This window comes from Tenrec ecaudatus, chromosome 4 (genome assembly GCF_050624435.1).
Source record: "Tenrec ecaudatus isolate mTenEca1 chromosome 4, mTenEca1.hap1, whole genome shotgun sequence".
Lineage (NCBI taxonomy): Eukaryota > Metazoa > Chordata > Mammalia > Afrosoricida > Tenrecidae > Tenrec > Tenrec ecaudatus.
The window spans coordinates 115,732,929-116,236,725 of NC_134533.1; the positions used below are offsets into that span (position 1 = coordinate 115,732,929).

The 503,797-nt window shown below is 48.0% G+C and overlaps 9 protein-coding genes, 2 non-coding genes and 4 pseudogenes across 13 annotated transcripts; 6 read left to right on the plus strand and 9 right to left on the minus strand.

Moving 5' to 3' along the window:
* Positions 1-44,632: 44,632 nt before the first annotated feature.
* On the minus strand, positions 44,633-69,039 carry BUD13 (BUD13 spliceosome associated protein). Of its 2 annotated transcripts, none has more exons than XM_075546630.1 (10): positions 68,821-69,039; positions 66,691-66,784; positions 61,659-61,743; positions 57,585-58,475; positions 56,115-56,272; positions 53,891-53,996; positions 53,063-53,201; positions 52,600-52,784; positions 52,297-52,378; positions 44,633-45,007 (listed from the first exon to the last, which is right to left on the minus strand). In XM_075546630.1, exons 1-10 carry the CDS (start codon positions 68,961-68,963, stop codon positions 44,914-44,916), a joined length of 1,977 nt encoding a protein of 658 aa, XP_075402745.1. In that variant the 5' UTR covers positions 68,964-69,039; the 3' UTR covers positions 44,633-44,913. The 2 variants fall into 2 exon arrangements, with proteins under 2 accessions (XP_075402745.1, XP_075402746.1); XM_075546631.1 differs by lacking the exon at positions 68,821-69,039 and adding an exon at positions 68,194-68,601.
* Positions 69,040-73,699: 4,660 nt separating this feature from the next.
* Positions 73,700-88,121, minus strand: ZPR1 (ZPR1 zinc finger). Its single transcript, XM_075546632.1, has 14 exons — positions 87,920-88,121; positions 87,614-87,775; positions 87,164-87,254; positions 86,612-86,682; positions 85,782-85,868; positions 85,528-85,650; positions 84,802-84,849; positions 84,559-84,625; positions 84,161-84,231; positions 83,082-83,171; positions 82,201-82,311; positions 81,304-81,390; positions 75,674-75,739; positions 73,700-75,022 (listed from the first exon to the last, which is right to left on the minus strand). Exons 1-14 carry the CDS (start codon positions 88,088-88,090, stop codon positions 74,888-74,890), a joined length of 1,380 nt encoding a protein of 459 aa, XP_075402747.1. The 5' UTR covers positions 88,091-88,121; the 3' UTR covers positions 73,700-74,887.
* Positions 88,122-89,940: 1,819 nt separating this feature from the next.
* On the minus strand, positions 89,941-92,689 carry APOA5 (apolipoprotein A5). Its single transcript, XM_075548773.1, has 4 exons — positions 92,453-92,689; positions 91,817-91,889; positions 91,604-91,715; positions 89,941-91,100 (listed from the first exon to the last, which is right to left on the minus strand). The coding sequence occupies exons 2-4, from the start codon at positions 91,863-91,865 to the stop codon at positions 90,149-90,151; spliced, it is 1,113 nt and encodes a 370-aa protein (XP_075404888.1). The 5' UTR covers positions 91,866-91,889; positions 92,453-92,689; the 3' UTR covers positions 89,941-90,148.
* A 19,385-nt stretch (positions 92,690-112,074) lies between these two features.
* LOC142447804 (U1 spliceosomal RNA) lies at positions 112,075-112,238 on the minus strand. Its single transcript, XR_012784453.1, has one exon. It is a non-coding gene; the product is annotated as a U1 spliceosomal RNA (small nuclear RNA).
* Positions 112,239-122,227: 9,989 nt separating this feature from the next.
* On the plus strand, positions 122,228-122,737 carry LOC142447062 (selenoprotein K-like; annotated as a pseudogene).
* Positions 122,738-129,588: 6,851 nt separating this feature from the next.
* On the minus strand, positions 129,589-131,821 carry APOA4 (apolipoprotein A4). Its single transcript, XM_075548775.1, has 3 exons — positions 131,770-131,821; positions 131,298-131,424; positions 129,589-130,575 (listed from the first exon to the last, which is right to left on the minus strand). Exons 1-3 carry the CDS (start codon positions 131,819-131,821, stop codon positions 129,597-129,599), a joined length of 1,158 nt encoding a protein of 385 aa, XP_075404890.1. The 3' UTR covers positions 129,589-129,596.
* A 5,418-nt stretch (positions 131,822-137,239) lies between these two features.
* On the plus strand, positions 137,240-138,865 carry APOC3 (apolipoprotein C3). Its single transcript, XM_075547827.1, has 3 exons — positions 137,240-137,294; positions 137,462-137,591; positions 138,739-138,865. Exons 1-3 carry the CDS (start codon positions 137,240-137,242, stop codon positions 138,863-138,865), a joined length of 312 nt encoding a protein of 103 aa, XP_075403942.1.
* Positions 138,866-141,639: 2,774 nt separating this feature from the next.
* On the minus strand, positions 141,640-143,054 carry APOA1 (apolipoprotein A1). The gene is made up of 3 exons (XM_075548776.1): positions 143,012-143,054; positions 142,746-142,899; positions 141,640-142,210 (listed from the first exon to the last, which is right to left on the minus strand). Exons 1-3 carry the CDS (start codon positions 143,052-143,054, stop codon positions 141,640-141,642), a joined length of 768 nt encoding a protein of 255 aa, XP_075404891.1.
* Positions 143,055-150,008: 6,954 nt separating this feature from the next.
* Positions 150,009-405,895, minus strand: SIK3 (SIK family kinase 3). Of its 2 annotated transcripts, none has more exons than XM_075546636.1 (25): positions 405,730-405,895; positions 270,855-270,971; positions 265,509-265,572; positions 228,498-228,659; positions 196,963-197,087; positions 196,356-196,479; positions 182,871-182,989; positions 182,272-182,382; positions 181,905-182,045; positions 181,461-181,538; positions 181,240-181,349; positions 179,471-179,624; positions 179,061-179,216; positions 175,042-175,112; positions 172,749-172,892; positions 168,874-169,024; positions 168,067-168,192; positions 167,708-167,793; positions 167,197-167,306; positions 165,900-166,239; positions 164,486-165,324; positions 154,874-155,034; positions 153,780-153,912; positions 152,774-152,848; positions 150,009-152,141 (listed from the first exon to the last, which is right to left on the minus strand). In XM_075546636.1, the coding sequence occupies exons 2-24, from the start codon at positions 270,894-270,896 to the stop codon at positions 152,787-152,789; spliced, it is 3,609 nt and encodes a 1,202-aa protein (XP_075402751.1). In that variant the 5' UTR covers positions 270,897-270,971; positions 405,730-405,895; the 3' UTR covers positions 150,009-152,141; positions 152,774-152,786. The 2 variants fall into 2 exon arrangements, with proteins under 2 accessions (XP_075402751.1, XP_075402750.1); XM_075546635.1 differs by having other exon boundaries at positions 152,774-152,944.
* Positions 243,726-244,189, minus strand: LOC142447065 (coiled-coil-helix-coiled-coil-helix domain-containing protein 2 pseudogene; annotated as a pseudogene).
* LOC142447066 (NEDD8-conjugating enzyme UBE2F-like) lies at positions 330,086-330,643 on the minus strand. The gene is made up of 2 exons (XM_075548777.1): positions 330,524-330,643; positions 330,086-330,445 (listed from the first exon to the last, which is right to left on the minus strand). Exons 1-2 carry the CDS (start codon positions 330,641-330,643, stop codon positions 330,086-330,088), a joined length of 480 nt encoding a protein of 159 aa, XP_075404892.1.
* A 253-nt stretch (positions 405,896-406,148) lies between the features above and the next one.
* Positions 406,149-425,012, plus strand: LOC142446003 (small ribosomal subunit protein eS17 pseudogene; annotated as a pseudogene).
* Positions 425,013-442,297: 17,285 nt separating this feature from the next.
* LOC142447547 (U7 small nuclear RNA) lies at positions 442,298-442,358 on the plus strand. The gene has a single exon (XR_012784233.1). It is a non-coding gene; the product is annotated as a U7 small nuclear RNA (small nuclear RNA).
* A 10,756-nt stretch (positions 442,359-453,114) lies between these two features.
* On the plus strand, positions 453,115-454,468 carry LOC142447067 (serine incorporator 1 pseudogene; annotated as a pseudogene).
* An 11,848-nt stretch (positions 454,469-466,316) lies between these two features.
* PAFAH1B2 (platelet activating factor acetylhydrolase 1b catalytic subunit 2) lies at positions 466,317-497,065 on the plus strand. The gene is made up of 6 exons (XM_075546637.1): positions 466,317-466,503; positions 476,868-476,955; positions 486,113-486,202; positions 487,273-487,389; positions 488,649-488,771; positions 493,879-497,065. Exons 2-6 carry the CDS (start codon positions 476,875-476,877, stop codon positions 494,155-494,157), a joined length of 690 nt encoding a protein of 229 aa, XP_075402752.1. The 5' UTR covers positions 466,317-466,503; positions 476,868-476,874; the 3' UTR covers positions 494,158-497,065.
* Positions 497,066-503,797: the final 6,732 nt, after the last annotated feature.

Sequence of the window (503,797 nt, forward strand, 5' to 3'; positions counted from 1 at the left end):
TGGTTGGTTGGTTGGTTGGTTGGTTGGTTGCTTAGTTGGTTGGTTGGTTGGTTGGTTGGTTGGTTGGTTGGTTGGTTGGTTGGCTGGTTGGTTTAGCTGGCTCTGAGGTAAGGTGGAGGGCCCCTAATGCAAAAACTCAAGATGAGCCACGGCCATAAAAGGTCCCCAAAATCATCAATTCCAGCGAACATCTCTCACCTCACCAAACAGAAGCCGTTCCAGCCATCACCTCAGGGGTGAGTTAATGAAACGTCTACCCAGATGTACCCGGCTAACTTTAAAGTTGATCATTATGTGTGGCCCATGAATGATGTTAGAAGTATCCAAGTGGCCCTTGGCAGAAGAAAGGCTCCCCCACCTTGCTCTAGGAGCAAAGGGTGGCCAGTTCATAGACAGCAGGAACCAGGACGCTCAATCCTACAACCACAGGAAACTGGCGTCGGCCCAAAACCTGAGTGGTTTGCAACCGGGCTTCGAGCCAGTTCTCCCAGTTTAGTCAGGGCCAGCGAGGTGCAATGGGATGGACCTGTGGAATAAGAACTAGGACAGGGAAAATTACGGGTCAGCCCCTGCCAACATCTAAATCTCCCTCTTGGAAAACAGGGGTGGTCGCATGCATGTGTGTGGCACGGGAGGCAGCTCTCTTTCTCCACAGATTTGGAAACAACAGTGTCCCCCTCAAAGATGGACCACTGCACTTCAAAGGGGTACCACTCGCCAGCGTCCTGCCAAAAAGCCAGGCTGCCACATCGGACTCCCACATTGGTGTCATTGTGCCTCTTCCCAGTAATTCCTGTTCTGCTTCACCCAAATTTTAGATATCCAGGTGTGTTCTGATTCCCCTCTGTCAGCCATTCCTGAACAGGTGTGAACTGCTTTGACACTGTGGTTCGGAAGTGATGCTTCCCAGAGCCTCTCTCTCTATGGGAGCCAGTCAACAGCCACCTTGATCCTGGCCTTGTAAACCCCCCGTCCCCCAATACTGCAACGGGGCAGATGCGCAACGCTCACACGCAGTGCCAGACAGACACCCAGGAGAAGCAGGGAAAGCCTGAAGGGGTAGGGGTGGGGGCCAGACAAGAAGAGTTTCTGAAAGCAGAGGGGGAGGCGTGAGGGCAGGCTAGGGAGAGGGCAGTGGGAAGAAAGCAGGAGCCTTTCTCCAACAAAGGGCCTTGAGGAACTACCTTGGTCCTCAGTTGGCTGAGGTTAAAGTGAGGTGAGAAAAGGGCAGCAGCCCCCACCCGTGGCCACCACAACTAAGAAATTATGTAGAGTAATTAATCAAAAGCTAATGAGAAATGTGTTTTCTCTCCCACCCTAGCCCCACATCATATTCTTATTAGCTGAGGTTATTACAATAGTAATCATGCGTGCTCCAGGCGCAAATTGGGTTTTTTGCTCCACTGCCACCGATTTAGAAAGCCATTACTGGCGAGATAAAGCCCCATGGCTCACCCCAGCCTGAGCTGGAGGGGCCCACAGCCGCTTCTCTGCTCTCACAGCCACGTGGCCCTTGTCCAGAGGAATGCGGAGGTCTGGCAGCCACAAGAAGCAATGTCTCTTAAAAACGCAAACTCACTACCATCGAGTCAATGCCAACTTCATGGACAAGGTAGAATTGATCTGTGGGTTTGCAAAACTCTAACTTTATGGGCAGTGAAAGCTTCCTCTTTCCCCTGAGGAGCGGCTGGTAGTTTCAAACTGCTGGCCTTGTGGTTAGTAGCCCAGTGGGTAACCCACCCAATGCAGTGTTTCAGAGGTTCCCCCTAACTGCTGACAAGCTGGTTCCAGCTCAACGTGATGTGTGTCAGCTGGGAACTGTGCCTGCTAGAGTTTTCAGAAGCAGATAGCCAGCCGGGCCTTCCTCTTGAAGTGCTTGTGGGTGAACCTGAAGTTCTAACCTTTCCGTTGGTAGCAGAGCATGATAATCATTTGCGCCAGTCAAGGACCCCTCTTAGTGACCTCGCTCACTGCCTTCAAGTGAACCCGACTCACTGCAGCCCTACAGAACAGTGTAGAACTGCCCCTGTGGGTGTCGGAGGCTGTAAATCTTACCGTTGTTGTTAGATGCCAGCGAGTTGGTTCGAACCCGCAGCAGCCTTGTGCACAACAGTGCACACCAGTGTTCCTGGGCTGAGCCCGTGGTTGCAGCCACTGTGTCACTCCATCTTGCCCAGGTCTTCCTCTTTTCGCCGCCCTTCTACTGTACCAAGCATGATGCCCTTCTCTAGGGACTGCTCTCTCCTGACATGTTCAAAGTGTGTAAGAGGAAGTCTCCCCATCCTTGCCGTTTAAGGAGCACTCCGGTCAGACTTCTTCTAAGACAAATTGATTTGTCCTTTTAGCAGTCCCTGGTCTTTCAATATTCTTCTCCAGCGTCACATAGCAAATCCATCAATTCTTTGGTCTTCCTCACTCAGTGTCCAACCTGCACATGCATATGAGCCCGTTGAAAATAGCTGGATCGGGCTCACCTTAGTCATTAAAATAACATGCTTGCTTTTCAATCTTCTAAGAGGGTCTCGTGCAGCAGATTTACCCAATGGCGTACATCTTTGGATCTCTCGACGGCTGCCTTCAAGAGCTCTGATTGTGGATCCAAATTCTTGATGAGGTCAACATTTCCCCATTTGTCATGTTACCTTTTGGTCCAGTTGTGAGGATTTTGGTTTTCTTTACATTGAGTTACAATCCACACTGAGGGCCACAGTCCTTGATCTTCATCAGCAAGTGTTTCAAGTCCTCCTCCCTCCAGCAAGTAAGGTTGTGTCCTCTGCATTTTGCAGGTTGTTTCTAAGCCATCCTCCAATGCTGATGCCCCATTTTCCTCCCTGTAAGCCAACTTCTCTGATGATTTGTCCGCACACACATTGACTAAGTCTGCTGAGAGGATACAACCTGGTGCACACCTTTCCTGATGGTAAACCCAGCAGTGTGCCCTTGTTCCAGCACATAATTGTCCTTTGATCCATGTACAAGTTCCATTTGAGCACAATTAAGTGTTCTGAAAATCCTATTCTTCTAAAAGTTATCCATAATTTGTTCTGATCTGCACAATCGATTGCCTTGGCCTAGTCAATAAACATCTTTCTGGTACTCTCTTTCAGCCAAGGCCCACCTGACATCAGCAAAGCTATCTGTGCTCTAAATTCTCTTCTGAATCCACCCTGGGCCTCTGGCGGCTCCCTGTTAATGCACTGCTGCAACGGTTGTTGGATGATGGCAGCAAAATTTTACCTGCATGTGCGATCAATGATATTGTTCTACAATTTGAGCTCTCTGTTGGCTCACCTTGCTTTGGAACGGGCACAAGTATGAATCTCTTCCAGTCGGTTGGCCAAATAGCTGTCTTCCAAATACCCTGACATAGATGAGTGCTTTCAGTGCTTCATCGGCGTTTGGAAACATTTCAGGAGGTGTTCCAATCGATGGAGGCTGGTTTTGGACTAATACTCTCAGTGAAGCTTGAACTTCGTCCTTCAGCATTATTGGGTCTTGCTCATCTGCCACCTCCTGAAATGGCGGACGGTCAGCTGGTCCTTTTTGGTGCAGTGAGTCTGTGGATTCTATCATCTTCTTCTGATGCTTCTTGTGTCATTCGATATTCTGCCCCGAGAATCTTTCAGTATTGCAACTCGAGGCGTGCATTTTTTTTTTCTTCGCTTGAGTTCTTTCCGTTTCAGATCTGCTGAGCACGCTCTTCCTTTTTGGTTTTCTAACTGTAGGTCTTCGCACAATTCATCATGAGAGTTGACTTTGACTTCTCAAGCTGCCCTTTAAAGCTTCCTATTCGGCTCTTTCATTTCACCCTTTCTTCCATTTACTTCAGCTTCTCTATAATTAAGGGCAAATTTCAGAGTCCCTTCTGACATTCATTTTGATCTTTTGCTTCCTTCCTGTCTTTTTAAGGACTTTTACTTTCCTCGTGAGTGATATTCTTGATGTCTTCCCACAGCATATCAGGCCTTCTGTCATTAGTGTTCAATGGGTTAAAGCTGATCTTGAGATGTTCTTGAAGTTCAGGTGGGATAGACTCAAGGCTGTATTTTGGCTCCCGTGTTAATCCAGGTTAGCTAGAGAAACAAATCCAGAGACACTCATATGTGTGTAATATAGAACTTTATTGCAAAGAGTAATTGTATATTAAGAAATATTCCGAGAATACAAAAGTATATAAAACAGATAATTCACCATGACCAAGTGGGATTCATACCAGGGATGCAGGGATGGTTCAACATATGAAAGACCATTAGTATCATTCACCACATTGACACAAAAAATTATAAGAACCACATGATAATATCGATAGATGCATAAAAAGCATTTGACAACATCCAACACCAATTCCTGTTTAAGACACTTGAGAAGATAGGAATGGAAGGAAAATTCCTCAAGACAATGCAAGCTATATATGAAAAACCAACAGCCAACGTGGTGGTCAATGGAGAAAAGACTAACACAATCCCACTGAAAAAGGGGACCAGACAAGAATGCCCCTTGTCCCTACATCGTACTGGAGGTTTTAGCTAACAACATAAGGCAAAGAAAAGACCACAAAGGTATTCATTAGGGAAGGAAGAGGTGAAACTATCATTATTTGCAGGTGATATGATTTTATATATGGAAAATCCCAAAAGCTCCACAAGGGGAGTACTGGAAGCAATAGACGAGTTTGGCAGGGTGGCAGGATACAAGATCAACAAACAGAAGTCCATCAGATTGTTATACACATCAGATAAGGCCACAGAAGAGGAGATCAAAAAGGTGGTACCCTTCACAATAGCCAAACACAAATGGAAATATCTAGGGACATATCTGATTAAAAGAACAAAAGATCTATACGGGGGAAAACTACAGAACACTATTACAAGAAACCAAGAGCAACCTCAACAAATGGAAGAATATCCCATGCTCATGGGTTGGAAGACTCAATATAGTCAAGATGTCAGTTCTGCCAAAGGCAGTATATAAGTTTAATGCAGTATATAAGTTTAATGCAATCCTGATACAATTACCATCATCTTTCTTCAAATAAATGGAAAAACTGATTACCAACTTCATATGAAGAGGTAAGAACTAGCAGAGAACTCCTCAAGAAGAAGGACACAGTGGGAGGGCTTGCTTTACCTGACTTTAGCACAGACTATGCAGCCACCGTTGTCAAAACCGCATGGTATTGGTACAATGACAGATACTCAGACCAATGGAAAATAACTGAAAACCCAGAAATAAAAGCATCAGCATACAGACAACTGATCTTTGATAAGGGCCCCAAAAATATCCAATGGGAAATAGATGCCCTCTTCAACAAGTGGTGCTGGAAAAAAATGGATATCTGCCTGCATGCAAATGAAGCAAGACCTTTATCTCACTCCATGCACAAGAATAAACTCAAGGTGGATCACAGAACTTGAGGTAAAACCCCAAACTATTAGGACCATCAATGAGGGAATTGGGACCAACTTGAGAACTTTGGCACAGGGAATACACAGGCTATCAGAAATAGGGAAGGACACACACACAGAGGAGGCATAAATTGACAAATGGGATATACTGGAGATAAAACACCTGTGTACATCACAAGAACTCACCAAGAGAGTAATAAGAGAGTCCATGGACTGGGAGAACATCTTTAGCAATGACACATCAGACAAAGGACTTATTACTAAAAATTTACAATACTCTGCTAGCGTCCAAAAAGAAAAAACTAATTACCCACTGAGGAGGTGGACAAAGGACCTGAACATAAGTTTCAGAGGGGCAGAAATCCGAATGGCCAACAAACATATGAGGAAATGTTCCTGATCTTTAGCCTTAAGAGAAATGCAAATTAAAACAACAATGAGATACCACCTAACACCCTCAAAGACAGTCCAGTTCAAAAAATCAGAAAGCAGCAAGTGTTGGAGGGGCTGTGAGGAGACAGGAACTCTCATCCACTGCTGGTGGATCCGTAGGTATGTACAGCCACTATGGAAATCAATCTGGCAATTTCTAAAGCAGATGGAAATTGAGCTACCATACGACTCAGCAATCCTGCTACTGGGCATACGCCCAGAAGAGGCAAGAAACAAACCATGGCCAGACATCTGTTCTCCAATGTGCATCATGGCACAGTTCACAATTGCAAGGAGTTGTAAACAACCCAAATTTCCATCAACTGATGAGTGGATTAAAAAACTGTGGAACATACTTACAACGGAGTACTACACATCACTAAAAAGCAGTGATGAACGTATGAAGCACATCGCTGCATGGGAAGAACTGGAGGAAACCATGCTAAGTGAAGTAAGCCAAGCACAAAAGGAAAAGTACAACATGAGTCCACTGAGGTAAGCTTAAAAAAATGCAAAAGGGGCATAGGGGAAAAGTTACAGTATACAAACATTCCTGGGGTGAGGACCAGGTAGTATGGTAGGGGCCAGACCAAATACAGGGATATATATGGTAGCCAACTAAATAGGAGGGAGAGAAAGAAAAAAAAAAGAAATGGGTAGTGGAGGAAACAGGGCACTGACCCACCCAAGAAGAGGGTATTTTTTATATCTCCACAGGAAAAGAGGGGCCAGACTTCACCCCAGTGCTCCAAGATGTGAATGCAACATGCCGCCATGGAGTAGGGAACCAGTGGAGAGGTCTGAGGGGCCGGCCCCGATCCCAACTACGTGGATACCTGCCCCTCCCCAAAGAATAACTTATTTCAGATGACAGCACTGAAGCTGCAGCTCAGGGAGAGGGACATGTCTGATCAGAGCACATGGGAGCAAATGAAGGGGGAGGAAGAGAGAGTGGAGCACATCCTGGCCCCCAAGACTTGAGGGTGATATTCCAGCTCAGAGCAGCCAAACCACAGAGACCAGATGGCCAGCCCCCACTATGAGACATGGCATCCCTCACTGACCCATAGCCCTACAGGGGACAACATTGTAAACACAGTGTGGGAATTCCACCCGATCTGATGCCACCACATGGAGGCAAAACACGGAGGCTTTTGAGCAGCAAGGGTAACAGAGCAACGGAGTCTTGAGGGAATACCAAAAATAGACTTTGGGGCCAGGGCTTGGCACCCCATCAGACTGGACCAGAAAACACTCCTAAAGGCCAACAAACAGTCCTTGAATTAACTATAAGCTTTTCTTTTTTGTTGTTGTGTTGTTGTTTTATTTTTTTTGTTTGTTTGGGGTTTTTTGTCATTGGCTTTTTGTTGTTGTTATTGTTGTTTTGTTTTCTTTTGTTGCTTGGTTTTGGTCTGTCTTGTTTTTATTCATGTTATTATATCCGCAGGTCTGTCTAAATAAGACAGGCTGGATGAACAATCTGGAGGAGAAAACAATGGGACTGACAGTTCCAGGGGGACATGGGAGAGGGGGAGATGAGGGGAAAGGAAGTGGTGCTAACAAACCCAGGGACAAGGGAACAACAAGTGATCCAAATCGGTGTTGAGGAGGGTGTAAGAGGCCTGGTAGGATGTGACCAAGAGTAATGTAACTGAGAGGAATTACTGAAACCCAAATGAAGACTGAGCATGACAGTGGGACCAGAGGAAAGTCAAAGGAAATAGAGGAAGAACTAGGAGGCAAAGGGCATTTATAGAGGTCTAAATAAAGGCATGCACATATGTAAATATATTTATATATGAGGATGGGGAAATAGATCTATGTGCATATATTTATAGGTTTAGTATTAAGGTAGCAGATGGACATTGGGCCTCCACTCAAATCCTCCCTCAATGCAAGAATACTTTGTTCTATTAAACCGGCATTCCATGATGCTCACCTTCCAGACATAATCACTGAAGACAAAGCAGGTGCATAAGCAAATGTGGTGAAGAAAGCTGATGCTGTTCAGGCTAGCAAAAGATATAGCGTCTGGGGTCTTAAAGGCTTGGAAGTAAACAAGCGGCCATCTAGCTCAGAAGCAACAAATCCCACATGGAAGAAGCACACCAGACTGTGTGAATTCAAGGTGCCAAAGGGATCCATTATCAGGCATCAAAGAACAAAAAAATCATATCATTGTGTGCTCACCTTCCATGATACGATCGCTGAAAACAAATGGGTGTATAAGCAAATGTGGTGAAAAAAGCTGATGGTGGCTGGCTATCAAAAGATATAGCATCTGGGTTCTTAAAGGCTTGAAAGTAAACAAACGGCCATCTAGCTCAGAAGCAACAAAGCCCACATAGAAGATGCACACCAGCCTGTGTGGTCACGAGGTGTCAAAGGGATCAGGTATCAGGCATCAAAGAACAAAAAATCATATCATTGTGAATGAGGGGAGGGCGGAGTGAGGAACTAAAGCCCATCTGTAGGCGATTGGACATTCCCTTACAGAAGGGTCTCTGGGAGGAGACGATCCAGTCAGAGTGCAGTGTAGCAACAATGAAACATACAACTTTCCACTAGTTCTTAAATGCTTTCCCACTCCCCCACCACTATCATGATCCCAATTCTACCTTGCAAGCCCAACTAGACCAGAGGATGTACAGTGGTACAGATAGGAACTGGAAACACAGGGAATCCAGGATGGATGATCCCTTCAGGACCAGTGGTGAGAGTGGCGATACTGGGAGGGTGAAGGGAGGGTGGGGTAGAAAGGGGGAACTGATTACAAGGATCTCCATATAACCTCCTCCCTGGGGGACGGACAACAGAAAAGTGGGTGAAGGGAGATGTTGGACAGTGTAAGATATGACAAATAATAATTTATAAATTATCAAGGGTTCATGAGGGAGTGGGGAAGGCAGAGAGGGGAAAAAATGAGGAGCTGATGCCAGAGGCTTATGTGGAGAGCAAATGTTTTGAGAATGATCAGGGTAACAAATGTAAAAATGTGCTTTACACAATTGATGTATGTATGGATTGTGATAAGAGTTGTATGAGCCCCCAATAAAATGATAAAAAAATAACTATATATATATTTTTTAAAGAAACTATCTATATGGGATTTTATTGAGAGAAAACTCACTGCAGGCAGTGAGTTCATGATGATGAGGAGGGACAGCTCAGGAGAGAATAGTTACACAACTCGATGAAGGTAACTAATGTACCCTAAATGACACACATAGAAACTACTAGATTGTTGTATACTCTCCTATGTATTTTCTCAACAACAGCAATTACAAATGAAATTTGGGAGCAAAATAAAGCATAAATTTATTTGCTGAATACGAGTCCAAAGTTAAGGTGTGGCTTCAGAAAAATATTCTCATCTGTTTCAGCTTATATCCACTCCCCCACCCCCAATGCCATTACCATTATTCCTACTCAGGAGGGCCCTGTAGGAAAAAGTAGAATTGACACATCAGCTTGCCATAGTTGTGACTCCACATCTTTCTTCCATAGACGAGCCTGTAGGTTCCGACAGCTTGATATTTGATTCTTAGCTGAGCGTTTAACCTCTGTGCTACTAGGGCTCCAGAGTTCAGCTTTCAGTAACCAGCACCCTTGGAGTGCCGGAGCTGACAGATGCATCTGCCACGTATCTCTGTCTCTTCATATGCTGTCTAGTCTGCCCTTCGTGTAACTCAGACATGGTTAGGGTTAGGGCTCACCCTAATCTGGTCTGACCTCATTAATATGATAATAGAAGACTCCCAGGTCGAAATAGTGTTCCAATAGACGTTTTGGGGATCGGGGAATAATTCAATCTGTAACAGGTAGAGACAGCCCTCGTGAAACTAAGCCTAACGCCCGGTTTGACTCTGGGGGTCCAAATTATTCTGTTTTCTCTAAGTCCTTGTGTTCGCAGCCTTCTCCCATCAGATTCTGTCCTCTTGAGAGTGCTGGCTAAAACCTCGGGTTCCCAAACAGAGACACCTGACTGGTGATCAAGAACGATGATGTAGTGTGTGTTTTTTTCATAAAGCTAAATATTTAAAGATGTTCTTCATTCTGAAACTGTCCTTCCTGTGTTGTTTGTTTGTGATTTTGATACTTGACAATTACCCAGAGTGATCTGGGTTACAATACATGGAGTTACACTGCCTCTGCAATATGGGAGCACTGTTTGGTCGTCTAACTAGAATGAGCAGGGGTAGAACCTGCAGGTCAAGTGGTCTTGGTAGCTCCTTCCCCTTTTCTCTTCCTTTGAGTTGCTCTTGTTGTCTCCTGCTAAATTTGAGCTTCCCCTTAGGTTGGGGTCCCGGTGGGGAGGGCATGGCCAAAGGCAGCTCCAGGCTTATGATCTCAAGAGACAAGAAATAGCTGCTTTCTTCCGCAGCACCCTCATAGACAGTGCCAGGGGAGGACCCTGATTGCCCACCTTGAACCTTAAGTCTGCATTCTGAGGCCAGGGCAGAGTTGGCCAAGCTTGAGTCATGAGGGTCACTCCTGAGGCCAAGGCACCACTGACGATCCACTAGAACAGGTGGCCAGGTGTTGTCCTCTAGGACAGGCGTCCTCAAACTACAGCCCGCAGGCCACAGGCGGCCCGCCAAGGACAGTTATCCGATCCGCCAGGTGTTTTTGACCCGTTTGTTTTTTAACTTCAACATAAGATATGTGCACTGTGCGTAGGAATTTGTTCATATTTTTTTTAACTACACTCCGGCCCTCCAACGCATCTGAGGGGCAGAGAACTGGCCCCTGTTTGAAAAGTGTGAGGAACCTGCTCTAGGAAGTAGAGATGTGATCGCTCAGGAAAAAATGCCCGCAAACAAGAGGACAAGGGGTCCGGGACAGAAAAAAAGACCACAGATAGTCATTATACCTGGCCAGATAAAAATCACTCAGTGCTCCTTTCCCTCCCCCCCCCCAAAAAAAAAGTTTGAGAACTACTGGGTCAAACACTGAACCAAAAGAAAATGTCAAAGACCACTGGATACGGTTAAAGTCATGTAAATATTTCCCAGGGTTTATATAGGACCTTAACCAAACCAAATGAGGTATTCATGGTAGGCTCTTAACCTCACTAATAAGGACAATTTTGAAATACCAGAGCCTTCTGCGAACTCAGAACATACTGATGGTTCCTTTGATGCATTCTAGAAAGTTCTGCACTATGCTGAAAACCAAGGTGAAAAACTAGACAAAGAAAAGAATGATACTGAAGGAAGAAGTCCACCTTGCTCCGAAGGCATTAGCACAAAACAAGGTCCCCGGAATTGGCAGAATGCCAATCGAAATGTTTCAACAAGCGGATGAAGCATTGGAAGCACTAACTCTTCTACGCCAGGAAATTTAGGAGACAGCTACCAGGCCAACTGACTGGAAGAGATCCATATGTGGACCCATTCCAGAATGCAAAAATTATAAGACAATGTCACTGATATCACATGCAAGTACAATTTTGCTGAAGATCATTCAACAAAGGTTGCAGCAGGACATTGACAGGGAGCTTTTAGAGGCTCAGACCGGATTCAGAAGAGGACATGGAACAAGGGATATTGTTGATGTCGGAAAGATCTTGGCTGAAAGCAGAGATACTGGGGATAAAGGGGGAAAAAAGGTCACTTGTGTTTTATTGATTATGCAAAGGCATCTGGTTGTGTGGAACATAACAAACTATGCATAGTCGTGAGAAGAATGGAAATTCCAGAACACTTCATTGTGCCCATGTAGAACCTACCCATGGATCCAGAGGCACTTGTGTGAACAAGCAAGGGAATAGTGCATGGCTTAAAATCATGAAAGATGCTCATCAGGCTTGTATCCTTCCACCATACTTAGTCCATGTGTGTGCTAAGAAGCTGGCCTGTGTGAAAAAGAACATGCTACCAGGATTAGAGGAAAGCTATGGAACCGCCTTCAATATGCAGATGATACAACCTTGCTCACTGACAAGGACGAGGACCTGAAGCACCCACTGATGAAGATCCAGGACTGCAGCCTTCAGTGTGGATTAGCACTCAGTGTAAAGAAAACCAAAATCCTCACACCGGAACCAATAGACGACACTATGATACAAGGAGAAAATGTCGAAGGTGTCAAGGATTTTATTTAGCTTGGGTCCACAGACAATGCTCATGGAAACGGCAGTCAAGAGATCAAATGACATATTGCAGTGGACAAATCTGCTTCTCAAGACCTCTTGAAAGTGTGGAAGAGCAAGACTGTCTCTTTGAAGACTAAGGTGAGCCAAACCATGGTGTTTTCTTTTTAAAATAATAATAATTAATGTTTGAAAGTTTTATTGGCACAAAATCCACATATTATATAATCTAATAGTTCAATCATATCATGAAGACTTGCATAATCATCACCACAATCAATTTTAGAACATTTTCTTCTTTTTTGTACTCATTGTGATTAGCTCCCCAGTCCCCCCAACCTCCCCTGCCACACTCCCAAGACATCATTAATCCAATTACCGTCTCGATAGCTTTACCCATCCTGGCTTTCATCTACAGAAAAACATACCCCCAAAAATGCCTAACAACAATGACAAAGTAAAACAGAAAAACCTTAATTGAAAAGAAAATGGAAAATATTGAAAACTTAGAACAAACATAAAATGGGTCAAAGGGGAGACCAAACGGTGTTAAATTTTAATCTAACTACATCTGCATTGATCCACTTTCCAGTAGACAAATTCACAAGTACTCATATGTGTTTAAGAAAGAGATTTGAGTTTAAGAAAGAGCTTGATATACAAGAGCAATTGAATATTGAGAAAACCTCCCAGCCCAGTCCAGATCAAGTCCATAAGTTCTATATTAGTCCATATATCCAATAACAGTCTATAAAGTCCTCTTCAGACTCATGCAACACATGCAATGACACTGAATGCAGGAAGATCACCGGCTAGTGGGTGGAAAGTCTTGTGGATCCAGTGGCGTTGTAAGCATCTCAGCGCTGGCAGGGGCCTCCACGTGGCTCCTCCAGCTCAGGGCACTAGCATAGCTCCATGTGTCTTATCAGCAAGCATGTCTCACGGGAAAACTGAAACCGTTTTTAAATAGGTCAAAAGGGAAATCAAATGATAAGCTATTGCAAGTTTAACCTAACTAAATCTACCACAATCGACTTTACACTGCCCTCTGTCTGATAACAAAGCCATTCACACCCCTCAACCATGGTCCGAGGAGCAAGCCATGGGGTTTTCAGGTGCCCTCTGTGTGCGTGAGAGCTCAACAGTGGCAGACCGTAGGAGAATCAATGCTCTTGTATTACGGTGAAGGAGCCGGAAAGTCCCGTGCACTGCCAGAGAACAAATCTGTCTCGGAAGAAGTGCAGCCAAAATGCTCTTTGGAAGCACAGAGATTGAGACTTTGTCTCACCTACCTGGACTGTTATCAGGCAAGACTAGTCCCTGGAAAAGGACATCAGACTTGGTAAAATAGGTCAGCCAAAAAGAAGACCCTCAAGGAGATGGATTGACACCGTGGCTGGAACAATGGCCTCAACTATGTCAGCGACCGCTAGCAAGGGGCAAGGCCGGCACTGTTTCCTTCTGTTGTGCACAGGGGGCGGGGGGAACCAACCAGACGGCACCTGATGACCACACCCAGTTACAGAGCTGTCAGAGTCAGGTCAGCGGGCAGCCAGTTATCTCGCAATGGGAGTCTCCACGTGCCCAAGGGGACCCGTTTTCATGGAAACTCCGTCAGGAACCTGAAGTACATTTGCAGAAAACTAGGGCCAGGGACATAAAAGGGCTTTCCTGAGCCCCCGGGATCCGCACGCCTTTGTCTGGCCTGTCCAGCGAATTAGTTGGGATGTGAGCAAGACGATCCATCTCTTCAGGGATGGGGGCTTGGCTTGTTTACTCCCTTCTTATTTGGCTGTTTGAACTTCTAGAGAAGTCTCCCAACACGATGAACTGTCCCCATCTGGTGGAAAGAGTCAGGAACTTGAAGCCCAGCCAGGGAGGCTTTGAATTCTGCCTCGACTTCTGACTGACCCTGGGCAACGCTATTTTGCTTCTCTGGTCCTCGGTTGCCTCATCTGTGGAATGGGAACCCATCCTATATCCCCTCAGAAATGGTCCAAGAGCCAGCGGGAGGCGCCGAGACGTTCTTGGGGAGCACCTGCTGTAGGTGCCGGGGGTTGTCCTGTGGCTCGGAGGCCTCCCAGGGAAGGCGGGCAAGAGAAACCTCTGCGCTACAAAGGCGGAGGGCCGACACACTGCAGGGAGGTGTGCACCGAGTGCTGTGGGGCTTGGGAGGGGAGGGGCTGCTTTCAGCTGGCAGGGAGGGAGACGACGGAGTTCGAGAAGGGCTCAGATCTGGCCGGAAAGTATGTGATTTAATGTGGTGATGAGGCAGGCGGTGGTATTCCCTGCAGGAGGGACGGCCCAAACAATACTGAGAAGGGCTTGGCCCCTGACTCTGGAGCAGGCCACCCTTGGGAGGTCCTCCCCTCTGGGCCATCACAGCTTTCTCTTCTCCTGGGTGCAGGTGGCTCGACAGAGAGGAGGGGGGCATCCTCCACAGGACCATCGTGTAAACCCCACGCGCACCCCTTCCTTTATCTGCCTCTGCAGCTCGCTGCTTCCCTGGTTGACTTGGGCTCTAGCCAAACCTCTCCCCAGAGTGAGTCTGTCCCCTCCCAAGAGGGCACACTTAGACTGACCACACAGGCTCGGGGCAGATCATCTGTCCCCTTGGCACCTTCCACCCTTCTTCCTGTGAGGCCTCTCAAGTCTCCAGGTCTCTCGGCTCAGACCTCAAATGGGTCCTGTACCTCCTGGCAGGCAGCCCTGAGCCGTGTGCTTCCGGGATGTAGGAGCACAGCCGCCACCGAAGGTCTGGGAGGGTCTGCTGGAGCGGACACCTGCCAGCGCTATCCCGCTCGGCCCTGCCCAAAGCACCTCGGACTCTTGGCAGAGGAGGAGGCAGGGAAGCTGGGAAGTCCCAGCCTTTGCATGCAAATGAGGCAGCTGCATAATTAATTAACATCAAACAGTTTCATTATGAGATGGAGCTTTGCGGCTGTTTGTCTTAAAAAAAAACCTGAAAAAGCAGAAGAGGCCCGGAGACGGGAGGCTCCGAGGGCCAGGGCCCAGCCTGGCTAGTGATTCTGCCTGCCAGGAATGGCCCAGGACTACCTGGAAGGGAAGCTGCTGTCAGAGCTTGGGCTGGGTTTCCTGGAGGTCATCTTGTCCTTCTCTGTCTCAGTGGGGGGAGGGTAGTTACATAATCTGGTGTCAATTTGAGAGGATGATGAGTGAAGGGGTGGAGTCTGGCCTGTCAATCAAGCTGTAACCAATGAGGCCTCTGTATGGGCATGACCTTCTCTGAGAATTCTGGGAACTCCAGTAGATTTCCTCCTTGGAGGCAGGAAACACTTTTTCTATCTGCTCACTCCCTTGGAAATGCTCCTACTGACAAGACACGTGACACTAAGCTGATAGAGCCCGTGCCCTGGGAACTGGAGGAGCCACGTGGAGATTGCCCCCAGCACTGAGATGCTTCCACCGCGACTGGATCCACAAGACTCTGCACCCACTGGCCTGTGATCGTCCTGCATTCGGCGTCATTGCATGTGTTCAGTGAGTCGGAAGAGGACTGTCGGACTTCTGGGCTTGGACTGGACTGGGTTGGGATGCTTTCTTAGTATACATTTACTCTTTGATATAAAGCTTTCTCTTACGTGTATATATATATATGTGTGTGTTCTGGATTTGTCTCTCTCGTCAACCCAGACTAACACAGGGGGAAAAGCAGGGGAGTGCAGAGAGACAGCCCACAGGTGTGCAGTCGTGGTTGTACAGAGCAGCCCAGGTATCTTGTTAGAAGGCTTTCATTCAGCAATAACTGGGACAGGTAAGTAACATGAGCCTCACTTTATACCCTGAGGTAATTGAGGCACAGAGAGTTTCCGTTAGCTGTTCGAAGTCACACAGCTAGGATGGAATGGAGAGTCGCGGCCAGTCTGCCTACGCTGTTCTCTGCCCTGTAAAGGGGTCCGTGTGAAGCCCCGTGGCTCCGTGGGTGGAGCTGCTAACCCATCCGTCATGAGAGCAAGATGAGGCCTGGGAAAGCCTTGGGAAGAAGTTCTAGTCTGCCCTGCAAGAGCTACTGTGAGCTGACGTCATACAGTGGTGGGTGCGTGAGCTGGGGTGGGGTGGGGAGGAGGGGGTGGGGAGGTGACGGAGATAAAAATGTCCTCCTTTGCTCCGTGTGGGGAAACTGCTGCCCCAAAGTCCCATAGCTGCCCTCCTCTTCCTCACTGGTCCGGCCAGCAGGGACCGACCGGAGTCCTTGGGGAAGCCAGCCAGTACAGGCGCAAAGACCTCATGGCCCCTTCAGGCTTCCTGCCCTCCACCTCTCTACCTGCCCAAGCCACACCCACAAGGGCCCAGGAGCGAGACAAGGTATGACAGGGCAACATCCAATGCAAACTGGCTGTCATGAAGTCGATGCCACCTCAAGGCAGCCTTACAGGGCAGAGTGTTCTACTGCCCCTCTGGGTTTCTGAGACTGTCACTCTTTACAGGTGTAGAGAACCTCATCTTTCTCCGTTGGAGCAGCTGGTGGTTTTGAACTGCTGACCTTGAGATCAGCAGCCCACACTAAAGCACTACACCACTGGGCCTCCTTGGGACTGGGCAGGGAACACCCAAATCCAACCCCATTGCCATTGAGTCAGTTCTAACCTACAGCCACCCTCTAGGACAGAGAACTGCCCCATGGGGTTTCCGGGGCTGGAAAACTACGGGAGCGGACAGCCTCATCCTTCTCCGAAGCAGCTGGTGAGTTTGAACGGCAGGCCTTCACTTAGCCGCTGAGCCCTGAACCATGACGCCACCAGGGGCCCCAGGAGAGGGAGTGGCCTAGACTAGTTCCGGGGTTTCCTGCCTGGCTGCCCAGCTCACCCCTGAGTCTAGACTGCTCATGCTCACTCCATGAGAAGGGGTGGGTGGGTTGAAGCCCAACCCGGAACCTGGAGCTTGGACAGATGGACGGATGGAGCTTGACTGAGGGAACGGCCCAGAAGTGAGCCCAGAGTCTCAGGCTGAACCTGGAGCTGGCTTCCTCTGGATCCTGTGGAGGTCAGGTGGGCCAGAGTGGATGTGTGAACCTGACCCACCTGGGCAGCCACCTGGGACCCCAGACCTGCACAGACCACAGCAACCTGGCCAAATACCCAGCCCTCAGGCAGCCCTAGCCCCTTCCTCTTGTCCCTGGGGCCCGAGACTCCACCTGGGGAGAGAGGGGAATAAAGATGGAGGGAAGGATGGTACCCCAAACCACACCGAGGCCTCCCGCTCAGCCTGCAGGGCTTTGCCTGCTCCCCGACTCCCTCAAGGACCCCTGGTGGCACAGTGGTTACACTTCGGCTGTTAAAACAAGGTGCACAGTTTGAAACCACCAGCAGCTTTGTGGGAGAAACACAGGGCTTTCTACTCCCCTAACGAAACCCACAGGGGCAGTTCCACCCTGTCCTACCAGGTCACTATGAGTTGGCATCACCTGGCTGGCAGTGAGCTTGGTTTGTTTGGGTTCCCGTGGTCTCTGGACAGGGCTGCCCACCTACCCACTGCTGCCCAAAGGGCCTTTCTCAGAGGAGAATGCATATCAGCTAACGACCCTCCTCCTTCTAAAGGGAGAAGGCCACCCACTTAGTGCCAAACAAGTGGGACAAGGCAGCGACCCATCAGCCGGCCCTCCACAGGAGGCGCTGGTACTTCTGTTGGTAGGTCTGGTGGGCAAATGGGGAGGAGCGACCCCATGTCTGAAAGGGATGCTGAACAATAATTGTAGGGAATTTCCAAAACCCCAAACTCACTGCCATCCAGTCAATGCGGCCTCATACTGACCCCCGTGAGTTCACGAGACCGCACTTTACAGGAATAGAAAGCGCAGTCTTTCTCTGAAGAAGCTGCTGGTGGTTTTGAACTGCCAGCCATGAGGATCACATCCCAACACATAACCACTGCACCACCAGGGAGGCCCTCCTAAGGAGAGAATAAAACTGGTTCTGTGTTCCGGGGTAGACACTTTGAATACGTGAGCCACACCATGGACAGAGCACTATGATGCCCTCAGAGGCTGGCCTCACAGGGAACATGGCAGCCCCCAAGGGCCACACCAGAAGGACTCAACGTGGAAGCCTGACTGAATGAACGGGGCCCTATCTCAAAGCATTCCTGTACCCTTGGACTTAGGACAGAAACTCCCTGTTAGGAGAAGCAGCGAAGGATGACCAACACAAGAAAAAAATAATATCCTTGCTCAAACACAACTCTAGTCCTGCCTGCTATCTGCATAGCACTCCTCCTTGCTCGTCCAAGCCCACTGAACAGCCTCGCGATTCTATGGACTCAGCCTTTCAAGAACCCTGCTGCTCCCGTACCCTCCATCCGGCAAGGGCCGTCACAGACTCCCTGCCTTCTCTCAATGGCTGTTCCCCGCCCCCCCCTCCACTCTTCTCCCCCCTCTCTGGGGCTGTTCTCCCTCCCCTTCTGGGGCTGTTCTCCCTCCCCTTCTGGGGCTGTTCTCCCCCCACCCACCCTGTAGGGCTGTTCTCCCCCACTCTGGGCCTCAGCAAACTGCCCCTTTGTCCCCAGTGACGCTCTGAGCTCCAGGAGACCAGACAGTGTGCATCTCAGATCTCCCAGTCCTTGGTTCCAAAGAGCCGGGGCTTTCTGATGAAGGGACTGGGTGGACGGACGTGGGGAAGGATATGTGAAGGATCCCATGAGATTGTAATTTTTTCTCCCTTGGATCAAGAAGGAAGGATCCAGAGTGGGGAAGCCATTTGCCAAGACCATGTAGAATCAGTGCCACGTCTCACCACCCCTGAATGCCCCCAGAAGAGTCCTGGAAACCCCAGGAACAAAGAAAGGCCCGGGGAGGTCTCCGGGATGGGTTCAGAGCTTGTAAGAAAGCGGAGGGTTGGGGGTGCTTCAGTCAAAAGTCGCAGGGTCCTGAGAGGAAAGAACAGTCTCCCTTCAGCAATCAGAACAGGACTAAAAGCGGATCCTGAGGCGAGAGTGGAGGCAGAGTTCTGAGACGGGAGGCACTGGCCTGTGCCGGGAGCTTTCAGCACCCCTCTGCTCATCCCTCAAACTCAGAAACTCAAGCCGTCAAGTTGATGCAGGCTCCTAGGACCCTATAGGACAGGGAGACCCTCCCCTGCAGTGTCTGAGACGGTGGCAATGAGAGCAGCAGAAAGCCTCCACTTTCTCCCGCTGAGCAGAAGGTGGTTTCCAACTGGTGACCTTGCAGCTAGCAGCCCCCATCGAAACCACTGTGCTGCCGGGGCTCCAGGTCCTCACAAGGGGGCAGTCCAGCGTCATGTTCTCAGGGAGAGAAATGTGTGGACACGCAGGCTGGACACTTGGCTAGTGGAGGCCTGAGCTTAAGAGAAATGGGAAATCTGAGGTCCTCAGGGGGAAGAGGAGGCTTGGATCACCGTAGCCTCCTACACCCCCACCTCCCCCCTCTTTCCTTCACAGGCTAGCTCTCCACCTTAGTCCTTCTGGACGTCTTCTTCCCAAGGCTCTGCTTTTGAATGGCAAACACTCACCAGATCCTTCGACTTTTCCCAGGCATGCTCTGGGGAGGAAGGCCCATCTCTCAGGCCCATCTCTCAGGCCCATGGAGACTTGTGGGGACAGAGGGAGGGAGGTCAGATCTTCCATCATCAGCCAACTTGCTCCTGGCCTGGCTCCACTGCTATCTGCATGGGCTCTGGGCTCGCTGGGCTAGGGCCTGGCAGGAGATGGCTGTGCTGTGCCCAGCAGTGTGTGTTGTTAAGGATAGTCACTCAGTGGGAACCCCACTTCCACCGGGATGGGAGTCGGGGGTGGGCAGGTAGGATGCCTGCCTGAGCCAGAGAAGCTCAGCTGCCCGCAGCAGCAAGCAAGCCAGCCCAAGTCAAGTGGTTGGTGGGCACCCCCTGCCAGTTCAAGGTGCAGTGGAAGGCTGGCGTGCTGAGAAAGGCACTTGCTCAGGACTTTGCCTGGGTGCCTCGGGACCCCTACAATAGGGAACCTTGAAGCCGGGTTTCTAAGCACCACCAGCAACTTCTCGGTCTGGTGCATTCTCTCTCTAAACCAGCAGCGGGGTGGCGCTGGGTTAGACCCACCGAGGGGCTTCCTCACCAACGCCCTGGGCCCACACTCCAGGGCATGTTGCAGACCACAGCTGAGAAGAGGACAGTGGGAAGCAGCCACGGTGCTCTGCACAGCACCCAGTCCCCAGAAGGATGGCGGGATGCCCCCCCCCCATCAGCCTTCACCCCTGTCCAGCCTCGGGCAACCCAGAGGACGAGGAGCGGGGTCCCACAGGAGTGGGATGGAGGAGGCAGCCCAGCTGTGCACCCCCTACGCGATCCCCTTCGTCCACCCGAGTTAGTTTATTGTGCCAACGTGGTTAGTAAACACATGTGGGATTAATTGAAGGGCAGAGGGTTAAATGGCTCGGTGAGCCTCACCTTTCTAGTTCTCAGGTCTCTTGCTTTGTGATGGTCGGACCAAGGTGTAGCTGATTTAGCCAGTTCCCTGCTTCAGCTGGCAAGGCTCATTTCCTGCAAGACATCCCTGAGGAGAAGCCACATGGATCTACCCCGATGCAGCCCTGGGTGCTGGAGCAGCCGTGTGGAGACCCCTGCCAGCGCTGAGATGCTCACACATTCACTGACTCGGCTTTCCTCCTGCAGTTGGTGTCATTGCGTCTGTTTTGTGAGATGGAGGAGGACTTTGTGGATTGGTGTTGGACATATGGGTTAATGTTGGACTTGTGGGCTTGGGCAGCACTGGGATGGGATGTTTTCTTGATGCACACTTAACCTTTCTATAAAACTCTCTCTTATACATGAGTTTCTGTGGATTTGTTTCTCTAAAGAACCCAGACTCACACAACCCCCACCCCCTTCCCGGCAGCACGCGCCCATCAGCAGGTGCTCATGAAACCCCCTCGTGAGAGATCAGGATGCCGGAGTCGGCTTCACTGTGGCCTCCCCGGCCCACCGCCTTCGCCTCGCCATCGGACTTATCGCTCGTCACAGGATGTTTACAATAATTTTTAATTTGTGCAATTATTAATCACTTTTCTATCTGCCTCATTTGCATAATAATTAGTCATCTCACTGTTTGGCATGCCAGTGAATGACAGTGTTTTAAATTGAATTAAGATTTTAATATTCCATTTTCCTGCTTTCTACCCCCTCCACACGCTAATCAAAGTTAGATTTGGCAGGCCCTGGGAGGGTGGGGGGGTCCGGCAGCCCCGGACTGGTCCGCCGGAGGGGCACCTCCTGCATAGCCTGGCATGGAGGGCTTCACCTGGCCCTCAGCCATCTGAGAGGGGAGGAGGCGGGTGGTGCAGTGCTAAAGTGCTCAGCTACTGACAGGAAGGTCAGTGGTTCAAGCCCACCGGCCCCTCTCAGTGGACAGTGAGGCCGTCTGCTTCTGCGACGCTCAGCACCTTGATGACCCTCGGAGCCAGTTCCTCTCGGTCCTACCTGGGGCTCTGCCTGGGAGAGTCGGAATTCAGCTGGACAGCAGAGACTGGGGTGGGGGTTGGGGGGTCCGTGAGGTAAGGAATGGGTAAACGCCACTGGGGTGGCGCCAGAAATCCAAAACAGTACTTCCATGTTTCTCCCTAAATAGGTTGCTTGTCGCCCCAGAGAGTGGAAAGCACAGCACCGGGGCTAAGCACTGGGGTTGCTGGTCTGGGCTCACCACTTTGATGGGGAGGCAAGCAGGCAGGCGAGTGGTCTGAAACCCATTGTCCTCCTTCAGATGTACTGAGCTGTAGCCCCTTCCCCGACCCCAACCTGGGCCGGCCCAGTCTCCGGGCTTCACTGGCAAGGGTGGCAGGCAGAGCCGGCCCAGTGGTCTCTCCCAAGGGACAGCTGTGTTCTCTCTCTCTCTCTCTCTCTCTCTCTCTCTCTCTCTCTCTCTCTCTCTCTCTCTCTCTCTCTCTCTGTTAGCCCCCTCTACTAACCACCCAGGAATTCAGCTTCAGCCAAGAGAGGAGGCTGCATCCCAGCCTCCCACTGCTACTGCAGCCTGGCCTCCTATGTTGCCATGACAATCCCGCGGCTACCCTGGATACCCACTGCCGCTCCAGAATTCTCTGCTGGGGCAGGGCGGCTCTCAGCGTTGCAGCTGGTTTGCTGCGCCTCCCCTTCCATCAGCCTGAGTGGGCTGTGGGCACCAGCATGTGCCCTGCAAAGGGAGAGCAGCCCATGCACCCCACCACAGGAGTGGTCATCGCTGAGGGCGGTGGGGGGGGGGGGACTCAAGTCAGCCACCCAGACCGTCCCCAGGCCAAAGTAAGGGCTGGCCCCCAACCTCCAACAGAAATGCCTTCCTCTGCTGAGGACCAAGGTCTGGCGACCCTGCACTGGGGGGCAGGGGAAAGGAAGTCATCCACACGGGTAGGAAGGAAGTGAGTTCTGATTCCCAGAGCTGGAGTTGGGTTGGAGCAGAGCAGTCTAGAAGTTTCTGGGAGGTGGGGGCTTCTTCTCAGGAAGGCACAGCTGGTCCGCATGTCCCACTCACAAATCAGCCCCCAAGGCCATGCAGAGAAGGTGCCAAGCAGCCTTCAGATGTCCCTGGGCTGACCCACGTGTTTTCCGCTGGTCCCTGGGAGGCCCCACCCTCGGGGAACCTCAGGGAGAGGTTGGGCAGCAGGCACCCCCTGCCCACTCTTTGTCTGGAGGGACAGGACTGAGCATTGTAAGGATTCTGGAATGACCCAGTTCAAGCCAGAATCAAAAGGAGACTTTGAGAACCTGGGTCCCAGGGCTTTCTGCTGTCTCCCCAGCAGTCTACAGGGAGTGGGGTGGGGTGGGGGGCTTCTTCCTACATTGCTCAATCAGGTCTGTAAACTCTAGCTTCTGGGGTACCACTGCCGCTCAAGGGAACCCAGCCTGTACTACAACCAGCTCCACCTTCGCCAGCCCTCCCACTGTGCTCTGGGCCCTCTTTCTACACACACACACACTGGGCCCTCTTTCTATACACACACACACACACACACTGGGCCCTCTTTCTACGCACACACACACACACACAAACACCCCCCCCCCTTCGCCAGCCCTCCCACTGAGCTCTGGGCCCTCTTTCTACACACATACGCGCGCACCCGCATAGCCAGTGCAGCAGCAGCCTCTGCTGGCCACCCTCGACTCCAATGGCTCTCCTAGGATGAGCAGAGGACTGGGATCCCCTCGGCGACGCAGGGGAGGCCCTGATTCGCACGGCGTCCTTATTAATAATAGCAGCCCGCCCCCAGTAATCAGGGGTCTCTCTAATCACAGCCACACTCAGGGTCCCAGGGAGGCAAGTGGACAGCAAGCGGCTCTCTGCCCGCGACCAGAGACAAAGCCATCCTTTGCCATCAGAGGGAAAAGGACAGTGGTGTCCTCTGCCCGGGGCAGCACAGGGACATCTTGATAGCCCTGGCTGGGTGGGGCCGAGATCCCCGCAGCAGCAGGCGCAGCACGGCAGGAGTGGCTGCTGTCTTCGTGTGTGTGTGTGTGTGTGTGTGTGTGTGTCCATGGCAGGAGTGACCGCTGTCTTCGTGTGCGTGTGTGTGTGTGTGTGTGTGTCCATGGCAGGAGTGACCGCTGTCTTCGTGTGTGTGTGTGTGTGTGTGTGTGTGTCCATGGCAGGAGTGACTGCTGTCTTCGTGTGTGTGTCCATGGCAGGAGTGGCCGCTGTCTTCATGGTGTCCAGCAGGTGGCAGCACAGAGCGGCCAGCATCCGCCCTGACCACCTCATAAAGGCCTCACCTTGTGCAGCTCAGGGTGTGGCCTGCCCTCAGCCAAGCCTCTCTCTCCAGTCGTCCTTCCAGGGACCCCTAAGTCTGACTCACACAGTCAGTCACTAAGAAACTTCACAAGCAGCCCCCACCCCGAAGAGCATCTGGGTCCACGGGCCTCCTGGTTCCCCAGGGCGTGGTCGGGAATTCCTGAGTGCAAAGGTAGGCTAGGACCCGTGGGCGTTTGGTCTGGTTTTATGGAATGGGCGTGTGGGGTCATCGGATTGGGGGTGTCTAGACACCTTGCTGTGCCCAGAATCGAATGCACTTTCCAAACAGCAGGGCAAAAAGGTCTGGCCTCTTGGGGACTAAGACACCGGCAACACTCCCACACCAAGTGGCCTTGCGAGCTTAGTGGGAGAGGGGAGCCGGGACTGGAGCTGGCACAGGACAGCCCCTTCTTCCCAGGGGAGAGGCATGGGGCCCACCCTACAGGAGACTGGAGGGGCCTGTCCTGCAGGAAGAGCTTTGCCTGGTCGGCCGTGGGCCTCAGTCTCATATGTCCTCGCACCATTTTCCCAGCCTGCTGCTGAGATTCTTCTGAACGGGACTTGATGGCTGGGTCAGGGTAAAGAGGAAAATCAAGGATCACAAACCTCTTGATATTCCCAACGTGCCCTTATTCATCAAACAGATCCAGATGCTGCCAAAGCACCCTCGCTCTCTGCTTACCGGCCGTTTAGAGGAAGCCAGCGAATGTTACTGAGTGTCTAATACAGGCGGGGCTGTGGGCTGCGGGCCAGAGACCGGGGTCTCTGCCCACTGTGAGTCTTAAGTGTGGGACTTATATCGCACAAAGAACCAGAATTCGGGGTACATGCCTGTGGTGAGAGAGCCCGTGGAGGAGGTCTTGCATTCGGCCGTTCTGCCTGTAAACAGAGGCCTGAAACTGTCTCACCAGGAGAAGTAGAGTTTGGGAGCGTGCATGCGGGGAGCAGCGGCTGGGCCAGGTCGGAAGGCGTCTTGTCCTGCCAGGATGCTGAAGATACGGGGCTGCATCCTGCAGACAGGGTTTGCTTCATCCTGGTCCTGCTTCCTCCTGGAGTTGACAGGACTTTCCCACCTTCAGCCCCCGCTGTCAATACTGGGGTAACCACGCTTCACTCCCTATGTTCCCACCAAAGCCACAGGCTCCCTGGGCGGGCTGGCCGGCAGAGTCACAGCGGACACATCTGCTTGGAGAATTCCATGTGCTACTTAACCATTCAGCAGACGGTTGCAGACAAGGCAGTCAATTAGCCCAGGGGATTAAAGACCACAACTAGAGAACCCTGGATGCACGGAGCCCACTCTCCAAGCAGCCACTCCAGGCCCCCCACATTCGCTGATAGCAGCAGCACAGACTTTGCTAGCGCTGGGGGTTCCTCATCTACCAGATGGGGATTGACCTCTCCAGTGCTTGTGAGATGAACGTACAGAGTATCAGGCCCAAAGTCACAGCGTGCTGGCGATTGGGTGAAGAAGGGGATCGTGGTGGCACTGCAGGCTAACCTCAAGATCAGCTGGCTAAACCCACAAGCCACTCTGAGGGAGAAAGAAGAGACTGTCTGCCCCCGCTCGGCTACTGTGTGGCAGACTCAACTATAGACAGCAGTGGGTTTGGGTGGATTTGGTTTTGTTGGATATTTTTACTGGGTCCAGAAGGGGCCCTACTAGAGTAGCAGATTAAGTGTGGGTCACAGGTTCAAATCCACCAGCCATTACACAGAAGAAGGTGACGCTGTCTGCTCCCAGAAAGATTCTTCACTCTGAAGCCCTAAGGAGCAGTTCTACCCTGTTCTGCCGGGTCCCCTGAGTCAGAATCCACTCAATGGCAATAGGTTTGATTTGTGTGTGTGCGTTTGCTTTTTAATTTTTTAGAATTTCAAAATGTTTTATTTGGTGCCATGCCTTGGGTGGGAGCTGGAGATGGGAAGATGATAGGAGATGGTCCCTGGGCACAGGTGCTCACAGTCCATGCTGGAATACGGGAAGTGTTGGCACAGAGTGCCAGGCAAACCTAAGGACGTCTAGCAGGACAAGCAGACCCTGCACTGGGCGCAGTCGCCCCTTGGAGCGTGAGAGGAGAACTTGAGATGGGGCGGTATGGTTTCAGAGCATGCGCGAAGGGGACTTCTAACGACAGTGGGTGCAGGGGGGAATCACTGGTGATGTGCAGTAACCACGCCAGTGAATGCGTCTTCAATGCCCTGATGAAGATGCGGTGCCTAGACTGAAGGAGGGAGGTGCAAGTCCCACCGTACGCTGACAATGGTGCGAGTTAGCTGCTGTCTTTCAAGGAGTGTAAGAAGCTTCAGTGGGTTCATGAAGATAGTGGCAGACTCGAAATCATGCATAAAGGGAATGATGTAGGCTGTTTGACTGTGTTACTCCTTTTGTTTGTTTTTTAATGGTTTCCTGGGTCCAAAATCTAGACAAGGTAAATGTATAGGGACAGTAACTGGATTATTGGTTGCTTGGGGGTATGACAGGGGTGGGGCTAGGGGGCTAATAATATTGAGCACAAGAGTAAAGAGAATGCTCTAAAACTGATTGTGGAGATGACTATAGAGCTCTTCTTGATGTGACTGAACTACTGGATTTTAGAGCTGTGAATTCTATGCCAATAAAACTGGAAAGGATCGTTGAAAGAGTCAGGCAGGTCTAAGAGCTTCCTTCCGATGTCAACCTTCATACCCATGGTGAAAGGTAGGACCAAAATCCAGAGGGCGGGAGTGAATCTCAGATTGTTTCACCCGTTCCTGCTTCCAACCTGCCCCGAGCCTGCAGGATCGCAGGGATTCAGAAATAGGTCTTCTATGCTACATCCACTCCTAACTTATCAAGATGGCTAGATTCCAAAGACCGGACCATGAGGCAAAAAAATCAGCATTGTGTAAAAATGGAGGATGCTTACATCACTGCCAATTACACCACCGGGAATCGTGGCCTGGGCAAGTTGACCCAGCACGGCCAGTGCGACTCTCACCGTGGGCCTGGTCGTTGGTGACCGCCCAGACATGCATTGTTCATACACAAAATAGATGAACAGATTTTTTTACTCTTGTCATAAAGGGGGAAATGTTGGATAATGTCGAAGTAGGTGTATTGAGTTTGTTCTGAGCTCTGAGCCCCACCTTGCTATCACCCTCCAAGGTCAGCTAAGAGCATCCCGTCCTCTGGCCACCTCTCTCCCCGCTGCTCCTGGTCCTCCCTCCTCTTCCTCTGGGTCATCCCCTGGTATGGGTTGTCAGACTTAGCTCTGCTGGCTGGCTTGGGGGTAGAGGGGAGGGAAGAGGCCCTCCAGATGAAGTGTCTGCAGCACAGTTGGGCCTTCTTCATACGAAGATTAATTCCTGACTGTCTTAGCTAGAAATGATTGTCTGCCTCCCTTCTTGCATAAAGATCAATACGCAACTCTCCCGTTGCCTCCTCTTTGCCTGGAGGGACTCATGCCGACATGGGACCAGGCAGGAGGGGGCTGTCTGCTGCTGCACGCCTCAAAATGGAAAACCCGGAGCAGCCACGGAGCCACGGGGAAACTCTCAGGAGTGGGCCCGCACGCTTCAAGAAGGCAGCCAGTGTCCAGCCCAGTGTCCAGCAGGGTCTGGCGCTTCGTGGAAATGTGTGTGCCGGCAGATCCTGGCACTGGGGTGGGTGTGAGAAGTCCATCTCCCTTCGGACCCTTTCCGACCGCCAATCTACAATGGCTATGACTAGTACCAAATTGCCATGGACCCCAAGGGGGCAGCAGCTGCGACTGTGAACCGATAGACAATACTTTTAAATGAATTGGCGTGGGGGACCATGGGGGACACGGGTCCTTTAGGGTCACTTCCAACCCTGAGGTAACGATGTTGTGATTCCAGGTTCTGGAAGAGAAGTGGCTACTGGAAAATGTATACAGCTGACAAGATGTGGTTCAGCACTCTGCCGAGGGACACCGTGGTGTGTGTGTGTGTGTGTGTGTGTGTGTGTGTGTGTGTGTGTATGTGTCCGTTCTTCATGAGTGTCGAGTAGAGGAGGGAAGAGGAAATGATGGACAGCGCCTGGAGGGCGGGTGGATGCACCCACACCTGCACACAGACGTCACACACAATGGAGAGCCATAGTTGAACTTGAGACTGGCAGAGGGATCAAAGCCGTCATCTTGAGGCCCGAGGAAACCGACACTGCTCCCCGCCTTATCCCCTCCCTCATTTGTCATCAAAGCAGCCCCTGTCCTTAGGGACACTGTCTCCCCTCCTCTCCCAAAGGCAATGCAGCGGCTTTCAAATTCAAAGGGGGAAGCCCGAGGCAGCCTGAGACCTCCTCCTCAGAGCCAAAGCACATCCACCACAGAACAGGCGCTTCCTCAGGAGCTGGGGCCAGAAGAGCTCCTGCCAGCATGACCCAGGAAGCCAGGAGGCCAAAGTGCGCCCCCTCAGCCACCTCCGTGAGCTCTGTGACTGTGGGTGAGGGTCCACTAGTCACCACCCTACCCAGGATCATCTTCCTCCTCCTCCCGAGCTGTCCCCAAAGCTCAGGACCTCCTCATCTTCTCTCTGGCGCAGGTGGGTGGTCAGAGGACACGAATGCTTCCTGCCCTGGGCCCTGGTCTTGCTCAGGATGAGGTCCAGCCTCAGTGGCTCAAAGGCAGGCTTCCCTCTGAGTGCTTGTGGCCTGGGCCCAAGCAGCCAACCTCAGCCTCCCTGGAAGCCCGCCCACACGCTCCGTCCTGCAGGCCGCCCACACATCCCATCCTCACCTGCTGCCTGCCGGTCACCAGCCCGTCCTCTCCACCCTTGCCCCACACCTCCGCTGCTGAGTCCGGACCACAAAGAGGCCAGCCCAGAGGGCCAGTCTGCCTCCCTGTACCGGGACCTCAACTCAAATTGGGTTGACGTCACTCCTAGTGGGGGTGACGAGTACCACGAGACTGCCATTGGTGGCTCACTCACTGCCCCTTCCCCAGACACTCCGTCTCTCGCAGGCAGAAGACTCTGCTCCTGTCACTACCCTCCTCCATCCCGAAAATCCAGCCAGCCAGAGATGCAGGCTCCACAAGCCCAGGCAGAGGGCCGAGGACCTAAGCAGCAGGTAAGTAAGATCGGCGGGGGCGGGGGGGGGGCAAGTGTGGAGCCAGATGAGAATGGGAGACGGGCAGACACGCTCTCCAACTGCCCTCGGCTTGACAGAGCTGACACTGTTCACTAATTGCCCACTGCATGCCAGACACTGGCTATGCATTGCACTTCGATCTGCATGGTTGGCAGTTCAAAACCACCAACCACTACAAGGGGAAAAGACTGGGCTTTCTACTCTGGTAAACAGTTACCATCTCAGAAACCCATAGCACTGACTATGGCAGTGAGACATGCCAGACAGAGGCGCCCTACGGGCACTCCCAGGTAAATATTGACTGCTAACTGCAAGGTCAGTAGGTCAAACCCACTAGCCACTCAGAGAGAGAACAATGAGGCTGTATGCTCCCGTAATGATTGACAACCTTGGAAACCCACAGGGGCAGTTCTCCTCTGTCCTAAAAGGTGAACATGAGTTGAAATCCAGCCCATTGGCAGAGGGCTTGGTTTGATAGTTGCAGGTACCATACACCATGCTAGCTGCTCTATTCCAGATCTGCTCAATCACCCAGAAAGGGTGCTCTGTGCTGACTGTACAAACAGAGCATGGCTCCAAGGAGTTAGGGGACTTAAGGGGGCCCCTGTGCCCTCTCACTCTGAGAGACTGACCCCCCACTGCCTGCCCCCACTGCCGTGCCCTGTAACGAGTTGGAAGATGGCCCTTACAAACCGCGATGTGAACCTGGCTTCCTTCCCACAACCGGGAGCAGCAGGGCAGGGCAGCTGTGCAGAAGTCGGAAGGCTGGGAGATAGCCCCTGAAGATATCAAATACCGCCTGGAGGCCCTGCCCAAGACGCCAGCTGGGACCCGACCCCCAGCCCACTTCAACCAGGACTTCAAGCCTCCATGGATCTACAAAGAATGCTTCAAGCTCTGGCAAGTGGGGCCCGTCGCCTACTGTGGGGAGCTTTCCTATTCAGGTGAGACGCAGCCGGGTGGGGCCGAGGTCAACCAAGGGCAATGCGGTATGCTCTGCAGAAAGTGGAATCTAGTGGGTGAAGGGGGACACTGGACAGGTCAAGATATGACAAAATTATAATAATTTATAAATTTCCAAGGGTTCATGAGGGAGGGGGTAGCGGAGAGGGAGGGGAGAAATGAGGACCTGATGCCAGAGGCTTAGGTGGAGAGCAAATGTTTTGAGAATGATGAGGGCAATTAATGTACAAATGTGCTTTACACAATTGATGTATGTGTGGATTGTTATAAGAGTTGTATGAGCCCCTAATAAAACGATTAAAAAACGAAAGCGGAATCTAAACTCTCAGTGCCCAAACACAACCCACCCCATCTTAACCAAGGCCCTCCTTGTCTCCCAGACAGGTCCCAGAAGGAGCCACCAACCCGGCAGGATGCAGAAAGAAGGGAAGGTCCCAGAGCACTCCTTTCAAAAGCCCGGCAGCCAATAGTTGGCTGTAAGGTCAGCCCAGACCCCTCTGGGAGGGTCCCCTACCAACCAGCCCACCCAGACCTCTCTCCTTCCTGCTGTGGCAGGAGTCCCAGGGCTTCCAAGTGGTTCTCCTGTCCAGTCATGGCCAAGGAAGCAGAACTGGAACAGAGTCCAATTTGTGAAATATGGGTGAACCAGAAGAATAACCCGAAAGGAAATAAATATGAGCCAAATACCTCTCCCAGAAAACAAATCTCTCTCTTCAAAAACAAGAGGGCAGGCACCTTACTCAGCAACTTGCTTTCCTGATCACCACAGTCAGAAACAACCACGACCTGCTCGAATCTGTCAGCCACCCACAGTGCTCTGAGTGTGTACCATGCCCCACCGTGCTGCAGAGAATCCAGTCTCCAACAGCTGGCTCCCGCAGGGTGCACGGTGCCTCGACTCATCATTTTGTCATTCGGGGGATCATTCCGGTGCATCTACATTTTAAAACTGTGGGTCGGTTCAGCTTTCTCTTTGTCTGCCGTGACTAAAACCACTTGGGCAGGTTCAGAGCTCTGAGGAGGGGCAACTGGAAGCCCTGAGTGCAGGTTTTCCAAACCCAGCTGATCCGAAGGAGCCAGGAGGCCACGCGCTGAGATTCCGCACCAAAGACTCTCTCGTGCTGGTCTCGGGGAGAGAGTTCTGAATGTCAGTACGGTGGTATTCAGAAATATACTAAGCTCTTTGGGGTCCCCGGTCCCCACTGAAATAGCCCTGGTGGCGCTGTACATTAAGTATCAGGCTGCCAGCTGCAAGGTCAGTGATGCAAACCCACCCACCGCTCCTCAGGAGAAAGGAGTCTATCTGCCCCCACCCAGATTTGTTGTTGTTGTTGTTGTTATGAGGTGCCAGCAAGTTGGTTCCAACCCATAGAGACATTACGCACAACAGAACGCAACCCTGCACGCCCTGTGCTGTCTTCGCCCTTGTTCCCATGCCTGAGCCCGCTGTCGCAGCCACACTGCCAATCCAGCCCCCTGAGGGCCTTCCTCGCCTTCGCTCCCAAGCTCCACAGTCCTGGAAACCCTACAGAGGGTCATCGGCCGCAATGAGCCAGAATCAACTAGATGGCAGTTGGCTTGGTTTGATCTGATTTGTCTTGATACAAAAAAAGGTGGGAAAGGCCCAGAAACAAGAGGCAGGGTCGAGTTGAACCAGCTGTGAAGGAGCCAAGCTTCTCTGTCTTTGATGATGGTCCCGCCACGGCAGGCAGTTTGCACACGTCTCCGCCGCCCCCCCCATGACCACCCGTGACCACCACACATCAGCTTTCCTCCCAGAGTTGACTCTTGTCCAGACAAGGTTCCCAAGTCACACTCAAGATGGGCAAGCAGCAACCAGAGTGTGTCTGCAAGACATGGGGTTGGCCAGTGTCAGAGAGACTTCCCAGTCCCAGTGGGGGCTGGACTTGTCCCGCCTGACCTGGACAGGAGTGGCCAAGGAGTCGAGTGAGTCCCCCTGCACTGTAGGCCAGCTGCAAGGCCGGGAAGGGACAGAGTTCAGAGGGCAGCCCCAACTCAACTCACTGATTCCCAACTGAGTCTCCCAGCCATTTCCCACACCACAGAGCCCAGGGCCACTGTATATGTAGGCTTGGAGCCTCCCAACTGATCCAAAATAGGAGCGAGAACAAACTCCATGGTGCTCATAACTGGACTCAGCCCCTTCCTTCCACATCCTTGGGAGAGAGAAGCCCCAACTGCAGGGCAGGGGCATGCATTGCTGGGCATCTCCAGAGCCCTGGAGAGGACAAAAATCAGCCAGCCCCTGGCCTGTGCCTGTCCTGCCGTCATTAGGATTCAGTGTAGCCCTCTCCATCCCTGACTCACCCGGAGCGGTGCCAAGGCCCAGCTGGGACCCAACCCAAGGCAGGAGTATGTGTGTGTGTCGCAGTGGTGAGCGCGGCTGCAGCCCTCGGCCAGAGCGGCAGGTGGAAGGGTGATTCCATTCCAGCCCAGGAGTGACCAGGGACACAGGCTAGCAGGGAGAACAGCTCTGCTTCGCTGGCACACAAACCTCAGGCTCCCGTTTCCCAGGAGCATTTTCTCCAAGCTAGCGCCATCTAGTGGCCTCAAGCTTGCCCATGCGCTGTCCCTCCCTGGCTGCAGGCTCGCGCCCGGGGGGCCCAGGCTTAGCCTGGTAACTGCGGAAGGAGGACAGCACCAAGAGACTCAGATACATTGGAGTCTGGGTTCCAGAAAAACCATCAAGGCATTGTCACTAGAAAACACACGCGACAGGATTTAGGCAGACACACAAATGAGAGGGGGATGGGACCCTGAACCCTGCTGTCAGCATACCCTGGATAGGCCCACAGCTCTATAGATCCCCATTCCCAGAGAGGCTTTGACTTTATACAGCCAATGTATATACACTGCAGAAAGAAACTGCCCCGGCTGGCAGCCCACCTACTACCAGGTGGCCAGCGGAAGCAGGGAATGGCCCACCTTAGGTGGAGGCCAAACTGCCCATTTTGATAGAGAAACGCTGGCCAGGGTCAGGTGCCCAAGCTCTCTGTCAAGAGGGTTCCAACTGCTGGAGGGTTCCAACTGCTCTCTTAACCCAAGAATCTGTCAGGAGAGGGGGTGAGGGAAAGAGGCCGCTGTCAGGAACCCCAAATCCACCTAGCTTGAGAAGTCCAGAAAGGTTCAAGGCTTTCCCTAACCTTTAACCCCTCACCCAGACATTGACCTCTCCGTGACCAGAGGCCAGGTAAGGATGTTCTTGCCATCTGTCCATCCATTTGTCAGGGAGCAAGCGCTTTAAAAAGCTAGCAACCAAGATGATGGTCATTATCTCCCCAGACAAGAATTTCTCTCTCCCCAGATGCCTTATCCACCTCCTCCCAAGCCCATGGTGACAGCAGTCAAGGCTAAGTGCCCCTTCAGGGCGCTCAGGGCCTGCAAAGACACGCTCCAGAATGCAGCTACCAGCAAGATACTGCACCAGAAGTGGGGCACGCAGCACCCAGGGCACAGCGGAGACATGCACTGCAGAGGCCATGCGAAGCCCCTGGTGAGAGCCACTGGGGTGGGGAGCAGGCCCCAGGCCCTGGGACTCACCACCTCCCATCTCCCTTTGCTCCCGAAACTAGGCTGGGCAGGGAGAAGCACAGGGAAGGGGTCTGAACCCTGGCTTTCCCGCCGGCGAGCAGCTCTGAGTAAAGAAAACTGTCCCTGTCACATAACTGACTTATCCCTCCTTGTAATCGCTTGGCAGACAGAGAGCGCTGAACATAGTGTGCCAAGAGAGGACAACGTCGCTTCCTTTGCCAGTTGACTGCTCTCTGTCCCCCTCCCCATGCTGTGACTTCACAGGCGCCATTTGAGGACCAAGCCACCATCAGGACCTCCTACATGCCCTTGTTTACTGAAAGGGTGATGCTGTCCAAGCCCAAGGCCAACAGCCAGTTGGAGGCAATCACAGTTCCTCTGCTGGGGCCCACACACCCCTCAGGTACCAAGGACACACCGAGTCATTCTGGAGCGCCGACACGGCGGACAGAACGCCAAGAAAGGCAGTGGCAGAGAAGGGGACCAGACTCGCCCATCCTCCCTCTGCCTCTGTTGGCAGGCCAGTCTTGCTGTCCGGAAGCCAGCTCCAAAAGGGTTTGTGCCAACAAGACTCAGAATCAGAAAATGGGAAAAAGACATTGCCCACTTGACCCACAAAAGTCTCCATCCTTCAGGAGGCAACTGAGGGCTCCGGGGAGCCACCTACCTCTCCGGACTCAGCTGTCTCAGGACGTCTCCCAGCTATGCCCCACCCCAACGCCAACTCTCTCTGGTGCGTGCTGAGCCAGAGTCAGTCACCTGTGCAGAGCAGGTGGGGGTGCACTGTGTGCCGGAGGTCAGGGTGTCCAGGAGGCCCGCAAGAAGAGAGAGTGGTGCTCCCCATCACTGACGCCACGACGAAGCCCCCAGACGTCTCGAGTCCGTACCAGCCAGCCCCTACCGTCTCCTTGTGTCTGCTCACTGCATTAAATATTTATTGGTGACAATTCATCTACCGTGAAACTCGGTCTTTTGTCAATGTACGACTTAGTGGTTTTAGGGCATCGTAAGTCCAACCTTGAGAGTGAACAAGAAGCACAGGTTCCCAAACTTTTCAAAATAAGACTCAAACGGGCCTCCCCTGGGCAAGTAAAAGCTTTTGTCCTCTAGCCCGGGGTTGAGACAGAAGAGCCAGTCCTGCACCTTACGACAATTTTAGAAGTTTTTGAGAGTCATATATTTTTACAAGCAAATGAAATCACCTTGTTTACTGAAATAATATCCTTAAATTTTTTCAATTTTCAGAGCCAATTTTCCTTACATACCCAAAAGGCCACATACGGCTTTCATGTCACAGCTTGCTGACCCGTGGTCTAGCCCATGATCCAGGGTCAAGATAGGAATTTGCCTCAGCCGCTCCTCGGGGCCCCCGACTTTGGAGAACACTGACAATAACCAGAAGGCACAAAAAGGAAGGAGACAGAAGGGCCCAAATTTGATGAAAAGGGATGGAAATATTTATTTTTTATTTAGTTATATTTTAATAAATATTTTATTGGAGGCTCTTACAGCTCTTTTAACAATCCATACATCAGTTGTATCAAGCACATTTGTACATAGGTTGCCATAATTTCCACCACATTTTCTTTCTACTTGAGCCAAAAGGGGAAAAAAATTAAATGAAAGTCTTCCTTAAAGAAGATTCTGGTCAAAATTGAGATGAAAGTGCTACCACCTTAGAGGTAGGAGCGTTTGTGGATCTCAGATGAGGGCCGGCAGCCTCTTCTATCATGCGGGGTTGCTTTGGGTGGAAATGAAGTCTGGGGCACACCCATCGCAATAGATCCTGGAGAGACTATGAGAGCTGTTGCTTTCTGAAAGCAGCGGGCCCTGCTTCTTTCCACAGTCCAGAACAGGCATCTCACACACCGCCCTCTCGCGGCCAGCCTAGAACTACACGGTCACCAGGCAGGCGGGCCACGCAGCGGTCTCTGTCCAACACAAAGGCAAACAAGTTGTCAGGGGGGCGGGGTGTAAAATTACCCAGGTACAGAGCTCACCTGGAATGCCATTTCTCTGCTTCACCTCCACATCACTCTGCATTGGAAAACAGAGAATCAATTCTTTTGTGAAGGTAAAAAATAAGAAAAGAAGTGTGGTTGAAGACATCTGAACTCTTGAAAATGATGATGGCAACATATGTATGAAAGTGCTTGACACAATGGATGGATGGATGGATGGATAGATGGATGGATGGATGGTGATGAGCCCCCAATAAAATGATTTTTTTAAAAGATATCTGAAAACCTCTGGGCTTCTCAAAGCCAAGTTGTTCCTTCAAAAAGAAAACCGGGGGGGGGGGACGCCCCTCAAAGGTAGAGTGAAAATCTGAATCTAAACATAAACACAGCCCGGCTCTGGACTCTCAGCCACTTCTGCCCAATGAGGAGGGGCTGCCCTGGCAAAGCTTACCCACGTCTGACCCCGAAGCAGTCATCGCAGTAAGCTCTGTAGGAGGGCCAGTGTCCAGCACCTATAGTCCCTGTGGCTTTTTTTATATAAGCTTTTTAGTTTTGCATAATGTTATATTTATGGGTGGGGGAGGGAAGGGAGAAAAAGAAAAAAAATGAGCTGATACCAAGGGCTCAAGTAGAAAGAAAATGTTTTGAAAATGATGATGGCAACAAATGTACAAATGTGCTTGACACAATGGATGGATGTATGGATTGAGATAACAGCTATACAAGCCCCCAATAGAATGATTTTTTTAAAATTTGTATTTATAAAATAGTATAAAAACAGTAGAGTCCTACAAACTCATAGTGTTCACCAAATTCCTTTACCATCCACATCTGCATAACCACGGTACATTCTACATAACTTGCTGCCGAATGAAGAGCTCAGCATTACCATGAACGAAATGGCAAGCATCGGTCGGATCTCACCATTTTTTATACCAATGCTGTATGACAGGTTTGATTTTATATATACATCTTTGATTTTTCTAATGCCGTGACCTTTAAAGCATGTTTACCAGCAAAGAAGCAAAAGAACCGGTTGTGTGGCTTAGGGGAAGAACACGGGGTTCTAGTCCCAATCCAGTTACCGGCTAAACTTCAGACTTTTTGTTTTCCAGGTTACTATTATTCATTTCCTACTTCATCTTCTCTGTGAGGACACTGGCCAGGAAGAGAGGAGATGCCCTAACCTGTTAGTGACTCCAGCTGATACGCTCTAGTTCAGAAAGGAAGTCTCTTTGGGTTTTAAGATCTACAAATTATTTTAAACCACTGCAATAAGACAGGAAAAATAAATAAAAGGTATCCAGATAAAGAGGAAAAAAGAAGTAAAACTACCTCTATTCACAGATGACAGGCCTACATTGAGAAAATCCCCAAGAGTTTGCAAGAAAGTACTTAGAGCTGATAGAGAACTTTAGCAAAGTTGCAAGGTACAAGGTCAACTAATACGAATCATCTGGGTTCCTATCTATCAGCAATGAGACATCACAAGGGAAATTAGAGCCATGATTCCATTTACAACAGCATCCAAAGGAAAGACCTAGGGACAAATTTCACCAAGACAGACACCTGAAGATTACAAAACAACATTGAAAGACATTCAAGAGGATTTAAGCAAATGCAAAGATGTTGCTGTTGATGGCTAGGAGATTTCATGTTGTTAAGATGTCAGCATTCCCAAAGTGATCTACAGATTCAACACCACCCTCATCAAAATCCCGACAACCTTCTTCACAGAAATGGAAACGCCGACCTTCAACTTCAGATGGAACAGAAAGAGGTCTGAAATAGCTAATGTAGAAAGAGAAGGACAAAGCAGAGGGACCCCTCCCAGATCTTACCGTCCGTAATTCAGAACGTCCAGAGCTGGTTTACCAGGAGACACATAGACTAATGGAGTAGAACTGAGAGTCCAGAGAGAAATCCACACAGCCATTGGCTTTTGAGGCTGTCTGTTTGGTGAGGAAAGACCAGTCTCTTCAATAAATGTTGTTGGGAAAACTAACTTTCTAACTATGCAGAAAAGTGAAACAAGATCCATGCCTCATATCATACCTATGAACAAATTCAAAATCATTAATCTGAAATGAAAAAACTAAAACCTTAAAATTTTGAGAAGTGAAGAGATAGCACTATTGAGCATAGCTTTCAACAATGAATTGTTTAATTTTAAAATAAAATAAAATAAGACGCGGGTATTTTGGATTCTAAAGGGGAAATCTTAACAGATTACTCCAAGGACAAAGTATAATCATGTGGCCTTATTATGACATTTTAAGAACCTTTAGAAACTGCATTGACAAGAACATGGCCCTGTAGGTTGTGACGTGGATTTTTCCCATCATGACAATGCACCTGCTCATGCTCTGGGTGTACCAGGCTATCCTCTAAGATTTCCTTACACCGCCCACCCTACAGCTCTGCTCTTTCCTTGTCAGGCTATTGCCAGGACTCAAGGAACACTGGAAGGAGTATAGACTGAGTCCCTCAAGAAGGCCAAAATTACTGTTGTGAATCGAAGTTGGTCTACATCAAAGAACCCAATGTCACAGACAGATAATAACAACCTAAAGCATTTGAGAAAATATTCGCAAGTCAAGTATCTGGTCAGGAAACTTGCATCTAGAGTATCTAAAGCATCCTTACATTTCAACAAGAAAAACGATAACCCAAAGCATTGAAATAAACCTTCTCCAACACAAAGACGAGATTGTTCTGAAATGTGCGTGTTCTGTTGGGTCACCCTCCTTCAAGATGAGCGTAGTGTGGATTTCCTCCCGTCAGGTAGCTCTCTTCCGGACGTCTTGGCATGGGAGACTGGGTGCTTGTTCTCCAGTGCGTCATCAGCTTCTGTCCTTTCCTGAGCCTTGATTTTGGCTAATGCTTCCAATGGAGCTTGGACTTTTACCCTCAGTGTCATTGGTTCTGGATCCTAAGTGATCTCTTGAAGTGGCTGGATGGCCACCAGTCCAGTCCTGCTTGGTACAGTGACTCTTCTTTCCGAGGTTCCTGCTTGGCTCAGTACCGTGCTCACAGATTCTTTCAATACTGCAACTCGAGTCTCGAGCTTTCCTGCGCTTCTCTCGGTGTGATTTGCTGGGCGCGTTCTTCCTTTGTGGTTTGCTAACGGTAGGTCTCTGTGCACTTCATTATAATAGTTTGTTGCCTTTCTATTCAGCTCTTAACTTCATCATTTCTTCCATTTGCCTTCATTGCTCTACGGTTAAACGCAGGTCTGAGTCTCTTCTCTTGTGACATCCACTTTTGATATTTTCTTTTTTCCCCTGTCGTTGTAATGAGTTTTGCTTTCTTCATGTATGAGGTTCTTGATGATCTCTCCCAGGTCATCAGGTTTTCTGTGATCCATGTGTCAAATCTGTTTGTGAAATATTCTCAAAATTCAGATGGGATTGACTAAATCTGCTCTTGTGACCTTGTCTGAATCTTCTTCAGCTTCAAGCCTGAACTTGCAAGCGAACAATTGATGGTGTGATCCGCAGTCGGCCCCCGGCGTCATTTCAGCCGCAGATATCGAGCTGTTCCACCATCTCTTCTTCCCACAGATGTTATCGATTTGACTTCTGGAGAAGCCCATGTGAACAAGTGCCTTCTGTGCTGTTGAAAAAAGGTATCTGCAATGAAGAAGTTGGCCTTGCAAGACTCCACGTGAGCCCCAGCTTCAATTCCATCACAAAGACCATAGTTTCTGATTACTGTTCCTTCCTCTGTGCTTCTAACTTCCAACTGCCAATAATCACCAATGCCTTTGATTGTATGTTTGGCCAATTTCCGACTGGAGACCCTGGTACAAGTCCTCCTTTTCTTCACCACTAGTTTTCGTGGTGGTCCATAACTTTTAGGCGTAGCTGCACTGACTGGGTTTCCTTGGCTATGAAGAGATATTATCAGTGGTGGAGCGCAGCCAGTTCGCACTGGTGTGGTAGAAGCCGTCCCTAGTTTTTGTTGCATTTGGCGAATGGATTATGAAAATGGCACTTATCGCCAGGTTCTCTCAGGCTGCCCCAGTGTGGAAATCACAAATTCATCTTTGGTCTTTTTTAAAGCTCATCCGTGCAGTCTAAGCACCTGTAATAGTCATTCCATCCAGAGGTATAAAAATTAGATGAAACTTCACTTGTAATATTTATTCATTTCTTTCATAAAGCTCATTATAGTTTTGATTAAATACTACATTTTTATTCCTTTACATTTGTTACTTCAGTAAACAAACACATAATTTAAGGAGAAAAAGTCCCAAACAATCGGAGGGTGACACACTGTCATTCATTTCCGCTTTGTGTCATGCCCTAAACTCCCAAGAAATATTAGGAGGGAATTCTGTAATTCCTGAACCTTCAGCAGAAGTAGCAATGGGGTTTTCCAGGAGGAACATAATATGTTCACGGAAGAGAGGTTGCCTGCTTCTTATCTATCAAACGCAATGGCAATCATCCAAATGGCCTACCTGTCAAGGACTGGGACCCTACTCCCAGAGTGAGAAGATGGTTACGGACAACTCACAGCCACGATGCTCAGAGAAAAGTCAGCAACACGGCAAATGAGGATGCCGACCATGAGGTAGTAGGGAATTATCTTTAAAAACCAGGGTTCTTTAATATTTTTTCATGAATCTTTTTAAATGTTCTTATAACATCATTTAGTGTGTATACCTCTTCTATTGGTTTATGTATTAATTGTATGAAATAAAGTACCTTTGAGTATATCTTTTTTAATACTTAAAATCGTCAGTAGGGCAATGTTAAATTTTTTGAATTCCTCCATTGCATATTATCCTATCACAGACAGCATTGTATTTCAAGGCAGTACGTTAGCAAAGTGCTGTCAGAAATTCATGCTAGAAAATGTGGAATAAAGGATATCACTGATGTCAGATGGATCTTGGCTGAAAGCAGAGAAGAGCAGAAAGATGTTTACTTCTGTTTCATTGACTATGCAAAGCATTTGACTGTGTGGAACGTATCAAACTACAAAGAGAATGGAGAATGGGAATTCCAGAACCTCTCCTTGTACAGGGGGGATACGGCACGGTTTAAAATCAGGCAAGGTGTGCGTCAGGGTTGTATCCTCTCACCATACTATTCAATAATGACCAGCGGGATTAGATGAAGAAGAATGTGGCTTCAGGATTGGAGGAAGGCTGATTTACAATCTTTGATACAACCTGGCTCGTTGAAAGTGAGGAGGACTCGAAGCATTTGCTGATGAAAATCAAAGAGATTGCAGCCTTCAGAAAGGATTACAACTCAATGAAAAGCAGACCCAATTCCTCACAACCGGCCCAGCAGGCAATAGGATAAACAGAGAAACGATTGAACTTGTCCAGGGTTTGCACGTACTTGGATCCACAAGCAATGCTCATGGAAGCCAGTCAAGAGGGCCGACAACGATTTGCAATGATCTCTTTAAAGCCCTGAAAAGCAAAGATGTTACTTTGAGAACAAGGAGCACACGCTCGTCAAGGCATTTGCAATCGCCTCACAGGTATGTGACAGTGGAACACTGAACAGGGAGGACCGAAGGACCACTGTATCTGAATGACGGTGCTGGTGGAGAGTACGGGAAGGACCATGCACTACCAACCTGTCTTGAAAACACAGCCAGAATGCTTCCGGGAAGCAAGGATGGTGAGATCCGTCTCACGTATTTGGGGCATGCTATTAGGAGAGACCAGTCCCTGGAAAGGACATCATGCTTGGTAAAGGCGACAGCCCTGGGCAAAACGTATTGGCGTAGTGGCGGCAACAATGGGCTCAAACAACAAGAATTTGGGGTACGGCACGCGACGGGGCGGTGTTTCGTTCCGCTGCCCATCGGGGCGCTGAGTCGGAATGAACTCGATAGCACCTGCCCTCAGCACGAGGATGCCGCGGTGCTATTCGTGAGGGACATGCACCCCCATCAGGAGGGCCGTCAACGAAGATGACAGCAACACAGCCGGCGTGAAGCCACCGGGACGCTCATGGGCTGCTTTGGGAAGTTGGGTTGGCAGTTCATCCGAAAGTTAAAACATGGGAGCTACTAGAAGACTCATTGAGAGATGAAAACGTCCATTTATAAAAACTCCTCCATGAAGGCTCACAGCACTCGTATAGCCAGAAAACAAACAGCTCAGCGGTCCCCTGATGCATGGATCAAATCCTGGTAGGCCCATGCAGTGGACAACTATTCAACCGTCAAATGGAATGAAGTGCTGACCCCATTAATGAACCTTGGACATGTGTTAAATGAGGCAGACACACAAGGTCACAATGTGTGGTTCCAGATGCACGATGTCCCAGAGGCACATCTAGAGACAGACAGCAGCTGAGTGCTTTCCAAGGCCAGAGACACTGGGGGAAGCAGGGAGAGACTGCAGAACAGGTGCAAGGTTTCTGAGTCCATGGGCAAAGAGAAAGTTTTACAGTTGATCGTGGTGATGGCTGCACAACTCTCTGAACAGACCGAAACCACCGAACTGCACACTTCAAATGGGAACGGCTTGGGATGGTTTATCTCCATAAAGCTGTTTCTGGAGAAAAAAAGTGGAAGGAAAAATACACGTGGATTAAGCCTCTGGTGAATCCCCTCTAAGCACACGCCAAGGACGTCAACAGCCTTGCTATCATGCAGAGTACATTGGAAAGTAAATTATGGCAGATGAGGTCAGGTTAAAACTGAACACTTATTTTTTTAATCGTTTTATTAGGGGCTCATACAACTCTTATACAATCCATACATACACCAATTGTGTCAAGCACGTTTGTACATTCATTGCTCTCATCATTCTCAAAACATTTGCTCCCCACTTAAGCTCATCAGCTCATTAACACCTATCATTTGATCTCCCTTTTGACCCATTTTAAAGTTGTTCTAGATTCCATTTTCTTTCTTTTTGATTGAGGTTTTTCTGTTATTGTTAGGGTTTTTGTTGTTTTAGGGTGTTTTGGGGGGAGGGGTATGTTTTTTTGTATATAAAGTCCAAGATAGGTAAATGTCTAGTGGCAGGAACTGGATTAATGGTTTCTTGAGGGAACAGGGGGAGGTTGGGAGGAAATGGGGAGCTATGAACAAGGATTACCAGAAAGAAGCTAATGGGGGAAGAGAGGGGAAATGGATCACAATGATGTATGTAAAACCCCCTCCCAGGGGGACAGACAACACAAAAGTGGGTGAGACATCAGGCAGTATAAGACATGAAAAAAAGTAATTTATAAATTTCAAGGGTTCATGAGGGAGGGTGGGTTGGAGAGAGGGAAAAATGAGGAGCTGATAGCAAGGGCTCGAGTAAAAAATGTTTTGAGAATGATAGCAACAAATGTGCAAATGTGCTTGACACAATGAATGGATGGATTGTGACAACAGCTGTACAAGCCCCCAATAATTTTTTAACGCAAATGCTCTAAAATTGATTGTGATGATTGTACAATTCTTCTTGACATGATTAAACTACTGAATTGTATGGTCGTAGATTATGTGCCAACAAAACTGTCTAAAAAGAAAAAAAGTGATAGAAAAATAAATAGATAAGCAAACAAACATCTATTATTTCACAAACCTTGTGGGCCTACAATCTGGAAGCGGTTCAGCGGGGTTTCAGGTTAGGCTCTCTCACGAGGTGATCAGGCTGCCATCAGGGCTTCGGTCCCGAGGGCTTCAATGAAGCTGGGGGGTCCCTTCCAAGATGGCTCGGGAAGTGGCGCCGGCCATTGGTGACGCTCCTGCCCACACGAGCTTCTCCGCAGGGTTCCTGAGGGCCCTCATGCCACGGCAGTTGGCTTCCTCCAGAGCAAGAGATCCTCAGTCTCACGAGTCACCCACCTCCGTCCCAGTGCAGGCAGCCAGGCCCCAGGTCACACACTAGCTCCTTCCCTAAGTGTGTCTCTAAGTGTGATTGGTACAGGAAGTTGGAACAGCGCGGGATGGTGTGTGTCCACTATCAGATGGCCAAAGGTTTGCCTTGGTTTATAGTATAGAGGGCCTTAAAAAGTTCGTGGAAAAATGGAATGAAAAGATGATGTAATTTTCCCACAAACACTGTGAAGCTCCCACACACAGCACCTTTCTTGTGAAGGACATCTTCCTATGCACCAAATAAATAATGACACATTTTCAGACACACTAAGCCATCGTTACCCTAACAATAATCATGCTTTGACGTGCCTCGAAAAGTAGTGTTTTGTTACTACAAACTATTGTATGAGCATTGAGTTTTTAATATAACAGGTTTTACAGGGTCTGGTTTGTCACTACAAGTATGTATGTAAGCTGTTCATAACCTGAGGCTGCCCGCACATCTATCCTACTAGACAGTCTGCTCATTTTTAAAATTTTGCTTTATTAATTTTAAAATAATTTTTATTTTACCCAACATTTTACCAAAAATGTTATTTTAAAAAATATTTTTATTGTATTGCTCGTTTATTTTGCTCTTTTTCTTCCTAATTTTCAGTTCTTTTTATATTCAATCCCTTGTCAGTTTTAGCCACTACAAATATTTTTTTTCCTAATTGATACCCTTCTTTAAGTTCATCTACGGAATGCTTTGTCAAAAAGAAACCTTTCGTTTTCAAAGTACAGTCATTCAACAACCTGGTTCCACTCCAAAGACCCAGCTGCTATGTGAAAATGAAGGAGGGTCACATCCCATCAGCGCAGCCAAAGCACTGCCCAGCCAAGTCGATGGTCATCTTAGCCACCACAGCTAATGCTACTCTCACCTCTCACCTTGGCATTCATTGCCTGCAGACATCTTTAAGGTACAAACCGGTACTATGATGGATTTTCTTCACCAGTCGCTAAGCGAGGAGTACGCAGTCCCATGATGAAGTGTGCACTGAAGGTGGGATTAAGAAATCCATCTTCACCCAGAGCCCGTGACGCTGGTGGGTGTTGGACCACAAACCAGAGTCAGTTCAACCCCATCAGCCCTTCCTTGAGAGAAAAGAGACGGGGTTAGAGCCTCAGAACCCCTATACAAGGTTGACTCACTGGCAATGGACATGGATTTCTGATTTGTTGCATCCCCATTCATGGCACAAAGGCATGCTCCTCTTCCCCCTGGTAGTGTTACTATCTTACCTTTTGTGGGGTCTTAAATCCCTCTGGGATTTATTATGTTTTCTATAGTATGAGATATAGACCCAACATTATTTTAGTTCCAAAGTCAATTTTCTGAGCACCTATCTCCCACTAACCTGTGACGCCATCTTTCTCATGCACCAAATCTCTAAAATATCCGTGAGTCTGCCTACACTTAGGTCAGCACTCATTCTTGCTTTCTCAAAGAAGACTCGGTCACTGTGGAAATTTTTATTCACAAACTTCTGCATTTCTGGATGAAGGCAAACCCCCAGGATCCTCAGGGGTACTGTATTAGCTGGGTCTTCCCAGAAAAATACTCAGTTAAGAGAATGTCTTTAAAAAAATAAATGTATGTTTATTAATTAAAAAAAGAAAAATCCTTCCCAAGGATAAGCCCTGGGACACTGAGATCAATGCTTCCTCTGACCGCCAGTTAACAGCAGTGTTAGCACACCCAAGACATACAGGCGTCTCAGTCCACACGGCCAGTCCCTCAGTCTGCTGGGGTCAGTGTGGTCAAAGCTGTGCTGGTCTCTGACAACTGTAACTGCTGGGTATGTGGCTGACCAATGCTACTAGAGCAACCCAGAGTCACGGCCCCCAGTTTGGGGAACGTTACATGTCTTCAACACCCCACTTGTAGGCGAGTTCCTCCACTGCCTTCTTGCTGGCCAGTCTGGCAAAGCGCTTCTGCTCAAACCCATTGGACCTGCAATCAAGAGGCACACGAATCAGTTGGAACCCTGAACTGGCGGCGTTTAGTGAGAAAGAAAAGTTTACAAAACATTGCCAGGAGAAACAAGGCAGTCATGTGAAAATAGTTAATACACATGCAAAAGAACCACAGACAAAAATTCCGTGATTAGTCCTTGTACAAACCCCTTTCCCACAGTAACTTCAACACGATCTTTACCACTGTCTGAAGGGCTCAACGCAATCTCACCAACGGGCACCCCTCACCTACTCTCCATTCATAAAGTGAACACTCACTGACTTGGCAATCGTTCTTGGCACTGTGGGAGGCAGGCACTCTGAATACGGGGGTGCTCTTTGCACAGCCCGGAGGCCAGGACCAGATAGAGGGTGCCCGGCTACCACTACCAACTACTCGGAAAGGATCCCATTAGAAGGTCCTGGATAGAACGGGGCACAAATGTGTAACAAAACTTAGGATCACCCCACCACACCGGGAAAAACACTAAGGGCATGCAAGAGAACAGCAAGGGGAGCAGAGCACCGAAGTCCCCAGGGAATACCAGAAATAGACTTTGGGGCCGAGGTCTGGCACCCCATCAGACTCCACCGGAAAACACACCTAAAGGTCAACAAACAGACCTTGAACTATTTATACTTTTCTTTTTGTTGTTGTTGCTCTGTTTTCTTTTGTTACTTTGTTTTGTTCTGTCTTGTTTTTTGTGCATATTATTATCTCTGCAGGTCTATCTAGATAAGATAGGCAGGATAAACAATCTGGAGGAGACAACAATGGGACCAATGGTTGGGGGGGGGGCGGATGGAGAGGGGGAGGTGGGGGAAAGGAAGTGGGTGTTAACAAACCCAGAGACAAGGGAATAACAAGTAACCCAAAATCGATGGTGAGGAAGGTGTAGGAGGCCTGGTAGGGCTTGATCAAGGGCAATGTAACTGAGAGGAATTACTGAAACCCAATTGAAGGCTGAACATGATAGTGGGACAAGAGGAAAGTAAAAAGAAATAGAGGAAAGAACTAGAGGCAAAGTGCAATTATAGAAGTCTAAGTACAAGAATGTACATATATAAATATATTTACATGAGACAATGGGGAAATACATCTACGTACATATATGTATAGGTTTAGTATTAAGGTAGCAGATGGACATTGGATCTCTACCTCAAGTACTCTCAACGTAAAAACACTTTGTTCTATTAACGTGGCATTCCATGATGCTCACCTTCCCAACATGATCACTTAGACAAAGTGGGTGCACAAGCAAATGTGGTGAAGAAAGCTGATGGTGCCCGGCTATCAAAAGATAAGAGCGTCTGGGGTCTTAAATGCTTGAAGATAAACAAGTGGCCAGCTAGCTGAGAAGCAACAAAGCCCACATGCGAGAAGCACACCAACCTGTGTGATCACCAGGTATCAATAGGAACAGGTATCAGACATCAAAGAACAAAAAAATATATTTTGTGAATGAGGGGGAGTGTGGAGTGGAGACCCAAAGCCCATCTGTAGGCAACTGGACATCCCCTTACAGAAGGGTGGTGGGGAGGAGATGAGCCTGTCAGGGTGCAGTGTAACATCGATTAAACATATCTTTCCTCTAGTTCTTTAATGCTTCCTCCCCCCAACTATCATGATCTCAATTCTACCTTACAAATCAGGTTAGACCAGAGGATGTACACTGGGACAGATCAGAGCTGGAAACACAGGGACAGATAAACCCCTCAGGACCAATAATGAGTAGCTATACCAGTAGGGTAAGGAAAAGGTAGGGGGAGAAAGGGGGAACCAATCACAATGATCTACCTATAACCCCCTGGGGGACGGACAATAGAAAAGTGGGTGAAGGGAGACATCAGTCAGTGTTAGACATGAAAAAATAATAACTTATAAATTATCAAGGGTTTGTGAGGGAGGGAGAGAAGAGGGAGGGGAAAAAATGAGGAGCTGACACCAGGGGCTCAAGCAGAAAGAAAATGTTTTGAAAATGATGATGGCAACAAATGTACAATGGATGTATGCATGGACTGTGATAAGAGTTGTAGGAGCCCCTAATAAATGATTTAAGAAAAAAAGACTGCTTATTGGTTAGGAAGAACCTGGTGGAACTGTCAAGACGATGGCCCTTCGTCACCCTTCAGGTCTGGAACCAAGTAGGGTCCCCAGGCACACTGTGAGCCCACGAGGCATACTGAGCGACGGCTGAGCTGAAGGGAAATGCTTCAACCGACACTCTGCTCTGCAAACCTTCACGAGATTGACAATAAAAAGTGGGGGCGGAAGTGAATCGGACTCAGTGCCTGTCCTGATGGACTCGCACACTAGCAGAGGGCCCTAAGACAGCTACACAAAAACAGACTAGGTGGCAGAAGTCCATGTAGGGCACAGTGGACACAAAACAGGGGTCTTCCCCACCCTGGAGGGGCAGGTAAAAGGCGACGGAAAGAATAGCAAGGATCACTTGAACATGGCCCATAACCTACGTCTGCAGGGACGAGGCGTTCCCTAGAGAGCTGGAGCTGGGAGGACTGAGAAGGGAGGATTTCAGGACCACGCACAGCATGAGCACCAAGAGTAAAAGGCACAGGAATAAGTAGCCGCCATGCTTGGGGGACCCAAAGGCAAACAGAAGAACAACGAAGGGAACAGCATGAGACAAAACTGGAAGGGCAGGGAGAGGCCATCGGAATGAGCTTTCTACGGCCTGGGGAAAGGTTGGACGTCCTCCTGTAGGGTGGGTGAGAGCAGGAGCATGAGTGCCCTTCAAACAGAGGCTGGAAAGGGACTGCAATGGTGCAGCACCAGCCGATGAAGCAACAACAGAGAAGACGGGGGAAGTCCGACTAGATGAACGCCGCGGCCGCCACCAAGGTAAGAGTGCCCAAGAGTTCACAGTAGGGAAGAGGATGAGTGTCGTTTGGGACATGCTGTCTTTGAGGGGCCTCAGGAAGCAGCAGTCAAGAGATCAAACGATGTATCGCATTGGGTAACTGCTGCACAAGACCTCTTAAGTACCAAAAAGCAAGGATGTCATTAATTTTGAAGCGAAGTTAAGATGTTAACTTTGAAGACTAAGGTGAGCCTGACCCAACCCAGGGTACTTTCAGTGGTCTCATATGGATGTGAAAGTTGGACACAATAAAGACGGCTGAAAAAGAGAACTGACGCATTTCACTTATGTTGCTGGCTCAATGTGTCCTAGAAGCAGTACAGGCAGAATGCTCCTTCAAGGTCAGGATGGCGAGTCTTCCCCTCGTGTACTTTGGACATCTTGGCAGGAGAGACCGGTCCCTGCAGAAGGTCATCACGCTTGGTCAAGTAGCGGGACAGCAGAAAAAGAGGAAAACCTGCAACCCAGTGACTGCATCCATGGGCTCAAACTTAAGAACTCTGAGGCTGGCACGGGCCTGGGCAGTGTTCCCTTGTGGAGGACAGAGGGTCACAACAGCAACAGTCTACGTCAGCAGAGACCCACGCGGCCGCTGCACAGACCGCGGTGAGCTGGGAATCCTGTACATACGGGTGGGGCTTTGAGACATCACAAAATAAGACGCAGACCAAGAGAAAGCACACCTAAGGGTCACAGATGGAGTCTTAAGCAAGAGGACGAGGAGCTGACAAAGGGAGCTGACGAGCAAGGCACCAGGAGGGCAAGCTGCCCCGGGTGAACGTCGAGGAAGTAGTGAGTGGGTTTCACATTCTCTTCTATCTACTATGCATTCCCTAGAACATACACTCCTTCAGCCAGCCTATACCGACGGTCCCTGCGCTCACGTCTCATTCAACGCTAACCCCCTTTGTCACCAACCACTTTCCTTGCTGTCAAATCCAGCGAGTAGGTCCTGCCATTGTACGCCACAAACACTTTCCCCTTCCTCCATGGCAACAGCGCCGACGTTCCCCTTCCCTTCAGCCTAAGCTAGCGCCCACCTAGCATTCCTCCTCGCTCGCTGCGCCCATCATCCATGGTATTGCCATGATTCACCTCTAAAATGCAGAGCTGCTTCGAATCCTGCAGAGGCTCCCCTTAGGGTAAAGACCAAGTTCCTCTGAAGGGTTCCAAGGTCTTCCCCGCCTGCCTACACACTTCACACCGTGTGCTGGTCAAGAGCAGTGGCCTGCCGAACACTGCCCACAACACTAAGTTGTTCCCCATCTGCATGACTTTGTACAAAAGGACCAGCTGCCGTAGATCCTCTTCCTCCCTGTCTAAGCTCTCCGCCTCCACTCATGCATCACTTCCTCCAGGAAGTATCCCCTGATCACACTCACCTAAGGCTGATTTATTCTTCCAGGCGCACTGCTGCCAATGGCATGGTCACAAGTTCCAATCCAGCAGTAGCTGAGTTGACAAGAGATGAGGCCTCACAGGCTCAGAAACCCTCCGGAGCAATTCTCTCGGTCCACGCGGGTCAAACAGATGGCAATGAGTTTGGTTTCTCAGCCTGGCCTGGCTCCCAATCCCAATGCCACTGAGCTCACTCCGACTCGGAGCAACTCTATCCAAAACACCCCTCTAGCGTAAAAGTTCCCAAGTGTCACTGAGATCATGTTATTTTAGAGAGAAAGTGAATTCCCAGGCTCAAAGGACTGTCTCTTCTTAATCATTGACGCCCTGGAACCTAGGACAAAGCTGCTTAACATTGCAACATGCATGCTATTACTGAACTGACTGAGGTAACAGGTGTCTGTCTGTCTGTTCTAAGGCCTTCCACAAACTTTCTGAAGGCTCTTCCTATTATTAAACAACACCAGAGATGACTGGCCCACGCAGTCAACTAAAACATCCAAATGAGATGAACAGGAAGCCAAAGAAACTAAGGATGAAAGCAAATGGAATAATACAAAACAAAACACCCCATGGTCATCAGCGTGATGTGCCAAGGCAAATGTATTATTTATTGCCCTTGAGCGACATGCATGATGTGAACTAGAAAAGAGCAGATGAAAACCAGGGCCTCGGCAGGAGCAGGGTCACGCACACCCATGCTCATCACAGCACCGTTCAGCACGGCAAGAAGACGTTAGAGAGCAACCTAAACGGCCATGCGTGGAGGCACGGACAAGCACACCACGATAGACACACCGTGGAGCACCACTCGGTGTTAAATGACAGCAACCAATCATCTGTGAAGCACCTCCTCACATGATGAACCAGCCAATCACAGTGACGACCACTATTATAAAGTCAGGGAGGTCTCTGCACTGAGAAAGACTACCGAGGGTGGGAAGGAAGGGGGGGTGGGCAGTCCCTTAGAAGGTAGACAAGTGTTAGCTTGGATGAAGGTGAAGGCGAGATGCACCGAGAGAGAGGTTGGTGAAAAATGAAGGAGGCAGGCGAAGGCACCTAGAGGTGTGCAAGAGTTAAAGGCAACAGAAACAAGTACTATTCCATTCAGTCCTGTAACGGCGGCCGTCCACGAGTGCCTGCTTGGATAGACATGCAGGCCGCACAGTGTGACCATGAACATACATGGACACTTACCTTTGCTGCAAATACATCCAAGAATGTTGTGGAGCATTGGGGGGGAGGGGACAGCAAACTTAGGAAAACGTCTTAGACATAACCAAATACCTTGAGAGCACATAGTCACCGGGCCTGGGGAGATCAGTTAATACAACTCTTCTTAATCAGACTATGCACCAGCCACTAGGGCCAATGATGTAGGAACGGGAGGGTTCTACCAGCTTCTTCCGTCTGAAATTCACACATGCAATCACGACGCACTGATAATTACTAGTGAGTGGATTAGGAGAGTAGGAAACAAAGAGGAAGGAACAATAGTTGAAAAAGGTGGTCCTATGACAGAAATGGAACTGGCAAGACATTTGGACATGTTGTCAGGAGAGACCACTCCCTGAAAAAAGGACATCACTCTTGGTAAAAGCAGGGGGTCAGCGAAAAAGTCACAGACCCACAATGCGATGGGTTGACACAGTGGCTGCAACCAGGGGCTCACACATAACAACAATCGTGAGGACGGTGCAGGACTGGGCGGGGGCTTGTTCAGTTGTACACAGGGTCGCTCAGAGTCAGCGTGAACTCAACGCCTACCCACCACGACAAACTAAGATATCAGGATGGGACCGGGGAAATGAATAAACCAGGATGTCTTCATGCAAGAGTACTCCACACACAGGGTCGCTGTGGGACCAGGATGTCTTCATGCAAGAGTACTCCACACACAGGGTCGCTGTGGGACCAGGATGTCTTCATGCAAGAGTGCTCCACACACAGGGTCGCTGTGAGTCGGCGGCATCAACTGGGTGGCAGGCAGAGAGTCTTGCAAATGAAGGAATCGGCAGGGCAATGAGGAGCAAAGAGCTGTACAAAGTGACCCTAACCCTAGACAATGGTGCTTTCATTAGAAACGCAGGACAAGGACAAAGGAGCAGCACGTTACTTTCTACCCTAGTAGGTCATGTGTTCCTGTTGGTGAATCGCTCGACTCGACTTGACATCTATACTTGAAATGCGCACAATGGATGGTAGGTGGTGAGTGCAAGGCTTTTCAGAGTGGGAAAACGGGACGTTACAGATCACCGAGAAGGGAAGGTGGAGCTGGATTACAATCAGAGACATCAGCATGAACTCATTTTCCTACATACGTGCAGGTTAGCAGCTAAGGCATGGGAGCAGACAGGGGTACTCTGCGCGCAGAAGGTCTAAACTCACCACTCTGCAATAACAGCACTCTTACCAATCTCCAGTAAAAAAAAACAAAAAAGACCAAGGCTCCTTGGAGAAATGGATGAAACTACGCCTGGGGCAGGGAAGGTACAAGATGAGCCTGCTTGATCAAAAACTAAAAAAGTTCAAAAAATATATAAAAAGGTGGGTGTATTGCAAAGTAATGTCTAATAAGAACTTCCAATGGCCAAAGCTGGACCAATCTGAGCTAAAACCTAAATAACATCCCACTGTGTTACAGCCCCGTTTAAAAGAAATAATATGAACCGAGAGAGACAGGGTAGAGTGGCAAGGAGAAATGGTTGGTGTCAGAATAAGGTTAAGGACGGAGGGTGGAGGCATGCTTGACCTCTTCCTTGTGGCAATCAGCCTTGGACATCAAGGGAGGTCAGATGTGGCCCCACGCCCTTTCCTCGGGGGGGTGGGGGGTAATGCAGAAGGGTTCAGACGATTTGTGGACCTCAAAAATAGATATGATCAAACCGCATACTATTAACCTTGTGATTAGAGTGGAGGATGAGGTAGGATGGGTGATTCAAGAACCATTAAGACAGGTCAGGTCAGGTGAAAAAGAACATAAAATTACAGAAAAGGCTCGGCTTACCTGTCTACTCCATCCCAGCGATATCCAGGCCAGATATTGAATCTGTTGGGAGGCGGCGCTGGGCCACTGTAGCGAGGTCTCACTATGGAGCGAGAGGAGAAAGAAGCCAGTTACCTACACAGTGCAGCTGAGAGCCAGGCAGCACTGGGGAGAAACGCTACACTGAGCTCGCTCTTCAACTGGGCCCAACTCGCAAACACAAGGACGGGACACTCGCACGGCCAGGCCTTCTTTGCACACAGCAGTGTCATCACCGGGTTCATAGGAAAGCACCCCATTGGCTGAGGGCTCCCAGAGCCTCACCTTTCTTATTCTTGTTCTCCTTGGCCTTATTCTTTTTGATGAAGTTGGCCATGGGATCCCCATCTCTTTCTTGCTCTCTCAGCATCCGGTCCAGGTCTTCATCATCAATGTAGCGGGCCAGAGGTTTCTGCATCTCCTTCATTGCATCCTCCAGGTTTTGTTGCTGCTGGCGGCTCTGCGCAAGCCTGGGCAAAAAGGACCAAACGTGCGTGACCTCCTGGTCTATGTCTCCTCACTGCCACTACATTGGAAAATCTCCTCCTTCTAGCAGCTTAAGCCGAATTCCTAGACTAACAACCATCAGGGTGGAATGTATGCATTCTTGAGGGAGGCGATTCCGCACACAGCACTCCCTGCTCCTGAGATCAGCGCTGAAGGCACAACAATGAAGCAGCCAGCCAGGGAGCAGAGAGGCCCACGGGCAGCCACTGCCATCTTCCTTGCCCTTTCCCTGGTCTCTTACCCTTTCCCCCACTGGGCGTATAGCTCATCTCTTTCCGTGTCCTTCTCAGCTTTTCTTTTTTGCTCTAAGCGTTCCAGTTTCAAGTTCCTCTTCCGCCCAGACTTATCTCGAAAAACGGTTTCAGCAAACTGGAATTCAGCTGCAAAGGAAAAAGTACACTTAAGATAAATGCCGGTATCCACAGCAGAACTACTTAGCAGTCAATGAATGCAACCACTTGGGAGTCTGATCCTGACTAATAAAATCACCAGCCAGGCCGCAAGTAGGCCCTAGGAACTTATGGGTACATATTGGCAGTGTTCCTGAGAATTGTTAATTATCAAGAAGCAGATAGGAACTGGAAACACAGGGAATCCAGGAAGAGAGTGGCGATACCGGGAGGGTGGAGTAGAAAGGGGGAACCGATTACAAGGATCTACATATAACCTCCTCCCTGAGGGACTGACAACAGAAAAGTGGGTGAAGGTAGATGCTGAACAGTGTAAGATATGACAATAATAATCATTTATAAATTATCAAGGGTTCATGAGGGAGGGTGGAGTGGGTAGGGAGGGAGTAAAATGAAGAGCTGAAGCCAAGGGCTTAAGTGGAGAGCAAATGTTTTGAGAATGAGGGTAACAAATGTACAAATGTGCTTTACACAATTGATACATGGGTGGATTGTGATAAGAGTTGTATGAGCCCCAATAAAATGATTTTTAAAAAGACAATTATCAAGAAGAAAGCCATTAAAGCATAAAGCCAGAGCTACCGTCTGACAGTGGTGACGCGTTCAGGAACATCAGTAAGTAAGCAAGCCACAGCTGCACGAGTCTTGACTGTGTTTACCTTCAAACCCCAGGGCTGTTTGCTCCTGCTTCTTGAGCTCCTGCTGCTCCCGCTGTATGTCAGTTAGCACCAAGCCAGTTTTGGCCCCAGACAACATGTGGGCAGCCTGGTCAATGAAAACGCAGCAGCCAACATTAATGAGGCAGTAAACATTGGGGAAATACACCATTGTGCTTTCGCCTGATGCTCAGCAATAACCAAACACACACTAGCTCCATAGTCTTCATGACTGGTCACCATTAGAAACCCCAACCACTCAAGGGCACTGCCCTGCAGTCGGTTCCGACTCCTACCGAATCAGTCGGAGATTTTATTCATCAGTCTCCCCCCTCCACCCCACTCCTCACCCAACGCACAGGAAAGAAAATAAAATGTAGAACTTTGTGGGAAACTACGTTTAGAAGGACTTGTGCTGGTGCTGTGGATGACATAGTAGGCTGCTCATCACAAGATCGGAAGCTCAAGGCCCCCAGTCAGAGAAAGGGACGTAAAGACTGCCATCTTAGAAACCCTGTAGAGCCCAGTGGCAGGGGTTTGAATTGGTTTTTTGGGTTTATCAAGTTTAAGAGAAGATAGACATTGAACTGTAATATGTACAAATTGTTGAAATGCCAAAGGTTTCATTGTGCATATTTTTCAGCACAATTTTTTCAGAACAGAGTCAACAGAAATGAAAGCAACAAGATGTTAAATAACAGGAGCGCTAAGTGCCAGTACGTTTGACTTCTCAGCGTGCACACGGCCCACGGGAGAAGTCACCAGCATGTCACCTGAGCAGAAACCTGTATCGAGCGTCACATATAAGCCAGGCCCTTGCAAAGCAAGAAACTCGGACACACCTAAGCTCTTTACACTGTGGCTATCTTTCAGGATAAAAACAATGAAATCAAATGAAAACTTTATACTCGTCTCCACTAGGTATCGAGACGGTAAAGCAACCCACAGATGGGCCGGATGGGCTGCGGACACGATGCGTCGTGCTGCTAACTGCCGGCGAGTCGGTTCTAACTCCCAGCGCCCCTATGCACAGCAGAACCAACGCTGCACGGCCGGTCCCAGTGTCCCTGTCAGCGCACTGTTCTACACAGGAAGTCTTCCGTGAACACAGCAGGGAGCAGGGAGACAGCCCTCGCTCTGGTCCCGGGGGCAGGGGAGCCCACGTTCTGGCCTGGCTGCCAGGCTCCTTCAGGCTACAAAGGAGACAGTAGCTGAGAAGTCTAACAACTCTGTCTGGAGCAGAGGTTCTCAACCGTCCTCGCGCCGCCATCCTTTCATACAGTTCCTCACGTGGTGGTCACCCCCAAACCACAACATGACTTTCACGGCTACTCTAGAACTGTCATTGTGCTACTGTTATGAATCGGGCGACCCCTGTGAAAGGGTCTTTCGATCCCCAAAGGAGTCATGACCCACAGGATGAGAACCGCTGGTCTAGAGAGACACAAGCACATCACAGGCTGTTTCTTAACCAGCTCCTTGAAGTAAGATTCCCACAGGAGTTACTTAGAGATAGTGGGACATAATGATCCAGGATCCGTGTGTGTTTCAGGCTTTATCAGAGATTCACACAAAATTTTAAAAATGCTGCCTTCCTCAAGACAGTGTGATGGTTTCAGTACCTCTCCTTAGGTTCTGGATATAGAGGCCTCCTGCCCAAACCAGCGGTTCCAAGAATCTCCTCATCATCACAAACCGGTCACGCTGCCGGCTTACTTAGGCCCAGGCACTTTGCTAAGATTTATGGGTTTTTGGCTAACAAGTTTCGTCCACGAACTCATTCCATCTCACACCAGCCTCATGAAGCAAGGGTCACACTAAATGAGAGGCCTTCAGTTAGTGTGAGAAAAAAAAAAAGACAACCTTTCAGAAGTCCCCTCGCTCTTTGGCAAATGAAGAAGCGAAAGCTAGAATCCCTAGGGGGTACATACGTCCCACAGCTGGTAAGTGGCAGGATTAGGGTATTAATTTAATTTTGATTTCGGATCAATCTGACATAAGCTCCTGACCCCGGCTTTGCCAACAACAGGCCTTGGGTTATTAAGAAGTTTATCTGGATCAATTAAGTTGGAGTCCTGGAACTCAGCGGACATACTGGAAGGACCCATGGCAGCTTGCTGGGCGGGTTCAGGAAGAAGGAATGGGCTCTTCAGGCCCTTGCCCCACCTTCTGCACTATGAGCCCCGCCACCTCCACCTCAGGCATTGACACGTCAGCGAATTCCCACCTTCTTCCCAGGAGGCTGGCTCCTCCGAGGTGGCGACAGGTCAGAATCAGAAGAGTGCGTCCTCCGTTTCCTTCTTGGTGGCGAGAGGTCAGAATCCGAGCTCTGGTGCGAAGGTCTCTTCCGTGGCGGTGACAGATCTGAGCCAGAATCGGGGTGTCCTGCACCGTGTTGGGGTTTGGGCCAGGAAGGAGAAAGATCTGAATCAGAGGTCTGCCTGCTATCACCTGAGTCTAATGTGTGACTGGGATGTGGTCTCCTGAGCAAAGAGTCGGCATGGCGTTTCCTATGGCTGCGGGGGGGTCCAGAAGCAGGGACGCCCCTTTCACCCCCTTGGAGTAGTCTACAAGCAACAACGTGGGAACTGGTAGTGCTCCAGATCCACTCAGCCCGGTGGAGAACTACCACGAAGCTAACACACGTACGCCCCAACTCTCAAAACCCCAGTGACTAGTAACCATCACAACATACTCACCTACATCACACCTGTCCCGCCTACACAACGGGCATGACCCACTCCGCTCTTGGGGAAGGAGAAATACCGAGAAGACATTCTGATGCCTTCCAATGAAAGGGTCACAAAGGTGCTGGAGTCCAATCATTACAGTTGTATCTCAAGGCAAATACGGAGGGAACCAACTTCTAGATAGACATCCCTCAGCACCTCCAAGAAGCCAACTGGCCACATGGATGAACACTGCTGAACAGAATGTAAACACTCTACCTAAACACCTGTTCCGAACTACTTGATAAACATGTGAAGTTCGATGAGAAAGAGAGAGAATATATGTGTGTGTGTGTGTGTGTGTGTGTGTGGTGTGCATAAAATGTTGATATTTAAAAACTCTGACTCCATGAATCAATTTCTAATTTCGTTTTCTAGGCAACCTCTCTAGGAGTAGTTTAATAGCAGGAAACGCATCTAGAAGCAGATAAGCTGATCCTTCTGCGTGAGCACGATGCGTCACGTACAAGGATGTGCATCACGGCCCTGTAAAGGTAGGGCAGTAACTGAACATCTGGAAGTAACGGAAGCACACAACAGAAGGGAAGGGGTCGCGTAAATGTAGCAAAGGCGCCCTGTGAGGAGGGGTCTGTGTGCCACAGGAAGGTAAGGGTGCAGCGACCGCACAGTCAGGATCAACTACGTACACTATGGGGACAGCGATGGCCTGAGAGGGTTTGTGACTTTTCTGCTTCCCCCCACTTGTCTGCACTCTAAAATCTGGACACGAGCACGGAGCACTCTTACATGGGTGGGATGAAGAAAGCAAAAGATGTATGAAAGCACTCCTCCCTCCCACTGTTTTTTAATGATGCTGTCGGCTTTATTCTCTAGCCTGACCTCTCACCTTTTCCTTAGTCTTTGGGAACATCTTCAAAGAAAGCCCCTTCCCACTTCTAGTCAGCATAAATGCCTTCGGAAGCAAAGAAATGGCTCAAGCCAAAGTTTCGGGAATGAGCCACACTCACCCTTAGAAGCGCGCTTATTTAGAAAATGGGATTTTGCCTGCTTTTTCCGTGGCGGGGAGAGGTCCGAGGCACGCCCACCTTTGTTGCTCTTCGGGGACGATGGGTGCGAAGGGCCCGACCCCTTGCGAGGTGGAGGTGTCTTCCTAGAGACTCTGTCTGGGGCTTGACTGTTTTTGGTTCTGGGTGGTGAATGAGGGGAATTGGAAGACAAACTGGGGGAGTCATGACGAGCCCTTGGCAGGGAAGATGCAGCTGAGGAACTGTGATGACCTCTCCGCAGAGGAGACAGAGCTGGTGAGTCATGACGGGCTTTCCAAGGACAGACAGCTGACGAATTCCGATGTGGCCTCCGGGGTGGGGAAGGATCCGGGGAGTCATGGCGGACCCTCCTGGGAGGAGAAGAATCTGGTGTGTCATGGCGGACCCTCCTTGGGGGAAACGAATCTGGGGAGTCATGGCAGATCCTCCTGGGAGGAGAAGAATCCGGTGTGTCGTGGCGGACCCTCCTGGGCGGGGATGAATCTGGAGAGTCATGGCGGACCCTCCTGGGAGGAGAAGAATCTGGTGTGTCGTGGCGGACCCTCCTGGGCGGGGATGAATCCGGTGTGTCATGGCGGACCCTCCTGGGGGGGAATGAATCTGGTGTGTCGTGGCGGACCCTCCTGGGGGGGAATGAATCTGGTGTGTCGTGGCGGACCCTCCTGGGCGGGGATGAATCCGGTGTGTCATGGCGGACCCTTCTGGGAGGAGAAGAATCTGGTGTGTCGTGGCGGACCCTCCTGGGAGGAGAAGAATCTGGTGTGTCGTGGCGGACCCTCCTGGGTGGGGATGACGCTGGAACACCCTGTGCTCCATGGAAATGCTTCTGTGAGGCTAGGTCTTCACTGTGGCCTGAATACAAACAGCAGAGAGTCAGGTTCCCACCAATGCTCTATCCGCCTCTGGGGCCCTCCCAAAGTTTTCATCTCCAGACTATACAAAAGGCCAAAAGGTCTGCCCAGGCCTTCCGCTTAGGAGCAGCAAACCAGTACTTAAAACAATACATTGTAAAATAATCCCTCAAAAATAAACCCTTTTATTGTCCTACCAAGTCTTAAGTTTAAAAAGCATTTAAAATATATCTTTCACATTAGCCCCTGTAGCGGGTAGGTATCTGTTTTGCAACCAGGAAAAAAAACAGTGTCTGAGGAGCTGAGTGGTTTCTCACGGCAAGTCTCACAGCTACTAAGGTGAAGGGGCTGCCCAGAATGCAAGTCTCCAAACTCCCAATCCACTGTTCTTTCTAAAATCTTACTTGTTCAGAAACTTCTGAATAGCTATCAGGCTTGTGGCTTATATACCCTCCTCTCATCAAAGCAAACTTAATAAACTTGGGCCACATCAGAGACGTGCTGTTAACTATGGAATCCAGGTCTCTGGGCTCCTTCTTCAAGGGGAAAAGGAGCCCTGGCGGCACTGCAGCTTAGACATCGAGCTGCTAGTCCCAAGGTCAGCGGTTCAAATCCTCACCAGGAGAAAGATGCAACCGTCTGCTCCCGGGGAAAGGCTCACTGTGAAGGGTGGCACTCAGGTAGAATCGGCTCCATGGGAGTGGGGTCAGAGCCCGAGTAACGAAGTATTTCTTATTGGTTTGGGTTTTTTCCTTGTCTCCTATGTCTAGCTAACTCATCAGTAGAACAGAACCCAGAGTTAGGTGGGAGTGTTTCTGAGGGTTGTGTCTCCTGGGTCACTGTCCACAGGACTCTGGGGCGCTGCAGCAACAGGGCTGGTTTTATCTCCAACACTGTGGAAAAGACCTGCACACCACGGGGCAGAGCCCAGAGCACCCCATGCCACCTGGACAGAGGAGAATGGCCTCCCAGAAGTATCCACATCGGGGCACTAAGGGATTCTTCATTCAGGTCCCACAGAAGGTACATCGACCTGCCCAGTTCTTTAAAAAGTCTCAAGTGGTGATTTACCAAAGAGGAATGAGCTCTAAGAATCAAAGATGTTAGCAATTTAACTGTTCAGCAAGTAGTAAAGGCACCTCTCTGAGCTAGGTAAAAGAAGTGCCAGGTAAGCAAGACTAGGTCTATGTCCTCAACTTAAAACCCAGTTAAAGAGGCAAACAGATGCCTTGTAGCCAGCGCTCAGTGATTTTAAAAAGTGTGTGTGTGTGTGTGTGTGTGTGTGTGTGTGTGTTGGGGGACGCTGTTAAATTAATAGAACGAGGCGGAGAATGGGCGATAGTGGTGGTGCATTGTAAAATCCAGTATTTATGAGGAAGATTTGTTAGTACACAAAGACAGAGAGTATTGATCCTTGTCTTCATGCTAGGACAGCGGTTCTCAACCTGTGGGTTGCGACCCCTTTGGCGGGGGGTGGTCAAACGACCCTTTCACAGGGGTCGGCCGATTCATCACAGTAGCAAAATTAAAGTGATGAAGTGGCAACAAGAGTACTGTTATGGTTGGGGGTCACATGGGGAACTGTATGAAAGGGCCGCGGTGTGAGGAAGGGTGAGAACCACTGCTCCAGGAGAAGCTCGTGATTCATCGCGACCCCAGGAGGAGAAGGCGCTGCCCGGGCAGGCCTGCCTCACGGTGCTCGTGTGTGCGCTCAGTGTCCACCCACCTCATTGAGGGCCTTCCTCTTTTAGCTAGGCCTCAAAAGAGAGGATAGAGGTTGCCAAAATCTACCAATCTGTTCATCTGAATTGTGCAAATTCCTTCCCAAGTCCTGCCTATATACCAAATGTTCTCCAATTCAGGGTCAGAGAGGGTCAAGCACTGAAAGGCCCCCAAACAAGTCCCCTCCCAGATTTAGGAATGCTGATACTGAAATGTAAGAGAAAGAAGAACCTAAGAACAATTAGTTCTTATGATGTGGTGCTACTCGATACTTGCCCACATGAAGAGATCACTGAAAATAAGGGTGCTTTAGCCAAGTGTCATGAAGAAATCAAATGGCTTCAGAAGGAATAGTGTCTGGCTCTTAAAAGCTTGTCTTAAAACAAGCAGCCATCCAAATGTGTGAGCTTAGTCCGTGTAGAAAAAGCACACAAGCCTGTGTGATCTAAGGACTGTAAACAATAACATTCAAGAGCGGAGGAGGGAACAGTATTAGAGCTAAGTCTGCAGAAAGCTATGGATGACAATGAAAGTCAAAATTCGTTTGCAGGGTGGGTCCCCACATGGACAGCGCTCCGCAGGCTCCCCTCGGACCACTGACCAGGGATGTGACTAGCTTGGCTATCAGACAGAGTGCACTGAAAGGTGGGTTAATGTAAATGACGTCAGGTTAACACTCGAGGCTTCTCATTTGTTCTCCCTGATAAATTTGCTCTAGTTTTTAATATTTTCTTTCAATGGAGGTTTTTGTTTTATTTTGTTGTTGATGTGTTTTTATTTGTGATTGCTGGGGTTTTTGTTGTTTGGTTTGGTTGTTTGTCCTGGTGGGGTGGGGAGGGATGTTTTCCTGTCTGTGAGATAGAGACGGCATCTGGATTCCTGGCTTTCAGGTGATGGCAGGGATACTGGGGTCAGTGGGGAGCTGGGGATGCTAAGCACAAGAAGGAAGAAAAGGTTCCAAAATTGACTGTGGTGGGGATTGCACCGCTCTTTGTAACACGACTAAACCACGGGATTGTCTGATGTATGAATTTTTTATCAATAAAACTGTCCAGAAGAGATAGAGAAAAGGACACCGGGTTATCCCGTCGCATTACCCCTAAACTCCACACTCAAATTCCCTGCCACGGAGTCAATTCTGACTCACAGCATTCCTGTAAGACAGAGCAGAACTGCCTCTGTGCACTTCCAAGGCTGTGCATCTTCACAGGAGCAGAAGTCTCATCTTTCTCTTGCAGAGCAGCTAACAGATTCAAACAGCTGACCTCACGGCTAGCAGCCCAACACATAGCCTACTATGGCACCAAGGTTTCCTTAAGGAAGTCTTAAATGATTTTACTCACAATATTTTTCAGGCACAATGATACTCTCATCAAACGATTTATGCCTTCTGCGGAAATCTATGTAAAAAAGTCCCCCCCATACCTGGGAAATTCAGGTTTCTCCTATTGGTGGGACTCACCTCCTAGAAGCTTCCATTTGGCACTGGTACGAAAGGCCTCCATCTGCTTGACCTCTTCTGGCCGCTCATCCACAAACTCAGCCACCTGGGTGGGGAGGAAACACAGCATCAAGCCGAGGAGCACTGGTGTCTCCAGAGGCTGAAGCTACAACCACTGCCCTTCCTGATGCACAAGGCGCACAGACCCAAAACAGCCATGAAGAAACATGCAGTGGTCCGCTGTGACTTGTGCTCCCACGAAGTACTGGTTGTCACGGGTTAGCTTACTAATGGGCCCTTTCATTACAGACCGTGTGAACTGACCTGATACGCAACCGCCACTTTTAAGCTAAAAATGCCATCGTCCTGATCTCCCCTTTTACATTCAGATCAGAAGTATGGCTGTCACGCCTGTCCCTTGGCCAGGCCTTTGGGTTTCTTTTAAAGCCTTGCTTGCTGTCGTCAGAACAATGAAGTCAGAACCAAGGAAGTCACTGAGCTGTTCACAGAACCTTTACTCAATAAAAACCAGTTAACACCATCCAAACAGCTCTGCAAAGTATCCCGATCAGTTCTCAGCTGATAAGTTCCTCCCTGAAGAGCCTCCCTAACTGGGAATTCATTTTACCCGTCAGTCAAATCTGTGGACATTTAAGAGGTAGCACATGAGCAAGAACCAATGGTGCTGAAGGAAGAAATTTTAAGCCGCATTGAAAGCATCAGCCCCAAACGAGGCTCCCGGAACTGGTGGACTACCCACTGAAATGCTGCAGCAGGCGGATGAAGCACTGGAAGCTCTCATTTGACAGGAAATCTGGAAGACAGCTACTTGGCCAACGGACTGGAAGAGAGCCACATCTGCACGCATCCCACAGAAAGGTGACCCAACAGAATTCTCAAATTATAGAACAATATCATTAATTATCACATGAAAGTAAAATTTTGCTTAAGATCATACAACAGTAGTTGCAGTAGTACACTGGCAGGAAGCTGCCAATTCAAGCCACGTTCAGAAGAGGGCGTGGAACAAGGGATAGCACTGCTGAAGTCAGATGGATCTTGACTGAAAGCAGATTACCAGAAGGATGTTTACTTGTTTTATTGACTATGCCAAAGCATTCGATTGTGGGGACCAGAACAAACTATGGCTAGCCTTGAGAAGAATGGGCATTCCACAACACTCATTGTGCTCGTGCAAAACTTGCACAATGGTGTGAACAGAACAAGAGAAAACCACGTGGTTTAAAATCAGGAAGGCATGTGTCAGGGTTGTATTTTCTCACTATACTTATTCAATCGGTATGCTGAGCAAATCATCAGAGAAGCTAGAGCATATGTAGAAAAATGTAGCCTTGGGATGGGAGGAAAGCTTATTAACCACCTGTGTTATACAGAAGACACGGACTTGCTTGCTGAACAAACCCCAGAACCATGGAGACTGGCTGAGTTAGATGTGGCCAACTCAGTGCATCAGTGAAGGCAGCGGGGAAGTGGAACGCTGAGGGAGTGAGCTGGAAACGGAAGGTGGGAGGAAGAGGCTAGTCTGGCTGCATGCTCATCTGCATCCCCATGGGTTGATGCTAACAGCGACTCTCTTCCCTCCCCACTTGGAAACTTAAGAGGTCAGGTGCTGCTCTCCAGGGCATTTTTTACAAATATGCACTGCTTTTGTAAGAAAAATGTAAGTGTTATAAATGCTAGATTACCTTTGAGTAATTTGTTCTGAATGAATGAAGCTGGCTCCTTGGGACCTCTATTTTCTTTCTCGTTATGTAAAACCATCTTTCAAGTTATCTATCGTAGACGTTGAACAGGGAGCAATGTTAAGTGCACTCATCTGGAATCCATCTTTACGATGTTTTAGTAAATATAACTTAATCAGCAGCTCCCGTTTACCCTGTTCCTCCTGTCTATCTGAACATCTTTTCTTCACACTTTTTATTGTGATTTGAGTGACAATTTACAAGGCAAATTGGTTTCCCATTCAGCAACGCACACATTAGTTTCCCAATGCGATGGTGGCCCCCATGATGTAATAGGTTTCTCCCCACTTCCTCACCATGTCGACGATCCTCTGTCCTCTCGCTTCCTGCTCAGTTGCATCCCTGGACCAATGCTGCCCTTTCCATCTTGAGCGACTGGCTGTTGTCAGGAGTGCTTACTACCTCCTGGTGTTACTGCTCACTGGGGAAGCCTAGCAGCCTGCTCCCAAGGCCAACGGGACAGGACTACCACACCCCATGGTCCATGGCCCGTGGGAGAAAACCGACGGCTCAGCCATGGGCGCTCATGAAGCCATGGCTGGCCTGTCTCTGACATAAACCAACCCTTGCCTCCTGTTTCCTGACGAAAGCTGCAGACAACGGCAGCCACCGCAAACTTACCAGTTACCTCGTGGTCCCCACCTCATGCTCCCCTCCCATCTGTGAGTAACTTGGCTGAGTGTACACCAAACCTGTCACGTGTTGCAGGCTGCATGCAGGAAAAGTATTTGAGCCTGCCCCTAATAAAGTCCTGGGCCCTGGAGCATCTACACTGCAGGGACCCCCACGCCCTAACTTTTGGCTACCCCTTTTGTATATGTTTTCTCCCTGCAGATCATACCTTCTCGAACTCACATGTAAGATAAGAGCAGGGGTCTACATTACCTTGCATTCACCGAGTTCATGTATATCCCCAGGATTATAAGCAATATAAATTACTTGTTCTGAGGGGGAACATGAGGCTCTCTGCTCTGTGAAGACCTGCCGTCTCAGGAACTCAAAGGGCAGTTCTCCTCCCTCCTATGGGGTCCCTGTGAGTTGGAATCAACTCGATGGCAGTGGGTTCCGCTATCTGCTCAGGTTTTTGTCCATCCTCATGGTTCTTAGTCACCTTCACGATTCCACGAAGACACTTACATGCTTCACGAACTCTCCCAACCGGGACCCAGTGTGCTGCCCTCTCTGCTCCAACAGCACTTGGTGCGACGTGAAAAAATAAAGCCAGCCTTCCGCACGCGTTAAAATGACCGCAAATTCAACCTCCCAAGTGAGATCCCTCACCCACTGCTGATGGGGGACTGCAAAACGGTGTAGCCATTGTGGGGAAGTCTGATAACTCCTCCAGCACTGGAACACAGAACCAGCGCACCAAGCCGCTTCCGAGGCTGTGTAAATGTGTGCAGGAGCGGCCGGCCTCTTCTTTCGCCCTGGGACAGGCGGGTATGTTTCAAACACTGACCGAAGTGCCACAAGAGTGGCAATCCCAATCCGCAGGACACACTCAGGAGAAAACAGGAACTCCGACAGAAACCTGGACACCTGTGTCCCCTGATGCACTCTCCACAAGCATCGACAGGTGGAAGCAACCACACCGTCCACCCAGAGATGAGTCCACAAGGCATGTGGACAAGACAGCCATGCAATACAATACTCCCCGGCCATAAAAGGAAATGAAGTCCTGATACACGTCACAGCATGCGAAAACCTTGAAAACACTAGGCTGAGTGACATAAGTCGGCCACAAAAGGACAAACACTGTGTGACCTCACGTATGTGAAACAAGCAAATATATGGAAACCAAAGATTATTAGTTTACCCAACGGGAAGAGAAGGCAAAAAGAGCGATGTTTGCTTAGGAGCATCGAGCTAGTTTTTGTGGTGAAATAAACAGCAAATAGGTGGTGACATGAATCGTGTGTGGTCAGTGTCACTATAGAAGTTACATAATTTCAACTTGATAAACAGGTACAGGAGTGGAGTCTAGCCTGTCAGTCAGTCTGAGATGCCTCCTTGTGAATGTGGCCTTCTCATGAGGATTCTGGGAACTTCTCCTCCCTGTTGAGACACTCAGGAGCTGGAGGAGCCACATGGAGATGCGTTCGCCACCACTGGATCCACAAGGCTTTCCACCCACTGGCCTGTGATCTCCCTGCATTCAGCATCATTGCACATGCAGTGTTAATCTGAAGAGGAATTTACGTACTAGCACTGGGCATATGGGCTAGTATCGGACTATGGACTCGAGCTGGACTGGGCTTGGGTGTTTTCTCAATATCCCATTGCTCTTTGATACAAAGTTCTTTCCCATACACATATGAGTGTCTCTCGATTTGGTTTTCTTGTCAACCGGACTAACAGTCACTGAATGGTGCAAGCAGAAGCTGTTGATTGGGTGGCTGGTTTTTTTCCTGTATATTTTCACAATTCAAAATAAAATCCATTTCCCTCTCAAGGGTCCAACTTCTGAGGCCCAGACGCTGCGTCCATTAAGTTCCACACGTCCAGCGCTTGGGGAAATAGGCGCCATGTCAAGAGCAGCTCAATCACTCAATGCTGCTGCTCCTGGCAGTTGCCACTGTGGGCTCCAACTCAGGGGAAGAAACAAGCAGCTCCCTATCACTGAGCCTGAACACGGCGTGCAGGCTGGGGTCCAGCAAACTGAGCCATCGCTCATTCGAATCATGGTCCTCTCACTGATGGTGAGAAAGTCCTGCCTTTCCCTAAGACTGGGCCCGAGACATCTCTGTAGAGCACATAAGACGGTGGACAGCTCCAGTTCTAACATCACAGGGCTTGCCAAAGAGCAGCAGCTCCAGCCACCAACATTAAGGGTGAGTTCATTAAATGCTTGGCCAGTGTGCCTGAGGATGATGCTATACATAGCAAAACAGGCCTGGGCAGGAAAAAAAGGGTCCCCACTCCTTTTCCCAAAGTGGGCGAGCGATATCGGCCCACGAGGGGCACTGGAATGATCCAGGGGGATTGGCAAAAACAGATACCTACACTTTATTCTGGATTATAGGCTACCGTATGAAAGTTTTTCACTGCAAGGCAAGCACTGAGTAATTTTTTTCTGAAAAGGCGGCAGGAGGCCAAACGAGTTTGGGAACCTTAGTGTGGGAACCTGTGGTACAGAAGCATATGTCAAAGAAGACTAATTTAAACAGCTCTGTGGGAAATGGCCTCCTTTCTGTGCCCTCAACGTTCTCCCACACAACTCTACCCTGCGCTGGGGCAGGTACTGAGAGCCTTGCAGAATTTCAAAATCCTGACCAGCCAGAGATACCTACAACAGGCAGGTCTCCATCATCTTCGTCTTCCTCCTTTTCTGGTTTAGGGGTGGAGATTGTGGCCCAGCTCACATCGTCATCCACGATCCGCATTCTAAATGAGAAACAGAAGAAGGAAAAGGCAAAACCATTCTTGGATAACAGCCTAAGAGCACTTATACCCTGGTTTTCAGGAATAAAGTTCAAAATCCTACAAAACTCCACATGATCCAGTCTTTGCCTAGCAGTCAACTTCCATTCACTCACTGCTGCCCCCTCAGTTCCCGCCTCACTCAAGTCTGAAATGAGGCAACTTTCTGACACCAGTTTTCACATACACAGTCTCTTCCCTCTCTCTCCTCCTCGTTCTTAACCAGGAAGCTCATCCATTCTTCAGGCACTGGCAGAACCTCCTCAGGCAAACCTCTGCCCTAAGAGACCAGACCAAGTACTTAATTCAGAAGATTCATCCCATTTATCACAAAGGAAACTCTTCTAGTCATTGTGTGAACAGTTGCTTAAAGACTTTATCCTCACTAAACTGTAACTCCCCTAGGAATAGGGGCTATGTCTTTCCTGTCCCAGGGGCTTCCTCAGGAAGTTCCTATAGGAACTGGCACAGGAAGTAGGCAGAGTTTGTTACCTCGATGAATTATGAATGACAACAAATTACAACTGCCATCACATGACTACCTGGGAAGTTAATGTGCCCTGTTGCTAAAACAAAGGTGGAAGTCAAAGTTGCCAGATTCTGTCCAGAAGTGTTGAGGAAGAAAGGCCTGGTGATCTACTTGTAAAAACACAACCACAGAAAAACCTACAGAGCACAGTTCTACTTGACACACCTGGGTCACCATGAATAGGAATCGACTATGTGGTAGTTATTTTTTGGAATCACAGCCACCATTGAATATAAGCAATGGTACGATGGGATAAGCTCCTGTGGGCTAACCACACATCAATGTGGTTTAAATCCGCCAGCCACGCAGAGGGAGAAAGATGAAGCTGGCTGCTCCCAAGATGTAGAGTCTTGGGAAGTATATCCCTAGATATGAGTTGTGATGAGTCGGAATCAAGTCGGTGGCAGTGGGATTTTAGTGTGCTTCCCATTTTCAAAATGAGGAAATGGAGACTCAGGGAGAGATTAAGCATCTTGTCCATTAAGCAGCACAGCACAGGGTGGCTCCAAAGCTAAATGACTTCCACTACATCACTCCTCCCATTCAAGCTGAACCCATTCAAGTTGAGAGGGGCTGAGAAGCAGGAGAAAAAGTGTAGGGGGGTAAATGGTTTCGTTCTGTGAACTCTTTTGCCATCCATGGGATGGAAAACTCCTCGTTTATAAAATGGTGATCATTACAATTAGAACTTCATGGTCGTGCTGGGAAGCTCACCAAAAACCAATGCCAAACACACGGTCACCCAGGGAATTCCGACTCACAGTGACCCTGAAAATTAGGAGGCTGTAACTTTATTGGGAAGAGACGGCCTCCAGCTTTCTCCCCAGGGCTTTGGTCCGCTCACCTTGCAGTCAGCGCTAAGTTCGTGTCTGGGTGAAGCACTAGAACATGCTGACACGTGATAAGGACCGTTGGCCAGGGGCTACTGCTTCGGGGTCCCATTAGCAGTAGTGACCTGGGGGCTCCAGGGCAGGGTCAGCGTCAGGGCCCACGGGTGGGGAACGGCCGCAGGCAGGCTCAAGGAGGCCTGGCGGCGTCGTGGGTCACCGGTTCGACACCACGAGCCGCTCCCTGGGAGAAAGACGAGGCTACATCTTGGAAACCCACAGGGGGCAGCTCCACTGTTGTAGACTCGCTGTGAGTCGGAGTGGGGGAGCTGGCAGCGAGCGGAGGGCTGACTCTGGCCCCTAAAACTCCAGGCACCCAGGCCCTGCGTTCGCTCCACCTTCCTCCTAGGACGTGACGTCCATCGCCCGCGGAGGTCGAGAGGCCCCAAAGGCGGGAAAGGAGCAGTCAAAGTGAAAGCCTGGCTTAGACCCTCGGAGACGGAGGGTAACGTGGATCCGGCGGCGGCCCGAGTCGGGCCCTGAGCTTGGGCAGGAGGGGACCGTGCTCCCGAAAGGAGAGGAGGAAGCGCCGGGAGCCTCGGGAGCGGGCGCGCCACAGGCACCGCGCCGCCGGCCCGACTCACCCCTTGCCGCCGGGCCCGCCGGGCTTCGGCCTCTTTTTGCGGCGTTTGCGACCGGACTCGGGGCCCCCGTCGGCCCCGGCATCGGCCCCGGACAAGTAGCGCTTCAGATACTCGGCCTTGGAGAGCGGCGGGGCTGCCGCCATCGCCGCGGCGTAGGCGGGGAGACGGCTCGGCGCGGGGGACAAAGTTACTCGGGAACGCGAACCGGCTGGTAGTGACGTAGGAGGGCGTCTTCTGTGCCGGAAGAGGCGGGGCCGTGACCGGAAGAGGCGGGGCCGGATCGGCTGCCCGGTGGGGCTGCGCTGGGGACGCACTGGCGGACAGAGACAGGTGACCCTTCGCTCTAGGGCCTGGTGGACTTCAGCTGCGAGAACGCTACCGCCTTGCTTCTCTGTCGGTCCATTCCTGCCCCGAACTGCGCAGCACGCGCTGTGCTAGCTTTAAGCTGCCATCAACGCCACACGCGGACTGCCCCCGCAGCTTCAGAAGCATCATAGGGGCGTAATAAAGTGTTTGCGGTGACTGTAGTTACGTTTGAATGATGGGTCCATAACTTCCCAGTTGTAAAACCTGGGCAAGTTAACCAAATGAGGATAATAACAGTATTTAAAACAGAATAATTGAGAGGTCTGAGATCATGTACATGCTTTGGACAATTCCTGGTGCTGAGTTACCAATAGATTGCTTTTACGAATACTGTATCATTGAGTAGTGAGAAATGTGTCCTGGTAAGCATCAAAGTATCATTCAAGAAAGCAAGTAAAAAAACTTTCGATCCAAATTGTTCTTATACGAATCAACCCCACTTTATGGGGACTCTGTATCTGCAGAGTAGAACAGCTCCCAGGGCTGTCAAAGCTTTATCCACCAGAGGCACCTGCACACGCTGCAGCCTTGATTTTTAAAAATGGTATCCTACCCAATTTGTGTCATCGTTTTAAAGTATATTAGTCATGTAGGTATTATTGTCCTTTAAAAACATAGACAAGAAGTATTGATACTAGGGTGCACATTCCTATGTGTGGGTTGATGCCAAGCAAACTACGTTTAAACGTGTCTCTACAATCAGTGGGGTGGCTGCACACAAGTAATTCTCAAAGCAACACTCTTGTCTCATTAAGATGCATTCTTTTTAAAGTCCAATCAAAACTAGTTTCCAGGGAGTTATGCTGGGGCAAGTTAAATTTAAGGCCGGCAGGTCAGCTCAGAAGGTTGTGGAGCACATAATTACATGCCCTAATGTAAGAACAGTTCTTATGACATAACCCTGCTCGATACTGACCCTCATGAAGGGATCGCTGAAAATATGGGTGTTATAGCAAAGTGTGCTGGAGAAATCAAATGATGCCCAGCTATTGGAAAGAATAGTGTCTGAGGTTTTAAAGGCTTGTATTCGAAGTGAGATACCTGCTGAGCGCACACAGAAAAAGCACACCAGTCTACATATCCGAAGGACTGTTCATAGTAAAATTAATTATCAGAGGGGGGAATTATATGGGAGCTTAAATTCTGAGCACCAATTTTCAGAAGGCGATAGAGAATGAAAGTTTCATTCGTCCCTAAGTGGATTAAGCCTCCACTGATTTCCCTATGACCGTAGACCAGGGATAATAATAGTCTTGCCCTCAGAGTACACTGGAAAGTTGATTACTTCCATCCCCCCTGAGACCAGGGAAGGGCATTTTCCCTCAGGGGCTTGCCTGGGTGTGTCCTTGATGGAGATCACTGTGCTGGGCATCACATAGTCAAGAGCCATGACTTCACTGACTTGGGGAGGTCCTTGGACCAATATTGTAAGCTCTTCTGTCTTACATAATACCTATGTCCCAATCATTGACCCGGTCCCATGGTTAACCACATTGTATTGATGTGCTGCCAATAATGTCTATGTGACAGTCTTCTTTGATGGCCTCCATCCCGTTCTTTTTAAATCTATGTATTCTAGCAAACCCTTGGAGACCATTATGACCTCATGCTAATCATCTCCCTCATCCAGATGATATGTTGCTGTAGTGTCTTGTCCTTGTCCTATTTAAGGACTAATTATTTTTAAAATGGTAACATTTGTAAGTTATGGAGGCTCTTTTTTGGAGACTCCAAAGGGTTAATATTGATAGATTTTTCTCAAAGGTACAGGATGATCACAGAGACTTGTTTATAAGTTTTTAGACATTTAAAAACTGCATTGGATCATAAAAAGTCTAGGAAAGTTGCACTGAGAACTTTTTAAAATCACAATGCACCGCATTATTCAAGGGTAGCAAGAACTATCCATAATTATTTTGTTGGGAAGCTTACCCCATCCTACAGGCCTATAGGCCTGATTTTGCCTGTTTAAACTTATTTTTGTTCTCTAAAATAACATGAAAGTAGTCGCTCAGATGCCAGGAACACCATTTAATGTGGCGTAAACTGAAAAATGCAGTCGTTGGGGGAAGGGCTACAGATAATAGAACCACCACCTCCGGAAGTGTATCTATAGATGAGGGCTGTGTCAAGAAAATGATTCCCCGGATTTCTATTTTTGATTACCGGAGGTGTCTGATGTTTTGGTAGCAATATTTTTACTTATTCCTACATAATGGGACAACAAAGCCCAAACCCACTGCCATCAAGTCAATTCATAGCCACGGTCTATGCGGCTTTTACTGCAGCACAGGGCTCCACCCTTCTCCCAAGGATCAGCTGGTGGATTTGAACCTTTGAGCCTCTGACCTTCCAGCTTGCACACTGGGGCTCCTTAGTGGGATACATGTTCAAGCACTGTACTTTGTTGTTCGCTGCCACAGAATCAACTCCAACGCATGGCTACCTATGTACAAAGGGGCTTCAATACTGGTTGGAGAACTTTCCTTTTCCCACGGCCCTTGTGAAGCCTCCTCACGACACAAAACGAAACGCGACTTACGCCGCCTTCCTGAACCCTGGCATGTCCGAGTCCACTGTGCCCATCTTCACGGAGGGGATCCCTTTCTCACTGACCCTCCATCAAGCCTGCCGCCCTTTTGTGGTGAGTGGTCTTTCCAGACGACGTGTCCAAAGTAAGCCGGCCAAGGTCTTGGCATCCTTGTTTCTAAAGAGCTGTCTGGTTGATTTCTAGATTGCTGCTCTGCTACCTAGTTTGTGACCACCTGTCTGTTGAATGGGTGCAACATGGGCCCAGAAAGGAAAGCAAGCTGGCTCTGGAGGGTGTAAAGGTTAGGACATCACTAGCCAGGGGCTCCCACAGGGCTCCCTACGTGGGCTTCCGAGACTGTACGGCTTTATTAGAAAACTCCATCTTGCTCCCTCGGAGCAGCTGGTGATTTCAAACTGCCGACCCTTCAACCCATAACCACTACCCAACCAGGGCTCCTGACACACCACGCATGTACAAAGACATAAACAACCGATCGTGTTAGAAGGCATTTCTCCTCCACCTTGAAGGAGTCCGTTAAAGTCAATGGTTCACCAACTTACTAATTCCCAGCACTTGCCTTGTCACCCCCAGACGTACTCGGTCACCACAGACATCCAACACTGACCTGTGCTCAGGTCTGATGGCTAAATGTGGCTTAGTGAACATGTGTGGAAATATGGGGACGTATGTAGGCTCTAATAGATTAAAAAATCCTGTTTACATTTCAGTCCTGTGGCTGTGAAATTATATCTACACCTCTTCTTAGGCTGGCAGTGACCGGCTGCCTCTGACCTGTGAGCCAGGCCCTTCACGTCCCTTGTTACTCCTTACGGTTCCTGCATGTGCCCAGCAGCCAGGACCAGGAAGGGCTTCTAAGCCTCTACCTCGGTTGGTCACAGACATCACTCATCATTTCTGGGACTGTGGGGTGGGGCAAAGTGCAAGAGATGCAGGCTTCCTGTTTAAGAAACAAACTGCCATCAAGTCAAGTTGTAGCGACCCTATAAGGCAAGTGGAACTGTTCCTGGGTTCCACTCTTTAAGGGAATAAGAACCTCATCTTACCCTCCGGGACCAGCTGGTGGTTTCTAACTGACCTTGGAGCCCAGCTTGTAACCGCCACTCCAGCAGGGCCCCACCGGCTTCCCAACAGGCAGGTGATAGAAGGCGTTCAGAGAGAACTGACGATGAGGGCTGCCAAGGCTGCATCCTGTCAAAAAGCCAGTAGTCCCTTGCCTCGGTCATTCCGATCTCAGACCTGCTCCTGTCCCGCAGGACTCTTATTTCCTTACACACGATTGGGGGTTGGGACCCGCCTCCTGCCGAAGAAACGCACTGCGACGGAGTAACAGCCCAGAATGCCATCCTTTTCCCTCTCAGTGGGGGATGAGACTGGACACGGGCTCGTAATCAAATTCCCAAGCTAGTTGGAAACACACCCATAGATAAGCAATGCCTTGGGGTACCTGCATGAGGAAATCTCATCAAAGTATGGCAGTCTCATAGATTGTGGGAGCAAGTTGCTAACCTTTATCTTTAAATTCTTAAAAACAAACGGGCTCCAAAAAAGTTCACGGGAAAATGTCACGATCTTTCATCCCTTTTTCTGCCCTTTTTGAAGCCCTCTCACATGACAGATAGGTCTGGGGGTCAGTCCGACATGACAGTAAGAAAATGCCACGGCATCGGATGGAGGAAGCTTTCTGAACATCACATCTTTAGAAACAGGGCACTTCAAGAGGAGGAGGGAGTCCAGCTAGGAAGTGCTCGCAGTGAAATCCTCCGGGCAGCAAGGTGGAGCGAAGAGAGGGTTCGCAGATCAATGTGGAGGATACAGGGGAGACCGTTCTCCAGGTGGAAAGCCACTGTGACCTTGGGGAAATAATTTCTACAGCACTGGGAAACATGTATGACTGTCAAGTCATTTAAAAGGAGACAATTCTCTGCAGTTTGCAGCACAAACTTAAGCTTTGAGACAGCATCTTGGTCCACTAGTAGGTCTTTAATGAACAAATTAGCCGCAGCGGCAGCACGGCCATGGGCGAGACTGCCTGGAGTGGATGGCGGGCAGGAGGCTACAGCACACACCACCAGCTGGAGAGTTGAGCCAAGGGCCATGGTGTTCACTGGGTTGTGGATCCCCTACACAACCACCAGCAGCAGCCTTTTCCCTCCTTGGTCGGCCCTCAGCTTCCCCATTTGTATTTGACAGTAGATGATCTATCTCCGCTATCCCTACTGGCACCAATACTCCAGCCTCTCAGCTTTCCCGTTTGAAGTGCCTGCTGCCCGGATTATGTCTTTCCCTACTATTCACCTGGCTCCAGCCGTCACTACCTCTCAGTTTTGCCTAAGGGTCAACTGATTGGTCACTTTCTTATTGAGATCCCTGATCTAGTACTTGAAACCACGGGTATGCAGCTCTGTTGCTGGCCTTACCACGCTCCCCCGGTTTACCACACTCAGTCACGCTGACGACCATCTGCATATGGATTGACTTGCTCATTTCATCCTGAAATTAACACTGTCAACTGGACTCATCATCAGTGGAAGCTCCGTGAAGGCAGGTTTGGTGTGCCTGGCACCCTGTAGGCACGCAAACATTTGCTGAAGGAATAAATGAAATTTCCAATCCCAATCCCAAAGGGCAATGGTCACATTGGTGACATTTTTATTCAGGAGTCTGAATTCTAGCAGCACGGTCTCCAAAGGGCAGCGTGCACACTTGGGCCAGCCCTATTTAGAAAGCCTTCCCTTTAAGAACGTCTTCACCTACCCTGAACTCTCGTGATAAGGTACCTCTCCTATTGAAAGTATTTCAATTGCCTAAAACCAACTCCCAAGCTTCACCTCTGGCCGTGCTTCCTATCTCCCCATGGTCTTGGGTTGGGAGAGGGAGAACAGCAGAGTTGGACTAAGGCAGAGAGCAGTATCACTCAATAAGAAATGTGGTCGCGACTTGCCCACAGTCACGTCTTGGCTTCTTCATGGGATGATTCAAAACTTCCAAAGGAGGTTTGGTGACGTGCAGGTGTCCGCCTCCATCACCAACTCCCTAGAAAGAGTGCCCCGATGTCCGACTCCGACCAGGTCCTCTGCAGCCTCTTAGGATAGTCACAAGTTGCCCGGTGGCATGAGGACGCTGGGAGCTGGCTCACAGTGCCCACTGCTACCGCTGTGTGGCCAGGCCTGTCTCGTAGCCCTCTGTCTTCATGTCATTGAGCCCCAAGTCCTCGTTCTGGTCAAACGAGCGCTTATAGTGCTCCACTTTCATCTCAGGGTCGTCCTCGGGGGCATACACGTTCTGCAGGACCAGGGAGGGACAATCAGTACTCATTCATCCTGCCATCCATCCCTGCCCCAGCAGATTCCACCTCCCACGGCCCCAAGCCTGCAGGAGCTTTCGGCTCGGTGTCCATCCCCTAGGGCCAGGCTGACCTAGTAGGAAGCAACACATGGCCAGGAGTGGGACAGCCCAGTCCCATATGAGCGAGCCGCCTAAAAAGCTTTCTAATGTCTGAGTGTGGAAGGCTCTCACTCATGGTTCTGACCCACACTAGCTGCTCAAGAAATGTTTGCGAAATAGCTGGTCACCAGGGCTGAGGGCCAGTCACCCAGTTGGCTGAGGGTCTCTCGGGCTTTCTATTTAGCCCCTAGCTGCGGACCCCATCCCTCCTCCCTCCAGTCAGATTCTCCAAGTGAACACCGCAGAGCTGGAGACGGGCGCCGAGCCTCAGGAAGAAATAAGTCTAGGAGTATCTTTTTTCTCTCTCTCTTCTTTACACATATTTACAATCCCTCCCACCTTGTCCTGTTCTTTCTGAGGCGACAACTTCGACCAAGAGGTTCCCTGATGAAGGGCAGGCCACAAAGAATTGATGACTCTTTCGGTTTCTCAGGAAATGAAAGATCAGAAAATATCAACCCATGAAGCATCACGGACGACTAATTATACCTGCAAATAGCTGTTTCCTGCTGGGTCATCCATAATAAAGTGGGCCTTCATGTGACCCTGGATCATCTAAAAGGGAAAGAGAGCAGAGTATGTAGATGATAAGGCTCCGGGAGGTAGACGCTACGCCTACCACACGACCACTTCAAATGACACTGCAGAATCCACACATGTCTTCAGAACCGGTGGGAGTCTGCAGCTCCAGAGGTGGAGTAGAATCCCTGGGTGGCACAAATGCCGGGCTGCTGGCCCACAGGTTGGCATTTCAAGCCCATCCAGAGACACCCCAGAGGTAAGACCAGCTCCCAAAGGTCACATCCCAGCCTCCAAAGTCCCACGGAGCCATTGCCCTCTGCACACACAGGGTCGCCATGACCAGAAGTGACTCGACAATCACTCACAACAATAGAGCAGTGGAGGAACAGGGTCTAACGTACGCATTATCTGAAATCTAGTCAAAAAGCAACTCCAAAAGAGGGACCAGACTTCACCCCAGTGCGTCCAGACGTGAATGCAACATACCAGCATGATGCAGAGAACGAGAGAGGTCTGAGGGATCGGCCCCAATCCCAACTACTCGGACACCCCTCCTCCCTCCAGAAGAAGTCACTTCAGAGAACAGCACTGACGCTACAGCTCAGGGAGAGGGACACGTATGATCAGAGCACACAGGAGCAAATGAAGGGGGAGAGAGGGAGGGAGTGAGGAGCACATCCTGGCCCACCAAGCCCAGAGAATGATATTCATGCTCAGAGAGGAGCATAAGGCTGGCCCCACCAAGAGATACAATGTCCCTCACTGACCCATAGCACTTCGGGGACAACACTGGAGACACAGTGTGGTAACTGTGGCTGATCTGACCCCACCACACTGAGGCAAAACACTAAGGGAGTGCAACAGAACAGCAAGGGGAGCAGAGCAAGGAAGTCCTGAGGGAATACTAAAAACAGACTGTGGGGCAGGGTGTGGTGCCCCAACAGCCTCTACTGGAAAACACCCCTCACCAAAAGTCAACAAACAGACCTGGAACTATTTATAGGCTTTTCTTTTTCTGTCGTTTTTTGTTTGTTTGTTGCTGTTTTGTGTACTTTTGCTGCTTTGTTTTGCTCTGTCTTATTTTTGTATATATTATTGTCTCTATATGTCTATCTAGAGAAGACAGGCGAGATAAACAATCCGGAGGAGACAACGGACCCATGGTTCTGAGGGGACATGGGAGGGGGGGGGGAGGTGGGTGTTGACAAACCCAGGGAAAAGGGAACAAGTGATCCAAAATGGATGGCGAGGAGGGTGTAGGAGTCCTGGTAGGGATTGGTCAAGGGCAATGTAAGCGAGAGGAATTACTGAAACCCAAATGAAGGCTGAACATGATGGTGGAACAAGAAGAAAGTAAAAGGAAATAGAGGAAAGAAGAAGGAGGCAAAGGGTACTTACAGAAGTCTAAATACAAGCATGTATATATGTAAATATATTTATACATGACCATGGGGAAATAGATCTATGTATATATATTTATAGGCTTAGTATTAAGGCAGCAGATGGACACTGGGCCTCCACTCAAGTACTCCCTCAATGCAACACTTTGTTCTATTAGCCTGGCATTCCATGATGCTCACCTTCCCGACATGATCGGTGAAGACAGAGCGGGTACATAAGCAAATGTGTTGAAGAAAGCTGATGTGTGCCCAGCTATCGAAAGATAGAGTATCTGGGGTCTAGAGCGCCTGAGGTCTTAAATGCTTGAAGATAATCAAGTGGCCATCTGGCTAAAAAGCAACAAAATCCACATGGAAGAAGCACACCAGCCTGTGTGATCATGAGGTGTCAATGGGATCAGGTATCAGGCATCAAAGACCCAGAACAAAAATATTGTGAGTGAGGGGCAGTTCGAAGTGGAGACCCAAAGGCCTTCTGCAGGCGACCCTTACAGAAGGGTCTTGGGGAGGAGACGAGCCAGACAGGGTGCAGCATAGCACTGTTGAAACATACAACTCTCCTCTAGTTCTTTAATGCTCCCCACAGCCCCACTCTCGTGACCCCAATCCTACCTTACAAATCTGGCTAGATCAGAGCATATACAAGGGTACAGGTAAGAACTGGAAACACGGAATCCAGAGCAGAAAAACCCCTCAGGACCAATACTGAGTAGCGACACCAGGAGGGGAAGGGGGAGGTAGGGGGAGAAAGGAGGAACCAATCACAATGATCTACATATAACCCCCTCCTTGGGGGATGGGTAACAGAAAAGTGGATGAAGGGAGACATCAGTCAGTGTAAGACATGAAAAAATAATAATTTATAAATTATCAAGGGTTCATAACAGAGGAAGGGTGTGGGAGGGAGGGGGGAAAATGAGAAGCTTATACCAAAGGCTCAAGCAGAAACTTTTGAAAATGGTGGCAACAAATGTACAAATGTGCTTGACACAATGGATGGATGTACGGATTGTGATAAGAGTTGTATGAACCCCCAATAAAATGATTTTAAAAAAATACACCAAAAGGTAATTTATTATCTCATTCAGTTAATATTTAAATAAGAATAAAAGAGGTTCACAAAACTAAAAAGAAACAAAGCCATTCCAAACCCAGGATTGATGAACCTAAAGGGACCCTAAGCAGAGTAAGGGTTGTGTGTGTAAGTGTGTGCGTGCGTGTGTGTGTGCGCACGCGCGGTGGTGGTGGTGGTGGTGTAAAAGAGAGCTCATGTCAAGGAGTCCCGGGAGAAGAATGATTGCAAACTGTAGTGGCCATTGTACAATTCTGCTTGACGGACTGATCTGTGGAATGATGTGATGTGTGTAATAACTCCCAGTGAATGATACATTTTAAAAGAGAATAAAAAGCGATTCCTAACTGATGATGTTATTAGTGCAGTCACCTTATACTCTTGGAGAATGATTGGCCATGTCACACTTTCTTGTTTACATGGGGTTTTATTATCTTGCCTTTAGCTTGTTTCTGTTTGTTTGTTGGCTGGTTGGCTTGCTGCTATTGTTGCTGTCGCTGATCTTATGGGGTTTTGGCTTCGTCAGAACGCGACCACCAAAGTGTGCCTCGGTCATGCATACTCCACAGACAAGCAGATGGAGTCTGGGCTCCCGATCCAAGAACAGTTCTGACGACATGGCCCCACTCGATACACACCTTCATGACATGATCACTGAAGAGAAGGGTGGTGCAGAGAGCATAGTGTCCGGCTATCGATCAGAATAGTGCCTGGGTTCTCAAAGGCTTGTATTCAAACAAGCAGCCGTCTAAGCATAGAAGCACACCAGCTTGTGTGATCCAAAGATGACATGACAGTAACAAAGTCCAAATATACGGCAGGGAGAAGGATCAGAGCTAGCAGTGTGAACAGCAATTTGTAGAAGGCTACGGAGGGCAGTGGGAGCCCCTAATCCATCTGCAGAGGATCTGGTCAGGCTGCACTGGCAGATCTCCTCTAGCCACAGACAAGGGTCCCCAGCAGCCTATCACAGAGAGATCACTGTCATCTTGACTATGCTGCACTGAACTGGACACTTGGTCAGCTGGCCTCCCTCTCGACCAGACCTGAATTTGTTCTGGGTACAAGTCTCTCTTGCTTGCTCCATAACAACATCTTCTTCCCTGGCTTTTTAATTATTGATGGTGGTCTTTTCTTTCTTATTATTTGTATTTTTATCTTTATATTACTATTTTATTCTTACTACTTATTTCATTTTTGTTTTATATCGTTTCTGCTGGGTCTTGCAGTTGGTGAAGCTCAGGAGTGGAGGCGGAGAGATGGTAACTGATAGGATTTACAGGGGATGTGGGAGCACAGAGGGAGCTAGGGAAGGTGAGGGGATTCAGGAGTAAACAATAATGCGGGAGGGGGAGGGAGCACTAAAACTGATTGTGATTACACAACTCATTTTAAAGGCGATTTAACCATGGGGGTGGGGTGAGGGAGAAAATGTTCTAAAATCGATTGTGGCAATGGTTATACAATTTTTCTTGATATGATTGAGCTATTGAATTGTATGGTATGTGGATTATGTGCCAATAAAACTGTAAAAAAAAAAAAGCAACTTCAGTGACCACCACCAAAAAATACATGTGTTTATATATGTAAGGTAGGCATATAAAAACACATGAGGGGGCTTCGAACAGTTCATGGAGAAACAAAATTAAAAGGTAATGAAAATTCCCCACATACTCTTTGAAGCCCCGAATGTATATGTATATATGTGACTATATGCACATATTCATATATATGTGTGAATCTCACACATCTCACTTCCATTAAGCCGATGCCGACCCATAGTGGCCCTCGAGCATAGAGCAGAACTGCCCGTGGGTTTCCGAGAGAGACTAACTCTCTAGAGGAGTAGACAGCCTCAGCTTTCTCCTGCAGTGCCTGCTGGCTTTGAGCTGTTGACCTTGAAGTTGGTAGTCGATAGGGGGCACAAATATGGATACATCCTAAGATATAATCCAGTTTGTTTTCTGAGTTTGGAGTGTCTCGGTCAATTGACACAGAGTAGTGGCCAGATCCTTGAAAGCGCGAGTGAAAAGAGGAAACCAACATTCAGAGAAGGACTGTCTCCACATCAGTGCTTCCCAGTGGACAGTACCACCCACTGGGGGCCGCTGGAGTGGTCCACCGGCACTGGAAAAGCAGATGCCAATGTTGCATCCTGCACTGTCAGCTACAGAGTACAGGTTTTAGTTGCCGGGAGGTGCTGAGTACTTTAATTTTTCTGAAAAGGAGGCATTAAGCCAAATAGGCCTAGGAACTCGTGTTCTACATGAGCCTCGGCCTCATCTACTCCAAAACCAGAACTAGACGGTGCCCAGCAACCACGACCGACTGACTGTTCAGATGAGGGCCCGCCATAGGGCACAAAATGTGGAACAGAACTTCCAATTTCTAGGAAACACGGTAGACAGAGTCGGTGGACTGGATGAGATCAGAGGATTCTCAAGACGACTGTCCTGGGGTATTCTCTAACCCTCAAAACAAAACTGGCCTGAAGGTCACTGTGCGCTAACTCAGTATGTATTCCTCTAAAGAGCCGTGTGCGCAAGGATTACGTGAAAACAAAGATGAGAAACTGGCTGAAGAGCAACATTACCAATGTGCACACATTCTGAAGTGTGTAACCAATGGTAATGAACAATTTGTGTGAAATTACCAAACAGGAGCCTAAAGTGCCACGTAGAACCTTCAGCAAAAACGCAATTCTGCTTATAAGAAAAATTATGAGGCATCGTCCAGAATTCTAGTTTACGGTCAAAAAGCATCTCAGCATGAGAGTAAGAACACAAATATATTCTCAGACATCGCGGTCCCCAAAATACTTCTCCCCACTCTCCCTCCTCTCCAGAAGCTCTTGGAGAAGATGCTCCAACAAAATAAGGTAGAAAGCCCAAACAGGGTGGGCAAGGGCATCAGACAGCAGAAGACTCCCGACCGCGGCAGATCCAAGGACGTCGCTGCCGTACAGGACAGAGTAGAACTGCTCCGGGGAGCTTCCAAAAGTAGAAAGCCCCGTCTTTCTCCTGATGATGGGTAAGAGAGATGCTTATAGGGCAGGAAGGGGCAGGGAGCCAGCCTCGGGTTCCCCAGAGCCTGTGACCAGCAGTAGTGAGCAGGTATGCTCTTACCTGGTCCAACTTCTCGCTGAACTCCTGCAGCTTCTGTGCTTGGCCAGGGCTGGAGCTGTCACCCAGTGTGAACGGGTTCTTGGTCACCTGCAATCAATGGCACAAGCTCAGCTTAGAGACAGAGTAAGCAGCCAAATGGTCACCATGCTCTTAGGCCGGTCGATAGCCCGGGGAGGGCCGCAGGTGGGTGCTTACCCAGGCAGGCTGGGTCTCCATTTACCCCACACCACTGTGCTGCTGACCAGGTAGCCAGGGCCACTCGTGCAATCTATGGATCAACTGACCAAGGCAACAAAGGGCTGTCTGAACAACGTCAATTCCCCTTCCTACAACATCGGAGAAATGCAAAGGACACGTTCCACTGACAAAGGCAAAATGGCCAGGAACTGAGAACCGACTAGACACACAGGTTCACCCAGGGGGGACACACACAGATGAGGGGCTGCAAAGTCAAGTCCACTTTCCCACTTTCTGAAGCCCCTCGAGTGTATGTTGGGGAGTTGTGGGTGTTAAAAGGACCCTCGTTGGATATCTATTTAACCCCAAATCACTACACAACCACAAGGTCCCAGAGCTGGGCCCCAGAATTCCCAAGAGAAATTTCCCCTAAACTCATCTTCTCGACACAAAATATTTAGGTCTCTTAATTTAGCTTTAAAGCAAAGACATCTCGTTATCACCCTCAAAAAGAAGGTTCTCCAGGACAGGAAGCGGGAAAGAGGCAGTCCCTGGACGGACACTGCCTAGGGCGTGGCAGGGGAGGGGGGCGGGGGGCTGGGACGCTGAGTGCGAGAAGACGGTGTTCTCAGAGCGGCTGTGGTGATGGCGGCACAAACCTAACAGGACGGAGCGATGGACCGACAGGAGGTGAGGCCGAGCGCACACTCGGGGACTCACCAGCTCCCGGATGTCCTGCAGCAGCCCCTCCAGCGTGGTAAACTTGCCCCCGAGGACAGACATTCCCAGTTCGAACTCCAGCTCCGGGATTTCCACACTGCACGTCTCAGACTGCAGGGACGGGAGGATGAGTGAGGCTTTGAGCCAGGGGCAAGGAAAGCTAACTAGAAGTCCGCGCCAAAACAATACTAGCAAGGGAAAGTTTGGGGACGCAAGTCAGCTGACTCAGATTCTCTGTCTCCCCAGGTTAGAGCTAGAGATGCACTCCTGTCCACCGGAGCCACAAAATGGAACCCAATGAAGGGGGACTGAGTCCCAGCCCCATGCTGCCCTGCCCACCAACAGACACAGGAGAAAGAAGCCCTCACTGCCCCGCAGTGGACGCTCACTCACGGTGGCCCGAGGACAGGGAAGAACTGCCCCTGTGCGTCCCGGAGACTGGAACTCTTTACGGGAATAAAAAGCTCCATCTTTCCCTTGTGGTTCTGAACTGCTGACCTTGCAGGTATCAGCCCAATGTGTAACCCACTATGGCACCTGGGCTCCTCTGGGAGGGCCCCTTTGTAGACACTAGCCACCAAGAAGCTGCAGCGGCATCAAGAACAGTGTTCGGGTCACCTTCGGAAACTAGAATTCCAGCAACAGATGAACCCTGCCCAAGGATGGGCCAACTTCGGGCTGGGGGTGTCACCTCATACCCCCAGAACATTACTTTTTAAAGCAACGCTATGGGGCGTGGGGGGGCTTCAAAACAAGCCCAGGAGAAATGGAATTAAATGGCGATGGACTTGTTGCAGGAACCCTCTGACGTGCCCTGGCGTTGCTCCTAGCTGGACACGCAGGGATCAGAGAGCAGTGTCAGGTTCAAAAGCAGCCATTACCTTGAGGAGGTCTCTGGTCAAGTCAGAAGGGTCTGTCACATGAAGGGTGATCCTGGTGCCCAAGGGCTCCACTGCGCCCCCAGACTTCACCTACACAGAAGGCAGCCATGAGCCGGGGCGGCAGGGAGTGCCAGTGACGCCCTGAGGAGGCTGGGGCTCCGGTCAGGTCGGCCCTTTCCAGGATACAAGAACAGAGGCCCCTATACCAGCGGGCGCATCCATCACCCAAACACAAAAGTGCGGCAGCTGGCCAGGGCTGCGTACAGCAAAGCAGCCTGCCTGAACATACCCCTCAGTGGCCAAGGAGCCTAACATCGACCTTTGACAAACAAAGCTCTGACGCACACGGCTGGGAAGCATCAAATGGGTGGCTCCCCTGCAGAGGGCTGCCGTGGAGAAGGTGGCCAGCTGTGCTTGATTACCCTCCCACCCAAACTCGCGGCGACCCTGCTCAACCCAGGAGGGGAGGGGGGAGAAATAGAACTTGCCGCCATCAAGTCAATGCTGACTCACAGCGACCTGCTGTGGGTTTCAGACAATAACTTCACAAGAGCAGAAATCCGTCTTTCTCCCAAGCAGCTGCTGGTGGTTTCTAACCGCCAACCATGCACCACTGTGCCAGCAGGCCCCAGCAACCCTTTAGGGCAGGGTGGTGCGGCTCCCTGGGGTTCCCAAGACTGTGCGTCTGGACAGGAACAGCCAGCCTCCCCTCCTTTCCCTCGCAGTGGCTTGGTGGGGGGTGGCCCCCCACCACAGGGTCAGCAGACCAGGGCCTACCTGCAGCGCTCGGAGGGGAGGGAATGAAGAACCCTCTCAGGTAGCCTGCCCGCCCTTATTTCCAGACAGCTGTAGCTGGGAGGGAGGTCTTTATCAGGGAGTGGAATCTGCACTCTGGGGAAAGGGTCCAAAAGTCGTTTCTCTCTTCCACGTACTGACCTACGACTTCAGTAAGCTGTGCTGCCTAATCGTTCTTCTCTAGACGGACTCCCTGTTCCTGCTAGGGCTCCTCACCCTATGCTACATCCTAAAAGAAAGCCCCACCCCTCCCATCGTGAAAGCACCCCAACACCAGGACCAACCTCATTGGTGCGGTGCCCACAGTTCTCGCAGTTGGTCGCCATGATGATAACCTCCTTAAAGTGGGGGATTTCTGGAAGACGCAGTGAAGGAAATCGGCTTCCAGGAGAGCAAGACCACCCCCTGCGGAAGAATCAAGCCAGCCCCTCAGTCAACAGCTGCCAGTTCTAGGCCTGCCTGGCACGATGCCGCATAAAGCAGCCCAACAGTCAGTCCTCTGGGCGAGCGCAGTTTCACCAGCGCTGGAAAATTTGCCTCGGACACAAGGAGGGGTCTCGAGAGCATGGTCTCCAAATGCCTTAGCAAAGTCAGCCTTCTTCTCAGCATCAGCCCGGGACGCATGCTCTCTGTCCCATAGGACACCTCCAGGCCCCGGCCATGCTCCGCCGACAAAGGATACGCACTAACTTCATGTTGGTCTGAGCCGGAGCGCTGCATTCCGGGCAGTTCGTGCTGAACTGGAGCACCTGGAACACAGTGTGGGCCCAGGTAAACCTTCCCCAGCAGGGTGCTCAGGCTAAAGACATTCCCCTTGGAACCCAGGCTGGTGGCGAAGGGAGGGCGCCACTGAGCAGCATGGGGCTCAGCCCCACTCCTCTCCCCCTGCTCTGCTCCTCCTTCAACAAAAGCTGGTGTGACTCACTTCATTTCTGAGGTCATCCTCTTCTGGCTTCTCTTCTGGTACCTCAGCCTAAAATAGCAGATGTGAGTCACAGGTTGGCATGTAGGCCTCGGCCTTCCCCACACCCTGCCCCAGAGTGGGAGGAAATGCTGTGTGCTTCGACCACACACCACCTCATATCCGGATGTGCGAGCAGGTGCCAAAGCCCCGGGCAATGGAAGGACAGAGTTCAAGACTGAGTGACAGCCCTGCACCGTCACCCTTCACCACGAGGTGGACTTGACAGCTCCTTAGAAGCCAGCACAGGGAGACCCTTACTACTTTGGACAGGTTACTAGGCGAGGGGCTCTGGTGGGGCAGTGGGCTGCTCACTGCAAGGTCTGGACCTTCCACTCCTGGAAAAAGGTACAGGCTCGGAAACCCACAGGGGCAGCTCTCATCGTGGTGGGTAAAAAGCACAGGGTCAGCAAAAGAACACAGAGAAGGACTCTCACGAAGAGGAGGAATGACACCCGGGCTGCAACAAGGGGCACAGTGAGGACGGCGCAGGACCGGGCAGCCTCCCACTCCATCTGTACATGGGTCACTCTGAATCAGAACCAGGTTGCTGGCACTGGACAAGGCGAGAGGCACAAACACACTGAGAGCCCGCACGGGAGGCGACAGCAGCAAAGGACGTTTCCGCCGACTCTAGGCAATCCAGGGCCAACAGCCTTTCCCACCATTTGGCAGCTTCTACCCACTTACCTGGAGTCCCAGCATCTCCTCCTGCTTTGAAGTCCGGTTATAGTGCGTGATCACCAGGGCATCGTCTCTCTGGGGGGCAAATGGGTTTTCCACAAAGCTGTTCCCTGAGGGATCATCAATGATCTAGCAGGCGAGGGAGGAAAGAGGAGGTACAATTGGAGCTCCGTCTACCAGCAGGTACCACGTGGGAAAATCCCAATTGCAATGGCCCCCCCCTCCCAAATCTCAAGCAACCACAATTCCACACCACTTACCAGAGTGAAAGGGGAGGCCACTTGCTTTAGCTCCTTCAGCTTGACAATGAACTCATCGATTCTTTCAGCTATGGCTTCTTCACTTGCCTGTCATAAACATGGAGGAGACGGGTCAGCCCCGGGGGTCGTCCACCCCCATTCCTGCCATGCCCATGCACTTCCAGGCCCATCTTAGTGCGAAGGGGAACGAGGTGACTCAGACTTCACAATGAGACCTAGAAAACAAGTCTGGTGGAAGAGTGGGGCCGGCAACGGATGTATGTAAGGACTGTGATAAGAGTTGTATGAGCCCCCAACAAAATTATTTAAAACCAGACACAAAAAAAGGGAGTGGTACCAGATGGTCACTTCCTCACAGGCCCCACAGTAAATTAACCACAGCCAAGGGCTCCCAGGCTAACGGGGAGGAGAGAAAACTGAATATACAACTGTAACCCATTATTTTTAGCCTTAAAAAAAAGACACAATAGAAAACCCATAAAGCCTAGATAACCTAAAAAAAAAAAAACACCTCCCTGCCACTGAGTCATTGCCAGCTAGCTCATAGTGACCCTGCAAGAAATCCTGTGGGTTTCAAATGCCGACCCTCAGTTAACAGCATAACCCATAATCACTACGGCACCAAGGCTCCTCAAGGGATTGGAAAAGGCCCTTCAGAGGTAATGTCACCCTGCTCTCTGAGGCTTGATACAGTGAGGAGCAAGGGCCAGTAGGAACAAAGGGTGGCCTCACCACATCCGCAAAGTCGGCACCTCGGCGAGCGGAACGCTCCACTCAGACACACAAGAAATGACCCCTTGAGCTGCTGCCACCAAAGGACCCCCACTCACCCTTCGTGTTGGCTGGTCCTGCTCCAGTCCAGAGATAGCACGGCTGATCAATCCTTCAACGGTGGTCAGAGCTTGCGAACAGAACAAAAGCTGGGTGAGTCGTGGCTCTGTGGCATGTCCCTGAAGGGCCCCAGGTGCTCCACGCGAACACACTCAGGCCCTTGACACCCCTCTCCATAAATGGGGGCGCCAGGCTCAGGCCTTCATTCATCTCTCCTAACAGTGATGCGCACGGCATCGTGTCCATTCTGACTCATCCCAACCCTAGTACAGAGGAGAAGTGCCTCTGGGTTTCTATTTTAGATCCTCACGGGGAGTAGATCGTTCTCCCTCCACACGGCTGGTGAGTTCAAACAGCTGGCCTTGCAGCTGGCAGCCCAGTGTGTACCCAGCCCACTAGGCCACCTGGGCTCTTCACAACAATATGACAACTGGGTAATGTACACACCATGGCTGTACACTCTGCTACCTGAGGCCCAAGGGGCTTTGTAAGCACACGGGACCGATTCCAGGCAAGGGTGAACAGCTCCAATACCCTGAGCTTAAACTTACCTCCCTTCTGGCTGAAAGCTGGAATTTCGAAATCCAGCTCAGGGATCCTAGTGGTAGCGGAGTCCGTCTTCACCACCTCTCTGTTCATGTCCTGGGCAAGGAGGAGCACTTTCAGGGCAGGGCGGTCAGCAGGGCAGCCCCTCCTCGGGGAATAACCACACTGCTTCCTTCCCCTTCTCCTGTAGACCGGGGCCCAGCCGATTCTTCCAATTCACACAATCCCAAGAGTCCAGGTTGGGCCAGGCTGCCCAGGTGATACGAGCATTCAAAGCAACGACTGAACATTTCCTACCCGCTGCCATGTCCAGGATCCCATCTCACCTGCCAAGACTAGCAGCGGCTCCATTTTACAAAAGAGGCCACTGAGGCTTGGAGACAGATTTATAACCAAGTCCCATCCCGCCGCTGGAGCGCTGACCCCGGCCTCCAAGCCCCCTGGGCCCCTCTCACCTCCTGCGCCCTGACCGTCAACGTGTAGCGCACTCCCTGGTCCTGGATCCTGCCTGCCGACTGGATCTCCGTGTTGGTCCAGTTGCAGTGCTCGCAGGAGAAAGAGCTCACGATGATTTCTCTGAAGAAGGGGATCTTGGTGAGCAGGAGGCGCGTCACGCCCTAGGGAAGGACACAGCACAGCACGGAAGGAATCGGTGACGGCCCCGGACACACCGACGCCGTGGACGGCTCGGAGCACCGGCCGCGGCCGCCGGCCCGGGCCCTCCCCGCCGCCGAGCGCTCCCGGCCGCGGCCCCGGCTCACATTGCGGTAACAGTTCATGCACAGGGACTCGATCTCGGTGGGCTGCTGCTCCTCGTCCTCGGCGCTGATGGGTCGGAACAGGTTCCCCGGCGCGGGCGCCCGGGCCGGGGCGGCCGGGGGGGCGATGGCGGTGCCCAGGCGCCCCGGCTCCGCAGCGTCGGCAGCGGACATCGCGGCCACGCGCAGCGCAGACCTCAGCGGCAACTTCCGCCCCTCTCGCTTGGACTTCCTCCTGCGTCATTTCCGCCCTGCATAACCCCGCCCGTTCTTAAAGGGCCCGCGAATTTGTGGCCCCGGTGGGTGGGGAACAGCGTCCAGGAAGATAAGTCTAGTTCTTGGGGACTGCCAGTGCCGCCCTAGCCAATCAATCGTTGCCTCCACCTCAAGTCAGGCGTCACTTCCCCTAGAAGGTCCTCTTAAACCCAGGGCAGATTTCAGTTCCCTTCCATAGCTCCCACCACAGAGGTGCAGAAATGTATCTGCAAGATCCTTGCTGCACAGAGACCCGGGGTCTGTTAGTAGTCAGTACACTTCTAGACCCTTAGTTCTGGACCCTGCTTTGTGTTGGCTCGGGGGGCCCCCCACTCCCTGATACTCCTTCCCACCTCTCAGTCCCTCAATACTCTTCTCCCTTTGTATACTTTCTACTCCTTATTTCTACACACCCCCCACGCACTCCCCAACCTCAAACACAAACCCCTTATTTGTACTCTCAGTCCTCTATCCCACCACTTTCAACCCCAGCTGATGCCCCTTTCCGTTTCCTAACAACAAAAAGCTCTCCCCCTGCCCCTCGCTTTCTTCTTCTTTTTCGGTAAACCTTTCTTTCTCGATCTTTCTCTCCCTGGACTGGGCCCAGACACCAGCGTTGTAAATGGTAGTTCTCCGAGTGGCAGAGGATGTGGCGCGCCTTGTGGACATGCTGCCCAGATTCAGGTGGGGGTTCAGAAGTGCTGGGGCCCCTGCCCATAGGAGCTGAAGAGGACAGGACATTCCAACAGGAAGGGGTAGGGACTGTGTGGTAGTCCTTTCTTCTGTCCTCCCCGTGCGTGCCCCAATTCCAGAGCAGCTGCACACACCCATGAGGGCAGTTTGAAGGTTACAGGCTCAGTCATTCAGAGACCATCTGAGTTGGCACAGCAAGAACAAAGGAGACAAGCCAACTCGGGAGTCTCAGTTCCCCAAGACCACAGGTCCCCTGGTGACGCCTGTGCCATCGCAGTCTGAGTAGGCTAGGAACAATGCCAGTACACAGGAAGGTTCTCTAGCATAACCCTCACCATGCCATCCATGGCTGACAGCTGCAGCTAGCCAAAGAGCCCCAAAGCAGAACCCAGGCAGAGCCAGGTCTCTTGGGCTGACCTGTACAGATGAAGGTCAATGAGATGGCGCAACCAGGCATTGGAGTGGGTGATAGTGTGCCCTGGGCATGCTGGTGAGACCAGTGCTTTCCATCATGACACAAATGAGAGACATGCCAAGCAAGCCAGCTTCTATCATAAGCATCTATTTCATTGGAGTCCAAAGACTCATTCAACTTGGGAGTTAAGCGAGAGGGGCTGTGGGTGGGTAGAACACAAAGTCTGCTCCCCAGAGGGCTTAAAAAGCCCCCACAGTTTGGAGAGCTCAATCAGGACGTTTACAGGCAAAAAGCTCTGTGAGGAATTTTGGATTCTGCCCCCTCCTGTCATAACCCCAAACCCCCATCATTCCTACCCACCAACCTCGGGGCCAGCAGGAACTCGCACACACGTCAGTCTCCTCTTCTCCCCTCCCCTTCCCTCCCCTCCTCTCCTTTTCACATTTTCTGCCTTTCTCCCTTCTATTGCCCCAGCAACAGAAGCTGGCAAGGCAGCTGTGGGAAGGAAGCGCTCCTCCCTGCAGACCATCAGAAGCAGGGGCCTCAAGTTGACCAGAAATGATTGGCGCCAAGCACAGGGCTGACGCAGCATGCACTTCCAGTACAATCAGAAGGGATGCACAGTGCCCTGTCCCCTCCCTCCACCCTTGGCTGGAGCGACTCTTGAGGATCCCCAAATGACCACGGGGAGCCGGTTCGTGTAACCTGGTGAGTGTAATGCATCCGGATTGGGGGGTGGGGTTGCCCCAAGAGGCTGGCTGCACTGCTGTGGGCGGTCCTCTACCCTCTGCCCCACGGGCCATGGTCAGGATTGCGCACACTAGAGGCCCAGACTGGGCGCGGGGTGTGGGGCCTGGACAAGCCAACCCTCAGGCTTCCCCAAGACGGCTAGGGTCCTGGCCGTGGAGGCTGTGGTTGATGTCTTCCCACAGGTTGTCGAGGCGGGTCTGCAGCTTGCCCAGGGCCTTGCCTCGGTCCGCTTGTTGGAACTCGGGCGCGAAGGCGCTGTGGCTGGGCGGGGGCGGCGCCAGTTGCTGCTGCATCTCCTCCGTCTCGCGGTCGATGGCCCGCGTGAAGGCGGCGATCTGCAGGAACGTGTCGTGGCGGAACGCCTGCAGCCGCTGCCGGACCTCCTCGGAGAGCGCCTGCGGGTCGGGGGCGGCGCCCTCCTCGGCCCCCTCGGCGCCTGCGCGGACGTAGGCGCTGAGCTCGTCCCGCAGCTGGTCCAGGTTCTGCTGGATGCGCGCGTGCAGCGTCTTGGCCTGGCGCGTGAGCTTGCGCGAGAGGCCCTGCACGCAGCGGCTCAGGCGCGCGGGGCTGACGGGCGCGTGGGGCGCCACGCTGCGGTGCAGCTCCTGCACGTGGTGCCCGATGCCCGCCACCAGGCGCTGGGCGTAAGGGTGGAAGAGCTCCTTCACCCGGCCCGTGGTGTGCGCCACGCGGCTCTGCAGCTCCTGCAGCAGGGCCCGCGCCTCGCGCACGCCGCCCAGCACCTGCGTCTTGGTGCCCTCCCCGACCAGGCGCAGCTGCTCCTGCAGGTCCTGCGCGCGCAGGGCCACCTGGTCCAGCAGCTCCTCCGTGTAGGGCGTCAGCTGCTGCCGCAGCCCGGCCAGATTCCAGCCCACGTGCTCGTGCACCTCGGCCATGTAGGGCTCCAGGCGGTCCCTCACCACGGCCAGCTCAGCCTGCAGCTGCTGCCGCATGGCCTCGGGGTCCTCTGGGAGGCCGGGAGGCTCCCGCCCCTGCCCGCTCAAGGGGCCCAGCTTATCCAGCAGCTTGTCCATGTTGCTGAGGTCGCCCTCAAGGCCATCTTTCAGACTCCTAGAGGAGGGGATAGACATCCAGGTCATTGGATGACTAACCTCTAAGACCAGAACCATCTCCTTTGCCTCGGAGACACTGCACACGTATCCCCTGGGGGCCACCAAGACTCTAAGGCTGCAGACTGAGGACGCGGGGGTCCTGTTCCTAAGCCCAGGCTAGCCAGGACGCCCCGCTTCACAGAGAGGACGTCTCACCTGCTGATACACATCAACCACCACACCGCCCAAGAAAGCACCATAGAGGCACCCCCACTCACACAACCTCTGTTCTGGGGCCACAGAAGCGCCTTCTGCCTGATCCCAGGACTCACACCCCAGTGTAGGGTAAGGCAGTGACAGTCCTGGCGGGTACAGAGCGCTGCAGATCCCAAGCTGGCCAGGATCAGTGAGCACACTCCGCCAGACCTTGGTCAGTGACGGCTATAGAAGTTGAGGAATCAGAGGCGACTTATCATCTCTCGGCCCCCTTCGCCCACAGCCCTTGCCCTCCTGGCCACTCACGTGGGTGCCCTTGCCAGCTTCTGTTGCTGGACCTGCTCCATCTTGCCTTTGTCCCTGCTGCTCTGGCTGAAGTAATCCCAGAAACCTTTCTGTGCCTGTGTGGCAGAAGACACTGTAGAGAGATGGGGTGATTAAGGGCCAAGCTCTTCCCCTCAGGCATACAGCCCCTCTGTCCAGCCTGCACCCCACCAGAGGCCAGGTTTGGGGACCCACCTGAGAAGAGGGTCAGCACCCCGAACAGAACGGCAGCCCTGCTCGCCATCGTCCGCTCCGCAAAGAAGGAGACCTGGTTGAGGGGAGGTACACAACCAGGGTTGTCTGTCATGGTGCATGGCCTCCCTCAGAACCCTGCCAACCCTTCTTTGGGGCCCGAGAAGGAAGGGGTGTCTCGCTAGGAGGTGGGGGGAGGAGGACCTCCCCCTGCGCCATCCTCATCCCAGCCTCGTGATGTGTGTGAATGGGGAGGGAGCTCAAAACCGCTTTATAAAAGTCCTCCCCCACCACCCTGCACAAGGCCCGGGAGAGCCCCTGAAACCCCTCCTGTCACCCTCCCTCATCGTCCAACCTGCCCTTGAACGGTTGGGGAAACTGAGGCATACCAAGAGGGGGGGGGAAGGCAACGCTGCCAACGAGCTCCAGGATGTCCTCGCGTCTTCCTTCCACGTCCAGCCTTCGGCTGAGCACTCTCCCCCCACCCTCCTGCCCGGCTACTCCCTGGCTCCAGTCTGGGCGCCCAGAGCAGACAATCGGCTTTATACTCCAGGGCCTGGAGCCTGGCAACAACTCTCTGAGTAAACACCACGTGGCGGGTCAAAGAAGATGACCTCGGTTGCCCCCATGCTCGCTCACCTGCTGCCTTTTCCACCGGCACCCAGAGGGTTAACAGTATTCTGGTGTCAGGGGGCTGCCCCAGTAGAGGGACTTCCGGAAAGTTTTACTGGGAGTGGACTTGCCCTCCAGACCCCATGCCCTTCAACCTTTCCACGGGCCTGTTGGCTGGCCCAGCACATTGAGACAAGCCTGTTTGTCCACTGAGGGCCCCTGTCTTACTCAACTGCCCTGAGTCACCGCACCCAAGACAGGCATGGCCAGAACTGGGCAGCCTGTGACTGAGGACTGGATGAACCAGCACTGCTACGGTCTGGATCCTCCCCCAACCTGCTGGGTGAAATGCTTCTGGGTCTGGATCCTCCCCCAACCTGCTGGGTGAAATGCTTCTGGGCCCAGCAAGGGGAGGAAGGGGAGGAAAGGGAGGCGGAGAGGAGGGGGTGAGAGACTTCTGAGCCTGAGGAGGTGGAGCAGGAGCAGGGTGCTTGCTGTGGTGAAAGTTGGACTCCCCTCAGGAGGTCTCTAATGAGGGGAAGTAAAAGCGCCTCGCTCTCTGTAGGATGACATGCCCACTTCAGATACGTATGCACATGCATTGCTAGCTCCTGATGCTCGCTCCTCCGTGTTTCCTGGTTCCGTCCTCCGCCCTCACAGATCGAGTTGTTTCGCCCCGGATTGCATCCATGGCCACCTCCCGCGGTCCTCTCTGCACAGGCCTGGCCATCCAATCCTTTATCTGCTGTAGCTCATCCTAACCCAATTCCAGTCGCACCTCCTGAGGAAAAATAATCCTGACTTTGCTTGACCTCACTGCCTCTTTCCGGCTCCTGGCTCCTTTGTTTATGCCATTGCCTTTACTTGAAAGATCTGATCCCCTAGAGCAGTGGTTCTCAACCTTCCTAAAGCCGCAGCCCTTTAATACAGTTCCTGGTGTTGTGGTAACCCCAACCTTAAAATTATTTTTGTTTCTACATCATAACTGTAATTTTGCTACTGTTACGAGTTGGGCGATCCCTGTGAAAGGGTCATTTGACCCCCTAAGGGGGTCTCGACCCACAGGTTGAGAACCGCTGCGCTAATGGATGTGTGAGGAGCCCTGGTGGTGCAGTGGCTCCTTGTTGGGCTGTTAACTGCACAGTCAGCAGTTCGAAACCAGCAGCTTCTCTGAGGAGAAAGAGCTTTCTACTCCCAGAAAGGAGTACAATCTCAGAACTCACAGGGGCAGTTCTACCCAGTCCTGTAGGGTCGCTGTGGGTCAGCAGAGACTTGACTCAATGGCAGTGACTTTGAGTTTCATGAATATCATTTGAATCAGACATGTTTTATATTGACTAGAATCCAGTTCAGCTACCAAGAGACCAAAAATGCAAAGAGGAAAGAAAAAGAAGGCAGAATGTAATTTAAGCAAAACAAAATCTTATTTTCCTCTCCTGCGTGGTTAAGTGTCATCGAGTCGGTTCCGACCTAGAGAGAGCGACTGGGTGCACAACAGCGCCCGGTCCTGCCCCGTGATCACAACTGTTCCTGCGCCTGAGCCCATCGCTGCCACTGCTGTGTCACTGCAGCCACTGAGCGCCTTCCTTTCCGCTGCCCCTCCACGTGACCTAAGCATGACGCCCCTCCTCAGGCACCGGTCTCTCCTGAAAACATGTCCCAGGTCTTGCTATCCTTGCCTCTAAGCGACACTCTCTGGTGTTCTTCTTGCAAGACGGATCGGTTGGTCGTTTGTGCAGCCCATGGTACTTTCAATATCCTTCTCCCACACACAAGTCAAACTCCTGGCTTGTTCTTTAGCCTTCCTTATGCAGTGTCTAATTCCCAGGCATTTGAGACGATTGAAAATACCCTGGCTTGGGGGAGGCACACTATAGCCCTCAAAGTAACATCTTCGCTTTCCAACACGAAAGAGGTCTTCTTGCAGCAGATTTACCCAACGCAACACGCCTTTGGATCTCCTGACCGCTGCTTTCACGGACATTGATTGTGGATCCAAGCAAGACATAATCCTCATAATCCTTGACAACGTCTATCTTTTCTCAGTTTATTATGATGTTACCTACTGATCCACTTGTGGTTCTTGCCACGGAATCATCGTCCACACTGCAGGCTGCAATCCTTGATCTTCATCAGCAAATACTTCCAGTCCTCCTCACTTCAGCAAGCAAGTTATCTGCATATTCAACATTGTTAATAAACCTTCCTCAGCTCCTGATGCCACATTCTTCATAGGCTCCAGCTTCTCCGATGATGTGCTCAGCACACAGATTAGATAAGCTTGGTGGGAGAAGATGCAACCCTGCCACACGCCTTTCCTGATTTTAAGCCGCGCAGTATGTCCTTGTCCTGTTTACCCCGCTGTTTCTTGATGCATGTGCAGGTTCTGCATGAGCACAATGAAGTATTCTGGAATCCCCTTTTTCTCAAGGCCATCATAGTCTGTTATGATCCATACGGTCGAGTGGCTTGGCAAAGTTGGTAAAGCACAAGTAAACATCTTTCTGGTATTTTCTGCTTTCAGCGAAGATCCATCTGTTACCAGCAACGATACACCTTTTCCCATATCCTCTTCTGAATCCAACCTGAACCTCTGCCCGCTCCCTGTCAGTGTACTGCTGCAACGATTGTTGGATGGTCTTCAGCAAACTTGACTCGATGTGATATCAGTGGTGTGGTCTCTTGTCTCTGCTGTAACCATCGCTTCTGTCCTGTTGCACTCTCAGCCTCAACCAGCCACTGAGGTCCACTTGTTTGATTCCCTGACCGCCACTGCGATCCGCACAGTCCATGGGCACTGACTGTGGAGCCGGGTAAAATCAAATTCATAACTTTACTCAAAACTTTACCCTTAAAAAAAATCATTTTATTGGGGGCTCTTACAGCGCTTAGAACAATCCACTGTGTCAAGCACATGTGTACATGTATTGCCATCATCTTTTTCAAAACATTTTCTTTCTACTTGAGCCCTTGGTATCAGCTCCTCTTTTTTAAAAGGATCATTTTCTTGGGGGCTCAGACAGCTCTTCTCACAATCCATCCATCCATCCATTGTGTCAAACACGTCAGTACATTTGTTGCCCTCATCATTCTCAAAACATTTTCTTTCTACTTGAGCCCTTGGTATCAGCTCCTCGTTTTTCCCCTCTCTCCCCGACCCTCCGACCCTCATGAGCCTTTGATAAATTATAAATTGTTATTATTTTCATATCTTACACCATGTTACACATGTCTTCCTTCATCATGTTTCTGGGTGGGGAGGGTTATACATTGATCATTGCCGTCGGTTCCCCCTTTCTCCCCGCACCCCCCCCCCACCCTCCTGGTATCGCTGCTCCCATTGGACAGCTTTACTCTTTGCTCAGTTGTGAGTGATGTTCTCATTGGTAGAGCCGTGAGGACTTTTGTGGTCTTCATATTGCAGCATAAGCCCTACTAAGGCGGTAGCCTTTGATCTTTATCAGTAAGTAGGGAGGTCTTCTTCACATCCAAAGCAGGCTGTGTCATCTGCTTATCAAAGGCTGTTCACGAGTCTTTCTCTAATTCTGATGCCCCCTTCTTCTTCATGGAGTCTAGTTTCTCAGCTTATATGCACAGCCTACAGGTGAGATGTGTCGGGGAAAAGATACCACCCTGCCCCAGCTCCCCCGGATTTGGAACTGCTCAGTGTCCCCTTGTTTGTTTGAAAGACTGCCACTAGTGCCGGGGCTTCGCATGTGCACAAAGATGTGTTCTAGAATTCTCCTTCTTGTTAATGTTATCCACCATCTGCTATGATCCACACAGTCCAATGCCTTTGTATTACTGATAAAATGCAGGTGAACGTATTTCTGGTATTCTCTGCGTTTGGGCAAGAACTATCTGACATCAGAATTGACACCTCTCAATCCATGTCCTCTTCTGGATCTGGTACTTCCCTGTTGGGGTAACTGCTGCAATTATTTTTGAATTATCTTGAGAAAAGTTTTACTTGCGTGTGATGTTAACTATATTGTTCAATCATTTCTGCATCCTATTGGATCACTGACACCCCCCCCCTGCATTTTAATTGTGCATTCGGTGAGGCTTTACCTCTCAGATCATCATTTTTGCATTCACCAACTTAGATTCCTTTTCGAGCCTCCCAATAGCTTGCCCTGTTTTCTCTCTCCCCCTTTCCCCGTCTCCCTGCTGTATCATATAATCTTCCTCTTCGCCCAACGTAACACCTGCCTACTAGCCTGTTGCTTCTCTTTCCTCCCTCTCCTCTCACCCCCAACAACCATCGAAGTCTGTTTCTGTTATGTGAACATCTTTTTCTTGATTTAAAACATCACAACAGTGGTCCCATATAGTACTGTCCTTTTGTGATGCACTAACTTCCCTCACCATACTGTCCTGCAAATCCATCCATGTCACGAGGTGTTTCCATTTCAATCTCTTTAATAACGTGTAGTTTTCCTTATGCACCAAAGTTTATTTATCCATTCCTCCACCAGTGGGCATGGCGGTTGTTTCCATCTTGTTGCTATTGTGAATAATGCTGCAATGAACGGGGGTGAGCAAATACAAGGGGGTACCCCCCAAAACCTGGAATTCCCCTCCCCACCCCAAAGCTATGTATTTAATTTTTTTCCCAAAACAACCTTTTTTTCACAGGACTCTCCATTACTTAAGTCATTGGTCAAACCTGCGATTCCATTCTTGGAAACAGTTTTGAAACTCATCTGTTTGGACGGCTGACAGCACCTCCCTTATTTCTTCCTTCCTTCCCTTCTTCTATGTCATCAAATCGCTGTCCTTTCCTGTCCTTCTTCATTTTCAGAGACAAAAAGAAGCTGCAGGGAGCAAAGTCAGGTGAGTAAGGTGTGTGGGACAAGAGAGGCACGCTGTGTTTTTTCAAAAACTGGCGCACTGCGATGATTGTTTGAGCAGGTGCATTGTCGTGGTGGCAAAACCAGTCTGCCACAAATCAGGCCTTTTTTGTCTCACACTGTTATGCAATCTTTTCAGAACCTCTAAATAGAAAGCCCATACATGGACTTTATTATTATTGTTCCTATTTGATTGAATGTGTTTATGAAGAATGGGTGTTCGCTTCTGTCAGATGCCTTTTCTGCATCAAATGGTTTCATTGTGTCATTTTTTTCTTTTGTTTTGCTTATTGGATGAATTGATTGTTTTCCTAATGCTTAACCATCTTTGCACACCTGAGATGATCCCCATTTGCCTGGAATTAGTATCAGGGTTATGTTTGCTTCACAAAATGAATTTGGGGCCTTGCCATCCTTTTCTGTATTCTGGAATAATTTGAATAGAATCGATGTCAACTCTTTTCTGAATGTTTGGTAGAATTCCCCAGTAGATCACCTTTCTTTGGAATGGACATAAAGATCTCTTCTAGTCAGCTGATTTCTTGGCAAAGACTACTGAGCACGTTCAGTGTTATATCTTTTTGTTAAAGCATCGCAATTGAAATTGTGTCCATTCCTAGAGTCTTGGTTTTCACCAATGCCTTCAATGCAGCTTGGACTTCTTCCTTCATTCTAGTTGGCTCTTGATCTTATGCTACCTCCTGACACGGTCAGCACTGACCAGTTGTTTGGGGTACAGTGATTCGGTGTATTCCTTCCATCTTCTTTGATGCTTCCTTCATGATTCAATATTTCCCCCATCAAGCTTTTCAATCGTGCAACGGGAGGCTTGTACTTTTTCTTTCTTTTGTTCTTTCAACTTGAGACTGTGTTTTTCCTTTGATTTTCTAACTCCAGGTCTTTGAACATTTTATTATAATATTTTACTTTGTCTTCTCAAGCGACCCTTTGAAATTTTCTGTGTAGCCATTTTTAGATTAATAATACCTTGGGGTTATGGTATTAGAAGTTGGAGGAAATGAGACGCTAATAATAATTGGTACAAGAATGAAGAAAACGTAGGGCCGGCCCCACCACCAGACACAGCATTCCCTCACTGACCCATAGCGTAACTGGGAACAGCACTGGAGGCCCTGTGGGGAAAGTGTGCCATGTCTGTCCCCTGCACAGCAGGGTGAAACTCAAAGGGAAAGTAACAGGACATCAAGGGGAGCAAAGTAACCCAGTCCCCAAGGAATCCTGAAAATAGACTTCTGATTTGGGGAACAGGACTTGGCACCTCTTTAGACTTAATTGAAAAACATGCATATGAGTCAACAGGCAGACCTGGAACTATCTCTTTTTTTTTTAATTTTCTTTCTTGTTTTGTTTGCTGTGTTTGTTTTTCTTTCACCCTATGTTTATCTATATAAGAAAGGCAAGACAAATAATCCTGAAGAGAAAACAATGGGACCAGCCATTCTGGGGTGAGGGGGACATGTGAGAGGATGGGGTGGGGAGCTAACAAACTCAGGAATTAGGGAACAATAAGAGATCTAAAATTGATGCATAGAAGGGTGCATAATGTCTGGTGGGGTTTAATCAAGTGCAGTGTATCTGAGAGAAATTACTGTGAGCTGAATGGAGGGTGTGCATAATAGTGGGCTAGGAGGAAGGTGAAAGGAAATACAGGGAAAAAATAGGAGACAAAGACTATTTATAGAGGTATAGTTATAGGCATGTATATATGTAAATATACTAATTTATAATGAAAGGGCTAGAGACCAATGTACATATATTTATATGTTAAGTATTAAGATAGCAGTCAGACTTTGGACCTCTACTCAAGAAACTTGGTTCTAATAATCTGGCACTTTTTGATACTCACCTTCCCAACATGATTGCTGAAGACAAAATAGTGCAGAAGAAAATGTGGTGAAGAGAGAAGATGGTGCCCAGCTATCAAAAGATATAGCATCTGGGGTCTTAAAGGCTTGAGGTTAAACAAGCAGTCATCCAGCAGGGAAGCCAATAAGCCCACATGAAAGAAGCACACCAACCTGTGTGATCATGAGGTGTTGATCAGGTATCACGTATCAAAAGATCCAAAACAAACAACTATATTGATGTGAACCAGGGGGGTTGGAGTGGAGACCCAAAGCCCATCTGTAGACAATTGGACACCTGCCCCCAAACAGAAGGGTTATAAGGAAGGGACGATTCAGTGAAGGTGCAGTATAGCACTGATGAAACACACATCATTCCTCTAGTTCCTGAATGCTTCCTCCCCCCACTACCATGACCCAGTTCTACCTTACAAATCTGGCTAGACCGGAGAACACACATTGGTACAGATAAGAGCTCTCAACACATGGAATTCAGGACAGATAAACCCCTCAGGAACAAGAGTGGGAGTAGTGATATCATGAGGGTAGTGGGATGGTTAGGGAGGTAGAAAGGGGAACCCATCACAGGTTGGCTATATAGAGTTGGATATATAGGGTTGGCTGTATAGGGTTGGATATATAGGATATATAACACCCCAAAGGGGATGAATAACAGAAGTGTGGGTGAAGGGAGACAGTGAAAGGTGTAAGATACGAAATAATAATAACAATATATAATTGATCAAGGATTCAAGAGAATAGGAAGGTAGGGGAGGGAGGGATGAGAAAAAAGAGGAGCTTATACCAAGGGCTTAAGTAGAAAATGTTTTGGTTTTGGAAACGATGATGGCAACAGCTGTACAAATATGCTTGATACAATTGATGTATGGAATGTTATAAGAACTGTCAGAGCCCCGAATAAAATGATTTTTAAATGAAGAAAACATTCTAAAATTAATTGTGGTGTGATTATCCAACTATTTTTAATGTATTTAAGCAGTTAAATTGCATGGCTTAATTGTATGTTTTTTAAATGTGAATTATATACCAATAAAACTTTAAAGGAAGGATTATGAATAAATGAAAAATAACAAATCGACAACTCATTTATCAGCAGTGTATCTTCAAAAGACTAAAGATATATTAATATCTTTAATTATACTCATGTAACTAAAACAATATACTCAGGTAGATTATGTATTGGTGAAAAATACAGAATATTCCATGAACTGCCTGAAAACAAGCAAATCTCTTTTGGAAGAAATTCAGCACATAGTTCTTGAAGCAAAGACTTCGCCTCCTGTGCTTTGGACACATGATCAGGAAGGAATGGTCCCTGGAGAAAGGCGTCATGTTTGGTAAAGTCGAAGGTCAACAGAAAGAAGAAGTCCTTCCATGAGACTGGCTGACACCTTGGTTACGGCAATGGGCTCAAGCACAGCCTGACGGCACTGTGGGCCGGTGCAGGACCAGAGGGCGTGTCCTCCAGCTGGACATGGGGTCACTGCGATCGGAACAGACTTGACAGCACCACTGTCCAAAAGTTAGAAGTTAGGTCAGAGGAAAGACTAGACCCTCACTGAAACCAACTACGAAAGATCCCAAACGGACCCAGAAAGAAAAAGTGCAATTCTAGGAGGCCTGGGGACCATTAAACGTGGTAGATATTTCTCACTGGACAAGGAAGGAGAGAGCCCCCTAGGGGTCTCTGAGACTGTAACTCAGCGCTCTCAACCTGTGGGTTGGGACTCCTTTGGGGGTTGAAAGACCCTTTCACAGGGGTCACCAGATTCATCACAGTAGCAAAATGACAGTGATGACGTAGCAACGAAAATCAGTTTATGGTTGGGGGTCACCACAACATGAGGAAATGTATGAAAGGGTCGCAGCATTAGGAAGGTCGAGAACCACTGCTGTCACTCTTTATGGGAGTAGAAAGCCCTGCCTTTCTCCCTTGGAGAGGCTGGTGGTTTTGAACTGCTGACCTGGTGGTTCGCAGCCCAACATGTAACCACTATGCCACCAAGTCTCCTGGAAAATGTTTAGATGCATCTGAAAAGCATGGAGTAATTTTATTTATCTATCTTATGTATGTAATACATAGTTAAACTGTATGTTTAAATATATAAACTGCATGTTTAAATAGACATATTTAAAGCTAATTATGAAATTAGCAAAAACAAACAAACAAAAAAGAAATTAGCTTTATAGTTAAAAATTGGTCAAATGTGGGCAAGTAAATGTAATTTGGTTTAACATAGAATATATTTGCATGTAGTTTAGCCTGTCAATACCTAGACATGGTTCAAACCAAACTTAACACCATTGAGTCAATTCTAACTCATAAGAACTGCCCCTGAGGGTTTCTGAGACTGAAAATCTTTATGGAGACAGAAAGCCTCATATTTCTCTGAGGAGCAGCTGATGCATTTGAACTACCAACCTTGTGGTTAACAGCCCATTGTGTATGCCGCTAGAACCCAGTCTAGACATGACAGGGAGTCAGGATATATTGATGGAAGGACTACTTTGGAGGAGCATTAAAAGCAATGTAGACCTAAAATATTAAACCAAAGTCGCATAGAAAACAGGAAAGGAGAGATCAAAGCCTTTACATTATTCAAGAGAAAGACAGAGAAATTGATTACCCTTAGACTTTGTTAGATCAAACAAGAATGTTAAATTTTTAAGGGTAACTAACCCATTAAAAGGCTCAAACCAGTGCATGGGAAAGGAGACCAAAGAACATGAGAGTAGAAAGGACGTGGGTTGGCGGCACGCATTAGCCCCTGCTCTCTTCTGAAATCTCATGAAAGTGGCAGTAAGGGGCGGGGGGAGGCATTAAAGTGTACTTTTTAAAATACACAAACCCACAAGGGGAAGAGCAGACGAGACCAAAGCAACAGGAGCCGCCGGCCTGCCCGCTGCCGGCCGATGGTCACTGTGCCACCCAGGATCCATCCTTCACTGAGTTGCACACGCGGAAATTACTGAGATGGCATGTGTGTGTTATGTGGATTTTTACATTATAAAAGATTTTTCCACGTGAAAACAATAGCAGAAAGAGTAGTTGGAAGGGCAGTGCTTTTGTGAAATTTTCCACACAACAAAATATTCTGCCACCTCCTATTCTGTGGCTTGGGCAATTTAACTGCGGTGGCTAAGGCTTCAGTGGACGTAGGCATCTGCAAGAAGGATGAGCTGGTGCCTGGCCAGAGGAAGTGGTCCAGACTCCCCAGGATGCATATCCTCCTGCCAGCCACATGGAACCAGCCTCAATGAGCTAAGCGGCTGGAAGCAGCCACTGGTTCCGAGGACAGGCAGCTCCAAGAGGGGCAGTGGGGAAAACCCAGGGGCACGGTGTCCTCCATGAAAGCCAGATTCCAGACGCTGAAGCTCCCCCAAGAGTTTGTTGCAGAGAGCAGTAGGGACATTGGAAGAGAAGAGAATGTTGGGCCAGGATGCCAGCATCGAGAATGGAGAAGGCGCCTTTGCCGCTGAGGCTCACGTGCTGGTCTAAAGGAGAAGAGATGGGAGACGTGGTGGAGTTGGAATAGAGGTGAATGTCGCAGGAAGCGTATTCAAAGCCTCCGTGACAGCAGCCAGTGGCACTGAGGCAGTTAGCTTTCCGGCTTGGGATACCTCAGTCCCTGCCTCACGGCGCTGGGAGGAAAAGGGAAGTTTCAGGTATGACAGTCTCAAAAAGTAGATGCTGATTCTGGAAAGCATACCAGGCCACGTAAAAACCATGCAGGAGTTCGCGACTGAACATGAAAACAAACAGGAGCACAAAACCACCTTGCTGAACCAAGAAATCCCAGGGACCAGGACAGGGCCTGAGAAGGAGCTCAGGCCGAGCAGGAGAGATTCCACCCTCTACCTGCCAAGCACCCCTGAAAGAGAGGGGCGGCCTGCCCTCGGCCTGCTTTCACCCCCATTAGCTGGGGAAGCGTGGTCGTGGCTGACCTTGTTGGCGGAGTTTCGGCACACCTGTGTGATGTCAGGGCCTAGGTTGAGGCTAGGCTTGGTTTCACCTGCGCTTAAATGGTCGTAGTCTGCGCATGCTCAGTTTGGCTCTTTCCTCGGGTGTCTAATTAGTGTGCCTGATTTCTTTCCAACTCCTTTGTTGTGGTCCTATGCAGGCATTGGGGAGACAACTCCCCCCTCAACCCCCCTTAGTCCCTATTCTGGCTACCTAGCCGGGCCAACAAGGCTAGGACTTCACGGGGAAGACCATTTACTTTTTGCCAGGCATCTACCAGGCCCTGAAGAGTCAGAGTCTAGTAGAATCTCAACCCTAATTAGAGAAACTAAGTGCCCTGAAACCCCTAACTCGATGACACTGTGATAAGCAAGGTGTCCAAGGTGATAGATAGCAAAGGACGGGCGAAAGGGCATTTTAAAGAGAAGGGGCTATCTGAGCAAGAGCTCTCAGGCGGGAAAGGGGTTAAGTGGGAGATGCAGGCTCAGTCCACCCCCTATCTGTCCATTGGTCCTATGGTGGTGGCTGCCTGTTGCTTCGATGCTGGAAGCTAGGCTACCAGCGTTTCAAATACCACAAAGATCACCTATAATGGACTGCTTCCGTCATCCGTTCCAGATGAAGACAGACCACAAAGAGAGACTGATCTACTTCTGAGAGTTAGCCAATGAAAACCAAGACACACAAGATAACATTGCCGGCCTGGTTTGCTTTGGGCATATCATCAGCAGAGATGAATTTCTTGGAGCAAGTTACCCTATCTGGTGTCTTAGAGACCAGGTGAGTGTGAGCGAGGCTGTCAGAGGAGTGGAATTGCATGTGCTGGTGATTGGGGGGAAACTGCAGGGGCATGCAGCAGGTGGTTTTTCTAAGCATAGTTGGAGTCAAGTAGACAGCTGACAATCAGCTATCACCTGTCTGTCTGCCTTTCCAGCTAGCTGGCTGTCCCAGGTAGATCAGTCAATAAATTACTTGTTTTAACTTACTAATCTATAATGAACAGTTTCGTTTGTTTTTAATAGCATGACTGATACATGTGAAACTGTTCACTACAGATTAGTAACTAAAAAACAAGTAAACCCATGCTTACCTTGTATACTGGTTACTCGTCCCTATCGGGGATTGGAAACTTGAAAAAAATAATTCGATTCTATAGGAAGGTGCTATGGGGTTGGGAGAGACCCTGAAGCCAGCCATAGCTCAAAGCAGAATCTTTGATGTGGGGTGTGTGTGTGTGTGTGTGTGTGTGTGCGTGTGTAGGGGGGGATGTGAACTTGTTCACTATTGATAAATAAGGAAGCACTACAAATGGAAGTTGTCAAGGATTTCCTCTTGCTTGGATCCACAATCAGAGCTCATGGCAGCAGCAGTCGAGAGATCAAGGGACCCATTGCATTGGGTAAATCTGCTGCACAAGATCTCTTTAAAGTGTTGAACAGCAAAGATACCACTTTGAGGACCGTGGGGCACCGGACCCAAGCCAGGGTATTTTCAGTGACCTCATAAGCGTGTGAAAATCGGACATTGAATAAGGAAGACGGAAGAAGAATTGATGCCTTTGGATGATGGTGACAGTGAAGAATGTTGAAATTGTCATGGACTTCCAAAAGAGCAAAGATATCTTTCTTGGAAGAAGTACAGCCAGGATGCTCTCTAGAAGCAAGGGGGGGGGGATGCTTTATCCCACAGCCTTGGGCCGTGTTATCGGAAGAGTGCCCGGAAGAGGCGTCATGCTTGCTAAACTCGTTGTTGTGGTGGTGGAGGTGGTGGTGGTGTGCCACTGAGTTGGCTTCCACCCACAGAGACCCTGTGCGCATCAGCGTGACACACTGCCGGGCGTTGCCCCGTCCTCACCACTGTGCCTGTACTTGAGCCCAGTCATGGTGTCAGTCCATCTCCTTGAAGGCCCTCCGCTCCTTCCCTGCCCTTCTATTTTACCAGACATGATGTCCTTCTCTGGGACTGGTCTCCCCTGGAAACATATCCACAGTCTGTAAGACGAAGTGTCGCCATCTTTGCCTGTTAGGAGCACTCTGGCCGCACTTCCGAGGCAAATCTGTTTGTCCTTGTGGCAGTCCGTGGCACTTTCAATACCCTTCTGCAGCACCCCAATGCAAATGCATCCATTCTTGTTCGGTCTCCCTTATTCAATGTCCAACTTTCCCATCCACATGAGACTACTGGAAATACCAGGGCTTGGGTCGGGTTGCCTTAATCCTCAAAGGAACATCCTTGCTTTTCAGTACTCTAAAGAAGTCTCGGGCCCCAGAGCTCTCTAATGCAACTTGTCTTGTGATCCTTGATTAGTATTTCCATGAGTGTCGATTGTGGCGCGAAGCCAAATGAAATCCTTCACAACTCCAACCATTACTCCATCTGTCATGCTGCTACCTGTTGGTTCAGTTGTGAGGATTTGGGTTTTCTTTACATTGCATTGTGGTCCACGCTGCAGGCTGCAATCTTTGCTTTGTATCAGCAAGTGCTTCAAGTCCTCCTCACATTCAGCAAGCAAGGTGTCACTTCTGCATAACAAAGGTCGTTAATAAACCTCCCTCCAATCCCATGCCACATTCGTCTCCATATAATCCAGGGTCTCTTATGATTTGCGCGTACAGACTGAATACGTGTGGTGAGCGGATATGCCACTGCCGTGTCTTTCCTGATTCTAAACCAGGCAGCAATCCCTTGTTTATTTGCACAACTGCACTTTGATCCATCCACTGCATTATCCACTTTTATTTACAGAGACAAGAAGGCACAGAGAGATTAGGTAACTTGCCCAAGGTTGTGACCTGGGTCAATCCCAGGGATGTCGGGCTTCAGAGTCCACGCTCAATGCACTATCTCAGGCTCAGACACTAGGAGAGAACATTGCTACAAAGGACAAACCACCACAAAGAGCCTCCCCACGTCTCACTGGTTGAAGCTGGAGGCCTTCTGTGCCCAGTGGAGAGCCAGATCCACTTACTCTCACCCAAGGGCTTTCTATTTGATGGCAACGGGGGCTGCTAAAATACAGAGAAGCCAGGGAACTGGTGTGACTGGATTGGGGCCCAGGAGCAGTAGTTCAGAATCAGCCAGGGGAAAGCAAGCCAAGCCTAGGAGCAGAGGCTAAGGCATAATGGAGAATGGAGTCCATCTCTCCCGCCCGTGTAGGATCTGCCATTCCAATGCTGCCTCCATCCTCCTCCTCTTCTGGCCTCTGCAGAGGTGGGACCAGCTCCAGCGGTAGCCAGGACACAGGGTCCTTAGGCTTGTCATATGTTATTTACTTTCTGTAGCCCAAAGATCATCACATCGGAGAAATGCCCCCAGCTGGATGTTTGTGTCCGAACTATCTGCAGGTGGTGCAAGAGCTGGGGGGGGGGGGGGCAGTGACGTGGACGCTGCTACCATGCTCTGTACTGAGCACAGGCTGAGTCAACACAGCAATGACATGCCAAGAAGATAAATATTTTAGTTGTCTGAGGTTTACAGATACACACTCTGCCTCATTACCCAAAACTTGATGTTTTGGCAATCAAAGACAATATGAGAAAACAGAGACAGAGAAGAAAGGGGCGGGGGGAGGTGGGGGAGACCATATCTCAGGACCAGAAAAAAGGAAAGCCATCGCAGGACATGCTGCTCAAGGAAGCACCAGCCCTGAAACACCGCCACAGGAGCAGTAAGGGGTGGCAAGGTGACCCCCATTGATCCTCACATTGGCTCTGGGCTCCTGGGAGGCCCTGCAGAGCCCAGGCAGTTGTGTTATCAGTCGGTTATGTAATTGTCCTCATCAGAAAGAAGGAAGCACAGCAGACTCCCGGAGAAAATATGCTTTCTCGAACATCAAATTGCAAAATAAATAACTCTGTGAGTCTTTGTACAGAGGGCCTTTGGATTTAAAAGCCACTAAATAGAGGACTTTTTACAAAAGATCAAGGTAAAGTATTCAAAATACCTTGGCTTTGATGACTTGACAACATTGATTAATAGAATTAAGGTAGACCATTGTGCATCATTAAAATGTTAACAAAAATTCAGTAGCTGTTTTATCCTATTAAAGAAGATAACACAGAACTAACTAAACTGATAAGCAAAAAGAAAAACAATCCCCCATAATTCCACCACCAACACTTTTATATTGTTCCATATTTTCATCTAGGCATATATTTACATGGATTTTTTAAAATGTATTTTTATGAGAATAAGCTTTTCAATAACCGATTTGTCATTTGAAGGTTATATCAACACATATCAATACTGTGCATACATATTTATGTCAATAAATGTTCACTCATAACATAATGGATATTGATACAGACATACCATGACTTATTCAAAGAGCCCTGGTGGTGTGGTGGTTCTGCATTGGGTTGAGATCTGCATGGTCAGCAGTTCTAAACCACCAGCAACTCCTTGAGAAAAAGGCTGAGTTTCTACTCCTGTAAGCAGTTACAAGCTCGGAAGCCCGCAGGGGTCGCTGTGAGTCAGCATGGACTGGATGGCAGCGAGAGATCATGTATTTACCGATTTCCTCTCGCACACTGCCTTCTTCATCGGCAGACATTACTGGATCGAGCATCTTTATAGTTAAATGCGGTCATTCCGACATTTCCCTGAAGATAAAATCTTAAATGGAAGAACATTTCCTAGATAGGCACATCCCTGGTCATACAACTCTGCGCAATAACCCCACCCCGGGAAGTTGGACTCTGGCTTAGGCAGCAGATCAATGAGTGGACCACAGGTCCTTCTGTGGACTTCCAGATAAACACAGCTGATTCAATATATAGACTTACTTATATCGACTTCTGAAACCTCCCCGGAACTAGAGAATTTGAGAAAACAGCAACAACATGGAGACCCACAGGGATAGAGAGAATAGAAGAAAAGATGAGAACGTTTTGGAAGCCAGAAAGCAGACAGACGGGCTGTCATGCATTTGACAGGCCTGAGAATGCTGATCTGAAGCTGCCAGTGGGAAGAGATGAGATCCAGCATGATTTACTCACTTTGAATTCTCAAAGGCTAAACTGCTAGCCCATGCTGCACGTACGGGTGAATTAGCAAGAAAGAAAGAGAACAAGTCACAGCCACCGAGTCCATTCCGACTCATGATGACGCTATAGGACAGAGTAGAGCTGCCCCTGTGGGTCTCTAAGACCGGTACTCTTTAAGGGAGCAGAAAGCCTCATCTTTCTCCCTCAGAGTGGCTGGTGGTTTCAAACTGCTGGCTTTGTGGTTCGCAGCCCAGTACGTAACCACTACACCAGCAAGGCATAGAAATAGCCTCCTCCCCGACCCCCCAAGAGAAGTGGATCAGTGGGGAGAAGATGGGGCAACAGCAGGGTTGACTCCTGGTCTCACTCTGGCCTGCACCCATGGACCTCCTCCCGTACAAAGTTCATAGGAACGTTTATTATCACTTTTAGTCATAGAATACCATGTGATAAATATAGCCCAAAGTTGCTTGCATGTAATATTTCTTAGATTATATACCTCCTAAAAGCAAAATTGATTTGTAAAATGTTTCTATATTGAGATACAATATTAGTCACATTTTTTAAAAGAAAAGAAATAGCCTTCCCATTCTCTGGGCACTTTATTACCACCCGCCAGAAATGTGTGTGTGTGTGTGTGTGTGTGTGTGTGTGCCCACGCACATGAGAAGCAGTTTCAAAGAGTTCAAAGAAAAATCTTATTAGCCTTTCATTCCATTTTCCACGAACTTATTGAAGCTCCCTTCTACAAATCCATAATACCGACTGCAATGTACAGTGGATTGGACAGCAGCAGTGAAAGCGGAGAGTGCGATGAAGTAAAAAAGACTGGTTTTGAAGACTTTAGAAGAAGTTCGAGCCTTAGCACCCCTCTCTCCCTGGCAGGAGATTGAAGGTTCATTTTCCGAAAAAAGGTCTAGGGTAGGTGGTGTCATGCCTTGAAATCCAAACTCCAAAATCACTGCCATCAAGCCAATGCCAAACTCCCAGTGACATAAGACAGTAGAAATGCTCCTTCGAGGTTCCAGGACTGTAATTGTTTACAGCAGAAGAAAGCCCTGAATTTCTCCGTCAGAGCGGCTGGTAGTTTTGAACTGTTCACCTTATAGTTAGTAGCCCAATGCGTAACCACCATGCCAATGGGGCACCTCCATCCCAGTGGGAGGAAAACAGGAGGTGGCATCGATGCTCTTTTCCTCTGAGCAACTCCGCACTAACCATCCTATGTATCCACCTTATAAAGCACATCCATTTTCCTGTGGTTATAAGAGCAAAGACCACGAACTTTAAGTTAGCAATTCCTCATAAAGAAACATGAGCAAGTGACTTTTGTCTGCCACCATTATCCCTAGAAGAAATGTTAGCCAGTAGGTCTCTTGAAAAGGAGCCTTGTGGCATCGTAGATAACTTATTGGGAAGCTAACCACAAGGTAGCTGGTTCAGACCCACCAGCTGCTCCTTGGGAGCAAGATGAAGCAGTCTGCTCCCATAAAGATCTTGTGTTAGTCTGGGTAGACTAGAGAAACAATTCCACAGACACTCATAGGTGTATTGAGAGGTGGAACGGAGGTGTGGAACAGAGATCGAATTTAGCCAGGAATGTAAAGTTGAGAAAGATTTTGTTGAGGCAGGGAAAGAACTCCTGGTAGGGAAGGGAGAGCAGAGAAAAGGACAGGGGCATTTTGAGCCCTGGGCGGGTTCCGTGACCCATCGAGTTAGGTCAGGGAAGTCACGCCTGGTACTGGGCAGCAGGACATATATAGGGTATGAGCTTAAAGTCATATGGGCCAGTAAGGGGAAGGGAGGTTCTCTGTGCTGCGGTTGCAAGTTTGGGGTTAGGAGATGACCTGTCAGTAAATTATTTTGTTCTCAGCAAACTTGCTTCCTAGAACACCAGGGAGAGGAAGCTGTGTTCTTGCAGGGAAGGTAAGCTTTGTGAAACGCTGGAGGCAGGTGCTTTGAAGTTCAGCCAGGCCATTTGTCTTCTCAAGAAGCTGGTACAAGGGGCTGCCTGGTCCGGACCCGGCCCAAACATGTATAAGAAAGAGCTTTATAAACAAGAGTAATTGAATATTAAGAAAACATCCCCAGCCCAGTCCAGATCAAGTCCACAAATTTGATATTAGCCTGTATGTCCAATACCAATCTATAAAGTCCTCTTCAGACTCAGAAGACACATGCAATGATGCTGAATGCAGGAAGATCAGAGGCCAGTGGGTCGAAAGACCTGTGGATCCAGTGGGGGTGGAAACATCTCCGCTCAGACAGGGGTCACCACATGTCTCCTCCAGCTCCAGAGCTCTAGCTTAGCACATGTGTCTTGTTAGCAGGAATGTCTCCCAGGGAGTGAGTGTGTCCCGCCTCCAACGAGCTATTTATCTCCTTAAAGCCCCCAAATGAGGTCATCAAGCTGCGGCCTAATTGACAGGCTAAACTCCACCCCTTCACTCTGAAGTCTCAGTTTGACACAAGATTGCATAACTACCACAAATGTTAATACGTTGTTATTATTGTAGAATATATCTAACAAGATTAGCCATTTTAAGTATGTCGAACTTTACAATTCTGTGACATTAATTATCCTCACCAACACCACTCTTTTAAAAGAGCTGTTCAAAGATGCAATGAATTGTTCTGGGAGGTAGGAAGTTGCTGCTTGTGGAGGTATTAATTCACTCAGCAGTTGAGTGATGATCATGTGCTAGCTAGGCTCTGAGCATTGGCTCCGGTTGTATAACAAGCCTCTTTCAAAACTCAGTGACTTGGCATGATGAACATTTTCTAATCTCTCATAGCTCTGGGGGTCAGAAATCCTGCAGGGATTTGGCTGTGTGATTCTGGTTGGAATCTTTTTGAAGCTGCCATCAAGATGTTACCTGGGGAGAATGTTCCACGGCATGACAATGGGTCTCTGCTTGCCCTGGTGGCATAGTGGTTACACCTTAGGCTGCTACACACCAGGTCAGTAGTTCAAATCCACCAGCTGCGTCTTAGGAGAAAGACTTGGCTTTTTACTCCCGTAAAGAGTTACAGCCTCGGAAATGCACAGGGGCAGTTCTACCCTGTCCTATTGGGTCGCTGTGTGTCAGATTGAGGGCAGTGAGCTGTGGAGCAACCGAGGATGAAATAGTGTCAAGAACAGAAGGAAGATACGGAATTTGTGGCTAATTGCTGCCTCTTTTGCCATGACACACGAAGAACTAGCTATTTATTGCCCAGGAACCTTTACAAAACATTTTGATCAAAGATTCTATTGAAGCATCCCGATCAAAAGAGCACGCTGCCCAAGTTACGTATTGCAGTCTCAATGGAAGTTTTATAATACTGCTCAGAGGCAAACTGATTGGATGAGAAGACACCTGGAAGGGCCAGAAAACTCAGAGAGCCTTCTTTTATTTGTCTATTTGTAATTGAAACGCTAGGTCCTGCTATCTTGTTAGTCAATCATCCTGAGACTGACCTGAGACTTAAGGAAGCGCATTGTTCTGTCTGCTTGCTCATGGTCTGCTTGCATCCCATGGTTATGCTACACCCTGAGTTCATTTAAGACACTGCCTGGGACACCCCGGCGTGTAAGTTCCGAAGAAACAGCTATCTAGTCTCTATGTGTTCTCTTTCCAAACAGGAGTTAGTAAATTGGCTGGATGTTCCAGGATGCAAACCCGTATTAGCGGTCCCAGGGGGACATGCAGAACAGAGCTGCTAATTCTCATGGACTTCAAACTGTCTTGAGCAATGGAGGGTCGATAAGCCCATTTATCTTTAAACCTAAAGCCAACAATAAATATCCCCTGAAGTTTTCTAAGTTTAGCTTAACTAGTAAAAACAAAACAAAAGCTACCTTGAGCATCATGCTCTTTTAAAAATCATTTCATTGGGGGCTTGTACAGCACCTACCCATCCACCCATCCACTGTGTCAAGCGCATTTTCACATTGTTGCCATCATCATTTTCTTTCTTTTTTAAGGGGAGAGAGCAAACGCAGTCCCCCACTGCCACAAACTATGCAGTGGCGTTCCCCACATTTGGGGAAATCGCAGGGGTCAGCACATCCGGAGTGCAATGGATAAACCTCACCCTGGGAAAACCCCCTTCATGATCAAGGTGTCTCCTCTGCCAGGTAAGTGTAGCCATCATCATTTTCAAGACATTTTCTTTCTACTTGAGCCCTGGATATCAGCTCATTTCCCTGCCCCCTGCCCCCTTCCTCCCTCATGAACCCTAGATAATTTTTTTAATCATGTCTTTTACTGACCGATGTCTCTCATCACCCACTTTTCTGTTGTCCACCCCCCTAGGAGAGGGTTATATGTAGATCATTGTGATCAGTTTCCTCTTTCTCCCCCCACCTTCCCCTTCCTCTTCTGGTATGGCATGGCTACTCTCATTATTGGTCCTGTGGGGTTTATCTGTCCTGGATTCCCTGTGTTTCTACCTCTTATCTGTACCAGTGTACATGCTCTGGTCTAGCTGGATTTTTAAGGTAGAATTAGGGTCATGATAGTGGGGGGAGGAAGCATTTAAGAACTAGAGGAAAGTTGTATGTTTCATTGTTGCTACATTGCACCCTGAATGGCTCATCTCTTCCTTGTGACCCTTCTGTAAGGGGATGTCCTATTGTCTACAGATGGGCTTTGGGTCTCCATTCCGCACTCCCTCTCATTCACAGTGATATGATGTTTTGTTTGCATTATGCCTATATATATATATATATCAGATTGACAATAACAACTTGAAAGTTTAGATAGCAGTGAGTTTGTGTTATTGGGGGAAGAGCAACTCAGAAAGGGACATGGAAATTGTTGCACAATGCAGCTAAGGCGGTCAGTGTCATTAAGTGGTGCCTCTGGAAACTGCTGGATTGTTCTATGCCTTGCTGTGTGTATGCTCAACAGCAGCAGTAGATACATATGTAACCCAACAATGCTGCCTGGGAGCTGCAGTCTCCCGAGGCGCGCTCCTGGCACTGGTAGGTGGGCATTGGCTGTGCGGGAAGGGCCAGGGCGATTTGCGTGTCCTTACAGCATGGCAGCTGTCTTCCTTCTGAGTGAGTAATCCAAGGGAAAGAAAGTTGGCAGCTACAAGGTCCTTTATGACCTCGCCTTGGGGGTCCTATCTCTTCCACAGGGTCCTATTGATCATGCCAACAAACCAGCTATCATCAAGCCCAGTCTGACTCATGGGGCCTCGTGTGTCCAAGGGCAACTGTGCTCCAATGGATTTTGATGGCTGGTGCTTTGGGAAGTAGATCACCAGGACTTTCTTCCGAGGCACCTTCCCATGGCCTTGAATCTCCCACCTTTCAGTGAGCAGGTGAACTACCCAGGGACTCCGTGTGATCACGCAGGTCAGCTCTTGTCGATATGAGAGACAGGGATCCCGGACGTTGGCCTTCACACTCAATCTACGTACAACAAGGGGCAAACACGCGAGGCACCTGATCTCAGAGGGTTTTTTGCCTGGGCTTGTAATCAGATGTGAGCGATGACGACAAAGGGACGGCACAGGAGTCCAGGTGGTCCCCTGCCATCTGAATTCCCTGCGGCTTTCTTAGTCTTCAGTTACTAGATCACACGCCACCCTCTCAGACCCACAGCTCGGGTCCCGCCCTCATCTCACAGGGGCACGCATGGGTCTCGCCTGGGATTCCTCTCTTGCCAGCTGCTTCGTGCCCCCACCCATGCGCTCACAAGAGACCCTCGTGATCTTGTTTCTCTCCCAGAACCGCTGGAGCACAGGGTGTCCTGAGAGACCAGCTGGGGAACATGACGTCCTTGTGTGGGAGCTGCCTTTGATTCTGCTGGAACGATGCCTGAACAGCAGCAAGGCCCTATGGGTACAAAAAGGAGGCTAGGTCCTCTGACCAGAGACCTCAGGGGCAGTGACCCCTTGGATGTTCTTGGATGATGTCTGACCTTTGAACTTTGGAGTGGGGGGGGGAGAGGTGGGGCTAGTGTCCCCGACTGTCCACACTGACATTGGCTTATACTTTTTCAGGCCACCAACCCATCTCACGGAGAAGCCTTTTATCTCCAGGTCACCCGAAGAGTCAGAGGTAGCCCAGAGGCTCAGGCCTGGAATGGTGCTGGCTTCTGGGGACATCGCTGGACCATGCCGCACGGGCTGTGGTGGAATACAGAGCACGCTCTTCCCGGGCATGCTCCAAGGACCAAGTGCACAGTTATCCTGAATCTGCTGCATGATGCACGGTGGTCCGGTGGCCAAGACCAGATCCTAGAGAAGCTCTGGCGAATATTGATGTCTTTTCTGGTTTTAAAAGGAACCAGAGAACTTGATCTGAAAATCCACACGCTGCACATGTCTGCAGTAGAACACGCAGCCCCGTCTCCAGAGATGAACCTGGGGTGAGGAAGGAGGTAGGGAAGTTGGTTGCCCGGGCTTTCAGATGGCTTTCTTGTGTGTAAGACGGCTGTGGGGATTTAATGAAGACGGGGTACAGTCCACGTGGCCTGTTTGTAGTGGACATCCTCCCTCTTCCCCGAGGGGGTTCCTCGTCATCACGTGGGCCAGCCTAGAGGCTCTATCGCTGGACAGTAGCAGCATGGCCTGTGTTCTCCAGTGTCAGTTTGAGGATTAAGAGTGAAGGGTGGAGTCGAGCCAGTCAATGAGGCCTCTGTGTGGGCATGGCCTTCTCCTGAGGATTCTGGGAACTCCTGGGTTTCCTCCTTGGAGGCGGAAGACACACCTCTCTCTCTCTCTCTCCTGACTCCCGGAGAGATGCTCTACTGACAAGACACATGGCACTAGGCTGACAGATCCCATGCCCTGGGAACTGGAGGAGCCACGTGGAAACCCCTGCCAGCGCTGAGATGCTCCTACCATACTGGATCCACAAGACTCTGCACCCCCTGGCCTGTGATCTTCCTGCATTCAGCATCATTGCATGTTTTTCCTGAGTCTGAAGAGGACTTTAAGGATTGGTATTGGACTTATGGACTTGATCTGAGCTGGGCTGGGATATTTTCTCAATATTCAGCTGCTCTTGTATATAAAGCTCTTCCCTATACACATATGAGTGTGTATGAATTTGTTTTTCTAGTCGACCCAGACTGACACTCTCCTCTACTCCTGGGTCAGCTCTCTCGCCCTTTGAACTGTCTTATCCTCATCAATGGCGTCTCAAATGTCACAGTTTGCTGTGAGGACTATGAGCCAACATACTTCGCCTACACTAAAAGGTTATGTGGTGTGGAACATACATAACAAGACATTTGCATTTCAACTTTTTTTTAACAATCCGGTGACATGACATTTACCACGTTATGGAATCATGACTTTCTGCTTCCTAACATTTCCCTCATCCTTCCCAGAGACATTGCCCCCCTGAAGCAATACTGCCCCTCACCTGACCCTGGTAGCCACTAATAACCTTTGGTTTCTATGCATTTGCCTACTTTAAATACGTGGTGCCAGTGGGATCAGCCACTCTTCCCACACCATATTGTCGTGTGTTTTCAGTAACGGTTTTCATGGTTTGGGTTCCCGTGCGACCATTTCTACCCAAGCCGTGTGGTGATGCTGCTGTTTACTTTCTTCACAACCGTCAACCTGCTCCTTGTTTCCACTCTGGCAGGTCCTCTTCTGCTAATCGAGTTTCCCTGTCCCCTTCCATGCTCATTTCTATTTTAAAGTAAATGTTGGCCACTTCCTTTCCCCCACCTGGTGTTAACAAACCCAAGGACAAGGAAACAACAAGTGATCAAAAATCAGTGGCAAGGAGGGTGTAGGAGGTCTGGTAGGGCTTTATTAAGGACCATGTAACCGAGAGAAATTACTGAAACCCAAATGAAGGCTGAGCATGATAGTGGGACAAGAGGAAAGTAAAAGGAAATAGAGGAAAGAACTAGGAGGCAAAGGGAACTTGTAGAGGTCTAAATACAGGCATGAACATATGTAAATATATTTATATATGCTGATGGGGAAATATATCTATGTGCATCTATTTATAGGTTTAGTACTAAGGTAGTGGATGGACATTGGGTCTCCACTCAAGTACTCCCTCAATGCAAGAACACTTTCTGCTATTAAACTGTTATTTCACGATGCTCACCTTTCTGACATGATCACTAAAGACGAATGGGTGCATAAGCAAAGGTGGTGAAGAAAGCTGATGGTACCCAGCTATCAAAAGATATAGTGTCTGGGGTCTTAAAGGCTTGAAGGTAAACAAGTAGCTATCTGGCTCAGAAGCAACAAAGCCCACATGAAAGAAGCACACCAGCCCGCGGGATCAGGTATCAGACATCAAAGAACAAAAAAATCATATCATTGTGAATGAGGGAGAGTGCAGAGTGGGGACCCAAAGCCCATCTGTAGGCAACTGGACATCCCCTTACAGAAGGGTCTCATGGAGGAGACAAGCCTGTCAGGGTGCAATGTAGCAACGATGAAACATACAACTTTTCGCTAGTTTCTAAATGCTTCCTCCCCCCTACTATTATGATCCCAATTCTACCTTACAAACCTGGCTAGACCAGAGGATATACATTGGTTCAGATAGGAACTGGAAACATAGGGAATCCAGGACAGATGATCCCTTCAGGACCACTGGTGAGAGTGGCCATACCAGAAAGATGAGGGAGAAAGGGGGAACTGATTACAAGGATCTACATGTAACCTCCTCCCTCGGGGATGGACAAAGAAAAGTGGGTGAAGGGAAATATTGGATAGTGTAGGATAGGACAAAATAATAAATTATAGATCATCAAGGTTCATGAGGGAGGGAGCGGGGAGGAAGGGATAAAATGAGGAGCTGATACCAAGGGCTCAAGTAGAAAGCAAATGTTTTGAGAATGATGATGGCAACAAATGTACAAATGCGCTTGACACAGTGGATGTATGCATGGATTGTGTTAAGAGTTGGTCGAACAGTCTAAAAAAAAATTAAAAAAATAAAATAAAAAAGAGTTGGTCGAGCCCCCAATAAAATGATTTAATAAAAGAAAAGTAAATATTGGCCTTTGGGTTTGGTATTTGTAAAGGGAGCACAGGACTTGTGTTCGGCTGGGTTTTCAGAGAAACGGTGCCAGTAAAACTCATCCAAGACAGAACTTTGTATCAAGAAAGCAGGCCCAACCCAGTCCGACTCACGTCCTGGTCCGGTGCTAGCCAGCACCCCATGCAGACTCGCTGAGCTGCTGGCTCGTGAAGCTGGTGGAGATTACAGGCCACTGAGTACACAGTCAGGTGGACCCAAGGTCCAAGGAACATGGCCTGATGTGCACAGCTCGCAGGGAGGGCAGACCACATGACCTGCCAACCCCGGCCCTAGAGCCAGATGCAGACTGCAAGCAAGCAGGGAGGGAAGAGAGGTGAGAGAGACCAGCTCTCCTCCACGTCTCTCTTATTAAAGGGCCATACCGCGAAGGCGGTCTCATCGGTCTATGACCTGACTCCACTCCTACCTCCCCCAGGTGTGGCAAGTCAGTGCAAAAGCAAACGCTCACCGCACTCAGGGTCACAGTCAAGACTGTGAGCCAGTCTGCTGGGTAGCTGTAAGGCGACGTCAGGGGCGAGTTTTAATTCAAGTTTTGAGGAATACTCTGGGATTAGGGGAGTCTTTCAGTTCCAACCAGTCCAGAAGCCTGCTTGTTTTGTGCACAGGAATTGGAACTTTTGCCTCTCCCCTCAGGTGGGGCCCATCCACTGGGACTGTCATTAGAATAGTTGGGGTGGGGGGGGGCGAGTAACTGGGCTTCCCGAGTGCTCTGTTCTCAAAGTAGACGAGGCTGTGGCTCGTGTGGACCAGTCTCCCACCATGTGCCACAGGGGCTGCACTTTTTCCTGAATGAGGGGCTTTCCCGGCCAGGTGGGTGCTGAGTTCTCACCCTTATTTGACCTACTGCCCCTTTTCAGAAAAAAAAAGATTTCTCCGTGCCTCCCACCCCAGGCCAGGAAAAAATGTGCATATGCTAGCCCATACACCAGGACACAATGGAGACACCGGCTTTTGCAGCCCCCCCCTTAGATCCTTCCAGTGCCCCCCAGGGGGCAGTATCCCCACTTTGGAAAATACTGATGTCAGCTGTCAGTCACGTCCGTTAGTTTCTTTTGTGAGTCTTTGCTTTGAGACACGCGAAGCCCAATAGTTGTTGTATCTTAGATGGCTACTCCCCAGGCATCACTCACCAAACTAGAATATAGAACATAACTGTCTTAGGTGTATTATATTCCTTGGGAGCGCTGGTGGCATAGTGGTTAAGCCCTGGGGTGTTAACTTATAGAGTCAGCAGTTCGAGCCCACCCGCTCCTCCGCAGGAGAAAGACAAGGTTTTCTACTTCCATGAAGAGTTACAGTCTCAGAAATCCTCCCGGGCAGTTCTATCCAGCCTTGTAGGGGAGCCATGAGTCAGAATTGACTAGACAGTAAGTTTGGTTTTTATTGCATCAAATGCCTGAGGTATTCCACAAGACTATGGTCCTAATTATTACACCTAGAAATCCAGTCATTTTAGAAGCATGCTAACTGGGCCCTCTCTGTGCTTATATCAATATGTGTACATACAGCCAGCTTGATATATGTACATATACCCATATGTATGCACACACATACTCATACATGTTTATATATGCAAGTAAATTTTTGGTTGCTTTGTTTTAAAATCATATACCATAGCGATGATCAACCTACCCTTTTGCTATTTACTTTACTTTATTATTGATCGGGAGTCAATACACACATCATAGCATCCCATAGTTCAATCACGTCAAGCTGGACTGCTGCCACAGCCAGTTTCCAAACACTCTCTTTCTTCCTGGGCTCCTTGGCAGCGTCTCCTTTTACCCTGCCCCGCCCCCACTGCCCTCCCACCCGAACCCTTGTGCTGTCCCTGTGTGTTGTGGGTTTCATTCACCGAAAAACAGAAAGATAACGTAACACAACTTCAAGAGGGCGACCCCAATGACATAACACCCCTGAGATAAACCCTAATACGAACAAACAAAACAAAGTACAGAAAATGTTGAAAAATCAGATCAGGTGCAGCATGCATCAGACGGGGGAAGATCCTTTTTTCTTGCGTACACTTTGTGACATTGTGTGGTTTCACCAAGTTGTGTACCCTTCGCCCCCCTCCGGCGTTGCCTCGGGATCCCATGTTGTGTGTCTGACGTACCTCGCACGGCATGATGTTTTCTGAGCTCAGCACGTGGTGGCACTTTGCACAGCTTCCTTTTTCCTGACGGCTGAATAATCATCTCCCACGGTCTGTATCAGGCTGAGTCAAAGGCATTACGGCAAAATCATAGAAAGCTCTATTTTTAAACTACTATCATGGGAAATGATTGTTCCTGAATATCGACAAGTATATGCCACCTGGTCTATACACTCTGAAGGCAGTGTTTCCACCTCATGCGCCCTTCTGGAAGAAGTTGGCTCTCTCCACCAACACTATGTGGAATTCACATGGCTAGCATTCAAAGGTCTTTGAACGTGGGGATCAACAAGAAGTGCAGGGGCAAGAGCAGGGATATAGGGATGAGCCTTCCCAAGGAAATTCCCGCAGGACACCCCTTACTCCCCCTGGAGAACGAGCAGGTACATTGTTGTGATGGCAGCGGGGAAATCCTCAACACAAACTTCCTGCTCTTCTTCTCACTTGTGCAGTTTTAAAGTTTCTTTAAAAGTCTTCCTAATTAGTCCTGGGTCATGCTGTGCCGCTGTTCAAAAAAGCCCATCAAGATTACCCCTTTGGAGCCCTAAAACAAACCCAAACTGCCATCACGTGGTTCCGCCTGATGCTCGCCCTCAGGAAGAGATCACCGAAGAGACGGGCACTGTAGCAAAGTGTGGGGAGGAAACCAGACGGGGCCCAGCTACCAGAAAGAATAGCATCTGGGCTCTTACAAGCATGTCTTCAAACAAGCAGCCATCTAAGTGAGGCATCAACTAAGTCCACGTGGAAGAAGCACACCAGCCTGTGCGATCCAAAGGTTGTAAATAATAAAACACAAATGCAAAGGAAGAAATGGTATCAGAGCTTAAATTGTACACTCAGTTTTCAGAAAGCTGTGGATGACGGGGGAAGCCCCAAGTCCACGTTCAGCGTCCCCACATGGATCAAGTATCCGACAAAACCCCGTGGACCATGGCCATGGTATTATGAAGACCCTTGCTATCAGACAGAGAGCAGTGTAAACTCTATTATCATAGATGGAGTTAGCGTAAAATGTAATACCTTATCATTTGATCTCCCTTTTAATCCATTTTGAGGCCATTTCAAAAATGATGATGGCAACATATGTACAAATGTGCTTGTTGCAATTGATGCATGGATTGTTATAAGAGCTGTAAGATGCCCCAATAAAATGATTAATTAACAATAAATAAAGTCATTTCAGTTTTTAATATTGTCTGCTTTCTCTTTGAGATCCTTTTAACAGTTTTATTGGCACATAATTTACATAGCATACACTTCAGTGGGGTAATTGTTCAATCATACCAAGACTTGTACAATCATTACCATATCAATTTTAGAACATCCCTTCCCCCGCCCCCACGGTTAAACCGCCTTTAAAATGAGTTGTTCAAACACTCGCTCCCCACTCCTGAAATCTCCCTTCCCCCCTTTCACCCACTCCCCCTCTGATCGCCTGTCAATCCCTCTATCAGTTATTATCGCTATGCATCTACTCCTCTTGTGAGTCACAAACTGAGAAACCCAACAGACGTGATAAAAACCAATTTCAAACTAAGGTGTTAAGGATAAAACAATAATAATCTAAAGACCAAAACACAAATAATGAATAAGAAAGAAAAGACCCTTATCAACATCCCAAAAGCCAGGGAAGGAATGTCTGTCATGGAACAAGTAAGAGATACTTGCACCCAGAACCAACTCCGGTCAGTTCTACAGGGAGGTCATCTGGCCAAGTATCGAGTTCGATCCAGCACAGTCAAGATTACAATGGTCTCTGTCTGGAGACTCGTGCCTGTTGCTACAGGGGATCTTCCAGAGGCTCAGTCGGACCAGGTACTCTGCAGATGGGTTTTGGGCTCCCACTGTCCTCCGTAGCCTTCTACAAACTGGGTGTTCATGATTTTAGCTCTGATACTTTTTCCCTCACCCATATGAAAATTTTTTAATTGTCATCTTTGGATCACACAAATTGGTGTGCTTCTTCTGTGTGGACATAGTCAACTCCTCGATTAGATGGCTGCTTGGTTGAACACAAGCCTTTAAGATCCCAGACACTGGTCTTAAAGGCTTGAAGGTGAACAAGCGGCCATCTAGCTCAGAAGCAAAAAAGCCCACATGGAAGAAGCACACCAGCCAGTGCGATCACGAGGTGCCAAGGGACCAGGTATAAGGCATCATGCAAAAGAAAAAAAAAGATATATGTGTGTGTATGTATATATATGTGTGTGTGTGTGTATGTATGTGTATATGTATATATATGTATATATATATATACCATATTAAATGAAGGGGGAAGTGCAGAGTGGAGACACAAGGCCCAAGTGTTGGCCAATGGAGATCCCTTCATAGAGGGGTTTAGGAGAGGAGATGGGTTAATTAGGGTGCGAGGTAGTACCGATGAAGAACACAACTTTCCCCCAGATCCTGGATGCTTCCTCCCCCCAACTACCATGATCCGAATTCTACCTTGCAGGGCTGGATAAGGCAGAGGTTGTACACTGGTGCAAATGGGAGCTGGAGGCACAGGGAATCCAGGGTGGATGATACCTTCAGGACCAAGGGTGTGAGGGGCGATGCTGGGAGAGTGGAGGATGAGTGGGTTGGAAAGGGGGAACTGATTACAAGGATCCACATGTGACCTCTTCCCTGGGAGAGGGACAGCAGAGAAGGGGGGGAAGGGAGACTCCGGATAGGGCAAGATATGACAAAATAACAATCTATAAATTATCACGGGCACATGAGGGAGGGGGGAAAGGGGAGGGAGGGGAAAAAAAGAGGACCTGATGCAAAGGGCTTAAGTGGAGAGCAAATGCTTTGAGAATGATTGGGGCAGGGAATGTATGGATGTGCTTTATACAATTGATGTATGTATATGTATGGATTGTGATAAGAGTTGTATGAGTCCCTAATAAAATGTAAAAAAATAAAAGAGGAGAAAAAATGATTAGGGCAGAGGAGCCAAGATGGTTTACATCTCGAACGGACAAGTGTTGGATAGCCGGAGTCAGTCTCCATGGAGATTATCTTTGTTAACAGATTTCTTCTGGGGAATTGCAGAGTTTGTGATTCTGTTTTTCAAAACTCTGTTTCAGCAAGATGTGAAGAAACGAGGCTATAGAAGTTCATCTGATTCTAGATATGATGATGGAAGAGGGCCGCCTGGAAACCCTCCCCGAAGAATGGGTCGCATTAATCATCTGCATGGCCCCAGCCCTCCTCCAATGGCTGGAGGATGAGGAAGGTAAACGTCTGCTCTAAGCAGCAGACAACTGGACATATGCATTCACAGCAGAAGGAAACCATCAAGAAGTGGAAGGCTGCCCACATAGAGTGGACAAGCAGATGAATGTATATGTTCCCACAAGGATTGCTCTGTGTCCCCCACAGACGAATGAGGTCGTGCTGGGAATTCCCTCTGCAGGGATCTGGCGTGGCTGACATGCAGTTCTATAAATGCACATTGTGGTCTCATCAAAAAAAAAAATGATTAGGGCAAAGACTGTACAGATGTGCTTTATACAATTGACGTATGTATACGTATGGACTGTGATAAGAGTTGTATGAGCCCCTAATAAATTGTTAAAAAAAAAAAAAAAAAGATCCCAGACACTATTCTGACTGACAGCCGGGCACCATCTGCTTTCTTCACCACACATTACTGTAGCCCCCTTACCCTCCTTCAGTGATCTCTTCATGAGGGGAGTATCAATCCGGGCCATGTTATCAGAATGAAGTGTTCTCGAATTGGGGGTAGAGTTAAGTAGGAGCCCAGACTCTGTTTGTCCGTGGGGCTTTCCATAACTCTAACTGCTTGACCGTGGGTCTTACTCTGGCCTTCGTAATAGGACAAAATCACAATCTATAATATCAACTGCATCAATAGCAGCCATAAGCCAATCAGCAATCAAACAAGCGGAACATGACCACCCAACAAGAAAAGATAAGTAAATCACAGAAAAATCAAGCTACAAGCAGGAAAGCAAAACCCCGTATAGACAAAGAAGTACAGCATTGTCAATCACCGCCCTGGGGTATATGTCTATTGCACTGTTAACATCATCAATTTTCTCAAGGACCCAGCACTTCAGACACCATCGCTATGAGGAGTCTATGCGAGTGCAGATCCACCTTGACCCGAAATCCACGGGTTTGTGTCATACGCAGTTCAATCTCTCATTCGATTGGACTCCGTTGACCCTAAGTATGAGGGTTGATTCCAATGGAGTCTTCCTGGGCCAATTCCCCCAGGTGTGTAGACCCCTGTTCAATGGATTCCAGCCTGTGGAGTCACTGCAGGGTGGGCACTGCACTACACATGTGGTGGTCTTGGGTCCCCTTCCACCAGACACCCACCGAGCTGTGGGTTCCCCCTAAGGTCCCACAACCACGACTTCCACAGTCCTGGGGCGGCCACTCTCTGCTCCTTCTCTCATTCAAGGACACCAGCCTTCAGTCCAATGATTGAGATTTTTCTATGTTTTTCTAGTCCTTTTTGTTAGGGCTTTTGTTTATTTTTGTTTGCTTCCTGTCTGTGTTTTGAATGATTTTCTTTATATGTAATCCAGGATAGATAGATCTATAGAAATTGAATAAGAGCATGTCAGATGAGGATGGGTGAAATGGGGAGATAACAACAATGTGTATGAGAAAAAATGGTCTGAAATTGATTGTGGTGATTGTTGTCCAGATAGTCTAATATGATCCAATGGTTAAATGGTACGAAATGTGAATTATATGCCAATACAATGTTTTCAATTGCCACAGCTTTCTTAGTGACTTCTCTGCCTTGCATTTAAGTGGCCCAGAAGGTCCCTTGGAAGCCACTGTTTTGATTGAACTTGATCTCTAGATAGACAACACACCCGTGCTTGCTCAAAGTGAGGAAGGGTTGAAGCACTTGATGAAGATCAGGATTGCAGCCTTCAGTGTGGACTACAACTCAATGTAAAGAAAAATTTTCATAACTGGGTCATTAGGTAAAATCATGATAAATGAAGGGAAGGGGGAAATTAAGTTGTTCAAGATTCTGTCTTGCTTGTATCCACAATCAATACTTACAGAAGCAAACAGCCAAGAGATCAAAGGATTCTGTTGTATCTGGTAAATCGGTACAAGATCCCTTTAGTGTGGAAGAGCACCTCCATCTTGCCTCAGTACAGGAACGGTTTGTTCTAATAACGAGGCACTGTGTGACACTCACCTTCCTGACTCGACCGCTGAAGACAGAATGGTGCATAAGTAAATATGGTGAAGAAAGCTGGTGGTGCCCAACCAGCATCTGAAGTCTTAAAGACTTGTAATTAAACAAGTGGCCATCTAGCATGGAAGCAACAAAGTCCACATGGAAGAAGTACACCAGCCTGTGTGATCATGAGGTGTCGGCAGGAAGAAGTATCAGATGCTCAGCAACCAACTTGATGTGAAGGGGTATGGATGTGATAGAGACCCAAAACTCATCTGCAAAGTAATTGGACAGTCCCTCTCAGAAGGGCCACATGCAACAAATGATGAATCCAGGGTGCAGTATGACACTGATGAACCATATAAATATCCTCTAATTACTCAATATTTCCTCACCTTACTATTAAGGGATTTATTTGTTGTACCTCATTAATCATGTTAGATTCGTGTATGCTCATTTGTAGATGCAAGATTGTTCAGTTCATGAAAGTGAAGATAGGTAACCCTTCGGAAACAGTAACAGGAGTAATGGTCCCCTGAAGGTACAGGAAGAGGAGGTTGGTAAGGGATATGGGGAGCTGATAGCATTGATGATTGTATAACTCCTCTCGTGGGGACTGAACAACAGAATTGAGAATTGTATGTGAGAATTGGATTGTGTAAGATAGGTCAATAAAAGTATTATAGAATAAATAAATAAAGTGTCTAAGAGCAAAGATGTTCCTTTGAGGACTACAATGTACCTGACCCAAGCCATGGTATTTCAATGGGCTCATATGGATGTCAAAGTTGGACATGGACAAAGGAAGTCCAAAGAAGAAATGATGCCTTTGAATTGTGGTGGTGCTGGCGAAAAATAGTGAAAGCGCCACGGGCAGCCAGAAGAACAAATAAATCTGTCTTGGAAGAAATCCAGCCAGATGCTCCTTAGAGGCAAGGATGGCTAGAGTTTGTCTCCCATCTTTTGGACATGTGATTAGGAGAGGCCAGTCCCTGGGAAAGGGCATCATGCTTGCTAGTGTGGAGGGGCAGTAAAAAAGGGGGGAAGTTTCTGGAAAAGAAGAATTGATACAGTGGCTCAAACATAAGAACTATTCGGAGGCTTGCTTGGGACTGGGCAATGCTTTGTTTGCTTATAGATAGGGTATCTATGAGTTGGGACTGACTTGGCATCTAACAACCATTCTGGATGGTGCTGGGAAATCCAAGCCCCATCCCCAGGCGTGATTCGTTACACAAAACAGTATTGATTAGCTTCGATCTTGCTTCAGACCGATGAAAACCCAGCTATCTGAGCTAGCTGATCTTTTCACGAACCTTCTGGCATCCATCGCAGGGCAAGCTGATGGAAGCTCAGCTCTTCGCGTGCGGTTGAACATGCTGACCCACCTGAGAGCCCCACTCTGAGAGCACGCCGACGGCAGGGCTGTCTGCCTTTCTTCCACTCGTTTCCAGCACCGCGCCCCGTTCCTTCCTTTGGTGGGGCTGGTTTTCTAATCTATGTGGGATCAACCTGTTGCAAAGCTGCATCGATTTAGGAAAATGTCCACTTGAGTTTGGTTTAAATTTTAGATGAGCCCTGACCTCAAAATGTTTCTTTAAAAAAAAAAAATAAAATAAAATGTTTTTTTTCTGGTGGCACAGAAAGCGCCCCCCCCCCCTTTGTTTTGAAGGTGCTCTTTCTAAAGTAAGTGTGTGACTGAGACATGTCTGCGGCCGTGCACAGATCCCAAACCATATTTGGAACAGCCCCCTCCGTGTATGAATTGGAACCCTGGTAGCAATACAATTTGGCTCACCCTCAGATGTTCCACGGGGTGATTTTCGGTTGGTGGACTCTGGGGTAGGTTCCACCTTTTTTGGCTCTTGTGAACATCAGTGTGCGGGTTTCTGTGTGAGCGACTGCTGTTAAGTCTTTGGAGTACAGACATAGCAGTGGAATTACTGGGTCATATGGTCGCGTTTCTTACTAGGACTGTGTAGCCCACAATAGCCTGGACTTAACCATCTCACCGGCCTCAGTGGTCCCCGATTACCTCTCTGCCAGAACCCTGCCAACAAAATGTCTTGGACAAGTTTTCCTAAATAAACAGAATCCTTAAACCAAATTAGAGTATCTCTTGAACACGGGACCTGATGAGACATCTGAGACCAGTTGTCAGAGACTCTAAGCTGCTTATTCATACTGAGAAACAAATGTGTGGCCATTTTCTGACTCCCCTAACCGTCCAGTGAACTTAGCTGCTCAGGAATTCCTTTGGCTTGAAACAAGATCCTGAGGAACCCAGGGGCCACTGACATACTAAGCCCACATACTGACTTAGGACTAAACTAGATCAATTCTGACTCACACAGACCCCGTAGGTCAGGGAAGAACTGTCCCTGTGGGTTTTCAAGGCAGTTCCCACCTTGAAATCTTTCTTTAATAAATCACTTTATTGGGACCTCTTATGGCTCTTATAACAATCGATACATCAATTTTATCAAGCACATGTGAACATATGTTGTCATCATTATTTTCAACACATTTTCTTTCTACTTGAGCCCTTGCTGTCAGCTATCAGCTCCTCTTTGCCCCCCTCACGAATCCTTGAAAGAATATAAATTATTATTGTTTTTATATCTAACACCGTCCACTGTCTCCCTTTCCTCACGTTGCTGTTGTCCGTCCCCCTGGAAGGGGGGTGTACATCGATCCTTGCAATCAGCTCCCCCTTTCTTCCCTCACTTTCCCTCTACCCTCATGGCATTGCTACTTCCATCACTGTTCCTGGTGGGGGTGGTATCTGTCCTGGATTCCATGTGTCCAGAGCTCTTGTCAGTACCAGCGTACATGTTCTGGTCTAACCGGGTTTGTAAGGTGGAACTGAGGTCATGATAGTGGGGGGGTGGGATGGAGGGAGCATTAAATAACGAGAAAAATGTGTGTTTCATCGGTGCTATCCTGCACTCTGGCTGATTCATGCCTTCCTTGTGCTGCCTTGAAATCTTTATGGAAACAGAAAGCCTCATCTTTCTCCCATGGAGTGACTGGTAAGTTCGAACAGCTGACTTTATGGTTAGCAGCCCGAGTTGTAACCCACTAGGCCACCAGGGCTCCCTTAGAACCAGCCCTAATGCAGACCAGTGCCTCAGACAAGCCTAGGACCACCTGGAACAGCTCAGGGATGAGACAGGGCTTCCTCCGAGGCACAAAGCAATACAAGCCTCCACAACAGAGAAGGCAGGTTCTTAACTGCTGGCAGGTTACAGAAACCTACTCTGGATAATATAAGCAGGAAATGAATTTAAGGAATTGATGTTCTTAGGGCATTCTGGAAGTTTCCTGGAAAGCTGGAGTCACTGGTTTGGAAAATAGGAGAGAATGCGCGAGAACCATGACACCAAAGCAGACTGGTGAGGACACCCTGCTGCCACTGCCCCCCCCTCCCCTGGACACTGGTCCCACTCCAGGCACCAGCAGCCGGGGTGCTCCTGCCCACCCCAGGGAGGATTGCCCACTGTGCTGTTTATTTCGGCGGGCTCCCGATTCAGAGCCGGGCACCTGTGTGTGGATTGGCCATGTCACGTCCTAGAGGGAAAGGAGGCTGGAAGACAAGAGGCCGGCATCGGTTATAGGAGGCAGCTTCTGACTCACATCAAGACTCAGACGTGAGAAATTCCTAAGAGAGCAAAGGACGTTCAGGCGCTGGGCAGCCAAAAGAGAAGCCACTCCCAGGTGGCCATTCAGGACACTGGAGGCCAGGCGAGGCATCTTGTACAGGAAAGGGGCATTCTTCACCGGGAGCGCCTGGGACTCCGGCAGGACCCCCAGGAAAGCCTTGGTGACCCAAGCCCAGAGTCCTACCAGGTCCCATGCTCTGGGAAAGATGGAGGCTCTCCGGGGTCCTAGAGGCAGTCCTCAACCGGGCGGTCCTCAGATGAGATCGAAGAACCCTTTAGAAACCTGTTCAGGCTCTTCCCCCATTTTCCATTTAGTGCCTCCTTCCTTTTGCCCCTCCTAAAGCCAACCAGGAAGCTTCACAGTGCGTGCTGGGCTTGTCGCAGTGCTTCCTAGGTAGGGTGCTGCCCATCAGTGGATCAGATATGGAGTAGGAAACAGTAGCCTTGCAGACCTGGGATTTGGGAGTGAGAAGGTGTCAGGTTGGGGAGATCCAGGGGTCTGCCTTTGGCTGCCTCTGATGAGCCTCATGCAATAGCACGTGACTGGGAGTTGGGGGTAGGGTTCCTAATATAAGGAGGTTGTGTGTGTGTGGGGGGGGTCACATCGATTGGGCATCTGTTGTATGATACCGGCCTCACCCGCCCTGCGTGTCCGATCCTGTGCTAAGTGCAGGGCACCTATTGCCCCTCAACCCTCCCAACCCACGAGGACTGTTGCTATGACTACTGTCTAAAGGAGGCTAAGGATGGGTCCCAGATCATGGGCTGGTAGTCAGTGGAAATGAAATGTAAAATCCAGGAAGGCCTGGGTCCAACATTGCCTTCTCACCAGGCAGGGCACCCACGCTGGCTCCAGGGCTCAGAACAGAACAGCGATGCTCAGTGAGCCCCTTGGAAGGGAGGAGAGGAGAAAGGCCCGGAACACTAGCCAGGGGCTTCCCCTGGGATATTCCAAAGGGCCTGGGTGTCAGAATAGGACTGGGCTCCAGCGGCTTGTCAGTGATCTCCAGGCCTTTCTTCTAAGGCACCTCAGGGCGACTCAAATTGCCACCATTTTGGTTAGCACCTCCACTGTTTGTATCCCCCCCACCCCCCGGCCTCCCGGTTGTGTGTTTAGTCTTTGGACACCTTCTTCCACAGTCCCTTTAGAGTACACATCACACAGTGTTGCCCAGCACACCCTGTCCTCATCCTGCTGCAGTCACCTCCCTGGTCCTCGGTGATCACCAAGGTGCCATCTGCCCGCTCCCTGCTAAGGGTTGCCAAGGGTCAAGTTTCGACGTCCAGCCCAGGCCCAGCAACAAGGAGTCCCACTGCCACCAGACTGGGCTAGTTTTTCAGCACAGCTTTATTGAGGTACCATCACATCCCACTGGACAGGTGTCCTCCAGCACATACCAGGTCTGCTTTGGGACAGACAGACAGAAGAGGGGCCTGGCTGGGCAGGTGGGAGGTGCCCAGGAGAGGGGGTCCCAGGGGCGGCTCAGCTCTCTAGCGGGGCAGGAGCCTGCTCCAGCCCCGGGACGGGGAGAGCAGCCTGCTCCTCCTGTTTTTTTTCTTCCTGGAGGGTGCTGAAGAAGGAGTTGACCTTGTCCCTCAGGTCCTTCTCCAGGAAGGTCAAGTGGCCTTCCATGTCTCCGGCGTAAGGGCCCAACTTCTGCCTGAGCTCCTCCATCTGCTGCACCAGGGCTTTGTTGAAGGTCTCGCCGTAGGGCCCCACTGTGCGTCGGAACTCGTCCACCTGCTGGTCCAGCTGGCGGCTCAGCTCGGCCAGCGACTTCTGCAGCTCCTCCGTGTTGCCCTGAAGCTTGCCACGTACTTCCTCGGCCATGGGCCCCAGCCTGTGGCGCAGCTCCTCGGCCTGGGCGTCGATCTTGGTCTTGAGCTCCTCCGCATTCTTCTTCATCTGGAAGGCGAGGCCCTCCAGCTGGTGGTTGAGCTTTTCCTGGACGCCCTGGGCGTAGGGGGCCAGGCTGTGGCGGAGCTCCTCCATGTTCTGGTCGATTTTGGCCTTGATCTCCTTCGAGTAGGGGGAGAGGCGCTCCTTGAGGTCTTCCACGTTCTGGTCGATCTTGGTCTTGAGCTCGTCCGCAAAGGGGGTCAGGGAGGCCTGCAGGTTGCCCATGTTTTCCTGCAGCACTGTCTCCATGCGCCGGGCCAAGGGGACCAGCTGGCTCCTCAGGTGCTCGGTCTGCGTGGTGACCTGGGTGCGCAGCCGCTCACCGTAGGGCTCCAGGCGCTGCTGTAGCTCCCTCACGTTGTCGCCGATCTTCTGGCTCACTTCATTGGCGTGGGGCAGCAGCCTGGCCCGCAGCTCCTCCAACTCCTTCCGAATCTCTTCTTTCAGCTTCTCCGAGTCCTGGGTCAGGCGCTCATGCAGCTCCGTGGCGAAGGGCACGAGCTTCTTTTGCAGGTCAGTGGCATAGTTGTTCATGTCCCCAAGTCTGTCCTGGAAGAGGGTGCTGCCGGGAATGGGTACAACGAGGGGGACCCTGTTACACTTGGCCTCTCATGAAAGGACCTAGCCCCCTTATCCACCACCCACCCAGGGCGAACCTGCCATGGACACCTTTCTCCTGGGGCCCTTGCTGGGCGGAGAGGGAGGGGTGGTAAGAAGTCACGACGTGAGAGACAGATAAGAAAACCTAGGATCGTTCACTAGAATTGTCTCCCTGGATCTCCCCCAGAGTCGAGGGTCAGGTGACCTGGAGCGGCACCGTTCCCTTGCCCTGCTGTGATGCACAGGGGTGGGACGGAGGTCTTTCCCAGCTCAGGCAGGCTGCGACGCAGGCTCACATCCTGTAGGAGAGTGCTATGTGGTGCCATCTGGGTGCCTCCCAGGGGGGCCAGGGAGACAAGGTACTGATCTCCTTGCATGTTCCCACACGCAGAGGCTCCCCAAGAACCCCCAGTACCCTTCCCCCAGATCCTGCCGTCCTTCTGGTGTGAATTGGAGCCCAGATCACGTGGCATCCCCCTTCCACCCTTTCTGTGTCCTCAAGGTTAGGACGGGACCCTGTGTCCCACTATTCAATCGTTCAGCCCCACCTCCCTGTTTCCAAATGAAGATCCTTGGCTTAGAGACCCCAGGGTCTCTGATTAGGGGTTGGGAGTAGGTTTTCCCACTCAGGTCTCCTCCCTCGAAAATGCATGGCATAGCTTCTAGACAGTCTGTCCATCTTACTTGATCTGCTGTGTAAGCTCAGACTTCTGGAGCTGTTCCACAGCCTCCTTGGCATTGCTGCTCAGCTGGCTGAAGTAGTCCCACACCACTTTGGCCACCTGGTCGGGGCTGACCTCTGCCTCGGTGCCTGCGCAGGGAAGAGAACACACAGTTCCTGAGGCCCCGCTCCTGGAGACACACACCCGGAGCTGCACATTGAATGGCGGTGGGGGGGTGGGATGGGGGTGCGGCTCACCACTCCCTTCTGTGCCCTTTGCTCGTTGGAAGCCACAGCGGCAGGTGAAACGGGTTCCCTGCTCCTGGGGATGGCTCAGCTCTCAGGGGAGCCACTGGGCCATGAGGCAGCACCCACCCCCACCCCCCGGTTTCCAGCTGGGGCTCCCCACCCTCTGCCCTTGGTCCCCGGCTCTCCACCCTCTTCAACTTGATGCAACAGCTAGCTCCTCTCCACCCAAGGACAGCTGCTACTCACTGGTGACAGCCACCAGGGCCACCAGGGCCAGGACCATAGGCTTCAGAAACATCCTGGGGCTCTTCTCTGGGCTTGAGTGTCCCTGTGTCCGCTGGGTCTCTCCTGAGATCCAACGCAGCTGCAGGAGAGGTTCCCAGGTAGCTCGCCTGGGCTGCTGCTCCAACTGACCGAAGCTCAGAGTCGGCCAGACATTTAAACCCCACTAGGCTGCAGCCTGCCCCGCCCCCGCCCCAGGGCAACTCCACGCTGGAAGGTGACATATTCCCAGGAGACCTCTTGGACTTTAGCGATCTGAGGATGACGTGGAAGCAGACAGCCGACCGGGGCTCAGGAGGCTGTCAGGAGAAGCTGTTCTGGGCTTGAGCCCCACCCAGTATAGAAGGGGAGAGGCAAGAGCTACTGAAGAAGCAAGACCCAGGGAAACTCCTGGACCAGGACCCTGCTGGCAGCCCTAAACCTGTGCCAGGCTCAGAGAACAAAGTCCATGTCTCTTCTGCTGCCCAGTAGCAGAGCCCCCACCCCACACTGGCCACCAACCCTGACTCCATCTTCAGAGCTCCACCCCCGGCACTGGGACCACCCAGGGCTGCAGAAGTGTGGAGAGTCACGGTCTAGGTCTCTGGTCACACGAGGGGGCCCTTGAGAGCCTTCAGGTAGGTGGGTGGGGTGTAAGTATGCCCCATGCCCCTCCCTCACTGCCAAGCTGTGGGTCTAGTCACTCAATCCTATAGGTCTCAATGCCTCTTCTGAAAAACAATATGAGGGAGGAGGGGTGCTTATTGGGCACGCTCAGTGAGATTGTTAGATCTATTGAATGAGATATTAAAAACAAACAAGCACCTCACTGCCATCCAGTCGAGGCTGACTCATAGTAACCCTACGTCCCGTCACCCTGAGCTGGCAGCCAGACACGCATCCTGGGCAGGAGGAGCCAGGTGGGCAGAGGGAGAGGGCCTGAAGCACTCCAGGGTCCTGTCCCTGGGGCGAGGGGGTCAGCGTGATGATGTCTTCCAGCTCGACATCTAGTCTTATCTCCAAATGAAGTCACACACACCATCACCAGTGCCATCAGGGACCCAGGAAAGCCTGAGTGCCCCCTTGCACTGCTGGCTCCTCTCTGTGCACACATCGACCCACGTGTAGGCGGGCTCCCAGCCAGTTGTAAAATTTTGCTAGCCCGAGGTTGCCGTTTCTACGTTTCCTGGTGACTCATGGGATTGAACAGCAACAAAAAGGCCTCCTGGTGCTGGTACCCCTGTGCAGGGGCCCCGGCAGGTGGGACACACACTGCGCCTGGTCCTCTCCATCTCCACCTGCAGCTGGTAGGAGTTTGGCCTCTGGAATGTCACTTCCTGGGGTGCATCTCTGTTCGGATCAGGCAAAGAGCGACCACAGGTCTCACGTCAGGGTGGGAACACCTTGATGAAGGCTCCGTGGGATCATCTGTGTGATGCTGGGGAGGGATGTACAACCAGGCCCAACCCAGTCCACTGCCAGGGACCTACACAGGATTTCCCAGGCTGACAATCTGTATGCAAAACAGATTGCCTCATCTTTCTCCTGAGAAGCAGCTGGTGCATTTGAACCACCGACCTTGCAGTTACTAGTCCAACGCTTACCAGACAGCCCCACCAGGACTCATAGTACTTAAAACTCTCACTGCCACTGAGTCGATGCTGACTCATAGTGACCCTATAGGACAGGGTAGAACTGCCCCTGTGAGTTTCCAAGACTGGAACCCTTTAGAGCAGTGGTTCTCCACCTGTGGGTCGCGACCTTTTCACAGGTATCACCGATTCATACCAGTAGCAAAATTAGTTATGAAGTAGCAACAAAAATAATTTTATGATTGGGGGGGGGTCACCACAATATGAGGAACTGTATTAAAGGGTCACACCATTAGGAAGGTTGGGAACCACTGCTCTAGAGGAATAGAAATCCTCATCTTTCTCTCACAGAGCAGCTGGTGGTTTCTAAGTGCTGACCTTGAGGTTAGCAGCCCAATGCATAACCACTACACCACCAGGGCTCCTCGGGCTCATAGTAAGTGCGATGTCAGACATGTTTCACTTTGGAAATGTTTCTCTCCTTGTGGAACCTCTAGCTCCTGGCTCAGCCTTCACAGGGGTGCACAGTGCCCGTGCCCAGACAACCCCCGCCCCCACAGCCCTCCCTGCTGGGCCAGAGACGGGGAGGGGATGAGTCACAAAAAACACCTGAGCTACAGTTTGACCTCTTGGACTTGGAGTCTGAGCAGCAGGAGGTGCAGTATGTGGCAGGTTCAAGGTGCCCTGACTCCTCACCTGGGAGTGTCTGCGCTGACTGGAGTCTGCCTGGGGTGTCTGCCAGGATGTGCACAGGTTCACACAAGTGTGCCAAAGTTTTCTCTGCTGGTGGACTCAGGGGTGAGGGGCGGCAGAGGACCTATGTGCACGCTCAGGTGCACCGCCCTGGGAGGGCGTGCCCCCTGCCCCCTCGGTTATTTCCAGCAGTCTCTGATCGGTGTGTTTGGTATTGGTCTGTCAGTGGGCTTTTGTTGGGGGAGGAAAGAGAATGAGGCACTCTCCCGTGAGGCCCCTGTACTTCCTGCAGGACCTGGCCTCAGGGACCAGGGGTGTCCACGGTCAATAGACACAAAGGGCCCCCATGATCCTGGGCCTGTCACTGCCCCTTCTCTGAGTCTCAGTTTTCTTGTTTGCACATCATCAGACAGACCTCATGGTGGGGGTGGGGGGTTGATTCAACCTCGAAGTTACCCTGGGGATCATCCCAGCGGCCAGTGTCCACAGGGAACAGGACAGGTCACAATGAGACACATTCTCACCTCGGAAGGGTCCTCCTTCCGCTGGTTAAGAGGACACTCCTGCTGTAAGGGAGGGAATGGGTGTGGGTGAGAAACCAGAAGGAAGGTCTGGCATTAAAGCTGTGGGTAAGTCAGGGCCTTCGGCTTGCAGGCCCGAGCCAGGGGCTAAGGGGAGCCAGGTTGGCATCAGGAGCATGACTCAGACAAGCTCACTTACTAAGCCTCGCCTGGAGGCGAGCAAAGCAAAAGCCAGCCCAACCCCAGGGGGCCATTTTGGGTTCCAGCTGGCAAAGCCCCCTTCTTGGCCACCTCCCACCCACCCCCAACCCCCACCTCCAACCCTCCTCCACTACTTCCAGAGCCTGTGTTTTCTTTCCATCCCGTGATCAAAGTCCACTCTCAGAAGAGATGTAAAACAGATTCACTAGGAAGTCTGACTGGCTGGGACGTCTGTGGGAGTCCCATCGCTAAGATTCGTTGGTAGCAGTTCAAAAACTTGAAGTCTGCATTCTGACTGTCTGCTGTTGGAAAACTCTGTTCACCTGCAAGTCCCAGGACTTACAAAACGGAGCTAGTAATGTGCTGCGCCAGACCCTGCCCACTTTAACAGAAAGCAAAGGCCTAAGCCGAAGGAGTGAATCTCTGATGGAAGGATTCCAAGTCTCAGCCATGGAGCACAGATTCTTGAGGGTGTGCCGGCACAGGACCTTAGACTGCAGTCGGTCACTTCACCTGGAGAAAAGGCCACCTGTCTAGAGCCCTGCTTCTGGCCTGGGGGCTCGTTGTGCGTTCAGACCACCCTGTGTGGGGAAAGGCAAGGTCTTTGGGAGGAGGAGCGAGATTTCCCGAGTTGGAACACGACTCCCTTTGCTGCCCCCCACAGCTCCGTGAGACTGGTGTCCTCGCCCGAGTGACACAGGAGAAAACGGAGGCTCTGGCATGTTAGATCACCAGTCCAGGCTTAGGTAACTAAGAGCCGAAGGCATCATTAAAGCCTTGGACCCGTGACTCTGAAGTCCCAGCATGCACAGAACAACGCCCTTGAAACTGCCACGGGGTTACAGCTGGCAGTGTGGACCAGGAGACCTCACCCCACAGGAAGAGAGCCTTGCCTGGACAGCGGGCTGGAGCTACTAATCCTCTGCCATGCTCGGTCCACCAGACCAGCTGTGCCACAGCCTCTGCTCCTCCAGCTGCCACCTGGCCAGGGAGGTATGAGGGCCACTGTCTGAGCTAAAAGCCTGAGGCCAGAGGTTGAGGGACACTGGGAGCTGGGAGCCAGGCCCCAGCCATGAGCTCCCGTCCTGCTCTCGGATGTTTATCAGTGGGTCCAGAGGGCAAGGTGAGGAGGAGGGGAGGGGGACACAAAGGCCTTGACTCAGAATGGCTTTTGCCCTTCTCTTACCAACACCTGCTCTCAGGTCGAGCTGGGGGAGGCTCCTGGGTAAGCAGTCCTGGGGACCAAAGGTCAGGGAAGGGCTATGAGAGGGAAGGGCCAACCCTTCCTCACACATGACCTCACTCTCTGCACCCCCCTGCTCACCCACCCAGACCTGTCGAGAAGGGGACGGTTGCTCCTGAGTCTGAAGAAGCCCCTCCTCCACGCCATTCCCTCCCATCCAGGCTGTCTTCAGAGCTTGGTGATGGAGAGGGATTGAGGTGGGGGAGAATGGACGGACCTGAAAATTCAAGTGTGAAGCACTGCCATGGACTCAGAGGCCCCCAGTTCACTCCCTGAGTCCCTCTCCAATCATGCCAGCCTTTCCCCAGGAGTGCTGCTACTAGGTGTCCCGGATCCAATAACCCTGAATTCCTGGGTCCATCTGGCTGCAGGGGTAGCAGAAGAGTGGTGTGGGCAGCCACATCTCCCTAGATTGCCCAATTCTTCCCAGCAGGCCTGGCTGCCACTGGCCACCCTACCTCAGGCCTTGGTCTGGACTGGTCAGCAGGCGACCTTTGGTCAGCTCACTGGGTTCTCTGTGCCCACCGCCCTGGGGACAATATAAGACAGGGAAAAACCCTCTGGTCTGCCTTCTCTGCTCATCCCAAGAAGCAGCAGATCCAGGTAAACGCTCCTGAGGAGGAGGAGGGAAGGGGAGAGAAGGAGGAAGAGGGTATCAGGATGGGGAGGGGCGGAGGAAGGCCCCTGCCGAGCCCAGCAACAAAGGCTGGAGGGGGATTTTCTAGAGTCAAAAGGCAAAAGTGCTTGATGAGGGTCTCCTGATGTACAGTGGGGGGGGGGGTTCAGGGGAGGGGGCGACACAGAGCAGAGTGGTGGCTGAGCTGGAACTAGGGCCCAGAGCTATCTCCTGACTCTGCCCTTTCCCCTCAGCCTGTGTCTCAGGAACATGAAAAGGGGCGAGGAGGGACAGAAATCTACCCAAAGTCACATAGTACGCTAGTGACAGAGCCCAGATGTGTCATCTCAAGTCCCACTCTGGTGGGCTTTTTGCTCTATCCCACTCCCATCCTTCTCCTGAAGCCCCCTGAGAGCCCCCTGCCTCCCCCCATTAGCAGGGGAGCAGGCCCCTCTCCTGTGACCACCCAGCTCCAGTCCTGCTGTGGCGTTGATGCCACCTCTCCAGGCCGGGGCCCAGTGGTGACAGTGGTTGAGGGGATGGCTGGGGCACCCCTCACAAGACTCCTCTCTGCAGGGACAGAGGTGCCATGCAGCTCCGGGTCATCCTCGTCGCTGCCCTCCTGGCGCTCCTGGCCACTGCCTGTAAGCACTTGGTGGGGACTGGGCTGGAGGTGGGTGGCAGCAGTCAACTGCCTAGAAGCCCCCCAGAGGGTGGCTCACAGCCCCAGGGCCCCGATGCATGGCCGGCAGGAGTGGAGGACTTGCCTGGAAGGCCCCGTCCACTCAGTTCAGCCCCTACCCTCATACAGGGGCTGCTGAGCCCGAGCCCGAGGATGCCTCCCTCCTGGAAGTCATGCAGGACTACGTGGACCAAGCCAAGAAGACCGCCCAGAACGCACTGACCAGCGTGCAGGATTCTACGGTGGCCCAGCAGGCCAAGTAAGCCCGCGGGCCCTCCCTCCCCCAGCCTCAGACCAGCTCCTGCCTGCCCTGCAGACACCAGCCCCAGACAAGGAGCACGGGCCCTGACGGCGGACCTGCGCTCTCTCTCACCCAGGGGAGGCCGTCTGCTCCAGAATGGGGTCCCACTCACAGGGTGACAGGAGCAGAGGGGACAGATGACTGAGGTGGGGGTGCTCCATTCCTTCTGGCCCCCTTCCCGGTGTGGCCCGCTCTTGCCCCTCCTAACGCAGGCTGTTGGTGCCCTTGCGTCCTCTTTCACTTTCTGAGAGACTGGCCAGAGGGCCCCCGTCTGGAGGCCCCACTCAGCACAGTTTCTGCCCAGGAGGGTGTTTCTCTGCCTTGTTCTCCGCCTCGGGAGTCCCTGGGGGGAGACAATGGCTCCCATGCTCAGTTGCTAAGTACACGTTCCCCTTCCTGCCTTGCGAGAACGGCCTGGCCACCTACACCCAACAAACCGTCCGGTCACAACCCTCCGGAGCAAGCCTCTGCTCTGGCGCCCAGGCACTGTGAGTCAGGCCAACTGGCCGGTGACTGGCCAGCCCTGGGGCCAGTGCGGATCAAAGTCTGCCCTTTGCCCCCCACCCTACTCCTGGGCCTGCTTATGCGCCCTGCCCCCTCCCAAAGGCCTGCCCCCACCTCCACTCGGCAGTCACCTCCCTAGCACGTGGTCAAACATCCACGATCCTCAGAACAGACCGTGGCATGGGTACCTGTGTCCCCATTTTGCAGATGAGGACCTCGAGACCCAGGAGGGTTACGTGTCCTGCCCCAGATCACACAGCTATGCAAGTAGTCATTCTGAGATTTCCCCTAAAGAGAGGCTGCCTCCCACTGCCCCCGCAGGCACAACTCCAGGGGTCGCCACTCACACAGATATTGCCACGCAGCATGACAGTCTACCCCAGCTGGCCTCAGGTCGTGGGGCACGAGGGTGTGAACCGACCTGGAGGAACACATGGGTTAGAATCATAGTAGGGCCCTCTGCTTCTGCCCCATAACCACTTCCAGCGCCTTTGGTAAGAGATCTCAGGGGTGTTGCCAGACGCAGGGGGAGGTGGTAGGGGTCCCATGGTTGCCTCTCACACCTACCTCGGTTGCTTCCTCTCATTGCCTTACCCTCCAGGGACTGGGTGAGCGATGGCTTCAGCTCTCTGAAAAACTACTGGAGCACTTTTAAGGACAAGTTCTCCGGCTTCTGGGACTCCACCTCCGAAGCCGAACCAACTCCCAACCCATCCCATCCCTTCTGAGACCTCATCACCCCAAGTCCACCAGTCCTACTGGCTCCCTTGGGTGCTCCAGCCTCCAGGACAGCTCTCGGAGGCTGCTTGAAAGGGACACCCCGCCTTGGGTCTGGTCTGCCCTTACCTTTGTCCCAATAAAGCCGGACAAGAAGCTGCCTTGAGTAGTGCACCACGTACGCTTGGGGAGGGGTGTGCATCAGGCTGGCGTGTGGGTGGTGGGCCCTGCGATGTCAGCTTGGGCAGGCCTGCGTCCTCCACAACTCTAGTAGCTGGGTGGTCTCTGAGCCCAGGTGTCTTCACCTGTAAGGTAGAAATCACCCCTACCTGCCCTGACGGGTTTGTGTGGCAAGGCAAGTGGAACAGCAGTCTGGGAAATACTGGGATAAGTTGCCCAGTGCTACATAGCCTGGCTCAGGTACGTGCTTTCCGGGCCCTGCGTCGGGCATTAAGATTTCAACATTAGAGATGCGCTTGTGTGTGTGATTTGTGATATCTGGACCACCTGCCCCTAGCAGCCACTCTTGAGGGGCGGGGAGCAGGCTGGGGTTGGAGTGGGAGTAAGACGCAGTGAGGCTTAGTGGTGGTTCCACAGCAAACACCGGCCTCAGCATCTTCTCTGTAGGCCCCTCCGTGTCCCCTGAAGCAGGTTTGTTGTGAGAATGTGCTCAGAGGCGTTTGGCATCAGAGTCGGCGTGTGATAGGACATGGTAAGTGGCTGCCATTGTGGTCCTAGGTTAAGCTCATTGTCTCCTCGAGTCCAGGATTGGCCTGGTGGTGGTGGCGGGCAGGGATCCTGGGAAACAAGAGGGCACAACAGAGACTGATGTGTCCCCACCGTCCACCAGATGGTCATGTCAGAGAGTGACTATATAAGCAGGCTTTCACACTTTCAGATGAAGAAACTGAGGCTAGAGCCCTGCAGTGCCAGGCAGACCAGAAAGGGGGGGGGCTGCTTAGTAACTGCGGCCCTCACAGAGGTTGGTGGCAGTGGCACATTCTGCCCCACCCACCTCCCACTCAGAGACTCTATTCTTTCTTTGGAAACTTACCTGGGCTTCTCTACTGACCCACCTAGAATCAAGATGTCAGTGCCTCACACTGAGAGCTGTCTCACCCAAATCTGAGTGTGGCACCTACTGTGGTGATGGATGGTTGGGAAAGAAAAAACCCTCTCCTGTATCCAGGGGGCTGTTGAACTACACTGGGTTAAAAGAGCGGTAGATTATCCAGGAGAAGGTGCTCACTGCCCTCCAGCAGATGTCGACTCATAGGACAGGGTAGAACTGCCCCTGTGGGTCTGAGGCTGTAACTGCTTCCCCACCCCAACCCGTCCCCAACAGTTTCATGGGCACATAATCTGCATATCATACAATAGAGTAGTCCAATCATATCAAGGGGAACTGCACAATCACCACCACCTCTATCTTAGAGCAACCCCCCACCCCGCCCCAAGGTTAAATTGCCTTCAATCGGTTCTAGAGCTCCTCCCCTGCTCCCAGAGACGAGGACTCTTCATGGGAGTAGCAAGCCCCATGATTCCCCCACGCATGGGAGGGGAGTTTTGAACTGTTGACCACGTGTACCAACTAATCCAGCAGGGCTCTTGCTCCTCTTCTCCTCTAGCTGCCATTGGGTTGAGGCTGACTCAGAGTGACCTGGGGGGGGGTGGGGTTCCAAGGCTGTAACTGTTTACGGGAGTAGAAAGCCCAGTCTTTCTCCCGAGGAGCTGCTGGTGGTTTGAACTGGCCACCACAAGGATCGTAGCCCAACGAGTAACCACTGCACCACCAGGAATCCTAGGGTCCCTGCTAAGGGCAGAAGGCCCCGGGAGAGGGCAGGGCTAGCCTCATTAATGCTCACCCCCGAGAAGCACATGGGGGCATGGGCATGCGTGTGAGTACGGGCAGACTGTGTGTGCGGCGGTGGGCAGAGAGAGAGAGAGAGAGAGAGAGAGAGAGAGAGAGAGCGAGCAAGCGCGTCAGCCTGGTCGCACACCTCCCTTTGAAAACGTAATCATGGTCCTTGGAGTCAGACAGCCCACAGAGTAGCAAGGTCCACCTTCAGCCTCCAGGAGGGACGGTGACATCTCCAGGCTTCCTCGGCCCCATTTGTAAACTGGTCTGACGACAACCTCCCCCAGGACCGTGATGGGTGTGAACGTATCTTCCCAGGGAAACCCGCTGACTGCCTACAAGAAGTGCCCGGCGGCAACGAGGGCAGGCGGGGGCGATGGCTGCCCCGTTTCTGGGTTGGTGGGCATGTGAGACATGGGGCGCTACTGCGCTGAAAAGGCAACGAAAGTGCTTGCCCAATTCGCCAAGGAAGTGGGCACGAGCTTCCAGCTCTTGCTCTGACCCTGCCCACTCCTTCAAGTCCCAGAGCACTCAGGGCCAGAGCACTGGGAGGGGCCCTGCCATCTGAACATGAACGTGCCCACGGGTCCACCTCTGGGGTCTGGAAACCCACTTCTCCCAACAGAGCAACTCTCCTCCCGTCAGGGCACACTCCAGTTCTGTGGTCTCTCCAATTGGGAGTCCTCCTTAGAAAAGGGTCGCTGCTTTATTCCTATGTGCACACACACACACACACACACACACACAAATCGATACCAGAGGAAGTCCCTACGGCCTACCCCCTAAGTCAGAGTCCCACCTGGGACCCCAGGTCCCACTGAAAATCTCCCAAAAGAAAGCCACTGCTTCCCGAGGTGATAACGTTTTTATTCTAAGAACCCAATGCTGGCCAGCGGCAGCCGACCACACACGTGGGCAGCGGGCACCTCACTGGGCTTCCAGCTTCTTGGTGACCTCATCAAATAGGGTCTGGAGGGTGTGCTTGAAGTTGTCGAATGTGGGCTGGAGGCTCTTGCCGAAGTCCTCCAGCGCGGGCTTGGCCTGGCTGCTGATGGCTCTCAGGTGCTCTTGGGCCTTGGCGGGGTACTCGGCCAGGCTGCTGCTCTTGAGTTCCTCGAGCTGGCTGGCCAGCCGCTGGCGCAGTTCCTGGCTGTAGGGGCCCAGCTTCGAGCGCAGCGAGTCCACGTGGGTGCGCAAGCGGTCGCGCACTTCCTCGCCCAAGGGCACCAGCTGCTTGTGAAGCTCCAGCAGCTTCTGGTGCACGGGTGCCACCTTATGCAGGTACAGGTCTACCTCCTCCTGCCACTTCTTCTGGAATTCATCCAGGTAGGGCTGCACCTTCTTCTTCACCTCACTCAGGTCATGGTTCATCCTCTGCTGCAGCTGGGCGGTGTCCTTTTCCAGGGTGTCCCAGAGTTGCTGGGACACAGGGCTCAGCTGTTCTTGGAGTTTGCCGACGCTACTGCTCAAGCTATCCAAGTTGTCCAGGAGTTTCAGGCTGAAGGGGGAGGGAGGGGCTGAGCGATGGCCACCCTCCGCTACCCAGAGCACAAGCTTCAGGGCCCCCGCTTACCTGTGGGCAGGCCTGGGCGATTGATAGCTGTGGGCCACACTTCCTGTGTAATTTTTCCCAGACACTACCTTTTACCTTGTGCCTTCGTCACCCCCCGTGGAGTGGCACTGACATCCAGCTAGCAAGAGACAGAGCTGGGCTGGTGCCAGCCTTGCCTTGCCTGCCCTCACAGCTGGCCCCTTTTAGCCTTCGGAGCGCTTTCCTTCCTTCCAAGGACAGCCACCGTGGTGGGGCTGTGGACCCTGCCTGGATGGCCCTGGTTCTGCTCCTTGCCGGGAGGCTCTGAGCAAGCTGGGGGTCCCACTCCAGTTTCACCATTGAGGCTTTGGTGGGGAAACGGCTCAGAAAAGTAGCAGGTGAGGACTTGGCCAGCCTGGCGACATCTTCCTATGGATGTCTTTGTCCACTGCCCACCCCAGGACCGACCCTCCCTGTCCCAGGCCCCAGGCTGAGTCCTTACTTGAGCTGTTTTCCCAGGGCGGAGGCTTCCAGCTGGCTCACATAGTCTCTGCCACTATCTTTGACCGTGTCCAGGTAGATATTGACCATATCCTTCACTTGGTCCCACGACGTCTGGGGTTCATCTTGCTGCCAGAAATGCCGAGCCTGGCTCCCTGCAGGCAGGAGGCAAGAGCGGGTCAAGCCTCCGGGTGGGGCGGGGCGAGGGCCAGAAGGAATAGAGAGAAGGGTCCCTGGGGGCTCGCTCCTGGATTCAGGGCTACCTACCTGTCAGGAAGAGCACAGCCAACGCCAGCACCACGGCTTTCATTTTGAAGGGTCACCTGGAGGTTAAGAGGGGAAGACCTCGTTCGGGTAGCCAGCCCCCTCCCTACGGGTCGTATCCAGCCCCCAGTGCCCACCACACCTCCAGGGGCTAGAGATGCGGGGGGAGTGCGGGGGGGGGGCGGGTTGAGGACAGGGCAGCAGCCCTTACCTTGCGCTCTCAGAAGTCTCGGAACCTCTGTGTGGGCAGCTCTCCCCTGGACCTATTTATGTCCCCAGGCGGGGGCAGGGCTAGGAGTGAGGCTGATAAGCTCAGCCTGGGCCTTGTTTCGGCTCACTGGTCGGGCGATGTGGAACCCAGGGTTCAAGGATCAGCTCTGTGCCCCCGGGGCTGGGCAAACAGGAAGCTGCGCGTCCGAAGGGCCAGAGGTCAAGGGTTCAGGTGGGAGCAGGACAGCAGTGGTAGCAGACTTGTGGGTGTCCAGGGTTGGGGTCAGCAGCACCCCTTCCCTGCCCCGTGGGGTGTGCCCGCCATTGTCCATTTGTCAGCACAGCAGGGAGGTGAGGCTGGGAGTCCGAAGTCAGGAGATTTCCTCCCCTCCCTTTGCATTCCACGACCACTGTCTTACCCCAGCAGAACCCCTTCCTTCCCTCCCCTGCAAAGGCACGGATCCTCCCGCCAACATCATCTCACGTCTAGTGGCTCTCCATCTTCCTGATGCCACGGCGCCCCTTTCATGCAGTTCCTCATGTTGTGGGGACCCCCAACCATAACATTATTTTCATTGCTACTTCATCACTGTCATTTTGCTACTGTGATGAATCGGACGACCTCTGCGAAAGGGTCATTAGAGCCCCAAAGGGGTCGAGACCCACAGGTTGAGAGCGGCTGTCTAACCGAGCCCTGCATCCTCTCTCCAGCCCATGCGCAGACCTCCCAAGACCATAAACCTGGGGGAGCGTGGGGCTGCGGCAGTTGCATGGGGAAGAGAAGGGGTGAGGGGTGGAGGCTCAGTGGGTCCCAGGCATTGAGCCTGCAGGGATCGCCAGCATTTCAAAATGAGTTCTACGGACCAACGGGAAAGTTACCAACTTTTAACTTTGTCGTGTAGAAAAAGAATAGCCACTTGGCATGAGGGGACAACTGCCTTCGATAGGGTTTTTAACGCTGGTTTGGGTGCCTTAAGCCGATGGATCACCAGACCTTTCCTCTGAGGTGTCTCTGGGGGGAGGTGAACCTCCAACTTTTCAGTTAGTAGCTGAGCGTGGTAACTGTACAACGAACAAAAATCCCTTACGCTCCACTGTGATCCAAAAAGGAAAGACTTTTTACCACCAGAAAGGTTGGGGAGCTTCATGGCTGCATAAAGAACTCTCCCTTGACATTGAGCGCCTCTCTGGTGCTCAGGCTGCTGTTCCCTTTTCACACACGGGGAAGCGTGAGGGACAATCCAAGAGGGCCTTGCTGCTCATTTCCTTTTGCCTCTGACTTGCTGGGGACTCGAGCCGATGAGGTGATGTCTCTGTTTCCTACCTGGGAAGTGGGGACAAGAAAGGTCCTCCAGCCAAGTGGCTGAGACCCTGAGTGTGTAGTGCCTAACGGTTCTGTCGGGAGGTCCAGGACCGCCAACACCAGGTCACGGCCTGGATCTGAAGCACAGACCCAGTCTAAGCTGGGGCTGGTTCTCATGACACCATGGGCTCCGCATCCACCATTGAATAAAGTGATTATTTGGAGAGAGTGGAAAGAATTTGCAGGACATTATCCAGGATCCTGAGGTCTCTGGACTAAGAACCCAAGCAGAAATGAACGTCTATGGATTGAGGAAACTCCCTGCTGTTAGACCAGCCTGCTAGGCCGTGGGATGTCTGGCCTCTGGGCCCCTCCCATTCTAGCCAGCCTCCTGGCTTTGGTCTCGGAGAAGGTACCTTTGGAACCAGACCACCTTAGGTAGGAATCCCAGCTCTGCCACGCAATAGCTGCTTGAGCTTGGGCAAGTTGCCTAACCTTCCTGTGCCTCTGTTCTGTAGCTATTAACTGAAGATCATGAGCAGAACATGTCATCTGCTACAGGTAAGGATTACATGTGTGGCAGACAAAAAAGATGCCCACCCCCTATTCCCTGGAGCCTGTGCTTGTATCATCTGACAGGGTAGCAGGGCCTGGCCAAGGATGAGTGAATTCAGGCTCTTCGCCTGCACCAACAGCGGGGTTATCACGAGGGCCCCCACGGAAGCAGAGTTCAGAGGGAGGTGATGCTGAGAGGGGGGCATGAGCCCTGCCTGTGGGTGGCTTCTAGAAGCTGGGGCAAGGAAGGAGATGGGCTCTCCCTTAATGCCTCCAGAAGAAACGCAGCTCTGCAGGAACCTCGACTTAACCCCTGAGCTGGACTATGGAACTCTGGACTTCTAGAACCGTAAGAAAGCAAGTGTTTGTTGTTTTAGGCACACAGCTTTGTGGTGATTGGTTGCCGCCGCAACAGGGAACTAATACGACATGTGGATTTCTGAACTGTTGGGATACCTGGCTGGGGGTGGGACAGTGAGTCCATTCTGACTCATCGCAATCCTGGGTGGCAGTGTGAAGCTGCCCCATGGGGGTTTTCTTGGCAGTCACTGTTACAGAGGTTCGCCAAGTTGTTCTCCCCGACCCACTGGGTGGGTTTGAACTGCCAGTCTTTCGATTAAGAGCCAAGAGTTTAACTGTGACACCACCAGGGCTCAGTAGGAGGGGACCTAGCACTTCACAAACAATCACTATTCTGTCCTGGAATCTGGGCTCCTGGCGCTCCTTCGTTTGTTCCCCTAAATACACATTGTCAATTAGAGTTTGTCTGTCTCGGCAGCCCACAGGGGCAGTGCTGCTCTGTCCCATGGGGTCCCTATGAGTCAGAATCAATTTGATGGCAGTGAGGGGTCTCCATGTGATGCAGTCAAGCACTGGTCCTCAACCTTCCTAACGCCGCGACCCTTTCAGACTGTGCCTCATGTGGTGGTGACCCCAACCATAACATTATTTTCACTGTTACTTCACAACTGGCATTTTGCCCGTTATGAATCATAATGTGACTATCTGATATGCCAGATGTATTAGGTGACCCCTTTGAAAGGCTTTTTGACCCCCAAAGGGGTTGCAGCCCACAGGCTGAGAGCGGCTGCACTAACGATCCTTGAAGATCAAGGCTTACAGCCTTCGGTATGGGTTACAGAAGATCGAAATCCTCACACCTGGACCAACAGGTATGACCCTGACAAGTGGAGAAGAGGTCGAGGTGTTGGGGATTTCGGCTTGTTGGACACCCCCATCCATACTAATCGGAGCAGCCATGGAGAGAGAGAGAGAGAGAGAGAGAGAGAGAGAGAGAGAGAGAGAGAGAGAGAGAGAGAGAGAGAGAGAGAGCGCGCCACAGCGGCATGGCGCTGGGTGAGCCAGCGGCTCAAGACTTCTTTGAAGTGTTGACAAGCAAAGAGGTTACTCTGAGGACTAAGGAGACAAGTCATGAAATTTTCCATCACCTCATCTGCATGTGAAAGCTGGACATTGAATAAGGAAGACTAAAGAAGAATCGATGTGTTTAAATCACGGTGGTGGCAAAGAACACTGAAAGTACCACAGGCTGCTAAAAGGGCAAACACATCTGTCTTGGAAGAAGTACAGCCAGAATGCTCCTTAGAGGCAAGGGTGGGGAGACAGGGTCCCAGGTACTTTGGACTGTTGCCAGGAGAGCCCAGTCCCCGGAGAAGGGCATCATGCTTGGTAGAGGGGCAGTGACAAAGAGGAAGGTCCTCGGTCAGGTGGACGAGCGGACACAGAGGCTGCAACGATGAAATCCAGCATCAGAGGCATGGTGAAGGGACATCATGAGAGGACAGTAAAGGGGCAGCAACACAGGGGAAAGACCCTCGAGGAGCTAGCGTGACCTGGGGCTGCAGTAGTAGGTTCAGAACTCGCAAGTGTGAGGAGGCACAAGACTGGGGGGGGGGGGTCCTTCTGTCGTCCACAGGGCAGCTAGGAGTCAGAGCCAACATTCACATCGTCCGCTAGGGGCACAGTGGTTATGCACTGGCCTGAGAGCCAGAAGGTCCACAGTTTGAAACCGCCGGCAGCTCCACGGGCAGAAAGACGGAGCTTTCTACTTCCATTTTTAGGGTGGCTTTCTCAGAAACCCACAGGGGCAGGTCTACACTGTCGTACGGGGTTGCTTATGAGCCAGTGTCGACTTGATGGCAGTTGAGTTTTGGGGTTTTTTTGGTGCCAAGAGCACTTTGACACTTGGCTGGCAGGCCAGATACTGTCAGTGATATTTTGCTTTGAGAACTGAGAACTGCATTTGTATATGGCGCTTGGCTTCTACTTCTTTGTGGTGGTCGGCTGGCTGCGGGGCCCAACGCACATGCCCTCGGTATCAGTCTCGGGCACTGGTTCTCGACCTTCCTCGTGCCGCGACCCTTTCATAGAGCTCGTATGGTGGGGACCCCAACCTTTGGAAATGTGTTTTCCGATGGTCTTTGGTGACTCCTGTGAGAGGGGCCGTTTGAGCCCCAGGTTATCGTTTGACCCCCAAGGGGGTCACGGCCCACAGGTTGAGAACCACTGGTCTAGGGGCTCCGATCTTCCTGGCTCAGGGATTCCTGGGCAGTGGCATTGGTAAGAGGAGAGCACCTGAGCAAACAGGAAGATTCCATCTGGAATCCAGTCACTGACGTGGCTGTTCCATGGTGGTGTCGTGGTCACACAATGGACTGGGATCCACATGGTCGGCAGGTTGAAACCACCAACAGCTCCTGGAGACAAAGACCGGGCTTTCTACTCTTGTCAGCAGAGATAGCCTCGGACATGCACAGGGGCTCACTGTGGGTCAGCACTGACCCAATGGCAGGGAGACCTAATCCCTTTGCTACCAGTAGTTTGGAAAGGAAGGAAGTCTTTCTGGACAGGGGCTTATGAAAAAAACAAAGCAGCAGCAAACTCACAATGACAAGTGGTACTCATCCATGATGGTCAGTCAGTGCGGGGGGTACTGAGTGCCCACTGAATGGACTAGGCACTGAGGGTGTGCAGGGCCCACCAACAACACAGACCATTATTCCCATCATCCTTCCCAGTGCTGAGGGGCTGTTTCTGAATTAGGCCAAGTGACTAGCCCTAGGTCCCTGGCAGATGTGGGAGCTCCGGGCAGCCCCCGTAGGAGGTGATAGTTCCCAGGATGAGGAGACACTCATTGGGGTCAATACAGTGCTCCTTCACACGGTTTGTTGTAAGGCTGGCTGTCCAGTCAGTCCAATCTGGGAGGACTCTGCCCTCCACTAGACCTGGCACATAGAACACACACAACAGTACTTGCCCACGAGTGACACTGGCCCACTGAAGAGAGGGTCACCAGGGCATGGGAAGGAACGGGCACTCTGTCCTGTACCCCAGGCCCCTTGCAGAACAGAGCACTGGGAGGTCTGGTGCCTGGCACCCACTGAGATACTTGGCCCTCAGGGACAGAGGTTCTGACTGAGCAATGTAGAGAGTCCCCTCCCCAACCCCATTTTACCTATTTAGTTATTTGTTTTTGATCCTTTTAGTGACAAAAGAAAATAAAACCAAACCCTAAAACAAAACAAAACACATTGCTATTGAGTACATTTCAATTCAAAGGGCCCAGTTGAACTGCCCCTGTGGATTTCTGAGACGAACTGTTTACCGGAATAGAAAGCCTCATCTTTCTCCCGAGAGGCGGCTGGTGGTTTTGAATTGCTGACCCTGTGGCCAGCAGCCCACCATGTCACCACGACCTCACCAGGGCTCCTTGCTTTAGGTGACAGGCGCCTCAGTAATCATGTACACTCACTGTCATCGTGATTCAGACTCAGCAACCCCATGGGACAGCGCTTCCCGGGCGGGACATCTCTATGGCAGACAGCCTCATTGGGCTTCCTCAGAGCACCTGGTGGGTTTGAACTGTGGACCTTGCAGTTAGCAGACCAACGTTTCAGCCAGTGTGTCGCCAGGGCTCCTTACGTAGCCTCCCGGGAGAAGAGAGATGATGCTCTCCTGCCCTCTGGCCCAGGAGGCAAAGATGCAGACAGAATTCTTCTGTGCCAGCACCCCAGTTGAGCTTCCCGGGGGCCACACCAGCCCACGGCCTTCTCCATCCTGGGGGCTGGGCTTGGTAAGAAAAAAGTCAGGAGGAAGACAAGAGTGAGGATCTGGGGGGAGGGCTTGTGCCTCCAGATCTCAGAGCTCTTCCGGTCACTGTGCCTGCTTCCCTGACAGGGTCACCGGCCTCTCACGGGAGAGCGTGCCTGGATGAACTCAGGATGTCTCAACGGCCCACTCTCTAGGCCCCACAGGCTTGGCTGATGGAAGTTCCCTCATCTTACACATCTTTCTACCAACGCAGCCACGGTGTCCACCCCCCTGCAATTTGTCTTCAAGGACTTCCTGCCGTCAGCGAACTCCTGGCTGGGAATTTTACTCGGGCTTGTGGAAAACGGAGGGCGCAATGGCCGAAAAGCACTTTGTCATCTTAACGTTTCTGTGGCCTTCGGGTCTCTGGGAGGACACGGGACAGTGCTCAAGGGCTCAGCCTGGGCCAAGTCTGGCCCGTCCCACAACTCCCCTTCAGAAGTCCCTTCCTCCTGGAATAGGTTTCCGCAGCCTCGGCAAACAGAAAGGCTCCTTCTGAGGGGCAGCGTCCGGGCCGCGTGCCAGGGGCACAGTGTGAGGTCACCCTCGAGCCGAGACAGTGGCTCTCAGAGCCCTGCATCCCTCCGCTTGCAAGCGGGCTCACTAGCTCAGGAGGCCTCTCCAGCCACGTCTCTGACCTCCCTCCCACCCGGCTTCTCCCAGCTAGACTCCAAACCGCGTGGCCAACCAGAGCAGAAGCAGGTTTTTGTTTGCACGATCTCCATCTCATGACCATTGCCCCCACACCCCCCAAACCTAGCTACTGATCTGCATGTGCCCCGCAGAAAAAGGACGGGAGGTCTTACTGCAGTATAGGTCTGGAGATCTCTTTAATCCTTTTTTAGTTCAACATCAATGAGAAAGGAAAGAAAATACTTCTGACATTTTTCAAATAACAGAAATAGTGAAGTATATTCATATACATTCAACATATACTGCGCTTACTTGTTACTACAATACAAAGCAATGGTTTCTTTTAAAAGTGTAGTCTGCAAGATGGCACGTTAATAGGCTCCCTGCCTGTCATCTGGGCAGCTGCTGCCAGGTGGCAATCTGCTCTTCCACAAATACAGTACCATGTAAACAGGACGGGCAGAGCGGGGCAGAGCCAGGTGGGTAGGCTGAAGGGGTGGGGGCAGAGTTGGACACAGCCCAGAGCGATCAGACAAAAGCTGTTTGGGGTTTTCTTGGAAACCCCCTGCTGCTGAGTAATTAGTTGGTGGTCCCACCAAGCGGAGGGGAGGCTGGGGCCTGTAGAAACAGGGCTCCATCCCGCGGAGGGCTCTGGCACTGCAGACATCCACGGGAGCCTCATGGGTCCAGGAACTGAGCTGCCAGGAGCCGTGGAGAAGAACCAGCTGCCTGGGATCCTGCCAGGCACGCAGGAAGGCATGCTGGGTACCCGCTTCCTTCTGTGCAAATTCGGAGGGGGGAGGGGGCTGCTGCGGGGCAGGAAGAGACTAGGAAGGGGTGAGGGACCTGTTACTCTTTCAGGGGAAAGGGTCAAGAGTCAGAACATTTACATCTCTTTCTTGCTTTGAGACTGAGAAAGGGCTCAGCCAGGCCCTCGCTCAGCCCCTGGCCAGCAGAGAAGACTTTGGTTTCTAACAGTGAAGAAAAACAAAACTAATGGCACAAACAATAGCTATTGTATATGCACAGGGGTGGGGGGGGGGGAGAGGGACAAGACCACTACATTTGTCACTGGCACAAGGAAAAACCGTTCACAATTACAATGTCTAAATAAAATACTTTTGAGCAGAAGGTGCAAGTCACAATTCAAATAGAACAGAATCTGGTTAAACTTTTCTCTCAAACAAAAATCCCTTTTGTCTTTATTAATAATCATAATAATAACAATAATATCAACATTTATCTAAAACAATTCCTACATGATCCAGAATAAAGATAGGGCAGAGGCTGCCCAGGGGAAGGCGTTGCAGGGGAGGGGAAGCTAGGAGAGGCAGGACCCAAGACACCTATCTCTTCTGGCCCAGGACAAAGAGGCTCAGGGGGAGAAAGCCCAGATATTTACATATAAAAGGAGAAACGGTCTGCTTTTTTAATAGCAGACTTTTATAAAGGGAGCATTGAAGTGCACCCCGATTGGATGTTCAGACCATGGGGAGAGCCAACAGGGTGAAAAAGGCAACCAACTTTTGCGGTTATGAGAGGGGGGCTGGGTTAGGCTCCGAGAGGGCTCGATGGAGCCTTGCCCATTGGTAACCCATCAGCGGCAGGCCACTCGGCCTCTCCGCTCAAGCTGTGGTGGGATCTTGGCTGGGCCAGACGCGTTTCTGGGTAGCCCAGCAGCAGACCCTTCCTGGGTTCTACGCTTGGGGTTCCTTTGACTCTGTCCTCCAAGTGCCAGGGGCCACCACCCCGCCCTTCCCCTCCCTTCCCTGAGCCACTGTCAGCCCCTGGGGTCTGCTCCCTGGAGCAGAGGGCGAAGCAGGTGGATGGAGGGTGTTCTGTGAAGGCAAGCTGGGGGTGGGGGTGGGGGTGGCTCAGGGACCTCTGGCTTTGCTCGCTGGCTGGTCTCAAATAGAGGGAGGAGGAGGGAGGGGTGGAGGAATGGTAGAAGGCAGCCAGGGAAGGGGGACACAGGAGAGGGCAAGGAAGAGAGGGAGGGAGGAGGGAAGAGAAGAAGGAGAAAGAGGGGAGGCAGGAAAGAAAACAAACGACCTCCCAGAGAAAGCACAGGGGGAACCGCAGCCCCTCGAAACCCGTGAGAAGCCCACCCAACTGAAAATACACCAAATGCTCCTACACGGATGTCCTGTTTATTTCCTTGATGACGTGATCATACAAACAAGACCCCCTCAGAGCCCCGAGCCCAGCACGCCGAGCCACCCAGTGCAAGGGCAAGAGCCACGGGATGCTGGGTGCCGAGAAACACAAGGGCGATACTGTCTGAGAAAAGGGACTGCTTCACTCCCAGGCTGTGCACAGAACCTGCAACAGAGCAGACGGGGAGAGGGACTCGTTTGAAAGCGAATCACTCACAGAGCCCATGGAAAAGTTACAACCCCACGCCCCTTCGGTATTTTAAGAGGTTTCCCACAGTGAGGGTCAGACAGGGACTTGCCAGATGGCCAAGGCCTTTCTGACAAAGGTTTTTTTCAAGGGCAGAACCAGGAACATCTACTGTCTTACCTTAGGCAAACGTGGGTATTACTCCGGCCAGACCCTTTGCTGCCTCTGGTCTTTCTCTCCTGTCTGCCCTGCCTCCAACAGGCTTCCCTTGCTGCTGCACAGCCACCAGAAAGGGGCTTTCTTGCTGGGGTTCGTCATTCAGGACCAAGTTTAAGGACTACCTCGATTCTTTATTCCCCTGACTGCAGGTCACCTCTGACCTCCGAAACTGTAGCTCACTTACTGTCCCGTGCGGGCCCCTATGGCTTGTGTCACAATGAAGCCAGAGACTGTCTGGCAAGTCTTCTGCAGCCCCCCCCCCCCACTGAAAAAGAAGGACCCAGAAAACAGACCAGGCTAGTACATCGCTTAGCGAAAACCAGAAGGCCGTGCATGGAAGATGGGCACGGCGGGAGGGGGCACTGGCCTCGCTCAGCCAGGGTGATACTCACTCTCCGTTTCCTGTCACACGCCTGCCTGTTCCATGCTGAAGGAGACCTCAGGGTGCTTGTAGCTGAGCAGGATGTCTGTAATACACGTAGACGGATAGCAAGAGGAGTTTAGATGCTGGCTGCCACCAGTCAGGTCTGGGTGCTCGTGACCTTCCAGACTCTCCCTACATTCTGCAAGACCAAAAGGGAACGTGTCAGGTTGGCAGGGAGCTACACGGGGCAGTGGGCGGTGGGGGGACGAGAAGAGAGGCAGCCGGAGTGAGCTGACTCCCTGCCCTCTATTGTCCATGGATGGCCGGGGGGTCCATGATCACTCCCCGAGTCTCCTCTAAGTGCTGCTTTGCTTGTCCTCCATTGTCCTTTAACCTCCCCCACTCTCAAGTTCAGTCAACGAGGGTGAAGACGATGGCTACACTGCCAACAGACACCGGGTACGCGACACCTTCTGTTCCCGACTGCGAAGAACTGGGCATGCGCTAAGCCAGTTAACTTCCCTGGCATGATCTACTAGGTCCTCATTTCTGGAACTAAACAGATGAGGATCTTGGGCTTGGAAAGGTTACTTATGAGCCTTGCCTACAGAACAGGGCTTCCTCTGGACCTGCCCAGCCTGCGCCCTAGGCTTTATCTGCTAAGACACCCTCCCCTCCCTCTACTGGGTCCAAGGAGAGGCAGGAAGTTTCTCATGACCACACACTGCTCTCCAGCTTGGAATCAGAAACACGGTCATAAAGGAGGTTATCTTAACCGAGAACTGCAAACAGAAACGGAGCCCTCGGTTCCCAGCCAGAGCCCTGCTCTGCTCTGTATGCCACGAACTCTGGGAAGAGAAGGGCGCAAGGACTCCCTGTCCAGAACCCACGGGAGGATGCTGGGGCTCTGGCTCTCCATCAACTCTTTGGCAGAGGTGGGGCAGAAGTGGTATGGTGTCAATCACCACGGTGAAGGGAAGACACCCCCTCTTCCAGGAACTTCTCTGGGGAGCCCCAAGCACAAGGCCCCTTACCTTCATTGTCCTCGTCCTGAAACTGCTGGCTCCCCATGAGCGAGGACTGGCTGAGAACTGCGTCTGACATCCGCGCGGAACTAAGCGCTTTCCCAGCTACCAGACTCATTCCTGGCAGGTTATCCAGCTGCACCTGCAGAAAGCAATCAGGAGAGGACATAAGGTCGCCAGACACGGGACCCTTAGAGCCGGATGCTTCTCCCTGGAGCGATGGGGGAGGGGAGTCTGCAAAAGCAGATACCTCCACTTTATCCTGGATTACGGGCTCTGGCATACGACGTTCCTAATTGCCAGGGGGGCACTGGATAATTTTTTTTTCCTGATAAGGAGGTGGTAGTCTCAATAAGTTGGAGAACCTATATTCTAGATGATTCTAGGAACAGGGCATTTAGATCATCGATCCCAAGCAGTACGGCCAGATGGCCTTCCTCTGCAGCCCCTTCTGCTGCAGGGAAGACAGTGAGGACCCACTCAGGCTTTGACTTGGGAGGAAAGGGGGGTGTGGTGGATTATGTCCCCTGACCCCCACAGGTCCTCCTGAAACCAGGTTTCTGACCCCATCCCCCTCATCACCAGGGGCTGCTGTAGACGGGCATGGTCCAATAGGACCCTGCGCACGAAGGAAATGCATTCTCTGCCCTGCCCAGTGCGGCAGCCACTAGCCTGAAATGCGACAGACAGGCGTGAATGAGGAACCACATTCTTAGTTAATGAGCTGTGCTCCATTTAAATTTGAGAAGCCACGAGTGGCTAGCTGCTGCCCTGTGTCCATACTGTGGCCCCAGTGTGTCTAGGAAAAGCAAGGGGAGCTGAGCCAGACCTGCCCGTTGTTTGAATAAGTTCAAGAAGCCGCCAGAAAAGTGACCAACAGCCCAAGGAGGTGTTTTCCATTCGCTGGAGCACATGACAACCCTTCTTATTTTCCAGTCTAAATTCCAGTCTATCGATTCCCGTCGGTTAAGGCAACTCAGGGAGCTGGACTCAGGCCGAGACGAGCGGCGGCGTGGATGCTGGGTCCTGTGTCTAGGGTTTGGGTCCGTAGAACCCCTGCAGCCTGGGGACTAGGGGTGGGGAGGGGGCAGATGCCAACGTACATAAGCATCATCGCTGCCCTGGATCGTGTGGTGTCTCTGCAGGGTCCGGGACCGGTGGTGCTCGCCGCCTGAGGGCCGTGCTGGGTACCCAAGCCCATTGTGATCTGGCAGCTCCATGGCCTGTCCTGGAGAACTTCTGTCCATCTGGCCTATGACAGACTCTGCGGAGACAGAGCAAAGCAGGCTCAGCAGACCCACCTTCTCCCAACACTGGTGGCGCTCATCAAAGAATGTCTTGCAAGGACGAGGCCCACTATGTGTCCCAAATGCTCGTCCTCCAACGGGCTCGTGATGGTGCTCAGAGGACTGGCCTGCTAAGCCCTAAACCCACAGCAACTATGAGCTTCTTTACGAGGGGCTCACACCCTAACAGAAAAGCCCCACGTGCTCAGGGTCAGCCGGGTCCCACGGGACCTTCCTACTCTTCTTCACTTCCTTGCTGACCTGCGAGTGCCGAGATGCCCGCTGGGAGCATGACCCCCATTCTATGGCTGCCCCAGGAAGCGGTTCCTGAATTTCCAAGACCCTCTCCTCTGTTCACTTCTGTAACGGTGCCCCCAACACTTCCTAGGGCCGCTCTGCTGTCTGCAAACAAGCACGCCATCCCGGCCCTCTCCTTCCACACTGACCTTACACTCTGGCCATCTCTCTCCTTTTCACAGCCTCCACAATGCAAAGAACGATTAACACATTATTTTTTAATAAGCCACAGATCCACAGCCCCAACTGTTTACAACAGATCTAGCCAGCATCTCACACGTCAACAAGGCCAACTGCCCCACGGCCAGCTCCCACATCCTCTGGCTGTGAGCTCTCGGGGTTCCTGCTGACCCCTTACCCTCCCCCTCTCCCAGGCATGCCTGGATGCCTGCCCGTCCAAATCAAGTCCTCTCAATGGTTACTTTCTTTATGAAACCACCCCAGCTCCCAGATAGAAACAAGTGTTTTCTTCCCTTAAACTACACACTTAAGTCTTTTCTTTTTTCCCCTTTTTAGCTTAGACACCATCCGTGGTTCCATACTCAATTATGTATTGGTCTCAATAATGCCTAGGAGACCGGGTTCCTGGAGGAACCGTATCTTAATACACCCCTGTAAGTCGTCAGTACTCCAGAAAGACCAAAGATGGTCACAAAAGAACATTGAGGCTCCACCTGCGGGGATAGGAGCCTCCGGGCAACACCCTTTGCTCTAGTCACTTCACAGCTTGGGGCTCGAGCCTGAGGTCGCCTGGCTGGGTTTCCAAGGAAAGCTCGTTGGCCATCATTGGACTGATTTCTTGAAGAACTGACTCCCGGCAAAACTAATTTTAAAAATTCTTAATAGGAAATAGCCCTAACCATAACTTGCCACTCAGAGATCTATTTGAACAAAGAAAGTAAAATGTCCTGAAGCTGGATGGTTGGGTAAAGCCTTTCCAGGCTGTATACTCAGAGGACCACATCCCTGCTTTTAAATCCATCAGGGTAAGCCCTGGGACCGGGATGAGGGGCAGAGGTATGGTTGGGAGAGAGCTACTGGACAGGCATGCTGCTGCTAATGTCAGACGTTGTAGAGGAAACTGTGTGTGTGTGCTGGTTCAACTACTAAAGGTGAAGGCAAGTGAGAAATACTGTCAGAATTCTCCAGGCAGCAGAGGTCCAAGGATCCACCAGAAACCAACTGTTGTGCTACTGATAACTGAAAGTCGGCAGAGAGAAGAATCCAGAGGAGATCCCACAGCAGGAGGAGCACCCCCTCGTACCGGCCCAGCCACGGTCCTCTCCGAGGCGCAGCCCACATGCTGGCACCAGGGTCAAGCACAACCCACTGGCAGGAAGTGGAGCCACACTGGCTCTGGGGAGCGAGGGAATGTCTGCTTTGCCACCATGCAGCAAGATCATTCTTTGTTTGCACCCCCCCTTCCCAAAGGGGCCTTGTCCAATGCCCCTTTCCTTTCTCTGACATCTTCCCTCTGTTTCATCTATCCACTCAGTTTTTTGGGGTGACGGCTTGGGAAACCAAATGCACTGCCACTGAGTCTACGCCGACTCATGGGAACCCCACGGACTGAGTAAAGCTGCCCCTGCGGGGATTTGGACACTTGAACTCCTGACAGGAGTGGAGACGCTCCTCTTTTTCCCATGGAGCAGCTGGGTGGGTTGAACCGCTGACCTTGCAGTTAGCAAGCTAACTCGTTAACTACTATGCCATCAAAGTTCCTTGAGGGATGGAGGGGGATATGAACCTGAGCAGTCCCACCTTCTTTCTCCGGCCAAGGACAGTCACAGGGTCCTGGTCAAACCCCAGGAACGGGCACAGGTACAAATGCAGGCAGCCCTGGCCTTTGGTCCTGGAGTCCCGTGGGTCCCACACTGGACTTTGAGCTGCAAGGCCAGCAGTTTGAAGCCACCAGCTGCTCCTCAAAAGAAGGATGAAGCGTTCCGTCCTCCCCCACCCCCCCCCGATTTAGTCTGGAAACCCACAGGGCCCCCCTTTCTACTCTGTCCTCTGGGGCCGCTGTGGGGGGGAGTGACCTGGTTTGCTTTTTTGCCATTTGGTGTTTCCTGTTTGGCCCACCTCTGCTAGGGCCTCACTGGGTCAGAAATGTCAGTTACTTCTTCCCAACCACCCCGCCCCGCCACACCCCACTTTTACCCTGGTTTTTGTTCCTGAGAATGGGGCTTCTCCAGACCAAAATACCAACTCTCTTCTTGGCACTGCTGTTAAAAAGTCATGCGAGAAAAAGGATGCTAAATCCTCCCCCCTCAAAAAAATCCTACAATTTAGGGACCACCTAAGGAGGTCGACTCTGACTTACATGGTCGCTATGAAGGGGGTCAACTTGATGACAGCAGGTGGTCTTTAAAAGGCCACATGCAGTTCTCTCCCCTCCCACCTGCACTCCAGCTCCCAGGACGGACGGACTGGCTGGTCCCATACTTGATAGTGGTAAGACGGTTCCATAATCCAGCAGGGGTCCCCAGACAACCGCAGACCACCTGGCCCCAGAAGGACATTCCCTACTACCAGACACAAAAGCCACAAGGATCCTCGTCCCTCACGTTCTCGGGGCTGGTGACTACAGCTTGCAGCCGAATGCGACACCACGTGGTCACCTGGCCAATCCTATGGTGTGCCCTCAGGGTCCCAAGCCTACAGCCTGGCCCTCGCTAGACTGCAGTGGGGGCACAAGCTCTGGGTTACACAGACGTCGGCTTGATCCTCGCCTTGCTCCTTCCTGAGGAGTGGGATGTGCCATGGACCCAGGTTCTCTGGGTCTCTTTCTCTGTAAATGGGGCCACATAGGGCTTAATAGTACAAAGCACACATTGAAGATGTCCCTATGCTCGTTTCCCATCAGAAAACCAAGAGTGGTCCTGGCCGTCCAGACACACGCTGCCCTTCTATCTATGACCCCCTCCCAGGGGATGGACGATGGGAAAGTGGGTGAAGGAAGACATTGGTCAGTGTAAGACATGAAAACATAATTTATAAATTATCAAGAGTTCTTGAGGAAGGCAGGGCGGGGAGGGGGAAATGAGGAGCTGATACCAAGGGCTCAAGTTGAAAGCAAATGTTTTGAGAATGATGAGGGCAACAAATGTACTAAGGTGCTTGACGCAATGGATGGATGGATGGACTGTGGTTAAGAGTTGTACGAGCCCCCAATAAAATGATTTAAAAAACCAAACCAACCTAAACGGTAGGTCCTTATCATTAACAAAGGACCCCTGGGAGTGCGGCGTTACGTGTTGGGCTGAGATCCATCTGCAAGGCCAGCAATTTGAAACCACCAGCCGCAGCCACTCCTCTGGAGAAAGACGGACTTTCTACCCTGATAGGAGTTAGTCTCAGAAACTCACAGTGGCATTTCTACCTGTGGACCCGATGGCAGTCAGTCGAGTTTTTTGGTGCTGTTTGATAACTGACGAGGGACTCACACGTTATGATGGTCAGGGAGCCCCTGACTCCTCTGTGTAGAAGCATTTGTGAGAGCTACTCCACGAGACAGCTGGCTAGCGGAGGGTTCTCAGCAGGCTGACTAGCCCACCGACAGAGAGGCAGGAGGTCCAGGTGCAAACCTGGTGCATCCTCTGTGCCAAGTCAACAGCCGGAGGGCCTGTGCAGCTCATGCCAGTCAGGTCCTTCAGTCGTGGGAGGAAAGGGAGTCCCGAGTGCAGCAGGCTTGGGTCTTTCCCAAAGTCAAGCTGAGAGCGGACTGAGGGCAGCTGATCCCGGTCACGCCAGGGAAAGAAGAGGCACACACGGACACGGTGCACACCTCCTGCCTGCCAGGAAACCGGGGCAGCTTGCACAACGCTGCTGGGTCTGTCAATGTTGACTCGCCCTTGTTTACTGGGCTTAAGGGAGCATAGGAGAAATGGCCTGTGTGCCCCTTAAGGGTGCTGAGAGCGGGACCCTGCCAGGCTCTCTGGAAGAGCTGGAGTGCACTCTTACGCCAGAGCTGGCAGCCCAGAGGAGAGATGGTTTTGTTGTTGTTTGCAAATGACTAATGTGGCGCAGTGGTTACACACTGGGCTGCAACCTGAAAGGCCAGGAGTTCAAAACCACCGCTGCTCCATAGGAGCCCAAAGAGGCTTTTCAATATCTTTCAACACTCACGGCTTTGGAAACTCATGGGGGCAGGCTCATCCTGACCCGGAGCCGGCACTGTGCTATAATTCCATTTGGAGGGGGTGTCTCTGCTATGCTAATAGACAGGATTGAGAGGGGTCTGTATTTTGAGTCTCTACCATAGTGGAAAGTGTGGAACAAGTCCCTGCTGTTTTGTTCCCTTGGAAATACGGTCTAACCAAAGCCACCCCTCTGTAGGAGCCATCCTGAAAGCCGAGAGAGAAGTCCTGGGGCCATCCAGGGCAAAGAGCAGCTCCCTGGCCATCTCTGCCTATAGGGGCAGAGGCTGCGGCACAGAGACCACGGGGCAGGGCACAGGCGCACGGGTTCCTCCCAAGCCAAACCTCTTTCAGGGCATCTCTTGGTATGGGGTGCCTTCCTTCCCCCCAAAGGGTCTGGGTAAAATACCGGCGTCTACCGGGCCAGTGCAACGTAGAGCAGACAACTGTTCAGAAGCTGATGGACAGGCGCTTTGGGGGCTCCCAAGCGGTGGTCTTGATAGACTTTCTGGAAGGACGCCAGACAACCACAGGGCTGAGGGCGCAGGCGCTTTCAGATGGCAGAGAGCCGCGCTGCGGAGCAAGAGGCTTGGGAAGTTGCACCCAGAATGGTAAGGTCATTGCGATCCCCCTGATCTTAAAGCACCTCTTCTTCCAAAGACAGCAAGGGCCATCCGATGAGAAATCCGTTGGGAAACCTCACCCAGCTGACCCTGCAAGCCTGGATCGTGCCCTGCAGACGTCCTCAATCTCAAAAAACACGAAGAAAGCACATGAAGGGAGTGCTTGGTGATACGAAAACTACGCTGTTATCTATGGTACAAACTGCAGGGTGCAGACTCTTCAGGGGGGGATGGGAACACCACTTGGGAAGGTATCCACTCAGGTGGAGGAGGTGTCTGGGGAAAAAAACTTGAATCGCTTCCCATTTGGTATTTCTGTTGAATAGGGGTTTCTGGGGCAATACATTTTTTACGTACCGTCACAAAAATCACAACCCGAACAGGCGTCAGAAAGAGGGACAGTAAGCGGCCCTCAAGCAAGCAGAGCCATGTCTGCGGCGGATAAAAGAGCCGCAGTGTAGACGAGGCAGAGAGAAGGAGGCAGGTGCTGCCCACAGCGACTCGCAGGCACACAGGGCAGGAACCAGGACGACAGCTTCAGAAAACCCTACGCAAGGCCAGAAGGAAAAGTCTTCCCAGAGAGGGCGCCGGCAAGACAGGGAGTGAGGCTAGCGAGACACGGTGGTTTTGAACGGAATCCCTTAAAGATATGCTGACTGCCCGGCTACTCCAGCAGCCAGAAGAGATGCTTGGGGGTGAGGGGGCGGGGGGGATGGCAGTGCTGATGATGGGTATGAGAGGGTAGGGAGGCGAGGGGATTTGTCCCAAGAAGTGTGCATACAGCTGAGGTGAAGGCCTCAGTGTGCCCGGGGCTGCGGGGTTGCTGTGGGGGAAAGGGTGCAGGGTGGCACTCTTCCTGTACGGGGTGGCTGGATTCAGATGAGACTCTGTATTCTGGAACATTCTGCCCTAAGCTTCCATTAAGTCCTTCACATAGTCTCCATTTGAAGCAAATGAAGCTGTGGGTTGGAAGCGGGGCGAGTAACCTCCAGGTCAGGGGATCAAACCTATTAGCCACTCTGCAGGGGCAAGCCGAGGCACTGCCTCCCTGAAGACTGATAGTCTCGCAAACCCCACAGAGTGGACTTGACTTGATGGCAGTGGGTCTGGTTTGGCTTTGGGAAGCCCCTTTGGTCCCCGGCAAACACCCCTGAAACACTCTCACCCCACCACATCTTCCTGAAGGGGCCCTGGGGTCCCATGGGTAAAGGTTGGCAGTTTGAACCAGTGGGCGGCTCTGAGGGAAACGGAAGCTGGCCATCTGCTCCCATGCAGGGTACAGCCTCAGAAGGCTGTGGGTCACCATCAGGTGGGATCGATTTAGTGGCACATGTAACATGTTCTTCATGTTCCTTCCCCTACAGCACGGCTCTCCACACATGAAGAACCGGCTCCAAGGCTCGTGCTGTTAGAAACCTACCCAATTCCTCGGGTCTGAACTATGTGCTGCCTCCCCTGGGGCTCCCACATCCGCGGGCCAACCACATCCCACCCTCCTTTTTGGTGGTATGATGTAGACCAGCTAGTCTGCCAAAGGAGGCCCCGCTGATAGGTGTGGGGTGTTAGGGGACGAGGCGTGTTAGGGGACGAGGGCAGGTTCAGGGTCTCTAGTCTTTCTGTGCATGGGTTTCCCTGATGAAAACAGTGAGCAGAGATTAGAGACCATAATGTTCGAAGAAAGAAAGCCGTATCAAACGACATTCGGGGGGGGGGGGGTAATGCCCTCTGCTTCACGGAGGTGTGGATGGGAAACTAACTGTTCCCTCCACCTTGGCTCTTTCCCCAGTCTGACCCAAGGCCTTGCACACACGGCATCTACTCTCATGAACAGAGCATTTCTCCGGCTCAACTGCCAGTGGGGAACTTGCTGTTGGCCTCGGGGAGGCTACTTCATTTCCCTGGGCTGAAATCGTCTCACTGGGCTGTTGTGAAATGAGCTTATGATTGAATGGATTTCCATTTGGGGTCAGGTACCGGGACAGGATTACAGAAAGGTCCGTTACTCCCCTTATTTCTAGTTCCCTCTACAGCTGGGGTCCTCAAACTTTTTTAACAGGGGGCCAGTTCACTGTTCCTCAGACCTGTTGGAGGGCTGGACTATAATTTTAAAAAAACTATGAACAAATTCCTATGCACACTGCACATATCTTATATTGAAGTAAAAAACAAAATGGGGCAAAAACACCCGGCGGGCTGTATAAATGTCCTCGGCGGGCCGCACGTGGCCCGCGGTCCGTCGTTGGAGACGCCTGCTCTATCGTGTGTCAACCTGCCGAAAGCGCTCATTTCCCACAGCATCAACGACTGTGACAACCCGCCTCTGGGGCTGCTGCCCATGCTGCTAAGTCCTTACGCAAGTCCTCCTCGGGGAAGGGGTTTGCTGCAACTTCTATCCTGATCTTGGTTCTGCCCCAGAAGGTGTAATGGGTCCACGCAGGTGTACCCCAAACGTGCCCCCATCTCAGCATCTCCAGATGTCAGCGATGCCGCACTATGACCTGGTTCTGAGACCGCCCGCCAACCTCATGCATTTGGGGTGTCCCTGCTGGAAAAAGCACTGTGTGTGACTGATGCGGACCTCCTAGGAACTGCACAGTGCCGACCTGCTCAAAAGACAAACTCTCAAAGGCTTCTTCGTGAAACACCACCTCCCTGCTACCAGCGCCTAAGGAGCACAGCTTGGAATCGCTCTCCTTCACAGCTGTGCTTTTGAGTAAGGTCTCCAATCCTGCATCTGTGCTGCAGGATCTACTTTCCCTGAGGAATTCCATTTTATGTGCTTGACATTAAAGGACAGGGAAGCAGGTGTGGGAAGCTCCAGGATGGGATGGATATGCCCCGATTTGAATTTTCTTGATGGTAACAGCCCACAGTGCAAGACCTACTGATGGTGAATCGGGTACCATCCTTGGCTTTGTCTGGGATGAACGCCATGATGCTGGCGGAGTAGCATTTCCTGAGTACAACGCCCTGAAGGTGATTCCCATCCTCCCCATCCCAATGAAAATGAACGTGCTAATTAATTATTAAGGTTTACAGAATGACACAGGACTCCCTGTGATGTTCCAATGTCCAGAACTGACCTCACTGACAAAATGAGCAGCATGGTAACATCGCCTCACATTTCTGTTGTGCGTTTCAGGTTACCCAGATGGTTTAACTTTCTCTGTCATGTGAACACACATGCACACGCGCACACACGCACACACACGAGGAGGCTTCAAAAAGTTCATGAGTCAAGGAAGGAACGAGTCAATCTGGGTGCAGTATAGCACCGATGGAACGCACAATAGTCCTCTGGTTCTTTGATGCTCCCCTCCACCCCCCCCCCCCCCATTATCATGACCTCGATTCTACCTTACGAATCTGGCTAGACCGGAGCATCTACACTGGTACAGATATGAGCTCTCGACACACAGAATCCAGGACAGATAACCCCTCAGGAACAGTAATGGGAGTAGCGATACCAGGAGGGTAAGGGAAAGGTCGGGGAGAAGGGGAGGAGAGGGGGAACCGATTGCAATGATCACCATATAACCTCCCTCCCTCCCCGCACCTCCCAGGGGGACGAACAACAGAAACGTGAGTGAAGGGAGACAGCAGACAGTGTAAGATATGAAAACAACAATTATTTATAATTTATCAAGGGTTCACGAGGGTGGGATGGGGAGAGGGGGAAAAAGAACTGATATCGAGAGTTCGAGAAATAAAATGCTTTGAAAATGATGGCAACGAAAAAAAGGCAATGATGGCACCGTCCGTACAAATGTGACTGATACAACTGAAGTATGAGTGCTGCAAGAGCTGTAAGAGCCCCCAACAAAATGGTCAAAAAAGAAAAAAGACAAGTGCACGCACACACACAGTTCATGGGAAAATCCATTATCATTTCATTCCGTGTCTCCACGCACTCTCTGAAGCCCCGTGTGCATGTTTTGATCCTCCCAAGCCCTCGGCCAAGGACCACATTGTTTCTTCACCGGTGAAGTACAGGAGGGGCAGAGTGCTTGACCTGAGTTAGGGTGCTGGGGCCCTTGGCCCACCTCCTCAACGGTAACTCACATCCCTGACTTTCTTCTGCTGAGAAGGGGAGGCAGGAAACCCTGGTGTGAACACGAGAAGACGATTGATCTTTTGGGCTCTACCAGCGTGGCCCTAACACTCCATCACGATCCTCCTCTTCTGAAAATCAACCGCTTCCCCACCCGCCCCAGCTTCTGACACGCTTCTCTCCCGCGGGAGCCTGAGCGTCTTCTCAGGAAGTCTTGCTCCTGAGGCAGAGCGCGTGCTGGCTGAGAAAAAGACCAGGTGGCGGGATCAATGAAGTGGGGAGGACCGGCCCGGGGCTTTAACCATGGAGGGTGGGCTCTTACCTCGGCTGGGAACCTTATTTCTACTGAACGCAGTGGTCGGCTGGTGTCGGTACGGATGCAGGCCCAGCTCCTGTGCATGGCTCACAGATCCTAGCAAAGATTCAGGGTCCCCAGGGCCACCGGTACTCAAGAGCAGGGGGCTGTCCTGGCAAGCTTTGGTCAGTGCATTTGCACTCTTACTGTCCAGAAAGCTCTCCTTGGGCCCCTCGCATGCGCAGTCCTCCTCCATGCGCTCTGGGTGCCCGTGGGCCGGCGTGTGCGAGGAGACCTGAGAGACACACTCTTGTGCCCTGACTTGTAGAAGGTGCTGGGGGCTGGTGTGGTGGTGGTGGTGGTAGGAGTCAGCGTTTTGGTAAGGTGACGCCTGGTGCTCTGCCATGCTCTGTCCCCCAATACTGGACGCCAGGCTCCCAGCGTCGCCGTGGCTCAGGTGCCTGAACAGTTCCTGCTGCTGCTGCTGCTGCTGCCTTTTAATGAGCTGCGCAAACTCCGCCGGGGGCAGCCGAATGTCCGAGTGGCCGGTGAGCGAGTGCCGGGGAGAGAGCAGTCCTTGAAGGATGTGTGGTACCTGCTGGTGTCTGGTGTAGTCTGGCGGCGTGGGGGACAGGAGGGCCTGCTGTAGTGCGGACGTGGTGTAGTGCGGCGGTGGCTGATGTGCACTGGGCGGGAAGGTGGGGAACTGGTCAAGGGGAGGGACTTTCAGGGCAGGAGCTGCAGGGAAGCCCACTCCTGCTGTAGGGTTGTAGCTGCCGGGGGCAGCCCGGCTCTGGTCCGAGAACAGCTGGGGGTGGAGCTGCGCCTGGTCGTAGTTAGCAGGGGAGAATCGACTCACAGTCAAGCTGCGGAAACAAAAGGGGGTGAGTTCCGGGCCCCCCTGGAGCTGGTGTGCTAGAGTCCCCCTGGGAATAGCCATGGCTCTTCCTTAGTGGGGTGTGCCTGTTGGCACAGAGCGGAACGGGGAGACGGGGCCGTCTCACCACCCCTGGACACCCCCCTGGACACCTATCCCAGGCACTCACTTCCCGGAGACGGGAGCACTGTGCGCCTCACGCGCCCAGCGGCACTGCTCTATGTCCAAACCTCGCTGGCAGGATTAGGAAGCACGAGGTTCTCAGAGGAGCGACAGGGAGGCAAAGACACGACCGTCATCGGCAACGGGACAGTGGCATTGTCACAAGCTCCTCTAACAGGGCGGAGCGTCTTTGCTTTCTCCTCCTCTGTCTCCTGAGCAGCTTTCTCCTGGGTCAACGAACAGGTCACGAGAGCACCACCCCCCCTGCCCCCACCCAAGCCCACCTCCCTGGTTTTATAAAGGCCGGGACCCAACACAGTCCAGCCCGGCTCCTCCTCTCCCGCCCCTGCCCTCTCTCGCTGCCGGGGGCTTCCCTGACCGGCTGAGTGCAGGCAGCCTTACCTATGGGCCTCTGCACTGTCGGCGCTCAGCTGCTTGGACAGGGGCCGGTGCCCGTAGCCGAGGCTGGCCATCAGGTTGTTACGATGCTGCATCTGAATCTGGCTGGCATTGGGAGAGATGGCAAGGCCCCTCCCGGATGTGCTGGCAGCTGTCCCTGGCACGCTGCTGAGCATGTCCACGGGCTCCTGGACTTGGATGGTCACCTGCTGGGACTGGGTGGGCGGTGGTAGGCTCAAGCAGGTGAGTGCCACGTTGGGAGGAGGAGAGCAGCTCTCGGGCTGCCGTTGGAAGAGCGCGCTGCGGGAGGGCAGGCCTTGGAACTGGGAGGGAGGTGCAGCACCTGGAGAGAAAGAGACCTGGCGTGACAGACGCCCGCCCGGGTGTCTGGATCGAACGGGAGCGGGTCAGGGTATGCAAGACTGCTGCCTGGGCTCCCTGGGAGAACTCGTTAGAACAATGGCTCCCGGGTCCTGCCCGCAAAAGCCAAGGTCAGCAGGTCGGGATGGGGGCTCCAAGGACTTGCCTTGCTCCTACGCTCCTTTGAGAAGCCGATCTGTTGGTTGTCCTGTGAACAGCTCTGCTCGAGGGCAATGCTTCCTAAACGCTACTGGGCCAACAAATGGCCTAGGGCTTGTATGTGAATGGCAGATCCCCACCCCATCGACAGGGAGTCTACCTTTGCTGCAGACTCGGTTGGTCGGGGAGCGTGGAGTCGGAAGGGCCTAGAGGCCAATTCAGACAGCTTGCAAGGACAATCAGGGTTGCCCAGCAAGGGATCTGTGTTGTGCAGTGTCACTTAGAAATTGCCCACTTTGGGAGCAGCTACACCCTCAAAGTCCTGCCCTCTGAAGACACCCACCAATCAGAGCACACTCATCTGCACTTCCGTCTACACACCCACAAGAGAAGGGCCCACACGCATGCCGACTAGCCGAGTGGATGCGAGGTGATAAGGAAATCAGGGTAGAATGTTAACTTTAGTAAGGGAGGGCAGAATTGTCAAAAACCTGAGGAAGAGTTACCTTCCCTGGGAACTAAGCTCGTGCCAGACTTCCAAGTGCTTCCCGCGTCCCTACTCCTGAAACTGACCTCAGCCTTAGTTCACCGGTGACAAAACCGAGGCACACCGCCACCTTGGCCGTGAGCTGAGTTTGCAGGCAGAGGAGCTGGCAGCACCAGGATTCACTCTGGGGGCTGGCTCTCGAGGCCACACTGTGAGGCAGGTGTGTCCTGCCTTGGACATCCATGGTTTGTGGAGCGGAGGTCTGGACCGTGACAGGCAAGCCTGTCCACTCACCGTGAGACTGGATCATGGCGCTGCTCATCGGGGGAGGGCTGTTACTGGGCTGCCTGAAGAGATGGTTGTTGGGATGGCTGGGAGGTGGGCTTGAAGGCTGAATCCTTAACCTTGAACATAACACAACCAGTGAGTGGCATTAACCTCCCATTTCTGCCTCAGGATACACATCCACCAACCATCCACCACAGTCTACCTAGAGTCAGCCTACATCTTGTCTACCAGACGGCCAGGCAAAGGCGACGTTCCGTGTCTCACCATCTGGCCTGGCCGCCCACCTGGGTTAGACCCCCATCACTGTGTAGAGGGGCTATGAGACTCAAGTGGCAAGAGGGGGCCGCATCTCAGGGAGGCAGCGGCGATCTAAATCACTGCCTCCCCTTGCAGACAGTCTCCTAAGACGAAGGCGAAAGTCAGTCCACGTCTCCTAACGAGTCAGGCCGCGGACACCCCGGGAGAGAGACAGCGGCTTAGGCATTGATAAAGAAAAAGAACACAAGCGGTTCATTACCTCTGCAGCTGGTGGGTGAGGAGCGCTGGCTGATTTTCACAGGCGGCTTGCAGAGGTGGGGAAGGCTGAGGAGGGCAGATCGACTCCTGAAACGTGGGGGGAAGGCACAAGTAACCGTGAGCGTGGAGATGGACCAGGGCTATTCTTGGGCAGGGAAGAAACAGAAAGAGCTATCTGCGGCTGAGATCTCTCTACTTTCTGCTGTCCATCACAAGGTGTGGTGGCGCCTCTACCCCAGCGGGCCCACCGTGAACATCACTCAACCGCACTTTGCCCTGACAGGACTCCTCCAGAATCCACAGGCACACCAGCCGGAAAGCAAGCTCCAAAGTTGGAGAAAGCCAAGGGAGAAGGCCTACTTGGATTTGTTGCTGGAGGATTTGGTGGTGCTGCTCCTGCTGGTACAGCATATGCTGCTGCTGGGTCTTCTCCAGGGTCCGCTCATCAATCTGCCCCCCGTACATCTTCTGCAGCTGCTCACACTCCTGAAGGGAAAGCAGTTGATACAGAGGGGATGCCGCCAGCTCCACCCCACGCAGGGCTCTCAGCAGATGCAGATCTGCCCGAAGGCCTCACGGGCAGAAAGAACCACCAAAGGAGAACCGTATCCTCGATGCGCAATCAACCCCTTGACTCAGGTCACTTGTGTGCTAGGGAGAGTCATACTCTGCTTTGTGTGCAGGCATGGGGACCACCAAGGATGTGCACAAGCGGAAGCGTCCAGTGTGAAATCTGTGTCACTTGAAGCTTCGCTGAGTCATTCAGGAAGGCAAAAGGCCAATGGCCTGCCACAGAAGCCTGAAGGTGGGCTTCCTGGCCCTGGGAGCAGCATCGTGGAGCTGCTGGAGAATCCCAGGTGGGAAGTGTGCAGAGCAGGCAAAGCAACACCAGCTGACTTAGCAGCCCTTCCCTGGTGCTTCCCATGGACACCCGAGCCCTCAAAGCCCTCTGCAGGAGACACGCCCAGTCCCATCCGAGGGCAGCACGTGCCATCCCGAGGAGAGCTGTGCGTAACCAGTGAGGAAAGACCATTAGAACGCAAGCCCTTTGCAACTGCATGGCTGCCGACGCGGAGCGGGTGGAAAGGTTACCCACCCCAGGCCTCCTGCATTACTGGCCTCTGCTACTCATGCGTCTTCAGAGATGCCTGCCATCTCTGCCATTACCTGCTGCAACTGTTTGATGCTGCTGCTGTTGCCCATTTTTTCCAGGTGAGCTTTGAAGGCCTGGATGCTTGCAGCCCCATCTGAGAAGCGGCGCACAGGGGAGAAGCGCTCCGTGGGGAGGTGCAGGGTATTGGAGTCCTTGTAGGTAGAGCTGAATACATGGGAAGAGAAGGTTAGGGGCGAGGACGCAGGGGCTCTGATCACATCACACAGGGACTGCTGGTCCAGAGAAACACAGACGCCGGCTGCCGTGCACATCCTGCATGGTATGCCACCGCCAAAGGCCAGCTGCTTCTCTGCCCTGCATCTCTCCACTGAGCTCCAGGGGCACTCCTTCCATTCCCACTTACCTTCCGGCGGCTCTGTTTCCGAGCCCGCTGAGGTCCTGGGATCGAGTGTGGCCGGTTCTTACAATATTCTATGACCCCAGAGAGAGACTCATAGCGACCCCCTGTGGGTTTCCGAGACTGTCCCTGGTGACTGGAGTGGAAAGCCCAGTCTTTCTCCAGCGGAGCTGCTGGTGGTTTCGAGCTGCCGACCGTGCAGATCGCAGGCCAATAGGTAACCACTATGCCACCAGGGTTCCTTAGAGAAGAGCTTCTAAATACACCCCCAAGCCCCACTACCCCCACCGGGCTGAGTGGTATACCTCTCCCTTTTACAGCCATCTCTCCACCTAGTGCCATGACTGTAGGTAAGCCCCAGTTTCTTCCTGAGCAGTAGTCTGTGGTTGTGTTGAAAGACAGGCAGGCAGTGGGGCTGGGGCTGGGGCACATCTGCTCTCGAGATCAGAAGCAAGCATATTCTTCCATGTTCTCAAGAGCATGGGCACAGAGCTGATCAACCCGAGGCTACCTACTGTGGGAAGTCACCTCTCAAAGCAGCTGCATCTCCTCCAGCCTCCCAGGGAAAGGGTCACGTGGATTACCTTCAACCCCACTGCACCACCAGAGCCCAGCCAGTATCTTAGCGGGGAAAGAACGGCCTACTGATAAGGGCTGCCTAAGACAACATCGGGGGTCAAAAGCTAACACCTGCACTTAGGATCTAATCAGAAAGGCAGGCTCCTGGGGTAAACAGATAACAGAGTGCGGAGGCAGCACCTGACAGCTGATGGAAAGGACCCAGGGTCCATGCCCAGGGCAGAGAGAACATTCTACTGCGCCGGGGGCAAAGTGAGTCCTCACCTGGACCTTTATTTATTTTGGATGGAAGCAAAAACAATTGTTTTTGGTTTTTTAAGGATATGTTAACAACAAAGTTTAAACCTGCTCTGAGAGGCGAGGGAGGGACCCAGAGGAACTGGATGGCTGTGCAGAGGTGTCAGGGGGCAGAAAGGCCTTTCTCTTGCGTGTCTAGTACTTGCTCCTCCAAAGATGGACTGGCATGACCGTGCAACTCTGGGGGTACCCCAAACCACATGACTTGGGAACCAATCCAGAAACAGTGGCCAGGAGAGCTGCTTGGAGGAGCAGGCTCCTGAATAGTTTGCATTGGTTTTCTACGTCAGGCTTTTGCAGTTCAAGCAAGCAAATACTATTTTCACCTAGAATGTGACCCCTCCCTTTCACTGTTTTTGGGTTGGGTTTTTTTTTTTTTTTTTTTTTTTTGCGTGATGGACACTTTTCTGATCCACTCAGAACACTGTGCTCCCCCGGAAGTGCACTGAAGCCCTCCTCTCCCAGCCAAGGAAGCACTCCTGGCCCGGGGGTTCCAGGACTTTGTCGGCTCCGCTCAGTGCAACCCATTAACTCCAGAGGAGCTGAACCGCCATCTTGAGCCACCGCTCCTGGGGCAGCACCGATGGTGTCGGCTGTGGGACTGTCCTTAGCAACCACGTCCAATCTCAGGGCAGCCCCTGGGAGGCTGCCGTTCCCACGATACTTGTCAACCAGGAATCTGGTGCAAGATGGTGAACTCCACCCTGCTTTAGTACCACGTTAATACATCAAATGCAATTTTGAAATGGATCGTCTTCCCGGATCAGCAAAGTTGATCTGAACATCTCTTCTTTTTCCGTGTTTGGACGTCATGACACCTCAGAAGAAGAGCTGGAAGGGCCTTTTCGTGCCCCAAATAAAGGGAGCTCAAGAGCCCATCCTGGCCAGACAGCTTCACTTTACGGCCTTGGAGAACTGTCTTTGGTTTTCTCCCAAAGGCTACCCTCACTTTCTCCCGTTGCCCTATTGTGTACAGTGACACTCCACGCCCCCCACCCCCACCAAGACACGTTGAGGCGTACAATAGCCCTTGCACAACCTCCTGCTCATGAAGCATTCTGTTTCTTTTTATGCCACTGGTTTGGGTCCAGGAAACTCTGGAAACACTTTTAGCACGAGTGTTCACCAGGGAACAGACAGCGGACACGGATCCAGCAGGACCTGCTGGCGGGGCGGAAACCACACCAACACAGCTGTGGGTCCGTGTGGCCTTCCCTAAGCAGCACCGGTCAACAGGTCAGAGGGTCTGCGACCAAGGCGACTGAAGAGGCATGCTGATCTGCTCGTTTCCCAGAATAAGAATACCTCCTAACGAACACGTAGGATTGAATGAGGACACGCACAGGGCTTCAACTACACACTTCACTCCGACAAGGGCTGAGAACGCAAGTGTTCCACTGTGGGTGAGGAGACATGGAAACGAGGGGAGACAAGGCACAGCGCTGCGGAGAAATCTCGGGAAAACAGAGCAGCTCTCCAGTACATCCCCTAAAGTCCCCTCTGATACGCACCCATAATCCAGGTCCCAAGAGACTGTCGTCAGAGACAGCAGTGTCGCTCTGCACGAGCCAGGGTCTCAGACCATTCTCGCTAAGTTACCGGCAAGTCTATCTCCCTCCCCTCAGAGTTCCAGCCTGGCACCGACGAGGCCTGGCCTGCTCAGGGTACCTCTGTCTCTTCTGACTGCCTGGTGGGTGGCTAAGCCCCAGCCCCACAGTATGCGGTGGCTGCACGAGATCACCCAGGAAACAGAGTTATCAGCGGGATTCCCTGTGAACAGCTTGCTCTGCAGCTTTCCTAAGTGTGGGTGCTCTCCACAGGCCTGTCCCACCCCACAAAACAGAGACCAGCCTACGACAAGCTCTGCACACTGGCCGTGGCACTGACGCTGTGTCCCGTCCCGTCGGCTGGCCAGGAGTTTCCGGATGGACACAGCTCTGACGTTCAGTCACGGAGGCATTCTGGGAAGGGAGCCAGCTTCAGCTAACAAAGTGGCAGGCCCGCTGTTTCCAGGTCCAGCAGGGTTCCATTTACGACGCTTTCTTGGTCAGGAAGGTTGGTAAGTTCGCTTGCGTGTCTTCAAGAGGATGGATTACAAATAGAATCAAGACTGGCAAGAAGATGTGGCCACGGAAATCCCGCAAGAGCGACTTCTCAAGCACGCAACTCAAGAGATGCAGTCCCTCTGCGCCACCATCCACCAGGCGCTCTGCCTCCACCCCAGCCCGGCCGCCCAAGGGCACTGCGCTAGGAAATGCAAGTTCTTTTGCGGGCACTGGGCTATTAAAGATGGAGCTCACTGATATGGCTATAAATCTACCTATTTTCCAGGTGGCTTTCCAAGAGCTTCACCTGCTCTCAAGTTTCAAGTCCAATTTCATCTATGAGTCAACCTCTGAAGTCACGACAAGCAACTGCAGACAGTAAACCGGATAAGGATTGAGAGAGAAGGATGTCGTGTGGCCCCAGGGCCCAGGAGAAAACCTTTGCCCTGTGCCTGGCTTAGTGCAAGGAGCTAGTTGCATTAGAAGGACATTCAAGATGACAGGGGACTTCCCTTTGAAGCCGGGATGCTAGTCACCGTCTGAAAGACCAATCAGAAGGGCGCTGTCCGATGAGCCTCAGGGGGCTGACGCAGCTCACGTGGCTACTCACCGATGCTGATCAGGTACCAGGTGAGGAGGCCAGACCCGGGGGCGGAAAGGCTGCTGTCCTAGTTGCCGTTGTAGGTCCGGTGGGATCTCAGCTGTAGGGTTGGTCATGGCCAGTGTATGTCTTTTGGACCTATTTGCCAAGTACCTGCAACAAGCAGGAGCACATTTCACAGTGAAAATGACGGATGGGGATGTTCCTCAGCAAGACGCACTAGAAGCTCATCCAAGGCGCTCAGCAGGAAGTCACGCCGGAGCTTCGAGAGGGCTCACTGTGCGCAGACCCCTGGCAGGATGGAAGTGAAACGTCTCTGACTGGCCGACAAAAGTCGGCTTCGCACTGCGGTGGCTGAGTCCTGAACTCAGGGTAGCCGCTGACGGGAAGAAAGAAGACCGGTCTAGCTCATCAAGATAAGAGGATCAGGGCTCCCTACGCCAGCCCATCCACCAAAAGAGCATTTCAGCTTGTCAAGTCCATGGCTCGCGCTCTCCCAAAGTTCCAAAATACAAGCGATTCCCCAAGTCAGAGGCAACGGGCCATGGAGAACCGTTCCTGGAGATGAACCAAGAGAGATTCAAGACTGTATATGCCTCTGGATCCCAGGTTCTGAGCACTTCCCCTCTGCCCGTCACTGTTTTCAAGGCCCTCCCATGTGGGATAGATAAGGGAGTCCCCAAACCAGCAGTCGCCCCCTGCCCCGGGACTTAACTCAATCACCCGCGAAGGAAAATGGACGCTGTCCCAGGAAAACCCACATTCTCTAGAGGATGAAGAAATGAGACCACAGGAAGTGGTTCGAATGGTTGCTTTTGGGACAAAAACGGGCAAGGAAACTTTAGTGGAGTTTCAAGAGGTGACAAGGTGCCCTAGCGGATGGGTTTTATTCTACTGCTCCCTCGTCCCCCTTTGGTGCGTGATGCCTTCCACTTGCCATTGGAGGGCGTGGAGTAAAGAAGCCGGGCTCTGAGCCCTCACATTACAAGCGAGGGGCACCTTAGCCTTGAGGTGCCGATCTCAGGAAGGTGGACGGGGAAGATCAAGGCAAGGAAGAGAACACAATGCTGCCCACTGATGGGTCAACGGCAGTGAATTTCCTAATCTCTCAGGTCCCGGATCTACAGGACCCCACAGGACCCATTTGAAACCTTATCGTGTTTTTCTGCTTGCCAACAAGCAACACGGCATCAACAACAACAAAAGAAGTCACCAGAATGTCCTTCTCCGGCTAAGGTGCAGCAGGAGCTGGCCCATCTACCACTGCCGTCTCTGCCTCTTACACAGCACCTCGCTCACACAGAGCTCCAGGCAGAAGACCGCACTGGCCGGGACTGCTCAGCGCTGAGGAAATGGTCTCGTATTCTTATTTTTAACTACTTCGCCCAGTTAAGCTACAAACAGGTAACAGACGGTGATTGGTGGTATGTAAACTTGCATTCGGTCAGTATTATTTGATAAAGACATCCAAAGTTTCCCAAGAGCCCATGAAAACCATTTTATTTCAACTTCCCTCAAGGGAGAACATAAAATCTTTAAGAACACCTGTATTTCTGGGAAAATACATGCTGAATTCTGGTCAACCCCCTCCCCAGAAAATAAAAGCCAACTCCCCCAGGGGGCATGCATGGGGCTGAGCACCACAGCTCAGGGACTGCGGGCGTGAACCGACGGGAGAGCACGCCTGCGCCACTGCTGTTCTCTGCACGTCAGGCATCAAGGTTCTGCAAACAATGGACACTCGCGTCTACTCCTGGACCACATCCCATGTTCGTTGGTTTTTATTTTTCCTCCCCCCAAAATAGCTTTGTTGGTACAAGGGGGAGGAAGAAACACAGAAGCACACAACACACAATAACAAGAGGTATTCATTCTCCCGGAAAGGAAGAGTCCATGCCAGAGGCCCGTGGCCAGACTAGCTAGGATCACGGTCATCCCACATCTCCAGTTCCTTTCAGGAAGCAGTTCTCGCAGGCAGGGGCAGGCTTGGGGCCTTTAGAACACTATCAGAGTCGCAATAGGAAGGCAGGGGCACGGGAGGAAGGAGGGAGGAGGGAGAAAGTTCTTATGGTTATTGCTGGCACTTAGGGGGTTTCCAGTGGCGCTTATAGAAATGGCATTTTCTGGGTAGTCTTCGGTGTACTTCCATGTGGGGAGGCACATGCCCTCTGGCTCGAGCAAAGAGACCACACACATGTCGCAGCTGCGCCGTACCACCGCCTTGGGCAGAGGTGACCGCTCGCTGGTTGCAGGGGGAGCCTGCCCAAGGACGTTCTGCAAGGCCTGCCAGATGTCACATTACCTCTGCACAGCTTCCTGGTCGGGCTCCCCATCCGAGCTCTCCTCGTCCACAGGGGTCACTGCTGGCACTGCCTGGAGAGAGACAGGAAGCAAAAGCTCAAGGTGGCGGCCGATTTGATTCAGCAAACGCCACCAGTGTCAGACGCCAGTGTGGACCAGGCCCTCCTGCTCTTTGGCTCGCAAAATGTGCCTCAGGCCTTTGGGGCACGCCTCCGTGACTCCACTGCCCCTCTTTTCCCTGGTCACGTTTGCGCAGACTGCTTCCTCTTAGCCATTTTCACCGTTTCATTGAGCAATCCAACAAGCAGCTGAATGTCGACTCTGGTCCAGGGTCAAATGTGAATTTGCAGAGACTCTCTGCCTTCATGTCTACAGTCCCCTGGAGGGCAGGGGTTCCCTAGGGAAGAGCAGGCCCTCTGGCACTGACAGAGTGCTTGGGGGTTGAGGGTGTCCTTGTGCAGAAGCAAGCAGCCAACCTGGGACCTGAAGGATGAACAGGGGCCGGCCAAGGAAACAGGGAAAAGGTTCTCATGTGCAAAGCTGAGAGGAGAGAAGAGGCGTGTGGGTGTCTGAGGACCAGAAAATCAGCAGGGGAGACTTTCTCCCAGAACGTCTCAGAGCGGAGTTGCTCCAGAGTCCAAAAAGGCATCATGGCTTTTAAACAAGACACATACTAGGGATTCTCAAAAAGTTCGTGGAAATATGGAATTCAAAGACAGTAGGATTTTTCCACAAACTGATTTGAAGCTCCCTCACCTCCACCCCCCTCCCCAAATAAACATTTCAAGGAAAATTTAGAGCAGGACATAGAGATGTTTAACTGGAGGCCAATGCTCCAGACACACTTGCTTCCCACGAGAAGCCCTAGGGGCAACGAGCGTTCTCTGGGCCCGCAGGAGGGGGCTCTGCGTGGGGGCTGGCCGGCTGTGTACCTCTGTTCACAGACTCGCACCCCAGCACAATGCAGCAGATTACAGAACACGAAAGCATTACAGGAAAGCAGAAGAATTACAGAAGAGCATTTAAAAAATGATGATCATTATAAAACAGAGCAAAACCTCTTTATTTTTTAATGGTGGTGGTGGGGGTGTGTGCATGTGTGTGTGTGTGTGTGTGTGCGTGTGCATGCGTGTGTGTGTTTTCCATTGTTGGCACGTCTCTGGGGGTTCCAGGTCCTTCACTGCTGTTCTGGGAGGGCAGAGCACACAGGCCTAGGCAGGAAGTGGCTAGAATTGAGGCCAGAGAGGAACACTACAGCCGGTTATAAACGGCCTTGAATAGCACATTAAGAAGTTTATTTTGAGGGAGGGTGAATCACTAAAGGATTTCAAATGGGGACATGATGTTACACGATTTATTTTAGAACGCTGGTGCCCTTCAGTTGCAGTGTGGAAAGGGCCCGCGACGAGGCTCAGGGGCTAAGATTGGCAGCAAGGAGCCAGCAGCGAGGAGGCCACCCTGTTAATCTGGGCAGAGGCTGACAGCAGCCTGAGAGACGCTTAACAGGAGCAGCGGGGGTGGGGAGAAGGAAGAGGGTGACCGCAGGTGACTGCACAGGCGGTGGCTAAGTGACTTGCAATACGGAGTAGGGGACAAGGAGGTTGAAGTTAAGCCCCAACCAGGAGAATGCCAGCGACAGTCACATGCACCTCAGGAGTTTGGGGAGGAGTGCAGGCGGCTCGGCATCGTGACACGTGTGTTTGAGGACATGTTGAATTATAATTGCCAGTCCTCATGGGATCCCCAACCATGTCTGTTCAGGAGGCAGTCATATAATCTGATGCATGAAACTCAAAAATTCTGGACTGGAGAACCAGACGGTAACAGAACTAAGGGAGTGGACGAGCACACCCGGAAGAAAAGGAAAGGGAGATGAGAACCTAAAGCGCTCGGTTGCGCCAACTTCAAGGAGCGGGCAGAGTGTGAGCCTCACAAAGAGAGGCCGGGTGTGGTGACGGCCTCACAGAAGCAGAGGACGGAGACACTTCCCGGAGAAAAGTGGTCGTCAAGGACCAATCAGAGAGTCGGGAGGGCCAAATGATAGACTCAAAACGTCCAGGGGAGTTATCAATCTCAGCTTCTTGGAGACACGGGTAAAATCCGTTTCAATGGGCAGAGCATGTCACCCCACCTCCCATAAATCTGGTCCTGATCCTCCTTAGCCCTTCCCTGCAACCTCGGCCGCCTCATACGTTTGTGCTGTTCAGTGTGGCACTTGGTCGTCGATACTATTTCACTGTGATGCAAATACTTCACTCTGTTTTCCCAGGTTGTAAGCTCAGTGGGGCCAAGAGCATGTATCTAATTCTTCTGTCTTCTAGGGAGCAGTGTAACTGACAGGGTGGCCCGGGGGCCATGCCAGTCCACAAACTGGTTTGTTACCAACCTGTGCTAAGTAGAGCAAACCAAACATGTGCTTTTACAAACTTAGACAGAAATTTTAACAGAGCAATTTTGTCTGTTAGATTTCTGAATAAAACATTTATCCTTGCTCTTGACAAGTTTTTCCATTTTCATTTTTCTAATTACTTACTTCTTTATAAAATGTTTACTCCACGATGGGATGAAGGAAAAAACAAAACAAAATCAGTCCTCTATCACAGCAGCCGTTAAGAGATCAAAGGATACGTTGCAGTAGGTAAATCTGCTGCGCAAGACCTCTCTAGGGTGTGGAAAAGCAAGGGTGCTGCTGTGAGGACTGACGTGTGCCTGACCCAAGCCAGGGTGTTTCCATCATCTCATCAGCCCGTGACCGTTGGACCCTGAATAAAGGAGACCGGAGGATGGATGCGTGTGAATGAATGGTGGTGCTGGAGAAGCATACTGGGCTGCTCAAACGACAAAGGACAAAACAATCTGTCTTGGAAGAAGAATGCGTTCCTAAGAGGAAAAGATGGCGAGATTTCGTCTTAGGTACTTCCCGTGCGTTGTCCGGAGAGACCAGTGGCCTGGAGAAGGACAGCATGCCGGGCAAAGCCGAGTGGCGGGGAGAAAGAGGAAGGCCCTCGGGAGATGCAGGGACACCACGGCTGTAACCATGGGCTCAAGCCCAGGAACAACTGGGAGGGTGGCCCACGACCTGGCACTGAATCATTCCGTGTGCACGGGGTCGGGGCACCTGGCAACAGTGTCACGGGTGGTCTGGGAGATCATTTTTAGGTTGGAAAAGACCTAATGAGAGCCATGGACATAATCAATACCCGGTTTTACATACTGAGATCGAATGAGTGCAGGGATAAATGAATGGGCTTGCCTGTGATAGGAAAACAGTCAGGGATAAACGGGAAAGATCTTTGAAGGCGGCCATTTGAACACACACGAGGCCGTCGAAGGAGGAGCTGGGAGACCCATCCGCGCAGGGATTCTAGGTCATACCAAAAGGGCGAGCAATGTCGATCCAAGGAGTTGAGGAGGAGGTCCCCTCCTCAGGGAGAGGCAGCGAAAAGGCAGCTTGCTCACAGAGCCGCTCTACTCCACTGCCTTCTAGCAGGAAAAAACGGTACGAGAACGCTTTGGGGCAGGCTGCGGCTGGCCTGCCTAGCAGCTGACAGGAACGTGCCTGTCCGTAACTAGGGAGACTCTCCAGGCGTAGGGCGCAGTACAGAAACTATCTGGATAACCAAGGGGTTGGCCAAAGATTGAGTCTGACGAGCACAACAACATACTGAAGGTCATTCACTGAGAATTATATATGCCAAAACGGGTGAGACTGCCCCTGCAGGGCGCTGGGAAAAGTGGTGGTGGTGGGGCCCTGCAAGAACAGATACCTACACTTTATCTTGGATTATGGGCTATATAGTACAAAGGATTTTTAATTGCCAGAGGAGCACTGAGAAATTTTTCTTTCTGGAAGGTGGGGAGTAGGCCAATATGTTTGGGAACCTATGAATTTCTTTTGAACCTAGGAATCTGAGAGAAAGGAAATTCAGATATTTTAAGTTGGAGACTCCCCAGATTCCTACATCTTAACCCCCACCCTCCTTATGGCAAAGTAAGCAGGCCTGTGTTACCACTACTCACGGGTGTCATGGTGACGAGCGGGGAAGGTCCCCGTGGGCGCTTCAGCAGCTGTTGGGCATGCAACTGAATGTTAGCGCCTCCGTCGGATGCCCTTCGGCCAAGGGGGCCCATTCCATTCAGCAGCTGGAGGGCAGGTGGCTGCAACAAGGACTGCTCCTGCTCGGGGCAGATTGGGAAGGTTAGATTAATGAGGGTGGGGAGTGGGGAGATAGCTATAGTCTAATCTGCAGAAACTAGGGGATCTAGCAAAATCTCCCACCCGCACCCCTTTTCACACAAGCTGCTTTACAAGAGAAAGTCTCTTTTCTAAGGAGACCCGCAACTCGTGGGGAAGACCTTGTGAAACCTCTCAGAGGAAGGGCAAGTTTGGCTCTTCTGGGGAGAGCCCTTGCCCGTAGCCAGGTCAGTACCTTGTACTCAAGTTGCCCAGTTGGCTGCAAATTCTGCATGGGCAACAGGTTGTGCATGAAGTTCATGTTTGGAGGCACCTGCAGGAACGGGGCCTGCAGATTGACCCCAGGAAAGCCAGGGAGGAGCTTCTGCAGGTCTTCCATCACTTCCGTGCTGGCAGGAAACAGGACGAGGAGAAGTACCATTAGGACGAGTCCCCAAAAGTGCTCACATACAAACGGACAAACGGACACCGCTAGAGCTGACGCGCAGCTTACTCGTGTACGGATTTGGAAGTTTCCTGCTACGCCTGTCATGGTCCTCTAGGTTCCCAGGACACAGTAGAAACCTCAGACGTGGGAGTTTACTTCCTGTCACGTTATGCTTTAGGGCTAGGAAGGGCTTGCCTGACGTGACCCTTCCCGTAAAACCAAGAGCTCCGAGTTAAGAGGAAAGACCAGCCACCGGCCCGCCCAGGTCTGCAAGGCTTGGAGGTGAACTAGCCAGTTGCTGGAGGACCCAGGCCACCCGCCCAAACAATGGTCACCCAAAGTGCGATTCCCCTTGTCAGAGGTGACGGACTGCCGAGTCCTGCATATGCAGGGCTGGCTGTCGGGCGACAACAGTGAGTTTTACTGCCTACTTCACCCAGGGGTTCTTTCCACTGGCGAGGGCCACAGGACTCCGACCCCCTGCACTGACACGGGCTGCAGGGGGCACGGAGTTCCCTGTGGGCAGAGAAGCAGACACGTAGAGAAAGGAAGGCAGTTTGGGACATTCCCTCGGGAAAAGAGATGCCAAGAAAACCAGCTCTGGCCCTGGCTGGGCTTTCCAGAGACCTCCGGACCACAACCTCCTTTTCCCTGCTCTACAAAGAAAACAGCCCCCAAAGAGGCCAGAGACTTCCAGCACTGGAAGTCTCTGTTGTAGGGCAAAGACGGAGAGCTGGCCGTCAGCACAGACAGGCCAGGACGGGAGGAACCATGGATGGTCTCCTCCTGTGGCATGGCCACGGGGAACAGCCTAAAGGGCTGCTTGGGGGAAAGCCTTTGGGGAATGGGTACCTGTCAGTGGTTTGGGGACCTTGTCCAGTTCATTTCATTGTTAGTTGTCTACATACGTACATCCATGACATCGTGTCATTGGTCCTCACCTACCTCCCTAAGTCTGAAATCAGAACATCTATGAAACAAGTGACGACTTCTCTAAAACCAAGTACATTTCAAGGAGTCCTTTGTGGTGACTGCGATCTGAGGACCCCTCTCCATGGGCGAGGAGGCCATTGTGATGTTCTCAGGGTGTGCGGGCATCTTGGCCATGAAGATGGCTAATGGCCCAGCAAGCACCCTTCCGTGCTGCACTCAAATCACGTCTGATCGCCCACGGGCTCCTTCATGGCCTCCGAAAGGATGCTAACTCAGAGCGACCCCACAAGCAGGGAAGAACTGCCCCTGTGGGTTCCCGAGGCTGTAACTCTTTACAGGAGGGGAAAGTCTCGCCTTGCTCCCGAGAGGCGGCTAGTGGCTTGGAAGTGCTCTCCCTGCACGGTTAACTGATCGGCTGACCTTGGGGTTAGCAACTCAGGGCATAACCACTGTGCCTCCAGGGCTCCCGATGGGTCTACCAGGGACCCTGAATCTGGCTCAGCTCTTGTCCTGGGCCCTGGGTCAGAGCTCCTCCGCGGGAGACAGTGGCGCAGGGGAGCAGGCCACTGTAGCTACAACGTGAAGTGGGGCGGCTATTCCTTGCCTGGGTGGTGTTCACCCAGGGTGGTGGGCCCGGTACTCACCGTGGGTCTGCCACACCCACTGTGTGCCGCCTCATTGACAAATAGCGGACCAGTGCTTCAGGGGACGGCTCTTCACTCTCATCACTATCCAAGTTCACCGTCCCATCGGCCTGAGGGGAGGGGGGAGGGCAAGAAAGCACGATCTAATCAGAAGGGGCAGGAAGAAGGGCGCCAGAGGCAAGGGGGCTCCCCAGCTGACAGCGATCAGCGGTTCTACTTGCCTCCACGATCTGGTTCTCTGGGTTGATGAGCTGCACCTGGGGAACACTCATGTTGACCGCGGTCCCCGCCTGCTCCGCCTGCACAGCAGCACACAGACACACAGACACACACACACACCTCAAGCACGAGAAGGAATCGATGCGTGCTGAAGGCTACATTCCCACCCCGGCCTCCCTGGTTGGCTACATTCCCACCCCGGCCTCCCTGGTTCCTCTACCCTTCAAAGAAACTACCAGGAGAGACTCTTCAGAGACGTCAGGGCTTCCAAAGATTTGCTTTCTTAACACAAAACGCAACCTGGTTATCCGTGCCAGTGCCTGGAAGTGCTCCTTCCAAGGAAGGTGCAGCTTGGCTTGCTCTCTAATAAAGGAAGCCAGGAGGGCCGGGAGGGACAGAGGGACAGAGGGACAGAAGGGCAGGATATCCTCTTGGCGTCACTTTACCTGGAGATTGACTTGTGTTTGAAAGGCCATGGTGCGGGGCAGGCTGGGTGCTCCAACCCGCAACGTCTTGTGTCTCCTGTGACGATCACACAGCAGACTGTAGATGGCGCTATAGTGGTCGTAGGCATCTGACCTCAAGGACTGCGAGGGGGAGCAGGGGAAGGAGAGAGCCGCCTGGTCAAATGGCATGCAGCTGACCAAAACCCTTCCCGCGACACAACCGCAGGACCAGAGCACCTTCCTTCCTCCTTTCCAGGGCCCAAGGAAAGATGAACAGGAAGAAAGCAAAAAGAGCCGAGTTTCCAAAAAGAACAAAAATGGGAACAGAAGGAGGGTCTGTTACATTTCACTTGATTCTCCACTCTACCTGGAGGGTCCGCTCTTTGTCCAGCCCCATGTCCTCCATGGCCCCGAGGACGTCCTCATTCAGGGGCTCTGTCTGTCTTTCTTCTTTCAGCTCCTGGCATTCAGCTATCAACTGTAAAACACAAAAAGCAAGCTGTCAAACCTCCCTCTCACCATATTAACGGGGTAAGACCTATGTAATGGTCAAGCTACTCGATGCCTGGTCAGATTGTCATCTCATTCAGAGCACAGGAATGTCTGGCCTCAAACAAAATGTGAACAAGGCAGTATTGAATGTATTCCACAAGATCTTTGCTTCCCGCGTGCCTTCAGGTACCTGAAGTCGCTAGAAAGGTTTCAGTAAAGGTGCGACACGGGGAGCCGTGACTCTGAGCTCATTCGGGAGAAGGAATCCCCATGGGGTGAGCGGCAGAGCGTGGGCTGCACTGCGCCCCGAGCCAGGAAGGGGCTATGATGTGGGAGACTAATGACCGGGAAATCGTGTCACTCTTTCTGCAATCAGCTCAGCTGACTTTGCACTTCTCCCGGCCCGCCTTCTCCCGATGATGCGTCAGTGTGTCCCCACCACCCATCACTGCAGGCGACACACAACCGGCTCACCCTTTCAAAGTTGGGGTCGGCGTCCCCGAGCTTCATCCACTTGTGCTTGCAGATCTGCTCCATGGAGAGGCGCCTGCTGGGGTCCAACACCAGCATGTGGCGGATCAAGTGCTCGCATTCTGCAACACACACACGCACAGCCGCCTTCAGGCCCGGGGGAGCGGGCGCCGAGGGTGCTGGCAATTTAGGAGCAGGTGGGCTTTCAAGACCCTTCCCTGTGCTTTGGTTTCTCCTGCTCCTTGACCCTACCTCATAGCTCACTCCAGAGGGGGACTGGGACAAGGCAGATGAAGGAAATGCCAATCTGGCCCCGGACAGTGCCTCTACTGTCAGCCTGACCGGAAAACGCTGGGCACCCATCCATGGACTTCCTTCATTCCTAGGAGACGTGGCCTCAAGGAGCGCAGCTATGAAGAGCTGAATGTCCTCTGAAGCGATTCAGTTTCTTATAAGGGTCTCGAAATGTTGGATTCTAGCGTCCTATAGGAATCATTGAGCGTACACTAATTGCTTTTGGCTTAGGTATGCGAAAAACAAAACTAAACTCATTGCCAGCAAGTCCCTGGCGACTCATCCGGTTTCTTCTAGGACAGGGTAGGCAGACCTGACCCTGTGAGCGTCTGAGACTGTAATTGTTTACAGGCAGAGAAAGCCCCCTGGTTCTCCCGAGCAGTGGCTGGTGGTTTCAAACTGCCAACCTTGGGGTTAGGAGCCCAACGCATAACCACGTGGCCACCAGGGATCCAGGTATGCAACAGCTCTCTTCGAAGTCCAGGGAACCTGACGTTGCTGAAGGGACGAGGCGTAAGGGAGCGAAGGGCACAGCCACAGGCCCTCCCTACTGCACGCACTTAGGCTGGGTCCCAGCAGTGTATGAACAGGCGCGGGCGCCCTGCACCGGGCTGGGGGTGACCCAGAGCCGCAGCCAGCAGTTTTCTATGGGGCTCGTTACATGTACACTGCACCCAGACCAAGGTCAAATCTGCTTCAAAATCACCCTCTCTTGCAGAGTTTTCTCGTCTGCAAACTGGGAGTGAGTGCTGAGGGTACTGCGGAGTGGAGGCTGTGATGATGAAAACAGACACCCGCTGAGCACTCCACCAACCTCCACACCGCAAACCGACGGGGAGGCCCTACCAACACTTTCCGGTGACACAGGCTGAAAGCCAAGTCCTGAGAAATCTGAAGACCTGTCCTAGGTGACATCCTAAACGAGCTGGATTTTAAACCAGACAGTCTTACTCTCCAGCTGGTCCTGATGCCACAGCCCTATGCTGCCTCTGCACTGTGGAGAGGCTGTGGAGGGGCTACCACCCCAGGCCGCTGATTCAACATCGCCCTCCGGGACACCACCATCTCATGCTTCGTCTCCGAACGGGTCTGTGTTTCCTTTCTTGCCCCATTACCACCATCTCTTCTCCAGAGAGCAGCAAAAGGGGTTTTTTAGAAGACAAATCTGAGTATATCGCTGCCTTGCCTATAACTCTCCTCTGCTTTACCTTACATCTTAGGGAAGACTCCAAAGCCCTGTGCTCACAAGGCCCCGGCCTACGTCTCTGCCTCGTCTCCTGTGCTCACTGAGTCCCAGCCACACGGGCATTCTTTCCAGGCTTGGAGCACGCTCACTGCACGCCACCTCACGGTTTCCTTTAGCTGACGGCTGTCCTTAGACCTCACCCAGCTGCTTCCTGTCATCGGGGCGGAACTTAGATGCCACTGCTTTAAGGAGCCCTACCCCAATTATCTAATCCAATGTAGACCCCCAAGTCATCCTCTACTACACTATATTGCCATTTACAACAGAAAGCTCTTATTAAAATTGGGTCTTCAGGGCACCAAGGCGGAGCCCTGCCATGGCAGCACCTGTATTGATTACAAATATCTCCAACACACGTGTGGGCCTTCATTTAGAAAGCTGCCAGAGACCCCTGTGTTGGGGAAGGCTTGGGTCAAGTCCAAAAGTTGTGAAGTTGTTCCTAAGGCCTCTAGATGGCACTCTTCTGTCTTCCTTGGGTTTCCGGGTGGAACTTGGGGCACTGACTGGCCGGCTGTCAGGAGTCCTGAAACTCACACCCTCAGCAGCATGGCAGGCAGTTACAGCCTTGCTTTTCAACAGAGATTGTTTTCAAAGCCAGTTCTTTAAAATAAATAACAAAGTAAAATAAACCAACACCATCATAATAAGTTGTTCAGATTAAAGAACCTATCTTGTTTAAGTTTGGGACCCTACAACTGTTACTCAGTCATTCTTACATTATTGGGAAAATCCCCAGGAAAATGTACACAAGCATTTACACACACACACACACACACACACACACACACTCTCTCTCTCTCTCTCTCTCTCTCTCTCTCTCTCTCTCTCTCTCTCTCTCTCTCTCTCTCTCTCTGGCGCCCTTGCATGAAGACCAAGGAACCCAAGAATGCCCTTGCTCTATGGTTCTTCTCGAGGCCGACAGGCTCCAGGTGAAACCCTGGCTATAGTGTCAAAACCCAAAGGATGGAGAAGAGCCTGCGGGCCCTGCAGGCCCAGCATGCAAAGGACCACAGATCTAAACCTTCTCGTGCACAAGAGATGGTCAAATATGCACAGCCAGCTGAGTATCACCATCATACATGCTTCCTTCCCAAGGGCCTCGTACCCCAAACGCCCTGCTATTGAGCTGTTCCCACTCACCGCCCCTGTGGGCCTCACACTCCTAACTCCTTAGGAGAATGCAATGCAACGTTTGGTCTTTGTCGCATGGAGTGGCTGGTGGTTTCGAGCTGCTAATCTCATGCCCACCCTGTAACCACTACCCCGCGGGACACCCCAAGGGTCCTTCCTGTAGTTCACGAAATGACGTCAGAACCATCAGAACACACCAGTCACATGACACATGGGAAGAGGCCGAAGAGGAGCAAATGAAGGCTTTAACCCTAACAACGACAGGACAGCGCGCTGACGTGAGTGGAAAGAAGAAACGGCCTTGGATCCAAGGGTACAGTTCTCCAGAAGCCAAGGACTTGACTTTCGTGTCTAAAGTGAGCCCATCACTTGCTCCCACCCCAAAGACAGCACCTTGGACATGGGATAAAACCGAAGTGTCTGGGAGCCATGGCGGGAATACGCTGCTCTGCTCGGCCGAGTCAGAGGTCTGCTCTCATCTGCTCCTTGTAGACACCAAGCCCTCTCTGAACAGAAACCCCGAGGCTCCTGAAATGATTTGTCAGCTCAAGGATGCGCACGCAGCCCTGCCCTGGCGCGCTGACAGCCGTTTGGAGGCACTGTGCAGACCCTGCTGCCCTGGGAGGCAGGGTCCTAACATGGGGAGTAACCTGAGGTTGCCAGTGTGGTTCCATCTAAGACAGCGGTTCTCAACCTGTGGATCGAGACCCCTTTGGGGTCGAACGACCCTTTCACGGCGGCCGCCTAAGACCATCGGAAAACACATAAATATTTCATAATATATAGTCACATATTGTTTTGTGATTAACCACTATGCTTTAATGATGTTTAATTTGTAACAATGAAAATACATCCTGCATATCAGATATTTACATGATGATTCATAACAGTAGCAAAATTAGTGATGAAGTAGCAATGAAAATAATGTTATGGTTGCGGGTCACCACCACATGAGGAACTGTATGAAAGGGTCACGGCATTAGGAAGGTTGACAACCGCTGATTAAGACATGAGATAATATACTTATCCTTTTGGGAGGGGCCTGGGGTGGGGTGATCCTTGATAACAAACAGTTCTCTCTAAGATATTGAAAGTTACTTGACCTGAGGAAAGGGGGAGATCAAGAGAAAATAAATCAACAACAACTCAGTTACCCAAAGACGTTGTAGAGTGGCTGAAGGAAGAATGATGGCTGGATGGGAACTTTGAAAACATGGCACCTGAAGGCAGGTGGAAGGAGCAGAGGCTGACTTGGGGGGGGGGGTGCTGGGCAGGAAGGCTCCCACTGATGCTCTTCGTGTATCTGAAGAGCTTTCACAGAGAAGCCAGCTAGCTGTGTGCTCTGCTGCCCCGAAGGCCTACAGTTGGGACCACTATAAATCCAAAACAACCAAGCTCACTGCCATCGAGTGAATGCTGATTCATGACAACCCTACCTATGGGACAGGGCACAGAACTGCGAATTTCTGAGAGTCTAACAGTTCACAGGAGAAGAAAGCCCCATCTTTCTCCTGAGGAGCAGCTGGTGGTTTTGAACTGCGGATTTTGCAGTTAGTCGCCAGGGCTCCCCGCAATACTGAGTGTGTTTAAAGTTAATTCCAAACAGCTCTTCCAGTGAACGGCGCCCTGGTGATGCTGTTGTGTAGGCAAGGTCAGCGGTCCTTACCCACCAGCCGCTCTGGAGAGGGAAGAAGAGCCAATCTGCTCCCACAAAGATTTACAGTCTCGGAAACATGTGGTTGCTATGAGGCAGAATCAACTTGGTGGCTCTGGGGGACAGTTTTAGGCATAGAACAGAGAGGAAGGAGGGAGCTGGTCCGGCACAATTTAACAAATCAAGATGAGGCTGACAAGGAAAGCTCTAGGTTGGGGGAGGAGGGGAGGAAAGGGGAACCGATCTCAATGATCGACACCTAACCCAATCCCCGCCCACAGCGGTCTCTGTATGATAGGAAAACAATAATAATGTATGATTATCAAGGGATCACAAGGGCGGGAGGGGGGAGGGGGAAAAAAGCTTCTCTTAGAAATCAGTGAACGGGCCTGAGACGCTCCTTTTGTGTTTTAACAGCTTGCCGCCCTGAGACAGCCTTGGCTGGGGTGTTTGAATTATTAGAAAAGCAACGCCTATTTCTTAAGTGTGCGCATTTTCACCTCTTCCTCTAGGTGGTCTTTATTCTACCAGAATTAAGATTCAGAGATTTGATGGTGGCTGAGTCCCAACCCTGCTACATCGCCACCCGAGAAGCTGCTCATTTCACAGGTCACGTATACAAAAAGCCACATATACGACCCGACTGTTTTCCTGAGTTTTAATAGCCATCAATATTGCAGCTCAGTGTGAAAAAAAAACCCCAAACCCTCGCAACTGGACCAAGAGATGCCATCAAGACAAACGGAGACAAGATTGACATGGCCAAGGATGTATGTCGTCTTGTTTGGGCTCACAAGAAGATACATCATGCTTAAGGAATCATCAGCAGCAAAGAAACCATATGGCGCATTGCATTAGGCCAGTGGCTCTCAACCTTCCTAATGCCGCGACCCTTTAATACAGTTCCTCATGCTGTGGTGGCCCCCCAACCATAAAATCATTTTCGTTGCTACTTCATCATGGACATTTTGCTACTGTTATGAATCGGGTGACCCCTGTGAAAGGGTCGTTCAACCTCCAAAGGGGTCGCAACCCATAGGTTGAGAACCGCCGCGTTAGGCAAATCTGCTGCACAAGACCTCTTAAAGTGCTGAAGAGCAAGGAGGACCCGACCCACGCCATAACACGCAATGAGCACGGCTGAAGAAGGATCCATGCATTTGATGGTGCTACTGGCAAAGGACAGTCAAAGGACCAGGGCACTGCTGGAAGGAAAGCAAATTGCTCCTGAGAGGCAGGGACGGTGAAGCTTTGTCTCACGTTATTTGGACATGCTGTCAGGAGAAACCAGTCTCTGGAGAAGGACGTCATGCTTGGGGAGGTGAATGGGCAGCAAAAGGGAGGCAGGCCCTGCACGACACAGACTGACACAGTGGCTTCAGCAGAGGGTGCAATAACCACTGTGAGGCTGGGGCAGGGCCGGGCAGTCTTCCGTTCTGTCATGCATCGGGTGGCCATCAGTTGGAACCCACTTGAGGGCACTGAACACTAAAAGTGCCCATCACCGCACCAGAACAAGCTCTGGTTCAGCTTTGCCCCGGGCCCAATACTGGGCAGCCAGGTACGAATTCCTTCTCCATAAACAGAAGGACAAGGATAACGAGCCCAGGCTCTCTTCATACTTGGGGTAACTTCCCAAATACATTATTTTAGGATCGAGAACGGAAATACAGTCAAAAGGCAGACTAGCAGCGTTGAAGTCTCAGCTCTGCCACTTGCTGGCTCTGTGGTCTGGGTGTACTAGTGAACCTCAACGCTCTGGTCTTTCGGATGCTAACAAGAGCCCACCTCAGTAGTAAGCCAATGCACACAGAGCTTGGTGTGCAGACTCTTCAATACATATCAGCTATTATGGGAGTCTCTGGATTCCTTTTACTTAGAAATTCCTTTTATTTTTTCTAGAAAGCAGGATATAGAAAGTTGTCACTGTCCAGTAAGCATTGGGCATCTAATGTCTTGAGGTCAGTGTTTGCACCCCCGGGAGAAAGTCGAGGCTGTCTGCTCCTACAAAAGACGTATCAGCCTCGGAAACGCTATAGTGAGTCACACTGTACGTTGGAATCAATTCAATGGGATTTTTAAAAAAATCTAAACGAGATAGGAGCCAGTTAGCTAAAAAACTACCCCAAAGTTACTGGTACTATAAGGCAGTACCGAGGCCTTTTGTTGGCAAAGCCAGTGATCCAATTTCCCACTGGTTCTCCGACTGTATTAGGTAAAGCCAAGTGGATGAGGAGGCCTGCTTCCCTCTGAAGTAGATGGGGCCTCCTCCCTGCCCTCACTCGTGGTCTCTGCATTCACCTACTCAAAAGCAGCCCCCAGATCGCAGCCTGTGCTGTGGGTAGTTGCAGGCAGAAGCGAACTCTTGTGAGGCCGCTGAGCCTCTTCCTACGTAGAGACCAAGGGCAGAGCAACTTCAATCCCCGGCTGACTCATGCTCTCTAACCAAAGTGCTTTCAGCCAAGAAGGAAGCGGCGCGGCGCTCCGGAAGCAAGCCCAGCAGGGCAGAGGTGCTCCCTCTAAGTTGGAGCTCTCTGGCAGGAGCTGCAGGGTCCATCCTCCACCAGGACCATTATGCAAGACCATGCACTGCACGCCCACTGATAAAATGCTTATGCAGTATTACAATTAATTAAGGCACAATGAAGTCTAATCGATAAGAACTCATAAATATTGTCCACCAGAGATCTCAATGCACGCTCCATCGCTGCACTTCTTTTTCACTGTAAATTAATTTCCCTCAGTTAAATCAATGTCCAGGCTTACTCTAGTTGCTAGCAGGGGGCGTCGTCAGGGAATAAGCCAAACTGGGCTTTGGGAAGTCCGTGTTCTCACGGATTGGGGTTTTTTGTTTGACATACAGTGAGCGAATGAGCTTGGTGCTCAGTAAGTCAGCTGTTGCCTTTGCTCGGTGGGAGGGGGCCTCGGAGGAAGCATCTGCCAACACACGTGGTCAGTTCCCACCCTCTGCAGCGGCGCAGTCACCCACAGCGCGTCTCAGCCTTTAATCCCTCCGTGATGCAGGCTCCCGTTTCACCTCACTGCTCTCGGGGATGCTCTGGGAAGCTTAATCCAAGAGCAGTGGGCTGGACCATGCTACGTTACACTCCGTCCACTCCAGAGCAGATCGAAGCCGCCTTTTTAAAGCAGAAGTCACTGGTCCTGGCCATCTGCATAGTAACCCATATAAGAGAAGTTCAGAAAAACCAATGGGCTTGCGGAGTAAATCACAGTTCAGACCGTCAGTGAGTTACCTGTTCCTGTAAGACTCAAAACAGGTCTGATGTAAGTAAGGCTCCATAGCTCAGTATGGTGACAATTCAACTTTTCATTAAAAACAAACAACACAAGTACTGCCTGCTCATGTTGAACAGAGCATTGTCAAGTCATTGGAAGAGTCTGGAATGCTGAAAACTGGATATCAAGGAGCCTGCATTCTAGGCGTCAGAGAAGGAAGAGCTATCGTGAGAAAACTGGGCGTCATAAAACTGATTCAACTTAATAAAAAACAAATGGACAAAAAACCCTCCTGTAAATTTTGTGAATGCCACTGGGAGGATGTCTCCATACTCCTCTCAGAACACCCAGGGGAGGAATTCGGGACCAAGCACACAAGAAAGCGCCCAGAAGCAGGCGCGGTTGTGAAGACACCTCATTCCACACATTACTGACAATGCAGAGGCGCTTCCGATTCTCGCCCTCGCTGCATCCACTGGGACAGCAGCGCCTCCGCACAGCTGCGAGCATGCTGGAATTCCGCGAGGCCAAGGGAAAACGAAGCTAGACCATGGGGTCTTTCTCACGGGGACTCAGAAAACTACCCCAGCTCTGCTGGACTTTCTAAATCTCTCTGACAGACCAACGGACAAACTCAGCTCAAGTCGATGACAATGGCCCGAAGAGAGAAAAACTCTGCTTTGAAAGGCTTTCGCTCACCCTTCCGTGGTCGTGACAGCAGGCCCGACAGGCAAGGGCGTTGACAGCTCTTGCTTCCAAGTAGAAAATGATTTCTAGCTCTAGTGAGGTGTGTCTGTGCCCGGGTACTGGAGAGGTCAACAGAAAAAGGGGCAGGGCCCAGCTCTCGATTCATCGAGAGAGCCCCCAAGGAGGTGTGAGCCAGATGCACTCATCTTCCCTCGGGCCGTGTGCTTTCGCGGCTTCCCCAGACGGCCTTGGGAATGCCGCCTGGCAGAGCACACTGCTAAGGCACATTAAAAACAAAACGAGACTCATTGCCATCGAATCGATGCTGGACCCACAGCGGCCCTGTGAGTTTGCCAAGACTAACTCTCTACGAGAAGAAAGCCCTGCCTTTCTCCCACCTCTGGAGTGGATGGTGGTCTTGAACTGCTGACCCTGCAGTTAGCAGTCCAACTCGTACCCACTACGCGACCAGGCATGCATGTGTCCCTGGAAAGAGGCAAGATCACACTGGCAAGAGATCAATTGTCTACTCATTTCCTAGAAGGGTTTGTTTCTCATTTCCTGTACTTGATCTTACAAACACTTTATTCCTACTTAGGGAAATCACTTGTCTGGGATTAGCGTGCCCTCGTGTCAGATGATCACGTCAGCTTTCCCTGGGCCTCTGACCTTCCATCTAGCTGATGTCAGTGATACACGGATTAGTTCTTCCTAAGCCACTGAGATGCTTTCTGGTTTCTTTCTAAAGGCCAGTGCGGCTGACAGCCCCGTGAGCTATTTCCCAGGTCCACTGTCTGACGCCAGCGCTGGATATGGTGAGAGGTGGAGGGGACGCCCAGGCGGCTCAGGAGAAAGGCTGTGGAGCTGGGGGAGCAGAGGAAGTGGCTCGCTGATGTCGCCCTTTCTTTGCAGCACTGCGGTCGGTGCAGCAGAATAAGCACTGAATTGGAATGTCTGACGGAGTCATTTACGACCTGTGTGTGTTTAGGGAACCCATCAACTCAATTCTCTAACCGTCAGCTTCCCCCTCTGATTTTAAACTGAATGGCGAAATAATGATCCCAGAGTACAGTTATAAAGTTCAAATCCAATCTGGCTTAAGAAAGTATTTTGTAAATGTGAAAGCCTGAAACCAGAAATGGCTGTTACTGACATTCTTATTTGAACATGTGCCCACCATCTGGGGTGACTTTCTGGGCATTTTCCTCCCTTATAGTTTACTTTATTTTTTGTTGTTGTTGCTATTCTATTTTTCTTTCAAGTCATTTTGTTAGGAGCTAATCCAGACATCATCCCACTCCATGCTTCAATCATGTCAAGCAGTGTCGTACAATCGCTCCCACAATCCGTTTCAAACCATTTCCTTCCTTCTTGCACTCCTGGATATCAGCTCAGTAACCAGCCCCCCCACCCCGAGTTGTAACCCCCAGGAACCCTTATTCTAGCTGTTGTCTATGGATTCATCCAGCCCGCCAAGTTTCAGATACCAAAAAATACGTAACAGAGAATCAAGAAAAGCTACCAACAACGACCAAGCACAACAGTGGTAACCCCAACATGGAAAAAAAAAAACCCACGGAAACTATTCAAAACCAGATCAAGTACAAAGTGTATCAACAGGGAGGTCAGAGGACAAAGTCTTCACCGTTCGAGTCAGATCCATGATTTTAATCTAAGATCGTCGACTCTTCAGTACGCTCTGTCTGATCACCACGTTATTCTCATCGCTCACTGATGGTCGGAGGGAAACCCCCGGAGACTGACTCCCCGTGTAGATCCTGCACATGCACTTTGAGCTTCCACGGTCATTCCTAGTCTTCTCACACAACTAAAGCTCCGAGACTGTTCCCTCCTTAGGATTGGGATTATATCATTTACAGTCCTTGGATCACGGACGTTGGTGTGCTTTTTCCATGTGGGCTTAGTTGAAGGCCCACTGAAATGGCTGCTTGCAGGGCCAGCATTTTCACAAACCGACGGTTCATTCAAGGAGCCACAGTGGGCTCGATGGTGGGCTGCGAATCACAAGGTCAGCTGTTCAAACCCATCAGCTGTTCCACAACAGAACAATAAGGCATTCTACCCCGTAAAGATATACCATATCAGAAGCCCACAGGAGCAAGCCAGCTCTGTCTTGCAGGGTCCCTGTGACTCGGAATGAACTTGAGGGCAGAGGGTTGCCATCTGGTCTTCCTTCAGGCACTGCCCCAAGCTGTGTGATGACCAGCACCGAACAACAACAAAAGCTTCGACAGCCAAGTGACAGTCGCAAGTGGAGAAATATTTTAAAATATTATTATTTTAAGCCAGGATTGGTGAAGCGCTTTGAAGAAATTAAAGCAGAATCGGGAAAGAGCATGGCAAGAGTCCATCAGCAAAGGCCCGAGAGCCAGGCAAACAGTCAATAGTTAGGGAAACAGGAATCGGTGAGTTGTATCCCCAGAAAAATGTGACTACTAGCCGTGTCATTTCAGAAGGTGGCTACAGTAATTAAATGAGCTAATGCATGGCCCAGCTACTAACTAAAGGCCATGGGTTTGAATCCACTTGCCACTCCGCGGGAGGAAGATGGGCCAGACTGCTCTGGAAATGGTGTAGGACTGGACGCCCAACAGAGCAAATCCACTCAGCCCCAGGGGGCCAGCGTCGGAATGGACTTGACAGCAACGGTGTCTGTCTCTGGACTATTTGTACGGCGCTTTGACCGGTGCCTGGTCTATGTAGGAGCTCTGGAGTCTGACCGATGCCTAATCATCTGTCTTTCCACCCTCATCCGGGAACTGGCCACCAAGCTCTCTCCTCTGGATTATCCACGGGCGAGTGTCCAGCCGGTGAACCCGAGCCTGCTTTCAACACGGCAGTCAGAGAAACCCTCTTCATATTGATGTTCCTGTCACATAGCTCCAATTTTTGTGTAAGGTCTGAAAAACTTACAACATTTCAAAAACAAACCCAAAGGTTAGATCATGTCATTTCTCTTCCAAAACCTTCTAATCCTGGGCATGGCATTCGGAGTTAAAACTGGCGTCTCTGTCATCACTGACCAGGCCTCCAGGCTCAGCTCCCACTTGCCTGTGACATTACTCACCCTGCAGTGCACTGCAGCTCCTCCCCCCCACCCCCACGCCAAGCTTGTCCCCTCCCTCGTGCCTCAGCACGTGCTGTCCCCTCTGCTTAGAAGGCTCATCCTGAAACAGCTGCTGGCGCACACCCTTACCTTTCTCTTTTTTAATCACTTTATTGGGGGCTCATAAAATTCTTAAAACAATCCATCCATACATCAATTGTATAAAGCACACTTGTACATTTGTTACCCTCATTCTCAAAACACGTGCTCTTCATATAAGCCCCTGGCATCAGCTCCTCATTTTCCCCCCTCCCTGCCCACTCCCTCACAAGCCCTTGATAATTTATAAATTATTTTGTCATATCTTACACTGTCCGACGTCTCCCTTCACCCGCTTTCCTGTTGTCTGTCCCCCAGGGAGGAGGTTATATGTAGATCCCTGTAATCGGTTACCCCTTTCTACCCCACCCTCCCTCCACCCTCCCAGTATCTCCACTCTCACCACTGGTCGTGAAGGGATCATCTGTCCTGGATTCCCTGTGTTTCCAGTTCCTGTCTGTACCAGTGTATGTCCTCTAGTCTAGCCAGGTTTTTAAGGTAGAATTGGGATCATGATAGTGGGACGGGGAGAAAGCATTTAGGAACTAGAGGAAAGTTGTATGTTTCATCATTACACTGCACCCTGACTGGCTTGTCTCCTCCTGAGACCCTTCTGTGAGGGGATGTCCAATTGACTACAGATGAACTTTGGGTCTCCACTCCACACTCCCCTTCATTCACAATGATATGATTTTTTGTTCGGTGATGCCTGATACCTGATCCCTTTGACACCTCATGACCACACAGGCTGGTGTGCTTCGTCCATGTGGGCTTTGTAGCTTCCAAGCTAGATGGCCACTTGTTTACCTTCAAGTCTTTAAGACCCTAGCCATTCTATCTTTTGATAGCCGGGCTCCATCAGCTTTCTTCACCACATGTGCTTATGCACCCATTTGTCTTCAGCGATCGTATAGGGGAGGTGAGCACACAATGATATGATTTTTTGTTCTTTGATGCCTGATAACTTGATCCCTTTGGCACCTTGTGATCACACAGGCTGGTGTGCTTCTTCCATGTGGGCTCTGCTGCTTCTGAGCTAGATGGCCACTTGTTTACCTTCAAGTCTTTAAGACACCACATGCTATATCTTTGGATAGCCGGGCTCCATCAGCTTTCTTTACCACATTTGCTTATGCACCTGCTCTGTCTTCAGCAATTGGCACATTCTTACCTTATGACTTCTGTGATGATGCCACATTCTCAGCAAAGAGGGTCCTCAACATTCCTTGTGAAATACCTTCCCAGCCACCATCCTGACCCCTTCCTCTTTGTTTTTCGCACAGCACTTACCAGACACTAATATGCTGTGAATTTTAGGGAGTCTGAAAGTTTAGTCTTTGTTTCACCGGTTTATTTCAAACTGCAATGCGCATTTGCATACGCTTTGCTGCCACCCTGGTGCATACACACTATGTGCGTCCTCTGTAAAATGGACACGGGTCACTAAGCAGGACTTGCGTGTACATTGCTTTCTGCACCACGCAGACGTGTGCATTCCACATGCTGCAGGCACGGGGCAACTGGTCTCTGTTTTCAGTGTGAACTTCTTCCAAAAGCTACTTATCCTATCGCTCGCTCATCTAAAAAATGTCTCTGTTTGGTGGTTCTTAAATTGAGCCTACGGGGTAAGTGTCATTGAAGTCGGAGATAAAGTTGTAACCGGTCTTGAAAAGGCTGCTTTATCCTTGGCATCGAAAACCTCACCTTGGTGGGGGCAGCGCGTGAAAATGATGCCCTGCAGAAGGGGCAGGAGACGAGGAAGCAATGTGGGGCCGGAGTGAAGCAGCAACCCTGACTGCCCTGTTGCTCTGGGCCGGGCCAGGGGAACCCTACAGCCCTTACCTAGCGCATCCTTACGGCACCTGGTCTCACACAGCCCTCGGTCAGTGACGTTCAGAAAGTTGTCTGCACTCAGCCCTACCACAGGAAGGCGGTCTGAAGTCAAGACCCGCCTGTCTTCCCCACACTTCTGCCTCCGGGGGGTGAGGGGGCAGTCACACAGAGGAGCCCAGAGAGGTGGTTAGACTTCATCACTAAATTCCCAGGCACCGTGGCATGCTGGCTCCCCCTTACCTGTGGACATGAAAAACGGGATGCGGAACTTGCCGCTCAGCACCCGGGCCCGCAGATTTTGCAGCGTGCTCCCATCGAATGGCAGGGCTCCACACACCAGCACGTACAGGACGACGCCCAGGCTCTGGGTCCCAAACAGACAGGACGGACGGTTAGTTGCACCCCAGGAAACAAAGGAGGCCAAGAGAACAAGGACATGAAGGTGGTGGTGAGCCCCGTCCAGCGGATGGACCCGATTTTTATCTCCCTTTTTATCAACAATGAGAAACAAACAGGAGCTGGTCAAGACCCACCCTCCTCCGAATATGCACCCCTCCTTTTTGGCTCAGAGACCTAGGCTGTGGGTAACGCACCCTAGCTCTCTCTCAGTGGTCGCCCTCTGGGGAGAAGGGGGGGCCAGCAACAAGCAGCCTCGACTTGTGGCAGGGCAGCCTTGCCCGCTGGCCAGGGTTCTCATGTGCTGCCGAGGAGCGCAAAAGCTGCAGGCGGCAAGACTGCACCAGCACCTGTGACACGACCCCAATTCACAGGCAGCACTGGGAGCCCTCGTTAGGGGGCGTCCCTGGGCCACTTGGGGTCACTCGTGCGATGGTCCGCAGCTACTCACCCAGATGTCTACCTTGGGCCCATCGTACTCCTTTCCTTCAAAGAGCTCAGGGGCGGCATAGGGGGGGCTGCCGCACCAGGTCTTCAGCAGCTGCCCGGGGGTGAAGTGGTTACTGAAGCCAAAATCTGGGAAGGCAAAGGAACATGCTCGCGTTATTTTCTCCGGCAAACACGAGTCTCCATCTCCAAAGTGAAGTTGAAATGCCAGTCACGAGAAAGAGGACATTTAGCAATCAGCTCGCCACCCAGAGATACAGAGGAGCTGGAACGGGAAAGGTGCCTGGGACACAACGTCACAAACGCGACTGCTTCCCAGACCCCAAGCAGCACTGCGAGGCGGCCTCTCCCTACAAGCCTGCCCTCGAAACAGACAACACGCAATTACTTACAAACGGAGCCAAGAATGCTTACATTTTAACTTGGATTCTCTCCTCCAATCTCTTCAAGTGGACCTCGCGCCCACTGCTCTAAGGGAGAGTACCCTGTAGGACGGGCTAGAACCGCCCGCGGTTTCTAAGACGCTAACTCTCCTGAGGTTCAAACTACAGGGTTTGCAGTTAGCAGCCCAACGAGGCACTGCAGCATCAGGGCTAGTTGGGAGGGCGAGGCAGCCCTCGGGGTGTTGCTAAGGGGCTTCCAGCCAAAAGAGGTGTACAGTTCAAGTCCACTTAGCTGCACCTCGGTAAGGCCTACTTCGGAGAAGGCACCCCCGAGCCCTGTTCAGCCCATTCTACTCCAACTGCCAAGGACTAGCCAGGAATCGGGGTGGACACAATAGCAAGCGGAACCAGTGCAGGGTGGGAAGGAGTACGAAGAAATGGCGCAAGGGCGGCAAGCCGAAGGATAGAGTGCTGATAGAGAAATCCTTTGATCTGAGAAGATATTAAAAAAAACTCTATTGCCATTAGGTACTTCTGACTCATTGTGACCCTAGAGAGGATTTTTGAGACTGTACATTTTTACACAAGCAGACGGCCTTTCTCCCAGGTGGGTTTGAACTGCTGGCCTTGCAGTTAGCATCCAACGCTGACCGGGGGCACAGGTTAAAAATCCCTCACCCCTCCACAGAAAGTCCCTCTTATCTGGGCACACAGGCCCCCATGGATCTAGGCACCTGGAGATGCTATCTACGCTCTAAAGCTTTCCCCTTCTTGGCCTAGTTTTCGATCTCCTGTGGACAACTCTGCCTCTCTTGCTGCTTGCTTCTCTCCTGTCTACCTTCTACACAAGATGTCTTCTACTAAGCCATTTCCTAATTTTGCCTGCTTTTTCTTGCTCTATTTTCTCACGGCTAATTCTTCTGGTCCCACAACTTCCAACATCACTTGTTTAAGGATTATCAACGCCCCCCCCCCACCAATTTACATTTCCGGCCGTGGCCCTCCTCTTAACCTCCGGACATACATTCCCACCACATGACTGCCTGGGAAGGAACATGTGACCTTCCTGGGGTCCCGTCTTCACACGTGGTCTCACCGTCCCGGTTAGGACAGCAACTACAATCCATCTCAGATTCTGGCCCCACCCCGTGCTGCCCACAGGTGACAATAACAGTGGTACCCTGTCTACCCTGAGCCCGCATCCTCCTTTCTCTTCTGCCCATCATCCGGGTCATACTTTTTAAATTTTAATCGTTTTATTAGGGGCTCATACAACTCCTATCACAATCCATACATACATCAATTGTGTAAAGCACATTTGTACATTTGTTGCCCTCGTCATTTTCAAAACATTTGCTCTCCACCCAAGCCCCTGGCATCAGCTCCTCATTTTTTCCCCTCCCTCCCCACGCCCCTCTCCCTCATGAACCCTTGATAATTTATAAATTATTATTTTGTCATATCTTGCTGTCTGATGTCTCCCTTCCCCCACTTTTCTGTTGTCCGTCCCCCAGGAAGGAGGTCACATGTAGATCCTTGTAATAGGTTCCCCCTTTCCAACCAACCCTCCCTATTCCCTCCAGGCATCACCACTCACACCACTGGTCCTGAGGGGATCATCCGCCCTGGATTCCCTGTGTTTCCAGTTCCCATCTGTACCAGTGTACATCCTCTGGTCTAGCCAGACTTGCAAGGTAGGATTCGGACCGGGACTGCTGCCGTGGATGGCCACCTAGTCTGCTTCATTCCTCCCTAAGCACCCGCTCACAGCACACGAGTGGTGCACACATCCGACCGCGTTCCCTGCTTGCTCACAAACACGTGCAGTCTCCCTTCTGCACACAGAGCAGCCTCGATCTCGTGGTGTTCTACCTACGGTCCTTCATAACCAGGGCAGAATTAAAGCCCAAGGGGCCCCTTGTTGCTGCTGCTGGTGCCGTCCGTCAGTGGGCTCTGACTCATCATGAGCCTGTCTGAGTACAACAGAACACACACTGCCCGGTCAATCGTCGTTCCGGCTGCGCCCACTGTTGCAGCTGCGGTGCCAGTCATCAATCGCATCGAGAGCCTTCCTCTTTTTCGCTGCCCCTGCGCTTTGCTAAGCATGCGGTCCTTCTCCAGAAACTGGTCTCTCTTGACAGCATGTCCAAAGGACGTCCGGCAGGTGAGGTCCCGCTATCTTTGCCTCTAGGAACCATTCCAGCTGGACTGCTGCCACAGGCAATCCTAGGTACTCTCCTGAGTCTTCCCAATACATAGTTCCAACGCATCGAGTGTTCTTCAGCTTCCCTTAGTCAACGTCCAACTTTCCCATGCATCTGAGGCGACCGAAATACCACGGCGTGGGTCAGGTGCACCTAGTTCCCAAAGTAGCAAAGTAACAGCCTGGCTTGTCAATTCTTTAAAGAGGTCGTGTGCAGCCGATTTACCTAACGCAAGGCATCGTATGATCTCTCGACTGCTGCGTTCACGAGGACTGACTGTGGATCCCAGCAAGACGACATCCCTGACAGCTTCAAGCTTTTTTCTGTTTATCTTGACGTTGCCTGTTGGTCCAGTTGTGAGAATTCTGGTTTTCATTACATTGAGTTATAATCCACACCGAAGGCTGTAGTCCTTCATCTTTATGAGCAACTGTTCAAGTCCTCCTCACTCTCAACCAGCAAGGTTGTGTCCTCTGCATATCAAATGCTGTTCCTAAGCCTTCCTCCAATTCAATTACCAGATTCTTTGTCACATAATCCAGCTTCTCTGATACTCTGTGGAGCCTTCCTCTTCTTACTCATGTATGTCAACAGCACACATGCGTTATATAGATGCATGGATTGTACACAGGTTTGACATTTGTGGTAGTTACATAAGCTGTTGTCAATCTGAGACTATTAAGAGTGAATGGGTGGAGGTTAGCCTGTCAATCAGGTCACAGCTTGATGACCTTATTTGGAGGTGCTAAGGAGAAAAATGGCTTGCTGGAGGCAGGACAGACTCCCTGCAAGACATGCTTGAGCCCTGGAGCTAAAGGATCCATGTGGAGCTCACCCGCTACCAGCACTGAGATGCCTTTACTGCTTCTGGATCCACAAGGCTTTCCAACCACTGGCCTGTGATCTTCCTGCATTCAGCATCATTGCAAAGTTTCGTGAGTCTGAAGAGGAATTTATAGATTGGTATCGGACATATGGGCTAATATCAGACTTATGGACTTGATAGAAACTGGGCTGGGATGTTTTCTCAGTATTCAATTGCTCTTGTATATAGTTCTCTCTTATACATATGAGTATCCAAGAATTTGTCTCCCTAGCTACCCAGACTAACACAACATTTCTATATATGCATTAATAATGTGCTATAAGTGTATCCACAAACATAGTAGGCACAAAGGAGGCAAAGTTATGAAAACTTGTTAGCACCAAACACCTTGAGGGAATAAGTTGCTGGACTTGGGACCATAGTCTCAGAACTAAGACACCAAGGTCAACTAGCACAACATAGTCTACAGAGACCATGTTCTACATCCCACTTTGATGAGTAGGGAGTGGGGTCTTAAAAGATTTTTTGAGCAGATAACTAAGGTACAAGTATTGGTGTCTCCTCTCTGGAGAGTGAAGAAAATCAACGACGCACGGAAATAATTAGTCCAAAGGACTAAGTGACCACAAGAACCCCAGACTCCAAGAGTCTGAGATCAGATCTAGATGGTGCCCAACTCCCACTACCAGTAGCTCTGAAAGGTCTCACATAATAGGACTTCCTGGGCAGGGTAGTAGAAAAATGTAAAACAAAAGTGTGCGTAAGGAACCACTGAAGACAAAGCGGGCGAATAAGCAAAATGTGGTGAAGAAAGCTGATGGTGCCCGGCTATCAAAAGATATAGCATCTGGGGTCTTAAAGTTTTGAAGGTAAACAAGTGGCCATCTAGCTCAGAAGCAACAAAGGCCACATGGAAGAAGCACACCAGCCTGTGCGATCACAAGGTGTCAAAGGGAGCAGGTATTACGCATCATGAGAACAAAAACTCTTATCATTGTAAATGACGGGGTGGGAGTGCGGAGTGGAGACCCAAAGCTCATTTGTTGGCCCCTGGAGATCCCTTTACAGAGGGGTTTCAGGGAGGAGATGAGCCAGTCAGGGTGCGATGCAGCAACGATGAAACATACAACTTTCCTCTAGTTCCTAAATGCTTCCTCTTCCCCCACTCTCTCCCCACTATCATGAACCCAATTCTACCTTGCAAGTCTGGCTAGACCAGAGGATGGACACCGGTACATATAGGAACCGGAAACACAGGGAATCCAGGGTGGATGATCCCTTCAGGACCAGTGGTGTGAGTGGGGATACTGGGAGCATAGAGGGAGGGTGGGTTGAAAAGGGGGAACCGATTACAAGGATCTACATGTGACCTCCTCCCTGGGGGATGGACAACAGAAAAGTGGGTAAAGGGAGACGTCAGACAGGGCAAGATATGACAAAATAAAAATTTATAAATTATCAAGGGTTCATGAGGGAGGGGGGAGCAGGGAGGGAGGGGAAAAATGAGCTGATGCCAGGGGCTTAAGTGGAGAGCAAATGTTTTGAGAATGATGAGGGCAATGAATGTACCAATGTGCTTTACACAATTGATGTATGTATGGATTGTGATAAGAGTTGTATGAGCCCCTAATAAAACGATTAAAAGAAAAGTGTGGGGTGGTGGTGAAGAGCAGCCTTCCTGGTCTGATAAAAACTGACAAATAAATTCCCTCAAGACTTAGGGCCCGTACAGCAGCCTCAGGCGAGGAAGTGAACGTCCTCCCACGGCTCTGCTATCACCCTAAGGACAGTCCAATGAGGTGAGCAATAACCACTGGGCGGTACTCATTCCTTAGAGTCATCAGCACAGGAGGTCAAAGGGGCAGCAGATGCCCTGGGACAAACTGCGACAGCAAGAAGGGAGAGGAAAGGAGGCGAAGTGGAAAACCATCTCTGCACACACAGGACAAGTGGGAAGAGTACTGTTACACTTTGGGGATTGCAATCAGTAGCTCAAATCAGAATGTCTATGGATTATTGAATGAACAACTAATTTGCTCTGTAAATTTTCACCCACATCATAATAAAAAGTTTAATAGGTGTGCGCATGTGTGTGTATATCTTGAAGGAAAAAATTTCAATGATTTTATCACAATTAAGTTGTGAACAATATCTACTGGCATACTTTAAAAAGGTAATGAATTGAGTCTTTCCTGGATCATTGTTGTATGCTGAGGTTTTTCAAATCTCTGTAAGGATAAAACTGAGCATTCAGTGAGCAGTTTGTGAGAATGAAACTTAGGAGTGTATATAACGTAATCTCAACAGACACGATATATTTGATCTTCTACTCTAAAATGCCTAAACCAAACAAGTCTTCCTGAATCTGCAAGCGTAGCTCTCTCGTACAGAGCACATCGCTGCACTCTCCAGACGAGTTTGCGTTTCAGGTCGTCAGGACCAGCCTGCACTGATTTCTTGATACCTCATTGGACAGATTCATACTGTTTATGAAGGAAAATATATTTAAAAGACCGTCATGCACTTTTTGCCCTGCTTTCTGTGCAGCAGGCTGATGTACCAACGGTGGTGAAGCACGTCGTTAGGTGAGGCTGGGCTCTGGCACGCAGTACATCTGGAGCACGCTGTCACTTATTGCTCCCTGGTGCTTCTGCCACGGCGAACTGTATAGTAATCGGGGTTGTTGCTTTCGGAATCTTCTCTTCAATTGTGCAAATACCCAGTTAAAGACGGCTAGAGACCTGTGCATGTCTTTAGATGGACTTCAGAATCACGGAGCACTTGCCTTGTCTCTGAAAATACAACAACCTCTCACTCCACATCACCAACATAAACACATACTCTAGTGTTTGCATGTTGTTTGTGCCATTTTCAGCTTCCCTGTTGGTGTCTCCTTTTTGTGTCAGGTCTTGAACAATAAATATATATTTAATCATTTTATTGAGGGCTCATACAGCTCTCATCACAATCCATACATACATCCATTGTGTCAAGCACATTTGTACATTCATTACCCTCATCATTCTCAAAACATTTGCTCTCCACGTAAGCCCCTGGCATCAGCTCCTCATTTTTCCCTATCCCCAGCCCCGTTCCCCCCTTGGGCAATATTTTCTAACACAACTAAAATCTAAGTGTAGGATTCCTCCAGGATTGAATCCATGATAATATGCACTTCCCGAAATGGATGAGAAAGACATTTTAATACTCAATCATTGCCTAAATATGTTTTAGGAGTTGCTCACTGGAGAGTCTTTCTCTGCCATCAAGTGGATTCTGACTCACAGAGACCTCACAGGACAGAGTAGAGCTGGCCCTGTGGGTTTCCAAGACTGTAACTCTTCATGGGAGTTACATCTTTAAGTCTCATCTTTCTCACATGGAGTAGCTGGTGGTTCTGAACTGCTGACCTTGCTGTTAGCAGTCCACCAAGTAACCCACTAAATCATCCGGCTATCTGCTCCTGTCCACTGGTAAGTAGAAGTGGTTTAAAATATAGATATATAGATATATATATATATATAGATAGATAGATAGATAGATAGATAGATTGATTGATTGACGGAGCACTGGCAGGGGTAGAAATCAACAGCTTCCAGACAACAGTCTACTGTGCCTCACCTTTAAGATCGAGAGAATGCCCAGCATGTGACATGGCGATGGCATGCTCATTGTTCGGTGCCCTCACGACCCCGTGCTCGTTTTCTTTCCAGCCAGCACATTCTCATGCCTCGGCGTTCACAGCAATGTCAGTTTCTGTGTCCCAGCCCCCCACCCCCACTCAATTGCATTCCCTTCCACTGCACTGCTTATACTTCTGTGTCCTAGCTGCCTGACATTGATGAGTCTTTCCTTTGGACAACTGGTGAGCTGATGCTCTAAGCCAGCGATTCTCAACCTGTGGGTAGTGACCCCTTTGGAGGTCAAATGACCCTTTAACCGGGGTCACCTAAGACCATCAGAAAACACATTATTTCCAATGGTCTTAGGAACTGAGATACCCGCTCCTCTATCCGTCTCCAGGGGGTCCGCCCACATGCAGATGTGCCCACATGCAAGTATCCTGTATGATACACCATGCTTCAAGACACAATTTCATTCGTCATTGGAAATAAATATTTCACAATATATAATTACATATTGTTTTTGTGATGAATCACTATGCTTTAATTATGTTCAAGTTGGAACAGTGAAAATACATTCCGCAAATCAGATATTTACATGACGATTCATAACAGTAGCAAAATTACAGTCATGAAGTAGCAATGAAAATAATGTTGTGGCTGGGGGGGTCACCACAACACGAGGAACTGTATGAAAGAGTCACAGGGTTAGGAAGGTTGAGAACCACTGTCCTAAGCACATGCTGACTTTGCTTATTGGGAATCCATCCCTGTTTAAAACCACATCCCACTGTGCCTTTCCAAAGCACCCCTGGTCATTCTAAGATTACTAGACTATTTATCTCCTCTGTTCATGTGCCTTTCTTATGAGAATTCCTCTCTCTGCCCCACCCTTGCCTTTCCACCTTGAAATGCTCCTCATCTTCAAGGTCCAGATCAAAACTACTTCCTGTCTAAAGCCTTAAGTGATTTCCCCCTCAAAGCACCTGCCAGTGGCTTGCTCCTCTCCGTGTTTACCCCTCTACACCCTAGTCACCCATGGGCCTTCTCTTTGATTTTATTACCCATTAACTCTCCCATCACTTTGTAAGTGGGAGGAATATAATTTCTCCCAATTCCCAACAGTGTTTATAAACGTAAGTAGGGACTCATGGAAGAGTCAGAAAATTAAAATGCTATCAAACTAGCGGATGAACCTCTCCTCACCTTCTGACTTCTGGAGCCATGGTTCATATTGTCAGTGGCTGCAGGCCAGGTACTAGCGCCGATGCCTTCTAAGGTGTGAAACTGTGTGGTCACGAGATGACTGGAGGTCAGGGTCAACAATCGCACTTGGTGAGAAATGCATATTCTCAATCATCAAAGGAAATAAAGGCCTCTTCTCCAAAGTCTTCAAGGAGCTCTGGTTAAGTTAGTGGATTATGGGTTGGGCTGCTAACCACAGGTGCACAGTTGAAGTCCACCAGCCGCTCTGCTAGAGAAAGGCGAGGCTTTCTGCCCCCACAGAGACTGGAAACCTCCGACACCCTCCGGGTCAGGTTCACTCTGTCCTATAGGGTCACTGTGAGTTGGAATCAGGTTGGTTAAGTTTTCATGGGCCCCCAATAAGAGTTCTCTACCTTCTCAGTAGTTCCCCATGACTCTGTATTTATCTTAAATTTTAGTTGTTTGTAAATATCTAATATACTCTTCGAACTCTTGGAAAACACGTACCTACTCTTTCTTTTTCTAGTTCCCTAACAACACCTAGCTCCTACGAAACCTCCTTTATCTCAGACTCGCTCCTATTAACCAACACAATATTGCACCTCAGGGTGCACTTAGTAAATGTTGATTATAAATAAAACTACATTTGAAGTTACACCAAGTAAGTACAATTTTTGAACTACACGAGTTTTTATGGCAAATTAAGTCTGCACACACAGAATCCTGTAAAACATAATTTTTGTCAGAGAGTAGGACTGGAGACATTGGCAAAAATTGGAACAAATGGAACTCCTAAGAGCAGATGACTCTGGATAGGCTATAGGAAGAAGGCCCTGTGGCTTAGGTGGGGTTCACCTATCAGATCAGCATCGTGGCGTGCGACAACTTCAGTAACTCATCCAACCTCCCAAAGCTTGCCCTTCCCCCTCCCGTCTTTGCCCTCCATCTCCTTCTTTTGGGACATTGTCTTTCCCTTCATCCAAGTTAACACCTGTCTATCCTCTGATCACCTCCCCTTCTCTTCCTTCCCCGCCCTCCCCTGGTAATCATCAGTCTTGCCTTTTACTTTGAAAACCCTTTTCGTGATTTTGTCTGGGGGGGAGGAGGTGACAGGGTCCCCTGAAATACTTGTCCTTTTGTGACTAACTTCACTCAGCATAATGCCCTCGGGACCCATCCATGCTGTGAGGGGGCTGGCTGCCTAGTGTCCACCCATTCTTCCACTTCCCATAGTCCTGCTACAATACGGGTGTGCATATATTCGACCTTGTTACACTCCACATTCCTTACGGTTCATATCAAGTGGAGGGATTGCTGGGTCACATGGTATTTCTATTTCCAGTTGTTGAGTAAGCACTGTGCCACTTTTCACGGCAGTGGTACTGTTTGGCAACCCCACCAGCAGTGCAATGAGGTTTCCAGCTTCTCGGAATCTCTACCAGCATTTATTTTAGGTTTTGCTGGGCTTTGTAATCAATGCCAGTAGGAGGTGCTCTCTCATTGCTGTTCTGATTGGCTAGTGACACAAGCACCTTTTCACATGAGTTGGCTGCCTTTAGAGTACTGCCTGTTCATGTCTTCTGCCCACTTTTAAATTGGATTATTCATCTTTTTCTTGTTGAAGGGATTTCTGTAGATTGGAGGGATGAGTCCCTTGTCTGATATGTCACTGCCAATTTCCCCCTCAGTCTGAGTCCTCTTTTTACTCTTTTGGTGAAGTCTATTGATACATGTGTCTTGTTTCAGGGGGTATCAGGCCTTGATTTTGCCTGTGTGTGTGTGTGTGTGTGTTCTGGCGGGTGTCATTATGTTTACTAGGATGTTTAAGCCACATATTGGGGTCCCTAAGCTTGTCCTTTGCTTCTGTCATTGAAGACTATGATCGTTCTAAAGTTTACATTTAGGTCTTTAATCCACCTTGGGCATGTTTTTACGGAGTGTGGTCTGGGTTCGGTATCATTGTTCTGCAAATGTACATCCAATTTTGCAGCACCACTTGTGGGGGAGACTCTCTTTCCCCATGAGGTGTTTCCATCCTTGGTCAAAATCAGTTGTCTGTAGGTGGGTGGATTTATTTCTGGGTGCTTTATTGATACATGTTCATTGGTCTATATATCTAAACTCGCACAATCTTAGTTTTCTTTTTTAAATTAGCTTTTAAAGACCATGTCTGGGTCCTTTTCTATAAAGTGGCCTTCCTCTTTTCAGGGGCAAAGGACAAATGATTTTGTTATAACCGATGGGCTATGACATTTGTGCGATTGGACTGCGACAACCAGAAATGAGAATTATAAAGTTTTCGTTTGTCTGTATTTTGAATTGAGAGTGTAACATGTCAATCAATGAATTTCCAACATTTGGTTTAAGATTTTTCTCTAAAAAAAAAAAAAAAGATTTTTCCCCCCCCTAATAAGCAGTTTAAAATAGGTAGGAGAGTGTTCATTCTGAGCCACATATACTCTATCTACGATTGGTTACTTAGCTGTTCATTTATTCTACTGGGAATGTAGAAGGCATAAACTTGGTGGCAGGAGCTTGTTTATTTAAATTATCAGATTTGGCAATCTTTCCAAATTAAACAATATCCGAGGGAACCAGCTTCAGAGACACTGTCTACTAGGCATTTGTCTGAGAAATGTGTGAGAAGGAAGGGCGTGATTAGGGTCTGACAGCTAAAGAGGCAGGTGGGGGGGTGGGTGAGTATCCGGTTCACAGCATGTGTATAGCAATCAGCTGGCATCAACACCTAGACTCAACGACCAACAGTAAGAGTCAACAACAGAAAGCCCACCTATTGGCTCCGATTTCCTGTACAGAACACATAAATACCCTCTGACCCTGTAAGCTTCTCCCCTGTACACCAGTCCATGTATTGTTTTTACTCCTACGTCGAAGACATTGCACGTTCACGCCAAATCCGCTGCTCCCTGCCCGCATGCCACATTTTCTTTCATTAAAGCTAGCTCCCCTAATGAATGGCCTACAGTATTCCGATCCATTTAACAAATTTAACGTGCCTCCCCCGCTCAACACACACATCATTTACAAGACATTGACAGCTTCATGCGAGCATATTGCCCTCGAGACTGGCTGGCTCCTTCCCAGTGTTTGACATTAATCTTCAATATTAGTGCACATCTCCTCAGTTAAAATTATGGCTAGTTCAGTGACATTCGGTTACAGCATAATTTGTTTTCTGAGACTTTAAATGATGTGTGTGCCAGTAACCACCATTTATGAAAATGTGCTAAACCTATCATTTATTTTCAAAGTCCAGGTCTTCCCAATCAATATTTCCGAGGAAGAATAACCTGGGTGTGGGAAACATCTTTGTTGCTTTAGTCGCTTGTCTTTGGGCAGACTTTTTGCTACACTCTAAGAAAATGGGAGGGGACTGAAAAACAATAGCGGCGGTTCGGTGTGGTTTGTGAGAAAGAGAAACACAGGCATATGGGGTAAAAGTAGAGAGGGATGGGGTCTGATGAGGAACAGACAGGCACGGAAGAGACTTACTAAAATGCTCCAGTGTTCAGTTACCTACATGTAGACAACTGAAAAGAAAAGAGAAAAAAAGATGACCCAACTTGCAAGGGAAATCTTCACAGCCAATGTCAGTAACTGAGGGGAGAGAGGGCAGGAGAACTTCGCTGGCTGGGATCAGACGTGGCCCCAAAGCAGGAGTGGAAAGCTTGGACACCCGAAGTTTGATGAGCTGCCAGAACCAAGAGCGGTCTTTCCACTCAACTGAGTCTTCTCCTTTGGGCTACGGCGCTGCTCTGGGTCATAACGTCTTTCATTAATTCCCGGAGCTTAATACCCACAGAGGAGCCTGGGTGATAACAGTTGGTTAACAACCAACTGCCAACCACACGGTCAGCAGTTTGAAACCACCAGCCACACCACGGGAGAAAGACAAGGCTTTTTACTCCTATAAAAAATAATCATTTTGGAAACCTAAACCCAGGGCCAGTTCTACCTTGTCCTCTGGGGTTCCTATGAGACAGAGTTCACTCGGTGGCTGTCGTATTATCCTTCACGTCATATTCCCTTAAAAAAGGTGCTCCATTTTCTTCATTCATGAGAATGTAAGCCCCCTCCATTGGGTACAGGAACATGCTAGCGCCTAGGAAAGAACCAAAGGATGTAAAAGAGATGTTCCGTGGGAAAGGCCCAGGAGGAAGTGGAAGAGGCTCGGGATGGCCAGGATCTGGAGAGGAAGAGGTGGAGAGGGGAAAGGGTATTCCGGGTGCTGGTGGGGGAGTGCAGAAGCAAAGGTACCTCACTTGAAATGAACTTGCCAACAATGTTCGGAGACAATAACTAAGCTGTAAACTATGAGTTCTTAGGGGTGTGCGATAAGAAATCCGATGGCAAAGGAGCATCCGGATGATGCCACCCAGCTGGAAGTGACAGGACGAGAACCGCCGACCCGTGGGCACAGTTTTTCTTTCCTTCCTTCTTCCTCCCATGCTCACAGTTCGTGAGACTCGAGACACACAGAATTTGAGTAGGAATTAATGACCACCTTTGGTCATAACACATCCTGACTGTTGCCCCACTCTTGGCCTGACTTTACCTGTCCCCACACCTCCACTGGCACGGCTGCATTGCAGCAGCACGCAGTTTGTTGCATGGCGGTGCTGTGCATGCTGCTATGACAATGGATGGAAGCTATGCCATCAGGGCTTCAAATGCCAATAGGGCCACCTGTGGGGCAGCTTTCGGTAGAGCTTCCAGGACGGGACACAAGGAAGGAAAGCCACCTCGGAAAATTAGCCAATGAAAGTTGTACGGATCAAAATAGACTGCCACTACATTCACCTACTTTGGACATGTCACCAGGAGGAATTAATGGCTGGACGAAGATGGCACCATGTATGGTGAAGAAGAGAGCCAACAAGGGCACGAGAAGCCCTCCGTGAGCTGGGTTTTGGTGGCCCAGTAGCCATGACGCTGGACTCAAACACACCAGCCATGACCAGGAGGAGGCAGGGCCGCCACATCTGCGTGGCTCGGGAATTTTAAGGTCACCCAGAACCAAGTGACTCAGTAACAGCTAACATCAACAGGCGAGATTGCTAAGAGGGCAGAAATTGGGAACTAGGTCCTAAAATTAATCGCACTGAAGTTTGTGTTGAAAACCACCATAAGCATGTATGAAGGCTTTCTATTTGAGGGGGCTTCAAAAAGTTTGTGGAAAACTAGAAATAAAAGAAAATGGCATTTTCCCACAAACCTTTTGAAACCAGCGGGATGAGCTTAGGGCTGTTTACGGAAAGGTCAGTGGATCAGGCCCACCGGCCACTCGGAGGAGCGAGAGAAGGCCACGTGATCCCCTAACGACCTACAGCCTCAGAAACCCACAAGGAGTAGTTCCACTCTGTCGTGTAAGGATGCCACGAGCCAGAAGGAACCCAATGCCGCTGGGTCAGTTAAATACGATTTTAAAAGAGAAATAAGTATCTGACTGACATGTACAATCACTCTCATGCAACAGAGAGTAGTCTGAATGATAAGCTGTTCACATCATTAAAATATTTTTACATTCGTGAAATAACTTTCAACATAATCATTAATAAGAGACAAATACAGCATATATGATAGGTCATTTCAATTTCATTTTTGTCTATAATGCCCATCAAAGCAAAGCTGTCAATAAAGAGCAATACTACAGAGATAGAGAGTTCTTCTCTCAGCCTTCAGTACGTCTAACTGACGGCAAACAGTCTGGACAAGCGACGAACTCAGAAAATATGATGCCCAAGAAAAGAGAAGGGAAAAACAAAAACAAACAAGAAAACCTGGAGAGCTAAACACACAGACTCAAAGTTGGATAACTTCAAAGCTGATTACAATTTCGGCACAACTATCAGATAAAAGCCCAAAACCAAACTGACGGCCATCACGTGGCTGCACGGGGTTTCCGAGCCTGTACATTTTATAGGACTAAAGAGCCTCCTCCTCCTTCTCCAGCAGAGTGGCTGGTCTGAACCACTAACCTTGTGCTTGCAGCCCAACACCTAGCCCACAGTCCTCCCAGGGCTCCTAAAATACTTTTCATTTCCCCTAACTTTGTTTCCTCTCTGATTATAACCTTTTCAGCAACCAAATTCCATATGCACTAAGCCAGGGAACAGACCCCATAACCGTGTTCCCCTAAAGCACACGGGGGCATGCCGGTTCTGCCCCTGCACTGGTCAGGGAGAACCGGGAGGTTCTAACTGTCAAGGTCCTGGGCTGGGGTAAGTTCAAGTTGAAGTCCACCCACTGGGGGAATTTAACAGAAAGGCACAGAAGGACCATGATTCCAATGTAAGTGGAAAGAAGTCAATAAGACAGAAGCTTAGAGACAAGGTGAGATAAAATTCCTAGTGCGTATTCAGAGGAGCCCTGACGGCGGGCTTCAAGTTAGTATCAGCCTACAAACCGCAAGGTCGGTGACTCACCCCAGCAGTCGCCCCTTGGGAAATAAAAATGAGCTGAAATTGACGTGATGGCCGTGGGTTTGGGTTTTTTGTTTTAATTCAAGGGATTAAGTTAAAATACTGCAGTTCTGAACTGGGGGTGGGGGAGGGGCGTGCTGGTGCGCTTCCATGCCTAGGGCTCAGACAGCTGGGTTGAACACAAACGCCCATCTCACAAGCAGCAGAATCTAGTGCAGATTGCCAGCGTTAAAAAGCGGCTGCTGGGAATATTTCACAATAAAAACTATTTTTCAACCTTTAAAAAAATAGCAAAAATGAGTTACTGTGCCCTTCTGACAACAGAGGTGGCAGATTAGGTATTCCGCGCGATATTTACTCGCCACACACATTTAAAAGGGTGAGTACATGGGCGAAATGTTTAATACACAAGGGAAAATACACACGTTTATGTTTATAAAAGATATATTTAAATACAAATATACATAAAACACACACATATGCACAAAATATAAAACGCCTATCTTACAAACATACAGAATGTATATCTTTAATGTATGTTATCAGGATATCATACTGAAATGGATAAACCTACACTGATTCAAATTACGGAAAGCACACACTGGGGGAGAACCTTCGACAAGCTTCTTTGTTGCTGTTGTTTAAATGTTCTCTGCTGCTGAGTCGATTCCGACTCCTGAGTGGCCCTACACGACAGAGAAGCCCCGCACAGGGTTCCATCGGCGGTGGCCTCGGTAGAAGAGGCTGCCACAGAGCTTGGGGTGGGGTCTGAGCCTTCTGACAAGCCGCTGAGTGCTTAACCTCTGTGCTGCCAGTGTCCCATGTTTCCTAGTGTGCTTTTACTACTCTACAGCGAACATTTTTATTTTATACGGAAAGACAGTGAAACATCAACTTGGAGAGAAAAAACGGAACCACTGAGCAGTTACTGTTGAAAAAAAAATTCAAAGGCACAAAGCTACCCCTAAAGATACTTCAGGTCCCTTACTGATGACGCTCTGACACATATGCGAGACGGATGACCGGCAGATCCAGAAGCGGAAAGACGAGTGCTCGGAAGGGTTACGGAGGAGCAGAGCGAAACACAGAGGAAACGGGTTAGGAAGGATGCTCAGAGCCACAAAGCGAGAGACCACTTGGGTGGAGTTCTCGCTTGATGTGGTCTCCGGGTCACTTCTTTCTCCCTCCTAAGAGGGTCTTAGGGCCATTGTGAAGGCTCTCCTCCAGTCGGCAACACCCTGTTGGTTAGCATTGAAGTGCAGCTAAGATGCAACTCCCCCCTTTCTGTTCATGCAGCAGCAGCAGGCTCTAATCTGGACCATATGTCTGTCTCCCAGGGATGGTTTAAATACCAGGCTCTACTATCAATTTGGGAACGTGAAATTCTTTGTTGTAGGCAGAAAGGGAGCCTCAGGCTGCCCTGGGTGGTGAAACTAGATCCCTAGAAGTAAACACATCGCCAACAGCAAATGTGTCTCCAGATGAAGACAAAGAGGGCAGGGCGTGTGGCAGCAATCGGAAGATCAGGACAACTGCAAAACTGCGACAGGAACTTTCCCCATCAGTCCGCCGCCTCACAGTCATGTCCTGGACGGCCTGTCTGGCGGACCACGCACGCGGGATCAATCCAGAGCAGATGCAGACGGATTGGGCCCGGGCTTCGGATGGCGCCCGCGTCTGCAGTGTCCGCTAAGGCAACTGTCCAGATGCGCCGAGCTCCTGAAAAGAAGCCCGGGCGTCTCTTCCTGGCTGTGCAAGCGAAGAGGGCGGGGCCGAGGAAAACGTGAAGGGGGAAATATTACTTCTAAATAAACAACTGGACTAGAAAGCACCATGACAACACCCTCCCTAGTTTAAAACATGGACGCTCCTGAGGACCTACCACCCAAGTCTGCACTTTTTAAAATGGAGACTTGGAGACCATGACCAGGAACAAAAATAACGCTGGTCCTTCAGTTTCTCAGTGGCCTGGAAAGGGAGCGAGGCGGAAGCAAACTGTCAGGGGTCGTGCTAGGAATGAACCAAAGGACCAGAGCCTCACAGCGGAGTGCAAACAGGAGACTGCGAGCCGGACTGCCGCCATGCAGCACGACACATAGGAAACTAGCTCTGCCTTTCCTATACATGATATTACTGCTCCAGAAATCATGGGAACCAAACGTTTTCTTTGGAATTGAACAGAACAAGAGTCCAGTGTGTGGGTCTCAGGATGGTGGCAGTGGTGGAAGGCAGACTTCAGAGTTCCCAGGAGTGCGTGAGTTCACGCTAGAAAACTGCTCATGGGAAGTTCTCCGTGTTTAGCAATCACTCCAACCCCTGGCTCAACTTCCTGCCTCGGAGCGAATGGAGAAGTAATGCCAAAAGCTACCGACTCACAGCCTGCCCGTACATCCGGGAGAGGAAATTCCATCATGAGAGGAAAACAAACGTCAACCAGGTCATCCAGGAGGCCAAGGGTCGGCTGACAGAGCTGAAGAAACTCGGGAAGGCCAGATTTGGAGGGAAGCGTGGGTAATGTGTGTGAGATTGAAAAACTACAGGCACCTTTTGGGAAAGGCACATGGAGATGTATTATCATGGCATTTTGTTGCAGCTGTGTGCCCCCCCGCCCCCCCCACCGTGAGTGCGTTGTGGATGTTTCTGTGTCTCTTCAGCTCTTTTTATAAGATATAAGAGCTCATGAAACAGTTATCAGATTTGGGATGCACTCTATGCTGATATGGCCTCCTTATCAAGAAACAAAGCACTTATTTTCAAATCTGGTGATAGTTACAGATACGGGGGGGGGGTTGGGGGGGGGTCGGATTTCTGCTGTTTTTCCAGGAGGCCTGGAATTCAGTCTGGAACAGGTAGAAACAGCCACAACAAAAAACAAGCAAGAAAATAACCTCTTCATTTAAAGATGAAAAACACAATTCAAATGAGATCAGCTATCTAAAAAGTAACCAAACTAAAATGTGATTTGTACATAGGAAGACAGTGAGAGTAAGAGGGTCTCCAAATATTGGAGGGGCCACTAACACTTTCCCGGGATAAAAGGCACAGGACAAAGTCCCTGACCTCACAAAGCAGTTTATTCCACGGGGACACATGGAACAATGACATCTTAGAACTTACAGCCATCATTTAAGTTTTAAGCGAAGTTCGGGAGGCTCCGGTCTAAAGCAGAGCAGGAGACCTCTCCTGGACAAGACTAGTACACGAGAGTTCAGGGACTCTTAATCTGGTCAAGAAAACCACGGTTACCCTTGGGCCGGGAGTAAAGACAGCCAGAACTTATTTGTATAGTTACTTAGTATTTACCCCAATTTTTTGAATCACAAATCCCTCTCGTGTATGATCTTAAAACTCCTGAAGACGTTTCCAGCGTCGTGTTGTCATTTTCTTACAGTGTATGACAAAAATATGACGTCAAGCAAAATATCTTCTCTCCCTTTGGCACACTAAAAAAAACCTGATTTATTCCAAAATGAAAGCAGGAACACAGAAAGAAACCTAGACACCAATGTTCCTTGCAGCGCTTTTGCAATAAATAGCCGAAAAGTGGAAACAACCCAAATGCCCCCCCACAAGAGCCTGGGCAAACAAATGTGCACGTACACGCTGGGGTCTGGCTCGGCCGTGACGGAAGGCCTGACACGTGACGCCACCTGGACGAATCTCTGAATATGATGCTACACGAAGTCAGGCGGTCAGTCAAAGGACAAATACTTCATGGTCTCACTTGTGTGGAGTAAGTAAATACAGAGAAACCAAAAGATGATCAGTGGTCCCGTGCGTGGGAGGGGCAAAGAGGAAGCGGCAGCTGCTGGGAAGGGTGCTGATGCTAACAGTGGTAGACGAGGCGTTTGAGCATTTTGGGTGGTTTGGGTAAAAGTTCACAGAGCACATTAGTTTCCCACTCAGGGGTGTATCCACAGTCTGCTCTGGGACATCAGCTGGGATCCCCCACTCTAACACCACTCCTCCCATTTCCTCCCGGCTTCCCAGTTTCCACTGAGCCTTCATTCCGGCTCCTCGCTGCCTTCTGAAGTTTCGTTTGGGCCAAGTGCTACCCTGTTGGTCTTTGATGCTTTGGCTGACTGTCGAGAAGCACAGTCCTCGAGGTGCTGGAAAGCGAGCTCTGGGGATGGGCTCCGGTCTGGGTGTGAAGGCTGCCTAAGCGCTAGTGGAGCAGCGGTCCTGGTGGTTAAACATTCGACTGTGAACCAGAAGGGGGTGGGCTAAACTCACCAAGGCGCCTCAGGAGAAAGAGGAGGCTGTCTGCTCCCATAAAGATTTGCAAAGTCGTGGAAACTCGATTCAGGGTCACTATGAATTAGAAGCCACTCAGTGGCAGTGGGAAGGGCTATCTATCAACGTGGGTTTCACCAGCCTCTATCGGACCCGTAAGCCCTGTTGTTTAGTGATTTTGAATTTTGCTCTGCACGGTTGGTGGCAGTCAGGCACCGTCTAGTGCTTCCGGTCTCGAGCGAGTGGAGTCTGGCTCCCATGAGCCACTGGTCCTTCGGTCCTTGAGCTTTTGATTTTCGTCACAATCCTTTGCTTTGGACTAGGAGAGGCCAAGAGTTGCATCTTTGATGTCCCTTTACCAGCTTTTAAGACCCTGATCGCTACGCCGTGGTCGAATGCCTGATAAAAGGACAGCTGGAAGCTGACCGCCTGAAGAAGGGACAGATGCCACTGAGCCACATGGGCAGAAACCAGGGAACTGGCAGATGTTTTGTCGTGTATATTCTTGCCGCAATTTTAAAATCTATTTAAAAATTCATTATGGATATTATTTAGAACACATTCCGTTTTCCTCATTTTATAAGAGATTCAGATTTACTTAACGTAATTTACAGTATAAAAAGTTCAAATGTATAATGATTGGCATTTGTATGGTAAGTAACTACTTCAGTTGAGAGACACACTGAAAGACAGAGTCACACGCATGCTCCTTAGCTCCCTGACACCAGGTTTCTTCCCGCAGTGGATATTCGGTGACTCAAACGGTCCGTTTGCAGAAGAGGGGATCGCCTACATCACCCCTCTGTAAGCAGTCCTCAGGTGACAGCGCTCTGTTTCTAAGCCGGTCCTCCAGTCAGGTTTGCATGTAAATGGGCACAGTTAAGTACGGTTTGTATTTACCGTTACTTAGTCAAACGTTCACCTTAGTACATACTGTGACTTTCTGTGCATGAAAATACTAAAGAGGAGCCGATACCAAGGGCTCGAGCAGAAAGCAAATGTTTTGAGAGTTATGAGGGCAACAAATGTCCAAATGTGCTTGACACACAATGGATGGATGAATAGATTGTGAGAAGACTTGCATGAGCCCCCAATAAAATATTTTAAATATATACATATATAAATGAAATACTTCCAGAGATACTAGAACACCTCTAACATAATAATACATACACTAATTACAATAATTTTTTTACATATGCTTCAAAGCAACACTGGGTTTTTTCAAACCCTTGTATTTATCTTGAATTTCTAATGTAATTGGCTTCTGTGTTAGTGTGGATAGACTAGAGAAACAAATCCATAGAAACTTATTTATGTTTAGGAAAAAGGCTTATATCCAAGAGCAATTGAATATTGAGAAAACAACCCAACCCAGTCCAGTCCAAGTCCATAAATCCGATATTAGCCCATTTGCCCGATACCAATCTATAAAGTCCTCTTCAGACTCATGAAACACATGCAATGATGCCGACTGCAGGACCATCACAGGCCAGTGAGTTCAAAGTCAGTGGAGGTAGAAGCATCTCAGCACTGGCTGGGGTTTCCATGTGGCTCCTCCAGTTCCCAAGGCTGCATCAGGGTAGGTCCATGTGGCTGCTCTTCAGGGACGTCTCGCAGGAAGTATGCCAAGAGACTCTGTCCTGCCTTCAAGGGGGAAATCCAGGAGTTCCCAGAATTCTCAGGAGAAGACCATGTCCACACAGAGGCTTCATTGGATATGATCCGATTGACTGACTAGACTCCACCCCTTTACTCTTACTCTTCTCAAGTCCCAATTGACACCAGATTATGTAACTACCACGCCTTGTAACTACAGGTGGGATGCAAGTAAAAGGTGGTAGCTCAGGGATTGTCCATATTTACTGATTTCTGAAACATGTCACTCACTCTCAATTTTCACAACACTGAGAATCCCTGAGGATTCAGGAATTATTGGCTGGGAGACGACCCTGTACATGGTAAACTATTTGGGGTGCTAAATTAAGAGTGGGAGGGGAGAAAGAACTCAGATATAAGGGCTTTTGAAAAGGCTAGTTGAACACAATTCTTTTTGCTTAGAATTCTGTGTTCGCCGGTATCAAGCTGAGTCTTTCTCTTAGTCTGATGCAAGGGAGCAGGTATGAAGATTATACTCCTTCTTATGAAGGCAAGAGAACTGATGAAAGTGTGCTGTTTCAGGACTTAAAAGAAACGAGAACCAGATTCTGAACCACGGGGACTTTTAGTAATATCCTGTCACCTAAGAGGAAAACTGCTTAAGAAATCAGTCTCAGTTTTATTTCCCTCCCTCTTAAAAATGGTGTAAAAACACAGGTAACATCATATTTGCTAACTTAACACTGTATATGTGGTTACACTCTTTTGGGCATCTCCTCTCACTGACTGCTTCTACTGCACATCCGAGTCCCTGAGAGGGCGGCTCGGCTGGTTTGAGTCCATCATTCCATGACCCTTTCTTTCATGCACTTCCTCATGGTGTAGTGACCCCCCAGCCATAACATTAGTTTCGTTGCTACTTCATCCCTGTCATTTTGCTACTGTGATGAATTGCGTGACCCCTGTGAAAGGGTCGGTCATCCCCCCAAAGGGGTCGCGACCCCCAGGTTGAGAACCGCTGCTCTAGCAGAAAGGCCTGGAGATGAAACCCGATGGAGACAGTGCTACTGGGGGCGGTAGGCACAGGTGTGGGAGCAATGGCACTGGTTCCCAGTTACACGGTGTACTAAAGCCTCCACCCTCCCTGCCTGCCTGCTGCTTCCCTCTCCTTTTCGATGCCCAGCCTCCAACTCCCTCTTTTTCCAATTATCCCCCAGATAAGATACCTGCAATTAACTTATTTTTACAATTAGCGCATGCTTCTCAAACTGACACGGCCCCTCCAGGATAAATGCTGCAGCGTGCCAAGAGCCATCTAAAACCAGAATACATCTTGCTGCAGCTTCACTTCTGGCAATTAGTCATTTTAGCATTACAGCAGGCATGGGATGGAACATCTGAACACAGAATACACATGCATTTTAAAGACCATGTGGTTAAAGGGCCAATTCAGACTTCGTAATCAATCTCCCATTCACGAACACTCTAGAGTTCACCCTCTGTGGGAAAGGCTGAGCGGCACTGCTTCTGTGCTGGCCGTGTAGCTATGCAGAACCATGTTCTTGATCCTGGCTGCTACTGTTAGGTGCCTCCAGGTGCATTCCAGCGCACAGCAGCCTGCCGGGCGCTGCTCCTTCCCCACAAGCATCGCTATGTTTCGGTCCATTGTTGAAGTCATTGTGTCCGTTCGCCTGACTGAGGGTCATCCTCTTGCTGTGGACACTCTACTTCACCAAGCACGGTGTTCTGCTCCAAGCACTGGATCCTTCTGGGCGCATGCCCAACGCATGTGAAACGAAGTCTCACCATCCTCGTTTATAAGGATAGACTCCTTCCAAGGCAGATCTGCCCATTCTTTTGGAAGTCGATGGTATATTTCATATTCTTCACCACTGTGGTAGTTACATGATCTGCTGTCAATCTGAGAGTGAAGGGGTGGAGTCTAACCTGTCAATCAGGTCGCAGCTTGATGACCTCACCTGGAGGCGCCATGGAGATAAAATTGCTCACTGGAAGCGGGACACATGCTCACTCCACCCCACCCCCACATGACTGACAACGAGCCGGATGGAGCTATGCTGATGCAGCCAGAGCTGGGAGCTGGAGGAGCCATGTGGACACCCACGCCAGTGCTGACATGCTTCTACCGCCACTGGATCCACAAGACTTCCCACCCACTGGCCTGTGAGCTTCCTGCATTTGGCATCATTGCATGGCTGCATGAGTCTAAAGAGGGATTTATGGACTATAAAATTTGTTCCTCTAGTTCACCTTGACTAACACAACCCATGATTCAAATGCATCAATTCTATTCAGTTTGGACAATGCAACTGCTTTTCAAGCCCAATGAGAGTCCACATATAACTGCCTTTTGAAATCAGGTACAAAAAAGTTCCTTTGTAGAGCTCCAATCTTAAGAAGAGGATTCAGAAGATGCGTGTGTGTGTTTCCAACACACATTAACTGGTGTGATGGGGAACCTTCTTGAGCACCAGCCATCAAGTCTCGGTACAAACACGTGTGGAGGCACTACAGAACACCGTGAGGATGGCACAGACCTGGGCAGTGTCCCCTTCTGTTGTGCACAGGGACACTGTGAGGCAGAGCTGACGCAATGGCATCTAGCAACCTCATGATGACTGGACATCGGGAAGTCCCACGGCTTCTCTGGGCCTCCATCCAATGACCTGTGGACCGTGTTCATAGCCAAGACAATCTGGGATTGTTAGGATGAGCATTACACGACTGTGTTCTGTGACCAGGAGGGACAGTCTCAATCACCACACTGTGGAATGGTTTTCAGAGACCCAAGATTTCCGACTCCAGCCCTCTCCTCCACACCATACAATGGAATCTGGTGTATTTTATACTGCGAGTGAACGGTCAAGGGATTTAGGAAATGTTTTAATTTCTCATTTTAAAATATAGCACCGTGTGTGGATCTCACTGACCAGGGTAAAAACCACCCCCACCCCCACCCCCTCCACACACCTTAAGCCCCTGCATTCTAAAAAGCCTTGCCCACACAGGGCACGCTCTGGAGCTGTACTTCAGGTCTTCGTTGTCGACTGTCTTCACTGCCAACAAAAACACCACGGGAGGGAAACTGTCTCAGGGAGGCCTTTGGGGAGTTGACATTTAAAGAGAAAAGTTTCCAACTTCCTTAGGTTAAAAAAGAAAAGTTTCCACAATTATCCAAACATTCTCATCATGTCCAAGTATTTGAAAGAGTTTTTCTGCAGGGAGTTTGCCAGTCCCACTTGGGCTCCCTTCCGGGGCGCTGTTACTTAACCAGAGCCTGTGCTACAGAACCTCAGGAGGCAAGGATTAAAATTACTTTCAAATCGACCGTATCAATCACTACAAGGAAACATAAACTAGACAGTTCTGCTTTCCTCTAATAGTTTAATATAACCCAGCCAGCAGAAAGTTTGATTTCTTGATTTCCAAATAGCTTCCACTGTTCCTTCCTCCTGGCCCCAAGCCTTGAAGGGTTATTCAGCCCTAAAATGCCATCGTGTGTGTGTGTGTGTGTGTGTGTGTGTTGTCCTTTTTCAGGTCTACTACCACCACCCTCATGTAGACTTTTACCATGTCACAGTCTTTGAACTGACTTTCTTATTCCATTCTCTTACCTTCACGATTTTCCTATTTTCTCCTTATTCACTCTAAATTGGATGAAGCCTGGTATTCAAATAACATCATAATCGAGTACAAATGCCTACACCCCGGCCTTCTGAGACACGGCTTCCTACCTTGCACCTGCCCTCAGGAAGGCTGCCTTACACACTATTATGTAAACGGGCCGCACGCTTCCCTACTGGGGCTCATTTTTCCCCCACCCGGTTTCCTACTGAAATAACCGAAGCAGAAAATGTGCGGATCTTCACCATGTCCGCAAGGAGCTGAGGGACCGGGCCTTCCCATTCGCCCCTTCAGTCCCATCCATGTGCGCCTTCCTTGGCGCCCTCAAAGATGTACGGCAAATCCGCCTGTCTCCGACGCAAACCACGACCTCCCGCCAGGATCCAGGCTCTCTGTGAAAGGCACAGCTCCTCCTTTGGCCTTTTCTTGAAAAGCCAACTCAAAACATCTCTGCCTGAGATGGGCTTTCTTGTCCGTCCTGGTTAAAGACAGTATGGCTTCCACAAGTCATTCTTTCATATGATCCAAGTTTCTCTTTCTCAAACCCCTCAACCCCGATCGGAAGGCTCGGCCCCAGGAACTGCTTCATCTGCTTCGGCATCCCCAGCGCCTGGCTCCGCGTGTGCGCCTCGCAGGGCCTCCAGCCTGCGGACTGCTGGACCCTTCAGACTTCCCCATGCCTACCCACCGACCCACGTCTATGACTCATCTCAAAAGGCACGTCTCCTGTAAGGTTTGTATGTCATCACTGCTGCCTCAATCCCGATCAAAGTAGGTACTGGACACATACAGCACAGGTACGCGCTGGGAGTGAGGCAAGAAAAGCAGGATGTAGTTCCAGTGCCCGTGGCATTTGCTGCCTAGGGGACGTTCCAAAATGACGCAGTTTCTTCAGTCTGTGAGCTCCGCTGCGGCATGCCTTGAAGCCTCCCTGGTACAGTATCAACTCTCACCGACAGCGGTCGGACCCGCGTCGGTCACGCAGGCAGGGGTGCCGAGAGCGCCAGGCTGCTCTTCCCCGTGCTTCACCGGCTCCCTCTCGGGTGCTGGCCCCGCTCTTGCCTCTTGCTGCTGCTGTCGCGTCCCCTCCTGAGAGATGAGACCCCAGAAACCTTATTTGTTCCCCAACAGTGGACTCTCCGTGGGAAGGATATGCCCGTGGTCAATCTTTAGAAGAAGTTCATCGTGGTGGAAAAATTAAATGTGTTAAAAGGTGCAAAGATTTTATGTTTCCTAAATAAGTTATATTTACTTGCCAAATATGAAGAAACATGTGAAAATGCTTTGCAAAATATTTTATTAAAAATAATTTTGGTGTTCTTTTACTGGGCTGTTAGCGTCTAACTGCAGAGTTTTAAGGGCCCTTTGCACATTGAGACACAAGTCCTTCCTGAGATAGGTATTTTCCACACGCGCTCTCCAGCGTGTGACTTGTCTTTTCATTTTCTTTGTAGTGAAGTTTCTCATTTTAAAGAAGTCCATCTAATCAAAAATCTTTTTTTTTTCCCTTTCATGGATCACCACCTAGATTTCTTCCTCTTCTGCAAGTTTTAGCATGACATTTTACTTCTAGTTTATAAACACTTCTGAGTTGATTTTGTGGAGGGCACCAGGGCTGTCCAGATTCTGTTCCAGTCCTCGTTGTTAAAAGACAGTCTGGACGCGGCTGAATTGCTTCGCTGCCCTGTCAAGGACCGGCTGACTGTACTTGTGTGGACCTATTTCTGGGCTCTCTTGTCTGTTCCATTGATCTACTTGTCTGTGGTTCTGCCAACACCACACTGCCTTCTTGAAGCCAGGTCGGGTCAATCCTCCATCCTCATTCTTCTTTGTATTGTGTAAATTATTCTGGGTCCTTTACCTTTCCATAGAAACTCAGAATTCATTTCTGACCTACCACAAAGTAACTTGTTGGGATGTTGATTGAGACTGTGGAATCTGCAGATGTTGGAAAGAGATGACATTTGAATAATGCTGAGTCACCCTATGAACAGAGACGCTCTCTCTGTTTATTTAGATCTCCTCAGATTTATTTTGCCGGCGTTTAGAGTTTTCCTCATAAAAACCTTATACTAAATAATACTATGCTTTTTATCTCAAATTCTAATTATTCAATTATAGGAAAACAATTGGCTTTTTGCATATTAGCCTTGTACCCGAAACTTTTTAGAATCGCTAACTGGTTTCATGGTTTTATTTTGGTGTCGGGGGTCAATTACTTGGGAATTTCTACATGGGCATGACCACCACCTGTGAACGAGGAAGAAAGTGGAGGCTGTAAGTCCCACAGAGAGCGGGTTCCCAGGAGCAGGAATCGACTGGAAGGCAGTGAGAGTGTTTACGTAAGTTAACAAAGAGTTGTATTTGTCACTTTTGCTTTCATTGCCTTTTCCTGTCAGATTGCAGTAGGCAGACCCTCCGAGTTGGCGTGGTGAGAAAGGCATCTTGCCTTGTTCAGACTGGGGGGAATCATCATCTGGCTTAGGCACTGACGCTCCCTGGAGGGTTGGAATAAATGGTCTTGATAAGTTGAGGAATTTCCCCGTGTACAGTCTTTTCTAATGGCCCGTAAGCTCCTTGATCCCCACGACAAATTATTTAGTTCTAGACGGTTTTTTTTTAGAGTGGGTATTTGGAGATTTAAACTACCTACCTTATTTTATTATAAAGCTACAATAATCAAGACTGTGGGTTTGGCATGAAGGAGACAAATCGATCAACAGAATGGAAGAGCCAGCTCAGAAACAGACTCAGACAGTTGTAGCCAGCTGGGCTCTGAAAAGCGGCGCAGGGCCTCCTGGCGAACGAAGCCCACTCTCTTCGGAGCTCTGTCAACGACGACTTCCATCACCGTCGCACCAACCACCAGCGCGTCTGAGGAAGGAGAGATGCCCAAGCGGTGGCACTCGGAATGCAGAGCAGCCCCCACAGCTGGGGCGGGATAGTTGTTCAGAATGACCGGCTGGGAGTTCTCATCTCTCAGGCAGGTGAGATTTTAGGAAGCTAAGACCAGGGGCCGTTCTAGACTGTTTGGAAGACACTGAATCCTCCGTTCGGGATTACTAATGATCATGATAGCAACATGTATGCATATTCCTTAATTTTCTAGAAAACGCAGATTTGCTAATGCCATTAAGAGGAAGAGATTTTGTTGTTCTTTTTCTAAATTTGGAAATAAAATAAGGTTATTCAACCTAGACTTCATTCTCTCTAGATCTAGAAGCAGAACAAGAACAGGAATTAAAAGTACAAAATATAAGCACGTGAGATGGTGTTCACTGAACCTTGTAAAACATGGAAGTGGACTTTATTCTTTACGCCCAGGGAAAACATACGTAGTTTTCTCCCAGAACGCCGCCACGGGCTTTTAAACTAGCTAGTTCTTACAGTCTCAGATATAAGATATAGTTTGCTTCACATTAATTCATATAAAGTAAAAAGAGATCCAGCTTGAGTATTCCCAGGACAACTCAGTCGTCTTTCACATATACGCCAGGATGTGTAGGGGTTTTCCTTCATTAAAACCATAAAGCGGTTAGGGTGAGGGTTAGGGAAAAAACAAACAAACCCATAAAGCATGAATTTCTTAGTTTTCCTACTATTAATCTTGATCAATTCCATTTAATAACGCATATGATGATTTTAAAGACAAGCTGCTTAAAGGATGACTAGCATTTTGTAAATAAAATAAACCCTTGTCTCGCACACGCATGATTTCTTTCATGTATACTGGTCTCTTCTGATTGAGATTTCTCATAATCCATCAAAAGAGACCATTGAAACAGTCTGAACGTTACTTTTAGCTTCTAGAATATGAAGCTGACTTCACTGCCTACCTGACCCTATCCTGTCAGAATCCTCCAAAGTACTTGTCTACACTCAGTCCTGTGCTCTGCCCGCTGGAACGAAGCCTTCTCCCACTGGCCCCTGACGTTCAAAAGAAGACCTGGCAGGCGAAGCGGAGAATTCGAACGCATTTATTTGCAAGAAAGCAAGCTCAGGCAATAATTAAGAAACGGAGTAAGGACTGCACACGAGACAAAGAAGGCACAAGCAACGATAACTGCAAACTAGAGGTGCTCAATTAGCCTAACTCTGTTTAACTCTTCAAACAAGTACAACATTCCAGAATTTGTGCTAACGAACTTAAAGAAATCAAGGAATACGTGTTAACACACAGAGGACCCAAGACTCACTGCAACAGAAATTCCTGCTAGGTGTTCTGGGGCCCATCTAGGGCTCATCGGGACCCCGTGGCAGAGAAGATGTGGCTGGAATCTCTCCTGGCACACACGGCCACATCTTTCTCCTGGCGAGCTGCCAGGGTTCCCGTGCCAGGCCTTCGGGTGGCCGATTGCTTAACCACTGTGTCACTAGGGCTCCTTGCCAGCACCCACAGGGATCGGGCATGACACCTCAGCAGAGCCTCATTGCGACGACCTGCATTTGTTTTAACTGTCAATGAGGAAAGGCATTTGAAAATCTCTGTGCCCAAACAGTGCGTCAGCAAGTTCCCAAGTCCCAGCGGCGATGGCCACTGCTTTGAAGAGTGACTTCCCAGTGTAATAGTACAGAGACGTTTCCCTGAAAGCCGTTCTAGGTCCAAAGTCAGGAGCCAAAACTGCACGTCTACGTTGACTCGATTTTGACTTGGGTGGCTCCGTGGGGTTTTCAATGACCGTGGCCATTGGGAAGAAGAGCACCAGGCCTTTCTCACCAACAACCTCTGGGAGAGCTGAACCCCCAGCCTTTTGGTTAGCAATTAAATGCTGAGCCATTTGTGCCGCTTAGGGACTCCTAAATGGGGGCCAGTGAGGGGGTAGTAATAGTCTGCTGGCACAGTTGTTGCCAACGGGGTTGCTAACCACGAGGTCAGCCGTCCGAAACCATCAGCAGCTCTTCGGACTGTCTTCTCCCATGAAGAGTTGCCGTCTCAGACACCCACAGGGGGAGTTCCACCCTGTCCGAGCGGGTGTCCATGAGCCACCACCAACTGTTTGTATGCTAATCCTAAGACATCTGTGACAGGCTGAACGATGCCTTCAGAAGACAGTCATATCCTGGTTCTTGGGACCCGTGACTAACCTTACATGGCTAGGCATGATTAAATGAGGATCGATCCAACGTGCTCACTCACGTGTCCTTACAAGAGCGAGGCAGGAGGATCAAGATAAGGGCTCAAGCAGAAAGTGTTTTGGGAAAGATGATGTACAAATATGCCGGATACAATTGATGTCTGGAATGTGGTAAGAGTGTAAGAGCAGCTGATAAAATTATTACTTTAAAAAGAGTAAGGAGTGAGACACGTGGCAAAGGAATTGAGAGACAATGAAGGCAGAGTTTCCCAAACGGGGGGGACTGCCCCCTGGAGGAGGGGGGGGGGGGCACAGGAATGATTGAGAGCGGCTGCCAAGCCGATACCCCAAACACCAACTTCGCTGCCATTCCTGGCGACCTTAAAGGACGGAGTTGAACTGCTCGGTGGGTTTCTGAGATGGTAACTCTTTATAGGAGTAGAGAGCCTCCCCTTTCTCCCTCAGAGCAGCTGGTGGTTTCAAACTGCTGACCTTGAGGTAAGCAGACCAACTTGTAACCATTATGCCAGCAGTACACCTACAGCAAATATCTACATTTTAACCCGGGTTATGGGCTACAATACAAGAGCATTTTTAATTGCTAGGCGCCGATAAGTAATTTTTTTTTCTGTAAAGGAGGGGAGTAGGCCAAATATATTTGGGACCCTACGCGCTGGATGCTGACAATAAGAAGGGGATACATTATGCCCCCAGAGCCGCGGAGGGCACCAGCCCAGCACGCAGCTTGATTTGAGCGCTGTAAACTCACCTCAGGCTTCTGACCTTCAGAATTATATGAGAATAAATTTGTATTGATTTAAGCCATTAAGTCTGAAGTAATTTGTTATGTGGAAATAGGAAATTAATACTCTGATGCTTTTAAGGATTGCAAAGTGGCAGTGGTTGTACTATCATGGATTTAAATGAAGCTACAACAGATAATTACAAAAGGCAGTCGGGGGATGCAATCGCCAGGCTCCACGTGACGACTATCAGCTAGCGAGCTTTGGAGACAATAAAACTGACCTAAGGACGAAGGAAAAACATGATTTTGTGGAAGATAAAGGAAGCATTTGGTTCTTGTCTACTGGACCAGAGCACAAATGCCGGACCCAGGGAGCTTCCAAACTTGTGAACATTCTACACCGGAGTCAGCCACTGGCCTGACTTAGATACATAGAAAGCTAGGTGCCATTCCCAGATGATAAACAGTAAACAAGCTTCGCTGCAGAAGCAAAACAGGTGTACCACCAGCCCATAAGAGTACACAGTTCAGCCTGTCCCTTACTGGCCCTCCCTGCCATCTAGTCAGTGCTAGCTCAGAGTGGCCCTCTCTGGGTTTCCGAGACGGAAACTGCTTACAGGAGTAGAAAGCCAGGACTATCTCTCTCAATGCTGCTGGAGGTTTCGATCTGCTGACCATGCGGGCAGCAGCCCAATTCGTAACCACTACACCACCAGGGCTGCCACCCAGTAGTATAATATAAATGAGGACTCTCAGCTCCCGTCCTATCCAGGAGGAAAATCTTCACAACTTTGTTTTCACTTGGCTTTTGAGGGGAATTATCTTTTTCCTACACTTGTTCCCAATATGGAAAACCTACCCTTACTGGGGAGAGGGGCGGGCACGCAATTGAATGCTGGAAACCACTGGGAAAACAACAGGCTAATTTTAATATCTGTACAGTTTCTGTCCAAGTGCAGTCACTGTCTTCTATCAGGAGCTGTAGCTTGTTCTGCTTAGGCAAACCATGGATAATTTAGACTAAACTGCAGCAGGAGCAGGTTCAGGCAGTAAAAATTAGCTTTAGGCTTTGTCAGATAAGCAGACGAGTGAAATTTGGGGGAGACAAGAGAGTCGCAATGCTGTGCACCTACGTAAGATCCATTCTAAGTCACCGCCGCCTCTAGCGTATGAATGGCCCGAGTCAGCAGTGACGGAAACCAGCCTTCTCAGCTCACGTCGTTACACGGGCGGGCTTTTCCGGCAGTTCTTCTTTCCCCGGTATTTTATTCCGGTTTCTTTAGAAGAGACAGGTCTGGGTAACACAATAACAGGCGTCTAGGTATCCTCCTTCCCCCTCTTTTCTCCCTAGCCGCGTTCCAGCTAACACTCCGTGAAAAATAACATAAACATCTATTGGAAAGTTTACCAGTTTCCGGGCCACAAAAAATAATTCTAAAGGTTCCTAAATTTTGCAAAAGCCTTTCTGAATCAGTGGAGACAAACAATCTTTACTTTAAGACGCCTGAAAGGAAAGCTCCTTTTGTCCCTGCTTCACAAGCTCAGCGCACGTCTCACCTGCTATTTTGATATTCAGGTTGGCGTCCAGAAGCAAGTTTTCTGCTTTTAGATCACGGTGAACAATGCTCCGACAATGACAAAAATAGACAGCTGTGACGATCTGCTTGAACTTCCGACGGGCCTCCTTCTCTGCCATTCTGCCGTGGGCCACCAGGTGGTCTGCGTCAAAAAAGAACAAGTCTCATTTTGGGTACCAGGGTAATGTCAACTGGGAAACATCGGGTGCGATGCCTTGCTTCCCACCAACGGAAGAAAACAAACAAAAAGAAAGCAAACCCACCCTGGCCATGCCCAAGTCAAAACAGTCCACATACACGCACACACACACACACACACACACACACACACACACAGACGAGGAGACGTATCGGCAATACTTCCAGTGCTCACGTGTGAGTCAAGATGCAAGGTCAGAGTCAGCAGCATTTCAGGAAAGAACAGATAAGAATTTGTCATTGCCAAGGGGGACGACTACGCTATATAGGACTCTGTGTTATGTTAACCTTACTTCCATCTTCTCAGTTCTACAATTTAAAGATGAAAACTTACTTATTTAACCGCTACTCCATAGACTGTATGAATATTTTGCTTGCATCTTTAGATCTATATTTATTACTCTCACCTAATCTTTTTGAGAACTATTTTTTTTGCTGCTGACATAAAAGAGAAAACCACAAAAATGTTTACCTCTGTTTCACTCATTTTGAAAAAGCATCTGGATGTATACATCATAACAAATTATGGAAAACATTGAGAAAAATGGGAATTCCAGAACCCTCAAATATACCCGTGGTGCACAGACCCGAGCTGCCGTTCACACAGAATAAATAGAATAAGAGGCTAGAGTGTACCATAAAATCCGCAAACACCAAGGCTGCATCCTTCACCAGACGAATGCAATGTGGACACAGAGCAGATAATCTGGACTATGTCAAGAAGAACACTCCACCAGGATCGGGGGATGGCTCATTCACATCCTCAGATATGCAGATAACGCAATCTTGCTTGTTGAAAACCAAGAGATCTCGAAGCACTTGCCAATGTAGATTAGAGTCTACAGCTTCAGTATAGATTACAATTCACAGGACAGAAACCCCAAATCCTCACAGCTAGACCAACAGACAACATCAGGCCACATGGAGCAAAGACTGAAGTTGTCAACATTTTCATTTTGCTTGGTTTCCCCAATGCCCATAGTAGCAGTAGTCAAGAAAGCCAACTATGGAAGGCACTGGGCAAATCTGCTGCCAAAGACGAACGAGCATATGTGTCACCGTGAGGACCCAGGCGCACATGACCCAAGCCATGTGTTTTCAATAGTCTCACATTCGTGCAAAAGCTGGACGATGACTACAGCGGACGGAAGAAGGGTTGAGGCCGATGAATTAAGAGCACTGAGTATTCTGTGAACGACCAGAGGAGCAAACCAATCTGTCTTGGAGTGAGTGCGACTGGAACGCACTTAGAAGGGAAGATGGCGAGACTTAGTCTCGTGGGCTTTGGAAATGCATGTCAGCAGGAGGAACCGGTCCCTGGAGAAGGGCATCATGCTCAGTCACATAGAGCACGGGAGCAAAAGAGGGAGGCTCCAATGCACTGCACTGAGGCAGCGGCTGCACCGTGAGCTCACACGCAGACACTATGGTGAGGGTGGCACCCTGGAGCCCCGGACAGAGTTCTGTTCTGCTGTTCACTGTGAGTCAGAACTTGACACCAGCTAACAGTAAAACATGGGAAGTTCCACAGATTACATCAATTAAAACATCAAATGAAGCTGCTCCCAAGTAAAACCATTTCTTGATCATGTTGCTTACTGTTGCTGCTAATTCCCACATATCAAAAGAATTCACATGTGGTAAACTCTGTAATAAATAAGCAATCTTCTACAGTTAAAAATCATTTGATGGGCCTACAGTCAACGATCAGAGCCTGAAGCACTTTGCTCCAACGTGGCGTCATGACACATACTCTCGACAGTTGCTAGAGAATGTTAGCTAGGCTAGTCAGCTCCGTTGGACATGTCCAGGTCTTATCAACACTTCAGCCAAGGATCAGTCGAGCAAAGGACAAAACTGTCATCAGAAGCATCCTGAGATGGTAGAAAAGTGTGTGTGTGTGGGGGGGGGGAGAATCAGACACTATAGATGTCTTATTAGTTTAAAAGCAAGAGCTTCAGTGCTACAACCTCCTTACGTTAGAGACACCTGCACCTCCCTCCTCCCAGAACTCGGCAGGTATATCTATTTTTCCTTCCAAAAAAAGAAGTCTACGGTGAAGTCCCTTTTTCCCAGTAACGACTGCCAAGACTGAGAGCCTCGGGCAGGCCATGGGAGGAGGGAAGTGGAGTCAGGGAGCTAGCTGGAGATCCACCTGCCTGGCAGAGTCTGCAAAACTCAAAGTGCATGCTGACCACAAAGAAGACTGATGCATGCCCCCCTGAACCACACACAAGATCTTGGGAGCATTTCTCTCAAAACATCATCGTTGTTATAGTCAAGACTGGCACCCCGGAAACTGTATTTGTACGGAGACAATAAGAGGTCTTCAGGTTAGAAGTCTCCAAGGACAGGAGGTGAGAGGCAGTGAGCATGGAGATCCCAGCCTGGGGCGTTCAGACTTCTGGGGGGATCTGTCACCTCATGTTACACAACACAAAGCCCCTAACTAGGGTCAGTGACTCCACACAAGCTGTTCAGGAGCTGGGAACCCATCTAACGTGAACGCTATGTTTTATTTTTAAGATGCCATTCTCTAAGAGCTCCAGCTCCTTGACCTTGCAGTTCTCTTAACCCAAGGCCTAATTATTCTAATAATATGTTCTAGTTACTAAACTTTGCCTAATTAAAGAGCTTTGAAGAGACAGCTATTCTTGAGAAATGTAAAAATAAACCCTTATGAAGGTTTACCATCAGAAGCTCATTTGGCCAAGCCACCCATTAATTAAAATGCCCAAGAGACATTTGTCTGGCAGTAAATACTAATTACCAGAACACATCAAAGCACTTTTTAAATGCGACAGAATGATTAATTTTGTGATTTCCAAAATAAGTGATTTTCTTTTATTAAAAGAGCTTTTTATATTTTCTAAGTACCTCATTTTCCTGAACTGATTGGAACGTTATCAAAATTGTTACACAGTCCAGGAGCTGGTGGAATGCAGCCTCGTTCTGTTTGATCTCTACGACACATTGGTTGGCCTTGGACAATTCACTGCCAAGAAGCCTGCCTCTTGGCTTACTACAGGGACGTCAACGCAGGCCGTGGCCAAGGAAAGGACTGCACATTTGAGACCAAGCTTGGAGCACACGTGACAGGACTTGAACTTTCAGAGACTTTTTTGGATCATAAGATTTCCCGGGATTCTAGAGTGCTGGGAGGAAATGATCTTCTAGGGGTGTGTTGTCATTACATGGTGCTGGGTACAAGCTATTCGTGATGGCAGAGAAAGTGGTCAAAATCAGACGGAACTAATTCGCCAGAACTGCCTGCAGTATCCCTCAAGTTATGGGCATATAAAAAGAGATATACAACTCACTCTTTGAAAACATTCTTTAAAAGACGTGAGCGGCAGACATGAGACACTCTGGCTGAGCCACAGGTGTCTCACATCCAAGCTCCCCCACTGTAGCGTGTCCTGCTGCGCTCCTCTCAAGATCATCTGAAGGCTCAAAGTCATTCCCATCCCAGCCAGGGCCCCCTCCCCTAGTGGGGCTCCGCCTATCCACCGACCGGGCTAGTTTGCTTTCCAGCAGCGGTCTTAGGGGTCTGGTGGGTGTGCCAGGAAGCCAGCAGCCTGCAGCGGTTTTCAGTCCCCTCTGAAAATCGCCTTTCAGCTGCCCACAGCCAACAAATGGCTGCTTTATGCTCCTGTGTGCCTTCCAGGCAGGCAACAAAAAATCTTCCAGCTCCACACGGAAGGGGACATTGGTGAGGACCTCTGTGCAGGGCCCATGCCTGGGCTTAACACGGAGGCAACCGCCTTTTCATGCACACTGCGGCGCTTTCAGCAGGCGACCCTGCAAGACGGCATCTGAACCCTCTCCAAATTTCCAGTCAAATACATTGTTAGGATGCACCCCATGCACAAGGAAGTCTTCAGAGGGTTGTTGGACTTCTTTCCCGTCGTTGTTCAGTGAGCTAGCACCCCTAAGCACAGGGCCAGAGAAGCCATGGGTACCCTCCATCCCTACCACCCAGTACCCTGGCTTCCTATATTCCCGGGTCTCCTCTGGGTCCCTCTGGACTCTCTACAATTCTCAATTAGACACCTGCTGTGGAAACCCCCTTTCACCATCGGTTAAGTACTTACCTATTTAGATTGCTACAGCTCCTGGGAAGTGATGAACTTTCTGGGTTGCTTTATTCCCTTTACAACAACGCCACCCCAGCCATCCCCATGGTGACAGGGATGGCAGATTCTCAGCCTGGGGGAAACCGTTCTCCTGTTTCTACAAGGAGTCTAAGTTCTCCTTTTTGCTTTCCAATGTCCATCATCTCTTAGCATTGGACTTCTTTTCAATCTTTTTAAAAACCGTTCTTCCTCACAAAATAAAATCAAGTAGTCACAGAGAGACTTGGGTGCCCGCTGAGACAGCATGATGTGAAGGGAAGGGAATGAAATGAACCCTGACGTTTCCAAAGTACTGGCACACCAGCCAGTCGGGCTTGCTTCAGAATGCAGTTTGCAATTTGCCCCAATCTGGCTTAGAAGAACGATCTTGTGGTCCATTTAGGTCCTAACCTTTCAAAGACAAAAATACACACAAGCCAGTTGTCGCTTCCCCAGACCAGCTTTACTGGGAACGTCAGAGGCCTGTCGCTAGAGGGACGACAGGGTGGGGAGCCAGTGGGTCTTAAATAAGCCTCTCTCCCGCTGCAAACACAGTGTCTCCGTTTGTCTGCTGGACCTGCAACTTACAGCTGATTGAAAACGCTAGATGGAAACGAACGTGCGCTGGCAGGAGGCCAGGCGACAGGGCAGAACTTTCCATTCCTCCTGAGGAAGAAAGGGCCCGGCTAGAACGGAGCGGGCGGGACGGGGCAGAGAAAGGTGGCATATTTGTACTCCTCTTAGGTGGTTACCTAAAAACAGTTCTGCCAACCCCATGCTAACCACAGCAAGGAGGGCTGTGCCTGCCACTGGGGGCTATCATTTCTTCTTCCCACACCATGGAAACGACTTCCTGTTTAGCAAACAACTGCGCCTTTCCAAAGGAGCCAAGGGCAAGGCCAAGATCAGTCAGCAGCCTGCGAGCAGGTTCACAGGAGGAACTCAAGGCAGCATCTCATTGTCCTCCCCGCAGGCAGGGAGGGGAAGGGGTCTGTTATGCTGCTGTCCTTGCCGAGGTGCCAGCTGCCTCACCCGCAGCTTCGTCACTTGCTGCTGCTTAGCAGCCCCTTTCTTCCTTTCTGTCCCACTGGAGACTGCGGCGTCATCTCTCCCCTCCACTACCAGCCACATCCGATGACTCTACTCTCAAAATTCAACACTGCTCACCTTCTCTCTCGTCTGCTCGAGCCAGTGAGGCATCCTCTGTCCCTCTCTGTTCCTCGCTCTCCAGTTGTCAAGCTGATTGTGACTTAGGTGACCCCAAATCAGGGCAGAACTGTGCTCAGTGGGGTTTCCAGCAGCTTTTCAGAGGTTGACGGTTAGGCTTTTCTTCTGGGGGGGCGGTGTGGGGGGGAAACAAGCCCCCTGTCCAGCAGGTCACTGCTGGTACGCCCCAGGGACTCCAGACTAGTTACAACAGCCTCCTCGTGATCACCACCGAGCCATCTGATGGCGGTGCTGCAGGAGACGATTAGACATACCAGGAACTGCTCAAAGGGCAAACCGATGGGTTGGAAGAAGGATGGCCACAGCGCTCCTCCGAGGCAAGGTGGGAAAGTAAGACTCCGTCTCACGGTCTGGACGTGTGGCCAGGAGAAGCAGTCCCTAGGAGGAGAAGGGAGGGATTCGAGGAGATGGATCGGCTGTGGCTGCGTAATGGCGTCAAGCACAAGAACATGGTGAGGACGGCACAGCCCAGCAGAAAGTCCTTGCCGGCCCTTAGCAACAGCCACGCAGAGATCTGACTTCTGTCTATTCCTGAAAAAGCAGCCGGGAAAACTTTTCTCTTTCTTTTTTTTTTTTTCCAAGCAATTATAGATCCACAGAAGTAACAGGAATGGCCCAGAGATGTTGTGTGTATCCCTCATTCCGCTTCCTTCCGGGAGACCTAAGGACAGTACAGTTGCAAAGCTCCCATGCCCACACATGCCCCTTCTGCTGCCCTGTGCCTGTCGCAGCCACGCCAAAGCACCAGGCAACCACTAATCTGCTGTCTCTTCTTTACTTCTGTGACTTTGTCATTTTAAGGCCGTGACATAAATAAAGTCATACAGGTGACCATTTGAGATTGTTTCTTGTCGTTCCTTTGTTCTTGGTTTATCCTGAAGACCCACCCAGGTTGTTACACGTTCCAACTGTTTGCTCCTTTCCATTGCTGAGTCACACTGCCTGGCACACATGGATGGCAGTTTTATCCACCCATATACCCACTGAAGGGCATTCTGGATGCGTCTGGCTTTGGGCTCATAGTACTATAAGCTGCTATGAACAATTGTGTACAGGTGTCTGGGCGGACCTAAGTTTGCAGTTCTCTGCAGCCAAGGTAGAGAGCAAGGAACTCTGGTGGCGTTAGGGTCACACGTTGGGCTGCTGACCGAGGCCGGCAAGTTCAAAGGCACCGGCTGCTCCTCAGGAGAAAGACAGGGCTTTCTAGTCCTGTAACACTTAGTCTTGGAAACTCCCAGGGCAGTTCTACCTTGCCCTACAGGGTCTCTACGAGTCGGAATCGACTGAATGGCAGTGAAGGTGTTTGGGTTTGGGTTAAGGTACAGGAGCCTACTGGGGGCTGTGAGTAAGCACAGCCTTGAGGTTAGCGATTCAAATCCACAAGCTGCTCCAGGTGTCGAATCTAGAGGGCTTGGTGTGTGTGTGTGTGGGGGGGGTTGTTTTGTTCTTATCTTTAACTGCTTTTCAATCAGACATCACCCCTTGTCAGTTCTAGGCTCAACTCCTCCAGTTGATTCCATGCATGGCATTTACAACAATATCACTTTGTTCAACAAGGACTTCCTGGACCCCCTTATCATTATTGTCTCCCCCTGGTGAGTAAATGGCCTGAGGTCACATCTGATCTCAGCTGAAGAGAATCCTGCTCCACCCAAGCCTAAAGCAGAATGCCTCAGAGAGGGACAGGCCTGCCTCCAACCTCTGTCTGTCTTTTTTTAAAATCATCTTATTTGGGGCTCGTACAACTCTTATCCCAATCCATCGATCCATCCATTGCATAAAGCACACTTGTACATTCGTGGCCATCATCATTCTCAAAACATTTTCTTTCCACTTGAGCCCTTGATATCAGCTCCTCATTCTTTCCCCTCCCTCATGAGCCCTTGGTAATTTATCAATTATTATTTTTTCATGTCTTGCACTGACCAATGTCTCCTTTTACCCACTTTTCTGTAGTCCGTCCCCCTGGGAGGGGGTTATATGTAGATCATTGTGATTGGTTCCCCCTTTCACTCCCCACCTTTCCCTTCCCCTCCTGGTATCACTACTCTCATTATTGGTCCTGAGGGGTTCATCTGTCCTGGGTTCCTTGTGTTTCCAGCTCTTCTCTATACCTATGTCCATGCTCTGGTCTAGTCAGATTTGTAAGGTACAATGGGGGTCATGATAGTGGGAGAACGGAAACATTAAAGAACTAGAGGAAAGCTGTATGTTTCACTGGTGCTATACTGCACCCTGACTGGCTCATCTCCTCCCTACAGCCCTTCTGTAAGAAGGGGATGTCCAGTTGCCTACAGATGGGCTTTGGGTCTCCACTCCACACTCCCCCTCATTCACAATGATACGACTTTTTGTTCTGGGTCTTTGATACCTGGTAACTGATTCTATCGACACCTCGTGACCACACAGGCTGGTGTGCTTCCTCCATGTGGGTTTTGTTGCTTCTCGGTTAGAATGGCAGCTTGTTTATCTGCAAGCCTTTAAGACCCCAGACCCTCTATCTTTTGATAACCAGGCACCATCAGCTTTCTTTACCACATTTGCTTCTGTACCTGATTTGTCTTCAGTGATCATGTCGGGAAGGTAAGAATCATGGAATGCCAGGTTAATAGAACAAAGTGTTCTTGGGTTAAAGGGAGTACTTGAGTAGAGGTCCAATGTTCATCTGCTACCTTAATACTAAACATATAAATATATGTACATAGATCTATTTCCCCATGGTCATATATATATATATATATATTTACATATGTACATGCCTGTGTTTAAACCTCTATAAATACCCTTTGCCTTTTACTTCATTCCTCTATTTTCTTTTACTTTCCTCTTGTCCCACAGCATGTTCAGCCTTCATTTGAATTTCAGCAATTCCTCTCAGTTACATTGCCCTTGATCAAGCCCCACCTGGCCTCCTACACCCTCCTCGCCACCTCCATCTTTCTTATACTCTATTCTGGTACCAACTGTTCCTCCCAAGCACTCTACTTTTCTGCTAGGTTTGCTAACTTGTTGCAATGGTCACACAGAACTTACATTAGAAACTCGCAGCTGTGGGGGGTCATTAGGGAAGTTACTAGGCTACCACCGTCAAGATAATGAACAGTAAGTATGATACAGCGACTGGCCCAGCCCACTCAGCCAGCAGCCAAGTCTCTCTTTGAATCTCAGCCTTTCAGCGTGGTCCCTTGGCTTATGCTCTAAGGGCCAGGAAGCCCTGCTGCTGCCCCACCTCAAGTCTCTGGGTGCCGCCCCTCTGCTCCGTCTCAGGATGGCTTTCTGTTCTGCCCCTTGGTCTCCATGCCGGGGCCTCTGGGGGCTCTGGTTTTAGCCCCGCCACGGTAGGCAGGGGTTTCCAGGTACTCCGCGGGCGGTTCTTCTTCCTTGGTAGTCCCAGGATTTCTCTCCTTCTGCTTCTCAAATGACCCAATCGTGTGCCCAGTCACCCTCTGTTTCACGCCTGATTTGCATGGTCCTGCCCAGTCACTGGGCGGGGTGCTACCAAAAGGATGAAGTCGCCTTCACTACACCGGGAATTCTCTGTCAGTTTCCCCTCCCCCTTGGTCATTAACTAACAGACTTTACATTCTACTCGTTGAGTTTAGGCATTGTCCGTCTACCCCACTACCAGATACGCTCTATTAGGGTAGGGCCTTTTGCCCATTTTTCACTACTGGATCCTCAAAGAACACAGAAAAACTGGCTTGACTCCTATCTGGTATCTTAAAACTACTTTCTGGTGCTTGGGGTTTATTAAATACTATTGCTCACCTCAGTAGACTTGAGTCTTTCCACCACAATCCAGAGTCATGCTCATGTTTACCAATGAACTGCCATGGAGTCCATTCCAACTCACAATGACCGTAAGGGATGGAGCAGAACTGCCCCCATGGACTTCACAGCCTGTAAATCTCTAGGGGAGTGGAAAGCCTTATTTTTCTCCTGCTAAGCAAGCAGCTGGCAGCCTTGAACCACTGACCTTGCTGTTTGTAGCCCAACTCGCATAGTAGGGCTCCCAAAGGTGGCTATACTGGCATTGAAACAAAAAGCGTAATTCAAGGCGGCTGTTAAATGTTTGTGGAAAAATGAAAAGATAATACAATTTTCCCATGAACTTTTTGAAGCTCCTCATCGTTTTCCGGTCTCTGCTGAAGTTTGCTTTTTAGGGTTTTCAGAAAGCACAGTCTCTGTGGACTCGCTTGGAAGCCAAACATCTGACCCACAGGTCTTCCTCGTTTTTTCCTGTCTCTGTACCTCGTAGGAAAGAGGGCTCTCCATCAAGCAGACGCATATGAATTACAGATTAACTCAAGAAATAATGTTCAAAAGGTCAGAAACTCATGCAAGCCTTTTAAAAAACTCTATTTAGTCACTAACGAAGCTTGTAAATAAAATCTTTTTACGTTGATTGACTTAAAAACAAAACTACACTATACTTTTGATTCCAAGTCTACATCCACATCGATGTGTAAAGTTCAGTTCTGATGGCTTCTTTCAAAACAAACAAAACAAAGACACCTTCTACATTGCGCACAAGTCCACGCTGCTTGTGAACAGAAAAGGCCCTTTCAGGACGGCTACTCAGACGTTCCTGGTGCCTACACGTTTCTCCTCCTACACCAACGCACGGGCAAGGCTCCTCGGTGAGTCGGAGGGGGGCCTGTCGGTGCCACATCAAGGCAGGCACCTGCGTATTTGATGATGGGTCCAAATGTTGCGATCCCATGTCTAAGCAGTCATCTAAAGAAAGCAGCCCGTCGCCTCTTTGAAAAGGCACCGTCTGTGACAGGAGAAGCCATGCCTTCCTCGGGCCACGCTAGCTCTCCTTTCAGTCGGAAAGTCGCATGTCCCGGGAGGCTAGCAATATAATTCTGCAAATATCAGTCATCCCCCCAAATCCAAGAAAACCTTTACAGGTACACAAATGTCACTCTAACGGCAATCACGTGTCAATTGCGCTATGTGGCCATTAAAAGAAAAGCAGTATAGCTTCATGGGTTTGTATAAAAATTCAAAGCGTAATCACGTCAGCCTGGGTTTTCTGTTGTTAAAAGCCAGTGGGGTTTTCACCTCCAGGTGAAGTGACATGTGGAGGTAGTTCGTAGCCACGATGGTTTCGCAGTGAATTCTGCATGTGCGCTGCTGTCCAACACAGCTGAGTGCGGGATCCACAAAGGCAGGCTGTGCACAGGATGCAGACCCGGTGTGACCCGAACTCGCCAGGCCCATCTGTCTCTGACTAAGCCCTTCAAGAGCTCCGCGAGGTAGCCGGAGCGGAGCCCACCCCTCATTCCCCCACTCGACATTTATTCCAACCCTTCTGCTCACGAGGTTCCTTCACCCCAAAATGTTCTCCATCTCTAACGAAGCCTTTTTCAAAGTCCAGTTCTTCCATCTCTCCAATAGAAGGAAATGCCCTTCCTCCCCGTCTCCTGGGACACAGCGCACGTTCTTCTGCCTGGCAATTCTAACTATTCATACTGGTCTAACTAATGGCATTGCTTACAGCTGGGGACATTCACAATCAATTGCTTCTCATGCCCTCACACCTTCTGTGTTAGACAGGGTTGGTTCTCTAGAGAGACAAAACCAGATTGCTAATAATTATATATATATATACACAAAGATAGATTGATATATAACACAAGAAATAAACAGTTAATTCAATTATAAAGCAGTACAAATGGCTCAGTGAAACTCACTCCCTTGAGACAGTTGTGAGACACTGGCAGTCCTTCAAGTCTTGAGGGCCGCCAGGTAGTCCTCTGTAGAGAAATTCAGGTTATCTGGGCACAGGCAGCAAACAGCAAGGCAGGTCACCAACAGTCAGCCAGGTCCCCCACAGTCAGTCCCCAACTCAAGAGATGTAAATTCCAATTGTGTGGCGAAGCAGGTTTTGAAGGAACCTCAAATTACAGCGACACAGTCCACAGGCTAGGCGTCCCACAGGTAATGTAGCTTGCAAATTGAGGCACAGAATAAGCAAGGCAGCTGCACACTGGTCCGATGATCAAAGAGAGAGAGACAAGAAAGGCGAGGCTCACCGAGCCATTTATCTTCCTGTCCTTCAATTAATCCCACATGTGTTTATTGGCCAGGGTGGTACAATAAACTAAGCATCTCAACCCACCCCTTGCCAACTTGGCACCTGTACACAATTTTTTAGCCATATATAATTATATAATTTCTGTACATTGATGAAATCACACTTATAATTATCATCAATCATCTATCATACAGAGTCCAATTGTATCTGACATATCATACCTGAACAAAGATATGCAATAAGCACATAAAAAGAAAATTCATTGAAATTACAAACCTTGCTTTTGCAATTGATCTCGTGGTCGTAACTGATAGGTAGAACTACCTTCTTCTACTACCCATTCTGTATTACCTTTGCCCTCACCAAGCACCTCAGCCTGGTGGGGTGGTTTTTGCCTGGTGGGGTGACCCAGACCTTCATTCCTGAGGGGTCTGGGTCATTATGAGTCCTGTTAGGATTGGGTTGCTGCAACTTACCATTTACTTTAATAACAGGGCATGGTAACACTAAGAGTTGGCCTATGGGATCTCCTGGATTCCAGACACATTCTTCTTTACCTCCATTATGTAGCACCAGTCAAATTTCTCCTTGGTAATCAGGATCAATCACACCACTTAGTACAGTGACACCCTTCCTGACCTGTGGATCCAAAGAAATGAGAAGCCTAAAGTAGCCAGGGGGCATTCTCAGCTGCCAGTTCAGTGGAATCGGTGCTGTGTTTCTGGGTGGGAGAGTTCCTTTCTTCGGGACCAGGACCTCCAGGTCCGAGGAACACAGGGTTGCTGGGACAGGAAGCAAAAATGCTGCAAGTGGACCACTAGGAGTAATAGTGAGTGGTGCCACTCCAGCTTCCACCCCTTGGTTCCTGGACCCATGAATTCTGGCTATTGGAGACACAGCACCATATATTGGCCGCTGGTTTAGAGCGTGTACAGCCTCCTGGAGAACATTGCCCCAGCCTCGCACATTGTTGCCACCTAGTTGGCGCCATAATTGTGTCTTTAGGAGCGCATTCCATCGTTCTATCAAGCCGGCAGCGTCAGGATGATGAGGAACATGGTACGACCAGTGGATTCCATGGGAATGGGGCCCATTGCCGCACTGTATTTGCTGTAAAGTGAGTTCCTTGATCTGAAGCAATGCTGTGTGGGAAGCCATGCCGGTGGATGAGGCATTCTGTAAGTCCACGAATAGTAGTTTTGGCAGAAGCATCACGTGCAGGAAAGGCAAATCCATATCCAGAGCAGGTGTCTATTCCAGTAAGAACAAAACGCTGTCCCCTCCATGATGGAAGTGGTCCTATGTAATCAAGCTGCCACCAAATTGCTGGCTGATCTCCCTGAGGAATGGTCCCATATCTTGGACTCAGTGTTGGCTTTTGCTGCTGGCAAATGGGGCACTCAGCAGTGGCAGTGGCCAAGTCAGTCTTGGCGAGTGGAAGTCAATGTTGCTGTGCCCATGTATAACCTCAATGCACTTTGTTCATGTGCCCACTGGGTGATAACAGGAGTGGCAGAGGAAAGAGGAGGACCATTCTCTACAGTGTGTCCTCTTATCTACTTGAAGGTTAAATTCTTCCTCTTCAGAGGTAATCCTTTGGTGAGCATTCACATGAGATACAATTACCTTTACTTTCTGGGCCCATTCAGAGAGGTCTATCCACATACCTCTTCCCCACACCTCCTTGTCACCAATTTTCCAATCATGGTCCTTCCAATTCCCTGACCATCCAGCCAAGCCATTAACCATAGCCCATGAATCAGTATACAGTCTCACATCTGGTCATTTTTCCTTATATGCAAACTGAACAGCCAGGTGCACTGCTCGAAGTTCTGTCCATTGGGAAGATGTCCCTTCACCACTGTCCTTTAGGGAGATCCCAGAAAGGGGCTGTAGTGCTGCTGCTGTCCACTTACGAGTGGCACCTGCATATTCTCCAGACTTCTGCTTGTACGTATTTGAAAACTGGAGCAGATATTTATGAGTATAGAGCGCTTCTTCTTGGGTTATCATCTCAACCTCACCTTTAGGAGCTTTCTGAGACTTAATTTTAGTGACAGGTCTCGCGGAAATAAAGCAACATCTTGTAAGGCATCTCCCTCAGGCAATGCTACTGCTGCAGCCCCACTTGGCATATCAACTTGAATAGTTTGGCTAATCTGCTCAGGTGTGGATTGTGGATTAATACTTTCAGCTGGGAGGGGTGGATCTATTGACTGGGTGGGTGAATTGTTTCTAAGGGCTCAGTATCCTCCTCTTCTGGATCATCAGCCCATCTGTTCCCATCCCATGTTTCAGGGTCCCAACTTTTCCCTATCAATGCCCTTACTTTGTTATCAGACACTGCTCTAGATCTGCAATTCAGCTGCTGCTGTAATTCAGCCACTCATATAATGAGACTCTGGACCTAGTTCTCAGCCATGTCCGATCTTTTACCAGAGGAGAGAAGGCTCTCCTTTGTAGCACAGACGGAAGCTTTCAAATCTGTTAGTCTGCCCCTGAGGCGCACTTCTGAGGCTCTGAGACCATCCCTCTCCTTAATCACACTTTCCGTTGTAAGAAGGACCAGCCAACCAGCTTCCTTATACTTGTCATCCTGGCAAAACTCCTGGAAAATATCAAACATACATCACTCAGAGCCTCTCCTTTAACCAGCACCCCATCTATCAGTGGTGCTACTGTAGGTACTATCTTTGCTATCTCACACCATGCACTAGTAAGAGTAGCAGACTTAGCCATGCTTTGGGGTGTTGAAGTAGCATTATTAGTGCTGCTAAGACTAATCAGGACGGAGAACCAATTTAAGAAGCCCATATTTATGATTTTATTTCTCTAGAAGCACTCCTGCTACAAAACGTGTTAGACAGGGTTCTCTAGAGAGACAAAACCAGATTGTTAATAATTATATATATACAGATAGATAGATATATAACACAGGAAAGAAACAGTTAAATTATAAAGCAGTACAAATGGCTCAGTGCAACTCACTCCCTTGAGACAGTGGTGAGACACTGGCAGTCCGATGATCAAAGAGCAAGAGACAAGAAAAGCGAGGCTTGCCGAGCCATTTCTCTCTCCATCCTTCAATTAATCCCACATGTGTTTATCGGCCAGGCTGGCACAGTAAACAAACTACCTCACCTTCTGAACTCCAAAATCATGTTTCCAAATGCCAACGGACACCTTCATCAAAGTGTCACAGATGTCTACAGTCAACACAGACCAACTGGTTTCCTAAGCTTCTCCTCCTACAAGTACCCACCCCCAGCCTCGTTGCCTATGAAAGACACTTAGGAGTCCACCTTGAACTTCTCTTTCCTCTCCACTCCAACCACCAATCACTTACAAAATGCAGTTTGCCACTTATATTTCAACAGTATGCTTGTTTTTTGCTTATTTTTTTTATTTTGTGGAAGAAAATAATGTTATTTTCATTAATTCAAATAATTACACCATAAGAGCTAGAATTAGGGAACCACACTTCCATGGCGCTTCTGAAAGAAAGTGATTAATGATGGAGAAGAGGCTGAACTTTTACACGTTACATGGCCACTATCAGTTATCGATGCATTCTAAATTAACTTGGTCGTGAGAGATATTTCCCAGTTCTTCAATGTGAATGTGATCAGGCCAATCCGTGTGCCAGTTCGCACTGCTTCAGCACCTCACTGAAACCCTCGCAGAGTTGGAGGTCGCCCTGGTTCCGGACACCCCCCAAAAACTTCTTCATCTCATAGTGGCAAGGGCCACACTGTTGCCACGGCAGGTACACCGACTGGGCCCCCCAAGGCTCCCGGTACAGGATGTCAGGCCTGGCAGGCTCAGCGCTGCTTCCCCCACTGAAGCCTCTGGTGATGGCAGGGCCCAGCGTGTGCCCAACAGCAGACCCCACCGTCATACTGGCTGCTGTGGTCATCTGGCCCTCAGACTGGGCTGTCGGGGAGCACAGAAGCGGTGAGCCGACCACAATTGGTGGGACTACAGCTGGTGATGGGCAGCTGGGGCTGGCCTGGGGGCAGCTCTCATCGGAGGGGCCTGGCTGGCCAGAGTGGCCACACGGGAGGTAGCGCTCCGGCTTCCACGCGGCATTGTAACTACACGACGAGGCACCTTCTCAATGAGGAAAACGCAGAGGGCAGTATCGAACAACTGGTTTCTGCGCCAACAGAGAGTAGACAGTGCTTGCTTTTTGTTTCATGCTTCCTCTCAGCTAGGCCATGTGATTGCTCACCTGAACTGCTTACTAGCCCCAGTCTCATCTTCTCTTCTCCCCCAAATACTTTTTGCAAGGTCACAAATCACCTTTCTGAAATATCTCTTTGACCAGTCATTCCTCTACTTCTAATGTATTTTATTTTCAGACTCGAACTTTTTTATTGTATGTACCAATAGTTGGCATTGTTTCTTCTATGGATAATCCATTCAAATATCACTTGATGAAGCCGATAGACCTTCACCTACTGACGGCACCTATTGAGGCCGTATTTCCAGATCTGACCATGCCAGTTTCAGCTGCGCGTGGCTCCAGTAGAGCTGCTGGTGACCCATCTTGTTTCCAGGCCCTCTCCAAGACAAAGGTCTCTACCTCCAATTTTACTAAAATCCCGTTGCCTGAAATATGCAGTTCTAACTCCTAAGCACAGTGCACTGTACTGTTTTGCCGCTGTGTTAGAGATACTGCTTCTGCCTAGAATGCCTATTTGCTCTTCTTGACAACCCCTTCCCCTACATCTCATCCACCATCCCGCTCCCCCGCCAACTTGCCTCTGCCTGAATTCAAGTGTATACTTTAAAACCCAACTCAAAGATCATTTCTCGGAACTTTCCCCTAATTGATTCACGTACCCTTAGAGAATTGTTCCATAATTTGTACTTATTGGCATTCATTTTGTAAATCCACCGCTCATCTTTCAGCCGGCTGTACTGAGGTGGTCTCGGTGCTGCTGCAACGGCTATTTCTAACACCAGCAGGGTCACCCCGGTGGACAGGTTTCAGTGAAGCTTTGAGAAGAAACAGGGCACTTCTGAAAAGTTGAGTGCAGGAGGATGACTCCCTCAGGTCAGAAGGCAGTGAGACCACGACTGATGAGGAGATGCCACCTCAAAGTACAGCTGGCTTTGAGGATGTGGACAAAGTCAAGCTTTAGGGGCGGTTACGTCCCGATGTGGTCTGATTCCAAACGAGAAATGGTAGCTGGGAACACCCACTAATAACCGGAAAGTGGAATGTACCAAGTATGAACTTAGGAAAACTGGGAGGTATCAAAAAAAAAACAACAATGAGTGCATGAGACTGATATCACAGGCACTGGTTAGTAGAAATACGCTGGTATTGGCTGGCTTTAATCAGGTGATTATATGGTTCACTATGCTGGGAACTACAAATTAACAAAGAACAGCATCACCATTCATCATCAAAACAACAACAAAAACCAGTTCAGCTCTCTCTCAGGTCCTCCCTTCCAAGGTGACAAAAAAAGGAGAAACACATAGTGTGCCCAATAGTGCTGCAGCCAAGTGCAGCCCATTTGCTGCACGAGCTGCACCTACGGCGTGCCCGAAGACCAGGCCACGGGGCAGTCCCGATGGAGAACACAATGGAGGCCTCGTGCATTGGGAGTTCTTTCCTGAACCGAGTGCCTTCAGGGCACATGTGCTCCCTGAGCTGCACATGGCAATCATTAGTGTGCCAGCTGTGCCACCGGCGGCAAGGGCTTAGGAACCATTCACCTGCAGCCCAGAAAGCCCCAACACCACGACCCTGATTTCAGCCTCCAGGTGCTGCCCTACAACCCCCGCCAAAGCCCAGTAAAGATTTTAAACTACAGAAAAACCTGAAGGAAAACAGAATGGAAATCCTACTTAAAAAAAATAAATAGAACATTCAAGATCTATCCTGTCGTTTTATATGCCAAAGTCAATACAGCCATCGTACCAAAGGAAGTATCGAACACTAAAGTCAAAGATGAAAATGTGTGCAGTGGAAACTGATCAGACACGCAGGCAAGAAGCATGGTATTTACTGGAGCACGGAAAAGAACGATGGAAACAAAGAAGGCGACTGGTCGTAGCAAATACGCCCTGGATGACAGAAATGAGGCCTGCGATCACAGAAGATGAGCGTTTCGAGTAGTCCTCAAAAAGTGGAATTGAAACCCCTCTTAGAATTCTGACGTTGCGGGGGCTTAAAGGCTTGAAGGTAAACAAGCAGCCACCTTGCTGAGGAGCAACAAAGCCCACTTGGAAGAAGCACACCAGCCTGTGCGATCACCAGATGTCGAAGGGATCAAGTATCAGGCATCAAAGAATAAAAAATCAGATCATTGTGAATGAGGGGAAGTGCAGAGTGGGGACCCAAAGCCCAACTGTAGGCAACTGGACATGCCCTTACATAGGGGTCACGAGGAGAAGATGAGCCAGTCAGGGTGCAGTGTAGCAACGATGAAACATACAACTTTCCTCTAGTTCCTAAATGCTTCCTCCCTCCCGCCCCCATCATGATTCCAATTCTACCTTACAAATCTGGCTGGACCAGAGGATGCACACTGGCACAGATAGGAACTGGAAACACAGGGAATTCAGGGCGGATGATCCCTTCAGGACCAGTGGTGAGAGTGGCAATACTGGGAGGGTGAAGGGAGGGTGGGATGGAAAGGGGGAACCAATTAACCTCCTTCCTGTGGGATGGACAACAGAAAAGTGGGTGAAGGGAGACATTGGACAGTGTAAGATATGACAAAATAATAATTTATAAATTATCAAGGGTTCATGAGGGAGGGGGGAGCAGGGAGGGAGAGGGTAAAATAAGGAAATGATGACAAGGGCTTAAGTGGAGAGCAAATATTTTGAGAATGATGAGGGCAACGAATGTATAAATGTGCTTCACACAACTGATATATGTATGGATTGTGATAAGAATTGAGTCCCCAATAAAGTGATTTTAAAAAAAGAATTCTGGAAGACAACCCACTTACTCAATGCTATTGCCTTTACTCAACAAAACTACATTTAGGAACCTTGAAAGCTGGAAGACGCAGAAAATCAGTCAATGACATCAGTGGAAAGAGATGATGGAGTAGCCCAACATCTGTGGCCAACAGCAGAACCTGTCACCTGTGATCCACATGCAGGCGCAGGGTGAAGCTGAAGAAAACAGAAAGCAGGCCACAAGCCACCACCCTCAGCGTAACCCTTCACCTACCCCGCCTCAATGGGCACCTTTGACACAGTGAACACTAATGACGGAAGACCAAACGAGTTGTGGGGTGACATCCAGGAGATCACACCATAAGAAATGACCGAAATGGAAGCCAAAAGAGATTCTGAAACTTGCTAAGAAGCCCAGAATCGCTCAAGCGAACGGCTGACATAATGAAGTTGAAGAGCTGCGTGAACACTTCAAGCGGCAATGCAAGCAGGCCAAGGAAAGGATCACTGTGCGCCCAGAGGTAGAGCCAGCCGCACCATACGAGAAGTGCACACGTGGCATTTATCACGCTGAATGAACCCAGGGGGGAAGCGGGTTTCAGGTTGCACTAATGAGATGCTGGGGTAGAGTACTGAATGACGCAGGATGCGCCGACAGAAGATGGAAGGGATATGCAGAGTCGTGGCATCAGAAAGTCCTAACTGCACAGAAGACACTGGCAAAACACAAGATTCCAGAATCGATGGACTATCAAGGGAGATGTGGCAAAGCCGATGGATGGGTCTACCGATCTATGCCAAGAAACGCGGAAGCCAACTCTCTGGCCCACTGGTGGGAAGAGATCCATATCTGTGCTCACTGCAAAGAACGGTGACATACGAGGGGGCAGCAATGATTGAGCAAGAACATTATCACAAAAATGCCAAATTTTGCTGCAGGTATTTTAAAAAATAACTGCAGTAGTACCTCCATAAGGAACTGATATAAACTCAAGCTGGATTCAAAAGAGGATGTGAAGTGCAGGATCCCATTACTGATTCAGATGGGTCTTGGCTGGAAGCAGAGAGTGCCAGGAACATCGCTGGCTGTGTTTGCTGATTGTGCAAAGGCGTTTGTCTGTGTGGATGGTTTCAAACAGGGAAAACACTGTAAAAAAATGGAAATCTCAGAACACTGAACTGTGCTCATGCTAAGCCTTTATCTATAGACCAAGAGGCAGTTGTTGGAACAGAACGAGGGGATACGACATAGTTTAAAATCAGAAAATGTATCTTCCCACCACAGGTATTCATTCATCTGTATGCTGAGCCAACTGTCGGAGACACTGGACTACGGTAAGAAGAAGGCAGCATCAGGACTGGAGGAAGGAAGCCTCCTTCACAGCGTGTGATGCACGAATGACGCAGCCTTGCTTACTGGAAGCCATGAGGGCCTGGAGCAGTTACGAAAGAAATCAGGGTGGGTGACACATCAGCACAAAGAAAACAGCAATCACACAACAGGATCCATAGCCACATCCAAAAAACGGAGAAAAGACTGAAGTTGCTGAATAGTTCATGTGACTTGAATCTATACGATCAATGCTCTTGGGAGCAGCGCGTAAGAAACCAAATGGCACATTGCACTGGGCAAATCTGCTACCAAAGCCCCCTGCACAGCAGGCGTGCCAAACTCCATTACAACACGGGCCATTCGGTGCAGCAGGCAAGAGTCATGCGGGCCACATCACACTCACAGATTTTGTTAAATTTCTGTTTGAAGTGAGGGTTTGGGAATATGGATAGGATAATTGAAACACTATGTAATTGCTTTTATTTAAACATTTATTTTATTTAATGTATTTATAAAACTAAAATTATTCTTTTTTACCCGAAACACGCCAGCACTTTCCTCCTGTTAGTTTTCACTTACCTCTTACGTTGACCTGAAATATAACAAAGTAACTGATAAAAAACACAAAATGTTGGACAGCTGACAAACGTGATGCACAATGGTAATAGCTTCCCTCCCAAAGTGTGACCTAGTGCTGTCGCTAGGTACGATCTTAACAGTGCAGCCCAGAGTGCTCTTTCTAACCTTTTCCCTGTTGGGATCTGTTTTACATGACGTGACACTGAGAGTGGCAGATATATCGCTTCCAAACGTCACCGGAACCGAGTCAGCGTGTTGATACGCGTGCACAGGCCCCCGGAAGAGGCACTGGGCCACATGCATACTCGTCTTCAGTAGTTAAAGGGTTAACGAGGGAATTGTGTGTACAGTATTGCCGCGATCTCCCCTAAGCGCTATTTTCTTCATAACAATATTTTCTATTTTCATTTTATTTCAGAGCATAGCAGGCCACAAAAATATCACCCCAGGGGGCTGCATGCGGCCCGCCAGTTTGAGACCCCTGCTTTAAAGTGTTGCTTTGAACTCTAAGGTACCCCTGGACCAAGCGGCTGCGGTATCTGCAATCACCCATATGCATGAAAACACCTGGAGATCATGAATATGGAAGACTGAACTCTGTGCATTTGAATGACGGTGTTGGCAAAGAATACTGGATATGCCTAAGGGCTGAATTGCTTGAGAGCGAGGCCTGGGCCATGTGAAGTATTTGGTCAGAGAGACAGGAGCACATCCGATGACACCACAGGCTGTGACCTACGAGAGCCAAAGCGTGGGACATTTTTACAGGACACAACCCAGTTTCTTCCGCAAATAAATAGCATGGGGAAAGTGTGTGTCTGAAGGATTCAAAATGGAGGGAGAGAGGTTGTGGAAGGTAATAAAATCGCTAAGACATCTATCAATAACATGTTTTGTGTGCGCGCGCGCACGTTGCTGGGCTGTGATTTGAAAAGACTACCGAAAGACGCTGCGAAACTAAACTTGCACTGGCGATCGGACGGTCGCAAGAAACCACCTTTACTCTCGCTGGGCGTCAGAATGCTATTGTGGACTTCCGTTTCAGGCTGGACTGAAAGCCGAACTGTTTGCCTCCAGAAGACGGCGGCCAGTGCAGGGCTGTGACAGAGGGAGGCAGCACGAAGCGTGAGCTCCACGCTTACCCAAACCGCAGGCGGGGAAGGGTCCGAGCACGGAGCAGCCGCTAGGGGAAAGGAAGCAAACGGATGAGCGCGTGGGGCTGCCGAGGCAGCTGGGGTTTGTGGGGCAGTCCGGCAGGGAATGTAGAGGTAGGGGCGCAGCATCAAGAATAACACAGACATTCCATTCATATTCTTGGCCAACGCTCAAATCGCACAGGTGCAAAGTGAGGCTCTAGGATGCGCCAGTGGCTGGAATTTGCCTCCTCTCCCTAAAATGCGTGCTGTGAATGTTTACTTGTGTGGCAGTGGGGATATCCCGTCTGAGAATGAGTTTTTAGCACGGGTGTGTCTGCTTTGAGCCAGCCTTAAGCGTAGGGCGTGTCTTCGACCAAGCACAGAAATAAAAGGAGTAGCAGGACCTGCTGGGACGGAGGGAGGCGAGATGGATGCCACGGCACATGGAGATCTCCACGAATCAGACGACGGGGAGTTGTGAGGATAAGGACCTTCCCACAGAGCTAACAGAGGGAGAAGCCTTCACCTAGAACTGAAGCCCTGCATTCAAACTAAACTGTGAGGAGCAACCCTGGTGGTGTAGTGGTTACTCATTGGGCTGTAGTCTCCATGGTTGGCAGTTCAAAACCACCAGCAGCTCCAAGGGAGAAAGACTGGGTTCTCCACTCCCATGTGGTTTGCTTCGTTCTGACCCACTGCAGCCCTCTGGACAAAAGAATGGTCCTGCACCTGAGCCTATCGTTAGAACGACTGCATTAGTTCATCTCATTGACGGTTCTCTTGTTCCCTGGCCCTACACCTTACTGTCCTCCTCCAAGGACTGATCCCTACTACGACATGCCTAGAGTATGTGAGATGGAGTTTTGCTTCTGGCTGTTATTTCTTCCAACACAGATTTGTTCCTTCTTCTGGTAGTCCACTCAATAGTCGTCGCCAACACCATAATCCAGGTGCATCAATTCTTCTCCCGTCCTCCTTACTCACTGTCTAGCTTACCATCCATCTGACGCACAACCAAGACAAATTCACTGCCATCAAGTCGATTCTGATTCACAGCGACTCTATAGGCAGAGTGGAACTGCCCCTGTGGGTTTCTGAAGCTGTAAATCTGCAGGAGAGCAGAAAGCCTCATCTTTCTCCTACGGAGAGGCTGCTGGGTTTTAACTACTGACCTTATGTGCCACCAAGGCTCTATATAAGGGAACTGAAAATACCATTAATTGGGCCAGGTGCACTTTAGTTCCCAGACTGTTATCTTTGTTCCTTAACACTTTAAAGAGGTCCTTTGTAGAAGATTGGCCCAAAGAAAATCATTTGGTTTCCTGAGTACTCTTCCATGGGCATTTATTGTGGATCCAAGTAAAATGCAATTCTAACAACTTCAATCTTTTCTCCATTTATTATGATGTCATTTATTGGTCCTGTTGTGAAGATTTCTGGGGTTTTTTTTTTACACATTTATGTATAATCCATACTGAAGGCTATAGTCTTTGATCAGTAAATGATTAAAATATTGCTGGCTTTCAGCAAGTAAGGTTTTATCGCCCTCCAACCCTGATTCTATATTCTTCTTTATATAGTCCAAAGAAAGGTGATACAAGAGACTGTGGAAGTTATCAACAACATTATCATCTGAAAGAAAAGACGGGTTTCCTACTCCTGTACAGAGTTACAGTCTTGGAAACGCACAGGGGCAGCTCTGCCCTGTCCTGTAGGGTCGCCGTACGGCCGCCTCGACTCAGTGGCAGAAAGTAACAGTAGCAGCATCGCATGAAGTAAGAGAGGGGGTGCTGGGTGTGCATCCGGGTTGTATCCTTTCACCATGCTATTCAGTGTGTAGACGGAGCGAGTGATTTTTAAGTGGACTGTATGAAGAACTCCACATCAGGAGGAGGCTTACTTACTAACAACCAGCCACCCAGATAACACAAACCTGCTTGCTGCGAAGCACGGAGGGGCTCACAGGCTTGCCTCCGGAAGGGGTGCGATGCCGACTTCTTGGCATGTGTGAGTGGGTCCTTCTAGCCCCGCAGGCTCTTGTCGAAACGTTTCAGTGGACAGTCCATCAGTTCCTGGAGCCTGACCTTCGGCCAACGCCTGCTGTGCAGTTAGGGCTTCTTCCTTCAAAAGCACTGGTTCTTGCTCACATGCTACGCCTTGAAACGGGTCAATATTTATCAACTTATTAGGTGCAGGAGCTGGGTACTGCTCCCACCTTCTTTTCACGCTCTCCACACCATTCCCTATGTTATCCAGAGAAGCCTTCACTGCGGCCACTTGAGGCCTAAGTGTGTCCTTCGGGTCTTCCGACGCCAGAAAGGCCAGTGTTCTTCCCTTTGGGCTTTCCAACTTCAGGTTACATTTCATGCTACGCTCCTTGTCTCCGTGGGCTGCCCTTTGAAGTTTCTCAACAGCTTTTTGATTTCATTACTTCTTCTGGTCTCTTTAGTTTCTCTTTATTCCAGAGAACGTTACAGAGCCTCTTCTCCGATAAGAAAGAAGTTTTAAAATCGTACTCATGATACCATTCTCAAAGTGACCAATCCTGAGTCTAACTGTTAAATATGTTCAATAAACCTGTCATTTCAGATATTTAGAATAGGTACGAGTAATCTATACACATTTTAGAGATTATAATTATATAAAATATATTCCACCTTTTTACTTTTCTGCACATTCATTTTGATCGTTTCAGAGGACCAGCTGAAAACAACTCCTGGGAAAATGACAGCTGAACAGAAATTCTCAAGGTTGCGCAGAGCTCAGGAGTTTCTGGAGCTCAGACTCAAGTTCAAAGGAGAGAAAGGATGGATCTTCTGAGCACTCAGCTGCGACCATGAATCCTAAACCCTGACAGTCAGGACTATACCAGAAGAGTAAGGATAAAGCTGACCCAGAACCATCCTAATAAAGCCTAAAACTCAAGGTCATCTACCTAGCATCTGACTATCAGAAAAAAGGAGCCCTAGTGATGCTGTTCGGTAAGCATTGGACTGCCAATTGCAGGGCTGCAGGTTCAAGCCCACCCAGTATCTCTGAGAGAGAAAGATGAGGCTGTCTACTCCCATAAATATTTATAGCCCCAGGGACCTTATATAAGGTCATTGTAAGCCAGTCAACTTAATGCCAATGCTGTTTGGTTTTGCTTTTTAAATCAGAACAAACTCAAGTTTGAAGAAGACATAATAATCCAGTCAGTACAACACTGTCCTTACTATCTAAAACACAATGAAAAATTACTAGTCATGGCAAAAAGCAGAAACTGGCCCAAAATCAAGAGACAAAAAAAATTTTTTTAAGCAGACGGGTCAGTGGTTATTCGGGTATTAGGATCAGCAAGAAGGACTTCAAAACCACTATGATTAGTCTGTAAAGAAAACATAGCAAATGATGTATGAAAAAGTAAAGAGGAACTATTTTAAATTATAATATCTAATATGTATACAAATTACTAATATATTCTAAGTACCAGAAATTTAGTAATAAGATGGATTCAACAGCTGGACCTAGTCACCTTGAGAATAGTACTATGGTTAAGGTTTTTTAAATTCTTACTTATTAGAGAAAATGCTAAGTACTAATGAATGAAATCATGTACTTGTTTAAAATGCTTCCTTTTTTAAAAAGTTGGGAGGAAAGATGAAACAAAAACAGCAAAATACAGATAAGTAGCAAAACTGCGTGGTAAGAGCATCTTGATTCGTTGTACTGGTCACTTTCCTCTTCTGCAGGTTGAAGATGTCAATAATGAAAAGTTTTAAGGACTAGAGTCCCTCTCTCGCAGATACACACATACATAAAATCATACAGAAAATGTCTTTAGGACATCAATCAGAGTTAGTTTAAAGGCACATTGAAAATATAATGGATTGATTCTAAATATGAGATATTAAAAATTCTCATTTCGTCAATTATTTCTAAGTATTGTGCTGGTAATTTTTAAAATCATTTTATTGGGGGCTCATACAGATCTTATCACAATATATACATGCATCCATGTGTCAAGCACATTTGTACATTTGTTGCCATTAACATTTTCTTTCCACTTGAGCCCTTGGTATCAGCTCATTTTTCCCCTCCCTCCCTTCCTCCCTCCCTCATGAACCCTTGATAATTTATAAATTATTATTTTCCCATGTCTTACACTGACCAATGTCTCCCTTCACCCACTTTTCTGTTGCCCGTCCCTCTGGGAGGGGGTTATATATAGATCATTGTGATCGGTTCCCCCCTCTCCCCCCACCATCCCCTTCCCCTCCTGGCATCACTATTCCCATTACTGGTCCTGAGGGGTTTCTCTGTCCTGGATCCCCTGTGTTTCCAGCTCTGATCTGTACCTGTGTGCATGCTCTGGTCTTGCTGCATTTGTAGAACTGGGATGATAGTGGGAGTGGGGGGGGGGGAAGCATTTAGGAACTAGAGGAAAGTTGTATGTTTCCTCGTTGCTCCCCTGCACCCTGACTGGCTCGTCTCCTCCCTGAGACCCTTCTGGGAGGGGATGTCCAGTTGCCTACAGATGGCCTTTGGGTCTCCACTCTGCACTGCCCCTCCTTCACATTGATGTGACTTTTTTGTCCTGGGTCTTTGGTGCCTGATTGTGCTGATTATTTTTTATTTCATCACCTTCCTACCGAAACTGCACTTTGCAAAGAGGGTTTTAAAAATAACTGGCAAAAACCATGGTTAAAAATTAATAAAGGAAATAGGCAATAATACTCCTGGGGGCCTGTGTCTATTTGGTGAGAGGAAACGATGTGGCTTCCCTGGGCCATGTACCAACTCTGAAGGGATGGATGCTCAGAGACAGCGAGGGCAGGCTCCAAACCGGCCGTCCCTTAGCAGCCAGGATGGGGTGCACTCAGACACTTGGGCAGGCTGCAGGTGGAGGATGTGAAGACCACAGTGGGCACTACAAAGTAAAAGCAAAACGGAGAGCAGTGGACAGGAAGTGAATTGGGGCAGGGACTAGAGGTAGTGGTCTGGATTTAGTGTGACCCAATGAAGCTCAGCAACAGTTACCTGTTGATCTCAGAAAGGCCTTAGGAAATAGCTGGCTGAGTGAGGAAGTGGTTTAGTGGGAAAACAAGTGTTCTGGTGACAAGGATGCACCGACTGTTGAGAGGGTTACATAGGAAAACATGCTAAACCAATAGAAACAACTTTGCGCTTTGTGTGTTCAAGAAATATGCGAGCTTTCTCCAAACCTAAAAAAAAAATGAGGCTGCAAGATGAATGACACGTGTGAGACACTGAACACAGCCTCTGGAAGACCAGGGTTATGCAGTTCGGCCCCAGCTCCCTGTCCCAGCAGTCAAGCTGCAAGTACCCCACAGGGTAAACACAGGACTTCAGGAGGTGGTCCAGGCTTGCACACATGTGCACACCACGAGAAAACGCAGGTTTGTTTTTAATTCTAAGACACTGAAAATGTTCCTAATAAATCATTTACACTTCAATAGACTCCAATTAAATTAGTCATTTATTTTAATTGCTCATGAGTCCTGCCTGGAATTCAGGAAACCTTTCTGGATAAAGTGCTAGATTTATGACTTTAGGATCACCAACAGGAAGTCTGAGAATGCATAACTGAATAAACTGTACCTAAACATTTAAAGCTGTGGGTCTGGTGGTTTACATAACTAACCAGATGCTCAGTTATGTTTATGAAAGGAAATAGGTCCGTAATTGTCCTGGCTAACCCTTCATAATACATGTTGACCATATGCAATAAGCATCTCAGTAAGTTGAGCGAGTACTAAATGCTCCTTTAGCATTATTCAAGTTTATTCTCGTCCTCATTTTCTAAACATAACTTTACCCATAAAGTTAAACGGTACTTCTCCTCCAGGTCAAAAATTCATTTAGCGAAATTTTTGGGGCTTAAGGGAAAATTCTTAATTTTTCTTGGAAAGATAATTCTTAGTTTTCTTTCATTGTGTCACACAAATATACCTCGAAACCCCCCAAAACATAAGCCAATGCCATAGTCAATTCAGACTCATGAAGACCTCAGAGCAGCGGTTCTCAGCCTTCCTCATGCCGTGACCCTTTCATACAGCTCCTCATGTGGTGGTGACCCCAACCATAAAATTATTTTCCTTGCTTCTTCATCACTGTCATTTTGCTACTGTTGTGAATCGGGGGACCCCTGTGAAAGGTTCGTTTGACCCCCAAAGGGGTCATGACCCACAGGTTAAGAACCACTGCCCCAGAGGGTCTCTGAGACGGCCTCATCTTTCCCCCACAGTGGCCAGCAGGTTCGAGCCACCACCTTTTACAGTTAGCATCCCTGTACTTAACCCACCGCACCACCAGGGATCCTGGCTGTGGCCTAAGGGAGTAACGTTACTGGGTGCTTATTTGTTAGACACAGAGAGAGCTCAGTGATACTCTTCCATCACGTCGTCTTTCAGCACGGGTCTACCCAGCGTAAGTACAGAAGGGACCCAAAACAGGCAAATCCTTTTACACTCCTGACCCTGAATTTTTAGGGAGGGAAGCCAGTAAACTAGTGAATGAATATGTCAGCTGGGGACAAACCCCCAAAGGAGAAATAAAGCCAGGAAGGGGACAGGAGAGTGAACAGCGGAAGGGGCAGAGCTTTGGGTTTCGTAGCGAGCAAAGCCTCCTCTAAGGCAGCCCCAAGGAAATGAAGAAAGTAGCTGTGAGGCTGGATCTCTGGGCGAGGAGAAGTCGGTGAGAAGAACGAACTGTCCGAAGGGCTGAAAGTGGAAACAGGTCGACGAGCACACCGAGTAAGCAAGATGTTGATGTGAAAAGGGGGACGGGTACTAAGAGCTGCAGTGGGAGAGGTCGCCAGGGACCTGATCAGACAGAGCCATCCTAAGACCTTTAGACTTATTTGTCCCAAGGACAGGATCCCAGTGGAAGAAGCTGGCTGCTAAGAGTTTACTTGTACTTCACATGAAGTGCTGTCACTGCAGCGGGGAGACGGGAGCTTCGGGAAGACTGGTGTGAAGGCGCGGCAGCTACCCTGTGAGGAGACCGTGGCTTCCAGCCCTGGGGAGCGCTGGGGGGGGGGGGGTGAATGAGCACACTCCACACGCACGCTCAAGGTACGCTCAAGGTACAATCATGAAAACCGACTGAAGGGTGTGGGATGAGGTAGGAGAGAAAAAAGGAAATCAAACCTGATTATCTAAATTATCTACCGCAGTTGTTCTGTTTGAGCAGCTGGGGAAGTTGTTATTACTGAGCTTGGGGAAACTGAGGCAAAGGGAAAGTTGTGAAAGGACATCAAAGATTCGGTGTTGCAAATGTGAAGACTGAGGTGCTTATGAGATGGCCCCGGAGGTGTCAAGTAAACAGATAAATCTATGTTCAGGGAGAGACCAGTGCTGGAGCCAACGGCTGAAATGGACCACAGAAAATGAACTACGAACTATGGCAAAGCTAGCCTGCTGTTGACCAAAGTACCAGGAATAGCATAATTTAAGTTTCAGTTTGTTAAAAATCCAAAATGTAATAGCCCTCTCCCTTGTAGTAAAAATACTTTTTAAGCTAAACAGCAGGGGTGTCCTGACTCAGGAAAGAGGCTCGCAAGGCCGTTAAGATAAGCAGCCAGGCAGGAAGCATCCCCATTCAGAGGCCTCAGGGCCGTGATCTGGGGAGGCCAGGCAGGGCAGCATCGCCCTAATTTAGATAAGGCCACATAAAGCTTTATGGCAGTCCTTTTCAACCTTCCTAACACCACGACCCTTTAATACAATTCCTTGTGTTGTGGTGACCACCCCCCCAACCACAAAATTATTTTCGTTGCTACTTCATAACTGTCATTTTGCTACTGTGATGAATCGGGCGAGCTCTGTGAAGGGGTCACTGGACCCCCAAAAGGGGTCATGACCCACAGATTGAGAACCTCTGCGTTAGGGGATGGTGGTCTAATGGCCCCTGAAAAAAGTAGGAATAGCTCATTTACCAATGACCATCCGTTTGGAAACCCGCCTTCTTAGAATGCCAGTCGTACGCCGTGATCAGGGTAAAACCCCGCCTGTCACACAGTTCAAGGTATACATGTAACTGACTTGGCTTTCACGGGGCTTTTGGAAGCCATTGGGGGGAGCAAACTCCACTGTTTCCTTCTGACGGTGTTTGCAGAAAGAAACTTAGGGCTCCTTGAAATCAACCCCAACAGCGGCTAGAAAAGCGATAAGCATCCAGTGCTTCCCGGAATCAAGGGGAGTCTAGGCTGCCCAGTCCAGTGTCAGGAACAGAGCCCTGGTGGCATGGCGGCTTCCAAGTCAGGCTGCTAACCACAAGGCCACCGTCGGGTGAGTCATAGTTGCCTCCCCGGTAGTCGGTTCTGAGACCACAGTAAGCTGTGTGCTCGCCCACAGCACGTTCACTTTAAACGTCATCCCGGCAGAAAACACCACCACCAAGGAAAGCATCCGCCCACGCTGGCTCCTTAGGAGAAGCGCCACGGAGCCAGGAAGCACTGCAGGAACTTGTTCTGGAGATCAGAACCCGATGACGCCGTGGGAGCAACTGGTACTCCACACCAGGGACCTTCAATGTGTGCATATGCACACAGATGTGTACCACTCATTCTACAGCAGAGCATCCACGGTTTGCAGTGCACACTTTATTCTGATTTACATGAGCTTAATTCTGTGATATACAGAAACACGACTCCTATACAGATCGGTTTCTCTTTCTTTTTATGGATTGTTGTTACATATATTACCCATATCAATAGTGCAAATCTAGCGGTATAGTGTTATAATTGTTCCTTTACCATCTCTGTTACAGTAGATTTGCTCCCACCCACTTCTTTGAGCCGCCATCAACAAATCCATTGCAGATATATTTCTCTGTTGCACAGGCTCAACACTATTTTAAATACATACCATTTTATGCAAATGCTCTTAAAAGCACTTGAGAAGAAAAATCCACTTCAATTACCTTGTATATTTATACTTATTGTTATTAGAATTGTTGTCTGGAACCTCTTGTTTTCAGTTTAAAGGACTTCTTTTGAATATTTCTTGTAAGTTGGGTCTCCTAACAACATAGCCTCTCAGTTTTTGCCTTCAGTGATGAAAGCTATCTTTGCTGAATCTGGGATTGTCATGCTAAAGAGAGTCTTTTCCTTGAAAAATGTGATCCAGTCTCCTCCTGGCCTCCATTGTCTCTGAGAGGTGAGCTGAGCATCTCCCTGAGGGCTGGCTCCTTTGAGAGGGAGGACTGGCTGTCCCCCTCTTGCTGCTTTCAAGACTTCCAGGTTTTTAATGTAACTGCTTGCTGACCTCTGGGAGCTCTTTCACTTGGTCGAGCTTTCTGAATGTGTCATTCATTTTTTTTAATTATTAAATGTTGCAAGCTATCAGCCATTCGTTCTTTCTTTCAGTATCGCTGGGCTACTTTCTGAATCTGTCAAAAGAAAACCCTGAGTAATGAGTCATTCAGCATGCAGAGTCTGGTGAAGGAGAACACTGCAAACGGGAAGTCTGCTCTCTGAGGGGAGAAGCTCCTCCCCATGCAACTTTGATCAGTTTACAACCAGCGCGAACAGGAGACTTTCCAAAATGGAAATTCAACACGATGCTGGGCATTCGCCTCATCAGCAGAACTTTATCAAGCTGGTGTGTCTGCATTCTAGCTGTAGCTAGCTGGGGCTTATCACATTCTTTAGAATTGGGTATTTTCTCACTCTGCTATTTTAAAGTTCTTAGGATAACCTGATCCAGGACTCTTTATTCTGAGTTTTTAAGTTTCTAAGAAGGGTTACCATTTTTATCAATTTTTCTGGAAAGGGCTAAGTCTTTATCACAAACTTCTGGTAAGGGGTCAGACAGCCAGCAAGCGATTACCAAACGTCCTTAGTGTGCTTGTTTCTTTCTCTCTGGTGCCCTCTCCTCCTCCATGAGCAGTCCCTCGCGGGCCACTGTGCTAACGGGCTCCCATATCTTTCGGAGGCATTCTTAAGTTTTCATGACTCTTTTAAATCTCTCTTCTTTCGCTTACATATTAATTTACCTTCCTGTTTGCTCCCTGCTTCTCTTACCAGTTCAGATCTACTGCTGAGCCCCTCCTGTGATTTTTTTCCCACTTATTATACTTCTCAACTCCAAAATGTCCATTGTTGTCATCATTTCTCTCTCTTGATGCCACACTATGATCAAGCTTTACTTCTTTAATCACGGCTTCCTTTAGTCTGTGATCCTGTTTATTACACGGGCTGCTTTCATGTCCATCTCTGATCAAATTCGACACCTGGTCTCTCTCACAGGTAATTTCTGTTGCCTTCTTTTTAATCCAAGTGGGTGAACCATACGCTACTTTTCTGTAGTACCACTTCTATAATTTCGTGTGTAAAATTTGACATTTTAGATAACATACAAGAGTGCTTCAAAGGCGGCAGGTGTCAAATGTGCTTGACACACTAGGGGAATGCATGGATTGTGATAAGATATGCAAGAGCCTCCAATAAGAGTATTTTTTTAAAAAGAAGAAAGAAAACAATTTGGAGCATCCTCAAAAGTTAAACACAGAATTGTCATACAATCCAGCAATTCCATTCCTAGGAATATACCCCAAAGAACTGAAAGCAGGAACATAAAACAGACACCTGTGTACCAATGTTCATTTGCAGGTCTACTTACAAAAGCCATAAGATGGCAACCACCTACATGTCAAGTGGCTGGATAAGCAAAAGGTGGTATCTCGTGGACAGGGAGTGTTACTTCGTCATAAGGAGAAACAGTGTGCTGACAAGTTCTGCACCATGGGCGAACCTTGAAATCATTCTGCTGAGTGAAGGGACAAGTTTGGTATGCACCCATTTGCATGAAATATCTAGAATAGACAAAGGCACCGAAGCAAAAAGTCGACTAGAGGTTAGCAGGGCTTGAGAGGAGGCGAGATAGAGTTATTGCCTAAGGGGAATAGAGTTTCTGTTTGGAGTGATTAATATTGTCTCTTTTTACCCTTAGTGAATGTGAACTCATATGCACTATATTTTCTGATGTATCTGAATTACTTTGTAATCATTATAAATTGATTGTTTAATCAAGAAAAACCAGTGTGTGTGTGTGTGTGTGTGTGTGTGTGTGTGTGTGTGTGTGTGGTGGGGGGGGGAATAGAGCTTCAAGAAGTGTCTGTAAAATGGGAATTAAAAGATAAAAGAGACTGTAACTTAGACGCACTTACTCCCTTTTTGGGGTTAGCCTCACGCCCTACCTGCCTTGTTCCTCACTCTATCCTCTATAAGAGTTTTATAACTCTATATTGCTCAAAAGCAGATATATAGTATGTGATCACATATCACAGACTCACACACTAATTTGACCTATGCTCGCTTTTCAGACAACAATTATTCAGCATCCCTGACAGTTAAAAACTTTTGTATTATAAACTTTTATTTTTATCTGTGAACCCAGGACAAAGGGCAGGTATCTGTTTCACAGGCTCTGCCCAGGCCCAGGACCATTCCAGCGCCCCCAGGGGCAGTATCCCTCACTTTGGGAATCAGGGTGCAGGGCTGTCCGGACAATTTTGCCTGGAAAATCATTAGGACATCAAGGAGACAGACGCCTGACTTTCATGAAGGTTAGCCTTCTGGTTGTAGCTGATGGTGAGCGAGGGCACTTGCAGCTTGCTTTCACCTTGTGGCCTGAACGATGGTAAGTACTAAGAAGAACCCTGACTCCAGCGTCAAAGCATATAAGCCACGGGCTCTGATGGCCAGTGGCACTCCATCAAGGCAGCCTGTGTAGCTGGCGGTTCCCCCGCATATTTCATCAGCTTCTCCTGTAACTAACTTGGAGTTCAGTACATTGGTCTGCTGTTCCAGGGCCACGCCCTTAGTCACAGAGGCTTTTTGAAGCCGCTCCGACGGTAGCAGCTCTGGGTAAGGGTGCCTTCTGGTTGGATTACCTTACTGAGATCCAGCGCTCCCCTATCCTTACCCAGAGCAGGGTTCTCTCTTAGGGAGGCACAGCTTTGGGTTTGCCAGTCACCCTGGAATGACAGTGGTTCACGTAGAACACTCTTCCTTTCTTCCCCAGAACATAGCCAGCTCTTGAGTTCCTAATTGTCAACTGACTGGTCTACTGTTTTCATCAAAGTTCTGTGGCCTGAATTATACTAAAAATGAATCCAGTCCTTTTAGTGACTGGTGTATGGGGTCGGTGTTATATTTTGACCGGAGGCAGTAAGAGCTCTTCCAGTGTCTGATGGTTTGGTTCTCTCATACAAAGTGATCAGCCTATAGTTTCACCTGTAACTGAATATTCTCTGAATTGCCTTTAACCACAACTTCACTGTTCTTAAAAGTGAGTTGGAGACCCGCACTCAGTCACCGCCATGGAGTCAATTCTGACTCACAGTGACCCTGCCGAGCGGAGGAGGGCGTCAATCGCCACAGGAGCGTCAATCGCCACAGGAGCAGAAAGCCTCAGCTTTCTCCTGCAGAGCTGGGGGTGGGTTTGAACTGCTGCCTTGTGGCTAGCAGCCTACTCACTAAGCTACCAGGACTCATAAAACAGCACTCACCTTTGCAAATGAAGTCATTTTTTTTTTAAGCTAGAGATTAGGAGCTACCAGTTTTATGGCAAATTCTCTAGCCAGAGCTCTGGGGTAGGGTGGGGACCATGGCAAGTTTATCGCTATTTGACAACCTTGTCCTAGGAGCTAAGCAATGGATGAAAAGGGGCAAAGTGGGTCTTCTAAGCTTGTTGCTCCTGGCGTGGAATCCCTGCCTCCAACGGTGGCAGTGGTAGCAGGACTCCAGTACTGAGTGTGGCGAGCCCACACTTCTCGTGGGGGCTGGGGGGGAAGAAGGCAATCTGTATGTAGATAGGGGCAGGGTGAGAAACGGGGACGTCCTCTCCTTCTTGGGAAGAAACCTTTCAACTGTGTTCTGCCTTCAGGAGTCTGAAGTGCTACCCTGGAAAAGGAGGCACGGGATGAAGCCATCTGAGTTCAAAGGTCAAGGGCGCCTGGCTTTCTTAGCCGTTTTCATAGAGGCTCTGGAGTGCATGTGTCTCCGTTGGCTAGTCACCCTTGGGGTACTTTCCAGAGGATTGGCATGGGGGGTGGGGGCGATCCCGTTCACCAGTTACACTGGCACGCGCTCTACCCTTCCGCATGCTGCGAGCCGCTTCCTACTGACTCTTCCCAGGTGATCTCATTAAGCTCCACAGGTGGAAGCCGTACTTTTACAGACTAAGAAACCCAGTCTGGCCAGAATCATTTCCAAATGTCTTTCAGGTAAATAGGCAAACAGGTGGCAGACAGCCATTTGAACGCCTAAAGCATTCTTTCATCTTGGATGAGCCAGCCGGCAGTGAGTATGGTTAGTTTGGTGGTGGTGGTGCTTTGGATTTCATCTTTTATAGATGCCCCTTTCGAGGTGTTCTTGAGAATGAGCGTGTATGCGATACCTGTTTCCCTGTGCGGTCAGGAGCATTTCTTTCGTGTCACACACGATTCATCAGAAGTACTAGGCTACACTCTCTCAGAGGACAAGCACATGGGATTGCTCTCGGTCCAGCTCTTTAAAAACTCTTCTTTCTCTCAAGAACAGGCTAGGTTAATCAGATCATGTTGGTTTCTTTGATGATTAAACACTAGTGACAAGCTCACTTTTCTCCCAGTCACAAGACATAACACAGACAAAAGGTAGCTCAAGCATTTGATAAATCATTGTGCTTTACAGAGCAAAGCTTATTTTTAGAAGTTGTTCACATAATTCAGATTGTCTATCTGCTTTGGGGTGAATGTGTATTTGAATGATGGCAGTTCCAGTCTAACATCTAAGGAGCCCTGGTGGTGTAGTGGTTCCATGCTGTGTTGCTAACCACAAGGTCAGCAGTTCAAAACGACCAGCTGCTCCTGGGTAGAAAGAGGAGGGTTTCCACTCCCATAAAGCCTTACAGTCTGGGAAACCCACAGGAGCAGCTCCACCCTGTCCTGCTGGCTCGCTCCAAGTTGGAATTGAGTCCATGGCAAGGAATTTTGTTTTGTTTTTAATCCTAGCATCTGCCTGGCAGGTCCAGCCAGAGTTTAGTCCTCCAGTGGCAAATGTTCCCTACCGAATCGGTGAACCACATTTACCAGTTCATGAATTCCCATATAGCCAAGCCCCCCAGAAAGACGCCTCCAGGCCCCTCCAGAAGGTATGCACATGGCCACCTACATTACTGCTCTCACCTATACATATTTTGAAATGTCCAAATGCGAGCTCAATAGAGGCACAAGCAGTTTAGCATTCAACTACTGACCAAAAATTGGAGGTTCCAACCTGCCCAGAGGCACGTCAGCAGAAGGGCCGAGATCTGCTTTGGATCGGAATCAATCATGGGAGACTGGTCTGTAGAGCTTTGGTTGGTTAGTTTTTTAGCTTTGATTTTTCTCTTCCCAGCATTTTTATTGGCACACAGTTCACCCATGATACAATTCAACAATTCCGTCACATCATGAAGAGTTGTACAATCTCCACCAGGGTCGGGTTTTGTTTGGCTCACAGTACGAAGTTTATTTTTATGACAGTTTCTTTCTCTAGAACATGAGCTCAGAGGTGGGAAAGCCATTAGCATATACACAGCACACACCCTAAAGCAGTGGTTCTCAACCAGTGGGTCGAGACCCCTTTGGGGGGTCAAACAACCTTTTCACAGCTGTCGTCCGATTCATCACAGTAGCAAAATTACAGTTATGAAGTTGCAACGAAAATAATTTTATGGTTGGGGGGGGGGGTCACCACAACATGAGGAACTGGATTAAGGGTCCCAGCCTTAGGAAGGTTGAGAACCACTGTCCTAAAGGATTACTACAGCTTCTTAAATTCAGTATCCGTCTCCAAACTTTGCGATAGTTGGATTTCTTTAAAATAGCACCTTCCTCACATTCTGATCACAATTTTCATTCCATCCTCCTTGGCTTAGCAACAGAAGGCACACGATTGCTGGGAGAGGTTTTCCAAGCCTTGCCATCACAACCGGCCAGTCGATGATTTCTCAGAGGATTCCACTTTGAAAATGATGAATACTTATGAAAATTTCTTACCCTCCCAACTTCAACCACAACAAGACCCCCATCCAATAAAATAGTTGCCAAATATGAAGGGCGGCTTCTGGGAAAGTCAAGAGAAGGCCTCACATTCGTGAGCAGGCTGTGACACCTGGCAACCTCCAGCAGCCCCGCCGGCACTAGGGAAGCCCCTCCCTGCTCAGAAGGGATCGTTAATCCCGACTTTCAACCCCTGATTCCTTTGCTAAGGAAGCAGGAAGGGGGTGGAGAGATTGTCCTAGGTGAACGAAAACCAAATTTTAAAAATGATTTTGTTGATAAAAGTGATAGCGCTGAAGGGCAGTGTCCAGTGACAGCTGTCCCCACAGCCAAGGCACTGAGCAGCCATCTTGACGTCACCACGGTGTGTGCTGTTAAAGAAGGCAATGAATGTACTTACCAAATATCTCCCCGCCGCTAGCATATTCCGTCACCAGATAAATCATCCGATCTGTCTCCATGACCTGGGGCAAAGACAGGAAAGTGACAGACAGTGACATAGATGACAGGCTGAGGTCACAGGAAGAGAAACGAGTGGCTCCTCCGTTATCCTGCCGATGGCAGTGAGCAGGATTCTTTAAACTCACTGTCGTCAGGTGGATGCCGACGCAAAGGGTCCCTACAGGACAGGGTAGAACTGCCTGGGTTTCCGGCTGCCATCTGGACCAGAGGGCTCGCCACATTCTTCTCCCACGCAGCACACGGCGGGGAGCGGCTCAGAGCTGACCCCCTACACCACCACGGCTCCTGCACTGCTTACAGGAGAACTTACACTGTGCGGTGGGAGCGGGAGAGACTCACAGATTTTAATAAACATCGTTAAGGGAAGAAAAGTGGGCAATAGGTAATAATAGGAAATTGAAAATATTAAGTACTTGAGAGACAGAGCGAATGAGTTGGTTCATAATGTCTCTGCGATTACAGAAACCCCATAACACTGAGAAGCAAAGAAGTGGCCAAGAGCCCAAACCTAAAGTTCACCGGCCACAGCAATTATCTGAACCTCAAAATACCGCCTCCCTCACAAACAAACCCCCCAAAAACCCATTAGGAGAATAATAGAAATAACGAATTAAACAGAAATCATGACTATTTTTTTATTTTATGAATGACAATTCTTCTATCCACTGCCCAATTATTTAAAACTGGGAACAATAATTTTAAATACCTAAAACATAAATCATTAATTTTCATTTTGGCATGCTCCCTACTTCGTGTGGTCTCTGGTTTGCTTTGTTTGTTGGTCCCTGTACTCTTTTTTGTAATACGCCGTCTTTCCTTTTATCGTGACTCTTTCCTGACACTGTACTTAAAAGTAATACATGTTCATTATAAACATTTTAAATAGCTGAGTGTGGGTAAGTAAGAAGACAGCTCCAGGTTTTCCTCTTTCCAACATTTTCTAGCTTATATTGTATATTTCTTTATAGCCATGTTGTAAAATACAAATATAATAAGAACTGCGTATATAATTTAAAATTTTGAAATTGAACTCGAATCATCTATTTATTCCAATTTATCAAAAATGTCACACTTTCACTGATTTTGCTAAATGTGCATGGCTTCATTTTTCAATTCAAATAAAATTCAAATAAAAATTATTCAGTTACTCTAGCCACATTTCAGTATGCTGCTCGTGGTGAGCAAGCGGGACAATACATGCGCTTCTGGATTGTCACTGTACTTTACAATGTACCTTTGTTTGTTTGTGTCTCCTCCTTATTCTTCGACATCTTTACACAAAGGTACTAGAGAATAGTATTGTGTATTATCACAGACCTGTCTCATACGTTAACGTCCTCATACTGAGCACTTCATCGTATGTCTGCATGTTACTTTTTCAATATAATAAAAAGGTGGTTTCCGGTTTTTGTTTGTTTATGGGATACACTTGAGTATAAGCCGAGTTTTTCACCGCATTTTAAATGCAGTTTTGGTGGTAGGTGCCTCGGCTAATATTCAGGTTGGCTTAAACTCTAGTATATACAGTACTTGTTTGTCTGAAACCTTTTGTTTGTCGTATGGATTTCTAATAAGGCACTCTTTGTATGTTGATCTATTACCACAAAAAGACAGCTCTAAATATACTTGTGGAAATTTGGAGAAAATTAAATTTTTAAAAATCACTTTCATATATATACTTTTGTCTCCCAGGCCCTTTATTGACCACAAGTGTTTTTTTTTCATTATTAAACTTTGAAAGAGTGCAGAAGCGGTTTTTTCTGAAACATATTCACTCTTCCTAACCCGGACTCCAGCAAATGCCCTAAAAACTGCCTTGGAAAGGTGTACAGGTGGTCCTGCGAGCTCTTCACCTTGGCAGTGCAGGGTCTCCCGTGAGCAATATCAACCCCCCCCACCAAGCAAAGTGAACGCTTCCCGGAGGGCACTGCTCAAAAGCAGGAAACCTTGGGCAAGACAGATACACTTGGTGAATCCAGCTGTAAGGTCAATACTTACAAGTTAACCCTCCTGAGAGAGGTCAGCTTAAGCCCTACAATTAATGTAAAGGTTGTTTTCCCTCCTTAAGGTGAGGTCAAGCAGTTTGCTCAGCTGGTCGGACAGGGAGATAGTCGAGTCTGCACATACAGGCCTCTGGGTAATTGCAGGGAGCTTTCCCAGGTTTGCTTGATGCCAGAGAAGGGCCTGAAAGCTGCAACCACCTGTAACTACGCCTGCTTTCTTGTCAGAAAATCCAGGTGGCGAGAGCATGCCCGCCGTGTCACCGTGTCTAGTGCGTGCTTTCTCCAGCCACGTTCCTGGCACAACGTGAGAAGCGCCCCAAAGCTCCACCTCTCCCGAAATAGCTCTAGCGAGCACCAGCCAGCTACAGCAAGAGCCTCCTCTCCCACCGGACCTGAAGGCCTAGCCATCCAATTCACTGCTTTTGCAGTGAGTCTGGAGAACCACAAAATGGCTCAAGGAGCATTTTAGCTGAACCTCTCTCCGCATGCATGTGTCCATTGGTCTGGCAGTCCGGCTTATAGTCAGTGTCTTTCACACGCACCGATCCTGGCTCAGGCTCCCTCGTCCACTGTCCTACCTTTGCAAGTACACAGGAGATGGAGAACATCATGACTTGGTGCATCTTTATCTTCAGTGACATCGTCCTTTTTAACACTGTAACGAGGCTCACAGGGCAGCTGACTGGCCCAGTGTAGTATGTACACTGTGTGTCTTTTATATGAGTGAGGTCATGCATTCTCTGTCCTCTAGTGACTGGCTTATTTCACACGGCGTAATGTCTTCTAGCTCCACCCACATTGTAGCTTGTTCCAAGACTGCATTTCTCTTACTGGCTGAATAGTATTCCGATGTATTGGATGTACCACATTTGGTTTATCCATTCCACTGCCGATGGGCATACGGATGTGTTCATGTTGGGCTACTGTGTTGTAATAAACACTAGTGTACACGTCTCTTTTTGAGACGCTGCTTGCAAGTCTTTTTAGGAGATGCCTAGCAGTGGGTTTGCTGGCACAGGGCAGTTCTACTTTTAGGTTTTTGGGGTCTCACCACACTGTACCATTTTGCATCTTCACCAGAAATGGATACAGGTTCTAATTTCACCACATTCTTGGCAATAAACAAGGGAGTACACACCCCACCACCACTAAAACACCTGGAATTGTGCTGGTGGATCAGAGCTTTCATAGTGTGTATTATTTTTCCTTAAGGTGAGCATCCAACAACTTGCTCTGAGTTAGTGCACCCAGTGGCATCGCCTGGGAAGGTTCTCTCTGGTCACAGTGAATTTTTTCATAAAAGTAGTTTCACTGAAACCTTGTTTTTTTGTGTGTGATAGTCGATTTAAGAGAACTGCATGCAGCTGTGACATTTTTTTCTGCTCAGGAAAAATGCCGCAGAGACTGTTGTGATGTAGAACACAGCCTACAAGGGCAGCACTACGGGAAAAAACTTAAGTGTATGAGGAGTTTTTGTCACTTCAAAAAAGGTGAAGTGTCACTTGATGACAAACCTCATTCTGGATGTCCATCAACTTCCCAAACGAAAGAAAACGTTGACTCATAGCACATTGGGAGTTCATTCGACCAGGCCAAACTGTTAATCAAGCTTTCTATTTAGAGGTTCTGAAAAGATTGCTTAACAGTGTATGACAAAAAAGACCTGATGTGTGGCAGACAGGGACTGGTTTTGCCACCACGACAATGCACCTGCTCCTGCAGCCATCTCAGCGTGCCAGTTTTGGGCTAAAAACGGGATGCCTCTCTTGCCCCCTGCACCTTACTCACCTGACCTGCCCCGTGAGACTTCTTGTTTCCATGATGCAGAGGGCATGAAAGGACAGTGACTTGACATGTGGAAGAGGCGAGGAAAGAACAAGGGAGGTGCTGTCCGCCATCCAAACAGATGGGTTTGAAACATGTTTCTAAGAAGGGAATCGCAGGTTTGACCAATGTATTGAGTGTAATGGAGAGTACTTTGAAGGTGATATGGTTGCTTTGTAAAAAAAAAAAAATTAAATACATAGCTTTTGGGGGACGGGGTGGGGGGGTTACAGGGTTTTTGGGGGAGTGTCCCCTAGAATGTTCACTTTGTCTTTGTTTTGAAAACTTATTAGCCATACCAGAGGGAATGATCTGGTATCTGTTTTTTAATTTGACCCTCCGTGAGGGCTCATGATGCTGAGCATCATCTTATATGTCTTCTTCAGTAAGCTGTCTACTCAAATCCTTTGCCCGTTTTATGACTAATGTGTGGTCAGTTTTACATAACTTTGCCTATTAGATTCTTGTTGGGCATACGGTCTCCAAAGAGATGACGCCAGTCAGTAGTGTGTCTTTTTCACTCTTTTGGTTGAGAATGGCATGCTTTGCAGTGTTAGCTAGCCCTCTGTTCACAGCTAGGCCTGGTGGCACTGCCCCTCCTGCTCTTCTCACAGTGTTGCAGTTTTGGCTTGCACATTTAAGGTTCTTAAGCCATTTTTTATTTGTTTATGGTGTGGCTCCTGTTTCATTTTTTTGCATGTACAAATCCAATTTTCCCAGCACCGTTTATTACAGATTCTTCCTTCCACATCAAATGAATGGGCTTAGAACTCACTCCCTCCCACAGAGTCAATACTGACTCATAGCGACCCTATTAGGGCAGGGAAGAATGGCCCCTGTGAGGTTCCAACACTGTTACTATTTATAGGAGTTGAAAGGACTGTCTTTTTCATGCGGAGCCACTGATGGTTTCGAACTGCCAACCTGGCAGATAGCAGTCCGACAGGTAACCACTACACCGCCCGGGCTCTCGGACTTAGCACAACTTGTCCAAAACCATTTCAACATACGCTGTCCTTCTTTTCCATGCTTCCTAGGTTATTGAGTATTTTGGAATATATATATATATATATATTGCAACATGAAGCTTGGACTTTCCTTAGTTCTGTTAACTTGCGAGATACCAGGTGCATTCTTCTCTCGAGGTTTTCTACCTGTAGGTCTTTGCACATTTCACTACAATGCTTTACCTTCTCTTCTCAAATCGCCCTTTGAAAAGTTCTGTACCGGTCTTTGACCTCATCATTTCTTCAATTTGCTTTAGGTACTTGATGTTCAAGAACAAGTTTAAGAGTGGCCGATCAGGAGGTAACCAAGGGGAACACAGAATACCAGGTAGGGAGGTGGGGAACAGAGGATGGGCAAGCCGTAGGCTGAACAACGATGACAAAACGCTACAGCTGCTTACACCCCCACCTTTTTCACAGGTCCGTCTGCGCTCTCTGTGCTGCTCTTACCTGGTAGAGCCTGATGATGTGCGGGTGGCAAAGCAGCTTCATAATTTGAACTTCCCGGAAAATCTTCTTCAGGTTTTCTTCATCCAGCTGGGTCTTGTCTATGATCTTGATAGCAACCTGGTGACAGAAGAGGAGACGTAGCTCTGAAGCCGTACGTGACAGTAGGTGGGTTGTGCTTACTGAACACATTCACGAGATTATAGGATTATGGCAGAGGTGTTATTTAACTGCAACTGTTAGGCATAGAATATCGTTGTGTTGTTCACTTATCGACTATTATGTTTAAATGAGGCTTTGGCACATTTTCACATTGTATGCATTTTAGTTTTATCCTATTAGGTACAGATATGATTTTATTATTATTTGTTTATTTGAAGAGTATCTATGGCTAAAGAGTTGTGTGAAGATGTCAAAATGATAAGGGGTGGCCTGTGGTAGTTACATCATCTGTGTCAATTTGAGGATTCGGAGGAAGGGGTGGAGTCTAGCCTGTCAATCAGGTCACAGCTTGATGACCTCATTTTGGTGGCGTTAAGGAGATAAATAGCTCACTGGAAGCGAGACAGAGGCTGGTGGAGCCAGACCTCTGGAGCCAGAGAAGCCACATGGAGACCCTTGCCAGCTCTGGATCCACAAGACTTTGTACCCACTGGCCTGTGATCGTTGTGCATTCGGGGCCACTGCATGTGTTTCCTGAGTCTGAAGAGGACTTAAAATAGATTGGCATTGGACATATGGGCTAATAACAGACTTATGAACTTGATCTGGACTGGGCTGGGATGCTTTCTCAATATTCAACTGCTCTTGTATATAAAGCTCTTTCTTATGCACCTATGAGTATCTATGGATTTGTTTCTGTAGTCTACCCCAACTGACACAGCGTATGAAAACTCATTTACAGGGAAGATAAACCAATACACACGCTGCCAGTATTTTCTGTGCAGACTGTCGAAGAGGAAAGTGAATTTACTCTTTTTTTTTTAAGGTAGAAAATTGATTCTTAGCAGATAGGGTCTCAAAGAAACAGACCCCAAATGTTTCTGGGTCTGTGGCCATTTCTTAAAGTGACTCAGTGAGTGAAACAGCATGACACAACACTTCATTCCCCTACAGACGTGACTACAGTCTGGATCAACTCAAGCTCCCGAGTAGACCAGGGTACACAACGGTGAAGGTGGCGGCTGCAGCAGCAGCGATTACCAAATACCACCATGTGTCTCCTACATACCGGACATAATTCTCAGTGCTTCGCAAGTGCTGATTCGTTTCAACTTCAAAGCAGCCCCACGTTACTACTCACTCTGCAGTAGCACTCAGCAACTTGGGACCAGGAAGCAAGTCACTGATCCAAGGCAGTATGTGGCCGACCTAGGGCGAAAGCTCAGGCAACCTGGTCCTGCAGAACCAAATTCTTAGCAATAGTGCTACTGAATTCTGCAGAGCTCTCTGTACTACACATTCACTGCTTCCACACAAAACGTATTTCTCTTACTTGCCCAACCCAGTATTAGTCGATGTCCAATAGCTCATGTAGTTCAACACAGAATGCGAGACAATGGGGGTGGGGGGGCGGGAAGAAGGACAATGGAACTTTTCTTTTTAATCGACTAAATCTAAGCTCACTCACTCTCTTTTCTCAGTGAAATACTGGAAACATCTGTGTTGTCCCCAAATCTCTCTCCATCGCAGTTTCAATTCCTCAATTGGTATGTATGCAATAAACATTAGGCAGATGAGAGACTCCTGTGGAAGCACCGGAACTAAGCAGACCCTAAAGCAGGTCCTCACACTGACCCCAGAGCCGACCGTCAGTCACCTCGTTCTCCCCCAATAGCGCAGGTTCAAACCGCCAGGCTCTCGGGGAGCAGGTGAGTGCATGAACATGGCTCCCCCATGGCTCCCCCCAGGCAAATGCTCTTGCTCCACGAAATTTGCCACCTGACTCATAGCAAACACCACACACACACACACACACACACACACACACACACACACACACACATACACACACACACACACTGCTAATTCTTAAAATTCCATTGTTCTATCCATAGCCTGGCCAGGAAAGGAAAACATTTACTGAGGAAAAAAGAAAAGAAAGAATAAACGGGGAAAGCAACATTTCAACACTAACAGTGTTGGCCCACAGCAGCCTGCTGCAAGGTCAGCAGTTCAAATCCCCGCCACCCCGGGAGGCAGGTGAAGAGTTTTCGTCCCTGCGAAAGAGTTACAACCTGGGAAGCCCACAGGGGCAGTCCCACTCTGCCCTCCAGGGTGGCTGTGCATTGGCATCAACCCGATGGCACTGAGTTTGTTTTGGTATTAAAGTATCTAAAGAAAGAAAGACTAATTAATTACGACAGACGACTAATTAATCACGACTTCTAATTAATCACGACAGACGATGGGCACAAGGACGAGAAGTGACTTTGTTTCAGGAGTTTCGATGCGGACTCCTGAGAGAAAGTACAGGGAGGCGAAGGTCAGCTTGATTTTAAACACTGGTTAATTACTCAGCCGCTAGCCAGAGGGGCAGGGTGTCAAGCCACCAGCTGCTCCGTGGGGAACGCCGGGGGCGGCTGACCGCTCCTATGGAGCGTTATTATTTCCAGGGACACAGCGCAGGGCAGTTCGGCTCTGTCATCTATCTCTATCTATCTCTAACGCTGCCATGTGCACACATCGACTCGGTGGCCATAGGTGGGCGTGTGTGTTTGTGTGTGTGTGCGTTTCCATAATGGAGTGTGATGGCATGAGCTGGGTGCGATGGCTCAAACTGTAAAACTATATCAATATGGCCGTATCCCAAAAGAATTCACAATCCAGGAAAGAAAAGATGCATGAAACAGAAAGCATAACATGTAAGTGCAATTAACATAGCTCTGTATAAGGTTTAAGCGGGCATTAGTGTTTGGTGGGAAAATCCTGGCCTTCCGTGTGGGACCCAGGTTCCACTCCTCGCCAGTGCCAATGTGCCGTGTGCCGCTACCACTCAGCTAGCTCTGCAGGGGCTGCATGTGGCTCGGATGCTGCTCAGCTTTCAGTGGAGCTCCCAGACTACGATAACCCGGGGTCCACGCAGCCTCTCCCAGGTGCCCGGAAAAACCAGCCAATGAAGACCCAAGGGATCACAGGGGCCCACTCCCCATCTCACCAGAAGAGACCACGAAGGTGGCCTAACTGGAGAATGGAAAGTGGGGAGGTGAGAATTTTATGAGGAGAAGAGTAGGCTTGTTAACAAATCTCGGGTTCTTGCTCGCCTGTAAAAAGCCTTGAACCATATGCCCCTTGACCACGGCTAGCTTCCCTCCTTGTCTTCCTTCCTGTGCCAGATCACACACAAGCTGCTAACGCGGGCAACACATCTGGCCACGGCTCCAGCCTCTCAGCAGCTCCCGAAGCAAAACAAACCGTGGTGCACAACATCCCTTCATGGGACAATACCCACTTCCCACTAGTAGTTATCAATAAAACCTGGCACGTGAATGCGGCATTCTGGTCGCCCTGGCGGACATGTGCCTACAGCACAGCTTCCTGGAAACAGGTTGCAGGTGTGCCTAGAACGACGTGGAGGTGCGCTGCGTCACCGCCAGCCTCCAACAGCCTCATTTGTTTGCCCCGGGGAAGTGATGATCAGCTTGTGTGTGTGGCTGATGGGCAAAGTTCACGAAGCACCACCAGGACTTATTCATCTAAATAACACGGTATCAGTGGTCTGAAGATTTCCGACTGAAATACCTTCCTCGGTCCAAGAGCTGAAACAAAACAAACTCATAGTGGGCCTATGCCCATGCCGTATAAATTAATAGCTGGTACAGAGTAACTGAAGGGTACTGGGGGCAAGGTTTGCAAAGAGACCTGGTGGCACAGTTAAGCATCGGAGTGCCAAGAGAAAGGCTAACAGTTCAAACCCCCAAGTTGCCCCATGGCAGACAGATGAGGCCATCTGCACGCTCAGAAACCCTTTGGGGCAGTTCTAAGTCTATGGACTAGGCTTGCTCAATCAGAACGGATTCCACACAAGAGGGGCATGGATGTCGGGGAATAGTTTCCCCGTCAAGGGAACACACGATGTCTTTTGCTCCTGTTGGGTACTAGGTCTCACTGTAACTGGAGAGCCGTACAGTGGCATCCCTGACTCGCAGTGATTCACCCTGAATCTCACTTGCATGCTGAGAAAGTCAGAAAGGTAGAGAGAAAACCAACCTAATGAGGACAAATCGGTTATTAAGATCTTAAAACAAAGACTAAATTTCAGGAACCATATATCTGATAATAGTCTAATATCAGATATATATGCAAATATATACACATATATTTGAAAACTTCTACAACTTTGCAAAAAGACAGCACTGTAGTCTAAATATAGGCAAAGAACTTGAGTCAGCATTTGACCAAAGAGGGCATTCAAATGGCCACAAGCATAGGAAAACATTCTTAGTCATTCCCAAAGGGGGCGGGGCAACAAGAAAGCCACTGCCTCCGCTGTCCTGTAGGAAGGAGCAGGACGGCCCATAGGGTCTCCAGGGACGTGGATCTTTACAGAAAGCAGCCAACGGTTGCATTGGTCTCCTTCAGAGCAGCCAATGGATTCCACCAGCCAGCATGTGAGTGCTTTAACCACCGCGCCACCAGGCGCCAATATTTCTGGGCCTCAAACCCAAAGGGGCGGTTCCACTCTGCTCTATAAGAGACTTTGTTTCTGAATCCAACGGATGGCAGTGAGTTTGATGTGGACTATGGAGTAATGATCGTCATGTGAAACCTGTACGAAGAGCAAGAGGCAGTCGGGTGAACAGAACCAGGCGATAGTGCGGGGCTCGAAATAGGGAAAGGTGGGCATCAGGGTTCTATCCTCTCACCAAACTTATTCCATCTACATGCTAAGCAAAAGTACCCTGCGAGACTGGACGACGCGAAGAACTGGGCTTCAGGGTCAGAAGAAGGGGCACTGATGACCTGCAGGTGACTGACCCAGCTAGCTGTGCTGAAAGTGAGAGGAAGGAAGAAGCCCTTACTGACGAGGAGCCACGCCTACAGCCTCAGGAGAGACTCCACCTTAAAATCTCAAAGCCCCCAGTAAGAGGATCAATGGGAAAAGGCTGCAATTTTCAATGATTTCATTTTACTTGGATCTGCAATCAGCACCCATGAAAGCAATCAAAAACCCAAATGATGTGCTACACTGGACAAATCTGCAGCCAAAGATGTCTTGAAGGTGTTTTTGTCTGTCTGTTTTTTTTTAAAGGAAAGATGTCATTCTGTAAAGTAAGGCTTGCCTGCTTTGAACAATACAATTTTTAGTCACCTCAAAGGCATGCAAAAGCTAGAAAATAAGTTAGGAGGGCCAGCGAAGGATTGATGCTGGCTTGAATTTTGATGTTGGCAATGAAGACTGAAAATACCATGGACGGCCAGAAAAATGAACAAACCTGTCTAGGAGGCAGGGGAGCCAGAAGGCTCCTCTGCGTGAAAATGGTGAGACTCCAGCTCAAGTACTTAGGCTATGTTATCAGAGGAACCGTCCTTGAAGAAAGGTATTGTGTTAGAAAAGGAGGGGGAGGGAAATAGTGACTCTACAGGTCAGAGTAGAATTGCCTCTGAGATTTTCTGAGCCTGTATAGAAAGCCCTGTCTTGTACCCACTCCCACCCCCACCCCCTGCGCGAGCGGCTGACCTTGCAGTTAGCACCCCAATGCATGCTCATGATACCACCAGGGCTGCGTAGAGTCAAGGGAAGGGTCAGTGAAAACGCAGCAGACCCTCAGGAGATGGGCTGGCAGGGCAACTGCGACCCTGGGTTTAGCCTTAGCTGTTTTAAAGACAGCGCAGGCCGGGCAGAGTTCCCTTTTGGTGTCCCCAGGGTCAGTGTGACTCGAAGCCAATCAAATGTATCAAGTTCTTATCATCTCACCACATTGAAGGCGAAGATTTGCCTAGAGGCTGAATATAGTGGACTCTGTACGCTACGCAGATCCACCTGACTCCCAGTGAGTTACCATGAGCACGTGGCCTCATTTTCCTGTGCCTCCCCATCTACAGGACGACGGCAACAGAAATGTCCTTCAAGAGCTGCTGGGAATTAACTAAATCACGGTTTGCAATGTGCTTAGTATGATATCTGGCATATGGTCAATATGCAATGTACATTAATAACACTACAATTATGATTTTTATTACATATTCATTATGCATGTATATATTTAAGACTTCACTAATATATATTTTAATATATTTATATATTTTATATATACATATTTTTAGTGAAGTCTTAAATTTTGGGCATTCGCTGGCAAGGATTAGATTTGCTCCACCAAGCAACATGATCCTGAGTCAGAAATGCATGAATTTCTAACTCAGATGCTGAGTTGGGGGCCACAAAATAAAAGCAGCTAACAATTTGTGGGCAGCATTCAGAATCAACCGTCTGCTGCCAGTTGATGTGGGAAGAACATGGAAGGAAGTGAGCCAGGGGTGGAGGGGGGTGGGGAGCATTCCATTCAGGAAAGTCACCAGGAACCACAGGATGGAACCACAGCAAGACTTGACCCTGGGGACCCTGCCCCAGAGCAAGAGCTCTGCTCCTTCACAGTTGGTCAGGCTCCCCCTGCCACCTCTACTAAGTAGCTGACACTGGAGAGAGGGGCACTTCATGGTACATGGCTAAGGTGATCAGATTTTAACATTGGTAAAGCGGGACACTATTGACCCGGGGTGGGAGTGGGGGGGGGGGTTGGTTCTTGATCAAAAGTTTGGTCTACATGGAGCAACAAAAACTTTCATAGAACATAAAAATGGTATTGTAATATTTTTAATGTCGACATAAGTACTATTTACAAATATAATACATTAAGAATTATGTATAGTATTATTTTATTCTTTGGCATATTTTTCATTTGAGTGAATTTTTTTAGTAGATTGCTGTCGTTATTTAAAGGGTCATGAAAATTTTCACAAGAATTTGTTAAATTATATTCCACACATAAAATGGCTTTCAAAGTCTCAACACTTCATTGTGATTTTTCTGATGTCCACACTTTATTTACTGTAGAAAAAATGCATTCAGTCGCAGCATTAGTTCCTGGTAAGGACAGTGCATATTCCACAATTTTTAGTGCATTATTGTATGGAACATGGTTTGTTTCAAAATGATGAAATAGCTCTAACTATTTGTTCTCTATTGTGATTTTTGCTGGTGCCCAAGATTTAACCTTTTCCTTATCAATATATATATATATATTTTCATAATGATACCTCATTAAAAAGATCATTTTTGGAAATAATACTATATGGGAAATTTTGAGTAATATGATTGAATGATTTTTGCACATCATTCCAATTAAGTTCTTGTAACCCAATGAAAATGTTCAAGATCATTGTAATGTACCGTCCACTCTTCTAAATAATCTATGCAGTTACTATAGAACTTTTTAACGTGATTCATGATATCTGCATGATTTATTGCACCTTGTTCTTCTAGCTGGCTTATACTATTACAGAGAGTTAACGGAAGAAAATTATTTTCTAACCACTCTTTACACTGAAATTTTAAATTATTAACTTCATTTGCTACTTCGATTACCGAAATTTTTCACCTTCAATAAGTTTTATAGCATTTTGAAAAAGAGCGCTTGATTGTGTACAAACTCTAGCCAAAGTTTTGAAGATTCTTTTTCAAAAAACTCTTCTAAAATTCTAGGACACTGATCCTGTGATAGAAAGTAGGATTTCAAAGGATCACATATTTTCAAAATTCTTTCAACAGCTGGCAAAAGGGCTAACCAGCGCGTTTAACTGTATCCAACTATTTTCTGATATTCGACTTCCATAGTTTCACAAAATTCTTTAAGCATTTCAACGTGCAGTGTACATATAGAAATAAGAATATATTTTAATAACAATATTTTCCACATCTACGGGCAACGAATCAGCAGCTGTTGGAATGGCGTTATGTATTATGTATATCCCCTTCCTGTTTTCCTGCCATTCCCTAGCTTGTCGTGCATTCTTCCCAAAAATCGGGACTTTTTTAAAACGCCGCGGGATACAGGACAAATTGGTAAAAATCGGGACTGCCCCACCAAAAGCGGGTCTGGTCACCTTATACATGGCCAAAGGCATTGATGGCTGATAAGCCAAAAAACCAAACTCACTGCCATCACGTCGATGCCGACTCATGGCGACCCTAATAAGCACTGGGTACAACTGAGACTGTAACACATAATAGGAGTAGAAAGCCCACGCCTTTCTCCTTTGGAGGCGGGAGGTTTCAAACTACTGACCTTGCTGTTACCAGGCTTTCCTTAACAACCAGGCAGCCAGGGCTTAACAAGGCTCCCGAAAAGTCAGCCCGGCCCCTTAGCTGCAGGAGAGCAGAGGGTTCTATTTGAAAAGTTGATCCTATCCAGGCTGCTGGTGGTGGTGCTCGATACTACAGAGGCAGTTCTGGCTCATAGCTCCCCAATGTGACAAAGTCGAACTGGCCCAGTGGGTTTCCAAAGCTGGAGTCTTAACCTGGTGCCAGGTCTAGCTAGCTCTTACCACGGAGCCTCTGGATGGGTTCGAACCAACAAACTTGGTTCAGCTGCGAGTTTAACCAATGAACCACCAGTGTCCACAGCAAATGATAAAAGGTAGGGAAGTAAGAGCCAAACTCTCCAAGAACAGGATTGCTAACTTGAGACAGAAAGCTTACCAGGCGCATACTTGCACTTCCATGAGAATGGATGTGTTCTTTATTAAAGGACAAAGAAGGAACCGACCAGTAAGTACTTTACATTTGCCTGCTCTGACAAGACTCGCTTAGCCTGCAGGGAGCGTGATCCTGTTACCTGACTCTCCCGGATTAATTAAACATAGCATTAAGATTATATCAAATATGCTAAGTAGATACAGATTGTGGAAGTCCTCAAGAATTGCTCCACTCAAGATATTTCCATTCAATAAACCTTTCTTTTTTAATTGGGATGTGGGAAGGGAAAAAATGCAATTGAGATCACATCCAAAATTAAAGTCACCGTGTTTTACTATTCATTCTGAAAGAGGAAAATAGCCATTTCCCTCTTTAAATTCTCTCCCTTCCCAAAACTGTGGTTCCCTTCACTCGTACTCATTGTAGCAAGCACAGTAATGCTTACAGGGGATGATGGGGGGGGGGGGCACGCGGCGGGTTTCTTCACAACAAGCCATAGTTCACTTTCATATCCTGACACCACGCTCAGAGGCAAGGCAGGCTGGCAATGAAAGCCAATGAGCCAAGGCAAAGGTCCAGTACCAAGACACAAACAAACCCCTTCGTCCCTCGCCTGTCCCTCAGAACTCTGTAGTTACGGCTCATGAGGGCGATGCAAAGACCCAACGGGGTGAAGTTCCTCCAGAAAGGGAGCAACATGTGTGAACCGTGTGTGCCCAGGCGCCCACAAGGCTGCTGCTGTGCTTGGGCGCGTCCGCTCGGTTCCGGTGCTACGTTTAGGTGTATGGACCTCAGTACCACTGAACGAAACACGGCTAGGGTGCTGCGTCACCCGCACACCAGTGCATGTGTTTGATAACACCGTGACAGCCATTAGCTGTATTCACCTCGCCAAGAATCTTCTCGCGTTTAATCATTCCTCTCCAGTATCTCAAACCAAATGCATTGATTTTTCCTCTTCACGTTCACGTTAAGCTGTTACAAATACCATGGCTTGGGTCAGGCACACACTTGTCCTCAAGGCAATGGCTTTGATTTTGAACCCTCTAAGGAGGTCTCTTGGAAGGAGCTCTGATGGTTACGACCCGGTTGCTAACTGCAGCATCAGCGGTTGAAAACCACCAGCTGCTCCCAGGGTTGTAAAGAGTTACAGTCTCAGAAACTCGCTGGGGCTACGCTGTCCTGCAGGGTCCCTGTGGCAGCATGGGCTTCATGGCAGCATGGGCTTGGGTGGTGGTGGCTGTCGGTGCTTGCTTGTAGCAGTTTAATACAACATCTGACCCCTTGACCGCTGCTCTCCTGAGCAGGGATTGTGGATCCAAGTCAAACGAAATCCTTGACAAACTCAGCATGTCCTCCAACAATGACGAGACTCATCAGACTAGGAGTGGGATTTCCCCCTAGCTTATGTTGCGGTGCAATCCACACTGAAGGCTGTAGGGTGTTTTGGTTGCTGTTTTGCTTTTCCTTTAAGTTTTATTGGCATCTGTTTCACATGTCGTACAATTTAATCTTCCAGTCTCATGAATGAGATCTGTGCGATCATCCCCACAATCCACTTCAGAACGTTTCCTTTCCGCACTCACTGTGAGCCCCCAGTTCCCCTCCTTCCTCCCTGCCATTCCCCTGTCCAGTGACTGTCTACATCCATCCGTCCATCCTGGATTTCATATTAGAAACTGCACAAAACACAACCAGGAGGCACACAAACCAATAAACAAAGCTAAACACCAGTGACTAGACAAAGCTCACTCAGAGGGAAAGAAGAAAATATTAAAACTGCACATGCCATAATCAACTTTATGAGCAGCTGCCACCTTGTGAGGAAGCACAGGCCACAGGAAGAGCTCACGTGTCGTTATTCTGAGCAACGGCATTAGGTAAGCTCTTAGGTGACAGCCATTTGGAGTTACTAACTCCAAATACACGAGCATAAGAATCAAGTTCCCAGACTCAAACCACAGCAACTGCAACCAAGTGGCACAGAGGCAAGTGATTCCCACCCAGCCCTTATTTTGCACATCCATGTCCCAGGCAGTAAACCACCGACAGTCATTGGAATAGTGCCTTAAAGCCTAAGACAGACAAGCATAGCCACAGGGTGCCAGGAAATGCTGTGTGCCAGGCTGATATGCTTGACCTTGAAGAGGCTGCGTGGCATACAAATACTCAGAAGAGTCGCAGAGGAGTTGTATGGTAAGCCGTCCAGGCCGCAGAAGCTGTAGGTTTAGATCTTCATCAGCAAGCACTTCAAGTCCTTGCTTTCAGCCACCAAGGTTGTACCATCTGCTAATCACAGATTGTTACGGCGTCTTCCTCCAAGCCTGATGCTGTGTTCTTCTTGTTGTAGTCCAGTTTCTCATATTATCTGGTCAACACACAGACTAAGTACAGTAAAGGGACACAATCTTGACACTCATCCTTCCTGATCCCAAATCACTCAGTATCCCTGCTCTGTTCGAACAACTTGGTCTACCGTATGAGTTCTGCATGAGCACAATTACAAGAATTCCCATTCTTCACAATGTGATCCATAATTGGGTGGGTATGAGCCACAGTCACATAAGAACACAAGTAAGTCTCTTTCTGGTCTTTCTCTGCTTGCAGCCATAACACGCCTCATGCCTGACCTCTTCTGGACCGGCCTTACATTTCTGACAGCTCCCATTAAAGTGTTATTGCAAACATTTAAAAATTATCTTCAGCAAAATTTTATTTTACGTGTGATGTTAATGATATTGTTAAATATTTTCTGCATTTTGTAGGATCGTCATTCTTTGGTGCAGGCACAAATCGGATCTCTTCTAGTTTGTTGGCTTTTTGCCAGCAGCCAATCCCCATCTTACTATGTTCTTACGTACAAGGACCCCATGCTACACCAGCCTCCAGTCGTTCCTACTCCTGGCCTGCGGCCACAGCCACCAGGCCTTCTGTTACTCTGCTGCTCTTTACCAAGCATGATGTCCTTTATCAGAAGCGTCCCAGTATCCTGGGTGGGTCAAAAATACCTCGTATTAAAAAAAAAATACCTCGTATTTACATAGCTCTACCCTGTCATTTGGTTCAAGTCACGAAGACCATGTCTAGCAGTGCAGTATCAAGTCATTCACCACACTGAAGGCTACCTCCTGGCTCTTCTAGCCAGTGCCCATGTCTTACTTGAATGACTCTCTCTCACACACACACCTCTCTCTCTCTCTCTCTCTCTCTCTCTCTCTCTCTCTCTCTCTCTCTCTCACTCACACACACACACACCTCTCTCTCTCTCTCTCACACACACACACACACCTCTCTCTCTCTCTCTCTCTCTCTCTCTCTCTCTCTCTCACACACACACACACACACACACCCCTCTTTCACAGTCACACCATCTAACAAGTACAGCTCTTTTAAAAATCATTTTATTGGGGGCTCTTACAGCCCTTATCACAATCCATACCTTCATCCATGGGCCAAGCACATTTGTACATCTGTTGCCATCATCATTCTCAAAACAATTTCTTTCTACTTGAGCCCTTGGTATCAGCTCATTTCTTTTCCCTCCCTCCCCCACACCCCTTCCTTCATGAACCCTTGATAATTTATAAATTATTATTTTTTCATGTCTTACACTGACCAATGTCTCCCTTCACCCATTTTTCTGCTGTCATTGTGTATCTCATTGTGATCAGGTCTCCCTTTCTCCCCCACTTTACCCTTACCCTCCTGGTATTGCTCCTCTCATTTTTGGTCCTGAGGGGGTTATCTGTCCTTGAGTCCCTGTGTTTCCAGCTCTTGTCTGTACCCGTGCAAGTACAATTCCTACTATCACAATCAACACTCACAACTGAATCATATACACCTATCAAAATCTTCCCCCACTCTCTTTCGCAAATCTATCGGGAAGAGGAAACTCGTCAGTGGGAACTCCCCTTTGTTTTCCTCATTTTGGGACTAAGCAAACCTAGGCTACCCACTGCTTGCCTTGCTGCCTCCATTTTAGATAGCCAATTTCTAAAGCTCCCCTCCCTTACAAACCAGTACTCTGTGACAGGCACGTTTCTTGTCAAAAAATCTTCTGTTCCAGTTGGAACTTTGAACATCTGCATCCATGAGCAAAGTCCAATGGAGAGCAAGTCATCACACTGCAGCAATTTACACAAGCTCACAATGTCAGACATCTTCCTCTTCATCTGAGCTGCTCAGGTCTGGTCAGCTCATTCCAGCCATCCAAGCTGGCTGGAGGGCCACATACCTCCCTGTACTTCAGAGATCAGCCAGCCCTTTCTCTCATCCCTAGCTTCAGTGGGCCAAGTCAGCAAGTGCCAAAGGAATATTTCCAAATTCAGCCTGTCTCTTCATAGGAGCAGTACTTTCGCCTTATCCTCCGAGATTACCCAGGTCTTTCTGCCCACGAGCCTCTGGGTAGCCTCCTTTCAGTTAGAATGTATTACACATTTGTACCACCCAAGGACTCTAATTCCAGGGGGGGGGGATGTTAGTTCCCATTAATTCTGACTCATGGCGACCCCATGTGTGCTGGTGGGTTTGAACGGGCAGCCTTAAAGCTAGTGGACCACTTATGTTAGGGAGCTATTTTAAAAGAGTACCCTGGAGCCCTGAAGAGAGGGCAGAAGGGGCATACTCGTCAGAGAGGGAGGGAGAGAGAGAGAGAGAGAGATGCTTTGAATAGAGAGTAGGAAAACAAAAGCAAATTGGCATCGAGTCCGAGCAGCTCTAGAGGGCTTCTAAGACTGTAAATCTTTACCGAGCAAACAGCTTCATCTCTGTCACTCAGAATGATGCCAAGTGTGCCGTTAATGGTCCATCACTTAACCAAAAGTGAGTTGGGCAAAAAAATAGAAAGATGGAAAAGAAAAAGGGTAAGCACTAATCTAATAGTTTAAAGTGTCCACCAAAGATATCTGAGAGTGATATATCATAATTGTTATGAAAACTCTTGAAATTAAAAAAAAAATTAAAGTCATAGTGAGAAATTTAGTTTTAAAAAGATAAAATTTTAGTCCCAGAAAAGAAAAATTAGACATGTGGGACAAGAACTTGGCAATGGCCTGCATGTGAGGTTAGGGGGAGACAGAAAGCTGAATGAATTTCAAGATGACTTCTCTTAATGAAGTACATGCTAGTCCTTCTTGGCGTGCCAGATCGTAGGTAAAAATAACCCAGCCTCACAGAAGGATATGCTCGTCCCAAGAACAGCATTTGTCAGGGAGCCTGCTACTGCTACACACATTTAGAAGTAACACCTGGAATACTTCAAAACCTCTCAAAGCACCAATCCAGAGCGGGAGCTAAACTCAACTAGCAGGTACAATATTTGTCGCTCCCCTGCAGAGGTTTACCAAACCGCGTGCCTAGCTCCAAGAACATTACCTGGGCGGTGCTGCTCCTGGTGAACAGTCGGCAGCCATTCATATTTAAGTTGTTTTAGATTACATTAATGGACCCTAATAACAAGGCCTGCAGGAAGTCGAGTAAACCAAGGAACACGGTAAGCAGTTAAACGGCTATCCTGAATTTATCATCTTGTTACAGCTCTCAATTATTAGATAATAAAGACTAAGGATAAACAGGAAGTAATCACCCTGTCCTCCCCAGTTCCAAATTGGATTAGTCACGCAGCATCTTTAGATGGCAGTACTGTGAAGAAGCAGTTTGTCAACAGGAGGATCTTCATGAACCGGTGCTAATGGCCCGGGGTTGTCTGCCCTTGGGCAGCCTGGAGGGAAGGAGCCAGCCCTCAGCCATCAGGAGCGCTGCACCAACTCTTTCTGATGGGCTTTCCCACGGACAGGTGCTAAACAGATAATGCCCCTTTCGGGGTCCCATCAGAACAGAAACGCTCTCTGTGGTAGTTTGTTTTGCATTTATTCAGGCTCAATACATTTTTATATATTCAATAATCAAGTTTTAAAATGAAAATATTTTATTTTCTTCTTTCAATTTTTTCTTTTAAAAATCACTTTATTGGGGGCTCAGACAACTATCACAATCCATTCATCCATCCATTGTGTCAAGCACATTTGTACTCTTGTTGCCATCGTCATTCTCAGAACATTTGTTTTCTACTTGAGCCCTTGGTACCAGCTCCTCATTTTCCCCTCCCTCCCTGCTCCCCTCCCCCATGAACCCTTGATGAAAAGATTTTATTTTCATGAGTAGTGTTTGTGTTTGTTAGTTGAATAATGGAGTTTTGAAAATATTTAAGTGTTTTAAAAGTAGTTTTGAATACTTTTATTGGCATGACCCACATATCATAAATTCACCAGTTCAATCACATCAAGAGTAGTAGACAGCTAACTTAAGAACGTTTTCTTTATTCTTGTACTCTTCATTGTTAGTCCCCATGCCCTGTCATACCCCCAAGGAACCGTTAATCCCGCCACTATCTCTATAGACTTACCTATCCTAGACATCATATACTGAATTAAAAACCAAAACTAACATTAGCAAAGTAAAGCAGATAAAAGCCTCAGTAGAAATATTAAAACCACTCCCTGAAACTTTTAATTAAACAAACAATGACTACCATGGAGTCAATTCTGACTCATCGCACCCTAGAGGACATAGCAGAACTGCGTGTGTAGGTTTCTGAGACTGTAGATTTTTATGGGACTAGGAAGCCCCATCTTCCTCCCACAGGGTTAGTGGTGGTTCTGAACTCCTGACTTCTTTGTTGGCAGCCCACAGTATAACCCACTACGCTACCACAGTTTCTATTTTTTTTTAACATTTTATTAGGGACTCATACAACTCTTATCACAATCCATACATATACATACATCAATTGTATAAAGCACACCCCGTACATTCTTTGCCCTAATCATTTTCAAAGCATTTGCTCTCCACTTAAGCCCTTTGCATCAAGTCCTCTTTTTTCTCCTCCCTTCCCGCTCTCCCCTCCCTCATGAGCCCTTGGTAATTTATAAATTATTATTTTGTCATATCTTGCCCTATCCGGCATCTCCCTTCATCCCCTTCTCTGCCGTCTGTCCCCCAGGGAGGAGGTCACATGTAGATCCTTATAATCGGTTCCCCCTTTCCAACCCACTCACCCTCTACTCTCCCAGTATCACCCCTCACACCCCTGGTCCTGAAGGTATCATCCACCCTGGATTCCCTGTGCCTCCAGCTCCTATATGCACCAGTGTACAACCTCTGCTCTATCCAGTCCTGCAAGGTAGAATTCGGATCATGGTAGCTGGGGGGGGGGGGGAGGAAGCATTTAGGAACTGGAGGAAAGCTGTCTTCTTCATCCGTGCTACGTCACACCCTGACTGACTCACCTCCTCCCCTAGACCCCTCTGTGAGGGGATCTCCAGTGGCCAACAAATGGACTTTGGGTCTCCACTCTGCACTTCCCCCTTCATTCACTATGGTAAGGTTTTGTTTTTGTTTTTTTGGATGATGCCTTATACCTGATTCCTTTGACACCTCATGATCGCACAACAGGCTGGTGTGCTTCTTCCATGTGGGCTTTGTTGCTTCTGAGCTAGATGGCCGCTTGTTCACCTTCAAGCCTTTAAGACCCCAGACACTATCTCTTTTGATAGCCGGGCACCATCAGCTTTCTTCGCCACATTTGCTTATGCACCTGTTTGTCCTCAGCGATCATATCATGGAGGTGTGCACCTAATGATATGATGATTTGTTCTTTGATGCCTGATAACTGATCCCTTCGGAACCACGTAGTCACACAGGCTGGTGTGTTCTTCCATGTGGACTTTGTTGCTTCTGAGCTAGATGGCCGCTTGTTTATCTTCAAGCCTTTAAGACCCCAGACGCTATCTCTTTTGATAGCCAGGCACCATCAGCTTTCTTCACCACATTTACTTGTTCACCTGCTTTGGTTTCAGCAGTTGTGTCAGGAGGGTGAGCATCATAGAATACCAATTTAATAGGAGAAAGTATTCATGCATTGAGGGAGTGCTTGAGTAGAGGCCCAAGGTCCTTCCGCCACCTTAATATTAAACCTACAAATGTAGACACATAGATCTATTTCCCCATCCTCATATATATATTTGCATGTACATGTCTTTGTCTAGATCACTATAAATGTCCTTTGCTTCCTAGCTCTTTCCTCTATTTCCCTTGAATTTCCTCCTGCCCCACTATCATGCTCCGTCCCCACCTGGGTTACAGCTATACCTCTTCACTACGTTACCTTACCCTTGATCATTCCCTACCAGGCCTGCCACACCCACCTTACCACCAATTTGGATCTCATGTTGTTCCCTTGTCCCTAGGTTAGTTAACACCACTTCCTTACCCCCCACCTCCCCCTATCCCAAGTCGCCCCGGAACTGTTGGTCCCATTGTTTTTCCTCCAGATAGTTCATCCAGCCTGTCTTATTTAGACAGACCTGTGGAGATAATAGCATGCACAGAAATACGACAGAGGAAAACAAAGCAACAGTATACAGTGAAACAACGACAACAAAGAACAAAACAAAACATCAAGAAAGAAAAGCTTGTAGTTAGTTCAAGGATCATTTGTTGGCCTTTAGGAGTGTTTTCCAGTCCAGTCTGTTGGGGCACCACGCCCTGGCCCCAAAGTCCACCTTCAGCATTCCCTGGGGACCTTGCCACTCCATTCCCTTGCTGTTCCGCTGCACTCCCCCAGTGCTTTGCCTCGGTGTGGTGAAATCAGGTCAGGTGTAATTCCCACACTGTGTCTCCGCTACCAAAGTTTCTTACTGTAGTAGCCCCATTAAGGATCAAGACAAAGACAAAGGTGCATTAAGTATGTGTTTAATCTAACATTTAACAACAGTATTCGGGAGGAGCAGGGAGGGAGGGGGAAAAATGAGGAGCTGATACCAAGGGCTCAAGTAAAAATCCTTGAGAATGATGAGGGCAACAAATGTACAAATGTGCTTAACACAATGGATGGATGGATTGTGATAAGAGGTATAGGGAGGTTGGGTTGGAAAGGGGAACCGATTTCAAGGCTCTACAATGCGACATCCTCCCTGGGGGACGGACAACAGAAAAGTGGGTGAAGGGAGATGTGGGACAGAGCAAGATATGACAAAATAACAATGTATAAATTACAAAGGGCACATGAGGGAGGGGGAGCGGGGAGGGAGGGAAAAAAAAAAGAGGACCTGACGCAGGGGGCTTAAGTGGAGAGCAAATGATTTGAGAATGATTGGGGCAGGGAATGTATGGATGTGCTTTATACAATTGATGTATGTATATGTATGGATTGTGATAAGAGTTGTATGAGTCCCTAAAAAATGATTTTTAAAGAAAGAAAAGCCAGGTAAATAAAACCCATTTGAAAACTCCCTGAAAAAAAGAAATCACATGACAGCCCAAAGCACTCGCCATGGAATCAGGATGCCAGAGCGTATTTCCCAGTTACGTTTCTACGACAATGTCTGTCTTCGGCTCGCTCAATAAAGGCGTGGCTGTCCTGAGTCTTGAGACAGGGTTTCTGGCACAAAGTTCTCCCTGCACCATTTCCCAATGGGGAATCCAAGGATATGGGGTTTTGCTTTTATTATTATTGTAAAATATGTTTTAGCTATAAGGTTTGTTTTCCTCACATAAATGAGAATCAGTGTGAATCCTGACTAATCCAAACCTCAAGGTTCACAGTGCTATGTAAAGTAGGGCCAGATGAAGGTAAGCAGAAAGATGCACTTGCCATATTTGAGGAAACGGAGAATGAGTATGTGTTATTTAAATCAAACAGCAAATTAGTTTATTAAACTAAAGCATAATAGGAAAGCCTTTGCACTGCTATTGATATTTCCAGTCTAGGTACAGACGAAGTCTCCTACTGTAAACACTTTGTTGTCAGGTGCCAATGAGTCGATTCGACGTCACAGTGACCCGGATGAGCAACAGAGGGAAACGTAGCTGTCCTGCTCAGCCTCACGCCTGCGGCTCTGTCTGAGCCCGTGCTTGCAGCCCCTAGGGCAATCCATCTCACGGACGGCTTTCTCCCTTTTGTGTGGTTAAACCAGTAACGCTAAATAATCAGTAATAGTGAGATTTCCTTTCCATTCCACTTACAGAAGAAAGAATGGTAGACTAAATTAAATGGAATGCGATTCCGGCTGCAATTAAGCCAGACTAATTAAATCACAAATTACAACTGAACTAGGGAGAAGCCAACATAGAACGAAAACTCCAAGTCTAATAATGTTGCACAAGTTACCCACACTTCACGAGTTTCCATTTATAAGAATAGCCTTAGATGAGATGTTCCGCTGTCAATTTTAGTGGTATTTTTTCCTTTCTAGTTTAGACCAGTTAATTCCAATATGTCAAACATAAGCATACTCAGAATAGGTAAACTATATTGGCCGTGTAGGCAGTCCGAACACACTACTGATAAAGGACAACAAAACAAGAGCCTTCGTGTCTCCTGACCTACTGTGCAGTCCCGGTAATAAAAACTGCCTGTTCCTGGTACAATGAGAGTCGCATAGACCGGTGGAAGTAAGTCTTCACAAAGGGCCAAACTCCATTTTCAGTGAGGGAGGAACAGCCTCTTTTAAACTGAGTATCCATATAAAGAAAAAAATGAATCCGGGTCCAGAGCTCACATCATGTATAGACATAAGCCCAAAATGGTCTGAAGACTTAACTGTTCTAGTTAACACTGCCAAGTTCACGGAGGATAACAGAGGGCCTCATCGTCAGCAAAAAAAAAAGTCTATCAAAGCAAAACATGAAGACATGACAGACGCTGGACTAGATAACTAGACCATCCTAGAAATTTAAAACGTATATGCTCAACAAAAGATTTTACCAAAAGAGTAAAATTGAAAACCTACAGAAGAGGGAAAAAAAATATTTAGCAAAGACATACGTAATCTTTAAAATAGACAGAAAGCTTCAACATCGCAACAACGAAAAAGCAAATAACCCAGGGCAAAAGGCATGAACAGACATTTGACCAAAGAGCGCGTTCAGATCGCCAACAAACACATGAAAAGCTCTTCTCTGCCACTGCCATTCCAGAGATGCAAGCCAACAATGAGATGCCAGCGCAGGCCTGCAGAAACGGGCAGGGACTGTCGCAAACAAAGAGGAGACAAGTGAGAGTGAGACTGTGGGGGGCTTGGAACCCTTGTCCGTCCCAGTGAGGTTGGAAGACGGCACAGGCGCGCCCTCAAAACGCTACAAACAGCGACCCTTCCTCACTCGTGAGCCACAATCCCTGCTGGCTGTCCCACAGACGGGGCAGGGGCACATCAAGCCCGCGCACGCCACGCTCCTAACCAGCACTGTTCCCACAGCGGGAGGCTGGAAGCGAGCGACGCACCCATGCAGGATGGACAGAGCGTGGGGTGCGCGCGCACACTGGAATATGCAACTATAAAGAATCACGGGGGAATTATAAAATATCTTATCCACGTGCATGAATCTGGAGAACATTATGCTAGGGAAACGAGTCCATCACAAAACGACACATACTGTGTGGCCGCGTGATTCTACAATGTCAAGAAGAGCTATGCGCATAAAAAGAAAAGTTCTTTGAGGGTCCCAAGGGATAGGAGGAAGTGGGGCGTGTGTGTGCTATCTTCTACATTGACCGTCTGGTGGTGGAAAAGGTGACGTCTCGACGTCTCTGTTGTCTGATCTTGCCGCACCAACCACGGCACCCACTGAGTCTGCTCAGCGTTGCCTTTTCAGTCAGCACTGTTCAAACGGAATCAGCTGAGATGCTGACCGTGCCGTGGGCTATCAGTTCAACCGTCCGTCAGCAGTCCTCGTCAGTGAAGCCAGGGACAAGCTTCGCTCCTTCCTGGCAAATTACCAAGGATGGTCAGCTGCTGTGGGCTTCATCTTCAACGTCCTCCTGTCCTTTCTGAAAATGAGTCCTCCATTTGCAAACTGCTGGTTTCTTTGGGCACAGTCTCCACAAACTTTCCATAAAGCATCAACAATTTCACCCTTCTTTTGCCATAAATCTGATGAGTGTTGCCGCTTCCATTTTAGCTCTAACGGGGGCTCTTTTCCGACTGGTCATCTCCTTCTCACTCCTCACACTAGATCCTGTCAGACACATTCGCAGGAGTTTATTCTGGTGCAACATGCTTTTTTTTAAAAAGCTCATGCCTTTCATACTATGCTGTTACCATGACCCTTTGTATATTCAGGACCAAAATGGATTCCAGCAGGAAAATATTTTATAATCTTACATTTTTTCACTACTGAATTTTTAAAATCCCACAGTTTTGTGAACCTAATAATAGCAAGTCACAATTAAGGCTTTGCCTTCCACTTCCCTTTATACTGTAGTGCTGCGCGGGACACCCTGATGAACAGTTATGAAATCCTTTGGTTTAATAACACCTATCAACTTGGTTAGGTTCCAAAGACCAGGTCATTATGTAAAACTTGGCATTATAGTAAAGGGAAGAATTTCTTTTCTCGGATTTCAGAACATCCGTTTGTCCAATTTTTTCTTCCTTTTTTAAAAAAGAAAGTCTGCTCCTAGACACACTAACAGTTGGGATTGGCTGGAGCCCTCCTTGCTTCAACGAGCACAATTACGGCGGCCTCTTCTGCAGAGGGTGATGCGGAGCCATAACATAACCACAGGGGATGACTCCTTCAAAGCATTACTCCAAACGACCGACCTACTAGGATCAGGGTAGATGTTTAGGGCCCAACTACTTCTTAAAAAGAAAGCCAGAGGTCTATCTAAAATCAGATCATTAAAAGTGAAAACAAATAATGAGGTCCGGTGCCTATTTTTCTCAAAGGCATCGTGCCCCTGGGAGATGGCTAGACTTTTGGATCAGCACACCTGCAAAGACTCCATGTGCATCAGCACAGACATGGACTTCTCATGGAGGGGACAGGAACAAACTGGATTAGGCTCTTCAAAGAAGAATACATATAGGAAGTCCTGGTCCTTACCTCCCCAAAGTTCTACATTTTACGCCCCCCCCCCAAAAAAAGGATAAAGAAAGTTATGATTTCTTTGTCCTCAGACTCCTCCAAAGTAGGTCAGGTCTGTGTATAATTTCTGGGTTTCACATTCCTTCAGAAGAGGAAAAGATGCCGACAAAGAAGGATTTTTAACAAACAGCAGACCCTAGCAAGGAGTAGAGGCAAAAGGCTACCTCTCCTGGGAGCACGTTTGCAGACAGGCATTTGTGGTTGCTGCGGCAGGCTACGGAGTTGATTCCACCTCTCGGCAGCCCTCTGTACAGCAGACGCGACAGTGCCCTTGTGTGTGACGCCAATTGTCGCAGCACTGTCACGTCATCCCATCGAAGGTCTTCCTTTTGGCTGCCCCTCTGCTTGACCAAGTCTGGCGCCCTTTCCTGACCACACGCGCCAAGTCCGTGAGATGAGGTCTGGCTGTCCCTGCTTCGAACGAGCACTCTGGCCGGACTTCCTCTACGACAGGCTTGCTCTGTTGGCAGTCTGTGGTACTTTCAGTGTTCTTCACCGGCACATAATTCAAATGCACCAATTCTTCGGTCTTCTTATTCGATGTCGACTTTCACGTGCTTGAAAGTACCAGGGCTTGGGTCAGGTGTACCTTAGTCCTCAAAGTATGAGCCACTTTGCTTTTCAACACTTTAAAAGAGACCGCTAGGAGGTCTAATACCTCATTCTAAAGCTATAGGAACCGCTGAACTTGAACTTGTAGCTGGACCATCCTTGTTTCATCTTATTTCTAGATTATGCCCCCTACTTAACAAGGCTAGTGATAAGAAAACATCAAAATATTTTTATTGAGGATTTTTGTGCAAGAACATAGACCAAAGAGATTAGTGAAGAACTAATATCTAGTTCTATTTTTTCTAGTTCTATAATCTCTAGAACTAGTATTTGCACTTCATTCATTGACAGGGGGGTGTACAATGGTACAATCACTGTGGAAAGAGCTTGTTTGTTCCGTGAAAAGTTAAACACAGATTAGGTTTGATGTCACCCATGTAGTAACTCGAGATGTCACTACACACACACACACACACACACACACACACACCAGTCCACAAAGAATCCTGAGTATTTATTCGCTTTCCCTGTAATTCCAGAATCGTTCTGAATTGCTTAATGTATTTCTTGGATTACAGGAACACTAACAACAAAACTCTTGTAAAATCCACATCGAATTACAACACTATGGGTTGTAATATTATTAACTTTTTCCTTTCCCCTTTTATTCCTTTAATTACTAATTCATTCCCCAAAATGTTATTGGTATCGCTTCACAAATACGAATTGTCACAATAGTATCGTTAAATGCCAGACAATTTTACAAAGTCAGCGGACAGTAACAACATCGACAATAACAACCACAAAAGCACCAGTTCGTAGACCAGGCTGGCGCAGGCCTGTGATCGGAGGCATCAGTGGCCTGGGTGATAAAGGCAGCGTGACTGGAGCACGTCGGGACGTGCTGAGAGTAAATCAGCCTGGTTCCAGCCTCACAGGGCTACTGTACAGACTGGACTCACAAACAATGCTTTTGCTGCTGTAACTGACAAAAGTCAAAAACAAAACAGCAACAACAGAAAAGAACAAAGTCGCCAAGTTGCAGACATCCTATAAGGCGAGTGGAGCAGCCCCATGGGGTCCCCAGGCGGTAATCTTTACACATGCTGCCGCCTCTTTCTCCCATGGGGCGGGCGGTTTGTGGGTTCGAACCACTGATCTTTCAGTAAGCGGCTAAGAGCTTAACCACTGGGCCACCGGGGCTTCTTTATAACTAGCTACCGAAATGCTTTCATTAAAAAGCAACACATTTCCGATGAAACACTGCGCAACAATTGTATAAACAATCCCTTTGACGGTGTTGCGCACATCACCCTAGTGAAGTCACTGAGCACCATCCGACCCAGCCACACAGTGCTCGGTGTGCATGCACTGACAGCAAGAGCACGGCAGAAACCCGTCCAGCGGCCAAGAGGCAGGAACGGCATGGACGCCCGCTGGCCGATGACTGGGTAAGCAAGTGTGGTTTGCACATCTACACAGAAGGGCTTATTATGGGCCATAAAAATAAATGACCCCACTCGGACCACAACATGGATGGACCTTGAAAACGTCACACGGAATAAGTCCCACAAATCCCCAGCTCACTGTTGCCTTGCCTTTCAGCTCCATGTGGTCCTGTGCACTGATGGGAGAAAAAGACGAGGGTCTACCCCTTAAAGGGTGACAATCTCAGACGCCCACAGGGGCAGCCAGGAGCCAGGATTGCCTCCCCGGCACTCAGTTGTGGGGTACATTTACATGTAGTCCACTGAAAGTATTTATCTCAATTTCCTTTAACTTCCTGGCAGCGGGGTTGTGCTCTGTGTGATCTCTTGGGGCTTACTTTTTAACGAAATAATACACAACTAAGGCTCCCTCGGGTGGTTACACATCACTGTAGTACATTGCTTTCATTAAAAGTACTTGTGAAATGAATTTGAAAGCTGAACTAGCTGGTTTGTTTCCTTTTTAAAGAACGCCGTTTTTATTTAAAAGGAAGACAGCTGAGACAGTGGCTCGAACGATGGGTGACCTATTTGAAAGACGTAAGTGAAATTCATTTGGCATTCTCAATCCTTTAAGAGTGTCAGGGGCCCAAAGACCCAAGTCTGGAACCTGTGCATCAGTCGCATGGGGCGGGCTTCTCGTTCTAGCCCTACGTCCAGGTTCCCCCTCTCCTCTCTCTGAACTAGGTTCCGATCTATACTTTCAGCCAAGTTTTCAGCCGACAGGGGTTTCAGCCTCACCGACAGTGGGCAGTAGGAATTCTGGTTGCAAATCCACACAAGGGCACACTTGTGCTTCCGTCGTTCCACGGGGACGATGCCCTGCACAGGCGGGTCTGTTTACACGGGCATCGTCTTCCTCGCTTGTCCACAGAGGCCGTCAGCCCTCCGGGGTCCCAGTTTTATGGAGTGCCTTCAGTATAGGCCCTCATTGATCTTTGGGCACTACTCTCTCTTGTCCCTGCTACTTTGCTTCAATCCGGTCCCGAGACCTGGGCACAAACATCAACTATGCCACGTTATCTGTCTCAAGAAGCCAGGCTTCCCTTACATGAATGCCAGCATTTCAGATTCAGGCCAACATACGTGCACGATGTGTGTTTACCTAGGTACATGCTACACAGAGTGACACATACTCCCTTCCTGTGCTTTATGGTTGTTTTCTTAAAGGAGTATCTCTGTTGCTAATCTACTACAGTGCAGCAAAAGAAATTATTTATCACTCATCATAGGCTACTGTATTGTATAAGGATTGGTCTTTTTCTAAAATCAATACTTTTTAAAAAGCAGTTTTATTTTAAAAAGGTAATTATATTATTCATGGAGAAATTGCTTAGAAAATAATCTTTTATGTGTGTTATGTACCAAAGTTTATTTATACATCTTTCTCATTAGATTTCCATTATTTAGATGGTATTTATTCACTGTATTAGGGTCCCTCAAGTGTGTCCTTATCTATAGTTCATAGAAAATAATCCTAACGCACTGCCTAGAAAACAGATCTGAAGGCGCTTATAGGTTTTCAAAAGCACCAACTTGTCCTCCAGGTCCTCCGCGCTTTTAAACCCTACCCTGCGGTGCCTAGTTCAGGTGTGATTTGGGGCGGTACCTTAACCCACGCTAATTCAGGACATTTCACTGGTTTAAAGGAAAAGGGAAGAGGAAACAGACAACAAAGTACTTGTGGGCTCATGAAGCTAGCACCTTCTACAACAAAAATCCAAACTCACTGCCCCCCAGTCTCTTCCGATTCAGAACAGCCCTGAAGGGCAGGGTGGGGCTGCCCCCGGGGAGTTTCCCAGACTGGCCCTCATCTTTCTCCCACATGCCTTAGGAAAAGTGATCCATTTAAGTTCTCTATGGCAAAATGGAAATAAAACTCAAAAAGCAGAATTGTCTTTAATTAAGTGTATTTCATACTTACATGCATTTCTTTGGAAACCAACCCTCCTACTGTAATTTTTAAAATTAACTTATGCAGCGTTTATGGCTCAAAAGCAGCAGCAACAGTAGTCATTGATGAAAGAAGGAAACAAGTTTTAAGTGACTGGAGTAAGAATCCTCTTTAAGTGTGAGCTCTTTTCACCATCACGAGGAAAGCGATGGCTGCAAGTAGCACATTCCCAGAGAGAGGACGGCCAAGCTCTTGCATCCCAAAGGAGAAGCGGCGATTCTAGCTGTCAGTCGGCGCTGGCAGGCGGCTCAGCGGCAAAGCCACTAGGCAGACCGCTTTCTGTTCTTCATCTGGTGTAACATGACCTTTCCAGCACAGCCTGCTAACCAGCACCGCGGTACAGGAGGCGAAAATCCACATGGAAGCAAATTCCAAAATGCAATGTGCCCTCCCTATAGGCAGCTTGTTATTCTCCATCCCACTTTGCTCCCCCCCCTCTGGGTCCTAACGGAACTTGGCAGGCGTTGGGGCTTGCTATGTATACACGCTGGGGCCCAGATTAGAGAGCAAAGTGTGCACTTGGCACTGGCAGAACATGGTTGCTTTCGGCACTGACTTCGATTTTCTAACTTCAGAGGATGACGGTCTCATCCATGTGCCCAAGGCTGCTGAAGTTAAACAAGAAAAGGAAGAAGGGGCAAGAGACACACGTGTCCCACACATGCCAACTCAGGCTGCCCCGTCTGCCGGGGTCATCCTTGCCCTCACACCAGCCAGATGCCAAGGGCATTATGCAATCTGCGGTCTCCTCTTCTCCCTGAACAAAGTGATGGCTTTGGATCCAAGACGCAGATAGCTTTCCTGTGAGACAGACTCCCAGCCTTGGAGCTCTGCATATAGAGGCCAAAGTACCAGTTACCAGACTCCCCAGGAGGGGCTACAAAAGGCTCTTTTCATCCATTGGCAATCTTTCCTGCTAGCAAGGCCTCAAAAATGTCTTTGAGAAGAGTTCTGGGCGAACGAAGCGAGTCTGCAACAGGATGGCTATTGTGTGCTCGTTCGCGCGCGCCCCCTGCGCCCCCGTTGGTAGCGGTCATCTGCACTGCCGCTCCCCTCCTCGACAGGTCTTCCCCTGGCCTTCAAATCGAGGGTAAAGGCAGAGAGCGCAGTGCATGGGGCACACTGAGCCAAAGGAGAGGGCACCGAGCTCAAAGGGCTGAACCTAGGAGAGAGAGGCGTTCGGCCTGAACGCTAAGAGCCCTGATGTGTGCAGAGTCGAGGGCAGAGTCGTGGGCTACCGGTGGAGGGAACGTACATGGGATGCACAGTGCCACAGGGAAGAGGTCAGCTAATGTGTACGCATGTCAATAAATGGCAGCCTGCAAGTTCGTTGATCTTACGAGTTGAGATCACCCTTCTAAATTAATAAAGTGCTCGTTTGTTCATCTGGACACTAGAATTCAGAGGCTCAACATCACTCATTCTCCTTGTGGCTAGTAAACTTCTTTGGCCTCTTTTATAAATGGCTTAGGAGGATAACGAACGCCGTTAAATAAATAGAACCATTATGAATTCAAAGGGCCTGCTTACAAAAGCGAAGAGCATACTTGTTTGAACCTCAATCCAGAATTTCAGGCATGCTGGCTTCAGGGAGGTCAAAAAAATAGCTTACCATTTTGGACGTGTCTAACTGTAAGGGCAAGTGGCCAGCCCGGGTTTCTCCTGGACTGTGGGGTCATAATAATTCCTGGCTGGAGGAGAAAGCTTCTACATACGCTCCCATGACAGTGAGCATCTCGGAACGCACGGGGCAGCCCTGCCCTGTCTCCTACGGTCGTGAGGAGTCAGAACGAAGTCCCGCGGGGGCAGCGAGAGAGACGTGAGTTTTACAGTCCACTTTCCCTCCTTTCTCTAACAAACCATTTTAAAATCACATTCTAAATGTCTGACTTGCCGTGTCACGTGGGCCCCCGGAATGCCATCAGGGGAGTAGAGAAAGCCTGGGCAGGGGCTAAAAGTGTGAGATTGGGACTCACTCAGCTTTTTAGCTGCCCACCAACTACTTCTGTGAGTTTGTGGTAAGGGGTAAAACACAGAGGGCTCAGAAGAGAGGCTGCCACGGAGCAAGCACATGGCTCTCAGACAGCAGGATCTTCTTAGTTATGACTACTTAGCAGTATTTCCAATACGAATTCTACTACAGTTCTACCAGCACAGATCAGCCCCCTCTCACAAGTCCTGGGAATTCTCTTTCTTCAAGTCCTCTAGTCATCCTCAGTTAAAGTGTCAACACGCAAACTAGACATGAAAACACCCTCACCTCCCGTCGTGGTCTCTCCACAAGCTCGAGCACTCGAGCTTCCCGGCCCGCTGTCACCTGATAACCTGCTGGACCTCTCCCCCACCCTCTGGCTTATGCCAGGGTCCAGTAAAGGTTAGTCACCAGCTATCTTCCTGCCCCCATCCCCGTCCTCCTCAAACAAAAAGAAGAGCAATTTCCAAAATACCTGCATGTGACAGAACACTGAGTCTTTAATTTCAGGTGGGCAATTCCCAACACTCCTGAGCTTATGGAGAGTTTTTGTGGATTAATCTCATCTTCGTGCTCAAAACCCATTAGCTGCCACGAAGGTCAAGTTCTCAAAACATAACCACTGGTCTGACCCCAGCCAGTCCTGCAGTACACCCCTCAGCCTTGGCTCTGGCTTCAATCTCCGGAATCCTTTAGAATTTGAACTCATCCGGCCATTTCAATTTGTCCAAACAAATTCCTGGTGAACATCGTGACAGACACTCAGGTAACTAGGTGTAAAAGAAACAGTTCACAAAGATAGCCTGTTATTAAAGTATGTTATTCAGTTAGCACTGAATAAATATATCCTCTCCCCTTTTTTTCTCGTTCCCATTGTGATTATGGCTGGGTTTGTCTTGTTTTCTGACTGTACATGTCAACACTGGGTATATTCTTAGCACTAAACAATTACATTTTCTGCCTCGCTATACCGAGGAGAAATCAATATAAAAAATAATCATCAAAAATACTGCCCAAACTCCCAGTGGCCTCTCTTGGCATATGCAGAGGCAGGGAAAGAAGACATGTGTGCCAGAAAGACGCCTTAACACACATAACCTGCCTTAAGGAGACTCGCCAAATGAACGATGCTGTAGGAAAATTTTGAGATGCAAATATTTATAAAAGCTAAGGTTTAGATAAAAGCCATCTATTTTTAGGAGGAAAATATGCAGTAACGCTAACACAGCAACCAAGGAAAGTGTAGGGCAAGGAGAGATATCAGCAAACCCCGTCAATCAGTGTCAGAAACCGGGCTTTTGAGTGTTAGTTTTCAAAACGCTAAGGACTCACTCTTGACCAGATGTTAGAGAATCACTGAATGGGGCTGCGTTAAAACGCACACAGATACATGCGCACCAAGTTAAAAACCTGGTTGTCTTCAAAGCACTGACCTATAGTTGGGGTTATATAATCCCCACAAACTTCCTAAAGTATGTTAAGGGCTTGATTTCTACACAGAACCATAAAGCTACAGAACGAGAAAGGTTCTTGGAAGGATCCTCTTTAAGGAATCCCCTTGTTTCACAAGTTCTAAAAGACATTGTGCCGGGGTGGGGGCAGTAAGTGACAGCTACAGGGCATCGACTCAGAATCAGCTTGGTGACATAGATACAGCACACAGGCGGGGAACCCTGGTGGTGTAGTGGTCACTCGTGGGCTGATACAGCACACGGTGTGCAGTTAGGACCCACAGCCACTCCGAGGGAGGAAAGGTTTAGTCTCAAGACACCCACCGTGGCTGTCTTACACAGCGGGGCCTTATGAGTCCAAACTGACTCGATGGCACTGAGTTTGGTTTGGGGAGCATACAAGAATTCAATTAACTTTTGAGTGCAACAATATTAATTGGTAAAAACAAAAACGGTAAGGATAATTTTTTTTTAATTCACAATAGTCAAAAACTATCAGAAGACTTGGCGGAAGGCTGGGGGGAGAGCCAGTGGGGTGTTACAGAAATGCGTGAAACTTTTATGGAGGAAAACCCAAAACTTAACTGAAGGTCGGACAGAGCTATGCCATGCCTCACTGGAAAGCAGCACTCTATTAAGAAGACCTGTTTTACCCCCTTGCCTCTAAATCATTTACACTGCCGTCGTCTCTCTTCCGAATTAGATTACAGTAAATTCTTAGGTCGCGAATGACGGAGGAAGGAGAACATGGCGAAAATACGAAGTCAGAAAAAGAGACCACTTTAGCCCAGCCATTCATGTCTTAAATGCAGGTTTCTAGTCTGCATCATACGGACAGCCACACCGTCCTCCTACTGGCTCCCTTACCTCCCGCACTTACAAGCTCCTTCACGTGAGAGGTACTGCCATTCAATTCTCTACACCTGCCTCTAAGTGCCAAGTGACCCAGGGAAACAACACAGGCAGACCAGAATCGAATTTCATCCCGCAACTTTGTAGCTCCCCTTACACTTGCTTCTTTCAGGTTTGGACAGCTTGGGAATCAAATAGCAGTCCACCACCAGGAAAAGGAGCAGGACTGCTGGATGCACAACACACACACACACTTTTAAATTGGGGGGTGGGGCAGACAACAAAGTCAGCCCTGTGAGACATGCAATCCCACGGAGAGAGAAATGCCCAAAGATACACTGTCAGTAAGACCCTTAAAAAGCTGGAAGTCACAAAGGCAACAACGAAACCTAAGAGCAGCCCAAATTCGTTTCCCTTAGTATTTAAAAGGCAAAGAATAAGGAGGAGGGAGGGTGCACTGTCTTCATTTATAAAATACTGGACGATTTCGCCTCATTTCTAATAGCGCCTGCAATGGCTATGCAGAACTCACAGATAAATTCATCATCATTGGGCTTATTAGGGATGTGAACAAGTTGTAAGGTCAGTGAGAAATGATCAGGATAGTTGCTTATCAGGTCAGGTCATATTACAAAATGTCAGGGCTGCTAATAAGTGCCAAAAGGAGCATACCACTCTGCTGTCAGCCTCCGCCTGAAGGCGTTCAGTTCAAGCGCTGTCCACTCACTAGTCAGCAAAACTCTCTGAATTAAGTGTCCAGAGGCACCCCACTTCAGTCAGCCTCAGCCCAAAGACATGCAGCTCCAGTTCCAGGAATCTGCAAATCCAACTTCCCCAATTCAGTGCCCAGAAGAACCCCACTTCGCAAGCCAGCCTCCTGTCTAAAGCACTCAGCTTGACTTGCTCCATGGGTTGGGAAGTCCATCATGCTGTTACAGGCTCTGGCTCCTGGTTCGGCTGCTGCGCCTCTGATGGTACAGCTGTCTTCTGGATCCAGGAGGTTCCCTGCAGAGGGGTCTCCAGTCCAGAGCATGCGCTCCACTCCTGGGTCTAGCTGGTGATGAGATGCCCCCATCTTTGCAGGGGGCTCATTTTATACCCTGCGGGATGTCACTCCCATGACTCCTGTTGCGATTACTAACAGGTGACTCTTATCAATAGCTTACACACACACACCACCACCACCACCACCCCACCTTCTTACTAGACCCATGCAGGGAAAGGCGGGCAGTTAAGAGGCTTTGGCCAGAAGAGTCACGTTAAATAATTCACTGCCCCTGCATAGGGAAAATCACTAACCAGAGAAGAGTCACACATCAATTAACCCGGGAGAAGGAAAGACAAGGTATATAATAAAGTCAGCACAAGACATAGAAGGCAAAAGAAGACAGCATGTAAGAGCAGAAGGAACAGTCCTCAACCAAAATCCAAATCCACTGCCATGGAGCCAATTCTACCTCGTAGTAGGGCTTTGGAGACTGTTAATCTCTATGGGAGCAATAGACTCCTCTTTCCCCTGAGGGGCAGGTGGTGGTTTTGAACTGCTAACAGTTAGCAATCCAACATTTATCCCACAGTGTGACCAGAGTTACTTAAAAGGGAAAAGCATGAACTACAAATACACATTAATTATGTAAGCTTCCTGACAGCGATACAGTATGGTATTTACTATATATCTCTGCAGTGGTCTTGCCTGGCCAATCACTAGTGAATCTGCGCAGAGTCCACAATTCATAGGCGAGAATTTTCTTGACTAAGATTAGTCTAAAGAAACCTCAAAGAACTTCCCTGGTCAAAGAATGAACCTTGTCCTTTGAGAAACTAGAACGAATATATGCCCAAATGGGACCCAAAGATTAGAAGGCAAACCCAAGCTGGGTGCAGCCTATATACATGGATAAATAAAACAAGTCTTCAAGCGTATAGCCTACTTACCGCCTTCGAACACTACTGCAAAATCTGAAAGTGAAAACACTCATTTCACTTAGGCTCTCGTTTCTTCTACACAAGACTATGTGCCTAAAGACAAATTGGGAGACTCTCTTTCCCTGGCTCCCATTTGTCAGCATTACTCTTCCCTAGGGCCTTCTCCTCAGTCCTCTGATCAACCACCCCCCCACACCCGACAGTAATAACTTGCACATGGGTATCTTCAGGCCCTCCTCACCTCGACTTCAGTCATCGCAGGGTCTTTCCAACAGCCACCTTCCACCCATCTCCTACATGCTCTTCGCATACCTTAAATTCAGCCCTGCCAGAATGAAACCGATTACATTTTCCCTCCTCCTAGCACCCAAAAGCACTGTTCAGATAAACCAAGAATTTCAAATTAATTTACCTACCCAAGGCACCTCCTAAAAGCATTTTTTGCTCACATCAAATCAGTTTCATCAAATAATAACTGCTACTAATTATCAGATCCGCATCAGCCCAATCCTCAAAACAGTTCTTTGAATAGTCATTCTTCTTTTTTTAAATCATTTTATTGGGAGCTCGTACAACTCTGATCACAATTCATACATCCATCCATTGTGTCCAGCACTTTTGTACATTTGTTTCCCTCATCATTCTCAAAACATTTGCTTTCCACTTGAGCCCCTGGTATCAGCTCATTTTTCCCCTCCCTCTCCCTCCCCCTCCCCCATGAACTCTTGATAATTTATAAACTATTTTGTCATATTGTATACCATCCGATGTCTCCTTTCACCCATTTCTCTGCTGTCTGTCCCCGAGGGAGGGGGTTATATGTAGATCCTTGTAATCTGTTCCCCTTTTCTCCCTCACCTTCCCTCCACCCTCCCAGTATTGCCACTCTCACCACTGGTCCTGGAGGTTCATCTGTCCTGGATTCCCGGTGTTTCCAGTTCCTATCTGTACCAATGTACATCCTCCGGTGCAGCCGGATTTGTAAGGTAGACTTGGGATCGTGATAGTGGGGGTTGGAAGCATTCAAGAACCAGAGGAAAGTTGTATGTTTCATCGTTGCTACCGTGCACCCAGACTGGCTCCTCTCCTCTGAATCGTCATTCTTGATGACAGTTTTACAATGAAGCCAAGCACAGTTCAAGATTTCTCCTAAATCAAAGAGACTGCTAGTAAGTGTGAGAGCGGGTGGCCAATATGAGGTACCGATTCTCCACCCCCAAAGAACACTGCTTCTCAGGGGTTCAAAGCCACCAGCAGGAGGAATGATCTGGCAACTTGCTCTATACAGATTTCAACCTGCTGAGCAGTGCTACTGTCCTGAAGGGCTGCTGAGAATCAGCAAAGTTTTGATGGCAGCGAGTTCAGAGATGGCGCCCAACTGCAGCTGCGTCAGAGAACGCTTTCGAAAAACCGAAGGGAAAGAACCAAGTCATTTCATTCAATCGCTCCGTTACGTCTCATTATTTACCCATCTCAGTCATGATTTTACCTTCTTGGAGATGCAAATATGACCTAAGAGATCGAATCAAGAAGTATTGGGTGGTTCTGTTAGACCTCTTGGGTGAGAAAGACCGCAATCCTGGGCTTTGCGCGAGAAAGAATTCATGCCAAAGCCTGGTTTCTAACCCAAGTGGGTTTGTTAATAAAGGATAGAAGCCATTTCAGGAGTAACAATAAACTGGACACAAGTCAGAGAGAGCGAGCCCATGGCACAGCTGCACCGGACCAAGACAGCACTGAACTGTGTAGGAGCTGCTGGTCTTCAAGTTTCTGGCTTTTTCAGGGACCCGTTGGAAGGCATGGTCGACGGTACTGTTTGACCCCATTGGCTGAATTAAGTCCACCTGACCTGGATGCGGTCCCACCATGTGTGCTGGCTTCCTGTCTCAAAGACCTGAATGTGGGCATGCCCTCCAGCCTTAAGCACCTTCCTGAAATGGGGGAGGGAGGCTTTGGCATGTAGAGGGACAACCCCAGTGCGGCCTCTAGCTCCCTACAGTTCTTATCTAGAGCTTGAGTGAAAAAAAGTCAAAAGTGTCTCACAATCTGCCTCTAACCACTCTTGAATTACATTTCCCAGTATTCCCCAAATCTCCACATTTGGGGTATTCACTGTTGTACAAAACTTGGACTTCCTTGAATACATAATTCCTATTTGATCTCCTAAAACCAGATTTAAGTTTTTATTAACCCTTGCCTAACTTTGTCAGACAAAATTATGTCCCAATTCTTAGGATTGACTGTCAAGTGGGGGGTGGGGGGCACATGTCCAGTCCACAGGCCATGTAATTTTTTTAAAACATTTTATTAGGGGCTCATACAACTCTTATCACAATCCATACATACATCAATTGTGTAAAGCACATCTGTACATTCTTTGCCCTCATCATTTTCAAAGCATTTGCTCTCCATTTGAGTCCTTGGCATCAGGTCCTCTTATTTTTCCCCTCCCTCCCCGCTCCCTCCTCCCTCATGAGTCCTTGATCATTTATAAATTATTATTAATTTTTATGGTCTGTGAGAAATACTATAAATATCCAAATGACCCTTGGCAGAAAAAAACACAGGTTCCCCACCCCTGGTCTAATCCCCACCATAGTAATTGGGGCGCATTCCTCTCTGATTTAGGTGGTAGATGACAGCCTCTGGCCAGGCTATTGGCTGGCAGTGCAGTGAAGCGGAGTCAAGACTGGGATTCCAAAACTATCCTGAGGGGCCCAGTAGATGGGGGAGTCTTCAAATGTGAGCAATAGCTAAGTTACGGAACCTTGCTTGTTTTCCTCCGACACAGCAGCGCGAGCACTCTCTATAGACATCACAGACGTAATGTTTCACAGGGAAATCACAGCACAGGCCTGTGGACCCTGAACTAACTACACACGCCATTTTCAGGATTTTTCCCTCCATGACACCTGACCTCCCTGAAATAGCCTAATTCCGGAATGGTTAGCTGAACCAGAAAACATTTTCTTTATTACTGTTTAACTTTGCTTTTTAAAAAATAGACATAATCGAATAAATTTAGTTTTTCATGGGTGAAATGCTGTTGGCTCCTCAAAGTGATTCCTTTCTTTCCCTAGCCTTTGAATACGTTCTGGAAAGGCCTCGGGAGCTGGGAGGCAGGGAAGGAGGCAGTTCCTTAGCAAGCTCCTAAAACAACAACGGAGGGGGAAAAAATCCTGATTCGGAGGGGGAAAAATCCTGATTCTAAAGACCCAAGGCAGCACGCATGGAGGGAAGAGGGGCTGGAAAGACGTCAGCAGGGTGCTGGGAGAGGCCAGGTTGCCTAAGAAACCAAACAGTGAAGACTAAGAGGAAAATCATTAGCTGGAAACCTCTGGAACGCTTTCACAGGAGCACATCCCTGGTCCTGCGAGAGGTGCAGCAAAGAGAGAGGCCCATTGTGGAGAAAGACAAAGGGAGCCGGCACAGCAGAGGCCTTTTCTAAGCTTCAGTCCCAGTCCCTCAGCTAGAAGGAGGGAGATGGAAATAGCAGTCCGTGATGAATCTCTTGACAGCTGAAACTCAAAATACACACGTGTGTATTTAAAGACATGTCTTTACAATAGCAGTAATACAACACATCATGCAACTGGGTTCCAAGGTGTGCAGGATATATCAGTTAATTGACCTAATAACTTAGTGTAGTGCTTCTGTTCCACCTATTTATTTGCATAGTGCTTGGAATCTTAAAATTTTGCAGGTGGCCAGACAAAGGTCAGCTGGGCTCTATGTGCCAGGATCCACAGGAGAGTCCGAAACAGGGCGGCACGGATGGCTCTCTGGGAACAACTGCCTTCCTTGCACTGAGACCAGTCACCGAGCCTGGCTGCTGGCTGAATGAACCCTGAAATATTCTCAAACCAAAAATCTTCTCTGAGTCTTCGTAAAACTCAACAGTAATTTTGCTTCACTAGTCAAGGCTGTGTTGTGCTCTTTGAAGAACATGGGAGAGTGGAGGGCCGGTGGGATGGAAAGGGGGAACCGATGGCAAGGATCTACATATAACCTCCTCCCTGGGGGATAGACAGCCAGAAGAGTGGGTGAAGGGAGACGTCGGACAGTGTAAGATATGACCAAATAATAATTTATAAATTATCAAGAGTTCGTGAGGGAGGGGGAAGAAATGAGGAGTTGATGCCAGGGGCTTGAGTGGAGGGCAAGTGTTTTGAGAATGAGGGTAACAAATGTACAAATGTGCTTTATACAATTGATGTATGTATGGATTGTGATAAGAGTTGTATGAGCTTCCAATAAAATGATTAAAAAAGAAGAAAACGTGGGATCGAACTGGGATCAACAACAAGAAAGACGGCAGGTAAGAGCCACCAATAAAAGTATTTAATTCTAATAAAAGAAAGAAAGCTGGCACAGGGACCTTAGAAAGTAGTGGACTTAGATTAGTGGATGAGAAGCAACTCAGAAAAGAAGGTCAGTGTCCACAGTCAATGCCACTCAATTGTTCTCGGAGAAACTGCTGCAGTGGCGTGTGTCTTTCTACGTTCTCAACAACAAGCACACAAACATATGTAAGCAATTTTACATTACAGGGGGAAGACCACTGTGGGACACCTAAGCGCTGTTTCTAATACGATCTTGGTAAAGATGCCCAGTAAACCATAAACATGTGTGAAATCAGTCACCTCTCTTCTCCAGTCTCGTAAACAGTGAGTCTAAGTTGCTGTGATTTGTCACCCGGTAGAAGGCAGAACAAGAAAAGAAAGTGGGGCGCATCTTTAAGTAACCAGCAGTCACTGGCTTTGAAGTGAGTCTGAAATAGACCAAATTATTTTCAGCCTCCAAAACTGATCTTTGGTCTAAGGCCACGTAGTACATAAGCATAGACTAAAATAATGGACCCGTCTTTTGGTTTCAATAGATAATGGAAGACAAAACAGTAACATTTTAGAGGGCAGCATAAGGCCCTGGGTTCTGAAGCCACACTACTGCTAAAAACCTAATTAGGAAAGTTACTTGCCTGGGCTTGACGTTCCTCACCTATTAACTGGGGATATTAATATTATCTCAATGGTTGTAGAAATAAATATATGATTAAAGTTAGGTACTATTACATCTGTCTATATTACACAGTGATAGATATGATAGCATCTATATGATTCAACTAGACACTATTATATCTACACGTCTATAGATTAGTATAAATTATAGATGTAATAGTATTTAACTTTAACTATATATGATTCAATATCATCTGTATAATCACATAGATAGATATTCACACACACAAAGTCGTGAGATTTAAAGGATGCTTAAAGGGCAAGTGCTTGGTAAGAAGTCAGTTAACGATCAATTACCTGCTTTTTGAAATCCCAGACTCAATTTCCTCATCCTGATCAAGGCTATATATATATATGGTGAGGTGTTCCCTACAGAAGCAGAGTCAGACTAAACATCCTAAAACTTACTCTTTTCAAAGTATGCCACGCACCCGTGCTTAGTCACACCAAACTCAAATTCATGGATCTAGCTTTCAAGAGCGTCTCACCCCTGACCCTGAGTGACCTCCACAATCACTGCTCCCAAAATAACCTACAGGGCCCACCGGGCTTCTCACCACATCACTGCTCCCCCGTGCCGGGCGCCTCTGCCCGACCCTCGCTGCACGTCCAGACACTGTTCGGATTCTCTGGGAAGATCCCAACATTTTGATCCCCTGGTGATCACCCCAGATCGCTCAACACCCCAGCTCCGGAAGATGCACCCTCTTATCGTTCTCTAATTGTTCTTGCTAGTCTAGCTCTGCAAGACCACAGTTTCCCTCAGGGCAGGGGCTCGTCCTCCCTGAAATCATGCAGCGTAGTCAGCGGGGAGAACGAGCGGGCTTCTACTCTGGTGAAGGGCGACAGTCTCACAAACACACGGGGCAGTTCTGCCCTTTCCTACAGGGTCACCACATGGTGGGTTTGGGGTGTGATTTTTTTTTAATAGTAAAAAAATGAGAGAAAGCTGTGCACTTAGATAAAGCCTTCCACATACTTCTTTCCAAAGTAAAAGAAACAAAATTTTATTCAATGATTCAATAGTAAAGTCTTTAATAACATATTACAGTCAATCAACTACTTTTGAAAGTTCTTCACCCCACCCCACCCACCCACCCCCCAATTGGGAACCTTGGTAGTGCAGTGGTTATGAGTTGGGCTTTGATCCCCACAGTCGGCAGTTCAAAACCACCAGCAGCTCCAAGGGAGAAAGACTGGGCTTTCTACTCCTGTAAATGGTTACAGTCTCTGAAACCCACAGGGGGGCCACTGTGAGTCACTGACTGAGGCAGTTAAGTTTGGGGGTTTTGGGTTCGCCCTCTTAGTAACATCCAGATATTCAGCATGAATATACCCAGGGGAAGGAAACCACATTTTTCGTAAATACAGTAGCTGCAACTTATACAAACATCTCCAAATCTAGGGACAGGAGAAGGGGCAGGCCCAGCACGCTGTAAAAGATGGGATTTCTCTTCCTCATCTGTGTCCTCCCACACTTCACGTATCTTCACTCCTTATCACGGTTTTCCCCATCTGTTCAGTTGACGTAACAACCTAGTTTATTTGCTTGGTCTCCCTCTGTGGTCAATTAAAAGCCCCCCGCCTATTTAACTTTTTTTTTTAATGCTGAGAAGATATAGTTTGTGACAGTGGTGCCTCATTAATGTTCCAAAGCACTGCCCCACAGGGTACTATATATAATAATCCAAAATCAGCTCTTCGGAACTCCGGGCAAGAACGGTAAGGGCTGACAGCTGCTCGTAGAAAATCTCCACTGGCCTAGGAAGGATGTTTCATACATCGGCAGCAGCCGGTTTAGAAATCTCAAATTGGCCATAATGAGAGGCAAGGTCTTTAGCCGTACACAGAGATAAGGAAATGAAATGGCAGGGCAAAGGTCTGGCTTACACCATTTCCTCTGTAAACGTCCAGGCATTCTGACTCGGAAGCCCTAGGCAGGCCTGCCACACAGAGGTCTTGGGGATCTAGTCTTCTACTTTTTCTGTCTCCACTCCAGGAGAATACTGACCAGTACAGGGCTCTACCCGCAGGGCACATCAACGTAACTCACCTTACGTAAAAAGCTCTTGGCTTGGACTTCAAAGCTTTCTGAAGATAAACACTCACAAACAGGGGAACCAAACTTATCCAGAGTTTGGTCACATAGCTAAACATGTTGAAATAGTTCCAGAGTCCAGCGTTTTCAATGTTTTCAGACCTCTTAGGTTCCTTTAAACTTCCAAAGCCTCCGGTTTCTTTGCATGAAGCCACATATGTTTGTACTTCATTGATGTTCCTGAGTTGCCTTAATTAGCATTCTCTACTTCCTATATCTGGGTTTTAATATCCACTGAGATGGCTGCACAGAAACTCAAGACAAGATTCATGAGTAAAGGGTTCTTGAAGGAAGTTAACAAGTTGTAAGGTCCGTGAGAGATGCACCGGATACTTGTTTACCAAGACACGTTACAAAGTTTCAGGTCTGCTAATAAAAGTCCAGAGGGGCACACCACTCTGCTTTAACCCTCAGCCGGAGGGCATTCAGCTCAATCTTGCGGGTCAGCAAACCCAGTTTCTGAATTTCCCAGAAGCACCTTCTTCAGTCAACCTCCGCCCTAAAGCACTCATGTTCCACTTTCAGGGATCAGTGAGTGCAGCTTCCCCAATCCAGTGCTCAGGGGTGCCCCACTCCACAAAAGCTCTCCGTTGGTTGGGATGTCCGCCACACTGTTCCGTGCTCTGGCTCCTGCTTCTGCTGCTGCTCCTCTGATGCTATCTCCATCTTCTGGATCCAGGAGGTTTATTGCACAGGGATCTTGGGTCCTGGCTCTGAGTAATGAGATCCCTCCTCCAGCTTCTCAGAGGGCTCATTTTATACCAAGCAGCATGCCACACCAGAGAATCTTGTTCACAACTGCCCACAGGTGTTTATCTTATTAATGTGTTCCCCCGCCGTCCTACCAGACCCAGGGTGGGCAAGGTCCTCTGGTGGGAGTTAGAGGCTTTGGCTAGAAGAATCACATTAAAGATTTTGCTGCCCCTGCAGTTCCAAGATGTCAAAGTCCATGACGGACTCTTAATTTGTAACTTCAAGTCCTCTAAACCACCCTGCAATTGTTTAAATCTGGGTCCCACTGAGCTCGGGGCAGATCAACAATGGAAGGGAATTTACAATCTCCAAGTGTGAGCTAGTCAACCCAGAGGCACACACCGGTTTCCTTCTCAGCCAGCTGAAGTTCACCCATGGCTGTCAGATCAGTTAGTCACTAATCTGGGGAGATAGAGGAGTCAGACGGATTGGATCTGTATGCTTTTAGTGGAAAGAAACTTAGTTTGCTTTTTAATGTTATAAAAAAATAGTATTGATGTATTTTTTCAACATTTAATTGGCATGTAATTCACATATAAAATTCAACAGTTCCATCACATCAAGGAGAGTTGCACAATCATTACAATTGTTTTGAGAACATTTTCTTCAGTCGTGTACCCATCGTTATTGGCTCCCCACTTCTCCCATCTCCCCTGCCATACCCCCAAGGGACCATTAATCCAGTTACAATCTCTACAGATTTACCTATCCTGCATTCATAAACACAAAAAAATTTGGAAGAAAAAAAACAAAACTAGCAAGGATAACAAAGTAAAGCAGATAAAAACCTCAATAGAAAAGAAAGTAGAAAAATGTTAAAAACTAGAAACATGTACAGGGATCCTAAGGGTAATCAATGACAGGGTGCTAAGTTTTAACCTAACAGCATCTGCAATAGTCCACTTTAGTGGATAATTTCTTGATCTGAAGAAGCTAATCAGTAAATTGCTCAATTTTCTGACCTAGCAATGTGACATTTTTAATATAAATCCTATTTCCCTACTTCAAGGTCTTCCCCCAAATCCCACTAACTGGTCTTGGCACTAAAGTATAGCAACCAATAATCATTTTCACCATCAAGTTATGTACAAGGGGAGGGGAGGGAAGAGGACTCCAAAAAGTCTATGGGGATAATAAATGAGATTAAAACATCTTGAAATTTTTCCATGAATATTTTAAAGCCCCATCATATCATCAGCCTGCTTATGAATTCACGGCATACAACTCTTCTGAAAAACCATTCCATGAAAGCAGAGGACCTGGTCGCTCTTTAGCTATTTAAAACAAGGATGACATATAGAAAACTTAGGAAAATACATATTAAAATAAAGAACACGAATGACTCATCTTACCAATCATGGAACGCATTAATTAACATGTTAATTTGTAACCTGACTCCGGGTCTTCCACCTCAGCTCTGCCAGGGTCACCTGAATTACCTATACCGGCTGCCCCACATGTCTTTTAATGTACCCACAATCCTTTTCCACGATTATGTGCCTACGTATATTTTTGCTCACAAAAATAAAACCATGCTGAACATGCATACCATTATAGAATATGAAGTTCTGTCACACACTGCTTACCTTTTAATGTCTTTGAATCATTTTCTATATCATTATAAGATGCCATAATTCAAAACTAATCTCCGAGAAGTGGATGGGGAAGGTTAATCCTTTTCCCCCTAGCTTAAATAATGTCTCAATAAATATTCTTATGCCTACATTCTTGTGATTCCCTTATAATTATTTATATAAGATAAATCCTTAAAAATGACTGCTACTAAATTATTTTCCACCTGCCAATTGCATACCTATGCCACACCACCACAAATTAGGGTCATTGTAATGGACATTTATTTGATTGGAAGTGATACATACATAAGGCAAGTATAATTACATTAGATGTGTGTACGATACCATTGTGGTTTGTTGGGGTTATTTGCAAATATTTTCTATTGAGTTAGCTCAAATGTCTCTTGTCCATTTTAGCAGGCTTGCATAGAAGGGAGATGCAAAACATGAAATAACACTATTCTGCTACACCATGTTGGCAACTACATCCTCAATCTTAATGTCGGGCAAGTTAACGTCTCCATTTGAATGCTCCAGTCTTGCAGGTATGCACATGAGAGCTGAGACAACACCTTGAGTAAGAAGCCCTATCTGAAATTAGTTGCACACTGTTAAAGAGATTGTAGGCGAATCAATCCACGTGAGATTTGCTTGTTTTTAACTACTTTCTTAGACATCCCTTTGAAAAGCTTAAGTGCATTTTATTGCATCGTTCTGTCAAGAAGCCAAGAAATAATCAATTGAGGGTGGGAGGGATCCAACCCCCCTTGAATGTTGTCACAGTGCTCAAACATTAATGCTGAACCATCACATTAAAATGATGTATCTTACAGAAGTACTAGCCGATCCCATTAATTCAGCTGGCTCACCTCTTGTCACCCAAGCCCACCTGAAAGGCAAGGCAGCATTCGTCCTACTCCCTCCGACACTGCCAGGGCCTGTTCCCAGTGATTACCTGGTCTTTAATGAATGCGCTTACAAAGGCTATGACTGTACGCACTGATGCCAGCGTAGCTGGAGGGGAGGAAACGAGCCCACTGGGATCATTAGTTATTGACACCAGATTACAGTAACATTGGGAGATGACAACAGGTTGCTTAGCAGCAATTTTCCAGATGCATTCATATGACAAGAACAGGCAGTAATCTTCACAGAGAATCCCAGCCTCAATCTATTCATAAAGCAGCACTCGCTGATCTCTCGGCAAAGGAGCTCCACTAAAGAAGTAGAGCTCCTTGGCGAACAGTCCTCAGAACTAGGAACTAGAATATGGGGGTGTTTTTCTTTCTCTGGAACCACTGAACGGGACAGATGGGAAAGAGCTTAACTAGCCAACAGCTGGCGGTTCAAACCTGCCTAGTGGCATCCTTCACGGGACATCTTTGTTTCCGCACACTCTCTCAGGCCTGCACAGCGTCTGCCTTCCTGAGTGCTTCCTCCCTGGGTGTTGGCTATGTCCTTCAGGGTCGCTACCAATCAGAATTGACTCGCTGGCAGTGCAGCGAGTTTGGTTTGGGTTTATGTTTAATTCCCTTAGCCTCACTTTGCTTAGTCCATTTTCTTGCTCTCAACATCCCAGTCCCACCAAACTATTCATAGTTCCCTAGGTGCTATGGAATAGACAGTGGGCGTGCTAACTGCCAAGGTTGGCAGTTCAAACCCACCAGCCACTCTGTGGAAGAAAGATGAGGCTGTCTGCTCCTGTGAAGCTTTACGGTCTCGGAAACCCTATGCAAGCTTACTATGAGTTGGAATCAACTAGATGGCAGTGGGTCTGGTTTTCTCTCCTCTAGTCGCTTTCAGCTGCTATTTCCTCAGCAGAAGCAAGGTCTTTCTAGTACTCCAACAACACCCTGTACATTTTGCACAACTTCCCCAGACTGATTTCGACCTGTGCTTTCTGAAGAAGGCTTTCTTGCCCACCCCGTCGATGGATTAAGGTTCTCAACCTCTAGTCAGAGCTTCTGTGGCATGCTGCTTGACAGCTGAAAGGTACCGTGTAGGTTTCTGTATCAAAGTTACCAGCTTAACAAAGTCAAACAAACATTCACACTTTGATTCTGACATGTGCATTCCTGTTGTCGTTGGTAAACTGCCCCCTGTCACAGAGTCGATTCTGACGATAATTGGTTTCCCAGCCTGTGCATGTTCACAGGAGCTGGCTGGGTCTTCCTCCTCCTGTTGTCTTGGGCAGTGACTGTCATCTTTAGTTATCATTTTATATTGTTTCTTTGTTCAGGATACTTAAAACCGTTTCAAAGTCACAGGAATATTACAAGATTGGAACCAACAGTTCCCCCATAGCACTCGCGCGGGGCCTGGCTTACATGACAGTGGTGAGGAGGAGGCGTGGAGCCAATCAAGGATCATGTATTGCATCCACTTGTCATTGCGCTCGAGCGCAGTGGTTCTCAGCCTGTGGGTCGCGACCCCTTTGGGAATCAAACGAGCCTTTCACAGGGGTCACCCTATTCATAACAGTAGCAAAATGACAGTGATGAAGTAGCAACGACGTGAGGAACTGTATTAAAGGGCACTGCTCTATGTCTTCCAAATGGAAAGGCTATCTAACCTGCTCTGGAGAGCAGAGGAGATGCCACAATAGACTTCTTGCTTCGGTGCGGGGAAACAGCCTGGCTGTGGCCCAGCAGTATTCCCCAAGCACGGTGTATTGCCGGCATTATAACAGAGCACCCAGATTTAAGACAAATGATCTAGGAACCTCATCCAAACCCAGCTGGTGAAAGCCGTATGGACCATGACCCTCTGATCCACAGCTCATCATGAGGATGGCACAGACCAGGCATCCTTTGTTCCACTGTACAAGGGGGTCACCAGGAGTGAGTCATGGGCTGAGTCAAGGCCAATAACAATAGCAAGATATGCTGTCACAAACACCCTTTTATGTCACTGGTGGTATTGGTGGTTCTCAAATCAATTCTGACTCATGGCGACCCCATGTGATAGCACTTACAAGCTGTAATTGTTTGCTCCTTGCCCAGTCTCCCACTAGGCTGTACATTCTCTGAAGGGAGTCACTGTTAGCTTGTTTACGTTAGTAACCCAATGTGAATCTCTACATGACAGCAACTTACACATTTCTCAACTGATCAATAAAGGGCATGTACCCTTTTTGTAGCCCCGGTTCAATATCCCTGATTCAGATCATTATTTCTTGCGTGAATGATTACAGTGTTACCCCCAATAAATTTTACATCCCACATTTGCTCCAACTTCCACAATGCCACACGAATCCACCAGAGCAGCCTTGACTCGAGCACCCTACCAGACTGGAGGCACGCCGCCATTATCCCAGGAGCAAATTCCAAGCATCGGACACAGACTCCTTTTCTGCCTGGACTCAGTGCTGTCCTGTCTCCGGGCCCCACTACTTCCCCACACTCTTAATGTGCTTTCGCCTTATAAACCCATCTGCAGCTCCCTGAACTCCACCATGATTTTTCAGCCTTGGTATTGACCTTCCCTAGGTTAAAAGTTCACTAGTAGCGTAACATCTAGACAACTCTGGACTAGACTGACCTTAAACCCAAACACTGCAGTAAAGCGGAGGTCTCCCAAGGAGGCTTGGGGCTAGCACCCGCTGCGGGGCATTTGCCCGGCCAGAAGCCCCTCTCTACAAACGTGCGTTCCTCTTACCACGGTCCACTCCAGGAACAGCCCTGCTCCAACACGCTTTGTCCCTCTGAGCCCATTCCTGGGGGCCCGACGGGGAGGAGAGAACATTTCACAATGTTGGTTTCATAATAAATACACTTTCACCTAAAACAGTATCAAGCACCCACTCTCAATAGAATGCAGTGCTTGTCAGGGGCAGCTCTTGCACAGAGAACATGTAGGAAGAAGGCTTGTCATCTGACAACGTCTACCAGGTAGGCATTACGCAAGTATCAGAAATAGCGAGCAGAAAGTAACAGTCACTGGCACCAGAAAGTGGGTATCCCTACGTGACCTGCACTGTGAAAGGAGGTGGAAGCAGGGGTTTCCGGGTCCACTTGAACATGCTGGCAGTCCTGACAGGTAGCCGGGACGCAACTGGGCGAGCACTGGTTTGTCAGCAGGGAAAGCAGTCCGTGTTCTGCCCGAAGCCTGCACGTGGCTTGTCAAGTAAAAGCTGCTTCGTTGCAAATGAGGTGGGCGGGAGAGGAAGAGAAGCCAGAGCATCATTTCCTTTCTGATGTTACTGATTCTGGGTACATGCAGTCTTTTCGTGTGAGGAGAGAGAGGAGAGATTTACGATGACGTTACTGAGTTGATACCATTCAGATGCACAGGCTTTGTAAACAAGTGGCGAATCTAACACCAGTGTCCATCTAACACGGTGTCCGAGGAGGAATCCAGGAAAGTGAAAACATGGAAGGCAGGCTGGAGTCAGGCAGAACTGATTTGGAATTCAAGCTCCACTACTTACTAGTTTTACACTTTGGCCCATTTGGCCCATTACATAACCTCTTTCTGCACAACTTCTTCTAATGTAAATGGGGACAACAAAGGATCTATCTAGCTCATAGGGCCATTCCCTGGATTTAATAATATATTCAAAGCCATGCCCGGCACTCAGTAAGAATTCTGTAAACACAGGCTATTATTACTGATGTGATTTCGGTTTTGCTACTTTAGCGAGTCTGTTGGCTTTAGGGAAAGTCAAGCTGAGAATTAAAAACCAGAACCACCTACTTATTGATAAACTGAAATACAAATGAGGCAAAGCATTGCTTAAGAATACACTTCAGCAAGAAGAATAAAGCACAAAGAATTAGGCTAAGTATTATTTAAGTAGCAGAATGTCAGCATATTACACATGTCAAAAGTCCACCCCAAACACTATTCCATCACCATGTCCATGTACGAGAAACTGACAGGATGCAATTCAATTACCCTCCTCCTCACTTCAGAGCAACCCCAGGACGGCAGCGAGGGACCCATTATCATGCGAGCTGACATTGTACGTTTACAAGCACAGCAAAAGCCACTGCCCCGTCATTCTGTACACTCTTGGCAAACGCTAAGTGAAAGCTACGCTGGCTGTGATGCCACCTTGACTAGACCCGGATTCTCGGTGGTTTGCCGTGATGGACAGATACTGTCATCCTCCTTTTTTGCATAATGACTCGATCTTTGGAACCTAATCTGGTTGATGAGTGAGGGTGGATGTAGTTTAATTAAGATTGAAGCTTGTCCTTGGTTAAGATTTGAGAGGGAAATTCATTTCAGGAATCAACCTTTAGGGACATATGTGGATAAAATTATTTGGACTACACAAGAAGTCTGAGAACTGCTGGGTAAATGCACTACTGGTGACAGGAGGGTGGCAGGGAGGAAAGATGGGAGAAGTGGCACAGAGACACTGTTTCTGTGACAGTTCTACTGGGACCTACCTCCTTACCATACAAGTCCATAGCTCAGGCCTATCAAGAGCAGTTGCATAGTCACGGTCACAATCCGTTTAGAACATGCTCTTCTTTCTTGTGCTCCTTGTTATTAGCTCTTCATTCCCCTCCAGGCTCCCCTGCCAGACCCCCAAGAAACCATTAATCCGGTTACTGTCACTACAGATTCACACAGCCTCGATTTCACATACTGAAAACAAAAAACAATGAGAAAAAAAAGCTAACAACAGCAAAATTAAATAGAGCAAACCCTCAAAGAAAGCAGAAAATATTAAACACCAGAACAACTTTTAAATGGGGCCAAAGGAAGATCAAATAGTAAGATGTTAAATTTTAACCTAACTTCCTCTGCCATAATCCACTTTCCAAGGCACTCTGCATGACAGCAAGGTTATGCATGTCCCTGGTCTATGTTCAGACAGGTTTCACAGGAGACTTAATCCACATGGATTTCCTTCACCTTTTTTTTTAACTGATACAACTTTTAAATGGCTCAAAAAGGGAATCAAGTAAGATGTTTCATTTTAACCTAACTATATCTTCTGTTGGAAGCCCTGGTGGTACAGTCATTACGTGTTGGGCTACGATCCGCATGGTCGGCAGTTCAAAACAACCACCAGCAGCTCCTCAGGAGAAAGCTGCACTTTCTACTCCCATAAAAAGTTACAGTCTTGGAAACCCACAGGGGTCAACTGTGAGTCAGCCTTGACTCAATGGCAGTAAGTTTGTTTTTGTCTTAAATTGTCTCTACAATACATGTCTGATAACAAAAGCTATCTACACCCCGACTTAGGTTAGAGAAGATTCACCTGAGGCTTAATCTATGTGTGGACCCTGCAAATGAATTTTGGGTTTCCACTCTCGTGCATAGCCTTCTGAAAATCATGTGTTCACAAACACAAACACTCTGAAGGCCTGACTCATCACTTTCCTTCTACCCTTACAGGCATCACCACTCTGCCACTTGTGGCCCTGGGGTGGGATATGCATCGCAGGGTCCCCCCTAGTGGCCAGGTGTCAGCAGAGCTTGCAGACTAAGAGAAAGGAGCAACGGCTTGGCAATCTCTTTCCAAAAGCAGCCAGTGTGAATCAAAACTCTGTCTAACATAGTGCCAGAAGAGAAGTCCCCGTAGCGTGGAAATCACTCAAGACAAGCAGGGCCGTCATGAACTCACACATACCAACCATCAAGAAGATGGCACTAAAAACCCACTCACTGCCACCGAGTTCCTTCACTCACAGTGGCCCTGGGCACAGAGCCCCGCAGTACTTGGCTCCCTTGTGCAGGGGGGCTGACCGGGAGCCAGAGTGGAGTCAATGACAACTAACAACAACGACAATCTTGAAGGGAGCAGCCACGTAGTCACGGGAATATTTCCTCCCCTTTGTCAAAAGGCTAACTCCACCCAACTCTAGTGAGACTCCTCCTACCTCCTCTCCTCATTCCACCTACGACCAATTCTAGCATCTTCTACTAGGCAGTGAGAAGGGAAAGGATAAAGGCTACGTGATGAGAGGTCCTTAAATGAAAGCTTTCTATTGAAGGCTTTATGTCACTTGACCCCTGGAAGCCATATTAGAAACATCTAGTCCAGCGGCCTCAATTTATTGGTAAGGAAACTGTAAGATGTGCCCGTCTCATTCAGCTGGTTAATGGCAGAGCTAGAACCCCAAATGGCTAACTCCCTGTCCAGTGTTTTTCTTACTGAGTATCTGAACTCTGTTTTCATTATGCCATCATCATACCCATTAGCTGGGAACAGAACTGACAGGATGCAATTTAACATCAATGTCCTCTTCTCCTATTTACCCAGAATATAAAATTAAAGGACAATGTTCAAGAAATGTTTAACTTAGGGACATTATCTCCTTTAACCTTCACAACAGCCTTACTCCAAACAAACAAACAAGAAACTTCACTGCCAATGAGTCCATTCCAATTCACAGCAAGCCTCAAGGTCAGAGTACCATTGCCTCTGTGGGTTTCCAAGGCTGTAAATCTCTTTGGGACCAGAAAGGCTCATCTGTCTTCCACAGAGCTGGTGGTTTGGGACTGCTGACCTTGTGGTTAGCAGCCTAACTCATAAACCATTCTGCCAGCAGGGCACGGAAAAGAAAATGAAGGCACACTGACACAGCCAAGTCATTGGGCTGGTAAATGACAGAGCCAGTGTCCGCGCTCGCTCAGAGCTTACGCGTCGGCAGCTAGTGGGGTTGAACCATGCTGACCTTGGGTTAGCAGTCCAGTGCATAAACCCACTACCCCACCGGGGCTCCGGGCAATAACCGAAAGATATGATCATCAACACCCACAAATTTCCCCTCTCCCAAAGACAGTATATTGGAGTCTCTATTCTGATCTCTTAAGAGAGTTCTATGCAGACCTAATCCTGCCAAACCTCCCAAACACGTCTATATCTGCTTTGGACAGAGCTGCAACAAACCCCTAAGGAAGATGTGCCTTATTTAAAAACAAAACACTCCTATCGCCCACACTTTCTGGTACTTGGCTCTCTAGTTCTCCTTCCTTCAAGGATGGGTGTCCGCTAGCCAATACAAAGACTGGAGAAGGCTGCAGCAATAAACAAGGTCATCTGGAAATCCCGAGCCGCCACCACCCCCTAAAATGGTGTCCAGTTCCTGAAATCCTCCCAGAAAGACATTTCAAGGAGGCTCAGGGCCTGTGGTCCCGCTGAACAAACTCTCCTTCCAAGGCGGTAATTTTCAGCAGGGCAGCCACGGCTGAGGTCGCGCGAAGGAACGCAGCCCTGCGCACAGTCAGCCCCGGAGCCCACAGGGGGGTCTCCGAGAGCTAGAGTGGTGGGCACGCTCCGTAACGGAGGTGGGTTTCAAATTTAAAATAGCCTCTTGGAAAAAAGGAGAAAAAATAAGAACCTAATTAGAAGGCCAGGCTCATGAGCAAGAGTCTATGTTGAGAATGATCGCCATCCCCATACCCTATGAACATGTGTTCTACTGAAACAACGGACTATCCAGCTTTCCAGTTCCAGTAAGTCCAGGCCCTTGACATCCCATCCCCCTGGAAGACACGCCCAGCTTCTGAGAAGAGGTGAAATCTCGGTCCACATAAGATAACAGGAGGCGGGTGGATGATACCTTCAGGACCAAGGGTGTGAGGGGCGATGCTGGGAGAGTGGAGGGTGAGTGGGTTGGAAAGGGGGAACTGATTACAAGGATCCACAAGTGACCTCCTCCCTGGGAGAGGGACGGCAGAGAAGTCGGGGAAGGGAGACTCCGGATAGGGCAAGATATGACAAAATAACGATGTATAAATTACCAAGGACACATGAGGGAGGGGAGAGTGGGGAGGGAGGGGAAAAAAAAGAGGACCTGATGCAAAGGGCTTAAGTGGAGAGCAAATGCTTTGAGAATGATTGGGGCAGGGAATGTATGGATGTGCTTTATACAATTGATGTATGTATATGTATGGATTGTGATAAGAGTTGTATGAGTCCCTAATAAAATGTTTTTTAAAAAAAGGAAAAAATCACCTCAATTATGAAAAAAGAAAGCTATAAATGGGTACCACCTAAAAATGGGATGCACATGGAAAATAAACGTATGTAGAAATACTGAAAGAAAAAAAAGCTAACGGGAGGCATCTCAGGAGCAGGAGCTGACTGAAAGGAGTTGGAAACACCTCCTTAATTCAGGAAGGACAACTGGAAGCTGGAGATAAAAATGAGACAGTTCTCCAATTTTATCACTTTCTTTTATGTAGAAAGTTGGCTGTCCTACAGGAACCAAACCACAGATGATTTCTAAGAGGTCATCTAGTCCCCGCTATGCCCAAAACCATCCTGACCAACACGCCTGAGAATTATTTCAAAGAACACCACACACACAAAAAGGCTATCTACATGATGAGATTATAAACAGAATGAACCATGCTTTCTTTGAACATATTTTCCAAGATCTCTTACAAAGCTGTGCTCTTAGGGAATGTTAGGTGTCTCTTAGGGAATGTTAGGTGTTTCCCCAAAGTGCTAGCTTTTTATTTTCTCGCCAGTTCTCCACCAGTGATTCTCAATGACACGACTGGTCCTCAAACAATGAGTGCCAGTGTGTCACCTGGACTAGTTCTCTGCAGCTTTTTCATTAGTGTATCTAAATATTATCATGAGCGCTGACGTGAATAATTTAGAGCCAGTCAAAATATTAAGAAACACTGCCAATATTACGAGAATGGGAAAAGTAGGCACTGTGTGGTTCTCAATAAGTCCTAAATAACTCAGGACCAGTAAGAACTCTGTGAGGGCTACCCCGCCAATGATTCTGGTCTCTCAAGCAATGGCTGCTCCACTGGGCACTCAGCTGTCTACAGACTCAGCGGAGAGACAGATACTGATTTTGAAGTCAGGCCCCCTTGGGCTTGCATCCAACCATTCTCTCAATTGATGCACAGCTTTAGAATAGGGATAATGACATTGACTTGACAGGCTGGCTGAGGATGTAATAAAGAAGATGACTGGCCTTTGACCCTGGTTCCTAAAAGGAAGATTCTAAATCTGTGTAATAAAGAGCTTGGTTAGAGCTGGAGGACGGGCTATTAACAATAACACAGGCACAAAGCGCAAAAGACAACAAATAAAGGAGCCCTCATAAAGATGCAAAAGGTAGGTTCATCAAAAAAGAAAAAACCTTTACCCAAAAAGGGGACAGCCAAACTCCAACTAGGAGACTGTCGTTGGAAACCACATACCCAGTAACAATCTAATCACAGAAACAACATGAGGGAAATTTCCACTATCTTTTCATTCCATTTTCCCACAACCTTTGAAGCAACCCCCTCCAACACACACACACACACACACACACGCGCGCGCGCGCGCGCGCACAATGGAATCCGACTCAGACGAAACAAAGTCAGGATATATGCCACAGATGATGGAACTTAAAGACATTGTGCTGAGTGAAACAATTCAGTCACAAAAGGGCAGGTGTCAAATGACCTCACTTACATACATGACAACAAGAACAGGTAAATGTATGGAGACCAAGATGCACCAGATACCAGGTACTGAGGGAGGGCCAAGGGCGTTGCTGCTTATGAAATCATGAGTTCTGGTTTATAGTGACGAAAGCATCATGTTGATTAAGAGTAGGGTTGTGGGCAAAGAATGTGCGGATGTGCTTTATACAGTTGATGTATGTATATGTATGGATTGTGATAAGAGCTGTATGAGCCCCTAATAAAATGAAAAAAAAAGAAGCAAGGATAAAAAAGAGTAGGGTTGCAGTTGATTAATGTTATTGCTGTCAATAAATTACACACTACCAAAAAGTTGAAAATATGCCCCCTCCCAAAAAAAGAAAAACTTAGCTGCTTTTGTCCTCGATTCCTGGAAAGTAACCTTTAAACTCCAATCCACTGGGAGAGTCAAGTGAGCAGTTCTCAATCTGTGGGTCGAGACCCGTTTGGGGTCAAACAACCCTGTCACAGGGGTCACCCGATGCATCACAGCATAATGACAGTTATGAAGTAGCAACGGAAATCATTTTATGGTTGGAGCTCACAACAACACGAGGAACTGTATGAAAGGGTCACGGCATTAGGAAGGTGGAGAACCACTGCAAAAGGGTTTCCAAAGCCGTCAACCTTTACAGGAGCAAATAGCCTCCACTTTCTCCCAGTGAGTGGTTGGTGGATTTGAACTACTGACCCCATGCTTAGCAGCCCAACACTAGCCCAACAAGCACAGCAAAGGATCCTTGCTAAGTGATTAAGAGTATTGTTCTGACTCAAGCCCACCAGCTTGAATAGCATATGTTACAGAAAGGCTCAGGGTGGGAGCTGGTCAGACCAGAAAGACCAATCATGTAGTGACACTGTTAGAACTTGGAGGCAGGTAAAACCAGCCCTCAAGAGAGAGGAGGTTGGCTGAAGAGTGAAGTTCAATCCCATTGCCAATGATTCAATTCTTGACTCCTTAATGAAACCCTAATACAAACTCTGGATGCTGAAGTTCTGCTACACTTTCCCCATTTGGTAGTATTCCTCTTACTGCCACATGGAAATGTGTCTTAAAGGTGCCATGGCCTGACTCCACTGGAGACAGGCCATAGACACAATCCACATGGGACTCTCCAGGCCTCCCCCTACACATCTCTCCCTTTGGCCGACTCTGACTTAGACTCATTTCTGTAATAAAACTGTGGTTGTGCATTTGGCACTTTCCTGTGAGTTCTGGGTCGGATGTGAGGGATCTGATGTTTGCACAGTCTTATGTACCCTCAGCCTAACTCTGGGGAGTTGATGGCAGAAGTCAACACAGCAGGAGTAACTTTAAAAGCCGCACCCACTTGCCAACAAGTCACTACTGATCCAGCTCCCGATAGGGCAGAAGAGAACAGCTCCTTTGGGCTTCAGAGACTCTATGGGGGCAGTCAGCCTCGTGTTTCTCCTTTGGAATGGCTGGTGACCTTGAGATGAGCAGCCCAGTGCTTAGCTCACTAGACCACCAGCAAACTAAAAAAAAAAAGATCATTGCCATCAAGTTAATTGTGACTCATAGTGGTTCTCTCGGGCAGAGAACTGCCCCTGCGGGTTTCCAAGGCTGTAAATCTTTACTAGAGCATAAAGCCTCAGAGTGGCTGGTAGTCTCGAACTGCTGACCTTGTACTTAACAGCGGAACATGTAACCCCCTATGCCACTGGGGGTAAGGGGAGCAAAACCCAAACTCACTGCCTTCAAGTCAGTTCCATCGCATAGAGGCCCTACAGGACAGGATTTGTTTCCGAGGCTCTAACTCTTTATGGGAGTAGAGAGCCTCTCTTTCTCTTGGGGAGCCCCTGGTGGTTCTAAACTGTTGGCCCTGTGGTTTAGTAGCCCCAGGCATAACCAGAGTGCCCACAAATAAAAGGCTGTAGCCCAGGATCTGGCACACACTAAAAGCCGTACTTCCCTTCTTTTGTTACTGTTGTTCTTATCTTTTTGCTGCTCTGGATGATCTAGAGGATCACAAATCCCCCAAACACTAGATACTTAGAAGCAGTAAGTCAAAGATGACCTCAAAACAAGTCAGGATATCTGACCCGTTACACACGGCAACAAAGTAACCATGTTGGTTTTTTTTAAACGCAGAGGACAATGAGTTAGAGTACAGAACTCTTGCCGGTTGCTGACACATCTGATCACACAGCACCTGTAAAGATCTACAGGAATCATCCCCAGACCTTCCAGCAGGACATGAAACTACCTGAAATGTTTTAAGGTTAGTAAACATTAGTAAAGATGCAGTCTACTTCTTTACTGCTTTGGTCTCCAAGGTCAAAGTTAAAGATCTTGCCAACATCACCTGAAATGGGGAGATGGTTACAGTGAGAGCATGAGGATACAATGGCTTGGTAGGTGCTGATGCTGTTTCCAAATAAGGGCCTTGAGCACTACCCACTTACGCAGTGGCTGAGTAAGAAAAAGACAGTCAGCATTCCACACGCTTCCTTTCCGCTCCTATGAAAACGGCAGCTTTCACAGATGAGCCCTTGTCCTCGATTCATGGTGTAACGTAGCATTCATTAGCTTTTCACTAAACAACAGAATCCACTGCTTTGAATGTGGTCCTAACAAGGCCACCAACAAGTGAACAACCAATTAACTCACTGAGAGAAAGAGCTCCCTGAGAGAAAGAGTTCCCAGGGCTTCATCCTCAATTAGCTTCGACCCCAGTCAAAACCACACCCAACTCACTACCGTAGACTCACAGTGACCCCCCCCCCCAGGGTTTCTGAGATGGTAACTGTCTGTGGGAGAAGAAAGCCCAGTCTCTCTTCCTCTCTTCCTGCTGGTGGTTCCAAACTGCCAAACATGGAATGCAGCCCAACACATAACCACTACACCGCCAGGGCTCCTTCCCTTTGGGCCACGCTCTATTCTAGTAATAGCTCCCTGTGTAAAGCAAAGGAAAACAATAAACCTGTACACTCGAGTACAAGCAGAGTACTTTCAGCACATTGTGTGTGTGTGTGAGTATGGTAAAACTTGGTACCTCGGCTGATACTGGAGTATGTACAGTATTTGGTGAACTAGACATCTGAGATGCATCTTCACATTAACCCAGGTGGCATTCTCTTCACCAAATCAATCTCCCATTCCTCAGCGCTTCAAATCAACAACCCTGAATTACAATGTGTGTGTGTACATGCACCCCCACACTTACATGTACCGGTGCACACTCAACCACAGTGCTTGTGTGATCAAGGGTCTTGGGCACCGCTGCATCTTTACACCCAGCACTAAAGGGTCACAACAACATCATGGTCGATGACAATAACTGGATGCAGAGAAGTCATACATTCCTAGGAATTGACATTGGATATATCGCAAGCCTATAGAGGGTACATTCACTCTAAAGTTATTTAGTTGTCTTCATTTTAAAAGGTACACTGGCTTCCTTCCATTAATACTTTAATAACAAATACATCACCTTTGAAAACATTATCGAGAGGTATTTGGCACAGAAAATTCACTTCTAAAATGGGGTGGATCTACTCAACTACTCCCTCAATGCAAGAACACTTTGTTCTAATAACCTGGCATTCCGTGATGCTCACCTTTCCGGCACACAATTGCTGAAGACAAAGTGGGTACATAAGCAAAGGTGGTAAAGAAAGCTAATGGTGTCCCGCTATAAAAAAATATAGCATCTGGGATCATAAATGCTTGAAGATAAACAAGCGGTCATCTGGCTCAGAAGCAACAGAATCTACATGGAAGAAGCACACCAACCTGTGTGATCATGAGGTATCAATGGGATCAGGCATCAAGCATCAAAGACCCAGAACAAAATATCCTATCAAAGTGAATGAGGGGGAGTGCAGAATGGAAACCCAAAACCCATCTGTAGACAATTGACATCCTCTTACAGAAGGGTCATGGGAGGAAACAAGCCAGTCAGGGTGCAGTATAGCACCAATGAAACATACAACTCTCCTCTAGTTCTTTAATGCTTCCCCCCTCACCACCACCCCACCACTATCATGACCCCAACTCTACCTTACAAATCCAGCTAGACCAGAGCATGCACACTGGTACAGAAAAGAGCTGGAAACACAGGGTATCCAGGACAATATAACCCCCTCAGGACCAATAATGAGAATAGCAATAGCAGGAGGGGAAGTGGGGGGAAATAAAAGGGGAACCAATCACAATGATCCACATATAAACCCCCTCCCAGGGGGAGAGAGAACAGAAAAGTGGATGGAGGGAGACATCAGTCAGTGTAAGACATGAAAAAATAATAACAATTTATAAATTAGCAAGGGTTCATGAGGGAGGATGGGAAAAAATGAGTTGATACCAAGGGCTCAAGTAGGAAGCAAATGTTTTGAGAATGATGATGGCAACATATGTACAAATGTGCTTGACACAATGGATGCATGTATGGATTGTTATAAGAACTGTACAAATCTCCAATAGAGTGATTTTTTAAAAAGAAATAATTGGGGGGGGGACAGGAAGATCCATAAAACTATAACTTTGAAGAAAAGTTTTGAGATACAATCAGACATTTTAGTTTTAGTCAAAAATAAATAATGTGTTCCTTAAGTTTAAATTACTGTCAAAGGAAAATTAACAAACATTTTATTTTAAGCCCTCTTCTAAGTTCCTCAGTGAATTCTCATAAGAACTCTAAAAAAATAGGTAATATATTATCCCATTTTATACATCAGGAAGCTGAGGCTTAGAAATATTAAGTGATTTGCCTGATATCACTCTGGAATTTTAACCTAGGATTTTCAGATGCCAAGCTCTATGTACATTCCAGTCTAACCATGCAAACTGACAGATACATTAATTAAAAAAACAAGAGAGAAAAAGCAAAACTCTCAACCCACTTTTTAAAAATAGCTCAAATTCTCTATCGTGAATAGCTGAGACACTCAGGCACACAGAGTACTTCTGTTTTGGGGGTAGGGGAAGCTTCAAACCTGGAATTGGAATATAATGGGATTTTCCTGTGAACTTTATTAAAGGCTCTCAAATTTGATTTAAAGCCTTTCCTACAGTAAGAGAAATGTGGGTCGAGAAAGGGGGGACTGATCACAAGGATCTACATATAATCCCCTCCCTGGGAGACAGACAATAGGAAAGTGGGTGAAGGGAGACATTGGTCAGTGTAAGACATAAAAAAAATAATAATTTATAAATTATTAAGCATTCATTAGGGAGGGAAGGTAAGAGTGGGAGGGGGAAATGAGGAGCTGATACCAAGGGCTCAAGTAGAAAGCAAATATTTTGAGAATGATGATGGTAACAAATGTACAAATGTGCTTGACACAATGGATGGATGGATGGATTGTGAGAAGCGTTGTACAAGCCGACAATAAAATGATTCCAAGAAAGAGTTGTACAAGCCCCCAACAAAATGATTTTTAAAAATAAATAAAGCCTTTCCTACAAAAAAAATGACACCGTGGTTGTTTTAATTACTATGTACACGTGAATATAAGCGGATCCAAATTTCAGCCAAGGCACCTAATTTTACCACAAAAACTGCATTTAAAATGTGCTGAAAAACTCGGCTTACACACGAATATATATGGTAATATATGTATGCCAACTTCCAGAGTAACTACTAAATCCTGTTGGCAAGGAGATTAAGTCTATATGAGCAGAATATGAAAGGACAACACTTGAAATATGTTTGATTAAACAAATGAGGGGGAAAAACCAGCAAATAGTTACGGCTTCTGAACCAGAGAACTACATTTCAAATAGTCTTCTATTTGGTAAGATACTTTCTTGGATCATACTGTCAGTTTGCAATTATGTATATCAAAAGTACAGACCCCCAAACCCACTGCCACTGTGGAAATTGTGACTCCCAGCCACCCACATCCAAGACGATCCATCTTTCCAGGCGCAGGTAACCTCCCCTTCCCTTCCTCCTAGGGAGCGACAGGTGGGTTTGAATAGACAACCTTGCAGTTAGCAACCCAACGCATAACTCACAGTGCCACCAGATCCTTGAAGTACAGAAGGCGGCCCAGAAATAAATGATTACATATTTAGGCCAACCAAAGGTAGACAGATAAAAGATATTTGTTGCTATTCTGGTATTTTTTAAAACATTTTATTAGGGCTCATACAACTCTTATCACAATCCGTACATATACACACATCAATTGTATAAAGCACATCTGTACATTCTTTGCCCTAATCATTTTCAAAGCATTTGCTCTCCACTTAAGCCCTTTGCATCAGGTCCTCTTTTTTTTTCCCTCCCTCCCCGCTCCCCCCTCCCTCATGAGCCCTTGACAATTTATAGATTATTATTTTGTCATATCTTGCCCTATCCAGTGTCTCCCTTCACCCCCTTCTCTGTTGTCCGTCCCCCAGGGAGGAGGTCACATGTAGATCCTTGTAATCAGTTCCCCTTTTCCAACCCACTCACCCTCTACCCTCCCAGTATCGCCCCTCATACCCCTGGTCCTGAAGGTATCATCCACCCTGGATTCCCTGTGCCTCCAGCTCCCATTTGCACCAGTGTACAACCTCTGCCCTATCTAGTCCTGCAAGGTAGAATTCGGATCATGGTAGTTAGGGGGAGGAAGCATCCAGGATCTGGGGGAAAGCTGTATTCTTCATCGGTACTACATCGCACCCTGACTGACTCATCTCCTCCCCTAGACCCCTCTGTGAGGGGATCTCCATTGGCCAACAAATGGGCTTTGGGTCTCCACTCTGCACTTCCCCCTTCATTCACTATGGTATTTTTTTTTTATGATGCCTTATACCTGATCCCTTGGCACCTCGTGATCGCACAGACTGGTGTGCTTCCATGTGGGCTTTGTTGCTTCTGAGCTAGATGGCCGTTTGTTGACCTTCAAGCCTTTAAGACCCCAGACACTATCTCTCTTGATAGCCGGGCACCATCAGCTTTCTTCGCCACATTTGCATCATGGAGGTGCGCAGCCAATGATATGATGTTTTTGTTCTTTGATGCCTGGTAACTGATCCCTTCGGGACCACTCGATCACACAGGCTGTATTCTGGTATTCTTTTTTTTTTTTCCCAAAATATACTTACATTAAATAAAAAACAAACCAATGCATCTCAGGAAGGTAGACAGTAAATGACTCTGCATTTCTGGGGAGGCTGGCAACCCCTGGGCAGGGTCCCAGCACACGAGAGGGAGGGCTAGGAGTCTTCGCATCCAAGCAGAGTCTGGGCAGCAGGCTCCTGCTGACACTCTGCGGGTCACATGGTCCACATCATTAGCATCACCGACACAGGGCGGTTTGCTGGGGAGGGGCCAGCAAGCTCTAGCCACTGTGAGTTCAGTGAAACTTGGCAGGAATTCCACCAGCAGCCTGTGCGGGGCAGGTTCAAACCAAACCCACGTTAAGAAGGAAAGCAGACAATTCTTCAGAACCCAAGGCACATTCCTTGCTGATTTTACACCGCGTTCTCCAGCTAACTTGGGCAGGTGGAAGCTGTTCTTCAGACCAGTGTGTCACGGGCTGGTCCAGCTCGGTGGGACAGAGGGACCGTGATGGGGACAGAGGGCAGTGCACAATCCCGGCCCTGCAGGCATCCTGTATCATCTGGCATACCGCTTAATGTAGTCTTCCACTTTATTCCGGAAGTCTTTCTTGTCCTGCAGATGATGTTCTGCAGCTTCAATATTCAGTGGATCATCAAAATTCAAAAGATCAGTAAATAAGGAGTTTAATCCCCAAACAACATCCTTCAGCATCCTCGTGGGAGCCCAGCCAGTGCCGTCAATCGAATGTTCTTGCAGTAAACTCAGACAGATGTCCCCCGTCTCTGTGATGTTGGGGTGCCAGGTTCTGGTCAAGCACTTCACCTTGGGGGGCACCATGTTGTAGGCATCAGGAACTTCAGTTTCAAATTGAAATTTTCCACCCTGGTAGTAACCCTCATCTGGGGTCACGGTTAGCTGGAAGCAGTGGAGCTTGTTGGGATCAGGAAAGTGCACCTTACAGGTCCAAGGTACGCTTGCTTCACACTCTGCAACCTCTTTGACGAGCAGCTTGTCTCTCACAGACCCCCTCCACGTGGAATCGGAGGCGGTGGCTGCGGAACGGGACCCTTTGAGACCGTCATCCCGCTTCCGTTTGCTCGCCAGAGTGAGCATCGCTGCTCTTCCCCCTGGGCTCCCTGAGAGCGGCGAGGCGCCCGGGAGCCAACGCCATGCCCGGCCTATTCTGGTATTCTTAAGAAACTATGTAGGATACATAAAGTCAAGAATCTATTATTCAAAATGCATATAATATTCACAAATATCACAAGTCCCAAATGTTTTACTAACCATAAACCTAAATATACTTATTAACATACTCTAACATCTGTCTCCTATTATCTGTACCAAACCATCATGCCTTACAAATGCTGGAGATTCCTAATGAACAATTAACGCCACATCATCTTCCTAAAAATTTTCTTTCTGAATATACATTTACATTCACATCAGTGTCCCATTATGCCTCAAAAACATGGTCTTCAGCTACTTGGTCTTAATGCTGAAATGTTTGCCTACTGTTCAACTCCTGCAACATATTTACCAAGCTCGCAAAACGACACTGCCCTCCAAAAGCCTATGTACTGATGATGCATTTGGGCTGGGGGTAGGGAACGAAGATGCTAAAGTCATACTTAGGACAACAGCTGTTGTCCAATGCTGGCTGCCCAGAGGAAAGGCCACAGCAACACCCAAGAGTGAGGGGAGAGCTTCTCCCACCGGCCCCGTCCACAGTGAGGCTGCTTCAGACAAGCGCCCGCCCGCTCCGCCTTGCTCACAATGGGCTCCGCTCAGCAGCCCTTGTTCCTCGCAGGTCCTTCCTCGGTCAACAGGTGAGAGAGGGAGGCAGGGAAGCGGTGCAGATGCAGTGCCCCAGCATTCGGACTGGGCTCCTCCTCCTGCCTCTGTTCCACTGTTGGGATCCTGCTGAAGGTGGAAGAGTCCTTCTCTTACAAGACAGGGGGCTGGGAAGAGAAGTCTAACTGGCTCGTGACTCTGACAGGTGTACCCTAAGTGAAGCGAGCTGCCCAACCGGAGCAGACAAGAAGGCAAGGTTGCTTGTAGGGCCTACTCAGGATTCAACCATGCAAGTCCCCACTTTTCACCACCCAAAACCTGAGGGCTGTGCACACTGTGCCACCGGGGTGGTCTCCGCTTACTGTGGGGCTCTGCTACATTGGCTTGGATAGTCGGGGCATGCCAGCCATGTCCTCGCTCCCAGTTTCCCAAGGCCAGTGTGCTCCTTAACTTTCCCTCTACATCCGTACCTGCTGTTGCTACGGAGGAAGCCCAGAGCCAAGGACCCCACCGTGTGACAAGAGCATCCGATGGGAAGAGTGCTGTGAATGGGGATGGCAACCTGTGTCATAAAACAACATGTGTGCACATTCCTGAAGAGAAAACCTGTCAAATTTCACCCAAACCACAATAAAAAGTTCAAAAGAGATCATCAAATGAGTCAGCCAAAACATGATTACTACATTCTTTTTTAGAGAGGAAAATAGAGATAGGTACATGTGTAGCTTTCTATTCAGAAACACAATTATACACCACATTTTAAATAGTTACTGTATTGAAGATAAAAAATAGCATTTCAATGGAGAAACACTGGCTAGATGAAATGCAATATGTCCACCCCCAACCCACCCCCTCGTTTCCAAATGAAAGCTACGAGCATTCTGTCTGAGACAGCCGACATGTACGAACAGAACACTACCACTGCCCACTGTCATCCGGAGCTCTGGTCGGACAGTGGGCCACACACTGAGCTGCTAAGGACAGCCGTTCCAACTCGCCTGTGGAAGACAGAAGAGGCTGGCTACTCCTGTAAGGATGTAAAGTGTCGGAGACCCAGAAGAGACAGCTCTGCCCTGTCCAACAGGGTCGCTCTGAGTTGGGTGGGCTTGATGGTAGTGAATTGTGCCCACTACCATTGAGTCCATTCAAACTCTCTGACATCAGGTGGGGACAAAACTGAACTGTCCCTTAAAAAAAAAAAACTGAACTGTCCCTTAAGTTCCCACGGCTGTAATCTTTATGGGAGCAGACTGCCACATCTTTCTCCTGCATTGTGGCTGGTGGGTTTGAACCACAAACCTTTTGGTTAACAAACAGCAAAGCACTTAACCTCTGCGCCACCAGTATGCCTCCTGCCAACAGATCAATCCGGCTAAACCACCCTGGGCCCAACACAGGAGGGGAGTAAAGGGCAAGGTAGAGAAGGATTACCTAAGCACATACTGTAAGTAATTAATGGCTTTGCTACATTGTTAACTCCATGAGATGATTTGGGGTGAGTCATTGTTTGGTACCATCCAAAAAAAGAATTCCTGCCCATTGCTACATACATATGATATATAGAAAGTATACATTCCATAAGTGATTATTTTTATGGAAATCAAAGAGAACAATTTCTTGATTGTTCTGGAACTAGAACTAGAAATCCTATTGAGAATGGTGGTGTGCAGAAAAAAATTCAACACCATTTATCAGTCAAATTTTAGAACTGAGAGAAGCTGCTTGCGATTCACGGAGAATTCATTCACGTATAAAATTCTCTGAGGTATAGCTGAACTATAATAAAATAAGGTTCCCGGTTTAGTATCCTGGCTGTCAAAATAATTTTATTCTATTTATCTCTTAAATATATATGTTTGTAATGTTCTCATGGGCCAGATGGCATCATCATACTAGACTACAGAGCAGCGGTTCTCAACCTTCTGAATGCCACAACCCTTGTGGTGACCCCAACATCATTTTCATTGCTACTTCATCACTGGAATTTTGCTACTGTTATGAATTGGGTGACCCCTGTGAAAGGCCGCTCATCCTCATAGGGGTCGCGACCCACAGGTTGAGAACCGCTGCATAGAGGCTAACCTAAAGTCAATGGCCTCTGTGTAGGTCTATAAAAGAGTTCCTTCTTTGTATTTAATGTAAATTTTAGCAGTGTTATTGGCATATAACTCACATTTCATACAGTTTGATAATTTAGACATATTAAAAAGAGTTGCGCAATCATTCCTACAATCAATTTTAGAACATTTTCTTTCTTCTACTCCCCATTCTTCTCAGCCACCTCCCGCACCATAATCCCAAGGACCTATTAATCCATGTACGGTCTAGCCTGGATTTCTTACAGAGAAAAAAAAATACAAAAACAAAAAAACCAATAGGAACAAACAAAAAACCTCAGTTGAAAAGAAGAGAAAATACTAAAACTAGATGAAATGTAAGATGGGTCGAATGGGAGAACAGATGATGAGGTGTTAAATTTTAACCTGACTACATCTGGGTTAAGTTAAAACAACATCTCCACTCCCCGATACACTCACTGTCTGACAGCAAGGCTACGGGTACCCTTGGTCAATGGTCAGAGGGGAGTCACCAGAGACTTAGCCCAGGGGGACCCTGAAAATGGACTGAGGCTCTTGCTACCATTCATAGCCTTCTGCAAACTGAGCATGCGGAATTTAAGCCCTAACACTATTTCCTTCTCCAGCCTTGGATTTTATCATTGACAATCCTTGGATCCCACCAGTTGGTATGTTTCTTCTGTGTGGACTTAGCTGTCACCTCATTTAGATGGCTGCTTGTTTTAAGACAAATCTTTAAGACCTCAGACGATATTTTTTCTCACAGTCAGGCACCATCTGATTGCTTCACCACACTGGCCCCTTACCCTGGGTGCTCTTTTCCTACGGGCAGGTACCGAGTAGGGCCCTGTCGTAGGAACAAAGTTTCTTAGGTCAGGGCTACTGTGAAGTGAGAAGAATCATACTACAAAACCTTACCAATAACTGGCTTTTCCAAAACTATTTCAATCTTACGTTTTAAGACCTCCTCCATACTCCATCCTCAAACAACTCTCTCATTATCGACTATCTTAAAAAACGTTCCAATGATGCTCAACTGATTCATCTGCTGTCTCTAAAAATGACTTGTACTTTGCCTGTTTTCATCTTTGCTTACACTGTTCCATCTAGAATCCCTTCCCCATTTTTCTCCCCACATATTAACAGAATCCTGTTCTTGGCTCAATCCTACCTCATCCTGGTCGCTTTCCTTCTCTAACTCTATAGACCCAAGGTTCCCTGTCCTCCCTCATAAAAACTCCTTTTGGTCAACCCATGCAGCATAACAATCATGGCTACAGAAATCACAATTCCTCTGAGCTTTTTAAAAGGTCAAAAGGGTTTCACTGCTATCGATTGCTTACCAGTTTGAGAAACCGAAATCAAGAACCAGTGATCAGACCAATCCCTTATTTCACACAAAAATTAAAATGTAAACCCAGAAAGGGATAAGAGTTTGCCTAAAGTCATATGTGCAATGTCACAGCCAGGTCTCTAGGACGGAAGAAAAGTCTCTGGGCTCTCACTCACAGCGCCCTCTGTCCTACCCAGTGGTCGGTCCTGCAGCGTCTTCACAAGGAACCCACTGTTGCAGGCCCGGTGTCCATCGATCTGGCTTTTGACTGACCCTTTACTTTACCAGGTAAAGCGACCTCGTCCAGAGCCCTCTTGATCATCGATTCGAGATGTCTGGCACAAAGTGTCACCGCCCTCCAGTCTAAGCAGCACTCCGGCTCTGCTTCTTTCAGGATAGATGGGTTTGTTTGCTCTTCCGGCGGTCCAGGTCTAATCATCAGCACTGAAACGCACACGCTTCCATTCTTTTCCGGCTTCCTCCTTCATTGCTCAGCTGCCACACGCCTATGAGGCCTTGGAAAACACCGTGGCTCGGGCCAGGCACACCTTGGTCCCCAAGGTGGCATCTCACGGAGACGCTTCCCAACACGAGACTTTGCTTCTGTGGCAGTGATCATTGATCCATGGATCCAACTAAAATGGAAAGACTTACTCACCAACTCTATGGCATTACCTAATTCATACCTAGTGACTAATGACTTCAATTATTAAGAAATATAAATGTTAAAGGCACATTGGTGAGACTTTAAAAAGAGCATTAAAGGCTGTATGTCGCAAGCAAGGGGGGAAGCAATAATCACATAGGAAATGTCACTATATTAAAATTAAAAGCTTGGGGGAGGGCAGGGGGCGAGGGGAAAAAGAAAAAACAGAAAATTAAAAGCTTATTTAATTTTACAAACTTAAAAAAGGCACTGTCAATAGGAAAACACTTAACCACAGAGAAGAAAGGGTCATCGGCAGCCAGTACAGCCCCCAAAGGGGCTCCTACACAATGTATACAGAACTCCCTTAAATATATAAGAACAATCAGAAGTCCCATAGAAAAACCTGCAAGAGGTTTTTGAAAATGCTAACTCAGCAAAGGCCTGGGACATAGAAATTGCTCAGAAATATATGGGGGGAAACATTTATGGGCCAAATACCATTGAGTTGATGTGGCAGGCCTTGAGAGAAATCATAGTCCCAGTGAGTTTGAAAAGTTCCACTTGAAGCCAAAGTCAGTTCCTAGTGGAGTCTATCATAATCCTGGTGGAAAATGGGCTGGTCCTTTCACAGCTAAAAACACGTTAGCATCCTAAGTCCCTACATATGAGAAAATGCACTGCCTCTTGGCTACCTGGTCTTGAACAAATGACTAAACCTCTCCAAGTCGCTTTCCTCTTCTGCCAAGCTGAAACCAGGGCACTAGGAGCGGGAATCCACTTGATGGCAGTGGGTGTGGTTGGTTTGGGACCTTAATAGCTTTTCATAAAGTTCAAATAAACAGTATTTTATAAAAAGCAGCTTGCGAGCGGTAAAGCACTAAGTGCGCATTATGATTACTAAACCACTCCATACTATCAGATTAGAGAGAGGTAAATCTAGGGGGGAAATAATATGAAGTTATGAGTGCTTTACATCCTAGCTTCTCTTTTGGATGTGGGAAGAGATAATGGTCCTGAGTTGGAATAAAATCGGTAAGGGTAAGTAAGAGGGAAAATGTATGAGGTCCCACATCTGATACTAAAACTCACTGCCATCAAGTCGATTCTGACACATAGCAGTCCTGTAGGATAGAGGAGAACTGCCCCTGTGGGGTTCGGAGACATTAACTCTTTGTGGCAGCAGAAAGCCTCAGTTTTCTCCCACAGAGCGGCTGGTGTTTTCAACCTGCTGACCTTGTGGCTAGCAGCCCTGTGCGTCCCATACTCCTCCACCAAAGCTAAACAACACACTGTTCAGAAATTCTAACCAAAATGATAATTCCAAGAGAGAACACTGCTCTCCACATGCCACTGACCTTATTCCAAATTGCATGACCTTTGGGGGCAGAAACTAATCATATTCAACTCTATAAAAAGCTTTAGTCAGCGGTTCTCAACCTGTGGGTCACGACCACTTTGGGGGTCAAACAACCCTTTCACAGAGGTCGCCTGATTCATAACAGTAGCAAAAGTACAGTGAGGACATAGCAATGAAAATAATGTTATGGTGGGGGGTCCCCACCACATGAGGAACTGTATGAAAGGGTCACGGCACTAGAAAGGTTGAGAACCACTGCTTTAGGTGAACATATGGAAATAAGAAGAGAAGCCCCCTCCCAGCCCAATCAACCCGCAGTCTACCACCAACAGGCGCATGTTGCTGGGAAGGAGGCAAGAAGCGAAGACATGCTATGGACATGCTACACAGAGACCAGCAGTTCGGAATTAGAAAAAGACTGACTGATGGCACCATCTCAAAGGAAATGGGTACTACTACTACCCACTGCCATCGAGTTGACTCTGACTCACAGTGACCCTATGGGCCAGGGCGGAACTATGCTCTGAGTTCACAGGGCAGTAAGCTTGACGGGCACAGCCAATCTCATCCTTGTCCCAGGGAGTGGCTGGTGGGCCCAAACTGCTCCCCAGGTGTTTAACACTGCACCACGGAGGCTCAGCTAACGGACAACGGAAATGGATGCATCACAGCATTTCAGCGCTGGAATATGCCTATCACAGAAAGCCTTCTTTTCACGATGAAGGAAGTCGGGATACAGAGTAGAACTCATCCCCTGAAATCACAGGGAGGAAACAGCAAGCAGGTTTATAAGTCAATAATCCAAAGCCAAGTCCCATCATCAAAACTTAACTTTGAACATTTTAATTTAGTCATTCATAACAACAGAGCTCATTAGAAACGGAATCGCCTTCCCCTCTCCCAATATTTAGAATCATTAGTCAACCTTTCTCAACAGCTGTAAAATGTTGATTTCATTTTTGGATTTCTTGCGTCAAATTCTCATTCATTCTGATTTGGGGCAACATAATAAAGTTGACATTACAGCAGCCAATAGCAATCCCTGCAGTTACAAGACTTTCGAAGTATTGGTGAAAGATACTGGAAACAGCAATTCCCAAGTCAACAGGCTAACGATTTTACAGCTCTGAGGGGAAACTGGGCGACCGGATCAAGCAACCTCATGGCCTTTTCTTGTCTGGCTCTCACTAGCCTCCAAGTGTCTTCTCACAGTTCAAGAGGTGAGAAGTCCAAGCTCAGGGCCCTGAAGTCCTCTCCTTCTAGGTCTTTCTTCCTCGCTCTCTCCCTCTCCCTCCCCTGCTCCCTCTCTCCCTCTTTTCTCTCCATCCACATCCTCAGTTTCTGGACACCTTGAAGATCTCCTTGCCGCTATCTATCCACACCCTCCTGAATATTCTTAAAGTTGCCCAACAAGTGGTCAAATGGGGGGGGGGGAGAAGGGGTGCAAAGCTAATTGCGCTGTGAAACTACAGATATATCGCCTATCAACTTATTTTTGAGGAAAAGAAAGATGATGAAATGAGACAGATTGTGCTAATTTACACTTCATGCTTTGCGCTGATCTAAAGCAGTAATTAATGGTGAATAATAAACACTGAGGTCATGAAGGAATGCTTAGGTGCCACAAAAACACATGACTAAACACACAGAAAAGGTTAAAAATAAATAACTCTGAATTTCCTGAGCCATATTCTAAAAAAAATTTAATCCCCTGAAAATCCTTTAAAAAATGGAAGGAGACCAGCTATTTCGAATCTAAGTGGCATCCAGTTCTCCAGTGGGCACACACGAAACCCAATTAAGCAAGAGCCTCCTATGCCGTGCGCAATTTCAGAAGCCTCGGAACTGCAGTGCAGTGGCCTTATGGAAGGCCCAGTGACGCAAATCCCCTCTCCCTTGACACCAGGCAGGGCTGGAGGAGGAAGCCCGCAGCAATTTCACATTACCTTCCCATGCTTCTGCATGCATTCATTTGTATCAGTTTGCTGCGACCTTGCTCTCCAGGGACATATATTAGCAGTACCAGACACATAATTTCTATTAACCTGAAACGATCCTACTAATAGGATTTGAGGCTTAGCAGAGTGAAGGACTGATCCTTGTTTCTTAAATATGGAAGTAACTTTAAATGCATATGGATAACAATGGGCCACAAAATAAACTAATTTTCTGCCCCAATATACTCTAATAAAAAAGAGATTTTATTCAGAGGGATTTGCTGGTACCAGAGTCATAAGGTAGGGGGGGGCTATATACTATTTCTACTCGAAAAGCAGTGATATTTGAAGTAATGTCTTCAAATATCTTGAAATCTTCCCCCAAAGAAAAACTTCCAGCTCAGAAACTACAAGAGAAAGGAGTCCAAGTGGAACAGTGGTTCTCGGGCTCAGCTGCTGACTGAAAGGTTGGTGGTTCACGGCCACCAGCTGCTCTGTGGGAGGATGATGTGGTTGTCTGCTTCTGTAAAGATTCACAGCCTTGGAAACACCAATGGGCCCGTTCTATTCTATTCTAGAGGGTCTCGATGAGTCAGCATCAACTTGACAACAAAGGGCTTGGTTTGGGGTTTTAAAATAGAAATAAACAAAAAGAAGCAACAACACAAGCTCCCAAATATCAGGGGGTTGATTTAGTGAGCCAGATAAAATGGTTACATATTCTTTTGTTCAAAGTTAAGTGGGGCGGCCAGTGTGGAGGGCTCCCACAAAGCACGTGACCCTGAGAAGAGCCTGAGCCATCCATCCATGGTCATTGGCCCTTAAGAATGAATTGGCCCCAAAAGAAAAATGGACATACAAATCAGGCTGGGAAGGAGAGGTCCTTATCAACGTCAACTACATGGTACAAATGTGCTCAATCTCTTTGGTAAGACCACATCTATCTATCCCCGCCCTCCTTAATATTCTTAGGGTTGCCCAACAAGTGGTCAAATGGAGGGGTGGGGGGCGAAGGGGTGCAAAGCTAATTGAGCTGTAAAACTATAGATATATATACAGTTATATATGTGTGTGTGTGTGTGTGTATATATATATATATATATATATATATATATATATATATATATATATATATATCCCCCAACCCTTTACACAGACAGACTTTCCAAACATTAACCCACACCCACAGCAGGCTGGTGGCGTCGGTGGTATTCTACAAACAGGTAGGTGTATCTTGGGGCTCTAAAAAGTGGGGCCCGGCTCTCGGAGGGGTCAATGCCCTTCCAGGCTTCTACGTGGTCTATAGACTCCTCCACAGCACCACAAGGTGCCTCTGGGAACAGCCTCCGGAGAGGAGAGAAAGCCGAAGGCCACACAGCTGCTTTGCTTACGTCTCTCTCTGTCAACCATTATCAGCAAGTCCATGAATTCAGGAGCACCTTCCGCTTATGAGAATGTAAACATTAATGTTAAAACCCTTAGTTTTAAAGTAAATCACATTGTATTTAAAAATACATTACTTCCTATTGTTGCTCTGAAAACAACGGTCTGGTGACTGTGCTTGGGAATGTGAAAGTCTTTGTGTGTGCTGTACCAGGGGAATGACTACAAGGGTGCACAGGGAACTATCTGGGGTACGAGAAATGCCCTTTGCCTCGATTGAAGGAAGGAGCCCTGGTGACGCAGTGGGTTATGGGTTGGGCTGCTGAACACGGGGTCAGCCGTTCAAAACTAACAGCTACTCCACGGGAGAAAGACGAGGCATTCTGCTCCCATAAAGAAGTAGTCTTGGAAACCCACAGGGGCAGTTCTACTCTGTTCTGTGGAGTCACTAAAGGTCAGAATCAACTCGATGGCTGTGAGTTTGATTTGGTTTTTGGTTTTGTCGGAAACACAAGTGACATGCAAGATTCCTAAGGGGAGGCTTGAGTGCATGTTCACTTTGTTAAACACCTTCGGTACAACTCCAAAGTCAGGCCTTCTATGAGCAGTCGTTAAAAAAGCAGCCGCCGCAGCAGCACTCGCGACTGTGTAGACAGAATCACCTGTGTTCATCTTGCACGTTCTACCTCTTTTTTCCCTAAAGACCAGTAAATCGGGTCTCTTTGTTGATGTTGTGTGCTCCAGGGTCAATTCTGACTCACTGTGACCCTACTGAACAGAACAGAACTGCCCCACAGATCTCCAAGACTGAGCCGACTGCCTCATCCTTCTCCCCGGGAACAGTTAGTAGGTTTGAACCACAAACGTTTCAGTTAGCACTTTATTATTCAAGCCTAAAGGCTATGCTGGAAGATAAATTACACTTCAATAGTGCCCTGTTAACTCTCACAGGGGACTCAAACTTTTTAAGCAGGGGGCCAGTTCACTGTCCCTCAGACCCGTTGGAGGGCCAGACTATAGTTAAAAAAAAACCATGAACAAATTCCTATGCACACTGCACATATCTTATTTTGAAGTAAAAAAACAAAACGGGCAAAAACACTGGGCGGCTGGATAAACGTGGCCCGTGGGCCAGCCTTAGTTTGAGGACCCGTCTTTTCCAAAGCCTGTGATACTGCCCCCTGGAGGACACTGAAACCATCCCAAACCCAGACACACACTGCCATCAAAATCGATTCCCACTCCACTGCCCCTGTGGGTTTCCCAGACTGTAACTCTTCACCAGGAGTAGAAAACCTAGTCTTCCTCCCAGATTGGGAAGGGGGCAGGGTAGGGGTGGGGGTGGACCACACCACCCTGGGGCTACAAAAGCAGATACCTACCCTTTACCCTGGCTATAGTACCAAAGTTTCCAATCGCCGGAAAGGGGGTGAAGGTGGGAGTAGGGGCTGAGCAATTATTTTCTAAAAATGGGCAATAGGCTACATAAACTGGGAACCTCTGCTTTAAAGTGATGCGAGGTTACAATGTCAATAAACATCCCCCCTCAACCCGTCACACTACCACACACACACACACACACACCACCCCCCGTTAGAAACCATCTGACGCAGCGCTTTTCAAACATCCCCCGGCTGGTACTGGAACCCCCAAACAGAGCGTCCAAGTACCACTGTAGCACTGCACCGACAGGGAGCTGCTGGATTCCGAAGAGGACGGAAGAGGGTATCACCGCTGTTGTCAGAAGGGTCCTGGTGGAAAGCAGAGAGCATCAGAGAGTGGTTTAAGAGTGTTCTACTGACTGTGGCAGTGAGTTGGATTTGAGTTTTAGATGGTCGGCAAGTCCAAGAGTGGGAATTCCAAAACATGTAGTCGTCAGCAGTTCGAAACCACCAGCCCCTCAGTGGGAGACAGACATGACTGTCTGTTCTCGTAAGCGTCCCGGAAACCCACAGGGCCAATTCTACTCTGTCCTGCAGGGTCGCGAGGAGGGCAGTGAGTCTGGTTTGTTGGTTTAGTTGCACCCACACAGAGCTGTGCATAGATCCTTCACACAAAACATGGGAATACTGCGTGTGTCCTTTCACTAAGCGCATTTGATCTGTATGCGGGGCGAAAGCGATGTGAACAAGGGCACAGTGTCAGAACCGGAAGAAAGCTCATTACCTGAGGCCACAAGAGGCCTTGAATCGTTTACTGGGGAAGATGAAGGGCTACCGCCTTCAGCTGAATGCCACTTCGACGGAAAGCTGGATTAATAAGAAAGACCACGACAAAAAGAGAGGTGGTTGGCGCTGTCAAGGATTTCATTTTAGATTCACACTCGACGCCCACCGAAGGAGCAGTCAGGAACTCCAACACTGGGCAGCAGAAGGCCAAGGTGTCAGAAAGCCAAGCAGCCACGTGTACCATCCAGGTTCATCTGCACACACGTGTATGGGCGACGCTAAGCCACGGCGAACAATTTCTCAACATTGGGGTTTATAATAACCATTCCTAAAAGGAAAAAAAATCAAACCGAGAACAGTGCCAAGCAAGAACAAACCCTGCAAACTGACAGGAAATAAATATGAACCTAAGCAATTTATTATCTATACAAGCTCTATGAGGAGCATGCACATAAAGGACACACGAGTCCATCCTACGACAGGCGGTACTGGGAATGTGCACAAGGTACTTAGCAAGCCAGTCTGACCCTTCGGGGCAGCTAAGAGCCTGTGGTCGATGTTCATGATGCAGCTGAGCACGAACCTGAAGGGGCTACTCACCGATCAGCCCCCAACCATGATATTTAACAGTTAGAAATGCCCCCAAACAATCCACGGACGAGCCTCCAGGTCAGATTTAAATACATATAATAGGAAAGGGCTTCAAAAAGGGTGGGGAATAATGAAATTAAAATATAATAGATTTTTCCCATGAATTTTTTGAAGGCCCAGCACATGTTAATAAAGACTGAACCGGCCCAGTCCTACAAGGACAATACGGGCTGGGTCCTGTCACAATGTTTCCATGTTCTAGTGTCTACAGCCACTGAGCCCCCACCCCAGTCATCCATCTGTGAAAGGAGGCGTCGCTGTTTCACCTGCCTAACGGTGAGGAGAAAACAGTGAAATCAGGAGACTTGATGGAAGAAGAGGAGAAAATTAAAGCCTAAGGGTGGCTTATTCAATAAGCCAGGTAAGCACAGGTTTACTTGTGCTTACTTACCAATCTACTCAACAGTTTCACAAATGTGAAAAACACATGAAATTGTTCACTACAGATTGGTAAGTAAGCACAAGCAAACCTGTGCTTACCTTGCTAACTAGGCACCCCATCCCTGTCAGGGCCTATAAATTTGGAAAGAGATTTTGATTCTGTAGTAAGTGCTGTGGGATTGGGAGGGGGACATGCCATCCACACCTAGAATCACCGATGTGGTGAAAAATGTGAAACTACTTGCCAGAGGTTAGTAAGTAAGCACAAGTAAATCTGTGCTTATCTTGCTTGTTGGGTACTCTGATTAAATGATTAACGCCAGAGATGTCATTAAAATGGAATATGAGTGAAATACACATTAGTCCAAAAAATTTTAAGGCCAATGGAAACCTGATTCTCACAGAAAACTTTGAAAATACTACCAATGTGATTTTTTTTCAAAATGTAAGGATTTCTTTTGAAAAGCTGTTTTAAAGCTGATGCATATTCATGAGGTGATTCATTTGGTAGGCACATACAGTCAACCAGCTCCACTGAAAAAGTTACAGCTTTAAATGCTCCATCTACCTGAGAGATTATAAGACCGTTTCTTAAGAACACATTACTCATGGCTGCTCTAGCTGTACATTTCTGTACAGAAAACATGGAAAACAGGGCTGACAAGTAGTACACAAGTGTGTCCCGGGCAATATTTAGAAAAGGCGCACCACATTAAAAAGAAAAATCACATGAGACAGCTGGCGTCTGTGCGTTTCATCGCCCTGGAAACTTCACATCATAAACCAGCGGCATGTGGACTGCTTTCCGGAAGGCTGTTTTCTAAAACTGACTGACTCATCCTGATCCATGTTCAGTGTCTGAACATGTGATAAGACAATGCAGCAGGAAAGCAATGAGCCCATAATACAACCAGAGTACAGCAGACCAGGGAAGCTGATCTTATAATTGAGGGTAAGTCCACCCGAAGGTCTAATTGCAGAGCACCTGTATTCTCCTTACTCTGAGGAGAGAAGGCAGCACACACGTGCAGTCGGCTCTGTGTTTCTGACAACAACGTAACTAAAAGTTGTCCCTTACTGCTTAAAAGTTACAGCCATTAGTAACATTACCGCCCCCACCTGTTTTGAAAAAGAAGTAAAATTCAGGGAAGAAAGAATTTGCTTAAAATCATGAGCACTAAAAAATTTTTTTAAGAATTAAAAACATATTTAAGCACTAAGAAACGACAGGACTCAAACTCAATTTGACTCCAAATTCTGCAATTTTCCTTAAAGTTGAGCCTTTACTCTGTCTTGACCCTGTTGTGTACTCACTCCCACTTTCACTCTTCATCCATGAATGCACCTTCTTTAAGCATGTCATCTATGGCAGCCACCCCCTCCCGCCCTGGAGAAACAAAAACAGCCCGCCTTTAGCTGGTAAAGGGAGCGCACTGCAATCTGGCACGGTGGTCAATGTCAAGGAGTGAACTGTAGCTGGCTAGGCCACGATTCTCAGAAGCCTGGCAATCATCTGTTTAAAGTGGCAGTTATGTAATAACGCAATCTGATGGAATCACCCTCCATTGGTAAGGTGCTCTAAACCCTGGCTTCGATGAGATAATGACTCAAAATTAGGTTTTATCAATTAGGATTGTTGTGTGTTATGCTAATGAGACAAGACTAGAGTGGGGTGCAGCACCATGCCTCAGGTCACAGGACCGAGGGGAGTTTCATGAGATCAAGAGGGTGAGGAAGGGGCACAGGAGGGACCTGTGACTACCAAACACTAAGAGCCAGAAGTTCGCTGGACCTGGGGTGCATGTAGTGAGAAGCTCCGAGACACAGGGACAGATGGATGCTACAAAACATGGGGGTTCCCCAAGGCTCACTGCACCCATAGAAGTAGAACGGAGGCAAGGGCCTGTCTACCGAACGCGTGGAAAAGCCTCCCCTGGAGCCAGTAGCCTGAAGCCCACGAAGTTTCTCCTGGTGATTGTTACCTAAATCCAGGAAGATGAAAGCCATGCGGGGGCTTCAAAAGGGCTCATGAGAAAATGGTTTTAAAATATAATAGAAATTGTCCAGGAACCCCGACATACCTGGCAGGTGGATAGACAGGGAAGGAGGGAGCACGTAGGCAAAAAATTAGCCAGGGCAAAGGCCCATGTTCGTGTGTGTACACACAGCAAAGCCTGATCACGAGAACTGCGTGAGCCACACTGGCTGGTCCCAGGTGCAGCCGGAGAACAGAGCCAGATCACGGCCAAGGTCTTGAACGCGGCCGTGAAGGAAGGTGAGCAACTGTGCTCAAGTTTGTGCTTTTTAAAGATCGTTATGGTTTTAGTGTGGAGGATGAAACTGAAGAACAGAGCCCCAAAATAAGCACGCCAGTTGAGACACCACTGCAGTAGTACCCAAAAAACCCACAGTGAGCCCAAAATAAGGCAGTGAGAAGAGGAATGAGGGGGAGGTAACAAATTAGAGAGTAATTTTAGAAGTGGAATCTTAAAATTTGGTGACTGACAAGGAGTGGTAAGATTCAAGGAAAAATCTAGGCTGACTCCCAGCTGTTAGGCTCATAAAATTGGGTGGGTAGCAGGCCAAACACAACGAAAAAGTCACAAATAACTGCCGATAAATTAAATGCTTGTGACCACTTAAAAATTAAATACTTATGTTCATGAAGAGATTTTACCAAGAGGAAAAAGCCCTACAGACTGAGAAAAGCCCTTTGACAAAGACATATCTGATCCAGGTCTAATCTCTAAATATAAGAAGTAATGTGACAACCCAACCCCAGAAAGGCAAGCAGGAGGTCGCTGGTGGGGGCGGCTGCTGGTGGCCTCAAGAGCCCGCCTCACCGACCACGACCACGCGGCAAAGGGAGCGCTGCTGCCCAGTGGGGTGGAGCCGCAGCCGCACAGGGGGCGCCTGGAGCTGCTGCTCACTGCCAGGTCAGCAGTTCGAAACCACCAGCTGCTCCGGGGGAGAAAGATGGGCTTTCGGCTTGCACAGTTACAATCCTGGAACACCCACGCGGCAGTTCAACCCTGTCCTGTCGGTTCACTAGAAGTTGGTATCCACTCATGTGGGGGGCGTCTGGCTCTCTCTCTGTTCGCAAGCCCCCCCCTTGGGCTAGGCTTCCCGCCCTCCGTGTCTGTGCTGGGCCGTGCGCACGGGGACAGTCCCCCGGTTCCGAATGCGCACGCGCGCGTGGCTCCCTGCGTCGGGGTCCCCACCTCCGCGGGCAGTGGCCTGGGTCGGCCTTCAGCTGCTGCTGGGCGGCGGGGTGGGGCACAGGTAGACGGTCGCTAGGGGACGCGGCCGCACAGCCTGAGTGCGGGTCAGTGAGGGCGCAGCCTGGACAAGGGCCCGCCGGAGTCGACATGGAAAGGGTGCCGCAGGGCCATAAGGCAGCTGGCGCCACGGGCCCAGACAACAGGAATGGGCCACCGCCAGCGTGGCCGCGGGCGCTGGCCCAGGGCGCTAGATGACCTGGCGCAGCATACCTGGCCATTAAAACCTGCCCTTACCCTCAAGGGGGAAAAGGGGCAATCCAGACAAGAGGCAAGATAGAGGACAGTTCACCAGAGGACATTCAGGCAGCCGACATACACGTGGAGGCGCTGAAAAGTTCCTGGGGAGACGGAACTCAAACAATAATGAAATTTTTCCAGGAATTTTTTTAAAAGATGCTTTTAAGATTGTTAGCTATTTAAGGCATACAAATCAAAACTACAAGGAGATGCCATCTCACCCTGCAAAAAAAAAAAAGGCAATGACCAAAACACGGCCAACAACAAATGTTGACAAAGGTGTGGAAGAATCGACTCTCATTCATTGCTGAGGGGACTGTAAACGGTACAGTTACGGAAAACTGTAAAACTCCCTCACTGACCAAGTCAATGGTGACTCACAGCGACCTCTGTGGGGTTCCTAGACTATCATAGTTTACGGGAGTGGAAAACCCAGTTTTTCTCCAGAAGAGCAGCTGCTGGTGGTTTTGAACTGCCGACTACACAGAAGTAACCTCTACCCTACCAGGGCTCCATTGGAAAACTAAGGTGCTTCCTAAAAAAAGCTAGAAATAGAAAACAAACATAGGATCTAGCAATCCTACTTCGAATTATACATCCTTCAGGAACAGGAGCTGTGGCCAACACTTCTTCGGCGCCCATGTTCACGACAGCATTATCCACAATGGTGAAAGCATGGAAACCCCTAATAAACGGTGGGACAGACACAAGGGTACGCCACATAGTGATAAATAAGAGCAAATCTGGGAAGCATATAATAACACGGATGAATTTGGAGGATCTTATGTAGAATGAATATTTTTAATTATGTGATGGTTACCATGGATGGGCGGGGGAGGGAGAGACAATTACTAAGCAGAGAGAAGCTACTTGTTCATATAATGGTGATGGGAAAAACAATGTACAACACGGGGAAGCTAGCACAACACGGTCAAGGCAAAGGAAGGCACGGAGGGGAGGTGAGAAGAAACAGCGACGTAACGCCAACCATCTGGCAGCCATAACATTAATAAACAGTAGCTCCTGAGTGGACCCATAAGTAGTACATATGGTAAGAGAAGTGGGGAGTGTAAGGAAGCACGCCCATCTGTCGATGTAGGTTGGTTAGGGCTATTTCTACATATAATTGTAGGTGCTGCATGTATTCCTATATTACTGTCGATAATAGGGCACACAAGGGGCATAGGCATAGAAAGTTCTTGACCATCACCCAGCACCTAGGCTCAAAGGTAAAGGGCCATAGACTTGAGGCAGATCAATTTGCATAGCATAATTCATAAAGACCTTGTTCTATATCCTACCTCTGGGGCTTGTAGGCAGCAATCTAAAATATAACAGTTGATCTGTTCCCATGTGGTGCTACGGGGAATGAAGAGAGAAATTAATACAAAGGACTGATGGGCAGCATGCACCTCAGCCCACATGGCCTGAACACCAGTGGAAGGGGATGGTGTCCACCATCCCTTCTGGTTCCTCTGACAAGGATCACAACAGAGGGTCTGGGCAGAGCTGGGGGTAAATGTGGAACAAAAGCATCAAATTCATAAAAGTGACTTACTGACAATAAACTGGATGAACCCCAAGTCTACAGCCCTAAGAGACCCTTCCCACCTGGAACTGAGACACTCCCACCACTCCCAGAGACTAACTTTCATCCAAGTCACAGGTCCCAAAATATAAACAATAACATGTTACTTGAAACAATCAATTACAGGAGATCAAAAGGATAGCATTTACCCAAAAGCAAAGCGGAGAGGGCGGAAAGGGGGAGAAAACGAAGATGAAAGGCACCAGGCAACTCAGGACAGACCTGGGGAAGTGCAAACGCTGTGTGGGGAATGCAGCCAAGGCCAACGCCAACCAGCATCCTGTGCACAAGCCATTGAATGGGAAGCAACAGCGCAACACGGCTGTTTAAAGAAGAAGAAACCAAAGCTCCTTAACGGTGACCAAGGCCGAGGGTGGGAAGGCGAGGCTTTTGTTTGGAGGGCATCCGCTCGCACGACTGCGGGTGGAGCACTTTAGGAAAGACCTGGGCAAACAGTGACGCCGGCCGCATGAGAACCGCCGTCCACGCAGTGAGCTGTAAAGACGTGAGTGCCTGGGCCCATCCCGTTTTACCACAATGCAAATAAATGAATGAAAATTAAAACAATAATAACAAGAGGACATGAACAGGCTGGAGGTCGATGTTATGCTGAGCAATATAGATCCATCACAAGAGGGAAATATTGTATGTTAGACCCTATTATAAAGAGTCAAGCAGAGATTGGGGGGAGGGGGGGAGAGCAAGTCCAAAAGTATTGCTGCAAAAGAACACTTTATTACACAAAAGTATCAAAACATGAAACTACTGTTTCTCAATCTACCTTCCATCTCACTGAGTACTCTTCTAAGGTGGTGTTTCTGTCTCCACTCTTTCCCCTGAAGAACCCTGCAGAGCAAAACGGCTGCTTCTGCAGCCTGGGAAGGATGCAAACATTCCTTTGAAATGTTCTTTGAGTTTGGGGACCAAAAAGACGTGTGAAGGGACAAGATGGGGCTGGAGAAGGGGTGGGGTAAGGCTTCCCAACAAAATCCTTACAGGACAACACCCCCCGCTACCCTATAAGAAAGAGCAGGCGCGTTGCCATCATGGGGGAAGCACCTCAGCCCAGTGTTCCTGCCTCTTTCTCATCAACGCAGTTTTCCATGTTCTTCCACATAAGCCCCTGTGTCCTTTGAGACAGCCCTTCTGGAAAGAAAACAGTGACAAAAAGCCAGTCACCGTGACCTGAGCTGACACCTCTGCTTCGAATGTAATCAGTCTCCCAGCCCCTCTGTGTTGAATGGTCTGTAAGTTTGAAGACACCTGAATGCTACTCAAGAAAAAAGGAAAATGAGGAGCTGAATCCAGGAACCCAAGCAGAAAGCGAATTTTGAGAGTGATGAGGGCAACGAATGTATAGGGGTGCTTTACACAATGGATGTATGTATGGATTGTGATAAGAGTTGTATGAGCCTCAATAAAAATGATTTTTTTTAAAAAAGACAGGAAACTAAGTAGATGTCAGAAGGGAAAAAAAGAGAAAGAAAACACCAACTCGCAGCCATCAAGTCGAATGGGACTCACAGCAGCCCCATAGGGCAGGGTCCCTATGCCCTGTGCCCTGTGGGTTTCTGAGACGGTAACTCTTTGCAGGAGTGGAAAGCCTCGTCTTTCTCCTACAGAAAGACTAGGGGCTTCAAACCACTGATCTTGCAAGCGGCAGCCTAATGCATAATCACTAGGCCACCAGAGCTCCTTGAATGAGGCTCAGAGAAATTTACTACTGAGAAGCTTGCGGGACCATCTCAGTCAACTGGCACCACAGATTGGATAAAGTTATGCTTGGTTCCCTAGTTTGCAAAGTAGTCTTGGGTCTTAAAACCATTAGAACAGCCTTCTTGGGGACCCCTATTGGTTCCTGCTTGCCTGGAGCGAAAGAGAACGAAGGAAACCAAAGGCCCAAAGAAGAAAGCCGTCCATCCGCGGGACTAACAGTCCATCCAAATGACAAGTCTCTGCCAACCTGACACGCGAAGAACTAGATGGTGCCTTGGGATCACTCCTGACAGGAATATAAGAACCAGAATGGGAGAAAAGTGAAGTCCAAAATTCAAATTCCTAAAAAACGGCCAGTCGTAACTAGTCAGACCGAAACTAGATAAACTCCTAAGATACCCTTTGAACTTCGAAGAGATGCTATTCTTGGATGTCAGAATATTTCAACCAAATAACAGAGTGGCTATGAAACAAGAGTGCCATGTGTCAGGGCTGTCCTCTCCTAAGCAATCAACTAGACAAGACTAATGGCCACAAGGCAAACATGCAAGGGCAAGGAAGGGAAGGGAAATCATGAAGATGCTGGCACACTGAGGACAGGCTAATATCACAGAACGATTTGTACAAAAACTTAGTAAATGGGAACCTAAAATGTGTGTATTTTTAAAGTCTGGGTCGGTCGGTACCGGTGCCATCAGTGGAGACGTAGAAGGTGTTCTGTAAAACGCTGAACTGGCAGAAACTGTGGTAGATGGAGGAGGCTTCAAAAATTCATGGGAAATTTGAATGAAAAACTAACAGAATTTTCCCCACAAACATTTTATACAATGTCGACTAGTTGAGCAAGATACAATTGGGGGGACATTGAACCCCGTTTATTAAAAGTGTTGTTACTGAGCCCATGGTGCCAATTACTGGGCCGACCCATCTTCATTGAGAGTCTTCCTCTTTCTCGGTGACCCTCTTCCAGGGACTGGTCCCTCCAGGGACTCGTATCCAGAGAATGTGACATAAAGTCTCTCCATCTCAATTCTAAGGAGTACTCTGGCTCTACTACCACTTCTTCATTTTCTTTCTAACAAACAGAAATGTATTATCTCACAGTTACGAACTCCAGAAATCTGAATTCACAATGCCAGCTTCAGGGAAAGATTTCTTCCGTCAGCTCTCGGGGAATGCCCCTGTCGTCAACCTTCTCGTGGATCTGGGAATCTCTCAGCACAAGGACCCTGGGCCCCAGGGACAGAATCCACTCCGAGCTCTTCTCTATTGGTGGTAAGAGAGCCCTCCTTTGCTGCAACCTGAAATGCCAGCAGTTCAAGATCAGCAGCCTCTCCAAGGGAGAAAGACCAGGTTTTTTATCCCATAGAATATTACAACCCCAGGAACCCACTGAGGCAGCTCTACCCTGCCCTACGGGGCCATTGTGAGTCAGCAGTCACTGGATGGCAAGGAGTTTGCTTTGTTTGTTTCATATATCCTAAAAGAATTTGGATAAAACCTGATCCTGCAGATTGCATCCTGCCTCATTAACATAACTGCCTCTAAACATGCCTCATGAACATCATACAGGGGAATACTTACAAGCAGGTAGGATGAGCACACCGTATCGCAAACAGAAGATAATTACATTAAGACTGAGGCTCATGCCCAGCCACCCTGACCCATTTCTGGTGAATACAACTCAATCCTCAACAGCCCCACTTGACCACTGATGGACCAAGTCAAGCAAGAGTTTGATTTCAATACTTGTTTTTTTTTTTATAAACTGTCCCCACAGTTAACTACCGTGAATCATTTTTCCCTTTTATTTTTTTTTTGATTTTTTTTTCCCTTTTATAAAATATTTCATGGCAATTGAAACTAAGTTGAAGGGTGCAGTTATTTTCTCCCTGAACAAAAATAATCACTCAAGTTCAGTATTAACCGAGGGCCTAGTCATCCCCCAGAGCTCTGGTTGACTCTGCTGAAAAGGAAAGGAAAAAAAACAAAACAAACAAACACACGCACACACAAAAGACGATCCGTGGGTCTGGAACGTGACAAGATTCTTAATGTTCTCATGGAATGTTCCACAGGATCTCTTTGTCATTAGAGTAGAAAAACTTCCCAAGAAAAGGCCAGGGCTCCGGAGTCACAGTGTAGGGATATAATCATGTATTAACAACAGCCTTCAAAGGTAGCTGACATTAACAAAAGTCAACTACAAAAGATGTCGCAGAGCAAAACACGATGAAGTGCCACATGACTCAGAGCCCATCAAAGGCAGGCATGATCACCACGGGCCAGAATAAGCTAAGAAGAGGCTGAGGAGCAAGTCGTGAGGCGAAGCCAGTGTGGTGGTGGCGGCACTTCGAAAGGAGAGTTCCCCAAGGCCATGCCCTTGGACTGCCTAACTGCTGAAGGAGGCGACGTGTGAAGGGCGCCTTTCATCCGCATATGAGTAAGTATGGAGTAAGAAATGCCACAGAACTAGCTACATGCTTCTGCCACACCCCCAAAACAAAGCCACCTACTGCTGGGAAAACCGAACCTCAGTGACTCAGCTGAGGACCAGCTGCACATGAAAGCTCTGGTTAAACAAAACAACAACTACCTTTGACTGTCTGCCTCCTGTGTAAGTAGGGTAATTAATTGCCTTAGATAAAGAGCCGTCTTCTAAGGCAGAAATCATCAGAGAGATGACAATCACGACGAAGGGGAAAACACGTGCACAAACACAGCTTTACCACAGAGCCAGCGATTCAAATGCTCACACTGGTTTCCCTGCCAAGAGACAAGTCAATTCCTAGGCTAAACACCTTGCCTCTGTTTTCACGTGGGTTTTTAAATGCTGACTGAATCAAGAAATCATTCTGCCTTAGAAGCACCGACGAGGCTTACGATCTCTGTCTCGCTGGGTGTCCCAGGCAGACGCCTGGAACGGTTTTGTCTCATTCTTGAATCAAAAGACAGCGGAAGCCTCCGTCAGATTTACTTAGAGCAGATATGTGAATTTAAACTCACATTTTTTTCAGAGCAGAAACATCCCGCCTGGGCACTCTTGCTTACAGAAGGACCTGTCTTGGCCTCAAGACAACCTTTTCCCCTTCCATGCACAATCTTCCTGTTCTCAACCTCACTGAACCTCCACAATGAAGCCCCACTGAAGGAAACTGCATAGAATGCCAAGACTCAGCTACACGAACGTATCCTCTAGACTGAGTCATTCTAGAGCCTTGACTTGCAAGGCCCATACCTTGGCTGGTGATCTCCTCTTTCTTCTGGCAGGTGAGTCAAAGGGAAGACTGTTAAGCATCCCTAACATTCAAGCAGGGTCTCTCAGAAAGAATCTCCTCCGAGCTGTTGAGACTGCTACCATTTTCAACAGGGTTGAAAAGAGGAATCTGAGTCTTGGAGGAATAGTTTTTGTATTTTGGTTTTAACATCATTATTGTGCTTTATTTTAAAACTAAAAAGATATCCATTGTCTTCATGTTGTTCATGTACACACACATACACACACACAAGCTCGACAATAGGAATACATTCAGAACAAATCCTACAATTAACCCAGCTCAAGACAAACTTGCTACTGTACTAAAATTTGATGTTTATAGGACATATATGATAAAATTTGCACATGAATCTTACCATACATGATAAATGAACAGGTTTTCTGTTCTCTGATAATTATATATTTAGTTTAAAAATAAAACGATTTTGTGCTTTTTACATATCATAGAAGACACTAAGGCCTGAGATTTCAATGAGGAAAAACACTGAAAATCACTGATCTCAATACAAAGTGGAAATGACTAAATAAAAAAGACTGGAACTCGCTGCACTGGGCTCTTCTTGCTCTAATGGCCATGTGTTTGTCATAAAAGAATAAATTGAGTTGGCTACCATCTTCCCCAAATTTGAAGATGTTTAGTCCTGTGAAGTAGGGAAGAAATTCTTTTTTTATTTATTCAGTTATTTATCTATTTATTGATAAAAATAGAACCACTGAATGCTTTGGCTACCAAAAGCCTGAATGAAGTCCAAAGGGCATCCGTTCTTTGAAAGGAGATAATTTTACATCCAGTACAGTTTTACCCTGAGTACAAGCTGCTGAGCTGCCTGTCACATGTTTGAACACTTGATATGGATTAGACACTGTGCAATGGAGCCCCGGTGGCATAGCAGTCACAAGTTAGGCTAAGATCTGCAAAATCAGCAGTTCGAAACCACCAGCTGCTCCTCGGGAGAACGATGAGACTTTCTACTCCCACAGTTACGGGCTTGGCACTCCACAGGGGCAGCTCTGCCCTGCCCTCTAGGCTCATGGGGAGTTGGACTGGGCGGCGCCATAGCAATGAGTCTGGTGAGCTTAGGTACGAGGTCATGCACCTTGAATGATTAGCTGACTTCATCCTCACTGAGGACAGTCACAAAGTAGCTACTATTATTTCACAGAGTAGAAAACTGAGGCTTAGAAAAATTAGGAAATTTGAACAGTATCAATGCTAATAAATGAAGAAGCCAAAAACCCATCTGCCTAACTCCAAAACCTAGACTCACCACTATTTCCAACTAGTGAAGGATCCATTTCAAGCCTATCAATGAGCCTACATGATTACACACGTGTACAACAGCCTGTAACTCCTACACAATCATCTCATCACACCCACAACCACCTGACCTCAACTCTAACAGTTGGGAAGGCATTTCAGAACTGATTCCGTAGCTAGATAAGTACTGGCCTGAACAGGAAAGTACTTTACCCTCACAACCTTGAGCTATCACTGATGGCCTCTCCCCCAAGTATTGTTTTCTCATTCATTCATTCACTCCAATACCCACTGAGCACCTCACACAGTGGTTCCCATTGCCTTCAACTGGACCCCACTTCACAGTGGCCCTCCAGGGCAGAGGAGAGCTGATCCAGAGGGTCTCCAAGTCTGCCATCTTTACACAGCTTCAATGGAGGACAGCTGGTGGATTTGCATCACTGACCTGGTACACTTAACCACTCACTATGACACCAGGGATCCATCAACAGCCAAAAGCCCCAAAATGACTGCCATCAAGTCAGCTCCACCTCACAGTGACCCTGCAGACGAGTTCTGAGGTTATACTCAACTGGGGCACACACTCCTCTTTCGCCCACAGATTGACGGGTGGGTTTGTAGCTCTTGCTCATTATGCCGGACAATGCCACCAAGGCCCCTTCTGGCCGACCCAAACAAAACTCACTGCCATCCATTCTGACTCAGAGTGACCCTACGCGACAGAGAACTACCTTCATGGGTTTCCATGACTTTTTTTAAAAATCGTTTTTTTGGGGGCTTATACAACTCTCATTACAATCTATACATACATCAACGGTGTAAAGCACATTTGTACATTCGTTGCCCTCATCATTCTTAAAATATTTGCCCTCCTCTTAAGGCCCTGGCACCAGCTCATTTTCCCCCCTCCCTCCCTGCTCCCTGCTCCCCTCATGAACCCTTGATAATTTATAAATTATTATGTTGTCATTTACACTGTCCGATGTCCCCCTTCACCCACTTTTCTGTTGTCTGACCTCCAGAGAGGAGGATATATGTAGATCATTGTAATATGTTCCCCCTTTCCACCCCACCCTCTGATATCTCCACTCTCCCCACTGGTCCTGAAGGGATCATCTGTCCTGGATTCCCTGTGTTTCCAGTTCCTATCTGTACCAGTGTACATCCTCTGGTCCAGCTGAATTTGTAAGGTAGAATTGGGAGCATGATAGTGTGGGGTGGGGTTGGGGGGGAGGGTGGACAGGGACTATAACTCTTTACAGGCGTTGAAAGCCTCATCTTTTTCCAGAAGGGCAGCTGGTGGTTTCAAACTACTCACCTTATGGGTAGCAAGCAGCCTGATGCAAAACCCATAAGTAAAAGAGTGAAGGAAAGATTACTTCTCGTCAGTTCAGCTCTCAAGGACCTGAGCTACACCTTACAGGCAATAGAACTATGGCAGGGGAGATGAATGTAGAGAAGATATCCCAAGCACAGAGTGTAATCAGAGAGTACTAAAGAAACTGAGTTCATAGAAAGAAAGGAAAAAGAAAGTAATTGTCAAGGCAGAGGGCTGCATACATTTGGAAAAGTCAGTTTAAGAATCGGGTCCAAATTATTATTATTTTTTAAATGAAGGTTCACATAAGGAGTTCAGGTGAAGGTCAGATTATAATATAAAATGTTAAGTATTAAAAATAATAAATAAATAAATGTAAAGTATTATGAATATTTCAAGTATAATACATATATGGATACGAGAGGGCAGAACATTCTTCCCAGTGGGTGAAAAAAGTAAAGTAACAGAAAAGAACTTGGTGAACCAAGTCAGTGGAACTGCAGAGCGCCAGGCTTTATTAGGAACAATTACGTGGAACCGTTTTCCTCAAACAGCGAGGCCGGCCACCCAAGGTTGACAAAGGTTGCGTTTCCCGGCCACCCTCTGTCCTTTCGGAGTTCACATGGCACGCTGGGAGAAGGCCTAAATAAAGACAAGAACTAATTTGTTTACCCTATCAATTCCCAAATGTACTAAATAAACGAGGTCTTTAATCCGAGAGCATCTATTTAAATAAAAGCAGCATTAACGTTCTCCAGGCGCAGTCTGGGAAACTCGGGATTAAGTACCTGGGAAAAAAATCAGGAAATATCTTAGCACCCTACAGTGATTTTTTCCAAGGTAACAGACTCCTCTGAAAGTCTCCTTTTTCTTGTTTTATCCTAAGTAGCACGTAAACCAACTGAGTCCCACGAATGATCGCCATATCGTCTACCTTGCGAATGCCAATCGGAGCGGAATTCACTTGCTCGTTGTCTTGCCAAGAGGCCCACGAATTTCATGGGCAGATGTCTTCTCCTTTACTAACCAGAAAACGGACGGGTTTATTTATTCTGACTGCGTTTTTTCTGACTTTTTGAAACCTCTCCAAGTCCATGTTATTCTTCCACTCGTGTGATCCCCCCCTTTGCTGGCCCAGTTTTGTTCTGTGTATTCATGTCCTCTTTATGTCTCCCAGCTGTCTGTTCAAATTACCATCTTGAGTCTGTGAACTGCCACTATGACTGCTAATAAGTGACACTGGGATGGCAGGCGAAAGGCTTGTGGCACACGCGCTGCGCTTCCCCAATTCGGAGCCCAAGTAGACAATAACTCACCCAAGCCCTTTTTTCCCACTAAAACCACAGCGCGCTCAGGGACTCCTGCCGTCTCCTGGCACTGAAGCCCATTTGTGTGGCCCCAGTTATATTCGTTGAGAGTCTACTGGCTGAAAGGTATTAGCAAGCACAACTTAACACACGGGGCGGAAAGGAATCGCGCTGAGCTTGAAAGCCAGAGTGGTGTCTCTGCATGTATCGGTTTGTGAAAGTCACACAACATGGGCCTCTACCAGTGTGTGCACAGGGACCCTGGTGCCCCCCGAGTTATCAAACTTCAGGATGGATGAAAACAATGAGATCACATTTAAAGAGAGCCTTGGAATGGTCCCCTTCTAAGAGGCTGCGTTTCTCCAGGCTGACCCCCGAGGACTTTCGGGAAGCATCGCGTGGTGATTTTCTCACAGCCTCCATGTCATCTAAATGGCAGCCAGGGTCCTAGCTAACGCGCTACAGGAACAAGCCCCTCTCAAAATGATGATCTCTCTCTCCGTTCAGTTAACAAGGGACAGTGCAGCAGTACAGAGGAAGACACAGGGCTCATTCGATAATGGCGCCTAACGAAGCTAATTAAGAGTTGAAAAGTTGTTTATTTAGTAGCCGCCAAATTCTATAAGGAAAACAACTGTTGGTGCAATTATGCAGTTTTGTATCTCATTAGCTACCATAGAGCAAGATTATGTATTGTGCAACAACGCTATTTGTTGAACCAACAAAATCTGAAACTACTGTCACAAAGTTGTGTGTATATATTCCCTTAGAACGATAAGCCTTTTTTCCCTTGTAAAACCAAGATATGCCCACAAGAGTCCCCTAGTCTCTATTCAAATTGCAAATCATTCACTTGATCAGTTTCCTTAGCCTGTGATCTTGGCAAAGCACAGCAACTTGTGATTCAGCAAAGGCCTCCACCCCCCCCACCCCACCCCAGGTTGTCATGAACCACCTAGAGACCAAGAGCTAGAGAAATTCAGTGACTAAAACAAAATGATGAAGAAAGGAAACAGCGATCTCTAAATTGCAATTTAATTCTTCTACTTCTTTCATTTCAACATTAAAATTAACATTGGTCATGGAACAAACTTGGCACCGTGGGGTAGGCATTGGGTTGCTAACCAAAAGGCTGGAGGTTCAATCCCACCAGCTGCTCTGCAAGAAAAAGATGAGGCTATCTGCTGCTGATACAGTGATGAAGTAGCAACGAAAATAATTTTATGGTTTGGGGTCACCACAACATGAGGAATGGTATGAAAGGGTCACGGCATGAAGAAGGTTGAGAACCACTGCTCTATGGGGTCACTATGGGGCAACAAATCACTGACAGTGGGTTTGGGGAGTTTTTTATAATATGAAAATAGTAAGTAATTAGTCCCCAGGACCTCAGTCTGGGTGTTCTGAATCGTCTCTCCATTGAATGAGGTCTAAATAAAATAAAGCAATACAGTGGTAGTTAGGTTTTGTGTCAATGTGGCTGGGCCAGGATCCTCATTAATTTGGTGGTGTGGCCTACGGTATGTAATAGCAAGCAGCTGTGACATGGAAAGGGGGGGTGTAATCCCTTCCTCGGGTCACAGCCTGATGATGTCTCCATTTGGCTGTGGAGAAAAGGGGGTGTGGGGGGGGAAGGGGTGGCTGTGTGGGTGGGTGCCCTCCTGTCCTTCCCTTCTGCTTCCTGTTGGTCTGGATCCTACATCTGGCTTCTTGGGACTTGGTCGAGAGGCCTGCCATGTTGCCAGTCAGCCCTGGGAGCTGTTGGTGGCCTGTCATGTTGCCAGTCAGCCCTGGGAGCTATTGGTGGCCTGCCATGTTGCCTACCAACTCTGGACTTACTGGGCTCAGCCTCCACTAACCTGCTTCCTGGTTCATCAGCTCCAGCAGCTTTGTGCGCCAGGAAGGGCCTCCAGCTCAGCATCTGACCCACAGGCTTGAGCTAGACTGGGCTTGCCCACTGTTTTAAAATCATTTTACTGGGGGCTCATACAACTCACAATCAATCCATCCAAGCTCATAATCCATCCATTGTGTCAAGCACATTTGTACATTTGTTCCCATCATCATTCTCAAAACATTTGCTTTCTACTTGATTCCTTGGTATCAGCTATTCATTTTCCCCTCCCTCCCTCATGAACCCTTGATAATTTATAAATTAATATTATTCTGTCATGGCTTATACTATCTAACATCTCCCTTCACCCACTTTTCTGTTGTCTGTCCCCCAGGGAGGGGTTATATGTAGATCCTTATAATCGGTTCCCCCTTTCCACCCCACCTTCCCTCTACCCTCCCAGTATCGCCACTCTCACCACTGGTCCTGAAGGGATCATCTGTCCTGGATTCCCTGTGTTTCCAGTTCCTATCTGTACAGTGTACATCCTCTGGTCTAGCCAGATTTGTAAGGTAGAATTGGAATCATGATAGTGGGGGAGGGGGTGAGGAAGCATTTAGAAACTAGAGGAAAGTTAAATGTTTCATCGTTTCTACCCTGCACCCTGACTGGCTCGTCTCCTCCCACGATCCTTTGTAAGGGGATGCCCAAGTGTCTACAGATGGGCTTTGGGTCCCCACTCTGCACTGCCCCTCATTCTCAATGATATGATTTTTCTTTTCTTTTATGCCTGATACCTGACCCCTTCAACACCTCAAGATCACGCTTCTTCCATGGGGGCTTTGTTGCTTCTGAGCTCAATACCCGCTTGTTTACCTTCAAGCCTTTAGGACCCAACACTATATATTTTGGTAGCTGGGCACCATCAGCTTTCTTCACCACATTTGCTATGCCCCCCTCTTTGTCTTCAGCGATCGTGTAGGGAAAGTTAGCATCATGGAATGCCAGTTTAATAGAACAAAGTATTCTTGCATTGAGGGAGTACTTGAGTGGAGTGGGCTTGCCAACTTTTGTGGCAGTATGGGGCACTCTTTCCATAGCCATTCTGATGGATTTCTCTCACCTTCTTGGTAAAAAGAAATAAGATCAGAGGAAATCAGAAAGACCTGTGTTATAAGCACAATTCTCCAATCACCTCCTGTGTAAACCTGAATCTCGATATCTTCATCATAGTTTTTGTCAATGACCAAAGGCATGCCAAACCTGTCTTTAAAACCGATCTATTTCCCATTTATCTTCAAAACTTAACTATAGCAATCATATTCTTTGTATATAATGAATATAAAACCTCAGAAGATAAAAGACTTCCAGATTACAACTTCCATATACTTGTGTTTACTCTTTTGTTGTTGCTTATTTTTACTTTCTAACCATTTTTTTTGTTGGGGGGATAAGGTGAAAAACTTCTTTAAATTCTTCTGAAATCGTAATTAGAAAAAAACTATCCATTTCAGTCATGCCAGCAGACGTGTGCCACTTTCATTCCTCTCATGGCAAAGCACAGCACTCGCATGGCGATAGTCCCGTTCCTCTTTAGACCAGATGACGCTGCCCAGTGAGGATGCCTTAATGATGACTCATTCAGACAAGCCATGACATACTACAGACAAAAAGTCAGCTGCTGACTTAGCGCCCGTAAGGTACAAACACAATAAAGTCTGCCAGCAAACAGTATTTCCCTCTTCACCATCGAAAACACCAAGGTTGTCACGCGCAAGACATGCTGCTTCACCCCTTATTTGTGACCTCCATCAAGATTTTTAAACTTCTATATCACATTAAGTCTCTATGCAAACAAATCAAATGAGCCAATAAATAAGGCTAATAAATAATTACCAATGACAATGGCAAAGCATGTAAGGATCTACGTCATTATCTTTCTTGGCCCCCAAACTAGAGACTACATTCCAATGCAAACACAGGAAATGAAGAGTAGGGATAAGAGGTAAGGAGGTAAGCGTTGTAAGTATTTGTAGATGCTAAAGCTAAATACCTGTAGATGTTAAGCCACAGTAAGACTATTTTGTAACCTTCAAGATTCTTAGCCTCTAAAGGTACAAAACAGACACAGAGGCCATATTCCAAAAACGGCTGAGCGAGAATTCACCAGTATATAACCAAATATCTGCTGACTGGCAGGGAAACTCTCGGTCCTCCAGCCAGGGCACTGGCGAGAATGAGAGCTTCCCGTGGCCTCGCTCCCCTCCACGACAGCTGTGGGTGTTCTTGTCCTACCAGAGGCCGGTCCCGCAGCATAAGTCTCATAAGCACCTAGGAAAGCCACCGCCGTTCAGCTGCCAAAGAGTTCCACATCTGCTCCAGAAAGAGCCCACGAGGGTCACGACGAGAGTGAACAGCTAACTGTTGGCCTGGTTTCCACCGCTGGCTTAAAGACCAAAGCCTGGGGTTGTCTTTCATCCATACTTTGTTTTAATGTTCCGATAAAATAGTGCAAAACATGTCTTCCACCAGAGGCACTGGCATGGCATTAAAATTGGAATAAAAGTGGGAAATTTATTATTATTACTATTTAAAAGGGCAGTGGTGAGATCCACAGCACAGAAAACAGCTTGGTTAGTAGACTGCACTGATCACACCTCAGGTAAACAATAAGTAGGAAGCTGATCTTCTCCACGACATTATATTAGTAAGCAAGCAGCCCGCTCCACTACTTTGCATCTATTCCTTAAAGTTCCTTCTAAAATTAATGCACTCCAAGTTTTAACTCAGTTGATGAATTTCCAATGTCAGAGCTAGAAGATCATGGAGTTTAAAACTTTTCTTTCTCCTTTTTTTTTTTTAAATGAAGAAACTTAAGAGTTCCATCAAGGAACCTAGGGTTGCCCGACTCCCAGTCTTGTGCTCCTGGGGACCACAGGACCAGACAGAAAGCACATTACTCATCAGTGGTTGATACAGTGGGGACGTTTCCTGTCTGTCATTGTAAATATGCAACCCCTCTCTGTTCTGCACATTGAAGGCAAGTGTGGTCGCGGAGCACAGATGAGCTAAGTCACTATTCAAGGGTCATTTTTAGCCAGCATGACGCAACACGGAGGTCAGTGCCTGTGGAAAGTAAGCAGCAAACAACGGGCCACAAAAGAAGGCTTCATTAGGGGGCACTGAGCTTTGGTTGAGAATGGTGAAAGGATTCAGAAAGTGTACTGAGAATGATTGTACGGCAATAATTAACATCATGCCACAGAAGCATACATGTACAAATTACTGAGTTGGCACATATTTTGTCACATGCATTTTTATCTGTTTTGTTTTTTAAGAAAGGCTTTATTTAAGTCAAATCATGTGTCTCTCCCCACTTAACTATGCACCTCTGAAGCTTCTTGGGGGCAGAAATGATTTCTTCTTGATTTTCACTGTCCTAGAAAACATGGTTAAAAAACTTCTTCGTTTTTAAATAAGGTAAACATAGCTCTTCAAAATGCTTTGTTTATAGGCCTAAAAATTGGTGTCTGTCTGTGTGTGTCTGTGTGTGTGTTGGGGGGCGTTTATAAAACTTACTTCACTGAATATTTTTAAACTAGCATATAAAAAATTTTTACCAATAGTCTAAACCATTATAAAGGCTACTAACTTGCCTTTATATGGTCATATACCTGAACCTAAATTCACCATCTAAAAAAAGCTGCTTGCTTACACTTAAAAACACCCAGTGACATCTAACACAAAGCAAACGACAGCCACCGTTCTAAAACTGCAAGAATCGAAGACTCTGCATTTCCTATATGAAATGTTACATCGTAATTTTCATTCCTTGAAATTCCATTTCTACTTCCACGGTATTTTATTTTAGTGTCATTTCTTTTAACATACTTTTCTGTGAGCAAAAAAAAAAAAAAAAAGTCTCTTCCCTAAATGTTTTTTGTGAGTTAGTGAAACTTGACCGCACATACCATCAAGTTGTCTGTTCACAAGTCGTACACATCTTGTTTCAGGTCGTTGACCATCACCCCACCAGGTCCCCCCACTCATCCCTCCTCCTCCCCAGGCGCCCCGCTTCCCTTCCTCCCTCTTTCCCAACCCTCTCAACTCTGACCTGGAGGAACTGTTGCCCCTTAGGATCTCTAGTGAAGGGTTATTCTCGCCGAGGTGGGTTCCATTCCGGACCGGAAGGGTGACTAAAGGACCACAGTGCAGGGGGCCCACCAATCTCTTCCTACCACTAAGGCTGGTCTCTCTGATGAGCACACATAAAGAACTCCTTTTTATTTATCTAAAGTAGTTCCTTTTTATTGAGCTATTGCTACAATAATGATTGTACACATTGATAAAACAGTAGCTACGTGACATCATTAATAACTAAGCAGAAAAAGGAGCTTCTTTTTGTAGAAATGCATCGTCTTATAAAAGGAAGTGCCACTTGAGCGTTTCAACTGTCTCTCTGCTGACAACCTAAAAGAGTTCATGCCTCAAATAAAATGTGGCACGGTGAGATTCAAGGTGGGTAAAAGGTCTGGCTTTCTTTCCTCAACCTTCCGAAAAGCCAGGGCTAACAGGGGTCAGGGAAGGAGAACCAACAGGACACCATTGGTGTCTTCAGAAGATGAATTTTAAACAAGAGTGTAAACGAATGTTGAGAATCTGGAAAGTGGTGCCTTAAAATTATCCAAGTTGCTACCGAAGAGCAACAATTTTGAGAACGGAGCAGACCCAGGGAGAGCTCTGTTCTGCCGAGTCAGAGCCGAGTGGACAGTCCCTGACAGCAGCAGGAGCATCCCTGGTGGCGTCTCTACACTGAAGACCCCTGTGCTTAGAGTGCCCGCTTAGTCCACAGTCGGACGCAATAAAGTTCACTGAGTTAAAATGGCTTGTTGCTTTACATGCAGTCCTTAAAATACGTACGGAAAACCGTTAACCACTGAAACCATCACGGGTGCCCTGTTTCTTCTAGTCAAATGACTGTTTGCTGTAAGAATTAAGTGATACTAATAAACATAAACAATGACAATCGTACATGGCAGTAAAACTTTTTATTAATATAAGTAGGATTAGGAAAATCTCATTTCTCCCCACTTCCTATACATGTATATAAACAAATTTGAAGTCCTATCCAGATACAGTAAATTTACTTCTAAGGCATGCCTATGACTCGGGCTGCCAGAGAATCATCGATTAGGATGACAATCTATCGTCTCTTGGTGCTATTATGACGTTTACATCACATACAGGTTAATCTGAGAAAGAAAAATCTGACTTTTTTATGTAACTATGAAACAAATCATTTGGGGAAATCACATTATGGCACAGAGCTGAAAGCCTGGATTGACTTAGCTTTTAAAAGTTAATAACAATACATTTAATTCTATAGATACAAGTTCTATTAGAAATGTTCTTGTAACAACTTATTATGAGGCAGACTTCTCATAATAGTCACTAATCAAAATCTGTGAGGTACATACATACACACCTATACCTACACCCACATACACACATACATATACACATGCATATACATATACACACATATACACATACATATATGACAGAATACCAGAAACCTTAGGTGTGAGATTTAATACCAGAAGACTGGCTTCCATGAAAAGTGTCCTGTGATTTCTGTGCTAACAGTTTGACTTGGAATCTGAAAACTACAAACTCATTGCTATCGAGTCAATGCTAACTTATAGACTGTAACTGTTTACGGGAATAGAAAGCCCAGTCTTTCTCCCTCAGGACTGGTGCTGGTATCAAACTGCCAACCATGCGGATCGGATCACAGCCAAATGTGTAACCAATACACCACCCAGGCTCCTCTTGGAATCGAAGAGAAAAAATATATATATATATATGTTAACACCGTCAATTTTCCAGGCTCTCCCCTAAATGCTTGGTTTTAGAGAATCCCTTCTGAGGCTTGGAGTGTCGAGGCATTTCTCCAGGGCTGTTGACACACCTGACCTGTGCCGTCAGCTGAGCTGCTCTCCATGCTCTACGTGCGTCTTTATCTGATCTGCTGCTCCCTTTTGTCAATGGAGTTCACAGAGCACTTACACAGCCAACACTGACCAAGGTACTGCCTCCTCCCGCTAGCCTTGTGCCTCACTTGGAGCTCAGAATGTGAGAGACGTTTTCTGCATGTTCCCCTTGTGCCCAGGCAAACAGATGCTCATCTCTAGAATCACATCCAATTTTATAGAGGCAAGCAAGCCCCAAACTCTCAGCCTCCCAGTCAGTTCTAACTCACGGCCAGCCCATAGGACAGCATAGAACTGCCCTGTAACTCTTTATCGAGTAGAGCGTCTTCTCAGTCTGCTGCAATACAGACAGGCAACAAAGGCATAAATATTATTTTAGATCTAATCAAATGCCATAAAACTCTCGCTTTTGAAGTGCACAATTCAAAAAGAATGTTTGGGCTCTGGTAGCAATCGTACCTTCTACTTGATGTGATCGAAATATGGAATGGTTTAGGTATTCAATCCCAAGTAACAGATAAAAAACATAAAACAAAGTGTACAATTCAGTGCGTTCTAGCATATTGACAGAAGGCAACTGTGGGTGCTTTCTAATTCCAGAACACCCCATCACTGCAAAGGAAGGCCCCTGCCAGCAGCAGCACCTCCTCCTGTTTCCTGCCCCCCCCCCCCCCGCCCCGGGCAACCAGCACATCTCGTTTCTAGCTCTGGGTTTGCCTTTTGTAGCTATTTCATCTAAGTGGAATTACACAACCCGTGGCCTTTGTCATCAGCTCCTCTGACGACACGTTTTCAAGCTTCATGTGTACTGCAGCACTTTCCGTCAGTATTTCATCCTTCTTTAGTGCCGAATAATGTCTCATTACCTCCATTTTGTTTGTTTAAGTTGAGGGATATTTGGATGGTTTCTACTTTTAGATCATGATGAGTAATGCTGCTATGAACATTTACATGTAAGTCTTTGCGCGACTCTATGTTTTCAATTCTCTTGGGCATATGTCTAAAAGAGGTACTGCTGGTGCTCTTTGTGTGAAATTATTTCTCCAAACTGGCTGCATTATATTAAAGTTCTCACCGGGAAGATGTGAGAATTGCCATTTGATGACAAATAATTTTATTTCCCAAAATAATTTCCTTTGCAGAACCTAGGTGTCCATCCACAGAAGTACGATGAGCAAAACGTGGCGCATTCATCCAATAGGATAGCGGCAGCAGGGCCCACAGCGCCAAGGCCACCCGCGGCCCTCCAGACACGCAAGGGCCAAGTACCAGGGGAAAGAGGGTGCGGGCCTGCAGAATTCCAGCGCCAATACGGAAGTGCTACGGGACAACGGGGACATCAATAAACATCGGCAAGGCCATGCAGGGCCAGCGGGAACTTGCAAAAGAGATCACAATTGCTAATGCAAAACCTACTGTAGCGTATGGAGAATTTGCAGAGAATGAGCCTATGGCGGAATCAGGAGAATCAAAACCGGAGGAACCAGGGTGTGTGAGACATCAGTGGACCCGAAGCAGTCCCCCTATCACGTGTTCCCACTGTGGAAACCAAGGAGGAAGAGCAGAGAGACATCATAAAGGGACTGGCGACCTGGGTGGGATCCTTGCACGTGATCCAGCCCCCAGGCTAAGCCCCCGACGCTGGGGGCTTGGGCGCTCAGATGGAATCTCGGTCCGCATGGCACGGTCTGCACCTGGCCTCCGGGAAGCTTTCAGCGGTGGTGTTTTTATAACGCTGGATTTCTAGCACATGAACTGCATTTTCAAATCTAAAAAATAAATGGGGAGTTTGGAGGGAGATGAAGTTCTGGTGTGTGGTAATGGGTGAACGTTGTAAGAATGCTGAACAAAAATAACTAACACTCAAAATACCGTTGTCTGACACCACATGAAATGCCTAGGAAGGGCCAAGGAGGAGGGGCAGTTTACTAGCGCTTACCAGGCGTTGATGGAGGGTGAAATGTGGAGTTATTACGTAAGTTTTTGCTGGGAGGGGTAAGAGCACTTGAAAATGAAGGGACAGAGCCACAACATGAAAAATGTGATTGATTTCACTGAGTTACGCTGAAAAGATTTCTACCTTTTATAAATAAACTCCTTTTTAAACGGTCTTAACTAGGTAATTTTTTTTTCTTTTTAACTAGGTAATTTTATGAACACGCATTTACCCTGTTTAGTCAACTGAGCAGACGCGTTAGGAGAAAACATCAATGGTGAGACAATAAAATATACAGACCGGCTTAGCAAACACCCTGAAACGGTGTTGACTAAGCAGTCCCCTGTGGAAACTGCGCCTCGACAGTACGTCCCCTCAGGGCAGGTTGTGGCAGAGGACATCATGCTCCTCCTGCTGAGATCCAGACACCACCCCAGCCACCATCAGCATCCAGAGTCTGTTTTAGAGTCCTGGGTTCAAATGACAGCTGGTCACTTTCACAAATGGAAAACCCCCTGAAGAAAGCGATTCTTGTGTTTAACCACTGAGAACAGTCTTCAAAATTGACTTTTCAAATGGATCTTTTCCTACCGTGGTAGCAGAAGACACCATTAGGAGAAGCAGGAGGAGATGAGTGCGGGGCTTTCTGTACTATTTTTGCAAAGTCTTGTGAGTCTATTATTGTGTCAAAATTTAGAGCTCAAAAAAATGGTGATGAGAGGCAGAATTTCAAAAGAAAAATAGGAAGCTGAAAAGGAAATATTCAGCTAGGTTACGAACAGCTGTTTTCAGTGCGGCCATGGTTTCATTCATTGTACAGGAAAGTCCCAGAGCTACGGCAGGGATTTTGCTTACAGTTTGCTCTCTTCAAATTTGCCTTATCAAGGCTTATCTAACAAACCGGGCCTCATTCACACTTCAGTCCATGACGTGTCTGCTGCCCATAAATCCAGCAGCACATCTGAGACAGACCGAAAATGAAACTTTAGAGTCTTGAGTTCTAGCTCCGTCCTCTTGATGTTGTGGAATCCCCACAGGGAGTTTCCAGTTTGTGACTCATTAGTGATTACAGTTTATGAACGGTCAGCTGGAGAATCCTCGTCTTCTCCACGCCTGTCATCTGGGCAGCGAAGCAGCAGTCCACAGTTCCCGGCCATGTGGGTGCCTTTGCAGCTCCTTTGCTGGGGTATCAGGAGGTTCCTTATCATCGCACCACACTCTTCTTGTTCCTTTCAGCAGCGCAGAGCACCGCACCGCTGGTGAAAGCACTCCCAGCCAGAAAGGAGCAGGTTAAAGACTTTTAAAATATATAATTCACATTATTAGAATTCTAGTTCGCATGAAAGATTTGTTCCTAGGGTGGAGAAGTATGGATTTTGAAATTATGAAATAATAATTAAAACCATCCAATTGTAACACTGTTAAAAAAAGAATTATAACTCAAATAGGCCAAAAAGTTCATTCCAGGCTAGTGGGAGATAAGGTTTAAAAAAAAAAGGAAGCCCCAGCCAAACTGCAGGGAGTCTGGAATATCTGACTATAAAGGTTGGAACTAACCCTGTATGCATAGTACACGACCCTGGAGAGCTGAGTAAGACTTCCCCTTGGGAGTCTCCAAGACTAACTCTTCATAGAAGTAAAAAGCCTCATTTTTCTCCTGCAGAGCAGCTGGGGGGGGCTTTGGATTGCCGACTTTGCACTTAGCATCCCAACTCATAACCCACTACGCCATCAAGACTTCCGGTTCTGGGTAGAACCGGGCAAAAAGAGAATCAAATTCTGAGACAAGGAGGAACCGTAACAATAGTGGCAGTAGCTGGACTTAGTTGAGCTCTTACATATAAAGTTGTTGTTAGGCGAGGTCAAGTAGATTTCCAACTTTAAAAGACCTGGCCCTGAGCTGACAGAGAAATGATTCCCCAGGTTATCATCTTTGTGGGAGCAGATCTCCACTGGCAACGATAGGGGGGTTCACACTGCCAATGTTTCAGTTAGCAGCCAACCACTTAACCATCGTACCACCCAGGGCTCCTTAAAAGAGGGAGGAGGGCACACCAAAATACGCCACAGGGTGGGTTTAGGCAGCTGGCACTCAATTTGCTGACCCCTGTTCAGGCCATGGTGGAACAGACTCAGCTCCTCACCATTGTGGAACCAGACTAACTGGGTTAAAATCAAGGGACCTTAGCAACTCAGTTACCATCTGTACCTTGATTCCCTTACTTGTAAAGTGGAGTAATGGAAGGGATCAAAAGCCTTGCTATAAAGGGACAAGTACATATATTAATTTAACACCCTTAGCTGTACGGAAAACGTGGAATCAGTACGGCAGATTTGCTGGAAGATGTAACAGTGAAGGAAGAACTTTTTCATGAACAACACAAAAGCACAAAGAAAAGGCAAAGGAGTGGGATCAGGAGAGTGTGCATGAATGACCAGAGGCCAGGTTCCATCCCGACTGTTGGTGGGACGATCAAATAATTTGGAGAACAGCCTGACAACTTTCACTGAAAGGTCAAATGTCACCCCTTTTGCTCTTTTCTCCTGTCCTTAAAGTTTGCTGAACATACGAAGGGGCCTCAAACGTTGGTATGGGGGAAAAATGGGATTAAAACAAACTTTTTGAATCCCCTTCCTACATATCCAAGAAAGTAGATAGCAATGAGCAGTGGGAAGTTTCCCACCGTTGGTAAAAATGAAGTGTTGGTAAAATCAAAGACCTGGAAATCACCCAGAAGTTCATCAACAGAAGGAAGGATAAAATGCAACAATGTGCCGCTGTATGGTCAAATCTCAGGTTTAAATGAAAACTATAAAGATGTGCTGAAATGAAAAGATTAGTACACATTCATGTTATCTTGACTCTCTTTATTTTGAGACAATTGTAGATTTACATGCAGTTATGAGAAATAATACAGAGGAGTCCCCGGTACCCTTGACCCAGTTTCTCCAAGGGTCCTGTCTTGTAAAACTAAAGTACAATATCACCCGATGGTAATTTTTTTAAATCTTAGAATATGATACACGTGAGGATTAATCAAAAAGCATTGCTACAAAATCATACAGAGAGCTTTACTAAACTATCAAAATGTACAGCTGTTGTTTCTCGAGAGATCTTCCATCTACTTCTACACAGTCGTGAAGGCGAGGTGTCCATCTCTCAAACCTAGCCCAGGGCCTCCTGAGCGGTTTCATTCACACCACGTCAAACTGGGGGTTAGCTGATCCTGGAGCGTCTCAAACTGGGCTCCTCTGAAGTGTCCTTTGAGTTTGGGGAACAAAAAAAGTATCCGAAGGCTTGACATGCGGGCTGGAGGGCGGAATGCAGTAAGGTTTTACAGGAAAAGTCTAGTAGGACAAGCTTGCTGCCTCCGAGAATGCGCAGATACACGGTAGTGATGGAAAGAAAGTCTTCGGCACAACTTTGCTGGCCTTTCCTTCCCAGTGTAGTCTCCCATTTTAGTAAAACTCTTCATGATAACTCCCTGTGGTTGTCCTATAGCCTGTGAGAAAACTTAGCAAAATCACGCCTCTGGAAACCCACCCCCCTCCACGGGGGTTCTACATACACGTCAGCTTCCCGAATGGATGAACATGTCCACTCGCAGTGCATTTGGAGTTCGTTCCACCAGGTCAGACCGTTCACCAAGCTGTCCAGTTAGAGGTTCTGAACAGACTGCCTAACAGTGCGACAAAGAAGGCCTGATTGGGGGGACTGGTTTTGCCACCACGACAATGCACCTGGCTCAGGCAGCCCTCTCAGTGTGCCAGTTTGGGGCAAAAAACAGCATGCCTCTCTTGCCCCACACACCTTACTCGCCTGACCTCTCTGTGTGCGACTTTTCCCCACAATCGCAGAGGGACGTGACAGGACAGCGATTTGACGAAGTAGAGGAGGTGAAGAAAAAACAAGGGAGGTGCTGTCCGCCATCCTAACAGGTAAGTCACAGATTTGACCAGTGTATTAAGTGTAATAGCGAGTACTTTGAAGGTGATAGGTTTTGTTTTTTTTAAAAAAAAAGTAAATACATAGTTGTTTTTAAAAAAATCTGGTTTGAGGGGGTGCCCCCTCGTATATAACCTTCTGAGCTGACGTCCATGCCTTGAATTTCAGTAGCCCATCAAAGATACTTCCAAAGTCACTGTTTTGATTGGACTTCTTGGGGGGGGGGGGGGCTTTTTCTTGAAGGCACTGTAATGAAACTCCAGCAAAGTGCATTCCTGAGACCTTGTCTGCAGCCATCCACTGATCACCGACACGGCCCACCATGCCGATTTGACGGAACCTGTGCATGTAGAACAGTGCCTCTGGCAGACTGCTTTTGACTTATTCTCATTAGAAATATGAACACTACCCCCAAGATCCCACACCCAATGATCAAACTGCAGTAGAGCAGACTAATGCTGTCTCTAGGAGGACACGGGGCCTGACCGACTACATGCAAAGCCCAGCTTTGCCACCAACCGACGGCCGTGTTCTGACCAAGTGCCTTCCCGTTCTCTGCTTGTTTCCTCATCTATAACGTGGGCTAATTTCACCAACAGTGCCTCTTTAGCCCCCCCCCCCATCGGGTTGCTGTAAGCACCTGTGTCCTCCATGTCCGGTGCTGGGACGCACGCCTGGTGCGCCCAGCTAAACAGTGAACTCTGGCTCTCCCTCTTGCGCAGCGTGTCGTCGTTGCTGCTGTTACTTGATGCCACTGAGTGAGCGTCCCTGGCAGAGAGCTGCCCGGGGTGTCAGGTGATTGTCTACATGGGAGCAAATCATCAGGGGACGCTAGTCTACCTTCAGGCACATGGACCATCAGCAAAGCTTCCTGGAGGGAGTGACCTACAGGCCCAGGCTAGAGGGCACGTAAACTAAACGCACGGAGGACAGCTGTTTGCGCAGACCCTGGTGCACGCCGAGGCGGCACAGTGAGGGTCTGAGAGAGGACTGGCGACGTCGGAGCAACAAGAGAACAGAGAGAGTGAGGGTGTGGGCCTGGAGGAGGAGGAGGAGGAGGAGGAGGAGGAGGAGGAGGAGGAGGAGGAGGAGGAGGAGGAGGAGGAGGAAGAGGAAGAGGAAGAAGAGGAGAAGGAAGAGAAGGAGGAGGAGAAGGAGGGAGCCCCCAAACCAGACCCACTCCCTCCTCCGAGTGCCCCCAGAAAGCACTTTCGAGTCTATAAAGTATTACCGGAGCAGATAGTCTATCTCCTAAAAAGCGGTTGGTGGATTTGAACTGTTGCCCTTGCGGTCAGCAGCCCAAAGCCTAATGTTCTGTGGCCCCCAGGCTCCTAGGAGAACTAGAAAGGGCATGTTGAATTTAAGAATGTTGTTATCTAAGTCGTGACAAGTATTTCTGCAAGAAGTAGCATGACGGAGAAGGCCAGTGAGGAAGAGAAAGATCCGTGACGGATGGACGGGCTGACAGCATCAAAGGGAACTTGTGAGGATGACGCCGAGCAGCGGGTGTTTTGTGCAGCTGTGTTTAAGGTCGCTGTGGGTCAGGGTCAAATCCACAGTGCCCATCAACAGCAAGTGACCGTGCGCAGCAGACGGCTGCAGCGCGTCTTGGTTTTGTTAAAGTGCCTTCAAAAACGGAAACTGGGGGGTGGGAGTGGGGGGGTTCCTAATCCAAACAGTGGTGCCTGAAGTGCTTTGTTGGGCAAGCTAATTTGAGAAGGCTATGGGAGTTTGGGGATTTTTTTGTTTTTGAAGAACCTGTTGCTAAAGGACGGAGTCGGCAGTGACGGAGGCTGGCATGCCTGAACCTCAGGAAAATATGGGAAGTTCTAAAAAGGAGGGTCCCTGTGCCGCTGGGAGAAGAGTGGGGATTATCTGTCACTGTTTCAGCCCAAACCAGAAACCAGGTTGACTTGGAAACTCTGAAGTTGATACTGTAAGCGTAAGAAGAAAACGGTGGCGTACGCTACCTCCAACGTGCTTCAAAAGCCCTGTGAAAATCAGTCAGACCCGAAACGCTGCGGCAGAAAGCAGGCTCTGCAATGATCACAGTAAACAAGTGTCTATACTAGCTACATCTCTCCTGCGGTTACCCGAGAGCCAACACGGAAGCACCGCATTCCACTGCTCATTTAAAGGGGGGTGCCTCAGACCTGGCCCCCCATCTGAAGAGCCTTACTTACCACCTTCTCCAGTGAGAACATCGCTACCGCTTAAGCTGAAAAGGAATTTCTACTCCAAGGGATCTGACTGCATTTTGGATTTCTAACACACCAAATCTTAAATTCTGTTATATTTCTAGCATTTTGATGAACATTTTCGGCCCCTTTATCAACTGTGAGGAAGGGACATGAGATCACTGGGAATGAGAAGACCAAAGAGAACCAAGAGCAAGTGGAGGAGGAGGCTAGGGCTCATGAATTTATGGTGGAATAAAATTAACACGAGTAAATCATTTCTTCCTGCCGAAGAACAAGAACACAGAAAGTGGGCCGCACTGTCAGTGTGCAGCGGGAGAGCTCCGCGGCATGCGGGCATGAACAGCAAAGGTGCCGAGGGCTGAGAGTGCCCGTGACTCATTCACAGTGACCCACTCTGGTCTCCACGGGGGACAACGGGGTGCCAGCAGGGTGCCTCAAGGTGAGAGACAGGGAAGATTTAAGGGGCTGGAGAGCTCTCCCCGGACAAAGATCAGGTCCAGCAGATGGCAGAACTGAGAAGGCAGCACACATTTCAAAATCGAGGGTTTCTCAGGAGGAAGTGTAAGGGGCATGGGAATGGATTGCTAAAGGACAAATGGAGCGACGGATGGCGGAAACAAGGAGATACAGCCATTAAGAGAGAAGGCCACCAGACATGGCGTTAACATGGCCCCTACAGGTCCTGGGATGACGGAGAGAAGACAGTCAGGAGAAGCTATTTACAAGGATTGGGAATTCCATCTCAACTCCATTCTTAAATGTAACACCATAAGAACTGTGCTTCAAGAGCTCACTGATGACAATTCTTACAAAGAAAACGAAAAGTAGCCAAATACACCATATATGTAAGGAGAAAATGACAAACTACTATTCAAGGTCATAAAAGAACATCCAAATTGACAAGAAAATTACAGTGTTGCTAGACAGATTCAATGTGGAAAAGATGTCAGTTCTCCCATCTAATCTATAAACTGTATGGAGTTTCAGTAACAGGCCCTGGAATCCATGTTAAGAGTGGGATAGATATATGGATTGTTATAAGAGCTGTAAAAGCCCCCAATAAAATGATTTATTAAGTTTTTTTTAATGGGATGGACAAAAGTTTAACCTGGGAAAAGTAAATACGTAACAGTTCATAAAAGATGAAAGCATACTTTAAATTTGCAGAATTGAAAACATGTACCACAGATACACAAATAATAAATATGTTAACAAGATCATTTCAATTAAGTTGAAAAACTATAACTGGTCATCTACAGTTTCAAAAAAAAGAAATCCTTATCTCGCATGATAATGAGAGCATCTTCTAAGTGGATTAAAGACCTAATCAAAGCAGAGACAAAAGAAGTAGAAGGGAATGTGCTGCCGTTGCTGCTGTTGGTGGCTGCTGCCAAGTCCATTTTGGAAGTGGTGGCCTGAGATCACAGGCGGAGACTGCCTCGAATCTTTCGAGAACAGCTTGCCACATCAATCTCCCATGGTGCCACTGGGTGCGTTTAAACGGCCAATCTTCCCGTTAGGAGCCTAGCACTTACCAAACTTATGGAATAGTTAAAATGTGAAGGCACACTAGTACATTCTTAGGCACAACATAAAACCCAGAAACAATACTGAAATTTTGTAAACAAGAAACCCTATGTATGATGAAAAGTTAAAATGATATGCTGGGGCAATATATGTGTGTGTGTGTGTATACTCAATAAAGAATTAATAACTATACTGTAAGCTCTTAAAATAATAATCTTCTGGTAAACATGAAAGGCACTCTGGTGCTCCAGTGGCTACGCACTTGGCTGTGAACAAAAGGTCTATAGCTGGAACACCCCAGTCAGTGACGCCAAGGAAGAAAGATGTGCCAGCCTGCCTCTGTAAAGACCACAGACTGACACTGGTCAAAATCACAGAGAACAACAAATGCAGGTGAGACTGTGGGGAGATGCGATCTCGCATACATCCCTGGTGGGATTGTTGAATATACAGGCACTATGAAAACGGTTCAAGGCTTCCTTGAAAAGCTAGGGATAGAAATACCAGCGATCTCACTCGTAGGTATTACATATACTAGAGAAATTAGAGCAGGGACCAGAAAGACAGGTGCACACCCATGCTCATCCCAGCATCATTCACAAATCACTGATGAGTCCATCGATGGATGAACAGAAGAGCCATGGTGCACACATACCCCAGAGCGACACACAATAAAGGATATGGTGAACTCATGAAACAACTCGCACCATGGACGAGTCTAGAGAACATGCCGTTGAGTAACGTAAGTCAAGCACAAAAGGACAAACATGACATAGATCGCTACAACAAAAATCCAGAATGCTCAGAAAGACCCATTCTTTAATGGCTACCAGGGGAGGGGAGAGGTTCGAGGAGAGACTCACTAATTAGACAGTAGATTTAAGAGTCAATTCCGGTACAGAGAAAGGCAATGAACACACCATATGGGGGAAGCTAACACAAGGCAAAGGAAGCTGTTAAGAGGTGCGCAGAATAAGGGACAATTTCAGTAAGAGCAATCAGTACACACTCCTGCACTAGCACTAAGGAATGACAAGAGTTTCTGAGTCGATGCATGGGTACATATGTATGCTAAACAGATGAGGGCGGTTGTACAGGCATATGTATAGGAACATATATGTATAGGAACAGTGATGGATACTTCTACATACATACTTGGAAATGTTACGTGTATATTCCCATCTGTAACAGAACATCATGGGGCACAGTTATTGAAAACGTTTCTACATCAGGATGGAACTACTGCACCTGGAGACAAAGGACCATCCCCTCAAGGGCTTCTAGGTCAAACTAATGTGCTCCCTCCTGGCGTGGGGTCTCTTCCCGCCTGCAACACAGGAGAATGAAGAAAAGCAACCGCTCCAGCAAACAGTCACTCCAAAGGACTACTGGCCCACACGGAGCACCGCCTCCTCTGCACTGAGACCAGAAGAACCAAATGGTGTCCAGTTACTTACTGCCTAGTGGCCATTCGAACCAAAACCACAGTAAGAAGCCCCAGTTGGAAAGGGCTACAAAAATTCAACAACAAAATTTAGCCAAAAGGCAGAGGCAAATTGTTTTTCAGAGCAGACTTATTGGTTGGAAAGAATCTAGGAAGAACTCCGTCGACCACTGCCCTGAGAAAGCTTTCTAGCCTGAAACTGAAGACAAGCCTGGAGGCCACCTTCCAGTCAGTAATGGGCAGGACTGCCAGACAGACAGAACAACCAGGCAGCAAGCAGTCCGACACTTGCCCCGAACTAACGATGAGGTGGCAGGGAGCAGGAATGGAAACAGAGAGCCCAGGGAGGAACAGGGAGATGCAGACACACTGAAGAAACCACACCCCACGCCATGTGACAATCTGTGTAAGAACAACTGATTGAGAACAGCTCATTTGCTTTGTAAACTTTCACCTAGAACACAATTAAGAGAAATATATATATTTTTAATTACAGCTTTGGCAACGCGAGAGGACAGTTCTACTTTGTCTTAAGGGACGGCTATGTGCTGGAATCAACACAGCAGTCTACCACGAATAATAAAATAATCATTTAAAAGCTAACAAAAAATCCAGGGGGTTAATAAAGTAGGTTTATATATTTACAAGCAGAGAGGCAGGGTAACAAAAGCCAGTCTGAAAAAAAAACCCAACACTCCCCAGCACGCATGAGAAAAGGTGCAGCGAGCCGCAGAGGGCACCACACTGCTAGCTCCGGAGTAAACCTGGGACGAGGTCACACACTTGCATTTTTTTTCTTGATCAACTTTATGTCTAAATAACCTGAACATGTTCTTGCCAAAGGGAAGACACTGAGTAGCAATACCAGCTTAAAAGGCTACTATCTTCAGGGGGAACCACAAGTTTTCTTTTGACAATTACTGAAACACAAAATACGGAGGGACTCACTAGCTTCTGCCTTTTCACCAGGTGACTTGCGCTAATTTCAGTGGGCACTGTGGGGGTGTTCTTTCTGTGGCAGGCTTCCACGTTACAACAGGCTCGGCCTTTCGAGGGTTTTGCTGTGTCATGTCTTTGGGAAATAGTCTCCTTATCAAAACTGTCTACGAATTCTTTAAGTTAAACTTTTAATCTTCCTCAAGCAAGCCATTATACTCCATTTGCTATGGCCCACTGGTGGGGAGGGGGAGTGCCAACATAATTCCAAAACTGACCTGTGTGACCCAGACAGGAAATTAAACAGCATAACACAAAACACTGGCCCCAAAGGGGCCAACATGTCCAAAATATGCCCAAGAGCGACAAGCAGCAACCAGAAGAGTAACGGCAAGGAACTACAGCAACTTCACATTTATTTCCTTTCAGTTCCGGAACCTTTCTCAGCTATTCAGTAGGAGAGAAGGAGCGGGTTAGCAGCTGTCATACCTGATGAAACGCAAGCTTCACCCCCTAATTGGTGGGGGTGGGAAGTGTGCACACCCTCAAGAAGACTGCCAACCAGAGGGTCACATACACAACAGGAAAACCTGGTGCTGTTTCACTCTCAAAAAAAACAAAACCTACGAAGCACACCTCCTTGCCATGGCGTTGAATCCGATCCACGCGACCACAGAGGACAGGGCAGAGCATCCCTGGGGGGCCAAACAGTAGAGTCTCCTCTTACACCACCATTAACTCCGCCACCATTGTAACTCTCCCCATCGATGTGGAAACTACTGGCAGCGAATGACTGAGAACTGACATTTCACCCTGCCCGGATTCACATGGATACTCATGGAAGCAGCAGTCAGGAAACCAGAGGACACACTGCACAACATCCCTTTAACGTGTTGAAGAGCAAGGTTCTCAGTGAAGACTCAGGTGAGCCTAATTCAAGCCAGGGCATTTTCAATCATCTCCTATGATGTGAACGCTGGACTCTGAATAAGGAAGACCAAAGAAGAATGGATGCTTCGCATTATGCTGCTGGTGAGGAACGCAGAAAGTACCATGGACTGACAAGGGAACAAACATCTGGCTTGGAAGGAGCTCTGCCAGAATCCAAGGATGGCGAGATTCTGCCTCATTTACTTTGGACATGCTCTCTGGAAAGACCAGGACCCGGAAAAGGGCACCTGCTTGGTAAGTACACTAGCTAACTTCATCACGGGTCAATGTTTCTGGCGGCAGAACGATCTGAGAAAAGGGTGTCTACAGGAATATGGTATTAAGAATTCATACACCAAAAAATAACCATATTTTTAAAAGAAGAAGAAATATTCATAGAGCTGTGTATCCGGAGCAAAGAGCCTCAGAACTAGAGTCAAGATCCTTCAACATTCATCTTTAAACCAAACCACAGAAATTAACAGTGTTTTCTTTGATCACGGTGTTCTGTTTAAAAATGGTATATATGAGATTTAAAGCACAAACAGGGGAGGGGGTTATAAAGCATACACGGAAACTTCTAAACAAACTCCACCACTCCCATGGAGTTGATCGCGACTCTGGGACCCAACAGTGTAGGACTGCTCCCTAGGGCTTCGAGGCTGCACATCCACACGGAAGCCGGCTGCCACATGTTTCTCCTGACAAGTGACTGATGGGTTTGAATCACAAATCTCCAGGTTATCAGCCAAGGGTTTTAACTACTGCACGACCAGGGAACCTTATGGGCAATTTAAAACCCAAACCAAACTCACTCCCACCAAGTCCATTTCAAGTCACTGCTACCCTCGAGAGCAGGGGTCCTCAAACTACGGCCCGCGGGCCACATATGGTCCACCGAGGACATTTATCCCGCCCGTGTGTTTTTGCCCTGTTTGGTTTTTTTTACTTCAAAATAAGATATGTGCAGTGTGCATAGGAACTTGTTCATAGTTGGTTTTTTTTAAAACTATAAGTTTGGCCCTCCAACGGTCTGAGGGACAGTGAACTGGCCCCCTGTTTAAAACCTTTGAGGACTCTGCTCTATAGGGTGGCCACGGCTTTATCTTGGCAATCTCATCATTCTCCCAAGGAGAAGCTCCTGGGCTTGAACCCCCAACCTTACCGTGAGCACTGCAATGCTTACCCCACAGCTCCACCAGGGCTCCTGATCAGAAGCTTAGGGGATGCCAAACCTAAGTCCACAGTGGTCAAACAAAACGGGGGGAAATAGCAAGAATGGTGACACAGGGCAAAGAAGGAAAGCCTGAATTTTGAATTTTTACTAAGAGCTATTTAAAACAGCAAAATAAAAAATCTAGAATAATCATACTAAATAATTCATCATATTAATGAGGGTTTTTTTCAACAGAAAATCAAACAACCCACTAACTCTTGGCAATCATCTATGAAAATTCACTGTATTTCGCTTCAAAGCATACAACGCTACGTTGCTATAAGACAAAAATCTCTGTAGGAAGGAGTTCAGCAAAACTGATGTGGCGGCCATGACTGTAAACGACTGTGATTCGACACATCCAGCACATTTCTTCACTGTTTCCAAATTTTAAAGGTAATCTTTATCGCTTGCCTGTAATGAAGTTTATTCCCTGAGTTAAGATGCACTTGTGCATCTTAGATTCCAGGGAATCTGGCCTTGGCTAGAGTATACAATTCCTCTTTCAAACCTTCTTAGATGTGGGTACTACCCACCCACATACATTCTTTTATTAAAGCCTGATGCTTACTACACAAGACACTGCAGCTGCACCAGGTGCTTGAAGAGGTCAGTTATGGATCATTTTTAATTGTTTGAGTTGTGGGTAAAAGGCAAAAACTTCTTATATATGATACCAAAAGCATAATCCATAAAAGAACAAGTGGATAAATTGGAATTCATTAAAATAAAAAAACCTAGCTCTTCAAAAGGCACTTAGAAGGATAAAGAGCAAAGTTATGGATTGGAAGAAACCATTGCAAAGCATTTACCTGGTGTAAAGAACTTGCATCTAAAACATAAAAATTTCAAAAGATCGGGGCGGGGCGGGGCCCCAAAGATTTGAATGAACACTTCATCTAAAAAGATAAGCGGCTGGCAGAATAAGCGCATGCAGACTGCTCCGTGTCGCTAGTGACGGAAACGCATGTGGAAAGCAGCCCTGTAAGACACCGCTGCACACCTACTAAAAGGGCCACGCCTAACCAGGTGACGACTGTGAACATGGTGGAGAGGCCGGGAGCCACGGGAATGCTCAGAGACTGTGAGAGTACACACAAAACGAACAGCCACTTTAAAAGACATTCTGGTTGTTTCTTAGAAAGTTAAACATACACCTACCAACCATATGAGCCAGCCACTCCATTGTGACATATTTACCCCAGAGAAATGAAAACATGCATCCACACAAATTTTTCTTTTTTTTTTTTTTTACATTTTATTAGGGGCTCATACAAGTCTTATCACAATCCATACATACATCAATTGTATAAAGGACATCCGTACATTCTTTGCCCTAATCATTTTCAAAGCATTTGCTCTCCACTTAAGCCCTTTACATCAGGTCCTCTTCCCCCCTCTCCCTCCCCACTACCCCCTCCCTCATGAGCCCTCGATAATTTATAGATTGTTATTTTGTCATATCTTGCCCTATCCGGAGTCTCCTTTTACCGGCTTCTCTGTTGTCCGTCCCCCAGGGAGGAGGTCACATGTGGATCCTTGTAATCGGTTCCCCCTTTCCAAGCCACTCACCCTCCACTCTTGCAGCCTCGCCCCTCACACCCCTGGTCCACACAAATTTTTCGTAGCAGTTGCATTCCGGAGCAATTCTAATGTCCATCAACGAGAGAATGGACACACGGATCCTAACACAGACCATGTAACACTATTCTGATCCACCATCTCAGCATGAAAAGCGACAAGCCTGTGCAGCAGACAACAGTCATGTTTGCATTCTAAACAGAGGACGCTGGTGAAGGAAGCATCCACTTCCACTCATATAGATGGGAATTGCCACTGACACGAAATTCTATACAAGGCAAAACTGGTGCACAGTGAGAGCATTCTGGGAGTGGATGAGGTGAGAATGGAAACCTCTGAAAGGCTAGAGCAATGAGCCAGTCAGGGTGCAGTATAGCACTGACGAAACATACAACTTTCCTCTAGTTCTCAGGACCAATAATGAGTAGCGATACCAGGAGGGGAAGGGAGAGGTAGCAGGAGAAAGGGTGAACCCATCACAATGGTCTACATAGAACCCCCTACCAGGGGGTCGGACAACAAAAAAGTGGGTCAGTGTAAGACATGAAAAAAAAATTAATTGTGAAGGGTTCATGAGGGAGAGGGGAGGGGGAAATGAGCTGATACCAAGGGCTCAAGTAGAAAGAAAATGCTTTGAAAATGATGATGGCAACATATGTACGAATTTGCTTGACACAATGGATGGATAGACTGTGATAAGAGTTGTAGAAGCCCCAAGGGAAATGATTTTTTTTAAAGAAAAAAAGGAAGGCCAGAACAAAAATGCTCTGGATCCTGATTGTGATAGCAGTTAAGAAGTATATGAATTTGTCAAACTTAAAATTGGGTAGTTTTATTTATTTCAAAGTCTACCACAATCAAGTTGATTACAAATATTAAAATGTTATGTGGGGTATGCAAAAAATTCATCAAACGATCATGTTACTACCTAAGATGTTTGTAGCTCCTTTTTTCTGCTTTTAAGTGTTTTGTCAGAATAAGTTGGGAAGACTGGGCCTTTTATCAATGGCTGGAGGCGGGAGGAAACAGGATACGCAGTAACAGGCAGAAGCCTGAGCTGGGGTAACCAGCACTGCACTGGACAGATATGCTAACAACAATGAAACAAGCCCCGTCTCACAACCAGCCAGCACAGGGAAAAAAGGAAGTGATAAGCTATCACGGGCTGAAAAATAACTTGCTAGAGCCACCCAACAGAGTAATAAAAATGCTTATTTCCAGGAAGTCAGTGGGGTGAAAAAAAAACAGGAAATGCTTCTCAGAGAAAGAGAAAAGCAGTATTATGAAAAATACATTACCTATCATATAAACCATTTGATTAGAAGGTACTCAGTGTCTGATCAGGACCCAGATCTGCCATTGACTCATTCACACTTCAAGGTCATTAACACTGAAAACCTCAAACCCTCTGCTTTTTTTTTTTTAATAAAAATATGAATACCAGTCCCTGAATAGCCCTTTTGGGGGCAGGCATAAATAATTTATGTAAAAAATAATTTAAAGGTTACTTAATGTTTATATGCAAGACCACATTTTAAAGCATTAAGAACAAAGGTATCACTCTGAGAACTAAGGTGGGCCAGAGCCACGCCATGATATTTTCAGTAGCCTCGTATACACATGAAAGCGGGAAGGAAGGAAACTGTGGAAGAATTGGTGCGTTAGAACGACGGTGTTTGTGGAGAACACTGAATGTGCCACAGACTGCCAGAAGAACAAACAAGTCTTTTTTGGAAGACATACAACCAGAATGCTCCTTAGAAGTTAGGATGGAGAGATTTCATCTCACATCCTGTAGACATGCTATCAGCAGAGACCAGTCCCTGGAAAAGGGGACTCATGCTTGGAAAATAGAGGGTCAGTAAAACACAGAAGAGCGTCCTCAACAAGATGGTTTGACACAGTGGCTAACAATGGCCTCCGACAAGACGATGCGCCGACTTGCAGACGTTTGGTCAGTGTGCTGTGTGCTGCAGTCTCGCGAGCTAGAAGAGACTCAAAGGGACCTAACAGCAATAAAAACAACACGTCTGCATCTAAAAACCCACAGGTATACCCTCCACCCCACAGCATGGGACTAAGAATACACTGTCAAAGCGAATTGAAGAATACTTCGTCTGGCTTAGATTTTCAAAACTGCCTTCCTGCTGTCTGGAAGATCGAGCCCAAATTCCTCTGCCAGGAGAATCCGTGTCCTTTATGCGTGGCTCTCGTTTCATTTTCCAAAACCTCTTCCATTACTCACCAATCAAATGCCATCTGCGCGCCTCTAAACATAGCAGCATGCCTCCCTGAAAAGGTGTCCCTGGTGCTGCCATCAGCTACCCAGCCCCTCGCTTGGTGTGAAAGTGATCCCAGAGCCCAGAGGCTAAGAGAAACGTCGTATCTCATCCCTAATCCAAAACCTTCTCTCCTTTCTCTTCATTTCTAACACGTAGCCAGAGCTTAGTACAAAATAGGGCATCTAATTTTAAATCATAACTATGTTTTCTTCTTAAAAACTTTATTTCTTACCCAAAAAACAACTTATTTCTTTGCTAGTATGAGAGGAGTCAGGGTGGGTCGTATGGCTTCACCCTGTTGGGAAGACAGCAAGGCTCTGGGTGGCCTCCATTCACAGACATTTCCACTTGGGAGGGGATGGGAATCTGAACTACATTCCAATCTGGAAATATCACCAAGAATCTATGGCTTTCCTTGTCTCCTCTGGAGTTAAGTTGAAAGAAGGTCGAGAAATAGGTTTGATAGTTCTGCATGTTAAGTAACTGGATTTCTGGGTGTGTGTGTGTGTGTGTGTGTGTGTGTGTGTGTGTGTGTGTGTGTGTGTGTGTGTGTTTGATATATACCTACCCCTAACCACCTGCTTCCTCTCTCTGGCAGATCCCCGGCAGCTTACCATGTCTCCATATATGCCTCAAATTATATTTCTAAAAGCAATGTTGCTCTGGTTTGGTTTCAATATGGCCACAATACCATTAACCCAACTGAAAGGTTAATAATTCCTTATTATAGCCAACTCAATAAAATCAACGCAATGGCTCCCAACCACTACATTAGTGGTCACGGGGGCAGACCAGCAGGTCTCTCCTCCCTGGGAGCTGGCGGGTTGAGTTCAAACCAACGACCTTATGATTTACAACTGAGTGCTTAAGCATTGTGGCACCAGGACTCCTCGAACTACACCATAGTTGTGGGTCATTTAAGCCCAAATGATTCCTGCCCAAGCTAAGATGCCAACATTAGGTTAGCTCTACTGCTTGACCATGAAAGTACAACCTCTTCACTGAGAAATCATGTCAGAGGGGGCTAGAAAACGTGGGCAAAACTGGAATTAACCTGATGCAAGGGGCTTAAGTGGAGAGCAAATGCCTTGAGAATGATTGGGGCAGGGAATGTATGGATGTGCTTTATACAAATTGATGTATGTATATGTATGGATGGTGATAAGAGTTGTATGAGTCCCTAATAAAATGTAAAAAAAGAAAAGAGGAGAAAAAAATGATTAGGACAAAGACTGTACAGATGTGCTTTATACAATTGATGTATGTATATGTATGAACTGTGATAAGAATTGTATGAGCCCCAATAAATTGTTAAAAAAATAAAATAAAATGCAAATGGAAAAAAAAACTGGAATTAAAAGGTACCGACATCTTTCCACACACTTCTTGAAGCCCTCTCATAGATACAGGTAGTGAATAAGTAAGATGGTTTTCATTCATTTCCTGCCTAGATTAAAAGAGGTCGATCGCGGTGGTTAGGCAAGCAACCGGGAGGGATAAAAACGATCGCCCCACTACCCTTAAATCCAAGAAATGATCACAGGGCCACTTCAGACATTCGGCAGAGCAGGCTGAATCAAAACTTCTTGTTACCTAGTTTACTCCAGCTCAGTGCTGTGGAAGACATGAAATAACAAGAGCGTTTCTCCTGGTAAAGAACCTAAGCCCCTCATTGCTAGACAAGCACACTCAAGCAAGTAGGCCACACGCTCTGAGACGCTCCCAGAAAGAGCTCCACCGGGTAAAGCAGAGGCAGGCAGTGTTGAAGCAGGGAAGCAATGGCAGGGAGCGCTTCAAAGAACTCTCAAAACTGAAACTGAAAAATAAAACATTGCTTAATTTAAAGTCAGGTAGGAGGGAGCACTGAATGGACACTCGGAAGATTGGGCAAGATGGAAACAGACAGAACGAGGACAGATTGTAAATAAACCCTTGAGGACAGAGACCGTGCCTCCCCTAGTGTGCCACTGGGTCCCAGTGCCTAGCCCGGGGCCTGGGATGGCAACCACTGGCAACACATCTCCGTATCGATTGCTGAAAGTTCGAAGCCAACAGCCAGTCCACGGAAGAAGGGTGTGGCTTCCGCAAAGATTTACAGTCTTCAAACACCTATGGGGCCACTTTAGTCCTTCCTATAGGGTCACTCTGAGGCAGAACTGACTGGCAACAGGTTTGGGTTTGGGGTTTTAATCCCTAAATATTCAAACAAACCAACCAACGGCCATAGGGCCGATCACAGCTCACAGGGACGCTATACATTCAGGGTTTCTGAAAAAGCGTAAATCTTTCAAAGCAGCCAGCTTCATCTTTCTCCTGAGGAGCAGCTGGTGGGTTCGAACAGCCAACCTTGTGATTAGCAGGTATAAAAATCATAGGACTTTAATCCTAAGAAATAACTTGAACTATTCACGAAGATGACAGCATAGCTGAGAACTTACTTCCTGGACCCCAGTCCCATAATTACCATTACCCCTCCTAAAACAAGCTCTGTTCCAGACCATGATCTCATGCCATCAAATGACAAACGTTGCTAATTCATTCCTTCTAGTCAAACTCCCTGGCTTGCGAATTATGTGTCTCTTTGTTCTGCAAGTCCACATTCGATGTTTATTTATACCTCTTAACACTTAATGTCTCTGGGGTTCTGCTGCAAGCCTCAGGAAAGCCCTCAGAAGGGTTCTTTAACACCTTAGCCATGACATGCCAGGAATCCCTTCCAAGGTTAATCTCTCGAAACCCCACACTGAGTACAGCCGCTTAATCACGGCTCCGATTCTTAACTACTGGACGGCAACACTGCGGACCATCTCTCTACGGGTCGCTGCTAGTGGGTGGCACTGAGTTGATCCCAACTCACAGAAACTCCAGAGGACAGAGCAGAACCGCCCAGAGGATTCGCTAGGTTATCAGCGTTACAGGCAGCTAGATGACCAGGTCTTTTCTGCCGTGATCTGCTGCTGGGCTCAATCGGCCAGCCTATTGTTTAGCAGCTCAGCACATCACCACTGCACCAACGGGGTCCCTTTCCCCTTCCTTGGGGAAGGGGAACTTAGGTTCATTTTGTGCAGTCCACTAGGAAGGTTTCCCTTCCGATCCGTGCAGAACAACTCTTGTGACAAGAGGGAGGTCACGCTTACCGTGGCAACCTTCTCCCAAAGCTCCATTGAAAAAACACCGCCCTAATCCACGGCTTTCACCCCATTGGAAGGACAACCCCAAACAGTGGCTCCTGCAACCGCCATTCTTTTTTTTCTTTTTGTTTTTTTTTTTAGTTAGTTCAAGGATTGTTTGTTGGCCTTTAGGAGTGTTTTCCAGTCCAGTCTGTTGGGCACCACGCCCTGGCCCCAAAGTCCACCTTCAGCATTCCCTGGGGACCTCGCCGCTCCATTCCCTTGCTGTTCTGTTGCACCACGTTAGTGTTTTGCCTTGGTGTGATGGGATCAGATCGTGCGGAATTCCCACACTGTGTCTCCGCTGCTGTCCCAGGTAGGGCTATGGGTCAGTGAGGGACGTCATGTCTTATAGTGGGGCTGGCCATGTGGTGCTCTCTGTCGACTGGCTGCTCTAATCGGGAACATCATCCTCACGGCCTGGTGGGCCAAGATGTGCCTCACTCTCTCCTCCTTCCCCTTCCTCTGCTCCCCTGTGCTCCGATCAGATATGTCCCTCTCCTGGAGCTGCAGATTCAATGACGTCCTTTAAAATAAATTCTTCTGTGGAGGGGCAAGTGTCCACTTAGTAGGTGGGATTGGGGCCAGCCCCCCTGACCGCTCCAGCAACCTCCATCCTTGCTCTCCTGTGGCAAGCAACCTCTTCTGCGTCGTCTGTGAAGCGGCACTTGGTGGACCTGGAGCTTCATCCTCCGAATGTTCCTTTCACATTAAACCCTGCTGCTCCCTTTCTGGCACACGGCTCCCAGCCCTCAATGGGATACATACGGGTTACTTGAGGGCTAGTCCACAAAAGCTTTCTAATGGAGAAATCTCCCCATTCGCAGATTTCTGCGGAGGCCCCCTTTGGCTATGCTCTGCTTCCAAGAGCTATTGGCTTTTGCTGGAGCAAATCTTCAGTCACACCAGAAGCCAGCACCTCACAGAGCTAACAGACGGGTGTTTTGCAAGAAGCATAAATCTCACGAGAAGCCAATCAGCATGAGATAGTATCTACTAACATGCTGCTTCCTGGGGTGCTGGCCCAGTTACCTGCCCAAGACCTCCCAGTGAAGACAGCCCTGAGGACTACCAGGCGGGACCAGAGAGAAGTTTTCCATTTTCCACTGTCAGAAAACTTGCACAAGGAAGAATCCATGGAAGCCCGTTAGTTCTGCCACACAAAACCTCTTTCTTCTAGAGTTATTTTCAGAGGTACTTAATTCTAGGGGGAGGCGAAGAGGGCCACACAAACCCTGTGGAGTGTTTTTCTACTTGAATGATTTGAAAATCTCTGGGTAGGGTTTTTTTTTCCCCCTTTCTTTCTTTATCCCCAAGCTCTGGAAAGGTTGACAAAAACCTATTACCTTTTCAAAAAGAAAAAAGAGTAGTCATCTGAAAATAACACTTACAAGCGAGCAGCTATTTAGAATTAGCAGGACTGTATTAAAACCGTCTAGAACATTGGTTCTCAACCTGCGGGTTGCGACACCTTTGGGGGCTGAACGATCCTTTCACAGGGGCCACCCGATTCATCACAGTAGCAAATTGACAGTGATGAAGTAGCAACGAAAGTAATGCTATGGTTGGGGGTCAGCACAGCACGAGGGACCGTATGAAAGGGTCGCGGCACGAGGAGGCTGAGCATCACTGCTCTGGAACAAGGTTCCAATCAGAAAGCAAGCCGTTTCCTCGTGAGCCCGGTGTTTCAGACTTCCCTGGCTGTCAGACTTCTCCACTTTACACTAACACTCACACGCCCCTACAGTCAGTTCCTCAATGAGAAGGAAGACCACGGAAAATGCCCTATTTCCGGGTATAAAATGTCTAATATCTTACAAGGAAAAGAGGAGACTACATTAAAGGAAAATAAAGTGATTACTCAACATTCTCTAAATTTCACGGAATGAATCCGGTTACGACTGAGTGCCACCAGAGGGAAACTCATCCTGCAGGCGGTGGGAAGTCAATGGTCACTTTTAGGCAGTTCTCTTCTCCACCAACCATTCTGCAGGCTGGGTGCCAAAGCAATGCCTTTCTGCCGCCTGCCATGTGCCCAGGTACTCCCTCTGTGTCCTGCATGACAAGGATGGGAGGGAAACCGCTTCCCTATGGATGCCCAAATTACTGAGGAGGAGGAGGAGAAAAAGCACTTAAGAGATCAAACTAGAAGTGGGCATTTTTAAACCTAACAAGTATTTTCAACAAGTAACATCCCAAAATCGTTTCAACTTTGCAAGCCGGCCTCAGAATGTTAGTTAGTAAACTGAAAAAGCAGCTCCTGGGTTGCAACAATGAAATCCTATGGAGGAAGATTTCAATACTCCCCCAGACTGTGGAATGTTATAGTGAGGAGTAGGTGAGGCTGCCCACTTGGTAAGTGCTGAGCTGTGTTTGCCCATAAAAAAGGTATGCTCCCATCCTAACCCCCACCCCACTGTGAGAACAATCTCATGTAGGAAGAAGCAAAGTCTTTGTCTTAGTGCGGGTTGACTAGAGAAACAAACCCAGAGACACTCATATGTGTGTAAGAGAGAACTTTAGATCAAGAAAGTAAGTATGCATCAATAAAACATCCCAGCCCAGTCCAGATCAAGTCCATAAGTTCGATAGTAGCCCGTAAGTCCAATATTAGCCCATGCATTCCTCTTCAGACTCACGCAGCACATGCAATGATGCTAAATGCAGGAAGATCACTGGCTGTGAGTGGAAAGTCCTGTGGATCCAGTGGCAGTAGACCCATCTCCAGGGCTCTGGCTGCCACCAGTGTGGCTCCGTGTAGCTTGTCAACAGGAATGGCAAGCAGAGAGAGAGAGCAGCCTGCCTCCTCTGATGGCAGAATCAAGAGAGGAAGTCCCAAAATCCTCATAAGAAGTCCAGAGCCACCAGGAGGAATCACCAGGCTGTGACCTGATTGACCTGCTAGACTCCACTCCTCCATTCGTATTTATCAAGTTGACATGAAATTGTGTAACTTACCGCACAGTCTGTGAAGATGCAATGAAGTGAAGGTCAGATTAATTACAGACGACCCTCATCCAACGGCTCTTGTCCTAAAAAGAAACTCTGGACACAAAGACACGTGCACATGGAAATGAAGAACACTATGTGAAGCAAGAGGCTAAAATCGGAGCCCAGGAATGCCAAAGACTGCCAGCAACCACCAGCGGTTGGAGAGAGCTCTGGGGCAGACTTTCCTTGTGAGTATCCAGAAGGCACCGCCCGTGCAGACACCTTGATTTGGGGTTTTCTGGTCTCCAGGGCTGAGGGAGAATGAGTCTCTGTTGTGTGAAGCCGCCCAGTTTGAGGTCATTTATTACAAGAGTCCAAGGAAATGAATCCACTAGAAGCAGCACAAAGTTGTAACACTTAAAGCTGTACAGAATCAAAAGCAAGTCAAGATGGTCCAATCTATGAATCAGAAAATAACTCAAAGACATAACCAGGTTATCTGTGAAGCTTTGTTCATGATACGGTAGCTTTTAAAATCAGGCAGGAAGAGATGTCTTAATCAATAAAATGTGCTGAGACGCCTATCTATAAACCCCTCCCAGGGGGATGAACAACAGACAAGGGGGTGAAGGGAGACATCGGGCAGTGCAAGACATGAAAAATAATAATTTATAAATTGTCAAAGGTTCACGGGGGAGGGAAAGCAAGGGGGGAGGGGAAAAATAAGAAGCTAATATCAAGGACTCAAATAGAAAGAAAAGACTTTGAAAACGATGATGATAACATATGTACAAAAGTGCTTAAGACAATGGATGTATGTTTGGATTGTGATAAGAGTTGTACGAGGCCCCAATAAAATTATTTTTAAAATAAATAAAATAAATAAAAGTAAAAAATGTACAGAGACAACAGGTTAAACATCTGGAGACAAGTAAAACTAGAATCATTCACAGAGGGCCTATCTTGAGACTGGCAAGCACTGTCCTAAGCATTAAAACTAAAAACAAACAAAAGAAGACAATCGACTGCCTCGTGGTGCTGGCAGGCAAGTGAGGTAAGAAAACCATTCATAAAGAATCACAAACATAAATGTAAACTTCCAACTCCAAAGAAATTCCACAACCGGTCCCTACCGCAGCCTATACACCAAAATGTACGGATCAAAGATTTAAATGTAAAAGCAAGCCCAGGAAAGTAGAAAGAAGAAAACATGGGTAAATAGTTTTTAAGATTACAATGGAAAAAGCATCCAAGAATGTTATTAAGGAAAGGAAACACAAACACACACACGTATAACTACCTATATAGAAATGCTTACATTTTATAAACGAAGTAATATACACACAAAGTCAAAAAGGCATACTGAGAAAAATATCTGCATGTGTAAGGTAGTGCTTCAAACAGTTATGGGAATTGAAATTAGGAGATCATAGAATTGTTCCATGGACTTTTTGAAGCTCCCTTGTATATCTGGAGCCCTGGTGGCACAGCTGGTTAAGCATTGGGCTGAAAACCACAAGGCTGATGGTTCAAACCCACCAGCCACTCAGGAAAAAAAGAAATTAGTCTGCCCACATACAGTTTATGAGTCGTCTGCCCTCAAAAGCAAGTCCAACTCTCTCCGACAGGGTTCCTGTGAGTCAGAATCAACCCATGGTACTGAGTTTGGGTTTCGAGCAAAGTTCTATTATCTTTTCATTCTAGTTTTCCTTGAACTTTTTGAAGCCCTTTCGTGTACATATGCAAGTATAGGGAAGAGTAACTCATTTTACAAATACTCATAGGCATTCGCGAAAGCAAGCCAAAGAGCACAACATAAAGTAAACAGAAGATGTGGACAATCACAAGGAAAAACAGAAATCCCAAATAAACACATTAAACAGGGCTCACATGGCTAAGAGCTACATGGGAAACTGCCAGGCCTTTTCATCGCCTGCCATTACTGACTCCCTGAATAGAGAGCCAATTGCTAATGCTCAGGACAGGAAAGGCACTGCCGCTTGGCTGCACTCACGCTGGGTGATTCAGCACGGCCTTTCCAGGAGGGCAATTTGGCAACCTTGTGGAAATTGTAGTACTCGTGCTCCGTGGCCCCAATATCCCACTTCTAGTAAACGCTTCTCAAAATAACTGAGAAAAATGACGGACCAAACTTCAAAAAAAAAAATCCTAGCACATGACAGAAAAGAAGAGAAAACTTGTGGAAGCTTACTCTAAGTTGGGCATAATACAATTGCTGTATTTTTAGAAATTAAAGAACGCCTTTAAATGAAAGACTTAGGCACGAGCCTTTAGTAAAAAACGCAACAGCGAGCAACTGCAAGAGTAACACTCGAATGAATGCACGTGTGCAGAAAGACAACGACACGGACATGCTAACTGGCACATGCCTGTACTATTTGCTTTAAGACTAGAACAAACCCAAAAATCTATCAACAGGGCACTGCTTAAGGAAATGAGGAGCCTGGCGTAAAGTGAAATACGCTGCAGCATTAAAAAGACTGCCAGGGGGCAAGGTGGACTGACCCCAAGGAGGAACCAAGGCGCAGTAAGCACCATAACGTGTCCATAGGAAGGGAAAGATAAGTGGTTGTAAACTGTTTACAATGTTTTCTCTGCAGAGGGAACTTTCACTTTCTAGACCACATACTTTGTAACGTCTACAAGACATACATGCAGAGTCTTTCGAAGCGTCAATTCTGACTCAGAGCGATCCCATAGGAGAGAGAAACTCTGCCTCTGTGAGTTTCCGAAACCCTAATTCTATCGGAGTAGAAAGCCCCATCTACAGTCTTAGAGACGAGAAAATGTCCTTGGACGAGGAAAGCTATACCAGAGTGGGAAGCTGATAGAGGCATTCACAACAGAACAGCGCTTCATAATCAGAACGCTAAAAATTAAGAAACCCAGACCCTCGAAATTTAAATTTTTTTTAAAAAGCAAGAAAAGCAAGAAAAAGTTTGTGCTGTAAATGACATCATCAGAGAAGTGAAAAAGACAACTGAGACAATGTATTTGTAAATCACCTATCAGATAAGAAACTTATTTCTAGATACCCAAAGAACTCTTCGAATTCAACAATAAAAAGACCAAAAACCCAAATAAAAACCAGACAAAGGCTCTGGGAGGTAGCCATCGATCCAAAACCAAACGGTCAGTTCAGACACGTGACTACCCACGTGCTCCACAGAGTTTTCAATAACTGACTTTGGAGAAGCAGATCCCCAAGGCCTGTCTTCAGAGATACCTCAAGGCGGACTCAAATTTCGAACCTTTTGGTTAGCTGCCAGCATGCTAACTAACCATATGTACCATCCAGAGATTCCACTAGAGCAGCGGTTCTCAGCCTAGGGGTTGAACAACCCTTTCACAGGGACCGCCCAATTCATCACAGTAGCAAAATGACAGTGATGAAGTAGCAATGAAAGTAACTTTTTTTTTTCTCAGCACAGCATGAGAAACTGTATGAAAGGGTCAGGGCATGAGGAAGGTTGAGAATCACTGCTCTAGAGTCAAGAAAATTAACCAGAAAGACAATAACTAGTGTGGTTGAGGATGTGAAGAAATGTGAACCTTTAGCTAGTGCTAGTGGGAATGCAAAATGGTGCGGTTGCTTTGGGAAAGACTTTTATATCAGCTCCTCCGAAGAGTAGCCATGGAGTTAGCATCTGACCCCAGCAATTCTATCCCTGGGTAAACACCCAAAAGAAAGGAAAACATGCATTCAACCTAAAAGCATGTACAGAAACGCTCACGAGGCTGTTGCCCTTGAGTCCGTCCAACTCATTGACAGCCGCCCTGCCACATTGTCTGTCCCGTCCCATCCTCACAAGCGCTGCCAGGCTGGCGCACCATTTGTGGAAAAAAACGGCATCTTCCACAGTTAATGTATTTTGGTCCTTTGTCAAGTTGTCTCTGGGGACATGGATTGAATTCTGGGTTCTCTATTCTTTTGACTACTGTGGCTGTGTAATAGGATTTGAGGTGGAGAAGTGAGGAACCCCCTACTTTGTTGTTCTTCTTTAAGTAGTACTTTGCTTCTCCTGGAACGCTTTCCTTTTAATATAAAATCGGCAACTAATATATCCATTCCTTTAAAGAGTGATGGTGGGATCTGGGTCAGCAGTGCGTTGAAGTTACAGATTGCTTTGCATAGTACTGACATCTTCACAGCGTTAAGCCTTCCTATCCATGAGCATCTTTCATCTTCTCGTGATGCTGTCTGCATCATTCAGTAGTTTGCCCATAGAATCCTGCAATGTCACACACAACCAGAGGAGTGGATTGTTCTCCTTAGTTTTTGCTGCTTAAGGAGAGGCTTCAGTGGTCTTCTCTTTGGGTTTGCAACTCCAGATCCCTGCACTTTCCACCATAACACTTTATATTCTTGAGCCACCTTCTGAAATCATTTGAATGGAAGAAATGACAAATGTTCATACCACAATCCACTGGCAATATTCCAAATAGTCAGTATGTGGACACAACCCATGAGCCTATCAACTCATGAGTATAAGCCAATGAAATCCATACAATGGAATATTAATGGGCCACAGAAAGCAATAAAGTACTGATTCATACTATATCACAGATGAACCCTGAAAACAGACTAAATAAAATATGCCAGATACAAAAATGTATTGTATGAGTATTATATCAAATATTCTGAATATATCAAATATTCAGAATAGGGTAAGCTACAGATACTGATCAGGGCTGGTGGAGTGAAGTTGAGGAAATATGGCGAGCAACTGCATTGATGGGGAATTAAAATGTTCTAAACTTGATTGTGGTTAATTGTACAATTCTGAAAATATATTTTAAAGACATGGAACTGGGTGAATTTTGCAAAATGTAAATTATAACTCAATAAAGTTGATAATAAATAAATAAGATTCTGGAGATCCTATGAAGTTAGGTGATTTTCCCAAAGTCACACTGGCAGCTTGTCAACTGCAACCGTTCTGCACCACTACTGCTAGTGGTACACAATGGTACAACCAGTGTGGGAAACTGTATGACATGTCCTTACAAAGCCGGGAACAGAAATGCCCCGTGATGCAGCCATGCCACCACTCAGAACATGTCCTACACAAACACAAGGCGTGACACCGATCGATGTGCGCCCACCCAGGTTCCTTGCTACACCATTCACAATAGCCCAAAGGTGGAAACAACCTCAATGCCCACCAACTGAAGACGGGATCGACGGATGTTGGTATGCACACAGAGTGGACCACCACGCAATGTGAAAGAGTAACAGCGAATCTTATTTATCATTTTAAATGAACCTACTTCCAGCCAACCTACCTGCTAAATTAATCAAGGCTTCTCTCTCTCTCTCTCTCTCTCTCTCTCTCTCTCTCTCTCTCTCTCTCTCTCTCTCTCTCGCTCTCTCTCGCTTTCTCTCTCGCTCTCTCATTTAAAAAAAAAACAACCTAATGAATGCCCTCACATGTACACTGGCCCGAATTAATAACTACTCTTCCTCTTGGTCTGTTTCCATACAGTAAGTTACATACTTACCAAGAATTGTTTTTCCCCCAAACCTTTCTATAGCGGTTGCTCTTGCTATTATACTTCTGTGATTTAATTAAATAACATGTAGTTGGATGAAAGTTTAGGAAGAAAAGAAATAGATGTATCTAGAAAAACTAAATTAAATGTTTGAAAAGATTTGACAAAATCAAATTAGGTGTGGTTGAGACAAGCATAACCCATTTGGGAGGAATCATAAAAATCAAGATGAATTTTGAACTCCTATTGCTTTACAAGTGCCAATTCTCACTCCACTTCAAAAAAGCAAAGCAAAACTGGGAATCATAGCTGATGAATTATGGGTGTGTCTAATGCAAACAAGATGAGAGAACTCCAATCAGGGCACATATAGATGAAGAAAGGGCTTGGCGCTACATCAAAAGGTTACGGGAAGAGATTCTTACACAAGCAAGTTGGGAAGCAAAAGAGAGGGAAGGGAAACCTAAACAGTAAAACAGCGAAACCCTGGCGACGCCTCAGTCACAGGAATGTATGGACTTAGTGTAGACCCTGATTCAAACAAAGTAAGTTGCTCGGAAAAGAGAAATAATACATAGCATGCACGAGATGATCAGGGAAATGCTAACACTGATTTGCTATTTAATGATATCAAGGAATTATTGCTAGCTTTGTTAGGTGGGACAATGGCACTGTGACTATATTTCTTGGAAGAAAAAAAAAACTCCTCTTTAGAGACACAGGCCAAAATATTTGTGGATGAAACTCTATGACTCTGGGATTTGCTTCAAAGTAAGCCTGGGAGGAAGGGAAAGTGAGAAGGGACATACTCGAGGGGGGTTTGAAACACGAAATTCAATGGTCTCTTCATTCCACGTCTCCACAAACGTCTTGAAGCCTTCTAGTGGTGACTGTTTAAAGTCAGCGGAAAGGCCAAAGGGGTTCATTCCACTCTTCTTTCTACTTTGAACTTTTCCTTAAAAAGCAACTTTACAATATTAGTGGACGAGTACAGTTTTTATAAGAAGATGAAATTGTCAGAGTCCATAAGTATCATGATTTCTGATTTCCTATTTTATCCCTTGATTAAGCAAGTCATAACCCCAACTACTGCACAAGAAACAACTATTGTCTCTTGGAAATGAAAGGGCTTATCATCAGATGGTCAAAGTAGAGATCATTCAGGAAAAAAATGATAATGGTAAAACCTAAAATACAATAATAACATATGGTCATTGACTCTTGAAAATATCTTAAGTAACACATCAGGTGCAGTGCATGCAGGAGATGCAAACACAAAAGAACTACTGTGTTACTAAATCCACTCACATAGCTATCTCCCTTATAATCTTCTAGTATCTTTCCGCCATTACAAGTTGGGAAAGGCAATTTACAACTTTCATTAATCTCTGAAATTCTCAGTCAGGTTTGCCAAAGTACAGTCACATCAAAAATCAAAGGCGAGAGTCATTAGAGGTCAATTCTCATAACCTTTCGTCCAACTTTAAGCAAGGTTTGGGTCCCCTTGTAGAAGATCAAGCAAAAGCAATGACTTGCTTTAAGAATTAAACAACTGAAAGGTGGCATTTACATTTGTTCTTTTCTCTCTTCCTCCAGATCTGCTTCAGGGAGAGGAGCAGGCAGCTGCTACACCCTTCGTGAGTTAGCCTGTATCAATCCCCATCCATACACATCCAGAGGTGCAGCAGGCACTTAAAAGCCCTGTGCTCCCGTGCCAAGAAAGAGGAAGGGCAGAGAGATAAGATCGGGAGTGCCAGGGAGGCTGTGAGACGTGATGTCTCAGCCGCTGCTGGGGAGGCTAAGCCTGACACAGCCCTTCTGGAAGGCAATGTGGCAACACGTGGCTCCAGTGTCTTAGAAACATGTGTCCCCGCTGGCCTAGGAATTTCACTGCTCCAAATCTACACTGAGCAGAAATTCAGAAACGTATCGAATTTCGTGCACAAAAAGAGCTATCACAGCAAACTGGTAGCATGAGGAACCGGACATCTTACATTGTAGAAACGGGTCCAAAGTAGCACAGTTCATTAGAAATGATGTCTGCGTATGGTTTCTAAGGAAGATACAAGGTTTCTAATGATTAAAATATGAACAAAATAGGATAGCCATATGATCGCAATGAGGTAAAAAAATGTAGGTAAAATTAAATGTTTGCATCTTAACAACTGTTGCCTCTGGGTGGCAGAATTAGGGATGTTTTGTTTGTTTCCTTCAACCTTTTTATAATTTTCTGAAGTTTCCAAAATTTTTACCACAAGCACAAATTACTTTGATAAGTATATATACGGCAAGGTGACAAAGAGCTAGCAATAGGCAACCAACCGGGTTGAGGTCAAGGAGCGACGCCTCATCCCACTCCTCATCCTTCTCGCTCTACCAGGTGGACGCACGCGCTAAATGGATGGGAAACATGTCTGCTGAACTTTAAAACTACGTCCTTCCTTAACTTCGTGAAGGCTCATCCAGCAGCTTTATACTAACTGGTGGAATTTTACTGGGACTAGCAAATGAAGCCATTGGACACTCGGTCACTCAAATCGTTGAGGCTTCTCAAAGCCATTGCCGAAGGCACTTCTTCGGCAACTATTTACTATTATTGCTCATTGTGAGGTGCCAGTGAGTCAGTTCTAACCCACGGCAAACCCATGGGCAGAAGAACAAAACACTGCCCGACTCTGTGCCACGCTGCCCACCGATGCAGCCACGGTGTCAGCCCATAATTATTTATTACACTAGAACAAATGCCCACAAGAATAGACAGAATTCTCACCTCTGGATGGTATCAGTCATCACCAGCTGGGATGAGGACACCGTGATGCCAGCGAGGAACCAAACGGCTCCTCATTAGGAGGGGTGAGGACGCACCGGATGGGGAAGGAAGAGGTGTGGTTTGGGGACCAGAAGCTAGAGCCACATAAAGAAAGCCCTAGCTAAGGGGACCTCTTGGCCCTTTACCTTGTGTGGTCACAGTGCGTCTCCTGATGACTAGTTTTCTTCGTGGGCTGTAAGATGGTAAATCCCCTGGAAACTGGAAGAGACCTGGTTAAGTGAGGGGCCTGCCTACAGTAGATCAGCGGGACAGAACAAAGGTTAGAGACTCGTACCCTATAGGAGTGAGCGAGATAACTCTGTCAGGGACACTATGTTTAAGATCGTGGCATTTTGTTTTTGTTTCCTTCCACTTTGACCTCCTTAGTGTTTTCAAAGTTTTGTGTGCGTGTGGCTGGTTGTTGTTTTGGGGTTTTCTGTTTGTTTATTTGATGTTGTTGTCAACACCTCAGTCATGCCAAGGGGTCCCGGGAGATGGAGAATAGCGGTGTTTGAGTAGGGGCTTGAGAGGCAAAGCAGTAACCCCCTAGAAACTTCTCCTAAGTGGCAGAGGTGGCAGGGTGAACGAATGCCCAAGGACAGGAGAAATGCAGCTCTTGGGTACTTATCTTCCACCCCCCTTGGAAACTTGCCTCTTGCTCTAACATCACACTTTTAGAGTTTGTCTAAATCTCTTAGATTGTAATTGGTAGGTGCATGTTTTTTCCAACAGGAAAGCAAGTATCTGGGGAGGAAGGGTAAAGTTTTCCGTGATGAGAGGAGTCCAGGTGGTGGTGACTCATGGAATGCCAGCTCCCCCACTAGGTGGCAGCTATAGGACGCTGGGCACAAGGGGGACAGGGGAGAGTTGGAGGGAGTCGGGAATCTAAGGGATCATTGGTCTCAATGGCTTTAACCGTGCTATAAAACCTGAGAGTCTATATTCTGCTATGTCCTCTGGAAAAGAAAGAATTGAAATAGAACATCTCTAGTCTTCTAAAAGCCTTGGTATCCCTGTGGTTACACACTGGGCTGCTACCTGCCAGGTCAGCAGTTTGAAACTACCAGCTGGTCTCACGGCTTTCTATTCCCCGGAAAGAGTGACAGTCTCAGAACTCACAGGGCCACTTCCACCCTGTGCTACAGGATCACTATGAGTCACCATCGACGGCAGTGAGAGGTCTACTTAATGGTGACCTAGGTGCGACTCTGGGAGACCCTCCCCATCTGGGGCAAAGAAGAGGAAGAACATGAAGGATGCACAGGAAAACCCACCCAGAGTATAAGGAGCCGTGACCTGCACTAAGAGAACTAGATGGTCCCCGGCCAGCACGCCCTACGGCTCTGATAGGGACAGTGATAGGCAGCCCTGGGTCTGATGGCAGAAAAAACGTGGCACAAAGGCCACAGTCTTCCTTACCAGTGGAACCCAGGCTCAGCTTTCAGCCAATAAATGGACAGCACAATAAGGCGAACCCCACCACTAAGGAGGTGCCTGTTCTTCAGAGGAGGGCAGAGGGGCAGTTTTGCCCAGGGGTAATGCTGAGAAGGCGGGGAGGGGTCGGAAGGAGGGGGAGTGGAAGCTGGAAACACAGGGAGGAAGTAGGAGGAGTGAGGTGATGTTGTGAGGGAAGACAGCAATGTCGGGAAACAAAATGTGTGTGAATCGGGGACTAGAAATTCAATGTGTTCTGGAAACTTTTGTGCAAATCACCATTAAAAAACTGTTGACTAATAAAATTGAACATGACCCCAGTCTCAAGAAATGCTTTGAAAAGGCTCTTGCCCTGATCTACAAAATAACTCACCTGCTTCTTAAAATGCGCACCAGGCTGTGTTGGTGCACTGCTCTGTAACCCGGTGAGGTCCAACGACAATTCCCCTAAAATGGTCCAAGAGACCTATATAATCAAGCCAATGTCCCTTCTGATCGCATTCCTCATTATCCTCCCGCTCTCCCATTCCTTAAGCTATAAACATAATGACCTTGGAGCTTATCTTTGGATGTGAACCAAGCTCATTCTCACCCTCAAGGCCTTTGCCCTTGCCATTCCTTGTGCATGGAATGCTCTCTCTGCCAAACCATCCCAGGCTAGTTTTTCAGGTCTCAGCTCAAGTATCGTCATGGAAAACCTTTCCCCAGCACGCCATCTGAAGCAGCACTGTCCTCAGACTCCCCAGCACCTTCCCCCGTGTTTCCTCCGGTGCATGTGTCACTACTACACAAAGTCATGGGTTGGCCTGCTCCTCGTCTGCCTCTTCCCACTAGCATGTCAGCTCCAGGAAGGCAGGAGCAGTTTGCCCTTGTCCCTGGGGGCCAGAGTCTAGGACAGAACCCAAAGGAGCACTCAGTAAACATGGGCTGGTGGGTTGGTTGGTGGGTTGGTTGGTGGGTTGGTTGGTTGGTGGGTTGGTTGGTGGGTGGGTTGGTTGGTGGGTGGGTTGGTTGGTGGGTTGGTGGGTGGGTGGGTTGGTTGGTTGGTGGGTTGGTTGGTGGGTTGGTTGGTGGGTTGGTTGGTTGGTGGGTTGGTTGGTGGGTGGGTTGGTTGGTGGGTGGGTTGGTTGGTGGGTTGGTGGGTGGGTGGGTTGGTTGGTTGGTGGGTTGGTTGGTGGGTTGGTGGGTTGGTTGGTGGGTGGGTTGGTTGGTGGGTGGGTGGGTTGGTTGGTTGGTGGGTTGGTTGGTGGGTTGGTTGGTGGGTGGGTGGGTTGGTTGGTGGGTTGGTTGATTGGTTGGTTGATTGGCTGGTTGGTCGGACAGACAGGCGGTTGGATGGGGAAACGGCACAAAGCATCTGAGGGCTTTTGTTTTGTTTTGACAGTTAGCGAGTTTCTGAGGAGTAGAGTCTTTTTCTCTTCACTACATCCGTTTTGCTCCCTCTGATGCCGTGAAGCCAAACGCATTAGGCAGACTGCGGTCCGGAAAACAGAAGGAGCGCCTCTGGCACAGAGTTTGCTAGTCCGGGCACCTCTGGCTTGAGCCAGATCTATGGCTTTCTAGGGAGCTGGCACCGAAGTCAGGCTGTGAAAATCAACAGTTTTCATGTGGAAAGTGGAAGACGGGTGCTTAGATTCTGGAGAGACCGGTCCCGCTCAGTCAGTCGGCGCTCTTCACCAAGTGTCCACAACACTAGTAACCTGGCACAACGCTACCCTTGTCCTTCCACGGTCACTTTAGCTTAGCCAGGGAGGGGACCATCTTCCTCAAACGTATGTACGGTCATGTTGTTTGCATTTTTTGTTACATAATTCTGTGTCTCCTATGGAGCAGTGAATTTTGCCTTCAGCTTTCTAATGAGCCCAAGGATTATCTCATCTGCTTCATCCAACAGTTCCTTGGAGGTGAAAGTGATGCTATTAACCCACTTTGAGTTGTTCTCTGGAAAATGAGTTCACACTAAACCACAGAGAGTACTGCTGTGTCCTGGGGTGGTCCAGATTTGCAATAGGGTTGGGGCAAAGAGTATGTCTCTGTGTAATCATTAAGAATCCCGACGGTGGCCCTGCTCAAGTAGCACTCTCTCCACCCAAGTGTAAATGTGTTCTTCATCTTCTAGGAACATTACTTCACAGTCTCCACCAAGCTTGAGGGGATCCTGGCGGGAAACCCCAACAAACTCTGGTCCATCGCCAAATGTGACCAAGATTGCTTACGAAGACACGATGAACCCTCAGGGAAGCCCCAAGGGAAAACGAGTGTCAGGCATGGTTTTCATGAGGCAAGTCTCACTACTAATTAAAAGGGGGTGGGGGATGTTTAAGCAATAAGAAATGTTTTAAGCCAATTTATGAAATCAGCCCAGGAGAATTAAACCCAACTGTCTTGAAGAAGCATCTGAAAGAGTAGCAAACTGTCCTTCACCCTGAAAGAAGACATTTACCTATATAAAACTGACGGCCAACACATCCACGAACTGTGTTCTCAAGGGAGACTGTCTCTCTCCAGCTGAGTTTCTACAGCGCCTGATGCTGATGACGATGAGAGTGGAACCAGGTAACACTTATTACAGGCTCATTATTGCCAGACTCTATTCTTAGAGCTGTACATGTAGTATTTTATTTCATCTCCTTAACGTCCAATCTTGTGAAACAAGTACTACATGCTGTCATACCATTTTACAAGTCAGGAAAGCCAAGCACAGAGAGAAGTTATGATTGCCCGTCTGTCAAGTTGTAAAGGATTTAAACCAAGGCAGTATTACCCATGTCTCAAGTTCTGTCGCATGCCAGTCAATACCAGGCGAGTGCTATCTACTTGGTAAGGACCCTTGATGAGACAGTGAGTTTTGTCGGGCTGTGAACTGCAAGGGGCAGAAGAGGCTCTCTGCTCCTGGACAGATGGGCAGTTCCGGACGCCCTGAAAGGCAGGTATGGTCTGTCCTACAAGGCTACTCTGAGTCCAAATCCATTCCATCGCAGTGATTTTACATATTCGCTGAAGCACAGTTAAAAGTTTTTGGCCAATGGCTTTTAAAGTCACACTCACTTGAACAACAACCAAAAAAGCACCCAAAATATATCGACTCTTTACTCACTGAATTTGTTCCCATTCCTCCAAAGTTGCATCAATTCCAACACATACTGGCCCTATAGGACAGGGTCGAACTGTTCCTGTGGGTTTCTAAGACTCTTTGCAGGACTCTATTCCGACTCAGAGTGACTCTACAGAGCAGGGTAGAACTGCCCTGTGCGTTTCCAAGCCTGCAACTTTTTACAGGGGCAGAAAGCCTCATCTTTCTCCCATGGAGCAGCTGGTGGTTTCGAACAGCTGACCTTGTGGCTAGTAGCCCAACACGTAACCTACTATGCTATCAGGGTCCCTGTTGTTAGCTGGCATCAAGGGCAGACCTGCTCCCTAGGGTTGGCAAGATCTCCAAGTCTGGATTTGAACCACCAACCTCCTGGCTGCTCGATGGGGGGTCCGTGCCCCTCAACACACGCACACACAGACGCCATTCATCCAACTAGTAAAGGTATGATTTAGCCACTAGCAACAATCTACAGGAATTCATCCTTTTCATCAACACTGTGTCCTGCCACCAGAACGCAGTCAGACAATCTCAGGCGCCTCCAAAACCAGAAAACAAAAATGTAAGTGTTTTTTCAAAGGTAGGAGAAAGACAGCCCAGGCGAGCTGCTGACCAAAGTGAGTATTCTCTCTGGTTCAGTCCTGCAGTGGTGCTCCGGGCACTGCAGTGCGGCCCCTGCTATGTCGTCAAGTCACCCAGGGCCCCGCTCGACGGGGCCTGAGAGTTCGCAGAGCTGGGCCCAGGGCCGGCTTCACCACGCAGCCTTGGCTGAAGTGCAGTGACTCCGTCTATAAACCAAGTTTACTTTAGCCCCTCTGTCCTCGGAATGGGTAGTGTGGGTAGGAAATGGAGGCCATAAATCTCTCTCTGATGTGCAGAAAACACCTATTAGGGAGCCTCACTCTGTGCGAACAAGTACCATCTGAATTACCGGCGTGATTGATCTAGATGGTGACAGAAAAAGATACACCATCTAGTACCTGCACTCACTGCCAACGAGCCCCTTCTGACTCAGGGCGACCCTCCAGGGCGGACGACGAGAAATGAACCGCCCCTGAGTTTCCCAGACCCTAACTCTTTAAGGGAGCAGAAAGCCCCCCTACTACCTCCCCTAGGAATCTACAGGGGGCGAAAGCAAAGCCGTCTGCCTCTGACAGACAGACCAAACCAAAATAAAGCTGACATTCTGGAAGGAGGTGGGGTGGGGGCGGGGGGGAGGGAGGGGGGGCTCACATCTTTCTTCGGTTCCAAGTGCCCTGACTGCAGAAGTAAGAAAAACACGGCAGTGCTGGGGAGAGAAAAAGCTATGTACCTGAGGCAATGAGGCAGCAGCGGCTGCAACTTCTCCTACCTAGGCAAGCTTCCCCACCATTACATAACCCAATCCTGGCCTCCATAGGTCATCGCCCTGTGTGTCCCACAGCTGCTGGGCACATCTAAGCTGTCAGCGCCCGAGCACCCCTTCCACGGTGGGCTCAGACGGGCGTGGAGCAGGCCAAAAGACGCTCCCGGGAGGCCTGGAGCGCATGACAACTCCTTGTGAACTAAGCTGCACTGATGTCGTCATATGAATTTAAGCAGGGGAGGGAAATAGGGCGCGTGTAACTGAACCTAGGAAATTGCACACAGCTCCAGCCGAAACACGAACGAACGCTGGTGTGGTCCCCTCAGACACGCAACTCATTGCCCAACTCCTTTCGGCCTCATTCACGACGGGATCTTTCCGGCCGTCGGTAGGAATTGCATAACCAACGGCACACACCACAGATGATCAAAGATCAAAACCAACACACGCAGCGACACCCATCTCTAAACACGCTGCGGTGAGAAGGCTGCAGCCGCCACGGGGAGCAAAGCCTCGGAGAAACACGCCAGAGAGGGAAAGGGGGGAATTAGAAAGCGGGCAGGCCGGCCATAATTAGCCACTGGCTTTGCTGACTACTGAGGACAGCAATGCCTCTTTTATATAGAAAGCCAAGAATCAACTGTTAGCAATTACATTTACAAAAACATTCAACCCTGCCTGTGACCGATTTTTATCAATATTTTGGTGTATCCAAGGGCTGGGAGACACATCATTCTTTAAATCACAGATACCATAAGCCAAGCAACCAATTAAGTTCAAGGAGCCGGTTCCCGGGAGGTTGGGGCAAGCTAAGCCATGGATCACAATGTGATTACTTAGAGAAGAGGTGAGGGCGGGTACAGGGGGAGGAAACACCAAAACAAGGAACCGAGGCACGACCAGGCGATTTGTGAAGGCAAGTTTAGCTCGGCTGACAGTGGAGGACCAAGAGGCTCATCGGGGAGGGGAGGCCCTAGACTCTACTCCCCTGGGGCTGGTCTCCCCTGCGCTGGGGTCTGAGTAACAGCGGGCCCTTGGGCTCTGCGGTGCCTTGGCACTCTGACCTGCAGCCTTCAGGCCCGCGGATAAAAACTGCCAGCGAGGCTGGAGGGAGCCCTCCAGAGGAAGTGAAACTGACCGATCAATTCTCCACAGCCACCCACTCTGCCACTCTGCTACGAGGGCCCAGAGGTAGTCTCTGACAGACGGGGGAGGGAGGAGCCGGGGAACTTCAGGTTCATCTGGAAAGAAGACTGAAGAGAAGTCCCTGGCTTCTGAAAACAAACTGCTGAGCAGCAACCAGAGCGAAAACAAGGTAGCTGATAATAACCAGAGGCTGCAGGCCCAGGAGGGGAGGGGAACTGACTGATGTGGCTTCGCTGGGATCTTCTTCATGAATGAGGTTCAGGGGAAACACGAAAGTGGAGTTTTAAATGTAAGGGACGGCCACATCCCAAGTATTCCGCCCAACGAGCTATGGACCAAAGAAAGAGACTGGGACTAAACGTGAGCTCTGGGGAGTCCAAACCCATTCTCCAGAGTCCCTCAAAAATGAATCAAGTACACACACACACACACACACTCACGGCTTCCTAATTGACCTTGGCCAATTTCCCTACTACAGCTCCTGCAATCCCTTGGGAACCAAAGGGGCCAACAGCGCGTTGGCCGGCTGCACCCCGGGGACTGGCTTTCTCCCGGACCTCCCCGGCTTCAATGCACCCCGGAAAGCCCCCCTGCGGGTCGGGCTCCCACAGCCCACAACTCCAGACCCAACCCCTACGGGGGGAATGGGCAACCAGCCCACCCAAAACTGTGACCCGGGGCCCATCGCGCCCTTCCTGCGGACGGACGGCAAAGGCATTCCCCGGCCGCCGCCTCGGCTCCACTGCCCCCTCCACTGCGGGCTCCCTCGCCCAGCGCCCGTGCCCACCACGGCTCAGCGTCCGACGGTCAGCGGCTGGCCGGGGCTCCCTGTCGCAGGGTGCCCCGCACCCTCTGCACGCCCCTAGGCGGCTGTCCCGGGCATCGCTGCCCCCCGGTGCCCCCGTCCGCCCTGTCTGCTCATCTTCCTGGTCCACGTTTCGCATGCCCGTGCCCTCATTCCGTTCCCATGGCTTCATCGCGGCTTCCCGGGCCGCCTGGCTCGCCGCCCGCTGGCTCCCCGCGAGTTTCGAGCGCCTGCCCTGCAGCCCCCCGTCCGCGAGCCGGCACACTGCCCCGACTCGCCCCCTGGGCGCCCGGAGCGCCGGCCCGTGCCCGCCGTGCCCGCCGGCAGCAGACAGCCCCCGCCGTGCCCCGGAGCCCGCGCCCGCGCCCGGCCGCCCGCCCTCCGACGGGCCGCGCTGCAGCGCCCCGCGCCCTACCTTGGCCTTGGTGACGAGGTGCGTGGCCCGCTTGACCACCGCGAAGTTGCCCTTGCCGATGGTGCGGTCGATCTCGTAGTAGCCGATGCGGGCGGGCAGCGGCCCTCGGGAGGCCGGGGCTGCGGGGCGCGGCGGGCCGGCCGCCGGGGGCACCGGGGCGGGCGCGGCCGGGGCCCCCGGGGCGGGCGGAGGCAGCAGGCGGCCCGCCGGCCCCGCTCCCCCGACTCCCGCGCCGGCAGCCCCGCCGGCCCCGCTCGCCGCCGCCGCCGCCGCCGCCATCTTGTAGTGCAGTGAAGCCTCCGGGGCCGCGGGGAGCCGGCCGGGGGGAGGGGGCACGGGGGGGCGGGAAAAGCGGGGAGGGGGGCGGGAGCACGTCACTCCGGGGGGCGGAGCGCCCGAGCCGCCCGGCGCCCGGCGCCATGGCAACCGCGGGTCACGTGGTGACGCGCGTCACTGCCGAGAGCCATAGCAACCGTGACCTCACCGGCGAGCTCGACCTTCCCCGCGTGGGCCCCGGTCCCCGAGGCGCTGGATCCCGGGGGCCCCGCGCTGGGGATGCGGCAGCTCCGGTCCCCAGCCTCGGAGCCCAGGGCTGCGGGGTGCTGGGCCCCAGAGCCCCCTAGGTGTCCCTGGTGTCGCCGACTGGACCCCTGGGGGACCTGCGCCCCCGGAGCCGTCACCCACCACCCACCCGCTGAAACGAAAGTGCGTCCTCGCCCTGGGCGCCACCAGCCCTTTCCCCCGCGTCGCCCTGCGGCTGCCAAGGCAGGACTAGCTGCAGCGCCGGAGTTCCTGTAGCCAAGTTGGTAGCAGCAAGGCTGGGGAATTCTTAGGGCACAATCCCTTCCTCTGAACCAAACCCAGCTCACCCGGAACAATCCTTGGACTTGTTCCCCAATACAGGGAGACGGGGAAAGGGGATTTACGCGTTCAAGGGCTGAGAAACCAGCCCAAACAGGCACGCCAGTCATTGGGTGGGCGAGAGGCAGGGAAAGGTACGTCATTTTCCTTCCTGCCACCCCCACCCCACCTTCACCACCACCCCCAATTATAGAGCGAAATGCCTGTCCCAGTGCCTGCGCACCGTTTCCGCTGCGTGGATACCCCTGAAGAAGGTGGGAGGGGGGCGTTGTCCACGGGGGGGGGGGGGAGCCACGTCATGTGGAAGAACAGTTCGTTAGGCAAAGTAAATTAGAGAATCGATTCCATCCTTCCTAGTGACTTTCAAGGTCATTAAAGGTGACCAGATTCATAATTCTGACAGTAATCCTCACATCCCTCTTTTTCTCCTCTAGGTTAGCAGGCATCACATGCCCTTCTGGGCCCTAGCTCCCCTGACTTCCCCCTCCGTCTGCCCCCCCACCCTCCCTCCTGTTATTAAATAGATGGATTTAACCGCTTTGGATAGTGGGGGGCTGGGGGGCTGGGTTGGCACTCACAAGATTCTCTTGTCAGGCTGAGGGAGCAGAGAAAACTGAATGTTAGTGAGAAATGTCTCCCTTCCCTCTTGTCTGGCTCTATCCACATCCATGTCTCGCAATAGACTGAGCTCCCCAGTGACCGTCTGCATCGTCAGGTCACTGCCTATGGATGTCAGCTGGGGAGGCTCACAGTGAGAGGACAGAGCAGGGGTTTTTCTCACTGACCAAGGGGCAGTTCCCAGCAACCTGATGCCCCACCTGACTGTCAGCCATGGCTGGGACAGAGGGGGTCCTCCCATGATTGTCTCACATCAATCCCCTGTTGGCTGTTCCAAATTGCCAACACAATTAACACTAATTGGCTCCTTCACTGGCAAATAAGGACAACCAACGATGAGCTCAATCCCAGATCTACGATGGGGTACAGCTCGCCTCTCAACCACGTTATGACCCCCCACACCTGCCCCTACCAGAGACTACACCCTAACTTCAGTGCTGTGCCCCAGTTTTATCGCAACATCTTTGCGTTGGCTGAAAGGCTAGGAAAGAGCTTGCGCTCTGGAGACTGCTGCCGCGGCCCGTGGAGGCCATGCTCACGGCTGACCCTCCAACCTCCTGTGTACCCACAGCACATCCAGGATCACAACTTTTGCCGTTCTCAGGAGAGAGAGACAAAAAAGTCTCCTGGGAAAGCTAGAAATGGGGCATTGGTTTGATTTCCAAAGAGACACTGACGTCTTGTAACACAGTCAGATTCCGTGCGTTCTGCTGGGTGCCCGGCTGCTCGTGTCCTTCACCTATGGCTGAGGACAATGGTGGTGTGTCTGAATGAGATTTGCTTGCGTCAAGCCTGGACTGGCTGAAAGAGCCCTCTTTTGTGGGAAGAACACCCCTACCAGGCTCTCCTTACAACTCAAGCAATGCTGCCATCAGTATCAGGTCAGTTTAGCAGCGGTTCTCGACCTGTGAGTGTCGACCCCTTTGGGGGTCGAACAACGCTTTCCCAGGGGTCGCTCGATTCATAACAATAGCAAAGAGTTAGGTTTAGGATTGGTGTAGGGTTAAGATTAAGGTTTGCCATAGGATTAGGGGTGCAGTTAGAGTTATGGTCATTGATTGGGGTAGAATTAGTGCTATATTGTGGTTAGGGTTCGGGATAAGGTTAGACTTGGTAGCAACGAAAATGATTTTATGGGTGGGGGGGTGGTCACCACAACATGAGGAACGGTAGTAAAGGGTCAAGGCATTAGGAAGGTTGAGAACCGCTGTCCTAAAGATTGAGAGCCATCAGGACTTTGGGGATGGCCCAGCCCCTCACTTGACATTGGCCCACCCTGTTACCAATCGGAAAAGAATCGTTACCAATTTACAAAAGAAGCATTTTTCAGAAGTTGCATATGCAAAAACACCTCTTCTGTTCCCAAATGAGGAAATGTTCAAACCAAGCTCACTCCCATGGAGCCCGTGCTGACTCGCCCGGGATGCATCTGCCCCTGGGGGTCTCCAGCATGGAGATCTTCCTGGGAACTACACCTGGACCGCCTCATCACACTCCCTCCAGGCAGCTTGTGCTTTTTGAACTGCAGGCCTTGCGCTTAGCAGTCCAAAGGCAGACCACCACGTCACCCGGGCTCCTTTCATGGGTTGTGAATTCAGCCAGACAGGGCTCCGGCGGGTACCGTGCCTCCTGAACGCTCCAAGTGCCCTGCTTCCCGGGTGAGCTTTGTTCAGACTTCACTCTGGGATGCTGCCTCAGCTGTGTGGCTTTTGCCCTTCCTCCCCCTTGTAGCCCAGATCGACCCAGTCATGACCAAATGCTCCCCCTGGCTACGGAAAAGCAAGTCTGAACAGCCAAAGACAACCTGAGAGTATTCTGCTGAAAAATGTCCTGGGGAGAGGGCTTAAGAGAAGCCAAATAAACTTTTGGTCCAGAGTTTCCCCTTCAGTTAATCCACATTTTCCTGAAATCAATCCTGTACATTACGTAACATGAAACAGGAATGTCGCGTGGAGTGGATGATGACAGAACACTGGGGAGCGGCTCATGGGGACGGGTGAACAGGATGAGGAACGTAACTGGTGCCCAGCACTGCGCAAGAGAACATTGTTGAAGTGGCGCGTGTTTGCACTACGTGCGTGTTTGCCACGTTTTAAAAAGAGAGAGAGAGAAGAGGGGGACATACCCTTACTACTGGACACATGCTTCCGGATATGGCTTAAGTAGTCCGTTGTCTATTTAAAGTGAAGGATAGAGTTAGGGTAAAAGGACTCGGATTTGTGTGGAGTTAGGATGAAGGTTGGCCATAGGATTAGGGTTAGGGTTACGGTCATTGATTGGGGTAGAATTAGTGCTATGGTATCATTAGGCCTGGGGATAAGGTTAGACTTAGGGCAAATGCTGGGGGTAGGGTTAGAGCAAACGCTAGAGTTCCTTTACTGTTATATGGTGCCTTTAAATATTTTCTTGTTCTCTGGGTGAAAGTTTTCAGAGCAAATTTGGTTGTCGTTCAACCATCTATACCAGCAGTTCTCAACCCGTGGGTCGTGACCCCTTTGGGTCACCCAATTCATAACAGTTGAAAAATTACAGTTATGAAATAGCAATGAAATTCTTTTATGGTTGGGGTCACCGCAACATGAGGAACTGCCTTAAAGGGTCGTGGCATTAGGAAGGTGGGAACCACTGGTCTGTACATTGTTCTGTGACATTGTTTTGGTCCCCACAATGTGACATCGCTCTTCTCTCTCTTTGCCATTTCCCTCTATCCTTCTTCCCTGTCCCTTCCTGCCATGGGAGCCTTACCGTAGGCCAAGCTGCCCCACTGGTCTTGTGTGGATGATTGTTACAAATGTGCTCACACCTCTTTAGGGCTGTCTCTCTTTTGGAAATCCAGTGGTGCAGAATCGCCCCTGTGGGTTTCTGAGAGTGGAGGGCCTCTTTCTCCCATGGAGTGGCCGGCGCTTTCTAACAGGTGACCTTGTGGTCAGCAGCCCAATGGCGATATTTTTCCTGTAGACTAATAATGTGACTCTGTTATTATTTTAAATCGACATTTTCCTAACCTTTAGTTTTATGAGGAACATTAATGGGAAAATGCATCTAATATAGAAAAAAAATATTCATCCAGGGCAACATTTTTTTCATGAAAGTTTATGCCCCCTAAGGATCGTTGGTGGCACAGGGGGTACAGCCCCTGGCTGCTAATCTGCAGATGAGTGGTTCTAAGTCACCAGCCAGTCGGTGGAAGAATGACATGCCCACCTGTTTCCATACTTACAGCCTTGGAACCCCGAGGGGCATTTCCCCGGCCTACAGTGTGGTGAAGAGTTGGAATCACTAGCCAGCCATGGGCTATGAGTACACCTGGTTGCCCTGAGATCCAGTCGAGGATGTCTATCTTAATACACCTTGGTCGATTTGCTTATTAATTGCCTTTTTGTCCTAAAGGAAAAGTGTAGTTCTCTGCAAGTATTAATTAAGGAACTGGCATGTTTGGATTCTTTTCTTTCCCTGGAATATAGGCCTGTCCCTAAAATCTTAGGAAGTCACAACATTTCACAGAAAATAAAGGTGGAATATATATATATATATATATATATATATATATATATATATCCCTGCTTTTAAAGCTACAGAACCACCTCTTTCCACTTTTCTCGCCAGCTTCTCATCTCTCCTAGACTTAAAAACAATTTTTAAAACTTGCAATAACGCCTCTCCTGCGCCGCACCTGCCCTGGGAATTGCCTCTCCGTTTTGAGTGAGTCCCCTCTAGGAGCCAGGCTCCTGTTGGAAGACCCGGCACACTCCCCAGCTGTTTCCTCAAGGTGAGATTGGGCTTTCTGCTGGTCGCTCCAGCTGCTGGCCCAGGAAATGTAGACCATTGGGACTGGTTCCTGTAGGTAGCAGACCTACCTTTATTTGCTCGAATTCCACTACAATTGCCCCATGAAATTGGAAAATCCATCTTCCACCTCCAGGCCAAAAGGAATCTCCCGGGTCTTCAGAGCCCCCTGCTGGCCACCAGCCGGAACGACAGGACTCTCCCTTCCCGGGCTTGCTAGTTAGTTCAGCTGCAGGCAGTTGAAACCCACAAGCTGGAGCCCACGTAGGAGCTGACTCCAGGACGACGCGGGGTTTCTTCATGGTCAAATAGGAAGTACAGTGGGCTAAGGTCCCAGGGGTGCTTCAGGGTTAGCCGACACCAAAGTTACCCCCAGAGTCCTCCAGACAATTTTAAAAACTATTTTTAAAGACAAACTTCATCTGGAATGTCTTTTATTCGTAAAAATAATCACACGCTTTTGGCATGTTTTCGGAGAAAAGCTGACTCCATGTGGAAAAGGATCACGGATTATTCAGTTAGACCTGGGCGTTTAGTGACTATTTCTACTCGTGGTTCGTCTGCTGGAGCCGTGGCTTACAGGCAGTGGTGGGATTCACACCTAAGTTTGTGTTGAGTTTGGCAAACCGGTTGTTAAAAAGGCACTGTAACCAGCGTTCTCTCGAAGGTGGACAAATGGACAGCCACCCAATGTGGCAATTAAAAATTTACATTTCGACTCTTTTTTAACATTCACCTGCAAAACCGTGTAGTCTAAGTACCTGCAGTAGCGCTCATTCTGTCCATGTGTATTAAAAAATAGAGCTTTGCTTGCAATTTTAATTCATTGACTTCATAAAACTCGTTATACTTTTGATGAAAGTACATTTTTATTCCTTTACACTTGTTACTTCGGTAAACAAACAGAACATAAAGAGAAAAAATGCCAAACAGCCAGAGGGTTGTTTGACACATTCATTTCAGCTTTGAATGAGTTATGCCAATTCCTGAAACTGTCCAGAGCTACAAATATTGTTGGAACAATGGCTGTAAGTTCAGCAGAAGCAGAAAGATTTTTCAATGAACATAATCTATGCAGAGAAGTCACCTATTGCTAACATATCAAACACCATGACTACTCTATACTTGGCCTGCCTCTAAAGCAGCAGTTCTCAACCTGCGGGTCTCGACCCCTTTGGTCTTGCCTGATTCCTAACAATAGCAAAATGACAGTGATGAAGTAGCAACGGAAATAATGTTATGGTCGTGGGTCACCATGACATGAGGAACTGTATGAAAGGGTGGCAGCGTTAGGAAGGTTGAGAGCCACTGCTCTAAAAGAATGGACTCCTACTCCTGCCATGAGAAGATGGTGAAGGATACATCACACAGCTGGTGAGGCTTAGGTAAAAGCAGAGGACACCAATCCAAAAGGCAATATGGAAAGATCTTAAATAGCAGTTTTATTGTTTTTGTCAGGTATGCTTTTATACTCCGTTAATCTTTTAAAAACTCTTATAATCTATTATTGTTCTTATTTAAGCGCTAACTTATAGAATTGGGAACTACCTTTCTGCATATATATTTTTAGGCTGAAGACGGTCGTTAGGGCAGTAGGCCAACTGTGAAATTACTTTGAACACTGGTTACCTGTTGGGCAGCCCACCTCCAGGTGGTGATTCGAACCCACCAGCAATCCTGCCAGAAAGATGGCCCTTTCTACTCCAGGAAAGATTTGTAGACTTCAGTGTGGAATTCACCTCCATGCAAAGAAATCCTCACAACGGGACCACTAGGTGACATCATGATAAAAGGAGAAAAAAGATTGACGTTCTCAAGGATTTTGTCTGACTTGGATCCACAATCCAAGTTCATGGGAGCAGCAGTCAAAGAGATCAGACACATTGCATTGGGGAACTCGGCTCACAAGACCCCTCAAATGTACTGAAAAGCAAAGACATTACTTCGAAGACTAAGGTGCACCTGAGCCAAGCCATGGTATTTCTCAATCGCCTCATTTGCATGTGGAAGTTCGACATGAATAAGGAAGACTGAAGAAGAAGCCACACGTGTGAATTGTGGTGCTGGCAAAGACTATAGAAAGTACCCTGGACTTCCAACAGAGCGAACACATCTGTCTTGGAAGAAGTACAGCCAGAATGCTCCTTAGAGGCAAGGGTGGCGAGATTTCTTCTCCCGGAGAGACCACTCCTTGGACATCATGCTTGGAAAGAGGAGGTCCTGGGCAAGATGGATGGACACAGTGGCTGCAACAGTGGGCTCATACATGGGAACCCTGGTGAGGATGGGCAGGGCCAAGCAGATCACTCTCTCACTGGAAACTCACAGGCCAGCTCCACTCTGTTCTATTGGGTCTTGATGAGTCAGAACAGACTAGATGAGGTGAGTTTTGGTTTGAGTCTGTCTTTAAACTTGTTTCCTTTTGTGGAAAAACACACCTCCCTCATGGGGTTGCTGCAAGAATTAACCGTTAGAAAGGTAGAGATACAAATCCCAGCCAAGTTCATTGCCATCCAGCAGACTCTGCCTCACGACACCCCCCCCCCCTCCGCCCCGAGGTAGGGTTTCCATGGCTGTAAGTCGTCCACGGGAACAGATGGCGCATCTTTCGCCCAAGGAGGAACTGGTTGGTGGGTTTGAACCTGCTGCTTAGCCTTGTGATAGCAGCCCAGTGCCTACCTTCTGTGCCACCAACGCTCCTTAAACACAGATAGCCTGGCCTCGATTAGGGTCAGAGGAGCCCTGGTGGCATGGTGGTTACTCTTTGGGCTGCGAAGCTCACGGTCAGCAGTTAGAAGTCCCAGGTGCCCCTTGGGAGAAAGATGAGGTTTTCTACTCCAGTAAAGAGTTACAATCTCAAAAAGGGTCAGTGCCCCCTGTCCTATAGGGTCGCTAGGAGTCAGAATGGGCTCGATGGCAGTTAGTGACGAGCCAAGAGCAGAGTCAGGTGCATGGTGTCCATTGCACAGTGTCCCTTTCCTCCTTCCACACGCCACTATCAAGCACAGTAGCACGAGGCCTTTCAAAAAACTAAGACTCATTGCGAACAGAAATGCCAAAATAGGAGCAGAACTACCCCCTGTGGGCTTCGGAGCTACATCTACAGGAGTAGCAGCCTCATCTTTTTCCCACAGAGCAGGTGGCTCTGCCACTCTGCCACCAGGGCTCCTGAGAATAGAAATAAGGCTGTGGAAATAGATGAAAGGGAGACAGTGTTAGGTTTAAAGACAGTTTTGTTAGTTCGTTTAGTTGAAGCAAGCCAATACAGTCAGTATTGGGGAGTTAGATTTGTTGGTGTTTAGGATGCAAAATAATCCCACTCACACAACTGCCTAGAGTTGTAATTACCCGCATTTTATAGATGGTCAAGTTACTTGACTTATGTGACGATTGGCTCCCAACAGTAAATGGAGAATTGGAGAAGCAAAACCAGGGTTGTCGATCTCCAAACTGGTTGTTTGTTTGCATTTTCCAGAGAATAGCAGTGCCTGTGGTCTGTTACAAACAAACAAACAAACATGGGGAACCGATTACAATCACCAACATATACCCCCTCCCAGGGGGATGGGCAACAGAAAAGTGGGTGGATGGAGACATCGGTCAGTGTAAGACATGAAAAAATAATAACTTATAAATTATCAAGGGTTTGTGAGGGAGGAAGGATGGGGGAGGAAGGGGAAAATGAGGAGCTGATACCAAGGGCTCAAGTAGAAAGAAAATGTTTTGAAAATGATGATGGCAACAAATGTACAAATGTGCTTAACACAATGGATGAATGGATGGATTGTGATAAGAATTGTATGAGCCCCCAATAAAATGATTTAAAAAGGAAAACAAATTAAGTATTCAAACAACAACAATCTGATGGTGATGATTTTTTCTTCTAAAATTTATTCAAATAAATATTGTGTTATTCTGGGTAGACTAGACAAAAAAAATCATAGACACTTAAATGTGTATAAGACAGAGATTTATATAAAGAGTAATTGTATATAAAGAAAACATCCCATACCTTCTTTTATTAAATTGGAACTCTATGATGCTCACTCTCCCGACACAACGGCTGGAGCCAGAAGGGGCGCCTCTCCTCAAGAGGGAGAAACTGGAATCTCGCCCCAAAGAGGAGCCTGGCGGTGACCCTCATGAGGCAGCAATGGGCAGAGCTTCCCAAAGACAAAGAAGCAGCTCCCCATGAAGGGGGAGCCTGCCAGCAGTGGCCCTGAGGAGGCGGCTGCAAGCAGCAAGAGCAACAGCACTAAGAAAAAGGAGAAAAAATTAAAAACAGCCCAGGGAGATTAACCCTCTCAATAAATAAATAAACCCACAAACAAAACAGAAGCTGTATACGTTTCCAAGCTTTCTGCAGAATGCAAAAGTTTCTAGGAGCATGATGATGGCAACAAAGATACAAATGTGCTTGACACAATGGATGGAGGCGAATCCAACTCCACCCCAGGATGACTCCTATGAGGCAGGGGTCAGAGGAGCCTCCACCCTCCACCCTTGTTTACCCTGTTCTGATATCAACTGTCTACCGCGACACTCCACTTCACCGCGGGTTCGATCATCCATCCCAATGGCCACACAGAACCCATTGTGAATGCTCGCCATTATGGGGGTTTATTAGGGAAGTTAGGTTACCCCAAGTCAGGATCAGAAAGCATTAAGGGTATAGTCCTTTTGTCTACAGTGCCTCTTCTTAGCCATGGCGACAGGCATGTCTCTTTCTTTTCCTTAGCCTCTTAGCCATGTGGTCCCTTGACCTGTGTCGAGTGTTACAAAGCTCTGTTAACACTGAGGAGTGTCCAAGGAGCACACCACTCTGCAAGCCAGCCTCCCACCTGAAGACACCCACCTTTACTTGTTAAGTCCAGCCCACCGCTCTATCTTGTGGTCTCGGTGCTGCTTCTCTGCTCTGTCTCATAGACTTGGTGCTGTGGCCTCTGCGGCCTCTGCTGCCTCCCCCATTTCAGACAGAGGTTTTGCACAATTGTGTACAATGGACTTAATGATTGGAGGACTTTTCTCTTCCTGCTTCTGAGATGGCCCACTTTTATACCCACCAGAGTGGCAAAACTGACCAATCCCAAGTTAGAGTCTTCTACGCCTTGTTTGCATACTCTCAGTCACTGGGTAGGAGTTACAAAGACTATAGAGAGAAGAGCCACACCAAGCAACTTTCTCTTCACCACAGTTCTGAGTTTGAATCAACTCGAAGGAAGTGGTTAGATCTACTCTACATCCAGCATAGACTCCTGTGCCTTGCCACATACGTGCTCAGTAAGTACTTCTGAAATACATGAAGTCTCCCCCATCAAATTGTGATTTCCTTGAGGGCGGGTACTGTGTTATACGTCATTCCTACATGCCCAGCGTCTCTGACAGTGCTGACAAATTGTAGCCCTCAGTTTACATTGGCAAAACTATATAAAATACAGAGAAAAGGAATTGTTGAATACTTAAGGAATTGTTGTCCTTAAGTGCATATTTTCCCTTCTAAGGGAAGGCAAGGCTGGAGCTCTGGGGTGAGCCTCCAAAGTCTAACTTTTTACTTGCAGAAACTATGTGGGGAGGAAGAAAGTCCTGGAAACCTACTTCCAAAAGCAAAGCCATTAACACTCCTTGAAGTGTTCTGTGGAGCTCAGGTCTACTCTAACACACGTGGGATTGCCATTCGTTGGAATCGGCTGGACAGCGACAGAAACTCAGTGTCCTCTAAGCAATAACCTTCATTGTCTCATCCTTCCTCCTCCTGTTAACCACTAACAAACATTTTTCTCTGCATATCTTCTTGCTGGATGATGTTTTGTATTAGTGAGCTCATACAATGTGTGTTCATTTGTCCCTAACTTCAGTCATCCAACATATTGTTTTCAAGGTTTATCGATGTGGTAACATGTATCCGAACTGTATTTCTCTTCATGATTGAATAAAATTCTGTTTGTATGTATCACGTGTGGCACCATCAAGATCTATTAATAGACACATATGTTGCTCTTACCTTTTGGTTATTGTCAGCACTGCTGTGGTGACTACTGGTGTCCAAGTGCATGCTCCGAAATGCAAGACATAAAAGGTACATGCAAAGCTCAAAATCCTTCTGGGGAAGGCAGGGGAGAATTGAAGAAAACAGGGTGAAAGCTTCAGGACCTTGTTTCAGGTAAAGAATTCTGGGACATGACACCAAAAGTGTGACTCACAAGAGGGAAAAATTGGGAGACTGGGCTTCGTTAAAATTTCAAACTTTGGTGTATCCAGGGACATCATCAAGAAAATTAAGAAACAGCCCACGAAAAAGACTATTTGGATACCAAGTATCAGATAAGGGATTCATGGCAGCCCTATAAGGAATAGCGTATGAAGGGTTCTCAGGCACTGTTGGGTAAGTGATGCACTGCTAACTGCAAGGTTGTAGGTTCGAAGCAACCACTGACTCCACAGGAACAGCTCAGGTGCTCTGCCCATGTCGAGATTGACAGCCTCAGAAGCCCTGGAAGGAGTTTCTGTGAGTCAGAATTGACTTACTGGCAGTGAGTAGAGTGGGTGGGTATAAGTCAACAGCAAAAATATGGACCAGAACTCAAAATCATAAAAAAGACTAACCTTACTGGTTGACTAAAGACCGATGGGAGCCCAAGACTAAGACGCTTGGTTCCTCTTCAGGGGTGGAACTGAACTCACCTCTGTGCTAGACTAACCCACCATTGAAGAGCAGCCTTTACCCAAGGTCAAAGTTCAGAGGGCGAGGAAAGATGGAAGACTGGAAACAGGGAACTTAAGGAGGAAGTGTGATAAGCAATCTTCCTGAGGGAATCGCAATAGATAACAAAATACTTGCAGCTCCTTGCATATAAGATTCCCGGCCTGCTGTCAACCTTTACCCAATTCACAATCAAACGTTTTTAAAAAGCTAAACAGCTCAAACGTTTTTAAAAAGCTAAACAGATATCTTTCTAAAGAAGAACTGCAAAGATGCTCCATGTCATTTGAAGTCAGAGAAATGCACGTTGAGGCCGTAATGAGAGACTACTTCATGCCCATTAGGCTAGCGATTCTTAGACAGACAGAAAATAGTAAGTAAGTACTGAGGGGCATGTGGAGGCACAGGACCGCTCGTGCACTGCTGATGGGAAAGCAAAAGGGAGCCACTAGTATGGGTAACAGGTGGGCCGTTAAAAAATAACAATACACACGGCATTACCGTGGTGTGGTTGCTCAGGCTGATGCTGTCGTTGTTAGCACCCTCAAGTCAGTCCCCACTCACAGTGGTCTGTGTACAGCAGAGCGAGACTCTGCCCGGTCCCGAGCCATCCTCACACTCGTTCCTATGTTTGGGCCCATAGTATCCCGTGGCTGGGTCATATGGTCATGCAAAGCAAAGCAGAAGCATTGCCAGGTGACCCAGTCATTCCATGCCCACGCCCAGACCAAAAGCATGGAAAACAATGCTTCTAACAGACACGCTTACACCAGTGTTCAGTGCAGCCTGGCTCCAAGAGTCCAAAGCTGGCACGGCCCCAAGTGTCTATCATCCACTGAGTGGACACGTATCATGAAGTGCTCATCATCTATAAAGCAGACTGATGTCCTGATATATGACACCATCGGGATGAACTTTGGGCGCATTCAATCAGTCAATCAGTGGCTACCATCAGTTAACTGGGACGCCAGGTGGCCCGTGGGGACCTGAAGGAGCTGTTGCCCGCTCTGCGGCATCCGCCTAAATGCTGGCACACTCCAGTCTGTAGCTGTGGTGCTTGGGTCGCTTTCTCTCACCACGGGTCTCCCACACCTCCGTCGGTCCCCTGGTTCACCAGCCAGGATGTCCTCCTCGAGCCACGGATTTCTTGCATGTCCAACGCAAGACAGGCACAGCGCGGTCGGCTGTGGCCCACAGGTGTTCCAAGGCCACCGCTCAGTAGCAGATCACCTGATCATCCCCCCCACCCCTAGACTTAGTCCGAAGGTCTACTAGCACCTGTTCCCCACGGGTGACCCTGCTGCTGTCTGAAACCTCGGTGACAAAGCTTCCAGACTCAGACTATGCACCCCACTGCGGTATGACACGTGGACAGGGGTGGGGGGGGGTGTTACAAACAATATGCTTAGTGAAATTAAGTCAGGCACAAGAGGTCAAGTATTTACTATGTGATTTCACGGCATGAAATAACGTTTAAAGACAAATCCACTGAGATACAAGATGGCCAATGGTTACCAGGGGGTCAAGGGAGGGGGAAATAAAGAGAAAAACAATGTCTTTCCGCTCCCACCCAGCAATTGCATTTGAACGAGACCTCTCAAAGGTACCAAACTCACTCCACAGCCAATGATTTAATGAGTCCTACACCTGATCCCACTTACTGCTGGGAAACCAGCAGTCCTGGTGGGGAGTCTCCGAGGACACCTTCCTGCTTATAAACAGCTCAGCTGCTGCGTGGCGGGAGCCATGTCTGCTTATTTCTTGTCTGTCCCTTGTTGGTAGACCTCAAGGGTGGCCCACTGCAGTCTCATTTTGGAAGTGGCCTCTTGGGCTGAACTATTTTCAGCTGTGTGTTTGCCGTGCCTGGTTGATTGGGGCACGGCGGTGGGGTGGAAGTTGAGCGTGTATGGGGCTAGACCTCCTGTCTCACCTCCGGAGAGATTCCGCTACAAGACCAACGATTCTGCGCTCCCTGACAGACTTTCGGGGAAATGACAAATGACATCGCCTTCCGGAGGAGTTTAAAGTGTGAGCTGGGGGAAGTGCTAGAAACGGCGTTCTTCCGTTTGCTTCATCATCCTTGGTGGGGCCAAACTAGCCAAGCCACGGGCACTGCTCAGCGGGTTTTCTTTAGAAGCAAGTGCAGGGCTGTGCATAGCGCATCAGAAGCAAAGACGTGAAGCAAAACATGAACACATCCCACGCGACTTCAAGTTGCATTAGCCAGCAAACCATGAACACTTCCCTACATGGTGGAAGGGAACTAGAGTCACCGAAGTACATGCCCTCTCTCCAGACTGCAGCATGTGCACAGGTACAGCTAAGAGATAAGAGCTCAGGACGCCAGGAATCCAGGAACAGGAATGGGAGTAGCGATACCCCGAGGGCTGGGGGAAGGGGGCAGGAGAGAAGGGGAGGGAGGGGGAACCGATCTTGATGATCCACAGGTCACCACACACCCCTGCCCCCAGGGGGATGCACAACAGAAACCATGGGGGAAGGGAGACAGTGGTCGGTGTATGATAAGAAAATAATGATAATTTATCAAGAGGTCCTGAGGGGACAAGGGGGGATAAGAGGAGCTCATACCAAGGGCTCAAATAGAAAGTAAATGTTTAGAAAATACTGATGGCAACACATGTCAAAATATGCTTGATGCAATTGACATATGAATTGTTGTAAGAGTTAATTTAAGAGCCCCCAGTACAATGGTTTTTTAATAAAAAATAATGGTTTTAAATAAAATAATAATGACTTTTATTTTAAATGATTTTTAATTTAAAATAATGCTTTTTAATTAAAACAATAATGATTTTTAATAAAAATAATAAGTAAATGGCCTATGTCTAAAAAGTTGGTCTTAAATTAAAAAGAAAAACTTACGAAGACAATTTTGTGCAGTAGTTAGTTCTGTAGCCAAAGGTTTGTTTCCCAGGGAAAGGACCTGGGTGTATTTGGGAGGTGGTACAGTAGGATAAACAGTGGACTATGACCCACAAGGCGAGTGATTCAAACCCACCAGCCACTCCAAGAGAGGAAGGTGGACTCTCTGCTCCCAGAAAGATTCAGAGTCTGGGAAACTCTCAGGAGTTTGCTGCCAACTCAGAGTCTGCTGACAAGGGCTGAAGACCGACTCTCACCCTGAACCTCTCAGTGTGACCTTGTGCAGCTAGGGTTCTCTCCCCTGCCAAACGAGGCAAATAATCAACAAGTAGGGTTGCTGCAAAGACTAGATGAAATAATGTTTGCAGAAGTGTCCTGAAAACGATCAAAGAGTGCGGACAAACCTCGGAGCCCCTGTGGGTCCCATTCCAGACGTGGACAAGAAAGCACCCACTGTCATGAAACAAGTCACACACACTTTCTGGTCTCCCGGTGGGCCCTGTCCTGTCGTCCAGCCAGTGTGCAACAGCATGATGAAGTCCTTTGAAATAGGGTGGGGGGAAAAAAAAAGAAATAGGGTGGGGATGAGCAAAATGTGACAGCCACAGAGACACGACGTGAGCACACGGCGCGGGAACACACAGCACCCATAGCTAGACTCGCTCCACGCGGGGCCGCTGCAGGCCTTCAGTTCGTACCACCAGGCACAGCAGAAAGAAGGTGAACTCTGCAGGGGGCGCACAATCAGGTGAGGGAAGCCTGCAGTCAGCCCATTGTGCTACTGGATGCTAGGACAGATAGCTCTGGGCGAGATTGGTGTGACAGATAAAGGGGGAGGGGGCCACTAGCTAGCATTCCTATAAAGTAAGTGAGACTTGTGACTGTGGTTCACTACTGTTGAGTGGCCTCCCTCCGGGCTCAAGGTGACCTTTGCACAATGGAACAAAATGGTACCCTGGACAGCCCCTGCCAGTCACATAATCTGTGCTGGATCGGTCGCGGTGACACCAGGAGGTCAGCAGGCTTTTCTTCCTGGTGCCTCTGAGTCTGGAAGAGCCTGGTCAGCATCCTAGGAGAGCACAGTCCAGTGGGGACACTGCAGGGGTGGGGGTGGGGGACTGGGCCTGGGGTGCACTGGCCAGGAAACAAACCCGGGCCTCCCTCATAAAAAGCAAGATTTATACCACAAAGCCACCAAAGCCTCCAATGAGGCTTACGGAAAAAAAAAAAAAAAAAACAAACCCTTGAGGATAATCTAGCCGTCCACGAGAGTGGATCCCCAATCTCCTCTTGTCTGTTGTGGAGGGCTCAGCTAGGAGCCGGGGTGTCATGGCTTCAAGGAAGCCCTGGGGGACTCTAGGTGGTGAGCTAATTCCTTAAATATATAAATCACCTGCCTACATAGACGTGTGTGTGTGTATGCAGACAGAAATGTGTATGTATACATGCAGAGAAAAACATTTTTAAGCACATGCTTCAAACCGTTTGTGGGGTTTCACATGTTTTTCACCCTATCCATTGTGCTGAAGCCCATGTGAAACTGTCCACTACAGCTTAATAAGTAAGCACAAGTAAGTCTGCACTTACCCTGCGTACTGAGGACATGGTCCCGGAGAGGGATTGTAAATGTGCAGATTTTGATTCTGTAGGAAGGTGCTGTGTGGCTGGAAGAGCAATAGATGCCAGCCAGGCCTCGAAGCAGAATATCTGACAAGGTGAAATGTGAAACTACTCTACAGATTAGGAAGTAAGCACAAGTCAGCCGTGCTTACCTTGCTTAGAGACTAACCCAACACTGCATCTTTGCTATTTGTCTATCTATACCCAGAGTAGCTGCTGTCTTTAATTTTCCTAAAGAAAGACCTCTTGGTGTTCTGCCTGGTCCCAGGGGATCAAAGAAACTTCAACTCTTCCCTAGTGAGTAGGATTTTCCAGGGTCCCTGATGCCACCCCGGAAAAGGTGGTAGCTGGGGATCCAATAAATTGAGTTCATGCATAACCCTTGCCCACAGATTTCCTGCAAAGATGGTTACAGGGTTGCTCAGGGAACCTGTAGCGGTAAACCTCAAATGGTGTGGTGGTTGTCATAGGCAATACGCCGTCTTCCCTGCCAACAACACAGGTGCTCTCAGCTCATCCCTTAATACATTGGAGATGAGGCTTGGGAGCAGGGCGAAAAGATGATTATCTCTAAACTTAAGTTCTCCTTGAAAATGACTACTCCGTGAACCGGAAGTCTCATCTCCTTTAGTATGGGAAACAGAAAAGTTATTCCCCACATTGTCCCCCATAATATATGCCAGATCTAAGGCTCTGACTGCTGAAAAGTTATCTAGAGCAATCAGACCCTGTAGTCTGTCCCACCCTAGGTGGGGGCTGCTCCCTTCTGATAAGGATAGTGGATTGTTCCCCTGAAGAAGAGGCCAAAGATATCTAAGGTCAAGCCCGCTCAGGGAGGACCAAGATTAGGTTGCCATCTTGACTCTACAGCCCACCCACCTTGTTACATGTATGCCTTCCTGTCACGTGTGTGCCCCTACTGCCTCCCCTACCTATTGTGTGTACACCCCTAGCCCCTCTCCCTCCTGCTACACATATGCCTATTGTACAACCCCTTCCTGATACGATGTGGTCACCTGTAATTAGGGGGGGCTTGCACGCCCCCTGAGTTGTAGGTAAACCTTGGCTGGAAATCCATCCCCGCTCTCTCCATGGATCTGGCTGCTGAAGCCATGCTGTCTGGGAGGGGAGCACTTGCCTGCTTTGCCTTGTCGGATGGCTTTAATTTTACCCCTCCATTACACAACCGCCCCTTGACCCACTCAATTGTGGGGGCCGGTACCCCACCCTTTAGGGCTCCCTGCGTTGGGAAGGTGTCTTCAGGGAGAGACAAGAGCACATCATTTAGCGCATGCCATTGAGTGGACTCCGACTCACATCACACCTAAAAGACAGAGAACATCCCCACAGGGTTTCTAAGCTTCTGAAGCTTTGATGACAGCCGAACACCCCATAAGAACAGCGGATTCAAGGAACAGAAGCCGATTATTCAAGGAGCACTGGCTTCCTTGTGTTCACAGTGAATGGTCTCACAGGAGTTCCACCACAGCTGCGGTGAAGAACATGTACCATCGTTCAGTACCCATTCGTAAGTAAGCACAAGGAGGTCCCTGCTTACCATGTTTACCTGGTCCTCTGTCCCTGTCAACTTGACTTTGATTCTGTAGACAGGGGTTGGGGGTTTGGGAGAGACCCAGATGCCCCAGCATGCCTAGGAGCAGAATCTTGGATGTGGTGAACCGATGCGAAATTCACTACAAGTCAGCCCACTTCTGCCCTACTTATTGGGCAATCCCACATTGTGCCCACATTTTTCTCCCACAAGCAGCTGGTGGGTTTGTAAGGTCTCTCTCCGGGCTAGAGTTACACCTCGGTCCTTGGCTCCTCATGAGAAAGAATTCACGCCGAAGCCTGGCTCGTGATCCAAGTGGGTTTAATGAGAGTTAGAAGTTTCAGGTTTTACGCGGCACCCATAGGATTCCTCCCGACCGTGCAGCCTGGCAGAGACTGCTCGGGGTCACGCAAAGATCTCTCTCCCAAGTTCTCCTCCAAAGACTGTCTCAAGTTTTTTCTCAAGTTCTCTCCCCAGTTCCTCCTCCCTCCCACCTTGCTCCTGCCTTTTCAAGGATTCCAGGGGGAGGCGTGGTGGACGACCCCAGATCGAACTCATTGGCTGGATTGAATTCACCTGGCCCAGATGGGCCGATCCAGGTTTAATGCCCACCCATGCCCACCGTGGGAAAACCTAGGCCTTTGAGCATGTGCGGTGCGCCGCCCTTTGTTCTCGTGCTGGGCTCTCTTGGGCATGCGTCAATGGACATTCCATCCCTGCCTATCTGCCTAACAGGTTCCCCTCATCCACTTCTTGGTGAGCAACCAAGCACTTTAATCATTGTGTCACCAGGATTCCCTAGCTCAAACAAGCAAACAAAAAACGCTCTCTTTTATCAGGGACCCACACAGTGCCGAGTTCACACCAAAACGGAGAAGAAGGTGGCCCCGGTCATCCATGAGAAGTACTGCACACGCCAGACAACCTCCGCACAAACCTGTGCCATTCCTCCCAGCAAGACGCACCACAACAGCATTGCGGGCTGTGTCGCACCCTTGATGAAGCGGGTCCAGAGAGGACCCGCGCAGCAGGTGGCTTCCTCACACTGCGGGAAGAGGAGAGAGAAAGGAGTGATCACTACATTCCTCACGTCTCAGCACAGGCTCTGGGGATCATGGAAGTGGACCCAGACACTCAGGAAATGTTGAAGCTCTTGGACTTTGGCCGTCTGTCTAACCTGCAGGCACTCAGCCCACAGTTGGAATGAATTTTAAAACGCCGCTTTGTGGTAGTTGCATAATTTCATGTCAACTTGCTAAATAAGTGTAGGGGTGGAGTTGAGTCGGTCAATCAGGTCACAGCCTGATGATCCGTCCTTGTGGGTGTGGCCTAATCATGAGCATTCCAGGAACTTATTTGCTTTCTCCCTGGAAGTGGGTCTCTCTCTCTCTCTCTCTCTCTCTCTCTCTCTCTCTCTCTCTCTCTCTCTCTCTCTCTCTCTCTCTCTCTCTCTCTCTCTCTCTCTCTCTCTCTCTCATCTTCCTGTTGCCAAGCCACATGGAGCCACCCTGATGGCATCCAGAGTTCTGGAAATGCATCCACCACCTTTGAATCTACAAGACTTTGCATCCACCAGCCTGTGATCTTCCTGCATCATTGCATGTGGCTGCGTGAGTCTGAAGAGTGATTTATGGACTAGTATCAGACATGGGCTAATATCAGACTAATGGGCTTGATCTGGATAGGGCTGGGATGTTTTATTAATAAACAATTATAACTGATAGAAAATGCTCTCAAAGACACATATGAGTGTCTCTGGATTTGTTTCTCGAGTCAATCTGGTCTAACACACACGTGGAGCCATTTGAATGTTTTCCATTATGCTGTAAAATTGTCACTAAACCTGGGACACCAATAAAATAACAGCAACCAGATCCACTGCCATCGAGTTGATTATGACTCATAGTGACCCTATAGGACAGAACACCTATAAACCCTGTGGGTTTCAGAGACTGAAAATCTTTATCCAAGCAGACAGCCTCATTTTCCTACCTCACATCAGCTGGTGGTTTTGAACTGCTGACCTTCCAGCTAGCAGCCCACCGAGTAAGCCACAAGGCCACCAGGGCTCCTGGCTACATGATAGAGATATCGGATTCAACTTTCAGGATACAAGTTCTCAGGTTTCTAAGCCTCCTCCTACATGAAGGTTACCCAAGAAAAACGTAAATCAGTAGCTACACATTAATCTTAAGGCACCTGCTGGCACAATGGTTAAATGCTTGGCAGGAATCACAAGGTCAATGTTTGAAGCCCACCAGCAGCACAGCAAGGAGGAAAATATGGAATCTGTAAAGATTTCAGCCTCGGACACCCTCGGGGCCGTTTCTCCTACTATAGGTCCTCTGGGGGGACTGGATCAGACAGCACGCTCCACCATCCCATTATCTTTAGTGTTGATACCGACTCTCTGGGGAGTTGGCCCCTCATTCTGGCTCTTGAGTCTGAGTGCAGGGGTACAGAGAACAATAGCCTGGTTTACCCTTATTCCCACCCCTGGGGACCGGGGCAGCGGCGAGGGAGGGATTGGCCTACAAGTGACTGACTTAGCTTGAAACTGCGGCGCCTGTACCCAAACCCAAAACCCACTGCTGTTGGGTTGATGGCAATGTGTAGGACTTGCTGAAGACGGAATTGGCAGAAAGCTAGGACATTCATGAAGAGAAGAAAATGGAAGGCTTCTCCCCACCCCCACCCAGTTAGAGGTCAGTTTGCTGTTCCACTGATAAACTCTTTACCCCCCAAGATGCCATCCTTATCGGTCACTGTTGAGCTCGGGGGTATTGCTTAATGCATCCTGGCCAAGGCCAAGGACACAGCTTTGTGTAGGCCTCAACCTTCTCCACCTTCCTAATGCCATGACTCTTTAATCCAGTTCCTCATGTGGTGGTGACCCCCAACCATAAAATTATTTTAGTTGCTACTTCATCACTGTCATTTTGCTACTGTTATGCATCGGGCGACCCCTGTGAAAGGGCCATTTGACCCCCAAGGGGGTCGCGACCCTCAGGTTGAGAACCTCTGTTGTAGGCTCTCCCAGTGCATTCAGAATGTCGAGTGCACCCTCAATGTTACTCCTCCCTCTTTCACTTCCCCACCCCTGCTCTTCAGCCATTACCCAAGATTCTGTGGGCTTTGTGATAAACTGAGATAGAATTCATTCACATATCACAAAAGCCACCCTTTAAAAGCGTAAAATTGTCCTATGGGGGGAAAGAGGTCAAATTCCAACATGTTCTATAGAGACCCTTTGTTAAGCTTGAACAGGACCAAGATAGATCATCTGGATGAGGTTGTCGCTCAGCACGAGACTGCAGCGCGGTGGACAGTCAAGGGCCCAGATACAAATTCCAGCGGAAGCTGGAGAAAATGAACACAAGTCTAACAGCCGAAGTCTGATTAGAGTACGTCCCTCTGAATGAATCTCAGTCCAGATGAGCTGTGGGGTGACATCGAGGACATCGTGAAGAAAGCACAAAGCCTGAAAGAAAGAACAGCCCCAAATGGATGGCAGAAAAAACGCTAAAACTTGCTCTTATCTCATATGGAAGAAATAATCACGGACAAGAGCTGAACAGACGACTTCGAAGCATAGCTTGAGAAGGCAAAGTATATTAGAACAAAGTGTGCACACTTCAGGGTCCTGTTGCAGGGCATACACAGACTACCAAATGTTATCAAGGAAGCACACACAGCGGAAGACAAAATAGACGACCTATTAAAAATAAGCCACTTATGCACATCAAAAGATTTCATCAAAAGAGTAAACCGAGAGCCCATGAATTGGGCAGGGGGGTGGGGGAGGGGGGAATCTTTAGCAATGACACAACAGACGAGGGACTAATGACTAAAATCTATAGAATTCTGCAAGACCTCAAAAAGAAAGAAACAAATAATCCAATCAACAGGGGGCAAGGAACATGAATAGACAATTCACAAAGGACAACACTCAATGGCCAATAATATAAGGAAACACTCACATTCACTGGCCATCTGGGAGATGCAGTTCAAAGCAACACCCACAATGATAGCTCATTCAAGGAAACACGGAGGACAACAGACTCTAGCGTGGTAGCGGAGAGATTCAAGTTCTGCTGGTGAGACTGTAAATTCGCACAAGCACTGTGGAAAGCGATGTGGGGCTACCTAAAACAAAAGGCAACAGAAATCCCATACGACCCAGCCCCCCCCCCAAAGAAACAAGAGACAAAACACACACAAACAGACATGTGCTCTCCCATGTTCACTGCACCACACACAGTTCACAAACGCAAGAAGCTGGAAACCCCCCAATGCCGGTCCATAGAGGAATGGATAAAGAAACTCTGGTGCACACACACAATGGAAGCTTTGCATCCCTTAAAATACAGCAAAGAAACCACGGAACGCCTCATGACATGGATGGAAAAGAAAACCATTATGTTGAGTGATGTGGGTCGATCCCAAAAGGAGAAATATTGCATGCATACACCCCTATAAGGACAAACACCGAGATAAAGGCACCCTTCTGCTCTCAGGTCATGTAATCTTCTAATCCAGGCTCCTAAGCAATGTGGTGGTAGCCTGCATAGTGTCCATGAACCATGTAGCACCCCTTCTCTATGTACATCTTAAAAGCCACTTTGACAGCGAAGACCTCACCTCAGCGGGGGTTGGATTTTCAAGGTGCTGGGAGCGGGAGAAGACCACTCAGCTGCTGCCACAGAAAGGTGTGCTAAGGCATCTCAATCAACAGACACGCCTACCAGAGTGATAAGCAAACCTTACTGGAAATCCAAGCCAAGGTTGGGGGGGGGGAAGGACAGGGAAGGTGATTACCTTTCTGTTGGTGGGCATATTAGACGGCATTCTCTAAAGAAACAAGACCAGGACACTTAGGATTTTATAGATATTTATATAGCTAAACAGCATAAGAAATTAACGGCTAATTATGGTAGTCTGTAGAGCAGTACAAATGACTTAATGCAACTCACTTCCGTGAGACAACTAATACACTGACAGTCCTTCAAGTCATAAGGGCCACCAATGCAAGTCAAGGAAGCAGACAGCTGAGTCCTCTGTAGAACAATTCAGACAATCCGGCCACAGGCAGCAAACAGCAAGGCAGGTCACCAACAGTCAGCCAGATGACAGGGTCCGACAGTCCCCAGCTCAAGCGATGTCTACTCCAGTAGCGTGGTGAAGCAGGTGTTCAAGGAACCTCAAACTACAGCAACACAGTTCATAGGTTGGGTGTCCCACATGCAGTGTAGCTCTCAAGCTGAGGCAGAGAACCAGCAAAGGCAGGTGCACACTGGTCCTATCATCAAAGAACAAGAGACAAGAAAGGTGAAGGCTCACCGAGCCATTTATATCTGTGCCCTTCAACTAAACTGACCTTCAATTAATCCCACATGTGTTCATTGGCCAGGTTGGCCCAATAAACCTACCTATCACAGCAGGTCAATGGGGGAGAGTACTCTCCTGTCAGGAAAAATACTTACGTCAGCTTAACAATACTTACATCAAACCCAAAGGGAGACCGTGCCCTGTGTTATGTTCCCAATTACAGGACTCATGGTGGCGTAGTAGTTGTGCTGCATTGGGCTACTACCTGGAAGATCAGCAGTTCGAAACTCCCAGCTGCTCTTTCACCAGCTGTTCTTGGGGAGAAAGACAAGACTTTCTACTCCCACAAAGAGTTACAGGCATGGAAACCCACAGGGGCAATCCCACCCGGTGCTATAGGGTCACTGTGGTCTGCATCGACTCAATGGCAGTTTGTGTTTGGTTGGTTGTGTTTTTTTTGTGTTCCTGATTGGATACTTTTGACCTAGTATCTATTCCAGCTTCAGTAAACCAGGCTGCCGTGTGCTATATATTACTGGAACTTTAGACTCTGTTCTGTTGAGGTGTACAACATCCTTCACGGACCAAACCAGAGGGACTCAATGTGGAAACCCCACTCAGTGACAGCTTTACCTCAGACTCACCAGGCCTTGAACTTAAGGCTGACACTCAGACACCTGCTACCCCTGGGTCACTGAACTGAACTTTGGTTCAGATCTCTTGCCTTGAGGGTGCCTCATGAATGGTGGCAGGGACTGCCATATATTTCCTAACTGATGCCCTCCTTGCTTTATTATGGCATGTGTTAATCAGGTAGGCATGGTTCTGCCGCTGTCTATTAAAATTATTAAAATGAGTCCTATGAAAAGTTTTGCCCTATCACCAACCCCCATCGTTTGCATAAATAGGGTCCAGTCAAAAATGTGCAATGACCTAGAGTAAGAAACACTAAAAGGAAGAACATGCACTACACTGTTCAAGTTGAAAAAATTCAAACCACAGCTGAAATACGTAGGATTCTATGACGCCAATATTGAACAATGCAGGAAGCACATAAACATGGAAGGAACACACAGAGTGAAAACAAAAAATAATTGGTGACATTCAAACATTTCAGAGGGTACCATACGCTCAAGAGACAATGACATGGAAGGAGGAAGTCCAAGCTGCAGTAAACATATTGGTGAGATGCAAGTGTCCAGGAAGGGATGGAATACCAGCTACTGTATTTCCACAAACATACAGCGCTGGGGCTACACTCACTCTTCTTTGCCCAGAAATGTGGAAGCCAGCTGCCTGGCCAAGTGACTGGAAGAGAGCCATCCTATGCCAATGCCAAAGAAAAGTGATCCGTCTAAGTGCAGAAATCATCGAGCAATATCATTCATGTTACACACATAAGTAAAATTTTAAGATAACCTGAAAACAGCTGCAGCAGTACATTGACAGGGAGCTGCCAGAAACTCAAACCAGATTCATAAGAGGATGTGAAATGAAGGACATTATTGCTGATGTATTTTGCTGAAGGCAGAGGATATCTGAAAGGCGTTTATCTGTGTCTTATTGACCATGCAAGGGCATTTGACTACGTGGATCATAACAAATTATGAATGAAATGGAAAGAGAATGGACATAAACATAAGTGGTGATTATGCATGTGGACCTCGTTGTAAAGGACGGAAATTCCAGAACACTTCATTCTATTCATGCAGAACCTGTGCATAGATCAAGAGGCAGCTTTTCAAACAGAATACAGACACTGAGCGGTTTCCCATCAAGGAAGGTGTGCATGAAGGTCACATTACTCACCATATCTATTCAGTCTGTAAACTGAGCACATAATCTGAGAGCTAGACTATAGGAAGACGATGTGGCATCTGGGTGGAAGGGAAACTCATTAGCAATTTGTGGTATGCAGATGACAGTCTGGTTTGCTGAAAGTGCTGGGGACTGACACGGAGCACTTTCGGATGAAGGTCCAAGACGACCATCTTCAGCATAAAGTCTTTAACATCAAGAAAACAAAAATTTCCCACAACTGGATAAATGGAGGAAAGGTTAGTTGTGAAAGATTTTATTTTTAACTGAGCTATTGAATGATGTGATGTCTGGTTTATGTCCTAATAAAATGGTTTGAATAAAAAAAATATTTTACTGACTCCATAATCAACACCCATGGAAGCAGCAGTCAAGAAATCAAATAAAGGGGGAAAAAAAGAAATCAAATGAGTAAGAGCCACCAATAAAGTATCTTTATTTTTAAAAAAGAGAAATAAATAAATAAAATGAAGCATTCTATTGTGGGGTAGGGGAATCTACTACAAACAATCTCTTTCAAGTGTTACAGAGAGAAGTCCTCACTTCGAGGCCCAAGATGTGCCTGCCCCAAGGTATACCTGTCCCAAGCCATAGCATTTTTATTTACTTAGTTTCTCTTTTTCAGACATGCAGACCATGATTTAGGTTTGATGAACGAAGACTCTGGAAGGTTTTGTTTTTATTTTTTATTCTTTGGTTTCTAAAGAAACACGCTGTATACACAACCCATCTCAAGAAATGAAATCAACAACAATATTCTGTTAACCCCTCCATATAGCTGGTTTTCCCCACCACCACCCCATCCTCCCTCCCTCCCTCTTCAATGTCCTATTCCCCCCCTGCCCACTTCCCATCCCTGTCCCTGGACTCCTCTTATGTATCAAAGTCTTGTCTTTTGGTGTATAAACCATGTTTTGTTTTCTTTCTTTAAAAAAACATAATAATGGTGTTATTACATTCGTATCATTATAAGATGGAGTTTGCTAAGCGTGATGTTCTCCAGTTTTGTTCATGTTTTGCGGTGTCTAAGAGAGTTGTTGTTTGTATTGATGCATAATATTTCATTGTGTGGATGCACCAGAATTTGCTATCCATTCCTCTATAAAGGGGTGTTTGGTTGTTTCCACATATGTTTGCTATTATGGAAAGTGCTTCAATAAGCATAGGTGCATATATGTTTGTTCATGTTGTAGTCTTTATTTCTTTAGGGCATATACCTATTAGAGACTGTTGGATCATAAGGTTTTAAATTCATTTCTCATGGCATGGAAAGCTGGACAATTGTGGGGTCCGGCCCCACAGACTAACGTGTCCCTAGGAGTGGCTGCGCAATTAAGGGAGAAAAAGATGACAAGAAATGGGGTCGGGGGTCACCTTTCCCAAAGTCAGGATCAGGAGGAGACCGAATGTATTTTCCAATGGGTTTATATACTTTGGGGGCATACCAGGCCCATCGATCACATAGCAGGTGGGCAGTGTCTTACCTTTAGATGTCCCTGAGCTCACTGGGGGATTAACCCAAGCCCAGTATCAGGAGGGAGAGCATCAGAAGGGAGGCAACTAACCTTTGAGCAGGGAGGACAGTAGAACTTGTTTCCCTCAGAGATAGATAGCCTTCGGTCGCATGGAGAGCAGCCAAGTGCTTGTAAGAGGCATCTTCAAAGTAGCATGTTTTTACATTTATTTTTAAAAATCATTTTATTAGGGGCTCATGCAACTCTTATCACAATCCATACATACATCAATTGTGTAAAGCACATTTGTACATTCATTGCCATCATCATTCTCAAAACATTTGCTCTCCACTTAAGCCCCTGGCTGAATCAGCTCCTCATTTTTCCCCTCCATCCCAACTACTCCCTCCCTCATGAACCCTTGCTAATTTATAAATTATTATTTTGTCATATCTTACACTGTCCGACGTCTCCCTTCACCTACTTTTCTGTTGTCCGTCCCCCAGGGAGGAGATGATGTGTAGATCCTTGTAATTGGTTCCCCCTCTCTACCCCACCCTCCCTCTACCCTCTTGGTATCTCCACTCTCACCACTGGTCCTAAATGGATCATCCACCCTATCTCTACCAATGTACATCCTCTGGTCTAGCCAGATTTGTAAGGTAGAATTGGGATCATGATAGTGGGGGAGGAGGTATGAGGAAGCATTTAGAAACTAGAGGAAAGTTTTTTTTTTGTTTTGTTTTTTTAATTTTTTTATTTTAACAATTTATTGGGGCTGATACAATTCTTTTCACAGTTCATACATATACATACATCAATTGTATAAAGCACATCTGTACAGTCTTTGCCCTAATCATTTTTTTCTCTTTTCTTCTTTTACATTTTATTAGGGACTCAAACAACTCCTACCACAATCCACACATACACATACATCAATTGCACAAAGCACATCCATACATTCCCTGCCCCAATCACTCCCAAGGCATTTGCTCTCCACCCAAGCCCCTTGCATCAGGTCCTCTTTTATTCCCCCCTCCCTCCCCACTCCCCCCTCCCCCATATGCCCTTGGTAATTTATACAACGCTATTTTGTCACATCCTGCCCCATCCGGAGTCTCCCCTCCCCCCTTCTCTGCTGTCCCTCTCCCAGGGAAGAGGTCACATGTGGATCCTTGCAATCAGTTCCCCCTTTCTAACCCACTCACCCTCCACTCTCCCAGCATCGTCCCTCACACCCTTGGTCCCGAAGGTATCATCCACCCTGGATTCCCTGTACCTCCAACCCTCATATGTACCAGTGCACAGCCTCTGTCCTATCCAGCCCTGCAAGGTAGAATTCGGATCATGGTAGTTGGTGGGAGGAAGCATCCAGGATCTGGGGGAAAGCTGTGTTCTTCATCGATACTACCTCACACCCTAATTAACCCATCTCCTCTCCTAAGCCCCTCTATGAGGGGATCTCCATTGGCCGACACTTGGGCCTTGGGTCTCCACTCTGCACTTCCCCCTTCATCCAATATGATATATATATATATACATATATACACATACATATATACATATACACATATATACACATACATACACACACTTATATCTTTTTTTTTTGCATGATGCCTTATACCTGGTCCCTTGGGCACCTCGTGATCGCACTGGCCGGTGTGCTTCTTCCATGTGGGCTTATTTGCTTCTGAGCTAGATGGCCGCTTGTTCACCTTCAAGCCTTTAAGACCCCAGACACTATCTCTTTTGATAGCCGGGCACCATCAGCTTTCTTCACCACATTTGCTTATGCACCCATTTGTCTTCAGCGATCCTATCATGGAGGTGTGCAGTCAATGATATGATTTTTTGTTCTTTGATGCCTGGTAACTGATCCCTTTGGGACCACTCGCTCACTCAGGCTGGTGTGTTCTTCCATGTGGACTTTGTTGCTTCTGAGCTAGATGGCCGCTTGTTTATCTTCAAGCCTTTAAGACCCCAGTCACTATCTCTTTTGATAGCCGGGCACCATCAGCTTTCTTCACCACATTTACTTGTTCACCCACTTTGGCTCCAGCCGTTGTGTTGGGAGAGTGAGCATCATAGAGTTCCAATTCAATAAAAGAAGGTATTCATGCATTGAGGGAGTGTTTGAGTAGAGGCCTAAGGTCCTTCCGCCACCTTAATACTTGACCTATAAATATAGACACATAGATCTATTTCCCCATCCTCCTATATATATTTGCATGTACATGTCTTTGTCTAGACCTCCATGAATGCCCTTTGACTCCTAGCTCTTCCCTCTAGAGGAAAGTTTTATGTATCATCGTTGCTACATTGCACCCTGACTGGCTCATCTCCTCCCCGTGACCCTTCCATAAGGGAGTGTAGTTTGGGTCTTCACTCCGCACCCCACCTCATACACAAAGATGTGTTATTTTGTTCTGATGATGCCTGATACCTGATCCCTTTGACACTTCATGATCTCACAGGCTGGTGTGCTTCTTCCATGTGGGCTTTGTTGCTTCTCAGTTAGATGGCTGATTGTTTCTTCCAAGCCTTTAAGACCCCAGATGCTATATATTTTGATAGCCAAGCACCATCAGCTTTCTTCACCACATTTACTTATGCACCCTCTTTGTCTTCAGCAATTGTGTCAGGAAGGTGAGCATCATGGAATGCAAGTTTAATAGAACAAAGTATTCTTGCATTTAGGGAGTACTGGAGTGGAGGCCCAATGTCCGTCTGCTACCTTAATACTAAATCTATACATATATGCACATAGATCTAGTTCCACTTCCTCACATATAAATATATTTACATATGTACATGCCTTTATTTAGACCTGTATAAATACCCTTTGCCTCCTGGCTCTTTCCTCTATTTCCTTTGATTTTCCTCTTGTCCCATTATCATGTTCAGCCTTAATTTGGGTTTCAGTAATTCCTCTCAGTTACATTACCCTTGGTCATGCCCTACCAGGCCTCCTACACCCTCCTCACCACCAATTTGGATCACTTGTTGTTCCCTTTTCCCTGGGTTTGTTAATACCACTTCCTTCCCCCCCCCCACTAGCCTCTCTCCCATGTCCCCCAGAACTGTCGGTTCTGTTGTTTTGTCCTCCAGATTGTTCATCCAGCTTATCTTATTTAGACAGACCTGTGGAGATAGTAACATGCACAAAAACTAGACAGAGCAAAACCAAGCAACAAAATAAAACAAAACAACAGCTACAGCAAGCCAATGACAAAAAAAACAAAACACAACAATAAGAAAGAAAAGCTTATCGTTAGTTCAGGCACTGTTCGTTGGCCTTTAGGAGTATTTTCCAGTCGAGTCTGATAGGGGACCAAGCCCTGGTCCCAAAGTCTATTTTTAGTATTCCCTGGGGACTTCACTGCTCTGTTCCCCTTGCTGTTCTGTTCGACGCCCTTAGTGTTTTACCTCAGTGAGGTGGGGTCAGATTGGGCAGAATTCCCACACTGTGTCTCCAGTGTTGTCCCCTGTTGGACTATGGATCAGTGAGTGATGGATGTCATGTCTCTTAGTCGGGCCAGCCATGCGGACTTCTCTGTGGATTGGCTGCTCTCTGAGCGGAAATATCGTCCTCAAGGCTTGGTGGGCCAGGATGTGCTCCACTATCTCTTCCCCCTTCATTTGCTCCCGTGTGCTCGGATCAGACATGTCCCTCTCCCTGAGCTGCATATTCAGTGCTGTCCTTTGAAATAACTTCTTCTGGGGGGAGGGTCAGGTGTCAACGTAGTTGGAATTGGGGCTGGCCCCTCAGACCTCTCCACTGGTTCCCTACTCCATGCCAGCATAAAGTAACATTATTATGGGGGAGGGGCATTGTGGGGATGAGTTTTTCATCCTGGAGAATGTGACTGGGACTCATCTCTATTCTTACAAATGTAAAAACCTTTCTGCACCAGAGACCCTCCAGGTCCTCCGTGTTTCACAGACAATGACCAAAGAAGACCCAAGAGAAAACAATGGCTTTGAATTATGGCGTTGGCAAAGAATTTTGCATATCCCATGAACTGCCAGAAGAACTAGCCAAGTTGTTTAAAAGGTCAGTCCGAATATGCCTCAGAAGCAAGATTGACAAAACTTGTTATCAGGAAAGACTGAGTCTGCAGTAAATGATATCAAACTTGGTAGAGTGTCAACAGAAAAAAAAACAAAGACCATCAAGAAGATAGATTAACACAGCGGCTGCAACAATGGGTTTAAACCCAGGAAAGACTGTGAGGCCGGCAGGGCCCGGGGAATGTTTTCCTCTATTGATGAGTCAGAACTGACTGATGACCACTATCGCCGCCAGCACCGTGGGTCTATCATTAATTTTACTGCGACAAGACTGGTTTGATGCCGATCAAGGATTGCAGCCCTCAGTATGGATTACAACTCAATGGCAGGAAGACAAAAGCCTCACATCTGAGCCAACAGGTGATATAATAATAAAAAATGAAGAAAAGGTTGAGGTTGTCAAGCATATTGTCTTATGTGGATCCACAATCAATGCTCCTGGAAGCAGCAGTGAAGAGATCAAAACACCTTGCGTTGGGTAAATCTGCTACATAAGACCTTGTTGGAGTATTGAAAAGCCGAGATGTTACTTTGAGGACAATCCCCAAGCCATGGTGTTTTCAATGGCCTCCTATGCATGAGAAAGTTAGACATTGAATAAGCAGGACCAAAGAAGAATCGATGTGTTTGAAATGTGGTGTTAGAGAGTAATTTGGAAAGTACATGGCCTGCTAAAAGGACAAGCCAATCTGTCTTCTAAGAGGCAGATTGTCTAAGAGGCAATCTGTCTTCTAAGAGGCAGGAAGACTTGGTCTTATATGTTTTGGACACGTTGTCAGGAGAGCCTCGTCTCTGAAGAAACACAGCATGCTTGGCACAGTAGAGGAGCAGTGCTCTAGAGGAGACTCTCAATGACACGCACTGACCCAGAGGCTGCCATCTTGGGTCAAGCACTGGCCTGGGCGGGGCTTCGCTCTGTTGTGGATAGGGTCGCTATGGGTCCAATCTGACTCCGTGGCACCTAACAACAACCAGGCAGATTTGGTGACTGGAGCTATAGCACAGGTTGGGGGGGGAAGGGGAAACTGATAGCAGTGATGGTAAAATAACACCCCCTTGAGGGGAACAAATACCAGGATTGTAGGTGAAGGGATAGAAGGGGTGGTGTAAGACATGTGTAAATAGCAATACATAATATATCAAGGGTTCACGAGGATGGTAGGGCGGGGGAGGGAGGGTAAAAAGAGGAACTGATATCAAGGGGTTCAAGAAAGATGATGTTTTGAAATTGTTGATGGCAATATTTGTATATATCTGCTTAATATAATGGATGCATGGACTGCTATAATGTATGTAAGAGGCCCCAGTGAAATTATTTATTAAAAAAAATATGGTTTTAGCCCAGAAGTGTGAGTTCTCCTCTTTTGTTATTCCCTTTGACATTGTTTTAGTTATTGGAAGTTTCTTGTCATTCCATATACACTTCAGGATTGGGTTTTCCATTTCTGTAAAGGAGGCTCTTAGAATCTTGATTCAGTTGGCCAATATTTTGTGGCGGTTTCGCATCCATATTCATAAGGGATATTGGCATGTGGTTTTCTTTTCCGGTGGTGTCTTTATCGGGCTTTCAGATCAAGCTTACTGTGGCTGCAGAGAATGAGTTATGGCGTAGATAGCTTCCTCCTCTTTCTGTTGGAAGTTTCACCAGCATTGGTGTCGATTCTTCTCTAAAGGTTAGGTCGATTTGTATTTTTTCAAGCAAAGCCATCTGGTCCAGGACTTTTGTCGTTGCTGACATCCACAGAGTCTTCAATTTGCTGCTTCTCCTGAGGCAGATCACCACGCCTTTCTTCTGCACCACCTCTAGACCACTACGCTCTCAAGTCAAAAGCCCAGTACTTAATTGTGCCACTGAGGAGTGTTACAGGAAAAACAACAAAAAACCCAAAACCTCAAGGCCATCAAGCAGATGTGGACTCACAGTGACCCTGAAGGAAAGGGTATAACTGCCCCCCACCCCCACCCCCACCCGAGCCCGTGACTTTCCGAGATTGTAACTCTTTTCTGGAGTAGAAAGTGCGGTCTTTCTCCCTCCAAGCAGCTGATGGATTTGAGCCCAACAAGTAACCACTGCACCAGCAGGGGGCGTTGGAAGGCAATAAACACGATGGGGAGTTGTGTAGGTACAGCAGGACAAGGGGTTCAGTAGCATGAGGGTGGTGACTGGCAACACTTCATGGAGGACGTAACACAGAACGAACAAAAATTTGAAGAACAAAAACTGGAAGAAAATGCTGAGGAAAGGGGACAAGAGTTAAGCTTGGGTGATTTAGGAAAGAAAGAGAGTGGTTGGAGCAATTGCTCTTTGAGGAGGTGACAGAATGGAATTTATTACACAAGTAGAGTGGCTGCCTTCTTTTTTTTCTTTAAGCATTTTATTGGGGGCTCAAACCATTTTTATCACAATGCATACGTACATCCATAGTGTCAAGCACATTTGTACATTTGTTGCCATCATCATTCTCAAAATATTTGCTTTCTACTTGAGCCCTTAATATCAGTTCCTCATTTTCCCCCTCTCTCCCCACTCCCCCCTCCCTCATGAACACTTCATGCTTCATACATTATTATTATTTTGTCATATCTTACACTGTCCATCATCTTTCCCTGACCTTTTCTCTGCTGTCCACCCCCCAGGGAGGAGGCTATATGTAGATTCTTGTAATAGGTTCCCCCTTTCTACCCCACATTCCCTCCACCCTCCAGGCATCGCCAGTCTCACCACTGGTCCTGAAGGAGTCATCTGTCCTGGATTCCCTGTGTTTCCAGTTCCTATCTGTATCAATGTATATCCCCTGGTCTAGTCAGATTTTTAAGGTAGAATTAGGATCATGATAGTGGGGAGGTGGGAGGAAGCATTTAAAAACTAGAGGAAAGTTACATGTTTCATCGTTGCTACCCTGCACCCTGGCTGGCTCATCTCCTCCCCACAACCTATCAGTAAGGAGGTGTCCTGTTGTCTACTGATGGGCTTTGAGTCTCCACTCTGCACTCACCCACATTTACAATGATATGATTTTTTGTTCTGATGATGCCTGATACCTGATCTCTCCGACACCTCGTAGTCACACAGGCTGATGTGCTTCTTCCATGTGGGCTTCGATGCTTTTGAGCTAGATGGCTACTTGTTGATCGGCAAGCCTTTAAAACCCCAGATGCTATATCTTTTGATAGCCAGGCACCATCAGCTTTCTTTACCACATTTGCTTATGCACACATTTATCTTCAGCAATCGTGTCAGGAAGGTGTGCATCATGGAATGCCAATTTAATAGAACAACGTGTTCTTACATTGAGTAAGTACTTGAGTGGAGGTCTAATGTCCATCTACTGCCTTAATACTAAACCTATAAATATATGCATGTAGTTCTATTTCCCCACCATCCTATATAAATATATTTACATATGTACATGCCAGTATTTAGACCTCTATAAATACCCTTTGCCTCCTAGTTCTTTCCTCTATTTCCTTTTACTTTCCTCTTGTCCCACTATCATACTCAGCCTCTATTTGGGTTTCAGCAATTTCTCTCGGTTACATTACCCTTGCTGAATCCCTACCAGGCCTCTCACACCCTCCTTGCCACTGATTGTGGATCACTTGTTGCTCCTCTCTCCCTGGGTTGGTCAGCACCACCTCCTTACCCCGCCTCCCCCTCTCCCAAGTCCCCCCAGAACTGTTGTTTTCTCCTCCTGACAGCTCATCCAGCCTATCTTATCTAGATAGATCTGTAGAGATAATAATATGCACCAAAAAAAAAACAAGGCATAGCAAGACAATGTGATGAATGAGAACACAGCGATGACAACAAAAAAGAAAACCAATGACCCTTAAAAGAAAAGAAAAAATTTAAAAAGAAAGAAAAACCTGTAAATAGATCAAGGTCTGATTTTTGAACTCTAGGCGTGTCCTCCAGTTAAGACCTAAGGGGTGCCACACTCTGACCCCAAAGTCTATCCTTTACACTCCCTGGGGAGCTCCCTGCTCTGCTCCCCCAGTTGCTCTGCCTCATGCCTTTAGTGTTTTGCCTTGCTGTTTCAAGGTCAGTCTGGGCCAGTGTTGTCTCCCGTAGGGCCATGGATCAGCGAGGGATGTTGTGTCTCATAGTGGGATCAGCCATGTGGTCCACTCTGTGCATTGGCTGTTCAGAGCGGGGATATTGTCCTCCAGGCCTGGTGGGTCAGGATGTGCTCCACTCTCTCTTCCTCCCCCTTCATTTGCTCAAGTGTGCTCTAATCAGACATGTCCCTCTCCCCAAGCTGCAGCTTCAGTGCTGTCCTCTGAAGTGAATTCTTCTGGGGGAGGGGCAGTTGTCCACGTAGCTGGTATGGGGGCTGAGCCCTCAGGCCCCTCCACTGGCTCTCCTCTTCTTGCCAGCACGCTGTATTCACATCCCGGAACACTGGATTTAGGTCTGGTCCCTCTTTCCCTGTGGAGACACAAACAATACCCTCCCCTTGGGTGGATCAGTGCCCTATTCCCCCGCCACACATCTCTCTTTTTTTTTTCTTTCCTCCCCACCCCTCCTCTTTAGTTGACTAATATATGTACCCCTGGATTTGGTCTGGCCCCTGCCATACTACCTGGACCTCACCCCTGGAGTGTTTGTATACAGTAGCTTTTCCCCTGCGGAGAGGCTGACTTCTGAGCAAACACAGCTCGCGTGCCTATGATCACAGATGGGAACATGGGTCGATGTGCCAGACCTCGGTGCAAGTCCTCCTCTGATGCTTCCATTTTCACGGTAAAGTAGAGGGCAAGGTGGTGGTGTGGGAGTGCAGATGGAGGAGGAGATAGTATGAGGAATGAAAGAATCTATAGAAGCTAGACGAGTGCGTGGATTAGGGGAGTAAAACACGCCTACTGGGCGGCACGCAGAGTCCATCTGAAGGGCACAGCCTTGACTTTAGAGTGGGTCAGCCAGCCTGGAGCTTCTGCTTCACTCACTTTCAGTGGCTAGAGCAAGCGAAGAGCTGCAGGCACCAAGGTGGTGGTTTGCTCAAGGAAATATGGTGAATCCAGAAGGAGGCAGGAGAACCGAGACTCTATACAGCAGTGTGTATAAAATGATTGATCAAAGTGATTGATTGTGGAATTTAAGCTGGCAAGGAGGGAAGAGAGGACCTCAGGGAGTGAGGTGGGGGAATGGGAAGGTGGTAGACTCAGTAGTTAGGAGGCTCTGGAGAATGAAAAAGTGTCAGCTAGTTGTCGGAGCGTTACGTTCATGAGAAAATTGGAGTTGGTAAAATATGATGGAAAGAGGGCTGTTGATATTGTTTTTAAACATTTTAATAGTGTGGATTAAGTTGAGTATCGATTGCTATTGAGTCAGTTCTGTCTCAGCAACTCTGTGCACGAGGGAACAAAACAAAACCCTGTCCAGAGCTGGGCATGCTCACAGTGCCCGTCGGTTTGAGCCCATTGTTGTGCAGTCGTCCCTGTGCCAGTCCATTGTGTTGAGACTCTCCCCTTTTCACTGCCACTCTGCTTTTCCCAGCCCGGAGTCCTTTTCCAGCGTGGAAGGCAACACTGAATGAGGAGACAAGGTGACGAACCGGAAAGTCGGGGTGTTGAAAGTCACCCACATGCAGTGATAGAATCAGCCAGTCTGCATCCGTTCAGCGAAGCAGTGGTTAAAATGACACTTAAAATCAGGGTTCTCTCAGAGTTGGGCAGCTGGGCAGTCACCCACTGTGGAAATCACAGATTTACATTTTATCACAACTTGTTCCATGATCTAGTTTGTGAACCTCTGTCATTAGTCTTATGTAAGTACTAACTGTATGTCATCATGAACTACCTTTTGGTGTGTGTGTGTGTATGTATATATATATGTCATTAGGGCAGTGAACTGGTTGTTAACTTATTTAAAATCAGTGCTACAGCTCTTTTAGAATTTGTCTAGCAGGTTTTCTGGTTTTCCCGGAAAACCCACACACACCAGTAAAACAGCTATTTAACAAAAAAAAAACACAACTTATTTAAAATCCCACTACTGGCTACATGCATATCGACATTATCAAGCACGAAGACAGAGAGAGGTTGACCTAGTGGCTGCAGCAATGGGCGCAAAGAGAACAATGATTGTGAGTTTGTGCAGGAGCAGGCCATGTTTCACCCTGTTGTACACAGGGCTGCAAGGAGTCAGAAAGGAGCCCAGGTGGTGAAGTGGGTTACACTTTGGGCTACTAACCACAAAGCCAGCAGTTCAAATCTACCAGCTGCTCTGCAGGAGACAAATGAAGCTTCCTGTTCATGTAAACAGTTCAGAAACGCAAAAGGTTAGCTCTGCTCTGCCCAAAAGGCTTGTTGTGAGTCAGTGAGTGTGAGTCAGAATCAAGTCCAGAGTACCCAACAACAACAACAACAGCAACAGCAAGAGAGAAGTCGTTCTGGATGAGACAGTAAGAGACATGGCTCAGTAAATTTCTAGTTCCTTTCATGCCCTTTCATGGCCAGTTTTATGGTTTTCTTAATGTGTAAGTTTGCTTGATTTATTCAAGGGATTATAGGTTTTATAGGTATTATGATTTTTAATTGCACTTTGTAATTAATTATTGCTGTATATTGGTCTTGTATATACGGCCATCTCAGAAGTTCTATCATTAATATATATTCTAATTGTAGTAGTTAAAAGGTGTTCTTGCAGTGGGTGGCGTGCCCAGCTTCTAGTCAGCAGGTTGTTGGTTTGAATCCCCTGGCTGTTCTGAGAAGAAAGATAGGCACTTGCTTTCCTAAAGGTCACAGCCTCAGAGACCATATGTGGTAGTTCCACTCTACCTTAGGGTCGCTGATGAAAATCAGCTCATTAACCCGAAGTTTGGTCTTTGTCATGTCTTCTGGGGAAATTGACTTGCTTTTGTTGTTTTTTATTGTTGCATTGCCTAAGACTTTCAAGCCCTACTTGTCTGTCAGTTTGTCATATGGTGTGGCCTGTGTGTTGCTGTGAGGCTGGGAGCTATCCCACCAGTATTCCAAATACCACCAGGGTCACCCATGGTGAACAGGGTTCAACAGAGCTCACAGATGTGAGACAGGGGTAGACTGTCCTCTGCTGAGGCTTAAGCTACCGAAAACCGTATGAATAGCACTGGAACATGGTCAGCTGGAATGCCGAAAGATGAGCCCCCCAGGTGGGCAGGCACTCAAAATACGACCTAGGAAGAGCTGCCTCCTCAAAGTAGAGTTGACCATAGCGACGCGGATGGAGCAAGGCCTTCAGGAGCTGCGTTTACTCCTGGTGCTCAACTCAAAAGGAGAAGAAACGTTGCGAACATCCAGGGTGGAACATGCAGACATCGTGACTGGTACGTGGAATGTATGAAACATGAATTCAGGAAAACTGGAAAGTTGTCTAAAAAGGAGTGGAGTGAATGAAGATGACTATCTAGGCATCAGTGAGCTACAAGGAGCTGACCTTTTCCATTTTGAGTCAGAGAATCCTAAGGTTCACTCTGACAGGAGTGACAAATTCAAGAGAAATGTCACCACATTCATCATCCAAAAGAACATTTCAAGATCTATCTTGCGGAACAGGGCTGTCGGTAATAAGACCGTCCCTATGCCCTACCCGGAAGTCCACGTAGCACAAAGATTATTCAAATTTACACAACAATGACTGAAGCTAGTGAGGAAAAAATTGAAGCATTCTGCAAATTTCTACAGTCAGGAATGGATCAAACAGGCAATGAGGAGCCATTGATAATTAATGATGATTGGAATGCCAAAGTTGGAAACCAAGAGGTAGGCTCCGTAGCTGGAAGACGTGGTCTTGTTATTTTTAGAGGGAAAGGTGCCACCCATGAGGGTGAAGTGTACACAGCTTGAGAAAAGTGCCCGCTATCACTAAGAGACACAGAAGGAAAAAAGAAACGTTTGGTGATTGTTATGGCATGCATTGTTTTAAACAACAGCAAACCCAACTGAAAAGATACTTGCAGGCATTTGTGTATGTATAGACTCACTACCATCGAGTTGACTCCAACTGAGATATTGAAGATTTCTGAGGCTCTGCATATGTATGTAAGTAGATCGTCTCACATTTCTACCCTCGAGCAGCTGGCAGGTTTGAACTGCCAACTTGGCAGTTAGTCTAACAGTCTTACCTAACAACCCTCCCAGGCCTTCTGGCTGTTGTTTTTGTTGGGTGTCACCGAGTCAGCTGCTACTCATGGTGACCCTATGTGCAACTGATCGAAACACTGGCCAATCATGAGCCAGCCTCACAATTTGTACTATGTTTGAATCCATTGCTGCAGACACTAGGTCAGTTTCTCTCACCATTTGCTCCCTCTTTTCATCGACCCTCTACTTTACCAAGCACGAAGACCTTTTCTAGTCTGGTCTGGTCTCCCCTGCAATGCAGGTGAGTGGAAGTCTCGCCAACTTGCCTCGAAGGAGCATTTGGCTGTACTTCTTCCAACACAGCTTTCTTTGTTCTTCTGGGAGGGCTTCTTAGGTACGTAGATGTGTGTGTAAATAGGCCACTACCGAGGAGTCAATTCTGACTCATGGCAACCCGACAGGGCACAGTAGAATGCCCCTTTGGGCTTCCAAGGCGGTGAATCTTTATGGGAGCAGAAAGCCTCATCTACCTCCTAGGGAGCAGCAGGTGGGTTTAACTAAGGATCTTGCGGTTACCAACCCAACATGCAAGTCATTCATGCCACCAGGGCTCTTGTGGTTTTATAGGTGTCTGCATATGTATATGTATCCTTGTGACTGTAGCCACATATATTCATACATATGGCAAAATTGCAAAGGGGCCACAGTTAGGATACTTCTTAAATGTCCAAACACCTCATAGGATTGCATTTCTGACTTTCAAGAATTAGGACCATAGCCTCATGGGACAACTTGGGCAACTGGGAAAATACAGTTCATAAAGTTGCGTTCACATTCTAGCTTAGTGAGTAGTGTAGGAGTCTTAAAAGCATACAGGCAAGCTTTGGTACATATATGTATAATGCATATATGTATAATACATACTATGGAAATTTATGCATCAATAAAAATAATGACAAAGCTCTTAAATACTGCAAGGCATGACAAAACTAGAGAACTGTGATAGGTAGGTTTATTGTGCCAACTTGGCCAATTGGAACATGTGGGATTAATCAGGTTGCAGTTTGATTGGAGGGCCGAGAGATAAAAGGCCTATCCCTCTCTTTCTCTTGCTCTTTGGTGATCAGACCAGAGTGTGGCTGCTTTAGTTAGTTCTCTGCCTCAACTTGTGTGCTACACTACCTGTGGGACAGCCAACCCGTGGATTGTGTTGCTAGAACTTGAGGTTCCTTCAAGACCTGCTTTGCCACCCTGCTGGTGTGTACATCACTTGAGCTTGAGGCTGGTGGTGCCTGTCTTCTTGCATTGTTTGAGTTTGATATCCCATCCGGACTTGCTTCATTAAGCTCTTGAGCTGCTGACTATTGGTGACCAACCCTGATGTTTGCTGCCTGTAGGCGGACTCTGTCTGCATTGCCCAAGGGAAGATTCAGCCGTGTGCTTCCTTGACTCTGGACCCAGCAGCCCTCCTGAGTTGAAGGACTTCCAGTACATTAACTGTTTCATGGAAGAGAGTTGAACTGAGAGCCCTCTGTACTGCTGTGTGGACTATGTTATATTCCTTCATGCTGTATTATATATATATATATATATATATATATATATATATATATATATATATATATATATATATATATATAAAATCATATGTGTCCTGGTTTTGTTTCTCTAGAGAACCCTGCCTAACACAAGAACATTATGCTTAGCAAGCTCAGTCAAACTTACTAAGATAAATATTTAATGTCACCATTGTTATAAAAACCAAAAAGAAATGTGGTTTATACACCAATAGACATGACTACGAGGAGGCCAAGGACAGGGGCAGGAACAGGGATTGGGGTGGGGAATGAATAAATAAGCCAAATATATGGAGGGGTTTTTTTTAATATGAAGGGTTTAATAGGATATTGTTGTCAGTTTCATTTCTTGAGATGGGTTGTGTAAATACATATAATATGTTTCTTCAAAAACAAACCAAAAAGAACTCCCTGCAGATTCCTTATCCCTCTAACCTAAATAGTGATTCGATTGGCATAAAAAAAAAAAGAGAGACAAAGTGAAATGGAAATGGACTTGGAGTCTTTAGTGACAAACAAGTTCATCTGAAAAAAACAAAACACTTGCAACAACCATCTACAACACAACTTTTGTTCTCTACTCCTCTGGAGCAAACAAGAAAGAAGGAAGCCAGAGACTAACAGGAGAGGCCAGTCTACAGGATTCACACTCTACAGCAGTGGTTCTCCACCTTCCTGATGCGGCGGCCCTTGAATACAGTTCCTCATGTTGTGGTAACTCCCAACCATGAAATTATTTTCGTTGCTACTTCATCACTGTAATTTTGCTACTGTTATGAATTGGGCGACCCCTGTGAAAGGGTCGTTCGACCCCCAAAGGGGTCATGACCCACAGGTTGAGAATCGCTGCTCTACATGAATCATCGTCTCATCGACCCTGAGACCAGAAGAATTAGATGGCTCCTGGCTACCACTGTTGACTATTCTAATTAAGGCTACCATAGCTGAACCCTAATAGAATGGGAGAAAAATGGGAAACAGACTCTCAAACCCCTAAAAACAAACAGAAAACTCTAACCTGCTGGCATACGTGAATCTGGAGGATTCCTTGAGACTGTCACTCTGAGCTACTCTTCAAACCTTGAATGGAAATGAACCCCGGGTCACCTTGAAACTGGATGACTGATCCAAACATAATGAATGTCACCTGTAATGCTCCTTTAGGAAATCATTGACATGAGACCAAATAGCCAATGATGACTTTGAACACAGATGATGCAGGGCCAGTGAGTTATTTAATGAGGCTCTTCTAGCTAAAGTCTCTGACTTCCACAAAATAACCTTTTCCTGCATGAGTCTGGGTAACAAGGTTGTGGTAGTTACATAATCTCTTGTCAATTTGAGAGTTAAGGGTGAAGGGGTGGAGTTTAGTCTGTCACTCAGGTCACAGCTTCATGACCTCATTTGGAGCACCAAGGAAATAAATAGCTCCCTACAGGCAGACACATGCTTACTCCCAGTGAGACATTAAGCTGATGCAGCCAGAGCCAGGAGCTGGAGGAGCCATGTGGAGAGCCACGCCAGTGCTGAGATGCTTCTACCGCCACTGGATCCACAAGACTTCCCACCCACTGGCCTGTGATCTTCCTGCATTTGCTGTCATTGCATGTGTTTCGTGAGTCTGAAGGGGAATTTATAGATTGGTATCAGACATATGGGCAAATAATGGACTGGACTTGATCTGGACTGGGCTGGGATGTTTTCTCAATATTTAAATGATCTTGTATGTAAAGCTCTTTCTTATACACGTATGAGTCTCCCTGGGTTTGTTTCTTTAGTCTACCCAGACTAACACAAAGGTGGAGGAAGATACCAATAGGATTTACCTATGAATAATTTTGAACAGGCCTCATTGGCAAGCCATCCTACTGGGTATAAAATGATCCCTATGAGAAGCATGAAGAGGCGATCTCACTACCAGCAAGATCCAGGAGCGGAATGTGTCCTCTGGACCCCAAGATTGTGCACCGTGAACCTCTGGATCCAGAAGACAGCTGTGACATCAGAGGAGCGGCAGCCCAACCAGGAGCCAGAGCATGAAATATATGGTGGATTTCTCAGCCCACAAAACCAATAAATCTGAGTGCTTTGGGGCAAGAGGCTGGCTTGGGGTATAGGGTGCCCCTAGGCACTTAATTGGGGGAACTGTAAGGGTTGACCTACGGAGGTAGAGCTGAGTGCATTCAGGTTGAGGCTTACTCTATACTTAATTCAGGGGGCTGAGTTTGCTGACCCACAGAGGCGGAGCTTGTCTGGGAGTGCTCTGTAGCCATTGTGATGGATTATAGAGCCTAGATTTTAAAAGGTGGAGAATACTGTTTGAGACAGCACCTCAGAGGTGAATGTAAGGGGACAGGGAAACTAGAGTCTCCAGACTAGAAATTACGAGAATGTTCACAATCGTAAGAAAGTAATCAACATCCATGAACAACTTGTGTAGACAATGCTGAAGGAGAACTTAAACTATTTAAATCTTCACTGAGAACACTGTAAAATATTATTTGTTTTAAATCATAGCCTAGGAATGCATATGGGAGAAATCTACTCTGTCACGTAGAGCCAGTATGAGTCAGTGTCACCTGGACAGTACAAAGCAACAATAGCATCAACAATATAAAAGTATCTTGTGAGGATAGACTAACACAATTGTAAGACTGTGTGCATACAGACATAATATGTCTAATACATATATGTGCATGAGTAGTCATATAGGACCGCATGGTCTTAGGACCATTCACGAAGTCATTCATCAGTGCAAGGGTGAGTCAGGGACTGTGTGATTCCAGCCCCGTCCCCCTTCTAGTTGTCTAGGTGATTCTCTGACAGCAGTCACCTCTTGTCATCCGGTTGTTGTTTGTGATGGGTAAGCACTGGGCTGCTAGCAGGTAAACACTGTTACCAAACCCTCCTGCAGACACGGGGATGGAAGAGCAGCTGCGCGGATAGACATGCAGGCTGAAAGGCATGCGGGGGTGGGGGGGGAGAGTAAGAATATATATACCTGACAGGACATTTGTACATGGATATTTAACTTTGCTACCATTCTGGTCAGGAGTGTGGTGGCATAGACAAGGGAGATTCATGATGAAAATGTCTTACACATAACTGAACTCCCTGAAGAAATGTGTCACTGAGCCTGATGGCTCAGGACCATGGTCTTGAACAGGCACCAAGTAAAATGGGCATATCATAGTCCACAAAAGCAAAGTCTGCCTTTCTACCGCACCTTTCCTCCACCCTCCAGGCATTGCCACTCTCAACACTGGTCCTGAAGGGGTCATTTGTCCTGGATTCCCTGTGTTTCCAGTTGCTATCTGTACCAGTGTACATCCTCTGGTCTAGCCAGATTTGTAAGGTAGAATATCTGTACATGCCAGTATTTAGACCTCTATAAATACCCTTTGTCACCTAGTTCTTTCCTCTATTTCCTTTTACTTTCCTCTTCTCCCACTATCATGCTCAGCCTTCATTTGGGTTTCAGCAATTTCTCTCGGTTACATTACCCTTGCTGAATCCCTAACAGGCCTCTCACACCCTCCTTGCCACTAATTTTGAACCAGTTGTTTCTCCCCTATCCCTGGGTTGATCAACACCACCTCCTTACCCCCGCCTCCTCCTCTCCCATGTCCCCCGGAACCATTGGTCCGGTTGTTTTCTCCTCCAGACAGTTCATCCAGCCTATCTTATCTAGATAGTTCTGTAGAGATAATAATATGCACCAAAAATCAAGGCACTCACTCAGATAAATCTCTTAGAGCAGTGGTTCTCAACCTTCCTAATGCCATGACCCTTTCATACAGTTCCTCAGATTGGGTGACCCCAGCCATAAAATTGTTTCCATTGCTACTTCATAACTGTAATTTTGCTACAGTTATAAATCATCATATAAATATCTGGTATGCAGGATGTATTTTCATTGTTACAAATTGAACATAATGAAAGCGGAGTGATTACCACAAAACAATATGTAATTATTTGTTGTAAAATATTTATTTCTAATGACATATAAATGGAATTTTGTCTTGGGAAAAAAAACAAGGCATAACAAGACAGGTGATGAATAAGATTACAGAGATGACAACAAGAAAGAAAACCAATGACCCATAAAAGAATAAATTAATTACAAGAAAAAATTTTTAAAAGAAAGAAAAACCTGTAAATAGATCAAGGTCTGATTTTTGACCTCTAGGCGTGTCCTCCAGTCAAGTCCGATGGGGTACCACGCTCTGGCCCCAGAGTCTACCCTTTGTACTCCCTGCTCTGCTCCCCCAGTTGCTCTGCCTTATGCCTTTAGTGGTTTGCTTCGGTGTTGCGAGGTCAGTCCGGGCAAGTCCCAACACTGAGTCTCCAGTGTTGTCCCCCATAGGGCCCTAGGCCAGCGAGGATGGCATATCTCATAGTGGGATCAGCCATATGGTCCACTCTGTGCATTGGCTGTTCGGACTGATTACAATAATGTACATATAACTTCCTCCCTGGGGGATGGACAACAGAAAAATGGGTGAAGGGAGACATAGGACAGTGTAAGATATGAAAAAATAATAATAATTTATGAATTATGAAGGGTTCATGAGGGAGGGGGAGGGGAAGGGGAAAATTTAGCTGATGCCAGGGGCTTAAGTGGAGATCAAATGTTTTGAGAATGATGATGGCACCCAATGTACAAATATGCTTGACACAATGGATGGATGGATGGATTGTGATAGGAGTTGTACAAACCCCCAATGAAATGATTTTTTTATTTTTATTTATTTATTTTTTTATTTTAACAATTTATTGGGGCTGATACAATTCTTTTCACAGTTCATACATATACATACATCAATTGTATAAAGCACATCTGTACAGTCTTTGCCCTAATCATTTTTTTCTCTTTTCTTCTTTTACATTTTATTAGGGACTCAAACAACTCTTACCACAATCCATACATATACATACATCAATTGTATAAAGCACATCCATACATTCCCTGCCCCAATCATTCTCAAGGCATTTGCTCTCCACGAAATGATTTTTTTAAAAGCAATGTCTGCATCCTACTTTGCTGAGTAGCAACTGGGTCTTAATAACGTCTGCCGGGCCATCTCAGGTACAACCCTTAGTCTCGCCTTGCTATGAGAAAGGAAGAGTGAGGAAAGTCAAGGACACCTGAATGCAGTTCCTTCCGTAGGCACTCGATGGTGCCCACTCACTGCTCCCAATGGCTCTGAAAGGAGGTAGATCAGAAGATCTTGGCTAGAGTCAAGGCAAGATATGGAACAAACTCAAATTCATTAAAAAAGACCAAGCTACTGGCCAGACAGAGACTAATGAAACCCGTGAGACAGAGTCTGCAGCTGAATTCACTCTGATGGCAGCATCTAGAGCAGTGGTTCCCAACCTTCCTCATGCCGCGACCCTTTCATACAGTTCCTCATGTTGTGGTGACCCCAACCATAACATTATTTTTGTTGCTATTTCATCACTGTCATTTTGCTACTGTTATGAATTGGGCGACCCCTGTGAAAGGGTCATTTGACCCCCCCAAAGGGGTCGCGACCCACAGGTTGAGAACCGCTGGTCTATAGGGTAACAGCGACACTGGTGAGGTATGCACACCTTGGAATGATTGGTCACTTGGCATCCGAGAGGCAAAACTTGCCCAACGATGAGGTCTGGAAGGGTGAGGAAGGGAGGAATGGGAACAGAAACATGGGAAGGGAGTGGAATGGGTGTTGCTGCGTTGAGGAGCGTGCAACTGATGAGATGAAATGGAATGTGCATTAACAACCAAACCAGACCTGTACTTAAAGAAAGTTCTCATGAAAACAACAAATGCTGGCAATTGGAACGCTCATACACGGCGGGTTGGACTATGAAATGGAGCAGCCACTGGAAAACAGTGCATTAAAAATTGGAAATGGAAACACTATTTGATCCAGCAAGATCATTTCCCCAAAAAACCCAAACAGCACCTCACAGCCATGGAGTTGCTTCCGATCCACAGCGACCCTCTAGGACAAAGCAGAACTTCCCTGAGGGTTTCTGAGACCATCTCTCTGCAGGAGCAGAAAGCCCCATCTTTCTCCCAAGGAGAGACGGATGAGTTTGAAGAACCAGAATGGTAGTTAGCAGCCCAGTGCATAGACACTGTGTCCCTGAGCTCCACACCAATCTCCCTCCGAGCTGTCTGTCATCGAGCAGCCAGAACGGGGAAACGGAAAGATCTACCACACACATGTTCCTCATGCGTTGTTTACGATAGTAAAGTGACAGAACCCACCGAAATGCCCATCAACGGGTGATGGATAAACTATGGTACACGCCATGGAATCTCTACAACGTTACAGAACACCTTCTACTGCAGATAAACCTAAGTGCAATACGTCCATCATCAAAGTACAGACATGGTATAGGATCACTGTGAGAAAAAGTCATGGAAATATTTATACTCAGAAAGAAACATTATTATTTCTTTATTCCAAATATTTTGCTTTAAACTTTTCTGAAAATGGTACTTTTTCTTGGTCTCTTTACAGGAAAGTGGAAATAATTAAGTAATATTTCATTATTCGGTAATGATCATAATTCTAAAATTATGATAACTAATATCTAATCATAGAAGTATTTAACAGTTATTAGTTAATAAGTATTCATTGATGAGGAGTCATTATTAAGAAAAAGATAGAGGGAAAAAAAGAAAGAAAAAGAGAGGGATTCTCGGAGACCTCAAGACAATTTTCTTATGGATGTCAATGATGTATTTACTTAAAGATAAATTTATCAAATATGTAGATCTCTACACTGAATGCCACAAAATAGCACTGATAGAAATTCTGCCACGGTTCAGACAGAATTGACATGAGAGCAACTGGATTTGTGTTTCTTTTATTTGTTGTTTTTCATTTTGCTTTGCTTTGTACTTCACGTTATAAGTAATTTATTTACCACATGAAGCCTCTAAAAATAAATAGTTGCTTGAATATTCCCCTAAAAAATAAATTAAAGAGTTTGAAAATAACGGTATAGTTTCCATTTTGTCGGGGTCCAGTGATGGATGGCAGCATGGAGATGGGAGGCGTGCTGCGGCGGTGCTCTGTGGCGAGCTGGATACCATGTCTGTGTGGCAGTGCCCCATGTTTTCTGTGCCAATGCCGCCCCAGTGGAAACAAGTCCACAGTAACTACATTGAGCTATGCACTTTCTTGCTTGTTGGAGTATTGTAGCTTGTGTAATGCTGATACCAGGAATGGAAGAACAATTGAATAAGAGTCCTGGATTTTGTGAGAATGAGAAAGGGACCGTCCCTTGTAATCGTCTGCTTGGCTGTAAAGCTGTGTACCGCTGATGCTGTGGCTTGGCTTTGTCCCACCTGCTCCTCTCTTTACTGATGATCACCGTGAAGAGCAGCAGTGATCGCAGGGCTGCAGAGCATAATGGATTCTGGTTCTTTAAATCTGCTGCGGCAATAGCGATTATTATTGGGGCATTCTTTATTCCAGAAGGAACTTTCACAACTGTGGGGTTCTGTGTGGGCATGGCTGCTGCCTTCTGCTCCATCCTCATACAGCTGGTCTTACTTCTTGACCTCGCTCATTCCTGGAATGAATCCTGGGTTGGGAAAATGGACGAAGGGAACTCCAGGTGCTGGTATGCAGCTTTGTTGTCAGCCACAGCTCTGAACGACCTGCTGTCTTTGGTTGCTATGGTCCTGTTCTTTGTACACTGCACTCATCCGGACAGTTGTTCAGAGACTAAGGCGTTCATCAGTGTGGACATGCTCGTCTGCACTGGTGCTTCTGTGATGTCTATACTGCCCCAAATCCAAGAATCACAACCAAGAGCTGGTTTGTTGCAGTCTTCAGTAATTACAGAGTACACAATGTATCTGACATGGTCTGCAATAACCAATGGACCAGAAACAAACTGCAATCCAAGTCTGCTAAGCATCACTGGGTACAACACAACCAGCGCCGCTCCAAAGGATGGACAGTCTGTCCAGTGGTGGCATGTTCACGGAATCATAGGGTTAATCCTATTTTTATTGTGTGTGTTTTATTCAAGCATCCACACTTCAAACAATAGCCCGGTGAATAAAGTGACTCTAACAAGTGATGAGTCAGCATGAATAGAAGATGGTAGAACCAGAAGGATGGCTCACTGGAGGATGGAGATGACCTTCACCGAGCTGTAGATACCGAAAGGGACGGTGTCACGTACAGCGACTCCTTCTTCCACTCGTGCTTTTCCTGGCCTCCCTCTATGTCAGGATGACCCTGACTGGTACAGGTATGAGCCTTCTCGTGAGATGAAAGGTCAGTGGACAGCTGTCTGGGTGAAAATCTCTTCCAGTTGGATTGGCGTCGTGCTCTATGTTTGGACACTCATGGCGCCGCTGGTTCTGACAAATCGTGATTTTGACTGAACTGGGCCTTCTGGCATGAAAGTCCTACTTGTATCATTGCTTATTTGAAATTGACAGTATCCCCCAATTTTGTAAAGTGTGTGTGTGTGTGTGTGTGTGTGTGTGTGCGCACGCACGCGCGCGCGTGGGTCTACGTAAGTGTGCATCATCCACTTCCCATTGACTTCATCGCTGGTCTAGCATGAATTAAGTTGTACAATTTGCCATTTTATGATTTTCTGGTCAAGGCCTTTGATAACTCTGCTTTTGTGATTGCAGGGAAGGGTATTATGAATATAGTAGCGAGTCAGGACAATATCAGAGGAAATATAAGACTGCCTTTTCAAATTTTGATGCCTTATAAGAGACAGTAAAGAACTTGGCTATTATAAAAATGTATAACCAAAGCACATCAAGACCAACTGTGTGAAGAATTTTGTCATGTTTTCCACCCAGGGTAGAAGTTAAGGAATTTAGGAATTTACACAAGTCAGGAATGTTTGATAAAGAGCAACGTAGGTTATATATAGGACACTCTTCGAAGGAAGACTGACAATAGTTGGTATTAAATTGAATAACCAGTTAGATTGTAATCTTCCTTGAGTAGGGCTGGCCTTCCTTCATGCCTACACAGCTTTGTCTTAGGCACTATAAACACATGTGAAAGAGTGGGTTTGCTGAAGAATTCAAGGTTTTGAAATGGACAATTATAGGCTAGGAAAGAAGTTCATTAAAAAGATGAAATTAGTGTTGAAAAAGAGGTGATAAACTTCGCAGGGTAAGAAGAAACAAATACTGGGATTCAGAAGGTCCTTGGCAAAATTGAGTCCAATTCTCATTTTCAACACGGGGAATAAAAAGAAAACAACCCTGATACACAGATTTAAATAGCTCACACAACTAATTAGTGACTAAGCTGGGAAATTTTGAGTTTTCCCAAAATGGCTAGCATTCATTTGGGCGTTCAAAAATAATTTATATTCATAATACATGCATATTAGGTTTCTTATTTCATCAGTGGTGGGTAATTCTCATAATTGGGGTTACTGGTAGTCAGCTAGTAGTCTGCCCAGAGGCAGGCCAACCGAATAAGGGAATGCTGTAGAATCAACTGCTGCTTATACAGTGTGCAGTCATGACTTGTTTAAAATGCTTTTGTGTTTGCTGCAATGAAATGTATAGATTATAATCTTTCAGCCTGAAAATCAAGCAGTATGATGATTAACTTAGAAATGCTTAATTATGTGTACGTGTCATTAGTCTTAATGAAGCACTGAAAATCTACATATGCCTCTTTGGAAATATTTATTAATATAAGTGGAATACAGTTCAACCTAATTCCCCAACCTTGTTCTGTATGTTATTATTGTGTTCCATGATTTTGAATGACTGTGGTCTATCTATAAATAAATGAATTCGAAGTAAAAAAAAAAAAGAAAAGAATGGTATAACTGTTCATGACTCAGGAGACCCAATGTTGCCAAGTTGTCAATTAACAAACAACCTATAGATTCCATGCAATCCCAATAAAAATTTCTAAAGGTTTCTTTGTAGGAATTGATAGGCTGAAACTAAAATGTATATGCAAATACAAAGTCTCTAAAGCAGTGGTTCTCAACCTTCCTAATGCCGGGACCCTTTCATGCAGTTCCTCATGCTGTGGTGACCCCCCCAACTATAACATCATTTTCTTTGCTACTTCATCACTGTCATTTTGCTACTGTTAGGAGTCAGATGACCCCTGTGAAAGGGTCGTTCACCCCCCAAAAGGGTCATGACCCACAGGTTCAGAACCGCTGTTCTAAAGTAACCAGACAAAGTTTGAGATGCTCGAGCTAGCCAAGACACACCACACACCGGGGAGGCGGGGAGAGGGATGAGGACGGTACATGAGGGGCTCGCTAGGAACAAATTGAATCAGAACATGTATGAAACGTCAGATATAAAAGCATGACCTGCTCTGTAAACCTTCACCTCTACAAAAGGGTCACAAGGAGGAGACAAGCCAGTCAGGGTGCAACATAGCACTGATGAGACATTCAGCTTTCCTCTAGTTCTCTAATGCTTCCTTCCCCCCACTATGATGATGTAAATTCTACCCTACAAATCTGGCTAGATGAGGGGCCGACCCCAATCCCAACTACATAGACACCTGCCCCTCCCCCCAGAAGAATTCACTTCAGAGGACATCACTGAAGCTGCAGCTCAGGGAGAGGGGCATGTCTGATCAGAGCATACAGGAGCAAATGAAGGGGGAGGAAGAGAGAGTGGAGCACATCCTGGTCCATCAAGCCTTGAGGACGATATTCCCACTCAGAGCAGCCAATCCGCAGAGAAGACCAAATGGCTGGCCTCCCTATGAGACACGACATCCCCCACTGACCCATAGCCCTACAGGGAACAACACTGGAGACTCAGTGTGGGAATTCCGCCCAATCTGATCCCATCACACCGAGGCAAAACACTAAGGGCGTCAAACAGAACAGCAAGGGAAACATAGCAACAAAGTCCCCAGGGTACACCAAAAATAGACTTTGGGGCCAGGGGGTAGCACCCCATCAGACTCCACTGGAAAACACTCCTAAAGGCCAACAACTAGTCCTTGAACTAACTACAGGCTTTTCTTTTTTGTTGTTTGTTTTTTGTAATTGGCTTTTCGTTGTTGTCTTGTTTTCTATTGTTGCTTGGTTTTCCTCTGTCTTGTTTTTGTGCATGTTATTATCTCCACAGGTCTGTCTAAATAAGATAGGCTGGATGAACAATCTGGAGGAGAAAACAACAGAACTGACAGTTCTGGGGGGGCTTGGGAGAGAGGGGAGTGGGGGGGAAAGGACATGGGGTTAACAAACCGAGGGACAGGGAACAACAAGTGATCCAAATCAGTGGTGAGGAGGCAGTAGGAGGCCTGGTAGGGCATGATCCAGGGAAATGTAACTGAGAGGAATTACTGAAATCCCAATGAAGGTTGAACTGATAATGGGACAAGAGGAAAGCAATAGGAAATGGAGGAAAGAGCTAGGAGGCAAAGGACATCTATAGAGGTCTAAATAAAGGCATGTACATATGTAAATATATATATGGGTGTGTGTATAAATATATCTATGTGCACATATTTATAGGTTTATTATTAAGGTAGCAGATGGACATTGGGCCTCCACTCAAGTACTCCCTCAATGCAAGAATACTGTGTTCTATTAAACTGGCATTCCATGATGCTCATCTTCCTGACATGATTGGTGGGTGCATAAGCAAATGTGGTGAAGAAAGCTGATGGTGCCCGGCTATCAAAAGATATAGCATCTAGGGTCTTAAAGGCTTGAAGGTAAACAAGCGGCCATCTAGCTGAGAAGCAACAAAGCCCACATGGAAGAAGCACACCAGCCTGTGTGCTAATGAGGTGTCTAATGGATCAGGTATCAGCATCAAAGAACAAAAAATCATATAATTTTGAATGAGGGGGAGTGCGGAGTGGGAACCAAAGCCCATCTGTAGGCAACTGGACATCCCCTTACAGAAGGGTCGCGTGGAGGAGACGAGCCAGTCAGGGTGCAGTGTAGCAACAATGAGACATACAACTTTCCTCTAGTTCCTAAATGCTTCTCTCCCCGTCCACTATCAAGATCCCAATTCTACTTGACAAATCTGGTTAGTCCAGAGCATGTACACAAGTACAGATAAGAGCTGGAAACACAGAGAATCCAGGACAGATAAATCCCTAGGGACCAATCATTAGAATAGAGATACTAGGAGGGTAAGGCAAAGGTGGGGGGAGAAAGTGGGAACTGACTACAAGGATTGACATATAACCCCCTCCCAGGGGGACAAACAACAGAAAAGTGGGTGAAGGGAGACAGCGGACGATGTAAGACATGAAAATAATAATTTATAATTTATCAAGGGTTCATGAGGGAGGGAGGGTAGAGGAGAGAGGGAAAAAATGAGGAGCTGATATCAAGGGCTCAAGTAGAATGAAAATGATGATGGCAACATATGTGCTAATGTACTTGACACAATGGGTGGATGTATGGATTGTGATAAGAGCTGTAAAAGCCCCCAACTAAATTATTATTTTTGTTTTGTTTTGTTTTTTTCCCAACTAAATTATTTAATAAAAAAAACTTAAACCTCATATACAAAAATAATAGAAAATAAAGCAAATGTAGGAGGAATGACCTGATATATAAATTTTCTATTTAGTTATAATAATTCAGGCTATTTGGTATTGGCATACAGAGAGACATTGGAGATCAACGGAAAAGAATTTTCTGCGACCAGAAATGACTCATGCAGATACGTGTATACGGTCAATGGTCTTTTAAAAGAGGGGGAAGAGAATTCAATCAAGAAAATACAGTCTTTTCAATAAATAGTGCTGGAACAATGGGCAGGCAACTAGCTGGAAAAACAAAAACAAGAAAACAACCAACCAAAACACACAAACAAATTTACCTTAAAGCGGATCATAAACCAAAATGTAAAAGCTAAAATTATAAAATTTCTAGAAGAAAACGCAGGAGAACCTGAAGTAGACTGATATTTCTCTATATTTTAGGTTACAAAGAGGCATCACCCATAAAGGAAGAGGAAGAAGTTAGACTCTACGAAACTTAAAAACTCTTGGTCTTCAAGTAAAACTGTTAAGAAAACGTTTGAATCACATATGTTTGATTAAGGAATTGTATCCAAAACATAGATATTTTACCACTCAGTAAAGACAACCTACCTGTAAAAAAAAACAAACCAAGAGTTAGGCAGGCCAAAGGCATTTCACAGAGAAGATATGTAAATGACCCAAAAGCACATGAAAAGATGCTGAATAGTATCAGTTATCAGGGAAATGCAATTAAAACCACAACTCGATGTTGCTGTGTGCCCGACAACGTGACTACCATCAAAATGAACTGCATTCCCAAGTGTCCTCAAGGATCCCCAGCAACAGGAACGCCCCCGACCGCTGGGAGAAGAGCGAAGTGATAGGCTACTTTGGAAACAGTTGGGCGGTTCTCTGTACAGTGAAGCATGCATTTGCCATGAGGCTCAGCAATTTCATTCTAAGTGTTTACCCAAGAGGCATAAAGACACATGGCAAAACAAAACAAATACCCCACCACCACCACATGTCCACAGGGAGACTTGTAGATGAACTTTGTTTCTTTTTCATTGTAGTTTGGGTGCAAGTTTTCTGTTCAACGATTTATACACGTTTCTTCACATTGGTTGCATGCCCTCAGCACTTGTCCCTGCTGCTTCCCCGCGTTCCTATTTCCACTTGTTCCTGCCTTCTGAGCTGCGTTTTGGGCAAATGCAGGTGTTTTTTTTTTTTTGTCTCATATGGTATACTGTACTAAGGATTATATTCCTCTCTGGTGTTATTTCTTGCTGTATACTGTTTGGGTGAAAGTTGATCCCTAGAGCTGGGTGGCAGGCTTAAAGGGTGTCAGGGTATAGTTTGAGGGGTGTTACTAATCTCTATCAGACTAGTTAAAAAAAGACCCCCAAAATTCTTTGAGAATCCTTCTTTCTCTCCCCTAGTAATGACCACACATCATCAAGGATGATTTACTAAATAATTCCTATCGAATAATTCAATGTTACTGAATTATTTCCAATTCCAAAATCTAGTCTTCTTCAAGACTTTGAATTTCCTTCTACATCTTTTCCCTTCCTCCCTGTCCAGGACTTTCTATTGTGATGCCCATTGGAGCAGACAAGTACCATCTCCTTCTTCTGGTGCCTGAGTAGTAAAAGTTGGGGTTCACTTGGTCCATCCGTCCTTGCACCTGAACTTTCATCTCAACTGTACTCATACTAGCTCAAGCAAGAAAGAATCCTAAAGCTCTTAATTTGGGAGGACTGTGAGATTGTGTTTCATATTCATCAAGAATCTCCATGAAATGAAAGACCACTCAGCAGAAAAACAAATTAAAAATGCGTTATTGATGCAACAACAAAATGGATGAATCTCAAAAACGCCCCACTGAGCAAGAGAAACCAGAACCAAAACTATACCTATTATATTTCTCCAACCACAGGAAATGCAGAAAAGGTAAAACTAAAGTCACAGAACACCGATGAGTGATTGGTCGTGAGGCCTGAGATGTGGCTGGCCCAAATCATGTTATCTCCAATTGGCTCACATGGAAAAAGGCATCAACAAAGAGAAGACTGTCCGTGAGATGGCGTGACACAGTGACACAGTGACAGTGGTGGTGACACTGGGCTCAAACATAAGAAGGCACAGGACAAGTCAGTGTTTCTTGTTATGGTACATAGGGTTGATAGGTTGCTAACAGCAAGGTCAGCAGTTTGAAACCACCAGCGGCGCCGTGGGAAGAGGGCAGGCCTTTCTACTGTGAAGAGTTAGAGTTCCGGAAAGTCACAGGGGAATTCAACCTTGTCCTAGAGGATTGCTGTGAATTGGCACCGACTCGATGGCAGTGAGAGTTTAGCGAGAGTTGATAGGAATCTTAATCAACTCTATAGCATCTAACAAATACAACAACAATACATATATGTGGTTTTTTAAATAGGATAAATGAACTATTGTCAACGTGGAAACAAAATTGTTGGTGTAATAGGTTCTTTACTACCTGTCTAGTCTTAAAAGGGTTTTGGTTGATAGAGGCCGTCAAGTCAGTTCCAACTCATAGGGACCAGGAGGAAACAGGGCCTGGGCCTGGGCCACGCTCACAATTTTGGTTACGTTTGAACCCACAGTTGCAGCCATGGTGTCAATCCATCTTGTTGAGGGCCTTCCTCTTTCTAGCTGCCGCATTACTTTATCAAGCAAGATGTCCTTTTCCAGGGACTGGTTTCTCCTGATACCATGACCAAAGTACATGAGGTGAGTGTTCTCTAGCCTTGCTTCTAAGGAGCATTCTGGCTGTATTTCTTCTGAACAGACTTTTTTTCTTCTTCTTTTGACAATCCATAGTACTTTTCATGTTCTTCACTAGCGCCATCAATTTCCCTTCAATCTTCCTTATTCCGTGTCCAGCGTTCACCTGCCTGTGAGGCAATGGAGAACACCCTGGCTTGCGTCAGGTGCGCCTCACTCCTCACAGCACCATCAGTGCTTTTCAATACTCGAAAGCAGCGGTTCTCAACCTGTGAGTCACGACCCGTTTGGGGGTGGGGGTGTCAAATGACCCTTTCACAGGGGTTGCCCGATTCATAACAGTGGCAAAATTACAGGTCTAAAGTAGCAATTAAAATAATTTGATGGTTGGGGGTGCTCACCACCAACTGTATGAAAGGACTAAGGGCTACGACTTTAGGAAGGTTGAGGACCACAGCTTGGAAGGGCTCTTGTGCAGCCGATTCACCCGATGCAATTTTTCATTTCCTCTTTTGACTGCTGCTTCCACAAGCATTGATTGTGGATGCAGGCGAGACACAAATCCTTGACAACATGATTCTTTTCTCCATTTATCTCGATGTTACCTATTGATCCAATTGTGAGGATTTTGGTTTTCTTTATATTAAATTGTAATTCAGATTCAGGCAAATTGAAATGACTGTATTCGTTTGTAGTGGATTTTTTTTTCTGTTGAAACATGTATTAATGTTGTTTAGCAGTAATCAAAACTCTGAAAGTGTTTGTTTAATCATCTGACCTCGTGTTATACCCGCTGAATTCACATCTCTTTCATCCCCAGTCCATGTAGGTTTCCCCGCCCCACCCTCTGGTTTTCATGCCTGAAATGCCAAACTCAAACACCAACCTTACTGCCATCAGGTACGTTCTGACTCAGAGCTGCTCCCTTGGGTTTCCAAGACTGCAAATCTTTAACAGAGCGGCTGGCGAGTTGGAACCACCGACTGGCCCTTAGCAGCCAGCAATGTGTTGTTGGAGGTGGCGGTGGCTGCCATCCATTCGGCCCCTAACTCTTGGCAACCCCATGCACAATATTCTATTTTATTCTAAAATGCTTCCTGATTCTATGCCATCAGTCGTGGATAAGGAAACCAGAGGGTTTCATTGGTTGGTTTTTATAAGCTGACCAGCAGACCTTTCTTCCTAGCACTAGTCTGGAAGCTGGACTAACAGTTGTTCAGTGTGACAGCAACACACAAGTCTCCAACGACTGATGGTCTGTGGCTGCACTTGAGCTACATTGTTTGGGATTTAAACTCAGTCTCTTGAGCCCAAACCAAACCAAACTCCCTGCAATCAAGTCAATTCTTACTCATACCAACTCTACAGGGCAGAGTTGCTGTTTTTAATTAATCATTTTATTGGGGGCTCTTACAAATCTTATGAAATCATTCCATTGTATGAAGCACACTTGTACGTATGTTGCCATCAACATTTCCTAAGCATTTTCTTTCTACTTGACCCCTTGGTATCAGCTCCTCTTCCTGCCTCCTCCCACCCTCATGAATCCTTGATCAATTATATATTATTGTTGTTATTTTCCCTCTTACACTGTGAGACTATAACTCTTCACAGGAGTAGAAAGTCCCATCTGTCTCCCTTGGAGAGGCTGGTGGTTTTGAACTGCTAACCTGGTGGTAAGCAGCCTGGTTTGTAACCACTATGCCACCAAGGTTCCTTGTCTCCCCAGTGGAAGGTAAGAATTTTATCAGTAAACCACCAGTAATCAGAAGAAATCTGAATTACAGATCCCTTGGGTGGTATTTTTCAACAGCCCATTCATCTCATATTCACAGCCTTCGTAGCACAATGATTCTCTATGTCCAAGGTTTATATTTGATCACATTTATGCTCGTCTATTTGCAGATTCCAGTCAGTCCATAGATGTTTCATGGTTTTTAATACTTTTTCTCTTTAGGTTGGTACTTAACCTCGAGGAACCAGGATAAAGGATCTGGGAGAATTCATGAGACCCACTATTATTGAGCTTAGGGACAATGGTGAGGCTGGCACAGGACCGGGCAGCTTTTGTGCTGTTGGGCATATGAATCAGAGCCGACTAGATGGCACCTAACACCAACAACTGTCCCTAATGGAAGGGCAATCCCAAGGGCAAACTATCAAGGGATTGTTTTCAGTTAGTTCATTTCCTGGTCAGAAATGAGCCATTTTTGTGTATTAACTGGATGGAGACAACAGACTGTGGGCTGGGGAGGGGGAAGAGGGAGGGGCTTGTTTGTGGGAAGTGAGAGGCGATAGGATCAGTGCATGGAGTGCAAGTCGCCAGAGTTATGCTCACACATGCAGCCCAGGGGAAGGGTGGAAGTTGAGAGATAGAAAGGCCCTTCGCCATCCATTATCTGGTCCAGCCCTTGTCTCTTCAAGACTAAGAAACAAAGGCTCAGGGGGAAGAAGCACTAGAACTGATTGTGATTACACAACTGTGAAAAGGGGGGGAAATGTTCTAAAGTTGATTGTGGTAATGATGTTCAATTCTTCTTAATATGATTGAGTATTGAATTGTACGATATGTGGATTATGTGTCAATTAAACTAAATACAGAGAGAGAGAGAGAACAAAAGCTTGAGGAAGTGAAATAAACAGCAGCCCTAAAATAAGAAACTAGGGCAAAGTAAAGCCTGGTCTAGGGCCTTTCTGCAATACAACTTTCCTTTAAAAAATAAAATAAAAACAAAAGGAATTGTTTAGAATGCCAACACGAATTGAGGAGACAAGCTCTTAAAGAATCTCAGAGTTCAGTGACATTGAGATTTTGCTCAAACACACAAAAAAATTGTACAACTGTAAAGGCGCTGAGCTATTTGCCGAGGCTGGTTTCACAGGCCTAAGAGTGCGTGCCTGGGAGCCCCAGGGCTGGAGTGGTTGTACACTGGGCTGCTAATCTCAAAGTCAACAGTTCAAAACTACTAGCTGCTCCCTGGAAGAAAGACGGAGGGATATCTACTCACAAACAGTTACCGGTAGTCTCGGAAACTAAGGGAGGCAGTTCTACTTTGTTCTATAGGGTCGCTATGAGTTCACATGGGATGGCAGCGAGTTTGGAGTTTTAGTTAAGAGACTCCCTGAGGAGCTCTGGTAAGAGTGGGTTGTACATCATCGGGTTGCTAACTGCAGTGGCAGCAGTTCAGATCCACCTGTCACTCCTTGGGAGAAACATGAGGCTTTCTGCTCCTGTAAAGATTGACAGCCTCGGAAAGCCACAGTGGGCAGTTCTGCCCTGTCCTGGAGGGTCCCAATGCGTGGGAATCGACTCCTTGGCAGTGAGTTCGGTTTTTGGAGCTAAGCATCCCCGCGTGGTGCAAATGGTCGGTCATAGTAGCTCAACTAGTTTTCATCTCTTTTAACTTTTTGTTGTGAAGTGGGTGAAGGAGTACAGAGCAAATCAGCTTCCCATTTCGCAATTTACACACCTGTCGTTTGTGTCATTAGTCGACACCCCCACAGGGTCGCATCTCTCATCCTACTTATACCATGTCTCACCTCACAGTGTTCAGCCGTTAACTGACACATGGCAGGTTCGATCCACTCAGAGGGTCCTTGGAAGAAAAGAAACTAAAAATAAAAAGAGCAGCCCTTGAAATGCATAGGGCATTGTGGACTGCTGTGAGTAAGAACTGACTCAACAGAAAGGATTTCTTGTTTTGTTTTTAAAAAGGTTTCCTAGAGGCACACCTCCTCCCGGGTTTATGTTTCTTAAAAGGCTGGTAACAAGGAAGCAGAATGGGGAGGCCATGTAAGGATTCAACAGTATTTCATTCGTGTCTGCTTTGGATCACACACCCACAGAACAAAGTCCCATGCAGCAGGGCCGAGCATGTGAGAAACAAGCAGTGCATTAAAGTGTGTTGCGTGTTGACACTGGCAAGTGCAGACTCCGGTGGGTTTATCTCTGGCGAACAGCCCCTGACGTTTCTCTTCCGCTCTCATGTGTATTTGTTGGCTGCTCCTTATACGATCATTTGAGTCCCCCAAACACTAATTCTTTTCAATAAAACACTTAAAACAACATTTACTGTCCACCTACTGGTGTGTCATGTATCGTGTGAGGATCTGCAAGCGACTTCCAAGGTAATTTAGCAATGTAAAATCGTTTTCTGTGATGAAATTATTTTGGACCATATACACCTGAGAGAATACACATTTAGGAACATTTGATAACAGATGTGATCTGAGAAGTATTGTTGTGTATCCTAAAACCTTAGGCTCCTAGGATTTTACCGTAATCCTAGTTTTGTGAGCAAAATCAAAATGCCTTGATCCAGTTTTCCAGCTGAGGAAGGTTGTGCTTCCCCTGCTTGGGAAGGCCTTTGATCTTTTCTTAAAGGGCCAGCCCCGGTCTGGCTTTGCCCCCGTTTTATATGGGGGTCGCTAAAGATGTAAATCCGCCGCAGTTTCCCCCACGCTGCTTTGCAGCTCCTGCAGTTATCCGTCATTTAGTACGTACAATCTTTTCCATTCTGACTTCATGTTAATATCTTTCCTTCGACGGGATGGATCTTTAAGGACAATCCCCCCAGGAGTCCGAGGTGGTGACCCCCCTCTAGTAATTGTAGGGGCTGGTTTATTAACCTTGGGGGAGTTCTGCCCTCCCCCTTTGGGCGATCGGGGTCGTCCACGGGGTGGGGAAGGAAGCCAGGTGGGCTGGATGGCCAGGGAAGGGCGTCAGAGTGAGGTCACGGTCTACATGGTCCCGAAGGCCATGGCCGCCCAGCAGGGACATTAGCGCAGGGTCGAGGGGTGCAGCTGCAGGAAAGATGAAGGCCGAGCCAAATCCCGCAGACGACTTGCAAAGCAGAGGGCAGGATGGAGAACAAAGCGGGGACCCCGCGGGGCGGGGCGGGGCGGGACACCTGGGCGTCCGCCGGCGGCTCCCGCAGAGGGGCAGGGCGCAGCGCCCGGGGCCACGCACAGGCCGGCGGCGTGGGGGCGGGACTTCCGGGGGCCGGCTGCCGGAGTGGCAGGGGAACCGGAAGTGGAGGCGCTGCTGCTGGTGCTGGGGCCGGAGGAGGGACGCGTCGGAGCGGGGCCGCCGGGACTGAGCGAGCGAGGGAGCGAGCGACAGACGCGCCACCCGCCGACGCCGCAGCCGCTTGGGGCCCGCACGGACCCTTCACCTGAGAGAGTGCATCCAGAGTCGCCAGGAGCCGGTGACTTCGAGGTGAGGCCGCGATTTGTTATTGTGAGAAGCCCGCCGTCTCCCCTCCCCCACTGCCCCGCGCCCCTCCCCCCGCGCCACCACTTCCCCGCCGGGCCCTTGGGGGTCTCCCGCGCGCGCCTTCTCCGCCGCTCGCCGTCCGGGTAGAGCCATTTCCCCCGCACCCCGCTCCCAGACCTGTCGGCTTCCCGCTGCCGCCAGCCCGTTCTTCAGCCCCGCCTTTCCCCGTTGAGGATGGTGGCGGCGGGGCCGACCTCCCTTCCCGTACACACCCCCTGGAGGAGGCCTCCCCGCACCCCCAGCTCCCAGCGCCCCTTGGCCGCTTGTTCGCGCCTGCCCGTACCATTTGTGGCAGTTCTCCTCGTCTCGGGCTCAGCTGTTGCCTCAGTTCCTGAGGTTGCATCTCTGACCCATCTCGCCCTTTTCCCGCGGGGCCATTAACGTGGGCCCTGACCAGTCCCTCGGCTCATTTTTAACCAGGCACTTTTTCCTCCCTCTTTCGTGGAAAAATTTCAACTCTTGTGCAACTTCTCCGTTTCCTCCTCCAACGTATTCAAAAGACCCCCCTAGACTGTCATGACTCAGAAGCGATTGTTTCCTAGGGGACCGTCCAGTCCAGCACCCCATTTTAGAGACAGGTCGGCGATTTACCTTACCCCAGGTCATGCAGCTGTTTGTTAACCAGCTGGTAGGTAGGTTTTTTTAGGTGCCTTACTCCCGCTTCACGGCAGTGCCTTCTGGTTTATACATTTGATTGATCGCAGGCATGAAGACTGCCTGCTCCTTACATCAGCTTTCCAAAGCAGGACTTCCAGAGTTTATGTACAGCAATACTCTCTTTAAAGGAGACAGGGAAGTCCACCTGGGGACTCATTTGGTCAGCTTTAAATATGAGGAATTTGGGTGATAGGTAAAGGTGTAGACAAAGATGAAAGGAAACAGGACTAGCATTTGAATATCCCTGAGACTGGGATGGTGGCCTGGTAGGGTGCGCATTGGGCCAGCAGGGCAGGCTGGGAATTTCAAACCCACGAGCAGCTCTATGGAAGAAAAATGAGTCTGCCCCAAAGATGTACAATCCTAGAAACGCAAAGGATCGATCGAAGAGTACCCTGTCCTATTGGGTCAGTAGGAGACCTAGAGCCAACTTTGTGTCTTTTAACTTCTTCTCCTGGTTGCATAGAGGTTCCCTCTGTGTAGATCAGCCTAGCCGGGGCATAGCAAATGACTGTGTGTTAATTTCTTGGCCTGCGCATTGGATAATAAATTATGGATGTGCTGAATTCAGGATGAAGCGCCGCCTTCCTTTTCAGATTAACCTTGCCAACTCCCTGTGACAATGAAGTGCAGTCCCCCCTTCCCCCCCAAACTGTCTCCTGGTTCAAAAGAAATAAACATCCCTAGGGTTAGGGTTAAAGAAATAGAAAAAAAATTAAAAAGAAAGAAACATCCCACTCAGTTTGAGATTTTGTAACTCTTTTGTTTAAAAATGGCCCTCTACGATACTGGAATTGGCATCGAGGAATTCTGGTTCTTTACTGTTAAAATACTGGTATTATACTGTTAAGGCCCATGTAGAGAACATGGAGACAGTAGGGACCCTGGGAATGAAACCTCTGGAGTAGGTTGTTCCATATGTGCGGTTTGTGTTGTCTGTCAGAAGGTAATGATTTGCTCCACCGTGCAATGACTGTGAATCAGTAAGGTAGACGGGAGTCACATCTCTCTGTGGGTTCCTGCTTAAAAAAATCACCGATTACAGTGTTCTCCATTCTGAAGACCTCTCTGTTTTACTATTGCCTTCTACCTGGGGCAGGGCACCCAAAAGTTGCCCAGCTTTTTATGGCCTGCCACAGTCTGAGAGGCGTTCCTTGAGCGGCTAACCGGAAGGAAGCTCGGCAGTTTGAAACTACCAGCGGCCCCATGGGAAAGATGAAATTTTTCACTCCTGTACAGAATTCAGAGTCTGGGAAGCCCACAGGAGCAGTTCTCCCTGTCCTGTAGGGTTCCTGTGAGTCGAATCAACTCAGTGGCAGTATGTGAGTGAGCACAGTCTGAGGATCCCTGGTGGTGTATTAGGTTACATGTTGGGCTGCTAACTACAAGGTCAGCAGTTGAAGACCACCAGCCACTCTGCAGCAGACAGATGAGGGTTTATGCCTCAGTAAAGATTGACAGCCTTGGAAACCCACAGGGGCAGTTCTCCCTTTCTTATAAGGTTGCTGTGACTTCGAAGTGAAGTGACTTGATGGCCATGAGTTTGAACACAGCCTGCTCGCTAGGTAGCAGTTCTTGACTCGGTCTTTTTTTCTCTCCCTGACTCTTCATTTTTATTGTAAAGAATATGTAGTCTCCAGGTGGCACAGTGGTTACACTTTGGGCTGCTAACGGGTAGGTTAGCAATTCAAAACCACCACCTACCTGCTTTGTGGAGAAAATGAGGCTTTCTACCCCCACAGTTGCAGTCTCAGACACTCACATAGGCAGCTCTGCCCTGTCTTACAGGTGTGCTGTGAGATGACACTGACGGGGAAGCAGGGAGTTTTGAGGAATTGTGCATTTCCATCCTGATTCTTAGGGCTTGCATGTGCTTGTGGCTCAGTTATCCTTTCCCTTCTATTTGAAAATGTTACCAACGCACAGGCATCAGTAAAACTATGAAAGCTACTTTGTATTGTAAGGTTTTTCATTTGGCAAAATCGGACAAAACTCAAGTGTCTGAGGCACAAAGAAACAAGCTTTCACTCAGCTTCTTTGCTCTTCTGGAGGTGGGGGTGGGGGTAGTATTCACCCACTGCCGTGGAGTCCATTTGGGACTCCGAGCAGCCCTGGAGAGGATTTCGGAGGTGGGACATCTTTCCAGGAGCAGAGAGCCGCATCCTTGTCCCACGCACGGAATGGCTGGTAGGCGGGGGGTTTGACTAAGCAGCCCATTGCTTATCTGACAGCACCACCAGGGTTTATAGTTAAGGGGGCTAGGAGACCAGATAATTGGGAATATTTTTCCATCTCCCAATCATACCTGCCCTGTAACCTCAAATACATGATACTTTGTTCCCCAATTTCCGTGTCCAAATAATTTTTGTTGTTTTTCCTATGAAGAGATTTAGGACCAAGGTTGAAGGGTTCTGCTCAGGAAATAGGTTTTCATAGAAAATAGAAGCAAATCAACTTGCTAAGTTCAGATGTATCACTTTCACAAACCCAAAGGCAAACTGACAGCCACTAATTTGAACTGGAGCCGTAGACTTTATTTAGGTTTTCCCAGGTTATCGAGCTATAGAGGAGCAGTGACGCCAGGAAGCAGCTGGCCGGCTTGAACGGCTGCCCTTGAAATTGGCAGCCCAATGTTTTTCCACCAGGACTCCTTATGGTCCCATGCAAGCTTTTCTATATAAAAGCCTAATGCCCTCTGCTGAAGAGTACGTATGCATTGAATATTCAGTGGAAGATTTGGGGAGAAGTAAATAGGGTTTAGAAGTGAGTTTAGCCTGAGTTCATATCCAAGCTCTCCTACTCATGAAGGGCATCCCTTAAGTCTCTGAACTTCAGTTTTATTTAATAACAAAAAAACTAAAACAATGTCTTGTAAGCAACCAGTTCTTAGTGAATGTGTATTGCGGTGATTATTTTAGATCAGTTTATTTGTTGGTTGAGTTCTGAAAATCTGTGTCTGTAAGTTGATCATAGAGCTAAGAAAACTCCACTGCTGGCAAGTAGATCGTGACTAAATGGCCCCAGAGGGAAGAATGGGTTTTCTGAGGCTGTAAATCTACAGAAGCCAACTGCCTGTCTGTCTTTTGGGGAGCCACTGGGCAGTTTGTTTTGCCAGCCTTTCAGTTAGTAGCTGGGTGCTAACCCCATTGCACAGCAGGGCTCCTGAAGATCTGAAGAAATCCTAAACGAACATTAATCTAGACAGTGGAGTATATGCACCAGGGAATGTAAAAGACAATCCATTGGAACACCAGGGTAAGTAAAAAAGTACTGCTGTCTGGTTTCAGTTCTTACATGCCGTGGTTTTAAAAAATGATTTAAAAACTCGTCTCTGTGATCAGTGGGTGCCTGCAGTAATCAATTCACTTGTCTCATTATGGGAGTTGACCGTCTCACTCCCTCAGAGCAGCTGATGAGCTTGAACCACTGAACTTGTGGTTAGCAACTCAGTGTCTAACCCGCAGTGCCACCAAGGTTCCTTTTTATCAGACAAGAGCACACCATGTACAATGTCTCAGGAGGTAGTTTCTCAATAGAGATCAAGAAGAGGCCAAGTGATTGAAGAACAGGAAAGCATAAGAGGGTGAGTCAAGAAGGCTCGCTATTGACCCATAGAAAACTCCATGAAACAAATATTAAATTGTGTTGCTATTGTTTCTCAGTCTGTCTTCTCTCGAGGTCTGTCATTTCTGATGGCAGTGTTTTCATCTCTAACCTTTCTCCCCAAAGAATTCTGCACTCTTCAATTTATACCACGTCCAAAGGGCAGTCTTGACTCCTTAAGGCACTCAAGTTGTGCTCCTTTGAAATTTTCTTTGCGTTTGGAGAGCAAAAAGCAGTCTGAAGGGGCAAGGTTGGGGCTGGAGGGTGGTGGGATAGGGTAAGGTTTCCCAGTGAAATGCTCACAGGACAGTGCTTACTACTCTGGATGAATGAACAGGTGCGTGGTCAGGATGTGGGGGAAATTCCTTGGCACAATATTCCTAGGATCTTTCTCACCAATGTAGTTTTCAAATATCTTTAAATTTTGAACTACTGTGACCTTGACCATATCTACCAAGATTATCCCTTTAGCGTAAGGTGACCAGATTTTAACATTGGTAAAGCGGGACACTAGTGGGACACCATTGATACAACTTATATCCTGGCAAAATAGCCACATGGCAGCCGAGAACTGTATACCCTAGCTTGTCGTGCATTCTTTCCAAAAATCGGGACTTTAAAAAAAAATGTTAAAAATTGGGACGTCTGGTCACCTTACTCTAGAGCCCTCTTAAAATAGTCTCCCCAGCTTTCTGGGTTGTTCTCTGCTGTGAATTTGGCCCAGTCGATTCCTCTCAGAAACCACTGTTTGGATTGGATCGTTCGTTTTATTTTTTGAAGGCACCCCAAGGAAACTAACAAATGTATTGCTGAGAGTCCTTGTCTGCTAACATCCACTGATCGCTGAGACAGGTTTAAATGCTTTTTGTCTAGTATAAATCCATGCGTGTGTGAACTTGAACCCTGGTGGTCATATGTTTTGTGTATACCTTAGTGTACACTCACACACACACTCACACTCACATTCTGTGCTGGATAGGTTTTGAAATGTCCTTTTTGACCATGCGTGCAACGCCATTCCTCTTCAGTGTGTCATTCCCAACATAGTAAAGCATACCATCTTCTAACTAAAAATTACCAATACCAGCCCATTTCAGCTCACTAACACCTAGAGTATTGATGTTTATGTGTCCTGTTTCATTTTTAACTTCCACTTTTCTAGATGGTTACTTCATATGTCCCATGCTCCAATTCTTGGTGGATGTACGAATGAGCTCTTCTCCTTTTGGGACGTACCCCATCCGCAAACGAAGTATAGTCCTGAAGGCTGTACTCCCCCAGGCTTTACTCCTTCCCACGCATTGTAGTCGACTCTGAGAAGGCAGCTCTTAAATCATATTTTGAGTCCCTTCCTTCTTGAGGAGGTTGGTGGCATAGTGGTGATGGGTTGGGCTGCTAATCACAAGGTCAGCAGTTCCAAACCACCAGCCACTCCTTAGGAGGAAGATGGGGCTTTCTACTTCCATAAAGAGTTACAGTCAGGCAGTTCTACCCTGTCCTGTAGGGTCGCTATGAATTGGCATAGACTCAGTGGCAGAGTCTGATTTTTTGGTTCCAACCTAAGGGACCTTCCTTCTGCCACTCTCTCTGACCATGCTCTGCGTCTCTGCATTAGGTTTTCAGTAACTGAGTGTTTCAGACCTTACACAGAGGATTTCCATTAGCTTATTCCTTGAAGTAGACAGCCTTCATTCGATGTCTGTGTTTAGCCTGGAAGCTCTGCTGAAACCTGTTCACTTTGGGTGACCCTGCTGGTACTTGAAGAGCCCCCGTTGATACCAAAATTACAAGTACCCAAGCCCTTATCTCAAATGTCATGGTGTTTGCATCTAACCCACACAGTCCTCCTGTATACTTTAAATCACCTTGAGGTTACTCTTCATACCTCATGCAATGTAATGCTATCTGAATTACACTTTACAGATCCAGCTTAGCCTTGGAGGGATTACTTTGACCACTTACATTTCCCCTCCCACCACTATTTACTCTCTGCTGAGAGTGCGAGCGAGCCAGCCCTGGTGATTCGAATACCAGCGACCTGGACTCCCCAGCTGCTCGAGGGGATAAAGATGGGGTAATCTGCTCTGTCAGGATTCCATCCTTACATCCTCCGGAGCAGTCCTCCTCTGCTATGGAATTGCTATGACCTGCAACCTGAGAGTCAGAATTCCTTGTGGTAATGAGTTGGATTTGGGTGGCACTTGGTTAAGCATTTTTGGCTGGTGGTTAGGGTTTACCGCACTGTGCTTGTGAAGACACTTGTGGAAATCTGCTTCTAAAAGCCCCGGTCTTGACAACCCTCTGGATCAGATCTGTTCTGTGCGCCTGAGCTCCCCATGAGCTGCTTGCTGTCGACGCCACAGCAGCGAAGGGCGACGGCAGGGTTTTATTTCAGACCGAGTGTTATTTAGGGTTGGCCTTACTGGTGTGGGCAATCGGTTACTAGTCTTCAATAATTTCTCGTGAGTGAAGACATGCTTCCATGTCTAGGACCGGCTGTTTCCGGATTCTGAAAAACTACCACCTCGACAGCCCCTGTGCTTTGCATGCCTTGTAAATACGTACTGAAGATATGTCACTGAGTCCCTTTCCTGAGAAAGCTGAGCTGTGTTTGACATTGGCTGGGAAGGGAAAATAGATTGCCCACAAAGAGTATGTCTTCCTTTTTTCTGTAAGTGACTATGAGGATACTAGCAGATTGGCATAAATGCAAGTCTTTCCTTTTTCATTTCTCTCACACCACCTCCATTGGACTGCTAACCACACAGTCGGTCGTTCAAACCTACTATTGGTTCCATGGGAGGAAAAGGACACTCTGCTCCTATGAAAATCCACAGTCCAAGAGACCCTATACAGGGCCACTATGAGTTGGAATTGAATTGACCCAGTAGCTGTGGGTTTGGTGTTTTGGTTTTACTATCAGCTGCAAAAGCCAGCATCTCTCTCCCTGACGCTAACCACCTGAAGCTAGGTCAGAGCTCACAAGTTAAGTATGTCCTTCCAGTTGACAGTCAGGAGGCTTCCAAGAACACCTCTCAATTCTGATCAGCTCTAGGTTTAAAGTTTAGGAGTATCTTCACCCGGGTCACAGGCCACTTAACTGCAGCCCTGTTGGCACTTCGTACTTTCTTTAAACCCAACTCAGTGCTATCGAGTGAATTCTCATCTTGGGAGATCACATAGGATAGAGTAGAACCGCTCCCCGGGGATTTGAAGATGTAAGTCTTTTTGTGGACAGGTGGCTCCATCTTTCTCCCTTGGAGCAGCCCAAAGCAAACTAGAGAGCCCATTCGGTCATTGTGTCCAGTAGTGACACTATGGAACAACTCACAGACCACTCTCGACGTACAATGCCGGCTTTATTTTAAAGGAAGTGCATCGTGTGAGGTCTGGGAAGTGCCCAAAGTGAAGACAGCTTGGTCCAAAGGAACCTCAGCATCCTCCGGAGAGCAGGTGTGTCGTGCAAACTCTAGCTCCTCTTCCTTGTTACTGGCTCTTAGCAGGTGATCATGAGTAGGCCCTAAGAACTGAGGGTTTGTTGTTGTCAGGTGCCGATGGGTCATCCCTTTGTACAACAAACAAACAATGCCAGCCTGGTCCGGTGCCACCCTCACAATTGTTCTTATCTTTGAGCCCATTGTTGCCACCATTGGGCCTGTCAATCCATCTGGTCAAGGACCTCGCTCTTTTTCAGGGCCCCCTCTCCAGGGACTGCTCTCTCCTGACAGCATGTCCAAAGAACATGAGACAAAGTCTCACCATCCTTGCCCCTAAGGAGCATTCTGGCTGTACTTCTTCCAAGACAGAGTTGTTCTTTTGGCAGTTCACAATACTTCAGTATTCTTCTCCAGTACCGTCGTTGAAATGCATCACATCTTCTTCAGTCTTCCTTATTCAGTGTCCAGCTTTCACGTGCATATGAAGTGATTGAAAACACCATGGCTTGTGGAAAGACCGCATTTTGGAGGTAAAATTAACATAAGCCCCACCCCACCCCAAACACCAGAATTTTCTCTTCTCATCGTCTTTTGCATCTGTGAAATGCCTTCTCATGTCTGTAGTGTATGCTCCAGAATTGCTCAAAAATAGTCTGGATTTTGTATTTGTTTTCTGGGAGATCAGCCCCTCTAACTTTCCTGGATTTCATTCAGTTCGTCCGCACTCTCAGATGCTATATTTAGTTAGGTTCGTTGCTACTAAAATTTTCTTAGTGGAGACATGTCAAAAATGAAAACACTCAGGAAGCATTTGTCCAAAACCAGTGCCAGGATCTATGGCTACTTTTATTATATCCCATAGGGTCTCTATGAGTCAGAATAGACTCCAAGGCAGTGGGTTTGGTTTGGTTTGGTTTGGTTTGTTTTAGGGGCTGGGTGGTGGGTGGGTTTTGATGGTATAGTTCTGTTATGTTTAGAAATCAGTGGTGTCTACTGCCATTGAGTACATGCCGACTCATAATGATCCCATAGGGCAGGGTAGTACTGCCCTTGTGGGTTTCCGAGACTAACTTCTCCCACCCTTTGCTACATAATTCTGAAGTAATTCCAGCATCCTTAGAAGCTCTGATGTAAGTTTCATTGTACTGTAGGTGTCACTTGACACTTAGCACACATATAGTGAGTAGCCTTGGCAGTGTAGTGGGTTACGAATTGGGCTGCTAGCCACAAGGTCAGCAGTTTGAAACCACCAGCCACTCTGAGGGAGAAAAATGAGGCTTTCTACTCCTGTAAAGAGTTAAAACTTAGAAAACCATGGGACACTTCTGCTCTGTCCTAAAGGGTCGCTTTGAGTCAGAATTGACTGTGTGGCAGTGAGTTTGAGGGGTTTTTTGAATACACGTAATCATGAAAAATTACTAGAGGTGCAAAACATACTCTTTTTTGTTGACATTTTCGAATGCTCGGTTTATTCACTGCAAACACATCAAACCATCTAAAAATAAGTCAAATTACTAAGGATAAAAGGATTGGGGCAAGTGTGAGCATAAGGGCATAACAACAGCACTCTTCACACACATCACTCTAGCATCACAGTCCCAACAAGCATTGCCTTCATCGGTGTGCTCACCCCAGGTAGAATTGGGAAGAGCAGGAGTTGATGTCTCCTAGGTTCCTAGTTCTTTAAAAAGTCAGTGTCTGTCTCTCCCCAGGTTTACATGGACAACTTGGCTGGTTCTTTGACGTATTCACTGTCCCAGTCAAGTATTTTTTTTTTTTAAATCATTTTACTAGGGGCTCATACAACTCTTAACACAATCCATACATGCATCAATTGTGTAAACCACATTTGTACATTTGTTGCCCTCATCATTCTCAAAACATTAGCTCTCCACTTAAGCCCCTGGCATCAGGTCTCATTTTTTTCTCTCCCTCCCTGCTCACCCCTCCCTCATGAACCCTTGATAATTTATAAATTATTATTTTGTCATATCTTGCCCTGTCCGACGTCTCCCTTCACCCACTTTTCCGTTGTCCATCCCCCAGGGAGGGGGGGTCACATGTAGATCCTTGTAATCCAGTCTCCCTTTCCAACCCACCCTCCCTCTACGTGCTGAGTATCGCCACTCACACCATGGGTCCTGAAGGGATCTTCCACCCTGGATTCCCTGCGTTTCTAGTTCCTTTCTGTACCAGTGTCCATCCTCTGGTCTAGCCAGACTTGCATGGTAGAATTGGGATCATGATGGGGGCGGGGAGAGGAAACATTTAGGAGCTAGAGGAAAGTTGTATTTTTCGTCGTTGCTACATCGCACCCTGTCTGGCTTGTCTCTTCCTGCAAAACATATTCTTGAACCAGATGTTTTTAATTCAGTGCATTGTTTGTAAATGATATTCAGAACTATCTTGAAGTTAGTGCTGATAGATATTTGTGTGATACTTAAGAGTCTTGGGACTCTTCCCTACTGTAAATGAACTCTAGTTTTAACTTCTAGGAAAAGCCATGGTGAAACTGAAATGATTATTTTAAAGCGGATGTGTAATATGTAAGTCATAACAAATAAGCACCCCATTAATGACTGAACCATGACGTAAGCTTTCTTTTCCCAGGTGTAGAATGAGCCAAGGAGATTCAAACCCAGCAGCTATCCCACATGCAGCCGAAGATATTCAAGGAGATGACAGATGGATGTCTCAGGTAAAGGACACGCAGGTGGATGAGTTGTGAGAAGTGAGGCCGTCCTCACCAACGTTGCAAGCAGGTCTTTTAAACAGAACCTATTACTGCCAATAAAAATCCAACATTGGAAATGCCCTGCCTATTCATCAGTCTGATGTCAGAACTGAACAATATTTTCAAAGCCTGGTATTGCTCTTAATATCTAAAAAGGTTACTGATTCCGCCTCCAAGCTTTTCCATTAGAGGGTAAATTCAACATTTTACAAATATTACAAAAATTGTCAAAGGACATATTACTTTACCTAAGTCCACTGATTGCTAGTGTTGTGCCACATTTGCCTAATTGCCTTGCGTGTGCATGCGTACGTGCGTGCGAACCTCAGAAGAAGGGCTGGTGATCTAGTGAAAAACCAGCCAGTGGAACACCCTGTGGAGCACAGTCTATTCCAACACACGTGCGGATCGGGAGTTGGAACTGACTTGATGGCATATACCTGGTATATACCAACATTGTGGAGGGTTCTGAGCCGTTTGAAAGTAAGTTCCCTCCATCACTCCCCTTTACCTTTATTTATTTGAATTCACTGTGGATCGGATGGAGGTAGAACTAGTCCATTCAATAATTCATACACAGTTTGTTTAATCTCATTGATTGTAATCTCTACAATGTAGTATCACTTACCTCACTTCCTCCCTGTGTGTCCTGTTTTCATTCCTTCCTTTCTAACCCTTCTGAACTTTGACCTTGGGTCAGTGCTACCCTTTTGATCTCCCATGGTTCAGTATTCGAAGACATAGGTTCCCAAACTTATTTGGCCCACTGTACCTTCAAAAATAAATTTACCCAGCATCCCCCTGGCAATTAAAAACGTTTGTACTTTCACCCATAATCCAAGATAAAGTGTAAGTATCTGCTTTTGCAGCCCCCCTAGATCATTAGGGGGTGGGATGGTTAGTCTCACTCACTTGGAAAGGACTATTCTATGGTGTGTGTACCTCCCTATAGACTTCTTTATTGTTTGGCTGAACAGAGAGCTGTGGAAGGTGACCTTAAGGGGCATAACTTCTGAGATTCCATCACCCTATCCAGCCAGTAAGCCAGTCTGTTTTATGATTTTGAGGTTTGTTTATTTTATTAAATATTTTTTAGTTATATTAATCATACAACTCTTATCACAAGCCACCATACATCCATTGTGTAAAGCACATTTGTACATTCCTTGCCCTCATCATTCTCAAAACATTTGCTCTCCACTTAGCCCCTGGCATTAGCTCCTCATTTTTTCTCTTCCCTCCCCCCTTCCCCATCCCTCATGAACCCTTGATAATTTATAAATTATTATTTTGTCATATCTTGCACTGTCTGACGTCTCCCTTCACCCACTTTTCTGTTGTCCGTCCCCCAGAAAGGAGGTTATATGTAGATCCCTGTAATTGGTTCCCCCTTTCCACGCCACCTTCCCTCCAACCTCCTGGTATTGCCACTCTCACCACTGGTCCTGAAGGGATCATCCATCCTTGATTCTCTGTGTTTCCAGTTCCTATCTGTACCAGTGTACATCCTCCGGTCTAGTCAGATTTGTAAGGTATAACTGGGGTCATGATAGTGGATGGAGAGGAAGCATTTAGGAACTAGAGGAAAGTTGTATGTTTCATTGTTGCTACACTGCACCCTAATTAGCTTGTCCCTCCCCATGATCCTTCTGTATGGGGATATACAGTGGCCTACAGATGGGCTTTGGGTCCCTGCTCTGCGCTCCGCCTCATTCATAATGATAGATTTTTTTTGTTCTTTGTTGCCTGGTAACTCATCCCTTCTACACCTTGTGATCACACAGGCTGGTGTGCTTCTTCCATGTGGGCTTTGTTTCTTCTGAGCTAGATGGCCGCTTGTTTACCTTCAAGCCTTTAAGACCCCAGACGCTGTATCTTTTGCTAGCCGGGCACCATCAGCTTTCTTCACCACATTTGCTTATGCGCCCATTTGTCTTCAGCGATCTTATCAGGGAGGTGAGCACACAATTATATGATTTTTTTGTTCCTTGATGCCTGATAATTGATCCCTTCGCACATCATGATCATGCAGGCTGGTGCGCTTTTTCCATTTGGGCTTTGTTGCTTCTAAGCTAGATGGCCGCTTGTTAACCTTCAAGCCTTTAAGATCCCAGATCTATATCTTTTGATAGCTGGGCACCATCAGCTTTCTTCACCACATTTTGCTTATTCATCCACTTTGTTATCAGTGATTGTGTTGGAAAGGTGAGCATCATAGAATGACAGTTTAATAGAACAAAGTGTTCTTGCATTGAGGGAGTACTTGAGTGGAGGCCCAATGTCCATCTGCTACCTTAATACTAAACTTATAAATATATACATATAGATCTATTTCCCCATCCACATATATAAATATATTTACATGTGTACATGCCTTTATTTAGACCTCTATAAATGCCCTTTGTCTCCTAGCTCTTTCCTCTATTTCCTTTGACTTTCCTCTTGTCCCACTATCATGTTCAGTCTTCATTTGGGTTTCAGTAATTTATCTCGGCTACATTACCCTTGATCACACCCTACCAGGCCTCCTCTTGATATGGATCACTTGTTGTTCCCTTGTCCCTGGGTTTGTTAATATCACTACCTTTCCCCTTACCTCCCTCTCTCCCATGTCCCCCTGAACTGTCGGTCCCATTGTTTTCTCCTCCAGATTGTTCATCCAGCCTCTTATTTAGACAGACCGGGAGGTTTTTTTTTATTGTGAAATATTTATTTTTAGTTACAAATAAATGAAATTTTGTCTTGAAGCATGGTGTAACATGAGTAACAGTCTTTATGCCGGCCGGTGGTACTCGTATGTGGGCGTCTCTGCATGTAGGTGGACCCTCCTACAGATGGATAGAGAGGAGCTGTGTCTCAGTTCCTAAGACATTGGAAATGCGTGTTTTCTGATGGTCTTAGGCAACCTTTGTGAAAGGGTTTTTTGACCTCCAGGTTGAGAACCACTGTATTTTTTTTTTTAATCTCACTGGGGGCTTGTACAACACTCATCACCATCCATGCATCAGTTGAATCAGGCATGTTTGTACATATGTTGCCCTCATTCTCTTTTTTTGTTGTTGAGAATATGCACAGCATAACATCCACCAATTCAACAGTTTCTACATGTTCAATTCAATGCTTCTGATCCGTATCTACTCGAGTGTAAGCCGACCCAAATATCAGCCGAGGCCCCTAGGTTTACCACAAAAACTATAAAAAATGTGCTGGAAAACTCGGCTTATACTCGAATGTGTACGGTCTGTATTGTTTGAATTGTGTAAGCTTTCTCACCCACCTCTTCTGAGCCTCTCCTCCAGGTACATGAGTTCACTGCTCCCATAAAGTGTTGGTCTCATCTTTCCAAGTGCTCTTGTAGATAGTTCTTAAGAGAGCATAATGCTCATGGCAGGGACATTTTCTTTTTTATGACAGGCATTTTTAGCTGGTTAACCGAGACTAATCTTTACTGAACCACTCTGCCACCAGAGATTTTTCCATGGCGGGAACCCACTGACACCGAGGCATTTCCAGCTCAACCCTGTGGGGGGTTTCCACAGCTGTCAATCTTTATAGGGACCAGCAGCTTCATCTTCCTCCTGCAGAGTGGCTGATGGGTTTGACTCCACAGGAGGGAATAACAAGTAAATACAACCTGCTGTCCTGCGTGGGTTGTGGGAACAGACAGACGAGCATTGGTTTAGGAAGTATTTCTCAGTGTTGGCTTCGTGGTTTTGATTGATGTACCATCTTTATATAAGATGACAACTCATGGGAGGAAGCTGGGCAACAGGACCTGCAAAGTGCTAGAAAGTTAGATGAACGGTTGTTTTTCAGGAGGTGAAAGGCACAGATACTGTGTCTACCACCACCTCAGGAATTTAATCAGTGAAGTCTAGAACACGGCAGATTACAGAGGTCAAATATAACCCTATTTTGCCAGATGTGGGGGGGTCGGAGCTGGGAGGGCAGTGAGGAATTAAGAGAGTTGAACATGTTTTGCCTTTTAAGAATTATAGAAACAAATTGGATCCAGGTTTAAAAAAAACATTTAAATTTGGGGAAATTTAAATACTTGCATGTTTAACTGATGATATTAAAGGATTACTGTAAAAAATTGTCATGAAATTGCCATGTGGTTTTACGTATGTATTTAAGACATTTCAAGATCTGCTTCTTGAAATATAGATGAAGTGACTTGCCTGCAGTGTGCATCTGATTAGCCTGGCAGGGGGCAGGGCAGGCAGTTGAGACTGGGACTGACATACACCTGTCCAGAAGTTAAATGTTTGTGACAGCTTGGGGTTCGTTGTGTTACTCTCTGTACTTGTATGTGTTTGACATGCTCCATGAGTCTCTTTTTTGCCACACGGAGGCAAAGCCCTGGGGGAGTGCAGCAGAACAGCAAGGGAATGGAGTGGCAAGGTCCCCAGGGAATGCAGAAGGTGGACTTTGGGGCCAGGGTGTGGTGCCCCAACAGACTGGACTGGAAAACACTCCTAAAGGCCAACAAACGATCCTTGAACTAATTACCAAAAAAAAAAAAAGAGAGAGAGAGAGAGAAAGTCTTGTTTTTTTAGATAAAAAGGTTATATTTACAAGTTTTATTATTAACAAACAATGCAAATCATAATAAGATAAGTGAATATTAACCAAAAAAGGAAGGCTCACCCCCAGACTAAGGGAACATATGCAGTGCATATTATACTGCTAAACAGACAGAAAAACCAAACCCAGCTGCCGCCGAGTGCACCCCATTGGTAGCAGCGTCCCAGCACCGAGGAGAAACGCCCCCGGCTCTCCGAAGCTGTGGGACTTTGTAGAAGCAGACCACCACGTCTTTCTCTTGCTCTGTTGCTACTGCTCACCTTTTCTTTCTTTTTCCATTTTCAGAACATTTTCTATTTGTGCTCATTTTTGTCAACTCCCCGTTTTCCCCCATCCTCCCCTGCCAGGCCTGGGCAGCCATCCATCCAGTCACTGTCTTGTAGACCCACCTGTCCTGGGTTGCATACACCATCATACAAAACAAAACCGCTTACCTTTTTGTTAGCTGCTGAACGTTTTACCTGCCGTGTTACTAGGGCTCCTGCATCTTGCAGGTACAGTACCAATATCTCTGTTATGGCTCCTAAGAATGTCCTCAAGATACCACTAGGTAAGCTTCTCCATTAGACAGTCCCACTGACAAGCATAACGGAAGGCATTTTAACTTTTTGTTTCCAAACAATATTAATGCAGGGAGTGGGAGGGGAAAGGAAGGAGGGAGAGAGATGCTGATACCCAGTGTATGTACACGCTCAGTGAAACAAGTTCTAGCTCTCTGCTGGAGATGATGTAGATTGGCACGTGGTTTCCTTGTTAAAAATGTGGGAGTGTAGCCACGGTTCACCAAAGTTTAACTGAATCCTGACCTGATATTCCCAACATAGGAAAATTAAAATACAGGTAGGTTTCTTGATGAGCATAGGAAAATTAAAATACAGGTAGCGCTCTTGAGCATATGATGTTTTGGAGCACGAGTTAACAGGAGGCTACTAGCAAGCCCACCAACACGAGGAGGGGGAGAGCACAGGGCAGGGGCATGGGTGGGCTCAGTAGAAGGTTGCATGGACAGCCTTTCCTTTTGTGGACGTGAGATGTGTGCAGCGAGAAGGAAGAATGCTTCCAGTATGATGCTACTCACTGCTGCTGAGTCGACCACAGAATAGAATTGCTGCCTCCTGAGGTTGTCTTGGTTGGAGCAGATTGCCAGGCCTTTCTCATGTGGCATTGCCAACCTTATGAAGAGTGGTGGAGGACCTGAGTTAGATGCAGATGTCTTGGCTGAGTTGAGTACCCACTGGCAGTCAGCCACTAGGCCCCTTCTTAGAACTTGAATCTTCACAATCCACAACAGTTGCTGTCAGATGAGAAACTAAGACTCTGCTTTTTTGCTCCTAAGACCACTGAACTAGTAAGTGGACAAGCTAACACTTGAACATGGGTTTTTCTGTCCTTAAGAAAGGGTAGGGGCATGTGAAAAACAGATAAGAAATTATGGAAAAATAATGGTGGGTTAAGATGCTAGGGTTATGGGAGTTTTGATTTTGTCTTCACTGTTTCCCCAAACTTGCTACAGTGCGAGTTTTGTACTTTAAGAGAAAATGTAAAGTTCTAGAAATTTTAGCCAAGCTTAAGTTCTGTAGCATCCAATAAACATGAGCTATTTGAGGGCGGTGGGGGTAGGGTAAAATGTTCTAAAATCAATTGTGGTAATCATCTTACACTTATTCCGGTATGATTGAGCAAATGAACTACTGAATTATGTGAGGGTTAGGTGCCCCCCAAAATGTACTAGAAACCATGAGCTATTTTATTAGTGTTGAAAAGTCATGAGAGCTGTTGTGTAGCAAGTTAGTATGTATGTAAAAGCACCTATTCTGCAGCCAAATTTTTATTTTTGCTCATCTTAGCTTTTGGTTTAAAAATTCTTACTGAAACAATAGTAATAAAACTTTAGTTTTGTTTGTGTGCACAAAATGGAAACAAAAAGTATTCCTTGTCTTACCACACAGAGAGAGAAATTGTTTGGATAAATTGTCAGATTGTTTCCAAACATATTTTTGTCTTTTTCCACTTTTACATAGGACCATTTGCCATTGTATCAGTTCTGACTTATGTCAACACAGGTGTGCCAGAGTGGGACTGTGCATTCCATGGAGGTTTCTCCTTCTTTGCTGTTTATTATGATTTCCTTTTATTACAAATACGCACAACAGAATATACACCAATTCAGCAATCCCTCTACATGCAGTTCATTGACACTGGTTTTGGTCTTTCAGTTGGCCTCCAGCATCACCCTTCTTTTCCGAATCGCTCATTCCCTGTTCATGAAGGCACTGTTCCCAAAGTTTCCTACCAAACTTTTAGGTTACTTTTATCAGTGTGAACCCATTATCTCTTTAAAAAGCACACTGTTCAAAGCAGTCATTGTGTGCTAGCAAAGCTCAACTGCTTGCTTTAAGACTCAAGGGAATATTTTTGTATTAAATTTAAAGGTGAGCAGGGAAACAGTTTGGGGGTTTGTTCAGCCTTCATTGCTCCAGAAAGTCTGGATTCCATGAGAATTTTCCATTGTGTCCCCTCCATTCCCCCCCATCCCCAACTGATTCTTTTGTAGAATCTTTGCTCAAAATGTTGAGCCAGTCACCTTTCATTTCTTCTAGTCTCATGGCAGAGGAGGCAATGGTTCATGGAGGCAGTTGGCCATAGATTCCATGTTCTGTTCCTGGTTCTCCTCCTTCCTCTGCTGCTCCAGATGATTGGAGACCAAAAGTATCTTGGATAGTTGCTTGCGAACTTTAAAAACTTAAAGACACTGTGCAGTGAATTAGGAGGTGGAAATAAACATATCAGACGAGTTAAATGGGCTATCTTATGAAACCATGACCCTAAACTTCCAAACCAAGAACCCAAGTCCCATAAGGGTTTGATTGTACCTAAGGGGCCTTTGTTTAGGGACAATTGTAACTCTATCATATAACTTATTGATAGCAATTACATTAATCAGTTGGGCTTTTTTTATCACTGTGGACCAAAACTCTGGATTCCATCATCAATATTCCCCCTTAACAACCCTCTCTTGCCCCTGATAATGAGTAAATTCTGGTCTCTGTACATTGGAAGAGCGTTTTGAGTCTTGAAGGCTTGAAGTCAAAACAAGTGGCCATCTAGCAGGGAAGCAACAAAGCCCACATGGGTGAATCACACCAGCCTGTGTCTGTGATCATGAGGTGTTGGCAGGATCAGGTATCAGGCATCAGAAGACGCAAAACAAACAATCATATCTATGCAAAAGAGGGGATCAGAGTGGAGATCCAAAGCCTATTTGTAGACACAATTGGACATCCCCTTACAGAAGGGTCACAAGGAAGGGAGGAGCCAGTCAGGGTGCAGTATAGCACCAATGAAACATACAACACTCCTCTAGTTCTTTAATGCTTCCTCCCTGCCACTACCATGACCCAGTTCTTCCTTACAAATCCAGCTAGACCGGAGCATGTGCACTGGTACAGTTAAGAGCTCTCAACATGCAGAATCCAGGACAGACTAACCCCTCAGGAACAATACTGGGAGTAGCAATTCCATGAGGGTAATGGGAAGGTGAGGGGCCAAGGGGGAACCAATCTCAATGATTGATGTATAACACCACCACGCCCTCCAAGGGGACCAACAACAGAGACAGCAGATGGTGTATATGAAAATGATAATTATGTTTTATCAGGGTCATGAGGGTGGGGGAGAGAAAAAAGTGATACCAAGGGCTCAAGTAGAAAGAAATACAATTGATGTATGGATTGTTATGAGATATAAGAGCCCCCAATAAAATGATTTATAAATATAGATGTATAAGAAAGTGGGGGAAACTGATCAATAAGGAATGATGTGTCTGGTGCCTCTATGGTTGCCATTGCTTATATCCTTTGACTTGTCTGGAAAGGTTTGAGTCCTTACTTACCGTGTCTCATGTCTAAGATTCGACAGTCACAGTCCATATTAAAAAATTCCAATAAAATATGTGGATCTTGCTGGGATACTTAAAAAAAAAAGCTATACATCTCTTGGGACAATTGGGGGGGGGATTTAGACTGAGTATTGATGTTGCTAGGATTATTGTTCAATTTCTTAAGTGACTTTATAAAATGTCTGAACTCTGAGGGAAATGCATTCGGAAATCTTTGGAGGTGGAACATCAAGACAATTTGCATCACATGTTTCAGTAAACAGACAGTCAATAGGGAAAACTAGAGGTGCTTAGTTTACAGGTGTTCCTTCATTGTATCAGTCTTCGGCTTTTCGATTGATCGGAAAGTTTCATACTGAGACTTGGGGACAAGGGTAAAATGATGTTTGTTTTAAAAGGTGTCTATTGGAATATCGGTAGAATTCTGGTGTGGGTGCATCTCTTAGGGTGATCTGTAGGGGGAGAGAGGGTAGAAAGCTCTAGCAGTTGATTGCAGATCTGAAGGGATGAGGCAAAACCACAGCAAAGGAGAAGATTGACAGGCGGGTCACAGGTTGGACCACTCACTTTCTAGGTCAGGAAATCTCACCCGGAAAGCAATGCCTGCTTCTCATGTTCTTTTCTTCCCCAAACCAGCACAACAGATTTGTCCTGGACTGTAAAGACAAGGAGCCTGAGGTCCTGTTTGTGGGCGACTCCATGGTGCAGCTAATGCAGCAATATGAGGTAAAGCGGGAGAGGGCTGTGGTTCCTGGCTTCTATTGCAGACTCGTTAAGCACTAACGCTTCTGTTCTGAGCTGAGCCTACAGACTTAGTTTGGACTCTTGAGAGAGCTCTAGTTCAGAGCAGTAAGAGAGAGCAGTCCCCTTATCTCCAGGGAGTCTTTGTGCCACCATGGGTGGGGCGACAAAAGGAGTTTTATTTATTGATTTTTAATAAGTCATTTATTGGGGGCTTGTACCACTCAACACCATCCATCCATCCATCCATCCATCCATCGTGTCAAGCACTTTTGTACATTTGTTACCATCATCATTTTCAGAACATTTTCTACTTGAGCTCTTGGTATCAGCTTTTCCTTGCCCCACCCCCACCCCCCATGAACCCTTGGTAAATCTATAAATTATTATTATTTTTTCATGTCTTACACTGACCGGTGTCTCCTTTCACCCACTCTTCTGTTGCCCGTATCCCTGGGAGGGGGCTATATGTAGATATGTAGATAGGAGTTTTATTTTAGCAAGCAGTGTTTACCAGTAAACTCTTACTTATCTGACGTTTTATTTGTCCTTGTCATCATGATTTCTAAATGATCATTTGCATTTTCACTTTTTAAAAGTGTTTTTGTGATGAGCTTCTAAACTCTTGTATTTGTTTTGGTTAGGCATTCTTCCGAGGGAAATTTAACAAACAAAGATAGCTGTATTTCTTTGGGGCTCCCAGCACTCTATGCTTCTCCATCTCATGGTTCTCATTTACCCTGCTTCTTATAATGGGTGGATAACAAGAAATGAGAGTTTATTGAGGTGCCAGCTTACTTGCAATTGCTGGTCACTCCTAGAAGGATCAGGTCGACTTGTGACAGTTCGTAGATTGAGCCCTACTGCTTCACTGAGGACTGCTTTCGGCAATAGCCTCTTGAGAGCCCTTTCACCAGTGGAGTGGCCCACCCACTGCTGTGTTACTAGGCTAGAAGCAACTGTCAACTGTGAAGTCAAATGCTTCACCACATATTGGAGTGGGAGGGCTTGATGGCCCACTCTTGTGGCTTAAGTAAATCACGGTCTCTTTACAGATATGGCGAGAGCTCTTTTCCCCTCTTCATGCACTGAACTTCGGGATCGGAGGCGACACAACAAGACACGTTTTGTGGAGACTGAAGAATGGTGAACTGGAGAACATTAAACCTAAGGTGAAATGAAACTTGGTCATGACATATCATTAGTATTGACAATTTTCCAATTATCTAAGTGGACTGAAATTGGCAGTGAAGAACATTGCTCTTTTAGGGCACTGTTTCACTGTGGCTTGTTTGTCTTTGAAAGTAAATATTTGACGTTGTAGTGACTTAGGGCTCACAAGAATACATATTACCTAGCATTGTTTGGCTAGGTTGTGATTATAATTGTTGTAATTAGGTTTCTCAGTTGTTGGGGAGGGATTTGATGCTAATGAGGTGCTCCATTCTGGGGAATGCCTGCACTAAGGTGGCGGTGGGTGAGGGGAACTGCTCAGACTGGGCCTTGGGACCTGGGGCTTTATTTGTGAGTCTCTGACTGTATTAGCACATTGTTCACCAAGGCTCCCAAGTCTTTCTGAAGAAAAATTGAAGCAGAGGTGTGCATCTGTTCAGATCCACCCAGTTCTTTGTCACATTATAAAAGTCCAGAGCCTGGGCACTACATAAACAATGCTTTTTCAGCCCTAAACAAAAGAGAAAGACAAAACGGTGTCACTAATAAACACTGTTTGCTGAAAGCAGTGTCTTTTTGCTTTCCCAGGAGACTAGCTCGCCATGGCTTCTCTTTCAGGACAGAGTAGATATTGATTTTGTTGGGTTACCGGGTGCGATACATCTCTAAGTGTCTGCCACCTTTTACAATGACTTTTCTTTTTAATAGAAAAACTCTTTAAAAAACTAGAGCCAACTTCCTCACAATTATTTTTCTTTTAGTGCAACTGTGTATTTGTCACAATTTGTCCCTTGCCTGCTTCTCATGTTATTTTTCTGGAAGGTACTTCTTTGCACTGGGAAACTTAAGTCGTTACTTATGATGTGAGTTGCAAATATTTTCTACCAACTTGTTTCTATCTCATTTGGCTTTAGTTTGTTTTTTTAATGTGTAGAAGATTGTACATCTGTACAGTGAATACGTTACTATTTTCTGTAAAGGTATTGGATTTTGAGAAATTTGCTCCCAACTCCATGATGATAAAAGATAATCCTTTCCTGTTTCCTTGTAGGGCAGTCTTGCCACCTGAGAGTTTAGTTTATTTGGATTGTTTCCTGATCGATGATGGGAGGTATAAACCATCCTTTTTTAAGGTAGCGATCCAGTTGGAGTTCTCCTGTGCCACTTGGGTGCCCTCTGCCCTCCTTTGATACTGAAGTTTCATCTAAATATCACACATGCCTTGGCATTCATCTTCCCCTCATGTCCTCCCCCACAGGTCATTGTCGTCTGGGTAGGAACAAACAACCACGAAAACTCCGCAGAAGAAGTCGCCGGGGGCATCGAGGCCATCGTGCAGCTGATCAACACAAGGCAGCCACAGGCCAAGATCATCGTGTTGGTGTGTAGTCTTGGTGTGTGGGGTCCTTGCTACCTTTAGGTCACCTGAGGACTCTCCTTGGGAAGGCGGTCACCCAAGAATAGAGGGCATCGTTAGGTGGAAGCAGATGAAGTTCTCTCTATGCCGCCCCTTCTCTGCTGCCCCTCGGACTGGCCTCCTCTGCGTTCTTCAGACAACCTGTGATGTTCTCTTTTACCTACTTGTTCTTTCTTGGAAAGGTAGAAACTTTTATTTCCTTATTTTTAAGAAGGTTGCATCCAGACTTGTCGGAATCCGAGCCTCTTGTCATTAGGCCTGGTTTTGGGTTAATACATTCCTATATTGTTCTGCTTACTTTAGATAAGTTGAAGGCAGCAGAACTTCCCATCAGCAAAACTGGGCACATTAAAGTCTTACACCAATTAGAAAGTTGATACCTTGGGTAGAATGACAAGAGTTAAGCTTCTTCACTTGTGGCAAGCATCAAGGCTTCAGTGTCACAGAGGTGAACATCAGTGTATTGCGATAGAAAGGACGAGCTGTAGGGTCTCTTAGCTCCTCAGACTTGACACGTGTGAGTGAAACCTGACAGGAAATTCATCTTCAGTGTACTCAGTCCATTCGGTCGTCATTCATCCGGAAGTCATGTGTAGTAGGGCCTCAGGGTACAAAGAGGAACAAGACCCAGTTCCCCTGAAGGAGCTCACCGTGAAGTGGGTGGAAATAGCAATATCAATAGAGGAGATGTATTTTAATTAACTTATAAAGAATTACATTGGGTGTTAAGGAAAGGACATAAAAGTTAGGCATAGTAGTTGATATCCAAGTTGAGTTTCAAAGAGTTGCTGGTCTCTAGACAAATGGAAAATTGCAGGGACCAGAAACTTGTATGTCTGTGTGTTTACTGAGGAAGGGAGGGAGAGAAGATGCTGGGTGAACATTAGATCTATCATTACATCAAGTTTGCGGCTGAGGTGATGAGGGAAAGGCAGCTGGAGCCAAGTTATGTAGGAAATTTTATGCAGTATTAAGATGCTTCTGGATGCTGGGGAGCCAGGTCTTATTTTTTCTCTACTCTAGTATCATGTTTTGTTGATATGTATATATATATTTTTGTTTTTCCTTTTATTAAAAATCATTTTGTTGGGGCTCTTACAACCTACTATCATAACCCATCCATCCATCCATCCATCCATCGTGTCAAGCACACTTGTACATTTGATGTCCATTTGTATGCCCTGGCTTATTCCAGAGTGCTGACAAGTGGGTAAGAGCGCACCTCTGAAGTGAGTAGTTACTGAAGAAGCACTTGGGAGTGACTGCTATTGAATAATCCTCCATCAGTAATCCTTACTTCAACTAAGCCTTTAACTTTGTGGATACAGAAATGTTGAAAGTTAGCTAACTAGTCAACTCCCTGTACAGTGTGTGCATAAAGAAGTCATTGCGCATGACTTGATAAGGAGCCGAGGTGGGGCAGCGGGGGATGTGGCTGCTAAGTCAGAGGCAGGGGCCACATTCAGGGCTGCGACCTGGCATTCTGTGCCCGGAGAGGGACGCGATGACCTGGGAAACCCAGAATGTCTGCCCTCCCACAGGGTGACTGAGTAAAAGTGGATTCAGGGGCACCTAATGCAACATGACGATTAGGACTACGTTGGAGCAGGATTTCTCTTGTTTATTTTTGTTAGCAGTCTTTTAGAAATTGCTAAAAAACAGACGAAAGAGGGCAGAGACCTTGATGCTTTTAACAGAGAATGCTCTGAGCGCATGCGGCGTTGTTCTCACCCTGGAGCCGCACTGCTTTGTGCACAGCGCTCACCATTGGGCACAACGTGCACTCTAGTGGTTTCCCTGACAGTCCGAACTGTGTGTCAGCCTGTTGCTCACTGACTGGCCGTCGTGGCCGCCCATTCGCTGCCAGCGAGATTTCGGTAGGTCAGTGAAGGCAGCTCTCCTGGGGGGATTATTCAGCAGTTGTACAAACTAAGGTATAGGGTCAGCCTTGTCTTGGGGACCGTTTTGAAGAGGTTAACAAAGAGAAGGAGCAGAGGCATCAATGTTCACAGTTCTCCTTTGGAGCTATCCAACCAAACAATAATTTGATCGTATCGTCGAAGAATTTAAAGCTAGTGTGAACGTGTGGATACTCTGGGCACTGAAAAGGTCCCAAGCAGTTCAAGATGCTGGCCCTTGCTCTTGGCAAAGAAGAACACATTCTTGTTTTTGTAGTAGGAAGACAAGGATAGCTAGTTTACCTGAAGATTAGATCATTGACATCTGAGTTTGGACCATATCCCTGATTTTTACTGCTCGATAGAAGAGGGGGGGCCCCAAAATTCCAGAAATTTTCCCCCAAAAGCTGTGTATTTAAATTTTTCACAAAACAACCTCATCACCTTTGCAGTACTCTCCATTATACTTGATACATTTGTCCAATCTGCGATTCCATTCTTGGAAACATTTTTCAGGCTCATCTGTTTGGATGGTTGACAGCACCCCCCTTGTTTTTTCATCCTCTTTTATGTTGTCAAATCTCTGTCCTTGCCTGTCCCTCTGCACTTGCAGAAACAGAATGTCACAGGGAGCGAGGTCAGGTGAGTAAGGTGTGTGGAACAAGCTTGGAAGCATGCTGGCTTTTTGCCCCCAAACTAGCGCACTGAGATGGCTGCATGAGCAGGTGCATTGTGGGGGTGGCAAAACCAGTCCCCGTCTGGCACAAATCAGACCTTGTTCGTTGCACACTGTTACGCAGTCTTTTCAGAACCTCTACGTAGAAAGTCTGAACTGGGAGAACGAACAAAAGAACAAATGAGCATCATCTTGATCTTTGGTTTCACTTGACAAGCTCTTTTTGGGCAAGGTGACGTTGGCTTCTTCCACTGGTTGTGATTGATGTTTGCTTTCAGGGTCATTAAGAATCACACCAGGTTTGCCAGTAATGACCCTGGGTAGAACCCTGGGTTGCTTTGAGCTGTTCTTTAAAGCAGGTGTGTTTCCACTTGATGCTCTTTTTCCTGGTCAGTCGGAGCCTGAGGCACAGATTTTGCAGACCCTTCTCATTCCAAATCTTCCGTTAAAATTCACTCACCTGAGTGCCAAGATAGTCCAGATAACTTCCCCGTCTCATCACTGGTCCTTTGTTAGTCTTCGAGCACAAGCACATGAATCTTGTCAACGTTTTCATTCATTCGGGAGGTTGGTGGATGTCCAGAATGAGATTTGTCATCAATCGCTATTTCATTTTTTTTTAAACGAGAAAACCACTCATACACTTGAGTTTTTCCCCACAGCGCTGTCCTTGTCAGCTGTGCTCCACATCAGAGGAGTTATTGCTGCTCTCTGAAATTGGTCATCACAAAAAAGAGGGTCAGGCAAAAACTGCTTTTATGAAAAAATTCACTGTGACCAAAGAGAACCTTCCCAGGTGACACCACTAGGCGCACTAACTCAGAGCAAGTTGCTGGATGCTCACCTAGCAGAAGTGCACATTACGGAAGCTCTGCTCCGCCCAGCACAGTTCCAGGTTTTTTGGTATCCCTCGGGTGTCTGATTAAGATAGCATCTGTCCCAGCTCTTTTTTTCTCTTCGTATATCTTAGTGTAGGTTCTGTGTGGCATTAATCGATGGGTCTGTTCTTGAGCCTAGCGCCCCTGGTGGCAATGCAGGGTAAGCATTTGAACTCTTAGCTAGAAAGTCCGTGCTTCAGGCCTACTCGCAGCCACTCAGTAGGGGGGAAAGATGAAGCCATTTACTCCCATAGAGTGATAGTCTGGTGGGAATGCTCTGAAATTAATGTAACTAGTGGTTCTCAACCTGTGGGTCTTGACCCCATGAGGAGGGTGGGGTGTCGAACGACCCTTTCACCGGGGTCGCCTGATTCATAACAGTAACAAAATGACAGGGATGAAGTAGCAGTGAAAATAATTTTGTGGTTGGGGGTCACCACACGTGAGGAACTGTAATAAGGGTCTCGGCGTTAGGAAGGTGGAGAACCACTGAATGTAATGCTTGTAGTTCTTGATACGATTGAGCGATTGAGTTGGATGAAGGATCTGAGCCGGAATCAGGAACCGTCCCCACACAGCATGCTTGGGTGCTGGGTCTTTGAACAAAGTTCTTTGGGTGGTTGTGTGGAGAGGGAACCGAGGGAAGGGCAGTCGAGTAGTGATAAAGTCATAAGCTATTCTCTTCTTTTCACACACTGCTATCGAGTTGATTCCAACTCATAGTGACCTTACAGGACAGGGTCAACTGCCCTGGTGGGTGTCCAAGACTGTAACTCTTTATGGGAATAGAAAGCCTCATCTTTCTCCCAAGCAGTGACAGGTGGTTTTGAATTGCTGACCTTGTGATTAGCAGCTCTACACGTGATCCTACTGTACCACCAGGGCTCCTCCTCTCAAGCAATGGCTGTGCATAAAGCAAACATGAGCTGCTATTGCTTCAGTCCCAGCCCCAGTAGCCTGATGTGGTGCAGAGGAGAACTGGCCTCCAGAAAGTGTCCAGGCTGTGGCCTCTGAGAGCAGACCAACCGGCCTTTCTTCCAAGGTAGCTTTAGGTGGGTTGGAACCATCAGCATTTTGGTTGGTAGTGAGGGAGTCAGCCCCTGTGTTTCCGTGCACGTAATAGGCATGGGCAAAGGGAGTGGACTGAAGGAAAGAAGTAGCTAGGGAACGTACCTATGGAGTGTGCGATTAGGCAGGCTCGGTCACTCGGAAGTTGGAATGACTGGTTGCGACAGAGAACGTAGAAGGGACCTAAGTTAGGGGGAAGAGAGTAATGTGCTCTTGCACCTGTGACTTTGGCGGTGCCTCGAGAACGTTCAGATTTGGTTCTCTGACAGTTTGGGGCCCGTCCTGAAGCTCTTGGAAGAGATGTGGGCGAAAGCCGTCAGGTGGGAAGAGCAGTGCGCCTAGAACAAGCCCTGGAGCAGTCCCGCGGTTAGAGACAGGAGGAGGTCACGGAACAGAGCCCTTTATTGCGACCAGTCTAGTCCAGTGTAGGAGAAATCAAAGGAGTGCAAGGTTCCAAACGGAGCACCAGTTGTAGGATTAACTGAAAGCACAAACTGCTACAAAGCGAGAACCAAGTGAACCTTCCATTTATGTTCTCTCTTCTGCCCCAGGGTTTGTTACCTCGAGGTGAGAAGCCCAACCCTTTGAGGCAAAAGAATGCCAAGGTGAACCAGCTTCTCAAGGCTTCCCTGCCCAAGCTGGCCAACGTCCAGCTCCTGGATACAGACGGAGGCTTTGTGCACTCGGACGGTGCCATCTCCTGCCACGACATGTTCGATTTTCTGCATCTCACAGGAGGGGGCTATGCAAAGATCTGCAAGCCTCTCCATGAACTGATTATGCAGCTGTTGGAGGAGACCCCCGAGGAGAAGCAGACCACCATTGCCTGACTGCCTCTCCAGTGTTCCGAGCAGCACTGCAGAGCCTTCTCTTTCTGACGGCACTTTGCATTGCAGAGTGTCCCTGGATGTCCTTTCTCGGTGTGGAGGGAGGAGGATTTAAACTGACCCTGTACATAGAAGGTTTGAAAAAGATTAGCCAAGGAAGATTGTTCACATTCATGTTAAACTGGAAGGGGACTTTTAGTTGTTGGTGTGACGCAGTCATGAATTACCACTTTTTCCTAGGACAGCATCAGCCTACATCCCAAACGTCTTTTCCGGCCTCTCTGTGGGTTATGTTATGTATAATAATCAGAATCACACCCACTTGGATTCCCGCCGCCGCCCCGCCCCCCGCCTCAGTTAAGGTTGAGTTTGTTAGTTTGAGCCTTTTGTCCTTACTCTGCCTCCTCCATCTGTGTTCCGCAGGCTTCCCTAAGGTGTCCATCAAATGGAACACGATGGCCGTTCACGTAGGGGAGATGCTTGTCAAATTGCTCTGCTCTTAACCTTCCTTCTGCTTAGCAGTGAAACACAGGTTTTACCCCCCCCCGGGGGGGGGCCCTTTGGAGGGGGTTATTTTTATGCTGCTGAATATCATGTCTACAACAGACCCATGCATGCAGCCTGCCCCCTCTCTCCTCTCTCCTTTTGTGGTCCTCGTTGGCGTTCGAGGCTTTCACCAACTTTCGACCTCAGCGCTCTGTCGGCAGTGTGAGCCCCGCTGGTTACTCTGCTGGTGGCATTCTGGTATGTCATGCTTCCTCGTGTGGTGGTCTGTGCTGTGGCATCTGCGTCGTACTGTCCATGTCTGGAGTTCAGGGGGCTGGGGCCTTGGTTGGTTTTTCCTTTATTCTGTAACAGTTTCCCTGATTTTGTAGGGGCAGTGGGAGAGAGACTCAGAATCCTGGTTCTTATTCCCTATGCCAGCATTGTTGCAAGTTTTTACAGGTGTGAATTTTATTTTTGTAATGGCTTAGTTTTAAAATGTAGCAATAAATTTTTTTAAACCATTTTCCCTTCAAGGAACCAAATGAAAGATTTCCTCGGAACAGATGTACCTTTCTCTTGTCATCTCAGTCACAAAGGACTAGGTTCGCTTAACTGTTGCGGTTTTCATGACTGTATCCCCGCTATCTGAGAATGTCTCTTATAAGACCGCTCTTGATCACCTGAATAGCTTGCTTGAGCTACATGAACTGCCGCTGAAAGAAATCCTGGGGCCCTAGATGGTTTCTTGTTAAATACACCCATGGAGTAGGTACAAGCTGGATCTACAAAGTGCTGTTTTTGGCTGGGCCGGGTGGGTATTGGCGGATCTCCTTCAAGTGTGCCCTCAGTGACTGGGCTGGCTTCCTGCTCAAAGTCAGCAGTTGAGGCCTGGACTGGCCGTTCGCCTGGCGCGCCAGAGACCCGGCGTTTCTGGGCTGGGGGCGGCGGCAGTAGCCTAGGCTGAGCTGCACAGGACTAGGAACCATGCTCGCTTTTCTTGTTGATGTCTCGCTCTAGGGTTTTTTTTAATTTTCTGTCTTGTCCTTTTTCTGAATGTATCATGTCTTCAGTAACAAGCCATGGGGTGTACTAAACTTGTTTACTATGTCCAAATTATCTTTTTGTTTCCGGTAGCCCCAGGATTCTTAAGTTTTCAAGGCAGTGTGGGTTTGTGTGTGTGTTTTGTTTCGCTCCCCCTTAGCTGAGGCATAGCTTGTAGACTTTTGTGTGTGGAAAGGCACTTCGCCGTCTGCATGGGTTCCTGTTTTGAGAGGGTGGGACACAGTACAGTCCGGAGAAGCCCCTGTACGTGACTGGTGCCGCATGCCTGTGTAGCTTCACCGTTGGCACGCATCACCTGTCCTTTGTACATTGACTGTCAGTTTCTCTTCCTGTGCAGAAACCTCAGATGCTACCCCCCAGTGTACCTACGGGGCCATTCCGCCAATTGTCCTTGCGCCTCTAGCCCTATAAGTGAAATTCCGCCCCATCGCTACTATGCAGACAGTCTACTGTCCTCTCTGTCCAGATTTCTCTGTATTGCTTTAAGCACACCCTCCTCTGACAGCACCAGAACTGAATGCTTAATGGTTAAACTCCCCCACCACCACCACACACACCTTTTCCCCCCTTAATTTTCAAAGTGCACTCCTAGGTTCCGTGTCCTCGTTGTCACTGTGGCCTGCGGGGCCAGCTTTACAGGCAGCTGGGATCGCTGCTTCCCTTCCTCTCCTGGCACGTGTGAGCTCATCTACCCGCTCCATTAGATGGCTGCTAGCGAGGAACCCGAGGGGGGGTGTGGTCACAGCTGGGAGGTGGCACACTGGAGATGTATTGCCTAGGGGACCATCGCCACTGCCAGTCTTGGTGCTCTGGCTGCCTCTGGGGGCTTCTGGACTCCAGAGGGCGCCTGCCCAAGCCCGAGTCTGCCGGAGACCTTAACCCAATAAAACACACCTTGAGTTGCTCCTGCTCTGCTCTTAAGAATTCTGCCTCTTTTTGTTACATAAACAAAACCTCCGCTTTCTCTTTGTTCGTTATTTTTTAACCTCATCACTGTTTACAGTTGTGTGCTAAAGCCTGAACTATCCGTGTCTGTGCCGTGGTGTGTGAGCATTGCCAATTTTATATTTATTGCCGTTGAAGAAGAAACTGAAAGTATGAAAATGAGGAGCGTGTCCAGACTCCCAAATCTGTGCAGGTGCATGTGGGAGAAAGGCGTTGGGGCCTCTTGAAGTGAAGCCTTCTGGAGAGGGGCAGGGCCCTGGGTTTCTCCTTGGGGTCCTGGCGTGGGGATCAGTGCTGCTAGCTGACTGTACCTCCTCCCCGGAAGTTTGTAATTCTGCTTTGGCGACGTTTCATTGACTAGTAGAACTCATTCTGTTTTAGTGCATATTTCAATATAAATGTAAACATTTCACTCCAACCTGCTGCTGATGTCCTCTCTTTAATTCTCGCGGAACCACGGTTAGGAGTCCGGCGCGGAAGGCAGGCATTCAGGCATGCCCTTCTCTGGCTGCTGCCCTGCTGGCCTGCGTGTGCCGAACTGGCTCTCACCACTCAGCCTTTGGGAGGGGTGATTCCATGCCAAGTTTTCAGTGGGGAGCGGGGGGTGATGCACAGGGGTGGGGCAGGGCAGGTAGGGATCAGGGATCTGCCCATCCTAAGCAGAAATACTGGAAATGGTCGAATGTTTTAGGTTGGTCTAAAAACGGATTTAACTCTGCAGTCATTTTACTAAATCTTAGGGTTCCTCTCCCCGCACCGCAGCACTCTTGAGAATTCATTCACTCAGAAAGTGTCCCAGCACCGCTGCTTGTCATCGTCACATGAACAGTTGTGATTGGTGCTGCCCGATGAAGTCCAACGTGGCCGTCCATCGTCCTCGCACCGACTGGAACAGCCAGTCCCGCGCCATCCTCCCAGTCAGTCCTTGCCACAAAGGGCAGCCACTGTGACAGCACATCTTGTGGAGGGTGTGTTACAGAAACAAATCCACAGAAACTCATAGGTACAAGAGAGAGTTTTACATAAAGGGTAAGTGCACATCAAGAAAACATCCCAACCCAGTGCTGCCCAAGCCCACAAGTCCAACATTAGCCCAAATGTCCGACACCAATCCACAAAGTCCTCCTCCATCTCACAAAACACACACTATGATCCCGACTGCAGGAGGAAAGCCGGGTCAATGAATGTATAAGCATCTCAGCGCTGGCAGGGGTCTCCACACGGCTGCTCCAGCACCCAGGGCTGCATCAGGGTAGGTCCATGTGGCTCCTCCTCAGGGATGTCTTGCAGGAAGTCAGCCTTGCCAGCTGAAGCAGGGAACTGGCTAAGGCAGCTGCACCCTGGTCTGACCATCAGAAAGTAAGAGACCTGAGAACTCAAAAGGCGAGGGCCCACTGAGCCATTTATTCCTCCACCCTTCAATTAACCCATGTGTGTGTTTATCAGACAGGTTGGCGCAATAAACTCACTCAGAGGATCTTCCTCTTTGTCACCTCATACCAAAAAGAAGCAGGCTTTTAAATTTTTTCCCCAGCTTGAACTCAAGCACTTGAGATGAATTGCACTGCTATGAGTGCTGGTGCCATCGAGGCAAAGGGGCATCAGGGTTTGGTACTTTATATATTGATACGTCCCATGTTACTGTGGACTGAGAGCCCTGGGGAGGCTTTTCACTGTGTTCAAGATCAATCTTAGACTTTAAGTGATTGAACTGGGATTTCAGCCCAGCTTTATCGGAGTTCAGTCCTTGCCACTGCCCATTCGGGCTGAGGTTTAGATTCTGACTCACTGAGTCCATGACAGACGCTTGCTTTCCTGGGAGCTGAAGGAGCTGCCTACCCGTGTCTAACATACGAAACTAAAACCCACTGCTGTCCAGCTGACTGCACTGTTTCTGAGACAGAGTCTTTGTAGTGGCAGATGGCCCTTTCCCCTTTCTCGCCCAGTGGGTTTGGACCCAGCCCGCTGCACCACCAGGGACTCCTGACTCCAAATCAGACCTGCCAGCAAGTCAGAGCGCAGCGGTGCCTATTTGGGCTGCGAACGGAAAGGTCAGCAGTTAGAACTGTTAGCAGTTAGAACAGGGACTAGAGTGCCCACTACATTTGTTCAGAAATTTTGAGCCTGGGGAACCCCTGGAAAGGCAGACACAGAAAGGCATATGTAAAGCCCCATATACCAATAAGGAGAATAGATGAAAAGACAGACACGTGAGGATGGGGCTACCGCAGTACATTCTACATGGCCCAGAGAGCTGGTTCCGGCACCATCCGCCAAGGTGTTTTAGCTGCCCTTCCAGCTACTCACCGTCTCCTGAGGGTGGTGAGGTTAAAAATTCCAGAAGGTACATGAAAACCAGTGAGACCAGGATGTGGGGGCCTGCTCCAGGAAGATATCTCTGAGTCACAGCACCAGGAATGTTAGCTCTCTCGTGGGAGAAATAGCTCCATCCTTTGCTTCCTGCGAGAAAGAATTCCCTCGGAAGCCTGGATTGTGATCCAAGTGAGTTTTATAAAGGATAGAAGTTTCAGGTTTACACAGGCACCTCAGGGCACTTCACCCTGCACGTGGAGTCCTGGGGCCAGAGGAGATCGCTGCATGGCCTCTGAGGGGCAGCTTGAGAAGCAGAGGGGCTGCAAGGCTCTGGATTCTGGCTTTGCAGGCCCTCCGCCAGGAAGCATGCTTGACAATACTGGTTGACCCCATTGGCTGAATTAAATTCACCTGGCCTAGATAGGGCCGATCCAGGTGTATCACCCACCTAGGTATACCACCGCTTCCCTGGCTGGGAGCTCGAATTTCTGAGCATGCGTAGTGGACACCCTAGTCCCTGTTCTACCTTCCTAACAAAACTACCGGCCACTCTTCAGGAGAAAGGAAGCTTTCTACTTTGATAGAGCTACAGTCTCAAACCCACAGGGACAGCTCTACCTTGTCAGGTTGTTAGGTGTGTCGAAATGGCTCTGCACAACAACGAAACATTGCCCATCCTGCACCTTTCTCACCTGTGTTCCTGGGCTCGAGCCCAGTGTTGCAGCCCTGGGGTCAGTCCATATCCTTGAGGGCCTTCCTCTCTCTCACTGCCCCTCTACCCAATGCGATGCCCTCCTCCAGAGACTAGTCTTGCCAGACAACATTCCCAAAGCATGTAAGACAAAGTCTTTCCCTCCCCTCTAAGATGGTGGTTTTCAACCTGTGGGTTAAGACCACTTTGGGGGTTGAATGACCTTTTCACAGGGGTCTCCTGATTAATAACTAGCAAAATTACAGGGATAAAGTAGCAATGAAAGTAATTTTATGGTTGGGGGTCAGCACAGCATAAGGAACTGTGAAAGGGTCGAGGCACGAGGAAGGTTGAGAACCACTGAACTAAGGAGCCTGAACTAAGGAGCACTCTGGTTGTACTTTCAAGACAGATGTCTGTCCTTTGGTACTTTGAATGCTCTTTGGCACCATAATTAAAATGCATCCCTTCTACCTCCGGTCTTCCCTCAGTGCCCGGCTTTCACAGGCATATGGGGCGGTTGAAAATACCCGGGTTTGGGCCAGGCACAGCTTGGTCCTCAAAGTAAATCCTTACTCAAAGAGGTCTTGTGCAGCATTTCCCTAAGGCAGCTCTTGACTGCTGCCTCCAAGAGCATCGCTGCTGGATCCACTAAGACAACAAACTATGACAACTTCAACCTTTTCTCCACTTGATGGCAGTGAGTTAGAATTTTTTTGGCCACCACATCAGTTTTGACGTAGGATTATATATCAGGTTTCCTAGACTTGAGCCTTTCAGACAGCCTCGTCGTTTCTCTCAAGCAAATGGTGGGTTTGTACCACCAGCCTTGCAGTTTCAGTCCAGTGCCTACCTCAGTGGCACCAGGTCTCCTTCGTCCGCTTCGTTAGAGTTCATTTAGATTTACCCGGCTACCATGTTTGCGAAGCCCACAGCAGCAAGGTGACTTTGGGGTGGCATGCCTGAAGGAGCTGGTGCAATGCCTCCCTGGGGATAATAGGTTCAGAGTGGCAGCAAGCAGTACTTGGATACGGAAAATAAGATTGATCTCTAAAGGAAACGGGCAAGTGTAAGTGCACTTGGAAGTACAGGACAGCTTTTAAAGCAGGAGTTGCCAGCTTTCCAGGGATCCTCATGAGGCTTGCGGGAGGGAAGGAAGCCCCGAAGAGTAGACAGTAACTGCTGGGTGATTGAGCCATATCAGGCCTTCAGAAAGTGCCCTGCCTCCTTGGAAGTGCACTCTGAAACAAGGCTGGAGTAGATTGCTGACAGGCTAGTGTGCATCGACCCTGTGGGCTGCCTTACCAGAGCTGGTGAGTGACCACAGAGTACAGGACAGCACACTTGGGGCACAGAGTTCTCCCCCTACCCCCCCACCCCAGGCTAAAGTAGACTGCAATGGGAACTAGAATGAGGGACAGGACCCTGCTGCCCATGAGGCCTATCCTGAGGACGCACTGCCATCCAGACTTTTCTGCCTCCTAGCCGACTCCCCAGGAACTTCCCCTGTGGGTGTCCAAGCTTACATCTTGACAGGTCTAGAAAGCCTTCTCTTTCTCCTGTGGAGAAGGCTGGTGGTTTCGAACTGCTGGCCTTGCCACGACGCCACCAAGGCTCCTTCAAGAACTGACACACACCCAGGATGATGCAACCAAGCGGCTCCGACTGCTGTGTCTCCACTAAGCACTTTGCAGAGATGCTCCTCCCGTGAAGTGGCCGAGAACATTTGGAGATAACACATAGAGGTATTTTGGTTTTTCTAATGCTTCCCTTCCATACATCCGATCACACCAGCTCCCTCCCTGCCACGCCCACCCCAGGCCTTGCCTCTCCCCGGTTCTCCTTCGATCACACCAGGGGTGTGCAAGCAGCCTGGGTCCTGCAGCTTGGCTCCACTTTCCAAATACCCACCTGAGCCTCTTCCATGCCCAGAACAAGCCCAAGTGTAGAAACATCTAAAACCAGCAGGAGGGAAATGCACCTACCAGTACTGTTCTCCAGCAGTGGCAGAGGCGAAATCTTGGCTTGACTCCAAGGCTTTACATGGGCTTGAGGCAAAGACCCTTTCATACAGTTCCTCATGTTGTGGTGACCCCCAACGATAAAGTTATTTTCGTTGCTGCTTCATCTCTGTCATTTTGCTACTGTGATGAATCTGACGACCCCTGTGAAAGGGTCATTCGACCCCCACAGGGGTCTCAACCCACAGGCTGAGAACCACTGCCTTAAATGCTTTGCTGTACACAGTCCCTGTGATTCTGGCCAGACTTTATGCTGTGCCCTTGACTTACATTACAGGAGCCGTGGTGGCATCGTGGTTATGAGCTGGGTCACCAACTACAAAGTCAGCAGTTCAAAACTACTAACTGCTCTGAAGGAGAAACATGAGGCTTTTTACTCTCCTAAGACTTACAGCCTCAGAAACCCATTGGGTGAGTTAGAATTGACTTAATGGCAGAGTTTGGGTTTTTGTTCACACCACGTCGAGCTGATTGAGTTTAATTGATACATAAACGCAGGTGAGCTGAGCCAGCCCCAGACTCCCGCTGACCCCGCACTATGGGGACAGAGTGCCCCTGCCCCCAAGCAGCAGTGGAGTTACACTGTAGTCTCCGCCTTGCTGACAGTGTGACAGGCCTTCCGAGTGTACATATGCGTGTGGGTGTGCTTTCAGGGTTGCACCCCCGCTGAATTCATGACACATTGATGTTCTACGTCACATTCATTGATCCCCATTAACTTACAGATCGAGGTCAAGCCATTAGATTACAACATCCAAAGCCCTGCTTCCGTTTGTATTTTCCCATCCCTTACCTTGAACTTGAACTTCTTGTAGTCTGTTCATTTACCTGAGTCGGTACTTTTTTTTTTTTTAATATCTTTTCATTCCACACAGCCCCTTCCACACACAACCCTACCCCCTGTTTTTGAAGCCCCCTTGTGTCTGAGCAAGGATGCAGCAAGGGGAGCCTCTCCCCGGGATAAAGACCAGGTGTCTGCACATAGCTTTGGATAGAGCCAGAAAGGAATAAGAGGCATCTTCTGATTCCTTCGCCGCCTTGAAATAGGAGGAGGGCTGGCTCATCTTTATCAGCGATCTTGGAGGCACAGATTCGAGCTGCTCAATTATTTATCTGCTTTGCAGCAACCTGATGCCCAGCCTCATTTCCTGGAAAGCTCTGTGTTGGTTCCATTACGTGACCAGAGGGAACCAGATGCAGGGCTGGAGGGTGCTGCCCGTATTTCCCAGCCTGGATGAGAAAGCTCTGTTTTAGGAAGTGGAAAGTGGCTGACCTATCGCTCATAGAAAGTCTTGCCTCCCGCCTCCAAAAAAATTTTTTTAAAAGGAAAGCCTTGCCCCATGTGGTCAGAACTAGTAGTCTTTGCAGGAACCCCACGTGGAGTCCTGGGCTGTGTTGGGCTGGTATCTGCAAGGTCAGCAGTTCTAAGCTACCAGCTGCTCTATACGGAGCAAGATGAGGCTTTGTTCCCTGTAAAGAGTTAGAGTTAGAAACCTTGCCCTACAGGGTCGCTATCAGTCAGCATTACAGACTGGATGGCAGTGAGTTTGGTGTTTGTTTTCAGTTGCAGTCTTTGCCTCCCTTTCTGGCTGTTTAGACTCAGTGCAGCCACGCCCGACTCCAGTGTGCGCTAGTGGACAGGGCTGGGCAATCTGGTTTCTGCTCAGGGCCCTTTGGATATTTATAACATCATTGCTGGTCTAACGTTTGATTAACTTAACCCTATGAGACGGCTGAATCCCCTTCTTTTTCGTGAGGGGTGCGATGTTAGCTGTTATTGATTGCTCAGGCTGTTTGCTGCCGGAGGGCCAGCCCTTCCCTAGAAGATGGGAATGAGACTGGGCCCTTCCCGGCTGTGGGACTTTAGGTGACCTTCCCAAGGCACACGACACAGGAGTGGACTCACGGAATGGATTCTGTGACCCCCTGTAAAGTTTCCAAGGCTTTGTCCAGATAGCCTCATCTTTCTCAGGTGGAACAGCCGGTGTGTTTGCACCGCTGACCTTGCTGTGAGCAGTCCCAGGCTCACCTGGCAGCACCACCACCACAACTCAGCCTTTCCCATTGCTTCCTGAAGGCATGTGACAGGTGGGAGACTCCATCCCAGGAGTGGTAGAGCTGATGG

What these genes read in the sequence shown, in the direction of transcription:
- ZPR1 (XM_075546632.1), bottom strand. Translation starts at nt 88,090, where the DNA reads ATGTCCGCTGCCGACGCTGCGGAGCCGGGGCGCCTGGGCACCGCCATC. An exon ending in AGGATGACCTCAGAAATGAA is followed by an intron (nt 84,626 to 84,801) that starts GTGAGTCACACC and finishes ACTGTGTTCCAG; the next exon opens with GTGCTCCAGTTCAGCACGAA. An exon ending in TGACCAGAGACCTCCTCAAG is followed by an intron (nt 82,312 to 83,081) that starts GTAATGGCTGCT and finishes CCGTCCCTGCAG; the next exon opens with TCTGAGACGTGCAGTGTGGA.
- APOA1 (XM_075548776.1), bottom strand. Translation starts at nt 143,054, where the DNA reads ATGAAAGCCGTGGTGCTGGCGTTGGCTGTGCTCTTCCTGACAG. An exon ending in GGCTGTGCTCTTCCTGACAG is followed by an intron (nt 142,900 to 143,011) that starts GTAGGTAGCCCT and finishes TCCTGCCTGCAG; the next exon opens with GGAGCCAGGCTCGGCATTTC. An exon ending in GCCCTGGGAAAACAGCTCAA is followed by an intron (nt 142,211 to 142,745) that starts GTAAGGACTCAG and finishes CTCCCCCTTCAG; the next exon opens with CCTGAAACTCCTGGACAACT.
- PAFAH1B2 (XM_075546637.1), top strand. Translation starts at nt 476,875, where the DNA reads ATGAGCCAAGGAGATTCAAACCCAGCAGCTATCCCACATGCAGCCGAA. An exon ending in AGCTAATGCAGCAATATGAG is followed by an intron (nt 486,203 to 487,272) that starts GTAAAGCGGGAG and finishes GTCTCTTTACAG; the next exon opens with ATATGGCGAGAGCTCTTTTC. An exon ending in AGGCCAAGATCATCGTGTTG is followed by an intron (nt 488,772 to 493,878) that starts GTGTGTAGTCTT and finishes CTTCTGCCCCAG; the next exon opens with GGTTTGTTACCTCGAGGTGA.
- LOC142447066 (XM_075548777.1), bottom strand. Translation starts at nt 330,643, where the DNA reads ATGCTCACTCTGGCGAGCAAACGGAAGCGGGATGACGGTCTCAAAGGG. An exon ending in ACAAGCTGCTCGTCAAAGAG is followed by an intron (nt 330,446 to 330,523) that starts GTTGCAGAGTGT and finishes CACTGCTTCCAG; the next exon opens with CTAACCGTGACCCCAGATGA.
- APOA4 (XM_075548775.1), bottom strand. Translation starts at nt 131,821, where the DNA reads ATGTTTCTGAAGCCTATGGTCCTGGCCCTGGTGGCCCTGGTGGCTGTC. An exon ending in GGCCCTGGTGGCTGTCACCA is followed by an intron (nt 131,425 to 131,769) that starts GTGAGTAGCAGC and finishes TTCCCTGCGCAG; the next exon opens with GCACCGAGGCAGAGGTCAGC. An exon ending in GAGCTTACACAGCAGATCAA is followed by an intron (nt 130,576 to 131,297) that starts GTAAGATGGACA and finishes CATTCCCGGCAG; the next exon opens with CACCCTCTTCCAGGACAGAC.
- APOA5 (XM_075548773.1), bottom strand. Translation starts at nt 91,865, where the DNA reads ATGGCGAGCAGGGCTGCCGTTCTGTTCGGGGTGCTGACCCTCTTCTCA. An exon ending in GGTGCTGACCCTCTTCTCAG is followed by an intron (nt 91,716 to 91,816) that starts GTGGGTCCCCAA and finishes ATCTCTCTACAG; the next exon opens with TGTCTTCTGCCACACAGGCA. An exon ending in AAGCTGGCAAGGGCACCCAC is followed by an intron (nt 91,101 to 91,603) that starts GTGAGTGGCCAG and finishes CCCCTCCTCTAG; the next exon opens with GAGTCTGAAAGATGGCCTTG.
- BUD13 (XM_075546630.1), bottom strand. Translation starts at nt 68,963, where the DNA reads ATGGCGGCAGCCCCGCCGCTCTCCAAGGCCGAGTATCTGAAGCGCTAC. An exon ending in ATGATGGAGACCTGCCTGTT is followed by an intron (nt 61,744 to 66,690) that starts GTAGGTATCTCT and finishes CTCCCCACCCAG; the next exon opens with GTGGCTGAGTTTGTGGATGA. An exon ending in AAATAAGCGCGCTTCTAAGG is followed by an intron (nt 56,273 to 57,584) that starts GTGAGTGTGGCT and finishes AACACGGTGCAG; the next exon opens with GACACCCCGATTCTGGCTCA.
- APOC3 (XM_075547827.1), top strand. Translation starts at nt 137,240, where the DNA reads ATGCAGCTCCGGGTCATCCTCGTCGCTGCCCTCCTGGCGCTCCTGGCC. An exon ending in GGCGCTCCTGGCCACTGCCT is followed by an intron (nt 137,295 to 137,461) that starts GTAAGCACTTGG and finishes ACCCTCATACAG; the next exon opens with GGGCTGCTGAGCCCGAGCCC. An exon ending in ACGGTGGCCCAGCAGGCCAA is followed by an intron (nt 137,592 to 138,738) that starts GTAAGCCCGCGG and finishes CTTACCCTCCAG; the next exon opens with GGACTGGGTGAGCGATGGCT.
- SIK3 (XM_075546635.1), bottom strand. Translation starts at nt 270,896, where the DNA reads ATGAAGCTGCTTTGCCACCCGCACATCATCAGGCTCTACCAG. An exon ending in CCTGAATATCAAAATAGCAG is followed by an intron (nt 197,088 to 228,497) that starts GTGAGACGTGCG and finishes TTGCCTTCCCAG; the next exon opens with ATTTTGGCTTCAGTAACCAC. An exon ending in GGCCCAAGGTAGACATCTGG is followed by an intron (nt 196,480 to 196,962) that starts GTGAGTAGCTGC and finishes TTTGGGACCCAG; the next exon opens with AGCCTGGGCGTCGTCCTGTA.